At 43.2% G+C, this 576,716-nt stretch overlaps 9 protein-coding genes and 1 long non-coding RNA gene across 41 annotated transcripts; 4 read left to right on the forward strand and 6 right to left on the reverse strand.

The window, feature by feature from the left end:
- Positions 1 to 5,031: 5,031 nt before the first annotated feature.
- Positions 5,032 to 29,232, reverse strand: BCLAF1 (BCL2 associated transcription factor 1). 15 transcript variants are annotated; one of them, XM_068150079.1, is made up of 15 exons: positions 29,092 to 29,232; positions 23,282 to 23,420; positions 22,165 to 22,235; positions 20,998 to 21,090; positions 20,034 to 20,157; positions 18,266 to 19,171; positions 16,160 to 16,831; positions 15,877 to 16,046; positions 13,058 to 13,163; positions 12,063 to 12,147; positions 11,198 to 11,373; positions 9,867 to 10,047; positions 7,413 to 7,559; positions 5,578 to 5,787; positions 5,032 to 5,451 (listed from the first exon to the last, which is right to left on the reverse strand). In XM_068150079.1, the coding sequence occupies exons 5-15, from the start codon at positions 20,135 to 20,137 to the stop codon at positions 5,446 to 5,448; spliced, it is 2,763 nt and encodes a 920-aa protein (XP_068006180.1). In that variant the 5' UTR covers positions 20,138 to 20,157; positions 20,998 to 21,090; positions 22,165 to 22,235; positions 23,282 to 23,420; positions 29,092 to 29,232; the 3' UTR covers positions 5,032 to 5,445. The 15 variants fall into 15 exon arrangements, 13 of the variants coding, with proteins under 13 accessions (XP_068006180.1, XP_068006173.1, XP_068006165.1 ...); XM_068150072.1 differs by lacking the exon at positions 29,092 to 29,232 and adding an exon at positions 28,622 to 28,718; XM_068150064.1 differs by lacking the exon at positions 29,092 to 29,232 and adding an exon at positions 25,056 to 25,154.
- Positions 29,233 to 31,216: 1,984 nt separating this feature from the next.
- Positions 31,217 to 66,253, forward strand: LOC137447070 (uncharacterized). 5 transcript variants are annotated; one of them, XM_068150337.1, is made up of 14 exons: positions 31,217 to 31,380; positions 40,518 to 40,637; positions 41,552 to 41,671; positions 43,286 to 43,405; positions 46,437 to 46,559; positions 47,355 to 47,437; positions 48,670 to 48,795; positions 50,104 to 50,149; positions 51,624 to 51,757; positions 57,443 to 57,571; positions 59,979 to 60,093; positions 61,028 to 61,162; positions 62,332 to 62,457; positions 63,382 to 66,253. In XM_068150337.1, the coding sequence occupies exons 2-14, from the start codon at positions 40,526 to 40,528 to the stop codon at positions 63,501 to 63,503; spliced, it is 1,491 nt and encodes a 496-aa protein (XP_068006438.1). In that variant the 5' UTR covers positions 31,217 to 31,380; positions 40,518 to 40,525; the 3' UTR covers positions 63,504 to 66,253. The 5 variants fall into 5 exon arrangements, with proteins under 5 accessions (XP_068006438.1, XP_068006403.1, XP_068006413.1 ...); XM_068150302.1 differs by lacking the exon at positions 31,217 to 31,380 and adding an exon at positions 37,142 to 37,780; XM_068150312.1 differs by lacking the exon at positions 31,217 to 31,380 and adding an exon at positions 37,142 to 37,780 and having other exon boundaries at positions 51,627 to 51,757.
- Positions 66,254 to 66,271: 18 nt separating this feature from the next.
- Positions 66,272 to 214,801, reverse strand: MAP7 (microtubule associated protein 7). Of its 10 annotated transcripts, none has more exons than XM_068150207.1 (19): positions 197,399 to 198,044; positions 130,954 to 131,022; positions 124,621 to 124,698; positions 108,566 to 108,729; positions 107,496 to 107,607; positions 106,573 to 106,659; positions 103,993 to 104,103; positions 96,804 to 96,917; positions 92,163 to 92,308; positions 90,571 to 90,686; positions 89,906 to 90,165; positions 87,711 to 87,894; positions 85,542 to 85,737; positions 83,857 to 83,958; positions 83,192 to 83,242; positions 83,043 to 83,100; positions 80,317 to 80,455; positions 68,745 to 68,971; positions 66,272 to 68,102 (listed from the first exon to the last, which is right to left on the reverse strand). In XM_068150207.1, exons 1-19 carry the CDS (start codon positions 197,526 to 197,528, stop codon positions 68,092 to 68,094), a joined length of 2,355 nt encoding a protein of 784 aa, XP_068006308.1. In that variant the 5' UTR covers positions 197,529 to 198,044; the 3' UTR covers positions 66,272 to 68,091. The 10 variants fall into 10 exon arrangements, with proteins under 10 accessions (XP_068006308.1, XP_068006325.1, XP_068006333.1 ...); XM_068150224.1 differs by having other exon boundaries at positions 92,163 to 92,284; positions 197,399 to 198,043; XM_068150232.1 differs by lacking the exon at positions 197,399 to 198,044 and adding an exon at positions 214,639 to 214,801 and having other exon boundaries at positions 66,273 to 68,102.
- Positions 214,802 to 216,700: 1,899 nt separating this feature from the next.
- On the reverse strand, positions 216,701 to 357,210 carry MAP3K5 (mitogen-activated protein kinase kinase kinase 5). Of its 2 annotated transcripts, XM_068150186.1 has the most exons (30): positions 356,386 to 357,210; positions 305,970 to 306,109; positions 302,390 to 302,413; positions 290,290 to 290,483; positions 289,356 to 289,524; positions 288,367 to 288,473; positions 283,522 to 283,692; positions 275,487 to 275,599; positions 267,616 to 267,775; positions 265,243 to 265,396; positions 260,795 to 260,902; positions 256,517 to 256,566; positions 249,540 to 249,635; positions 248,119 to 248,200; positions 245,509 to 245,642; positions 242,326 to 242,453; positions 240,317 to 240,453; positions 239,559 to 239,664; positions 238,420 to 238,577; positions 237,751 to 237,928; positions 236,738 to 236,758; positions 235,592 to 235,769; positions 235,329 to 235,497; positions 231,721 to 231,906; positions 227,109 to 227,214; positions 223,889 to 224,129; positions 220,408 to 220,520; positions 219,398 to 219,510; positions 218,448 to 218,524; positions 216,701 to 217,425 (listed from the first exon to the last, which is right to left on the reverse strand). In XM_068150186.1, the coding sequence occupies exons 1-30, from the start codon at positions 356,786 to 356,788 to the stop codon at positions 217,365 to 217,367; spliced, it is 4,077 nt and encodes a 1,358-aa protein (XP_068006287.1). In that variant the 5' UTR covers positions 356,789 to 357,210; the 3' UTR covers positions 216,701 to 217,364. The 2 variants fall into 2 exon arrangements, with proteins under 2 accessions (XP_068006287.1, XP_068006296.1); XM_068150195.1 differs by lacking the exon at positions 302,390 to 302,413.
- Positions 357,211 to 364,535: 7,325 nt separating this feature from the next.
- Positions 364,536 to 418,922, forward strand: PEX7 (peroxisomal biogenesis factor 7). The gene is made up of 10 exons (XM_068150349.1): positions 364,536 to 364,713; positions 365,876 to 365,933; positions 366,941 to 367,091; positions 372,918 to 372,995; positions 374,537 to 374,645; positions 386,379 to 386,485; positions 387,710 to 387,823; positions 390,324 to 390,379; positions 397,256 to 397,355; positions 416,061 to 418,922. The coding sequence occupies exons 1-10, from the start codon at positions 364,584 to 364,586 to the stop codon at positions 416,127 to 416,129; spliced, it is 972 nt and encodes a 323-aa protein (XP_068006450.1). The 5' UTR covers positions 364,536 to 364,583; the 3' UTR covers positions 416,130 to 418,922.
- Positions 418,923 to 424,774: 5,852 nt separating this feature from the next.
- SLC35D3 (solute carrier family 35 member D3) lies at positions 424,775 to 430,181 on the forward strand. Its single transcript, XM_068147346.1, has 2 exons — positions 424,775 to 425,210; positions 426,348 to 430,181. Exons 1-2 carry the CDS (start codon positions 424,775 to 424,777, stop codon positions 427,175 to 427,177), a joined length of 1,266 nt encoding a protein of 421 aa, XP_068003447.1. The 3' UTR covers positions 427,178 to 430,181.
- A 34,505-nt stretch (positions 430,182 to 464,686) lies between these two features.
- IL20RA (interleukin 20 receptor subunit alpha) lies at positions 464,687 to 492,917 on the reverse strand. Of its 2 annotated transcripts, XM_068150362.1 has the most exons (7): positions 492,748 to 492,917; positions 473,966 to 474,095; positions 472,069 to 472,247; positions 471,218 to 471,393; positions 470,287 to 470,431; positions 469,414 to 469,553; positions 464,687 to 465,887 (listed from the first exon to the last, which is right to left on the reverse strand). In XM_068150362.1, exons 1-7 carry the CDS (start codon positions 492,836 to 492,838, stop codon positions 465,099 to 465,101), a joined length of 1,650 nt encoding a protein of 549 aa, XP_068006463.1. In that variant the 5' UTR covers positions 492,839 to 492,917; the 3' UTR covers positions 464,687 to 465,098. The 2 variants fall into 2 exon arrangements, with proteins under 2 accessions (XP_068006463.1, XP_068006472.1); XM_068150371.1 differs by lacking the exon at positions 492,748 to 492,917 and having other exon boundaries at positions 473,980 to 474,087.
- Positions 492,918 to 495,121: 2,204 nt separating this feature from the next.
- LOC137447143 (uncharacterized) lies at positions 495,122 to 506,171 on the forward strand. Its single transcript, XR_010988801.1, has 4 exons — positions 495,122 to 495,283; positions 495,913 to 495,966; positions 504,809 to 504,843; positions 506,085 to 506,171. It is a non-coding gene; the product is annotated as an uncharacterized lncRNA (long non-coding RNA).
- Positions 506,172 to 519,943: 13,772 nt separating this feature from the next.
- IL22RA2 (interleukin 22 receptor subunit alpha 2) lies at positions 519,944 to 530,590 on the reverse strand. Of its 2 annotated transcripts, XM_068150391.1 has the most exons (7): positions 530,513 to 530,590; positions 530,002 to 530,199; positions 528,888 to 529,038; positions 527,963 to 528,141; positions 525,524 to 525,693; positions 524,911 to 525,087; positions 519,944 to 521,850 (listed from the first exon to the last, which is right to left on the reverse strand). In XM_068150391.1, the coding sequence occupies exons 2-6, from the start codon at positions 530,096 to 530,098 to the stop codon at positions 524,932 to 524,934; spliced, it is 753 nt and encodes a 250-aa protein (XP_068006492.1). In that variant the 5' UTR covers positions 530,099 to 530,199; positions 530,513 to 530,590; the 3' UTR covers positions 519,944 to 521,850; positions 524,911 to 524,931. The 2 variants fall into 2 exon arrangements, with proteins under 2 accessions (XP_068006492.1, XP_068006499.1); XM_068150398.1 differs by lacking the exon at positions 530,002 to 530,199 and having other exon boundaries at positions 530,513 to 530,580.
- Positions 530,591 to 537,296: 6,706 nt separating this feature from the next.
- Positions 537,297 to 571,942, reverse strand: IFNGR1 (interferon gamma receptor 1). 2 transcript variants are annotated; one of them, XM_068150386.1, is made up of 7 exons: positions 571,776 to 571,942; positions 556,913 to 557,027; positions 556,334 to 556,506; positions 553,548 to 553,708; positions 552,687 to 552,864; positions 551,607 to 551,722; positions 537,297 to 543,297 (listed from the first exon to the last, which is right to left on the reverse strand). In XM_068150386.1, exons 1-7 carry the CDS (start codon positions 571,861 to 571,863, stop codon positions 542,815 to 542,817), a joined length of 1,314 nt encoding a protein of 437 aa, XP_068006487.1. In that variant the 5' UTR covers positions 571,864 to 571,942; the 3' UTR covers positions 537,297 to 542,814. The 2 variants fall into 2 exon arrangements, with proteins under 2 accessions (XP_068006487.1, XP_068006483.1); XM_068150382.1 differs by lacking the exon at positions 571,776 to 571,942 and adding an exon at positions 560,831 to 561,041.
- Between the last annotated feature and the right edge of the window lie 4,774 nt (positions 571,943 to 576,716).

The following is a 576,716-nucleotide window of genomic DNA, read 5'->3' on the forward strand; positions in this document are numbered from 1 at the left end:
ACACTACCTCCCTGACAGCATCTGACTACACTGAGCTCCCTCGTGTGGCCGTGGATACCGTACTTGCTCTTCTCTCTTGTCATAATTTTTGCTGTTTCACAGAACATTGGAAACCTCAAGAAAGCCAGGAGTGTAAGGAGACTGCTACTGAGAGAAGAAATGTGGAGATCTTTTTCCTCCAGCTACACAATGTGTTTTTTGCTCATAAACTATGACTTCCTTCAGGGTCCAGCAACATTAATTTCAAAGCTTTCAAGAAATTTAAGATAAACTTGATTATTAGACATTTTATTTATTTGCCCCTACAGGTGTGTCTCAGCAACAGTTCCTAAAAAAACAAAATTCTCCAGCTGCAACGTACTCACAATGTACTTGTTACTGCCCTTCGTTGTGGTTGCTATGATCCCTAACTTGTCATGATCATGGCTATTTAAGACCAAACACTAAGAAGGAATAGCACTGGTGACAAACTGTAGTAACAGCACAAACCTGTTTCAGGGGTTTAGGAGGGTTTAAACTTGAGCAGATGAAGAGTAAGAATTTTTAATGGATATTTTGAAAACAAACAGAATGTACTTCTCACTCACCCTCCCCCAAAACCAACTCACTAAGGAAGGGGACATGTCAGTACAATTGGATGGGAACAAGTGTTGCATGCAATTCCACACAACACAGCTAAGAGGCACAGCATCCGCAGCAATGCAGTTCAGTTTGCCTGCACCACCACCAATAAAAGGCTGATTTAGAATTGCAGGTACCAGCTGGGAGCTCCTAGAGAGATCCTACAAAACAGCAAGTGCAACTTTGAACAGCACAGATGAGAGCTGCAGGATCTCCTTAACAAAGTGACTTTCTGAAAGGCCATCTTTAAGAAATTAGAAGCGGCCTGGGGCTTAAGATTTAATGCTGCAGCTGGGTAACAGCTCTTCTTTTGAAGCACCAGCACAACAGAACTAATGCAGGAAAGGGTTAATCACATGAAGATGCCCACTGTTGCAGTAATGCCACTGATTGCTCTTGGGAAGAGGATGTGAGACTTCATTCCAAACCAAGAAACTTAGTTAGTGCACAGTCTTGACTAAGAACATAACTACTGGACTCCAGGGGTTTTGGTGCCTGGTGAAATGGATGTCTGCTTTTCTTTAAACTGCAGGGATAACTTCAAACTTCATATGCACATCATGCAGAGATGAAGCAGACTCAGAAACTGCTCCATTGCTGAAGTCAGACAAGCCAGACTGAACTCCTGCACTCAAAGTGTAGTTAGACATTTTATACCAGTAGAATGCTTGGATTCTTTTTCCCCTGAGGATCCACCAATGACGGTCTTCACCTTCCAATGTGAGAGAAACACAACATGTATTAACTTCCATTCCCAGCAGTCCTAACAACTACTTCAGTACCACCAAATGAAAACTTCAAACACCATTTGTCTTGCCACAACAGAAAAATTCACTGTTGATGTTGAAGGGCTAAAAAATACTGAAGCATTAGTTTGGGATTTTTGAAAAAACAATCATCTCAACTCCCACTTAGTTTGTTTCTTACAGCTCTCTGATAGACTGCAACCTGCATGTTCAACCAGATTATTTCAAGAAACCTGCTTGAACTAAGAGAATTTATGGCTGTCACCACATGTTCCATGATCAATAAATGACATTTTTTAATAAACTGCACGGAAATTAAGGATAACAAAAAACCCCCAAACCACTTACGACCTAATTTACAGGTAAGTCTGTAAAATCAAATGCCATTATCTAAGCAATCTCTCATTTCCTTGCTTATTCAGCTGAAGCAGAAAACTTAGTTCCTGCATGATGAGGCAAATCTATCTTGACAGGCTGGAGAGGTGGGCACAAGCCATCCTCATGAAGTTCAATAAGAGCAAGTGCAGGGTCCTGCATCTGGGTCAAGGCAATCCCAGGCACAAATACAGGCTGGGCAGTGACTGGCTGGAAAGCAGCCCTGAGGAGAGACACTTGGGGGTGCTGGTGGACAAGAAGCTCAATATGAGCTCTCAGTGTGCACTTGCAGCCCACAAAGCCAATCAGATCCTGGGCTGCATCAGGAGGAGTGTGGCTAGCAGGTCGAGGGAGGTGATCCTCCCCCTCTACTCAGCCCTGGTGAGACCCCACCTGGAGTACTGTGTCCAGTTCTGGAGCCCCTATTACAAGAGGGATGTGGAGGTGCTGGAGTGTGTCCAGAGAAGGGCCACAAGGATGATGAGAGGGCTGGAGCACCTCTCCTATGAGGACAGACTGAAAGAGTTGGGGCTGTTCAGTCTGCAGAAGAGAAGGCTCCGAGGTGACCTAATTGTGGCCTTCCAGTATCTGAAGGGGGCCTACAGGAAGGCTGGGGAAGGACTTCTCAGGATGTCAGGTAGTGATAGGACTAGGGGGAATGGAATGAAGCTGGAGGTGGGGAGATTCAGGCTAGATGTGAGGAGGAGGTTCTTCACCATTAGAGTGATGAAACCCTGGAATGGGTTGTCCAGGGAGGTGGTCGAGGGCCTGTCCCTGGGGGTGTTTAAGAGCAGGCTGGATGAGGCTCTGTCCAGCCTGATCTAGTGTGGGGTGTCCCTGCCCATGGCAGGGGGGTTGGAACTAGATGATCCTTGTCAAAGTGTATCCAGGTCCTATTTGTTAAACTGATTTTAAATTTTGCCTCATTAGGACAGACTTTAGCACTGCTGGCAACTTTGTTTTGTTCCTTATTCTAATTCACACACACAGTCTGTGTGAGCTTTGCTAATAAGTCCAAGGAATAATCAGTTTTGTATTTCAAACAAACACCAAAAAATGCAGATCTTCCAACAATGGTATAGTTTCTCTAAACACCCATATGGCAGGGATGAACCTCTAGTATCTACTACTGGATTACAAGTATTCTTATTTCCATCTCTACACAGATGCTGGTGAACTAGTGAATCCAAAATACCATTTCTTCAACTACAGTTAGGATTAGTGACAGTACTACATTTTTCTGCCTTCCAGAGTTTAATTTGGATTGGGCAGATGGTGAACTACTCCCTAGCAGTAAAGCCAGTAAAAGGGCTTTTCCATATGTATTACACATGTATTTATTACAAGCACTTCTACCAAAGCTTTTCTGTTCTTTTTTTAAAGGCAATGTGCCATTCCAAGGGGCAAGCTAAGAATAACCACACTTTTAACTCCATGTAACATCAATATTTACGGCATCTATAACATAAGTGTATTTGTTGTATTGGAATGTCCTTGTTCTGGTAATTCAACTATGTTACTGCTGCCCTTAACATTCTCTAGGTTAAAAGTATAGCCACCACTAAACTAAGTTTGTGGGCTTGTTTTTGTTGAAAAAAATAAACCAAACAACAAAACTATTGTAGACTAACTGCTGGATGTTGGCTACAATACTACAACTATTTAAACATCGGTGTCAAAGAAAGTAAGCCTCATTTCTCTTACCTTCTGCTGACTTAACTTTGACCACTGAGCTGTAACTTCAAATTTACACATTCTATGGAATACTAAAGAAAGGTACCTCCAGGGCACTGTAATAGAATTCACACTTCTACACAAAACACTTAGGATATCTGAAGTATCTTTACTGATTGAGGTTGTAACATCTCTTGCTTTTTCAGGGATTTTTGTGGTGGTGTTTCAGTTGTTTTTTCGTTCAGTTTAGTTTCATTCTCCCCCTCAACTCCCAGATCCTGCCCCTCCCCCCCGTTTCACTTAAGTCTGCAAATGTGATAGAATTCACTTATTCTTGCCAGAGTACACAACTGGAGAGGCAAGTCCATGTAAAAGAAGAATCAGGAGACAGTTTTAACATAGCACAATAAAAAAATGCTAATAAAGAAGCTAGATTGATACTGTCACAAATTTCTGAACTAATGTGTTCTGTTGATGATCAAACTATCAACACGAAGCTGAGACAGTTATCAGTAGTAGTGGCGCTGAAAATGCCACTTCATGGACAGCACACATCTTGCAGTGAATTTAAACCCTAGGTTGGACTCAATGATCCTCGAGGTCTCTTCCAACCTTAGTTATACTGTGATACAAGAACTTAAAAACTTCACCAAGTTATCCTTGATACAAGAAGTATCTTTTAGTGACTAAGCAAATCACTAGGTATCCATAATACATGACTTGCCTGTTTTAGACACAAACTATAGGAATTAATCTAGTTGCAAGTAGTTCTGCACTAACTACAGAGATGGGGGAGGGAACTTGTGTTCAGATATGTTTACAAGTTTATAACCAACAGCAGTGACTTGGAAATAGGTTTCTAAACCTTATGTTCCAGAAGGGAAATAATACACTTGAAACTCACTTCAGTATTCATACACCTATGTATCACAGTATCACTTAGGTGGGAAAGGACCTCGAGGATCATCGAGTCCAACCTATCAACACAGACCCCATGACTAGACCATGGCACCAAGTGCCACGTCCAATCTCCCCTTAAACGCCTCCAGGGTTGATGACTCAACCACCTCCCTGGGCAACCCGTTCCAATGACGAATTACTCGCTCGGTGAAGAACTTCCTCCTCACCTCGAGTCTGAACCTCCCCTGGTGCAGCTTGAGACTGTGTCCCCTTGTTCTGGTGCTGGTTGCCTGGGAGAAGAGGCCAACCCCTTCCTGGCTACAACCACCCTTCAGGTAGTTGTAGAGGGCAATGAGGTCACCCCTGAGCCTCCTCTTCTCCAGGCTAAACAATCCCAGCTCCCTCAGCCTCTCCTCATAGGGCTTGTGCTCAAGGCCTCTCACCAGCCTTGTTGCCCTTCTCTGGACACGCTCAAGTGTTTTGATGTATTTCTTAGGCTACTAAAGAGTGACAATTTCACTCTCAAAGACAAATTTCTTGGGTGGAGTTAAGAATCAATGCTCATCACTGACACACTATGTAAATGTGTTTTCCCTGAACTAACCTATGTAAATCAGTGTTCTGCACAACTGTTTGTACTCACAGTACGACTAGAGAACTACGCTTCTAAAAAGTCAACGCGACAGTAACAATCATAAAGAATGCCGCTCCAAGATTTCAGGTGTGCAGAGCTGCAAGTTTACTTCAGAATAAAACACAGACATAGGGGAGAATCAAAACTTTTTAGAGTTGTACTTGACCATATATTTGAACAAAGCAGAATTACGCTGCATATAACAAACAGTAAAATTTCTTAAAAGTTGTTACAAATATTTTACCTTCTACCTGTACGATCATTAACATAGTTTACTATATCAAGATTTTTTTTTTCCTAAAGGCTTAAAACAAAAACAATCCCTCTAAACTACTTTCCAACAGTAAAATTGAAGTAAAATGCTTACATTCATTTAACAACAAAAAAAAAAAAACAAAACCCAAAAAAAAAAAAACCAACCCCAAAACAAAGATATTAAAAATGTTGTGTGGATGGTGCAAGAGCTGCTCTTTCAGCTACAACTTTCTTCCATGGTTACTCCTGTGGAAAGAGAGAAAACAAGTCTTGTTTTAAACTGTTAACAACCAAACTCTGAAACCTTTCAAAGTGATACCCCCAGATGCCCAAATGATTACAGTCTAATTCGCAATTCACTACACTTCTTACCTTTTCCTCTTTGCGCCTGTCCTTGTCTTCATTATTCTCAATTGTTTCTTCTTCATCTTCCACAATCCCATCCCCTTGGTATTTGTCATGTGTCCACTTCGGACTGCTACCAGACTTTTTGAAGTTAAACCGCCCTCTGCCACGCTGGAAAGTACCACGGCCTCTTCCTCTTTTGGCCCAATAATCCACACCGTCATCCCTGTCATCATGCTACAACAACACCAGACAAAGAGTAAAGTTAGAACACCTGTTAATTGTACCCCTTAAATGTTAGTACTCTAATTTATAAAGAGTAAATAACAATTAAGGAAAATTTAAGAGTTCAGATCATAATTTATAGAATACATTATGAAATATTTCCTTGGAATTCATGATTCTATAACTAAACCCACAACAATTAGATTGTCTTAAGAGCCCTCATTAGCTGTGTGTCTACTCAAATGTTTGTGACTGGTAAATTAGTTATGTTGCTTTATCTAGACTAAAGAATTACTCACTGGTTTTAAGGGGGGGAAAAAACCCACAACTGGACAGGAGGAAGCTCTAGGAATATGCAAGGATTTTCTTTTGTTTTTATTTTAATGTAGAGATCCAAGCTTTTTACACTTTAAGGAACTGTAATTGAAGGCACTACTTAGAAATCCTTCTTTACCTGCACAGCATAAGGCAAATGAAGTTTAAACTGTTTAAATCTGACACTGACAACCAACAGTTGAGCTTCTCAGGTTAATAAGCTTAGAGTTTGGTACAGATTCTAATAATCATTCCATGCACTGCATGAACACTACAGACTATTTAATACAGAAAAAGTTTGTATTCAGAAGAGTGAGGTACACTTGCTTCAACATCTGCCTTTTTTTCTTTCTTTTTTTTTTTTACTTGTGATTTGGAAAGAAGTAGGAACTATTAAAATACATACCACACCTATATACAGCATCTTGGTAACAATTTTAAGAACAGTCAAAGCATGGGACTTTTCTGATTGAAGTTTTTATACATTAGAAAAAAAAAATGTTTAATAGTTACAATTTTTGGTAATATTCTTAACCTGTTATCACCTGTCATTCCATGTTTATAGATCAGAAAATGTTATATATGTGAGGAGACCGAGGAGAACTCCTTGTACAAACATCCAATCTGAGATGCATTATTTCTTAGGATTGCTTGTTAACATATTTTTGACAACCCATAATGCTACAGCAGGTCTAATCTGAACACTTAAGGGTGAAACAATATCCTTGCAAGTTTGCATTGCTAAAGAAATCAGCTGAAACAGAGGTTATGCATTCAGTATACTACATGACTTACTGGGTAGTTACATCAACAGTCCTCCCCTTTCATAATCCAAATGGGAAAAAGACTTCAAAACTGAGGTGATTTTATTGTGACTATAACACTAGTCTGTTGGAAACAGAAGGACTGCTAATAACAGTCGGCCTATATACATCCACAATTAATTATTGTTGTTTTTCCTAATCTTTCTCTTAGGCAGACTTTCAGGCAAATCTAAGACAAAGCTCTAATGCCATACAGACAAAATCCAGGAAAACACAGAAGTTTTTCTTGTTTAGAATTTGTTAACAATTTTAGTCTGAGTCTGCCTTCTTCTCCACTCTCACTGATGAAAAGTTTAAGAGATTAATCATGTGTCAGGCCTCAGTTATGGCATCTGACACAGAAAGATGCAAGAGACTGTACAGCAGGACTGTAGCAACGTTGATACTCTCACGGTGACATAACCAAATTCCCTCTGCATTCATGCATGCTACTTCTACACTTGTAGAAAGTCTGAGAAAACAAAAGCATGCATAAGATATCGAGTTCTCCACACCCACCAAGAAGTATTTCTTGCTTTTTGGGGTATATTCAGGATCCCATTCCTCTTCCTTCGGTCTCTTCTGAAAAGTAGTATTTGAGTTGCTGGGACCAGTATTTGTGCCAGCAAAGACTCCTCTGGCTCTTCCTCTGCCCCTAATTCGAAACTGATTAACCAAGATATCATTTAAGCCATTTACATAAAACCACAAAGAAGAGTTCAAGATCTCTACTACTAAAATTCTCTTTCTGTGCTTAATTACAGTAACCGCAAGTGCAAAACCATTTTCAAATTCATGTATAACCTTATGTAATATATTCAAGCATTCACTTTGAAATAATTACTTCATTAAACTTAAATGAAACACACTTGAATTCTTGGCATAAATTCACCCATAACCACCAAAATAAGTTTCTTTTGACTGCTGGTAAACCAGTGTGTTGCAACAAAAGGTCAGAAGACACTTCTGAAGCTGTTCACAGACAAAAAAAAATCCAGAGAAACTAGACTGAAAGAGGGAGAAAACTGTCAGGGGGAAAAGAAAGGTCAGTTATGGAGTCAGTCATAACAGTTATGAGAATGTGGTTCTAGAATTCATAAAAACAATGCAGTCTCCAAATAAGGATTTTCAATTTGTTACTTCAATATTTTCAGTGAGATTCAGAAGTGTACTTTAGGCCAAATTAAAGTTCAAACTGGTAACTTTTTTAACTCAAAAATCAAGAGCATGTCCTGCACAGAGTAGCAATGCTTGTACGAAAAAGGCAAGTGTCTGCAATATTCTTTATAATGAATTAACAGGATTTTAAAGGGTTAGGCTAAAAAGCCTAAGAATTTATTGTTTTTTTTAATTACTTAACCCTGAATACCCTAAGAAGTCATAAACACAGTTCCCTCAGTTGGCAAATTTTTAGCTTGTAGAAAGCATTAAACAAGAGTATATGCTCCATTGAAGGTAAGATGAAAAGTTAGGCTGGGAAGGTAAAACTGCTACACTTTGCAGTTACTACAGAATGTGATTTCCATAAACAGCCAAGTTAAAACCATGGAACTGGGTCTTCAGAGTAAGTGCATAAAAAAGTGACTGGGAATCAGTTTCCTTTGTTAATTGCTTTATGTCCATAAACACAGACTGAAAAAAAAAACACAACCCCCCAAAAAAAACCCCAAACATACAAAGCAAAGTAACAAAATATGTGTAACTAACTCAAAAGAGAAGTATTTATGGTCCAACACTTCCAACGTCAAATTTATGCTGGAGGGTTTTAAAACTAGTCTGAAATCAGACTGAACAACAATTTGTAGAAGGGTTTTAAGACCTATCCAATACTCTGTGGGCAAACAAATAGAAGAGAGAAAAGAGAAGAGCAGAAATTTTGAACTTCCTGTTTTCTAAGTAGCTAGCGTTTCAGCTGGAAGATTCAAACCTTAACTCAGGTGCTGTACACTCCACATGCATTTCCCATGCCCTCATGCATAGTTCAGAACTTACTTTATAGTACTATAAACAATTTAATTTACATTTATACCAAATAATGCCTTTTAGCATTATTTAGTTTTAATTACAGGCTACACTAAGGAATTACTGTGAAAGTATGACGTTACTTCTACTTTTATGTAAGTCTATTTGACAGTTTCTTCTCCACCCAAACACAGAACTTGATTTTTTTGTGCTTTGTTTTGTTTTGTTGGTTTGTTTGTTGTTGTTTTTTTCCTGGGGTGGTGGTGTTTGCTGTTTTAAATTAAAGTGTTCATTATCTTTTCAAGGCCTCCTCTACTGATTCCTAGTCTTTCCTCATGCCTCTGTATGTCCCAGTTAAGTAATTACATTAACAGGGAATTTTAAAATGTCAGTATTTTTCTGGAGACTAACAGTGGTCATGTGTCACTTTCCAAATCACAATGCTAAAAACACATCCCAAAGCCAAATTAATGAGCTTCCATGCTCCTTGTTGATAGTCCAGGCAAAAGAAACACTGAAAAACAACAAGTATACCATCTGCTCTCCTTAATACAGTTGTTTCAAAGTTAATGTTTAGTTTTAATTATGTGCCATTCCTATTTAACAAGTTGCAGGCATCACACAGGTAAAAGGACAGAACTACACTGTAAATGACAGGGAAAAACAGAAGCTGCAGGGAAAGAAGAAATAACAGATCAAAAGATTTAATCTTTACAGAAACACAAACTTTCAGATCCTGTTAGGAAACAGCATAAATAGAAAAACACTAGGAATAACCAAGAAATCATTTTTCCCCACCCTTATGCTAGGGTCTCTAATGGTGTATTTACACACCGATTAACTGCTAACAGCTAGTGCTGCAGAAAAAAACAATACATTTTCAGGTTTGGTACAGCACATGAAAGAACTCAAAAATCATTGTTATGAAGGAAATCTATCCTAACATTTTATTATACTATTACTGCTGATGAAGCGTTCAGAGCTTGGGGGAAGAGTAAGAGAGCAACTCACAAAGGTGCCCCTTGGCCTGCTGATTCCTGCAAAACCAGAGTATTCTTTCTGTTCATGATGGGGTTTGAATTCTTCATCTCTCTCTTTCTTGCAATCCTTTTCTTCTCGAGAACTGGATGAGGAAGAAGATGGGGAAGAAGATGGGGAGGACCGAGCACGGTCTTGATCTCTTTTTTGTTTACTGCAAAATAAAAAGATACACTATGTGCTATTTTAAAAGTACGAGATAGTCTGTAACATGCTACACTAAAAAGGGTCTCTTAATACTTTATCAAAAACTATCCCCTTCTGGTTATAAAGTCACATATATGGTTACATATTTCAGATGTTAAAGGTGAGGTATATTTCCACTTTCCAGCCTCCTCTTAAACATTTAAATGCACTAAATGTATATTATTGCCAGTGAGTTGGAAAGCAGCAGTCTGCAAACTGCAAACAGTTTCTCCACGTTTTGATGCCATCAAGAGATCGTTACTTTTAAGATCTGCCTTTCTTCTGAGGCAGAGAAAAAACAGAAATCGAAGGGAAGAAACCCTTAAGGCAAAGTTTTGCAGAAACATTACATAGTTCAGTTTGCACACTGTGAGAAGACATGGTGTGGGCTTCCCTATGCAGATGGCTGTATGGAATTAGCCAGTGGAAGATAATGTGGATACCGAAGTCAGAAAGTAAATGGGAAACAGGAAGCATAAGTAAAAAATTCATTGGATATACAGTACAAAGCAGGGGGGGAAAAATTCTACAGCAAGGCTTTTAGTAACCCCACAGTGGTATTAACTTAACCCAATTTACAAGATTTAAATATTCTATTCAAAGGAAGCTCGTACCTGAAGTAACTCTTACCACTGCCACAAAGTATCCACTGATATACTAACATTCTTTTTCTTAAAAACAGCCCACTGGCTTTAGACAAAAATAACAATTCCCCTTCTCACCCATGTTAAAACCTAAGTATCAGTAAGAGTCTCATACTCTGGGTGTTATGAGTTGAAAAAGTGCGGAATCAAGCATAACGAGCCAAAGTTCTTACACAAACTGTTTATAGAAATGTATTGCATTGAAGTCCAACCTCCTGATGTAGCCTGGATAATAGGACAGATTAATTTGTCATTTTTTTTTTCAGTGTTAGCTTGCTATTCCAAAGTTTTTGTCCTCATCCACCATAAGCCGTGTAAAAGACAGATAATACATATTTGCTGTAAAACAAATAATTTCAATTGTTTAAAATTTAAATGCTCCATTACACATTGAAAATTGAAAGCAATTAAGCTTACAATTACAAAAGGCTAATTAGAAGCAAAAAAACCTATATAGAGACTTCGAGTATTTACCTGTCCTCTTTGTAAGATTTGTAATCCTTGTAATCTTTTGGAGTTTTCTCCCGCTTCCTTGACCCACTGGATTCCCTGGAACCCTTTGAGTCACCTCGCTCTTTACTTCGCTCTTTTCTACGTCGGTCAATGTCATGGCGAAGATCAGCAGAATCACACTTTAATTTTTTATCTCCCTGTAAACAAACACGGATTTTGGACAAGGCTTTCAAACAAAACATCCAGGAGAAAATCTAAGCGAAAAGGCAAGCTGTGCAGCAATTTTCACAAAAGCAGAACAGGATTTAGCTATTTTTCAGAACACAAATTGAATGCCCTTTACATGCAATGGCTAGGTCTTCAAACAAACATTTCTGTTTCTAGCAAGCATTCCCATCAAGGCAATGTGGCAGCTATGTTTGGATGCAGACAAACCCTAATACATGGTTTGGAAGATGTTTCAGTTATTTGCTTCTTATGGTGTATTGGTTTTGACAGAACTTTTTTGTTCAACCATACTACTCACAGTCCACTTCAGTATTCTACCCCCACACCCTCCTATCCTTTGTCCTTGAGCCCCTAAGTGGCACCAAAACTGGTCAAGAAATACCCAAGAACAAAGGAAGGGTGGGAGAACACTTGACTTTATAGGCCGTACGATCACCAAAATGGCAAAATCATTCTACATAAACTGGCTTGTTACTAACATGTTTTACTCAAAGGAGGAAAAAAAAGTTACAAACATTCTAAATATAAGTACTCAAACACAAGAAATACTTTCTTTTTATTATTTCTGTATGTAAACACAAAGTTGAAGTCGAGATTTAAGGAGAAACACAATAAATTCAGTTTAAAAATACAGATAGGGCATCGACTTAGAACCTACTTTTTGACTTTCTTCTTTAAAGACTCTCTCTTCACCTGCTAAACGGGTATGCTTCCTCAGGGTACTTGGAGAGATGTCAATCCTCCTAAATATAAAATAAAAGCAGGGTGCCATATGTGCATGCAACTGTAAATAGCCTCAGACATTTCTTTCAACATAAAACTGAGAAACAAAACATAAAAAAACGTTTTGCATATAAAGCCCCGCCATCAGACCAGAGAAGCAGGCTGAAAATTAAAACACTTGGTTCTGGTCCATCTGAAGTATACTAAAAAATGCAAATATAAACCCCAGGCAGTTTCATTTTTTTACATTTAACAATAGCTTTGTACATATAAGCAATAAAAAGGAGATCAGTACACGTAGCCAGTTAAAAATCCATTACGAACTTCCTCCCCCCCCGCCCAAGAGGTCAATAGCACTATGATAGGGTGCTGTAAAGCCAAAAATAACAGTTAAGATACTGAATATGGAGATACTATATCCTCACATGCAACACAAATATAGTACACTGCATCATAAACCCATAGTACATGATCAGAAACTACATCAGCATGCCTACCTTCTTACCTTTCAGGCTCTCAGACTTTTCAAAAAACTGCTGTAAATTAACACACACAAACACTAAAGTAGTATGAGATGGAACATTTCACACTGAAGAATAAAGATGCATGTACAGGGCTTCTTTTCATCTTCAAGACATATGCCCCTCAATATTTGAGCACTGCATGTGAGAAAAGTAAATATATCTCAAATGAGATACTGAAGTACAGAAAATACCTGCTACAAAACCACAGATGAAGCCAGACTTGGCTCAGATGAGAGCTCTTTTACTGAAGTGGGTTTTGGTGGGGTTGTTTTTATAGTTTGCATTTACACAGAAATTCAGAAATTACTCCATAAAGATTAGAAAAAAAATATTTTGGGTTCTCAGAAGAAATATTAGCATCTGTTATTTGAAACACAAAGCATTTACATATGCAGTTAACATATACCTATGTATTTCTGGGCTCTTTTGCCGGGTGCAGTGTTCTTCAGTAGCTTTTTGATATGCAGTGAACCTCTCATTTAGGGTCATTCCAGCTGACTTGAAGTATTGCTCTGTTGGTAACAATAGAAAAACACTGTTTCATTAGATCGATTCAAATGACAGGTATTTTACTCCTCACAAAGGCAAGTAGCAGGCAAAAAACAGTACTTCCAATAAAGTATCAGGACAAGCAAAAGTGACGTCTTCCCTACATTCGCACATTCTGTAACCCAAACACAGTAACAGCGCACAGCATTGCTGCAACTCTGCTTTTAAGTATGCTGTGACTGGATGACACCTAATTCAAGCACCAGTTACTGATTGGATTTGCTCATTTTCAATTACATTGTCCTCTAGTGAAAGGAGCAGCTTCTTAAAAGTTATTTTACACTTTGCCCATGTGAGAAAATGAAGTCACTTTGAGTAATGAATAGTTGTAATAAATGTATTTTGCTATTCATGTCATCTTTAACTTAATTCAGTGAAAACGCTTAAGTAAAGTATGCTTCAATAACTACACGAATGATTTAACAAGTAATTTCTTACAGGAATACAGTATCTCGATTTGAAGTTGTGATGATATACGATCCAAGACAATTAACACACCTATCTGTAAATAAATTCATTTAAGCATCTGGCATCTTGGCAAACTTGACAACTTTTCTGACAGTTTCTCTTTCCTTCAGAGACAGTTAAATTAGCAACAGCAAAACTCAGTTTTTAAACCAGCCCAACAAATGTTTAAATGCAATAGAGAAATACATAAAGTCATGAGCTATGAAATGTTACATATGAAGCAAGCTATCCGCTTAACAGGTCAACATACATCTGTATCAACTTACCGCCCGGAATCCAGTATTTGTCTCATAACCAACCATTAAAACTTGAAACGGCCACTACAAGGGTAGTGCCTCAATCATAATTCCATCAAACACAGGAATTTGAGCTAGCAATTCTGTTTTTATGCCATTTTTGCCAGGAAGACAGAAGGTTCAACTTTGCCTGTTTGGCATCTGTATCTTTCAACAGCTATTTTACTTTTGTAACATGGATTTTGCCATTTCAAAACACATTCCAGGACCTAGTTACAATGAAAAAGAAAACATCACTGGGCATTTTCAGCTCTACATTAATAAAGAGCTGTTCAGACTGGTCGCATCACACCAATAATGAACATGATTTCAATTTCTCAAAAGAGTTACGAAAATCTGATCACAGACCACAGTAGATTTGAAACTTAAAAGAGAGGTTCTGCTTTCAAAAACAACTGTAACTGTACATATTTTCTAATAACTTGACCAGATAGGCTGTTAAGCAGTTACATTTACCAGGTATTAGTTTAACATATGAAAGTCCACAGAAAAACAGTCTATTCTGTGATCAACATGTGAGAGTTTCAGGAATACTGTTTCACCTACAGCTCACATATATACTATATAAGCAAAAATTTACTTATTGAGGAGATCTCATTAGACTGAGCCTTAAAATCTCTTTACAAATCAGTAAATAGATACTTTCACAACAAATCATTATACTCAAACAGGTGTCTCAGTAAGATTATTTTTAATCCAATACATCACGATAACCTATTATTGTTGACTGTTACTTTCTTCTTGATAAATAATTTGAAATGCAGGAAAACATTTGGCATTAGTAAACCAGATTTTGCCAACAAAATGAGACTTTTAACACAAATTTATCACATACTTCTACCACACAAATCTTTGCGATTTTAGAAGATAAAAGCATCTTAAAATGCAATGCTTGCAGGCAGATATGCTGAAACTGGTCACCTAAATAAGCATTTCCATTTTTTCCCCTTTGTATAATGATATGGGAGAATTATTTTCACCAGTAAATACTTCCCTATCATCTCAATACACTGAACAGAACAACAATACAACAGCCCAGTGAAACAAAGTAAATGGTACGGGGGTGGAAAAAGCCCCGAACAACAAAAAATTCTCCAAATATCCTCACTGTATTTTAAGGAATTATCTACTTTTCCATCAGAATAATATGACAGGATACAGGACCTAAACAAAACATATGTACTTTGATGGCTTGGTTTTTCGGTGCTTTTTGGGGTTGATTTTTTTCATTGTTATTAGTGGTGGTTGGTTGGAGTTTTTGGGGTGTTTATAGTAAGCAACAGTCACTACTGTTAAATTAGAAAATAAATAGCGTGTAATTAATGTAATGGATGTTTATTTAGCCATTGCCAAGTTCCTGTAAGTGAAATTTATGGCTCCAGCACTACAAAACTGTCAGTAGGAATAAACAGCACAGTGGGTTTACATGCAGTTTAGAGCACAATTTTTCTGAAATCTTATTATTTTGACCAGTAAGAACCTAGAAGTGAGCTATAGGGTGCTCCAAAAGGAATGCCACTGTATCTGCAGTGAAAAAGACACCTGTCAGCCAACACTGCACCACTTAACATAAAATTGTATGTTAGGGTCATTAAAATAAAACTAAGAAAAGATTGACAAGTATAGTATGTTTAAAGCTACACCTCAGAATTTCAAACTTCGTATGCTACTTAAGCTCAAAAATTTATCCAGAAACACACTACAAATGCTGCTGTTATACTCTGCAATGCTTGAGATTTTTCTGTACTAGCTTCTGTGGCTATTAATTTTTAAATTATTTTTGTGTCTACTCCAAAGACATCAAGTCTGACTAACATTGAAAGAGGGCTGAAATCTTCCTGTACTAGAGACAGCAAACAGGCATAAATGAAGTTGCAAGATATGTATTCGGCACAATAAACTGAACACGTACCTTTGACATGATGAACCAACGACACAATGTGCTGAATAAATGACTCTGACGTGCTTTTGCTGGCCTGTGGCAACTTAATGTGGTCAAAGATGGATCGGAACTCTTGCTCCTTCTTGACGGAATGGACAAGTGTGCTAGCAAGCAGCCTGTCTTTAGTCAAGGAAGCAGGTCTAAAAATGCATCAACAACAAAAGAAAGACACAAAAAGAAACCGCTAGTTTAAATAAGGATGAATGATAGAGCAGGCAGGTAGAGAACCATGCTGTAAAGTAGAATAATTTACCTATTGGAATCATCAAGAGGTACTGGTGCCATTTTGAGTTTTACTTCAGGACGATGGGAATCACTGGCTATCATTTTGATCCTAAGTGGGCTCTCCTCTCTGAAGGTGGATTTTTCTCTCGCATCCAGATTCTTGTGTAGAGGGGGACTGTAATCAAAGAGTTCTTTGAGCTTTTCAGACTTTACCTGCTCGGGTGACTGAGTTTCTTTCTTCATCATTAGTCTCTCAGAACTCTTGTCGTCTTCCTTGTGCTTATCTTTTGTTGCACTAGGCCTTTCCACTACATAGCCAGTCTCTTTTAGCTTAAAACTTTTCTCATCTCTAAATCCATCACTCTCTCTATTGCCCTTGATTGATACTTTAGATTTGTATTTGGCTCCTTCCTCCTCAGCATTCCGATGAGATGCAGTAGGAAAATTTTTACCCTGATCTGCCAGGACAGACTTTCTGAACTGTCTGTAATCCTCTGTCTCCTCTGTGTCCTCCCCTTCAGAGTCATTAAACTTTTCTTTCCCAGTCTCTTTATCAACGAAAAAATCTAAGGTTTCCTGCTCCTCCCATTCCCTTTCTCCCTCTGTCCTCCCTTTTTCTGATCCTCTCTCCTTCTGGGCCTCCTTCTCCCTGGTATTACCCCTATCAAGCAGGTATACTCTAGACTCTTCATCTGTGTACCTGTGAACAGCAAAGAAGAGACTGGTAACTCTGGATTGCATTCATTTCAGTTCACTTGCATTCCTCTTTTTGCCAATCCCACACAAATAAGAAAATACATTCCCCTGAGCAATTCAACTTTAGCATGCAATGCTTCATACACTATTAACAGGGCACCCAATCATTCATGTATTGTTGGAGGCATCTGAAGAATATAATGCTTTTCCACAGAATACTTAGAAATTATCTGCTTAAGTCTATTTAAAAAACTAGTGGCTGGTTTGTTTGTTTACTCTTTCACACTGTCTTACACCAGTCATTAGGTCCATCAAATTCACATTAAATTTTATAATGCAGATTGCAATCATTTTTTGTACTACTTTTAGTGAAAAAAGTTAGAAAAGTACCAATTAAAAGTTATTAAATTTTGAGATCCTGCACATTTCTAAGACAGTTCCAAAATCTGACTCAGGTTTAATGCATTCACTATATTGGGTAAAAACAGGGAACCTTTAGAAGGCAGCTCTCCAAAGCACAAAGACACAATTATTTCAGCCACTGCCTTATCTATACACCATTTTCACATAGGTCCCACTACATTCACCAAGTCAAGTACATCTAACCCAGGAGAAGTCACATTTTTGCTATAAGCAGTGTATTTTTACGTAATAATTCACTGTCTGGACAAATTCATTCAAAAGCCTACAATAAAGTGCCTGTATACCATAGTCACAACTTTGCTCTGTAATTCACTTTATAAGCAATCTGCTGAAGTCATGTTAGAATGAAAGTCTACTGTCTTACTAAGACTTTGTAACTTTTAAAAGTTACTATGGTACTAAACATTTAAGAGCAAATTTAAGAATTTTATATTAATTGGAAAACATACATTTAACTTTAAATACATTGTCTTTCACATCAACAGAATTATGTGCCAAGAATACCAAGACCCACCCTCTTTCATAAATAATGCAAGTCAAAGTTTTTTCACCACACAATTAGCAATTGATGCTGTTTATACTAACAAAGAAATCACTGCACATCTGCATTTTCAGACTTCCAGAAGATTTGCATTTCAAACTACATGAAGCATTCAAATGTTAAAATACTTGAACAGAATTCACTATCAAACAGGCATCTCTGATGCACTAGTCCAATTAATATTTTTCTTAATATTAAAGAGAGTGCAAGAATATATACCATAATGGAAAAACACACATCAGTTTTTCCTCAAGGACACATATCCCTATGTCCACCAGCTAAAGGCCAAGAACCTGAAGCATCTCAAGAGGAACATGCATGTTTAAAGCTTGACTGCAATCAGACTAAAATTAGCAGTATTTATTCCATAGTATTTCATACTGCATTTTCCAAGGCACAGTGATGATGTTTTCAAAACTCTCTTAAGAGGCAGCATTTTAAGAGGCAATGTTAGAGTTATAATTTCATTCTTACCTTTTCATAAACTTTCCACCTTTTGCAGTTTCCTGTTCACCACCCTCTGGATAAAATGACCGCACTCGAGTCTCCTCACGGGGAGCATTCTGTGATGGGATTGTCTTTGCAGGGCTTCTCCTCGAAGGGATATGATGCAATGGGCTATTCTGAGAAGGACTATAACGGCTAGAACCGTTTCCAAGAGAACCAGAGCCAGACCTCTCGGGACTATGCTGAATGGAATGGGAATGTTGAGGTGTGTCCTTTGCTGAGTGGGCTGTGCTAAGCAAAGGGGCATCAGAGCAAGACGAACTCTGACTAGGTGGGGTGGCAATAGAAGGACTATGGGGTGACCTTGGACTGTTATCATACGCTGAAAGGCCAGGCCAAATGTCGCCAGAAGCTGCTGCTGATTTGTTAAAATCGTCAAGAGACTCGGATGGGTCATGTTCAAATGTATCTTTCTGTTCATCTTGTGATTTATTTTTCAGGGGACTTTCTTGTAAAGGAGCCCCTTCAGTTTTCTTTGCCTGCTTTTCCAGAGACGCACGTCTTTTGGAAGAGACAGGTGATTTGCTGTATGGAGATGAAGAACGAGATGAAGAGGACCTTGGTGATCTGGAAGATCTGTAAGATCGACGAGATCTGCTCCGGGACCTCTGGGAAGACACAGACCTTCGTTTTGGACTTCTGGAACGTGAACGGCCACGCCTAGGGCTTCGGGAGTGTCTTCGGTTCCAGACGGGCCTATAGCCTCCACGATGGTATCTACCACCTCCTCCTTGGTAGTACCCTCTACCTCTTCCTCTGTAGCCATAGGGGCGTCTCATTCCTCTATTATTTCTGTAATCTCTGCGATAATCTCTAGAATAAACACGATCCCTGCTGCGAGATCGCGAGTATGTCCTGGATCGAGACCTAGAACTAAAATTAAAAAGCAAATGTTAACATTTGACAATTGGAGAACTACACAAAGAAAAAAGGCACTAAATGCTAGATTTCTCAAAGGCAATCAAAATGGTAAACAAAGAGGATTAGCAGCCTTAAAGCAACTTCTCCTATCTTCTCCTATCTATTATTTCAGTCTCAAAGGATTTTAATAAACATGTCCATAGTCCAAAGGACTGTGAAAGTTAAGCTTCAGCATCACATGATGATGAAATTAGCAGTCTCAGTGGCCTGTACTGCCATTTCATTAGAGATACCACCACTCTGAAGCATGGCATTTCAGTTCCTCAGGCACCATGTTTCACAGCCTGTAACAGGAAGTTACAAGACCACCAGTTTAATATACCAGCCTGTGGACAGCAGCTGAGAGAGCAGTAAACTTTCAAATTCAGCCACTACCTTTATGGGAGATGGTAATGTCCACTAGTAAGCCAGCTAAGTAAAAGGCTGGAGGTAACTGAGAAGACAAGATAGAGCAAATCTTATCTGTTGAAGCCTTAAGTTACTCCAGATCTCAAAAGCTGCATGAGAAATACAAAATAATTCAGAGGGAAAGAGACTAGACAAAGCAAACATCATGTGAAGGGGGAAAAAGAGCATCAAACAAGCTACAAACCACAAGGAACAATTAGCGTCTGAAATTATCCCAAGATACAGGAAAAGATGAAACAGCCAAGTATTTAATAATCAAAGTAACAGAAATTACATTCAAAGCAGAATTTGCCTACCACCTTCAATGACCTAAGTGCCCAGACTCACTTTTGCCACAGCATCATGCAAACAAAAAATAAGGCTAATATACTAAACCAACTTTCCATGCAGTAGGATATCAATTTACCTGTATCTCTTTTTTCTAGAATGTGATCTTGATCTTGACCTAGAGCTGGACTGAGACCTGGACTTTGATCTTGAAGAATGTGATCTAGAGTTAGATCGACCCATTTTTTCCAGTAGATACACTCCTTCCCAAAAGGAAAACAGTGAGAGAGGAGAGGAAAAAGAAAATACCAATTTAGAGTTCATGCAAACCAGGTAAATGAACTTTTATATGCTAAAAATAGGATTAGAAAGAGTTAACAGCATTTCCTGAACAGAACTCTGAAGAAAAAGTTGTTATTAAAAGCTCAATTTAAGAATTTAACATAACTACAGAACACAGTTTGTCTAAAAAGACAAAAGCATAACAGTAAAAGGTTTTCCAGACTAAAATGCAAACAGATCCTGTAGAAGGAAAGAGAAAGCAACAGAAAAAAACCCCAAAACATTGCTGCAAATTAATGCAAGAAATAACATTGTCTGAACAACTGCACATTTTAACATATTTTACATAAATTTCTTGTCATTTTTGTGGTTTGTAGTTTCCTTGCATTTTCAATGCACCAATCCTTCTCTACAAGGGTTTTACAGTCCTCTGCAATGCACTTTTTACAAAAGCAAAGAAAAATCCCTGAAATATTCTCAACCAAATTTTTGCTTTGAGCCAGAAGTATTACTTCTCTTGACCACATGCACTAAAACTAATCGCTCTGATCTGATTTTCCACCAGTCAGTATGCCCACCCTCTGCATTTTCAGGTTAGCTTCACTTTTCAAACATGTAAAATGCATGACCAACTTAAAAGATCTTAACATCTAGCTACGTAATACAGGTTGCAACCGAAATTTGACATATTTTTTTAACTCAGATTAAGCTATGAAAACTACAATTAATTATAAAGCAATGAGTCCAGAAAGAAAATACTTATCTAATTTTTCAATATTTATAATTAGTTAGTGCTGAACAGGAAAAAAAAAAATACACACCTTTTCCTTTTCTTTTCAGATCAGTGGCTAAAAATCCCCAATTTAATTAATAAACACTTTCACCCATTACCATTTTCTTTTGAATTTGCCCAGCTTTAAAGAAAACAAAAGGGTCACATTAGACAACCTGAATATAAACTGTGAACAAGTAAGTACACATTTTCAAGCCTTTGTACACTCAATAATTGTTCAATAATAATTAAGACAAAAATGGAAAAATTCTAACATTTAGTTTTTGTACTGCAAGCACACACAAAAACCTAAAATTATTGTAGTGAAAATACAAGACCAATGCAACAAGAACTTTCTGTCACAATGTATTTTATGTAATGTCTTGTTACCTGGCTGGTATTTCAATTATGTAAAGGCAAATTAGCAGCATTAGAACTTAAAGTTAATAACATTTTAGAGATTGTAGACATATGTAAGAGAAATCAAAATAAAAGAAGCAGACCAACCCTCCTCTTACAAACTTGGTCCTTCCTGCCCTAATGAATTTCCCCATGCAGCACAAGAATTTGCATGGCCCCAGAGACAAACTCACCTGAAACTAACACAGAAAAAAAAACAAATAACCACCTAACTAGCTTTCCATTTAACTAAGAAAAAATTATTTACCTTGGTGAAGACGACGTTGAATTCTATCTTTTATTGGCTTCTTCCATTAAAAAGCAAATTTACCTAACCTATATTCAGAAGGTGGCTTCTAATTCACTGTGTTCAACTAAACTCAAGAGAAAATGGCTTATACTCTGTTAGGCTCATTTACTCACAGGCAACAAATTAAGGGGTTTAAACTGTTGTAAGACATGAAGCATACCAATTTTCCAAGACAGACAGAAAAAAACCTCCTTTCTTGCTATTACAACCACTTTTCAGACCAAACTTCAAATGTACAATACATCTGTAATACGAACCAACTTCAGCAATAGCTTGCTTGATTTTCCCTTTACTCAACATTTATAGTTTTGCATCCTACATGTACATATATACTGTACAACAGTTAACCTTTGTAAGGGACATATTTCAGAAAGCTTTAGCTACTGTCATTTCTTACTGCAAGCATAAATTTTAGAGAAAAACAAAGAAGGAAAAATAAAATCAATTCTCATTTTAAATGCTTGAGTTCAATCAGAACATTTAAGAACATAATTAAGTGAATCTTACCTCAAACTGTCAGTTGCCAATGAAGCAATTATTTCAAAATTCTTTATTTGTGTTCTCCTCAGTACTGATCCCTATAGAACAGAAAAAAGAGACAGTCAAAGACATGAACTTTTACAAAAGGTAATTGCTTTTCCTTCAATCAGTTAAAAGAATCTGTTTAGCATGGAAAGATAACACAAAAAATGGTGAATTTCTTCTTGAACTCAGGGAAGCTGAATGTTAAGACTGAAGCTGCTCAAGAGCTAGCCACTGCCAACGGAAAAATCCTATTCCCCTTCCATGTATGATCACTCCCCTTCACGAAGCCTTGCTTACAGGGCTGTATACTGTACTATCCTCACCTTCACGACAACACTGACACCCTTCAGGTCCTTCAATGAGCAGGCTATTGATACTCAGAAGTCTCTTTCAAATGGCTAGGTTAGTGATCTGGCTTAATGAAGGGCAAAACAAGTGCCAAAGATCAATTACAGGGGAAAGAACAGCAAACAACCAGGAGGAAGGGGGCATAAAAGAAAGTGAAGTGGCAAACTGTTGGACCAGTTTGAACTCTTAACATACAGTTTTGCACTTAACTAGTGCTATCTTTTTTGGAGGGGGAAGGATAACAATGAAAGCTTTATCTGTAGGTCTCTTCTGCAGCATTTACACAAGCACTATTCTCTTATGTTTTCTTGTTTAAAATGCATACACATAGGAGTTTACCTAAATAATGACATTTTCTTCTTCAAAAATACGCTCTTTTTCAGGTATACAGAAACAAAGCACAACTGTAATAATGAAACCAGACTCAAAAGTACAAACTTTTCACTGGCCTCAGTTTTTAATTACCTCAAAGCCTTAGACTATGCAAACATTTGTAGTCTGATTCAACATTAAGCACTTTCCTGTTCCACTCAACCAACTCAGAATTTGGCCCCAATTCAATACAGACAGGACGAATCTTCCAGAAATTCTGAATCTCAATAATTTAGTTATTAAAGCCAAAGTCATAAGACATCCACTGCTCCTAAAAGTCACTTTCACGCTTGTTCACAGATGTTTTCAATGTTTTCTTCATCTATAAGAAGAATATAGCACTTGTGTTCAGAAACACTGCTTTCAAAAGTCCACTTACCATTCACTAGTAGTGACCAAGATATTTCCAATTTCTACAAAATATATGCTTTAATAAGATAATGTTTTTACTTCTCATCATCAGCAAGCATGAGTCTCTGAAGGAGCACAGTAGTGTATCGGACCATTTCAGATCTTGTCTAGACAAAAGGTGAGATGGTATTAGCTAGCAAAGATTAATTAAGGCATTCAGAAGTCTAGTACAGAAAATGTAACACAAACTTCTTCTAAACGGTTTTAGTTCAATCCAAGATCTTAAATCAGTATTTAAATAACCTCTGCTTCTGACTTCTAAAACCAGTTTGTTGGTGTTAGCTGGAATCCAAAATCCTAATTTAGACAAGTCTTTAGATCCTGGGGATACAGAGCAACAGAGTTACTTTACCTTTAAGAACTCTAGGCAGAAGGTAGGATCTTAAATTACTATAACTTGAACTCGGGCAGTCACTTCATCACAGTTTGGGGAGTTTGATTAAGGTGAGAAGTAGCTACACGTTTTTTCCCCCTGTCAAACAGGTATACCACATCCAACTATGGCAGCTACTCTTCTTCCTAACTTCTTTTTGTTGTCATTAAGAGGAGCATGGATAAAACATCTTAAAAAGAAAAATTCTTTTAATAGAAAACCTTAATCATTGAAAATCAAAATAACAACTTGAACTATTTGCAGCTTTTGTTTCCATTTAATTGTAATACATAAAAGGATGACAAAAAAAATTCCTTTTCCAAACCACTTTCGTTAGGAACAGCAATGAAAAGGCTATAGACAAAACTTTATTCAAAAAAGAGCTGTGTAAACATTTTCACAATATGCAAGAATCTAAAATTTTATAAACCTCTATTAAAGTTAATTTAGAGTAGAACAGTGGTAGATAAAGAAATACACTGGAAAATAGCTCCTTGGTAGCAGTGTAAACTACATGCTTCACACTGGAAAGCATCACAACCACAAAATACTGTTTCATGGTATCAAGTAAAATTACCCATACTCTTCCTGTGCTCTCTGTTGGTCTGTGGTAGCTACACAAGGGCATGAGTAGTAAAGAACAATGAAAAAGAAGGGCTAAGAGACATATGTTGCTACAGGACATCATCAATCACTAAAATACTAATTGCCCCTCTTACTTCAGTGCACAAAGCTTACTTCTGGACTAGTCTCAGAAGAGACCCAGAGCACACCAAAGACATGTATTAAGAATGTATCACAAGATGTCATCACCAACACTTAGCATTGTTGAGAGGACCACGACCACTAAGATTATAGTCTATGGTTAAAATGTCAGGGTCGTAATCCATGCACTTTTGCAACTGAAGCTTCTTTTTCCTCTTGGTTTTTGTCCTAAATATGTGAAAGGGGGATGGCTGGCTCTTGGCCATTAAACTCCCGTGTTAGAGAATCTGGATATTACAAAGGAAGGTTCTGCAGCTCCACAGTACTTCAAAACAGAATAAACTAGCACCACTAGTTTAAAGAAACAGTATTATCTGTCCTATCCTTTGTTTCCTCACATTCCTAATGATCTTCTCCCTTATGCCCCTGAAAGTATTTCTGTAGCCACATAGTGATTTAGATTAAAACATATGAACCACATGGATTAGTTTCAATACAAATAATTTTTCTGATAAGGCTCATGAGACCTCCACAAACATCTGGGCCAAAACAAGGACGTTACAACAGCAGCCAGGACTGCTTCTTTCCATCAGCAATAACAAACAACAAAACCCCCTTAATGCAGAAACCTAAACACGCACATGAAAACAAAGAAGTCCACTACCTGTCACATTCACGAACAAAGGAAAGTTTCTCAACAACATGACAGCAGGATCTTTGAATGTCTTAAATCAGTCTCAGTCAGCAAGTGTGACCATCAAGGAAAACCAAGATACAGTCTTATCCCACTGCAAGCAACACAATAACGAAATAAATGTCACTGCTAATATTTGTTATGTTTAAAAGAAATGGGAAGAACAAACCCCCCCAGTTTCCAATTCCTTTGAAATGTTATTTTAGAGAAACTTTTCTAAACCACTGATGTCACAGTTTTCTTGGAGTACACAGACTGCAGATGCAACACATAATTTAACATGGAAGTTCTTTTAAGATGTTCTAGAGCAGCTAACCTTCCCCACTTACACTAGCAAAACACTGCTTCCTATTAGCTTTATTATTTTAGCTATCTTTCAGTTACAGTTATTTAGTAGTAGACATTTCTCTTGCTTAAGCATTACTTGAAAGCTGTCAGGAAGGTTTAAATCAAAATCTTGTTAAAGTAATTAAAAAGCTGTTGCCAAAATGCATCTCCATTCAGATTTTTGGGCTTCAAAAGAAATGAGGATTATATAACCAGGACAAAGCAAAACAACAGGACAATCTTCAAGTAACCCCACAGAATTTGTAATGTTCTCTCATAACACATATGCTGAATTAAAAACTGTCTTATTGAGAGAGTAGTGTAAGCATCTATTTGGAGCCTGTACACCTGCCAAGTTTTTTTGATCTATTCTTTACCTCCTAGACAGCCTTTCTCTTTTCTAAAATGCCCACAAAGTGAACAACAGCACATCAAAAGTAAGAATAGAACGCATTTGATTAGTGACTGTAAACCCGTATCAATCAGATCACCAATGCCTAAAATCTTAACAATACTAAAATACCATAGGAAATTTGTTCAAAGTATCTTGGAATGTACAAGATCAGGAGAGCATTATCCTCCCTCTATTTTTCATTCCTGATATGTAACATAGCCTTCATAATATCCACAAAGACGAAACAGACCTATGTGAAAATTACAGCATGAAAGTCAGCTGGAACAGTAAAACCTACAAGGCCTTTTTTCCCCCCCAATAATTCAATTCTTTATAGAAAACAATACAAAATATTTGCAAATTAAGTCAACAAACAGCATCCTAGTAACAATAAAATCAGCTCTGCAAAACCATCACGTGATTGGTAGTTGTTCTTCTATGCAATATGACTGGCAAACAAAAGCAGGTTTCTCCTCCAACTAAAGACACAGAAACTGAAATGACTATTTCTAAGAACTCTCGATACACAGAACTGTCGATACACAAAAAGGAATCAGCACGCTTTTGGCTACATATTTTTGGATAGTCTTTCTTGTTACTTTTCTTGCTTAGCATTTTAAACAATGTGGTTTCATATGCTCTCACACAGGGATTTCTGCAATATTTTTGCTACGAATGTTTCTGCAGAAAAGTGTATCTTCCCTCCCTCGTTTGTTTCAAGACTGATATTCATACAGGTGAGCTGGAGTAGTGAACTAGTCCAGAAGAAGACTACTCTGGACGAAATGACAAAGTTGACTTTTCAGCTTCATCACCTCCAAGATCCCACATACCACAAGGCTGCATGGAGACCAGCGCCAGCACAATGAACAAGACAGCGATGTACGTTTTCAGAACACCTTGGGAGAAACTCTTTGCACAGATAAACTGTATTCGGTTGTAACCTGAAGGTTTACTTTGTTTAGTAGGTCCCTTCACCTATCTCCACTGCTTCTAAAGAATCCTCAACTATTCCCTGGCATTCCCCAAACCGCTACACCACAATCTCTCCTTGACAGCCAGCCCAAAACTAACACATCCAAATACCTGCACCCTAGCTCCAAACAACAGCTCCCTGCTGACCCTTTCTGGATTTATGCAACCACTCCTTGTTTTCTGCATCACCAATGGCAACAAGCCCTTGCCCATGGTACATGCTCCCTCCTAATTCTCCCAGGAAAGATTCCTTTAGCCACAGCCTTCACCTGATGAACTTGCTCCAGCTACAAAGCCAGTGCTCAGGAGAGAGGCAATGACATCCCCAGGTACTGATATATGTAACACATTAAACCTCTTCTGGCGATTCAGCACAGACTGTCAGCCAACATCAAAAGGAACTAGCAGGAGCAAGCAATTCCTATCATCCCTGCCACAAGCTGCATGCACTTAGAGCACACCAAGAAGCCAGACTACCTACCTTTTTTCTTATTCTGCCCACTATTGTCTAAAGCAATGAGATTACTGAAGGGAAAAAAAAGAAAGGAGGAGACAGACAACAGCTAGACAGCATTTTCCTGTAACACTGCACTTCTTAATCAATCCTTCCCACACCAAGCACAACTATTCTTATGTTCTTATACGTTTCTAGTAAGCCCACCATTACTCAAGCGATGACTACTTGCAGTGTCAAGAACACCTTTGTTTTACTTGTCCTCGAGTCTTCCTGTAGTACAATTTAACTGCTACAATTAAGGTAAAACTTTGATCCCAGATATAAACGGGTGACAGGTTGTACTGACTTGGTAAAGATCACCACAACACACAAAACAAGAATGCGATTTTCATAAGAATTAAAAGCCGGAAGTAGGGGACTTAAAAAGCAAAGGAGAAACAAGAGACAAGATCCTGGAAAGGTCCCTGCAATACAACCAACACCAGCACCATAACAGCCCCTTCATCAAAGCGCACAAAGCCAACCCCAGCCCCTCAGCAGCTTTTGAGAGCATTTCTTAACAGGCCAGTGAACGCAAAGGCAAACAGGAGCAGAGTATCGAAGGCACAAGCACTCGAACGGCAGTCATGCCCGAAGGGAAGTTCCTCCAGCTGGCTAATCCAATACTGGAAAGCATCCTTTCATCCCAGCACCGTTTCCCTCCTTAAAGTCACACCCGCGAGAATAACGGGGAGATTTTCTATTCCTGTAACTAGTGCTGCACGGCAATCCCCTCGGGCCTACCTCCCACAGGGTGAACGGAAAGACTACACACCCAGGACGGGCGGGGTGGAGGCCCAGCGGGGCAGGTCGTTCATTCCGCACCCCCCACCTCCTCCCACGGTGGGCTTCCTGATGCTGCAAACATCCAGATGCAGCTTCACGGCCGCCTCCCGCCCCCCAACACCCTTCCCTCTCTACCTTCGCTCCCCGGGGTGCCGACACCGGTTCGGCCCGACTCCCGCAGGAAGCAGCGGCAGCCCTCCGCAGGGCGGTGACGGCGGCGGCCCGGCCCCTCAGGGGAGCGCTTGTGTCCGTCGCTCAGGGGCTGGCGCGGACGGCGCGAGAGGGGGGACGCGGAGGATAATGGCTGCGGAGCGCCAAGATCACGCGGCGAGAAGGGCGGGACGGCGCGGCGCGCGGGCACCGCGCGGCCACAGGGGGAGGGGAAGCGGGAGGTGCGGCCACGCGCGGGGGGGAGAAAGGAGCAGGGGGGGTAGGCGGCTCCCCTTCAGCCTCCCCCCGCCATTTCCAACCTCCCCGGGACTGGCTCGGCCGCGGGTACCACATGCCACTGACCCGCAGATCTTCCCCGCGGCCCCTTCACCTCCACCACTTCCTCACCTGGCGGACGGAACTACCGGCGGCCCCGCTCCCTTATCGCAACCAGGCGGCCATTTCCCGTCTCGCTGGAGGAAGAGACGCGGGGCCCACAGGGAAAAATAAAAAAAAACACCATAGAGAGCTAGGGGCGGCCGCCGCCGCGGGGGCGTCACTTCCGCCCTGGGCGGCGAAACACAAGCACCCCTCACCATCCGAGCGCCATCTTGGTTTTGGGTAGTAGTCCGCAATGAAGATGGCGGTCAGCGGTGCTGGTGGCCGTCTGCAGGCCGGCCGCGTCCCTGTGTCCCAGGGGAGCTAATGGCGGCCTTTCCCTATGTCCCCTTATACAATCCTGCGGCTGGGGGCTCCGTGCCTTACCGCCAGCAGCTCTTGACTCCTTCCGTACTGCTGCGCCTGAAAGGTGTCACTTCCCCCCCGCCCTCCCAAGAGCGATTCGAAGGGTTAGGGCTCCGCGGCCGCTGCCCGGTTACCTGTCGGGCGGGGTGCGCATCCATCCACAATTGCTGCTTGGAAGGGCCTGTCTGTAAAGCGAAGCCAAAGCAGCGGATCACCATCAAGAGGCATTTGCGTCCGATGCCCCGGCGCAGCAGGAAGGAGATCGCGTAGCCGCGGTACTTTACTGCAGCACCTTTTGCAGCAGATGTCTGCGTAGAGCTTGGTTGCAGTACAGCAGCGCAACGTTTGGGGAAAGCGTGCCCGGGCTTTCTGTACCACCCGGAAAGTGCAGTGAAGGGCTGTGAGTGAGCAGTGTTCACTGGTACATAGATGCGAGTCGGCTGAGAAAGCTTAAAATTGACGCTACACAGATCATACGCAGCTGATTGATTTTTAAAAGGCTATCGCATATTATTTCTGAGGCAAGAAGAGCGCCTATAAATAAAAAGCGGGAAAGGAAACATATGGGCAATTTTAGCTGAGATTTTTAATTCGGGGCACAATGACTGGGAGGCAGCCAAAATCAACTGATAGAGCAAAAAGGCACGGAAGATGGAAAGCAGACATAATGCCCAAATCCTGCGCTGCTATTTTCTCTGTAAGGAAAGGCGTGCACTGCTTAGATGTATTTCTTTTGGCTGTTAGAGCTGTAGAAGCAGCAACCAATGAGTGGCTGGTACTGAAACACAGTAAAAGTTTTTAGTTACGACCAGTTGTGGTTAGCTGATTGAAAACCTGTCTTGGAGAGACAGACAATTTCCTTCCTTTAAGCTTTTTCTTTATGCAGGTCACTTACCTGTACCTCCATTGTAACCAACAATAAGACACAAAGTGGAAACTAATAATGGATTTGTGGGAGTATAACAGCAAATAGAGTAGGGTAATGAAGCAAATAGAGTATAAATAAACAAATATGAAATAGGTCGATGAAACAACTAGAGCCCAGTAGAGAAGCCATAATTACTAGTTTGTTAGCCTTTGTTTCTTTGCGATGACGCAGAGCACAGCTGGAAGGAGATCATCTTTGTAGGCCTCAGATAAGGAGATGATGAATTGCAGAAGGAAAGGTAATAAATTGTGAAGTAAGCCATCTTCTTGAAGATAAGAAAGAACAGAGTCTTCTAAACAATTAAGACTATCACTAATGAGTCTGCACCTCTCTGAGCATGTGTGAACCAGCAAACAGTCTGATGAAGAACGTGGGAGCATAGGAGGGGGAGGAATTCAGGCAGGGATTCATCTTGAAGACCCTTCACCAAAATTTGCCAGAGGATGGGAGTGTGCATGTGGGAGAGACATTTGCATATATTAGCATGAGCTCTGAAAGACTGATGAATATGTTAAAGATTTCTCAGAAAAGTGATGAATATGTGTTGATGTGTGCATTAAATGCTGTAAGGAGACGCCCTTAGCATGTGGAGACTTAGTGGGGGGATCTTTGGTTTCAGATCTGCACATCCAGATCTGAAACAAATGCCTTTTTTTGCTCCCTAGACCTTCAAATTGGTCTTAGAGAGTTTGAATCTGATCTTTTCCATAATAGGACCATTCAGATTTCCAGAACAATTGTGGGATTTGGCTACACACAACACACACACACACACACACACACACACACACACACACAGACGTATTTCTCAGTGGTTCTGAAGATGTGTGGGATGCTCATTTCCTTTCAGTGATGGAGAGCACTTCTCCATTTTTCTAAGATTCACAGGGTTGGACTTGATGATCTCTGAGGTCTTTTCCAAACTTGTTGATTCTGTGATTCTATCTATGATTCTATTCTATGATTCTTTAATTCTTCAGTGCAGCCCCTTGTTAGCAAAAACATCAGGCCATGCACCTGTGCCTTGAAACACAGCTCACCAGTGGTTTCTTAAAAGTATTGATGTGAAACATAACCTGAGAGGCCTTCCTTGACCTCTGTCCTGCAAGCTGGTTTACTTAAAATACTTGATGCTCTGCCTTTGAGTAGTAATTTCAGACTTGTTGGGTTTTTCTGGATTTTTTTCTGTAATAGTTTCTTCAGACTTCTAAGATATGTAGGCACCTCTGTGCCACCTACCTTTGTGGCTTTTGAGTAACTCTCTTTTGCTACAGATCTAAAAATGTGTGGATAAAACCTCACAACAACCCACAAAGCAACCACATGTATATGTTTATTTTCATAGGAGATAGTAGCTCTGGACATGACACAAAATGCCACTTTCTTTGAAGTTCAAGGCAATGGGAAGATACATGAAGATGAAGCAGCATAATACTGTGTCACCATGGTCCCAAGACAAACTGGCTGTCTGTTAGCAGATAATCCTCACTCTTTGGTGAGTCAGCTGAGCACTTGTTCATCTTCTGAGGACTAATGTTGAAAGGGGATATGATTAGGAAAGTCTGTGGTTAATAGTCAGAAGTGAAATCACATTTCCCCATCAGGGAATGCTTCTCTTAGCTGTTACTAAATGGTGATTTAGTCTTGGTTCTAAAGATTTTTCATGAAAAAGAAGCCCAGAGTGAAGCTGGTTCAGTCTCTTCAGAAAACCGGAGCATAGGCTTGCACAAGTGAGTGGTATTTATTGTCTTTGACCTTTACATGCAGCTGTTACTTTACAATAGAGATTCACACCTAAAACAGCTTCTCTTCCTATTAAAATCTTCTACAATTTTACAACCCTCTTGGGTAGATTTTGTCAATCCATGAGTGGGACAGGACTCAAGCGAGCTGTGTAAAAGAGATGCTTCAGTAGATGGCACTGTCCCTCTGAATGAGGATGAGCAAATACCTCAGCCAAGGAATTTGGTTCAGTGAGTGCAATTTTATTTACAGAAGTTGCAAGGAATGCAAACAAAGCTAGCTCTGCCTAGCTAAGCAATGAAGTAACCCCTGGCAGTTTTTTCTCACAAATCTGGCTCTATCAAGTCCTCATACCAGTTTTTCTCACAGTGTAAATGATTATCGTCTGTTTCTGTTCAGCCTTAATTCCTCATGAAATCTTGTGAATATATACATAAATATATATACACACACACATGTTTAAAAGATACATATATGTATAAGATATATACCTCTATATATTTGTGTTGTATTATATAATATATATTGTCTAGAATAGACTAGACTAGACTAGAATTAACCAGGTTGGAAGAGACCTTTGAGATCATGGAGTCCAACCTACCATCCAACACTATCTAATCAACTAAACCGTGGCACCAAGCACCCCATCAATTCTCTTCCTAAACACCTCCAGTGATGGTGACTCCATCACCTCCCTGATACATATATGTGTGTGTGTATATATATATATATATAGATAGATATACATTTTAAAGAGTTCACTGGTAATGTAAGTTGCACACATCAGGGTTTAGAACTGTTTTGCTTCCTCAACCATTTTTTTCTAATTCCTGATTTTATTTTACTGTTCTATCAGTAGCAGATGCAGTATAAGAACTTAAGCCCTGTTGTTTGTCGATTGGGTTTTGTTGTATTTTGAAGCAGTGCAATTGCGCTGAATTAACACTAGTGAAGAGGCCTTAACTGCAGGTAAGGGGGCAATAAAGATCTGTTAGGCGTTACGGGAGCTATCACCTTTTTCAACCAAATCTGCTGCTAACACAGCAGTAATGTACAGCCATCATCACACAGCTTTATAAACCCTACAGTGTTTTTCTCACCCCTGAATAGAAGGGTGAGAAAAGAGAGTGAAAGAAACACGTGTTAAAGAAAGGGTGTAATAAAAAAGAAATATTACATGGGACAAATTCATAAAATGTGAATTTAATTAGTTCTCTTTTCCTTTGTTTTTTTTCTATTGTGGATTCTTGATAAACATGACTATATTCTTCAAGTTACTGCTGTTAAAACATTCCTGTAGGTATCTATTTTCTTCCTTGACTGGCACTCGAGTCAAATTAGACTCCGTATGTTCTCAGTCCTTGCCTCCCTCCTACACTGCCCCAGAATCCTTTTTCCACTGATTAAAATCACAGTGATAACATAATTTCTAAAATCCAGAACCTGGAGCTATCATTTTCTTCCTGGATGAGGGAAGCATTTGCTACTATAGCTCAGATAAAGATGTTGACCCATTTTTCCAATATTTCATGTCACAGCCTGAAGGTTTTTTGGGGACTGTTAGAATGCAGAGCCCTTAGGGTTATATATCAAAGAGGAGTATAAAGAGTATCTGTGTACATCTCTTCAGTGCCAGTCAATTTTTAAGCAATCCAAAGTTTTGCATCATTGCAAACTAGATAAAGGACTAGGTAAAATAAGCCACTATTACCAAGGAGTGGTTTAAGCAGTGGTATGCTATACAAGTAAAACAGTGGATTAATTTGGTGATAAATAAAGGTTTTTAGATCTTCTCCTCTTAGTTAAAAACTTAACCTACTGAAAGTGTTGAATGCCTATGGGACTGTGCCCAAAGGCAAAGTTCTGTGTGGAGAATCAGCACAGCAGATAAAATGCTAGACCACTGGAAGCTCTTTGTCGAAAGCACTGTTTAGCTGCAGCATCCACCTAGTATTTGGCAAATAGATTTAAACTTCCAAATGAATTTTATGCAGAATTCCAAATGGTCTGCATGCAGTAAGGTTACTACTTGGGGTGTCTTTTGCATGCAACTAAACAGAAATATTTTCAAGATTATTTTTTGTTAAGAGTTTACAAAGGAACTTTTGGTTGGGTTTGTTTTTTATCCTTTGGGAAACAAAAAACCCCAGGATATACAGCATGGGGCTTCTAATATTTTGAACATGTTCTTTAGAAGAATAAAATCGAAATAGTTAACATTACTAGTAATTTTCCTCCTATTTCTGCAATCTTCAACTGACATTTTGTTCAGTCAGACAAGGAAATATCTAGGTCATTAAACTAATTTCGTTTATGGCTGCACCTTTCCCTTTACAGCAGCCATCTACTCTATCAAGTAGTCCTTTCAAGTCAAAGAATGATTTGGTGACAGAGTCATCAAAGTAGGCATTGGGACACGTGGGTTTTATACCTTTGGGCAAACTAGCCTAGTTTTCAGGTGTGGTGCATTTCACAGTATCACACAGTATCACTTAGGTTGGAAAGGACCTCGAGGATCATCGAGTCCAACCTATCAACACAGACCCCATGACTAGACCATGGCACCAAGTGCCACGTCCAATCTCCCCTTGAACGCCTCCAGGGTCGATGACTCAACCACCTCCCTGGGCAACCCATTCCAATGACGAATGACTCGCTCGGTGAAGAACTTCCTCCTCACCTCGAGTCTAAACCTCCCCTGGCGCAGCTTGAGACTGTGACCCCTTGTTCTGGTGCTGGTTGCCTGGGAGAAGAGGCCAACCCCTTCCTGGCTACAACCACCTTTCAGGTAGTTGTAGAGGGCAATGAGGTCACCCCTGAGCCTCCTCTTCTCCAGGCTAAACAATCCCAGCTCCCTCAGCCTCTCCTCATAGGGCTTGTGTTCAAGGCCTCTCACCAGCCTTGTTGCCCTTCTCTGGACACGCTCAAGTGTTTCGATGTCCTTCTTAAACTGAGGGGCCCAGAACTGGACACAGGACTCAAGGTGCGGCCTAACCAAAGCAGAGTACAGTGGCACAATGACCTCCCTGCTCCTGCTGGCCACACTATTCCTAATGCAGGCCAGGATGCCATTGGCCCTCCTGGCCACCTGGGCACACTGCTGGCTCATATTCAGGTGGCTGTCGATCAGCACCCCCAGGTCCCTCTCTCTTTGGCAGCTCTCCAGCCACTCCGACCCCAGCCTATAGCTCTGCATGGGATTGCCGTAGCCAAAGTGCAGCACTCGGCACTTGGACTTGTTGAATGCCATCCCATTGGACTCTGCCCACCTGTCCAGTCAGTCGAGGTCCCTCTGCAGAGCCTTTCCACCCTCTAACTGACTAACATCTGCTCCTAACTTGGTGTCATCTGCAAACTTGCTGATGACTGACTCTACCCCCTCATCCAGATCATCGATGAAGATGTTGAAGAGGACAGGGCCCAGCACTGATCCCTGGGGGACACCACTGGTGACTGGCCGCCAGCTGGATGTGGCACCATTCACCACCACAATGGTGTTCTTTAACCATTCACCACCACAATGGGTGTTCTTTAACACCCATTTATTTCAGATGGAGTTACATGAGTTCAGCACCTCTGAAACTTGTTTTTAAACCATTTGGGGAATATCTTCCTTCTAGATACATTAGAAAGCTGTTTTAACATCTGTAATACTTTTTAAAATGCTTAGTAAGAATATGTTACAGATATTCACTCATTGCTTACCAGTGTCTTGTTGAAACAGTCCCATTTTTAACTCATCTTAGTGCAGTACAGTTCAAACTACCATATTAAAAATCTCACAAAAATTAAACTGTGCAGTTCTGTAGGCAGGATAGAGCAAGACTCACAAGGTGGATGGGATGGATTCCCAGGGATCACAGTATCACACAGTATCACAGTATAACTTAGGTTGGAAAGGACCTCGAGGATCATCGAGTCCAACCTATCAACACAGACCCCATGACTAGACCATGGCACCAAGTGCCACGTCCAATCTCCCCTTAAACGCCTCCAGGGTTGATGACTCAAACACCAACCTGGGCAGCCCATTCCAATGATGAACGACTCGCTCGGTGAAGAACTTCCTCCTCACCTCGAGTCTAAACCTCCCCTGGCGCAGCTTGTGACTGTGTCCCCTTGTTCTGGTGCTGGTTGCCTGGGAGAAGAGACCAACCCCTTCCTGGCTACAACCACCCCTCAGGTAGTTGTAGAGGGCAATGAGGTCACCCCTGAGCCTCCTCTTCTCCAGGCTAAACAATCCCAGCTCCCTCAGCCTCTCCTCATAGGGCTTGTGTTCAAGGCCTCTCCCCAGCCTTGTTGCCCTTCTCTGGACACGTTCAAGTGTCTCGATGTCCTTCTTAAACTGAGGGACCCAGAACTGGACACAGTACTCAAGGTGCAGCCTAACCAAAGCAGAGTACAGGGGCACAATGACCTCCCTGCTCCTGCTGGCCACCTCACTGCTTTCAGGACAGAATCTGAAGGGTGGAAGATCACAAGAAAAGGTGAAGAGCGAGTGGTGGCAGAAGCAGTACTTGATAATGTGTTCTTTATACTTTAGAAGATCCCTACTGACAGGATCCATAAATACACTGAGAGAACAGTAATGTTAGCCTTGCTGTTGATAACAGAGAGAGATCAGAACTGAATGGGCTTGCAGAGCTGGTGGTGGAAGTAGCCAGAAATCTTGATTCTTTGTAACGGATTGTGTTGTGCCATAGAGGTTGCTCACTCCTTTTGGTGTACAGGTGTAGACAGGTTTATTTGTGCCACATGGTATTTGTGTTTAGGAAAATTGGATCACATGTAAATAAAGAAATGGTGGTAACTTGACAGACCAGTTAGACTTGGATGATGCTATTCATCAGTGTTTGGAGATGTGTGCAGAACAAAGAATTGATTTTCAAACACAATTTATGTAGAAACTTAAGATCTGTTAAAGGAGAGTGAAGCTAAAACTTACCAATAAATGCATCAGATGGAAGTTAGAATAAATGCCTCAAATCCACAGATAAAGCTTAAAAAAAGTTAATAAAAGTGAACACTTAGCAGGCCAGTAGCTACTGGTTCCCTAATGAGAGTGATCTTGAATCAAACCAGATTTTACTGGAAACCTCAAGAATATTACAGGTGTAATTTCATTCTATATTTAATTAGAATGAGGTAATTTGTAAAACTGGTCAGCTAAGGGTGGGCACATGCTTCAGGCTGGTGAATTAAGAAAATGTAGTTTGAAACCACTCTATGGTTTTGTTTTTGTTTGTTTGTTTTCAATTTTATTTTGTTTTCCTTCACTTTTCTCTTCTTGCTGGCTTGCAAAGTCTCACTTGGTTGAGTAGTGAGCTGTTTGCCCAACGGGACTTTTGTTCTGGTCTATGCTTCAGCGAAAACTGGAAAAACACGTTTGTGTGCTTCTTTTTTTTCCTTCCTGCTCTTCCTCTCTCATTGGCAGCTGCAGCTTGTACACATGCAAACAAGGTGGTGCCTACCTTTCATGTGGAAAGCTGCCTTACAAAAACTGAGGTTGGCTTTTCCATTATCCCAGAGCTCTTCTAGCCTCATGAAGGCTTTGGTGGATGCTCCCGGAGTTAAGCTCTGTTTGTTCTCCACAAAATGTGTATAGGACACCATTTTATTTTTCTTCAAGCAAAGAGAGGGTGTCTAAATGTGGCTACAGTCAAGCCTTTTAAATAATATTTTTTAGACCCTGGGATGTCTGCAGAAACCAGCCTCGTTGTGCAATGTAGCTTCTTGCATCCAGAAGCTTGTCTGCTTTACAGCAGCTGCACACGGTGTAGTCTTAACACCTTTAAGACAGGATAAACATTCAGGAGCATATTAGTGCAGAAGTGGACAAGTTTTCATAGGATCATTGAAGCTGAGAAGAAACTTTTCTTTCCACCTTATTCCTTGTCATCTTGGGTTTGCTTCTGTTGAAACGAGAATGGGTCAACTGTGCGGACGATGCATGCAGCTGTTGTGTGACTTCATGGCCTTTGTTCAGAGGATGTCCTCCAGCTTGGTGCATGGCATCAAGGAATTCTTAACTCTGATAATAAAATGCTCCTGCTTAAAACAAAGCAGCTCTAAAACCAGACAGCTCTACAAGCCCATCCTGCAGCCTCATGAGAGGGTGACAGTGCAGGAGTTTCTGCAGCATATCGAAACAGGTAAGAAGGCTTTTTTTTTTTGTCCCCTAAAGGGTCTTGAAAAACAAAGGGAATTTATTTTGCGCCTTGAAAACAGATTGATGACTGAACTGTTGTGGCATGCTACAAAGCATTTTCTTCGTGTACAGGGCACCGAGGGCTCAAGTGGTGTCACAATTGGATCTAGGTGGAAATAGGCACTTTCTTGCTCTGCCACCACCATTAATACATGACCCATGTAAGTGTGTTTCATAACAGTGAGTCTTTCTTGTAATTAAAATTATTTTTTTAAAGCCAATTTCTGAAGGAACAAAGTTGGAAACAGCCTGTACCAACACTGGGTCCTACTGGAGTGCCAAGCTGTGAGCAGGCAAATCACTGTGTGCTCGTGGGTGAGTTGTGCACATCCATGTCAGCTGGCTGCAGAACACCTCGGCTTGCGCTGGGAGTGCATTGTACATAGGGATGGCCAAAGTCACTCAGAGACAAACACCCTTGAGTTCCCAGGCTTCCAAGCAGCTAGCTTGCCTAAGTGCTTTTGTGCAAACACTTTAGTCACAAGGCTTTAAAACAGTTATGGGATTCTTCTTGAATTAAAGTAGATCTGTAGCTCTTTGTATATCTCCTCTGCTTTACAGGCTGCCTGACTAATCCTGGTTTATCTGTGATATCCTCTCCTGTCCTAGTCACTGTAGTCAGTTGTCCAACCTGAAAACATGCCTTGTCTCAAGCTTAGGCAGGATTGGTAGCTTGTTTGGGTTTGCTTTGTCTCACAGCTAATCCAGTATATTGTTTTAACAACCTTGGGCTAAAGCTACTACACAAAATTGCATATTCTTCTGTTTTTATTTTGTGAAGGGTGTGGAACACAAACTATTTCTGACCTTACCTTTTTGGGGACAAAAGAACATTTTGTAAGGGGGACCTGGAGAGACATTTTTCCTTGGTGTGACACAGTTAATGCTGTTTTAAATGATCTGTCATGAAACAGCCTTTGGAATAATCACTGTGATGCCAGTTGTTACGAACATCAGTGAATCAGCTAGGTTGTGTTGGCAGTATCTCAGCTCAGTTGATGCATCAAGTGCAGTGAAAAGATGATCTGGAAAAGTGCTGAAGCCAGAACTGCCCTTTGCTGCTGCACTAGTGCTTCCTGAAAAACCTAAGTGTATGTTTCTTCTCTCAGATGAGTCTTCAAAAGGCTGATCTGTCTTGGATCCTCAGGACCTGAGGTGCAGCAGGAGGGAGTCCAGAGCTTCTGTGACAGCAGTATGCCAGTATGCAGATAGCAGTGTGTGCTGTCAGGGCAGACACAATGTCTGTGATAGGACATACACAGCAGCCAAGAAGAACAACCAAGGATAATTGCTTGAGTGGCCAAGTCCTGATGCCAAGATAGCTGGAGGCAGGGAAGCCTCACAAAGAGTATCAAGACACATCCCTCTTACACTCACCTGTGTATTTAATTGCAAGATGGAGCAAGCCCATCCTCAGTTCTGGACGAATTGTAATAAGAAGGAAGCCAACATTTGGACTATTTGGGAGCAAGGAGAGACCTCATGGTTAAATGTCGTACTCAGCTATTAGCTAGGGCAGCAAATGCTTGGTGTTATAAGCAGGTGAAGATTCTGAGTGGCTTCTGCTTTATCATCCTCTGAAACAAGAATGCACAGATTTGTGGGAGATTGATACAGTCAGTATGTAAGGAACTAAACCTTGCATGCACTGGCTAGTCCTTCTCACTGTGTCTATTGTTAATTATTAAACTAAATTTCTATGAACTAGTTTTGTGAAGCATACTTATCTGATCCTTGAAGTTGGAGTTTGCCACTCTTGACATGTCAGCAGCTTCTAATAATGACTTGAGATATTGGCTGAGTTTTGCACTGGGGCTTGAGCTCTCACATCCTTTGCATCCCTCATATTTGTTTATCCTGTGGGAAGCTAGATTTTGTTCACAAGGTATTTAAATCCTTCATGCACTGCTTTAATCTGTTGTCTGAAAGCGGATCTTAAAACTGTTGCTCCACTGGTCAGTTTATACTGTGTTACCTTTTCAACTGTTTATACTGTTGAGCAGAGGTTCAAGGCCCATCCCCCTTTTGATTTTTCCTCTCTGCTGCTCCATTCCACACATTATGATTACATTATGCAGTGCCTTACAGAAGTCATGCATGGCTGCCATTGCCTGATGGCTATTGCTGAACATCTGGTTTATTCATAGTGGAACTATCACACTCAAGACCAGGTAGAATGTTAGACATTTCAGCCTGAGGCAAGCCCATTTGCAATCCATGTTTCTGTTCTCTGAAATCCTTTGTTGTAATACCCAGGAGAGGAAACAAAGTAAACTTAAAATGTAGTAAAGTTAAAAAATATGTACTCTTTCTATAGCTCATAACTATAAGCACTATGGTCAGTAGAGATATTTTAAGAAAGCTCTTCTGTGATGCAGGAAAAAGATACTTTTAGAGAACAAGAACTCCTGCATTTATATTGGATAGCATAAAAATGTCTAAAGGTTATAATTTGTCTTGCTTCCAACTGCTAGGTTTGTGAGCTTCACAAGAGGCATGGCCAAGGACAGGTTATTCCAGATTCATGTATTGTTCACAGAAACATGAACAAGGATACATGGGCTGTATGGAGCTGTTGCAGTGCAAAAAAATCCTTAAGTGTTTGGGTTGGTTTAATTTCTTTTTGTAAACTAACCCATTTCAGGTGTAATTGAGTCTGTGCTGTCATTGTACCTCTTCAGGTTTTGAAATGTCACCACTTGGGAAGGACCCTCTGGAAGCTTTGAGGACCTTAGCCTTTTCAGAAAACCCAGGTTTACAGCAGTCTGCTGCCCTCTATTACCTGCATATGAGTCAGCACAGTAAGTTATATCAGTGCATGAGAAAATTTTCACATAATTATAAGTATTCTTTCCAACTGTGAAATTCCCTTTGATCCATTAACCAAAGTCCTCCTTTGATGCTGTGTTGTTTGCTAAGGAGAATGGAAATGCTGTCATTGCCATGTTTTATTCTGGATTTTTGCTATGAGGAGATGCCTCTCATGAGACTGTCATTTATGCAATTCTAAACTTCTGGGGAAATCTTGGCAGAGCCCAGAGTAGTTAAAGTCAATGTATACTGAATCTCCCGAGAGCAACGCAGTCAAAACTGTGGTGGAAGGAATGGGAGGTGGTGATTGTTTAGGGTTTTATTTTATATCACTTTTGGAAGAGGACAAAGCCATGGGGGCCAGATTATAGTGGAAACTTTATGCAGGGAAGATTCTTCTTGGCTTCTACTATTCTGTGGGAACACAAGACTCCTGGGGTAATTAGTAATGGTTAGAAGTCAGCCTAGACAGGCCAAATAAGGTTGCAGCGAGTTTGGGTCCTACAAAAAGGTAGAAATTCAAGTGACAAGCAGGCTGTGATTTATTTATCTGTTTGTTTGGTTTAAAATTACTTCAAGAAGAATATTCTGCCGTTTAGCTTGATAGCTTTATCCTATGTCTTTTTTTCTGGCTAAAAAGGGCACATAACCATGTCTTCAGGACCTGCTATGAGGCCGAATGACCTGTTTGGTAGCAAGTCACATTGCTCCCTTTCTCTGATGTTTTTAAGTAGTTGATTATTCAAAGCCTTTTCAGGAAACTTGCCCTGTTTCGCTGGTAGCATTGGAATTTAAATGAAGAGGAATACTGCTCAGCCTATGTATGGTAGCACCTGAGGCTTAAGACCATCGGGAGAAAAATGTGAGCAATGAGACTCCTGAATTTTTCCTGTTATTCCTGCAGTGAACATCCCCCTGCCTGTGGAGCATCTGGAACCCTTCTATGCTTTGTTACGATCTGCTGACCTGGAGGTGCAGCAAATGTCTTCTTTGTCCCTTGTCAACTTCTTGCTGGAAGGAAATGGTAAGCAATTAACAATGCATCTCTCTTCAGGTGAAAAAGTATCTCTTCAGCGAGGCTGAGACAAGGGAGGACACATCTGAACATCCAGATCTACACAAATCCAAATTCAGGGTTTTTGTGTTCCTAACAGGAGAGGTGTGAATATGTTTCTGTCTGCAAGCCACATCATAGATTCTGCTGACACCAGGGTATATCACTTCCCTGCAGCTAGATTATATTATGTAGCAAGAGATCTTGGATCTGTGTACAAAGGCTGATAAATTATTCCCAGGCTAGTGTGGGAAAAGCTTATACTATTCTCATTCTTGGATCAAGAGCCCACCACTTACCCTTTCAACAACACACACAGCTGATAATCAGACAGTTCTCATTTTCTTGTTATTTATTACCTGGACCTTGCTCTTGCATTGCTTGCAGATTAAAAAAAAAAATTCATTAAAATGCTTAAAGGAATTGATTTTCTTCTGTAGCTAACAGAGCAAATGCAATTGAGATAGGATCTGGGAGCTGCAGATGAAAAACTTCCCAATAAAGTTTATATTGATAGACAGGGCAGAAACTTCCCATGCCTCACTGACCTAGTCTTTGTTGCATCCACTGCGCCAGGGGAGGTTTAGGCTGGATGTCAGGAAGAAGTTCTATACAGAGAGAGTGATTGCCCATTGGAATGGGCTGCCCAAGGAGGTGGTGGAGTCCCCATCACTGGAGGTGTTCAGGAGGAGACTTGATGGGGTGCTTGGTGCCATGGGTTAGTTGTTTAGGTGGGTTGGATTGGTTGATAGGTTGGACGTGACGATCTTGAAGGTCTCTTCCAACCTGGTTTATTCTATTCTATTATTATGGTTCAGTTGATCAGATAGTGTTGGGTGATAGGTTGGACTCAATGATCTCAAAGGTCTTTTCCAACCTATTTTATTCTGGTCTATGCTATTCTGGTCTATGCCCAGGCACCTGGGCCACAACAGGTATTCCATCTCACTATCCAGTAATAGCAGAAGACAGGGTCAGTCTTCAATGAAGATGGCTTTTTGCCTTTTTTTTTTTTCTTTAAGGATCTTACTGCAAATAAGATCACATCACTATTTACAAGTGAATAAAAAAATAAAAGAAAAATGTAAAGGATATTGTTGAAGAGAAAAATGAGAGGGCTGAGTAAATTGTGGACCTATTGGACATCTAGCTGCAGTTGCACTTTCCAAAGTGAACTTTGTGTTTGAAAACAGAATTGCTTGCAGAAATATATGGGACCTTCTGAACTAGAAGCTGTGAACATCTCTTAGGGTCTTTCATGAGTCTGAAGAGGAATTAAGCAAACCGTGCTAGGGACTGTGGGTGCCTTTCAGGCTGCTTCCATCTTAGGTCTGTTTTGTATAATGATAATATAGACCTCAAAGCAGTCAAAGGGAGATCACAGAATCACAGAATGTTAGGGGCTGAAAAGGACCTTGAAAGATCATCCAGTCCAACCCCGCTGCCAGAGCAGGATCACCTGTAGCAGATCACACAGGAGCACATGCAGAGGGTCTTGAAAATCTCCAGAGAGGATATATTCTTTGACAAATGCATTCATGTTTGCTTTTCTGTTTGTCCACTTTTTCTTGACTTTATGAATAGTTGATAAAGAATTAGTTGTCCAGATGGGTCTGCTTGAGCCAATTCTCGATCTGCTTGAGTCAGAGGATCCCACTGTCCAATGTAATTCCTGTGCCTGCATCATGACTTTGGCTGTTTCAGGTGAGTGTGCTGTTCTTTCTCTTTATCCTCTTGAAATGGGGAGATCAAAACCTAATAGCAAATAACAATAGCAAAACAGTCAGTGACTCTCCTTACTTCACTCTGCAGTGTATTAATCCAACTCTTACCTCATATTTCAAGGTTAAAACGACATATAATTGGTGTAGGAGTCATAAAATGCAGCAGCAAATTTTGACATTCCCACATTATAAATTTAACCCCTTGGGATTCCAGTTAAGATTTTTTTCTCAGTTTTTCTGACCTTCATTCTTTTCTGATTACAACCCTTTTCCTGATTTCCAACCTAAGTATATTTGTGACCAGCTTATTAGCCTCTACACTGGCTTTTGCTTCAGTGGTTCTGTCTCTCTGATGTCTGTGCCAATGAGGCTCCTTCGTTTCACTAGACTGAATAAGCCAGGCTTAATTAAGGCTCCTCTTGTAAGCAAGGCTCTCCATTCATGTTCATAGCCCTTCTGGGTGTGAATTATATGTTCCAGAAATGAAACATAGCAATTTTATCTGCTGTCAGGCATTGTTACAATCCCAAAATGTACACAAATGCTGCAACAATTCCATTTTAAACTGATCTCTTCTGAAGGAGAAATCACCAGAAATGTGCAGTATTTCAGCTGGGGTCTCACCTGTGTCTTTCATCGTGGCATCCAGGGAAATGCATTTCGTGGTACATCTATCACTCCTGGGGTTTGTTTGTGATTGCATCATAGTGCTGTTGCCATTCTGCAGCTGACTCAATCACTTAGACTTTCTCCTCCTCTGTATTTCCAAAAGACACCAACTATTAAAGGGTCTGCAACAAATGTTTCCAAGTGTACATCTCTGCATTTTGTACTGTAAGGTTTCATTCTGTTTGTGTTGCTTCAGTCTTCCTAGCTTGTCTGTTACTTGTAAAATACTCCACTCCTCCACCACATTCACAGTGCTCCACTCACACCTTTGTATTAACTTCCTGGTTTAAAACCAATTACAGACTGGTTCTTGTGGAACTTCACTTGTAGCCTCCTTCCAGATGGTATTTCCCATTCACACAACTTGTTGCCAGCTTGCTTTTAGTTAGTTCTTTACCTATTTGTCACTAACTTCTCTTGTATAACTATGCATATATCACGATATAGATATTTTCTTGGCATCCAGACAGATAAGCTCAACTACAGTCATCAAAAGAAAGGTTAACAGGTTAGTCTGGCTTATTCTACCTTTTGCTTTAGATGTGTTCTTCCACTGTGCAAATTGTGCAAAGCCTGTATAACAGCTATGAATAACATTTATTTCCCTCCCTGTACTGCTTATTCTACTTACTTCCCTCTCCAGCATGGGAAGTTGCAATCAGATGTCCCAGGAGGCTGCGAGAAGCATGGTGAAAGTGTTACTTTCTCACTTGAGTATTTATGTAGCAAAGGGAGAGTGGATAAACAGGATTCAACTACATAAAAGTGCTGATTTTAATTTCATTCCACTGTTCATTTATTTATTTGCAGATTTAAAAACACCTTTCCCTTTGAAAATTATTTGCATGTTATTACAGCCAGATTAAGAGCTCCATAGTCTACATTACTTTGAGCAATGTAAGTTGCCTCACTTAAATGTCTAAATTAGGCATGGCATCACTAAAATATTAGGTACCTGGCACTAGAAAGACTTTCTTTGTGTGTGGTTGGTGAAGTTACACCCTAAAGATCTACAGAGAAACATCCCTTCTCCTGTTTCAAGCAGCCCATGGAGAAAGCAACTTCTTTGAGCACCTAAGGATGTTTCTCAGACTTGAAGGCCCTCTGGCCCTTTTAGATGTGTCTGGCTTTAGTCCAGGGTATAAAGAACCTGCAGCCACTCCTGATCTAACCTACCTTCATTCCCTGTCTGGGGTGGTCACCTAGTGCCTTTGCACACTCCCTTAAGTGCCAGTGTACTTCTGAGCATAAATAGTTCAAATTAAGCACTCAGGATGTTTTCAGTCTGGATAGGAAGGCAGCTGCTGGACAGAGAGGTAGGTTGCTGCCTGGGTTTTGATCAGTGTTGAGGATCTCTGTCCCAGTTTCACTAGGATTCAGATGGACTGAATCCATAAATTTCTTTTTCAGAGTATATTTAGCTACTACAGCAATGAGACTAAAGCAAGAGCCAGTTCTCTAGAGTTTATTTTATTTTTAGCTCACAGATTCTTGTTATTTAAAGGGTTTGCTTGGGAAAAATACACTGTTCAGTCGTGTCCTTTAAGCAAGCCACTCATGCTTTAGAGTGATTTTAAAAGATAAATATGGAAGCACAACCAGTTAGGAAGAACCTTAGATATCTTTAAGGTGACTGAAATTCTAAATCCCAGAATGGTAATGTGTCTTAATTCTGCTGCAATAGACATGCAAGCCTTGGTACTAAGTGTAGCTATTCAGCAGTATGTCTGCAAGTTACACATAAACTGGATTGTGTGGCATTTACCAGCTGCAGTATATAGCAAAAAAAAAACCCAAACCCCCAAACCACCAACCAAAAAACAAAGAAAAAACCCAAAAACATTTAAGCAGCAAACAAACCCTTTCATATGAAAAGATTTGAATGTCAATTTGTTCCAATATCAGCATGAGGCTCAGGGCAGACCTCATTGCTCTCTACAACTACCTGAAGGGAGGTTGTAGGCAGGAAGGGATTGGTCTCTTCTCCCAGGCAACCAGCACCAGAACAAGAGGACACAGCCTCAAGATGCACCAGGGGAAGTTTAGGCTCATGGTGAGGAGAAAGTTCTTCACTGAAAGAGTCATTAGCCATTGGAATGTGCTGCCCAGGGAGGTGGTGGAGTCACCATCCCTGGAGGTGTTCAAGAGGGGATTGGACGTGGCACTTGGTGCCATGGTCTAGTCATGAGGTCTGTGGTGACAGATTGGACTTGATCTTTGAGGTCTCTTCCAACCTTCGTGATACTGTGATACCAAAGACATTTGTCCTGCTAGTTTTCCTGCTCCAGGCTCACAGGATGTGGCAATAGCTTCTTTTTGCTTTCCCTGCTTCTTTTCTCCAGAGTCCAACCGAGAGGCTATTGGTGCCGCTCGAGGAGTTACACCCCTACTGTCTCTTGCCAATTCCTACGATCCTAGAGTCCAACAGAATGCAGTTGGTGCTATTCTCAACCTCACACAATCAGGTACCTGCTGACTGATGGTTTGTCTCAAAACGCTGCCAGAAAAGCTCCCAAATGGTTTCCTTTTCCGTATGGCATTCGTGTTGGTACCATAGGCTTAGGCTTTGTTCAGACGCTCTGTAGCTCATACAGACCCTTTTTTTGTGTTGAATACTGATGTAGAAAGGCTTCATTTTCAAGCCTCAGGAGCTAATAGACAAGTACTTAAATCATCAAAGAAATATTAAAAACAAAAAAGAAAAAAAAAAAAGGTTAAAGAAATAACTTGGCCTAAAAGGTTACCAGCACATTCAGTGATACTTTGAAGCAATCTCTGAAGGTTATGCAGCAAGGTCAAACTCTTGGAACGTTTTGGCTTGCATCCCTAACTTGATGTTAGGAGATGCAAAATGTAACTATTATGGGCCAAGCATTAATGGCTCCTGGGATGTCTGCCAACAGCTTTAGAAAAAAAAAAGCAGTAAAATCAGTCTTCCAATACATGCACCACCACACATTAGCTCTGAACTCCCCCCAGCATTAAATCTCACCTATCTAGATGACACCGTTATCCCAGTCAGCATAACTGCTGTAGTGCACAAGCTCGAAGATACCTGCTCTCCAGTCACACTGATTGACATATATTTGGACATCATCACCACTCTATAGAATCCAGTGATGTGCATATCCCTTTTGAATAGTGCCTCCTGAGGAGGAGGAGGGAAGGGGAAAGATACACTAACAATACTTTCCTTTCCCTTTCCCTTTTCCTTTCCCTTTCCCTTTCCCTTCCCCTTTCCCTTTCCTTTTCTTTTCCAGAGAAAATCCAACAGGTCCTGTGCAAAGAAGGAGCCCTGCCAGTTCTTGCCTTGCTGCTGGACTCTCCTGACTCAGAAGTTCAGGTATGGCTCAAACAAGTCAGATTTTTAAATAGTAACAGTGTGACTGTAAGGAGAGCAGAAACCACAGCGTGTGGAAATGAAAAAATGGAGAGGAGGGAAGGTTTCTCTAGAGAAGTGGGAAAACGTGTGAAAGCATCTTGGTGAAACTCAGCTCAGTCAGATAATGCATATACAAAACAGTTTGCCTAGCTCCACTGGAGAAGGGTTATGATGCAGAAGTGCACCTGCCAGCCCACACAAGATCACACCCCTCCCCATTGTTAGACTGTTACCTTCTTGTGTCTTTCAGCTCATCAGACAAGATACAGATAGGCCTCTTCCTCTGGTGCTTTTTTAATCCTAACTTTGATCTTTCACTCCAAGCAATTTTACTGAGTGCTCTGAGAGGGCATAACTTCAAAGATATTTTTTTTTGTTCTTCTTGTAAACGTCTGGGAAATCTTCCTATTTTATGCCTACCACAGACACCACTTTGTGATTCTGCATACTGAATGGAGAGCTGGTCCTCATTCAAAAGTATGCAGATGAAAAGCTATGAATCAGAGTCATAAACCTTCAAATCCACTAGTTCATTCACTGAGTCCTTTGAGTAGTACAGGATTGTTCCCTCCATTGGTTTTGTTGTCTCTGTTGAGATTTCTTTTGAATGCCTGAAGTGATAGAGCCTCTGGAATTGCTTTCTCCGAACTGTTTCAACATCATCAGCCTTCTCTGAGATTCATCTTGAAGTTTCCTTCTCTGTAGCTCAACCTGTTTCTTCTAATTATACCTCCCTAGTAATACATGCTCTTATAGGTATAATCCTCCTTAGCATTGATGTTTAAATCCTTTGAAAATGTTCTCTTGGTGTACTAAGGCAATGACTACTTTCAGCTTGAGTAAGTACATGTAAACATATAATAGAGTAGACACAGATGACCTGGGTGTGGTGCCAGCAGCAGTGCTGCTGCAGGAGCACAGTATGTTCCCAAAAGCCCAGAGTCCTAGTGGATTTGTACAACATACAGTGACACAGCACAGGCACTGTTGCAGCTCTAGCAGATTGCATCACTTTTCCTAGAGGAAGCCAACTTAGGCTCTTACCACATCTACCTAAGAAAACACCTTTAATATGAAACAGCACTTTACTGTCATCAGCTCCAAATCTGACCAGTTCTCCAATTAATTTTTATTCTCTTCAACACGTCACCACTGTGACCTCCTCTCTCTGCTTTTCTCTTTGTTCTCTGCAGTATTACAGCTGTGTTGCACTAAGCAATGTGGCAGCCAATGTTCAGCACCATGAAGCCATGCTGAGACCCAGCAACAGATTCCTGCTGCATACGCTCATCTCTCTCCTGTCTTCTTCTGTGGATAAGGTAACGCTATAGCTTTCTCTTTGTGTAAAGGCTTAGCACCAGGGTAGAGCTATAACTTGGGCTTCCAGTTTTAGTCTTACACAGTTCTGCTCATCTACTGTGTATGTCCCTATTCAACATCTTTCCTATTAGAAAAGGCAGATGCATTCGTAGATACATAGGTTCTACAGAGTTAATGTATGGACAAAGAGAGGGGACAGCATCAAAGTTATTCCACAGCTCTGCACACTTTCTTTAAACTACAATGAGCTGTATTTTTTACACTTGAAACTACATGTGTGAAATGCTCTGTCCAGGCTCTCAACTATCTTTGATCATTGCATCTGCAATGGAAGGTATCTGGAGCATCTATTATGCTACCTTTTTTTTTTCCCCTTCCCCTTTTTGGTATCCTTAACTGTGACTATATGTTTTCAAAGAACACCACCTTGAAAAATTGGCTTTGTTGGGAGCCACACCAAAGAAACTTCAATAAACCACAGTTCAGGATTTAAAGGGTGGAACCTTAAATTGAATGAAGTGACAAAAAGGTAAAGTGAATGACATGAATTAATTCCTTTCACTTTCCTATAACTTACCTGATGTTTTAGAATTAATTAGCATCTGAAGCCATGGGCTCTTCCTCATCAGCTACAGGATGACTGATACTAGCAGAGGCTGAAAAAAAAAAGAAGCAAAAACTTTGAAAAAAACAGTCATGGCCCAAAATTTGTTCTCTGAAGATAATATGTTAGCTTGATAGCATTGTTTATACGTGTCCAGAGAAGGGCCACAAGGATGATCAGAGGGCTGGAGCACCTCTCCTGTGAGGACAGACTGAAGGAGTTGGGGCTGTTCAGTCTGGAGAAGAGAAGGCTCCAAGGTGACCTAATTGTGGCCTTCCAGTATCTGAAGGGGGCCTACAAGAAGGCTGGGGAGGGACTTCTTAGGATCTCAGGTAGTGATAGGACTAGGGGGAATGGAATGAAGCTGGAGGTGGGGAGATTCAGGCTGGATGCGAGGAGGAGGCTCTTCACCATGAGAGCGCTGAAGCCCTGGAATGGGTTGTCCAGGGAGGTGGTTGAGGCCCCGTCCCTGGAGGTTTATAAGACCAGGCTGGATGAGGCTCTGTCCAGCCTGATCTAGTGTGGGGTGTCCCTGCCCATGGCAGGGGCTTGGAACTAGATGATCCTTGTGGTCCCTTCCAACCCTGACTGATACTATGATACTATGATATTGTATGCAATAGGCAAGAACATGCGCTACTGAAACAGCTCTTTCTCCCCATCTCTTTTGTTCTCCCCCCCCGCCCCTGTTTTGGATAAGCAGGTTTCAAGCCAGGCATGTGTTTGTCTAAGAAATTTGGCTACAAGTGGTGAGTAATGTCTTGATAATAAACAAACCACACTGTTTCCTCTTCTTTCTGCCTTTCAGAGTGAGCACAATGGGCTGGGAACCCTTCGTAGTAAAAGCAAAGAGAGACCTTCTTTTCTGCATTTTAATTGGGAAGAGAGGGGTGCAGCACAGACACTACATAAATGTGCCTTGGAGCTCCCAGGTAGCAAGGGATGCATCTGGACACAGTGAGAGAGACATCAGAGGTCTTCATATGCACAGAGCCTTTGCACTTAATAAATTATTAAGTTTTTCTCCCTTACATGTATCCTAAGCATTAAAACAGATTAGGATAGAATGTCTCCTGAAATTTCTGCTGAAGTGGGGATCTGCTTTCTCCCAGGGCATGAATCTAGCTATCATTAAATATAATTTTCTCCAAAGCATTTGTCATACTCTTGAAAAAAAATCTATCCTATTAAATGCCCAAGATCTGTTTCAACAGCATACTTGGGGGATAAAAGCAGAGGACTGGCATGCTCAGCACTAGAGCCTGAGGGTCCAGGGCAGAGAAGTTCGTCTAGAAAATGTAGAAGTGCTTAATTTTCAGGCAATCACAATTATAGCGGAGCTAGGGGTGAAGGAATTACCGGGCTGCTCGCTGGCGTAGTTGAAAAGCGCCGACCTGCTTGGCGTTTTGAGGCTGCTGCTCCATCTGCTGGCTGCTCTGGAATTGTCTTTTAGCACCCAAAAGCGCTCATGGGGCTGCAGGGACGAGTAGGACATAAGGATTCAGCCAGGTTGCCTGATCTGGTCATTCTGCCCCTGTATGCTGCACTGGTTAGGCCGCACGTCAAGTACTGTGCCCAGTTCTGGGCCCCTCAGTTTAGGAAGGATGTTGACTTGCTGGAACGAGTCCAGAGAAGGGCATTGGAATGGGCTGCCCGGGGAGGTGGTGGAGTCGCCGTCATTGGAGGTGTTCAGGAGGAGACTTGATGGGGTGCTTGGTGCCATGGGTTAGTTGATTAGGTGGGTTGGATTGGTTGATGGGTCGGACACGATGATCTTGAAGGTCTCTTCCAACTTGGTTTCATATTCTATTATTCTGTTCTATTATTCTGTCTCTCTTCCTTGGCTGACTATGGCTCTGTGAGATAGGTGCTGCTTGAGGAGCTCTTTCCGTCTGTGCAGTAGAAGCTACCACCCTCTTACCTAGGCCTTATGCCAATGAAGGACTCAGAAAACTCCCCTCATTTCTTCTTGCTGAGGTTCAGACACGAACTGAAGGGTGCCCCCAAACCTACATTCTGCTCTCAAGCCTACTTTAATCTTTTGGCAAAAGAACATAAAACAAAGCTTATTTTTATACCCAAACATCCAGTGTTGCCCCACCCCACAGAGATGGGGAGGTACCCTCTAATTTCATCAGTGAGGAACAAGCAAATGTTAGTTGAGGCCTGAATTCTCTTCATGGTGCCCTGAACCTTTTGACCTTGGTCATTTTCCCAAATCAGCAGACATCCAGGCCGAGATGGTTGCTGAGGATGTCCTGCCCAAGCTGCGCTCTCTCCTGGCATCTAGCAGTGAGGATGTGCGTCATGCATCCGTTGCTCTGCTCTGGATACTGTCCCAGCACCCACACAACCAGGTAGGGGAGGTCATTTCCCAAGCCCAGAGAGGTAAGAGTAGTTCTGGCTACCACCTAGTGTAATGCTCTGTAATGGCAAAACTGTATAAGAAATGCATTTTGAGAGTGACCAACTGGCTCTGTGAGACTTCCCAAACCTTCTGCCTTCCACCCAAGATAGCAAAGTCTGGGCTACTGCAGCTATGCTGTCACTGACTACTGGAGTCTATCTGTTATGGTGAGTGGGATCCAAATAATCCCAAGGATCCCACAGATAACAAAATTGGCTGTAAGAGGACCAGGGGGAGGGTAGAGGGGAAGATGGGTGTCAGATACCTTGGATGTAGAAACACTGCTCTGCACTCCTTACAGTCCCCTCAATCTGCAGACTGTAGGTCATCAGATGGGGGAGTACAAGGGCAGGACACAGGGCGAAGCGTGAGGAGAGACTGTAACCATGAGGGCAGCTGAGGAAGTGGTTCCTCAGCTACACATTTCCCTGCACACTGAAAAACAGAGAAACTAATTTAGAGTGAATTAAAGTGCACCAGTGCAAAGTGAAATGCAAAAATACTTTACTACCCTGTGCGGACAGCCGTTCAAAAGTACATTTGCATAAATGTAACACCTTCTGATTTAGGATCAAGAGAGCAAGGGGGGCTAAGACAATTTCAAATCCTTATCTATCTACAGCTAATTCACTAGAACTTTCCTGTGTCCCCTCATGTCCTTAGTCACAGAACAGTTCTTTTGCCCACATTCAGGGTAATGTCTCAAGCTGCACCAGGGGAGGTTTAGGTTGGATGTTAGGAAGAAATTCTTCATAGAAAGAGTGATTGGCCATTGGAATGGGCTGCCCAGGGAGGTGGTGGAGTCACCATCACTGGAGGTATTTAGAAGAGACAGGATGGGGTGCTTGGTGCCATGGTTTAGTTGATTAGATAGTGTGGGATGATAGGTTGGACTCTATGATCTCAAAGGTCTCTTCCAACCTGGTTAATTCTATTCTATTCTATTCTATTCTATTCTATTCTATTCTATTCTATTCTATTCTATTCTATTCTATTCTATTCTATTCTATTCTATTCACCAACACTAGTAGTGCAACACTGGGCAAATACATGAAGAAGTCTGACTAGAAATAAACTACAGTAAATAAACAAACCAGACACTCCTGCTGTATTTTCATCCTCCACATCAAACAGCAAAACCACTAAGTAGCAAATGAGAAATTACTGTTTTGAAATGTGCTTTTCCCCTACAGGAATTAAAGGCATAATTAGGAACATGGCTATGACAGGTTTCTGATAGGTGTCTTAAGCTAACAATAACCTTTTAAGTGAGATGGAGTTCAAGTAGATGAAGCAAAATAACGTGAGAACTTTTCCTGTCACATTGCTTTAAGCACTAGTGACAGACAGTCTGAGTAACCACATCTGGGCTTAGGTGTTTCTCATAGGTGAAATACCCTCAAAGTCTAGTTTGAAATTTCCTCTGGGTATTGGAAGCCCAGTGCCTTGCATTTCAGTTGCACATACAGAGCACAGTATGAACCAAATTGCACCTCCTCTAAGTCTGGGACATGATGGAAAAAATGAATAAGCTCAATGCCTGGGAAGCGGCAACTAGAGCACAGAGCTTTTCAAAGGCACTGTGGCTTCCTAGGTTTTGTGCTGGCTGCATTTAGTACCAAATGTCCTCATTGCTTGTCAAACTGCCTCGTGTAATCAAAACACAATTTACTCTCAACAGGCTTGCAACTTGAAATACACTAATTTAGCTGGAAGCTATTTGCACATAAAAATGTTACTCGGTATGAGGCACTGTCCTGGAACATTGTCCTCACTTGCATTTGCTTTTCTTGCCCTCAAACACCATTTGTACTTTTTGTTCTCTGAGCACAACTCCTTTTCTCCCTGATCCTGAAACATGTCTTCACCAGTGCCCAGCTACAAAGGGCACAGTGCAGCATCAGTGGGAACAAAGGCACTGAGAGCTCAGCCTTGTTACCCAGCAGTGAAACAGCCCATCCTTCATGGGGGGAAAAGGGTGAGCAGCAGGAGGCTGGAAAGCAAAGCATCACCTTTAGGGGTTTATTCTTCAGTGAGAAGTATCTACACCACAAACTTTGTTCTAGTGAGCAAACATGGCTGTCCCTGACTACTGAGTGTGGCTGCTTTGTGTGAGCAAGCCCTGGGCACTCTGAGAAGAGTTTGACCTCTCCTTACTCATATGCTGCCTCCCACCTCCATGCCTTTTCTGGCCTATTTTTCAAAGCTTTTCTTTCTCTAACTCAGCCTGAATTCTCTATGAGTGAAAGAAGGTCTTCTCCATGGGAACAGCTGTTAGAAAACAAACCATTGAACAAAGCTAACCTTTACAACCAAGTCAAGTGATGCTTGAATTATTACAAATACTACCCGGGATACAATAGGGCAGAATTCATCTGCCCTTTCGTTACCATGAAGCAACCCCCCAGGAATGCTTCACAGGAGCTTCTCTCCCTGCTTAAACCCCCTTTTTTTGCCATCCCTTGGCCAGGCTTTGACAGCAACTCCCAGCAAGTGCTGGAAGACTTCCCTCTTGCAGGGAGAATTTTATTCAGCTGTCCCAAGGACAGCCCAGTCCTGAAACACCAATGAAAACATAAGGCTTTGTGAGAAAACACCATTTTAGATAACATTCTTTTGAGCAAAGACCTAAATGTCAAGGTGGGCAGGGGCCTCTCTATCCCACATGATGCCACTGACTTTCACCTCCAGGTACAAAAGAACTTTGCCTTCCCACATTTCTTCTTCTGATATGGGATAATATTTATCTTGGCAAGAAATCCCTGGGCAGGGGGTGTGAGTGCAGCACTGCAATTGTAAGAACAGTTGCTTCTGGAATGATTTTTCCTGCCTTTTTTTTTTAATACATACAATCTTGGGAGAAATTAGATCAATACATATCTCAGTGACCCGGTCCATTTTGATTCTGAGGTTTCTTGTGATTCTCTCACGCTGCGCAGAGCTCAGCCAGGAAAAAAATGAAATAAAGAAAAAACCCTGGGATGCCAGCCATATGCCAGCCAAAGCAAAACAGTTCAGCAAAATCTGAAGTACTGTCACTTGCTAATGCAGGTCCTAAATAAACAGAAGAGCTTGGCAGGGAAGTTACTGTATGTTAGGGAGTTCATTTATAGTCTGTAGAAAACTTCCTCCTGTCAGGCTGTAGCAAATCGATGAAGGGTCCCATAGGATTACATAGAAATGAGGACACCTGTTCCAAACCCAGTCACCAATGGTAATTTAATTGCATTATCTAAAATCATACTGTTTCTGCCTTTGAAGAGAAAGACAAATAAAACTTGAGAAAATTTCTATATATAGGAGTCTGTAAATGCCCTGAGTTTAGGCATATCACTGCCCCTTCACTGGAGGTGTTTAGGAAGAGACTTGACGGGGTGCTTGGTGCCATGGTTTAGTTGATTAGATAGTGTTGGGTGATTGGTTGCACTCAGTGATCTCAAAGGTCTTTTCCAACCTGGTCTGGTCTGGTCTGGTCTGGTCTATTCTATTCTATTCTATTCTATTCTATTCTATTCTATTCTATTCTATTCTTATTTTTCCTTAAAGGATTGGTGGGTTTGACAGTGCTTAGAATGAAGACAAGTGAAGATGTCAGCTGATATCAAAACAAGATACACTTTTAAAGTGTAACTTAAGTAAGAAAAGGATGCAAGTTAAACTAATTTCTAAAAGCATGGGCCTTTCAGGGCTGCTTCAGTGCAATTTTTCTCTGCTGTATACAGGACTGATGATTTGTTTTACACTGAATACTATTGCTAATGTATTACTAACATGTAATGTATACATCCTTAATGCATACTATATTGCTAATGTTGTGGAGTCTCCCTCTCTGTAGACTTTCAGAACTTGCCTCGATGCATTTCTGTGCAACCTGATCTGTGCTAACCTGCTTTAGAAGGGGTGTTGGACTTGATGATCTTCAGAGGCCCCTTTCAAGCCCCAGTATCACAGTACATTAGAGGTTGGAAGGGACCTCCAGAGATCATCGGGTCCAACCCTCCAGCCAAAGCAGGATCACCTAAGGCAGTCTGCACAGCAATGCATCCAGGTGGGTTTTGAAAGTCTCCAGAGAAGGAGACTCAACCTCCCCAGGCAGCCTGTTCCAGTGCTCCATCACCCTCACTGAAAAGGAGTTTCTCCTCACATTGAGGTGAAATCTTCTATGTTCAAGTTTGAGCCCACTGTTCGTTGTCTTATTATTGTGTGCCACCAAAAAGTGCTTGGCCCCCTCCACTTGACACCCATTCTGTGATCTCAGTTTCTAGGTAGCACAAATAATACAGCTCATTGATAATGAACATAAAAACTGCATAATGAACTGGAGTACTGTGTCCAATTCTGGAGCCCCTATTACAGGAAGGATCTGGATGTGCTGGAACATGTCCAGAGAAGGGCCACAAGGATGATCAGAGGGCTGGAGCACCTCTCCTATACGGACAGACTGAGAGAGTTGGGGATATTCAGTCTGGAGAAGAGAAGGTTCTGAGGATACCTTCCAGTATCTTAAGGGGGCCTACAAGAAAAGCAGGGAGGGACTTTTTAGGGTGTCAGGTAATGACTGGACTAGGGGGAATGGAAAAAAAAAACCTAGAAATGGGTAGATTCAGATTGGATGTTGGGAAGAAGTTCTTCACCATGAGGGTGGTGAGATGCTGGAACAGGTTGCCCAGGGAGGTGGTGGAAGCCTCATCCTTGGAGGTTTTTAAGACCAGGCTGGATGTGGCTCAGAGCAACCTGATTTAGTGTGAGGTGTTGCTACCCATAGCAGGGGGATTGGAACTAGATGATCCTTGAGGTCCTTTCCAACCCTGACAATTCTATGATTCTATCAAATGCTTTCTGTCCTTTTGCCCTGGGCAGCTCATGGCTCAAACTAAGATGGAATTTATAAGGGAAAGGGACTGAAAGAAAACACACTCCCAGGAGGAAGTATTTTGTTTAAAACCTAACACAGAGCCTGTTGAAATAAGGTTTTTCTCTGTAAAAAGTGGTGGCCCCTTAATCCATATTGTTGTTGAGAAAGCTACCCGGGCAGTAATCTAAACTCACAAGATCTGGTTCAATAAATAATAGTGGTAAATGGAGGGAAGACTGCATGGAGGAAGGAGTAAGACTCAGTAAGGTCCCTCTAAAGTAGCCACCAGACACAGAGAGAAATGTACATATAATTTCAGAATATGCTGTTCAGAACTAGAGTGGTGCTTGATCACAAACTGATCTAAGCATACAGTCCATTACTGTAGGTAATCAGTTGCTGTGGTTATCAAGGGCACACTGCTGCTGCTACTTCACTGTGTACTTTTGCCTTTCTCACACCTAAGCTGACCAATTCAGGATCACCTGTCCTTCCCCTGACTACCAGCAACTTCTGGGAGGTATTTGATGCAGACAAAAATAAACTACCAAACCTTAAAGACTCCAGATTTCCACAGCAAGTGCACTGTAGATCAGTGTCAGTCAGTAGGTTGTATGTTGAGAGAAAAAGCACAGGACCCATCTGCTACACCACTGGTTTCAATGAGCTGAGCAATGCTCTTCTTGCAGAGCTAAGATCAATCTATCTACAGTTTGCTGCAAAGCTGCAGTGTGTGCTGTCCCTACTGGATGTAACTGTGATACTGGTTGCTCTTCTCAGGACACTCTGGCATGCGCTGAGCTACTGCAGAGCCTGGGGATGCTACTGTCAGCACATAAAACAGACCCTGTGATTGTTGGCCATACTGCTTGTATCATCAAAAACCTGAGCCTTTCTCAAAACAGGCAGGTAGGTGCCCAAAATCCATCACTGAAGTACATACCCTGGGAGGGTGGAGATGTGTTTATACTTTATGATCTCGAAGGTCTTTTCCAACCTGGTTAATTCTGCTCTATTCTATTTTATATTAAATCAGCATTACCTATAGAAAGAGTTAATTTTTTTTGTAATGAAAGAAGGAAATTGTGTCTGTGAATGAAAGGACCTGAAATGAAAGAAGGTTTTTTCATATTTTTCCATTACAACACAAAAACACTAAGAGAGGTAAGAAATATTTAAATTCTCCTATGAAGGATGGTGTTCCCTCATTTAAATGACATTACACAGGTATAAAATGTACTAGCAAGGATATTTCATACTCATTAAAGGAGCCACCTAGGAAAATCTGAGGTCTGTTATAAACTGAATCTTCATTTCCTAACTCTTGCTCTTCAGCTTTGCTACCCAGCTATCACAGCCAACACTGAGCTAATTCCACTCCCAGATTGTTAAATATAACCCAAGCTACTGATGCACATTTTGCTTGTTTGGCAAGATACCAGTTACACCCAGATGCTATAAAGATCTCTGTAGCTGACTTTGCTTGTAATGAAATCCATATCCACAGATGCACTTCCTTTCTCCTTGCATTTTAATTCAAACAGTCCGAGTATAACAATCAGTATTGGGGAAAAAACCCTCCCCAAATCCTTGTCTCTGCTTTGCCCCACTTTCTAGTACACACTTTTTGAGACTCAGTCTCCTTATTTCTTCCCTTTTTGTCTGAGATCCAGTTACCACTAGTTGCAGAGAAGGACCACAGTAAGACTTAAAAATGGATCCTTTTCAAAGCTGGCTTTAAAAAACCACCATGTTGGACACTTAAATTCTGTGACTTTATTCTGTTATCAGCAGGGAGCTGGTTCACCTTTGTAAAGCTCTAAAATGAGGACAGTGTTTAAGCTCTCACTGCACAAGTGAATCCACAGATAAGGGTGTGTGGTGAAATTTCCTCCCCAGCATTAAATTTGCCAGACCAGCTCAGCTGGAAGCAAATGAAAGCTGTATTGACAAGCAAAACTACAATCTACAATGGAATGCAATGAAGATGTACAAAATACACAGTATTTACAATATTGACAGGTATTTACAATTAATAAACAGCAGAAGGACCCCCCATGGCCAAAGACCTTACCCCACTTACCTCCCTATACAAAAGGGACAAGAGAAAGAGCAGAGAGACATTAGACTTAGCCAAAACAATGCAGCCAGGGTCAAGCAGAAGCCAGTTAGTATCTCCCAGCCTGAGGAAGTGAGAAGAGAGAGAGATTGTTCTGGTAAAACTCTTTTAAGTCCCTTATCTCTTCCAAAGGGATTGTTTAGAACTATCATTATTTTCCTTTTTACACCCAATAGTGAGTTATTTCCATTTTACTACTTTCTGTTCAAGATCTGTGAAGCTTTTTATAAAGGCATAGCTTAAAACTACCACACAGTGAGAATGCCAGATTCTCAGGGTCAATTCTAAGGAACCATCTCTCAAACACTTCAGAGTCCTTGGAACAAGAGGAAAAATATGTTCTTATGTCAACAGGATATGAACAGAGAGGGGGAGCTTGAAAGGCAACAGTCTGGAATTCAACTTCAACTTCTAAGCAGCAAATTGAAACATAAGATGAGCACACACACAAAGATATTCCCTTTTATTGAGAGATACCTGAGTACTCTTGTGGAGGTGTGAGCAGTTTCCTTTGTTAGGACCTCCCAGGTGACTCATTCAGGATTCATTCTTTGGCCTTATGCACTTTGAATGTAGGCCAGCACAGGCTAGGTCTCCTAATGGTTTTCAACTCAGTCTCCCCAATATATATTCCAGTACAGCTGTCCAACACCACTCTCAGAGTAGCAGATTCAATCCAAAAGATAAGGGACACACAGAGAAATGTTTAATTCATAACATTTCTCTTCAGAAACAGAACTTGCTAGGTGAGAGGTCTCATATTTCTGCAGATCAGAGCATTTCAACACCAGAAAGCTTTCAAAGCCCTGGAGGCAAAAAAAGAAAAACTGAAAAAATCCCCCAGTGCTTTGCCCCGGAGCACTCAGCCTGTTCACCTCTGCAGCAAGACTGGAGCAACTGACAGCTTAATGCTAACACACAGTCCTGGTGCAGCAGCAGGTCAGGAATTCTTTGAGCTCTGAGTGATCTGTGATCATGAGAACAGGCAGAGCAAGCCCGGGGAAATGCCTAACATTAAGTGATCTCTGAATAAGCCAAGGTGTTTCTTACCTTGCTGTGGTAGGTCTGTGAGGAGACATTTGCACTATTACTATTGTATCCCTCAGTATTGCTAAGAGTTAGTCAGTACCTCTGAATTCCTCAGACACCAGTAAAACACAACAGCAGTGCTAACCACGAATCACCTTCTTGTTGCAGAGAATCCTTGAGAGCCCATGTGTTGAAGCTCTCCTCCAGACCATGCTTTCTACTGACACTCAAGAAGACTCTCTTCATTATGTGACATCTTGCCTTGCTGAACTAGCGAAGCAAGGTAGGGAAGCAACCCCACCACAACTGGCCTCATCTGAGAAGTGTGTGTGTCCTTTGTTAATGCTAACAGGAGAAGCATCACAGGTGGATGTACAGCTCAAGCCCTTTAAATTCACTGGGAGTTTTCCCTGGCAGGACACATGGGCTTGGTTGCTTGCACACTTTTCTTGTTGAACTGCTTAAAACTTTTAATTCAAAATTCTTTGTTCTGACCTTTAGTGCTGTCCATGGCCTGTCTACTTGTGTTGTAACATCACCCAGTTTCTCATGCTGAATTCATTTCACAATGGCAGAAACTAAGATAAAAAAAGGAAAAGACTAGAACACAAAGCAGCTCTGGTTTTGTATGTATAAAAGACCCCAGATTAGCACCCACAGAAGGTAGAGCACTCCTCATGGCAGAAAGGATCAGGATCAGGGTACATTTTCCTAGCTTGCCCCAGCTTTGGAATTTGTCAGTCAAATGTTTCATCTCTTGTACCTGGTGTGATCGCCACACAGCTGGCAGCATGTCACGTTTCATTTTGCCCAGCAGCTGCTGGCCATAGGAGGTTGGTGTAGATGAGCTCTGAGGTCCCTCTGAATCTAGACCATTCTATGACAGACTGAGCCTGCTAGGCAAGAGTGGATCTCATACATAAAGTGATTCATCCTTTCAGAACACATACCCAACAAAATAAAACTCCACTGATTTTTCTATGAATCAAAGCCATGGGCTTATCTTCCTGAGAGCGTAATCTCAGGACCTGGCATTTTCCCTACCACCTAAGCATACTTACTGCACAAGTTCAGCTCTCTTGTTGCTCCTCCAGCTGCAGGAATGATCTCCTGTTTAGGCAGTATAGTTCAGGCAGTACAGGCATACCTCTCACCTTCATTTCTTTGACACTGGAGCTTCTGTTTACAGACCACTCTCTTACCTTTCTGTCTTCCAGAAGGAGCCACATTATGCATGGTCCAATGGATGGATGAACCCTTGACAAAGTGCTTGGTGAGACTGGCTGGCCAACTGGAACATACTGAGCCATCCTTTCACGCTGCCTCCATCATCCAGCACATGATAGGTCACGGTAACTCTCACACAGCATTAACTGTGCTTTCAAAGAGATTTATGGCTGTCTGGAGTGGAATGAGCCTTTTCCCAAAAGAGTTAGCTGTCAGGCACTGACCAACCCCTAGCAATCCTTTAGCATCCTCTATCTGATCTCTACACTTTTATTAGCATAAAAGCAACTACAATCACTCTTGAAATACACATAAAAGAATGCTTGAGGGATGAAAATGGACTGTGGGTATGACTCGTGTTTCTTGTCTTATTCAAGCACTATCATGCTGCACAGCTAGTCTGTAGGCACTTCTAAGGGCCTCAAAACCAACTGAAGTAGAAAGGTGGGAGAGCACAGAATACTCCTTAAGAAAGGAAAGATGAGAAGATGTTTGAGACAGGAGTTTGACCCTCCGTTTCAGTACATACAGTGGTGGCATTCCTCAGATAGGAGCAGAGCTTGGTAGAGATAATTACAACAGGATGCTTGTGTAGCAAAATTTTAGATCAGCTGTACTTCCTGACCAGCAAAAGGAAAGCATCTTACACAACCAACCCTTGCCATTGTAGTTCTAGACAAGATAAGCAGGAGCAGTGGAGTGGCTTTTAAGAATATATATTTTCATAAGTTCCAGTGAGAGTGAAGAGAATATTATTTTTTCCTGCAGAAGACAGCTTTATGCTTAATGTAGTTGTCCCATGCAGCTAAAGCCTTTAAGACCTGCAAGAAAAAAGGTGTTCAGATGATTCTTGCCACATTCTCTAAAAAAGCCTGGTTAGATTTTAATCCTTAGGTGTGAGAGAAACTGAAATTAGTCATGAGTCTCCATTAACAGAAAATGCAAACCAGTTTCAATTCTACCATCAACGATTTGCAACAGAGCAGGCTCTCCAGTAGTGAACAGAGTCCAGCAGCATAACTGCTTCACAGATGGGTTAGCATGAGAGCTTCATCAGCCCATGGCTGGCACATGCCTCACACAAGGAGCAGCTTCCTAGCACAGCAGCCCTTTATTTGTCTGTCAGCAATGCCATTAGAGGCTGCAGTACATGGAAGTCCTTTACCCTTCTCTGCAGTAGCATTGGTTGTAGATGAAGGTAGTTGAGTCATTAACAACCTGAAACGTTACAAAAGTTGTTTTCAAAGTGTTTTAAAGGATTGATTGATCTCCAGTGGTTCTCCCATTTATGCAGGAAAAACGATGCTGTTGTTGAAGCAGCGCATGGGAGAGATTCAGGCCTACCTCAGGAGTTTCCTTACCCACCAAGAGCTCCGCTTTCAGCAGCTGGGCATCTCTACATTCTGCAGACTAAGAGAAGGTAATGTTCTCCCTGCTGGGCTGAGCATCCAGGCCCTGTCAGATGCTGCCTGTACATACCAGCTGCAAATGGGCACTGCTTGATAACAGAAATGACAGTGCTGGGAAACTTCCTCTGGCAGGTCGCTTAGCTCACTTAAGTGAGCAGAACCATCTCAAGGGTAGCTGTTACCTGGTTTTAAGTAACTAGGAGTATCTCCTGATAAAGATGGGTGTGTGTTTGATTGGCTTATTTGCTTTAAAGGCTTTTTGATCAGCAGAGAAACAGGACTTCAAGTAGATATGGTTTTATTCAATACAAAAATGTTTGGCACCAGACATAGCCTAAAAGCTTTTCAAGTATGAGCTTAGTTTCTTTTTTTGATAGAGCAAGCAAACAGGCCAGCTGTATGATTAGCTGCTATTACAGCTGGGAAGTTCCACATATTTGTCATACTTTACATTTTGCTCCTTGATTTTATTTTCTATTTTTGATTACTTTTTTTTTGCCTTTTTTGGGGGGGGGAAGATTATTCCATTAGGTGGAAGATGATGAGTACAGATGAGAGTTACAAAAGGGTAATAAATGTATATAGCATGTAAAGCCAGAGCCAGGACCCTGCTGTATCTTGACACATACCTGTTGCATAAGGCTGAATTTGGCAACTGAGTTTTAGACATCTGGGTCTGGAGAATTTAGCAGCAATCTTGAGTGGTCATAGGGACAGAAACTAAGTTAAAATCTGCTTTCTGTGGTCTAGGTGAAGCTGCTCTGACAAGCAGGTTGGACTAGGTGGTCTCCAGAGGTCACTTCCAATCCCTGCCATTCTATGGTTCTGTCTAAGAACCATCAATTGCATCTAACCTGAAATACAGGCTAAGCATCTGCACTGAAATACAGGGAAAAAAACCAGCAAGCTGCCTAACACTTGTTTTTCCTCTTCAGATCCAGAATTTTCATTAGCATTCAGAAAAAGCCAAATGGCCAAACTGCTTGAGCAAGTCCGTCGACAGACAGAAGAAACTCAAGAGCTCCTTAGGGTAGCTATTTGCCATGAAGAAATTTAATATTTAAGCCACATGGCTCATGAAAACTTACCAGATCCAAGAGCCTGATCTTTCAGAGAAGGCAATTCATTCATTCATTGGCACCTGCAGTTAAAATTTTTCTGCTACATACAGTTTCATCTCACAATGTGGTAATTTCAATAGCAAGAAACAGAGTGGATCAACAGACAACCCCTTAAATGCTTTGGCTGCCTGCTTAAGCGTGCTTGAGGACTACAGCTGCATTCCTTCCAACTGTTTGGAGAACACCTGTTATGCTTAGGTAATCTTCCATCATTTGTTTTGGGTTTCCTCATGCCCCCCTCCCCCTTCAAGAACACAGTGCTGTGCTCATAAGGTTTTATGCACATAACAGGCTGATTATATTGAACAGGCCATGTCTCAAGTACTTAGGTTCCTCTGCATTCATCTTTATTTCTCTTCCATGTCCCTTATTTCAGAGCGCCTTCTAGGGCTTTTAGAGGATAACTGAATTACACGTAGTATAAAGGTAGCAAGCTGCTGGCACTCCAGTAAGGAACTGCTGAGGGAAAACTCTGAAAAACTGCAAGAAATTTGTAAGAAACAAGAACAGGGGAAGCCTTAAGGCTGATCCTTAGAGTTGTGAGAATCGTGGGCACAACTCTCCAGCAGAAGAGCAAAGGCACACAGATGCAGGTAAATGTGGCACAGAGCATGTTCAGAATAGAGCAGCTACCACAAAAGATTTGGGTGCTGTGTGCTCTGATACAGAGATCTGTGTTCCGCAAGGGATAAATTACCTCCAAAGGTAGTTGCAAGAGGGAAAAAGTGATCAAATCTGCCAGGGTTAGGGAATGATCTTTATTTTCATGTATTTCATTTGAAAATGAGTTTAAAAAAGATAGCAGTATTTTTGAACTTGATGGGTTTTCTGACATGTATCCAGGATACTGAAGCCTTCCCTTCAGAGGGAGAGTGTCTCACAGACCTTTCAGCCAATCAAAACATCATCTTTCAGGGAACAAACTGTAGCACAGAGCCTTGAAATTATGGGGCACTGTCTTTTTAATGTAAGTTTTCATTTGTAAGGGAATAGTAACCTAATCAACAGCAACAGTAATCCTCATCTATAGGCAATCCAAGTCCACCTTTGATCAGTACACTTGTTTTTAAATACAAGAATCCTGCTGGAGCTTCACATTGACCTGGAATACTGGGATTTTGGAACTACTCCTGTGGCAAACCTCTAGTCCCAAGTAGCACAGTTCCTCCTGAAATCATTTCAGAAGAGTTTCCTGTCTTTTGAGGTGCTTCTGACCATGGTGTAACTCTTACATGCATGTAGAGCTTTAGAGCTGTTACTGGCTACAAACACAGAATGAAAGTGAAATTAAAAAAGAATAAATTCTGTTACAACAAGGATCTCAAGGTTGCATTTTACTGTGGCCCAAACCCCTAAGCTTAGTTTGGGTGCTTGGGAGATACATTTCTGTTAATGATAAACCAACCCAAAAACATACTCAACAGCCTCTCTGCAGTGCAGTAAAAAGGCCTGTTAGAGACCAGGGCAGACAGGCTTCAGGTGAAGCAGTGCAGCATTTGCAATACTCACGTGGGACAGGAATTTTCTTTGGAAATCTCATGTGAAATTGATGCTAAGCTGTGTGCAGTTTGGCTTAGTAGAACAGAGGACTACAAAAAGCAGAGCTAGGCAAACTTCAGGCCACCTCCTTTGGTGACTCTAGATAACTTTCTAAGAATAAAATCCATGCAGTATCAAGTAGTGGCATTTAGAACTCTGTTTGCCTGAGCTACTTAATTGCAAAATATACATCCAGGTCCTAGCGAGAAGACAAACACCGAAGCACTCTTCAGCAGGAATGAGATGAGAGACATGAAACAAGCTACTGGTGAACAACCCAGCAGTGGTGATATACTGAGCTAAACTCACTGAATGGCACTAGCCTAAGCACTTCAGTTGTGCTGTTAGGAGAAAAGCAAGGAGCTGAGTCTTTCCAAAGGACACAGTGTAGCTGCTGTGAAAGGTCACTACTCCCTATCTTCCGACTAGCTCTCTGGCTTCTGCAAATGCTAGTTCTGAGTCAGTGAGTGGTTACACACAACAAAAACAGTTGCAATAGCAGGGAAAAGAGCTGACCTTCATTTGGTACCATATTTCATTGTGAAGAACAATGTTCAACAACAGAAACTGTTTCCCCCTGCACTTAAAAAAAGGGGTGAACAAGACTTAAAATGTATTTCTTTTTTCTTTAGTTTGGGTTCTTATGCCTTACTAATTCTATTCCAAATTCTCTAGCTTTTTATTTGTCAAGTCCTTGGAAAGGAGGAGATTTTATCATTTGAAGCAAACCTGGAAGTAATACAACTATAAATTGCTGTTACTGCTGTCCTGTTAAAAAAATAACAACCCACTATATGTAAAAAATTCATCAGGCTCTTTATCCCTATGCCTATGACAGAGCCTAAGTAGACCAAGATCAACATAATTTAAACCGGAGCCTGAATGAACCATAGAAGGTCATCAGGTCCAACCCCCTCAAACTTAAAGTGCAATCTAAATCTGACTGGCTCTTTCTTTGCTCTGCCTCTACCTGTAAGGTGATCTCGTACTGATTTTGTAGTAAAGAGGTGAAAGGAAACCTGAAGAAAATTTGTTAGCAGACTAGGAGTAGCCAGAAGAGTTTTCCATCACAGAGGGACTTCTGTTTCAACTGTGCAAGAAAATGAAAATATAAATAGAAGTAAATATTTCAAACAAGTTTTATTAGATACTTACATGCTATATATAGATTTAAGGAAAAACTACATATTTTGGACACTTCAAAATATTGTGGCTATGTACATGAAAAGTTAAAGAAAGCAAGAAAAGAACCCAATTAATTTTACTGTGTCACAAGCTACTATTGGAAGCATTCTGACTGAATGGCTGTTTTTTCCCTTCCATAAGTATTCTGACAGGTGAAGTCTCTCTTGCATTGCATTTCCATTGCTTTTATCCCATCTGCTGTATAAGATGAACACTTGGCAGCAGCACAAAGCAATTTCTTCCAGAGTTCTTCAGCACTTATCTTAGAGGGTTTCTTCAGCTAGCACAGACTTTCTGCACAGCTTCCTAGAGGCCTAGCTCAGCGCTCACTAAAAGCAAGAGCAGGAATCTGCTCTCTAGTACATTCTCTGGTAGCATGAACTCAAACCCCATCAGCCTCCATTTCCACTACCCAAGGATCTGCTCACTGACTTCAGCGAGCAATGCATCAAGCCCCAGTTGGTGCTTCCTAAAGTAAGCTTTCCCTTGTAACAGCACTGCTTGTTGAAGCACAAAAAGGTGCACGTTTTTACAGTTCTGCCCAACAGCAACCAAAAGTGAGGGATGAAAAAAAACCACAGTAGAAATCAGCATCAAACCGAAGAGAGAGCAACCTCCATTGCTCCTCTTCCCACTCGAGCTGCGTGGCTTGATGAACGTCAGGCGCCACATGAAAAGCACAAACGACGACCGCCTGCCACTTGCTCTGAAACGAGCAAAGCCGAAAAAAGAAAAAGGAAAGAAAACACCCAAACAAAACCTCAAAAAAACCTGCTTCATCACCCCAAAATCATATATTTCAGGTTTCACACAGTCTTCACTAGTCTGATAAGGCAAAATCTTCCATCATTTGGAACAGCAGCAATTTACAGGACTCAGACCCAGGTGTGGCCTCGCCGGTGCGCGCGCCGGGGCGGACACATCTTTTGTAGCGTTGTGAATGGGGATGGAACTAAAAACAAAATAATGAAGTTTGCAGTAGCATTTTTTTTGACCACATTTTGCTAATTTATTCATGTAAAGAATTTATTTCTGCACTGAACAAAATTCATAAATACATCATCTAGGAGAACAGTAGGTTTTCCTCTTGTCCGTGAAAAAATAGCGCTTTCAAACTGTCACATTTCAAAACCTGCCCTGGGCTGTGTTTTGTCAGAGAAAAGGAGAGAAGATCATAGTGACATCTCAATTTACAGAATGTCCCTGTAGGAATTACATTTACAAGAACCTAATACAGAAGCCTATACTTTGCCCCCGTAATTAGAGTTCTCTGCAATAATATTTAAACCACCAGGTTTAAGTGAAACACCCCGGTAGCTCTACTTGTAGAGCAATGAGGTATTTGTGTTTCAAGTATTAGAACCACGAAGTGTAAAAGATTCTTTGCCAATTTTACAATTATGCCTCTTAAACCAACACCCACCTTTAAAAAAAACCCTCAGCTAATACATCAGTCCCACCACCCGAATCAGCTCATTGCTTTCAGATTCCAGTGTCTTGTGTCTTAAGGAATGCGGAAACATCCATTTACTAACAGCAAAAAAGCTTGTTGGAAAAAGCCGTATGGCGTAATGCAGGTGAAGCGTGATTTCGCTAGTGATGAAAGCTATTAGAAACGTGATCCAAGTCTATGCCCGTCATTTCTTCTGCTGGTTGTACTAAAGTTCTTCCAAAAAAGATACTCAAGAAATCTTTAGAAAACTGGAGAGAAACAAAAAATAAAACTCCTTCATAGCATGGAAGAAATTCCACTGACTGCAGAGATGATCACATCACCCTTTGGTTCTTCAGAAGAAACAATCAGATCACTTCTACAACAGAAGGTAGCAAAAATGACAGGTCAGCAAAGAGCGACAAGGCTTGCTTACAAAGAGCTGTGCATTTGTACAACTGTTTTATTGTAAGATGATTTTCCTTACATTTTTCCAGCCATAGGGAAGTGTGTGGGGGGGGAAATAAAAGCCCAATTTAATTTACAAAATTAGGATTTGTTTACATAGCAACTTGTAAAATTTGTGGTGTGATTCAGGAAAATGCAGTGTGCTGCAAAGTGGCCCTCGGTAGTCATGTCAACAGGAGCTTCAAGAGGGAAGTCTATTCAGAGCTTTACATGGGAGGGAGGTACCAACTACCTCCTGCATGCACAAAGCAGGTATTGCCCTTGCAGAACTGGAACATGATTGCTGATCACAAGCTAGCAACAGCAGTTGTCACTTGTAAGTTCTGTCTGAAAGCACAGGGCAAACATTGTCAAGCAACTGCAAGTGAGGGGAAGCCCAGTGTAACTGATAAAGCCCCCTCCAAAAAGCATCTCTATGTACTTGGCATATGTAGCTCTACAAAGAGGAGATGAGGGGGTTAAAAATGCTCAAATTAATCAATTCATATCAATTAAAAGCTCTAGGGCCTCTGTCAATTACAACACAAGTGTTAATGAACCAAGGCAAACTTACCTGCTGTTTGATGTGTTTGAACACTATCTACCTGAGGCAAAAGAGTCCCCTTCTCTTCAAAGGCTAGAATTGGATTCAAAGGAATCTCAGAACTATTGCTTCCATCATTGTTCATAGCATCCACCCGGGATGGTTTAGAACCAATAGGCAGGTTTATGATCTCTTCAAAGCTATCATTCTGCATAGACATTCCATTTTCATTCGCATTTTTCTCTGGATTGAGATTGCTGAAAGAGAAAGGGAGGTGTTTCCTCACACACTTCAGCTAGAACAGAAATGTACTGCTCCTCAAAGCAGCATCAGGAATGGAGAAAAGCCTGCATTAATCCTGAGATTCTCTTATCCAGTGGACAGGATGGGTTGTTATATTTGGCCATGCAATACCCAGAAACACAGAGAGGTTTGTGGGCACTGCAGTTCTGAGAAGTTACTGCAAAGGAAAGCAGTTCAGAAAATCCCTGCAGCACCATCACTGCTAACTTCAGCCACCCTCCTAATGCAGCCTGCTGCCTCTAACCTGTTTTTCAGCTCTCACACCCCTTGTCATACCCTTCCTCTTATTGCAAATTAAATGTAATGGACCTTAGAGAAGATCACTGTAATTTTGGTTATTTCTTGGATCACTTCCTGCCTCTGGTTTTGAGGAGCCTCTTTTACCTGCCACCCAGCAAGAAACAAAACTCCCTTACCAATGCAGTTCTCCCTTCAGTTCCTCCTCCCCTACAAGTTCTTAGGGCTTATTTTCAAGGCACTACCCAACTGCATTCATCCTGTTGATCAAGCCCAAGTCAAAACAAACACCTCCCAGTATCCCTCTTGTCAGTCTGCGCTTTTTCCACCTCCCACTTGACAGATGCCTTATGAGCCAGCTCTTGTGCATCTTCCCAATGAGGAGCAGTACAGGCACAGATGCACTCTCCCATTATACACACCCTCCTGAGAAGATACATGGTCATGTCTTACAGTCATGTCCCTCACTCCCAACCCTGTTATTAGGTGCTGCACTGTTGAATCCTGCCATCTTTGCAGCTGGACTGCATCATCTTGCCAGAGGAGGGGACAAATCGAGGTGCTACATTAGTGAACAGGATAACAGGAATGGGACCACAGGCACCTTAAAAAAGAGCAAGTATTTAAATGACACTCAAACCCCACGGGATCTTTCACAGGTGCTCCTTAAGGCCCTCAACACCTAGATTCTGACACTCTTGGTACCGGTTCCCTACTCAGATCACATCACAACTGTTCAGGTTTGGAAATGCTTCAGCCACACAGGCCCAGGCACAATTCTCCTAGACTGAAACTAGGCTGCCAGTTTCCTCAGGCCATTTCTGAGCAGGTGCCTTGGTTTCTCCTGATGGTACATTTACTCATCTTAAAAAAAAACCCTGCTTGTCAGTGGCTCATGGTTTCACTTGCTGGTTTCTGAGTTGTGTAACTCTTCACAAGCAATTAGAGAAAAAAGAAATCCTTTTACAGTGCTTCCCAAGAGACAGAAAGTAATTATTGCTCTTTGGAAGGTGGCAATGCTGTACCTAAACCCTAGATTTCCTGTGAGAACGACACACTAGCTTTCACATCAAGCCCTTCCTAGTTTTTCAAACCTTTTCAGAAAGGCACTGTCTTCATCTGTGGATATACTGAGCAAGTGCTGGGTTCTGCACATTGGCCAAAACAACCCCATGCAGTGCTACAGGCTGGGGTCAGAGTGGCTGGAGAGCGGCCAGGCAGAGAGGGACCTGGGGGTGCTGGTTGATGGTAGGCTGAACATGAGCCTGCAGTGTGCCCAGGCAGCCAGGAGGGCCAACGGCATCCTGGCCTGCATCAGGAACAGTGCGGCCAGCAGGAGCAGGGAGGTCATTCTGCCCCTGTACACTGCACTGGTTAGGCCACACCTCGAGTACCGTGTCCAGTTCTGGGCCCCTCAGTTTAGGAAGGATGTTGACTTGCTGGAACGAGTCCAGAGAAGGGCAACGAAGTTGGTGAGGGGCTTGGAACACAAGCCCTATGAGGAGAGGCTGAGGGAGCTGGGGTTGCTTAGCCTGGAGAGGAGGAGACTCAGGGGTGACCTTATTGCTCTCTACAACTACCTAAAGGGGGGTTGTAAACAGGCAGAGGTTGGTCTCTTCTCCCAGGCAGCCAGCACCAGAATAAGAGGACACAGTCTCAAGCTGCGCCAGGGGAAGTTCAGGCTGGAGGTCAGGAGGAAGTTCTATACAGAGAGAGTGATTGCCCATTGGAATGGACTGCCCGGGGAGGTGGTGGAGTCGCCGTCACTGGAGGTGTTCAGGAGGAGATTTGACAGGGTGCTTGGTTACATGAGTTAGTTGATTAGGTGGTGTTGGTCGATAGGTTGGACGCGATGATCTTGAAGGTCTCTTCCAACCTGGTTTATTCTATTCTATTCTATTCTAAATTTCAAAGTGAAAAATGTTTCAGTGCACTGAGTTTGAGAAAAGACATAGAAACCCTACTGGCTGCTTGGTAGAGGTCACAAGTCACTTCACCCTTTTGTGCCAGAGATCCATAGCTGTAAGATGAGGAGCAAAATCTGTGAAATGCCTTATGACTAATAAAACCTGAACCACAATGTATATTTGTTAGGGTGTAATTCACTATAGGGTATCCTATTATTTATTTTATCCCTATCTACTGCCAATAACCTCACCTGAGGTGGGATTACACACGTCAGGTATGATGGATGGGTTAGGAAAGAGGTGGAAAGAGAGCAACCACTCATTTGTACCAATTAAACAGTATAGTATTTAGAATAAAAAATAAACCAAACCAGGTTGGAAGAGACCTTCAAGATCATCGTGTCCAACCCATCAACCAATCCAACCCACCCAAACAGCTAACCCATGGCACCAAGCACCCCATCAAGTCTCCTCCTGAACACCTCCAATGACGGTGACTCCACCACCTCCCCGGGCAGCCCATTCCAATGGGCAATCACTCTCTCTGTATAGAACTTCTTCCTAATATCCAACCTGAACCTCCCCTGGCACAGCCTGAGACTGTGTCCTCTTGTTCTGGTACTGGGTGCCTGGGAGAAGAGACCATCATCCGCCTGTCTACAACCTCCCTTCAGGTAGTTGTAGAGAGCAATAAGGTCACCCCTGAGCCTCCTCTTCTCCAGGCTGACCAACCCCAGTTCCCTCAGCCTCTCCTCACAGGGCTTGTGTTCCAAACCCCTCACCAACTGTGTTGCTCTTCTCTGGACTTGTTCCAGCAAGTCAACATCCTTCCTAAACTGAGGGGCCCAGAACTGGACACAGTACTCGAGGTGTGGCCTAACCAGTGCAGTGCAGTACTTCCACAAGTATTGGTACAATGAAGAAGCCTCTTGCTTCTGCAAACTTATTATTGTTGTCTGTCCACCTCATCACCTGACTTCATAGATAAATAGTTCTTTGTATTTATTTTCCATCACACAAGGAAGCAGCATTACATACTGAGTTACACCAGGATTCACCCACTTGGATGATGTCTTTTGAGGCAGAGGAGACTACACAACCACAAAGATGGTATAGAAGAAGAAACCATAAGTATAAACCTTCTAAATGTTGTGCTATAAAATCTTTTCTATTTTACTATTACTAGGGGGACAAATGTAGAAGAAACAAAGGGGAAAATGGAACTCTGGAATTAACTTCTACTGGAGATATTAGAGGCTGTAAACTCAAAAGGAGATTAGGCAAATTCCTAGGAGATTGGTCTGCCCTCCAGCTTCTGGTAATTAGCAGCTTATAGAGTACTTGAGCCTATGGTTGCCTGTGGAAGACAATGCTTAACCCTTCACTGACCAGATGATCTCCTGCTACTTGCCCTTTTTCACCTTTACACTCTCCCCTAAGCGACTGCTACAGGCCATTAAAACAAAGAACACAACGAAGTGATGGAGTTTAGATCTGCTACAGCTTATGTAATGCTATCTTAGCTTCAGTGTCCAACGCAGCACTGGAGAATATCCTTTTCAGGCATACAGGACTGCATGATTTTGGCAATCTAACATATTCTGCAAGTGTACTTGCAGCAAGACACCTACGTAGTTAAAAAAACCTGCCCGAGTTTTCAGACTGCATTTCCAAATACAGCAGTCTTGTGAGAGTCTGAAGGACAGCTTCAGGGCAGCTAAAATCCATCTGGGATGCTTTGCATTTTGATCTGGACACATTAACAAGACTGACCAGAAGCTGAGAGAAGAACTGCTAATGTAGTTAAAGGAACTGGAACAACCAAGAAGTTAAAAGCTAGAGGAAAATACATCTGATGTAAATAATTTTAGCTGAAGCTCTGTGTAGACATAATCTGTAAGGAATTTGAGGGTAGTGAAGAAGAAAGACAGAAGGCCAGAATTTCCTATCTCTGTTTTTGATCACCCATTGGAATTAACAGAATCACAGAATTGTTTTGGTTGGAAAAGACCTCTAAGGTCATTGAGTTCAGTCATTGACCTAACACCACCACAGCCACTGAAACATGTCCCCAAGTGCCATGTCCACACATTTCCTGAACACCAACTTGGGCAGCCTGCTCCAATGCCTGACCACTCTTGCAGAAAACAAATTTTTCTCACTCTCTAATCTAAACCTCCCCTGGTGCAATTTCAGGCCATTTCCTCTCATTCTGTCACCTGATAATGTGGAGAACAGACCAACTCCCATCTGGCTCCAACCTCTTTCCAGGGAGCCAAAGACCAATCAACACCTACTAAGAACAAACCAACCACCCCAAACCCATCTTCTAAGCCTTTGTGCCAGAATGTCCCCACAGCTGCTATTCCTGATCTGAAAGACAATGCCAGTTGCTTCATTTATTGACATGATTTTAGCAGAGGTATCACAGATAGATACTAACAACAAACCAACCCCAATCCTTGGGATGATTTAAATAAAGCAGTATCTATTTTAAATCCACTGGGACAACAGCACTGAAATCAGCCAGCAACAAAGGAGCTGGAAGCTTGGAGAAGGGCAGGTTGTGCTAAAGCAAATTTCAAGTTGGCTAACCCATAGACTGAGCAAGGAAAACTTACATAAGAATTTGAACCCAGGAATAGAATAGAATAGAATAGAATAGAATAGAATAGAATAGAATAGAATAGAATAGAATAGAATAGAATAGAATAGAATAGAATAGAATAGACCAGACCAGACCAGACCAGACCTAACCAGGTTGGAAGTGACCTTTGAGATCATCAAGTCCAACCTATCATCCAACACTATCTAATCAACTAAACCATGGCACCAAGCACCCCATCCAGTCTCTTCCTAAACACCTCCAGTGATGGTGACTCCACCACCTCCCTGGGTATTTCTACAAACTGGTTATCTCATCTACCCAGCTAACCATCTCCCTTTGTACAGGATGGAAGCATTCAGATGAGGTGATCTGCTCTCACTGAGGCCCACTGATGGCATTCATGGAATGCAGCAGAAAAAAATAAACAAACAAAGGAATTACAGGAAAAGTAGCATAAGGAAAATATTGTCAACATAAACCACTGTACTGAAACAACTTTCTGAGAATAGCACACAGGACCTCACTTGGGCAGAGGATTAGAAAGTGGAGAACATGCAAACATCTGCAAGTGTGAGATGGATTAAGCAGCTGTACTTCTTGTCCAGCTCCAGCTCCTGTGCTTCTTCCAGAATTCTGCTGTTCAGTACACACACACAGACACACACAGAATGTCAGGGGTTGGGAGGGACCTCATAAGATCATCGAGTCCAACCTCCCTGCCAGAGCAGGATCACACAGTGTTACAGTGTTAGGGCTATGCTTAATTGTAAATAAGGCTTTCCAGAGGAAAAAAGTCTAGGGGCTGGGCAGAATAATGAAAGATAGGTTTAGCTTAATCAGAACAGAACAGAATAAACCAGGTTGGAAGAGACCTTCAAGATCATTGTGTCCAACCTATCATCCAACACCACCTAATCAACTAACCCATGCAACCAAGCACCCCATCAAGCCTCCTCCTGAACACCTCCAGTGACGGTGACTCCACCACCTCCCCATGCAGCCCATTCCAATGGGCAATCACTCTCTCTGTATAGAACTTCTTCCTAACATCCAGCCTAAACCTCCCCTGGTGCAGCCTGAGACTGTGTCCTCTTGTTCTGGTGCTGGCTGCCTGGGAGAAGAGACCAACCTCTGCCTGTTTACAACCCCCCTTCAGGTAGTTGTAGAGAGCAATAAGGTCACCCCTGAGTCTCCTCCTCTCCAGGCTAAGCAACCCCAGCTCCCTCAGCCTCTCCTCATAGGGCTTGTGTTCCAAACCCCTCACCAACTTTGTTGCCCTTCTCTGGACTCGTTCCAGCAAGTCAACATCCTTCCTGAACTGCAGAGTTCATTTTTCCATTTGTTGGGAAAAAGCCCAAAACATCCCAAACCCAGAATCTCGGCAGAAGTTAGCATGCCATTAATAATATTGTCATATCCATGGCCTACCCGTTTTCTTGGCATTTTTAGATCCTTCACTACAGAAATGGAAAAGTCCATTTTAAAATGTAATTGATGTTGTTCTCTCTATTGCTCCACACCTGGATGAGAAATCTTCATTGAAGTTCAGTTGCGAGCCTCCTTACCACAAACTTACAGGTCAGATATAAAGCCTCTCCATAATAATAATTCAAAGCTTTTCATTACCATTCAGGCATTCAATTGGTTAACTGAATGTATCTGTGGAGAAGACACTCAGAGGTAGGTGGCAAAATCACAGTATCACAGTATTGCCAAGGTTGGAAGACACCTCAAGGATCATCGAGTCCAACCTATCAACACAGACCCATGACTAGACCATAGCACCAAGTGCCACGTCCAATCCCCTCTTGTACACCTCCAGGGATGGTGACTCCACCACCTCCCTGGGCAGCACATTCCAATGACAAGCGACTCTCTCGGTGAAGAACTTTCTCCTCACCTCCAGCCTAAATTTCCCCTGGTGCAGCTTGAGACTGTGTCCTCTTGTTCTGGTGCTGGTTGCCTGGGAGAAGAGACCAACCCCTTCCTGGCTAAACCTCCCTTCAGATAGTTGTAGAGGGCAATGAGGTCACCCCTGAGCCTCCTCTTCTCCAAGCTAAACAATCCCAGCTCCCTCAGCCTCTCCTCATAGGGCTGTGCTCAAGGCCTCTCACCAAAATGAGAATCTCTGCAGCACCACTTAGAATTACATACCACAAAAATCATGATCATGTTCAGAAACATAATTTTAAGTCAACTGTGAAATAGAAATGGTTTCTGTGAACCAAGAATTCATATAAGAGCTGTTTGAAAACTTGAGTGCCAACATGGTAAACCACCTCAACTCACAAGCAAATTTATCCAGGTTTCTTTTCTCTTTCGTGATGCAAAGTGAAGACGCTTGAAGCCTAGGGGAAATCAAGCAATGCTCATTTTGTTTAAAACACAGGAGCAGGAACACCAATAATAGATGATGGTGCCAATCTACCCTCTGCAATAAATGTCTGTTAATAAAACTAACAATTGTTGGCAGTAGATATATAGGAAATAATGCAGCAGAGCACAGCATTTTCCTTAGGGTTTATGAAGATCAATTGCCTTGAAAAGCTAATCCAGTTCCAGTCCAAGACCTGCACTGCTGGTCAAAAGCAGCAGCAGAGAACAGTGTAGTGGTGAAATCAGCTGCCTTCATTCTGCCAGGACTCTTGTTCTCAGCTGTAACTGAACCTCAGTCACAGAGCTGACACATGACATGATGGGGAGGAACAGGGATGAAGGTTCAGCACAGCAAGCAGTCAGACAACTTCCCATCACAGAACCACAGAATCATTTTGGTTGGAAAAGACCTTTAATATCAAGTCCAACCATTACTTAACTCTACCAGGTCTGGTGCTAAACCATGTCTCTTATCACCACATCTATGCATCTTTTAAACACCTCCTGAGATGGTGTTCAACCACTTCCCTGGGCAGCCTATTCCAGTGTTTGATAACCCTTTCTAATATCCAATCTAAACCTGCCCCTGGTGACACTTGAGGCCATTTCCTCTCACCCTATCCTTTATTGCTAGGGAAAAAGCAACACCCATCTTGCTACAGCCTGCTTTTAGGTAGTTGCAGAGAGCCTCCTTTCCTCCAGTCTAAACAAATCCAGTTCCCTCACCTGCTTCTTGAAAGACCTGGTCTCTAGACACTTCATCAGCTTTGTTGCCCTTCTCTGGACATGCACCAGGACCTCAATGTCTTTCTTGTAGCAAAACTGAACACAACACTCAAGTTGTGACCTCACCAGTGCTGAGTACAGGGGGACAATCACTTTCCTCGTCTTCTTTGTCACACAGTAGTGATATTCTAATACAGGCCAGGATGCTGTTGGCTTTCTTAGCCACCTGTGCACACTGCTGGCTCATGTTCAGCCAGCTGTTGATCAACATCCCCAGGTCTTGCTCTGATGGGCACCTTACCAGCCACTCTCACCCAAGCCTGTAGCTTTGCCTGGGGTTGTTGTGATCCAACTGCAGGACCTGACACTTGGCCTTGTTGAACCTCATACATTGGCCTTGGCACATTGATCCAGCCTGTCCAGATGCCTCTGTACAACCTTTCTGGCCTCAAGCAGATGATGTTCCCATCTAATTTGGTGTCATCTGCAAATTTACTGTGGGTGCACTCAGTTCCCTCACCCAGATCATCAATAAAGATATTAAAGAGAACAGGCCCCATTACTGTGCCCTAGGGAACACCACAAGTGACTGGCCACCAACTGGATTTGACTCCATTCACCACCACTCTGTCAGCCTGGCCATTCAGCCAGTTTTTTTACCCAACAAAGAGTCCACCCATCCAAGCCATGAGCAAACAGTTTCTCCAGAAGGATGTAGGGAACAGTGTCACATGCTTTACTGAAGTCCAGGTAGACTATATGTACTGCCTCCTTCATCCACTAAGTGGGTTGCTGTGTCATAGATGGAGATCAGGTTAGTCAAGCAGGACTTGCCTTTCATGAACCCATGCTGACTGGGCCTGATCACCTGGTTGTTCTGTACATGCCATGTGATGGCACTCAAGATGACCTGCTCCATAGCCTTCCCTGGCAATGAAGTCTGTAGTTCCCCAAATCTTCCTTCTAAACCTTCCTGTAGATACAGACTTTCCAATCTCCAGTCAATGTGGAGATAGCCCTGGTTAGCCAGGACTGCTGGCAAATGATAGAAAATGGCTTGGTGAGCACTTCTCAGTACCTTTAGGTGGATGCTGTCTGGCTCCACAGACCTGTGTATGTCCAAGTGGTGCAGCAAGTCACTAACCATCTCTTCTTGGATTATGAGGGCTTTGTCCTGCTCCCTGTCCCTATTTTTCACTTCAGGTGACTGGGTAGCCAGTGAACACCTGGTTCTGCTACTGAAGACTCAGTCAAAAGAGGTATTGAGTACCTCAGCCTTTTCCTTATCCTTGACCACTTTATGTGCCCTGCATCTAATAAAGGATGGAGATTCTTAGTCCCCCTTTTGTTGCTAATATATTTGTTGCCTTTAGTAGCACAAGACTGATTAACTTCTACTTAGGCTTTGGTCTTCAACATTCTAATTTTCTCTCTGCACAGCCTCACAACTTTGTAGTCCTCCTGAGCTGCCTGTCCCTTCTTCCAAAGACCATACACTCCCCATTTTTTCCTGAGCTGCAATCAAATCTCTCTATTCAGCCAGGCCAGCCTTCCTCCCTGCCAACCCATCTTTCAGCACATGGAGATGGCCTCTTCCTATGCCTGTCAAACTTTCTTCTTGAAGAATGTCCAGCCTGCTCCAGAACATAACTCCTTACCTTCATGAAAATCTGTAGTAGCCTTTCAAATCACTGCCCTCCAACACTACTAGTGCAAGGCACAGAGTGCCTGCATTGTCTGGGGAGTAGCCCCCAACTACAGGTATTCTGACCCCAAACACAGGTATTCTAGGTGTGGTCACTGAACACCATCACCAGTCCTGTTCAAAGAAACACATTCAGGCTAGACCCCAGTGCTCCATAAAACAGACCCACTGACACTTTAACTGTCTTACACCCAGTGAAACTTTCCACACTTCCTGCAAGACTGTTGTTCTAGGACTGAAAAAGACTCTTCTCCTTCACTCCCTGCTTTAGCCATACAAACACATGATACAAAGCACACAGGCAAAGATACCTTGCATTTGAAACATGCTCAAGTCTTCTCCAGACAAAAGTCAAATCTTTCTGGGAGCTGCAGTGAGACCATTTCCACTTGCTGTTGTGTGTATTACAATATCAGGTATATATTGATGCCAGACAACTGCAGCACATGGGATGCAGCAGCAGTGGTGTTGGCATCTGTGGCTTTACCCAGGTGTAAGATTTATGCTGCCACATACTCCTTACAATGGTTTTGCAACCTGCCTGGGCTAAGCTTTACAGTGATGCTAACAAGCACTTCAGCCTTTGCCTTCCTAGCCTGTGTCAATGCACCTCTAAAGCAGAGTCCCTCCACATCCCACCATGGCTATTCTTTAGTATCATTTATTCATTCGTCAGGTTGTCCATTCTGAGGTTTCCTCCACACAGATTACAATGCTACAGGACAGTGGCATATTTTAGATTACAAATATCAAGGTGCACATAAGGCTGGGAATGATAAACACTTAATAGCTGCTCAAGACAATCCTGAGGCAGCTCTGTGCAGCTCATCCAATGCAGTTCAGTGCTCAGTGTCACTGACAGTATTTCTCTCAACAGCAGCATTGTGTCAGTAGGATAGGAGGCTAAGATCCCCCCAGGCATAGGAAGGGGCCAAGAGAGGGCAAATTCCTTCTTCAATTAGTGCCAGTCACACTCTGAAGCGTATTGCCCATTACAGACTGTGTGATGCCTTCACACATTCAAGTTTTTCTATGCATATTCTGGTACTACCTGCATAAAACATGAAAAGACTAAGGCACTCTTTGGCTTTCTGCATTACTAAAAATGAAATAACTGACAGCTCATGCTTATGTAACAGATTCCTCTCAGTTCAGCATCAAGATTTCAAGCATTTCAACAATTTCTCAAAGTCTGAGTGACTTGCTTTATGGCTACAGAGAGATTCCAGTATTAAATACCTGCCTCCCCAAATTCTCCTTACAGAGGACAAGAGGTCAAAATGAGTAGCTTGGTATCTCACATGAGGGACTTCTGGTTAGCAAGCACAACATGATAATATTTCCAGCAGTTCAGAAACCAAGACATCTAGGTTGAAAGCACAGTGCTCATTATCCCAATCACAAACTAGCACTGCAGATCCAGAGTGGGGTTTATGAAGCTTACTTTATGGAAAAGAGCAGGGGAAAAAAGCCCTTTCCATTAAGTTTCAGTTTATGTAACAAACAACACATTGCTCCAAACACTGCAACGAATGTACTGTACTGCTACAAAATTCTTCCCAATCAGTTGGCCAAAATGGGTTACTGCTACGTGAAAAATGAGAAAGTTCTTTTCTGAACACAGGAAACATTTAAATAAGCAGGAAACAATGCAGATGGAACAGCTGTCTCTGAAAAGAATTTATTACTCTAGCCACCCTCCTCCTCTAAACATCCCCCAGCACCTAGCAGTGCTCTTACCTGTCCATGCTTAGAGGGGCTTGGTGTGAAACAATCACATGTGAGCAGGTGATGGGCTGCCCATTGTGCGGAGACTGCGCTTCATGCTGGAGCTGAGATCCTCCCGCAGGTTCCAAGGGAGATGCAGGACTGGTTATCACTACAGAGGGAAAACAGATTTTCATAAAAGCAAGTGACATCATCTACCTGCAGATTAGGATAAATCATTTCCTATGAAAACCAACACAGTCAAGGCAAGCTACAGTTTAAAAAATAACATCCCACGCCCTTCCCTCCCACAGCCCACTGCTTTTGTCCAGTTTTGGGGCACATGAGCAATGTTTCAGGTCAGAAGTAGAGGCTACAGATTTCAAAACTATTGCTTTATGGACAATGAACATTTTACAATGAAATAGAATAGAATAGAATAGAATAGAATAGAATAGAATAGAATAGAATAGAATAGAATAGAATAGACCAGACCAGACCAGACCAGACCAGGTTGGAAGAGACCTTTGAGATCATCACATCAAATCCATCATCCAACACCATCTAATCAACTAAACCATGGTACCAAGCACCCCATCCAGTCTCCTCCTAAACACCTCCAGTGTGATGACTCCACCACCTCTCCAGGCAGCCCATTCCAATGGCCAGTCACTCTCTCTATGAAGAATTTCTTCCTAACATCCAGACTAAACCTCCCCTGGCACAGCTTGAGACAATTCCAACACATAAATCAGTGGTCAGAGCAGGCTGCTGTCTGACAGAACATTATGCTGGCACTTTTCATGCAGCAAAAGAGAAAGGAATAGATCACTGGGAAATCATCAGTTTCATACACTAGTATTTCCTGGTTCCCATGTTGATCACTGACTGTAACCCAAAAGATAATCAAGAGGTCAAAAGTGTCCATGGAAAGAATACTCCTTTCAACAAGTGCCAAATCACTACTATAAAATCCTGCAGAGCGTGACACAAAATTAGAGCATCCTTGTGCTTCATCCAAGCACCACATGATAGATGTTACCGGCCTGCCTCAGGATGTTCCTTTAAAGTACAACTACAATCTTCTGCTTTGTATCTACAGCCACACTAATTCATATACAGCTTGGTAAACAGAAGCAATTGCACAGGAGGCAATTGCACACCACCCATACCAGCATCTGCTATGATAATCATGAGGACATATTTCTTGGTTACCCCATAGCTCACCTGAGAAGACTCTCCTTCGGCTGCTTTTGGTTTGCTAAGCTCTAAATGCTTGGCCTGAAGTCTATTACACCAAATGTCTTCATGTGATATTTGGCAAGTTTTTGCATGAAAAATATTAGCAGTATAGGTTTCAGTGTTTCCACAAGTGGAACAAGAGAGAAAGACATTTGCTTTAACATTGAAGAGAGAAAGGCATAAGAAAGTGCTGCTCTGGAAAGGCAGACTGTGTCTTATTTGGAAGCAGAGGCCAAATAAATGGCAAAAACTAATGGATTTTTGTTTTGCTGGGCTATATTTTGCCAAACAGTGGGACTGAAAGGAAAAAAAGATCACCATTTGTGTGTGGTCAGAAGTCTGTTAAAACATAATACATGAAGTCAGAGTTGACTGTAACACACCCATTAATTCATACCTTTAACTCAACAGCATATCTAGCTAAAGCAAAGCAGCCCTGAGGGTTTTTTCTTTCACTTGGAGCAATGAAGGTCCAATTTTCTTGTATGCCTTAGGAAACTGACTACTACTATAGTCTTCTACTGCTTTTTACCTCGTTCAGAAAAGCACTGGTCACAGGTTATAGAGTCTTTTATAGTTTCAAGAATTATTTAAGTGGTTTGTAGCACCATCAGCACCTGCAGCAAAAGATGGCATCCTGGATGCATTCTGTATTAGCAGCTCCCAAACTTCCCCCTTCCCTATCTCTAAGACAATACATAATCAGCTTCCATACACTTGTAATAAAATCTGTGTCAAGAGGTTTCTTGGCAGCGCTAATTTCAACATGAAAAAGAAGTCTACGCAGCCACTCCTCCATGGTGAAATGAAGATCAGCACCATTTAATCTCTTATGCTACCAGAGGGTAAAGGCATTTGATGGCTTGACTTCAGTGTTTTTAAATACTGCTAATTCATACTTGGTGACTGTTGGATATGGGTTACATTTTATTTTGCTTCCTTCATTGTAAGTATTAAACTCTTACATAAAATTCTACTTAAAATAGCCAGGGGGAAAAAAAAAAGATAGGAGAAACAGACAGGAAGACTGCAAGTGTGCATGTGACAGGGAAGCTCTAAACTTCTGAGGGAGCTGAGTTTTAAAGGAAACAGCAAAGCAGCAGGCATAGAAGAGGGAAATCACAGGGAGATGTCTGGGTAATGAACGGTTTGCTTTGGTGACTGAGACAAGACAGTGGAATCTGCCACAACCACATCTGTAATACTATGCAAAGGAAACTTCTACAGTCAGAATGAGGAAGGGATTTGTTTCTTTTCACTTCATAAATAAACTCAGCAGGCAACTGCATTAAACACTCTTGTGACTAAGCTGCTAAACCAGCTGACTCCTTTAGCAATGGCTACCTACCTATACAGAAAGGCTAAATACATAACATCTGCTAAGATTTCAGTTATACTCCCCTCACGATTTGCCCTACTGCAATGAGTGTGCCACGTTTCAGACCTGTGTCTCAGACCAACGTGCTTAGTAGGCATTGATTCACCTATTTTGCTCAGAGCACAGTTAAGCACAGTACCTGCTTCCCCAGGGCTATTTGCCTTTGATATATGTCCATTTTGCTGGTCACTGGTTTTCTACAAAGGAAGCACAGTTTTGTAAATTGAAAATAGCACTAAGGAAGTGAAACATGTTCAATATTTATGCCTGCTAAGTAGAAGCACTGACCTTATCTACAGCTTCTACACGCCTAGTTCTCTTCATGATCTCCTCAAGCCTCTACAATGAAAAGCAAAAGGGTAAATAGTGTTTTCTGGCATTAACTTAAAAACATCTCCTGACCCACAACTACTTGCCATTTATCAGTTGCATCAGCTTATTGCAAGAATAATAATGATAATTTATTACTGTTGACAACTTTCCTTTCACCTTCACATCAGGCAGACGAGGGTAGCAGCTCTTCTGAGGGTATATTTATGTCACAGTATCACAGTACCACAGTATCACCAAGGTTGGAAGAGACCTCAAAGATCATAGAGTCCAACCTGTCACCACAGACCTCATGACTAGACCATGGCACCAAGTGCCACGTCCAGTCCCCTCTTGAACACCTTCAGGGACGGCGACTCCACCACCTCCCTGGGCAGCACATTCCAATGGTGAACGACTCTCTCGGTGAAGAACTTTCTCCTCACCTCAAGCCTAAGCTTCCCCTGGTGCAGCTCGAGACTATGTCCCCTTGTTCTGGTGCTGGTTGCCTGGGAGAAGAGACCAACCCCCTCCTGCTTACAACCACACTTCAGGTAGTTCTAAAGGATAACGTTCTACAACTGAGGTACAAACCAACTGCTATAGCAAAATGAATTGCAGTTTCTCTGCATGCACTGAGTTACCTTCTTCCTTTCCAAGCGCTCTTGCTCTTCTCTTTGGAAATGCTTCTCACGCTCTAATCGAATCCGCTCTGCCTCTTCCCGTTGGCGAGCCTCCTCTTCTTTCTGAGTTGATGGTAAAAGAAAAAGAACTGGGAAATAATTTACTACTTGAGGGTAAATTTAGAATAGAATAAACCAGGTTGGAAGAGACCTTCAAGATCATCGTGTCCAACCCAGTGCTGGTTGCCTGGGAGAAGAGACCAGCCCCTACCTGTCTACAACCTCCCTTCAGGTAGTTGTAGATAGCAATAAGGTCTCCCCTGAGCCTCCTCTTCTCCAGGCTAAGCAACCCCAGCTCCTTCAGCCTCTCCTCATAGGGCTTATGTTCCAAACCCCTCCCCAGCTTTGTTGCCCTCTGCTGGACACATTCCAGCAAGTCAACATCCTTCCTAAACTGAGTGGCCCAGAACTGGACACAGTACTCAAGGTGTGGCCTAACCAGTGCTGAGTACAGGGGCAGAATGACCTCCCTGCTCCTGCTGGCCACACTGGTCCTGATCCAGGCCAGGATGCCGTTGGCCTTCTTGGTCACCTGGGCACACTGCTGGCTCATGTTCAGCCTACTATCGACCAGTACCCCCAGGTCCCTTTCTGCCTGGCCGCTCTCCACTGATATCCACACTCATATCTGCTCTCTACACTGATATCTGCTTAACTATGCATATCTATAAGACCCTGAAAAGAAACTTTCAGGGTTTACAAGTCACCAAGAACCTTCTTCAGACTGAATTGCACATTTCTTGCTTATTCTCCATGTTTTGTATATCATTAAGAGTCGTATAGCTAAATGATGGACATCATATTTGGTTCTGTGCTTGTTCTGGGGCACATGCATGGAAACACATCCGATGAAAAAGAAGGAATAGATTTCCTAACCTTCACCATTAAAGCAGCAGCCAGGAAAGTATTACAGAGATTCACATTTTGAGTGGTGGATGGTTTTGAGAACCAAACAAAAGCAGCCGAATTTTGGAGGGAAGTGCATATAAGAAGTAAGAGGATACATGAGAAGAAAAGAACCCTCACCCAAGTGCTTACTGCAGCCTCTCCTGAAGTCAGTAAAGGAACAGCATTCCCATCCAATATGAGAACACTTGAAAGACAGTACTGTGATTTATTTTCTCTTAGGTCTTTTGAGTAGCTGCTCTGATACCAGGACTGTACTTCTTGACTTGATGAAAGTGATCAAAACCCGTTCCTCTTACTTGTTCCACACAAAAGCAATATTGGGCAATGTCTCCAACACTCTGAATAGTTAGTTACCTTGGCATCTAGACTTTTTATAACTGTGGGGATAAAACATTCTGTGGCATAACACCATTCATTAAAACCCTCCAACACTACTCTACTGACTTTTCCATCACAATCTATCAGGAGTGGGAAGGGATTTTTCTCTAAGTAAATAAACTATACAGGGAAAAAACCCAAACCCAAAACTCATCTCCCTACCACATGTTTTTGTCAAGAAAAAATATCTTCACTCTTTGAAGCACTCTGTGGAATGAACTCTGCCCCAACTCTATTCCCTTTATACGCTGCACTTAAATTTTAGAGATGCCTCTAATCCAGGTGCTGCATAAGAGATGGTGCTTCATCCACTTCACTGCCATCCAGAGTGGCATGGGAACTGCAAGAGGGGAGCACACCTGTTTTTGAATGCGCTCCATCTCTTCCTTCTCCTTCTGTTCTCTCTCTTCTGCCTGTCGGCGCAGACGCTCTTCCTTTTCCTGCTCCTCCTCTGCATCCTTTCTTTTTTGTTCTGCTTCCTGCCTGCGAGCTTCTTCCTCTTCTCGCCTTGCTCTTTCTTCAGCTATCCTCTGTGATAGCTCCTCCTTCTTTTGCCTGCAGTCGTGAAACGAGCATAAGAAAAGTAAGGGGGAAAAAAGGAAAGGGAACAAAATACAAACCAAGCCACCAGACTTCTGATCCAAGACACCAGCACTGCAGAGCAGCTGGATAGAGGCTGAACTGCTGTCTCATTCATAAATTATCTGTGCTGCTTCCAGCAAGGGCCAAAGGAGATTTATGGAACATAAAAAACTTTGCAAGACAACAGCAATGCCTCTCCAGCTTGTGCCTGGTTTCACTAATATATGTCTTGCATACCTCTGCCTCAGAAACAGTGTCAATGACTTCAACACATCTTGCAAAGCACTTTCTGCAATTTCACTTTGTCATATTTTGAAATAGTCTACATTTTCAGAACCAAGCTTATCTTGATATTTGAATGTTACCACCTCACCTCACCTAAAGCTTCCTCTGTCCTTGTGTTACGGGTGTGAATAACTTTTCCCCTTCATCTTTGATATTAATACAATTATTTAGGACTTTGTAGGTTATCAAATCCCCACTCAGAATTAGAGGACAGATGGTCTTCCCAGTTTAAGAATCATCATCTGTTTAGTAGATTTTCATATGGGAGCTGTTCTATACAGGTGATATTCAATTGATGTCTCTCTGCAGTTACTTTCCTAGTTTTACTATCTCAAAAAATATAAAACTCAACGTTAAAGACATGGATTCACTTTGGATAGTTCAGGATGGTGTTTTCATTTCATTCTACTTGTCATGGTAGGGCCAAATGGGCCCAGCACAAACCCAGACAGGCTGAATGTGTCTAGACATAGTCCCCCTCTCCCTCCTGCTTCCTGCAGAGAGTCAGGGTAACACAGGAAAAGGAACAGAGACAGGACCATGCATGTCTGGGGTAAGAGCATGTGTACTGGCCACTGCTTCTCCCTGACCAGGCCTATATTTCTGCCTATAATGGCCACAGCTTGGCAGAATCCCTTTTTGTTGTGTAACTGTTTGTTGGCTTCAGTTGCCTTGTTGGCCCAACTGAATCTCAGGCAAGATATATAAGCAGGCTGACTTCTAGTCACCTTTGCCTTGCTTGAAGCCTTGCCTCAAGTTGCCCTACATGGAGTTGCCTGGTCCAAAGCCTGGCATAAAAGCCACAAGCCTACTCACTGCAAGCTAGAGAAGGCACAGGTCTTAGGAGCCAGAGCCAAGCCTTGGTTCTCCTTGTAACTAGAATTTTGCCATGTCTCAGTTTACCCAGGAAAGCCAAGAGCCCATTGCAGTGATAGCATCATAAACAGCCCATGTCCTGGTGAAGCCAGACCAGCCTGGGACTGCCTGGCATCCCTGCCAGAACCAGAGGGACCATGCTGTGAGTGAAGCTATTCTAACTGGTCTTGCCTTGTTCCTACATTAAACAGTGTTGTTAAAGAACTCAAGTTCCAGAGGCACAGCAGTCCTTTAAAAGGGTGCTCAACCACTGTTATAGCCACAGTAATAAGTATTCAGATGGCCATTCAGTTGCTAGTAGTAAACGAGACACAGTACCAATCACCCTCCAAGACTGCTGGGAGTCTTGATTTTGAATGAGAAGACAAAGAGGTTTAAGTCACAGCTGCTGACACCTAAATACTATCCATGGTAGAGGTCTTACAATTCAAAGTAAGAGTCATTGTGTCAGTCACACAGCTTGAAAACAGCTGTGCAGTGATCTCTAGCTTCAGAGTATAGTTTTGTTAATCTCTGAGGAAACAATGAACCACTGCAACAAGGATCTGTTCTTGCCTCCTGTCCTATTTTAAAGGACTACGTGGGATAAGTTTCAACCTTACAGATCTGCTTATGTGTACATTGTGCCTATGAAATACCTCAAGGGTAGAATTAGTCTTTGGGAGCAACTCACAGCTCCTGAATTTCAGTATTGTGCTTCATACATCACAATATAACAGAATATACCCAAGGTGCTAGGAAGCTGCTAAAAACATATCTTCTCCACTGCAGAAGTCTAGAATCACCTTTCAAGTTCTTCTCTCTCCCTCCTTTCTTGCTCCTCCCGTTCCCGCTGCTCACGGGCAAGGCGCCTCTTTTCAGACAACAGCCTTGTTGCTTCTTCAGGGTCAGTTGTACCTGCAGAGGTCTTTGTGGGGACTGGTGGTGGAGAAAGAACTGGTGGAGCAGGAGGTAGGGATGGGCTAGCTGCTGAAACAGATGGGAAGGAAAACTTGTTTGTACAGACGCAGCAGGTATTTTGAACTGTCAATGGAATCAGATTCCGACCTTGGGGAGATACATGTAAAGTCAGTCATCAGGAACTGCCAGGAGATGATTTTACATCTACATTTCCAACCACCCTTTGAGATGTTAAAGCATTTTCCTCACCCCATTAACAGCTTCCTCCCTGATTCCCCTCTCCTACACCTCATCATGTATACAAACACAAATTCAGCTCCTTGCTCTCTGCTGAATGCTCATGTGCTCACTCCTGTGCAGGTCTTTCTATAACTGCTTCAGGCCTTTCACCCTGTATTCAAGTGATATCTGTACACCAGTGAATTAAAGAGTGTCAGGGCCTGTTCACTAGCCCTGAGGTGAGTCGGCAGTTTAGCCTCAGCCAGAGCACTGTTCTCTCACATTACCAAACAGGTATTCAGCCCACCCCTAGGGAACAGTCCAGGCTTAGGCTAACCTCCTAGATGTTAGCTTGGAACTCAGAAAGTTCTGGGATGGTCAGATATAAAGAGGTTAAGTAATCTGATCACCTTACAGCTTGAGAACCCCTTTATAGCTATACTCTTTGTAGTTCAGGAGACAGAAGGTAAGAAAATGTGGGACTACAATTACAATCTGGATCAGAAACATGCTGGAGAGCCTTTTTAATAGTTAAACAGTGTAATAACAGAGTCCCTGCACCTCAGCCCCTTTTAATTTACTAATATTGACAGAGGCAGGGCTGTCACTCTCCACAGGAGAACAGCTTTGTACTACTTGGGGATCACTTCTTGCCTCAGGTGCCGAAGCTGGCAGCATAACAACTGGTTTGTTTAATGCACACCTGCCCTGCTGTCAGAGAAAATGTGACAACAGCTTACACAGGCACACCCAAAATGCCTTTAAAACTTCACTGGTATTAGTGAAGTCATGTGAGATCTGCCTGCAACACTTTAAAGAGCTCCATCAGTGATCACTACCTGCTGACCTGGCTCCTGTAACCACAACAGCTGGCAGGTAGCTGAGCCAGACATGATGAAGGCCAATGCAGTGGACTGAAGAAATCAGCTAATTTTGCCTGCAACACAGACCTAGGAGAAGCAGCAATATCCCTCTAGCCCCAAATGCTACACTTGCCCCTCTCTTTAGATTCTTGCAAGTTTGGGGAGTTTGAGCCTTTTGTGCAGTACAAAGCCTGCCCCCTAATCTCACATGTGAAATGCTTAGCCTGAGGTCACAGATGTTTGGTCTCAACCATCACTTCCTCTGGCTTTGGTGAAAGACACCCAGTTTGAAGTGCCACTCACCACTCCTTCTCTTCTGCCTCTCTCCACCAGTTTCTTTGATCTGAATACAAACTACTTCACTTCTCAGTATCTTTATCACACATACCCTGTTTCCATACTAAGTGTCCTTCTTTCAAACTCAATTTTTGGCTGACTCTGCAAAGAAGCTGAGCCTCTCTTCCTCCAGAGCTAACCCAAACAAGCATTGCAATGTTTCACTTGTACTGGGGAACTATGACTTGTAAACATTTGCAAAGAGATCTTTGCAAATCCCTGAAATCCTTCTAAATGGAAGCTTTCTCCTAAAAAGGAAACAGGCAAAAAGGTTATCAGAAGAGCAGTGAAAACTCACGCTAACAGGGCAATTACCTCATCACTTCTTTACATGCCCATGGCCAACAGATGCATCTGTTACAGTAAAACTCTAGTTTTCTAGCAGGGTTGTGCCCTGTGTGATAGCACCTGGGTATCCCCATCCAAAAGGACAAAGAAAAGGATGTGAATCCACATTGTGTGAGGCAGGCCTGCATGTTGTTTCAACTGTTACAAGCAAGAGGGCTGCAACCTGCTTACACTTTCCTCATCATGACATACCTGTGCAGGAGTGTTCTGAAGAATTTAGACTAATGTTTGATAGAAAAGTACTGAAAGCTATGTTGTTGCAGAGAAAGAATAGAAGAGATTCTCGGACAATCTAAAGGAGGTTCTCTCCTTACCTTGAGTGAGCTCTGCCTGGATAGTGAGTTCTTCCTTTGCAGATTCTCCTTTACTCTCTTCTGTCCTCTCCTCACTGGCCTTTTCAACTTCCTTTTCTGGTCTTTTCTTCTCAGTCTCTGGTTTGACCTCCTTTTTGACTGGCCGGATGTTGCCAGGAGAAGGAGGACGTGCCTGAGTAGCGGAAACTTTGGAGCAACCAGGTGGGGAAGTTATCTGCTTGGGTGTGCCAGGCAAGAAAGGCAAAGACTTTGATGCATGCCTGTTAACCAAAGAGTGCCAACCATTAACAGACATGCTCTGCTGGACATCACCTACATATCACTTCTACAACTACAACAGCTAAAAATAAAACAACTTCTCTGTTTCCCTGCTATCAAGCAGGACCGCTTGAGCAACTGAGTAGCTTTCAGGCAAAACACTTCTCTTTACAATTCTCCAGATGTGTGAGCACTAAGCCCAGCCAAGAGGATAAAAAACACCACCAGCTATCTTCTCCTTCCTCAAAGCAGTAGTAATATTCTTCTGAAAGCAAGACTGTCTTTCCTTTGTTGCAGAGAGAAAACCCCTAAATGACCAAATAAGTTTGCAATGTTTCACATTTAATTAATAGAATAATCAGAGCTGCCTATAGCTCAACCCCTAGCTAGGCATGTACTTGTCTTACCAAACTGGAGAGGGAGCTGGTGATCTAGCTTTGGGGTTGGAAGAAAAATGACCTCCTTTAAAGCTGGCTGAGAAGCTGGATGACAAATGGTCTCTCTCTTTTTCTTTTTTGTCAGTCTATAGTTCATCAAACAAAAAGACAAAGTCAAGCCAGAGTTCACATGGCTAAGGAAAGCAAAGCAAGCTCAGTTAAGGATATGGGGTCGGGGAGCTGGGAAAAAGCAGTGCTGAGTCAATAGTTTCTACAGCCTGTTTAACAAGTTCATTAATAGAGACCCTGTAATCTGACACCACCTTTGTCAGTAAGTATGCATTTGACTAGAAGAATTCTTCATCATGTTCTCTACTATCCTAAGACATGTAATGGGCTTTGCAGAGGCTGATTTTTACGTATGCAAAAGATTACCTTTTAAGGTTTGAACCTTGCTGATTGCCACAGAGTACCTTCCAATACTCCCCATCAACCCAGGATTTCTTCTGAAGAAAGGGCAAAACATTACCTGCCCCCTGCCCAGGCTCACACCTAGTCACAGTCCCCACAGAGCACAAGATTTTTGCTTCTGTGGCTATATGTGAACATCACAGATGCCCCCAAAGCCCTCAAATGTGGTACAACAATTATCCCTTTCATTTTTTTTAATGATTTCACAGCACATACCTTTTTTTTTGCCATTGATTCTTATACATGGTAGCAATTTCCTCTTTATTTCAACTTAGTTTTTAGTTTTTAAAATATTTCTGTTATAGCTCTGTTTTTTATCAACAGAACTACTGGTTTAAAGATACACATTGGAATTTTGGCATCTGTATACTTCCTCTATTTAACTATAGATGGAAAACTACAGGCTTTTGGAACAATGAGCTCAGACTTCACTCTTCTCACATTCTAAACAAACTCACCCTGTAGAGTACAAGGAAAAATGTAACGGCTCACATTCAGCAAACAGTATCTGAACTGGAGCTGACCACATGCCATTGGCTTGGAGCAGACTCAACATGAATTTGCCTGCATCACACTGTTCTGATCTTCCCCAAAAGCTCAGCTCAGTCACAGTACTGCTACCAAATAATTCAGAATGAACAACTGATCTGTGGCAAACCTCATTTACAAACCATGCATTTAAACCACCCTCTTCCTTCTAAATGAGAAAAAGTTTACTGTCTTGATCTCCTAAGAAAGTAAAGCTGAAGTGACAGTGGTCTCAGAGGATATGAAATTCTACTGGTTGCTGGGAAAAACAGATTCCCCACTGAGGGAAAAGCTGCATCACCAGCTTGGGCCTTACAAGAGAGAAAAGAATCCACACTGTGAGTGACCCATGAGAGGATGAGGCATCCACTCTGCAAACATGGGTGTTTGGCAAACATAGGTGTTTGTCCACATTGATTCTTCAGTGCATAATCAGCCCATGTTACCACAGTACATAGTATACTGCAGTTAAAAAGCAGTGATCTACAAAAGACATTGGAGAGGGTGGGAAGGGGTGAATCAGACTTAGGCAAGTACCCTTAAAACTCTAGCTGCCCTAACAAGCAGTGCAGTCAGGAGCTGAAGGCATGAAATGCTAGCTTACGTACAACCGGCATGCTTACCCCCGCCAGATGCGTTGTTCTCCTACGTCCAACAGCATCAGTAGAGGCATAAAGTTTTGCTCGCTCTGAATTCCTACAGCTCATGGTCTTGTAGGACAGAGGACTGAGGGGGCTGCAAGATGCTGAACGGGGACAAATGGGGATAACTACGGTGTTTGTTGGGTTTGTTAGTTACACATTTCAGTTAGAGAGCAGCATTGGAGAATTGACAGAGGAAAGCCAGCAGGAACAGAAATAACCGAGAAAGACAGAAAAGAAAGAAGGTGTTAATATACAGAAGAATAGCTAATTATCAAGTCAGAATCATCATTTGATACACTAGCTTGGACACACAGAGTAGGGGTGCAATTTCAATAGGCATTCAGGCACTTTTCCATTTGTAAACTACTAATTTCTTTTAAAGAAGTTAAGAAGTATGCCACAACTGGGTAGCAGAAGGTAACAATGTCTTTCTGTTGAGTTTTCATACAGCTGGTGGTTGTGAAAAAGCAGTGGACACAACAGCTGATCTGACTGGCTAGCTTGCCTATGCATTGACCTGAGTTTCAATTACATTCAGAATAGAAACTGATCAAACTAAAATCAGAATGCCTATTAATTGGTCTTGGAAGTGAAGGAACATTTCAGGAGATACAAAGAAAGATCAAAACACATTAACAATATGGCAGCTTCAATGCAAAGGAATGCCACTGTCAGAAGAGCAGATATTTAGAATAACCTTTATTTAGAATAAACCAAACCAGGTTGGAAGAGACCTTCAAGATCATCACGTCCTACCCATCAACCAATCCAACCCACCTAAACAACTAACCCATGGCACCAAGCACTCCATCAAGTCTCCTCCTGAACACCTCCAATGACGGTGACTCCACCACCTCCTTGGGCAGCCCATTCCAATGGGCTTATTATACTTTCTATTCTGAAAGTATTCTTAAAATGGAAAATCATCAATGTAAACAATGGAGAAACTAGTCTGTGCTTTGTAAAATGTAATTTAAATGGAGATATATCTAAAGTCTTTATGGTTCACCTCGCCACAGCTTCAGACCAGTATCAGGAGTATGTAGTTACTGAGGGTCTAATGCTTCCAAGGAAGCAGAAATGGGTGCACAGGGAAAAAAAATATGGGAGTTTCCTATTTTGCACCATGAGTACTGTCTCAAAGCCTTGAAATCTGTGCTCAAGTTGCACCAGGGGAGGTTAGAATGGATGTTAGGAAGAAATTCTTCACAGAAAGAGTGACTGGCCATTGGAATGGGCTGTCCAGGGTGGTGGTGGAGTCACTGTGGAAGTGTATAAACAGGACTGGTTGGGGCATTTGGTGCCATGGTTTAGTTGATCAGATGGTGTTGGGTGATAGGTTGGACTTGATGATCTTGAAGGTCTTTTCCAACCTGGTTAATTCTCTGTGTGATTCTGAGTGTGTGTGATCTAGGAAATCAATGAAATTGCTACCTACAGCTTCTAGCAAGCAGTGTGTTTTTAAAAAGCCCTCTTCTAGGAGTAGCTAAAGCCCACTCACTTAAGAAGTTTTAATATGTTTTGCTATAGCTAAAATAGCAGCTGACTTCAATACAGTCTCAACAAAAAACTTTGCACACATTACAGAAAGCAAGCTAACAGCAACAAATCAACTTGGAAAGTAATTTTTGAGTAACCAGGATAGCAGGTTTTGTTGGTTTGCACAAAGACAAAGACTGCTACTGAAAGAGCTCTTCCAACAGCAGGTTAGCAGATATACAATGTTCTGATTACATATTCAAAGAGAATTTTGACACTGCAAAACGTGTCATGGGGAACTTCTTGCAGCAAAGTATTCCTGTGCTTTCTCTTGGGTTAACTGAGAACCAGGACTGGGAGAAACTATATTATTACTACAGAGGGTTTTTTTTAAGTAAATGAGATCTACATCCTCAGTCTCCTTGGTAAAAACCCCAACATTTCTTGCCTGTAGCTCCCTCTAAGCACACCTGAAAGAATGCAGTGCCACATATGGTTAATTCTTCCAGTCCTACGACAGCACAGCTGCTGTTACAGGAAGAGCTCACAGACTTCACAGTACTGAGAATATTCCTGCATTGAGACATTAGCATTATGAATAAAGAGAGCCTCATGTGTCACAGCAACAGCACTCATGCTTGCTTTATCATTTATAGGGATTTATGTTTAATGAGGCATTGTAAGATGATTGACATTAAAAAAAATCATAAATCTCAAACCCCAAGAAAACAGGGATTTTTGCTTCTGTGGGTTTTTTTGTTAAGTGTATCCAGAATAGATAGGAGACAGTGGCACAACATGGAATCATAGAATCAACAAGGTTGGAAGAGACCTCAAAGATCATCGACTCCAACCTGTCACCACAAACCTCATGACTAGACCATGGCACCAAGTGCCACGTCCAATCCCCTCTTGAACACCTCCAGGGATGGCGACTCTACCACCTCCATGGGCAGCCCATTCTAATGCCTAACGACTCTCTCAGTGAAGAACTTTCTTCTCACCTCGAGCCTAAACTTCCCCTAGTGCAGCTTGAGATTGTGTCCTCTTGTTCTGGTGCTGGTTGCTAGAGAGAAGAGACCAATCCCCTCCTGGCTACAACCTCCCTTCAGGTAGTTGTAAAGAGCAACTGAGCCTCCCCTTCTCCAGGCTAAACAACTCCAGTTCCCTCAGCCTCTCCTCATAGGGCTTGTGCTCAAGGCCTCTCCCCAGCCTTGTTGCCCTTCTCTGGACATGTTCAAGAGTCTCAATGTCCTTCTTAAATTGAGGAGCCCAGAACTGGACACAGTACTCAAGGTTTTAAACACATGTATAAAACAGCTTATAACTTGCATTGTTCTCACTCTAAAAGTATCAATTCTCTAAAAGTATCAATTCTCTTGCTGCAAGTTGGTTATCTGAGGGTACCACCAAGGATGACAGCTTAAGCATAAAAGACAAGCACCTCATTTTCATTTGCAATGTTGCCAAACAATGCTTTAGGCAGCATTCCCAGTGAATCCTGTACATACAGGATTACATCTATTCAGAGGAGCTTTTGATATTATTTAAAAACCATTTTGGTGGGTTATTTTTTAAGAGATCCAGATGTACTCTTATGCTGGATGCTTCTAATAGCTCACTTAAAATGTGAGGACGTGAATCCATATTTAATTTGATTTTGGGGTTTTTGTATTGTAATTTGTCCTTACAGCCAAAGGGCAGGGTAATTTTCTGGGGAATAATGACAGGCTGGGATGCGCCGAGTGCTCAGAGCACAGCTGTCAGCCATTACCACCACCTGATCATTAATCTCCAGGAAGTGTCCTGCATGAAGGAACTGCAGTTACTGCTCCTAGAGAATAATACCTGAATACAACTGGCAAATGGATTATTCTGCTCGGTGGTACAGCTCCAGTTAGCACAGGGGAGAGAATTAACTCAGCCTGATGCCTGACAAGTCAGTCATTCCTGCTACTTGCAATTTTCTCAATATTCCACTCAGTTTAGACTAGCTTATTGTGCAGTACAAACAACAGCAGTCTCTCACACACACAAAATCTTCATGCTTGCTCCAATAAAGTAGCCACTTTCAAAATTCAGACACTGCTTTCTCAATTATTCCCTACTGAAGAGCAGAGCTTCCAATACCCTGTTTGGTAGGTGACATTAAGTTTAGAAGCTGTTGTTTGTGAAAAGTGGAAAGGATTTCTTTCCTTGTCAGTTTCACTGTCTGTAGAATATCATCCATGGTTTTGCTCCTACAGTGCTACCCCTGTTGACGTGTACTGCAGCCTAATTAGTTATAAGAGTTCTTAAGTGAAAGATTCTTTGAAAGTAATCTTAGCAGAGCTCCACTCCTTCTCACTTGCTGTGTCCTTTAATTAAAATGAAAGTCCTGTTCACCTCAGAAAGAAAGGCCCTGTCTAGAGTTAAAACATCTAGCATACGCAGCAATACACTATTGTGGTGGCAGTGTCCAGTGCATGACCACGAAACATCCTATGATAAAAGCAGCAGCTGTCACCTGCCTAAAATACATGATAAACAGGTATGCCCTAGTTGTCATTGGAATACGGTTTTCCCTGGGCTTTAAGTGATGATCTATTTTTTTCATTTCTGCATGTTAATTTTCCTTTCAAGAAGGACATTAGAGAGCTGCTCTGGGGTTGGCAGAGGACTTGACAATTATTACAACCTCACTAAACCTGCTCATTTAGCTTCACATGTCTTAAATCCCCTGGGACCGGTCCCTATCTTTCTTCAAGTTTAACTTGTTCCATGTGAGAAGTGTCCTGGTAGAGTGAAACTACTCTTCACAGCAAGCAGTACACAGCTTTAGCAGTGGGTGTACTGAACCAGCTCTTTCCAACCTTGGGACATTTCCTTAAACAGTCATGTACAGTGTGACATTGCTGCCTTGCGTGTGTTGCATTCATTTATTGTGTTGATAAAGAGGCAAAAGAAATTAAGAAAGAGGTGGTGAGAGAAAGAGGAATTGCAAAGTGCACAAACAAGCTTTCATGCAGTGTAATCATGGACATTCCAGCTCATTTTAGGATGTGACCATGCACTCATGATTAGAGCAACAGCTTTACAACATCGCACAGGGAATCTGGAAAAAGAAGTGGTTGAGACATGAAGCCTCTGTTTTTAGTTTACCTGCATCTCCAGACAATGCAGCAGTGCTTTTACTTCTGGCCAGGAATGAGTGAGTGGGCGTCAGGAGCCTGCTAACGATGCTGCTCTCCCATGGACTGAGCTGCAGACGGCGAGCTGAACGTGCACCATACAAGCAAGATGTTAGTTCAGACACCGCACAAATAACTGCATGCTGCAGAAGTATTATGTCCTTACTGCTGCCTACCACAAAAACCTTGTATTAGACTTCAGAGATGAAAAGCTTACAATCATTTAGTGTTTTGATTCTACTTTTACTCCATTTCAGTAGAGGAATTCCCATAGGAACACTTATATCTAAACATTTACTTTGTGTTACTTTCTCTGGCATCGTTGAGAATTTTTATCACATCAATATCGATATTTTGCACATATGCCAAGTTCCCTGTTAGGAGGGATCGAGTAATTTTGTACTAGGAAAGCAGCTGCCACTGCTAAATACAGACTTTGACAGAGATGTTTGTGTCCCAAACTCTTTCTACACATGAGGTACAGAGTCTTCTAGTTACAAAAAGATCAATTACTAAAGCACCTTCCTAAGTCTGCCAGCCTAGCTAGATAAAAGCAAGGAAGGTTGCTTACTACTAGAACTGTGTTAAAGACAGAGGTTTTATCAACTGCAGGTACCCAGCTCTACAGCTACGGTTGTCTCAGTAATAAATGAAGCCACAAAAGGCAGTAAATACATTTGATCATTAATTCTCTGTCAAAAAATCCTACTAATGATAATTTTCAATTTAGAACTGTAGCATGAGCCTGTTTTCTGAATCATTCTGTCTGTTTTGAAAGCACACTACACACTGACCTGCTGTAATTACTCCCTTCCCTTCCTTTCCCCAGTCTTGCCTCATGCAAATTTAACTTGGCAATCAATATATTCCTTTTAGGTTTTAAAACTGCTTTACTTTAAAGAAAAAAAAGGTCCTATTTAAACATTGAAATTTTAACTGCAAGAGCCCTGCAAGTTATTTTTTGTATTGAATTAGAAGTTTCTTTGATGCAACAAGTTTATTGCAATGAGCATCACCAAATAAAACATTCAAGTAGTTCCCATAGTAGTTCATTATGATAATTTTACATCATAGCAGTAATCTGGGTGTTGCAAGTGAAATCAGGTTTTCTTTCATCTCAGCATTCATTGGCTTTAGATTGGTGTTTATGGCAACAAAACTGAAGCTTGAATTTATGAGATTGTCTCCAAAAAATTTCATTGAAATGATTTGCTGTAATACATTTGAGATTAATTTGCATTTTAAAAGGTAGAGATCCATCACCTTTAACAGCCATAAGCCCTGAATCTGTCTTTAACCTACTCCATGCTGAGCCCCGTGAAAAGAGGGGCTGATCTCAACCTCATCCTATGCAAACATAACTGCCAAAACTGTCCTCACTACTGTTTTTCACTTCTCAAATTGCTTCCCTAAAGTCTTCTATCTCAATAAGGGGCAGTACTACAGGACTCTCAAACACAGCAGGCCCTCTGGATGAATACCCTTACAAAACGTACTACTGCCAGAGCTTTTTGTGATTAATGGTTCCATTTTACATTGGGACAGGTTATACAGAGAAACAAAATACCCTGTAGAGACCACCATTCTACCCCATACATTATCACTGAAGTTATAATTTAATAATGATGAAAGATAATTACAGAACTACCATTAAACAGGGTGCAATAGTAACACAATATTGGCTTCTCTTCTCTCCAGGCACCATGCTCAGAATGATCACTGTTTAAAGCTACAGTTGCAAGACAACAGATTCTGTTTTGTGCTCTCAGGCTTTCCTAGGTGAGGCTCAGAGGCATGAGCATGGATGAACCTAGAGAAAATCTTCTGCTGTAGTTTAACACAAAATTCATACAACTTCAGAAAGCAACCTCTGAAATTTTAGGCCAATAAATCAATCCTATGTATATTGTCAATTTCTTGGAGTTCATCTGTCCAGCTATAAACAGCTGGTAAGCAAATGTCACAACGTAATATGGCCCTGTTGGTCAGCTATAGACCTTACACACGAGGTCCCATAGGTGAAGTAGTTTCAAGAGAACACAGTTAAGAGACTCACAATTTAGAACACTAACCTGCCTTGTCTCACCTATCTCATGTCACTTGTCCTAAAGGTGAGTATGGTTTCACTTTCTTTGCCTCAACACAGGGGAGCTTATATCAACCTTATGTGCTGGAAGCAATTCTGTGCCCCCAGCATCCAACTAAGAGCACTGAAGCAGTATTTGGAAGTGAACTAGCTGATACGCAACAAGAGTGAGCTAAGGGAGACCAAGAAAAACTCTCTTCTCCATACAAGCAATGGTCTGGATTCAGAGGTGTCAAAATAGTTTTAGCCAGGAGCTTGGAGTGAAGTCTCCCAAAATCCCTAAAATGGGTTTTGATTGGAGTTAATTTTAAATACACCTTGGCTTTGTGGATGAAGGTTGTCACATACTGAGGCTTCTAAATGCACAGCTGCTTGAAAGCATCATATCTGACACTTTGAGTACATACTCTATACAGTCCTTAGCATCACCATTAACCTCCAACAACCAAACAAGCTTTTGCCCAGCCTTCCAGGTACAACAGTATTAACACTTCAAATCACAGAGTCCTAGAGTGGTTTAGGTTGGAAGGGACCGTAAAGATCATCTAGTTCCAAGCTCCTTGCCCATGGGCAGGGACACTTCCTATTAGACCAGGTTGCTCAAAGCCCCATCCAACCTGCCTTTGAACATTTCCAGGGCTGAAGCCTCCTCAGCTTCTCTAGACAATCTGTGCCAAGCCTTACTAGCCTCACAGGGAAGAATTTCTTCCCAATGTCTAATCTAAACCTAGCTTCTTCCAATTTGAATCTGTTTTTCCTTGGCACATGCCCTTGCAAAAAGTCCCTCTCCAGCTGTCCTTTAAGTCCCCTTCAAGTACTGGAAGGCTGCTATAAGGTCTCCTCAGAGACTTCTCTTCTCCAGACTGTAAAAGCCCAGCTCTCTCAGCTTGTCTTGATAGGAGAGGTGTTCCATCCCTCTGATCATCTTCATGTCTTTTCTCTGGACTCACTCTTAACAGTTCCATGCCCTCTTGTCTTGGAGACTCCAGAGGTAGACACAGTACTCCAGGTAGGGTCTCATGAGAGCAGAGCAGAAGTGGAGAATAGCTTCCCTTGACCTGCTGGCCACAATTCTTTTGATGTAGCCCAGGATTCAGGTGGCTTTCTGGACTGCAAGAGTACATTGCCAGCTCTCATCCACCAGCAAGTCCTTCCCAGGACTGCTTTCTATTCATTCTTCACCCACCCTATATTTGTGCTTGGTATTGCCCCAACCCAGGCGCAGGACCTTGCACTTGGCTTTTTTTGAACTTCATGAGACTGGCATTGGCCCACCTCTCAAGCCTGTCAAGATCCCTCTTGATCCAGTGTGCTGAACGCACCACACAGCTTGGTGTTGTTGGCAAATTTGCTGAGGGTGCACTTGATCCCACTGTCCATGTCACACACAAGGATGTTTAACAACACTGGTCCCAGTACTGACCTCTGAGGAGCACCACTCACCACTTGTCTCCACTCAAGCACTGAGCCATTCACTATCACTGAGTGTGATCATCAAGCCAATTCCTTATCCACTCAATAGTCCACCTGTCATACCCATGTCTTTCCAGTTCAGAGACCAGGATGTTGTGGAGGACACTGTCAAAAGCTTTGCATGAGTCCAGGAAGATAACATCAGTTGCTCTTCCCATGTCCATCAATGCTGCTACCCTGTCATAGAAGGGCCACTAAATTTCTCAGGAACAATTTGCCATTAGTGAAGCCATGTTGGCTGCCCCCAAACACCCCCTCATTTTTCAGGTGCCTTAGGCAAGTTGCCAAGGAGATCTGCTCCATGATCTTGCTGAGCACAGAGGTGAGACTGCCTCAGGTCCCATGGACTCATGCACCTTCAGATTCTTCAAGTGGTCTTTAACCTGATCTTCGCTTACAGTGGGTGGCTTTTCATTTCCCCAGTTCTTGCCTTGCACCTTCTGTAACATGGGTGATACGGTTAGAAATGCATTGAGCTTTGGTGTCCAGTGCACACTGAAGAAAACTGAATATAAAACAAAGAACATCCCAAAATAACAAGATCAACTTCAAGACAATGAGGTCAGGGTTTGTTTTGGGTTTTGTTGTTGTTGTTTTGTGTGTGGGTTTTTGGGTTTGTGGGTTTTTTCCCCCTTGTTTTTTTTTGGTTCTGGTTTTAATGCCTCAGGGTGATGTTTTCAGGATTTAGTTCTTCAAATCATTTGACAGACAATGATATTTGGAAATGATTGATGATTGACAGGAAATGATATTTTTCACTTGCATGCTGTGTTAGACTATCACTCTTATGGCTCTTTGCTCCTTTTTTCCACACCATAAGCATGCTCCTTGTTTCCACACATAAGGTGGTGTAAGGAAGTACCCCTACCCCCAGCTACAAGAAAGTTAAATATCTTTCTAGCCTAACTTGTAAATGGAAAGTCCCAGGAGGGCAGCAGCAGTGAACTGATACAATAATCTGTATTTGTTTTCAGGATATATAAACTGAACACTAAAAAGTTGTTTAGCAGCAGAATAAATTGCAAGTACGCAAACAGAAGTATCTGACTAGTTCTAGGAACAGATGGGAGGCAGGGATTTACCAGGCTTCCTGATGAACATCACAAAGGAGATTCACTGATAACAGTGGTGTTTGCTCATACAGAGCCACAAACATGGTGAGGAGTAGATGGGGAGAATATTGCTCTATGCTTAGATTCCCTTTCAATAGGAAACAGTATCACAGTATCACCAAGGTTGGAAGAGACCTCAAAGATCATCGAGTCCAACCTGTCACCACAGACCTCATGACTAGACCATGGCACTAAGTGCCACGTCCAATCCCTGAATTTCTTTGGTAAAGGTGGCAGACAGAGGTGATACAGTGATTGAGACCATCACCTGTTCAAAAGAAGAGCACTGCGGAGAGGAGGAGGAAATCAGCTATGGTGCAAGCTTTGCTTTTCAAAAATAAGCAAGTGTGTAACTCCCACATCATCTAAGTATTACCTACTTGCTAAGCTTTCCTTAAAGAAGACAATTATCAACATTTATTGGTCAACAGGAGCTTCCTCCACTTGGATACCTGTTCATGCTTTCAGTTTCAACCACTCACACCTGTACCAGTAATATAAAAGCATGATAAGAAGCTTGGTTTAGCTACCTGATTGTAAAACTATGATAAAGAGCTACATAGCAACACTATACTTGAAAAGGAATTAACCAGGCCATTAGGCAATTAGATAATGAAAACTTTTGCCTTTTGCTGGGCCAAAACAAACAGGGGAAAAAACTGAAATCCTGTCCTTCAAATGGTAAAAAAGTGCTGTTTAACAAAAGACTTGTTCTGGATGGTAGCTATGAGGCACTTAGGGTAAGCTTATCATCCTTATCTCCAGATTGCTGTTTCGCAGGTAAGAGTATGCATTACAAGGTGTGATTGGGTGCCCCCTGAAAGGTGAAATAGGGAGCAGGAAGAACATCTCTTAAGACCTTGAGGCCACTGGAGAGGTCAGTGGTATTTCTCCAGGCATGTGTTCAACTAGATTTTAGGTATATGATTTTGCACAAGAAACGGAGCATCTCTAGTATTTGGTTTGCCTTCTGCCTTGGAGTTTGCAAAAGACACAAGAAACTTAGGAAGATTTCTGTGCTGTTTTCATGAAAATGCCATCCAAAGAATGCCTCAACATTTAAAGTTTTTGACATATGACCATTGTGTTCATATTCCTTCCATTTCTCTACTGCTAGACTATCCACTATTTGGTCTGTCGAGGGTTGAGGTCACATGGTCTAACTTCTCCTGAATTTGAAGTGGGTGGCAGGAATTAGAACACAGTAAGTTACAGTCTATAAGAAACTATTCCTATTTAATGTCTACTGCTCTCATCCCCTCCAACCACTACCAAGATCCTTGAAAAGGAGCATCCTCTGGCAAAGAACAGCAACTACCTGAATCTATCTATCTATCTATCTATCTATCTATCTATCTACACCTATAAAGCTAACAGAAATACAACTAACTGGACTCCAATATTTGGAGGAAAAATAATGGAGTTTTGGAATAAATTATTTTCTAGTATAATGCTGATTTTTTTTTCAAGTTACCAGACTCCACAAAAAAGTTAGCCCACTAGGATTAACGTGGCTCATCAAATCAACCAGACACACACATACATGCATATAAAACATGGCACTTGGTTAAGACACACAAATAATGATGTCTAACCATCAGTCTTACAACACAACCAAAATTGCATTCCAAACATTGCTTTTGAAAACATGCATTTGTCTGGATTGAAGTGGGACAAAACCTCTTGTTCTCAGTCGAGGACAAGAAAAATCCCTACCAAGTTCTTTTCTGTAAAGCTCTTTGCAAAAGTTATACAAGAGACATTATTTTATAAAACTCCTTTAAGCTCAATGCTTCAACCTCATAAATCCTCAGAACAGAGGCAGCAATTCAGCTATGTTAATTTTTTTTATGAGCTTGATGGTTTATCAGTTGTGCAGAGTCGTAAACATCAAAAACATACACTGAAACAAAGCAATCTTGGAAGAGTAACTGGACACAAAAAGTCAATAGACAGACCATGTAAAACACTCTCATACCTCTTCAATAAAAATAAGAAGAAATGGTAATAAAGTAACTGCGTGAAAGCTTCATGCAATATGTTCTTAAATATTCAGTCACTACTACCAAAGACAAAAAGAAAACAAAACAATGACAAAATGGCCTAACGCAAATAAAAGGTCACATGTGACTGCATGCACCGTGGAGCGATGTATTCTTTCAAGAGTTGTACCTCATTTACTAAAAACCTGACAGAAGCACTGCTTTCATCATTTGCTAAAGTAAAATTGTTTAGGTAAGTTCTCTTGTTTTTAAAGAAACAAGAAGCATATGTTTCTTCTCACAGGAAAAAATGTTCAACCATTTACTTTTCACATTTGAAGTCTTTTCACTCCCACTTAGACAAGTATAGAAAACGACTTCAGAAGCTTGTTTTATGTGCAAAGTAATACACCAGTATAGAACATTCTTTCTTGCTTTTTTTTTTATCCTTTTTTTTTTTCCTTTTTTGGTTCTTTTTTTTTTTCTTTTAATCATTTGAAACTGTACCTCTGTCTGGAGAATTTAGTAATGTTGCAGATGAGGAGGAGAGCCGCTTGTTAATGACTGGATCAACATGTTTCGAAAGGTTCATTGTTGAAACAGATCGCCTGTCTGGATCTAAAACAAATGGAGATAATGCTAATTGACAGCCCACATGCAAAAGTGCAAGTTCCTAGCTCACTAGTGGGAGGAGGAAAACATGACTAGGTCATTCCTGATCTACCACAAGAACTTTCAAAATAGAATAGACTTCTCAGTAGGTGTTGTACAGGTGACTCAAAGACTGGGCACAAAACCATTCAGGTTTCAAATAATCTGCTTATTGGTTTTCATTCAACCAGGTTGCAATTGAAGACTTTACAGGAGGATCTAAGCTGGATGACAGTAGACAAAGTGATATTTTCTCATTCCTTTCAATATTCTTGCAAAAATCTTGCTTGTGACTCAAAATAGAAAGCTTCTGGGAAGGACAAACATGCTTGGAAACATTAACCGTTAAATAAAATCCCCAAACACAGAAACCCTTAGCACTTGAAAGAAAGGCCACATTTGACCAGCACTGTCACTAGGCTGAAGGTCAATATGATGACAATACAAGGCTGAAAGATTAAGAGAAGACTAGCTCACAAGGGAAGCAAGGGTAAGCACAAAAGGAATTAAAAGATTTAGTTAAGAATCCATAACTCAGTAGTTATGTGTAAGTCCTGAACTTCCCCCCACAGGGTAGTTTTCTACCCGCTGTGTATGAAGTAGCAGTTAGTCAATCGAAACCAGCACACAGCTGAGGAGTTAAGGAAAATGAGTTTCTGTGGAAGGCTAGACTGCTTGTAATGTTGTGCTTAATGTGTAATACTAAAGGGGTTTATTTTTCCTTTAAGTTCTGTACATTTTAGAGCAGCATTACATCATTTGCCTGTGCCCTTCTGAGGGGGGGGATGGCTGTTTCAAGAATACACATTGTACATGCATAGTGCATGTATGTTCCCTCCATGAAACCTGCTATCAATGGCAGAGGAGGAGGACTGGACTGAACAGACCAGCTGTATGCTTTCATTCTCTCAAAAATACAGAGCTACATGCATCAATGACATGTCCTCCATTTCAAATTTCCACTTGTAAATCCAGCATTCACAAGACACTTGGAAAATCAGTTCTGCTTTTGCTTACGTTTTAGCACGTACTGAAGCTCAGCACTGCTCAGCAAAGCACTCAACCATGCTGAAATTCAGTGAGGCTTGAGCATATGCCTAGATGCTCTGCTGATTCATATTCTTTGTGTGCAAAAATATACCTACGTACTGTTTTGGAAGCTGATACAAACTCAGCACACTGACAACAAGAAGAAGGACACTGTGGGATTGTTTCTTTATGACAAATCAACATTGTATTCCTTGTTCTGATCTAGTGGATAGAAAAAAATGTCATAAAATATGTAAAAAAATTCATAGAAATACAGTTAATGAAAAAATGTGTTTACTCTCCTCAGACCTATGAACTATACAGGATTCACTGTAACTGGCTGGGGTGAAGAAAGGTTATTTGCTGACTGTGTAAAGTTAGAATGACTCAGGGAGGGCACAGAATTAGGAAAAAGGGTATTGGAAGGTGGATAAAACTCAGAAAAGGGTTTTGGAAGGAGAAATCTAAGTGTTATAGCAAGAACAAGACTTCTTCAGGCTGGCTAGATTATGTCTATTAATCTGTGGGGCATATTGATGAGTGCTGTGTGACAGTCAGTAGTGGAAACAGGATACTCGGGCGTGATGTGTCACAGATGATCTTTGTTAGAACAGTATTTGTGGGAAGAGGGGAGGGTTTCTGGTCTCTTACACCTAATGTATGGCTGAGAAAACCCACAGCATATCAGTGCAGCCATTTCTACATTTGGCATAAAGGATGTACTGCATGTAACGGCTTTCTGAAGACAAATGACATTATGCAAAGTCACCTCTTGTGTTTAGCACACCAACACTTGTCTCACGTCTATAAGCATTATTTGCTAAATGAGTGAAATTCAGCATGTGGATTTGTGTCTGAAGTGCTGTCAATATGAATCCTATAAAGAAGATTCATAGAATAGTCCAAATGCAATCCATTGCCTAGAAGATTGCTGATTCCTTTGTTTAAAAAAACAATCAATCAATAAATAAACTAATAAACCAAAACCAAACCAACAAACCACACCAACAATAAAAATATCCACGAGCAACACATTAGCCAGTGAAGCTGGTTACATGCCTGTGCTCATGTGGGGGAAAAAATTGGCAATCCTGTGTACAAGCAGTTGCCAAAAGGGTTTTAGAAAAGACAACAATATTTGAAATGAGTCACCTTGAATTCCAGCAGGCAGAATACTATGCTTCATTTCAGTGAATTGTGCCAAATCTTTAGAGTCAGCCAGTAGTAATTCTCCACAGTAAAAATAGGTAATAATGAAAAAAATCTGTTACTAACTACAGTTCTACTCTATCAGCATGATGTTAAGCATGCATTGCAACTACATGAGGGTGGTTTAGTTACTGATGATCTCCTCTCCTGAGGACTAGCTATGGGTGAAGGAATCAACAAACCACAGCAATTATGTACCAGGTTTTCTAGCACCACCCAGAGATCTGAAGTGGTGCTCCAGGCCTGCTAAATCGAGAAAGGTGAATGATGATTCAAAAAAATAACCTAGGGACAGAATGCAAGAAAATGATTTTTCACAGTAAAGAAAACAAAAATCAAATAAGTTATACAGAGTTAAGCAAAAAATTACTGTTTGTTGAACTTAAATAGGACAAAGATTTCAGAGCATTCTTTTCTCAACTGTTTTGTTTTTTCTTCTTGATGAAAGGTTGGACACATTGACATGTATACAGAGTAAAAAGAGAAGAATTCTAAGTACCACTTTCTGGTGAAAGAAAGGAAGGACAAAATCTCTTTTTTGAGTTTGAGTCATATTTAACAGGGCATTTACACATAATGATTGGCAGATTAAGTTAGAGAAGATGATGGGGGGAAACCCATATACTTACAATTCACTTAATTTGCCCATCTTTAAGTTTTTCTAAGTTAAAAAATAGACTTCAATCTCCAAAAGTATCTGTACAGGGGACAGGTATCTTACTACAAAGAACAATCTTTCTTCCTCATGTCTGTTTTAATCTCATTATTTGGTAACTTCCACCAGACCTTTCCTGAGCCATGATATTTAGCATTTGCAGAGAGCAGCTCATATCGCAGGACTGACACAGCACAAGCACACCACAAACACAAAGGACAGCAAAGCAGCAGAAGCAAGAAGCTGTAGCAAGGTAAGAGTTACAATCAGCTCCTGAAACAAATGTCGACTTTTGTTCGGCTTTCTCCTTGTGAGAAACATGCCACTGCTAGCAACAATAAGATCAAGAGCAAAGAATTTAAACCAGCATACACTGAATCATCCTTCCTTTTAACGGATGCAAAGTAAATTCCAGTCATTTGTCAGGACAGGGAAACTGGCTAGCAAACCAAGCCTCCCTCCTTACCTGAGTTATTAATGCGGCTGTGCAGGGCTCCTCCCCAGGACCACCTGTTTTGCTTTTGTTTTGGCTTCTGGCTTCTTTCAATTGTGCGACGTACAACAGCCTCATGTCGTTCCTTAAGAACAACAGGATTATACATTTGGATATCACTGGGTTAGGTTTGTTCTCATCACAATCTGCTCCCCTCCACGCACCTAGAAGGCATCTTGCAGTTGTATTCAAGCTTACGTGCTGCCTACTAAGCCACAGGCTGGGAACAGGATTAAGCAGCAATTAAGTGGTAAATAAGTAAAAATATTAACTATGATTTTGAAAATTAAGATCTGTTTGAGACCTGCAGAACTGTAGAGAGAAAACAGTTGCCCTACTATGGCAGCCACTACACAAACTTACCCTAGGACTACTTCCCACCTTGTATCTCCCACCTATGAAATATTAGAACAGTGAGAGAGATTGGAAACAAATATCCACAAGGATGAGCCAGCTTACATAGGATTTATACTACATGGAGTTCTCAGCTTAACTGAAACAAATCAGCCAAGAACACATTTCACTCTGGTTTAGAGAACAGATACATTCATGGAATCACCCAGGTTGAAAAAGACCTCAGAGATCATCAAGTCCAACATACTACCTAACCCCTCCTGACAACTAAACCACGGCTCCAAGTGCCACATCCAAGCCTTTTTTCAACACCTCCAGGAATGGTGACTCCACCACCTCCCTCTTAAAGGTTTTCTCAGGGCAACTATTGTTTAGCTACCCTTATACTAAAAGTCTAAGAATGAACAGATAAGCATACACAATAGCTCAGTTTTTACTTTTCTGCATGAGCTTGTGCACAGCCATAGACTGTGACCCTGACATGCTCAAATTAGCTGCACTTGACTGCTAAAGGACACTTTAAGAATCAGTATCTGAGTAAGGCTTTAAATCCTCTTTTGCAAGCTCTTTCATTCTGACCATGGCTTATGTTGCATTTTTTCGCTCAACTCTTAAAGAAAAAGTTTGATAATCACAGTATCTTATTGTAAAATCAAGCTGGAAAGGGCTTTCCTGACATTTATTCTTACCTTATCTTCTTCTAGTCTCTGCCTTCGCTTTTCCTCTACGGCAGCTCGCCTTCTCTCTTCCTTTAATCTCTGCTCTTCTAGCTTCTTTCTGCGTTCCTCCAGGTGTCTTTCATAATGTTGCCGGGCTCTCTCTTCTCTTTCTAACCAGATGGATTCTCTTGCAGCTGTGAGAAAAATCAGAAATAAATGCATAAATATGCTATATGTGTTTAAACCTTTAATACAACTTGAATAACCAAGCTGTGTGGAAAAGAATTCTGGCCTCATTTTCTTAGGAAGACATACATAATAACCCTAGTCTCTTCATCTACTAACATGTTGTGTACCCTGGTCACACATACATTTCATTTAATCTCAATTTATTTACTATGAATTACCACTAAAAAATAGTGAAACTATTGGAACACATAATTTCTATGTGGAGGAAGGAATTTTTTGTTAGTTTAAAATACCTAAGTCAGATCTATGTGACCACACTTCTATTGTACAAACCATGATCATTTTCTGCAATAAGAGAAAAAAATTAGAGAAAACTATCAATACAGATGTCCTACAATAGAAATGGTTGGGATGACAATTCCAGCACCTAGACTGCTAGCCATACCAACAAGTGACCAGAAGGAAATAAGTTACCCACAAAGACGTTAGACTAAACGTGAACTTTTCTGACCTAAAACTCCACTGCTGTACAGCTCTGAACAATGCTTCAGAAGTGTAAATTTAGACAAATTAAAAAGTACTACAACATAAAGTTTGCTGCCTGTCAGAGTTTGACTTTTCGTTAAGGTATTATAAAATCATAGAATCAATAAGGTTGGAAATTACCTCAAAGAGCATCAAGTCCAACCTGCCACCCAAGACCACATCACTACTAAACTATGGCACCAAGTGCCACATCCAATCCCCTCTTGAACACCTCCAGGGATGGTGACTCCACCACCTCTCTGGGCAGCACATTTCCACGGCTAACAACTCTCTCTGTGAAGAACTTTCTCCTCACCTCGAGCCTAAACTTCCCCTGGCACAGCTTGAGACTGTGTCCTCTTGTTCTGGTGCTAATAATAATAATAATAATAATAAAAACAAACAACCAGGTTGGAAGAGACCTTCAAGATCATTGCGTCCAACCCATCAACCAATCCAACCCACCTAAACAACTAATCCATGGCACCAAGCACCCCATCAAGTCTCCTCCTGAACACCTCCAATGACGGTGACTCCACCACCTCCCTGGGCAGCCCATTCCAATGGGCAATCACTCTCTCTGTATAGAACTTCTTCCTAACATCCAACCTAAACCTCCCCTGGCACAGCCTGAGACTGTGTCCTCTTGTTCTGGTACTGGCTGCCTGGGAGAAGAGACCATCATCCACCTGTCTACAAACTCCCTTCAGGTAGTTGTAGAGAGCAATAAGGTCACCCCTGAGTCTCCTCTTCTCCAGGCTAAGCAGCCCCAGCTCCCTCAGCCTCTTCTCATAGGGCTTGTGTTCCAAACCCCTCATCAACTTCATTGCCCTTCTCTGGACTCCTTCCAGCAAGTCAACATCCTTCCTAAACTGAGGGGCCCAGAACTGGACACAGGACTCAAGGTGTGGCCTAACCAGTGCAGTGTACAGGGGCAGAACGACCTCCCTGCTCCTGCTGGCCACACTGTTCCTGATGCAGGCCAGGATGCCATTGTCCCTCTCGGCTGCCTGGGCACACTGCAGGCTCACGTTCAGCCTACCATCGACCAGTACCCCCAGGTCCCTCTCTACCTGGCTGCTCTCCAGCCACTCTAACCCCAGCCTGTAGCTCTGCATGGGGTTGTTGTGGCCAATGTGCAGAACCTGGCACTTGGATGTGTTAAATCTCATGCTTTTGGATTCTGCCCATCTGTCCAGCCTGTCGAGGTCTCTCTGCAGAGCCTCTCTACTTTCCAGCAGATCAACTCCTGCCCCCAGCTTGGTGTCATCAGCAAATTTACTGATGATCGACTCAATGCCCCCATCCAGATCATCAATAAAGATGTTAAAGAGGATGGGGCCCAGCACTGATCCTTGGGGCACACCACTAGTGACTGGCCACCTGATTGTCTGGGAGAAGAGACCAACCCCCTCCTGGCTACAACCACCTTTCAGGTAGTTGTAGACAGCAATCAGGTCTCCCCTGAGCCTCCTCTTCTCTAGGCTAAACAATCCCAGCTCCCTCAGCCTCTCTTCACAGAGCTTGTGCTCAAGGCCTCTCACCAGCCTCACTGCCCTTCTCTGGACACGTTCAAGTGTCTCAATGTCCTTCCTAAACTGAGGGGCCCAGAACTGGACACAGTACTCAAAGTGTGGCCTAACCAGTGCTAAGTACAGGGGCACAATGACTTCCCTATTCCTGCTGGCCACACTATTCTTGATGTAGGCCAGGATGCCATTGGCCTTCTTGGCCACCTGGGCACACTGCTGGCTCATGTTTAGGCAGCTGTCAATCAGTACCCCCAGGTCCCTTCCTGTTTGGCTGTTCCCCAGCCCCTCCGACCCCATTCTGTAGCACTGCATGAGGTTGTTGTGGCCAAAGTGCAGCACCCGGCACTTGGACTTGTTGAATGACATCATGTTGGACTCTGCCCATCTGTCCAGCCAGTCAAAATCCCTCTGCAGAGCCCTTCTACCCTCTAACAGATCAACACCTGCTCTCAACTTGGTGTCATCTGCTGGAACACAGAATCCCAGAATACATCCTGTTGGAAGAGACCTCAAAGATCATCCAGTCCAACCCTCGACCCAGCCCTGAACACAAGCTCAAATTGTAGTACAAATTAAATCACTTACGTGTGAAACCCTGGACCTCTCCTTATTGTTGCCTTCAGAGCTTCAAGGCAGAGAAATTTTTGTGTTCTAAAACACCCTTTACATGCCTTCCCAAATTCCCAGACATGTGACTCCAGCCTTTAATTGGCAGAGATACCCTGTGTGGTTTGGCACAACCACATACCAAACCCAAAAAATCCAAATGCTTCTAGGCATTCAAAGGAGACCCTGCAATCACTTCTTCTAACACTACAACTCATCTTCACCAAAATGTTCTTCTGCACTTTTCTGCCTACTCAAACAAATCCCACTCTACCAAACGAACAATTTAGATTACACTCTAAACCTCACTCTAAACCTGGTCAGTTGATATGCCAGAGGGACCGGATGTCATCCAGAGTGACCTGGACAAGCTGGAGAGGTGAGGCCAGGTGAACCTCATGAGGTTCAACAAGAGCAAGGGCAAGGTCCTGTGCCTGGGGCAGAACAATCCTTACTATCAATATGGACTCGGGTATGAGGTGATAGAAAGCAGCCCTGTGGTAAAGGACTTGGGGGTGCTGATGGACAAGAAGCTGGACATGAGCAGGCAGTGTGAGCTTGCAGCCCAGAAGGCAAATCTCATCCTGGTCTGCATCAAAAGATGTGTTGCCAGCAGATCCAGAGAGGTGAGTGTGCCACTTTTTTTCTGGTGAGACATCACCTGGAGTACTATGTACAGGTCTGGAGCTCTCAATACAGGAAGGGCAAGACCTGATGGAGAGGGTCCAGAGGAGGGCCACAAAAATGATCCAGGGTTTGGAGCACCTCTGCTATGAGGACAGGCTGAGGGAGCTGGGAGTGCTCAGCCTGGAGAAGAGGAGGCTCTGGGAACACCATATAGCAACCTTCCAGTACCTGAAAGGGGCCTACAAGAAGGATGGAGCAAGACTGTTTACAAAGGCCTTTGGTGATAGGACAAGGGACAATGGCTTCAAACTAGAAAAGAGCAGATTTAGATTAGATGTTAGGAACAGGTTCTTTACTATGAGGATGGTGGAAGACTGGAACAGGTTGCCCAGGGAGGTTGTTGGGGCACCATCCCTGGAGATATTCAAAGTGAGGCTCAACAGGGCTCTGGGTGGCCTGATCTAGTTGAGGATGCCCCTGCTGACTGCAGAGGGGGTTGGACTAGATGGCCTTTGGAGGTCCCTTCCAGCCAGGACCATTCTGTGACTCTACTTGTTGACAAAATCTCATGAGAAATCTCTAACCTGAGTAAACCAGTTCATAGGGAGAGTATCTCCTGTCAGAAAACAACTTTCTACCAGTTCAGACATGAAATATTTTGCTGAGAAAAGCAGAAAGCATGTATGGTTTTGCCATGGGATACAAACTAACAGAGAGAATTTGCATCAGCAGCTACAAGCAACCCTTAAGGCTCCCTTTTGGCAAGATGGATGAAAGTTCAGCAACATGTTTGCAGGAAATAGAACAATCATAGCTAGAGTAATTACAGCAACAGGGAATAGTAGAGTTGCTTAGATAATTGCTAACAATAATTGGCACCTACAAATGTAAAACACCAATGCAAGAGCCAGGGGAAGATTTCTAGAAATACTTTTCTAGATATGTAAACTGCAGACTAGGGCAGAAAAAAAGGGGGAGAATATGGCAGAAAAAGGAGCTTCCAGGCCAAATGAAATCTGCAAGGCTCCTTCTTCTATATAAAAGTCTTACAGCATCGTAAGATTGGTGCTCCAAATGCAAGATGGATTAGTAAACCAGGAACATTCATCTGCTGCCCTTTCTTGAGCCAATAGCTGACCAAGAGAACAGGTGGACAGAGAGATGCCTCTCACTATAGTGTACCCTTTTCCTGGAACCACATGACCCTTCATCATGCTGTCTTTCAATTGTCTAGGTCCAGAAAAGTCTGACTCCATCTTTCCCAACTGTTTGGATCAATGCCACCTTCCTGTTTCTCCTGTATGACATGTCGCACACCTAGCTTAGGATATGTTTTATCCAAAAAGTAATTCTTCCAGCCCCATCAGCAGAACAAATTACTCTATACTGGCCACCCATCTAAAGGCAGCAGTTTCACAAAAGGCACAGGGAGGCTGGGAAATCATGTCACCTGCTCACGAGGACACAAAAGGAAGCAAAGAGACATTCAGAGCTCAACTTTGCAGGCTTGAATAGCTAAAACATTTTACTCCATAAAGCCAAATGTTGGCAGAACTTAACTAATAATGAACTGTGGACAACACAAGATTATTAATATTTTCCCCCCTTCAAACACCAGGTTTTAATCTTTCTCTTGTTCCTCAAGTAATTGTTCATTAGTGTTAGAATGCAATGTTAAATAAGTGTTAAATACCATTCCTGGAGGCTGTGGTGTTACTCTCTCCTACTGTTCATTCTGTATAACTACTTCCTGTGAAGCTTTTTTTGCTAGCTTTCATCGTCTGATTTTTTTCTGTTTGAATCTACTGTTACATTTCATTTATGACACTGAAAGGTTTGTTGCAGTTCTGCAGACAGCATTTGAAGATACATATAGACAGAAAGCTTGTAATACTTAAGTGATTTTATGGACATACACAAACTATAACAACTAGTGTTAATTTCTAGTTCTTATCATTTGTTTATCTGTAGAAATCATGGAAATGGCTCTTCAGGAAAAATGAGAATCACTCCCTGTTCTCCTCTTCTAAGGAAATCTGGATCCCACTTCATTTATTGCATATCAGATGTGCACAATTTGATGCTTTTCTAAGCTTCAGCTTCCCTAGCTAACAATTCAAGAGTTGAACTAGATCGTTCCCTTGTGCAACATCATAAGCTTTGCAATCTAAGTTAGACCCCCTTTGCACAGGGGATGCTCTAGAGTCTTACAGCATCCCATCACCATGGTGCTGTACAAATTAATTAAAACCCAAACCAAAACAAAGCAAAACCAACAAGCCACTGCTGCAAGCATAAAAGACTCCCACAGACCCTGAGATCAGCTGGATCTCCTGTGCTTGGAATCTGCTTGCAACAGCAACCCAGCACAAAAAGGCTCTTTTGTTCTCTGCTGAAAATAAAGCACTTCCTAAAGGATATGAGGAGTTAACAAAAGCAAAGACTAAAAACCCAACAAATTTCTTAGCTCATGCCACTAGTTTATTAATTTGCCTATATGTGGTGGGTTGAAATTACCCCCTCCCCAACAAATTTGAGAGAACTAGCCCCCAAAATAAAATTGCCAGACTAGCTCAGATGGAAGCAAATGAAGCTATATTTACAAGCAAAACTACAATCTAGAAATATGAAATGCAATAAACATGCACAAAATATACAATATTTACATATATTGACAATTTATAAACAACACAAGAACCCCCTTGGACAAAACCAGGGGGCTCCCAATAGCTTCCCCTCTTCTTCCCATATCCCACACCCCCTCCCTGTATGAGGGAAAAGAGAAAGAGGAGAAAAATCAGAGTAACTTGTTAGTACTTAGCCACAACAAGAATGCAGCCAAGGTCAGCAACAGCCAAACAAAAACACCAGCTAGTATCAGCTAGAGTGAAGAAGCCGAAAGGAGTTAGTTTATACAACTAACTTTATGCTAGTTATCAGACCAATAGGATTATTTAGGCTTTATCCCTTTACATCCAGTTGTGATTTATTTACATTCTACCACTTTCTACTGAATCTGTGGAAAAATTTCCTGAGCATCTGCCTAAAACTACCACGCTATAAATGATAGAGATTGTTCTTTCTCTCACTGATGTAAATGGCTAGACTTTCCTGAGGCATTATTTGTGGTGATTTCCATTGGCTTCAGCCTGCCATGTTATTCAAAAAAGCAATGAAAATAGTACATTTGAACTTTCAAGACTAAACCTGGGTAGAATAAGGCTGAAGGCATTTTTATGTTTTAGTATTTAAGAGAGTTAACTTTCACATAAACCCTTACTGCTGGGAAGACAATCAGAATGCTAAACCTCTGGACAGAACACTAGTTTTCAGCTTTCTGCTTCTCTGAGAAGGGAATAGTGTCATAGTATCATAGTATCAGTCAGGGCTGGAAGGGACCACAAGGATCATCTAGTTCCAACCCCCCTGCCATGGGTGTGGACACCCCACACTAGATCAGGCTGGCCAATGATCATACTTTGGTGATAAGGAAAGACATTTCAGTAACAGAACCACACATTAGTGATTGCTTAATGAAGGTAAAAGGAAGTGTTAGGCTGGACTAAATAACAACAACAGAAATGGATCTGATATTGAACAAACTTAAAAGCCACCTCTTTCCATAATCTTTAAGTTACAGGCAAAAGGCAGCAGAAAATAAACACCCATTTGTTAACACGAAGAAGCTTTTAAGCTTAGGCTTGGACCAAGTATTTAACTAGTGTATAAAAGCATGATTTATGATATATCTGTTTGCTGAGAAAAAGAGTAATATCTATTTTAATTTTTTTGAATAGAATAGACCAGACCAGGTTGGAAGAGACCTTCAAGATCATCACGTCCAACCCATCAACCAATCCAACCCACCTAAACAACTAACCCATGGCACCAAGCACCCCATCAAGTCTCCTCCTGAACACCTCCAATGACGGTGACTCCACAACCTCCCTGGGCAGCCCATTCCAATGGGCAATCACTCTATCTGTATAGAACTTCTTCCTATGAGGAAGAGTTCCAAACCCCTTATCAACTTCATTGCCCTTCTCTGGACTCGTTCCAGCAAGTCAACATCCTTCCTAAACTGAGGGGCCCAGAACTGGACACAGTACTCGAGGTGTGGCCTAACCAGTGCAGTGTACGGGTACAGAATGACTTCCCTGCTCCTGCTGGCCACACTGTTCTTGATGCAAGCCAGGATGCCATTGGCCCTCCTGGCTGCCTGGGCACACTGCAGGCTCATGTTCAGCCTACCATCGACCAGTACCCCCAGGTCCCTCTCTGCCTGGCTGCTCTCCAGCCACTCTGACCCCAGCCTGTAGCACTGCATGGGGTTGTTGTGGCCAATGTGCAGAACCCAGCACTTGGATGTGTTAAATCTCATGTCATTGGATTCTGCCCATCTGTCCAACCTGTCGAGGTCCCTCTGCAGAGCCTCTCTAACCTCCAGCAGATCAACTCCTGCCCCCAGCTTGGTGTCATCAGCAAATTTACTGATGATGGACTCAATGCCCTCATCCAGATCATCAATAAAGATGTTAAACAGCATGGAGCCCAGCACTGATCCCTGGGGGACTCCACTACTGACTGGCTGCCAGCTGGATGTGACACCATTCACCACCACTCTCTGGGCTCGGCCATCTAGCCAGTTCCTAACCCATCGCAGTGTGCTCCTGTCCAAGCCATGGGCTGACAGCTTGGCCAGGAGTTTGCTGTGGGGGACGGTGTCAAAGGCCTTGCTGAGGTCCAGGTAGACTACATCCACCAGGCAGGTCCTTACAGATAGGGAAGTTTAAGTTATTTTAAGTATTAATTCCTACATTTGCTCTTATTAGAAAATCAAAGGAGAATATCTTCTTTTTTTTCACTGCTTCCTATATGAACTACTGACATTCTTCCATGACCTTAAGGGTTGGTTTTGACATCTACAAGGTAGATCAATACAGAGACGTGTCAGTGTCCTTAGATATATGATGATAACTTCAGGGAAAATCCTAATATAGCATTCTTAAATTTCATTCTTATATCCTTATTTATGAATTTGCAGACATTTTTTTCCCCCTGCTGCTACAGACAGAATTTATTTATTTATTTATTTTGAAATTACTAAATTGCATTCCAGGGTCAAAAAAGCCTCCTCTGAGATAAAAATTAGGAGGATTAAGCCCTGTTCTGAATACATAGATGCACTTCTAGAAGCACAGCAAGCCATGTTTTATAGAGACACATGTATCACCTTGCTGGTAGCAGAATGAGTCTACAGGATATAGAAAATACCTCTAAAATGTCCAATCAGCTTGAAAGAGCGGCCAATTTGAAGGATGAGGAAGAGTAAAATACCTGCTTTTATGATAGCTCCTCCAGAAACTATGCCCAGTGCTGAGCTAGTGTTGAACCCCAGTATAGGTATGGTCCAGCAAAAATGCTTTTTCTGGGGCTGAGCCTTAAAAACTTCATGCACTTCTCACCCTTGTAATAACACACATTGCCTGACAGCATGTGAGAATCAAAGAAAGCATGCTCATCATTCAAATAGTAGTTGTGTGTTGAAAGCTGAAATGGCATAGGAACATTTATATTTAAACTGGAAAATGCAAAGAAAAGTCACAGCCTGACCTTGCTCTATCTCATTATTTAGTAGAAACTACAAATATGAATACAGTCAGGTGATGGAAGAACACAAGATTAGAGCATAAAAAGAAGGCTTAGAAATTGAGCCCTGTCAATACCTTCTTCTTGTTTGCAAACTAGTAATGCTGGATTAGATTAAAAGCAAGATACTGAATGCTGTATTTCTGGCACCTCTGGAGTGAATAACAGTGCAAAAGGAAACAAGAAAGAAACATTCCAATATTAAGAGACATGTGAGACCTGAAACCAATCAATTTTACACTAGAATTAACTGATGTAATGTGGGAGATGTTAACTTCCAATCATGCACATTTCTTTTGTGGAAATCATGTTGGATTTTCTTTCACCAGTCACGCACACAGCCAGAAAGCCCTTCTTTGCAGGGGTTTTAGGCTGTGAGGGAAGGGGAAGCATGCATTAAGTGTCAAAGCCTCTACTTGATCCATGTGAAGTAAGAGATGTCCCTCCAGCTCCTCTTTTGCTATCCTTTCTGCTGTCTCCACTTCAGTACTTTTCCTTCTGGTTTACTGCCTATGTAAAAGCAGATCATTCCAGCAACACACTTTCCCAGTCTGCCTTTTGCATCCACTTTGGACGGACAGATTACCTGTGTAAAGATCTTATAGTCTTTGTCAATCTTTCCAGCCTTTATCTTTTCTGACTTTACAGCATTGACCTCAGCTTTCTCCTCTGACCGCTGTTTCACCTTTCCTCACTGCCAGCTCTGCATTGTCTGAGACTGTGATTGCCTCCTTGCTACATTAGCAGAAAAATGGATCATGATGCTTTAACCATACCTAAAAATGGGGACATTCCACAGAAATGGCTGACTGAATGAATTAGAAGGTGAACTTCAGAGCTGCGATTAAAGCTCAAGTTAACATTAGATTCTCTAAGCCAACCTTTCCCCAATAACCATGCTTGGAGGGATATTCAGCACAGAAACCATTAAACTAACCTTCCTTAAAAATTGTCTTCCTGTCTTATAAGCACTTCTGACACTCAAGTCCTCTGAGGACATCCCAAAATTATTAATATGCTAAAGTCACTGAGTGTAGGTTTCTGTGGGGCTCCTGACTGGAAATATTTGATAAAGTTCTGTCACCAAATGCTAGAAAAGAGAATAAACCAGAGGGAATTCACTGACAGGAAAAAAAACTGCAATTTTTATTAATGTCTATTTATTTAGAGGACAGTCTCAAGCTGGTCTCTTCTCCCAGGCAACCAGCACCAGAACAAGAGGACACAGTCTCAAGCTGCACCAGGGGAAGTTTAGGCTCGAGCTAAGGAGAAAGTTCCTCACTGAGAGAGTTGTTAGCCCTTGGAATGGGCTGCCCAGGGAGGTGGTGGAGTCACCAGCCCTGGAGGTGTTCAAGAGGGGACTGGACGTGGCACTTGGTGCCATGGTTTAGTAGTCATGAGGTCTGTGGTGACAGGTTGGACTTGATGATCTTTGAGGTCTCTTCCAACCTTATTGATTCTATGATTCTATGATTTTGCTAAGGCTCACTTGCAAATATCTTAATGTGATCTTTACAATATTATTTTGATGCACTGTACATATTAAAAGAGTTTAATGTATTTCACCAACCTGAAATTCAGGCATATTCTAAAAACTAAGGTTAGTAACTCGTTTCCTTATGAAGAGTTAACTAAGATGGCAGGATTACCATCTCTTGCTCCCAGTGCCAAAAAGTAAATGAGCCATGTGCATTTGACAGGATCATAATAGTGATAAAAAAGGTCAGTGTTTAAGCAGGAGTAGTGTAGATAAAACATACACAAATGTAAGACTCAAATGTTTTTCTGATGAATCAGGGACTGCAAAGCAAACCCAAGAAATCTCCCAACTCTTCTTCTTTGCTAGGCCACTACCTAAGCCTATCAGAATGGAACTCATTTTAAAATCCCAGCAACTTTCCCTGTTGAAAAACACATTTTTATTTTTCTTTCCAGTTATGAAGAACCAGGTCTATGCTGATAAATGGAAAGTGTACAGAGCCTAACTGGCATGGACCAACTTCTACCTGTACTATTAAACTTCCACCCTGCAAAATGGTGCCAGTAGTCAATCAACACATGGGGGAAGCCCATAGGGCTCCCCTGACAATCCCCAAACCTTGTCTGGGAGTGAGTGGGGAGACAGCTAGTTGGCTGGAGCCAAAATCCTGCCAGGAGCCATTATAAGAGTTTAATAGTAAGAACAACTGAGTTTCAGCACCAGGAAATGCTCTTCAGTACTGTTTAATCTGCCAGTACAGATTTGATCAATATGGCAGAGATAAGAGTGAAGCCTCTCAACTGAAAAAAGCAGTAGCTTTTAGTAAACTTTCCAGTTTGACCAGGCCACCAACAATGTTTGCATTCACAAATAACTCAGTTCTGACATGTGTCTCACATAGCCTCCAGTGCCAAACACAGCCAGTCAGCATGACACATGCAAAGAAGCCTATGATACAAGCTGGAGCCAGAAGTGTGACAGTTGCTTTCACTCAGTGCTCTAAGAAGAGCCACATTTGACAGCTATCATCTTCACCTAGCACCACCCCTCTTGGGATTTCCATCTTGAACAAGCCAAGAGGGCTAGTCTCACAGAGAGAGATCTGATAGTTGTATTTTAAAGGACAGATGTTAACTTCATATATAGGCACTGTGGGAAAGAGTGCTGACAAAGACAGGGCAAAATTAAAACACAATTACTAAAGAGCAAATGACACACTGGAAGCATTATTTATAGAATCAAGTAAAGATTACCCTAATAACCTTTTAAAAGCCTGAATGTACACATCATCAAGTAATATAAACATTACCACATGTCAAGGAATTAAAAAAAAACTTAAACATGACTGCTGAGCAATTCCTTTACTTCTGCTCATGTGAAATGGCAAGCCTAAAAATAAAGCTAACCCCCCAAAAAAATTAATACAACTTATTAATCATGGAAAACATAAGTTGCACAGAGAAAAGCAAAAGAAATATTAATCTTTCATGTGTTAGGATGGCATTTTAAAAGCAATGCCTTTCCTACAGTGAAGGCACTAAAAATCCCTCCCTCTTGATGGGGTGATTAGCCGAAATAGCATGTGTCCCTGTGTGCCTTCTATGTGTTCTAAAACTAGACAAGAACCTACTACAGTGAAAGAGGCTTTTTTGTAGAAGCCCTTTTGCTCTTTCCAATTAAGTAGCATAAGGTGATCCTCAAAACCAGCAGATACTCACAGCCTCACTACACATATGCTACATGTATGCAGAAAACAAAAATGACAGCACTCACTTTTCCTACTCTCCAAACTCTCATTAAAAAGAGGTAGACACCCAAGTGTGGTAAGTGATAAAATGTGATAAAATACCAGTTTGGGGCCCCTCAGTTTAAGAAGGACATTGAGACACTTGAACGTGTCCAGAGAAGGGCAACAAGGCTGGGGAGAGGCCATGAGCACAAGCCCTCTGAGGATAGGCTGAGGGAGCTGGGATTGTTTAGCCTGGAAAAGAGGAGGCTCAGGGGTGACCTCTTTGCCCTCTACAACTACCTGAAAGGTAGCTGTAGCTGTAAAGGGGTTGGTCTCTTCTCTCAGGCAACCAGCACCAGAACAAGGGGACATAGTCTCAAGCTGCGCCAGGGGAGGTTTAGAGTCAAGGTGAGGAGAAAGTTCTTCACCGAGTGAGTCATTCGTCATTGGAATGGGCTGCCCAGGGAGGTGGTGGAGTCCCCATCCCTGGAGGCATTCAAGAGGAGATTGGACGTGGCACTTGGTGCCAGTTTAGATACTGTGTCATGAGGTATGTGTTGATAGGTTGGACTCAATGATCCTCGAGGTCTCTTCCAACCTTAGTTATACTGTGATACCACTGCCAGGTGCAAGCAAACCCTCAAGAGTGCAGAGTGTATAGTGATCACAGTGAAAGCCACATCTACCACAGCACAGTAGAACTTGAACAAAATAAAAGGTTGATAGTAAACAAAAAGGGTGGAAACATCAGAATATTGCCCAATAAATAAACATAATCATTATTAAGCTGGTGCTCCACAAAAACTTAACAGAAGGGTCAAACAACTTGATTTTCATGAAAAGATGGATAACGTGAGCTCCTGTGGTTCGAGTTGCTGAAACTACAAACTGAAATTGTTAGGATTACTACAGCTCTGCGCTTACACAACTGGATGCTGTCTATTCTTTTTTGGAGCAAAGAATAGTTTCGATTGAGATATGACTGAAATGCTCAGCTTCCTCTTAAAAAGTAGGCTTTGCTAAACTTGACAGATCCCCTGAATCAAAAGGAAAGGAATGAAGTTTAAATCCAACTTAATTCTATAAACAATAATTCCTTCAGTCGCTTTACTGCTGTGTGGCTGGTGCCCCAGTATTACCAAAATCCAACTCTAATTTTCAGCAAGACTCAATTTATGTAACAACATTATACAACTTGATGTTTAAGATAAACAGCTTAGGCATTTCTTTGCTGTGGTTCACATGACATGAGTGACTGATTGTCTAGATTCTGCACTTGAAAAAAAAAAAAAAAAAAAGAAAAGAAAAAAGATAAAAAAGGAGAAACTTGCATGCTATTGAGCACAGGAGTTCTGGGCTGTGGTGCGCCATGCCAAGTGGGCATCCGTGCTAAGGCCGGCATCAGTATGGTGAGCCCCGGGGAGCAGGGGCACACCAGGTTGACTAAGGAGGGGTAGCCAAGTGGGGGCTGGTCTCCTCTCCCAGGCAACCAGCACCAGAACAAGAGGACACAGTCCTCTAGGGCAACAAGGCTGGGGAGAGGCCTTGAGCACAAGCCCTATGAGGAGAGGCTGAGGGAGCTGGGATTGTTTAGCCTGGAGAAGAGGAGGCTCAGGGGAGACTTCATTGCTCTCTAACAACTACCTGAAAGGTGGTTGTAGCCAGGAAGGGATTGGTCTCTTCTCTCTAGCAACCAGCACCAGAACAAGGGGACACAGTCTCAAGCTGCACCAGGGGAGGTTTAGACTTGAGGTGAGGAGAAAGTTCTACACCGTGCGAGTCATTTGTCATTGGAATGTGCTGCCCAGGGAGGTGGTTGAGTCACCGTCCCTGGAGGTGTTCAAGAGGGGATTGGACGTGGCACTTGGTGCCATGGTCTAGTCATGAGGTCTGTGGTGACAGGCTGGACTCAATGACCTTTGAGGTCTCTTCCAACCTTGGTGATACTGTGAAGTTGCACCAGGGGGGGTTTAGGCTGGATGTTAGGAAGAGGTTCTTCATAGAAAGAGTGATTGCCCATTGGAATGGGCTTGTCAGGGAGGTGGTGGAGTCACCATCCCTGGAGGTGTTTAGGAAGAGACTGGATGGGGTGCTTGGTGCCATGGCTTAGCTGATTAGGTAATGTTGGATGTTAGATAGTGTTGGATGATCTCAAAGGTCTCTTCCAACCTGGTCTACTCTAGTCTATTGTGAAAAATCATTGCTTTGCTGTAGTGGAACACAAGTCTAAAGAGACAGTTCCTAAATCATAATGTTAGCAGACAAATACACAGATCAAAGTTTCAGTTTTCTTGTTAGTTCAAATACTTCTTTAGGCAAGAACACACAATATGCTTATGCATCATGGCAACACGCAGAACTCTCCCATTTAAAAGTGACGGGTTCCACATCAACTTACAAAAACACTACAGTTTGATGTTTATTTTAAGATATGGCACACAAAATGAGATGTTTCCCAACAGAAGTCTTGTCCTTCCAATAACAGGTGAGTATTTTTATCAATAAATGTACTTATTTGATAAATATATTTATCAATAAATGAATACATTCACTGATAGCTAGAAAAATCAGAGTTCAGGAGAATCTAACAAAGGCATCTCTCTCTGCACTTTAATAAAGCATTTTTACTACACAAGGATCAAACCTCCCATAAAAATAACTAAATTCAAGCCATGGAAGTGTCATCTATGACAAATTAGTTAAAATGGGCCATTAACCTTCATTTACTCTGGAACCTGAAGAAACTAAGACTGTGTATACCACTAACCTCAGCTTCAGGAGCAGCTTTTTGGGGACTGGCAAACATCTTGTCATGTTATCCACTTGAGCAAGCCAAAACCAAAGCTTTACTTTTCTCCTCCAAAACAACCCTAGTGATTCATGTATGGCTAGCACAGTGTTATAGGATGCTGTAAAGAAGGAAGCATATTAATACTATTAAGACCCAGGTGGCAATAAATTAGGGCTTTCTGGGTTATGATATAGTTCTATAAACATACATCAGCTAAAAAAAAAAAATAGAGATAAAGAACTTCTGTTTCTCAAGCCGTAAGTACAATGCAGCATCCAGAGAAATCAGGATGAACATGCAAAAGAAATAAGAGGAAACATCTGTGCTTCTCAACCTCCTAATTGTCACAGAATGTTGTGGCAGCTAAATATGTAAATAGTTGTCAGGGAGCCATCAATTTGATTGCACCTAATTCTGTAAATCTCTTACCACCACAACTCAACATACTGTCATTGCCAGTCGCTTGGTAAGTAATCTTCACTTTCACTGTTCACTTTAATGGTGTGGATGTGTAGACATGTTCATGCACAGTTGATATTTTATAAGATATTGAGCACATCTATTTGATGTCCACTAAAGGTATTACCTGGAAAAACCCAGGTTTACACAGGAAAATTCAAACCATGCACTGGCAACGTATTCTGCAATTCTAATTCAACATTAAGTAGTTTAATATTAACTGCTAAAATATTCTGAAAGGTAGACATTCCATTTACAACAGTGAAGTTTCTTACATGAGTTAAGAAGTCAAACAATTTTTCATTCTGATTCACAGAAGTAACAGTTATGTAAAAGGTATAGCAGTGACAAATCCCAAGATGTGCATTAAGATCTACTTTAAAGATGTAATCACATATCTAAAAATGGCATTATTGCATATCTAGCACAATCAGCTTTCTGGATGCATGCTGACAGATGATAGTACAGTCAAAAAAGGCAATTTAGAGTAGGCCTTACCTAGCTGCTTTTCTCGTTCTTCTCTCCGTTCTCTAGCAAGCCGTTGCCTGTCATCAACCTTAAGTATTGTTGGATGATCTACAAATGGAGGGAGGAAGAAAATATTAGATATATAGCATAAAATCAAATAGTACCATAAACCAGCATTTAGGTTAAACATCTCTAGTTATGTTACTTGGAAAACAGATCGCATTTTCAGACATCTTATGAAAAAAACCAAAAGGATGAGACTATTAAAAGAAGTATTAATGCACTCTAATTATAGAGTTTTGAAGTGCTCCCAAAGAATGGGCTAAGCTGCAACTCTGAATCACAGACAAGAGAGCTGCCTGTGAAAACACAGGAAGAAGTTTGGGTTTTTTTTCCAAACCTATGAAAAAAATGCCTACTTGAGAGCATTCTGACAGAATACTGTTATTCCATAACCTCTCTCCAAACTGCATCCACAGGAAATTGTATTATAATGCAGCACCCTCTTGCCACCGGTATTGTCTTGAAAAAAAACCCAGTAAGCCCCATTTCATGAGACTAAAGAAGTTCAGTACCCAAGCAGAACAAGCTGGATCAAAACTCCATCAGTTCTGGTTGAGCTTCTGCAGAGAGCATAATGTTTTCAGTATTCAGTATTCCTAAGGTTGGAAGGGACCTCAAAGATCATCGAGTCCAACCTGTCATGACAGACCTCATGGCTAGAGTAGGGAGGACACTACTGCCCACTGCAGGCTTAATACTGATACCCACAGACGTTTGTGGGGCAAACACACTTTGACAGTACATCACATGTCTGAATTGGTGTAAAACCAGTAAAGTAAGATGATAGTTTAGTCAACTGTCCTTGAAAACTTAAAGTTAGCTGCACAATTAATTTTAAAATGTCTGCAGCTGGCCACTTGGATCGCAGTGAGAAGAGTGAGAATAATATGGCAAATCTGCTGGAGCCCAGCCTTGTAGAAGAATTCAGGCTTGGTTGGAAAAACATTTATTTGTACAGCGAATTCACTAGAAGACAACAAAATGCTCAACAGCTAGTATCCTACTTCCAGCCTCAGCAGTGGAGCTATTCCAGACAAAAAGGGAACAATATCCAAATTACCAATTCATCTCAGCATGCTGCCAAAACTAATTTCCTATGCATTCTTAACCTGTTCTGTTAAACCTGGCAAGCTGTTGATATTATACATTTTTCACTAGCAATGAAAAAGGCTGCTTTGACTGAAAACATACGTTAAAAAAAAACACAAACCCAACAACAAAAAAACCAAACACACAGGAGAGAGAAGAAGATTTCTGGGTATAAAGAAATCATGCAATTTATTTTAGTATTGAAAGGAACTCAGTTTTTAAATATTTCAAGATAAAGAACTACCTAGAATACTGTCACCATGGAAGTGCACATAAAAACAAGGCAACAGATCCTTTTTGTTCTTCAGGGGGCATACACAAGTAAGCACTTTGTGTAAAGGCAGCCCAGTTGTGTACAGACTGCATCTCTATGAAAACTTAGTAGCAAAAGAGTACAAAGGGTCATTAAAATGAGGATAAAGATACTTGCAAAAATAAATCCCTGAAGTAAGGATGTGCTTGACAGATTTTTTAATAGCTATTTGAATGAGACAATAAAATCAGTAATGTGCCTTTCACACTATAACAGAAGTTTCTGCACCAGGATGACAGGATTTATTGGATGAACAAGTTCACTGATGACTAGCTTCAGTTAAATTACTCTAGAACTCTCATCAGTGAAAAACTATAACCCCAACAATAGCCAGAGACTGCAGTCCAAATTAATGATGTTCACTGCAATGCAAAGGAACAGTTGCAAGGAGAAAACCCATTGCATAGTTTGTAGGAAGAATGGTCAAACATGACAGCCTCAGTGAAAAGTGCAACAAGTGAATGTCACTAAGCAAAGACAAAGGTAATCCACCACTCAGTTGCAGATCAGATTGTTAATGTTGGTTGTACAGCACAAGGTGCTGTCATTTATGAAACTAAGCCTATCTGCACCAGTGCAGATTTGTCCCATGTATGCTGCAGGTTAACATTTGCCTGCTGTTCGGAAGTGTGCCGACTCGCATGCAGTCTCTTCAGCACGCAGACACAGGTCAAAAGGGTAATTATATTCCTTCTCTCTCATGGCTGGCACACAAGATTCACAAAACATGAATTTCTGTAGCATGAGTAATTAGTGCTAGTGGAATAATGCACATTCAATATGAATTCCCCTGGAAAATAAGCATTCCCTGCAAGGGCTGTCAGCAAAGTCAATGTAACATCAAGTTGACAGAGAATGATGAGACACTGGGGAATAATGTAAACCCCTGCTTCTTTTACAATGTACTATTCTCCTGCAGGTTTTTTTCTCCTTTCTTGAGAGGAGAGATCTCCCTGTCAGGGAGAAGCGGCAATTCTTCAAAGAGGCAGGAGGGTTATGTGGACAATCAAACTGAAAAGGTCTCCCTTAAGACTTCCTAATTATAAGCAATGGAAGGAATGAAATAAATTTTTAAAGCTGTCCTCTGCCATTCTGTTTGAAGACACCCAATTATTTTTTCTGCATCACACACCTGATGGTATTCACATGTGCATACACACACACAGCCTCTCTTCCAACACCCCTGTACGTTACAACAATTCTAAAGAACTCACATGAAGTCACAGGATATGCAGAGCTTAAGTAACCTCAAGCTGTTTTGCATACCTCTGGGATCACAAAGAGGTAAATCAATATTGGCACAAAGATGTGCATGATACCTTTGTAGCAGACTAGCACTGCCTTTGCTCTACTAGAAGCCAATGCACACATTACTGGTGCAAATCTACACTGCTAATAAAAATGTCTCATTTAAGACTTGAGAATGATCCTTCATAGTTTGGCTAAAGGCTCAACCTCCAACAGTTGCATTCTGAATCCAATTAATTTGCTGACCCCCCCAGCACATAGCTTCAAATTGTGGCAAAACAAAGTTCACTGACCTGCTCCTCATTTAATTTCTCATGTCTCTGCTCATTAACAACCTGGCAGGCAAATACCTGGGGAGCTGGCATTTCCTCTTACTCAGTAGGAACACCAGGCCAAACACACAAGGTACTTGGTACTTTCCTCCGCTTGTGTTTGGCATGGGGCAACAGCTTTGAGTTGCCGCACAAGGAGATGGGAAACATTGTTACAGAGATAACTGGTAACTGGGCACATGCAAAGCACTGCAGAGAGCACTGCAGGAAGACCCACACACTGCTGTAGAAGCTGCAGTCCGGTGATGATGAAAAAAGTGTGAACTCATGCTCAGCAACCCATTTCACTACACTTACATAACACACAAATGCTTAATATTATACGTGAGAGGAATGTCTGGAGATTAAACATGCCACAGCTCTATAAAGGAGAAATGAATATTGCACCTACTGATGGAAATTAAGGCTCTGAACTTCATATGAAAACTGTATTTTTCCATAAACTCATAGCAATTACTGGGAGTATTTTAAAGAATCTACAAGTTCTTTCAAGAGAGCTTAGAAGCCATCCATGAATAGTGATACAAGCCAAGGTCCCTATAGAGTTAAATCACAGTATCACAGTATAACTAAGGTTGGAAGAGAACTCGAGGATCATCGAGTCCAACCTATCAACACAGACCCCATGACTAGACCATGGCACCAAGTGCCACGTCCAATTCCCTCTTGAACGCCTCCAGGGACGATGACTCAACCACCTCCCTGGGCAGCACATTCCAATCACGAACGACTCACTCGGTGAAGAACTTCCTCCTCACCTCGAGTCTAAACCTCCCCTGGTGCAGCTTGAGACTGTGTCCCCTTGTTCTGGTGCTGGTTGCCTGGGAGAAGAGACAAACCCCTTCCTGGCTACAACCACCCCTCAGGTAGTTGTAGAGGGCAATGAGGTCACCCCTGAGCCTCCTCTTCTCCAGGCTAAACAATCCCAGCTCACTCAGCCTCTCCTCATAGGGCTTGTGTTCAAGGCCTCTCACTAGCCTTTTTGCCCTTCTCTGGACACATTCAAGTGTTTTGATGTCCTTCTTAAACTGAGGGGCCCAGAACTGGACCCAGGACTCAAAGTGCGGCCTAACCAATGCAGAGTACAGGGCCACAATGACTTCCCTGCTCCTGCTGGCCACACTATTCTTGATACAGGCCAGGATGCCATTGGCCTTCTTGGCCACGTGAGCACACTGCTGGCTCATGTTCAGGCAGCTGTCAATCAGTACCCCCAGGTCCCTCTCTGTTTGGGAGTTCTCCAGCCACTCTGACCCCAGCCTGCTGCTCTGCAGTACTCGGCACTTGGACTTGTTAAATGCCATCCCATTGGATTCTGCCCATCTGTCCAGTCAGTCAAGGTCCCTCTGCAGAGCCTTTCTACCCTCTGACTGATTAACATCTGCTCCTAACTTGCTGATGACTGTCTCGACCCCCTCATGAAGATGTTAAAGAGGATGGGGCCCAGCACTGATCCCTGGGGGACTCCACTGGTGACTGGCCACCAGCTGGATGTGGCACCATTCACCACCACTGTGTTTGGTAGAAAGTCAGCATTTTTGGTCCCTAATTATATTAACAAAAGAAAAATGCAGGCTTTTCAAATCTACTAATAATTACTGAAATCTTAAGCATAGAAATTAGGTTTTAATTTTGATAAATTGGTAACTGTCATCTGTACTTACTACAGATAGCCAGTTTCTGTGGCTCAGTGTGACTTCAATAGTCACACTGTTTTTCTTCATTTCCACCTATAATCCTCTGAATATCTTCTCAAACATCTGCTTCCCTTCTGCCCTTGACTTCTAGGGTGCTAACTTCTTATACTAAAGAAACTAAACCAGATATAGTCAGTTTGTGTTAGTTCACAGGGGTGCTGTGGGGAGAAAGACATATAAGCTACAGTGTCATTTGAAAAGGTGTATTGCTTGGATTTCAGACTCTCTTCCCTTTCTCTTGCCCCCTTCATACTGCCATGCACACATTCGGAGTTGCATTGGGCTCCAAATAGCTGCTCAGCCTGTAGACACCTTCCTGACAATAATGACATTGTTTATAGTGACAGCTGTCACTCCTGCTGCAAGCTCTTTTGTTTTTTAACCAAAACAGTTTGACACAAAATTCATATGCAGTCTAAAGAACAACCACCACAACAAGACTAAAACAAACAAAAGCCAAACACGGAGCATTCAGGTTCTCGGAACTTCGCTCTTCAATATGGACTTTCGCCATCTGGGTGTAAAACTAAATCCTCCCTCTCTCCAGCCCCAGGAATTTTGCTTTCCTTTCTATGCACCAGCACAGATGAAGGGAACATAGGAGCAGCCAGACACCCTCTTGAGAAATTAAAACTGGGATTAAACTACTGCAGGATAATGTGGGTATTGAAGGCTGTTAATTGCCAAGAACTCTGCTTCTGCTCTGGAAGTGGGTAATATTACCTCCATTCTCTCCTCTTTTTCCCACTACCTTTCTGACTGAGAGGCACCATGAATGCTGCACTTTGTGCATAACCCTGCGCTGCCTGGCAGAGCATGCAGGGTGTGATCTGAACACAGACAGCACTGGGATTGCTTCCTTCTGGGCACACAGGCCAAAGGTACCAGTTTGGGGACAGAGAAGAATCTGTCAGTACAAAACAGCCACTGAGCTGCCAAGCTGTCAAGGAGCTGAATAGGGGGTGCTGAGAGTATGCTTAGTCCTCAGCAACACAAGCACCTGTCTTTTCTCAGGCATCTAAACAAGCTCATTACTAAGTGAATATTTGAAGCCTGAGTACAGGCAGAATTTAGACATTGAAGTGTGCTTCTGGCCTAAGCACGCAAGTGGAACAGACTGACAGCACTAAGAACTACATTACAGACTTTCAACTGTGTAAGTGAAACAATGAATTAAATCCACACAATGTACCAATTGGGTATGGTGAAGTAATGGCAACCTTCTGCCCACTGCACAGAGTATATTACAGAACATGCCATGCTTTGTGATAACTGAAGAAATGTCTGAACAGAAGCACATTTATATAAAGCTGCACATCTCTACCTACAGCAGACAATTCTCATGCAAGTACAGTGGCTTCTATTGCCCTGTCTCACTTTCCAACTCTCATTCCTAAGCTAAAATAAGATTTTGCCCCCCCCCCCCCAGTTTTGTTTCTTTGCAAACAATCAGAGATTCCTGCCTAACTAAACAGAAACAGTCATTGATACCAGTTTTGAGTGAAATATTAAGAAAGGTCCAAGAGCTTCAAACATTTTAACACTTCCTTAGAAGACAGATGTTTTTCACATGCTGTTACAGCAAACAGCTTTATAACATCAAGCATGCTGAATGGCATACCTGGCTTAGTTCCAGTGTTGCTTTGTCCTGAAGTAACTTTCTTGTCTTGTGTTTTAGAACCTTCAGTTGCTAAAATAGGGAAGAAAAAGAAAGAGGTTAATGACCATCTAACTAAACAGGAGCTCAACCACTCTATTATAATACAACCTATACACTGGCAAATTTCTTTTACAAGATGGTTCTGAAATACCACTTTAATACCATTCTGCACCATTTTGCACAGGGAAAATCCTTAAGGTCACACAGAAAACACTGGGGCTACAATAAAAGTTACCCATTCAAGCTGAGGAAAGAGCCACAAGAGGATTCCATTTTAACTGTGTTGGTTTTTCATAGGGAGTAGTATTTAACACATCCCCCCCCCTTCTATGCTAATGTTATAAATGCAGGTAATTTTCCCTCTTACTTCTCAGTAATGCTTTGGAAACCACTACTTCCAAAGAATAGCAGCCTTTAATTTTTAATTAAAAATAATTGAACTAATTTCCCTTAGAGGAAGCTCAATTAATCACACTGATAAACACCACACTGCAGAATGACTTTGAAGAAGCAAACCATTCAAAGATGTTGCAATGTTTGTATGCAACGAGGAAACTGTGTTGCTAAAGATAGTTTGCAGATTGTAGGTTTCTAAAAGTATAGTACAAGATAAAAGCAAAAACTTCATAGGCTCTTTACTAATTATTAACACATCCATTATGCAGAACTGAAGAGAGGACAATTTATGACCTGAAGTGAAATCACACGGAGGAGAGATTCCCATTATTTTCAATAGACTTCTGATAAGGCTCTTTCACTCTTGAAAGGGGTAATTCTGGGGCTCTGAATGCACCAGACATCGACAACCCTTTGTAAATAAAACCCAAAAGATTCACTATTGCATTCACTATTATAATTCAAATCACAACAATATTCTTGGCATCTATTTAGAATTAAAAGCCAAGCCAGGAAATTAGATGTCATGATTTTCTCAGCTTACAACACCTTCAAGTCTAGCAGCTCCGCTATAGGAGTGTTTGAATCCAAAGCAAGCCATTTGGGAAGACAGACTGTAAGAATTCTAAGAACCACAGACAGCTTGAAGTTCTTTGCAAGCAAGGACACAAAGATAGTTAAATCAATAAAGCACAGGGGAGGGGGGGGGAAAACACCCCAAACAATTATTGTAAATTAAAATATCACTAGAAATAAAAGTTGAAAAACTTGATTACTCATGCTTTAGAAGCTAAATGTGCACTACTGTGTTAGAGCCACTCTGGAAAACAGAAGTAATAATTTTTCCAGAAGGGTCCAAGCAATTTCCTGTGCTCATCAGCTTTAACAACACTAAGGTCCCTTAGTACTTCAGTGAGTTCATTCCCTACAAGGCCTGACAAAACTCTTTGCTTTCCCTTTACCTCCTTCCACAGGCAGGTTTCTGGAAGAGCATATAGGATAAAAGGTAGCAGGAAGAACTTATGTGACACTTAGTGTACCCTTTTTTGCAGAGGGGAGGCAGGTGATTGAAACAGGAGAACAGTGTCAGTAGAATGTTGAGGGCTCAAGAGCAATGTTTTGCTAGAACAGAGTTCAGAAGTCCCATCATGTCATCCACAACCCAATCACCCTGCCCTGCCCCCCCCCCCCAACAAAGTGAATTAAAAAACCCAAACCAAAACTAAACCCCCCCCCAAAACCTACAACAAATCATGTGTGAAGATTTAAATAAATGTCAAAAAAAACCCAAACAACTGTATTTAGTCTTTGTGGTCAATATAGGTAACTACTATTTGATTTAACACATATTGATTCTAAATCATAATAAGAACTCTCACACCTCAAAGGCAGCCCAACCAAAGATTTCACTATTTTGCCATTTTTAAAGGCCTCAAGGAGAGTAATAAAGGATTAGTTTGACCTATTGTCCTGGTTTGAGGCCAGGCAGATCCTCTCTTGCCCCTGACAGGGGCAAAAGAATGACACTCACACAAATGGATTGCAAAAGTGATGGAAAGTTTAGATGGAAAAGCAATTGGTGTTTTACAGAAAGCTACAAGCATAGTGACAAAAGAAATCCACAGCATACAGAGTCCCCTACAGCATACCCCAAAACCTCCCAACACTTCCTTTTTCCCCACCTGAGGGTGTACCCAAAATCCCCAGGGCTGTTTCTTTCCCTCCACACTGTTAGGCTAGTCTCAGCTGGCCAGGTCTGAGACGGCCCCTTCACCTTCTCCCCTTGGCATTAGGCCTAGCCAGGCCTAAGAGGCCTTGAGGTACTCCCCCACCATTACCCGATAGGGAGCATCTCCCACAGGAGCAGAGAGGGAGGAAGAAGGATGAGAAAGACTTTACAGATAGATTTGTAGGGAACAAGATATTATGGGTATGAAATATGCTATTTCCTGTGTCCACCTACTGGGCTGGACCCTTGGGACACTAGAGGTGTAGCTTGTGTGGCAGCAGCAGGAGGCACCCAGCCTCAACTGCCACACCTATAGGCAGAGGGACAGATTTCTGGCAAGGTAATCTGAGCAACGCTGAATATTTACACCTCCAAACTTTGTAAGATCTACCACTATCAAAATCCATATTTTTTTTCCTGTGTTCCAAATCGGTGGTATTAAGCCTGAAAATAAGTGTCTTATTCAGCAAAGTGATTTTAAAATCTTTATACCTTACCACTACCTTAGCCTGGGGAGCCATTCAGAAGATTCTCAGAGAAAGCCCCACTGTAGTATGTGAGGATCCTACACTGTGATTCCCATCAGCCTGGCCTGAGGCACCATAAGAAAGAGGAAACTCTTACAAAAGAATAAAAATATTGTTTCTGAGTGTTAGTGAGAATGCTGGTGTTCCAAGAGCTTCAGCACAAGTTTCTTTGCATCTCAGTGCAGGTGCATCATTTTAGAATAGAATAGAATATAATAAACCAGGTTGGAAAAGACCTTCAAGATTATCGCGTCCAACCTATCATCCAACACCACCTCATCAATTAAAACATGCAACCAAGCACCCTATCAAGTCTCCTCCTGAACACCTCCAGTGATGGCGATTCCACCACCTCCCCGGGCAGCCCATTCCAATGGGCAATCACTCCCTCTGTGTAAAACTTCCTCCTGACCTCCAGCCTGAGGCTGTGTCCTCTTGCTCTGGTGCTGGCTGCCTGGGAGAAGAGACCAACCTCTGCCTGTCTACAACCTCCCTTCAGGTAGTTGTAGAGAGCAATAAGGTCTCCCCTGAGTCTCCTCTTCTCCAGGCTAAGCAACCCCAGCTCCCTCAGTCTCTCCTCATAGGGCTTCTGTTCCAAACCCCTCACCAACTTTGTTGCCCTTCTCTGGACTCATTCCAGCAAGTCAACATCCTTCCTAAACTGAGGGGCCCAGAACTGGACACAGGACTCAAGGTGTGGCCTAACCAGTGCAGTGTACAGGGGCAGAATGACCTCCTTGCTCCTGCTGGCCACACCATTCCTGATCCAGGCCAGGATGCCATTGGCCTTCTTGGCCCCCTGAGCACACTGCAGGCTCATGTTCAGCCTACTGTCAACCAGTACCCCCAGGTCCCTCTCTGCCTGGCTGCTCTCCAGCCACTCTGACCCCAGCCTGTAGTACTGCATGGGGTTGTTGTGGCCGATGTGCAGAACCCAGCACTTGGATGTGTTAAATCTCATGCCGTTGGATTCTGCCCATCTGTCCAGCCTGTTGAGGTCCCTCTGCAGAGCCTCTCTACCCTCCAGCAGATCAACTCCTGCCCCCAGCTTGGTGTCATCAGCAAATTTACTGATGATTGACTCAATGCCCTCATCCAGATCATCAATAAAGATGTTAAAGAGGATGGGGCCCAGCACTGATCCTTGGGGCACACCACTGGTGACTGGCTGCCAGCTGGATGTGGCACCATTCACCACCACTCTCTGGGCTCGGCCCTCCAGCCAGTTCCTAACCCAATGCAGTGTGCTCCCATCCAAGCCATGGGCTGACAGCTTGGCCAGCAGTTTGCTATGGGGGACATTGTCAAAGGCCTTGCTGAAGTCCAGGTAGACCACATCCACAGGCCTCCCCACATCCACCAGGCGGGTCACCTGCTTATAGAAGATCAGGTTGGTGAGGCAGGACCTGCCCTTCCTAAATCCATGCTGGCTGGGCCTGATCCCTTGGCCATCCTCTAAGTGCTGTGTGATTGCACTCAGGATGACCTGTTCCATGATCTTGCCTGGCGCTGAGGTCAGGCTGACAGGCCTGTAATTCCCTGGCTCATCCAACCAGCCCTTCTTATGGATGGGCACCGCATTGGCCAGCTTTTTCTTTTCTTTTTTCTTCCAGTGCTGTGCCGTAGAATTATGTAATACTCCGTTAACTTCCATACAACGCTGTAATGGCATCTACATAATGCACTTATAACAGTGCCTAGGTACACAGGCCCTTCCATATTTGCTTTTGTCTGACATTTCCTTGGACTATTTTGTGGCACAGTTTGAGTATACATTCATATGACTGCTCATATGACAAGTGATGAAGAACAGATGGCACAACCAGGAATTTTGACGCTGCTGGATACCAAATAAGAATTGGCACAAGTATTTAGTAACTAGTGTAGGTGTGCTCCCACAGAAAATACCACTTGCTCTAACATACAAACAAATTAATCAGACAATTAAACATCTTAAATCCAACTATTGAAAGCACTGATTCCAGCAAGATATAACCTAACACATGCCAGGTAGACATATTTCAACTACCTAATACTTGCTTTGTCCCTTATTTTGAGCCACTACTTTTACATGAAGGGGAAAATATCCTCTTAGAGATAAGAGGATATTTTTCTGTGTAGCTCCTGGAAACTCAAAGACTGAAGAGAGCCTGGGTAATAGTGCAGATATACTGGGGAAGACAATCACAGAATCCAAGCTGTTGAAGCTAGATGGTATCTCTGGAGATCACCCTTGTCTATTCCCATCTGCTAAAGTAGAGTGGCTTTGAGAAGGCTATGCCCAGTTGGGTTTTGAGTACCTCTAAGGATGGAGACTCCATCAGTGCAATTCCAATTGACCATAAGGTGAGATTTGACTCTCAGGTGCATTTGCTAAAGACAAGTTTTCACAAAGGCCACTTCTCAATAACAACTCTGAAACTACTCCTCAAGAAGAACTAGAGGAGAAGTAGCCTGACAATGTGTTCTGATACAGCTGGGGACAATGTTTTCTGATGTTGCTGCATTTTACAGGAAGTTGGACTGACCTTGGACAAACCAACTTCTTATACATTGCTATTTCTTCCAGCTGTGTCTGCACTGAACACTGAGTCAAGGCTACTTCTAGATTTCATTTATTCATTGCACAAGCACACTATGAAGCCCTAACCTTGTTGAGGACCTCATGTGCTTTTCCCCTAAGATTATTATAAAGCACTGCTTTCAGTGCACAAAATTTACACTGCAGCCAGCACTACCTTTGCTTTCGTAAGCTCTCATGCACACATAGGTAACAGCAAAGCAAGAGTCCTTCAAAACAAGATAGCAAGAGAATTCTTACTTTGAGCTAACACATGCTCTACAACCCTGCTGAGAAGCATGGAGGTGGATCAAGCAGAGAAATCCAAACACAAAAGCTTGAACACAAAACCAAACCGTCTCCTTCTCTCATTACTGAAATCCATTTGTACATACTGATGATAATAGCTGTATCTGGGATCATTATGTGGACATCTGAAGGGTGGAGAAACACTAGAACTAAGCATCACAACTTTATTCATATAAAATATCTCCTGCTTTCCTCCTCCTCTGCAACAATTTAACATTGGGTTGCTGCTGGCCTCTACAGACTAGTCTGAAGCAGACTTCATCCTTTAACAATCTTGTTGCAGAGCCCTTCCTGCGCAGTGCTTGTGCTGTCCTGGTAGCCAGTAGATGCTCCCCCTGAGCAGGTGCTGAGGCCAGGAACAAAGCACTGTAAGAAAAGTCTGCTCTCAGCCACTATGGACAAAGAGCTTCCCAGTGTCACCAGGAAGGCTCAGAGGGTTCAGCTGGGAGGCTTAGAGCAGTGCTGGAGGTGAGCTTGGAAATAAAGACTTTTTAAAGCACAATGAGATGGGAAAGCAATGAAAGCAAATCACATCCTGGGCTGCATCAAAGGATGTGCTGCCAGCAGATCCAGAGAGGTGATTTCACCACTTTGCTTTGGTGAGACCTCACCTGGAGTACTGTGTACAGGTCTGGAGCCCTCAATATAGTAAGGACACGGACCTGATGGAGAGGGTCCAGAGGAGGGCCACAAAAATAATCAGGGGATTGGAGTACCTCTGCGACAAGAACAGGCTACAGGGAATGGGGGTTGCTCAGCCTGGAGAAGAGGAAGTTTCAGGGAGACCTGATAGCCTTCCAGTACTTGAAAGGGGCCTACAAGAAGGATGGAGAGAGACTGTTCACAAAGGTCTGCAGGGACAGGATGAGGGGCAATAGCTTCAAACTAGAGAAAGGCAGATTTAGATTGGATATCAGAAAGAAGTTCTTTACTATAAGGGTAGTGGAACACTGGAACAGGTTGCCCAGGGAGGTGGTTGAGGTCCCTTCCCTGGAGATATTCAAGGTAAGGCTCGATGAAGCCCTGGGCAACCTGATCTAGTTGAGGATGTCCCTGCTGACTGTGGGAAGATTGGACAAGATGACCTCTGGAAGTTTCTTCTGGCCTGGACCATTCTATGATTCATTCTGTGATTCTATGAAGCATGGGAGGACTGTAAGACTGAGTGAAAGGTTGCAGGAGACAAGGAGAGAATCAGAAGATCCCAACAGGGAGGGAGGCCTGTATGCATTTTGAAGAATCTTGGTCACAAGGGATGGGAGCTTTTTAGGACACTTACAGTGCACTGGCTCTAGGGGAACAGTATACAGATAGGAACAACTGTAGTGTCAGGATGGAAAACCTATACTGTGCTTACTGTCAAGACACCTCCATTCCATCCAAAAAAACCCCAAGGTCTCTTAAAAGTCCTAGTTCATAGAGAAACACCAGAAAGATTTCTCTGAACAGAGCTATCACTTCAGAAGAAAAACAGAAGTATCTGAAACACATCCTCAGGCTTCTTAATTTAAACGCTCCAGGAAACTGTTAGCAGAATGGGTATGGTTATCACAGAATCACATAATGTTAGGGTTTGTAAGGGACCTTGAAAGATTATCTAGTCCAATTCCCCTGCCAGAGCAGGATCACCTAGAGCAGGTCACACAGGAGCACATCCAGGAGGGTTTTGAATGTCTCCAGAGGAGGCTCAGCAGCCTCTCTGGGCAGCCTTTTCCAGTGTTCTGTCACCCCCACAGTGAAAAAAACCATTCTTTAAGTTTATGAGGAACCTCCTGTGTTCCAACTTGCATCCATTGACCCTTATCCTGTCATTAGACATCCCTGAGAAGTGCCTGGCTCCATCCTCCTGACACTGACCCTTCACATATTTATAAACATTAATGAGGTCACCCCTCAGTCTCCTCTTCTGCAAGCTCAAGAGACCCCGCTTTTCCCCTAATCATTTTTGTGGCTCTGCAATGAACTTTTTCAAGCTGTTCCCTGAGGTCCTTCTTGAACTGAGGGGCCCAGAACTGGACACAATATTCCAGATGTGGCCTCACCAGGGCAGAGTAGAGGAGGAGGAGAACCTCTCTCAACCTACTAACCACAGCCCTTCTAATACACCCCGGATGCCATCAGCTTTCTTGGCCACAAGGGCATATTGCTGGCTCATGGTCATCCTGTCCACCAGGACCCACTTGTCCTTGATGTATTTCATTAAATTTCTCCCTGCCCAATTCTCCAGCTTGTCCAAGTGTCCTTCTGGTGTGTCAGCCACTCCAACCAGTTTTGTGTCATCAGCAAACTTGCTGACAGTGCTCTCTGTTCCCTCATCCAGGTCACTGATGAATATACTGAATAGTACTGGTCCCAGTACCGACCCCTGAGGGACTCCCCTAGTTACAGGCCTCCAGCTAGACTCTGACCACAAGTCTCTGACTTTGTTCCTTCAGACAGTTCAACATCCACCTCACTACCTGATCATCCAGTCCACACTTCCTCAGTTTAGCTGCAAGGATGTTGGGGGAGACAGTGTCAAATGCTTTACCAAAATCAAGATAAAACATATCTATCATCTATCCACCTGGTTATGCCCTCAGAAAATGCTATCAGGTTGCTTAAATATGACTTCCCCTTGGTAAAACCATATTGATTGCTCCCAATAACCTTCCTATCCTTGATCTGCCTAGAGACAGCACCAAGGATAGGGTCTCCAACACCTTTCTGGGGATGGAGATAAGGCTGACCAGTCTAGACTTACCTGGGTCCTCCTTCTTGCCCTTTTTGAAGACTGGAGTGACATTTGCTGTCCTCCTGTCCTCAGGCACCTCTCCTATTCCCCATAACTTACCAAAGGGGATGAAGAGAGGCTTGGCAATGACTTCTGCCAGCTTCCTCAGCATCCACAGGTGAATCCCATCAGGACCCATGGATTTATGGATGTCCAGATTGCTTGACCAATCCAACCCAGTCTTCATCAACTAAGGCAAACTCCTCCTTTAAACTCCTCCTTTATCCTGACTTGCTCTGGAGCCTCAGAGGCCCCATTAAAGCTCCAGTCAAAACCCTTTTGTAACAAAATGTTCTAATCAGCAACACTGATAAAAATACTCTGAAATATTTACAAGGTTCTGCCCATTACTACAGCAGTGATGCAGCAAGCACTGTAATGTGTGTGAATTCTCTAAAGGCTTAGATCTAATGCACTCCAGTGGTTTAGAGCTAGGATCTAGACTTCCCTTTATTCTTTCAAAACCAATGTGTCTAGTTTTGGTTAGAAGTCAACACTTAGATCCTCTTGTTAAGGCAACTAAGTCAAAAAGAGCTGTTGTGGAAACTAGGGTGAAGCAAAGAGTATTTCCAGACTATAGACTAGTTCATTACTTTTAGTGCAGGTGATCTGAGTCTTTCATATGTCAAGTTTTTGAAATTGTCATTATTAGCTAAAAAAGTCCAAATAGCAGTGCTTACAGAGTACATTGGCAAGTTAGGAGTTAGAGGAGTGGACAAGAGCAATGGGCAAAAGCTGGAGTATAGCAGGTTCCACATGAACATAAGGAAAAACTTTTTCACTGTGAGGGTACCAAAACACTGGAACAGGCTGCCCAGAGGGGTTGTGGAATCCCCTTCTCCGGGGACATGCAAAACCTGCCTGGATGCATTCCTGTGTGACCGACTCTAGCTAATCCTGCTCTGTCAGGGGGTTAGATTAGATGATCTTTCCAGGTCCCTTCCAACCCCTAATGTTTTGTGATTCTGTGAGTGACAAAATATCTGTTTCATTTGTACCCACTGAAAGAGTAAAGCAAAGCAAAGTTTGTGTCTTATTTAATCACACCTCTGTATTATCACAGTATCATAGTATCAGTCAGGGTTGGAAGGGACCACAAGGATCATCCAGTTCCAACCCCCCTGCCATGGGCAGGGACACCTCACACTAGATCAGGCTGGCCAGAGCCTCGTCCAGCCTGGGCTTAAACACCTCCAGGGATGAGGCCTCAACCATCTCCCTGGACAACCCATTCCAGGGCTTCACCACTCTCATGGTGAAGAACCTCCTCCTCACATCTAGCCTGAATCTCCCCGCCTCCAGCTTCATTCCATTCCCCCTAGTCCTATCACTACCTGACATCCTGAGAAGTCCTTCCCCAGCCTTCCTGTAGGCCCCCTTCAGATACTGGAAGGCCACAATTAGGTCACCTCGGAGCCTTCTCTTCTGCAGACTGAACAGCCCCAACTCCTTCAGTCTGTCCTCATAGGAGAGGTGCTCCAGCCCTCTGATCATCCTCGTGGCCCTTCTCTGGACACCTTCCAGCACCTCCATATCCCTCTTGTAATAGGGGCTCCAGAACTGGGCACAGTACTCCAGTTAGTTTCACATTAACATATTTTCTATTCTTAAATACATCTTTTTATACTTCCAACACTGTGGAAGTTAAGTGCCTGGTTTGCAAATATAAACAATCCCAATATTATTACACATAAATAAAAGACATGAGCTGCAGTGATGATCCCAATGTAATTTTGCTCTGGCACTTATCATAGAAGTCTACCATCCTATGAGGACAGACTGAAGGAGCTGGGGCTGTTCAGTCTGGAGAAGAGAAGGCTCCGAGGTGACCTAATTGTGGCCTTCCAGTATCTGAAGGGGGCCTACAAGAAGGCTGGGGAGGGACTTCTCAGGATCTCAGGTAGTGATAGGACTAGGGGGAATGGAATGAAGCTGGAGGTGGGGAGATTCAGGCTGGATGTGAGGAGGAGGTTCTTCACCATGAGAGTGGTGAAGCCCTGGAATGGGTTGTCCAGGGAGGTGGTTGAGGCCCCGTCCCTGGAGGTGTTTAAGACCAGGCTGGACGAGGCTCTGGCCAGCCTGATGTAGTGTGGGGTGTCCCTGCCCATGGCAGGGGGGGTTGGAACTAGATGATCCTTGTGGTCCCTTCCAACCCTGACTGATACTATGATACTATGATCAGAGCTGTCACATGAAGCACCGTCACAAATGTTCTCCATTGCTGGTGTTCTTGCTGAGCTAAGCACAAATGAAAATTCATCAGCATTAGTGTTTACAGCTCACAGAATAGTGTAAGAATTCCCATTGTTTTCATTGTACTATAGACTGGGGAGATAAACAGATGATTTTAGATTGTCACAGCTAATTCAGCATTAAACTGCAACACACTAAAACCAGAAGCATACACCAAATTCTCTGGAAACAATCCAGACATAAAACTGGATGATGCAAATAACTACAGGGACACAGGGTGGAGGTTTTTTTTTTTTTTTTAGATTAAAATTGCATAACTGCTCTGTTGATCTTTATGAAAGATTGCTTTTGGCTGACTATGTTTAAAAAGCATTGCATCCTAAAATATTAAATAGCATAGAAGAACATACCAAACCGAGTGCCTTTGTAGGGAGAGCCCTTAGGCTACTCAGTCTCTTAAAGGTGATAAACAAAAAACAATAACTACCACAGCATTGACAAAAAAGCTGACACTCACATTATCTCCTCCAGATAATTTCATTGCATCATCTTACTGCAATATAAACCAACATAAAAGGACCACTGGGAAAAAAGGTCCCTCTTTTCTGCTGAAAAAGTCTGTGCCGTGAAGATAGCTCTGCAGCTGACCAGGAGGCTGGCAAGCTCACCCAGATACAGAGAGGACGTGCAAATTGAAGCTTTTTAATTACACATCACCAAAATAAAATCTGAAATACCATTACCTGGGGGCATGCAGGGCTACTTTAGTTCCAGTCACCCATCATTTTGTGCTGTGCAGCCTGTTTTAGGCCATGTGCTCTTCAAGCACCACCGAGATTGGGGAATATGCAACCAGTAGCAAGTATTTTGTGACCACCTTGCTCAAGGGCAAAACATTTTCAAGCCATGGTGCAAGAGTACCAGCTGCCTGTCCACCTCAGATTTCTGACTGATGCAGGCAGCATTTAATACCACAGTGTCAGGCAGATTCTCACATTCAGTGTGTGTCAGTGTACTGCTGTAGCAGTTGTACGTGGAAGGTCACCTCGGAGATCATGAAATGGAGCACCTGTACATTTTTCTAGATGAAAAACTTCTGGATTTCAACTAGAGAGCTTGCTCCAAGCTGTGAAGTAATTCTTCTGAATATTTCCATTTCACAATGAAGCTTATACCTGCCACTGAGAACTGGAGAACTAGGCACAGACTAGCTTGCTTTCAATATCACACTGATCCCAAGGTCAGATTGCTCAAGCTGAGGAGAGCAACTTGAGCATTCATTATTCAATATCCTTGTTCAGAGGGCACAATGATCAAAGCAGACTGCAGCCTTTGAGTTCTGCAAAAACACAGATAGCAGCTGCAGTACAGTGCAGTCAATGTGGGGATGGAAAGAAGGGGAAAATGGATACTTGGCTATACATTGCTGTATTAAGTAATTTGATCTTGGGATCCAAACATTTTTTGTTTGGATCTCTTTGTTCTCAGTTTTGCTACAAGAGAAGTTTATGATTTCTCCCCCCCCAAAGGTAAGAAGTAAAATAAAGCATTGTTTTGAGGCAATATGTATTTTTAACTGAAAAGAAAGTCCCTAAATGAACAGTATCCACTGATTAATTTAGGAGACTCACACAGCTTTCAGACCAGCACAGTGCTTTCTTCTTGCCAGCCCACTGACATACACAAGCCATCACAGCCCTTCGCAGTGCTGTGCCCATCCATGCTTTCCTTGAAACTCTCAACTCTTCCCAGATTTGCTCAGGCTGCACGAGTCTAACAGGATTCAATGCCATGTGCACTGAGGTTCCCAGCTGCCATCCCAGTGACTTCACATTTGAGATACAGAGCAGGCCTGGAATGGTGGCACTCCTGCCATGGCAACACAGTGATCATTCAAAAGCAAAGCAAAACTGGTTTTGTGTCTCAGAGTGGTTAATCCCTTTCTACAGTAACAGAACGAGTCTGTTGCTATATGGGGCCATCCACACATGCATACACACACCATATTCAGGTGAAGGCTCAGTATGCCCTATGTAAGAACAAACACTTGTTATCTTTGTTGACATCTCAGTCTGCTGAGTTTTGATCATAAGAGGTGAGCCTGACTTCATGAAAGCAAGGTGAGGTTCTGGAACTGCTTTTTTTCTACAGTAAAATCAGATAGGTACTGGCTTTTGGGGCATTATACACAAAAGTAGCTGGTTTTTCTGCTTTAATGATCTTCCTCTTGTGCGCACCTGCAGGTGCACTCTAAATATTGGGGTGCTTCTAGCATTTCCCTATGCAAGAAGGGCTGCCAAGTGGTTCAGGAAAGCCTAAAATACTCCACAAATGAAGCAATACGAAATTTATAAGCAGAAGAAAGTTAGCTCAAAAATAAGCCTATTCCCTTTCAAAGTCTTTCTGGTTGGGTCACTCTGCATTGTCACCTCACACAACTATGCAAGTGACACCTCCAGCACCACAGCTCTCCCAGTGCATTACTTTTAGAACACATTCAACCAGCTCCCTGACCTTCTGGGTACCTCCAACCACTTTGTTTCCACAGAGCTTCTACCAACAGTGCAGTAGCTCTCACTGGATTCCAAATTATTAGCCTGCCATATGAAGGACAATTCCCTCACTCCCTGTTAAAAGACATCTACAATAAAGCTTAAGAGATTTCCATTACCTAAGATTTTCCCTCCTCAGCTTTCAATGACTTTAAATTCAGACTCACTGTTGTCTGCTGAACTAAGTGGAATCCTGGCCATCATCCCATAACTGCTTTAAACCATCTTCAGTCTCATCCTTTTGCTTTTATGAAGAAAACTGGGTTGCAGGAGAAACTCTGCAAGGAGAGAAACAGCCTCTAGATTTAGTGGCTAGATTTAGTGGCTATTTCATTTTACAGTTAACAATAACAGAAACACATTTACAAAGACAGACCAGTCACTTGAGTTTGACAGTGTCTGTACCAAAGAAACTGTTCTGCACTAGCTCTGACAACTGATTTTACTGAGCTCTTATCAAATCTTTTATGAAAGAATCAGTAAAAATAAGGATTTTCAAAACACCAAAAGGGAGAATACAAGGGGGAAAAAAAGAAGTAGAAGTATGAAGGCTTACAGTGATCCATGCAATGGAGCATGGGCTAAAATTGGCTATAATTTGTTACAGAAGCTGAGATTTCTTCATGATGCAGTACCATGACCTTGTTTGCTAAGAAAAAGTTCACTGTCATGTGGGTTCCATCTCCTGACTCAGCACCTTGAGGTATCACAGGCACTCAAAGAGGGAGAGCCTTGTCAACACCAGACTCCAACACAGGAGCTCTTCTTAGCTGAAGAGCCAAGCTGAACATTGCACCACACAGATTTATGTCTGGGACATCTGCTGGGATTCCTCTTCCCTTGAGAGGTGAATTCTAGACCACCTACAAGATAGTGGGACCAACAGAAGTAACACAGGTAACCATTTCTCTGCTGCAGTTTCCTGGGCAAAGCTCTGCAGCGTATAAATTTTGCAGAGACACTCAAGAGTCCTCCTTCCTTCCAGACTTAGAAAAATAATACATTAATAATGCTTGCCAGCCACTACAGTAACAACAACTTCCCAACTAAAAGCTGCAAAAAGATTCACAGAAGCCTGGCTTTGTTTATGTAGCTTGCTCTGTGCAGACGACTATTTCTCAGTTAGAACCACAAAGGCTGAATGCTATTACTCAGTAGTTAAGTTCCTGGATGCACACATTGAGTCCATCATCAGTAAATTTGCAGATGACACCAAGCTGGGGGCAAGAGTCGATCTGCTGGAGGGTAGAGAGGCTCTGCAGAGGGACCTCGACAGGCTGGACAGATGGGCAGAGTCCAACGGCATGAGATTTAACACATCCAAGTGCCGGGTTCTGCACATTGGCCACAACAACCCCATGCAGTGCTACAGGCTGGGGTCAGAGTGGCTGGAGAGCAGCCAGGCAGAGAGGGACCTGGGGGTACTGGTCGATGGTAGGCTGAACATGAGCCTGCAGTGTGCCCAGGCAGCTGAGAGGGCCAATGGCATCCTGACCTGGGATCAGGAATAGTGTGGCCAGCAGGAACAAGGAGATCATTCTGCCCCTGTACACTGCACTGGTTAGGCCACACCTCAAGTACCGTGTCCAGTTCTGGGCCCCTCAGTTTAGGAAGGATGTTGACTTGCTGGAATGAGTCCAGAGAAGAGCAACAAAGCTGGTGAGGGGTTTGGAACACAAGCCCTATGAGGAGAGGCCGAGGGAGCTGGGGTTGCTTAGCCTGGGGAAGAGGAGACTCAGGGGAGACCTTATTGCTCTCTACAACTACCTGAAGGGAGGTTGTAGACAGGCAGAGGTTGGTCTCTTCTCCCAGGCAACCAGCACCTGAACAAGAGGACACAGTCTCAAGCTGCGCCAGGGGAGGTTTTGGCTGGAGGTTAGGAGGAAGTTCTACACAGAGAGAGTGATTGCCCATTGGAATGGGCTGTCCGAGGAGGTTGTGGAGTCACCATCACTGGAGGTGTTCAGGAGGAGACTTGATGGGGTGCTTGGTGCCATGGTTTAGTTGCTTAGGTGATGTTGGATGATAGGTTGGACGCGATGAGCTAACCTGGTTTATTCTATTCTATTTGAGTTATTACTCTAATCAAAGGTACACTCACCTGGGGAAACCCAGGCCCCTACTTCAGTGGAAGGGGTGCTGTATCTACTTAGAGCAAGAGAAACACTCCATTTTCTAATTCTTCTACTGTTCATTATATAAAAGAGATATCCTAGTACTGTAAGGTAAATAAAACAAGCATTTAATGTGGTACAAAATGCATATATTCAGAAAGAGCAAAGCAAAAAAGGACTATTTCCTACCATTTCTGGGCAGGGAACAAAGCTGACACACTGACTTAAGAAAATGTATTTCTGTTGCATGATTTATCCTTAATCACTTCAGTCACTGTCAAAAATAAAAACCATGCCAGGGCTACACTGTCATATTTAAGGAGGCATAAGACAAATACAACTACTACCAGCCAAAAGCTCAACTAAATTCTCAAGACATCATTTACTGGAAAAGTTTTCTTCCAAAGCAAGTATCCCAGGAAGCTAAAAACTTTATTTTCAGTTTAGGGACCAGTTATTTACTGATATGCAGCTGCCAGGAAACAGGACTTGCTGAGGGGTAAGATATTGCTTGGCATAAGGGTAGCAGACTCTAATAGGTAATTACAGCACTGCATATGCAGAACTGAGGCCACACAAACAAGCTTCATTATTTCTGAGCTCCATGCCTTTGGAAATGCTATATAAATTAAGTTATATTAAGTTATGTATTTGAACATGAAGGCACTCACTTGCAATCTTTAAATACCACTAACGTTTACTTTTATTATCCTTTTATTATGAACTCATCAAATGGTTACTAGAGCTCTTTGGCTTTTGTGTTACAAGAATAATTCATCACTCCAGGTGTGCCAGCAAAGCCAGCAGAGCCAAAGCATATTTTTCCCTGAGGATCTTATGATGAGTGTCAGACTTACCTTTCTATGCTCCCTCACCCCTTCCCACCCCCCAGCTGCCTCCCCCATCCCACTGTGCAGATGGTTGTTAAAAACCAAAACTTCTCCATAGAATTTCCATGGACAGTTAATTTCTCTTAGACACAGTCACAGACTACTACTGACAGGGCAATGCCTGCCCTAACTGCAGTATTATGATAGCTCTTTACATGTAATAAAAGCATAAATCACTCCAATTCTATGCAGGTTTTTATTTAGTTCCATCAGCATTGGTGTCATTGGCTTTCCAGGTACCTGCTTGTTAGCTGTCTTGGTGAATGCATTGCCTGTCTGCCATAATCTGCAGCTCTTGGCCTTCAGAGACGTAACTCCCTCTCCAGTCTTCACAGTATCACAGTATAACTAAGGTTGGAAGACACCTCGAGGATCATCGAGTCCAACCTATCACCACAGACCTCATGACTACACCATGGCACCAAGTGCCACGTCCAATCCCCTCTTGAACACCTCTAGGGACGGTGACTCCACCACCTCCCTGGGCAGCCCATTCCAATGACGAACAACTCGCTCGGTGAAGAACTTTCTCCTCACCTCAAGTCTAAACCTCCCCTGGTGCAGCTTGAGACTGTGTCCCCTTGTTCTGGTGCTGGTTGCCTGGGAGAAGAGACCAACCCCTTCCTGGCTACAACCACCTTTCAGGTAGCTGTAGAGGGCAATGAGGTCACCCCTGAGCCTCCTCTTCTCCAGGCTAAACAATCCCAGCTCCCTCAGCCTCTCCTCATAGGGCTTGTGCTCAAGGCCTCTCACCAGCCTTGTTGCCCTTCTCTGGACACGTTCAAGTGTTTCGATGTCCTTCTTAAACTGAGGGGCCCAGAACTGGACACAGTACTCAAGGTGCGGCCTAACCAATGCAGAGTACAGGGGGCCACAAGGAACCCTTGTGGGTTCAGGGAACCCTTTTCTCTCTGACTGAATAGCTTTTATTTTAAGCACATTCTATGATTTCAAAAAGCAGTCTGAAGGATGCAGCAGTGTAATAGCTTTAGTGCTCCCCCCCAAGCCCTTTCCCCTCCCACCTCCTCCCTCCTCTCTTACCAAGAGATAAGACAGGGAGGAAAAAAAAGGGGCAGGGATTTTTTTCCCAGTTGACTTCCACAGAATATTTACTCCTCCACTACAGAAGTTTCAGGTTACATCAGAGTATATACGAAACAGAAAGAAAGGGAAAGGGAAAATACCACCCAGAAACCCTGAAAACAAGAGAAAGACACCTGCACATTTGGGACTTGGAAAGTAAGAGAGGGACCCAGAATCCCCTCTCCAGGATGGTAATGCCCTACAGTCATAAAATGCCAAATCAATGATTTCTGGTAGTGGGGAATATCAGTGTTTTCAAACCACCACAAGTAGTATTCCTTGACAATTTAGTCTTCTAGAGGATTAACAGGTAAGATGTTAACAATAGGTTGCTACAGAAAAGAAATGAAAATAAAACAAAAAAACCCCACACTTGTCAGTCTGCTTTCCTAAAAGAAGCAACAAAACTCTTACCTTACCTCATCCCACTGCTTTCAGTCTGGTATACATGAGCAGTCTCTCTACCAGATCAAAGCAAGTGTTAAAGTATTATTGTCACTGGATTTGGGGCCTTAGTTGCATGGGGAAAACCCACCATTGCACTCCTTGGCCTGTGTCTAACAAACAGAACAAAGTCTTAGGGTAAGTGTAAGACTTGGCCCTTTGCTCTGCAGACCTAATTTTTAATTGTTTGATAAGGATGACAGGGTACAATAGGTAGTGTAAAACATCTGACTAAGCACCATATGATGCAGTAATGAAATCTATTCAACACCGTGTTTTAAGTACTCGGGAAGAAAACAAACATAGCAAAAACACCAAACACCCAAACCAACAAACTCCTGTGTTATTTTAAACCAAAACTTCCAAGTGCCCAGTATTATGCACTAATTTCACTCACTCTTGATACTCAGACTTGTACAAATCTTTGTATTTGGACCAATGTTTCTTGTAATTAAACTACAAACTGTTTCAAATCTGGGAAAGTTTTTTAGACACTGACCTAGGAAAAAAATTGCAGTGAAGTTTCCATTAAGCTGCATCTTACTGCCGAGACAGATCAAAGCCTAACTTCATACACAATGGTTTAGCCTTGCTGATGAAACTATTAACTTCCAAGAGCGTAATTGCACACTAATTATTTGACTGTATGCACATAGGTAGGTTATATCAAACCAAGTGGCACGAACAAATTTTACTTCAAAATGTCCTAACTTTTCAGTGATTGAATTTCAAACCTTAAAGGTTAACACAGAGCTTGCATTATTTGCTGACATACATTGGTCACCTAAAATTAAAACCATACCAGAATAAAAAAAAACCCAACAAACAAACAGGTAAATTTACACACCACCACCCTCTCCCCCCACCAAAATCAAAACAGTTCAGGAAATCTCAATGCTTTATTTTCTGGGATAACAGATACTCATTTGGCAGATTTACCACCCTGCCACTAGATGGGGAGGACAACATGTTTTGCAAGTATTTTCCATTCCTCTCCATTAGCTGTACTGCTGCCCTGTCCCTTTTAAACCACATCCTTTGCTCCTTTCCTGATCTTGCATCTCCACACCTCTCAGGTACTGCCTCAATCTCCTTCTCTTATTCCTGATCCTGTTACCCTACAACTCTCTTCTTCTGCCTTTGTACTTTCTACCTTTGCAATTTTTTGTCTGGCACTATTCCCACCCAAACACCAGATCACTTTTCCTGCACACCCAGCAGCAGTTACCTGGGCATCACAGGAGAGCAAACCTCTGTGCTCAGTGTTGGTGAGCTTGGTGCCAGAGCAGTCTGCAGAGACAGTAATCGGCCAGGGAAAGAAAGTCCCAGTCAGCTCTGGGAGCTCCGGGGAGGAGCGTGCTCGCTCATGCCATGGAGATGGTGAATCACGCGAACACTGATGAGCCCAAAGCATTTCAGAGGAAAGGCTGCTGCCTCAGTTCAACGGGAAGAAAAGCTCAAAACCAACAAAGCCACCCAAAAGAGAAAAAAAAAAGAAGACACAAATATAGCATTGATGTGCTGAATGCATCCCTATGAGGCACGGCCTAACTGTGACTTTTTATGTGGCTAATTTGGATGGCTTTTCATAAGGACAGAAGGCAGTGTAGCTCTATAGCCAATTTCATATTGTTCCTGGTTTCAAATAATTCCTTTGAAGCACGGTGGCCTTAAGCTATCCCTATGAGACTGATATTAAGATTTTTTTAAAGAAGCAAAAGGCTCCATTACTTTCCCATGTCTAATTCTTCAGAAATTAATCCATTTGCTGAAGATGAACAAAATCAAAACAAGGAGGTAGAGAACTTGACAAAAGAGAAACAGAGGCTGAACCATTTAAATCGAGCAAAGTTATAAAGAGATTGAAACAAACCTCTTTTAATGGGAAATGTTATGCAACCTTAATTATTTGCCATCTGCCTTGTAAAATTCAAATCAAGCATAAGAAGGATAAAATGCTCACTTGGGGTTATTTTATTATGTAAAACATCTTGGTTTTACCACAGCATCACTGAAATGTTTCATGGAATCGCAGCTCTCTAATTCATAGTAGCTTCCTCTTTGTTGTGGATAGAGTGGAAAAAAAAAAAGAATTTAGACCTCTAAGCCATACACTTTGCAGCAGCCTAACCATGGCAAACTGGTGCCAACAATGAAAGAAATACCACTCTTTGTGACAGCAGAACTAAACATGTAATTTCATGAAAGTTGTTTGAAGTTGCCCCCAGAAACAATGAGAACATGTTAGCAATACTGTGCACAGTAGCTGAGTCCCTGCCTTTAAAGATCAAATGTTTTACGAGAATTGTTTCACAAGGATTGACAGACTAAACTGTGCCATACCATGTGTAACTCTGCAACTTCTGAAAGAACACATTCTTGCTGCTAATTCTTTTGTTTGGTGGACCAAAACAACTGGCAAATAAGGGAGAATAGAATAGAATAGAATAGAATAGAATAGAATAGAATAGAATAGAATAGAATAGAATAGAATAGAATAGAATAGAATAGAATAGAATAGAATAGAATAGAATAGAACAGAACCAGACCAGACCAGGTTGGAAGAGACCTTCAAGATCATCGTGTCCAACCTATCATCAAACACTATCTAATCAACTAAACCATGGCACCAAGTACCCCATCGAGTCTCCTTCTAAACACATCCAATGATGGTGACTCCACCGCTTCCCCAGGAAGCCCATTCCCATGGCCAATCACTCTCTCTATGAAGAATTTCTTCCTAACATCCAGCCTGAACCTCCCCTGGTGCAGCTTGAGACTGTGTCCTCTTGTTCTGGTGCTGGTTGCCCAGGGGAAGAGACCAGCCCCTGCCTGTCTACAACCTCCCTCCAGGTAGTTATAGAGAGCAATAAGGTCTCCCCTGAGCCTCCTCTTCTCCAGGCTACCTCATAGGGCTTGTGTTCCAAACCCCTCACCAACTTTGTTGCCCTTCTCTGGACATGTTCCAGCAAGTCAACATCCTTCCTAAACTGAGGGGCCCAGAACTGGACACAGTACTCGAGGTGTGGCCTAACCAGTGCAGTGTACAGGGGCAGAATGACCTCCCTGCTCCTGCTGGCCACACTGTTCCTGATCCAGGCCAGGATGCCATTGGCCCTCCTGGCTGCCTGGCCACACTGCAGGCTCATGTTCAGCCTACTGTCAACCAGTACCCCCAGGTCCCTCTCTGCCTGGCCACTCTCCAGCCACTCTGACCCCAGCCTGTAGCACTGCATGGGGTTGTTGTGGCCAATGTGCAGAACCCGGCACTTGGATGTGTTAAATCTCATGCCGTTGGATTCTGCCCATCTGTCCAGCCTGTCGAGGTCTCTCTGCAGAGCCTCTCTACCCTCCAGCAGATCAACTCCTTCCCCCAGCTTGGTGTCCTCTGCAAATTTACTGATGATGGATTCAATGCCCTCATCCAGATCATCAATAAAGATGTTAACGAGCATGGGGCCCAGCACTGAGCCTTGGGGGACACGACTACTGACTGGCTGCCAGCTGGATGTGGCACCATTCACCATCACTCTCTGGGCTCAGCCCTCCAGCTAGTTCCTAACCCTATGCAGAGTGCTCCTGTCCAAGCCACGGGCTGACAGCTTGTTTGTTGCTAGTGACGTCACTATATCACCATGATACTTCAAAATCCAATCTATTACTCTGCAATGTGCATTTAATATTCCAATTCAGCACAGAAAAAAAGAAGCCTCATATAAAAACCTACACATTACATACATGGTGCAGAAAAGGAGATGAGTAACACAATGCTGAATTCATACCATCTGACTCCACAAGGTGATGCATTGTTCACCATGTTTGTGTCCTATTTCTGAAAGCACAGGCAGCCTGCACCAACCCCTGCTAGCCACTGCTAACACATGCAATAACTTCAGACAGGGTAACCAGGCTTCCTCTGTCATGAGTAGGGGCAATGGGGTGGAGAAGTGCTCAAGACTGATTCACCTCTATGCAAGTCACTCAAGCACTGTCCTCCAGCTCCTCCCTTTGCTCATGGAGACAGAGGTTGATAGGCTGGTTGCCAGAGCCATTAAGTTTTCTTGTGTGCAACCCCTGAACTGAATTGGCTGCATACCAACAATGCAATGGTTCTCACAATTTCCTGCCTTGATTAAATACTATAAAGTTTTTGCTCATATGCAAGACATACACCAGGTTTGGTTACACAGAACTTGGGGCCCTACAGATCAGTCACTGCTGGCATCAGGCCAAGCACCAACTGCTTCCCAGGCTCCCTGTATTGCGCTGGTGGAAATTACTTGTAAGGATGGAAGTGGCTTTGCCAGGCTACTCTTCAAGCCTTGCTCTTTTGATTGCCATTCCGTAGGGAGACAAAGACTCATCAAGCCTGCTTTAATACTTCATAAAAATATTTCTCATTACACAGAACTACAATACAGAGACAAAATTACTCAACTTCATAAGACTAAAAACTAGCAAACTCCTACTTAAATTAAAACAAGGCTTTGGTAATGAAGAAGTCTCACCAAGTGCAAATAGCCCCACAGTAGGTTTCATAGCGTATCTCCAGTTGCAAGGAACCCATAAGGGTCCAGCTCTCAAATCCAGTCCCACAGAGATTGTATTCTGAAGTTCAAAGATAAGCACACTTTTTCTCCTTTTGTTGTTTCAAAACCATCCAGACACTAACAATGCTTTCCATCACTCTGCCAGTCTTCCACAATGAACCAAAGCTAGAATAATTTGCTATGTTGAGTATCACCCTGAGAGCAGAGCATTAGCTTCTTACAACCATGCTCCATAAATCTACTTAGAGAGTTCCCATCCTCCTGTTGATCCAGATTGCAGTTGCTCATGTCCTGCACCTGCCTGTCTTTCAGTCAAACCCCTATTTCTGTGTTCATCGCTGTTACACTACCCAACCAGACTTGGCTACTTGTGCTACAAGTGCAAAATTACTTCTTCCAGAGCAGACATCGTATCTTGCCATTCTGTCAGGACAACCCTTCTTGGTAATCTCTCATCTCATCCACTTCATCTATGCAAGTGCAGTATTTTCCACAGGTCTGGCCACTGAGTAGCTCACCACTACTGAGGTTCCAGGCTACGGAAAGATTAAAGCTCTGTGGACCATGACTAAAATAACTTATGTCCACCTTAATGGTTTATCTTCATTCACACAATAGACATTTCAAAGTTGATGGATTGCTCTGAAATGGTCACACAGGGTACTGCTGTGTAAGTGATTACCTCGCTCCACCACTCCTTAAGCAGCACAGCCAGGCAACTCCAGAACATCACTGTCCAATGCTCTGAACAATTAGGATTCACATCACTGCTATAAACAGATGACATAATAACAAGATGCACTCTGGTTTTGTCCAAAATGCTTTAAAATATTCATTCCAAAACCATTAGTTCCCAAACCAGGAGTGCCAGCTACCTTACTTTCATTAGTGCTTACCTACCGCTGTGCCAGTTTTGTAATTAAAAAACCAAACACCAAAACAAACTTTTCAGCACTTTTTATTTCCAATAAGCATCCTCCTTGCTTTTAATAGAACATCAGTTCCAGAAGCTGATGCAGCTAGAGACAAACACTCTCCAAAACCTAAGTTTGCAAGACAACAGTTTAAACATGCCCTCAACCTTTACACCATCCACCAGCTTTTGTTTGTGAGTAACAGATCCAGCAGAACACATCTGCCAGTCAATTCATGGATCACCTGCATCTAGAATTGCTCTGAAATGTACTGAATTCATCTCCTGATTTCTAGCACTCTGCTGCATTGCCCTTCCAGGAAAGTGGTTAAGAAACCTTATCACTCTCTACAACTACCTGAAGGGATGTTGGTCTCTTCTCCCAGGCAGCCAGTACCAGAACAAGAGGACACAAGTCTCAGGCTGTGCCAGGGGAGGTTCAGGTTGGATGTTAGGAAGAAGTTCTATACAGAGAGAGTGATTGCCCATTGGAATGGGCTGCCCGGGGAGGTGGCGGAGTCACCGTCATTGGAGGTATTCAGGAGGAGACTTGATGGGGTGCTTGGTGCCACGGGTTAGTTGTTTAGGTGGGTTGGATTGGTTGATGGGTTGGACGCGATGATCTTGAAGGTCTCTTCCAACCTGGTTTGGTTTACTCTAAATAAATAAAGGTTTATTCTAAAGGCTTATTCTAAAACACTCAGGCAGTGGTGACTACTTGACTGTGAATCTATCTCCAGCTGTCTAAAGGCAGCATCCCACTTCTTAGTCACATTTGCAACAGACATTGACTACAGCATCATCTGTGCCCCTTATACACGAGATCTCTCCTGGCATGTTACCCGCCCACAGCAAGCCTCCAATCATTCAAGCCATTCTTTTGTATAGAGAACAACCCCTTCTCTTTACTTGTCTACCATAGTTTTTCCCACAGTGAATTTAATGCCTCTGAAGGTTCTTCAGCTGCCAAGCCCAGGGGTGAATTCCCTCACATGGTGCATATTTATTACTCTGCTGCCCACAATCAGGTACACAAGCCCAGAGAATGACAGCTGAGTGGGAAAATTGATATAATTCCTTTTAAATAGCTTAGGTTTGGAGTAGGTTAGGAAGGGATTGGGAACGGTTTTATTTCAGGGACCGGAAAGCAGAAAAATAGCAATAACTTCATCTGAGATTGTAGGGAGAAAATAAATTAATTGTCACCCAATATAAAAATGTTATTTTGTCTACATTTTAATTCACTTTGATGACACTAACAGCCTCACAAAACAGTGAGATTTGATCCTGAGTTAGGGGTTAATTTTGAGACCTTTTTTTCTTGAACAAGAGTCTGCCTGATTGCTGTTGATAAAAAAAATGTGAAACAATATGAATTCAAGCAGTCCAGCTTTTTTTCCTGGCTTACCAGAAATGAATAACACTATTTTAATTCTGGTATTAGACTAGACCTGTGCAATTAGATTTTGCTAAACTTATGAAATATATTTCTGCTTGCAGGATGTGCATCACTGCAGAATCCTCCCCATAACTGTGCTCAGTGTATACTGGAGTAAATTAATCTATGAGGGGTTTGGAACACAAGCCCTATGAGGAGAGACTGAGGGAGCTGGGGTTGCTTAGCCTGGAGAAGAGGAGACTCAGGGGGGACCTTATTACTTTCTACAGCTACCTGAAGGGTGGGTGTAGACAGGCGGAGGTTGGTCTCTTCTCCCAGGCAGCCAGCACCAGAACAAGAGGACACAGTCTCAGGCTGCACCAGGGGAGGTTTAGGTTGGATGTTAGGAAGAAATTCTATACAGAGAGAGTGATTGCCCATTGGAATGGGCTGCCTGAGGAGGTGGTGGAGTCACCATCATTGGAGGTGTTCAGGAGGAGACTTGATGGGGTGCTGGGTGCCATGGTTTAATTGATTAGGTGGGTTGGATTGGTTGATAGGTTGGAGGAGATGATCTTGAAGGTCTCTTCCAACCTGGTCTGGTCTATTCTATTCTATTCTATTCTTAAGAGCAAAACAATATCATACCACCTCAAAAGAACAGTGGAGAGGGCAGACCACTTGACAGTGCCCTATTTGGAATAAATTCAGGTAGTATGCTGAGTTACACACACCAGTGAGTATGATTATTTGAGAAGATTGCTCTAGTAATATTGTGAAAAAAACACACCTTCTAAGGCTTTATGTGGTCTTCTCCTTGGAAGATTTAGTCTTATAGTTACATGACATGAATGTATCTGTGATGCTCTCAGACCTGTGCTGGAACAATAATCTTCTATGGATGCTCCAAGGAAATCTCTTAAAGACACACCAGTGAGTCATTCGCTTAGGAGCTAACAAACACTGTGACTGGCTTTGGAAATGGTTCTTCTTCCTGAGCATCTAATCTGGGATTAGATATTGTAATGATTAAGAGACTGTAAGCAACCTGGGAGGACACTGTACCCCAATTAGTCCACACATCACACAGTGCTGCTGTGCGTCAGACTGTGCAACATACTCAGTGGGAAGATAAATAGCTTATATATTTGCATAAGTTCAAATCTTCTCTACATAGTAGCAGCAATCAAAGGTCCTATCCTGCCAGCACTTCTTACACCTAAACTTAGATTTGTGGCCCTTATCAAGGCCAAAAGACATAAGAGGCACCAACTACAGCACATTCACAGATTCTTACCAGAATTGGATCTGAGTTGACTAAGGAATCTGCAACTGCTACAGAGCAGACTTATTTTAGGTCTGTCTGACAAAACAGAAAGATAAAATAAATCCCAGAGACACACAGAACAGATAACAGCTACAGACTCCTTGAACAGAAACAAAACACCTCTTTAATAATATCATTCAGAAAGTCCTAAATTTACTAGTGTCTGCATGCTACTAAGGGACCAGTTACTACTTTTCCCCAGGAAAGCTTTTGAAATAAGTCTTGTGGGAGCTCAGCCTTCTAAGCACATGAAACACTGGACAAATAATTGGCTGTAGTGTAACATGTACATTTTTTTTATCTTTCTCCATAAAGCTACTTTCAAAGATATCTTGTATTGTTTGCACAGATACTTTGTATGCCTGCTGAGATCTGAAGCACACTGCTGCCCATGGATCATTACCTATTAACAATTCCTACCACAAAACATACTAAATACAAAGAAGTGCTCAGGATATTCCATCCCACCCCCTGCCTCAGGATGCCCCTAATTCTGTTGTGAAGATATGACAGCCCTTTCCCTACAGCTGCAGCAGCCATAGGCAGCTCTGGCTGTTCTTGCTAAGAGGTGGCCACCCAGCCAACTGCATTCAAATTAACACCACCAAAAGGCAACACACCACCAAAATTCATTGTAACACAGCAGGCAGCCCAGGTTATCATGCTCCCTCCTACCCTTAAAAGCAAATGGTTCAAAATATTTGCATTTATATTCCTCTCCCTCCTTTTATGTAAGCCATGGAAGTGACCTGAAGTAATGAGCATGGGCTGATTAATTGCTCTATGTGTTCCCTTCTGCAGAGCTGAAAGGTCAGTTGGGGTAAAAGCAAAGGGTGACATGACATACAATACTCAACACTCCTGGTTTCAAACAGCCACCTTGTTCAATGAACCATACACAAATCAAGAAAGAGGAAAAATTTCTTTTCAATACATGTGCTCAGGCTTAAATAGACCAGCTGAGAAACAGTTGCTGAACTACTACGCTCCAAAGATGGAGGAAAAAACCTTATGTAGGCCTCCTTCCCTGAGGCTAAGTGCCTGATGGCATATTAAACATGTAGACATCTTAGCACAGATTTCTAAGGTTTTCTCTACATTTGCATAACAGTTGGCAGCTCTCTCATCTGTAGTTGGGGTTTTTGTTTGGTTTGGTAGACTTTTTTTCCTGGTCTTCAGAAAGCCATCTGCAATGGTGTACTTGCCTTTACAGTTTTGTTTGTGCAGATGTCCAACTGCATCTCCTCTAACTAACTGCCACAGCCACAGCTGTTATTAGTACACTGCTGGGTATGAGGCCAGGGATGTAACAAACAGCAGCAACCATCCCAGAGGGGTTTACTCTGAGATTACATTTTAGAAATATGATTTCAATGTTTTCTATGAAATGATTTTGTTATGTTATTGCTGTATTTGTTTGGTATTGAAATGTCAGACCTGCAATGTATGTTTTCCAGAAAAATCTTCATGTCATGCTGATTGTGGACGAGCTGAAGATGAAGCTCAGTGAATTCCTAATCACAGTATCACAGTATCACAGTATCACTTAGGTTGGAAAGGACCTCGGAGATCATCGAGTCCAACCTATCAACACAGACCCCATGACTAGACCACGGCACTCAGCAACACTGAGTTAAATCAGACAATTAAAAATTTTCAACCAACACATATTTAATTCTCCTACTTCCTTCTTTCCACAAGGTAGAGGAAATTTACTGTAAAGAGGTTTCAACTCCAGCAATCTAACAGAATTCACAGTATCACAGTATTACCAAGGTTGGAAGAGACCTGAAAGATCATCAAGTCCAACCTGTCACCACAGACCTCATGACTAGACCATGGCACCAAGTGCCACGTCCAATCCCCTCTTGAACACCTCCAGGGATGGTGACTCCACCACCTCCCTGGGCAGCCCATTCCAATGACAAATGACTCTCTCTGTGAAGAACTTTCTCCTCACCTCAAGCATAAACTTCCCCTGGCGCAGCTTGAGACTGTGTCCCCTTGTTCTGGTGCTGGTTGCCTGGGAGAAGAGACCAACTCCCTCTTGGCTACAACCTCCCTTTCAGGTAGTTGTAGACAGCAATAAGATCTCCCCTGAACCTCCTCTTCTCCAGGCTAAACAACCCCAGCTCCCTCAGCCTCTCCTCATAGGGCTTGTGCTCAAGGCCTCTCACCAGCCTTGTTGCCCTTCTCTGGACATGTTCAAGTGTCTCAATGTCCTTCTTAAACTGAGGGGCCCAGAACTGGACACAGGACTCAAGGTGTGGCTTAACCAATGCAGAGTACAGGGGCACAATGACTTCCCTGCTCCTGCTGGCCACACTATTCTTGATACAGGCCAGGATGCCATTGGCCTTCTTGGCCACCTGGGCACACTGCTGGCTCATGTTTAGGCAGCTGTCAATCAGCACCCCCAGGTCCCTCTCTGTTTGGCAGAAACAGTCCCAAAAGCTAGCACCGAATCCATTCATAGTTTTGTAATGAATAATATCATATTCTGTCATGCCACAAAGCTAATTAAGAGCCTTGAATAAAGCAAGGTTATACAAATCAGTGTTTCGAGGTGTAGCATTATGGAATTCTTAAATCACTTCTTTCAGAGGCTGTAACAAGAGAAGGCATGTAGGCATGCACAGCTGGGTAGATTAAGCAATGTAAATATTAATTAAGGGAGCTGGAGAAGGGAAAGGAAATCATGCAATCCCTCTGCACAAGCCACTGCATGGTGAGAGGAAGCCTTTCTAAGGCAAAAGCAAGTAGAAAGCAGAGGTCATGCTTGGGAATGGGAAAAGGGAGGGTCAAAATTCTTTGTGCTGTTTCCTGTTCTCACCCTTTCCAGATCCTTCTCCTTGCCCAGTAGACAGAAGCAGCAGTCTTTTACCAAAAAGTGGTTGGAAGCTAATGCTAATACACACTCTACTCTACACCAGCACCAAGAGGAATAGTGGTCACTACATCAGCCAGCTGCAAGGCTGAAGAGGTGAGAACATAACCTCTATTTCCTTGTCTTGCCTTTAATTTATAGATGCTTCTGTTGTTGTAAATACACAAATTTCACTATGACTAGACAGAATAGGTAATCTTAGGCTTTTTTGTAAGTCATGGGTACACCACCCGCTTCAGGCTGACAAACTGAATGAGGTCACACTAGCACACAGAAGGCTCTATAGTGTGCACAAATTTGCAAGCCCCTGGGAGTCTGGGGGCACAGCTTCGCTGAGCAAAAGAGCTTGTAACACCAGCTGCAAGGGTTGGGGGACCAGGCCTCCCTTGGCCACTATGTGAAAGCTGCAGGAAATACAGAAAAAGCTTAAGACCTATTGTTCACTTGGAGCTTCAAACCTCATTTACAGGTAATGCTTAGAGCTAACATTTTGATCTGGTGTAGTCCTATGGAATATTACCTTTGCTTCCATGTATGCATTCAGGCTATTAAAATCTGCAGGACTAAGAGCTACATTTGCATCTTGTACAGCTGAGGGAAAACTTGGTTATGATTTAACTGAACAAAGTTGCTGGAATGCCCCCTCCAAATCTGCCCTCACAAAACGACCAGTACTCATCTGTGTAAGCACACCTTAAAGCCATGGCACAAAGCAACAGTACACTTCATCATAAATACACTGTATTTTCCTCAGCTAAAACCACACAAGTAATCCGTGACTGCAACAGCATCAAGTTATTTCAAAATAACCTAGTTTCTAAACTATTCATCTGGCAGGCCCAGCAGCAATACTTCTTGTTCAGGACATTCCTAATGGATGTAACACATTCAAACCTTCTACTCCCTGTCCCTCTTAAAGTGCTCTTAGCTGGCTTTGCAGTTCAATGAAGTAGTCTGTCTGAAGTAACATTAAGAAATTGAGAATAGAGGCATGTTACCAAGCTGAAAAGCTCTCTCAGTAAAGTGAGTAGAGTGGGATGAAAAATCTGACTTCCCCACATCACCAGCTTTTTAAAGATTAAATCTAGCATGTGTCAACATGCCTAACAGCAACCTGTCACTGAAGTCCAGAGAAACTCAGCTTTTCAACTGACTGCATCTACCAGATCAGCTCTTACCTCCTAGATGCCCTCTTAAGAATTTCCCAGATTTAACCTAAACTGTATCAAGAAGCAGCAATGCTCAAAGAAAAGTCTAAGAGATATTTTCACATGTGTATGATCTTGTAAAGACACCACAGTTTAATGTATCATCAATGGGCTAGTTATTTATATGCTTGCTCTTTTCCAAGTGCTATTTGCAGGTATTAGAGCAGTAAACTAAGAACACTAAAGTAGGCTTTGCAATAAGAGCCTTAGAAATACCAAATACTGTGAGCTACCAGCCTGAAGGACTTCTTGAGCTTTCAGTAAAGAATCTCCCTGACATCTCTCAAAAATGTTTTATATTCTAGCATGCATTTTGTCCTTCAACTTGCTAGGAAAGACCTACACTGCATTATGACAACTAGGGGAGCATAAGGAAGTTCGGAATGCATCTCAAGATACCACATGAAATTTTAACATCCAAAAAACAGGCTTCACCATTCCATAGTCCAGGTCCTTTTTAAAGCCTGCCATTACACTACTTAAGACTTCCCTGTTACATAATTTCAGCCCCTTGAGTGCTGCATTTGGCAATAAAAATGAGTAGGAAGGCAGGTGCAAATGCTTGAGTACTGCTATGGTGAACTGATGGAGAGGACAACAGGGGCACACAGGCATCCTCAGAGCAGCTGGGCGGTACCCATTGAGGCTATACCTGGGCTGTATTTTTCTTGTCACTGCCAAATAAAATATATTCTGTGAAATAAAATATATTCTGTGAAATGTATGCATTTTATAGAGAAGTAGAAGAAGAGTTAGAATAGGGGTTTGTATTTGCTAAGTTTAAATGCACTTGGTGCAACAGAGATGTTAATCTGAGGAAAGACTGCTGCTGCTTCTGCATCTAGTAGGCTCAAAATAATCTCTGTCAGCTGCTGGAATGCACCAGGGTTAAATTTTAGCTACAGGGTGACGTAACTGTAAAAACTGAAAGGTTTGTAAAGACTTTAACCTTCCACTCCTTTGCCTCCTGTTAGGATCAAAAACATGCAGGAAGCAAGCACACTGAAATAGTCTGCCTTTCTTCCATTAATTAACGGCTATATTAAATAATTTCCCATTATCTGCACAAGAACACCAATGCTTTATCACCATCTCTAGAGACACTAGTTTCATATATAAAAGAACCATCTGGCAAAAAAAAAAACCAAAACAAACAAAAAGATGGCAAAAAGCAAGCATGCTTTAGCTCTAGGTAAGACTAATGCCAATGTCTTCCTCCTCACCCCAGCCCTATCCCCCAAAGTGTTCCTGGGTTATCCTTACATACAGCAAAACCAAAAGCTTCAGTTTGAATTGTACCTTTATTTAGGCAGCTCAAGTATTTACAGGATTTGAAGTTTAGGCCACACCTTGAGTCCTGTCTCCAGTTCTGGGCCCCTCAGTTTAGGAAGGATGTTGACTTGCTGGAACAAGTCCAGAGAAGGGCAACAAATTTGGTGAGGGGTTTGGAACACAAGCCCTATGAGTAGAGACTGAGGGAGCTGGGATTGGTCAGCCTGGAGAAGAGGAGACTCAGGGGTGACCTTATTACTCTCTATAACTACCTGAACGGAAGTTGTAGACAGGCGGACGATGGTCTCTTCTCCCAGGCAGCCAGCACCAGAACAAGAGGACACAGTCTCAGGCTGTGCCAGGGGAGGTTTAGGCTGGATGTTAGGAAGAAATTCTATACAGAGAGAGTGATTGCCCATTGGAATGGGCTGCCTGGGGAGGTGGTGGAGTCACCATCATTGGAGGTGCTCAGGAGGAGACTTGATGGGGTGCTTGGTGCCATGGGTTAGTTGTTTAGGTGGGTTGGATTGGTTGATAGGTTGGACGCAATGATCTTGAAGGTCTCTCCCATCCTGGTCTATTCTATTCTATTCTATTCTATTCTATTCTATTCTATTCTATTCTATTCTATAGAATTTAGTTTCCTATCTTTCCTCCCTCACAGCAGTTTGGGAACAGTTAGTTAAAAGCAACTGACACATTTCCATATAGCCTGGAAAAAGACATGATTCAATACATAAACTAAGGCTACCAGACAACTCTATAGCCAGAAGTTCATTGTGACTGCTTTATTTTTTTTTTCCCAAACAAAACAAAGCAAAACAAAACCAAGCAAGAACCCACAGCTCTGAAACAGTTTTCACCTTCAAATTCAGTGATGTATCCCTGTGTCACGACATTGGTTTCAGCACCATGTAAAAGCCCAAATCCTAGCATGGGATTTTAACTCACTGTAGCCATCTGTTTCCAGAGGATTATATGGATCTCTTTTTTTTTTAAAGTGCTAGACATTAAAAATAGCAGAGAGCCATTTCACATGCTCTTGCATCTATCTTGTGTTGAAAATATCACTTAAGCTTGAAGCCGAAGCTACATGACTGTGTAAATTTGCTGTGCCTATTGATGTCCTCAGACTACTGTAGAAGTACGAGTAGCAGCCACTGACTAACATATCCACATTTGGTTTTCATGACTAAAGGAAGTGTGTCTAGTCATTAGCTAATTCTCATTTGTCCTCAGGCTTCCACAGAATCACAGAATGTTAGGGGTCAGAAGGAATCACCTACTCCACCTTCCCTGACAGAGCAGGTCACACAGGAACACATCCAGGTGGGTTTTGAATGTCTCTAGAGAAAGAATCTCCACAACCTCTCTGGACAGCCTGTTCCAGTGTGCTGTCACCCCCACAGTCAAAGAGGTTTTCCTTACATTACTTTTTATTGCATCATTAGAATAGAACAGAATAGAATAAACCAGGTTGGAAGAGACCTTCAAGATCATCATGTCCAACCTATCATCCAACACCACCTAATCAACTAACCCATGCAACCAAGCACCCTGTCAAGTCTCCTCCTGAACACCTCCACTGATGGTGACTCCGCCACCTCCTTGGATGGTATGACTTATAACTTACCAATGTACTGAGCTTTTTTGGACAACTTCATGTTGAAGTTTTCAGAATAACATTTGTTACTAAATCTGAAAGTCTCACTTTCATCATTTGTATTTGATCAGATAAGATGGTCTTCTTATCCCCAACGACAAGCAGGAATGACACAAGCCAAGTCACACTTCATTACATGACCTCAAGTTCTGAAAAGTCAGGTGTGCTGGTTTTATCTGAGGTAGATGTTCTACATAGCAGCTGGTACGGGGCTATGTTTTGGATTTGTGTGGGAAATGGTGTTGATTATTCAGGGGTGACTTCGCCATTGCTGAGTAGCACTTACATAGAGTCTGTTCCTGTTGCTTACACCCTTCTGCTCCTCACACCACCTCACCAGTAATGAGGCTGGCGGAGCACAACAAGTTGGGAGAGAACAGCTGACTCCAACTGACCACATGACAGCATGTTCAGCATGGTATCATAGTATCAGTCAGGGTTGGAAGGGACCACAAGGATCATCCAGTTCCAACCCTCCTGCCATGGGCAGGGACACCCCACACTAGATCAGGCTGGCCACAGCCTCATCCAGCCTGGTCTTAAACACCTCCAGGGACGGCACCCCAACCACCTCCCTGGTCTCACCACTCTCATGGTAAAGAACTTCCTCCTCACATCCAGTCTGAATCTCCCCACATCCAGCTTCATTCCATTCCCCCTAGTCCTATCACTACCTGAGATCCTGAGAAGTCCTTCCCCAGCCTTCCTGTAGGCCCCCTTCAGATACTGGAAGGCCACAATTAGGTCACCTCGGAGCCTTCTCTTCTCCAGACTGAACAGCCCCAACTCCTTCAGTCTGTCCTCATAGGAGAGGTGCTCCAGCCCTCTGATCGTCCTTGTGGCCCTTCTCTGGACACATTCCAGCACCTCCACATCCCTCTTGTAATAGGGGCTCCAGAACTGGACACAGTACTCCAGGTGGGGTCTCACCAGAGCTGAGCAGAGGGGGAGAATCACCTCCCTTGACCTGCTGGCCACACTTCTCCTGATGCAGCCCAGGATCTGATTGGCTTTGCGGGCTGCAAGTGCACATTGAGAGCTCATGTTGAGCTTTTTGTCCACCAGCACCCCCAAGTCTCTCTCCTCAGGGCTGCTTTCCAGCCAGTCCCTGCCCAGCCTGGATTTGTGCCTGGGATTGCCTCGACCCAGATGCAGGACCCTGCACTTGCTCTTGTTGAACCTCACGAGGTTGGCTTGTGCCCACCTCTCCAGCCTGTCAAGGTCCCTCTGGATGGCCTCCCTTCCCTCCAGCATATCTGCTGCACCACACAGCTTGGTGTCATCAGCAAACTTGCTGAGGGTGCTCTCAATGCCACTGTCCATGGCACCCACAAAGATGTTGAATAAGACAGGTCCCAGGACTGATCCCTGAGGGACTCCGCTTGTCACTGGCCTCCACTGGGACATGGAGCCATTGACAGCCACTCTTTGGGTGCGGCCATCAAGCCAGTTCCTTATCCATCTAGTGGTCCACCCATCAAACCCATGTGTCACCAGTTTGGAGACCAGGATGTGGTGTGGGACAGTGTCGAAGGCTTTGCTCAGGTCCAGGTAAACGACATCAGTTGCTCGCCCCTCATCTATTAATTTTGTCAGCATATAAGTCTGAGGGAAAAAGACAGAAGGGGGCACATTCAAAGTGATGATGCTTGTCTTTCCAAGTAACTGTTATGCATGATGGAGAGCTGCCATCCTGGAGATGTCTGAACAGCTGCCTGCCAATGGGAAGTGCTGAAGGAATTTCTTGTTTTCCTTTCCTCATGCACACAGACTTGCTTTACCTATTAGACTGTCTTTATCTCAGCTCATTAGTTTTCTTACCTCTACTCTTCCTATTCAATCCTATATCCCACTGAGGGGAAGTAAGTGGCTGGGTGGTGCTTAGTAGCTGGTTGTGGTTAAATCACAACATCATGACAAGGAGACAAATCTTCAGTTTCATAGGAATGGCTCCTTCAGTTGCCCCTACTCAATGCCATCCTTCTTTTAATAGAGATCTGCTTTGCAACTAAGCCAGAGGCTGAGGAAAGACAAATACTTAGAAGATGCATAAAGAAAGGTGCCTGTAAACATAAAAGCTACTCCAAGTCTCCTCCCTATGCATTATTTTACATGGCCTTGCTTTTGTAGTCCATTTACAAATGCTGGCCACTGTACATATGTTTGAAAGATTTCAGCAGCTTTGATTTTGTAACACTGCTTACAACTACATGACAGTACTGGATAACAGCAAAAGAAATCTAAAACCCTCACTTTGTATCATTTTCTCTTTATAAGTACTGAAGAGTTTGACACCAGCTGTGTATTTTCCTTCTGTACTAAAATAGTCCCCAAATATAGGAACTTCCTGTTTATTTGGGTAATTTCATCATTGTCTATTTTTTAAAATAACTGATTAAAGAAATTATACCAACATTAAGTCTTAGCAGCCTAAAGGTTTGCCTTGTTTTCTATAAATCAACTCAATCAAAGCCTTGTAATGAAATTCTGCCCCTGTTCATTTCCTTCAATTACAGTTTTCTTATTATATTATACCTCCATTTCTACTTGGCAATATTGCCTGGTAACTGCAAAATTCCACCACTTTGCAACCAATAGCAGTATCTCATAGGAATTGAATTTCCAAGGATTTTTTAACAATACAACAGATCGTTCTGTCAGCATTGGAAGCCCTCTACGACTACGTGAAGGGTGGTTGTAGCTGGGAAGGGGTTGGTCTCTTCTCCCAGGCAACCAGCACCAGAACAAGGGGACACAGTCTCAAGCTGCACCAGGGGAGGTTTAGACTTGAGGTGAGGAGAAAGTTCTTCACTGAGAGAGTTGTTCATCATTGGAATGGGCTGCCCAGGGAGGTGGTGGAGTCACCGTCCCTGGAGGTGTTGAAGAGGAGATTGGACATGGCACTTGGTGCCATGGTCTAGTCATGGGGTCTGTGTTGATACTGTGATAAGTTTGAAATTAAGGTGAGGTAGATAGTCTCATCCTACTTCCAGTGCTTGATCCCCTCACTATTATTCCACAGCTCAGCATCTCAGTATCACAGTATAACTAAGGTTGGAAGAGACCTCGAGGATCATCAAGTCCAACCTATCAACACAGACCCCACGACTAGACCATGGCACCAAATGCCATGTCCAATCCCCTCTTGAACGCCTCCAGAGACAGTGACTCAACCACCTCCCTGGGCAGCCCCTTCCAATGACAAATGACTCACTCGGTGAAGAACTTCCTCCTCACCTCGAGTCTAAACCTCCCCTGGCGCAGCTTGAGACTGTGTCCCCTTGTTCTGGTGCTGGTTGCCAGAGCTTCCTTCTCCTCCCTAAATCCTTCCTTCTCCTCCTTAAATCCTCCACTCCCAAGAGAAATAGCTTGCAACCTAAGCTCAAGAACAAAAGAAGGGAGAAATTCTTGTAACCATCAGGAAAAGAGTTAAATGTGCCTGTACAGTAGTAAGTGATCAGGTAGTGCCAGCAGTACTTTGTTTCCAGGAGCACCAAATTTGACTTGTCTCACTTAATTAGTACATTCAAAAACCCCAGGATAATTCCCTGTTATAATTTCACCACATGATTTGGAGATTAAAGAACCTTTCACACAATTCACTTTCAGAACAATCCCAGTATGAGAACCACAGTTTTAAAGAATGAAAGTTGCAGATGTCAAATCAAGCACCATTTAGTAGGACCTCTGATTGTGCAGTGAGTATGCATGCACATGCAGCCTCTGCTCTCTGGAATTGGACCACATGATGGGCAAGCACTTGGCAAGCATTTATCAATCACTGCTCTGTGCCAGGGCAGGCATTACAACAGAAGTCAACATCTGGAGGTGCTGACTTGTCAGATTGCAGGACCGATTGCAGGATGTATGTTAGCTTCCACTCCTCCACATTGGCTCTAGAGCCAAACATGCCAGACACCAATTGTCAAAAAAACCTACAACCAAACAAATAAACCAAACAAAACCCAAAACTTCAGCAGCTGGCACCTGGGATACAGAAGATGAAGAAAAGCCACATCTCTGTTCAGAGACTGTAAGCTGTCAACACAATAAGGGGAAAAACAAACATTTCAGGTAAAGCATCAAGCTTTACCTGATGCAAACTACAGCACAGGTAGTTCCACCTCAACATGAGGAAGACCTTCTTTACTGTAAGGGTCACAGAGCACTGGAACAGGCTTCCCAGAGAGGTTGTGGAGTCTCCTTCTCTGAAGACTTTCAAGACCCATCTGGATGTGTTCCTGTGTGACCTGCAGTAGATTCTATGGTCCTGCTCTGGCAGGGGGGGTGGACTTCAAGATCTCCAGAGATCCCTTCCAACCCCTAACATTCTGTGCTCCTGTGATGCTGTGATCAAGCTACTTTGAGGTAAGTTAAGTAGCACAGCAAAGAAAACAGCAAGTCATTTATTACTTCAGACATAGTTCACAGCAAACAAAAAAGATACCCATATGGCATAACCCCAAGTTCCCAGAGTAAATACAGCAGGCAATTACTAAAAAGAGGAAGCTGGGCATGTTGATTGACAAAATGGGACAGCAGACAAGTATATTCATAAGGAAGATTTTACTAGTTTTTAAAATAATTCTTGTTGAGTTTAGTCATCAGAAAATAATCTGAGTCAAGGCAGGAGGGAAAACACAAAACAATACTCATTTTCATGCTCTGCATGTACAAACGAGTAACTGAAGAGTTTAAGGGTTACAAAAGGCTCTGATAATTCCCCATTCAGGAAATAACTCCTCATGCATAACTTCTACACCACAGAACATCTTTCTCTAGTTGTATGGCCTAGGGTGGATGTAGTAAAGGAAATATTCTGATACCACAGTTGCTGCTTTGCTTGGAATTGAGATGTTGCATTACTGATTTAGCAATTGCAGTCCCTAATTTATGAAGAGATTTGATTATAAACAGTCCCCTTCCTGTTCTGCATGTTATCATCCTCAGTTCCCATCAGTCTTGCAAACTTGAAGTTAAAACAAATTAGACTGAATGAGGTAGTGAGGAAGTAGGCAACTACACTATATATCAAGAATATGGCTACTTACAACCAAGAAGTCCACTTGCCTAAGAAATGTGTGGCTTTGTAATACAATTGGCAGTGAATTACTTAGTTATTAACTGTAAACACTACAGAAAGAGAAACTCTTAAATCTGATAATGTGCCTTTAAAAACTCAAACCCAAATATCAGCGTATGCACAGATCACTCTTTTGCAAACTCCTTGGACCCTGCTACACTACTTACAATTAATTAAAAAGTGAAAGTACAAAGGAAAAACACTTATGCATCCCATGAGTAGAGATAACTAGTGCTTTCCATCTACAAATTTTAATTGGAGAGCCATTTAAAAGGATTATTTCTGGAAATATGAAGAACAAGGCACTTACCTATTTCATCCATTATATTCAGTACTGTACATTCGTTTGCCCCTCAGAGGTCTACTGTGAATCCATAGCATGATCCATAGTACCCCATATGAATGACTTCAGTCTCTCATCCTACATTTAAAAAAGTCTAAGCCAGCAGTTATGCAAACCCAGAGCAGAAAGAAGAAGGTATCACAGGAGGAAAAGGTGTAGCTTCAGAAACCTTCAAAACTGCATACCATCAGAATATCCTTTTGAGGTCAAATGTGACCCACTCTCACCATTTCTGGCCCAACACTGATCAAAATGGAGTTTGTCACATCCACAGCATCATGAGATTATACGCAAGGATATGGAGGGGGGAGAAGTCTGCCGAGCACTTCCCCGTGCTCTGCGTCAATAGATTTGGGCTTAGCCTCCGTTAAGCAGCTCAAGCCACCGGTTATTGGTGCTGGCAGCTGTCTACCACACTGCCCCACTTCCTATTTCAAAACACACTGCCTGGGAGGAAGGCCCTGGTCAGTCAGCTCCAGCATGCCTCCAGATAAAACGGAAAAATAGGACAGCAGAGCCTCTGTGTTTTGGATAGTCCCTCAATAGTTTCAAATATCCAGCCTGTTTTCAACACCTCAGTGCACAGATCAGTAGCAGCAATGCTAAAAAAATACAACACACACTTCAAAATAATAAAAAGAAAAACCACAAAACTTGGATGGGACCTCGTTTTTAGTGAAGGATTTTTGCACATGTACACAAGCAGGTACAGGTGTAGCCAAGATCTGAATGCACTGGGTACACTTTTCAGCATTTCTTGGACAGCCAGTAATTCTTGATGTGTTTCTATTGGCAGATAACAAATGAGACTCCAGCGAGCAGAGTGGAATAGAATAGAATAGAATAGAATAGAATAGACCAGACCAGACCAGACCAGACCAGGTTGGAAGAGACCTTCAAGATCATCACGTCCAACCTAGCATCCAACACCACCTAATCAACTAAACCATGCAACCAAGCACCCTGTCAAGTCTCCTCCTGAACACCTCCAGTGATGGCGATTCCACCACCTCCCCAGGCAGTCCATTCCAATGGGCAATCACTCCCTCTGTGTAAAACTTCCTCCTGACCTCCAGCCTGAACCTCCCCTGGCACAGCCTGAGACTGTGTTCTCGTGTTCTGGTACTGGCTGCCTGGGAGAAGAGACCAACCTCTGACTGTTTACAACCCCCCTTCAGGTAGTTGTAGACAGCAATAAGGTCACCCCTGAGTCTCCTCTTCTCCAGGCTAAGCAATCCCAGCTCCCTCAGCCTCTCCTCATAGGGCTTGTGTTCCAAGCCCCTCACCAACTTTGTTGCCCTTCTCTGAACACGCTCCAGCAAGTCAACCTCCTTCCTAAACTGAGGGGCCCAGAACTGGACACAGTACTCGAGGTGTGGCCTAACCAGTGCAGTGTACAGGGGCAGAATGACCTCCCTGCTCTTGCTGGCCACACTGTTCTTGATGCAGGCCAGGATGCCATTGGCCCTCCTGGCCGCCTGGGCACACTGCAGGCTCATGTTCAGCCTACCACCAACCAGCACCCCCAGGTCCCTCTCTGTTTGGGAGCTCTCCAGCCACTCTGACACTAGCCTGTAGCACTGCATAGGGTTGTTGTGGCCGATGTCAGCACTTCATGCAATATTATGGCAAATCAGTCAACAGCACCTTAACAGCACCTGCTATAGTACTTCCCCCATCCTCAAAAAAATGCTAATAGCACATTGAATCCTATTTCCTGAAAAATCTGTGCTACATTATCACATTTTCTATGTCATGTTTTACTTTGCACTGTAAGATCCAAAACACTTCTATGCAATACGATCGAACAATTCTCTTAAATTCATCACTATAAATTTTGTTACAAAATAAATTAAATTGTATTTGTCACATCAACAGGATCACGCCATCATCAGACTCTCATTTCAATGCCAATAGCTTGTAAGCACTCTAGTTCCACAATAATAATTTGCTAAGCCATACCAACTACTATACTCTTGTGTGACACGTGAGCATCTCCCACTCACTCTACATGGCAAATCCACGAGCTTAGAAAAGTCCACAGAAGTCAAAGCTCTGTCCTGACAACACAGCCAAGCCTGGGCTGCAACATAAAAAGCAGCCTTGTGGCCAGGGAGCCTCTGAGAGTGGGATTGAACATCTGGTCCTGCCAGAGCTTTCCCTTATAACCATAGCAATGATACCCCCAGGAGCACTAGCACCTCTTAGCCATAACGCCTTGGATCTGTATCTTTCGATGAAAATGTTTGTATTCTCAGTTGTTTTTAGCACTTTATTAGTTCAAATTGGCCCTGATGCATTCTTCTTCAATCTCATAATGGGGCCCAAATTTTTCTGGGGTCCTTAGTATCCTGTGGTAGAAACAATAACTAAGGAACACAAGCCCTATGAGGAGAGGCTGAGGGAGCTGGGGTTGCTCAGCCTGGAGGAGACTCAGGGGTGACCTTATTGCTCTCTACAACTACCTGAAGGGAGGTTGTAGACAGGCAGATGTTGGTCTCTTCTCCCAGGCAGCCAGTACCAGAACAAGAGGACACAGTCTCAGGCTGCGCCAGGGGAGGTTTAGGCTGGATGTCAGGAAGAAGTTCTATACAGAGAGAGTGATTGCCCATTGGAATGGGCTGCCTGGGGAGGTGGTGGAGTCACCATCATTGGAGGTGTTCAGGAGGAGACTTGATGGGGTGCTTGGTACCATGGTTTAGTTGTTTAGGTGGGTTGGATTGGTTGATGGGTTGGACGCGATGATCTTGAAGGTCTCTTCCAACCTGGTTTATTCTATTGTTCTATTGTTCTAAGGCTCTAGAACTCTTTCTGTAAAATTGTGAGCCTGAAGCAACTGGGTTTTATGGAATATTAGGGAGGTAGATTGCTAATCACTGTGTGGTTTGAGTGTAAGCATTAATTACCTTTGATTACGAACACTAAAGATTAATTAATTTCATCATCCTGATCAGATGATGAGCAGGTACCTTGCTCTACAAGTGGTCCCCCTGAGGCACAGCAAATAAAGTATGGAAAACAAACACACAAAACCAGAACCAAGCTCATTCAGAGCACGTGCAAACCCACCTCATTGATGCTGACTGTGAAGCAGAATTAAAACTCTAGGGAGAGAAGAGGTTAAACTAACCCCACCCCACAATGGTTCTAACAGTAGGAAGTAGTGCTTATGTATTCTGATGCATCCACATTGCAGTTCAGATCGTGTGGCCTGAGGAAGCAAAAGCTAGTCTACCACCAACATGTAGGGTGAATTAACTTGCTAATTCTCTTTCCAATGCATAGTCCATTGAGCACACAATTACATAATAAAGGAAATTAAAACTAATGCAGTCAAGCATATTAAATTTGTATGGGTTGTAATATTGCATGGAGTTGTTGGGTTTTTTTTTTATACTGATAAATACAGATGCCTTTTTTTTTTTTTAAATCTAAATCACATCATTCACCCTTAGAACAGTCACATGCACAGCACTGAGCATATGCCATCCTTCTCCAGCACTGTCAGACAAAAGCTACACTGCCAAAAATAGCTGCACAGTGTGCTAGAGCTGCTGCAGAATGCCCTAGATACATTTAGGCCATGAAGACTGAGCAGCTCTGCTGCAAGGATGGGTTAGGCACTAAAACTTCATGATAGGCCAGGCCTGAAAAGAGGGAGGAAAATTAATTTTCATGCTTGAAGTTTATCCTTAATAAACATTATTTAGCTGAGTTTAAAAGGGAGAGTCATCTGAAAGCTATCTCCATGCAGAGCTGGAGTGCCTGTGTATAACACAGCACATATGAGAAAGGCTGTATTAAAATACTCGGTGCAGGATGAAAAGGTCAGGTAAATAAAAAGGTGGTATTTGCAAAAGAAAACAAACCACAACCATGAAATATTACAGAAAGTTGACTTTACAAGAGTACAGACACAAACTTTGATAGATGTTTCCCCTATGCTGTTTCTCAATTGTTTTCTAAGTGAAGTTTCTTCCTACTCTTCTCTTTCTGCAGAGATTAGGAAAAGCTAACAGCTGATGTTTTTTCTAGATCAGGTAAAACATGTAACCTGGAAGAGCTAAACAAGTAAAGATCAGAGGGATCAAAGATTGATCACAGCATGCCAGACAGCATGCCCTTAAATCCCTTGTCACATTTCAGGCTAATTCACAATTTATCTTTCTCTGCCATCCTACACTCTATGTTAAAAGGCAGCATCTTGAACCAAAAGAGATGAGTGTTACAGCACTGTAGTAACAAACATTAACCATGCTTATCCATGATACTGTAGGTACCAGAAGGTAATTAAGGTGTTAAATGAATTAACAAACTAGTGACATCCCAGAGTCATCTTTCTAAACTTCAGCCATTTCCATTCAACAGATCTTTGATGCACTGGGATAATGATAAGTGTACGATTCTTATTAAAATACTGAGAGACATGTTTTAATCTCTGCAGTGCAGAGGACAGTGGCCTCTCTTTCTCATTTCATCCTCCAAGTTATCTGTGAGGAATGAAGCTCAGTCTGAGTGAAGATATCGTTACCTGTATCAACTGACCGAGACAAAACGGATTTCCCCAGATTAGCAGAGGATTGCCCTACACCGGCAGGCAAGGCTTTACCTTTAGCCATGTGAGCAGCAGTAAAACAAGAACAATCTCCACCCTGCATCCCTAGCTGGCTAGACTCTGAGAGTGGGCCTTCTTAAACTGCCTGTGAACCACCCAACACTTAAAACATAATACATACTACCAACTTATCACTCCAGACTACATCCATCCTTTCTTCCCTGACATCAATGCAATGCAGAACAGAAGGTATGGAGACTTCTCTTTAGCTAGTCCCTCAAGGTAAAGTTCACTCATCAACTACACAAGTGTGCACACTAGCCTACATCATCACAGTCATTGTAAAATGAGTAATATGATAGCTGCACAGTATTCAGTGAGGAAGCTGTTACAGCTTGTTGCTTAACTTTCTAGACATGTCTCCAAGAAGGTTCAGTACAGAAAGCATTGAAGAAAGAAGAAAATGGAAATTACATGAGTATCAGACAAGACTTGGTGCTCCTTCTGTGTTTCTGACAAGGCTATTGCATGCCTAGGGGATCACATGCAAAAATCGTAGGCTGGCTCTGTTCTAACCTGTATTCATAAAGAGGGAGAGGACTGGGAGTAAAATCTAAGTGCCAGAAATCTAAAGAAAACCTGAAAAATTCAAGGATATACTCTGATGCCTATCCTAATGAGGGAAACTGAAGCAGGCTGACAACACTGAAACTGCCTAAATGCAGTCAGTGTTGTCAAATAGCAGCAGAGAAACATTGGCAGGGGCAGGGGTGTGAGTGTGTATTTCATCATCAGTTATACTCCCTTGAATGCCTCTGCTTCACTGTGACTTTCATCACATTGACCACTGTCAGGAAATATGACCCTAAATTTAAATATTAAAAGACAAATCCACTGGTACAACAGGTTTTCAAAGTCTTAACAAAGGCTTTAATTCTACCTCCTTTTAAAGAGGTGTAAAAGGATCTGCAAGTAGTTTATATAAAGAATTTCACAATGTTGGAAACTGCCCATGGGAAGTTTTCATCATAACTCAATCAGAAGACGCTGATATATACATACATATAGCTACAGTTCTGGGCCCCTCCATTTAGGAAGGATGTTGACTTGCTGGAGCGTGTCCAGAGAAGGGCAACAAAGTTGGTGAGGGGTTTGGAACACAAGCCCTATGAGGAGAGGCTGAGGGAGCTGGGGTTACTTAGCCTGGAGAAGAGGAGACTCAGGGGTGACCTTATTGCTCTCTACAACTACCTGAAGGGAGGTTGTAGACAGGCAGAGGTTGGTCTCTTCTCCCAGGCAGCCAGCATCAGAACAAGAGGACACAGTCTCAGGCTGTGCCAGGGGAGGTTCAGGCTGGAGGTCAGGAGGAAGTTTTACACAGAGAGAGTGATTGCCCACTGGAATGGGCTGCCCGGGGAGGTGGTGGAATCGCCATCACTGGAGGTGTTCAGGAGGAGACTTGACAGGGTGCTTGGTTGCATGGGTTAGTTGATTAGGTGGTGTTGGATGATAGGTTGGACACGAGGATCTTGAAGTCTCTTCCAACCTGGTCTATTCTATTCTATTCTACACAGCTTGGTATTTAGAACCTTGGCCCTCCTGCACTGAGTCTGTAATGCTTACTCTTGTGAGAACTGTATAATCCTGTGCAATTAACTGCAAATAGAAGTGTCACTCTTCCCTTTGTGTCTATAAATGCCTCCACACTAAGTCACCACATCAGTTATTTATCATGCATATACAGATTTATTAATTCCCTCCCCCCCCATTCTTTATGTATCAAAACATAAATGAGTATTTTTCCTTTCTTCCTTGCAGGTAACCAGGAGGCAATCACATTTATAGGCCTGAAAACTCTCCTCACAAGACACTTGCTTCCACTGTAGATTCAACATCCTCATGGAATTCTTTTAATACATTAACAGAAAAACATATTGAAAATCTGAACAAGTAGTTACTTCCTTTTTGCCCCTGAATCATAGCAGCAATAACACTGTTCAACTTTGTATAGATATGTAAGTCAATATTCACAGTGGCATGAAAATAAGCAGAAGCCAGGGCTCCTTGTCTGTGCTGCTGTCTTTGCTCGCCTGGCTCACTGTGTGAGCTCTGTCCTTCCTTTAACCTACCCTCTTTAAAAATGTTTATCTTTCATTTCTTAACAAAACAAAACAAAAGCTTTGTGAATCTTAGTAGTTTGTAAGAGGGTTTTTTTCATGTTTTGGTAGAAGTCTCTTTCCTCTGTACCACGCAGTCCTGCATAGGGTGATGTATGTAAACACAAAAGAGAATAATTAAGTAGCAGCATCGGTGCTCTGAGAGCAGACCTCTCGTGTGGAAAACATTTCCCAAGCTCCATTGAGCACTTACTGAAAACAGCAGAGTGTGATAGCTCAAAGCCAAGAAGAACAATGTAGAGATGCCTTCTGCCCTTTTTGAAAATTTAATCACTTCCACAGCTATCCTGGAGCAAGCTGCGTAAGGCAAAGCACAGCCAGAAGAGAGAAGCAGAGAAATTGGCTGGCAGCTGATGGATACCAGAAGTGCTCTGCAGCTCCTATTCCAGGAAGAAGAACAAACAATACATCTTTCTGTGAGCCCTCATGAGCCATTTGACAGGAACAAGGGCTGTGCATGACCTGGGTAGTCCGAGAAGCTTCATCAAGATGCTGAAAGAAGGTCTCTGTGTCCAGCAATGTGATTCAAATGTGTAGAAAACTTTCTCCCCCACCCCCCTCCCCCCAATTACACAGTTTTAGTGATGGACCTTTCTTAGGACAACATTTTGGCTTCAAACATTTCTACAGTAAAGTTCATGTAATTATACACATTTGGATTTCAGTTAGGCTGGAGAAAAGAAGGCTCTGAGGAGACCTTACAGCAGCCTTCCAGTATCTGAGGGGGCCTACAAGAAAGCCAGGAAGGGACATTTTATAAGAGCTTGTAGTGATAGGATGAGAGGAGATGGATTGAAGCTTGAAGATAGACTACACTGGATATTAGAAAGAAATTCTGTCCAGTAAGGGGGGTAAGACACTGAAACAAGTTGCCCAGGGACATCATGGACGCCCCCACCCTGGAGGTGTTCAAGGCAAGACTAGGTGAGGCCTTGAGCAGTCTGGTCTAGTGGAGGGTGTCCCTGCCCATGTTGGGGCAGGGCAGGGGGGGTGGGAAGTGGATGATCTTTCAGATCCCTTCCAACTGAAACCATTCTATAAATCTATGAATCTATATCCATATAATCAACATTCAAACAAACAAAAAACCCACAAACAAACCAACAGTTATTTTAATTAATAATATGGTTATGAGGCAATTTGCTTGAGTTCTGAGATTTGCTTCACTCCTACCCACTATAGAATCATAGAATCAATATGGTTGGAAAAGACCTCAGAGATCATCAAATCCAACCTATCACCCAACACCTCATGACTAACTAAACCATGGCTTCAAGCGCCACGTCCAATCCCCTCTTGGACACCTCCAGGGACGGCTCCACCACCTCCCTGGGCAGCCCATGCCAATGATCAATTACTCTCTCTGTGAAGAACTTTCTCCTCACCTCGAGCCTAAACTTCCCTTGGTGCAGCTTGAGACTGTGTCTTCTTGTTTCGGTGCTCGTTGCCTGGGTGAAGAGGCCAATCCCCACCTGGCTACAACCTCCTTTCAGGTAGTTGTAGAGAGCAATAAGGTCTCCCCTGAGCCTCCTCTTCTCCGGGCTAAATAAGCCCAGCTCCCTCAGCCTCTCCTCACAGGGCTTGTGCTTGAAATGAGTGAAGTTAGGGAGTTATTCCACACATTTATGTAAACAATTATGTCTGGTACACTGTTCAGTAGAACAAATGCAGGCAACAGCAGCTAAAGTTGCCTTCACTTGGGTGTTATTACTGCAAACATATAGGAACTTCAGCAAACAGTTCAGGGTAGGCCATTTTCCGTAGGAAATGCACACATATTCCAAAGTAATGTTTTAGTGTAGTGTCACAAAGTGTTACATGTGTACCTACCATCCAGTACCCATGGTATCCATGTCTCCTTGTGAAACACTACCAGATCACTGTTGTTATAAGCACACCTGTATGTGACTACACACCTGCACATCATCTCCGCATGCGCTGTCAGGAAATGCACCTTATGTACTGGCTCACCTTTCCTCCACACTGTTCCACTTTCCCCTAGTAAACAAAATGCTGTGGAAAGAACAGTCTCTTCTGCATTTAGCTAAGCTGTCTGTTTGGCAGCTTTCTGAGGAAACAGCTCTGAGCCGAGGAATTTGGTGAACAGATTGAAAAACAGAGCCACACTATCAAACACGGCAATTACTGAACAGTGATTAAAGCCTGAACAATCATGCAGCAGTTAAGCATTTCATTCAGTAGTGAGAGTAAGTAGCCTCATTACTTCCCAAGGTGTTATTTTAGGCAGTACATAAGCTGCAGCCAAAGCCTGGTCTTAAAGCAGTAGCCTCATTAGCACAAGTTAAAGTACTTGCACAGAACAAAAGAAAGAAAACAAACCAGAAAACCCCCAACCAAAACCCCTGAAAAAGCCTCCAGAGCTAGCCAATAACTTCTAGGACCCGTTCACTATTCAATAATGCAGACTTCAGAGACTACACATAAAAGAATTGAGTGCACCACCTCACTTTGTGGTGATAGGATCTCTAAGGCACAGACCAACCGCATCAGTAGGTGCTTACAGCTTTTGTGTTGGAAAGTGCTGACTTTATGTACACTGGGATGGCATTCACAACCCATCAATTTAAGACTAGTTTCTCTTGACTCATGATGCAGCAGAGTTGAAGCGAGCGCCAGGTCCCCATAGATTTAAGCAGTGCAGCAAATTTATGGTATGGCTGCAAAACTCACTAGACATTTACTGCCAGTTTTGTAAGAACAAACCCAAGGAATCTGGACCCAGTCCAGCATCACGTCTGCCCAGTTCTTGTAAATGCAGCTTTGATCTTTGGGAAACTGAAGCACATGAGAAGTCTGAAGAGCTAGTGGTACACAAATACATGCTGCTCCAAGTGAACAGTGCAATTTTCTGGGGAAACCAGGTAAGTAACCATTTCAAGAAAGCAACCATTTCAACAAAGAAACATGAATCATGAAAAAGCAAGATTGCAGGAGTAAAAAATACAATTAAACCAGAAATGGAAGAATCCTTTGTAATATCCTTCCCTGTGCCAGACACTCTTATTTTCCCATTAAATCCTATGGAGCCCTGCTCTTTAATTAGAATAAACCTTTAATTAGAATAAACCAAATCAGGTTGGAAGAGACCTTCAAGATCATCGCGTCCAACCCATCAACCAATCCAACCCACCTAAACAACTAACCCATGGCACCAAGTACCCCATCAAGTCTCCTCCTGAACACCTCCAATGATGGTGACTCCACCACCTCCCCAGGCAGCCCATTCCAATGGGCAATCACTCTCTCTGTATAGAACTTCTTCCTAACATCCAACCTAAACCTCCCCTGGCACAGCCTGAGACTGTGTCCTCTTGTTCTGGTACTGGCTACTGACAAGTAGCAGGCTGAGTACTTCAGGACTGAAGCCTTTTGTTTTTACATCCAAGCAATAGCAGGCTGTGCTGGAGCAGCACTGCCTGCAGTCCTGCCAGCTTGCCTCAACCCTGACAGAGGGGAGGGGTGGTTCAGAGCATTTTACAGCTGCTCTGCTCCACACTCCCTTTCTGGAAGTTGCCTAATAATGTAACAACTCCCTACTTTGCAAGAAAGGAGTTTTTTTTTAACTACTCCAGTGCAAAATTATAAACTTCTTTGTACTTTTACTATTTTGAGATATGATTGAATGTGACAGCAGGATGTACAGACCCATCAGTAACTCAGAAGATAAACAGATCTGGGATTCAAAGGCTGATGAGAAACTTGCACCAGTTTCTTCAAGGCAGCTTTCGGGAATACAGCTTAAATCTCTCCTTGGAAGCTTTTTCTTTCTTTGAAATGGATACAGAATCACAGAATACATCCCGTTGGAAGAGACCTCAAAGATCATCCAGTCCAACCCTCAACCCAGCCCTGAAGGGTCAACACTAAACTATATCCCTAAGCATCAGGTCCACATGCTGCTTAAATAACCTCCAGGGACGGTGACTCCACCACTGCCCTGGGCAGACCATTCCAACACTTGACAACCCTTTCAGTACAGAAGTGTTTTCTAACATCCAGTCTGAACCTCCCCTGGTGCAGCTTCAAACCATTTCCCCTAGTCCTGTCACTACTGTATGATTACTTCTTCCAAACAAGAATTAGAATGCTAATTGTTTACTTGCAAAGTGCACTTCCGTTCAGAAAGACAGACAGAACAGGGCATTAAGTGCTTTCAGTCCACTACCAAAAGAAAAAGTGCTCTAAGCCTGAAAAAGGAGGTCAGAGTCACCACTTCAATTTATTTCATTTCGGAAGAATTATAACAGAAACAAAGTTGGCCCAGCCTCTTTAATGGCTTTTGCACAAGCCTAATCATGCATCTTCTTGCCAAACACCTCCTTTACATTTCCCACACATACAACCTCTTCTTGCGACAGGCTTTGTACTACACATGACTTACAACTGCACAGGACAGGATTACAGCCCTGCAAAACACCTGAAGCTCTGAAAAGTGCAAACCGTTGCAACTGTCCTATGCAATACTCTAAATACTTCAAGGTCAGCATGCCTTGTTTTTCCCTTGCATACTTTTCCAGTTTCCAGTTTCAACTTCTATTGTGGAGTCACCATCATTGGAGGTGTTCAGGAGGAGACTTGATGGGGTGCTTGGTGCCATGGGTTAGTTGTTTAGGTGGGTTGGATTGGTTGATGGGTTGGACGCGATGATCTTGAAGGTCTCCTCCAACCTGTTTAATTCTATTCTACTCTACTCTATTCTACTCTATTCTATTCAGAAAGGGCTTTATTAAAAGACCTTTGGAAGACATTTAGACCTTTAAGATCCAAGAGAAGGAAACACATGTGAAGTTTAACTTTTTAGTGCTCATAAAATAAATTACTTCAGTCCTTTAACAGCTGGGCTCAAACTGATGCCACGGGACAGCATTCCAGTGGTGAAAGCAGACTACAATTCAATGTTTGTAGAGTTATCTATGGCTGGCAACTGCCAACTGCTGGGCCACCAACACCTCAGCACACAACTTTTGCCTCTGCTGGCACATTAAAGGTATTGCTCAGTGAATCATAATCAACATGTTACAGAAGCAGCCCATTTAAAAAGCCCTACTCTGCAGGCATCAATACCTGAGCTGCTCTGACCAGCTACAACCCATGGTAGCCCTGCCCAGACAGGTCACAGAGTACAGCATGGGGGAGGTAGCAGAAAAGGCCCCACTGCTGATTATCATAAGCCTCTATGCTTCACACACTAAGCAGTGAGTTGTATCCAACACAAATTGATGTCTTGTTTGGCAGAAAGTTGCAATAAACCTTCTTATTCTCCTTTCGTTTTTCCCCCTCCTTAAAGAGCACAGCATCAAACACAATTCATAGAATCAGAATCAGTCAGGGTTGGAAGGGACCACATGGATCATCTAGTTCCAACCCCCCTGCCATGGGCAGGGACACCTCACAGCACCACACTACTTCAGAGCAGCACAAAATAAAGATATTTGGAAGGTGGCTTCAGCATTTTCCATTGCACAGCAATGTGTTATGTAAGAGGAAAGCCAGATCTCATTGGATTTTCCCAACTGAAGATCCAAAAGCACAAGAGAGAGTGAAAGTTTAAGCATGATTTCAAAACATCTTTAAACACCTGCAAGTAGCAAAGCCTTCTTGAAAGATTTACAGGCAAAATACACTGTTGTCATCTTGTAAAAAAGAAAAATAATGTTGTGATATATCTATATCTCTAGATAGATACAGATATAGGTCACAAACATAAACATGATATATTACACAGGAAACATTTTTGGAGTATATAATTGATGCTGGTTTAATTTAATGAGCATTCGAGCAAAAGGTTAATCACAGTATCACAGTATAACTAAGGTTGGAAATGACCTCGAGGATCATCGAGTCCAACCTATCAACACAGACCCCATGACTAGACCATGGCACCAAGTGCCACGTCCAGTCCCCTCTTGAACGCCTCCAGGGACAGTGACTCAACCACCTCCCTGGGCAACCCATTCCAATCACGAATGACTCGCTCAGTGAAGAACTTTCTCCTCACCTCAAGTCTAAACCTCCCCTGGTGCAGCTTGAGACTGTGTCCCCTTGTTCTGGTGCTGGTTGCCTGGGAGAAAAGATTAACCCCTTCCCGGCTACAACCACCTTTCAGGTAGTTGTAGAGAGCAATGAGGTCACCCCTGAGCCTCCTCTTCTCCAGGCTAAACAATCCCAGCTCCCTCAGCCTCTCCTCATAGGGCTTGTGCTCAAGGCCTCTCCCCAGCCTTGTTGCCCTTCTCTGGACACGTTCAAGTGTCTCGATGTCCTTCTTAAACTGAGGGGCCCAGAACTGGACACAGGACTCAAGGTGTGCAGAGTACAGGGGCACAATGACTTCCCTGCTCCTGCTGGCCACACTATTCCTAATGCAGGCCAGGATGCCATTGGCCCTCTTGGCCACCTGGGCACACTGCTGGCTCATGTTTAGGCAGCTGTCAATCAGCTCCCCAAGGTCCCTCTCTGTTTGGCAGCTCTCCAGCCACTCCGACCCCAGCCTGTAGCTTTGCACGGGGTTGCCATAGCCAAAGCGCAGCACTTGGCACTTGGACTTGTTAAATGCCATCCCATTGGACTCTGCCCATCTGTCCAGTCGGTCGAAGTTCCTCTGCAGAGCCTTTTTACCCTCTAACTGACTAACATCTACTCAAATCAAATCAGTTGTGACAAAGAAAGAGAGAAAACACTGTGCAAAGAATAAGAAGCAGGTCCACTGTTGCTCAGTCACAAGTAAGTAGAGTGTCACCGGCTGGCAGTTCTTCCCGAGAATAATATTCAATAATCCCTGCAGCCTGAAATACTTGAGTCAAATGGAAAGACTTTTATTATCATCGCTATTGTTGGGATGTCCTGCACAAACCAAGTTTCTCCTCCCCAGAGAGGGAAACAGAGATTGTTGCTGTAAAGGTTACTAGACATGATATTTACCACTGGTTATTTTCTAAGTCACAAGAATTTTCATGTGAAAAGGCTGTCTTTGAAACACAGGTCTCAGAAGGAGCGTTAATCGGTAACTAGTTTCCCAACAACCAGCCTCAGAAGACAGTTGCTTCAAAACTCAAAAAAACCCAACACAAACCCCAAGCCCTCTTCAAGTGAAGAGCATGACTCCATATTTGTATTGTTACGTCTTCTCTTGACTGCATGACTCTTGCACACCCTTAAGCCTATCTTGGTGTACCTTCACATTACTTCAGTCCACCAAAGTGAGCAGATCAGATTAGATAGTCTGTGGCAGAGAATTAGTTGAGAATGAGGAAGAACAAAGGCTTTAAAAATAAATAAATGGCCCCACACAGATGCACTCATTGCAAAAGGGTTTGTAACCAAGAGAAAAATTCAGAATCTTACTTTGAATTACAGCTGTTGGTTCCTGCTTACTCCACAGAACATCCCATTTTTTAGTATGCAACAACTCTACCAATTTCCTTTAACTATTCTACATCTTCATTGTAAGAACTCTCTTGGCTCTCTTTAAGGACTGACAAAACAGGAATAGCAAAGTAAACCTCACCAAGTTGCTGCCTACATTGTTTCTTTCTGAAGCTATTTTACATAGAATTTGTTACATAGAATAAACCAGGTTGGAAGAGACCTTCAAGATCATCACGTCCAACCCATCAACTAATCCAACCCACCTAAACAACTAAACCATGGCACCAAGCACCCCATCAAGTCTCCTCCTGAACACCTCCAATGACGGCAACTCCACCACCTCCCCGGGCAGCCCATTCCAATGGGCAATCACTCTCTCTGTATAGAACTTCTTCCTAACATCCAACCTAAACCTCCCCTGGCACAGCCTGAGACTGTGTCCTCTTGTTCTGGTACTGGTTGCCTGGGAGAAGAGACCAACATCCACCTGTCTACAACCTCCCTTCAGGTAGTTGTAGAGAGCAATAAGGTCATCCCTGAGTCTCCTCCTCTCCAGGCTGACCAACCCCAGCTCCCTCAGTCTCTCCTCACAGAGCTTGTGTTCCAAACCCCTCACCAACTTCATTGCCCTTCTCTGGACATGCTCCAGCAAGTTAACATCCTTCCTAAACTGAGGGGCCCAGAACTGGACCAGTTTCTCTGGTTTCAAGAGCAGGTGCCTGTTTAAATGACTCACTGGTCACAACGTGTCAAACCACACTCCTAGGAGTCAGGACAAGGGCAAGCAAGAGTGAATGGTAATGCTCATTAACGCAGGCCACCTTCTTAAACCTTTTGGTAATTTACCAGGTCGAGTTTACAAAGCCATATTGTTGTTTCCCCTACTTAAAAACCAAAAAAACAACAAAGAAAAATAAAAACCCAACCAAAACCAAAACAAACCAACCAACCAACCAACCCACACAAAAACTCCCACACCAAACCCAAACCAAACCAACAACACAAACCACAATCAAAAGAGGTCAAAGACATCTTTGACATATATGCCTCTGCCAGAGAACTGCACTGAAAATTGCTCTGCAGACTTCCATATTTCATCAGCAGATTTTTTTTTGGCCTTGATTTATAGCAAAAAAAATAGGCTAGAACTTCACCATCTGGGACTAGATTATTGATAAGAGCTTGCACCTGGCAATTATCTAGATCTTGAAAAAGAATCCCAGGACAAGTTTAAGGAAACTCCCTACTCAAAGCCTGGACTATAAAGAGAAACACCAGAGAATAGCACTTGCTCAAAATTCAAGCTGAGCATTAAAGGGAACTGCTAGCAGCAGTAAAACACACTGAACTCCTGTTTACAGCCAGGCAATAGCAAGGCCTGTTTGCAGAGTTAGGATGAACATAAATCACTTCTACAAACCCTGGGGTCAGGAGCCTACTCAGAACCACACTGTAATGTCCCCATTCCTCAGGAGAAGATCAAACCATCATACTGCCACCTTAAATATTTCAGCCTTGGGATGCTGCTCATCATGCAGATGGCACAAGCAAGTGAAATCTGTAAGGATGATGATTAAACAAAAGTCTAACAGGAAAAAAAAAAAGAAGCATCCATTAGCATCACCATGGTGTGAGCATCAGAGTCTTCATTACACTGCTTTCCTGTGCGCTGCATTTGTTACCGACTCCAAAGATTTATGTTAAACATATTGCAGTGAAAACAAAGCTACTCTGCAGACAGCCTTTAGTGAGGCTGCACATCTGAGACATTTACAGCAGCAATCACAGGGGCAATGAGGCTCACAGAAACTTCCTGAACACAAAGTACTTGACAGCTGTGTTTCTTAAAGTTGAGAATAACTTGGTGAAAAAAAAAACCAACAAACTTCCTGGGACAAAAGTAAATAAATACATTATGGAATATTTCAGCAAAGACAGATTGTAAGTGTAAAAGCATACCAAAATGCTGATAACCCAGGCACAACAACAAACACAAGCTGCTTGGTCTATAGCCTGGTTTTATTGCCAATATCTCACTCGGCAGCTGGTTACTGTTGTCCTTTTCTGGTTTACAGATGGCTACTGCCATCTGCCTTTACTTCACCCCTTTACCCTCTCTGCAGCAATTTTTTTAAACACAAATTGTTATTTTCTTCCTTTGCTGTAGGGAATAAATGGATGAGGTAAACACATTTGGGGTTTCCTGATGAAAGGGAATGCGCACAAAATGTTAAAGTAGCATTGCCCGGAGATAGAATAGAATAGAATAGAATAGAATAGAATAGAATAGAATAGAATAGAATAGAATAGAATAGAATAGAATAGAATAGAATAGAATAGAATAGAATAGAATAGAATAGAATAGAATAGAATAGAATAGAATAGACCAGACCAGACCAGACCAGACCAGACCAGACCGGAAGAGACCTTCAAGATCATCGCGTCCAACCTATCAGCTAATCCAACCCACCTAATCAACTAAACCATGCAACCAAGCACCCTATCAAGTCTCCTCCAATGACAGTGACTCCACCATCTCCCCAGGCAGCCCATTCCAATGGGCAATCACTCTCTCTGTGTAGAACTTCTTCCTAACATCCAGTCTAAACCTCCCCTGGCACAGCCTGAGACTGTGTCCTCTTGTTCTGGTGCTGGCTGCCTGGGAGAAGAGACCAACCTCTGCAGAGTCCATGTCCATGATGGGGTGCCCTTTCCTCAATGAAATAACTGTGACAATAAAGAGGGAGTGACAGGCAAGAAGGTTCAGCAGTTTGTTTTCCACCCTACTACCACTGCTGCACTCAAGTCTAAACAAGCTCAAACACCACTGGCATGACACTTCTATCTTCCAAATGAGCTCAGAAAGGTTTGATGTGTCTTAGTATACTAGCCAAAATTTAGTATTGTACAGTTCATCAGTGCATTAGTCAGCATGCAGGCAATGAGGAATCCAATTTTGCAAAAGAAAAAAAACCACCACCCCTAGAAGTGGCTGCATAAAAGGATGAGTTCTCATCTCAAGGGCGGGTAACTGGATAAACCTGCATTTCCAAAACAGCTTTCCAAAAAGCTCTCTGAAGCAGAATTGAGAAACAAGATAGCTTTGCACACCAGCGTGAATCGAGTTCTGTCAGCACTTCTATAATAAACCTTGCCAATGCAGGAGTTTAAAATGAAGCTGAAAAAGATCTGCAATTCAAGAATGGGAAAACCAAACTTCTTCAGCACACTTAAGAGTATGCTTTAGGATGTTACAAGATTTTAGGTCCAAGACCTTTCACTGGGCTTTCAACCAGTCTGACTGTCACTGCCCAGGAATCATCACTATGATCATATTCACAGAATTGTCAGGGTTGGAAAGGACCTCAAAGATCATCTAGTTCCAACCCCATGGGCAGGGACCCCTCACATTAGATCAGGTTGCTCACAGCCATATCCACAGCCTGGCCTTAAAAAATTCCAGGGATGGGGCTTCCACCATCTTCCTGGGCAATCTGCTCCAGCAGCTCACCATACTCATGGTGAACTTTTTCCTTACATCAAATCTGAATCTACCCACTTCTAGTTTTGCTCCATTTCCCCTAGTCCTATCACTACCTGATAATCTAAACCATCCCTTACCAGCCTTTCTGTAGGCCCCCTTCAGATACTGGAAGGCCATAATAAGGTCTCTTTGGAGTCTTCTCTTCTCCCAACAGAATAACCCCAACTCTCTCTGTCTTCATAGGAGAGGTGCTCCAGCCCTCTGATCATCCTTGTGGCCCTTCTCTGGACACACTCCAGCACATCCTTATCTTTCTTGTAATAGGGGCTCCAGAAATGGACACAGTACTTAAGGTGGGGTCTCACCAGAGTGGAGTAGTGGGAGAGGATCACCTCCCTCGACCTGCTGGCCACACTTCTCTTGATGCAGCCCAGGATACGATTGGCTTTCCCATCAATTAGATTAAGATTCAGCATTTATGCAGAAATGTTATTTTTGGGACTGTATGATAGTTCTTCACTCCTTTTCCTCATTGTCTCCCAACACAAAGATAATTCTTCTTAATGTTTTCCATGTCATCCACTACCCTCAGATCCTTTAGGAGGCATCCATGACTCTCATAAGGATAGAACACATTTTTAGCACAGCATACTATGCAATAGGATGTGTCTATGGTACTGGCTGCAGCAAGGCTCTTCTGAAGACAAAACTACACCAACTGGAGTACTTACTGGCTGCAACAGTGTGCAGTGGCACCAGCCTCATTTGACAACCCTCCAAGGCCAAACAAAAAACAAACCAGTGGCAGATCACAGACAAGATCTGTGAGAAGTTGTAGCTGGCATGTCAGATTGCGGGAGGACAGTTGTTCCTACGTGAGCTGCAGATGCAAGAGGAAGGCCCAGAAGAAAGTTGACTGTGAAAAAAATAATTATATATAGACTAGTAAAATAAAATCAACCTCCATGCAAAGGACCACTCTCATTGCTAGGCTCAAGTGGAGGTTCAGACATCAGTTCAGAGTATTAAACAAGAGAAATAAAGCCTGGAGAACAGGTGGCCAACAACCAAACTACAAATTCAGTCTGCAGGAACAGCAAGTCCCTTCTGGGACTTCCAGTACCAGGAGTATTTCTTCTGGGTTCTTAAGGTTTTGGGTAACTCTCAGCTCCTCAGCAAAGTGACTCTGCCTCTTCCTCCAAGACAAGTGTTAAGCTTGACCTCTAACACACACTACTGAGAACCATTTACTGAGGTTAATAATCCACAACTCTGACTTCTAACAAGAAAGTCCTGCTTTCCCCGAAGCTAGCACCAGAAAAGGAGTGCTTCAGCCAGCTAAATGTTTATTCCTAAGTGAAGGACACCAACTGAAAGATTTCTGTGATATGGAATCACTGATGTTTTCCATATTTTGCTTCCCACCAGTCTCAACAGATAACTTTGCTTTATTTGCTCAACTGCAGCTTCCAAATCCAGTTCATCTTGTTGACATCTGCACAGATAAACTGTGTAAATTAGATATGGACTCAAATCTACAGAAGCATAGCTAATCCTCAAGGAAAAAAAATAAATGTGTGGCCTCTACAGAACAAAACTAGGCTTCAACAAATCTGAAACCATTAGAAGACAACCTGTTTGCCCAGCATTAATAAAAAGGAACACAAATTTCAATGAACTTTTAATCTGGCAAACAGTTTTACAGAGAGAATCCTGTACTATCATCTTATTGAAGGTACAAAAGGTATTATTCCAGCTCAAAACAACAGTTCCTCAGTGCAAACACACAGAACAATTCATCTTTCTCTGGCATAGCTTGACACAAACCTGTTGTCTCCCCTTCCAATACGGGGTGGGGGAAAATCTACTTTCTGAAGAAACCTTCATTCAGGTTAACCTGCAGTGACAGGTGGGTGTTAGTCTCTTCTCCCAGGCAACCAGCACCAGAACAAGAGGACACAGTCTCAAGCTGCACCAGGGGAAGTTTAGGCTTGAGGTGAGGAGAAAGTTCTTCACACAAAGAGTTATTGACCATTGGAATGTGCTGCCCAGGGAGGTGGTGGAGTCACCGTCCCTGGAGGTGTTCAAGAGGGGATTGGACATGGCACTTGAAGCCATGGTTTAGTTAGTCATGAGGCGTTGGGTGATAGGTTGGACTTGATGATCTCTGAGGTCTTTTCCAACCTTATTGATTCTATGATTCTATGACTTGCCTGCTGGAGTTTTGTTTATTCTTGCCATTATCAGCAAGTTAATCATTTAAAGGAGAAAGTGAAGTTAATATTTGAGTGCCTCTCTGAAACTGCTAGTATAAAATGTAAACAACTTGCACGCTATCCCTAGTCATTTCCACCTAAAGCCTGACTAAGCAGCTGCAGTACAGCTATATATATAGTTCACTAAGGTGTGTTTGGGACAATTCAGTAACTCAGTGGCTGTCATAGTCAAACCTAGAAATCAGTGAGATTAATTTGGTGAATGTGACCCCATTTCTCTGAAAGAGAAAGATATTTTATTGCACAGCAACGATATGTGAAAGCTCAAGCACTCCACAATTTGATTCCTGATGCTTCATCTGCGTTTTCATTTGTTTGTTAAACAGTGCCTGTTGCCTCCCTCACCTTCATTATACACATCTGAGCCACAGATATGTGCATCTACTCATACAGTGCTTCAACTCAATGCAGGTGAAACTTGTATGTACGAGTTTCAAGTAGTGCTTGGCTGCAAAAACAGTGCACTACAAGATGCAACTTCAGTGAGTGAAGGTGGTTCATCACCATACAGCAAACTGCATCCATCATTGTGGCATTTGGCTCTCCTGGCACAGTAGTGATGTGGCCTAACTTTGGGCAGACTGGGTTAAATAATTCCTTAACGTGGCTTTAAAAAAGCACAGGTCATTTCTGAAGACACTTCTGATAATAACATAAAAATCTTTGGAGATGGTTTTCACTTAGAACTCTTAATTCTCAAATACCAGAAAAACAAGTTCTTCAGTTGCAAAGTGCAGACTGAATTTGAAGAAGCAGGGGGTGGTGGGGGGGGAAAGGCACAAAAAGTACCCTGTGGGTAGCTGAGTAAGTAAAGAATGTGTGAGTTTGTGCAGGAAGAGAAGTGATGTACTCCTACTAATTCAGCTGAGCCCAGTAATGAGTAGAGTTCCATCATCACTTGCTTATGGCCAGAAGCAACACTCCAGGCCAGTGCTCATTAATCTCTCTGGAGTTTAATGTGACAAGTAAAAGACTTCCTCTTAAAGCCAGACTTCTATATACCTGGATACAAAGGCAATTTTGAAGGAGTGAACGCATGCAGCGGTTTCTGAGAGCACTTACAAACAGCAGCAGGAGTGCCAAGACTCCTGACAACACCACAATCACAGAAACATCAGGGAATTTAAATGCCACATTTTTCTTTTAAAAATACATGCTTAGCTGTTGTCCCATTTTCCCACTGCAAAATAATGCCATGGCACTGCCCAGGCATGTGTAATGTGGTACAGATATGGCACAGAGCTCTATTCATTCTTGCTGTCATCTTACTCCAATGGCATGTTAATGTTTAAGTCCCTTGAAAGAGTATTATTTGCATATTTTCAAGGAAAAAAAAATGCAACATGACCTCAGAGAATTAAGATCCTTGGTCAGATCACCAGTTTCCAAGTTTCTCTCTCATAAGAAGTGACCATAAACCTGCTTTCCTTTTGCATGTATTATCCCCACAATGGAATCATATTCCAAGTTCAAGGCTTTTAAAGCTGACACTTTTACAGTATCACCAAGGTTGGAAGAGACCTCAAGGATCACCGAGTCCAACCTGTCACCACAGACCTCATGACTAGACCATGGCACCAAGTGCCACGTCCAATCCTCTCTTGAACACCTCCAGGGACAGCGGCTCCACCACCTCCCTGGGCAGCCCAGCAACAGTAAGGAAGAAACTTCACTGCTTGCTTTCGATCCTTCATGAGTGGTGTTTCTTACTATGATATATAAAGCTTTCTTGAGAGTTGTTCAAATTAAACTGAACTCTAATCTTTTCACAAGCATTCTGTACAGCAAGCACAGTAACCAAATACAGCACCCTGTTCTCCCATGGACAGCTCTGATGTTATAATTTGTATCATGGTTGAAATAACTCTGTTAATTGCAAAAGTTACTTAGCAAAATTCAGTCTTTCCCTGGTTAGATTATCCTCAATTCACATGCCAAGCTAGTCTGAATTAAGTTTAACAAATATCTTAAACTCTAAAGATCATCAGTCCTGGAATTTTGCTATCTACATGCTCAATTATCAAGCATGTTCCCTGGGCACATGAACAGATCACAGGCTGTTTCCTCCAACAAAAACAGTGACAAAAGATATGAACACAACCCTCCAGATTCAGCAGTGGAAGCCTCTTCTCATGGAGCTGAGCTAGAAGTGTAAGATGATTCTTACCCAGCACAGATAAACTTTCAGTAATCCCAGCACACACTTTGATGAACAGGCTGTGTTACAAGTCAAGGCCTCAGACCAGAGACTTCCAGTCTGAAAGCCAGAGGGACTGAACGAATTAGATTTGCACTACTGGTTTGCAGATATATATTCTCCTATCTCCAAGACTTCCAGCAGAGTCTCTTTGCTTTATTGCAAATAAGAGGATCTCTTTGTCTTTATTATTAGTAAGTTGTTTTATGTTACTCAGCACCTACAGCTATGAACAATGAAATCCTGCAAAGAAGACAGCTATGTAGTAGCTTCCTGAAAAAACAACAACTTCCTTCTGCACCCCACAGCTTCAAATTTAAGTAATCAGTACAAGTTGCTTTGTTAAAAGCATGCATGCCCCAGATACTTTGAGAGGCATTTAAAAAAAATCTAGAAGAAAAAAACATCTAGAAAAAAATTATCACAGCTACTTTGGGATCAGTCTCTGGCCTTGGCTAGCAAAAAGAGGAAGTGTAGAGAAGCATTAGCAGAACTCACTGGAAGGTGCAGAACGACCAGCCACATTGTGTAGGTTCTCAGCCCTACCCTTTTACACAACGAGTATTGTAATGAGAACTGGTACCTTTCTTTCCTTCCTTCCACCCACTCTTTCCCCTAACCTTGCCTCAGCTACAGATGGGCAAGATAAGCCTACCGACTGCCATGAAAACCTCCAATACTAGATTTTGGTGATTCAGTTCACCAAACTAACAGCTGCTCACTGTTCTGCCCAAAACAAACTGGAGGTTCAGGCTACTGACCAGCGTCAAGAGGCCCCACTGGGAGAACCACCATCTCAAGCAGTTTTGCTGGTTTAAAGCATGGTGAAAGCCAGAGACCAAGCTGTCATTCTAGATCCAGCCTGAGGCACAGACTCCACAGCGTGGGATAAGATTACACTTCCACACCCCATGCAGTACCTGTTTTGTAGCTATACAGTTTCAGTTTCCAGGACTATCAGTTTAATGCCTTTGAAGATGCCAAATCCCCTTTTCTTTCAGGTATCTTAAGTTTGTGTTTGGGGATAGCCATATAGCAACAAAATAACACTGGAATTACAAGCTAGCCAATCTGAGTTTAATGAGGAATAAACATTCCCCCAATACATGCAGAATCCTGAGAGTAAACACACCAACAGTCACATTGAAAGACATCTCCCTCATTTCTCTGGGTGAGCAAAGCGTACATCGGAAATGAGCATCACACAAAAACATCGCCATCCATGCAACAGCAGCAAGATCTGTTGTTAATCATAGACATCTCTGCCACACACCAGAGAACAGGGAAAAACCCTTCTCTTGTTTTCAAGAGGGCAGAGAATCAGTGTTACTGTTCAGAGACATAAAGTATCTACGTCTAGCTTTGTATAAGCAGCAGCACTCAGCAGATTAGAGGTATGCTTCCTTGATCAGTTTTAAATAAACCAGAAGGTGGAGAATTCCATTGTTGGGTTAGTTGAGACTTTTCTTCTGCCACAAATCTCATAAGGTAGCTATTTCAGTCATGAATTATTCAGATTTTTAATTTCAAAACATAACCATTACTTTTCTAGGCTCTTTAAATGACAATTTTAGAAACACATTATTAAGAGTGTGAAAAGGCAACCCTCCTCCCCTTCAAGTGGAAGGAGAGTAGGCACCACTAAAAAAAATCACAGAATCACGGAACTGTCAGGGTTGGAAGGGACTTCAAAGATCATCCTGCCTGGCCCTCCTGCCATGGACAGAGACACCTCAAACTAGATCAGGTTGCTCAGAGCCACATCCAGCCTGGCCTTACAAACTTTCAGGGATGGGGCTTCCACCATCTCCCTGGGCAACCTGTTCCAGTATCTTGCCACCATCATGGTGAAGAACTTTTTCCTTACATCGAATCTGAATCTACCCACTTACACTTTGCTCCATTCCCCCTAGTCCTACCACTACCTCACATCCTAAAATGTCCCTCAGCAGCTTTCTTGTAGGACCCCTTCAGATACTGGAAGGCCACAATAAGGTCTCTTCAGACTTCTCTTCTTCAGACTTCTCTTCTCCAGACTGAACAACCCCAACTCTCTCACTCTGTCTCCACAGAAGATGTGCTCCAGCCCTCTGATCATCCTTGTGGCCCTTCTCTGGACATGCTCCAGCACCTCCAGATCCTTCCTGTAATAGGGGCTCCAGAACTGGACACAGTATTCCAAGTAGGGGTCTCACCAGAGTGGAGTAGAAGGGGACAATCACCTCCCTCAACCTGCTGGCCACACTTCTCTTGATGCAGGCCAGGATGTGATTGGCTCTATGGGCTGCAAGTGTACCCTGATAGCTCATGTTGAGCTTCTCATCCACCAGCACCCCCAAGTCCTTTTTTTCAGGGCTGCTCTCAAGCCAGTCTCTGGCTTAGTCTATATCAGTGCTTGGGTCTGCCCTGAGCCAGATGTAGGACCAGTAACAGCTGTTAAGACTACACTCAAGGTTCACAAAATTAACAGGGCAGAGGAGGGGAATACTAAGGTGAATCAAATTGCTTGTGCCTGAATCTAAAGAATGGATAAGGCCAAAGTTCACCTGCACAAAATAACTTTAATTAAGCACTAATACATCTGGATGTATCTTTGTGATTTACATAGAGAACCATATTCACAGGCCATCTTCAGTCACAGAAACAACATCTGGTTTACAAGACAAGCTTTAAGGGAACACTGAAGCTGTTAAGGGTGGTTCTGTGCCTGCTTTGTTGGGTTTCTTTGTGGATATAGTCACAGAACTGTTGAAAAGCTGGTGACTAAAACCAAAAACAATTAAAGTGCAAAGTAAGTTTCTGTAAACCCATACAAAATGTATTGGAAGAGTACACTTTTTAGCAAAATTCTTTTATGTTGGAATGGGAGAGCAGAATAGAGGATATTAATAAAAGTAAAAAAGGCAATTCAAAGTAACTTTTATCTGCATTATTCTACCCTACAGGGGTGGGTAGTATACAGACACAAAACACCTTGAGTACTGTGCCCAGTTCTGGGCCCCTCAGTTTAAGAAGGACATCGAAACACTTGAACGTGTCCAGAGAAGGGCAACAAGGCTGGGGAGAGGCCTTGAGCACAAGCCCTATGAGGAGAGGCTGAGGGAGCTGGGAGAAGAGGAGGCTCAGGGGAGATCTTATTGCTGTCTACAACTACCTGAAGGGGGATTGTAGCCAGGAGGGAGTTGGTCTCTTCTCTCAGGCAACCAGCACCAGAACAAGAGGACACAGTCTCAAGCTGCACCAGGGGAGGTTTACGCTCGAGGTGAGGAGAAAGTTCTACACTGAGAGAGTCATTCACCACTGGAATGGGCTGCCCAGGGAGGTGGTGGAGTCACCCTCCTTGGAGGTGTTCAAGCGGACACTGGACGTGGCACTTGGTGCCATGGCCTAGTCATGAGGTCTGTGGTGACAGGGTGGACTTGATGATCTTTGAGGTCTCTTCCAACCTTGGTGATACTGTGATACTCCTTAACAACAATGCAGGCCTCAGCCCAAAGACAGGAGGAGGAAAGGAAATGAAAATATTTGGGGAAAAAGCAGTGGGTACAATTGCTATCACAGGAAAGGAAGAATCAGGAGCATGTAGCTGCAAAGATCACTGCAGGTTTTTAATACATCCAAATTAAAATAAAAGAAGACAAATACAATTTCATTCTTTGTTTACCAGAGAAAACTCATTGCCTACCAGACTTCTCATAATACAATATAGGCAGTCAAAGACAAGCAAAGAAATGGCTGGTATGAAAACTAATACACAGAAAATCTCACAGATATCAGTCACTTCATGATCCACATAAATATTTGCTTCTCAGATGACAAAAACCCACTCTCATACAAACTCTAACCAAGCCTTAGTATTCTGAGAAGATCTGAACTACAAAATGATGATTATTTTAAAACTTGTGATGGGATTAATGGAGGAAAGAGAAAGTTCATTACTTTGGAGTATTAAATCCATTGCTTTGGAGTATTAGATTCACTGAAGGTCTCTTGGATTTTGAATCACTGAATAATGTTCAGCATGATTATAGAAATTGCTGAAGAAGAAGATAAATAGCCCAGCTCCTGTGAAGATGGCACTAACATTATACATGATAGAAGAGGAAAAAACAAACCTCTCAGCAGCTGCAGGTGCTTGCTGAGCAAAGAGGACAGGTAAAGAACTAAGACAAAGCAGCAACAGAGCAACTGACTAAAAACTCAAGGAAGTCTTACAGAGGTCTATCCCATATCTTATGTTTCCTCTCAGAGCTGCACTGGAGTCACCTTGCTTAGTATTGGCAAGCAGGAGCACCACCCTGCACTCTCCATGACCAGACGTTCCAGCTCTAACCTACCTAACCACTGATAACACATTCAAATGTACAATGGGGTAAACAATGACATGCATCAGTGTGCAAATGGCATTCTAGAAACATTAGGAGCCATTTTAAGTATTTAGTACAACAAAAACAAACGAGTATACTCCCAAAATATTTTGTGCAGCCTCCTATGGTATTTCTCACAGGGAGCATTTAAGGTAAGTCACCAATTTTTTATCTTACTGAAATCCCATGCACTTGTTTAAGTTGCTGTCTGTGCTCCTGTGTACCTTTCTCTACTTAACACTTCACAGCAAAAAGATTTTTAAAAAGGAATAATCAAAAATGGAATCTCAGTTACAGCAGGAGAGGTTTCACCCTGGGAAACTATCAGTGACACAGAACAAAACTACTGTAATTACTGATTCTGAGCTTTGTGGACTATTGACACTGGAAGTCATCCAGTGAGTGATAAAGGAAAGTAATATGCTTCTTAAAACATTGAAAATTCTATAACCTCACACTAGAGTTTGTATTTCCATTTCATACAGGCAGTTGCAAGTACACAGAAGTGGTAGTAACTATGTACACAAGACCATAACCCATGAGACATTAACGATGACCAGCAGTATCTATTTTTATCATGATGCCCAAATCTGCCAGGTTTACTATTCTGAGGAAAAAAAATACAGTCTACAAACTCAAGGAAACTTTGAGTTCTAGATTTGTTTGTAACAGCTACCAAGCTACCTTTTTCCTTCATGAAAAAGAAAATAACCTGTTAGCTGTAAATGATTCAGCTCTAATAAATATACATACTATGAATTTGCTATTTAAATGCTTGCTGGCCTCTCCTGTTACATGGTAAAATGGTAATATCTGACATTTGAAACAGTCTTGAGGCTGCAAACTAACATCTGTTTTGTAAACAAACTAAATCTGGCACGATTTCCACACACACACCCCCTAGAAGACCACAAAAAGCAGTGCTCATACAAATGGAATCACTTGGTCACAAAAAAAGAAAAGTAATTGTGAAGATTAGACTTAAAATTCTAGTCACAGTTGCAAAGGTGCAGGATCCTTGCCAGACCAACAGAATCTAAACACTAGGATCCAGGTGGAAAACACTAATTACATGATACAAGATAGAGAGCGGCTACACAGGCTTGACAGACCTCTGTTGTAAATCAGTGGCCATCAGCACCCCTTCACCACCACCACCACCCACCTACCTCAAACACCATAGATCATTTTCTTTAGTAGTTACAATTTGTTGGGGTCTTGGTTGGGTTGGGTTTGGGGTTTTTTTGGGCAGACTTCTCAAAATCAGTACAATTTAACAATGTGTTATATTTTTTATACCCTGCCAAAGGCACACTGCCCCTTATGCACACAGATGGAAGTATTGCTGATTTTACATTGTCTTTGGCAAAGCTGTCATCTGGAACGAGCTGGTGTTGTGTTCTGTATTCCCCAAGCCTATGACCACCTTTTTAATAGGTATTTATCCCAAATGTGCACAGAAAGAAAACACACAGAAATTCTCTAATTTATGACAGAGGACTCTTACTCCTACTGGAAAAAACGGGGTTAATAAAAGTATTTTTTTTCTTCAGATCCTAAGTAGATTATTGCATAACAATCCAGGGGATTTAAGTACAGACACCTATAAGGCACAGAGCATTTGTAGGTGCCAATGTGCACTGCCAAACTGCACCAGTCACTTCCAGACTCTCTACGGCAGACAGAAAAGCCAATAAAATGTTGTGCCCCCCGTGCAGCATACTCCCCCCACCCCCCCAGCCCCTATCGCGCTGCAGAGCCACCGCGTACCTTTCGGTCTTTTGGAATTCCCGTTCTTTTGCTGCTCATCCTCTTCGTTAATGGTGAATAAACCCGGGGGATTTGGCCTGGCACTTTTCTTCAGCCTCTCTTGTCGGAGTGCAGCAATTGAACCAGTCATGTTGCTGCTGCCTCTTGTTTATTAAAAAAATCCCACAACAACTAGGAAACTGCAGCCCCTGGTTAGCTGCTAGCTGCAGCGCTGTCTGTTCATTTGAGCACTTGTAATAGATCCCCTATGGATAAGCAGTATGCAAACAGCTGACAAATGCCACTATCCAGTCGGCAGCAAAAGGCTTGAAGTCTTTCCCCACCTTCAGGAAAAGCCCCAGTTAAAGGCACATTGGTTTGGATGCTGCTTGTCGCTGTCTTAACCAGTTCAGTCAGATGGTAGCCCACAGCTCCAGGTTCCTTGCTGCAGCACCTTTCTCTCGGCAACTCTCTTCCAGCTACAGCACACTACAATATTCAGCACGCAGCACAAGGACAAAATATGATACGCCACTGTTAACAGTTGCCCTGACAACACTGACACATCCTAATCAAAGAGGGTCTGAGTCCTGTTTCCTCAGCTGCAGCGAGCCGGCCCCAGGAACGCTGTTTCCCTCCCGCACGCTTGCGGGGAGCTGGAAGCACCTCGGCGGCAGGGGCTGTTCCTTCCTCCTCGCAGGGCGGTGGGAGGATGAAGCTGTGCTTGCACAAGCTGATGAGCACTGAGAAGAAGCCTTGAAGGCTCCAGGCATGAACCTGCGTTTTGCCAGCTGTTCTGTTTATTCATATTTAGCAATTGTAGCCTAATCTAAACTGAAACAATAAGGATGAGTCTTCTTCCATATATGCATGTGTGGGGTGCTCCCCCCCCCCCCCGGGCCCCATCCCTTAACTTAATCACCTTCCTAGGCAGTGCATACCTTTTGCATTAGGAATGCATACACCCACAATTAAAGGCAGGTGTTGGAACATTCTTTTCCACACGTGAAAACTCAAAAAATCGGGATTTCTAGTTTGTACAGACAACATAGGACAATAAAAGGACGTTTGGAGTGAATACTCTGTGCCGCACCATTAGTTTTACAGCCCCAACCATTAGCCTTCACTTTGCAAAAGGAACAAAATGCATTTAATTAGTTGGGTTTCCCTCACACGCTGGCATTCTGGATTTTCTTTAGCTGTTTGTGACAGAGCACTTGTTCACAAGTTTTGCAATCTTCCAGGTCTCTAAATGATACTATGCAACATGCTGGATGTTTTTCCTTTGAGATCTTGATTTGATGCACTTCCACCTCTCTAGCTCAATGTGTGCTCACCATTTGAAAACGCTGATGAAGAAAACCTGCAAGCTAGAACTTCTCTTTAATGTTCAAATTACAGGATTTTTTTCCCCCACTTCAGATGTTTTTTTCTATAAAAGAAACGAATTCTGATGCAATGTGATCAGCCACCACAAGATGGCACGTACAAGTCGACGAGCCTGCAGGTGTCTCCTATTGAAAATACAAGATACACCGATGCACATGACCAACCCATTGACAAGCCTAAGAATATTGAGGAAGAAGGGTCAGAGTTTATGATGGTCAACGTGGTGAGTATCACAGTGGCCTGCTATGCTCTTTACAGATCATGTTCAGTTGGTAGGACATCTCTGTTCTTACATACCTCAGGCTCATCATCCAGAAAAGTTGTGGATGGAGAACACAGCAACACCTGAAGACTCAGCTGAACTGTTCTTCCTTCTCTCAAGCACAGGCACTAAATATCCAATCAAAACAGAAGTATTCTGCAAGAGGGCACCAGTTCTGAACTAAGCCCTCAGTGTACTTCTGGTACATACTTCCTCCTGGCTACATCTTGCTGCTTGGCTGCACCTTGGACTCTCTGGGCATACACGGAAGCTGGACAGCATGACATTTGTCTACAGTTAAATACACTTTACATTAAAGGGTGTGAACAAAAAAATAAACAAACAAAAAAAAGCTGTAAGAAAAGAAGTTCTAACACAAACTCTTCTCAAGTTCAGCAATTTGCCTTCTGGGGTTTATACGGGCTGCTATTTTTTTCTGTAAGAAAAACAGCTCAATTTCTCAAATCCCATCCACTTAATGCCTACCACAAGTACTACACACCAGCACATACACAGCCACAAGAAAAGGATGGTAGGTAGCACTGTGAAAGCTTTTCATAGGTGCCCAAGACTGCTGCCAACAGAACAAAAGTAACAGATAACACTTACATTGCATCTTAAATCACTTTGCTCAGTTTCACTATTTTAAGTCACTAAGAAAGGATTCCTATCCCTTTAAACACTATGTTCAACCAAACACCTTTAATTGCCTAACTACTTAAACGGCCATTTGAAAACGTATTAGAAGTATCAAACACACAAAAATGCACCTGACTGGAGTGGCTTCTAAAGCAGCTTTCAAGCTTACAGGTGTGATAACTGTTTCAGTGTTTCCATTTCTCCATTACCTGAGGAGCCAGAGAGAACAGTTACAAGACTGAGAATGCCGTTCTTGCGAGATCCCCTGCACCCACAAGAGTGACTTATGCTGAGTGCAAAATATAATGATGACTAAGTTTGATACTTCAGGGGCTGATGAAGATGGATTAGTGCTATGACACACAGGCAACCAAGGCGTTGGTGCCTATTCCTTTATGTTGACTTACTAATGCAGGGATTAATTCTGACAGGAGAAAAGAATCAGCAACACATCCAGCTTATGCAGCAGGATTTTTAAACCACAGGGGCCTTGAAATACGGAGTTTCTAAATCTCTAATAAAATGGCATCCTAGCCACATAGAAGACACCATAAAACTTCAGGTACTTTGGGGAGTTTCTTTAAAAAACCTTCTTAATAACACTATTAAACATGCATTAAAAGGTACCAAAAAACCAGCTTGTACTGGCAAATCCCCTCCCTCCATTCATTTGCTTTAGTGCAGAATAAGAAATGATTGAGGTATTGCTAACAAGAAAGCTTTGCTTATTTCAACCTTGTCTCAGCTATGTGGGAGCATCTGTATGAAAACTGAGGTGAAAGAAAGATTTGCTGGAGGGAACAAAGTGGTGGATAATTTTACTAGTTAGACTGTTAAAGTCTTTCAAAAAAAGGTAATAATAACAAACAATAACAACAACAAAAACCCACAATAAAACATTTGTTCACACTGCCCCTAGTGATTTCTCCCCCCACCTCTAACCATTAGTCATACTGTGAATACAATCACAGCTGAGCTCTTGCTGACAGAATGAGACTCTCAAGAGACAGAATGAGGGCAACTGTGTATCTTGAGGGCACTGGAGATAATTTTTTGGTTTTCCTTTTCACAACACTTTCAAATGCACTATCAGTTAAACCACTACGCTTAAACACACCCACTTTTATCCACTGCATTCTACAGGTGTAATTACCTGCACAATACATTATCTGATAGACAATAGTCTTAAACAGCAGTCTGAATAAAGGCTATTATGATAATTACATTGTGATCTGAGAAGTGCAAATGTTTATAGCAATGTGCTAATTGATGTGTCTGCTTTAACATTAAGGTGGATTGGGGTTCCACAGCAAGCTTTTGCTAGTGGGGAGTGACAGGGGTGTGACTGAAGTTCATCTTGGGACGGGAGGAGTGAGGGAAAGGGAGTTTTTAACACTTGGGTTTATTTCTTATTATTCTACTCCACTTTGACTGGTCATATATTATTATTTTTTCCCCATTCAACTTCAGTTTGCATGGGACAGCAACTGAAGAGTCATCTCTCCCTGTCCTTGTCTTGGCCTTTCATTCTATTTTCTCTCCTCTGTCCAGCTGAGGAGGGGAGTGACAGAGCAGCTTTGGTGGGCACCTGGTATCCAGCCAGGGACAACCCACCACATAAGGCTTAACAACTCCACCCATGAAATGAAAATCAAGTTGAAGTCAGTCACCAGAGCAGACACCATGCAGTCTGCTATGAGTAATCTGAGACTTTTCAATGACTGAACACTAGATTTGCTATCTCCTTTCACCCACAGGGTTGTTTCAGTCCCTGTATATTATGCAGACACTACATGAAGCTCATTACTGTGATTTAGAGTATAACGAGTTGCACCTAAGCTCATGTCCTACAGTCACTGCCCTGTGAAGCACTCAGTCAGTCTGAACTTCATAGTATCATAGTATCAGTCAGGGTTGGAAGGGACCACAAGGATCATCTAGTTCCAACTTACTCAGGTGAACCTTTTTTCTTTTTCACAGTGGGGTGGGAAGACAAAAGGCAACATTCAACACAAGTTACCTAACTCACAGAAAGGAAAACCCATGTGAAGAGAAGACAATTTGGATCTTTCACAAGGTTGGCATGCTGTGAAAACCAGGACTGTGTATATTTTCAAATATACAAAAACATTTGACAGAACACCAACCAGAAGCCATCTTCTATCACTGGGCATGCCTATGAAAAGCCCTGCAAACAGAAGCACTCCTAAGACACTGCTGAATGACAATATATAGACATTCCTCCTGCTGCACGAGATATCCATTGTATGTTCAACAACCTACATTTTATAGGAATTTAATGTCTTCCTCATGCTATTTTCTTAATGTAACAGCATTTAAAATACTGTTTTAGAAGAATACCATGTACAAAGAGCAAGTAACTAAGAAGTTGGGGGGTTGATAGAATAGAATAGAATAGAATAGACCAGACCAGGTTGGAAAATACCTTCTCATGCAGAACAAAACCAAAATACAAACAAACAAACCAAAAGCAAACACCAACCTACCAGCTCTTCCAGATCAAAACCCCCTAATGTCTGCCATTATTGTAAACCCAGATATGACCACCCATTGATTACAACATCCAGTCTTTAAGCTACCCTTCTTCCTCACCGCCAGCCAAAGGGATTAACAAAACCAACACCAACCAACCAAGCAACAACAACACCAGAAGTTTGAGGTATGGATGTACCATGTACCAAGCCAGGGCAGCCTGCTTGCCACTGTTGTTCTTTCTGACACTTAAGCTCTGCAAAGCTTGCGGTAATTTATAACCTCTATCCTCATTTTCTCAGTTATGGAATGGAATAAAACCTTCAAAAGAATTCTTCCAAAAGAACCCATTGATTCTTATAAAATACTTCTTTCTTTTAGAATATTTTGTATGACCTTACTGTTAGCATCATAGAATCATAGAATCAGTGAGGTTGGAAGATACCTTGAAGATCATCAAGTCCAACCCCTGTCATGCAAGACCTCATGACTACTAAACCATGGCACCAAGTGCCATGTTAAATCCCCTCTTGAACTCCTCCAGGGATGGTGACTCCACCACCTCCCTGTGCAGCCCATTCCAAGGGCTAACAACTCCCTCTGTGAAGAACTTTCTCCTCACCTCGAGCCTAAACTTCCCCTGGCACAGCTTGAGACTGTGTCCTCCTGGGTGCAACCTCCCTTCAGGTAGTTGCAGACAGCAATGAGGTCTCCCCTGAGCCTCCTCTTCTCCAGGCTGAACAATTCCAGCTCCCTCAGCCTCTCCTCATAGGGCTTATGCTCGAGGCCTCTCCCCAGCCTCATAGCCCTTCTCTGGACACATTCAAGTGTCTCAATGTCCTTCTTAAATTGAAGGGCCCAGTACTGGACACAGTAAGAGCTACTCATAAACTATTCAACTATTGAAACAATTGAGAGAAAAAGGTTAGATTGTGAAAACCACAAGCTGAACAAGAGAAGTCACATGTATTGCTTCAGTGATTCTGGAGCATTGTCCACAATCCTTAGTATGTTCTTCTGTTTCACCTGAAACTGCTAACAGCTGGAGATTATCAAAACCACCCAATCTCACCAACCAAAAAAACCTCCAAACACCACTAACTTATTACAAGTCTGGGTCACAGAATTTGTAAAGCAAGGTAGACACTGTTCTACTTCTGCTCTTGGATGGTGATTTAAGGGCTTTTAACACAAAAGGAAAGCTTCCCTTCAAGTTAAGTGCATTTTACATTAATAATTAGATCAAATCAATATATTATTTCTACATATGCTCCTTCCCATACAATCTCATACAACAGCAGATATGGCATTTGCATTTATAGTTGTGTTTTCCTAGCATGAAACAATAAGGAACTGGTTTCTAAGTGTTTCTTCCTTAGAGAGACCAAGAAAACCAGGGTACAGTTAAAAGCTCCCATCCTGTTCTGCAAAAAGAGTATATCAAAAAATGTCAACTACCTACTCATCAAAACACACAGTCATATTTTGTATGGACATTTTCAGCACTAATCATCTATGGTAAAAGGGTTTTTTTAGGAACTTGTTTGATATACCTAATACAGACACTGCTAGATTGTACCATTGTAGAATATCTTGGGTGGGGCCCATTACGATTCTCAACTCCCTACTCCTCACAGGACAGTGTTGGAATACATGGACACCAACTAAACTCCATACTTAATCTCTCTCTGCTTTCCTTCAGAAGGTTCACCTCTTCACATTTACATTCTGCCTCACTAGGTTTTAAACCAGGCCAAAAGAACTGAGAAAGTAGAGCCTTTATTCCCCCACCCTTGTGTGAGAAAACAGCTATTTACTCAGCATCAAAGGACTGGAGATCTCCTTTTCAGTGCCATGCAAATCTAGGACAGAGCAAAACAGCCTCAAAAAGACAGGGAGAGTTGTTCCTCTCTTCATTTATTTTTTGTAACAACAAACCAAAACAGTAACCAAAAAAAAAGGTAAGTTGGGAATAGCAAAAGCAGCCACTGTATCAGCAGAAATACTTGCTTCCTTCCCTCAAACATCATGCACACCAAATTTTTGCACTGCTATTCTTATACTCGTCTTCCTTCTACCTCTTATTGTCAAAAAAGGACAGAGAATAACCTTGTCTATTACAGAGTTGCTAAGCTCTCTTCTAAGATACATCTAAGGCCTCACTTTTATGTACATGAAAATAAAGGACTGCAAAATTATCTTTACAGTACTACAGTAATTTTTTTAAACTTCACTATTTAAACATCTGATACAGTTGTTGATTTCTTCTTTCCACCTTCTTGGAGGAAAAGATCACAGATCACAGGCCCCTGACATTAATCAGTAAACCATCTTTTTGACCAGGAATCCTGATGACGAGAGTACAGACACATTCTGAATAGCTTTAAATAAGCAATGAGTTAACTCACTTTAAAAAGTCAAGGCCATAAAACCATGGTAGCTGCATGAACTTATTCTTTCTTCATCTGTTGAATTAGGTGCTTCAAATCAAGAAAGAGGAGAACTGTTCAGCCTTTCTAAGCAAACACTCATATATGTGGTAGGGAAAGAGGGGAGAGCAGTGGAGTGTTAAGATTCTTCAAAAAGTAAACTTCAAAGGGCAGGTTCAGCTCTTTTCACCCTGCACTCCTGGAGTTTGAACAAACATGTCTTTATTCTCATTTATATCTCAGTATCAGAGTATCACAGTATATCAGAGGTTGGAAGGGACCTCCAGAGATCATCGGGTCCAACCCCCCCTGCCAAAGCAGGATCACTTAGGGTAGGTGGCACAGGAATGCATCCAGGTGGGTTTTGAAAGTCTCCAGAGAAGGAGACTCCACAACCTCCCTGGGCAGCCTGTTCCAGTGCTCCATCATCCTTACTGTAAAGAAGTTTCTCCTCATGTTGAAGTGAAATCTTCTATGTTCAAGTTTGAACCCACTGTTCCTTGTCTTATTACTGTGTACCACCAAAAAGAGCCTGGCCCCTTCCACTGGACACCCACCCCTCAGATATTTATACACATTGATGAGATCCCCTCTCAGTCTTCTCAAGACTAAATAGCCCTGGGGGATCTCAGTTTCTCTTCATAGCAGGGGAAATGCCCAAGTCCCCTAATCATCCTCGTGGCTCTCTGTTGGACTCTCTTCAGCAGGTCTCTGTCTTTCTTGATCTGGGAAGCCCAAAACTGGACACAGTATTCCAGATGTAGTCTCACCAGGGCAGAGTAGAGAGGTAGAAGAACTTCCCTTCACCTGCAGGACACACCCTTCTTGATGCTTCCCAGGATCCCATTGGCTCTCTTAGCCACAAGGGCACATTGCTGTTCCGTGGAGAACTTGCTGTTCACCAGCACTCCAAGGTCTTTCTGCATGGAGCTGCTTTCCAGCAGGGCAGCGTCTAACCTGTGCTGGTGCATGTTGTTATTCCCCCCCAGATGCAAGACCCTACACTTGTCCTTATTAAACTTTGCAAGGTTTGCCTGCACCCAGCTCTCCAGTATCTCCCTTTCCAATAAATTGAATTCTGAATTATTGTACATATCTTCCTAAGAGATGACAAATGTTAAGTATCATAGGCCTGGAAACAAAAAGCAGACACCAGGTCTTTATTTTCCTATCAAGTATCCTGGCCACTTTGGCTCCTGTGGTTTACCCATCTGTTTATGGATCCCAGCACATGCACTACAAAGATGTAGCAAAGATGTGATGTCTGTACATTCTAGATACTACTTTGATCCAAACAGTAAGAGTAAGATGATGTAATTTTTGGCTGCAGAACCATAGGTTCATAAAAGCAGCTATGGCAAATCCTTCAGGTGATGTGAGAGACTTGTTTCTCCAGTCCCCACGTCATCACTACCCACTATGGTTCTGGTGAATCACAGGCAGGCAGCTGTGCCAGCAGCTACACTGCCTACAAGTCCCTGCAGCAGGAAGCAGCTCCACCAGGGAACATGCCCTTCACATACGTGCTCAGACGCAGAAGGCTTCTCTCGGAGGTGACCTCTTCCAAGCTTCAGCTGTCCCTCTGACATGCACAGTGCCACATGCTGGACCAAGGGATCTTAAGAGCTCCTCAGAACTGACTAGAAGGTAAGCATTAACTTTTTTCCCTTCTGCCAGTTAAAACCGAATCCATGTGCATACTATTGCATAGGAAAATCAAGGGGAAGGCTGGGAGCTCTGCCTTGTTCTGACTCAAACTCACTCATCAGAGCCAAAACCACATGAATATGGAAGCAAGTGTGTCATCATCCAAACACACTTTGAACACATGCACACCAATAAAACAACCAAGATGTACATTAGCAAGCCTTGGTACATTTTTCTAATGAAATGGATTTGCATTGTCTGACTACTCAAAATTGCACAACACGTACCATGATGAATGAAAACAGAGTAGGTCATTCTTGGCCAACACCTTTTATTTATATACAACAGAATGACCACAAAATGGCTTGGTCAGAGCACACTTTTAAAAGTCATCTATTCCAAACCCCCTGCAGTGAGCAGGGACATCTTCCAGCAGATAGGTTGATCAGAGCCCTGTCCAACCTGATCCTGAGTGCTTATAGGGATGGGGCATTTGCCACCTCTCTGGGCAACATCTGCCAGTGTTTCACCACACTCATTGTAACAATTTTGTCCTTATGTTTAGTCTAAATCTACCCTCAGTCATGTCAACCAAACTGCACCACTCAACTGGGTGTCAGGTCCTATAGTAAAACATACCATGCAACTTAGAATTACAGAATTGTCAGGGTTGGAAGGGACCTCAAGGATCATCTAGTTCCAACCCCTCTGCCATGGGCAGGGGCACCTCACACTAGAGCAGGTTGCTCAGAGCCACACCCAGCCTGGCCTTAAAAACCTCCAGAGATGGGGCTTCCACCACCTCCCTGGGCAACCTGTTCCAGTGTCTCACCAACTTCGTGGTGAAGAATTTCTTCCTAACATCCAATCTGAATCTACTCATTTCTAATTTTGTTCCATTCCCCCATGTCCTATCATTATCTGACACCCTAAAGCTTCAGCCGTGCTCGGTTAAATAAGGGGAAAGGCAGCATGCTATGGGGACTCCACAGCGCAGCAGGAAGCAGGTAATTCAGTATAAGACAGAAGTCATCAATGCTAATTACCCTAACAGTGCTGTCATTGCTTCTGCTTGTAAAAAGAGCTTAGTTTTTAAATACCTAGTTTGTACAGCTGTCAAAAGAACCAAGCACTTGTAAAACACTGCAAATTGAGAGCACTAATGTATGTGATAAGTTTTTTTCACAGAAACATTAACATACGTCAAAGAAAAGGCCCTAAGCTTTTTCACACAGACCTGAACATACTTGAATGAAAAGGCAGCATGCCAAGACCAATTAAAATTTCCTTTATTGCTGTATTACTGACAGTATCCAATGGATGAAATCCTGCGAACTGCTTCATGCAGTGATAATTTTCAGCACTCTCCTGACATCTTATTTCCCAACACCTTTCTTACAGATTCACAGATTGTATCGGGTTGGAAGAGACCCTTAAAGGTCATCTTGTCCAACCTGCTGCAGTCGGCAGGGATACCTCCAACCAGATTAGCCTGCCCAGAGTCACATCAAGTCTGACCGTGAATGTCTCCAGAAACTGGGCCTCAACCACACTCCTGGGCAACCTGCTCCAGTATTTTACTGCTCTCATTGTAAAGAACTTCTTTATACGCAACCTAAACCCACCCTGCTTCAGGTTAAAACCATTGCCACTCATCCTATTGCTACAAGCTGTTTCTTAAACAATCCTTCCCCAGCCATCCTGTAAGTCCCTCTCAGATACTGAAATGTAGCTATAGGGTCTTCCTAGTGCTTTCTTTTCTCCAGGCTGAACAGCCCAAATTCTTCCAGCCTGTCTTCATAGGAGAGGTGCTTCAGTCCTCTGATCATTTTGGCCCTCTGGACCCACTTCAGCAGGTTTATGTCTCTTGTGTTGGGGGCCCCATAGCTGGACAGGGTACTCCAGGTCAGGTCTCACCTGAGTAGAGCAGAGTGATCTGCTGGCCACACTTTACTTGATGCAGCCCAGGATGTGACTATCCTGGGCTACAAGTGTGAATTGTTGGCTCATGTCCAGCTTTTCATCCACCTGTACTACCAAATAATTTTCTGCAGGACTGCTTTCTGTCATCTCCCAGCCTGTACTGATATGGAGCATTGCCCCAACCTAGGTGCAGGACATTGCACTTTGCCTTATTGAACCTCACATTCTCCTCAGCTCATCTCTCCAGCCTGTCCAGGTCCCTCTGGATAGCATCTTGTCCTTCAGTATTACAAACCACACCACTCAGCTTAGTATCATCTGCAAATCTGCTGAGGGTGCACTCAATCTTGCTGTTGATATCATTGATGAAGATATTGAACTGCACTGGGCCCAAAGCAGACTCTTGAGGGACACCACTTTTCAGCCCATCTTAGAAAGTGACCAAGAAATCTGGATTTTTGGATTCCATGAACTTTGGAGGACAACATGCTAAAATATCAGACACAGACATGAGAAATACTTGGAGACATTTAATATATTGCATTGTTATTAATAATTGGAGGCTTGATTTCATCCCTCCATAATTTAGTCTTACAGTGACTATTAGTCTGGAGCATAAATCATGCCATCACTTACATGTCTGAAGAGTATTAAAGTCAACAGAAATTAGGGTGGCTAACTCCATGTGTTTGAACAGTCAGGCAGCCTATCTCCCTTATATGATTGATCATAACAGACAGCTCAGCATAGTTTTCCTGGAACTCTGACAGATCTCCTAGGATACATATTTTCAAGATTTTTCTCCAAAGCCACACAGGATATAAACACACCTTCTACAAAGGTTAATTAAAGCTAAGATTGATTTTAGTAACAGCAAATACCAGCATGAATCCAGAATCAATACTCAGGAACAGACTTGGTTTATGTAGCAGTTTGGGCTGGGTGCCCTCTGCTGTGTTTACTTCCTGTGTCCAGAAGTCCAGCCCAGAGGGGTGGACACAGGAAATTAGGTATTTCATACCATAATTCTCTGCACCACTTTAAGATCCAGTGTGGGGTCTGGCACTTCCTTTTTCTTCCCCCCTCCAGCACCCGGTAACTGGGGGAGATGTCTCCCAGCCATGGGCCTGGCTAGGCCCAAGGCCACAGCGGGATGGGCAGTCTCAGATCTCGCCAACTGAGACTAGCCTAGCAGTGGGGGGGAAGAAGGAGCCCTGGGGGTCTTGGGTGTACCCTCAGGTGGGGATGGGATGTTTCTGGGTCTGCTTTGGGATCTTTTTTGTCACTGTGCTTCTGGCTCTCTGTACACATTCATCGCTTTCCATTTAAACTTTCCATCACTTCTGCAGTCCGTTTGTCTGAGTCACTATTTCTGCCCGTGGTGGGGAGGGGTCTGCCTCAACCCATCACAGTTTAACAAATGCAGCATCTTCTCACAATATCATATGCATGTAGCCTGTTCTGTCACAGTTCCTAGCAGGCCACTGCATTTATTTAACACAAGTCACATACAGGAGATCTGTGTCCTGGAGGAAAGGTGGGTATGCAACAAGAGTTACCACAGCAACATCAGCGGAAGGCAATGGCTTACATTCTGGGTCTAGACTAATGCATATTTTTTTCAAGTGGAAAGGAAAATATCTTGGTGCAAGATTATACAGAATCCACATAATTGGGGCAATTATTTAATTACCTTTAATATCACAAATAATTTTCAGCTGTAGACTATTAAACTTGTTTATCTGTACCAGCAGTACCAGAACAAGAGGACACAGTCTCAAGCTGCACCAGGGGAGGTTTAGGCTGAAGGTTAGGAAGAAATTCTGCACAGAGAGAGTGATTGCCCATTGGAATGGGCTGCCCGGGGAGGTGGTGGAGTCACCATCATTGGAGGTGTTTAGGAGGAGACTTGATAGGGTGCTTGGTTGCATGGTTTAGTTGATTAGGTGGGTTGGATAATAGGTTGGATGTGACGATCTTGAAGGTCTCTTCCAACCTGGTCTATTCTATTCTATCCTATTCTATAAACCAGCCACCATACAAATGAAACAGCAGCCATCTCAGATTACTGGAAATGTACTGTATTTACAGTTTGATACAGCACATACAAAGGAACATCCATTTTCAAAGTGAAGCTCAAGTAAAACAGCAATGCATACTCCTTCAGCTTGATCAGTAGAAGCTCTCTTCCGGTGGAAGCAGCACTTAAGCCAGCTGCTCCAGCATCATTCAACTGCCCTGATTTTTCAACCCTGGACTATTTTTGTGGCAGTAGTTGGTTTCAGGATTTTTGTTTGGGATTGTTTTGTTTGTCGGTTTTGGTGGGGGAAGGGTTTGGGGTTTTGTGTGTGTGTGGTATTTTGGGTTTTCTTTTGGGGTTGGTTGGGGGGGAAGGGGTTGGAGCGGCGTGTTTGTTGTGGTCTTCCCCCTCATGCCCCTTTTTTTACAGTAGCAGTGCTGGGAGTAGGTGGGTGGAGAAAGCCTGACTCAGGTTAGACAATTTGCATATAAAAAGACTTGTTCTAACTTTTCCAGTGTGTGTAGGCCTTGCACAAACATTACCAGTGAAAGGTATCAGGAGACAGCACTTCCAGTGACTTTCAAAAGCTGAGCGACGCCTTCTGTAAGGCTGTTAACCCTCTCATGCCCACACTTCCAAATTTAATTTAGTTGTATCATTTCTATTCTTCAAGCTACTGATAATTTAGAGCCTCACTGTGTTTAGAGCTACAGCACTGACTCAGGAAATTACTCATCTAGGAGCAATTAAGCCACGGTAAGACGTGGCACGAAATTTCTAAGTTTGAATAGGTTTTTATCGGAGAGGGGTAGCAATAGAAGAATGACAGATCCTCAACTTTATCTGTTTTAGGCCAGGAACTATTCACAACGGGTCTGAGGTTCAAACCACTGCGGACGGCAACTCAGCACTCCAGCACCGCTCACAGTCAGCCGTTGTACGCGCAGGCCAGCAGGGCAAGCGCCGTTACCGTCACGCCACCCAGCTCACCGAGAGCAAAGAGCAACGGCCGAGGCTGGGCTGACCCTCGCCCCGCACACGCGAAGCGGAGGGCGGGGCAGGGCCGGCCCGACTCCCCCCGCCCCGGTGCCGGTGGCCGGGCGCTGGCGGCGTGGGGCGCAGTCTGCGTGGGGCGCAGGCGGCGTGGGGCTCACGGGCGCACATCGCGCGGAATCGGGAACGCCGGCGGCTCCCCGCGGGACGGACAGGATCCGCCCGTGCCGGGCTCGGGGACAAGCCGTGCGTGGAAGTGCCGCACAGCCCCGTCCCGCAGAGCACGCCTGTCACCGCGGGCAGCCGGACATCGCTTTAAGTTCCAAGGCAGTGTTTATATACGTTCTCTGTCCCGTTGGGATTGCCTCCCTAATGCAGCCGTTGGTAAAAAGGAAACAAACGAATCCCAAAAACATTGAGCTAAAACTTGATTTATACTCAGATGGACAAAACACCAGGACGAGCAAGCAATAGATGCAAAGCCCCAGCAGCTGTTACAAATAACACCTCAGTCTGGCTTTACCAAGCTACCCAACACGGGCATCATTTAAGACACTGATTTACTTTGCTGCAAAAAGAACTGAACAGTATTAAACTCACTTAGAGGAGAACATTAACAAGAAGAGTATCAAAATCATAACACAATGAGTAGGCAGCCACAGAATAAGGTGCTGGAGGAGATTTTCTTGTTTTGTATCCCCCACAAGAGGCCACTCTCATCTCAGGAATCACAAAAACAAAGCATTTCAGTACTACAAGATGCTCAAGTAACTGATTAAAAAATTCTAACTGGTGTAAGTTGGTGAACTCCCTCAGCACTGTGTGCATTGTGCCATCTACACATTTATGAATGGCAGAGTAAAAGAAAACCTCATCCTGGTAATTAAGCCATTCACCTGAAGGAAGTTAAATGAAGCAGACCATCTGCCCAACAATAAAGTGATACACTTCTAGCATCTCTCTGCAAAGTCCTTGAGCTGCTGTTAAAGATTTCCCTAGGATCAGCTGTGATCTAACCACAGGAGAGGAAAAAACAAAACACATACACACACAAAAAACTGTTTACTTAGTTTGCTTTGTTTTTAAAACGGGAGTCAACCAGTAGGCAATTTCACCTAACCAGGACAGAAGGTTGACCTCCCTGAGCAGCCGGATCCAGACGCGGGCGTTCCGCTTGTGGAGCAGACAACAGCCAAGGCCACCCGCATGGCCCTCCCTGAGCACACACATCTGCTCACTCACAGAAGGATCAAACAGCCATGGAGCAGCTCCCTCACAAGCAAAGAGGGTGCTCCTATTTGTGAATGCCTGGAAAGCCGCCCCTGTGATAACTCAGAGGCCTATAAGATCCTCAGCAGACAATAAACAGCTTCACCGAAGTTTAATACTGACATTTCACACATGAGGAGGCTTAGAATGAACTTTGACAGCACAAAGCAATTGAAACTCAAAACAATCAACAGCTCATGCAAGCAGATCCACCTGCTGCTTACAAATATGTCCAAATGAGTAAAAGTTCAACGCAGTAACAACAACAAAACTATAAAGCAAAATCAGGAAAAAATCTAAGTACCTACTTTTAAAACTATACAAATGCAAAATACCTATTGCCTGGCAGCTTGTCTGCCGTTTTCTTACCTTAAAAAACACTAGTAATACAGGTTTAGTTTGTTGTGTGTGTTGGGTTTTGTCTTTCTTTTGTTTTTTAAATCACATCGACAATGGACGGTAGAGAACATGGCTTTAAAACTACAATGACAGGCTGTGTGGAAAAGTGATGCTAATGAAGTTGCTAACTCTGAAACACATAGGATAACTGAAGCACATTCTTTCTGATGCTGAACTTCAGAGTGCTGTCTGGGAGGGATACGTTAAAAGGATTTCTAAGCACAAGTAGGATACTTCTAACTTCAATAGAGAGAGAGTCTTTGGATAAGTCTGCCCACAGCTGTTGCCTGTGACTGCATGCCCAGGTTATATAAAGTATGTATTAAAAATATTATACTGTGGAAACACAATTAACCAACAGCCATATGGCCTATTCATATGTTGTTTTGATGAAAAACCTCACTCTATGATTCAGAGATAAACTTGGATTCATGTTAGAGAAATGAAGGACTGGCAAAGGGCAAGCAGAATTGTACTGTGGAAGGAGGAATTAAAATGGGGAAAAGGAGAGGACTTCTGCAGTCTCTTTTCAGAGCTATTAAATACCCATCTGGATGTAGTCCTGTTCTACCTGCTTTAGGTAAACTTGCTTTAACAGGGGGGGTTCGTCTAGATGATCTCCAGATGTCCCTTCCAACTGCTACCATTCTCAGATTCTGTGACTGAAAGATGAAGTAAACTTCACAGTCCAGCAAGCAGCAATCCCAGTGAAATGTGCCAGAAATGCAACCCCTCCATTGCCTGCAAAAGCAAATAGCATCTCCGCCTACAACAGTGATACAGTGGTTGATCCGCTTGCGTAAGCCAAAATCTCCTCCCTGCACCCTCCCCAGCCTTAGGACAAAATAAAAGCATTTTTAAATGCTCTTGCAGCGTACATCCCTCTTCAAAGAAGATGTAAAAGCACCTACTTCCCTGCTTTTCCTATAGGAAGCAAGAGCTTGCAGAAGCCCATCGCTTGCACGCTTTTAAGGCGCAGCCAAAGCCCCGGGGCTCTTGCAGAACTCCCTACCGTGGGGGCAGGGTGCAGGCCCCAGGCCTCGCTCGCAGGGGCGATCACCACTACCTGGGCACAGTTACCAGGTACCTTAATCCCACCGATCCATCCCTTCTCCCTCGCTAGGGCTTACCTCTGCCCCGTTAGAGCGACGCGGCAGTAATTCGCCCTAACTGCAGGGGCTGGCCGCTACCCACTGTCCCGCACGCCCTGAGCTCCCGCACCGGAGCCTGACGGCCGCAGCACCCTAAGCCCCTGACCCCCGGCCGGTCCGAGCCTCCCCCGCGCCTCTCGGCACCCCGGCGTCAGCCCCGTCGCGGTGAAGGCGACCCACGGCGCAGCGAGCCCTAAAAGCGAGGGGTTTCAAAACAAGCAGCGGCGCCCCGACCACAACGGCGCGCACCCCTCCGCGGGGCCGGCGGGGGGTCGTGAGGGCTCTCGCCGTTAAGACGGGGCAAAGGCCGGACGCGCCGGCCCCGTTGGCACCGCACGGCTCTACCCGGGCCGGGCCGCAGGACCCCTGCGTGGGGCCGCTTCTCCGGCTAGCTCCGGGCCGGGTCGGCAGGTGGCGGTTCACAGAGGATGACACCTGAGGGAAGGGAGAGAAACCCCCTCACAGCACAGCGGCCGTGGGCAGCCGCGGGGCGGCCCCGCACCTGTTGCAGTAGAAGGCCGCCGCCGGGCCCCGCTGCGGTCCCTCTCCTCACCGCCGCTCGCAGCCGCCCGGGTACGTAAGGACGCCTGCACCCGCCGACCCCTGCCGCTCGCTCCCCTACACCCCAAACGTCCGCAGAACCTCACCTGCAAGACGCCGGTGCCCGCCGCTCCTGCCCGCGGCCTCCGCCATGTCTCCTCCTCGCCAAGCGCGGCTGCTCCGCCCCACAGTTCCGCAGCCCCGGGCAGGTGAGAGCGCCACGTCCCCCCTCCCCCGCGGGCGAGCCGCTGCCCGGGAGCAGGTGAGGGCGGGCCCGACAGCCCTGGACCCGTAACGGCCGCCCCTGACGGGCACGCAACCCCGCCGCCTTCAGCGGCGCTGGTAAAGCGGCGAGGCGGGGGCGGACTGCAGGCAGCGAGCAGTCCGCGCAGCCGGCGCCCGCGGCAGCCCCCGCAGAGCCCCTGTACCGGGCTGTCCTCAGGTGTGCGGTTTTCCCACTGAGGGGCTCCCACCGCATTGGCATCGGTCGTTAGGTGCCGGCGCGGAGAGAAACAGAGTTTGGGGTGCCGGCCGGTTCACCGCCGGTGTCTCGCCAGGAAGGTGGAAGAGTGTTAGCCACCTCACTAGCCCAGGCGCTATGCCGCGTCGTTTGGGAAAGAACGGTACTGCTGTAGTGTCGTTGTTACGGCAATTGCTTTTAAAGAGCCTAAACTGCCTGCAACATTCGGCTTCCAAAACCAAAAATGGCTCTGTGAAGAGCTGTCAATGTAGCGGTCCTTACTGTAAAGGCTATGCAAGCTCGAGATGCCCTGTATGACAGAGGTTGCCCTCGGCAAAATCCATCACTAAAACATAATACATCCTTACAACATAATCCGAAATCCCTCATTTTGCAATCCCTGTAAGCACCCACCAGTGTGTCCAAAAATGTTTCTTCACATTCTGCCCAAGGTAAAAGCTATAGGAAGGAATCCGAAGTAGGGATATTACATAAGCTTTTGTGCACCACTCCAGCAGAGAGATGGCTAAACTGTGCTGTTAACGGAATCACATTCACACCAGTTTGTGGTCTCTCAGCTACTGTTGAATGTACGCAGCAGAGTCTGTGCATGCATCAGAATTGATACAATCTAACAAGTCGAGAAAAGAGAATTGATTGCTGAGCAGCTGTGCAGAAGCCATGATGAGTCTGGTGAGGCCAGCAGTGAACTATCAGAATTGATTTCCAGCTGGTCCTAGGCTAGGTCCTGTGGAGACATTGATTCCTCAATCACACTCCCTTCACTTCCACATAGCTGGCATTACTGAGCACCCTGAGTCATAGAGAGCAGGCTGCATGCAATGCAATTACATTCTGTTCTATTCATGCTGCATGAAAACAGAGGTTATGAACTGATACAGGATCATGTTACACAAAAATGGAAGTTCGTTGTTCTAGGGTCACTTTTTCATGCAATTTTTCTTAGTTGCTTCATGTTTTGCAGGTCAGCCTCCACCACTGTTCTTTCCAGTGCTTAAAAGTACCTTGAAATTGTACTGATTTCTGCTGTAACAGAAATTAGATGTAATGGTTTGGTTTTAGTAATCACAAGTTACTACATACATGTTAGGACAACGTTTATGTTTAGAAAAAAATCTATTTCCTTTTCTTTGAAAATACTTGCTAGACCTGAAAAATTAAGGGCAGAAGCTCCTCACTGATTACCAAGGCTTACGAAGAACAAAGCAGCTCCTTGTCCAGACAAGTCTCGTAGTGGAATTTTTTTGCAGCTTCCCCATAAGAATCTGATGATACCCAGTGCTGGAATGCTGGACTGATAACTAGAGTGCACAGACAGGGAATAGCCACCATCCTTTTTCATTGTATGTAAGAAAAGACACAGTGTATAAACAAAAGCAGAAAAGACCAACAGGCCACAATGACTACTCAGTATGTGGAGTCAGGACATCACTTTCTCAAGTCAAGCAGAGCACCCAGAGAAGAAATTTTGTTTGGCCCTGGATTGTCAGTGTGGGAATCAGACTGAACAGGAAAACAGAGAAAATACTCAGTGCTATGCTTATCAAATTCAAATCACAGTAACTTTAGCATGTGTCAGAAAGGTTCCCTTGATACTCGGTATGATTTTATTTTTCCTCTTTTTTATTCCAATATTTTTCAGTTCTACACTTTTAGTATTTTCAAAGTCCAAAAATATAGGAAAAAAGTCAGTCTTAGGTTCTTTTTATTTTCAACTGTGTGTGTCAGAGATAGCTTTAGAACAAGCTAACATTACTGTGGTTCAGGTGTATGCAACTGGTACAGTTCAGTAGTACATAAACAACTCTAAAACAGATGCACCATGGAACTTAAATTACCAAAAATAAACATTAAACTATGTAGGGCAGTAGGTAAGAACAATTACCCTTAGGTCTTGCACACTAAAAGAAAAGTAGCTATTACTGAAATTATGAAGTTCTACTACAGGTTATTGAGATACATTACAAAGAAAAAGAAAACTTGAAGTTCCCGTCACATTTTGGTTTTGTTCCAGTGATGTACAGTCACATGAAATCTTACATCATTTGTCATGAAATTAACATCTGGATACTTTGAACTACAATATTTCATGAGTTTATAATGGTTTGGGTTCTGGTTTTCATTTTTGAAAAACTTGCATGTAAAAACATTTGAAGTAAAATAATAATGTTGCAGGTTGTGTACAGATTCCTTACGGATTAGAGGAGTAAAAGCAGTCAGGAAGCTGCAGAGTTTTTAGCATTGGTAAACAAATACTGGATTAAAGTGCAACAGTCCTTCTGACAGCACACCTGCTCGGTGCCGAAAGAAAATCTTTTCCTCTCTGCAGAGAAGTGAAGAAAAACTTCAGTGTCAGGTGTGTTTCTCTCGAAAGTCAGTGATGGCCTTCCACAGTGTGCATAGCATTCCTCCTCTGTAAAGAAAAACCACAAAGATGCTCAGGCACAAAGATACTCCCTAGCCTGAAAGCATTCTAACTGAGGTGCCTTCTCATTTTCTTGCTATGGTTTTGACCAATGAAATTCAGTGGGATGGCTGATCAAAGGTGAAATTCAACGTGCAGTACTCAGAGAGCAGAGTCCTTTTCTGATTACAGTACAGGGCAGTCTTTCCATTTTTCAGATGCCTGCTTTCTGGAATTCAGACTTCGGATCCCAAGGACCCGCATAACCCACAGCAGCTTCCAACAGTCTGAGTGTGTTGATTATGAAAAATTCTTAATGTCTTCCTTTGTTTTGTTAATTAATTAGGTTATTTTTTAAATGACTGGGCACACACATAGTATGTGATAACTTCTATTGTTTCTACTTGTTTCTGCAGGGACCCACACACCTGGCATAACTAAGTGAAATCTAGGGTTAGTTGAAGTCCATGAGGAGTATTCCTGAAGCTCGATGATGATAATAAACTACAGAATGTTTTGCTACCTTAATCTTTATTAAATAAAAGCAAGGCTCTGCTGGGACATCCAGCATTTCCATGCATAAGGTTTACTTGAATATTTTTTTTACTTTAAAAAGATTTACTTAAAAAAAAATCCATCTGCTTTCCTTTAACAGAAAAGCATATTTTAAAATGTAAACACTATCAGCTGTTTATCAGGAATGCAGCAGTACACAAGACACACTGGAATGCATTGCTTGTTTTGTATTGATACTGCACAAGCCAATACTATCACAGTATCACCAAGGTTGGAAGAGGCCTCAAAGATCATCGAGTCCAACCTGTCACCACAGACCTCATGACTAGACCATGGCACCAAGTGCCACATCCAAACCCCTCTTGAACACCTCCCAGGGATGGTGACTCCACCACCTCCCTGGGCAGCACATTCCAGGGACTAACGAGACAGTACTAGAGACAGTATCAGCTATTTACTTTTGTAACAGAACACAACTCCTGCTCAGCACAGTTCCTTTAACTGTGAAGCGTTACCTCAGTCGCAGACATTTCAGATCATCTCGTGTAACATAGCAGAGAACATCCATTAATGTATAGTCTTCAGCCAAGAACTACAAAAAGAAGTTTAAATGAACATTGTTAGAAATATAATCTAACTTTTGAAGCTTTATGTACCATCTGCACTTAAAAATAGAACTTCTAAGTTTAGAAGAAACCTAAATTTGGGCCAAAATGTGTATATGTAACAGATTAATCCACACTGTTTCTAGAAATACAGTGAAGCTACCTGATATTTATACTGCATGCATTGGCATACCAGGCACGACTTGAAAGGTGTAATGCTTTTACTGCGACTCAAAGCTTCTGTCAAGTGGCATTTCTGCTGTTAGCACTGATATCTCAGAGTCACAGACTTCACTGAACACAAACAAGAGCATAATTAATACCACGTTTCATCCATGAGGAAATTAAAAGCAGCAGTCAAGATCTACCTTTTCAAAAGTGACATCTAAATCTCATGTGCTTGAATTTTGAGAAAGCTTTGATCTGATCTGTAGGAGTGATAACTATATGCAGGTTTAAGTCAGCTGAAATTCTGAGATGCTTAACACCTCCAAAATTATATAATTTGCTGCAGAGCAGACTGATCTGCTTCAGGAGATTTCAGCACAGTGAGCTCAGGGTGAAAATGTACCCCATATCCAGGGTACAGTCTGCAGGAACTGCTACAATGTGTAAAGACACTGAAAAATGTATAAACCAAAGCAATACCATCTATTTACCAGCACACTATTCCCTTATTCCCATTATTCCTGATTTGATATAGGGATTATTGACAATATGAAGGCCTTCATATTCCTGGCTTTATCTGATATTCTGAAACAAAATTGTTCTCTCAGAATGTGCTAAAGAAATTAAAAAGGTTGGGTATCCTTTTGCAGCAAGTACTGCAGCTGTGCCAGAGTGAACAGAACCACTGATACCTTGTTTATTGTGGCCTCATCAGCTCCTTGAACATTCAGCCAGTTTATGAGATCAGGGTCTTCGGTCCCTGTGCCAGTGGAATGACGATGACAGACAGACAGTCCTGGAATATCTGCAACAAGTATTTTTGAGAACAGGGTTTGTGTTGCCAAAGCAACCTCTTGTGATTTTTGGACTGCTGAAGCACTTTCTTCAGTGTGCTTTCCCTTCAAGCTTAGACTGCCAGTATCCCCATATAGAAAGATGAGTGTGAATTCCCAAAGTATGTACTTACAGTTTATAGACCATTTTACACCTATTACTTTACTTGGCCAGGGGTACAGTTAAAGTAGTGTGAACACTGATATAGATGTATTTTCTGTCCTCATCAGTAAATGACTTTCCTAGTACAAAGCACATCAATTTCACTGTAGCTGCTTCTACACCAACACTTTTTAATCCATTTAATTAAACTGTTCAGCCTAACTCATACAACTGCTAGGCAGGCAATGCCTTAGACTAGGATCAGCTGCTTTTGAAAAGCAGCACTTCATTTAAGCACATTACACTGAAACATCAAACTACATTAGCACTTCCATCTTCTTCAGGGCAGACACAGCTGAAACTCAGCTTTCCTCAGTAAGCTTGGGAGTTGTATTTACATCTTACTAATTAGATCTTCTTGAACTTTCAGTGTAACAATTGGAACAGCCTGTAATTCAAAGAACACATACCTGACCATACTAGATTATCCTCCTTAGAAGTATCTCTTCTGTAGGATATGAACATTGTGTTCTTCCATATAACCACAATCAAACATATTTAAATCATACCATTCCTTGTATGGTGATTAAAAAAATCAGTAATTTGTTTCCACAACATCTATTCATACTTCAAAGTGACCCCTACCAGAAGCTGCACAATAAAGCATCTTTGTTGAGACTGGCTCAATAAAAAGGACAGAAGTTTAGCTGCCACTCTCTTCATCTGTAGCCAGTATAAAACTTCCTTGAAAATTCTTCTCACTTACCTATTGGCTGTGACCTCAGCCGTAGATTTCTAATCTCTTGGTCTTTTTCTTCTATAGCCTGATGCAAGAGGACTTGAAATTCTCTCTCCTTTTGAACCAACTCTTCCAATAACCTGTGAAATGACAAGGAAGCACATTTCCTTAAGTAGTTTTCAATTTTCAGGAAAGCAAAGATCATACTACACTTAAACCTTGACAGAGACAACAACTTCAGCTTTCATAGGAATATGTTCTCACTATATATTTATTATGACTCAGATCAAGACATAACATTAACTGGTTTCTAAAGCTATAGCTCTTTAAATAAACAAACCAAATAAATAAAAAGGCAAGAAAAAAACCCTGAACAACAGCCCCAAACACACCAGCCTCCAATGTGTAAGCATCCATCCACTAAACAGGTGGCATGGTCCAATATTTCAGTGAAATTCAGCTTTGTTTGAAACAAAACTGTGTAGCTGTGAAGAACAAATATCAAAGTGTTTCATAAACCAGGAGCTAAACTTGGTGACATTCTTGTAAGGAAAAAATGCCAGTTCATATCTCTCTAGCAGATATTTTCAAGGGTGGAACTGTGATGAAAAAATGGTGAAAACTTATTTTCCCCCTTTAAGAAATGTAATCATACCCTTTCATGGCCCCATACAAGGGCCATACCTTCCTGACATGCTAGGCACTTTGTGCCTATCCTCTTATGCTATATGAAGAGTGAGAAAAGAGGAGACAAAACACCATATGTCCTCTCCTAAGAAATTACATTTGAGAGTCTCAAGCAGCAACAAATTACAGCCCATGTTGACTTCCTTCATAACACAAACCCAGAGAGAAACCCAGAAAGATTCAGTGGTCAGCAGCCTTCAAACTGATCAAAGAAAAATAATCAGAATACAATGGAAAATTAGTGAGTGAAATCCTGCAATTTGTTGTTTCAGAAAAGTATTTTAGTAAGAAGGAGGATTTGTGAACAATATGCATTGAGGGACTTGGTTGGAGAAATTGAGAACACCTCAAAAAACCTATCACTGTCTTCTGAGTCTTTGGAAGTTCTGCAGCACCTTCTTGCCTTTCTTGAAGCCTTTGTCAGCCTGAGAGCTATGCAATAACTATTTTAGTTAGATTTTAATTCAGTTGTGTTTATTTGTTTTGTTGGGGGCTTTAGAGTTCTTTTTCTGTTGTTGTTCTGTGGCTTGGTGTTTGTTTTGGTCTGTTTGCTTTAAGATTTTACTTATCAGTTAAGCACTGCAGCTTTTATTCTGCAACACTGAAATATAAGGATATTCTGGACTTCAGCTAGAGAATGTGTTACCTTACCCATGTTTGCACAGAAGGAAGCTACATCCCTTATGATTGCTTTAGAAAACTACCTAGCCCTACTTTTAAGCTTGCATGCAGGCCTACCAGCAGCACTGTTGCATTTGAGTGCTTGCACACTTGAGCTAGCAACTCCAGGCTGCATGTGAACAGAGCTGCTTTGTGCCACTATGCAGACTCACGGCTTGGTTAATCTTAGTGCAGGCTGATGTTCTGTCCAGGCAGATGTGCAGTCACCTTTCAGTTAATGTATTCCTCCTCTACCCATTCTAGTTGTAAAGGCCTCCAGGGCCTATAAAATAATCATATTTTTTTCTTGATAATTGCTTGCTGCTTATGCCAATGAAGCTTTAATTAATACTCAAACAACTGTTCATACTATTTACCTCAAAATTTCTGCATGAATGACAGAATGCAGTTATTTGGCCAAAAGCTTTACATTTGGGAAAATTACAAGAGTGAAGCATAGAAAACAGTAGAATAGAATAGAACAGAACAGAACAGAATAGAATAGAATAGACCAGACCAGGTTGGAAGAGACCTTCAAGATCATCACATCCAACCTATCATCCAACACCACCTAATCAACTAAACCATGTAACCAAGCACCCTGTCAAGTCTCCTCCTGAACACCTCTAGCGATGGTGACTCCACCACCTCCCCGGGCAGCCCATTCCAATGGGCAATCACTCTCTCTGTGTAAAACTTCCTCCTGACCTCCAGCCTGAACCTTCCCTAGCGCAGCCTGAGACTGTGTCCTCTTGTTCTGGCTGCCTGGGAGAAGCGACCAACCTCTGCCTGTCTACAACCCCCCTTCAGGTAGTTGTAGAGAGCAATAAGGTCACCCCTGAGTCTCCTCTTCTCCAGGCTAAGCATCCCCAGCTCCCTCAGCCTCTCCTCGTAGGGCTTGTGTTCCAAGCCCCTCACCAACTTTGTTGCCCTTCTCTGGACACGCTCCAGCAAGTCAACATCCTTCCTAAACTGAGTACCTCTGCAAACTGATCACTTCTGATACTAATCCTCATCATGAACTTGGGAAGTAAAGTGAGCCAGTCAAAATTATTTATGTATTTAAGTGTATCAATAAGGCAGTAAAACTACCAGCAGCAAAAATAGGAATTGTAAAGTAAGAACTCAAAAACACCACTACTTTATTACAAATATTGCAGTCTGATATATTAATGATGGCAAAATTCGTGGACACATTGAAAAGTGAAATTTAACATTTTCATTTACATTGGAAAAATCACAAAGTTTTCTGGCAGCATAACAACTGTCATATTGAAGGCATGTTCTCTATCAAGACCATATTCAAAATGTACTGAGGTCAGTAGGAAATCCAACGTCGTAAATCAGATACTGCAAAAGCTAAAATACCTACTTTAAACAGACTATCTGATATATATATGTGTGTGTGTGTATATATATATATATGAGAAAACAAAAAGCTATAGAAGATTATTTGGATTAAAAAAAATGGAGACAGATTTGTCTCTGACACTTCTTAAACAAACAAGGTTCTCAGGTTTAAAATGGAATATGTGTATTAAAAAAAGCAAACACCACAAACAAAACCAACCCCAAAACCCAACCCAATATCCAGTTTCCTAGCTTATTTCTTCTCTAAACAACACACCCATTTCCCCCATCTTCCTCTGATGAACAAAATTTATATAGTATAAAAGTAACGTCTGCTGGTAAGCACAGACCCTGCTGCAGTGAATTCTATGCACAAAACAAGTCTCAAGCAGTTTTCTTGTAGAGTTCATGTGTGGCTGTCCACTAGCTTGAGTTCATTGCCCAAGAGTAACTACAGAAAAGAACAGCAAGTTCTGCCTTAATGGAAACAAAACACAGTATCATTCATCAGCCATAAACAGCATATGAAGGTGAGAAAAAGCAGAAGCCTGGCAGCAAGCTCATTTTTTTCATGCCTTCCTTGAAAGGTCACCTGAAATCAAGATTGACCTTAACTTGCATCACTATTCCTTTGAAACGAATAAAATGGGTATAAGTGATCAGTCACAGCTAAACAATGAACATCATTTCAATGAACAACTTGCAGTGCTATGGAATGCTGATACTGTCATTAGTATTCTAGCATATAGATTTAAAAGCAAAACAATACACATACTATCACAGGCTAGTGTCTCCTCATGTTCAGACTTACCTGTTTGTCTCTAATTTTAGTCTGCCCAGCTGGACACTCAGTGTTCTGTGAACAGCCTGGGAGTCATGGGATACTGTAGAGCTGAGCGTGCTTACACCTGAAGTAGCTACTGCATCTTCCATGACAATGCAAGGCTGTTGGATTGTTTGATTCTGAGGCTGTTCATCTTGATCTTCAACTTCTATATCATCTTGATCTGCTGTATCACTTTCAGATGCAAGACTAAAATGTGGCCTCAATTCTGTTAGTCACATAAAAATATAAGCGAAACAAACAAACAAAAACATTAAAGATGTCATTGTATAGATGTTATTATTGTATGTTATTGTCTGTGATATTAAGCATTAAAGCAAAAGCAGACCTATGTGACTGTTTACAGACCATCCTACAGCTTTGGTTAAACCAATCTGGGAAGTCCTGTAGCATGGTTTAAAGACTACCAGAACATAACATCACATTAGTTTATGCTGATTATTATTCAGCCTATTGAATAGTCAAAAGCTCTAATAACCAAAAATCTGATGAACAAGATTCCAGATATGGCAAGCACTTCATGTCAAATTGGGCTGAAGTACTATGCACAGCAGAAGTACTTCCTTCTGCTTAATTCCAATCTCAGTGGTTTGTAATTTCTCATGTGTCTGACCTGAAATGTTTTATTAAACCAATAACCCTTTTTTTTTCCCCATATCCACCTGTTTGTGTTGTTGCTATTCTGGCGTATTTAGCATTCTCTCATAGGAATACTGTGTTTAACAACAACAACAAAATTGTATCCAGATCCATAGAGAGGAAATAACAAAACAGATGCCCCTCTCTCAAAAACTAAAAAGCACCACATTTCCCTTCTACTTATCAGGGAGAAAGCTGAATATTTTGTAACAATATTCATCCACAAAACTGAGTACACAAAGCTATGGGTACTCTGGTTTCTGTTATTCTCTGTTTAAACTGCCTAACAGAACTTACCAGATCTTATACTCCTACACAGCATGTTAATGCAACAACATCTGTCAATTCTAACCATTTCATACAAATCTCTCTCCCTTCTTTAAATTCTTGCTTCTTACTGCTGAGCATTCCCTTTAGTCTCTTCACCAAAACATACAAAACCCAAGCGTGATTCAGGGAGACAAAAAAATAAATGTAGTATGCTTGAATCATTTCTGCCAAAGAACTAACAAGTACATTGCTTTACTAGAGGGATATTTCATTCCTTGATCTGTTTTGTCTCTTCATTTCAATGCTACATACATACTTGCAGCCCACAAAGCCAATCAGATCCTGGGCTGCATCAGAAGTGTGGCTAGCAGGTCAAGGGAGGTGATTCTCCCCCTCTACTCAGCTCTGGTGAGACCCCACCTGGAGTACTGTGTCCAGTTCTGGAGCCCCTACTACAAGAGGGATATGGAGGTGCTGGAACGTGTCCAGAGAAGGGCCACGAGGATGATCAGAGGGCTGGAGCACCTCTCCTATGAGGACAGACTGAAAGAGTTGGGGCTGTTCAGTCTGCAGAAGAGAAGGCCCTGAGGAGACCTTATTGTGGCCTTCCAGTATCTGAAGGGGGCCTGCAAGAAGGCTGGGGAGGGACTTGTCAGGATCTCAGGTAGTGATAGGACTAGGGGGAATGGAATGAAGCTGGAGGTGGGGAGATTCAGGCTAGCTGTGAGGGGGAAGTTCTTCACCATGAGAGTGGTGAAGCCCTGGAATGGGTTGTCCAGGGAGGTGGTTGGGGCCCCGTCCCTGGAGGTGTTTAAGACCAGGCTGGATGAGGCTCTGTCCAGCCTGATCTAGTGTGGGGTGTCCCTGCCCATGGCAGTGGGGTTGGAGCTAGATGATCCTTGTGGTCCCTTCCAACCCTGACTGATACTATGATACATTCTTCAAAGCTGAACACACTTAAGAGCTTTGCCTACTCTAAATTAAAGAATGCAGATCTGTTATATATTACAAGAAGATTTCTAAGCAAATGTTTGAATTTGCTTTAAATTTCTATGTCATGCTAGTAAGAACAGAAGCTTGGTTTGCCTTTGTTCACTAACAGACAGTACCACTGTGAAATATCTGCTTAAAAAAAAAAAAAAGAAATCCCACACATTTAGAGATAAATCATTCATAGGGACAGAAAAACAACCAACCCACCCCAAACCAATCCACCAAATAAATTAATAATGATAATGATAATAAAAACCAGATAGGTAAAGGCAAAGGAAAGCAATCAGAGTAGAGTAAGACAGTTAGGGAAGAGTTAGAGATGATCTGTGGCCAAAAGCTGCTAAAGCACAGAGGCTTTTGTTTAAGCTTGACTACATACACTCAATGCTAGTACTGTGCTGTCTGGAGAAAAAGAATCTATTAAGGAGGACTTCTACAGTACTTGTATTATACAGCAATAAAGTACATGCCTGTTAAAGGTGTTCAGCATTCTAACCAAAAGACAAGATTTTCCTTATGACTTGTAAGTAACACAGAAATCCTGTTTAATCTTTGTACCTTGCTCTGGGGATGCAGAAAATACTATGGAGAACAGAAAGAGCTGTAGCTTTTGTTGGAATTTGCAGATGGCCTTGTGATAATTTCAGACTTAACCCACTGTAAAACACCAGGAACATAGGTCTTCAGACTTAAAGCATGAAATCATGTATTTGAAAACCAGGGTAAACAGAAGCTTAAAAATTAAGAAGCAGCAGAGAAGCTAAGTCTGGAAATAGGTAGGCCAGTAACAGAATGGGCTACAGATTCCTTTCTGCAGCTGTGCTGTGCATTCTACTTACACAACATTCAAAACACAATATTCAAACTGCAGGCACTGCAGATTTCTTTTCTCTAGACAGCTTCCAACCAGGAGACAGAGAGTTCCAAGTGCTCCACAAGCACATCATTAATCTACACATTGTAAAACACCTCCTAAAACTGGCATGCACTGGCAAGTGGTCTGTCCTTTGGGTTTCAGAAGGCAGCATTTATGCACCTCAAAAAAGGAGTCCCCAGAGCACCCTAGCCTACCACTGCTCATTGTGTTGCAGAATGGTTTAGATTAGACATGCTTTCCAAAATAACTTGGCCAACACACTGATTTTGAGTTCCAAGCCAGACAGTGAGCAGCATAAAGGCCACTTCTGGTTTCAGAATCTTGAGTGAAGAATTGTGATCACAACTCTTGAGCACATTTAAAGAAATCAGCTGATAAATATTTGCTGATTATTAAAAAATCACTCACCTGGAACCAGAATAGTAATAGCAGTCTGCACAGCTTTTCTGATTATGCTGTCCAATGCAAACATCCAATGTGGCTTGATGTTATGGTTTCGGAGAACTTTATTGACCTGGCAACAGAGAATTAATTCAGCTGTTACAGTTTTAAGTTTTGGTATAGTTCATCATTGTATAAAGTGTTGGAACTTGCAGATGCTGTATCAAAAGCAGGTGATTAAGACCATTTCATGTTGTCATTGAATAAAGAATCTAGCAACACAGCCAGCTTCTCCCCTTTTACTACAAGTCATGCAATATTGTGCATTTAGTGTCAGGTAGCAGGTCCTGTGTTAAGTGATTTTTTTGATGACTGTGATACTGAAGTTTATTTAACCTTCATGGGTGTGGAGAGAAACATAAAAAGAAGGCTAGCAAGACAAATACCAAGGGCTATACTATGAAAGGATTGTAACTTAAGATAATTAATCTTGGGGGGGTTAGGGGTATAATTTTCACTGCTTGCTTGGAGCCCAATTGCAGGAAATATCAAAGAACTAATGGAATGCTGATCCTTCTTGATACAGAAAATAATTAGTTAATATTAGTTTAAATAGTCAGAGGACTTCAACTGCATACTGTGCCTTTCTCTCTCTCCTGCTTTTTACTTCATACAATCAGATAGTTTTCTACACTGGGGTTTCCCTAATTGACTATAGGCTTGTTTTCAAACCATTTTTAGCCATATTCCCAGGTGCCTCTCTGAATGCTCCATACCACTTGCAAGAATGTCTCTGCCTTGTGGGAATCATTTTTCAAGAAGCAGGTGGGGTGACAGTGCTACAACAAAACGTCTAGCCACAGTAGTTGGCAACAGCACAGAACAGACTTGGTGGTGTTTTCCAGCCATGGAAGCAATCCAAAGCAACAGACTCCATAGAAACAGCACACTCAAGAAGTGGCAGAAAGAAACAAATATAACAATGTTTAGGAAATGATGAAATTACTCAAAGACATAAAAAAAAAATGTAGCAACTACTGCTTACTAAAAAAAAAATGTAGTAAGACAGTATTCCACTCTTAGGTCTTCCTACAAAAACAGAGTAGGTTAATTCTCTTCTCTCTGTAAAAGATATCTGACAGTACCAAAAGGATGCCTTCAGAAGGCATTATTAATCGTACTGCCCCAAAGCAACAATATTCAGTAATGCAGCAATTGGTTTAGCTGGGATAGAGTTAATTTTCTTCACAGCAGTTCGCATGGTGTTGCTATGTTTCAGGCTGGTGACTAAACCAGCTTTGATAACACACTGATGTTTTAGCTATTGCTGAGCAGAATGTGCACAGTGTCAAGACCTCCTCTGTTTCTTACGTTGTCCCACCAGTGAGTAGGCTGAGGGTAGACTAAATGCTGGAAGGGAACATTGCTCACATAGCTGACTCAAGCTGACCTGAGAGATATTTCCTTCCATATAATATCATATTCAACAAGAAAAGTCGGGGGGGTAGCTTTTCTAAAGGAGTCGTTGCTCAGGGCCTGCCTGGGCATTAGTCTGCTAATACTGAATGATTCCATTTGCATCACTTCTCAGGTCTGGCGGGGGGGGTGGTCCTTCTTCATGTACTAAGCAGTCTTTATCTTGACCTACAAGTTTTCTTATGTTTTACTCTTCTGATTCTTTGCTTCATCCTGCTAGCAGTGAGCAAGCAACTACCAGCCAGCTGGGGTCAATTCACCACACTACCTACATCTTCTCAATTCTACAACAGATGGCCACAAGATGGCACTTGGGCACTGTGCTTGGACTTGGGGAGCTGTCAGCTGTGCCGGGGCAGCCTGCCCTCTGCCCAACGTTTGGATAGCAGCTAAGTGCTCCAAAGGCTCGCCCACGACCCTCTGAGGCAGCACAACTTCTGCTGGCGGGCACTCTGCACTTTCCCATACTGACTCCTGACAAGACAGTGACAACGTGTTCAGCTACGTGCAGCCTATTTACCAAAGAAGCAGGATGTACCTTTGTCAAGCACACAACAACCCACACTGATGTGACTGAACTATTTACATTACAGCACAAAACTACTTTTTCTTCATTGCTTCAATGAGGATATTGTGATTATGAAACCTTGTTACCTGAGGTTACCTTATTTAGTCCTGTTAACAGGGGAACAACTTTTCCTTACTTTTAGCAATATCCCAGTCTCTGTAATACCTGAGGTCTTGATACTGATTTGGATTTCGGTGCTCTACTATATCTCTGATGTATGTCCAAAAGACTGAAAACTAGGCATGTATAAAGGAAAGCTTTTCTTTAAACTTTCTGTGGGTTATCTTAGTTAAATAACAGATAGGAATGAAAGAGACATTTATTAGTTAAAAAGCCAGCAACTTACAGTGATGAAGTGAGCACAGCAGGGAAGGGAGTAAAGCATCCTGGTTTGTATCAGCAATAGTGTGGCCAGCAGGACTAGGGAAGTGATCCCTGCCCTGTCCTAGGCACTAGTGAGGTCATGGCTCAAGGTACTGGGTTCAGTTTTGGGCCCCTCACCAGGAAAGAAGGACATTGAGGTGCTGGAGCATGTCCAAAGGGCAACAAAGCTGGTGAAGGGTCTAGAGCATAAGTCTTCTGAGGAGGAGCTAAGGGAACTGGGGTCATTTAATCTGGAAAAAAGGAGGGTGGGGGAGACCTTGCTTTCCACAAAACTTTGAAAGGAGGTTGTTGTGAGGTAGAGGTCCATCTCTTCTAAGGAAGGACAGGAGGAAATGGCCTCAAGTTGCACCAGGGGAGGTTTAGGTTGCACATTAGGAAAAATTTCTCTCCCAAAAGGGTTGTCAAGCCCCGAAACAGGCTGCCCAGGAAAGTGCACGAGTCTGCATCCCTGGAAGGATTGATAAGCCATGTAGATGTGGTGCAGGGGGACATGGTTTAGTGGTGACCTGGCAGTACTGGCAGGGTTAATGGCTGGACTTGATGATCTGAAAGGTCTCTTCCAACCAGAACAATTCTATGATTCTAAGTTAACAGAACAGGGTAAAATTTTTACTGACAATAACATGATTCAGGCAATACTGCTGAACAACTGATGCCCAGTAACATCTCCAACAGGTGTTTGCACTTTTCTCCTTTCAATTTTTTTCTTAATCTTTTACATTTGTTGCCTGTTTTGTTTTGTTTTGCTTTGTTTTCTTCCAAATATCAAAATAGTATTTATAATGAGACTAAACAGAACAGAGGGCTGAAGTAAAGACTCAGAAGAGACAACTTCAACTACTGGAAATTTCTCTTTTAAAGAGAAATTTCATTTCACACATGAGGATTATGGTTGGTTTTTTTCCATAAACAGCACCTAAATCTTGTCCATGAAGTCTACACAACAAATAGTTGGCATGCTATACAATCCTTCCTGACATCTCTGTTACTCATCAGACTGTCCCAGATTTAAATGCTAACAGAATCATCCACCTCAAATGCCTATCCAGATTGTCATTTCATTTTTGCTACCTGACTTCATTCTGGACAAATGATGCCCAGCACAGACGCACCCTCCCATGTTGATTATTCATCTTAATCACTAAGCCTAATTGCTTCTGATCTAACATTTACACAGCTTAAGAAGAGAAAACATTTGCTTTCAGTTAACTAGATATTTAAAGGATTTCAGTGTGTGCATGTGGCTGCTCACTGTAGGAAATAGTAATTTTTGTATTAATTACTGACAGAAAGTAAGCTTTTTTCCCTTCCTTCTTATCCTGTGTATTATAAGGCTCTGAGGTGACCTAATTGTGGCCTTCCAGTATCTGAAGGGGGCCTACAAGAAGGCTGGGGAGGGACTTCTCAGGATCTCAGGTAGTGATAGGACTAGGGGGAATGGAATGAACCTGGAGGTGGGGAGATTCAGGCTGGAAATGAGGGGGAAGTTCTTCACCATGTGAGTGGTGAAGCCCTGGAATGGGTTGTCCAGGGAGGTGGTTGAGGCCCCATCCCTGGAGGTGTTTAAGAGCAGGCTGGATGAGGCTCTGGCCAGGCTGATCTGGTGTGGGGTGTCCCTGCCCATGGCAGGGGGGTTGGAACTAGATGATCCTTGTGGTCCCTTCCAACCCTGACTGATACTATGATAAGTTGAAATTCAAATGTGTAGTGTGACAGAAATTTGCTGCTATCAAAAAATACTAGAGTAAGAACTCAATACAATATTACAAGTTAGACTACTGTTGGAGACAGAGTGGTTTAATATATTAGTGTGTAAGAGAAATTGGATTCAAGATATATGCATTTTTGGAGGATAAGCCTGGTATTTAGTATTGGTCTTAGTTACCAGAAAACACCCCAAAATGAGAATAACTTTTCCTGCTTTAGTATTATGCCATAATGTATACACAACTATGCTGAACCTCCTAGATCTTTAATTGGCAAAATCTCAACAACTGCATTTAGGGTTTGCATGCTGCCAAAGGACCATGTGGAAACCAAACCAAGTCATATCTGTGGACTGGGAGTTTGTTATTACAGGTTCAAAGCCTTCAAACAGCGTTTCAGTAGCTCTGGGTGGAAGTTAATGAAGTTTTGTTTGCTTATGGCTTCTAGATTCTTGGGGAGTGTCAGTTTTGGTGTGTGAAGTTCTCAGTAAAAATGACAACTTACAGCATCTTGAAAACCAAACAGCACAAGCTGCACTTGACTGATACCATGGCTGTCGAAGTCTAACTCCAGTTTCAATTTCGAAAGAGTGGTTGCGATGATTTTGCGATCCGTGGACCGTACAAATTCTCTGAGGCTGGAAACAAGTGTTGTGATATGTTCCCATTTCAGCTTGGGTTCTTCAGCTCCCTGGTAGAAGAGAGAGGAAAAGAAATAGTTTTGATAGCCATCTTCTGAAATACACACTCTGAGGGACTTTAGCCAATAATGTCAGTTGGCAAGACGGATTTGCAGAAACTATTGCTATGGTTAACGGAAAGGTGCAGCTGCAGGTCAGATAATGGCAGCAGCATAACTACAGCAGCACAGAGCTCTAGCACTGAGCTCCCTGGTAATGCAGGTTACTAGACAAGCAAGTAGCTGATTTTGCTTCATAGCAGTTGTTGAATATGTGTGTGCACACTACAGTCTCTCTGTCTCACTGTACAGGAGTAAAAAGATGTGAATAAATAAACTGTGCACTGAATACTATAGATTATTCCCAATTGCAAACAAATCTACTTCATACAGCCTCTAATTTCAGAGTGCCTCAGGGAGACAACGTGCAAAGTCCCACAGTAGCATTTAAAGGAAGGGACTAATCAAACTATGCAGAAGGCTTGGAGGTATTCTTTCTTACATAAATTCCATTGATATGGAACTTCTACACTTACCTATTCTTAGGTCTACGATCTCTCATCTACAAATCTCTGATCTTTCTATTATAAATATTCATATGCCCATTTTTAAAAGCTTTTCTGTTTTCACATGGGCTACCAAAGTGTCAAAAACCTCAAAAGCATTCACACAATAACCAGCATAATTAACTAGCAATCAGAGTACAGTATTTACTCTCTAAAGTAAAGTTTTGCCACTTGAATACAAATTTCAATTCCAAATATTAAGCCAGAGATAGAACACTGTACTAATTATTAAACATCAAGTAACTTCCTTCAGAATAAGCATTTGATAAGTAATTATTTATAAGGACTAAAGGTACCTAACACTGAGTTCCATAACAGAAGGACACACAGCATTTGGTTCTGTTGCATTTGCCAGTTCTGTGCCATGACTGTTACAACTGCCCAGACATCAATGACGTTGAGGTTTTTAGTTACTTAATTCTGATCAGGATGAAGAGCAGCCAGGCAGAGAGGGACCTGGGGGTGCTGGTTGATGGTAGGCTGAACATGAGCCTGCAGTGTGCCCAGGCAGCCAAGAGGGCCAATGGCATCCTGGCCTGCATCAAGAACAGTGTGGCCAGCAGGAGCAGGGAGGTCATTCTGCCCCTGTACACTGCACTGGTTAGGCCACACCTCGAGTACTGTGTCCAGTTCTGGGCCCCTCAGTTTAGGAAGGATGTTGACTTGCTGGAACGAGTCCAGAGAAGAGCAACAAAGTTGGTGAGGGGTTTGGAACACAAGCCCTATGAGGAGAGGCTGAGGGAGCTGGGGTTGCTCAGCCTGGAGAAGAGGAGACTCAGGGGTGACCTTATAACTCTCTACAACTGCCTGAAGGGAGGTTGTAGACAGGATGATGATGGTCTCTTCTCCCAGGCAGCCAGTACCAGAACAAGAGGACACAGTCTCAGGCTGTGCCAGGGGAGGTTCAGGTTGGATGTTAGGAAGAAGTTCTATACAGAAAGAGTGATTGCCCATTGGAATGGGCTGCCCGGGAAGGTGGTGGAGTCGCCGTCATTGAAGGTGTTCAGAAGGAGACTTGATGGGGTGCTTGGTGCCATGGGTTAGCTGTTTGGGTGGGTTGGATTGGTTGATGGGTTGGACACGATGATCTAGAAGGTCTCTTCCAACCTGGTTTGGTTTATTCTAATAAAGGTTTATTCTAAAAACAATTTGAGAGAAACTGAAAAAAAGACGACTGTCTAGAGCAGACAAACATTCCACTGACTAAAGCACCCATTGCTGGGATAAAAGATCCTAGCCTCTAATTCTGATATGATTTGGAGGACTGATTTGCTATATTGCAGTGGATGGTTCATCTCCTTTTTGTGTAAATAATTAAAAAGCCATTAGGGCAGACAGCTGAACACAACACACTGTAGCCTTGGACTACAGGACCTAAGTCCATCAAGGCATGTTGGCAACAGGGCAACCAGTATGGCTCCCTAATACTACTTTGGGGTGGTCAGTCCCCTGCCCTGTCTTCATGACTTCGTTAAGATAGTTCTTAGGTAACGTTTTGTGAAGGAAAAAGCACTAGCAAAGCATAAATCCTGGTAAGGCCTAACAAGCAACTTTTGGCATTTGAGTTCTTGTTAAACTGCAGTTGCTACCACTTTCTGGTGGTTTGTGTAAGTTTCCTACTCTTTCACCAGGGTCCCTTTCTCAAGGGAGAAAACAGCATTCATGAGTCTGTGCTCTGCATCCTCCTGAAGGCCACACATGCTTTGAATTCTTCTGCTCCAGAACTCCGTGTCTGTCTGCTCTTCTCTTGAACTGCTCCAGCCCCAGCTGAGGAAGGCATGAAACACCAAGCACCCCCTCTGGATTTCGTGATTGAGTTTCAGCCTCACACAATCACTGATTATTCCTTTCATACACCTGCTAACAACTGTCTCTGTTATAGCAACACTAGCAAAGCAGAGATCATGAGCACCTCTCTTATGGTCTCCTATTTTAACAAGTTCTGTAGTTACCAGGGCAACTGTGGGTTCCTCCCTCTCTCCCTTCCACCAAGAGTTAGAAGCCCTTTTTTAGTGAAATAGCAGCCATTTCCAATTACATAAACTGTAGTTCATGCATTAGAATCATATTGCTTTGCATCAGTTTCTAAACAGTACTATCTTTGGAAGGTGAGTTGTCACATTTTACACAAATACTTAACCTTGAGAATGGAGTGAGTCAATTAACTAACACAAACATTACAAGTAAGAACAAAACCCCGTATCATCCAATTAAGGTGTTGTAACATTTAGCAGCATGGTCATGACCTGTAATTTATTCAGTGTCATCCTTAACTGTGATCATTCCCTGAAAGGAGGGCCAAAAGGTCATTCTGCAATTATTTTGTTGTTTGCTGTTGCTCCCACTGTTACTTCACCTTCCCTCCCCTCCATGTGTATTCCCCACTGCTGTGAGGAATAGCTGAAATGTCTTTTCCTCCCTAGCCTACTCACTCCTCTTTTATGGCTGTTGGGTAGAAAGCCATGGTATACCAGCCAGCCCACCTCTCTGTGTGAAACCCATCAGCTAAAAATAGAACTCCAAAAGGGGGGGCAAGGTAAGAGCCTCCTGGGGATGATCTATCCTAGATGTACTGACCTGACAGCCTCAATCAGTCCCATTTGAAAACCATTGTCAAAATACATTAACATCAAACCATGATTTTCATTGTCTGGCCAGCACTAATATCCAGGTATACATTATAGTATTTGCAAACAAAAGGCACACATGATGTAGCATAAACAATTTTAATACCCCAAGTAAAACAGTAAACCATGAAAGCTTTATTTTTTAAATTGCTTTACTATGTATAATTTCAAAAGTTCCAAGTAACTGCAGATAAGTCTACGAATTCCATAACATTTTGGCTGCCTTCTGGAATTACTTTACCTGAGCCAAAGCTTCCATCAAGTTTCGCACCACCTCCTCCTGGTCCTCACTTAATATCCTGTGAAGAGTGGCTCTCCTTTCACTGTCCTTCTTCAGCATGAAAAACCCAGAATCCTTCTCTTCCGGTGAAGGAGGTGCACTGTGATCCTCAAAATGTTCATCTGGGATGCTGAATGGAAGACACTCAGTGAAAGGAAACTTTATGAAAGCAATACACACATTCCTAATCTACTGTATAACATAAATGCCAGAGAGTTCTTTACCTCAGGAAAAGGGACCGGATTCCCTTCCCATCTTTTTCTCCACAGGATTTGGCTCTTGTTTTGAAAGAGAATGGATCAATTTTCAATTCTGTATCAGGTGAGACAGAGCCATATTCACTGCTGCTACTTGTATCTTCCACCAGAACAGGAACAGGCAAGGAAATACTCCGAAGATACTCTATTCATATGGAAACATTCAGGAATTAGAATGTAACAGGGACATCGCAGTTCCGGAGCAAAAAGCTTATTCCTTCAGAGGGAACAGAAAGACTCCACTCTTCCCCCACACCAATACAGAATATTAAAACAAAAATGACAAAAAAACCCCCAACCTTCTAAAGCTTATTCTTCTGGAATAGAGTTATCTTTCAGTTATGTTTTTATTCAAAAGCTTCCTGAGATATGGAAGTGCTGGGCTTTCTTGCAAGTTCACTTACATAACATCACCACTGGAGTGAATGTGCATCTTAGAACATCAGTGCACACTTCCAGCAGCAGCAAAATGTTTCTACTGGGTAAGTCATCCAAGCACCTTGCCAAATCTTAATCTTATGTGTATATAGAAATACATAGATTTATGAATAGACCATACATGCATATAAAACACATAAGATGCATATAAAGACACACATAAGACACATAAACACATGAGATACATTTTATCAGATTATTTCTGTGCAAGTTTAATTAGTTCATAGTCACACATGTTAAGTCACAACTTTTGTTTTTAAATCCAAAGTGCACATTATTGCTGCAAGAAACTATTCATACCTATTTTACATGTGCATATGTCAGTATGTACTTTTATAGCAAGTCAGCATGGAGGTAACTATGTCTTCAGTTTCACTCTTGCACCCTCCACTACAATTAATTTGCTGAAAGAGTTAACTACCCTCTACCCAGGCCTGACAAGGTGTATCAAATGCCTGTATTACCACCAGGCTAGACAATTAAGCCATAGTCTGGAAGGATTACACAGGATATTCACCATGAATTAGACTGTTTCTCACAGAGAGAAGTCACTTATTTTCACACTCTTGCCCACTCCTCTTAGCAACACTTCAGTGTGACAAATTATACAAGAATCAGTGATAACCATAGTAGCTACACAGTTCTGTTTTGAGAGAGAAGTATAATAAGACTCACCATTTGTGTTAGCTGGAAGAACTGTGGGAGAAAAGCAAAGAAAAAAGAAAGTTAAATGCGTTGAAGTTAAATGAGAAAATAACCACAGTCTAAAGGATAGCTCTCTTCCCATTTTGCTGGACTATCTGCACTCTCTTGTCTGCAGTCTCTAAAAAGCATAATTTATTGTGATTTCAAGTTAATTTTAATATGGAGGGATGAAAATCACACTAAAATTGATGTTCCAATTCCACCTCCTTTACCTGGTATTTTTATTTCTTTGAGGTATCATGCTAAAAATATACAGAAGGTATTTTCAAGTATATATGCACATACAACATGTCATTCACAGTCTCAAAACTTGTGTTACAACCCATAACAGAGAAAACTACAGGAACCAGTACATGAAAAAAAAAATAATAATGCTGTGTATGTACATTTGTTACGGGGCAGATATTAATTTGCTCACTTTGAGGCACAACAGGAAGTTCTAACCCTACCCAAAATGCACCCTGTGCAAACATTCTCCAAATGAAAAAATATGCAAATTTCAAAAAAATTAAAACAAATAGAATAGAATAGAATAGAATAGACCAGACCAGACCAGACCAGACCAGGTTGGAAGAGACCTTCAAGATCATCGTGTCCAACCTATCATCCAACACCACCCAACCAACTAACCCATGCAACCAAGCACCCTGTCAAGCCTCCTCCTGAACACCTCCAGTGATGGTGACTCCACCACCTCCTCGGGCAGCCCATTCCAATAAAAATAAAACCACAAGACACAAAAGCTGAATATGAAAAGACTTCTAGAAGCCTCATTAGAAATATTTAGATAAAACACCTTTGTGACAACATAATAGAATTCCGCTACAATAGCATTTCTGAAGCAAGCTGCTGGAAAAGGTTAGAACTGAATGTCTACCTGGCATGGAGATCTGCTGTGTTCATCTTAAAGACTAAAGCAGCAGTTTCAAGAAACAGTATTACTGGCAAGACTAGAAGTCCAGATTGAGTTTAGCAGCACTCACCTGAGAGCTTTGATGGGGACTTCCTTTTTTTGCTTGAAACCTTCAGGAACTCATCTATAAGTAGCTCATGAGCAAAAGCTCGTTTGTCAGGATCTGGTTCAAAGCAACGCAGTATGAAAGCCTTGGCTTCTGCAGACATGGATTCAGGAATCTCTGGGTGTATTTTAAACATTCCAACCTGAGAAGAAGAGAGGGAGAAACAATGGCCTACACTGTTCTTTTCCCAAATGCTAAATTAGCATCAAAAAAGGTGTTTGTATCATAAAAGTGGTATATTGTTCTCAACTCCCATAGAGTCATGGAATCAATAAGGTTGGAAAAGACCTCAAAGATCATCAAGTCCAACTAATTGATTAATGTTGAGAAGAAAACCAAACAACACTATTTCAAACTGTGTATGCAATCACATTAATAAACCCCTGCAGTTGCAAGTAGCAGCTCTCACAAAGCAAAACCAAATAGCTAAGTATCTGATATTGCTCCATTATGCTCTTGAAAAACCACACACCCACTCAGTTGAATCACCTCATTCTTCTTAACATCCTCACTAACCAAGCATTTTGTTTATCATCTTTCCCTGCAATCTTTAATTCTAGCTTCTCCAGAACAGTCAGAAGACTTCCTGTGTTTACAAATACTGGTCAGAGGTGTGCAAGGAAGATGTCTGACCTTAAACATAGCTGCTTGCGGCTCTCCCAGCTCATAGAACGGGGGCTTTCCTGTAGCCATCTCGATGATTGTGCATCCTAAAGACCAGATGTCTGCAGCCTTCCCATAGCCACGTGGCCCTTTGTCTATGATTTCTGGTGCCATATACTGAAGGGTACCTGTTTAAAACACAGTTGTTTGGTTTTTTTTTTGTTTTCCTCCTTAGGTACACTAATGATCCAAGTAACCAAAGGACAAGAAGGACAAAAATCCCAGAGGAGTTGGCAGTAGCAGGAGAGTTGATTAGCATTTTCCTTTTCAGTTTCAACATCTTCCATATGCATTCTACATAAACCAAAATTCTATTCAAAATACTACTTGTGCTAAAAGTATCCAATATCATGTACTCATCTGATGATGCCACTTTTTGAGATGAATTACAATTCTTAGGACGTTTCAATGAGCTTTGAATCACAGAGAATATTCATTTACTCTATTTAAGATTAAAATAAGGAAGATCACTCTGAATTGCATCCAGAGACAAAAGGAACTGAAATCTGAAATTTGAACCTAAACCAGCAGGTGACATGAACACTTTCTCTGAAGTATAAGAATCAACCTTACACATCATTCTGCATTCTGATCCTCTTAAGAGCAAAAACAGAATAGCAGAGGACAGAATTAAAATAACAGCCACTTGTCATTTCACATAATTATTTAATGAAGTGCCACTGCATGATTTAAATCAAATTATCAAATAGAATGTGGATCAAGGTAATTACAGGCTCTTTAGATAAGCAGCTCTGGAGATGATGCCAGGATGCCCAAGCCAGTTGTAGAATAAGAAAAAAAAAAGTAGTTAGCTAGCCTTTGACCAGCAAGATAAAGAAGCCATGCACACAGAAGAGGCAGACTCATACAACACAGGAAGAAGACAGCTCGTCTGTTTTACAAGACTTTTATGCTCAAGTGGAACTTCCAAACCAGCATTCTCTTTGAACAGTGCATAAAGTATGGTTTACAGTTTAAAATTAAAGCTACACAAAAAGTTATTCTAGCAGCAGCTTTTCATACTGATTTGAATGAAAGTTCTGTAGCTGTGAGATTCTGACCCTGCATGCACAGTTTATGTGAGAAAAGAGTCCCCTCTGAGAACATACCAGTGAAAGTTTCAGTACATGGGTTGATTCCTGCAAGTCTCTTTGAAGTTCCAAAGTCTGAAATCTTTAACACTCCACTATACGTATTGATAAGCACGTTATCACCCTGAGGAACAGAACATTCAGAGCAGTTACTTTTCTCTGCTGACTTTTTAATCTAATACTTCTTGCATATCCTGTATCTACAATGCACTCTTTAATAAGTAATGATTACCTTGAGGCCTTTAAGAGGGGAAGTGAAAGAAGAATCAATAGTGTCCTGCCTTATGTAATCCCACTACCAGAAACTTCACTTCAAAGTAAACTTCCCCTACTACAGGAACGTATAGAAATTCAGTCAAAGAATACTAAGTGAGGAGGGGAAAGGCTGTCTTTTTCTTTTTTCATTATTATTTTTACTTCTAAAGAGGGAACATCTTAATCTGCAGTCTCCTTGGAAAAGAACTTGCTAATATCCCATCCACAATCTTCTTCACCTCTAATAAGCTTTAACGAAAGATGGAACATGTCACTGAAAATAGATATCACATCTTAAGTGACTATCTACAAATTCTTCTGAAGTTAATAAACACCTCCATATTTTGTTGGTGCAAATTCAAACCAACAATGGTTAACTTACCTAACCCAAAGTTCCTACTAACAGAGAGGGGTACGTGACAACAAAGACTTTTCAGATGAAAAGGTTTTAAATTAGAGGACAAAGAAATGGTTATGCAGTTACATAACACTACCAGGCTCAGTCCTCTGCAAATTCTTACCTTTATATCTCGATGCACTATTTGGTTGTCATGGAGGTATTTTAATCCTTCAAGAATCTGCTTGGTGTAGAATCCAATTGTCTGCTCATTATTTTTTAATGGTCCCCATTTTGATCGTAGAAGAGCAGAAAGGCTGCCTATTGTTTTGGAGAGAGGAAAAGAAACAAGAAAGTGAGACTAAAAAGCTAATAAAGTTCTGCTCTCTTCCCAAAGGAAAAACATAAGCTAACAATAAACATCAATCTCAAGCCAAGTGTAGGCACCTCTTCTGTAAGCAAAGGCATCTCCAGGTGAATGCTAACTTGCATCATTACCAGTGTGAGTGAATAAAAAGAGAGCCTCAGTATCTCCACTGGACTCAACTGCAGCAGAGAAGCATATGCTTCCTCAAGCAGGCAGATCAGAACCTACTCAATCAATGTGCTCACCTCTCTCCTCTGCCTGGATATGCTGCTCCAGAAGAATGATGCAAAAAAGTGAGGAAGTGTGGATGTGCTTTGCATGTCTTTGTGCATACATCAACTCCAGTTTCTCAAAAAGCTAAACTCAAGAAGTGGGATTTCTACTGTACCCAGCTGCCAGGAGTTCCTTGGTCTCAAAGAGAAGCCACAATCATCAATTGTCTTTCTCTTGTATCAAGTATCTGAGGATGGCTCAGCCATATTATACTAACTACGGTCTCTCTAGTCAGATCATCTCTGATCCTGCCTTAGATTTGTGTGGAAAGGTTTTGGTAGTGGGAAGACTACAGAAGTGGCTTCTGAGAAGTTGCTAGGAGCTTCCTTCACATCCGATAGAGCCAATGCAGTCAGCTCCAAGATAGCCTCCCCACTGGCCAAGGTTAAGCCTATCAGCAATGCTAATGTATTTAAGAAAGGGAAAAAGTTGCTGTGCAACTCTAGGCAGAGAGAGGAGTGAGAATATGTGAAACAATTCTGCAGACACAAAAGTCAGTGAAGAAGGAAGGGGAAGAAGTGCTCCAGGTGCCAGAACAAAGATTCCCTGGCAGCCCATAGTGAAGACCATGTTACCATGGTCAGGGTTATAGCAGGGTTTCCTGCAGCCCATGGAGATTAAGAGTAGAGCAGATATCCACCTGCAGTCTGTGGACTCCATGCTGGAGCAGGTAGATGCCGAAAGGAGGCTATGACCCTGTGGGAAGCCCATGCTGGAGCAGTTTTGCTGGCATGACTTGTGGTTCCATGGAGGACCCATATTGGAGCAGTCTGGTCCTGAAGGACTGCACCTTGTGGAAGAGATCTACACTGGACCCACACTTTGTGAAGACCTCCAGCCCTTAGGAAGAACACATGCTGCAGAAGTTCAGGGACGACTGTCTCCCATGGGAGGGGAAGAATATAAGGAGTCCTCCCTGTGATGGGGAAGGAGTAGCAGAGACAATGTGTGATGATGAACTGACTGCAACCTTCATTCCCCATCCCCCTACTTGAGCAGGAGAAGGGGTAGAGAAATTTGGAGTAAAGTTAAGCCTAAGAAGAGGGGGGAGTGGGGGTGTTAGGAGAATGTGTTAATATTTGGGTTTATTTCTAATTATCTTACTCCAAATTGATTGCTGATAAATTATTTTTTTCTTCACCAAGTTAATTCTGTTTTACCCTTGACAGTAACTGATGACTGAACTCTCCCTGTTTTTTATCTCTACCCACAAACCTTTATTTTCCTTCCCTGTCCAGCTGAGGAGGAGAGTGATAGAGCAGCTTTGGTGAGCACCAACCAGGGTCAACTCACCCCACACCTGTGGATAAAAGGAGTTCACCTGCCACAGTAACAATCTGACCTGTATCTGTACCACTTAGTGTCTAAATACTGAATGAGAGGATTCAAGCACTTTGGTGACACAGATTTCCCCATTAATTTAGGAAAGAGTCATTAAAGAATATTACATTCCATGAAATACCTTGTTGCAGTACTATAGGTTTTTATACTTTGAAAATGCTAAAACACAAGGAAACCAAACTACCACCAAACCACCTTCCCCAACAACTTACCACCTGGCACCTGTTCCATGAATATCTTTATGAAGCCATTCTCACTAAGAGAACCCAAATACTGGACAATGTTCTTATGTTTAAGATGCTTATGCAAAGCTATTTCTTCATGGAGAGGTTGGGAATATCTGGGGAAAAAAAGAAGCAGTTTATTCAATATTGACCTTTGGAAGAAAGTGCTGTAGCAGTACTACCACTGGTGCAGTAGCTGAAGTCCTATTTCAGGTCTGTTTCAGTTTTCACCAAGAATGACTGTGTTTGACCACCACATACTAAAAAATTCATGTAACAATATATAAAAGCACATAACATATGTCAAATAGATATAATACTGTGTATACATACCCACACAAAATGTGATAAATGTACATAGACTAAGCAAAACAAAATTTGTGGAAAATTAACTTTTCTCCAGCCTAACTTGAGCATAAACAGTTGGACAAGGGCTTGGATTCAGCCTGGTGCAAAGTGAACTAGCAAGTCATAAAGTTAGTATACAATCAATCTCATTAATGAAAACAAAATAAATAAATCACCACTGAACTTTTAAGTAATTAAAGTAGAAGTCTTATTGGAAAGCAAGAGGATGAGCAGAGGGCTGGAGCACCTCTCCTATGAGGACAGGCTGAAGGAGTTGGGGCTGTTCAGTCTGGAGAAGAGAAGGCTCTGAGGTGACCTAATTGTGGCCTTCCAGTATCTGAAGGGGGCCTACAGGAAGGCTGGGGAGGGACTTCTCAGGATATCAGGTAGTGATAGGACGAGGGGGAATGGAATGAAGCTGGAGGTGGGGAGATTCAGGCTAGATGTGAGGAGGAGATTCTTCACCATGAGAGTGGTGAAACCCTGGAATGGGTTGTCCAGGGAGGTGGTTGAGGCCCCATCCCTGGAGGTGTTTAAGCCCAGGCTGGATGAGGCTCTGGCCAGCCTGATCTAGTGTGGGGTGTCCCTGCCCATGGCAGGGGGGTTGGAACTAGATGATCCTTGTGGTCCCTTCCAACCCTGACTGATACTATGATACTAGGATGATACTATGATCTTCAGTCAGACTTTCAGGATACTAAACCAGGTGAAAGGTATGGACCTCCTTCTATCAGCCCAGATATGAGAAGGAGCTGTAGAGCCTTGAGCAAGTGGAAGACATACTCAGATGCTTATAGTGAGAGAATAGTAAGCAGCAAACTCAACTTGGCACCAAAAGGAATAGTTTTAAGGCCTCCTCCAACACATTGCTCTCAGTGTAGACTTCACACCAGCACTGGTGCATTCTAGTCCCCTAAGGATCTGACCATATAATTTTATTTATTCAATGGGAGGAGAGGTAGTTTCCTGCTGCCACAAGTCCAGGAGTTAGCTCTCCCTGGATTCAGTGGAATGCCAGTGCTAGAAATGCAATCAAAGCTCTAATGCATCTGAAGTTCAGGGAAAAAGTGCCTATAACCTCCACTCCCTTTTGGAGCAGTCTAACAGCAGCATCAAGCTACAAGTGGAGGCTCAATTCAAAAAAGCAGAGGGAAGAGCTAGAAAATACCAAGTGTCCATCTGAACATCCCTCTGGAAAAGAACTGTTTTGCAAAACACAGGAAGTATTTGGTTAATGATTATGCAACTCCAGTTCTATTTACTGAAAACTCAATCTGAGTTTTGGCTTGCCTCTTCACCCATGACTATAAGGATTCTGACTACACTGTTAGTCACTCAGAAATGCAAAAGAAAAAGAAATTGTATTCCTGAAATCTAACAGGATATACATTTGGATATTCATTATAATTCTTCCCCATGCACTTCTAAACTGTGCAGAGGTAATTGAGCCTTGAGCAACTGAAATAATTCAGCAAATAAAATAAAGCCGTAAGAAAATTCTACAGTTAGATGAAGCATTTAGTATTTTAGAACTGGGTAATTAGAAGACTTTAAATGTTATGAGGAAAGGCAAATCATAGCAAGACCTAGCTTTCTAGGATTATCTGACTAATGTGAGTTTAATTTAACTTGAAAAGCTGATACGGCCACTAGAACTATTTTGTAGTGCTGGAAATGCATTTGAAGGGAACAGCACTGCAGGAATGATTCCTTTTGTTTCAGAATATGTCTCTGCAGCCTAACATTTCCTGACAATGAAGTAACCACTAGCTGATTTTTAACATACAGCAGGGTCCAAGACTTGTTTTTTGTACAGGAATCACTGCGCTTCTGGCATGATCTGACTCAGAACTTAACTATTTCTTATGAATTCAGAAGATGGTTAATCATACTATCATAGTATCAGTCAGGGTTGGAAGGGACCACAAGGATCATCTAGTTCCAAATTTCTTCCAAAATGCTACAACATCAGGTTATAATTCATGTATAGAAAGCATTCAGGCTGGATGTGAGGAGGAGGTTCTTCACCATGAGAGTGGTGAAGCCCTGGAATGGGTTGTCCAGGCAGGTGGTTGGGGCCCCATCCCTGGAGGTGTTTAAGACCAGTCTGGATGAGGTTCTGGCCAGCCTGATCTAGTGTGGGGTGTCCCTGCCCATGGCAGGGGGGCTGGAACTAGATGATCCTGTGGTCCCTTCCAACCCTGACTGATACTATGATGCACTTGATGCACTAAGGGCATCAAGTGCCTGTTCTTTACGTGGCAACCTGTATAAATGAGAAGACAACAAGTACACAAAGAGACTGCATTAGAAAGTGGGCAAAAAGATCACTCCACATGATTTATTCTGATGTTAGGAGGCTTCATTATAGATGATGCACAAATAAGAAATGAAAACATCTTTATCATTTGTTCAGGCTCAGAATGTTACAGGATGCCACAAATGATGAATACAAATAGTTCTTTTACAAGGACATGCCTGAGCATGTCTAAGTCTGATACTATGATAAGTAGATACGGCTTTATCAGTAGGTGTATGAGTGAGAATCTGCACTTCAGCAATGTTTCTTTTGGAAAGAAAAAGTATTATAAACTACTAGCACCAAAACCAGCAAACATTAAATATTTTTTTGTTGTGGTCATAATGTATTCCATGACTTGGAAACATCTGGTTACAAAGATAGGGAACACCACTACACACCGCACACAGAGGTACTTTATTGGCTGCTTTGCGGAAGTACTCCTTGATCAGGAAACCGGTTGATCATGTTACCGACTAAATTATGTCCTGCACAAAATTTGGAGTCAGCCACAGTTACCATACCTGCTGTCTCTCTCTGGTATTTCTTTAATAGCAATTCTGACTTGATTGCTCAAATCCCGTCCTGCATACACAATGCCGTACGTTCCTTTCCCCAGAATGACTCGCTCACCGTTTTCATCATATTCATAATCATACTGCAAAGCAAACAACAATGTGAAATCAAACAGAGGAATAAGAGTAATTCCACCTGACCTTGTGCTCATAACTAAGGCATCTGCAATGCTACTTGCTTTCTGCAGACCATGGAGAGGAAAAAACCCAAAAACCCCACAACAAAACACAGGACAAAATTCAGATATTGTGCAGATCTGCCTGTTTTCCCCCACTGACTGTACAGGAAACACTGGCTTCTAAGCTACCCATTTCAGGTAAATGCATAAAACTAAGCCAGCCTTTACCTGTTCTGTGTAGTTACATTGGCATGAGGCTCTGTCCAGCCTGATCTAGTGTGGGGTGTCCCTGCCCATGGCAGGGGGGTTGGAACTAGATGATCCTTGTGGTCCCTTCCAACCCTGAATGATACTATGATACTGTGATACTCAACGGGCATCCGCAATCCTGCTGGCAGGGCACTGTTATAACAACAGAAGACGACAGAGGGCCCTCTGCGCCAAGCTGAAAACTTCAGCTCCCACACTGACACTGAAAGCAGGCAGGATACCCTCAATTTCTTCCACATGCTCTCCTGACCTGACCGCATCTTCCAACCTTAATTTTGCCGTTGCTGGGTCAGCCAGCAGAATGTGCCAATGGAGGTTAGTCACGATTGCGGTGCAGTAAACCTCTTTTTGGCTGAATTTGAACATTAAAGACGTTAATGGCAGTCCAGAAATGGTCTGTAGAAAGTTATCAGATCTGTCCTCTTGTGTAACACAGACATGTAATTTCACAGACTTGCTCCCATGCTAAATCCAGTATCTTATGCCTGGATAATGGGTGTATTTTTCTCCAAAGAAAGACTGCAATCTTTTAAATAGAGAATCCACTACTGCTTTTAGTACTTTGCTTCAACAATGACTCTCATGAATTCATGCCTCTAAATTCAAATTTCTTTGGTGTCACTATTTCATTATGTTTATTTTCAACAGATTAAAGATACCATTAGCACATTACAATTCTCCCTGTAAAAATACTTATCCACTGTAATTAAGTCACCCACTGCATTTCTTTTTGCAAAAACCAAGTTAGGCACCCTACTGTTTTCATTACAGGGTATTTTTCTAACCTACAAATCACTCTAGTGGTTTCTCTTTGTCCTGTCTCCAATTTCAGATGTATTATAAAAATGCCAGCATCAAAACTGGGACAGAGGGCTGTCTGTATTCATTACACAGAGCTGACTCTGAGATAGTTCTGGATGTCTCTAGAGCTTCAGAACACCTGATTTGTGTGTAATAGGACATGGGATTAGAGATACTCTATCCTGTTCCCTGCTCTCTAAAAGAAAGCCTAAGTACTGCATTACACTCAGTGGCCCTGTACTCAATTTTCAATTACATGTATATTCAGACAAATAATTACATATATGTTCAGACAGAAACCCAAGGTAAGAATACAACATGTAATAGAGTACCCATCCAAGATATAACTTAGCTAGCAGGGGTGGCAGTTTCAATGTGAGCACATGGGCTAGGCGTATAAACAACCTCCAGCAGCACCAACATGATCATCTGATTTAAGTTTGCTGCTCACTGCAGTATCTGTCTGCAGATGGTAATTAGCAAGACAAGCCTTCCCCTGCTACAGTTATATCCACTCAAGAGAGCCGAACAGAGAGCTACAAAGATGACTAAGGGACTGGAGCACATGCTCTATGAGGAGAGGATGAGACACCTGGACCTTTTTAGTCTGGACAAGAGAAGACTGAAAGGGGATTTAATAAATGTTTATCTGAGGGCTGGGGGTCAAGAGGGAGTGGTCAGGCTCACTTGCACTCTGTGATAGGACAAGGGACGGTGGATATAAACTACAGCACAGGAGGTTCCACCTCAACATGAGAAGGAACTTCATCACTGTGAGGATCACAGAGCACTGGAACAGGCTCCCCAGAGAGGTTGTGAAGTCTCTTCCTCTGGAAACTTTCAAGACCCATCTGGATGTGTTCCTGTGTGACCTGTGCTCTGGCAGGAGGGTTGAACTCTATCTCCAGAGGTCCCTTCCAACCCCTAACATCCCGTGATCCTTACCTTTTGTGCAGATAACCTCCCAATAATGTAAGTGCACACAATTCCAGTGATGCATGAAACAGCCAACAAACAGTCTTTAAAATTTAAAGAGATGCTAATGCTGCCTGACTACATTCTGGAGCAACTGTTGCAACAGTCACTCTAATAAACACGACTGGAGAATTCCAGAGCTGAGTACATTCTCAAGCGTGTGTGCCAACTGAGATATGAGAGATTTAGCTATGCTGGTAATAAAAACTACATAAGGACCATTAAAAAGAGTAATTCATTTATAAACAGTAGAGGATAAAATTTTCTAAACAGTAACTTGTCTAACCTCTTCCAGAGAAGGGATAAGTTATTCCCTGCAGTGAAAGGACACTAAAAGCCCCAAATTCTTAGCATGTTGGGGAGGGGAGGAAAAAACCCAAAGAAGTAAAAATACCTCTAAGGAGTCTCCATCACATTCCCCTTCCTCTGTAGCCTTCCCTATTTCTTCAGTGATACCATTCACCATATCAAAAAACCTGTTAAAAGGAAAAATAACCAGAAAGGAATAGCAAATACATATTTAAGACAATAGAAGGGGAAAAAAGAACACTTCTTCTACAGTAATGAATGAGACCAAAGATGACTTCATTAGAGTAAGTATAAATGCAGTTTGTCAATAAAAAAGTAAATGGTTTACATAGAGAATTAAGGGAAAATTTGCAGTTTCCCTATTCTTTTATATTCTTCTTTCATATGTGCAAGATATCCCACAATGTCTGAAATTGTTGATGGAACTAATATCAGCCAAATCTCTCCTCTTGCACCCCCATTTATTTATGTCCAATAAAAGCACTGAAGCACCATGAAAGTGCCCAGAAGCCTTGCCTACATTTGGAGGAGATTCTGTAGTGCAGGAAGGCTAGCTTCAAGTTCTTACTTGAATGAAACTGGAGTCTATTTTACAACTTTCCATTAAAAAAAAACCCAAACAAAACCATCCCAAATGATTTTTACCCCTTTGAAAGACTGCAAGTACAAATACTATGTCATGCCAAGGTATGGCTTAAATGCCTTCTAAGAAGTGCTCAGAAACAAAGGGGAACAAACATGGTGAAATCATCTATATGAACTAAAATAGATGAGGGAACAAGTGATGCACTGAGTTGGGAGGTGGCCACAGCCATTAACACAGCATACTGCAATGGTTTTTGGTAAAGTTGCAGCCTTTCTTAGGATAAAACCCCGTGATGTTTCCTCTGGGAATGCCTTCTGGAACAATTCATCCTCACAGCCCTCAAGCTCAAGGAGCAGACACACAGTTTAGAGAAACCAAAACACCCTTAATTTCGTGCACCAAACCCTTGTCTCGTTACCTGTGGGGATGCTGGTACAATCTCACCTATGCAAACATGATGCTAATGTATAGAAAATTAAGCATGCCTCCTCATAATCATATATAAACTTCTAATTGCAGTAAAAATCAAATCTTGACCAGACCTTTTTGTTACCTCAAGTGTTCCTATTTCAGAAAGACCATTTTTAGTTCAGGATGCTTTGTTGAACTGAAGGCAATGAACACTAGTAGTATTAGGAAAAGTATTCTAAGTATTAGAAAAAATGAAAAATAATCCCCCAAAGTGTGTTAAAAAGATTAAATTTGTAATCACATTTATTTCCAACACTTGTTTGAGCTTACACTTTTTCCCTCAAACTCTCTTACACCTCTGGAGTACTGTAGTATGAATGAAAAGACGGTGATCACTGAAGATGCTAAGGTCAGCTTTCACCACAGTTCTGAAACAGTCACTGTTGCGCATGCAAACACCAACTACCCCATCACAAGCCACGTTTTTTACTGAAGTAACAGGGACACACCTTCTGCAATGAAGTTCTGTGCAGAAATAGATTTGAAAGTCATCTGAGTTGTGCAGCACATACAGGAAACAGCATCGTTCTTCGAATTTCGAAATGCTGAAAGAACAGCCAAGCAAATAACGTTACTGGACAGATGCATTTGCATTCCCACCTGCTGTATCAAACCACACAGATCAACCCATTCAATACAGGAAAGCGCCAGATGAAACCTGAATTACATTCTTGTATCCTCCAACATTCACATTCCACTGTTTGCTACTGTTCAGCTTGCTCCCCTACTACACATTACTTGAGAAAGAGCAGGAAAAAAGTTAATAGGATTATTTCCATTGACCTGACTCATTTTTTACTTCAGTGTGTTTAGGTAACACCCTTAATTTCTACCCCTGCAGCCAGGATGAAATATGCTTTCAGATTTACATCAGGAAGCTGGACTTTGAACTCAACTTATGAGTTCTTCCTGCTTTAGAAATAAGCCGCAGCTCAACCTTGAACAAAAATTTCTGATCAGTTCCTTGTGAATTGTTAATATTTTCCCAACAGGCCACCAGTGTAAGTCAGCTTAAAAAAATTAGATGCATGACTTCACCACCCTTGCCCTCCATACCTTTCTTCAGTTTTATTTTTTATCTGCCATAACAGGAGAAAAAAAATACAATGAAGTAGTATGTATGTCATATTCTTATGGATGCACAGGTGTCCCAACAGAAGAGGTGCAGATTCTGGTACCCATAACAGTTTCCAACCACAAGCAGGGTGCAGCTCTTGCAAAGATTCAGCAGAACTGTTTCATATGGTCGATGGTAGGCTGAACATGAGCCTGCAGTGTGCCCAGGCAGCCAAGAGGGCCAGTGGCATCCTGGCCTGCATCAGGAACAGTGTGGCCAGCAGGAGCAGGGAGGTCATTCTGCCCCTGTACATGTCACTGGTTAGGCCACACCTTGAGTCCTGTGTCCAGTTCTGGGCCCCTCAGTTTAGGAAGGATGTTGACTTGCTGGAACGAGTCCAGAGAAGGGCAACAAAGTTGGTGAGGGGTTTGGAACACAAGCCCTATGAGGAGAGACTGAGGGAGCTGGGCTTGCTTAGCCTGGAGAGGAGGAGACTCAGGGGTGACCTTATTGCTCTCTACAGCTACCTGAAGGGAAGTTGTAGACAGGCGGGGGCTGGTCTCTTCTCCCAGGCAACCAGCACCAGAAGAAGAGGACACAGTTTCAAGCTGCACCACGGGAGGTTTAGGCTGGAGGTTAGGAAGAAGTTTTACACAGAGAGAGTGATTGCCCATTGGAATGGGCTGCCCAGGGAGGTGGTGGATTCACCAATCACTGGAGGTGGTCAGGAGGAGACTTGATAGGGTGCTTGGTTGCATGGTTTAGTTGATTAGGTGGTGTTGGATGATAGGTTGGAGGTGATGATCTTGAAGGTCTCTTCCAACCTGGTCTGGTCTGGTCTGGTCTATTCTATTCTATTCCTATTCAATTTGCATGTCACTTCTCTGCTCCTCATAGAAAACATTAAATATTATTTCAAACAGCTCTTTCTGTAACTTTGTCACATGTTGCCAGGTGTCAAGCTGATGTAGCATAAGTGATTGTTACTATATCAGGAAAGGAAAAAAACCATGGCTAGCAGTATTACAAAGGAATATAATGCAGTATTTGAGAAGCCAAGACAAATTAAGTCCCTTTGCTAACCTTAAGATACTGGACAAAATCCACAGTCCTAGTGAAATCACTGTGTTTCAGCTGGATCAATATAACCATCATGTTTTTAGGATCGTATTCTATGCTGCACCAAAGGATTAATGATTTGATTAACATTACAGTGTAACTTTACATATCAGGAAATACTTGCAATTTTCAACTTTTAATAGGCATCTAAGGTTGTGTGATCCTTGCTTCCTTTTAGAATGCCTCTGTTTGTAGAGCTGTGTAACTTTTGATAAACATATGGCAGGTCAGACACGTTGTGAGGGGCCTGCCTTTCATGAAGCTATCTAGGAGAAGAGTGAGCAATACTGTAAGAATATTTTTCTTTCAGGGTGCTGACTTGTTTAGTTTCATGTCAGAAAAAATTCATAACTGCTAAGTAATGTACACATCTGGGAAGACAGCCACTGTTTCCAGTCTATAAACTAACATTTCACAGAATCATAGAATCAACAAGGTTGAAAAAGACCTGAAAGACCATCAAGTCCAACCTGTCACCCAAGACTTCATGGCTACTAAACCATGGCACCAAGTGCCACATCCAATCCCCTCCTGAACACCTCCAGGGACGGTGACTCCACCACCTCCCTGGGCAGCACATTCCAATGGCTAACAACTCCCTCTGTGAAGGACTTTCTCCTCACCTCGAGCCTAAACCTCCCCTGTCACAGTTTGAGACTGTGTCCTCTTGTTCTGATGCTGATTGCCTGGGAGGAGAGACCAACCCCCTCCTGGCTACAACCTCCCTTCAGGTAGTTGTAGACAGCAGTAAGGTCTCCCCTGAGCCTCTTCTCCAATTTTTTAAAGCATATAGGTAAACCCTCCAGCTATGGAGACACTGATATTACCAGAGTTACTCATTCATTTCAAGTTCCATGTAAATTTAAATGCTTTACTGAATAAATTATCAGTTTAAACCTGACATGCAGCAAAGCCACTTACACAGCAGTGAACAAAGGTAAGCAAAAGGACAGGCCCGTTCATAAATATTTCAGGCCTTTAAGTGAACATTTACATTCCTTATATGTTACTTTCCTCCTTGGAAGAAAAAAATAAAGAGGAAGGAAAAAAAAGCTGTTGAAGTGAAAAAAGTTAGATTAAAACATACCATGTTATAAAAAGAGAAAGCATAATTTGCTTAGTAAATCTCTCATTCTGACAGTTCCCAAGCTCACATAATACCAACTGACTTTGACAGCAGAATTTGGGTTGAATTTGTGAAACTCTGAAGACAGAGAACTACAATGTAGCATGGCCTCATGCCCAGCTTATGTGCATCCAGAACTCCCCTTAGCCATGAGAAGTCCTGCAAATGCTCTAACTACTGCTTACTAATACTTCCAGATGAAGAAGCAGATAAAACAGTTGAGCATTGGCAGCAACAACAGAAATGCAGCTCTGTGAAACTTCTGTTTGTTTTCAGAAGTGTAACAGTATAGACACTTCCCACTGTCATAATTAAGTAGTCTGGTGAGATTCCAAGCTCCAAGGACTTGGGATGGAAGACAAATATCCTTGTTGCCAACTCTTAAGCTACAAAGAAAATTGGATGCAGATCTGAACCCAACATTTTCACCATTTCTAACACCGCATTCATCAGCATGACCTCTGAGACACTCTCCCATGGAAACATCACAAGTAGCAGTTGTTTCATAATACAGTGCTTGTCCCAAACAATGAGAAAAAGCCAACTTGTAGTCTAGCAACTTCAGTTTGCTACTTTATTTTTAAATTGGAAAAATAAAGATGATATATCTGCTTCCTCATATGATATCAGCTCTGAAGAACACCAGAGACTTTTCTGGATCACCTAAGATGCAAAGCACCTTGGGGTAGCAGCCATGTTCTTGAAGGCTCTTATAAAGCCTTTAAGATTAACAGTATTTTTGGCCTGGTTCAATAATAAATATTTACATTAAGAGGTCAAGAAGCCATGTGACAAAAGCAGAATTACTTACAGCAGCACACAAACTGCAAATCAATGAATTGAAGCTAACCTAGTAACTATGACTCCCTGCATACTGGATGCGATTCAGCACTGCACTGTTCAGAGTTCTGTATACTTTCCAAATCCCTTTGCAGTTCATGAGAGTGGAACTCTATTACTCATCAAATAAGATGCTGATTACACTGGCTGATACATAGCACAAAGTGGTGACCCCTCAGTCATTTCCTTGAACAACTTACAAAACCCATTAGCCAGTTCAATGCTAGATGTCTCCTCTGACCTGCCTTCTCCTTATGTAATGCAGCAAATATTTATGGAGGCCTTTGTTGAAAAAGCCTCCAAGACCATGCACGAAGACCTGCCTTGTACATTAAGGCTGCACTTCTAAAGCTGGCACTTAATAGTCTAGAAAGGCAGAGAATCCTCACAGAGCTGGGAACTCCCCCTTCTTAAACTGCATTAAGTCTAGGAGATTCAAAGCAGGCAAAAATAGTCTTGATACAAAAATAGATTGGAAGCAAGCTTGGTTCTCAAGGCTGTCCCACTCTAAAGAATACCTGCCTTCATAAAACCAGGGGGAGAAAAAAAACCACTGAAAAAATAAGTGATCAGAAACTTGCATATATTTGGAAGGAGAAGAAAAAAAAATCCAGCCAAAACCCCAAGGCTTACTCAGTTTTGTACTTGCATAAGATAAAGACTTCCCCCTGCAGCTCCTCATGGAAGCAGCCTGTTTTCTAAGAATTCACAGTGACTCTTGCTGCACTATGAAGTCTCTTAAGTTGTTTTGGGCATCTGTCCAGATGAACAAATTTGAAATTGAATTGAAAAAATGAAGTTACAATGAACAGTTTCTATACCAAATACAGGAGGAAACACCAGAAACCGTACTGACCACAGCTTGGTTTAGTAAGGGGGAAGGGAAAGAAAAAAAATAAAAGCCAAAAATAAATACATACTTTTTTCCTTTTTTCATAGTTTCATAGTTTCATTCAGGGTTGGAAGGGATCACAAGGATCATCTAGTTCCAACCCCCCTGCCATGGGCAGGGACACCCCACACTAGATCAGGCTGGACAGAGCCTCATCCAGCCTGCTCTTAAACACCCCCAGGGACGGGGCCTCAACCACCTCCCTGGACAACCCATTCCAGGGTTTCATCACTCTCATGGTGAAGAACCTCCTCCTCACATCCAGCCTGAATCTCCCCACCTCCAGCTTCATTCCATTCCCCCTAGTCCTATCACTACCTGAGATCCTGAGAAGTCCTTCCCCAGCCTTCCTGTAGGCCCCCTTCAGATACTGGAAGGCCACAATTAGGTCACCTCAGAGCCTTCTCTTCTCCAGACTGAACAGCCCCAACTCCTTCAGTCTGTCCTCATAGGAGAGGTGCTCCAGCCCTCTGATCATCCTTGTGGCCCTTCTCTGGACACATTCCAGCACCTCCACATCCCTCTTGTAATAGGGGCTCCAGAACTGGACGCAGTACTCCAGGTGGGGTCTCACCAGGGCTGAGTAGAGGGGGAGGATCACCTCCCTCGACCTGCTAGCCACACTTCTCCTGATGCAGCCCAGGATCTGATTGGCTTTGCGGGCTGCAAGTGCACATTGAGAGCTCATGTTGAGCTTTTTGTCCACCAGCACCCCCAAGTCTCTCTCCTCAGGGCTACTTTCCAGCCAGTCACTGCCCAGCCTGTATTTGTGCCTGGGATTGCCTTTTTTAGCTTTTTGTGTGTGTTTGCTTTTAGAAGCACACAAAAATGTACTGTAACCAAAACCCAAACCAGACTGGACTAAGCATATCATTGCAGTTTATGCCTAAAATAAGCTGAATCTTGTAGGACTGAATTTCTGTGTCTATTGATAGTTTAAGTTACTTTTGGGAACAAAAAAAAATAAGAAATCATCCATCTGCACAAAAATGTCCTGCAGACATAGCAACAGCTTTGTGTGTATGGAACAGTTATTATTAGAACAGAGAAATGACTATTTTTTTTTTTTTTAAATGTAAGATTTCTGGACTTTAAAAATTATATTAAAAGAAACCACAAAAGTGAAAAGCTGCAGGATGCCAAAGTACAGATCAATCCTAGTGAAAAAAAAAAAAAAGACTAAGGCAAAGAATTGATCTGAATATAACCATAGCAGTGGTAGAACACCAGAAACAAACTGCAAGGCTGGACTTGCCAAGCAATGCACACTACGTTGAACCTGGGCTAGCAGAGGAGACCCACTAGCCCGGATTCAGCTGTCCTCTACTGACAGTATCACACACAAACCAGCAAAGAATTCTCCTTTCTGCTTAGTAGACAGAAAACATTCTGCTGCAACCAAATAAATTAATGGCAAAGTTTACCCAGGCTGGAGGTGAGGAGGAGGTTCTTCACCATGAAAGTGGTGAAGCCCTGGAATGGGTTGTCCAGGGAGGTGGTTGAGGCCCCGTCCCTGGAGGTGTTTAAGACCAGGCTGGATGAGGCTCTGGCCAGCCGGATCTAGTGTGGGGTGTCCCTGCCCATGGCAGGGGTGTTGGATCTAGCTGATCCTTGTGGTCCCTTCCAACGCTGACTGACACTATGATACTCCTTTGTCATTATCTCATTAACCCTGTCCCAAAGAGGGAAGTGTGCTGATGAAAACAGGCCTTGAACATACAACATCGTTCCCTTCTAATCTAGTCGAGGCAGTCTTGCACGTGTCATTCCTGATCTTAAAATTTACTAATCCTACTCCATGTGACTCTTTGGGATGTGAGGGGTTGTTTTCTCTCACTGCCTCTTCTGTTTTCTCAAACAATCTGCACATTTTCACTCTGTGGTCTGACTACTGACAGGCTTCTCCCCTTATGGGCCTCCTCTGAAACAGTTTTACTGCCACATCCAAAACCAGCCACAGAAGCAAACAAAAAAACCCCTGAAACTTAAACACTCACATTAAAACCCAGCAAGGGGTAAGCAGTTAAGGTGTGGCAAGACATCCTAATCTTGTTGGTTCCTCATACCCTCCTGCTCTGCATCCACACATAACTTCATTACTTACATGTTCTGTGCTCCGGGCAGTTATTTAAATTAGCATAAAGAATGTGACTACCAACTTTCAGCAAATATTTTTTCTTGAATTCAGTGGGCTCTGACTGCTGAATTTTACATAATGAACTCTGCAAGTGGTCATTTTTGAATGACTCTTGGGGTTTCACTTACAGCAGGGTACCTGCAATACACTGCCCTGATTCAGTGTCTGCTACTCCAACAAAGTCCACAGCTTAATACAATACAATATTGATCCAACACTCTTTTTATTCCAAAGTTTGAAAGGGAAACAGCTTACCTCACTCCTCTGATAGAAGCAGCACTGAAGTTCCACTCATGGATACCTTTCTGTAACATGCAGAAATAAATAAATAAATAACTGCATTCCTCTTAATGAATGAAGCACCAGTAGGCACATCTTCTAGACTGAAAGTCAGGAGGTGCAAAGAGAATCACGTGAATTACAACAGCCTATTACCTTTTAACATTCATTTACCAGGGATTTTATTTTCTTCCCACCCAAACCCAAAGCACCAGAAGTTACAGATGGAAGGTTTGGGTTGTTTCTTAACTGTTTACTCTGCAAACAATATACTACTTCAGAAAACATGCAAAACAGCAGATCAGAACAGCTGCCAGCACAGCCTGGTCTGGGTGATGAACTTGGGATCAACACAACCCTTTGGAAAGTGGGAAGAGGAGGAATTTTATCTCAAATAACAAGAGTCTGCTCTGTGTACCTAATGCACTCATGTGTGGGAAAAGCAGGTGAAGAGAGCTACAAGTGGGAAGTCTGATGCTGTAAAGCAAGAAGTTCTTGAGAAGGAGGAAGAATTGCACAGGCAATGAGAAAATCTGAAGGCCAGGCATCCAAAATACAGAAAGGCAACTATTTCCCTAGGAATCCAGAAGAGAGCAGTAAGAATGCACCAAAACTCCTAAGAGCTTTGGGAGTAATGCATGTGGCTAGAAGAAAGAAGCCACCCTATGAAAACAGCCTCATTTACTTACAGATCTTTTAAATTTACATGTCACATTCAGCAGAACTGAGTCCTCTCTGTAGACAGTCATATTGCTCATATTTATGGCCTAATAAAATTTCAGTGCAGGAAACAGAAGCCTTTTGTATATTCTAATGAAAACATTCTCCTTTCAGGAAAAGGTGGAACTGCACTACCTCAAAGTCCTGGCACCCTTGGGGTGCCACCACAATGAGCAACATATTTAAAGAATCTCTGCTTTCTAGAGCTGAATTTTATTTGGCATTTCATTTACACCTGAGCAATTAAAAGACACAGAGACATTTCTTGCTGAGGAGTAATTTATAGGGTAAGGACATAGTGTCAAACATAAACATAATCAAATGCACTCCAAAAGAAGACTTAAAAATTTGTAGCTTATAAAACAGTTGATGAACAGAAGTCAGAACAGATATGCTGACTAAAGAGTTGCACAATGTGCAGGAAATAGAGGAAATTATTCTTCCAACTATAACAGCTTTCTATGAGGCTTGATGCATCAATTCTCTCCTCTGTAATTCCTTCCTTCCTCTTCAAATTGAGTTAAAGGCTGAGATGCTAACATAAAATGCTTAATGGAATGTACCAAAAATAAAAGCAAAAATATTTCTTGAAGCCCACGCTTCACACTATTGTAGGGTACAAAGTGATAAACTCCAGTGCCACTTCAAGATCAAATGGGGGAAAGAGTTTCTCCAGTGGCATATGGGAACAAGAGATTAGCCTGACCGTAAGAAAAGTTGGCCTTGCACCTTGACATAGAGGCACTAGCTGCTGCTAGTATGAAGTGTTTGCAAAACTAGTACTCAAGTTACCTGGTTCTCCTGCATGAAGACAACCAACTCAATTCCTCTGCTAATAAGGAGGGTGTATCTGCACTATCTTTTACTCCTCCTTCCACAGACAAACTCTGACACTTTCCAATTTTCCATGCTTGGAAATGCTCTCTGGATCTTAGCTATTGGTCTTTATCCAATTCCTGCTTCTGGGCATAACCTAAAAATCTAAATAAGTTAAAAGATATATCCTGACAGGCAGAAATGCTCAAGAAGCATAAGAAGCATAATTATTGTGAATTTTACCTGTCATCTATGTGCAACTAATCTCTCATACATTCATATGTCTTTTATTTACCACACAAAGCTCTCAGGCAATTAAATATTATAAAAGCTACATCCCTCATGATCTGGCCAAGTTTTGACTACATCAGAGTAAACATATCAGGCACGCTATCCAAACTCAGCATCTGTTCTTTGGTTAGGGAAGAAAAAAAAAAAGCCCAACCAACAAAAAAAACCCCTATAATCATCCAAAACAAAACTCAAAATGGATTCAGAATCCAAAGCAAAACAGAGACAGGCTGTTCTGCTTCAAACTTGCAAACAACACTACTGCATTCCCCCAGCAGAAAGAGCTGCTAAAATGAGAGACCTGTAAGGCAAAGGTAATGTGCATTCTACAAAATGAAATGCTGATTTTTATGAACATTTGTTCAGGTTAAACTTTAAGTACAAAAGGCATAAATGTTAAGATACACTACTCAAAACTAAGCCAAAGAAGAGGCCATATTATTTATCTTGGCATTGGCTAGCGTAGGCCTATTTATTACAAAACTGCCAGCTGCAGGCTACACTGAGTTCCAGTTTGGATTTGAAATGGAAATTCAGTTTCTTTGTGCATGAAAGGAAGTTCATACACTCTGTAACTCACAATTCTTATTCTTAGAGCACTGACTACATTTAAGGAAATAAGTAGAATCACAACTTATGAGCCAAATTAAACTGAAATCTGAAGCACGAGCTGGTAAAACTCTGACAGACCTATGGCAATAGAATAAATGAGTACAAAATGGCAACAAACAAATTCATACTGAAAGCTAGAAGACTTAAGAATCTTCTACTCAGCAGCAATATTCCACTCTAGGCTCCCACAGGGATGCAATAGCATTCTGAAACTACTTTCCAGCACAAACAGTGACCTGTGAAACCCACACTAGTATTCAAACACTATATGCCAAGAGTGTCTGCAAGAGGTGAGGATGAGGCCTTGAGCAGCTGAATCTAGTTGAGAGGCATTCCTGCCCATGGTGGGGTGGCTAGAGTAGATGATCTTTAAGGTCCCTTCCAACCAAAGCCATTCTCTGATGACTCAGTATCCCAGAAAATTCCTTCTAGTCATATGCTCTTTCTTATGCTACAGATAAGCCATATAAAAGAATGGAGAATATTGTTTGGAGGTGAACTCAATGCAAATGCAAAAAAGCCTAGCCTAAAAGAAAAATCAAGCAAACAAACCCCACCAAAAAAATGGATGTTCAAGTAGTTTCTAAAGAGGCTAAACCGAATACAGAAATAGTACTACTGACAAACTGTTATTTACTCTGTGGTAAATTTTGGTTTTGTGCAAGAAACTTTTTTTATAGTATTTTCAGAGGCTGAGTCTACTTGAAAAAACATCAGTCAGAATAAACCACAAAACCAGAAATTCACTGGTCTAGACTAGCATTTCAGTTTGTGCTCTGTGTATGCTATTTCAGCCACTGTCCATTTACACTTACACCTCCTCATGAACTCAGAACAAATTCTAAACAGCTCGCCTTCACATACTCTACACACAAAAATGTTTCTCCTTTCAGGGATTAGAAGTACAAAAGTTGACAGATGGATTATCTGAAAAGCAGGTCTTCACTGTCCTATCCTGAAGGCAAATAAAATGCTTCCACAGAAGAATTAACTGCTAGTTCTTACAAATCATACTGCCAAGTACAAATCAAGATGTGCCTCCAGCTGACTTGGCCTCTGCTCACTCCTCATACACTCCCCTCATTTCTGTGCTCCTATTCTTCTCTGAGGTTCTATGATGTCTCCCTGTCTTCACTCAAGATTTTGCTTCCTAATCATTCCTGAATGCAATAATGAGTCTAGGTTTTCATCTCCCCTTGCACGTATGGGTTTTCTAAGCTCCTTTCCAAATACATTTGGCTATATCACATCTTGACTTAAGGACTTCCCAGCATTATTATCCATTTCCAGGCCTTTGGAGCATCTATCTATCCATCCTTCTGCAAGACAGTTCTTTGGCTTTTCACTGATTCTGCTTTCAGACACTAGCTTCTATTGCTTTCATAGCAAAGGACATAAGTACCACAGCTGACAAGGAATACTGCAAGTACAGGAAGAGGACAGTTCTGTTTGTATACTTAATTTTATGCTACCTTAGTTGTGTGACAGTGTATTAGAAATCACTTAGATATTAAGCAAAAGACTTGTATATTATACACTGGGTTAAAGCAACCTGAAAGATGAAGCAAGTAATTTTTAGGAATTAGAGGTAAAAGATCCATTGAACAACAGGACAAACTTACAGAAAAAATTAAGCATATCATATTAAAAAAAAAGGCAGGTTATGATCACAGCATCTTCCTGTCTGTACTAAATAACTTCTCTCCTTTGCAGAATCCATCATTAGATGCTACTGTTTATGTATTATGCCTCTTATGTACCATGGATACTTTAATTTTGCAAATAGCTACAACTAGAGACAACATAAGGGCATACCTTGTCATCAGGCAGTACATGCCAGATAGATACAGTCTTCTCCTCGGCTTCACTGTTGATGGAGAGATATGAGGGTTGATAGATTTTTGTTGGTTCTAATATTAAAACCTTGTAGAAAAACAAAATAATTTGTAAGAGTTAGCACAAAACACATAGAACTTAAAAAAAGTTACAACTATTTCTGTTGTAAAGGAATCAGGAAAAGCAGGAGAAACAGAATGAAGGGAGTTGGTCTCTTCTCTCAAGCAACCAGCACCAGAACAAGAGGACACAAATACAGGCTGGGCAGTGACTGGCTGGAAAGCAGCCATGAGGAGAGAGACTTGGGGGTGCTGGTGGACAAAAAGCTCAACATGAGCTCTCAGTGTGCACTCGCAGCCCACAAAGCCAATCAGATCCTGGGCTGCATCAGGAGAAGTGTGGCCAGCAGGTCAAGGGAAGTGATTCTCTCCCTCTACTCAGCTCTGGTGAGACCCCACCTGGAGTACAGCATCCAGTTCTGGAGCCCCTATTACAAGAGGGATATGGACGTGCTGGAACGTGTCCAGAGAAGGGCCACTAGGATGATCAGAGGGCTGGAGCACCTCTCCTATGAGGACAGACTGAAGGAGTTGGGGCTGTTCAGTCTGGAGAAGAGAAGGCTCAGAGGTGACCATATTGTGGCCTTCCAGTATCTGAAGGGGGCCTACAGGAAGGCTGGGGAGGGACTTGTCAGGATCTCAGGTAGTGATAGGACTAGGGGGAATGGAATGAAGCTGGAGGTGGGGAGATTCAGGCTGGATGTGAGGAGGAGGTTCTTCCCCATGAGAGTGGTGAAACCCTGGAATGGGTTGTCCAGGGAGGTGGTTGAGGCCCTGTCCCTGGAGGTGTTTAAGCCCAGGCTGGATGAGGCTCTGGCCAGCCTGATCTAGTGTGGGGTGTCCCTGCCCATGGCAGGGGTTTGGAACTAGATGATCCTTGTGGTGCCTTCCAACCCTGACTGATACTATGACACTATGACACAGTCTGAAGCTGCACCAGGGGAAGTTTAGGCTCGAGGTGAGGAGGAAGTTCTTCACTGAGAGAGTTATTAGTCATTGGAACGGGCTGCCCAGGGAGGTGGTGGAGTCACCGTCCCTGGAGGAGTTCAAGAGAGGACTGGATGTGGCACTTGGTGCCACAGTTTAGTCATGGGGTCTGTGGTGACAGGTTGGACTTGATGATCTTTGAGGTCTCTTCCAACCTTGGTGATTCTGTGATTCTGTGTGTAAAATTTTAGGTGCCAGGCTAGTTTAGCAGGCTGAGAATAATTTAAGATTTATATTGTTTTTAAAGGCAAATTTAGTTTTTTACATAAGCCTACTGTGTCAATAGGTAGCAAATATAATATAGTTTTCCAAATTATTTCTCTGAACACTATCTGTCACACTCCACTTCTGTCACAATCCATCCTCTTGCAATGCATTTCAAGAGTGCCCATCACCTGGTGGACAAGATTTACGCTGTGACTTTATCATCTTTTGGATGAAGTACATTTGGGTAAATCAGAAAAACACAGCAACCTAGATCTAGATTGAATTGCTTTAGATTTGGACCACTGTTAACTGTGGTCACCAGGTCAAATTATTTTGTCAAAAGCAACAAGTACCACTGCAAGAGGCAGAGAGTGAAGGATTACAGAAAATTTCCTGGATTGAGGAGAAAAAAACCCTAGGACTGTCGTCAACACAAAAAGGACATGAACCTGATGGAGTGAATTCAGAGGAGGGCCACAGAAATGACCAGGGTGCTGGAACGCTTCTCCTACAGGGACAGGCTGAAGGAGCTGGGGTTGTTCAGCCTGGAGAAGAGTCTGGGGAAACCTGATAATCTTTTGTTCTTCTGTCCTTCCCTTTCCCATAAAAGCTCAAATCAAACACTATCTTCAAAATATAGATCATAGAATGGTCCAGGTCAGAAGGGACCTCCAAAGGTCATCCAGTCCGACTTCCCTGCAGTCAGCAGGGACATCCTCAACTACATCAAGTTGCCTAGGGCCTCACTGAGCCTCACCTTGAATATCTCCAGGGAAGGGGCCTCAACCACCTCCTTGGGCAACCTGTTCCAGTGCTCCACTACCCTCATAGCAAAGAACTTGTTCCTTACATCCAATCTAAATCTGCCCTTCTCTAGTCTGAAGCCATTGCCCCTTATCCTGTCACCACAGGCCTTTATAAACAGTCTCTCTCCATCCTTTCTGTAGGCCACCTTCAGGTACTGGAAGGCTGATATTAGGTCTCCCTGGAGCTTCCTCTTCTCCAGGCTGAACAGCTCCAGTTCCCTCAGCCTGTCCTCGTAGCAGAGGTGCTCCAACCCCCTGAACATTTTTGTGGCCCTCCTCTAGACCCTTTCCATTAGGTCCATGTCCTTCTTGTATTGAGGGCTCCAGACCTGCACACGGTACTCCAGGTGAGGTCTCACCAGAGCAGAATACAGTGGCAGAGTCACCTCTCCAGATCTGCTGGCAATGCATCTTTTGATGCAGCCCAGGATGTGATTTGCCTTTTGGGCTGCAAGTGCACACTGCCTGCTCATGTCCAGCTTCTCATCCATCAGCACCCCCAAGTCCTTTTCCTTAGAGCTGCTTTCTATATCCAAGATACAGAAGTTCCAAGATACTTGAAATTCTTTAGAGTTCAAATAGCAGTTTTAGGAAAGAATGATTAACTGGAGCAACTTGGTCTATATCTATTAAAAAAAAAAAACTACCAAAAATTGCAAGAAATACATAAACACCTAAGCAGAAAGTCTTGGAAAGGGCCATGGCTTCTTGGCGTGAAATCTAAGCCACATAATATCCCACAATGAGCAGACAGACACACTGGAGGAAGTAGAAGGCCACACTTTCAAAAGTACCAAGGCATTTATGACCAATGTGCCACTTGGCATCTTCAGACACTTAGACTTTCTAAAATCTAGTTTAGACTACTTCACTAATTGGGGTCTTTAGCCTATAGCAAGTTAACCCCACACTGTGTCATTTCTTCCTCTAAAGGCTGAACAGAGATTCATGACACTGATGCTACCAGGTAAGAGAGTAACTGACAGTTAAGCTTGTAACGATGGATATCGAAGTTCTTAATTTCAAGCTCCAAGAACAATTCACAGTAAGGAATTATGGGGGGAAAAAAATCAGGATAACTTATTTGCAGGAATCTGGGAGAAGGTAGGGAAAAGAAAAACCACTATGTCTCATTTTGGTAACTTGCTGAATGATGCAATTTTCCTTCTGAATAGACACAAAGAGAATTTTTGTATCATAAGAGACTGTGTATGTCTGCCTGCAATATCAGGATAGTTTCTTATGCCACACAGTCCAACTATGTGGTCACTGGGCTTTCCTTTTGGCTCATGCTATTGCCATGATCAGTTTCAGTTTGTTTCAGTATTAATAAAAATCCAAACCATTTGACTTTGACAGTTTTATGGGTCAGAACTTATTTTAACTATCCAAATGCACCATTCCACCATCAAAAAAGAACACAGCCTTGTCTTTTCCAAATACCAGAGGATTCAAACTTTTTTTTTTTGCATCCCTGCAAATCTTTACACCAATTCTCCTTAGAGAACAAGAATCAGACTCCCTGGAGAGTCTCATACTGGTTCTGCTTTATTACCTCAAGCTGTTGCTGTTCAACACAACTGTCTCCCTTATGCTTTATTATCCCATCTATACACATAAGTCAAAAGAACTGTACAATACTGTGAGTATCTGGGAGGCAACAGCAACTGCTATTTAAAACAAAAAGCTGTATTTGCTAATGCATAACTAAAAAAGGAACACCCCAGACATTATTTCCCATATATATATATATATAGTTAATATGTACAGGAACAAAGATCTTTCTACAGTGTATTTTCAGGACACTGTACAATACCAGGGTGTCTACTAAAAAATTTCAGCCAAGTGTTTGTGAAGGAAATCAGAAAAGTACATACACATATATATATATATTCATAGTGCAATGGTTTTGAAACATACTGTCTAGTAGCTGAGAGATTTCTAATTGCTTGGGCTGACATTTAACCTCTACTAGATTAACTGGTAGCAGGTTATGTAAAGCCTGCTGAGCTAGAAAGAGATTGAAATTAAATAGCTTTTCTTCAAAGCACGATATAATTAACATAGCATAACCTAGGATATACTGCAAAGTTTTGCTTCAGAGGTATACCCACTTCTAGCAAACACTAACCAACAAAATTGTATCTTGACTTTTTTCCTCGTCACTTCTGTGTGGAACACGCTGTGCAATCCTTTTGTAGCTACATGCAATCAATTCAAGCCAATCTAATAAGCGGGCCAAATATATTTCATCTGGACAAGTAGTTTATTATTTGGCAACCTAATAATCAGCAGTGTTTTGTGTCCATTTCCTTCATGTCACAATTTCTGAAAAAAGACCAAAACCAACAATAAAACAACCACTTACTGGAAATCGAACTACAGACACATCTGTCTTTGTGGCTTCAACAAGGAAGTCCATCCAGAAGTCCACTAGTTCCTGTTTGGCTGTATGTTGCTCTGTAGTCAGCTTCTTAAAATGTTGATGTATCAAAATAGTCTCTACAATAGACTTCAGGTACCTGTGATCATCCAAGCATATGTAGTTAGCACATTTAAGGCAGTCTGTGAATAGTAATGTCTCTACCTTTCATCACAACTGAAACATTGACCATTGCAACACCAAGGCAGTAAGATGTTGGTTCTCTAAGATTGCTTTAAATTATAGCAATTACCATTTAGAAATCAAAATACAGCTGCTTTATTAGTAACCTGAAATCTAAATGAGTTCTGGGATGCTCCTTCCTGCTTAAATTCCTGATCCCATACTCTGGAGTATCCTAAACCATGAAAGATTCAAGCGACAGCTAAATCTTCCACCTACAGACCAAGCTGAGCCCATGTCAAACTTGTTTCAATAATGACCAACATCAAATGAAAACCTCAAGTGAGAAATCCACTAATTTAACTTGTTACACTGTTCTGTCTTCTGTATTGTACCAGCACTGGCAGTTGTTTAACAGAGCTTTCTAAAACATGACACTTCTGAAACTGACTATCTGATAAAGATGACTAGAGCTATGCTAAGCAGCCTTTTGGCATTGCTAAGAAAGGAAAACAGCAGAGCTGAATGCTTCTCCTAAATACAGCTCATGCCGTTCTCTGCTGTTCAGCTTTCTGGGGCTGATTTATGGAAATCTTTATAACTTTGTTTTTTCAGAAATGCCAAGAGAAAGCAAAGTTGCAAACATCATCTTACACCATTTTTATGAATACAGCAGCAAATGAGATACACACGCTTAGAGAGGATTTATCACAGCTATTACCTTATCACAATTAGACTATTCATGGAAAATTTGTTTCCAGGCTTATAACAAGAAGGTATAATGTAAACTCAAGAGGGCCTTCAGCTGTTTGTTTTCAAGCCATCCTTCTTAGGGCATAAGGATATCTGGCTTAAAACACTGGATCTACTCCCCTTTGCTGCGGGTGGGTCCTGAGGAACAGCAGGAATCAGATTGGGAAGGAATTGCTCACAGGAGAAATCCTTCCTGAAGCACAAATGACTGTGTATTTTCAGAATTTAATCTACTGACTTAAATCCCATGGGAACTGGTACATAAAATCCTGACAATCAGGCATTCATAAACTCCAGAAAACTCTGAACAGGAGGCTTGCAGAGAGCGCTATCCAGCTTCTCAGTAAAACATGCACATATTAAAAATGGAAAATCATAAAGATAAATACTCTGTAGACAGCATTTACAGAGTACTTGGTCAGTAATTTAGAGTTCTTAATCTTGACAGTTTCCCATATTAGGCTGATAAAGAATTTTGGAATGTCCATATTTTAGCACACATACATACATCCCTGGAAGCGTTCAAAGCCAGACTGGATGAAGCTTTGAGCAATCTCATCTAGCAGAAAATGTTCCTGCCCACAGCAAGGGATCAGAATGAGGTAATCTTTAAGATCCCTTCCAACCCAAACCAGCTTTTGGAGACATTTTCTAGTCTTTATAAAAAGTCAAAAATACACAGGCTGCAACATACACACTCTTTCAATTGGCAGTGACAACCTTTTTTAGTCAGAAAGTCTTGGTTCTGCCCAGCTAACAGGATATCAGACCTTAATTAGTGACCGGTCCCTACTTGCTGCCCACATCCGAAGCAAAAAAGGTGTGGAAGCTTCCTTTCAGAGCACATATCTTTTGGCCTTTGCAGAACATGTATTGAGTCCACAGAATTATCTTTAGCTCTAGATTGCTAACCTTTCTGAACTTCAATCTGCATTTTTCTCAAGCATGAAATGCAACTTGCCCCACACATGACATTCCAATTTAAGTTGCTAAAGTAACTGGTATGTGCAATAACCACCACAGTATTCCAAGGTATATCCATGCTTCTCAATCCAAGCTGTCTGCATCCCACAAACCTTCAGGCACTTATGACTAAACTTGTATATCGATACCACTTCTCTTCAGCAACGTAACCATATGGTAACGTATGGTCCTTACAAGTAACTCCTCCTTCCTCCCTTGCCCTCAGAAAAGCCTGGAGCCAACAGTGAATTTGCCCTTCTCAAACACTGAATTAAAGATCCATGTTAAGCTTGTCCCTGAATAAGGACAAAAGGGGAAGAGAGTTCCTTGTCTGGGTGAAAGTGCAGTGACACAATACACAGACAGCAAAATCTGTTTAAAAAAACCAAAACCAAAACAATCTTCTGTCAGCTAAATACGATACTGAATGTGAAAGCTGTTTTATCACAGTCACGTACATGATCTTGTTTATCACCTTACCATGCTGGTGCCTTTAGCTTAAACAGCTTTTCTGAAGCCTGGATCACTCTTATATGGTCATTAGCCAACATACTGGCCCCCAGGAAAGATCCCACTTCCCAATAGCTTTGCAGTTTCTCCAAGCTCCCCTTTTTACCAAGCAGGCTGCTGATCTTTACTCCTGTAGTAAAAACAAAACAAAACAAAAATACCCAGGAATGTATCCATACAGTTAAAAAAAAAACCACAAGCATTTTCCTGATTTGAAACTTATTAACTGCTTAAATTCCTGTAGCCTCTCTACTTCAGTGAAGTAAAATGGAAATCATACTTACCAGTTAATATTATATGCCTTCCAAACACCCTAGGCTGTAGCAATGTTTTTTTTCCCCTCCCCATCTTCCTAAAGTCTTCTCAAGAAAGGAAACTTAAGGCATCACTGTCAGGACAAGGCCATAGTCAGATTACCTATGTTTTTGCATGGACCTCATCTGTAAAGGTAAATTGGGGCCTTAGGCTACACAACATAGCTGGTAAAAACTTAACAGATGCTGAATAAGGCACCTATTATGTTTTTTCTGCTTTGTTTTTTTTTTTTAAACTCATGAGCCCCAAGCCCCAAACTTACCTTTATAGACAAGGCCCCATGCAGAAGGAACTGATGATCCACTGGGCTTCTTCCAGCAGTGATGTTCTTTAAATTGCCGCAAGTCCTACCCCAATGAAAGACATCTATTAATATTCCAAAGACCCTCAGCAACTCAAGACTATGGAGAGCCTCAGGTTTGAATTTGCCTTGTTAAGTTTTCTGAGAACTACAAGTTTTCTGTGGCCTTCAGGATGATTTTTAGTTAGTATCTGCTGCTACATATTTATAGGCTAAATGAGAGATGCTACACTACCCCCTGTATGCAGCTTACAAGCCAGTCCTCTTCACCACTGTAGTCTTTTATTCACTTTCTCCACGCTACTCCACCATGACAGTTTCCCTCCCACATCACCTTCCATTGTCTTTGATATTAAAGCTGACTATTCACAAGAAATTTCAGTCTTTATTTTTTCCTTAAGTAGGTAGCAGACAAAACTTCATGCTGGAACCAGCAACAAATCTTACCTAAAAGGCTATCATTACATTAGGTACATTTCAGCCCACAAAATACATCTTGCTTTCTTATGTTCACATTTTTGTTATCAGCATCAGATAATAAATGCTTTTGAAGTGTGAAATTGTATCCAAGTGGTCTACAGCCTATTTCAGAGCTATATTTCACAGTATGTGCTCTCTTGCTAGCAAGATGTTGTCAAGCTTGAGTAACACACACAACAAAGTAATACTTAAATCACACTAACATTATTTGTTCACTTCTTAGGAAAGAATTTTGTTTATTTATTCCTGAAGAGAAAAATATGCAGTAGATTTTACAAAATATCTCAGCTCTACCTGAGACATGATGCAGTGTACATCACCTCCATTAACTCCACAACATACAGCAGTAACCATCTCTCTGGATAGCAGATCTGTAAGGCTTTCAGCCAGGCTGCTATATACATGCACATCATCAAGAAACTGCTTGAGGACATACACCTACACTTGTCAGTGTAGGACAGGAAAGGGGAATTTGTGTTAAATGTTTTCAGCTTCATTTGGGTTCCAGAAACCAAAACCTACAAGCTTCCTACACAACGCAGTAAACAGAAAACAAAAAGGAATCTCCCCCAGGACCCTAGAGTAACACTACTCAGCAAGATCCTCAATGGCTGAAGGCCTCTGCTAGAATGTCTAAAACATTTGCATGCATGTGGACAGCAACAGACAAAGGCAGATAGACTCCTGTTAACTTCCACAGGCTTTGGATATGACTTCAGCGCAAGGAAAGTAATGAGCTGGTATCACAGGGACACATGAATCATTTCAGCTGGGAAGATGGGATAAAGGAGCGGTTCAGCTGTGCTAAGGGCTGAACACTGGGCTATGGCACCGACAGGTTGCAGTGACAGCTAACAAACTATCACAAGCTATTTGTCACAGCAAGCAGCATCACTGGTCTCCAGTTCACAGGACACATATTCTGCCATCCTTCATTGCACCTGCAGGAATTCATCCATCAGAACCCTCCAGTGCTCCAGGCATGAGAATTGATTCAAAGCAAGGTACAAATGGAATACGTGGGTTTGATGAGAAGTACAACTGGGATTAATGGCATGGCAGGGAGAAGTGTTTGTTAGGAGGGTAAGACTGGCAGCTTAATGAGTCTCAGCTCATAGAGTAAGGGAGAGCTACAGGAATGTAGTGGGAGAATGGAGGGATGGGTGGCAGAGATGATACCTGAGGACACCAAGTTTGGGAATCATTACTGTTATGTATCCTAGATAAACTGAAAGTTATACTCAAGTATCCTGTGAAGTGTATCCTAGGTGAACTGAAAGTTTTACTCAAGTACCCTGTCAAGTGGATTCTATGACCTTAGAGAAGACAGCATCAGCCTCTCAGATACTTCTGAGAAAGATGAGACACTTGGTGCTAAAACTCACTCAGGTTTGCTGACCTTCCACAACAAAGATCATCTGAAAAAACCAAACTTATACTTAAAAAGCAATCTGGAAAAACACAATTGCAAAAAATGTGGAGGCATTAGCAATAGGTCCAAAAGACCACAGCTCTAATTTAGGGGTTTTGTTTTTTTAGCTTTGCTTTGTTTTCCAATGGGTTTGGTCTTTTTGAGAGGTTGGGGGGAACATCACTTTTCTATGCAAAGCAAACATCTTCATGAACTTCACCCTGAGTTTGTGGTTTCCTTGTATAATTTCTCTAGTTTATTTTGATTGCACCATCCTGAAAAGTTTTTTTTGAGAGCATAAAGAAATCCAGGCAAGGTCAGGACATTCCCTCCTTCCATCACAAACTTTGCATTCATGAAGGGAGGGAAAAAAGCAGCAGTTGAATTCCAGTTGAATATTTGGTCTCAAGAATGAATGAGCAAAAACAGAGGAAGCATTAATGCCAGACAAGCCATTGTTTTTATAGCTCTGAGAATATATCCACAGTTTGTAAAGAACATGAGATACAGTAAGTAGATATTGCCAGTTAAACATTACTATGAAGGCTTTATAAATAAACTGCTTTCCCTGCTCAAATATTGACAGAACAATTTGCATTACTGGATTCTTCATGTGTCGAAGTCGCACAGCCGGCAGAGATCATTACTGTCAGTGCAAAGCTTTGCATTTCTGTTTTGCTCTCAGAGTTCTGCACTTTTGTACCATTAAGAAAGCAATGCTATTCAGAAAATTGAAGGAAGATTTTCGTGAATGCTTCACATAATCATTTAGTTGTAAGCTATTATCTGACAAGCAGAGGTAGGAACATTTAGAAAGCAAATTTTCTGATCTCTTGCAGAGTGGTGAAATGTCTGTTGGATTCTTAGTTCTACTGGAATTATCACAATATTGCCAATGTAATCAGGTATACATCTTATAATTACACCCTCATGCACCCTCTGAAGTGCTGTTAGGCACAATATCCTTCCTTAGAAGTTCCCAACCTACTAGCATCATTTCCATACAACCTGGACTGTACTTCAACCAGCATGCTCTTGTCTCTCCCACCAGAAGACTGACTTCCTCTAATTTCTATGTGCTACAGATAGTATTGCAGGTGGACACCAAACTGAAAGTGCTGCCAGGCAAATCTACTGCTACTGAATGGTCTTGTACACATAGACCTAAGCAAGAAGTTACATCAAAAGAATGACATGTATGCAAAAGATTCTTGGGACAGGAAAGAAGACAAAAAAAAACCTCCTCCCCACACAAGCCCTGTAAGTTTGCCTTTTTGTTGTTGAAAACATTACAGTTCACCCAAGACAAATTTTGCTCAGAATGTTGTACAACTCAAACCAGCTGACAAACCTCATTGTACTAAGGCACCTAGTAAAACATAATGCAGTAGTGCAGGACAGGCTGGGATCCACTTGGCTGAGGAGCAGCTCTGTGGAAAGGGACTTGGGAGTCCTAGTGGACCACAAGCTCAATATGAGCAAACAGCATGCTGCAGCAGCAGGATGAGGGTTGCATCAATGAGGGTAGCACCAAGCAGAGATAAAGGAGTCATGACCCCACGCTACTCAGCCCACACCTAGAATACTGTGCTCAGTTTTGGTCCACACTAGAGATGTGGACAGACTGGAGAAGGTCCACAGAAGGGCTACAAAGGGCTGGAAAGCTGCCGTATGAGGAAGGCCTGCTAGAAGTGAGTTTGCTTAACCTTGAGACAAATAAGCTTAGAGGAGACCTTATCATCATGGTCCAGTATTTTAAATGGTGGTTAATGAGAAGATGCAGTCACATGGGAAAAGACCAGGCATAACAAGTACAAGTTATACCTGGGGATATTCTAATCTGACATCAGAGTACAATTTTTCACAAGAACAATCAGCCATTGGAATTATTTCCCCAGGGAAGTGGGGGAACTCTCAACACTGGACACTTCTAAAATTCAGCTGGACAGGGTGCTTGGCTAGCTTGCACAGACAGTGCTTTTGCCATGGAAGCTAGGATCAGATGATCCTTGAAATCCCATCCAACTTGGTATTCTATCATTCTATAAAGAGTGATCACAGTGCTGTTAACAAGAAACCAATGACACACACAGGGTCTATATTATACACATGTTTGAAAATTTGTTTCAAAATAGCTGTGCCAGTTTGAGGCTTAAAATATTTTGACAATAACAAAGTAAGAAAGATAGACAGTAGCAGATAGCAGTAGGGGTTGCTGATATTAAGGGTTTTCATCAGACACCAAGTATAAGTTTACTCAAGGGAAGCAGACACACACACACACACAAAAAACCCAACAACCAACCAACAACCCTGCAACACCAGAACAAACAAAACCCACCAAAACAACCTTCCACCAATGTTCTACCAGATATTCCTCCACCAAACCATTAATGAGTCATAAATGGAACCTTAGAGTAATAAGGAACCTTAATTTAAGTAAAATTCTTCATACAAACAATAGGGAAAAGAACAGTGGACAAACTCACAGGCAGATGATACCAAATACCTAATCCCTGCAAAGAACATCCAGATTTCATCAGTACAATTAATTTGTCCAAACCTAGTTGGCTGCAGTCTGTATTCAGTTGAGAAGTCTCTTCAAAGTGGAAGGGTTCAAATTAAACAACAAAATAAAGCAAGCCCAGCTTCAGTTAAATATCTCATTTAGAATCATAGAATCAATAAGACCTCAGAGATCATCAAGCCCAACCTATCATCCAACACCTCATGACTAACTAAACCATGGTTTCAAGTCCAATCCTTTTTCTGAACACCTCCAGGGACAGTGACTCCACTACCTCCCTGGGCAGCCCATTCCAATGACCAATTACTCTTTCTGTGAAGGACTTTCTCCTCACCTCCAGCCTAAACTTCCTTTGGTGCAGCTTGAGACTGTGTCCTCTTGTCCTGGTGCTGGTTGCCTGGGAGAAGAGACCAACCCCCATCTGGCTGCTACCTCCTTTCAGGTAGTTGTAGAGAGCAATAAGGTCTCCCCTGAGCCTCCTCTTCTCCAGGCTAAAAAACCCCAGCTCCCTCAGCCTCTCCTCATAGAGCTTGCTGAGTGAATATTTGCTGATGCTATGTAGAAAACAAAACATATTTTTACCTCCCACACTGGCACAAGAATTCCGATTTCAGTGCAGGAGATGAAAGTATTCTAACAGACCCAAACTGCAAAGTGTCACCCACTCACAGTAGGACAAACACAGTCATTGAAGCAACTCTACACAGCCCATTGCATCCATGTGAGTACCTTCATTCACATCACAGAATTTGAATTTCATTTCCATTATTTAGGTGAAAGTAATCATCTCACTCTGACCTTCACACTCAAAAAAAACCACTAAGAAATTACTTTCAGAGATACAGTGCACACCTACCTACTAACCTAGAGCAGTGACTGATTACAGGCATACTTTTTGGAGTGAAGGACATTGTTTCTTTCTTACTTGGCAACCTCCTCAGGAGACAGAAGGATTAAAAAAAGACTTTACAGAAAGTCAAGAATTATGCAAATTCATTGAGAAGAATGTCAGTTTCAAAGAACATATTACTACATATTACAACATTCAGGGAAGGTATGGGAGAAAGCACTGAAAGTATTACTGAGTAATCTTGACTTTGCACTCTCCCCAAATAGAAAAAAAATAAAAAGTCACAAACAAAATATTTTAATTCTTCCTTCTTAAAGAAGACATTTTCTTAATGATGAGGGTGGTGAGACATTGGACCAAGCTGCCCAGGGAAGTTGTGAATGCTTCATTTGGAAGTGTTAAAAAGTTAGGGGGAGCAACCTGTGAGAGCTCTAGTCACTCTCTAGAGAGAGTCTAGACACTGTCTAGAGTTACTAGTGGTGTGCCCCAAGGATCAGTGCAGGGCCCCATGCTCTTTAACATCTTTATTGATGATCTGGATGAGGGCACTGAGTCCATCATCAGTAAATTTGCAGACAACACCAAGCTGGGGGCAGGAGTTGATCTGCTGGAGGGTAGAAGGGCTCTGCAGAGGGACAGGCAGGACAGATGGGCAGAGTCCAACAGTATGAGGTTTAACACATCCAAGTGCCAGGTTCTGCACATTGGCCACAGCAACCCCATGCAGTGCTACAGGCTGTGGTCAGAGTGGCTGGAGAACAGCCAGGCAGAGAGAGACCTGGGGCTCCTGGTCGATGGTAGGATGAACATGAGCCTGCAGTGTGCCCACGCAGCCAAGAGGGCCGATGGCATCCTGGCCTGCATCAGGAACAGTGTGGCCAGCAGGAGCAGGGAGGTCATTCTGCCTCTGTACACTGCGCTGGTTAGGCCACACCTTGAGTACTGTGTCCAGTTCTGGGCCCCTCAGTTTAGGAAGGATGTTGACTTGCTGGAAGGAGTCCAGGGAAGGGCAACAAAGTTGGTGAGGGGCTTGGAGCACAAGCACTATGAGGAGAGACAGAGGGAGCTGGGGTTGCTTAGCCTGGGGAAGAGGAGACTCAGGGGAGACCTTATTGCTCTCTACAACTACCTGAAGGGAGGTTGTGGACAGGTGGAAGTTGGTCTATTCTCCCAGGCAAGCAGCACCAGAACAAGAGGACACAGTCTCAAGCTGAGCCTGGAGAGGTATAGGCTGAAGGTTAGGAAGAAATTCTGCACAGAGAGAGTGATTGCCCATTGGAATGGGCTGCCCAGGGAGGTGGTGGTGTCACCATCATTGGAGGTGTTTAAGAGGAGACTTGATAGGGTGCTTGATTGCATGGTTTAGTTGATTAGGTGGGTTGGATAATAGGTTGGATGAGATGATCTTGAAGGTCCCTTCCAACCTGGTTTATTCTGTTCTATTCTATACCTGCTCACAGCAGAGGGCTTGGACTAAATGGTCTCTAAAGGGTTCTTTCCAACGCAAACCACTGTGATTCTATGAATACAGGCATTCAGAAAACCTCAAAGAAAGCATCAGAAGAAAAAAATTCTTGTCTCAGTCCATCCCAAACTCAAGTCAAGTGCATTTTCCCCACTCTCAGGATTGACTTTTTGTCTATATTCTTTACAGTTTTACAGGAAGTTTAGTTTGTTTTCAAGAATGTGATTTAGAATTGCATTCCCCCATTCAGCCATTCCTGTTTCACTGACCTCCAGCAACCAATTAAGGCTTTGAGACTGGGACCAAGCCCCTCATGACAGCCCTCACCCATAGTCATGTAGGATCAGTAGTGGAGAGGTAGACCAAGTGAAATATTCAGATTCTCACTATCAAAGCACTTGTGTACAACCATCAGGTTTCTCCCCTCTCAGTGGGTGGTATCATACTTTCACTAGAACGTGATTTCACTGCGAATCTGCAAACTGTAATTACCAACTTTCCGCAGCTCAAAAGAAGTATCGAAGCAATGTCCAGCTGCCAGGAGGAGTACTGCATAATTGATTCCTGACTGCAACGTGGGCTCAGACTCAAATGCCTTCTTGAACCTAGAAAAAAAATAAACATACAAATTTACTCTCTAAATAATGTGATCTAATAGGGACATAACGATACTTTTAGGTATTTCAAGTGCTTATCTTCTGTTTACACAGCAAGAATCCATGGAAGCAAAAATATTGTACTGGTTTCCACACGTGCTTTGTGGTTATTTTTAGGAGTCAGTTATTTATATATCCTCCTCCCATTTCCTTTCCCCTCACACAACAAGCACAGACCCTACTCATCAATCCCAATAGAGTTACAGTATCTTACTAGATTTCCCATTCTCTTTGAGATTGAAGAAGAAAACTAACTCATGCTAATAGCTTGTAAGAGACCTGTCTCACAGTTATATTTATTAAGGTCATTAATTTACTCTCAAATATATTAATTTTCACTGACTTGAAACTTCATCTTCTCTTGTGGAGCTGCTACAGTGACACACAAGTATATCAAAATGCACAAGCACAAAAGCAAGTGTGACATGAACATATTGTATTTAGCTACAATTTCAGCTGCTCCAAACTTCACTCTTCACTGACACTGTCCTTACAAGTCTGTGCACATAAAATGGGACTACACCAGATTTTTTTCTCCTCAAGGAAGTGAACAAGCAAGATGAATGGCAGTAACATTCAAATAGCCTCAAAGAAGTTGAGAGGCTTCACACACACACACCACACAATATCATAGTATCAGTCAGGGTTGGAAGGGACCACAAGGATCATCTAGTTCCAACCCCCCTGCCATGGGCAGGGACACCCCACACTAGATCAGGCTGGCCAGAGCCTCATGCTGGCAGTGAAAGGTACAGTGACAACAGTGACAGCACATCTACAGTGCTTTAAACTTTTTCTACAGAGTAAGCACATGTTTAGTTGCATATATGTAGGTACATATATATATCTACATACACACACACCCCCTTAATGAGGTAGCAAACAAGATTATCATATGTGAGTTAAGGACCACAAGACATTCAGCCAGCCTAACTCTGCTACATAATAGCAATGGAGCTTAAAATTGCTTTTAAAATGGTAAAAAAAATCCAAACAAACAAATTGATTATATATAAGAAGAAAAATCAGATTGTGAGATTAATACATAATGAAAGAAAGAAAAATAATCAATGCAAAATCTAAGGATTTGGCTCCCAGACAATACTTGAATGTACACTTTGCTGCTAGCAGGCTAAAAATATAGCTAGTTTTTATTTTGTTTGTTGGTTTTCCTGCCCTAATGATTCAGGACTCTGCTTCCCAAAAGTGTAAGACAGACTTCTCTTCAGTCTGCTACATATATAGTCTTCTGTACTTCAACTGCTCACCACCAAACAATCACTAGTCATGAGTCTAGACCTGTAAAAAATACAGGCAGTATGAGCAAAGCTGACTTTGACCTGCCTTTGAGTTACAACAAAACCAGGAATAAAGTATACACAAAACATTTTCACTCACTTAAACCAACCAACAAAACAAAACAAGCAAACAAACTACAAACCCAACCAAACAACAAAAAACCCCAACAAACCAAAACCCCAACAAACCAAAACCCCAACAAACCAACCCACCCACTCAAAATACCCAAAGAAAAACAACCACCATCAAAACCCACACCCCCTCCCTAACTTAACAGGATGACACTCTCATTGATTCTAAGTATATACAGCTAGAAGAGACCCTTTGGCTGGTATAATCACTTTGAAGACACAACAACATTGGGATCTGGACTCCTTTATTTTATCCTAGGGATCTTTCATGATGTAATCCTTGTGCAATACCAGGAAAAGGAGAGAGGACAGGAGGAGACAAAAACCTTGAAAATAAGTATTTTTGTTCCAGTACAGGACACTGTGTACTTTAACTTTGTTTTGCCCCAAAATTTCTCATGTCTGGCATGACTATCAAAATTTTTCTAGCTCTTGGACAGATATACACAAACCCTCAAAATTTAAAAGAGGCATCTCTCATGTGTATCAACATTTGTGCTGTAAACAGCATTAATCATGTAGGCAAAGGAGAAGGAGATGAGCGTTAAGTTTGCCAAATAGTTACTGCTTGCAGAAGTACTGGTGAAGCAGCCTGAAAAAAAAAACAATCTTTTCCTAAATATTTACCACAGAGGCACCACCAGCATTGCTGATGAGCTCAGTTTTGACCACTCATGAGTCCATCACAGATGGCTGGGAATTACCTCTTGTCAGAGGCCACTCTCACAATGCCCTTCTGCCAGGAGCTAACCCCAGGAGACCAGAAGGGACATCCTGAGAATTTCTGTTCCTGGGTTCACCTTTTCCTTCCAAACCCTACCAAATCTCCATTCTCAACAACAAAACTCCATTTTTCTCTTCATCTTTACATGCTACTCAAACCAAAAGATACTCTTATCTTGGACCTGTGCCACCACAGTTACTACCAAAATAGGTGAAATTCCGTATTTTGTGCAATCCTGTGCTAACATTCCTAAACCTACCTTGTATTCACACAGTCCAGACAGCTAAAGTTTACAGACAAACATTAAAAATTAAAAAGCAAAAAAAATAACCTATAACAATAAATTTTGAAAATATGATAACATTGTTTCCCAAACACCTCACAGTATCACAGTATCACTAAGGTTGGAAGAGACCTCAAAGATCATCAAGTCCAACCTGTCACCACAGACCTCATGACTAGACCATGGCACCAAATGCCACATCCAATCCCCTCTTGAACACCTCCAGGGATGGCGACTCCACCACCTCCCTGGGCAGCACATTCCAATGACTCTCTCGGTGAAGAACTTTCTCCTCACCTTGAGCCTAAACTTCCCCTGGCACAGCTTGAGACTGTGTCCCCTTGTTCTGGTGCTGGTTGTCTGGGAGAAGAGACCAACCCCTTCCTGGCTACAACCACCTTTCAGGTAGTGGTAGATAGCAATGAGGTCTCCCCTGAGCCTCCTCCTCTCCAGGCTAAACAATCCCAGCTCCCCCAGCCTCTCCTCATAGGGCTTTTGGTCAAGGCCTCTCCCCAGCCTTGTTGCCCTTCTCTGGACACGTTCAAGTGTCTCAATGTCCTTCTTAAACTGAGGGGCCCAGGACTGGACACAGGACTCAAGGTGTGGCCTAACCAATGCAGAGTACAGGGGCACAATGACCTCCCTGCTCCTGCTGGCCACACTATTCCTAATGCAGGCCAGGATGCCACTGGCCTTCTTGGCCACCTGGGCACACTGCTGGCTCATGTTTAGGCGGCTGTCAATCAGCACCCCCAGGTCCCTCTCTGTTTGGCAGCTCTTCAGCCACTCTGACACCAGCCTGTAGCTCTGCAAGGGGTTGTTGTGGCCAAAGTGCAGCACCCGGCACTCACAAGTCAAATCTGTTGACTGAATTGATTTAAATGCAACTGCTGCAATTTCTGTACATTGCCAGGCCCCAGATACCACTGGAGTGGCCAACACAATATTGAAGAAAGGCAGTAAGGTTCAAACGTTTGCCTATAAAGTAAAAGCTGGCTTAGCTGATGCAATTGTAAATGCCATCAAGAAAGTGAAAGCTGACATTTGGGAAAATATTGCAGTGCAGGCACTGAATTTGGGAGGTAGCAGTGAAAAGATTCGAATGCAGACTTGATAGCCTTGGGAAGTCTGATTCACACTGTCAGTATGCAACAAGAAAGTGATAGTAAAGAATTAATCTTTAATCTCTTTTCTCATATTTGTATGAAAGATGTCTTTTATTCTGCTTTTTAATTGCCAGGAAAGAACACTGACTTCCTTTTAGGCTTGATCTTAGAAAGAAGTTCTTCACAGAAAGAGTGATCACTTATTGGAATGGGCTGCCCAGAGATGTAGTGGAGTCAACGTCCCTGGAGGGGTTTAAGAAGCAGCTGGATGAGACACTTAGTGCCATGGTCTAGTTGATTAGTTAGGGTTAGGTGATTGGTTGGACTTGATGATCATGGAGGTCTCTTCCAACCTGGTCTGGTCTGGTCTGGTCTACTCTATTCTATTCTATTCTATTCTATTCTATTCTATTCTATTCTATTCTATTCTATTCTATTCCTTTCTTTTTGTGGTTGGGTTGGTTTTTTTCTGGGGGGTGGTGGTTTTGGTTTTTTTACTAGACCAAAGTACCCTGACATCACCAGTTGTTGCAAAATCAATGCTTCTGTTTCCAAATCCTCATTTTCTTATCACTATACTTCTCCTACATACTCATTTCTCCAAGACAGAGATAATAATTTCCATTTCAACATTAAGTAACACCATCATGGAGGCATTGTTCCTGCACACACCTTCCCTCACTGTGGCCTGGTGTAGCACCACAGTAGGTCTGGTCCTTCCTAAGAGTTTTCTACTGAGTCAACTCTTCAGTCACATGAAGCCTGCTGTAAGACTAGAGTTCACATCCATACCCATCAGAAACTGCAAACCAAAAGCAACTGGCCTATTTGGTACAGCTTCTGGCCAAACTTCAACTTGACTCGACAGAGAGCACCTTGTTCAATGTCAGCAGGTTCCCCGAGTATTGAGTCTGTATTGGGGTTTACTTGCCAGAGACTTCAGGGATTATTTAAGAGGCTGGCCTGGTCAACATCCTACCCTGCTGCAGGAGCTGCCAGTCTATTGTCCTCTCCCAAACTTGCCTGACTGCAATCACTCCACCTCATCAAATGTATGAATATCCTGATTGCTAAGACACATCTAATTAAAATTCTTACAATGGCTACATGAAATATCTTAGAAGTAATTACTGCTAATATAATCATTCTTAGTTGAATTAGATTTGAAAATCTTTATCCATTCCTAAGGCACTATAATGAGGAGAAAGCAAGATGTACAATAGCAAAAGTAATTTTACTTTACTGCATTTAGCCTGTGATAAGAAGCCCAATGCCATTCTGGGCTGTATTAGGTTGAGAGAGGTTCTCCTCCACCTCTACTCTGCCCTGGTGAGGCTGCATCTGGAACACTTGTGTCCAGTTCTGGGCCACTCAGTTCAAGAAGGACAGGGAACTGCTTGAAAGAGTCCAGTGCATACCAACAAAAATTGAGAGTGGAACATCTTTCTTCTGAGGTGAGACTGAGGGAGCTGGGGCTCTTTTTAGCTTGGAGAAGAGGAGGCTGAGGGGTGACCTCATTAATGCTTATAAAGATGTAAAGATTAAGTGCCAAGAGGATGGAGCCAGGCTCTTCTTGGTGATGCCCAATAACAGGAAAAGGGGCAATGGGTGGAAGTTGAGGCACAGGAAGGTTCATGAAAACATGAGGAAAAATTTTTCACTGTGAGGGTGAGGGAACACTGGAACAGGTTGCCCAGAGGGGTTGCAGAGTCTCCTCTGGAGATATTCAAAACCCACCTGGATGAGTTTCTGTGTGATCTGGTATAGCTGATCCTGCTCTGGCAGGGGGGTTTGGATTAGATCTTTTGAGGTCCCTTCCAGCTCCTGACATTCTGTGATTCTGTGACAATGCCTAATATTTGTGTAGAGGTCTACATTTTACATTTTTTATTCATTGTATTAGCAAAGCATTGCTTTAAAAAAATACAGAATCATGAAAGTTTGTTATGAGCTTTGCATTTGAGGAAATAAAATTTTTCTGTAACTCAAAATTACAGAGAGGGATGATGATAATATGCTGCATCCCTGGTGTTGCAACATCTTTTATAAAATCCAGTAAGCATTGCAAAACTGTAAAGCATGATCAGCAATTATAAACAGTACTTGTATTCTGAGGCCATAAATGGTCAGCTATTCTATCTTATCTTTTACCAGAGACAGTTCTAATCTGAAATGGACTGAAAATACGTGATAAATGAATGAGAAGAATGTTTCCATTCTAGGAACTTAGTTCAACAGGCAGCTGATGAGCACAAGACCAGAACTAGGATCTGATATACAAATGCACAAATCACTAAGCTGACACAGTGATGTTCCTGATAAACCTTTAGAATAAACCAAACCAGGTTGGAAGAGACCTTCAAGATCATCGTGTCCAGCTCATCAACTAATCCAACCCACCTAAACAACTAACCCATGCAACCAAGCACCCCATCAAGTCTCCTCCTGAACACCTCCAGTGACGGAGACTCCACCACCTCCCCGGGCAGCCCATTCCAATGGGCAATCACTCTCTCTGTGCAGAATTTCTTCCTAACCTTCAGCCAAAACCTCCCCTGGCGCAGCCTGAGACTGTGTCCTCTTGTTCTGGTGCTGATTGCCTGGGAGAAGAAACCAGCCCCTGCCTGTCTACAACCTCCCTTCAGATAGTTGTAGAGAGCAACAAGGTCACCCCTGAGCCTCCTCTTCCCCAGGCTAAGCAACCCCAGCTCCCTCAGCCTCTCCTCATAGGGCTTGTGTTCCAAACCCCTCACCAACTTTGTTGCCCTTCTCTGGACTCCTTCCAGCAAGTCAACATCCTTCCTAAACTGAGGGGCCCAGAACTGGACACAGTACTTGAGGTGCAGCCTAACCAGTGCAGAGTACAGGGGCAGAATGACCTCCCTGCTCCTGCTGGCCACACTGTTCCTGATTCAAGCCAGGATGCCATCGGTCCTCTTGGCTGCCTGGGCACACTGCAGGCTCATGTTCAGCCTACCATCAACCAGTACCCCCAGGTCCCTCTCTACCTGGCCGCTCTCCAGCCACTCTGACCCCAGCCTGTAGCTCTGCATGGGGTTGTTGTGGCCAGTGTGCAGAACCCGGCACTTGGATGTGTTAAATCTCATACTGTCGTTTCCTTCTCTGAATCATAATAGAGAAAAGCCATCCTCACAGTCTAAGATAGCATCCAGAGTCTCCATTTAAAAAAATTATTCTACATAGCTTTTTTGTGCATTTCAAAAGCAATAAAAACAATGATACCTCTAAATTAAGAGCTTGTCCAGCCTATTGTGTGTTGCTTTGACTATCCATGGTACTGTAGTCCACTGCAATATGCACATACTATATGGTGATGATGGGGAAAAAACTTACCTGCATGAGTTTGGAACAGTCTTATCACTTGCAAGTGCAGAAACCCCAAAAGACAGAATAGTACATTCTAAGTATCTGTGCAGTGTTAAACCTCAGCACCTTTAAGCCCAGTTAGCTAATACAGAATCATAGAATCAACAAGGTTGGAAGAGACCTCAAGGATCAAGTCCAACCTATCACCCAAGACCTCGTGCCTACTAGACCATGGCACCAAGTGCCATGTCCAATTCCCTCTTGAACACCTCCAGGGATGGTGACTCCACCACCTCCCTGGGCAGCACATTCCAATGGCTAACAACTCTCTCTGTGAAGAACTTTCTCCTCACCTCGAGCCTAAACTTCCCCTGGTGCAGCTTGAGACCATGCTCTCTTGTTCTGGTGCTGGCTGACTGCCTGGGAGAAGAGACCAACGCCCTCCTGGCTACAACCACCCTTCAGGTAGTTGTAGAGAGCAATAAGGTATCCCCTGAGCCTCCTCTTCTCCAGGCTAAACAACCTCAGCTCCCTCTCATAGGGCTTGTGCTTGAGGCCTTTCACCAGCCTTGTTGCCCTTCAAGAGTCTCAATGTCCTTCTTAAATTGAGGGGCACAGAAGTGGACACAGTACTCAAGGTATGGCCTATCTATCAGGCTGCAGATATGCTAGCTGAGTCACGGCTGAATATTGTTTGGCCCAGATTCCCAAGAGTAGTACAATAAACAGAGAATTCATACTTGATGGAGAAGAGGAAAATACACTGATAAGAGCCACCTAAACTACCAGCCTCCGAGGCATTTGAAGAACTTTGCAGAACCACATTTCTGGACAACATAAATCTCCTGTTCTTAAAAATATAAGTCAAGTTTAGAAGATTTAGTGTATCCCTTATGAGTGCCAAATATTTGGAATGAAAAAAACAGTTGAAATACATGCTTGTTTAAGGAATATGTTCCCAAGGCTAACAAAAGGACATAGACCAGGAAAAGAGTACTCACCAGAATGTCCCTTTGTCCCTGCTTTCTGTATCTATAAACCCAGATTCCAAAAACATGTCCTTGTAAATTCGACCAACCAGGCAGTACATATCTGAAGCTACTTGGTCTTCCTGTTCTACCAGAGGAATCATAATTTCCAGAGCTTTCTGTCTGTCTCCAGGCAGGTTTCGCCTATTAAAAAAAGGAAAAAAGGTATTAAAAAAAAACAAGCAATAAAGTTACAAGAAATAATTTTTTTATGACCAGGTAAAATATGCTTCTAGACACAATGGACTATATCATATATACATGCTTCTTTTCCACCTCCTCTTCTTTTTTGTTTCCTTTTCTTAACATAATGGGACACCTTTATAAAAGCAAACAGGTTTTTGTCTCTCCCGTGAAGTATCAGATAGAGCAAAGAACTGACAAGAACCTCAAAAGCAGTTCTTCAAAAGATTATGTGTTACTTGCTTTAAAAACAGAAAGATATGAGCCTTGGTTTCATATCTGGTATTTCTTTCATAGTGATTCAAAATTTAAAGGAAAAGAAAAAGATTCCACCTTATGTTTGTGATTTGGTTTTTATACATGCACTTAGAATGTGAAGCAAAAGAAATGAACCAAGCATGGTTGGTTGCATGGTTTAGTTGATTAGGTGGTGTTGGATGATAGGTTGGACATGATGATCTTGAAGGTCTCTTCCAACCTGGTTGATTCTATTCTATTCTATTCTATTCTATTCTATTCTATTCTATTCTATTCTATTCTATTCTATTCTATTCTATTCTATTCTATTCTATTCTAATCCTATCCTATCCTATCCTATCCTATCCTATCCTATCCTAACAAAAAGAAACACCACCAAAAAACACCAACCAGACTAAATCTTCATGACAGGCAAGGTTAGGAAGTGAAGCCAGTAAGACAATATTTACAGTACCACTTCAGACAAACATACCACTTAATTGCAAGCATTAGACACTTCCTGGTGACTCACAGTTTGGATACCTGCATCACTCATGATCAAGCGTTTAAAATTTTGTACATATTTGTGTACTGAAGACAATGACTCCTTTCTCAGCAAAAACTGTTCTTTGGTGGTTTGGGGACAGCATTATATTCTTTTGGAGAAACTGCTTGCAGTATTTGAGAGGCTAGAATTTGAATTGAGAAAAATATGTAATTCTGCATCTGTCTTGCAAGCTTTGCACTGAAGAAGCTTTCAAGAGTGGGCTACCCCAGAAGAAAACAACTACACCAAAAAAAATCCCCACACACTTCAAAAGGCACAACCATCTTAATGCAGATACTGCTCAATTAGAGGTTCACTAAGGGATTTTTTTTCTTCTCCCTCTACAAGAACACAAGAATGTTCTGTACAGGCAGTGTCAATGTCAAACCTGAGAGATCAGAGCAGATCCAACTGATACCCGAGCTCATGAGCTCTGAAGCTCCAGAAGCAAGTGGTGTAGAAGAAAGTGAAATCAACTGCTCCTGCCTGAGCAAGTAACAGTTCCCTTTAGGTCTGTGTTATTTTATGTCCCCTGACAACTGATCACTGAGGTTTGAAGGTTTACTTCCTTTTGTTTTCTCTTCTCAGTGACCACTGAAGTAAAACAACAAAGGCAAGTCTACAGCTCCTTTTTTTTTCAGCTGACTTTCATTACAGAAAGGCAATTTTCAGGATGCAGTTTCAGGTGGGTAACTCTTCCACATCTTGTATCAACTACCACTAATCCAGACCAAACCAATAGCTACCTGAACTTAATGACAACAAAACCCGTAGTGCACAACAGTGTTTGGTCTCCAAACAGAGAGGTCTCTATTTTTTTCCCTGCTTTTTCTTCCCTCACACACTTTCTTGATTTAGGTCAGACTAATCCTGACTAATTGAGCTGCTCCATCCTTCCATACTAGTGACCTGGATTAGAAGCAAGAGGGACAGCTACTTCCACAGCAAACACTCAGAAGCGCAGAGTATTCCAGACTTGCCTTAGCTGAAGAAGTACCCTCCCTATTCCAAATAAAAAGCAAGCTACAATTAGCCAGAGTAATTTCTTCATGGCATAACCAAAACATGAACATTTTCATAACTGACATGGATTTCAGCTAACTGTACAATCCAGAAAAGGGAGGGAGAAGAAAATATCTGATCTCCTTTAGAGGTACTAGGTAGACCTTTTGTCTGACAGGTAAGTCAAAGGCTACATCTTACAGTCACATCTGTGAAAACAGACCTTTCAGTCTGCAAGTCCCCACAGAATCAATGAAGTACAAAGATCTGCCTGAAAAGATGGAACTCCAGTTTTCCAGGGTTGGGTTTTTTTCTTTGTGCCCCAGAGAGCCTGTTTTCAATGGTTGTTTTAGAAAAGGGGGACCCTGAGGTCTAAATAACTTGTTAAGACTCCAAGGTACACCTCCTTTGTGGAGGTTTACATAGAAATGGGTCCAGCCAACATGGATATAGGAGGGGCAGGTCCTGCCTCTCCAACCTGATCTCCTTCTATGATCAGGTGACCCGTCTGGTGGATGTGGGGAGGCCTGTGGATGTGGTCTACTTGGACTTCAGCAAGGCCTTTGACACCGTCCCCCACAGCAAACTGCTGGCTAAGCTGTCAGCTCGTGGCTTGGACCGCAACGCTCTGTGCTGGGTTAGGAACTGGCTGGAGGGCTGAGCCCAGAGAGTGGTGGTGAATGGTGCCACATCCAGCTGGCGGCCAGTCACCAGTGGTGCCCCCTGGGGATCAGTACTGGGCCCCATCCTCTTTAACATCTTCATTGATGATCTGGATGAGGGGATTGAGTCAGTCATCAGCAAATTTGCAGATGACACCAAGTTGGGGGCAGATGTTAGTCAGTTAGAGGGTAGAAGGGCTCTGCAGAGGGACCTTGACCGACTGGACATATGGGCAGAATCCAATGGAATGGCATTTAAGAAGTCCAAGTGCCAGGTGCTGCACTTTGGCCATGGCAACCCCATGCAGAGCAGCAGGCTGGGGTCAGAGAGGCTGGAGAGCTGCCAAACAGAGAGGGACCTGAGGGTGCTGATTGACAGCTGCCTAAACATGAGCCAGCAGTGTGCCCAGGTGGACAAGAAGGCCAATGGCATCCTGCCCTGTATCAAGAATAGTGTGGCCAGCAGGAGCAGGGAAGTCATTGTGCCCCTGTACTCTGCATTGGTTAGGCCGCACCTTGAGTCCTGTGTCCAGTTCTGGGCCCCTCAGTTTAAGAAGGACATTGAGACACTTGAACGTGTCCAGAGAAGGGCAACAAGGCTGGTGAGAGGCCTTGAGCACAAGCCCTATGAGGAGAGGCTGAGGGAGTTGGGATTGTTTAGCCTGGAGAAGAGGCGGCTCAGGGGTGACCTCATTGCCCTCTACAACTACCTGAAAGGTGGTTGTAGCCAGGAAGGGCTTGGTCTCTTCTCCCAGGCAACCAGCACCAGAACAAGGGGACACAGTCTCAAGCTGCACCAGGGGATGTTTGGGCTCGAGGTGAGGAGAAAGCTCTTCACTGAGAGAGTCATTTGTCATTGGAATGGGCTGCCCAGGTTGGTGTTTGAGTCACCATCCCTGGAGGTGTTCAAGAGCAGATGGGACATGACACTTGGTGCCATGGTCTAGTCATGAGGTCTGTGGTGACAGGTTGGACTCAATGATCCTCGAGGTCTCTTCCAACCTTAGCAATACTGTGAAATACTGTGGAAATGCCAGCATATGATAGATTATTTAATCTGCAAAGATGCATATAGTTATGGCAAAGCCATAAAAAAGGCTTAATGCTTATATTTTCATGTATGTGGAATAAAGGAACAAGAAAGTATCTGGACATTTTATTCAGACAAAACAATGCTATATACCTGGTTTGGGGGGCGGCGGGGGTTGGAAATTCTTTTGGTTGGTTTGTTGGGGTTTTAATTGCTTCTTTGCTATTTTTTTTTAAATTTCCTGGGGGTGTGATGTTGTTTGGGGTTTGAGACTTTTTTTTTTTTCCCAGTTTATTTGCAAAACTAATCTATATTATTGTTTCAGCTAAATATTTGTGACATATTTTGGCATCGCTTTTTGAGTCTCCTCAGTGAACCTGAATTACAGTATTCAAACCTGTGAGAAACAGAAAAATCTGTTGACATTTTCTGTATATGAGAATTTCAATGCCTCCTGACACCTGGTCTACTCCTTTAAATGTCAGTAGCAAAATATTCCATGTGATAGCAGCAAGGGAGCAGAAAACCTCTACAATTTTCACTGAAAAGCCCCCGTCTTAGTGCTTTGCCCAACTGCCAGTATCCTAGAAAAAAATCTAGGCTTGCTCTCATGTTACCCAGGAAAACTGTGCATGCTGCTGCATATGGCACATTTTGTGCATGTTATCAGGTAACACAAAAATTTGTTTATTGTTATGATATCATAATATAATTAAACCTTCTGATGGACATTTGATGAAAGTTCTCTTCCTGTCTCCTGACGCTACCAGAACTCAGGCTTAAATTACATGATGTCTCATCAGCACTGCCACTTATACAGCAGTGTTAAAAAGCACATTTAGCAGAGGTAAACTACTGTGAGGTATCTGTTTGATCCAATTTAGGTACTGAAAAGAAAAAGAAAAGGAAAAATTATGCAAACCTATGGAAGAACAATTCAAACACACCTAAAGGAAAAGGAATGGGATTTGACAGTATGAGAGAAAAGAAAAGCTTAGATTGATCACAAAGCTCAGAGTCTCCAAAGCTATTTCAGTGAAAACATTAGACCTGGATGTGTAGATTCTGGTAGCAAACTTCAGCTAGGCTCACAACCCTGCATGAAGTTTCCCATTCTGATCTACTGTTCAACAGTGAAAGGAAGGGTAGATTCTTACCTGTTCAGCGCAAAGGCATAATGAAACCTCACATGGTGGTGAGAAGCCAAGTCAAAAGTAGGCAGTTTCTCTAAAGTTTTCACCAGTTTCACAATGGAATCATAATCCTTCCAAAAGAAGAGAATAATGATATTTTAGCTGCCTCTACTGAGGTATGCCTATATAAAAACTCCTCTTTGAACTATGCACTCCTTCATTCATACTAATGATTCTTTTAAAGATCTGTGGAGCTTTTAGCACATCTACAACACGAGTAGTTTTAGGGACAGGACACGTACCAGATTTCATACTGGGCAGACATTACAGAGCTAACTACATCTGAATTGAGGCATCACAAAACTCTTGAAGCAGGCATGAGCCACAAAAAAAACCAACCCAAAACAAAAACACAACACCCCCCCCAAACAACCCCAAAACACACATCAATCTTTCAATAACACAGCTTTTTAAAGTAACTTATTCACTGAGGAGGGGTTGTTTGGTTTGGGTTTGGCTTTGTTTTTTTCCAATAAACAACAAACAAACCCAAAGCACTTCAAGATAATTGAGGAGCAGCAGTTGAAACGATGTGTAACAAAGTAAGCAATTATTAGCACCATTCCAGAAGCTGAAATACATAGGAACATTTTATGTCACAAGCATGATGACAAAGAATACATATACATATCAATAGACACTACGGTAGCATGCTGCTAAGTAGGACATGCTATGGGCTGCTCATCACATAGTAACACTGAGTTATTATATGTTGTGTAATAGGTGCTGTTACAATGTAACAACGCTTTTCTGCTATGTAAAGGCACACTATAAATAGTGTAATTACAAAATAAGGTAAAAAACATCAGGGGAGAAGCTGTAGAACATTTTTACTGCTGTGCATTATTCATATAGTTTATTAGCAAGCCTGTGGAAAAATACCCTGAATATATTACTGAGAATGCAATTTAATTGACTATATTTTAGGTGATCTTAGAGCAGAGAATTCATACCTGGATGTCTCTGTAAGACAGCAGTAAATTTATGACAATGTCAGCAGACAAGACTTCGACACTATCCACTCGCTGTCGAATCCTTGCCAGCTCTGCTGCAAGCTCTTTGCCTGTGTAGAGGGTACGAGCCTTCCTGATGTCATTCAGAATGGATTCCCGGAAATACTGGCTGGAAATGAATGACTTCATGTCAGCAGTTTGGGACAGGTCCCTTGCATTTGTATGAGGGGTGTGTTTTTGGTCTTCCACAATCTATACGTGGAAAACTTGTTGATGATAGAATCACAGAATTGTTAGGATTGAAAGGGACGTCAAGGATCATCTAGTTCCAACTCCCCTGCCATGGGCAGGGACCTCTCACACTAGATCAGGTTGCTCAGAGCCACATCCAGCCTGGCCTTAAAAACCTCCAGGGATGGGGCTTCCACCACCTCCCTGGGCAACCTGTTCCAGTGTCTCACCACCCTTATAGGGAAGAACTTCTTCCTAACATCCAGTCTGGATCTACCTATTTCTAGTTTTGTTCCATTCCCCCTACTCCTATCATTACCTGACACCCTAAAATGTCCCTCATCAGCTTTCTTGTAAGCCCCCTTAAGATACTGGAAGGCCACCATAAGGTCTCCTCGGAGCCTTCTCTTCTCCAGACTGATCTGTCCTCATAGGAGAGGTGCTCCAGCCCTCTGATCATCCTCGTGGCCCTTCTCTGGACACGATCCAGTACATCCAGATCCTTCCTGTAATAGGGGCTCCAGAACTGGATGCCGTACTGATAGTCAAGTGTCAACAGAGAGATTTGGCCAAGCTAAATTATTCATTATCCATTTGTCTCAACAGAAGCCAGAACATCAAATCCCCCTGAAGCAAGCGTCCAACATTTGTATTGCCAGCAGAATATAAGAGTTTTACACAGGGGAACGAAAAAGCAACTCACCTCGAACTGGCCTGTGCCACCTTCAAGAGCTGAATAAATCGATCCACCAGGGGTAAGCATATAGGCCCAAGCAGCGACTCAAAACTGGGCTGCATCAGCTCGGTTAGACCCTTCATAAAACTGGTATCACAGCAGTACACCTTGTTATGTGGAGTTATCATATAAGGAACAAATATGTAGTTACCAGTGCACATCTGTAGGGAAACAAAGTGCAATAATTGGAGCAGTTGTAATTTGCAAGTGTAAGCATAAAACAACTGCATATACCACTGGCCAAATTTCACCTGCTTAAGTCAAAAGGAGATCCTGCTGCTTACTGCAGCAAGGCCAAAAATTTATTTATGAAGTCTAGGATTACATAACTTCATTTTTCATCTCTAACATGATATATACCCCAAATACATTCTTTCAGATTTCTGAACTGCTTCCTGCAGGACGAGTCTTTTTAGACACATCACATTGACCTTAAAATAGTCAATGCCTCAACAGCAAAACAGTTCTGAGGGCACACCCTAGTCATGTCTAAGCAGCACACACACTCAAAGGCAGCTGGCATACATGCTTCTCAATGTGACTGATGTTCAGAAGACAGCAAGCACACTCAAGTTAAGTATAGTTAAGCTCACAGATGTTGAAAACAATAACACGAGCCAGTTGCTTTACAACAGGAAAACTGTAGAGAAAACTAATCCTTGTATGAACTGCAAAATGGCTCAAATAGTTCAGCATAAAAAAACCAAATTAAATTCCTTGCTACACAGCAAACCTTCCTGGCCAGTAGGACTTAAAACTATACACATTTCAGAATAACCACACTGCTAAAATGTATTGCTTTCCATGTATCAATGCATCACAGATATTTCTTTTAAATAAAAAATAATTATTTATCTTCCAGGAAAGAGAGAAGTAAGGTGCCTGTAGTATGAGTACAGATTTATGTATATAGAAAGCTTGCTGAATATTTGTGGTTCTGAAGGCTCTTAACCATGAGACAGAACACCATCAAAATCAGGAGGAGTTCTGTCACTTGGATCTCCACTACCATAGCGGCCAGAAGTCCAGGAAGAAAAGCCTTAAAGAGGCAATTCTTGAGAACAATAGTTTTGGTACTCCAAAATTACTTTCAAGGTTAATTACTTTCTGGTTGGATTGTTCTGCCTTCCCCGAAGTCAACACAACAACGGGGTTACTACTTCAGAGACTCTTCTGGTAAACTGAGCTATTTACATAGAACTATTTACATAGAATAAACCAGGTTGGAAGAGACCTTCGAGATCATCATGTCTAACCCATCAACCAATCCAACCCACCTAAACAACTAACCCATGGCACCAAGCACCCCATCAAGTCTCCTCCTGAAAACCTCCAATGATGGAGACTCCACCACCTCCCCAGGCAGCCCATTCCAATGGTCAATCACTCTCTCTGTATAGAACTTCTTCCTAACATCCAACCTAAACCTCCCCTGGCGCAGCCTGTGACTGTGTCCTCTTGTTCTGGTGCTGGTTGCCTGGGAGAAGAGACCAACCTCCGCCTGTCTACAACCTCCCTTCAGGTAGTTGTAGAGAGTGATAAGGTCACCCCTGAGTCTCCTCTTCTCCAGCCTAAGCAATCCCAGCTCCCTCAGTCTTTCCTCATAGGGCTTGTGTTCCAAGCTCCATGCCTTGAGAGAGCAGTGACTGAATAGTTTTCACTGTATGTTCTTAAAATATGCATTTTAATAATGCATTTAATAATGCATTTTAAGATGCATTATTAGATTTGAAAATCATGGAAGGGTTGAGGTACTTTCATCTGTATAAATGTGTATCTACAGATACATCAGTAAATACATCAGAGATTGGCTATGATGAGTAAAGGGGTGGGGTTTTGTTTGTTTGTGGAGTTTTATTATGGTTGTTCTTTGGGTTGGGTTGGGTTGGTTTGGGGGTTTTGTTTTTTTGTTGTTGTTTTTTTTTTTGTTTTATTATACCCTAATGTGTTATTAAACTATGAGACCTCATTATAAAGACAATCATTCCCCCACTTCTGAGGGATATAGACTAATCCTGTATAATTCAAAAGTAATCAATACAGGCACTTACATGAAGCCCTCTGAGCTCAACCAACCCAGAACCTGGCTGTTGATTATTGCATACACAGACTTCAACAAGGATGAGTTCAGTCTTTTTCTTTCAACAACTGCAAACTATTACAGTTGAATAACTAGCACACATTTTTCTGTGCACAAGTGCAGCAATTCCAAAGGAAACTTAAGAACTGGAAAGTGTATGACAGTACCTTGAACCAGCAATTAAGGAGTGTGATGTTAGAGCCCACACTGTTCATCTTTACACAAAGAATTGAATGGACACTTCTGTTCAAGAATATGGTACATACAAGGCAAGCAAATGTATTCAAGAGTGAATGGATCAACCTTTGACCCTGATGTAATCTATTAGCCCCACAGTCAAAAGCAGAGAGGAAATGATGAGTTTGCTGGGACTAGTTTCAGCAATCACAGGGCAAGGGTATGCAGTGACTGGCACTATGAAGCACAGGCAGATGATTCTCTAACTTTCCTTTTTTAAAATAAAGATGGAAAAGTTTGGGAAGTCAGAACCAAGAGAAAGGATGAAGTAGCCACAGATATCCTGCAGCAGGTATTTTACTTCCTAACGTTTATTCAATGCACTAAAAATACATTCAAGACTACTTGCAGGAAGACTGCCTCAGACTTCTGGCACACTGATTCCAAAGCTCAGGTCTTAATTAAAAATCAACTCTGAAAAAAGTTATTTCCAGCTTTTGAAATCCACTGAATCAAAAGTTTATCCTGGCATAATGGTCAGGCCACCTGAAGAGGCAGTACCTAAATAACCCTACAAGCAGGAAAAATACTCTTCCTGCAGGGGCCGAATGCCCGAGTCCATTACGGAGCAAGAGCTCTTATCAGCTGATGCTGAGTGCAGCTTCTGTAGCAAGTAAGTATCTATTTCAGTGGAACAAGAGATCCAGGAGAAGTAAGTTTACATGGTAGTCGTGATATAGAGCCTACTCTAGAAGATGCACAGACACAGTACCCTTCAGAAGCAAGGGACAAGGAAGAACTTAACAGTAAAGACAGAAGAAAACACTATGTGGGAAGAAAAGAGAAGAAAATAAAATCAATTTACAGTTGTGCAGAGGGCCCCTGCGGTTCTCTGAGCTTGATCCTCGGAGTAAGTTGTGTGGGAACACAGTGGCCTTTCCCTCAGCCAGGGTATTAACGTGGTTGGTAACTTAACCTACTTTTTGTGGGCAGCTCTGTATCCCTGAAACTGCTCAGATTTGGTTGAAACTCATCAGACAAAAAGACAGATGCAGAAAGAAGGTAGAGAATGGGGGGGGAAGTAACCTACACATTTCCTTAGAAAACAAACTTTAAGAAAAAGAAGAAAAAAAAAGTGAGAGCACAAGCAGTAAAGTTAATAAAAGAAATATTAACTTCAAATTCTCTTTGCTAGCTAAAGAGTACATTAGATATTTGACAGCTGAACCTGACAAAAGCAGACTTGCAGTAGCTCTGATGACAAAAGGGAGAAAAAAAAACAACCCAGGAGTTATGCATTATTTACTAAAGGTGGTGGAGGAAGGAAGGTAAGATAACAGTGACAACAAGACTACTCTTGTATAGTAAAGTCCATGGTCTCCCACTCTGAAGAAACATGTTTTGTCACCATCACATATTCTAACTACAAATTGCCCTGCCCTGACTGTATTTTGGCAATGACTGAGATGAAAGCTTAAAAAACCAGACTGTGAGGGCAGCAGCTGAGGAGCTGCTCCAATATCACACAGCTCTAAACCTTTCTCCCTGAAGCAGAATGCATGACTTGCTTTTTGCCCCTCATTCCCAGGCTATGCAACCTCTGTCTCAGCCACTTTTACTCGATCTCTCATCTTTGTCAAAATATAAGCTGTGCTAACCTAAGTCAGGAATCACCAGGTCATCTTTGACACACACTTCCTATCTGCTCACACATTTCTTGGCATTTTCACCTATCGCACCTTATTCCACTTGGAAGTTTAAATGCACTCCACTCATTAAAAACTGCTCTGCAACACTCCATCCCACTCTAATCTTATAGACTCTGATATTCTTTCCTAACCCTAATTAACTTTGCTCTAAGTTTGCATAGCATCCAAGACAAAACTGTTGTTTCCCTTTGATCCTTTCTGCTGACTTGTCAAACCAGGCATAATGAAAGTAACAGAATCGAGCCATTTAACAAAAATGGGCAGTTAGGAAGGATCAATACCTTAAATCCAATTGCAATATTCTCAGTTTCATCAACACCCTTTAAAAAAACCAAGAATTGCATAAAGGGGTCTCAAAAGTGGGTGGGAATAGACCCTTCCCAAACAACAAGTGATAAAAGTTTCATTTTCCATTCTTTATAAATCCCTCATTATTTAGAGGTTAAAGAGCTCAAATTATGCTAACAAAAGTCACAAAATGATTGCAGGTCACAAGACTTGTAAGCTGAAAAGCACTATGAAAACATCAGGGCATGTGACAGGCCATGAGTGTGCATACAGATCGTTAACGTGGTTCAGCCTGATGCACAGGAACTCAGGATGTTAGATAAGGTAAACTTGGCCTGAGCTCTCAGATCAGCTGAACTAGTTATGTCTAGGAGATAAGAAAAAACTTATCTTTGAAGGCTTTGGGCTAGCGCACTTGGTACTTGGCAACACCAGGCAACCTTCCACAAGACTATGTCACAGTCCATTTCATCAAATCAGTCAGACTAATTAGAAGGCAGAGTTGCAGTCAGCTACACACGCATAAATGTTTTCCACAAACTGACAAAACCTGTGAATCACTTTTGCAAGTGTTATAATTGTATTTTTGTAATGTCCCTTCCTCACTGTGCAAAATCATAGTTCCAGAGTCTGTGTAAGTTCAGTTTAAATATAGCCATAAAATTTTCTTAATAGCTCTACAGTTAAAGAATTTATGACCGTGCTGCTCCTAGCTAAACCTACTGGTCACTGGAACATGAAGCACTTCCTTCTTGTTTGATATCCTTTCTCAGCATCTGAGAAGAAATTAACATAGTACACCTCCTTGTATTTAAGAGATAAACATACATTATGTATTTTAATGATCACAATAAGAATATAAATTAGCCCTTCTTTCAATATGCCCCTCTAAGACACAACTGTTGCTTGTAAAAGAGGCAGTCTTTTGGGACTTCGATTTGGAGTTCATGTCATCTTAGAAACATCATCATGCAGTAAGGTACACATTGTTCTCTCTGGCCACAAATACCTCTGAAGTAATACAGAAGATTTTTCTCTGAAAGCTGTAGGGATGAAGACATGGTACTACATAAATGAGAATTTGAGTTCTGCCAAATTAATTCTCAGATTTTGAATTTTACTTCAAAAGGAGGGAGAAAACGTGCACAATCTCAGGGAGCCAATGGGCAGTCATCTCAGTTCCCTGAGTTTTTTTATTAGCACTACTCACTTTGAGTACTGTGTCCAGTTCTGGACCCCTCAGTTTAGGAAAGATGTTTACTTGCTGGAACATGTGCAGAGAAGGGCAACAAAGCTGGTGAGGGGTTTGGAAGACAATGAGGAGAGGCTGAGGGAGCTGGGGTTGCTTAGCCTGGAGAAGAGGAAACTCAGGGGTGACCTTATTGCTCTCTACAACTACCTGAAGGGAGGTTGTAGACAGGCAGGGGCTGGTTTCTTCTCCCAGGCAATCAGCACCAGAACAAGAGGACACAGTCTCAGGCTGCACCAGGGGAGGTTTAGGTTGGATGTTAGGAAGAAGTTCTACACAGAGAGAGTGATTGCCCATTGGAATGGGCTGCCTGGGGAGGTGGTGGAGTCACCCTCATTGGAGGTGCTCAGGAGGAGACTTGATAGGGTGCTTGGTTGCATGGTTTAGTTGATTAGGTGGATTGGATGATAGGTTGGACGCGATGATCTCAAAGGTCTTCTCCAACCTGGTTTATTCTGTTCTATTCTACTCTGTTGGAATCATTTGGCAGTCAAATATCCACAAAGAAGAAAGCTGCCTTCAAAGGCAGAAACAATAGAAGAAAACCAAAATCCCCTAAAACAAAACCATGATGCTTTACTCATGGGTGGGAGAATCTAGCAGAACCTCATCTACTTGCCTAAGCTTTAGGTCAGCATCTAAGGAAACCTTAAAATACATAAAATTAAAATCAGCTGAGGTCAAAAAAATAGCCAGTATCTCTCACAGTAGGAACTGTCCTTCCTGCTGACTTTCCTCTGCTTAAGACCACATTTCTGCATTTCTTCTACTAGTTCTTTTGAGGAATATCTGCCTTCATTTTAATTCATCCAAAGAGATTTCATTTTAAAAGGTAATTCTCTGACTGCACACGTTGTTACATGTAGCAGATGGCAAAATCCTAAACTAAGTTATTAAATCTATTCCCTCCATCCCCCAAACACACAGTAAATCAACAAGTGGTGATGTTTTAATGAATACAGACTCAGTTTGGGTTTACTTCAAATCCCACTCATAGGAATGACAGCCTTGCTACCCATTTGAAAAGGAACATGAGTAAGCCTCACACCTCAAATGAACTGAAGCACTGAGTCTACTCTTTTAACTAATTCCCGTTTTCTTTGGGAATAGGTTCTTTCTTTATATGCCCAGCAATAACATTCTATTGCAACCATGCCACATGCCACTCTATATGGTCCTTTCATCACATTCACAAAGGGAAAAATGTTTTTGTATGCTTTCCAAAGAAACTATGTGCCAAACATGGGAAGGAAAGGGAAGGAAAGGGAAGGAAAGGGAAGGAAAGGGAAGGAAAGGGAAGGAAAGGGAAGGAAAGGGAAGGAAAGGGAAGGAAAGGGAAGGAAAGGGAAGGAAAGGGAAGGAAAGGGAAGGAAAGGGAAGGAAAGGGAAGGAAAGGGAAGGAAAGGGAAGGAAAAAACAAGGAAGAGAGTGAGAAATATCACAAATTACAATTGATACCATAGTTGTAATTATCAACTAAATATTTAGTGAACGTTACTAGGCAGCATTTTTAAATACTTGGATACCAGAAATAAAGCTACCTCCAAATAATCTGTCAGCTGGGTGAGGAGTATTAAGAATACTTCCTCTTATTTCCACAGTGAAAGAAATCAATAGTTAGACATACCCTACAGGACTAACAATCTTCTAGCAGTTATCTATATGGAGGCTCCAAGCCATAAGGCACTTTTCACATGCCTCATCCAGGGTCACTAAACCTCCTGCTGAAGCAGTGCACCAAAACTATCTCCCAAACTACATCTTCAAATGAGGCAGTTAGGAAGGGCTGTGGAAAAGCAGTAAAACTTGCAATCTCTGATCTCTCCAAGCATCAGAAAAAGATAACACTAATCAAGAGTCCCCAGCCGTACAACATTAACTCTATTGCTTAATCACTAACGCCTGTGGGCCAGCTGCTCAGCAGCACGGTTCCAGTCACCTCCCAGTCACTGTTCTAATCAGGCCAGCAACTACACCATTGTCTCACACCCCGGGGCAGCTCCTGAGGCTCCTTATCACTACAACCTAGTGCAAGCAAGCAGCCTGAACTGAAAGGTGAGCACTGTGTGGATGTGTTACTGGAACTGGTTATAGTTCACATGTATAATGCATGCATTCAGATCCAGCAAGAACCTTTAGAATAAACCTTTATTTAGAATAAACCAAACCAGGTTGGAAGAGACCTTCAAGATCATCGTGTCCAACCCATCAACCAATCCAACCCACCTAAACAACTAAACCATGGCACCAAGCACCCCATCAAGTCTCCTCCTGAACACCTCCAGTGATGGTGACTCCACCACCTCCCCAGGCAGCCCATTCCAATGGGCAATCACTCTCTCTGTATAGAACTTCTTCCTAATATCCAACCTGAACCTCCCCTGGCGCAGCCTGAGACTGTGTCCACTTGTTCTGGTACTGGCTGCCTGGGAGAAGAGACCATCATCTGCCTGTCTACAACCTCCCTTCAGGTAGTTGTAGAGAGCAATAAGGTCACCCCTGAGTCTCCTCTTCTCCAGGCTGAGCAACCCCAGCTCCCTCAGTCTTTCCTCATAGGGCTTGTGTTCCAAACCCCTCACCAACTTTGTTGCCCTTCTCTGGACTCCTTCCAGCAAGTCAACATTCTTCCTAAACTGAGGGGCCCAGAACTGGACAGGGAAGTTGTTGGGTTTTTTTAATTGAACAAATTTGGAACCAGACCTGCAAGTTTTCTCCAAAGTTAGTAAAAATCATATTGGGGATATTTAAGATGGAATAAAAACTGGTGAGCTAAAACAAGCAAACTACAGCCATGAACTGTAATCTTTATACCAACATCTCCTTGTGACTGAAACTCCTAACTTGTAGTTTCTAGAATGCCTCTGCTGCTTGGTTGACCTCAAAAAACAGATAACAGCAAAAACTGAACTTCAGATTTCAGGTATCAAAGTAACTGCCTCCTGTCTTAGTACCACTCTCTGTAGAAATGTATGGTATTGGTATTACTGCAGCATTTGGAAAAAGTCCAGCTAAATAGCTCTAAACCCACATATAACAGGAAATGGGCCTATGTTATCTCATACTGCTCTGCCCTGACAGGCTCCAGGTAGCTTATCCTAGCTATGCAACATTGTATTGGCTATTATTAGGCAGCACAAAAAACCCCAGGCAGAACAAAGAACAAAACAGTTGGTAATGGATTTATTTGTGGTTTTTTTCCCCCCCCCCCCCACTAGTTTTAGAGATACAAGGCTCAGGAAAAGCAAACAGAAGGCATTTCAGTTAGACAGATATATATAGATACGTGCACGCACACACTTGTTTTGCAGTCTTTTTAATCCCCTGGTACCAGGGATACCATTGTCCTGCTAACGGCCGATGTTTGGCATGCTATTAAAAAACATGTTCTAGAATAGCAGGACTAAAGCCCTAGTTTATTCACAGGTGAATTTTTTAAAAATTTATTTATTTATTCATTTTTAATATTTGCAACCTCCCATCACCATTTGTAAGCCTATTTTTGGTAAGGGTGGGCATCACGGTCGCAGCTTCTCAAGAACGGCACCTCTGTCATGCTCATTTATCCTCAAGTCTCATGATTTATGAAGAAACATGAGCTGCATGAAGCAGAAATGATATTCAACAGTTAGGCATATGTCAACATTATGAAAAGTCTACTTCCAGGTAATCTGGCTGACAAAATAAAAAAGGTGGAAACAAGGGAGAATGTAAAATACATAGATCAGCTGCAGAGTTGCTAAGCCAGTTTCACTGAGTTCTCTGTTCTAATCCCCAGGAAAATACTTCCTCCCAGAAAAGATGTTATGTGGGTGTGCTTGAAAACATCTAAGACTCTCAAGGAACACATTCTTTTTGTGGCATACACTGAAATATTTCTCAAAGTGAGAAGTGACAGTTTCACAGCCACCTATCCAAATTTACATGGAAAACAGAACAATCCTTTCTCAAACAGATGACGGCCAAGTTATCATACCCCCTCCTTAAGCTTCAGAGACTGTCACTGAAAAGCAGGACAAAATGACAGTATCTCCCCCTTTTTCTACTGTACCAGTCATCTCCTGCTGGTTCCCTGCTAACAGAGTTCTTCCCCTACCCTCCCAGGGATATTACATTAGTCACACATCATTTTCCCTACATCCTGGGCCACCAGAACAAAAGTAGAACATGCAATACATTCATTTACAAGAAAGGCCTTACTGTTCTCTTTCATTTTCTGTAAAAGCCTAACTGATCATTTACCACACTTCCATTAGGTAGGAGAGAGATTTTTAGTTTAGCACATCACTGACAGCATTCTGTGAGGCTCTGAAGAGCACTTTTTGGTTAAGAGTTATACAGAAATTCTATATGGAACCCTCTTTGCCTTTTCTTTTTTAATGAAAAAATAATATGTAATTTAAAATGCAGTGCCAGGGCCAAAGTATTGTACTGGGAAGCCACCTTTAGAAACGGGATCAGCCACAGTAGATCACTGCCTCTTTTTCAAATAATCCTGTTTCACACAGGCACAAGTCAATGATTAATCCATGGCTTTCACTATTAAAGACATAAAACCATTTTGACACCATGTGAAATAAAACCTGAGCAATTTCTAAAATACACTACTTCATATGCCCCCTAGAAAAGCTTTTTTCGAACATACAGAAGGGCTCAGCATGCACGTAGCACCTCAGGATATCTGCACACCGCTGACTCAATGCTGTAAGATTGTATCTTAGCATACATGCCTACCCAAAGTGAAGCCAAGAACAACTCGACATGACAGATATTTTATTTTGACATGACTGGTACTCCTGCTCCAGCACAAACCACATTGAGAAACTAGTGTTCTACCAGTCACAGGTCCAACTCCCTTCAGCTTGGGAGTGAAACAGGGAATGGCGCTTTTCTAAGGCAACCTCAGAAACCAGAAGGATACCAAGGTGCAGAAATCCACTGCTTAATGACTGGCAGTCACAGACAGTGCACTGGGATCTGCACTGCACTAGGACTAACAGGCTCCAGGACTCACAGTATCACAGTATCACTAAGGTTGGAAGAGACCTTGAGGATCATCGAGTCCAACCTGTCACCACAGACCTCATGACTAGACCATGGCACCAAGTGCCACGTCCAATCTCCTCTTGAACACCTCCAGGGATGGTGACTCCACCACCTCCCTGGGCAGCACATTCCAATGACGAACCACTCGCTTGGTGAAGAACTTTCTCCTCACTTCGAGTCTAAACCTCCCCTGGCGCAGCTTGACACTGTGTCCCCTTGTTCTGGTGCTGGTTGCCTGGGAGAAGAGACCAACCCCTTCCTGGCTACAACCACCTTTCAGGTAGTTGTAGAGGGCAATGAGGTCACCCCTGAGCCTCCTCGTCTCCAGGCTAAACAATCCCAGCTCCCTCAGCCTCTCCTCATAGGGCTTGTGCTCAAGGCCTCTCACCAGCCTTGTTGCCCTTCTCTGGACACGTTCAAGTGTTTCGATGTCCTTCTTAAACTGAGGGGCCCAGAACTGGACTCAGTACTCAAAGTGTGGCCTAACCAATGCAGAGTACAAGGGCACAGTGACTTCCCTGCTCCTGCTGGCCACACTATTCCTAATGCAGGCCAGGATGCCATTGGCCTTCTTGGCCACCTGGGCACACTGCTGGCTCATATTCAGGCAGCTGTCGATCAGTAGCCCCAGGTCCCTCTCTGTTTGGGAGCTCCAACTTGGTGTCATCTGCAAACTTGCTGATGACTGACTCAATGCCCTCATCCAGATCATCAATGAAGATGTTAAAGAGGATGGGGCCCAGCACCGATCCCTGGGGGATACCACTGGTGACTGGCCGCCAGCTGGATGTGGCACCATTCACCACCACTCTCTGGGCTCGGCCCTCCAGCCAGTTCCTAGCCCAGCACAGAGTGTAGTGGTCCAAGCCACGAGCTGACAGCTTAGACAGCAGTTTACTGTGGGGGATGGTGTCAAAGGCCTTGCTGAAGTCCAGGTAGACCACATCCACAGGCCTCCCCACATCCACCAGACGGGTCACCTGATCACAGAAGGAGATCAGGTTGGAGAGGCAAGACCTGCCCTTCCTAAATCCATCAACTTCCAGAAATACACACACACACACAGACAGACTCTTCATACATATATGTATTTTTCCAGAGCTGTAGCTATGGGTTTCTAAAATGAGTATCTATTTCCTCTTTTCAATAAAGTATTTTCTTGGGAAAAAAAAAACCCAAAACTAAAGAATACTGCATAGGAAAAAAGGCAACCAAAAAAAAACCCAACCACAAAATGAAAGATGTAAATGGTGTGTGAAAAAAAATATGACAGACAAGTAAAAGCAGCAAGGAAAATACAGTGATAGATGTGGGCAAGGTAAGAAATGAGCCTGGCACCTAGCAACGAAGTGATATACACAGATTTGCTGCTAGGATTTCCAGAATTCTGCATCTAGCTCTGTAAAATACAGTAGGAGAGTGTTAAATAGATTCAAGTGGCAAGCATAAGACAAGCAGCATCAAACAGAACACAAGTTTGGAATGCTTACAACTCAGCTGGAACCCAGAAATAATACTTACATTATTCTTCTGGAAAATAATTTCCTGGAATATAAAAGAAAACAAATAGATAACGTTGGTATCACTTAATAACTGCTAGGAAACATAACTGATCAGTTTGACTTACTAATATTAACATGTACAGACACATGACAGGAAAGAGCTGGTTAGTGGATGTTGTCTATGCCTGACAAATCAATATAAAATCAAGTATTGTCTCAGAAGGGACACAACAATCTTGAAACCAAGTAGATACACACATCCTACACACATGTAGCAGTTGCATCTGTATATACAAACACATACATACACACAAGTACATATCCCACCCTATATAAATTTTGCTAGAGAGATGTCATCCCTAATTTGGCTATTAATACACAACCATTTGGATTTGAGAAGTTAAAGATTTTAAGTACCATTTTGCTGCCAGCAGAAGAAATGGCAAAGAGCAGCAAGTGTAATTATTGCTGAGGTTTTAAAATGTTCCAAAACTGATTGAAATTCAAGTTGCTCCAATAAGTCTAATGCAAAGAACACATCTCCGCGTTTTAAATGTAAAGTTTCAGAGAACAAGAAGCCAGAGCACATACAGATTAAGAGAGCTGGTTCTTGCATTCTAATCTGAGGGGTACAGCCCAAGTGTGAACCACTTGTAGACAGTGACCTTGCATCCTGAAAAATTTGTCAGCGAGTTGTGATTTCAGTAACTGATGAGAACTCTGCCAAATTTATCAGGCAGGTACACTTCAGCTTCAGCTAAGCCACAGCATTAAAAACAAAGTTAAACTAATGGAACTCATGCTTTTTCACAGTATCACTAAGGTTGGAAGAGACCTCGACGATCATCAAGTCCAACCTATCAACACAGACCTCATGACTAGACCATGGCACCAAGTGCCACGTCCAATCTCCTCTTGAACGCCTCCAGGGACGGTGACTCCACCACCTCCCTAGGCAGCCCATTCCAATGACTAATGACTCTCTCAGTGAAGAACTTCCTCCTCACCTCGAGCCTAAACTTCCCCTGGCGCAGCTTGAGCTGTGTCCCCTTGTTCTGGTGCTGGTTTGCCTGGGAGAAGAGACCAAGCCCTTTCTCGCTACAACCACCTTTCAGGTAGTTGTAGAGGGCAATGAGGTCACCCCTGAGCCTCCTCTTCTCCAGGCTAAACAATCCCAGCTCCCTCAGCCTCTCCTCATAGGGCTTGTGCTCAAAGCCTCTCACCAGCCTTCTAAAAAAGCCTACAGCACCCTGTCTTCCCAGGTGGTCTCCAATCCTAGTACTAATCGGGCTCAACCCTTCTTAGGTTCGAAGCTCAGTCAAGATCAGGTAGTCTTATGTTGCTTAAGTCAGGGTCCCATTAAACTGCTCTTCCCCCTTGCTGAGGGGACATGTTTGCCATACAACTGCTGAAGCTTTTGAAGTCTGGGGATGTAAATGTTTTTATACAGAAATACACAAACCTATGTAGGTACATCTATAGAATCACAGAATGGTTTGGGGTGGAAGGGACCTTAAAAAGACCATCCAACTCAAACCCCTGGCATGAGCAGAGACATCTTCCACTATATCAGGTTGCTCAAAGCCTCGTCCATCTTGATCTGAATGTTCCTATAAAGGAATATTCCACCAGCAAGAGTTTACTACCTACACTGCTTTATACCCCAGTTAAACCACGTGCTGAGGTTTATTTCCTGCATTCATTTTCAGGTTTTGAATTCACCACTAGAACAGCATACAGACTCCTGCATTTCTTCTACGCTTATCTGGTGGCTGTAGCAAATCCAGGAAAAAGCACTGCCTCACAAAATGTCCAGGCATGCCCACAACTACTTGTTTCATGCAGTCACTAAATGACACAGAAACAATCTTGCTCTCTGAAGACTTTTCTGCAAACTGTCAAAAGCAGAAACATGGACCCAGCTCAAAGCTAAGGGAGACTCAAGGGAGTTTTTCAACAGGCACTGTACTAGTGGCAAGTGGGACATTCAGATCTTCCTGTGCAGCATTGGGCTTCCACTGACGTCAACAGGAACCATGCATGTGACCTATTTGCAAAATATGGCTCATAAACTAGTAAAAAGTCGTCCCAAGTGCCCCAGGAAGTCTGGAGCCTCACTGCAAGTGATTTTCACTGGGAGTTTGATATTTGGCTTCTTAAGCAGCACGATGAGATTTTGCTCTGCTTGTGCTGTATATCATTATACTTGCAAAATTGAATTCAAGTCACAGACAGGTCTTTTGTCATTAGCAGTTTTATTTCTAGGGTTTTCATCTGAATACTGTGTGCTGCAAAAAGAACTAAAGAAAATGGGATTACAACTAGTCCAATCGGCCAAGAAAATCTGGAGGGAAGAGCCGGCAGAATATACTGAGTTTTCAGTTAATGCCTAGAATGGAAGTGAAATGGCACAAAACACCTCTTGATAACAGCCAATGAATCTGAGGGAAGGGAAATAATTGAAAAGGCTGTCATCCAAGTTGTCTGCCCACCACCATGGGAGTTACTAAATCTTCAGTAGAGTTGCAGGAGGAAGTAAGTTGACCTAATTGTGGCCTTCCAGTATCTGAAGGGGGCCTACAGGAAGGCTGGGGAAGGACTTCCCAGGATCTCAGGTAGTGATAGGACTAGGGGGAATGGAATGAAGCTGGAGGTGGGGAGATTCAGGCTGGATGCGAGGAGGAGGTTCTTCACCATGAGAGTGGTGAAACCCTGGAATGGGTTGTCCAGGGTGGTGGTCGAGGCCCCGTCCCTGGGGGTGTTTAAGAGCAGGCTGGATGAGGCTCTGGCCAGCCTGATCTAGTGTGGGGTGTCCCTGCCCATGGCAGTGGGGTTGGAACTAGATGATCCTTGTGGTCCCTTCCAACCCTGAACAATACTATGATACTATGATACTAAGTATCAACTCCTTGGCTGACACAATTCACAGCCCTATGGATTATCTTAAACCAGCATCTTCCCTTAAACCAACCTACCATACTGTGACTCTGAGAACCATGCACAAGTTTTGTTTTCACTACCTCTGATCTGCTGCTGGTAAACTCCAGCACAGAAATCCTGCAGGTACCCAATGCAAATAGCTATAACTCAGCAAGATATACCAAAAGTCATCTAAGGCTCCAAGAGAACTTTTGCCAGAAAACTGCTACTTCACACATCAGCTAAAACTTAAGGATTATTTTGCTGGCCCCCACACACTACCATTCTCACCTGACTGTTATTAGTAGCAATTTATCCCCAACACCAGTAATTCCCTTGAATGAAAAAAAAATCCTGTCTTTTAACCATCAGTGACATAATATCAACTAATTCCTCACCTGAGATTTATCAAGCTTTTTTATCCATAAAGAACCATTTCACACCTAGTTATTTAATGACTGTGATGTAAAATTCACCCAAATCTTCCTTTTGGGAAAATTTAACTGAGTTTTCCTAACATTTCACTGTGGCCATGTTTTCCAGACCTCAGAATATTTTTGCTATTCTTTGGTGAACCACAGGTGGCATCTGCATTTCCTACATAAACAGAGCACCCATTTCAGGAGTTGGACTAACTGTGACTTCTTCCCAGCACACCCCGTTTTTCCATTCAAATCTACCTTCAGTGACTGCAGAGACTCCACATTTGTATCACAGTAGAGGATAATGTTGTTAGCCATGCTGAAGCTCTCCCTGACTCCCAGGTGATAGAACAGGGAAGGCTGACGGAAGGCATCGCTCATCTCTACAACAGCAATATCTGCAGAAAGAAAAAACATTGTTAATGACAAACATTTCTGACAGCCAAATACTTCTATACCATATCTCTTCACAGAATTTGCCTTGATAAGACCCAATTTTAAGTAGGATGTAAGTGATCTAGAGGGATTTCCCCAGCACACTGAGCTTCAAGCGGTGCAGGAGACTCCCAGAATGCATCAAAGATAACTCCTTCAGCCAGGTAATAGACAACCCTATCAGAGAGTATCCAATACTGGACCTGATTGTCACCAACACAAGCAAGCTTGTCACTAAAGTCAAGATTGAAGGCAGCCTGGGCTGCAATCATCACACACTGGTGGAGTTCACAGTCCTGACGGATATCCCTCAGGATAAACAGGGTCAGACAGACTGAAGTCAGGACCCTGAATGTTATGAAAGCAAACTTCCATCTTTTCAAAGTTTAGCAAGACTCCCTGGAAAAAGGTCCTCAGGGACAAGTTGCAGAACAGAGCTGACAGATCTCTAAGGATGCATTTTGCAGAGCATGTGAGCTTTTAATCTCCTGGTGTTAGAAATCAGGCAACAAAGGGGAAGAGACTGGCATGGCTGAGTTGGGACCTGATAGTCAAAATAAAGGGCAAGAAAGAAATGAACAGGCAGTGGAATCTAGGACAGATGCAGTGGTACAGCTGACATGCCAGAGGGGCAGGATGTCATCCAGGGGGACATGGACAAGCTCGAGAAGTGGGATTGTGTGAACATCATAAGGCCAAGCACAGGGTCCTGCACCTGGGTCCAGGCAATCCTTGGTATTGACACAGGTTGGGAGGTGATGCAATGAGGTTACAGGTGGATAAAAAGCTGAATATTAGTCAACAATGTGTGCATGCAGCCCAGAAGGTAAATCACATCCTGGGCTGCATTAAAAGATAGAGAGGTCATTCTGCTGCGCTGCGCTGCTCTGCTCTGCTCCACTCCAGTGAGACCACACCTGGAGCACTGCACCCAGCTCTGGAACTCTCAGCACAAGCAGGCTGCAAACCTGTTGGAACGGTTCCAGAGGAGGGCCACAGAAATGATCTGAGGGCTGGAGTACCACTCCTATAAAGAAAGGCTGAGAGATTCAGAGTTGTTCAGCCTGGAGAAAAGTGCAAGGAGACCTTATTGTGGCCTTTCAGTACTTAAAAGGGGGCACAGGTGAAAGATGAGGAAAGCCTTTTTTGCAAGGCCTGTTGCAACAGGAAAAGGGTCAATGGTTGTAAAGAGAGTGGGGTTAGACCAACTACAAGGAGAATTTTTATTCTTTTTTTTACAGTTAGGGTGGTGAAACAGTGGAACAGTTTGCCCAGGGAGGTAGGAGAAGCCCCACCCCAAGAAGCTTTCTACGAGTCTATAAGTTTTCACACCATTTGTTTTGTTAAGAGGACCCAATTTCAAGTAGGAAATAAGAGACAGAGAGGGATTTCCCCATTTTAGCTGTCACATCTGAATTTTCAATTTAGTCAGCAGGATGTGGGTTCATTTTTTTACCTTTTCTTTCTTTCTTCCTTCTACCTTTTTTATTTTTTTTAAAAAAAAACATGATTTCCTCAAGTGAAAAAAAATCTAATCAAGAAAAGTCAAAAAGTTAATTTGGAAAGTAAGAACTATTTGGTTACTGCACAATGATGGATGACCTTATTAAAAAGAAAAAAGGAGGGAGGGTAAAAATTCCATTGAATGTTTATTTTCACCCTCTGGCCAAGCTGCCAAAAAAAAAAAAAAAAATCATGTAATTTATTTACAGCACTGCAAAACTTACAGCATAGATTCTGTATTAGAGCTTTAGAAGAAAACAGCTGTATCATAGTATCATAGCATCATTCAGGGTTGGAAGGGACCACAAGGATCATCTAGTTCCAACCCCCCTGCCATGGGCAGGGACACCCCACACTAGATCAGGCTGGACAGAGCCTCATCCAGCCTGCTCTTAAACACCTCCAGGGACGGGGCCTCGACCACCTCCCTGGACAACCCATTCCAGGGCTTCACCACTCTCATGGTGAAGAACCTCCTCCTCACATCTAGCCTGAATCTCCCCACCTCCAGCTTCATTCCATTCCCCCTAGTCCTATCACTACCTGACATCCTGAGAAGTCCTTCCCCAGCCTTCCTGTAGGCCCCCTTTAGATACTGGAAGGCCACAATTAGGTCACCTCGGAGCCTTCTCCTCTCCAGACTGAACAGCCCCAACTCCTTCAGTCTGTCCTCATAGGAGAGGTGCTCCAGCCCTCTGATCATCCTTGTGGCCCTTCTCTGGACACGCTCCAGCACGTCCACATCCCTCTTGTAATAGGGGCTCCAGAACTGGATGCAGTACTCCAGGTGGGGTCTCACCAGAGCTGAGTAGAGGGGGAGGATCACCTCCCTCGACCTGCTAGCCACACTTCTCCTGATGCAGCCCAGGATCTGATTGGCTTTGCGGGCTGCAAGTGCACACTGAGAGCTCATGTTGAGCTTTTTGTCCACCAGCACCCCCAAGTCTCTCTCTTCAGGGCTACTTTCCAGCCAGTCACTGCCCAGCCTGTATTTGTGCCTGGGATTGCCTCGACCCAGATGCAGGACCCTGCACTTGCTCTTGTTGAACTTCATGAGGTTGGCTTGTGCCCACCTCTCCAGCCTGCCAAGGTCCCTCTGGATGGCCTCCCTTCCCTCCAGCGTGTCTGCTGCACCACACAGCTTGGTGTCATCAGCAAACTTGCTGAGGGTGCACTCAATGCCACTGTCCATGTCACCCACAAAGATGTTGAAAGAGACAGGTCCCAGGACTGATCCCTGAGGGACTCCGCTTGTCACTGGCCTCCACTGGGACATGGAGCCATGGACAGCCACTCTTTGGGTGCGGCCATCAAGCCAGTTCCTTATCCATCTAGTGGTCCACCCATCAAACCCATGTGTCACCAGTTTGGAGACCAGGATGTGGTGTGGGACAGTGTGTAGTAGAAAGGAAAGAGAGAGGGAGTGAAAATGTAAAAGCCATACAAATTCCCATGTAAGTAACAACTTTTTTGTGCAGATAACTCTGTGCCTGGATAAAATTAAGCATATGCACAAATGCTCACAGAACAAGGAATAGAGTGCAGACTTTCAACACGTGCATTTCATTTGCCCAGATTCACACCTAGGTGAAGCAAGAGGGAATTACAAAGTGTCAGCAGAAAGGCCTCTATTGGGACAGGCAGCATATTTCCACTGCAAAAGGTTTGTGGAATCAAGAGAGCAAAATAAGAAAACTGACTCATCTCCACCACTCCAGCAAAAGTGTTTCTGCCTCTTAAACCAATCCAGTCTTTTCTTTTCTTTCAGAAGTTTGGTTTTTTTGGAGGTTTACTTTGTGTATTCTTTTTTTCCAGAGGAACATAATTCTTTTAAGAGCAGAACATAAAAACCCCAAGCAGCCTGGTTTCCAGTACCTCCCCTTGCTTTCCCCTTTCTGTGAATGCTTTTATGATAGAAAAGAGGGATAGCAAGAGCAGCTCCATGGGCAAAAAGCTTACCAAAAAACAACAAAAAAAAATTACAAGATCTTATTAGAACCATTAGAGAAACTTTCTCTAATGGATGTTTTATGAGATTCTACCTCTAACCAGAACTTTTCACCTTCCCTATTTGCTTAGATCATCAAAACTGTACCAAAGATATTCAATAAAAGATAAGCCTCATGGACATGCTCTCAACTAAGAAAGTAGTGAGGGTGTGTCTCCCAACTTGTTGAAAAGTAACATACTTGAGACATCAACTCAAAGAATAGAATAAAATAGAATAGAATAGACCAGACCAGGGTGGAAGAGTCCTTCCAGATCATCGCGCCCAACCCATCACCCAACACCATCTAATCTACTAAACCATGGCACCAAGCACTCCGTCCAGTCTCCTCCTAAACACCTCCAGTGATGGTGACTCCACCACCTCCTTGGGCAGCCCATCCCAATGGCCAATCACTCTCTCTGTGAAGAATTTCTTCCTAACATGCAGTCTAATCCTCCCCTGGCACAGCTTGAGACTGTGTCCTCTTCTTCTGGTGCTGGTTGCCTGGGAGAAGAGATCAACCTCTGCCTGTCTACAGTCTCCCTTCAGATAGTTGTAGACAGCAGTAAGGTCTCCCCTGTGTCTCCTCCTCTCCAGGCTAAGCAACCCCAGCTCCCTCAGCCTCTCCTCCTAGGGCTTGTGCTCCAAACCACTACCAGCTTTGTTGCCCTTCTCTGGACACTTTCCAGCAACTCAACATCCTTCCTAAACTGAAGGGCCCAGAACTGGACACAATACTCAAGGTGTGGCCTAAACAGAGCTGTGTACAGGGGAAGAATGACCTCCCTGCTCCTGCTGGCCACGCTGTTCCTACATATATATTTCACTGTCAAGATCGGCAGACATAGTCTCAAGCTGCACCAAGGGAAGTTTAGACTGGATGTTAGGAAGAAATTCTTCATAGAGAGAGTGATTGCCCATTGGAATGGGCTGCCCAGGGAGGTGGTGGAGTCGCTGTCATTAGAGGTGTTTAGGAGGAGACTTGATGGGGTGCTTGGTGCCATGGGTTAGTTGATTAGATGGTGATAGGTTGGACATGATGATCTTGAAGGTCTCTTCTAACCTGGTCTATTCTATTGTATTCTGTTTTATTCTACTCTATTCTACACAATCTGACTCAGGGTCATATAGTAAGAAAAGTTCTTGGGTCCTGCCCTGTGCCTATCATAGCAATAAAGACAAACACATGAAAAACAACCACCCAAACCAACAGAGCAACAAACAAAAGCCTTGGGTTGCTTAAACAGAATAAAGGAAGAATCACAATAATAAGTAAATATCTATAAAAAAACCCCAACCCACTAAGATCCTAGTATAAAGTCTGCTGGATACTTGCATTTCTTCTGTAACTAAAGAGGATTTCTTTCATTTACATGATAAGATTTCCCTGAAATCCAGATTTTCTTGATAATCTCATTTGATAAATTAGTGTCTTAATTAGAGTAAGACCAACTTCTGTGAAGTTTTCCATCTTACTCCAGCAGTAAGATGAAACAATTTAAGACAAAGAGATCAGATTTCTGAAGTCCATCTTAGCCCTCAAGGCTGGAATCAGAATTTCCAAGGGAAGCAGCCCAATTCTCACCTACATTTTCAACAAGCCACAAAAATTATGTGCACTTTTGGGACCAGGAGGTGTCTACCCAATTAAAAAAACCCAAACAAACAAAAAGTCCTCCGAAACCAGCTCTTCTGACAGACTCATTTCTGACTATCTTATTTCACAATGTCAGGAAAGAACAGCGTCAGACCAGATGAGGGATCAGTGTATGGAGCACCAGTCAGAAGTTCAGAAGTACAAAGTAGCAAATACAAGCTCATAAAAAGAAAGGGTACTGATAATGATTCTTATAAAGGACCTGAAATGTACCATCCAGTGCACTATAAAGCAGACAAATATGATATTCAGTTATATAAAGTACAATTAGTAGTGGGAACCAGGGCTGTTTAGCCTGGAGAAAAAGAGGCTGAGAGAAGACTCTCTACAGTAATCTGAAAGGACATTCCAGTGAGGCGGGTGTCAGTCTTTTCTCCCAAGTATCTAAGTGCCAGGTTCTACACATTGGCCACAACAACCCCATGCAGAGCTACAGGCTGGGGTCAGAGTGGCTGGAGAGAGGCCAGGCAGAGAGGGACCTGGGGGTACTGGTCGATGGTAGGCTGAACATGAGCCTGCAATGTGCCCAGGCAGCCAGGAGGGCCAATGGCATCCTGGCCTGCATTAAGAACAGTGTGGCCAGCAGGAGCAGGGAAGTCATTCTGCCCCTATACACTGCACTGTTTAGGCCATACCTTGAGTCCTGTGTCCAGTTCTGGGCCCCTCAGTTTAGGAAGGATGTTGAGTTGCTGGAACGAGTCCAGAGAAGGGCAACAAAGCTGGGGAGGGTTTTGGAGCACAAACCCTATGAGGAGAGGCTGAGGAGCTGGGGTTGCTTAGCCTGGAGAAGTGGAGCCTCAGGGCAGACCTTACTTCTGTCTACAACTACCTGGAGGGAGGTTGTAGCCAGGTGGGGGTTGATCTCTTCTCCCAGGCAACCAGCACCAGAAGAAGAGGACGCAGTCTCAAGCTGTGCCAGGGAAAGTTTAGGCTGGAGGTTAGGAAGAAGTTCTTCATAGAAAGAGTGATTGGCCATTGGAATGGGCTGCCCAGGGAGGTGGTGGAGTCACCATCACTGGAGGTGTTTAGGAAGAGACTGGATGGGGCTCTTGGTGCCATAGTTTAGTTGATTTGATAGTGTTGGATGATAGGTTGGACTCGATGATCTTGGTGGTCTCTTCCAACCTGGTCTATTCTATTCTATTCTATTCTATTCTATTCTATTCTATTCTATTCTATTCTATTCTATTCTATTCTATTCTAATTCTATCAAGTGATAGGACGAGCAAGAATGGCCACAGCTTGAGCTGCAGAGGTTAGACTAGATATTAGGAAGAACTTTTTCCACCAATAGTGTTGTCAAGTATGGGGACAGACTACGCAAGGAAGTGGAGGAGTCACTGTCCCTGGAAGCATTCAAAATGTGTAGATGTGGTGCTTCAAGCACATGGTTTAGTGGAGGACTAGGCAGTGCTAGGTTAACAGTTGGACTCAATGACCTCAAAGGGTCTTTCCAACCTAAATGATTCTATGATTCTAAGTTTAGCAAAGCTGAGCAAGACTGATGGTTTTCAAGACAAATCTAAGTTAAGTAAACATACATAAGAATCCTCATTGCTTCTGAAGAGCCAGGTTTTAGCTAAGCCCAAAAGAACTGTATGGTCATCAATATATCAACTGCCAGAATCTCATTTATCAGGCTCTCAGAACTCCAATATAAATTAATCTAACAGCCTACTGCAATGAAAGATATATTTTCCAGTGGATGGAAAACTTAATTCCACACATGACAAAATACTATTTCACTAAAGGTGGAAGAATTATCTCTATGGTTACACTGGAATAAAACTCAAAGTATTTGCAGTTTTAGTTTCAAGGCAAGAAAAACAAAACTGACCAAGCACAGGAATCAGAGTAAAACTCTCTCAACACATAAGCCCTCAGGATGAGCCACTCCAAAGACCAATGACTGACAATTCACTCCAAATGCTCTTGCATGTCCCTGGTGTCACAGCCAAGAACAATCAGACTTGAGAGACACTTGAAGAGTAATGAGTAGCGTGGGTATGGAAGCACACCATGCAACCCAAGAGCAAGAAATAGCGAAGTGCAATTCTCACAGCACCACAGGTCGCAATGAAGAATACATTTTATCCCTTACTTTGGTTTTGGGTACAAGATGAAATTTTGCTTTCTCTTCCTTATGAAAGCAGACCTGGTTACAGATCACCAATACTATTTAGAGAAAACAAGGATATTGTGGTCTTTGCCTTTGCAAGTCATCTTTGATATTATGCCTAAAAGGTCTTATAATAAACCTTACAGTAAATGATTTACAATTTACAAACAATGAGGTTAATCTAGCCATAACCTTCTCTCCCATCTTCTTAAACAACTGGCATGCCTACACAGATGTGACTGAAGGATATTATAAGTGTGAGACTAGAGCTTAGCTCTGGCTTACATTGTAGAAACAGCATAAATGCAGAAGGTGGCAGTTCAATAAGCTGAATTAGAATAATAGAATAAACCAGGTTGGAAGAGACCTTCAAGATCATCGCGTCCAACCTATCACCCAACACCACCTAATCAACTAACCCATGTAACCAAGCACCCTGTCAAGTCTCCTCCTGAACACCTCCAGTGACGGCGACTCCACCACCTCGCCGGGCAGTCCATTCCAATGGGCAATCTTTCCTAGACCACCAGAGCTCTACCTGCCTGATGACAAGCACCAAGCCATCTGTAATGAAGCTGCCTACCTTACATGTTATCTGTGTAACAACACACTGAGCTACAGACAGAGCAGTTACACTCTGTTATCAGGCTAACTAACATCTTTATTAGAATAATAAACTTTATTATTAGAATAAACCAAACCAGGTTGGAAGAGACCTTCAAGATCATCGTGTCCAACCCATCAACCAATCCAACCCACCCAAACAGCTAACCCATGGCACCAAGCACCCCATCAAGTCTCCTCCTGAACACCTCCAATGACAGCGACTCCACCACCTCCTTGGGCAGCCCATTCCAATGGGCAATCACTCTTTCTGTATAGAACTTCTTCCTAATATCCAACCTGAACCTCCCCTGGCGCAGCTTGAGACTGTGTCCTCTTGTTCTGGTACTGGCTGCCTGGGAGAAGAGACCATCATCCACCTGTCTACAACCTCCCTTCAGGTAGTTGTAGAGAGTGATAAGGTCACCCTTGAGTCTCCTCTACTCCAGGCTGAGCAACCCCAGCTCCCTCAGCCTCTCCTCATAGGGCTTGTGTTCCAAACCCCTCACCAACTTTGTTGCCCTTCTCTGGACTCGTTCCAGCAACTCAACATCCTTCCTAAACTGAGGGGCCCAGAACTGGACACAGGACTCGAGGTGTGGCCTAACCAGTGCAGTATACAGGGGCAGAATGACCTCCCTGCTCCTGCTGGCCACACTGTTCCTGATGCAGGCCAGGATGCCATTGGCCCTCTTGGCTGCCTGGGCACATTGCAGGCTCATGTTCAGCCTACCATCGACCAGTAGCCCCAGGTCCCTCTCTGCCTAGCTGCTCTCCAGCCACTCTGACCCCAGCCTGTAGCACTGCATGGGGTTGTTGTGGCCAATGTGCAGAACCTGGCACTTGGATGTGTTAAATCTCATGCCATTGGATTCTGCCCATCTGTCCAGCCAGTCAAGGTCCCTCTGCAGAGCCTCTCTACCCTCCAGCAGATCAACTCCTGCCCCCAGCTTGGTGTTGTCAGCAAATTTACTGATGATGGACCCAATGCCCTCATCCAGATCATCAATAAAGATGTTAAAGAGCACAGGGCCCAGCACTGATCCTTGGGGCACACCACTACTGACTGGCTGCCAGCTGGATGTGGCACCATTCACCACCACTCTCTGGGCTCAGCCACCCAGCCCATTCCTAACCCATCGCAGTGTGCTCCCGTCCAAGCCATGGGCTGACAGCTTGGCCAGCAGTTTGCTATGGGGGACGGTGTCAAAGGCCTTGCCAACAATAGCTTGAAACACACCACTACATATTCAAGAAAACAAAACACCACTACACTGAGAATCAGCTTCTTACTAGACTGGAAAACCAGATTCATGTGATGGAATTGGAGGTAGTTGGCTTGACCCCTTCCTTGGAAGCATGGGAAAAGAACACATCTCTGAACTGTGGTGTATATTACAACTGTGCTACCAACAATTCTCACCTGTAGTGTAAATCCACTTAGCTCTTTTTAAGCTATGCAAAGACTAAGAACTTCACATATAAAATCTCTACTAATTAGGCTTTCTTAAAGAAACAGTAAAAACTTATGATTATACACAGTACCATGGGCAAGAAGGGTAAGTGTCCATTAGTGGATACGAAGCCCTTTGCCCTTGGCTATCAATGACACCCTTAGTCACCAAGAAAGCAATAAACTAAAGGCAATGACCAAAGTGCATCTGGTGTATATTGCTTAAAATATAACAGGGCAAAGAAGAATGCTTAAACAAATGCTCTATCATACAAGCAGACCCTACTTTTTGATTCTACCTGCTTACTACAGTGCTGCCAGGAAAAATAATTAATACAAACAGAGCAGCTATAAAACTAATGAATGTTTATGTTTCTTATTATCTTTTCATAAATTGGTATTAAACACATGGCCATTGTCTTACATTCATTGTCCCACCATTAATCAGGGCACAAGGAAAGCTGATAGCGGCAATTTCTGAGACAGCCCAGTGTCTCGGATTCTTTTCCTCTCGAAGGTTAGAAGGCACAGTAAGATGCTCTTCTGACAGAGATACAGGAAGAGCTTGTACCAAAATTTAGTTCAGTCAGCTCTGAAAACTAAGTATATTTTTATACTGCAGTTGCAGCTCTCCATTCAGCATTAGAACAATGGTTTGACAAGCCACGATGACATTTATTATTGGATAAGCTTTCAGAAATGAGGAAATATCCTTATCTATTTCAGCTTCTTCATCCTTCTCTAGGCTTGGCATGGCTATCTTCCTCTCTACCCAGAGACAGCCTGCATGAGGCAGAAAATGTGCTTGGGAAATCCTAGCACATCAGCACAGCTTGGAATTTCTGGTTCAACCATGCAAACCACAGCATCACTGACTTGTCAGCACGACTGGAATCAGACATTTCCTGTCAAGAGCGTCTCAGACATCTTAAAGACCGGAAACAATTGATGGGAGCCACTGGGATGAGAACACCTAAACACAAGGGAATGGCTGACCTTCCAGGTAACTTGACCAGCTGAGCAAGTCTATTGTGAAAGGTTAGCCTGAAAAAGAACTTTATATAAGGGTCTGAGGCTTGGCTATGGGGAAGAAAAAGCTGGTAACGATGACTCAGTACAGGCAAGTTAAGTGGGTCGTATTCTTGAGGAAAAGCACGATACTTGCAGAAGCTCCAACTGGTGTACAAGGTATGCTCAAGGCCATCAATAGAGAGACATGCAATTGACATGGGCTAGTTCTTTTTTGTGTAAAGCATAATGGTTCAGGATCCTGATAGTAATCCTGGCTCAAGTAGTCTCATTTTCATGAAATGGAAGCAGAGATCCTGCATCACTGAAATGTGAAGCAGGCCTGCAATTTATTCACAGGTGTATTCTGACCATGTATTTCCAGCTGATGCAACACAAGCCCAGCAGTCTGTTGTGTCCCTTTCTGGATGCTGGATAGCACAAAGTAGAGATAGAAATAATTAGAGCACCTGGTATTTACCCCAAGAGCAACGAGTTACCTGTAAATACAACAGGACCATGCTGCCCTCACACTGGTTTTAAGCCCACTGCTCCCTGAATAGTCGAGTTGAACTCCTCTTCAATTTTGAAGTGAACTTCTACATCTAGATTCATAAGCAAGAGGTATGATTTCATTTCAGATAAACTCTTCAGTTAGCTGTTACTGTTAGAGGTGGTCCTTACCTTCCCCCACATTTATATCAGATCTAGTGTGGTTAATACCAAATGAGACAACTAAGTCTCTCTGCTGGCTGGGAGGGGTAAGGTGAGTGCACAAGATTAGTTGCCTCCTGGATCACTTAGATGATCTCACTTTCCACCCACACATGCACTAGGTCCTAAACAAAGGCAGCACCAGACACTACAGTATCTGCAGGGATGCAGCTGAATCCCTCCCAACTTCTACTTAAGACAGTGTCACGGGATTTTCTAGTAGGTATGGAAATTTTCTTCTCCATACGGACATGGATGCAACATCCACTCATCTAGTGGACTCCAGATAGAACCTCAGCAGAGGAAGAAGATTTCCTTGAGACACAATGCAGAAAATAAACACATACATACACCTCTATCCACCCCATTACAGCTGTAAATTAAACATCTGTACTCACACTGACATACTCTGTACGTGATGCAACTTAGATCTCTGGGAATCTGCTTGATAACAAAAACAGCAAAAAAGCAACCTTTCTTCTTTTTAAAATACTGACAGTTGCTGATTCCTTGATAGGTAAGAAAAAAGAACAACTTAAGCTAAAGGATGACAATGTGGTGCAAAAGGAAACATAAGCTGCCCCTTTTTAAATTTAAACCAGAAACCACAAGGAAGTTCATAACCCACAAGTCACAATGTTCTTGACCAAAGGTGTTTGTTTTGCTGTCACATAGGAGCACTGCAAAACACACATGATATATCAAGGCGATTATGGAAAAACTCCTTTACTTTGAGGGTGACAGAGCACTGAAAACAGGCAGCCCAGAAAAGCTGTGAAGTCTCTTCTGAAGACTTTCAAAATCTGCCTGGATGCATGCTTTTCCAACCTGATCTAGGTGAAACTCTTTCAGCAGGAAGGTTGGAAGAGATGCTCTCTGGAGGTCCCTTCCAGCCTCTACAATTCCATGATTTTGTACTTCTTAGGAGAATCCATGCAAATCAATTCCTACCAACATTTGCAGCTAATTGTCTCAGATCTTATAAAAGCAAGTGCAAGACTTCACTGAGCAGAACCACCCAGGGAAGGAGAAGGAAAAAAAACCAAACAAAAACAACAAAAGAAGAAATTTGGTGGGGGGTGGTGGTGCTTTAGAACAACAGTGTTCTAGACTGAGAGCTTCTGTTTAAAATCCTGGCCTTGTTGACTGCACTATAAGTATGTGAAAGGAAAAGAAGCTCCTGGGGGCAGGTGTTGATCTGCTGGAGGGTAGAGAGGCTCTGCAGAGGGACCTCGACAGGCTGGACAGATGGGCAGAATCCAACGGTATGAGATTTAACACATCCAAATGCCAGGTTCTGCACATCGGCCACAGCAACCCCATGCAGTGCTACAGGCTGGGGTCAGAGTGGCTGGAGAGCAGCCAGGCAGAGAGGGACCTGGGGGTACTGGTTGATGGTAGGCTGAACATGAGCCTGCAGTGTGCCCAGGCAGCCAGGAGGGCCAATGGCATCCTGGCCTGCATCAGGAACAGTGTGGCCAGCAGGAGCAGGGAGGTCATTCTGCCCCTGTACACTGCACTGGTTAGGCCACACCTCGAGTACTGTGTCCAGTTCTGGGCCCCTCAGTTTAGGAAGGATGTTGACTTGCTGGAATGTGTCCAGAGAAGGGCAACAAAGTTGGTGAGGGGTTTGGAACACAAGCCCTATGAGGAGAGGCTGAGGGAGTTTGGGTTGCTTAGCCTGGAGAAAAGGAGACTCAAGGGTGACCTTATTGCTCTCTACGACTACTTGAAGGGAGGTTGTAGACAGGCGGATGTTGGTCTCTTCTCCCAGGCAACCAGCACCAGAACAAGAGGACACAGTCTCAAGCTGTGCCAGGGGAGGTAATTTAGGCTGGAGGTTAGGAAGAAGTTCTACACAGAGAGAGTGATTGCCCATTGGAATGGGCTGCCCAAGGAGGTGGTGGAATCACCATCATTGGAGGTGTTCAGGAGGAGACTTGATAGGGTGCTTGGTTGCATGGTTTAGTTGATTAGGTGGTGTTGGATGATAGGTTGGACGCGATGATCTTGAATGTCTCTTCCAACCAGGTCTGGTCTATTCTGTTCTAATTCTATTCTACTCTATTCTATTCTATTCTATTCTATTCTCCTGCTTCTGTAATCCAAGACTGATGAGAGCATAGCAAAGGATACTTAAAATAAAGAAGCAGAAGCTGGCAACTAACTGGTAAAACAAAAAAGTTCATAAAGCTGTTAAGAAAAGGGAAAACATGTAGATGACAAACATGAAAGGGGAGTATGCAGAAAAAAACACCGCAAGCTATTTGGTAAAGTCTGTACTGTATTAGTAAAAGTAATAAAAGTACTGTATTAGTGATCTGAAGACAACTGGAAAAATACAGAAAGGCTTTCTGGTGGGAAAAAAAAAAAAAAAGAAGAGAAAAAAAAAGAAACAAAAAAAAAGAAACAAGCTTGAGATTAAAAAAAAAAAGTACTCTCTCTTGGCCCAAGACAAAGACCTGTGATGTTATCACATCCTCAGCAATTCAGAAAAGCCCACTCTCAGTTTGATGCCTGTGGGAGGAACTCAAAATTAAGCAAGAATAAAAGATGTCAAGCAAACAAAGAGTCATTTATTTAAAAATAACCTCAATATGTTCAAGGCTTACTGCATCTGTATCAATCCCTGTGAAACAGGCTCCCTGGTGCCAAGAACACCAAATACTAAATACTATCTGAACTCCAAATCTTGCATTAGAAACAAACAGAGCTCAAAGATGTAACTAAGGAGGCTCAGCTGAAAGCTTGAGCACATTGCAGGGCTAGTAAATGTGAAAACCTGTATTAAATGTTAATTTGTTAAAATAACAATAAAATCTACAAACACAACAGCAGAAAAATGAAGACCAGGCACACCTTTAGAATAGAATAGAATAGAATAGAATAGAATAGAATAGAATAGAATAGAATAGAATAGACCCGGTTGGAAGAGACCTTCATGATCGCGTCCAACCTATCATCCAACACCACCTAATCAACTAAACCATGCAACCAAGCACCCTATCAAGTCTCCACCTGAACTCCTCCAGTGATGGTGACTCCACCACCTCCTCGGGCAGCCCATTCCAATGGGCAATCACTCTCTCTGTGTAGAACTTCCTCCTAACCTCCAGCCTAAACCTCCCCTGGCGCAGCCTGAGACTGCATCCTCTTCTTCTGGGGCTGGTTGTCTGGGAGAAGAGACCACCCTCTGCCTGTCTACAACCTCCCTTAATGTAGTTGGGAGGTTTGACCTGGACAAGGTAAGAATGGGGCAAAGACTGACCTTTCTCAGTCAGCAATCCAGAGACATTTTCAGAAAACTCCCGAGCTATCTAGAAAGCTGAATAGCAACAACTTATTTAGTGCTTAATATTGTGTGAATAATTAGAGTTTATTTTCTTCGTGTACATTACTTTGCATTCACTATCACTGAACTTCAACTCTCCTTTACCTATTTGCCTGATACCATCAGACTTTCTGTAAGTATTATATGTAGACAGGCAGAGGTTGATCTCTTCTCCCAGGCAACCAGCACCAGAACAAGAGGACACAGTCTCAGGCTGCACCAGGGGAGGTTTAGGTTGGATGTTAGGAAGAAGTTCTATACAGAGAGAGTGATTGCCCATTGGAATGGGCTGCCCGGGGAGGTGGTGGAGTCACCATCATTGGAAGTGTTCAGGAGGAGACTTGATGGGGTGCTTGGTGCCATGGGTTAGTTGTTTAGGTGGGTTGGATTGGTTGATGGGTTGGATGCGATGATCTTGAAGGTCTCTTCCAACCTGGTCTGGTCTATTCTAGTCTACTCTATTCTACTCTATTCTATTCATAGCCAGTTCTTAACAGTTTTGACTAGCCTACACATCAGTAAATGTTGACATCATGTTGCCCACCAGCAAGAAGTTTCCAGATTGGCCATGAATCCTCTGAATAAGCTCAGTTCAAGATGGAAGTAGAGTAATCCTTTCACCAACACGTTTTTCTACTGGCAACCTTGCCTCCTTGCAGAACTATCTTTTGTTCCATTTGTTTCAGAACCTATTCATCTGAAGTGAGTAAAGATGTCATCTCCTGTCCTTCTGTGTCTTGAAGAGTCTTCAGTAAGCCATCTCTTAGCTGTTAAAAGCTTTTTGAAATCCCAATATACTTTCTTAAGTGAATCACCCTTAAGTACAGGCTCACAATAAAAGTGTGATTTCGGTCTACAAAAAAAGCCACTAGATGTAATCCAGGTGCCTATGCAGTGTATTTATATTTTCAACCCATTTGTCCTACTGCTATTATATTATCATATCTCTTTCCTATGCTTCCAACATCAACAGAAGTCAGAAGTCACGCACTATAATTAACAGCTCAGTTTGTGTCAATTGGAACTCCCTGAGAACTTTTGATTTATCATCTCATAGCTCCTATGAGTTATCACTGTTCATTTTATCAGCTTTACAAAACTTCCTCTCCTCTCAATTTAAATCTGAGGTAGGTCCTCAGCCATATGCCTTGAAAGTCTTTAAGATCATAGCTAGAAAACTGCATCTTTGTCAGGTTCTCCTTCTCCATCTTGATTTCACAGGATCTCTACCTTGCTTCCTTGAGAATGCTGGGGTGGCTCCTTCTGGGTTTAGTTTTTGTGTTTGTTTGTTTCCTTTCTTTTTTTCTTTTCTTTTTCATTTATAGTCTGTCTTCAGCAAGTATTGCTCAAACTCTCTTAGAAGCTGTCTTACTAAGGCTTACATTTATTTTGCCATAATTCATGAGGTTTTAAACTTGTTTCCCTATCTGGTCAGAAGCCCCCGTTTCAAAAGGTATAATTGCATTCCTTCCTCCTTTGAAATGTCTTTTAGTAAGTAACATGCATTTCTGGAAGCAATTTTCCTTAAGATGTCTTCAGGCTGTCTGAAAGCTTTTCCCTCTTTTTAGTTACTCCTTTCAATTTCTTGGTAAGAAGCTTGCTCATTCTTGCACAATTTCTAGCAGAAATGTGATCTGCACTAAGTCAAACTAAAAGGATAAGACAGACTGAGCCAGAATGTGTAGACCTTTCTGAATAAAGCCAGAGCCATGCCTATGAAGCTGTTCAAAAAAACTCCAGAAGCATTTTTAATCCAAAGGTGTAGCATTATATCTAACATTATTTTCAAGTCACGGGAGTTAACATTTCTCAATCCAGTGATACCAAAAACGATTTAAACATCGAAGATTCATGAGCAGTGAGCACAGACTGAAAAGCATCTACATAGTATTCCAAGAGTATGATGAACAGCAGCTAGAATGCCTGTACAAAATGGGGACCTTCCCAGGCTTCTGAAAGTTTGGAAACAAAAGCATTCTAAGAGATGGAAACAGACACATTGGCTAAATGTCTTCATTTAGTCAAGATAATATTTATATCCTAAGAAGAAAAACTCTAATACATAGTACCCCATTTGAGAATCTTAGGCCCCAATTCTCATCACAACCAAAGGTACAAAACACATCTATTGGTCCTGGCTCTAACCAACTGCTCCACAAAAATGACTACATTGTACCATTCTCACTGCTGTGTCCAATGTTTTCCCAGGAACAGAAAGACCCTAGATGCCCAAGGAGTCTCACACACCGTGATTTCTGATAGAACACACCCCACCATCTCTTAAAAAGTGCACAATACCTTATTCATTAGGCTTGATCCAGAAAGGAGTGTGTTGCTTTGCAGCAGAGGAGCCAAGAATCCTAACAATTCATATTCTGTTAAAAAACTGATATGAGAAGTCTCATCCAACATATCTGATCGTAACTATCAAGCCAGCAATATGCTGTGTTACTTAAACCTCAGGCTGGGTTGAAGACTCCAGAATTTAAAATGCTCATGCCTACTTTTTGCAGTTTCCAAGTTCCATAAAAAATACACATTTTTCTTTTCTTCTAACAGGATGAGAGTATTTACCCATGACTCACTGTCAAACTGCAGTGCAATATCACAAAGGACTGTGCAAAGTCATACTTGCATTCCTGACTTGAATGTCAACACAGATAGAATTTGTCTATGGAACTCATTAGGGAAGTACCCTGAAGGCCAACAGAGGAGCCTATTCTAAAGTAAGACTGACAACATTCAGTAAAGAGTATTTATTATCCCCTTTTGCATAAGGGTGCTGAAATAAAATGTAAAACTGTCCAGACAGCATACAGGAAAGAAGGATAAAAAAATTACTTATTTTGCATGTACTAGTAATCACAGAACAAATGAGGCAGTACTGTAGGCTACTGGAGGGAGGAACAAAAACCCAAAAACAAAACCAAAAAAACCACACAAACACAAAACATCCTGGACTGTGGGAAGGGGAGTTTATATGAAAAACATAAGACATCATTATCATCCTCTACCTGGCACTCACGAGGCACCAAATGAAATGCTGTGCACAATCGAGGGCATAACTGAAGGAAGAAAATCAAACTGCTAAAGTATCCAGAAGGAAAGAGCAAAACATGACATCAAGAAGAGATTTAAAGACACCTGATTAAGGAGAAATGACTGAACACTGCGGAGTTGTTTCAACTCTGCAAAAAAATGTATTACTATCCCTGGTCGTGTCATGTGATAACTCCTCACTGCATAAAAAGTTGCTGCCAAGCAGAAGAGCAATTAAATTTCCCTGCATTTCTGATGAGTAAAAGAACAACAGAACTAAATCAAATCCACTTTCAGTTAAAATATAGAATAACACTGGGGGGAAGTTAAAACATCTCTTGGAATACATTTCCTTCCAAAGCAAACAAGATTTAGAACAGATCGGGGGGAAAAGCATTCTCTCTCTAAAGGTAATTGTGTCTAAGCAGGCATTAAGGGAGTTTCAAGACCCTTTTGGACTGGAAATTTCCAGTAACAGGTCAGATTCCTCCATTCCTGGAGTTCAAGATGGATTAACAACTCCATGGACCTCTTACCAACCCTACATTCCTCTACGACGTGCACTGGCCTCCTTGTATTTGCAAGCCATACTGTTCTCATTTAACAAAAACCATACTGCATTCCTGCTCCTGGTTTATGTGATTAGAACACTAACTTGGGCAGTTTCCTTCGTGTCTGAAATGCATTTATAACAATATGATGATGCTTAAATTCAAAAGTAGGAGAAGGATTAGGATTATGGATTGGATTAGTTGATAGGTTGGACACAATGATCTTGAAGGTCTCTTCCAACCTGGTTTATTCTATTCTATTCTATTAAAAAAATAGGAATGATTTTAAGTCAGTATCTATACTGCAGTTATTCCAAATACTTTGTGTATAGAGCTCTGATCTTGTGCATTTTGATTATATATCAGAGGGCCTTTCATAAAATATAGAAAGTCATATTCACAATAAAGAAGCAGACAACAAACACCTCCAGCAGCCCGACATTACATTTTAGAAGAGCTTTTTCTTTGAAAGGGTAAATCTGAAAATAGGTAGAGAATCTCCCTTTCAGATATCTGTGAAATGAAAAGACAAAATGGGAAACTCACTCACATCATGCTCAACCACACTGCAATGTTTCAGCACACAGGACCTTGCACAAGAGCAGAGCAAGATGCACCATGCAAAGTGCTCTTTTCGCTCCAGCACATTCTAGATATTTCTGATGTTCTGTGTAGCGGTTTTGCACAAATTAGGCATTGCATGATACCCACACACAATTCCAATCAAAAGAAGTTCACCAACCCTGGATGTGTTTAAAGGTCTGTTTGGATGTGGTGCTTGGGGATACGGTTTAGGGGTGAACCTTGTCATAAGTTATCGGTTGGACTTGGTGATCCTGTGGGTCTTTTCCAACCTGGACAGTTCTGTGAAGTTCCTAAAGGCACCTTGTACAAAACCTTCCTTCTGTCTGAATTACAGGACAGTGACACGCTAGGAGCTGTAATGAAGACTTTTGCCTCCAGAAGTAGTCTATATTAAACTAACCTCCCTTCACTTGAGTCAGAGGCAGGTAGTTACTGAAGAGCAAAAACATTAAGTTACTGACAAGAACTTTTAAAAACAACTCCCATCCCATTGGCAGAAAATTGTCCCAGAGCAAAATATCCAGACATTAATGACATTCCAAAGAGCCATGATTAGTTTGCACCCTTTACTGACAACAGCTACATCAACAGAAACCCTTTTTGACTGCTTTTATCCACCTCCAATATAGTTATAGGAACCACTTTAAGTATGAAGAGAAAAAAAACAGCTGTCAGAAACTAGACTGTGAAAAGTGTTTTCTAAAGCATCCCTAGGGATATCCTCAATGTTACAGTGCCTAGCCATCAAGAGGAAATCAAGCTAAGATGAGCTTCATTTCACTGGAATTCAGGTTGCCTCAAATATCTATGAGGTCTCAGTACATTCTAGGAAGGTCTTCTCAGATAAGCATTGCCAGTGGATCCTAGTCCCAACTCCACTCAATTCTGCTTTATAAGTCCCAGCTACAGGTTACTGGAATTCATGCAACAAAAGACACCCTCTTTGTCATCTGAAGTTCTCCCACTACAGAAATAATCACCTTTAGCTATAGAAACATAGGTTTCTACGTAATCACTTAAAAGTGACGCAGCAATTCAGGTTTTTATCCCTTCCAGCATTTTTAAAGTTACTGGAACTGCTTGCCTGTAGTGTAAAACTCCCAAACAAGTTTACAGTTTCCTTTCAAAGTAGTTATTTTATTCCAGGAATAGCTAGGAGAGGGAAAAAAAATATTTTGCTTATTCTTGTTGTCACTTTTTAATGACTATTTATGGCAGAAATGTTGATGCCCTAATTGATAAAACTCAGATAATCACAGAATGGCTTAGGCTGGAAGAGACCTTAGACATCAGCTCCTCTAACTTCTCACCATGGGGAGGGACACCTCTCAACTAGAATCAGCAGCTTAAGGCCTTATCCAACCTGGCCCTGAGCACCCCCAGGGGAAAAGCATCCACAACCTCCCTGGGCAGCCTATTCTGGAATCTCACTACCCTTGTACTGAAGAACTTCTTCCTAAGATTAATAGATTGGAGTTGATGATCTCTGAGGTCTTTTCCAACCTGGTTGATTCTGTGAGCTGAAACAACGAATTCCCTCACTTTACTTTGAAGGTGACAAATTAAAGATGCAGAGCTACTGCCAGAGGAGAGCATCCTAACAATAGAGCTCCCACAGCTGCATTGCAATGAAGATAAGGAGATCACCCATGTGGCTGTGCAACAGTGCACAGAAAACACATCCCAAAGCCAATCTGGCACTATACTTATGGACAGTCTTGCTGCTGTTTCAGATGCCTAGTCCTCACCCAGCCCAAAACAGTGTGCTTCTGTGACTCAGGTTATATTAGCTGACAGTCTGCCCCCACTTGGCATTAAATAGGTCATCCTTGTTCACCATCATCATTTGCAGCTACTTCTGGAAAGCATTTACCATTTCACTTGTCTAGCAAGTTAATTAGAAAATTTATATTATCTGCCAAAGAACTGTGTCAGTTTGGTCTTAAGAGAATAAGCATTAAATCAGATCCAAAAGTCTACCTAGTCCAGCATCTCATCTCCACCACTGCCAATATCAGTTATTTGGGAAAAGAAACAGAGCAACTGCAGAGCCACCTGGCACATCCTTAAAGCTTCTGGAAATCCAACACCATGAAGAGCTCCTGAGAAATTTCAAGTGTCTACCGCATATAACAGATCTTAGCAAATCCATCCCTTATGAATTTTAGTCCTTTTGAAGGCAATTTAACTATGTCCTTGCATGGAAAGTTGCTTGCAGATAAGGGCTAGAGAGTGAAAACAAATAAAAAAATAGTTGCTCATTAATCCTTCCTTTCCCTTCCCGATTTTAAAATTATGTTACCTTTCCATTTTTTCCCTTCTGAAAAATGCCCCTTGCCTCCGTCTTTCACCAAGTTACACATTCAGTTTATGAATGAAATGAGCAGAGGTGCCTGCAATAATGAAGACACAAGAATCATGGAATCATAGCTAGACATCACATTTACACAGCAAGTGACTCTTCTAGTTTTTCCTCCTTTCTCTCCTAGTAACTTGTCTTTTCTTGTTTTGTTAATTTATTACTCCCATGAGGCTTTCAGCCATTTGCAGTAGCTCTAACCAATGTCAGGCATCCTAACAGCTTAGAAAACAAGTGTGTCCAGCAGCATTTAGTCCTTTTGTGCCTGTCTATTCCATTAGCTAATGAAATTATTCTAGTGACCACACTGATCAGTATTTCTCAAAACAAAACCATATAAACACTACTTTATTAACTACTTCATTGCTCACAGGTTTCCAGGTAGCAAAGCATGTTCCTTCCTGGTTAGGCCACATCTTGAGTACTGTGTGCAGTTCTGGGCCCCTCAGTTTAGGAAGGATGTTGACTTGCTGGAACGTGTCCAGAGAAGGGCAACAAAGCTGGTGAGGGGCTTGGAACACAAGCCCTATGAGGAGAGGCTGAGGGAGCTGGGGTTGCTTAGCCTGGAGAAGAGGAGACTCAGGGGTGACCTTATTGCTCTCTACAACTACCTGAAGGGAGGTTGTAGACAGGTGGAGGTTGGTCTCTTCTCCCAAGCAGCCACTACCAGAACAAGAGGACACAGTCTCAGGCTGAGCCAGGGGAGGTTTAGGCTGGAGGTTAGGAAGAAGTTCTACACAGAGAGAGTGACTGCCCATTGGAATGGGCTGCCCGGGGAGGTGGTGGAGTCGCCGTCATTGGAGGTGTTCAGGAGGAGACTTGATGGGGTGCTTGGTGCCATGATTTAGTTGTTTAGGTGGGTTGGATTGGTTGATGGGTTGGACGTGATGATCTTGAAGGTCTCTTCCAACCTGGTCTGGTCTATTCTATTCTATTCTCTACAAGCACAATAATAAATTCATCATCTCTAGCACAAGAATTTATTATGATTTACTGTCTACATACAAATAACCTAAATATTCACTCTTTAAATTCAAAAGATGATTTGTAATTTTTCCTAGTTGTATACCTCATCCACTTCCTACTCTTCCTTTTATAAATGAAAAAAAAAAGAAAGAAAAGGGGGAAAAAAAGAGGGAAACCACCATCAGTTGATTTCATCATCAAAAGCAAGCTGCAGAACTCCAGTTAAGTTGCTTTTGCTTTTTTGACTTAACACAAGTACTAAAATTTCACAAGTCAGACTCAATTTGAAAGCAGGTGGGAAAAACTCTCCCAGGGTTTGGTTAGACCTCACTAAGTCACAAGTCGCAAGGATGAGTTTTACATGCAGCTCTCCTTGCAATTTAGCAGGGAATAATTTGAATCCTTTGTACCACCTGCAGCACTCAGCTACACAAAGGAATTTACTTCAGTCAACACAAAGAAAGTGCAGAGTAAAGCAAACCCCACAGACCTAATTAAACTCAATTTAAAAGATATCCTGAGCCCTACCAAAACGTACTTCATAATAGTACCTACTTCACACAGAAAATAAATTCTCAAATGTCAAGATAAAAACATAGTTTGGAGTATTTAGAAATTAAATTAAAAAAGAGGAAGTCTTCATCAGTACCTGGTAAGTGACATAGAATCATACAATCAGTCAGGGTTGGAAGGGACCACAAGGATCATCTAGTTCCAACCCCCCTGCCATGGGCAGGGACACCCCACACTACATCAGGCTGGCCAGAGCCTCATCCAGACTGGTCTTAAACACCTCAACCACCTCCCTGGACAATCCATTCCAGGGCTTCACCACTCTCACAGTGAAGAACTTCCTCACGTCCAGCCTGAATCTCCCCACCTCCAGCTTCATTCCATTCCCCCTAGTCCTATCACTACCTGAGATCCTGAGAAGTCCCTCCCCAGCCTTCCTGTAGGCCCCCTTAAGATACTGGAAGGCCACAATAAGGTCACCTTGGAGCCTTCTTTTTTCCAGACTGAACAGCCCCAACTCTTTCAGTCTGTTCTCATAGGAGAGGTGTTCCAGCCCTCTGATCATCCTCGTGGCCCCTCTCTGGACACATTCCAGCATGTCCATATTACCTCTAACACAACTATTCACAAAAGATCTAGCTGGAATCAGTGTCCTGCTCTGCAAAGCACTCCACAGCGTGGCTTTAAGTAATCTTAAATCTTTTAAAAACTCAAAAGGATAAGGAGTTTCTTTCCATCAGGAAAGAAACAACATTGCAGCCTTGTGTATGGCTGCAGACATACACATTTGATTACGGTGAAAGTATGGTTGCTAGCTAGAAGAAAATTTGGAATGGCTGTCCTATTGTAAATCTCGTGTCTCACCGGATCTAAAGGACAATAATTACAAAAGCCATGAATAAAATAAATGCAGCAGGGATCAGTGCTGGGCCCCATCCTCTAACATCTTTACTGATGATCTGGATGAGGGCATTGAGTCCATCATCGGTAAATTTGCAGACGACACCAAGCTGGGGGCAGGAGTTGATCTGCTGGAGGGTAGAGAGGCTCTGCAGAGGGACCTCGACAGGCTGGACAGATGGGCAGAATCCAACGGCATGAGATTTAACACATCCAAGTGCCGGGTTCTGCACATTGGCCACAACAACCCCATGCAGTGCTACAGGCTGGGGTCAGAGTGGCTGGAGAGCAGCCAGGCAGAGAGGGACCTGGGGGTACTGGTTGATGGTAGGCTGAACATGAGCCTGCAGTGTGCCCAGGCAGCCAGGAGGGCCAATGGCATCCTGGCCTGCATCAAGAACAGTGTGGCCAGCAGGAGCAGGGAGGTCATTCTGCCCCTATACACTGCACTGGTTAGGCCGCACCTCGAGTACTGTGTCCAGTTCTGGGCCCCTCAGTTTAGGAAGGATGTTGACTTGCTGGAACGAGTCCAGAGAAGGGCAACAAAGTTGGTGAGGGGCTTGGAGCACAAGCCCTATGAGGAGAGGCTGAGGGAGCTGGGGCTGCTTAGCCTGGAGAAGAGGAGGCTCAGGGGTGACCTTATTGTTCTCTACAACTACCTGAAGGGAGGTTGTAGACAGGCAGAGGTTGGTCTCTTCTCCCAGGCAGCCAGCACCAGAACAAGGGGACACAGTCTCAAGCTGTGCCAGGGGAGGTTTAGGCTGGAGGTCAGGAGGAAGTTTTACACAGAGAGAGTGATTGCCCATTGGAATGGGCTGCCTGGGGAGGTCGTGGAATCGTCATCACTGGAGGTGTTCAGGAGGAGACTTGACAGGGTGCTTGGTTGCATGAGTTAGTTGATTAGGTGGTGTTGGATGATAGGTTGGACACGATCTTGAAGGTCTCTTCCAACCTGGTTTATTCTATTCTATTCTACATCTAGGGAAAAAATGGAACATCAAAAATGATGAGATTGTTTGTCTTATGAAATTGTTGTGGTTTCAGGTGGGAGGGACCAGCCAGGCTGTTGAATTAATTTCAAAGCTACACTCAAAGCTGAAGTATACTGGTTTTTCCTGCAAGTTGTGATTCTGATCCAGCTTCTTAATTTAGGTACACAGTGCACAATCACTCAATGTTTGAATTGGTGGCACAGCAGCTTTATTAGAACCAGGACATCTTTTAAGTCCAGGTTGACTCATGCTCACCCAGGCTGCTTTTATTCTGCTTAAGTTCATCTCTCTTTATCACAAATCAAGTTTGAAATCACTTTCAGAATTTGAGATATAATGGACAGATCCACGTATCACATAGCCACCCCTCACATTTCAAGCCCACCAAGGTAACACAGTATCAGTAAAGGGGAGAGAAGGAGGTATATGCCTTATCTTTATTGAGGAGGATAAAACTACACTAGTTGCTCTACTAAAATAACTGCATGTGCATACAGAAGAAGTGACTTAGTGTTCAATTTCTGGATTTGCACTCTCAGATTTCTTGAGAAGCAGCTATTAATTTGCAAATACCAAAAAACTATATATCTAAAATTACTACTGCTTACACCATCACACCGTGACCTGCCACTAAGGTAGCACCAACTGCCCAGCCTCACAAGTAACTGCACTATTGCATCCCACAACTGAAAACGGATATGACTCATCTGAGTTAAATTCTTCACGCTTGACATTAAGGCTGCTAATTGCTGCAAAACGAGATTAAGCATGTCTGATAAGGAGGGCTGTGTTTGGCTTTGTCAATGGCAACTCCAGGTGGCCTGCAAGAGCTATTTCATTCCCATTCAGTTCAGTTTTACAGCAAAAATAGCCTTGACTGTTGCTTGCCACTCTATGTGAATATACGAATGCCCAAACTTAACTTCCAAAAGCAAAATGTCTTTGTATGACTGGTTTTATTTTTGCTACAGTACTGATTTAGAAGCACTGCAGTGGAATTTAATACCCAGCCTCTGTTTTTTGATGATAAGGACCAAAAATGCTCATCTTCTTAACAGAAATGAATCATATCTAAATCACCAATAATCACAGCAGCAGTGCATCTGATGTAGGTGGTAGCTCACAAACTCAGGAAACCTGAGTTCTCTTCTCAGCTCTAGATCACAGGATGTTAGGGGTTGGAAGGGACCTACAAAAGTCATTGAGTCCAAACCCCCTGCCTGAGCAGGACCATAGAATCTAGCACAGGTACACATCCAGATGGGTCTTGAAAGTCTCCAGGGAAGGAGACTCCACAACCTCCCTGGGCAGCTTGTTCCACTGCTCTGTGACTCTCACAGTGAAGAAGTTCCTCCTCATGTTGAGGTGGAACCTCCTGTGCTGTACTTTACATCCATCACCCCTTGTCCTATCACAGGGTGCAATGGAGAAGAGCCTGTCCCCTCCCTCTTGACCCCCAGCCCTCAGATATTTATAAACATTTATCAAATCCCCTCTCAGTCTTCTCTTCTCCAGACAAAATTGCCCCAGGGCTCTCAGCCTCTCCTCATAGGTCACGTGCTCCAGTCCCTTCATCATCCTGGTAGCTCTCCGTTGGACTCTCTATAGCAGATCCTTGTCCCTCTTGAAGTGGGAAGCCCAGAACTGGACACAATATTCCAGGTCTGGCCTCACCAGGGCAGAGTAGAGGGGGAGGAGAACCTCCCTCAATCTGCTGGACACACTTCACTTAATACACCCCAGGATCCCATTGGCCTTCTTGGCCACAAGGGCATATTGCTGATCCATGGATAACTTATTGTTCACCAGGGCTCGCAGGTCTTTCTCCACAGGGCTGCTTTCTAGCAGATCACCTCTTCACCTGTACTGGTGCAGTTTATTCTTCCTTCCCAGATGCAGGTAAAAATGTTTTCATTCCAAATAATTTCTGGAGTTCAATTAGCATTCCAAGTGGCCTGGTATCAATTAACTGAAGTAACTCAGTATGCAAGATCTAACTGCGAGATTCAAGACAGGCTTCACGCTCCATTCAAGCTGTAGTGATGAAATGGCAAGATAACAGTAATTTCTGCTAAAAATAGAATTCTTTTTTTCCTGCAACAATTACTGATGTGAATAGGAAGGCTTACACAGATGCAAGTCTTCAAATAATTGCAAGTGAAATAGATACTCAGCTTCACAAACTAAACATAGAATAGAATAAACCAGGTTGGAAGGGACCTTCAAGATCATCATGTCTAACCCATCATCCAGCACCACCTAATCAACTAAACCATGCAATCAAGCACCCTATCAAGTCTCCTCTTGAACACTTCCAGTGATGGTGATTCCACCACCTCCTTGGGCAGCCCATTCCAGTGGGCAATCACTCTCTCTGTGTAGAACTCCTTCCTAACCTCCAGCCTAAATCTCCCCTGGCGCAGCTTGAGACTGTGTCCTCTTGTTCTGGTGCTGGCTGCCTGGAAGAAGAGACCAACATCTGCCTGTCTACAACCTCCCTTCAGGTAGTTGTAGAGAGCAATAAGGTCACCCCTGAGTCTCATCTTCTCCAGGCTAAACAACCCCAGCTCCCTCAGCCTCTCCTCATAGGGCTTGTGTTCCAAAGCCCTCACCAACTTTGTTGCCCTTCTCTGGACTCCTTCCAGCAAGTCAACATCCTTCCTAAACTGAGGGGCCCAGAACTGGACACAGGACTCAAGGTATGGCCTAACCAGTGCAGTGTACAGGGGCACTGCTCCTGCTGGCCACACTGTTCCTGATCCAGGCCAGGATGCCATTGGCCCTCCTGGCTGCCTGGGCACGCTGCAGGCTCATGTTCAGCCTAACATCGACCAATACCCCCAGGTCCCTCTCTGCCTGGCTGCTCTCCAGCCACTCCAGTGCAGAACCTGGCACTGCACACTGGCCACAACAACCCCAACATATCCAGCATAGCTGGCAAGAAATGCATCTCAGTTTGCATTCGTACAGTATTAACACTTGAGTTCTTGTGCTTCAGCCTCTTCTTCAACTTCTTAAAAACTGAGTGATTTAGGATTGTGAAACATTGATACACTGTAGGAAAAAGTGACAACAGCTACCCTACCTACCCATTCATTTTGAGCAGAGCAGCCACCCTTCCTCTTTGAGAAATACTGACATTTTTCCAAAAGTACCTGGATACAAAGGCCAGCACATTGAACCATGAAACCTGGCCAGCACTGAACAAATCATTTACGATAGCATGCCTCCAAATTAAGTTCCTGAAACTTCATTTCTTTCTTTTGCAGTCAACCCTCTTCATTTCCCACACGTAAGTGTAACTGCAGTAATGCAGAGCAGTTATATTATGCTGAAATTAATCACTGATAAACTTTCTTTTATCAAAACAGGAACTGAGAGGCACTCTCTCAGTCATGCCTTACACTTGTACTGCAAGTCCAAATGCACTACAATTTTTACACAATATTCAGTCATGACTTTTTGCAAGCTTCAAAGGAACTGATGATCCATGCTGGAAAAGATGCACAAACACTGTATTTGCAATCTAGTCCTGTGGGGTGCTGTTGGAAAGATTCCTTTTCAGAAGACAGCTCATATTATCAGATTATTTGCTTGATGACTATTGAGGCCTGAGACTCACAACGGTTGCCCACTGCCTTTTATTCACTTCAAGGGCTCCAAGAAAGTTTGTGAATTTGGAAGCTAATACATCTGCTGGAATTATGCATTCATAGATGCTGTATCTTTAACCCAATTCCTTGAACAGATATGGCATTGCAACTCTGCATCTTCTCAGTTCTCAGTGCAAGCTTCAAATCTCTTCAAAGGACACTTATTACACCTGAACTATGAAACCAGTAAATTGACACTGACTGACTAAACATGCCCTAGATCCCACTTCTGCATGTGGACCAAGTGGCCTGGAATGTCTTACACATCTTAAATTCTCCCAGCCTCAGGTTGAGGCCTCCAGTTTTGCCACAGGGAAGGCTACTGAGATTGTATCAGTTGGTCCCAGGGCAAAAAGCATGTCAGAACTGGTAACAATTTAACAGCACCGGCAGCTGAACTCCAGTATCTATGAATGCTCTTGTTGGCTAGCAGAGAGGCAGTCAAGAGTTTCAGATTCAAGTGGCAGGATCTTTGAACTTTTAGCTGGTGAGATGTCCTGAAGCTTTTGTTCCAAACCAGTGTAAAACTCATGTTCTCAAATGTTCCTGTAAACTGAAGTTTCTGAAAAAATATCAGGCTGAGAGCACAAGCACCTGGCACAGTCAACATGAAACACACTCCTTAGCCACCCTTACCGGAAGAGGAAAGGATATGAGGCAACCCACAGCCAGACAGGATCAAGACTAACATAAAACCACACCTTTAGGCAATCTCAACTCAGGTTGCTGTAGTCCTGTTTTGCCTCTGTTCTTTGGAACATGTGCTCAGCTCAGAGAATTTACTCAACAGGAAGCTAACCAGAAAGAAACAAAGGGGTGAGTTAACAATCAGGTCACCTACAGGACCGACCTCACCATCTAACTCTGAATACTGAAACCAGCACCAGGGAGAAGTGCATGACTCCAGTTTTTCAGCCACTTAACCTGCCATGGGACTGCACCTCAAAGGGATACAATAACTCATCTCTTCCATCAGTACTACCTATGGAGAGCAGAGTGCATACAAAAATTGATTTTGTGATCTTCTTACCCTTCTTAGCCCTGCAACCAGAGAAAGCCAGCAGTATACTCTTAGCAGGAGAATGATTCTCCTTTTGGGATATTAATAGGCATATTTCAGTAACTGTCACCTCACTTGTATTTATCTCTCAGAATTTAAGATTATTTGAAAATATGTCATGTCATCTAGGCCTTTCAGTGTCGAAAGTCTGAGACAGGTCTACTGCAGATGTATGGCTAAGAAATTACTATGGCAGTAGTTTCAAATCAATAGCTTCAATTAATAATAGATAAGGAATAAATCATTTCTTGCAAAGTGAATTAAATCCTGAGGACAGGTACCTGCCAGTCTGCAACCAGCCACAGGATAAACTGAAATCAACTAAGGCATGGAAATCTGTCTACTAGGAAATTTTTCCATTGGATCTACTACTGAAGTAGGTAAACAAATAGAGACAAAATATCAGGTTGTCAACATGGTGATCATTCGGAGCAGAGGCACTTCTGGGACACTGCAGAAACCAGACCGAAATGCAGGCAGTTAAGCAACAAAAGGGACTGGAAGCTTTCCAGTTACACACCCATCTGGCAGGGTTTAATACAGAAGCTCTTGCCTGAGATCAGTCCATTTTCCTAGCATTTTATTGCATCTTGGCCTTTTTGCATCTGCTGGAAAAGGGAGATCATGGGTTCTGGTAAAAGAATTATTGGCAAGAATCCTTATTTTCTTGCTTCTTTTGTGGAAAATCTTTTGGAGTGCCTACTTTTTACACTTTCTCCCTTTTCCTCAAAATTGTGAAATACACCCAAGTGTGTTGAGTGAGGTATTTAAACCAAGTTAAAACCACTTCACACTTAATGACCTCCACAAATTTCTGTTATTAAACCTCAAAGTGCACCTCAGTAAAGCTGCAATACAGATCTTTTCAGTGGCAGCCAAATCCTTGAGGCGCTTGAAAACTCATCTGCAGAATTCTGCCATACATCCTGAGACTGGTCCAGCAAAAAGCTGCGAGCACAGCTGGGCTGGCCTGCATTGTTCAGTCATGACCCTGGAGAGTGCTGCCCTTAGAGGGTCTGGCACAGAAAACAGCTTGTCCCAAACCCTGCATACACCACCCATCCCCAGCTCTAGCTCAGCCCAGAGAGCTTCCTCCCTCATGATGAGAGGCTGCAGAAGTATAGAATAAGAGCAGAGCAGACCAGGTTGGAAGAGACCTTCAAGATCATTGCATCCAACCTATCATCCAACACCACCCAATCAACTAAACCATGCAACCAAGCACCCTATCAAGTCTCCTCCTGAACACCTCCAATGATGGTGACTCCACCACCTCCCCAGGCAGCCCATTCCAATGGGCAATCACTCTCTCTGTGTAGAACTTCTAACCTCCAGCCTAAACCTCCCCTGGCACAGCTTGAGACTGTGTCCCCTTGTTCTGGTGCTGGTTGCCTGGAAGAAGAGACCAACCTCTGCCTGTCTACAACCCCCCTAAAGGTAGTTGTAGAGAGCAGTAAGATCGCCCCTGAGTCTCCTCTTCTCCAGGCTAAGCAACCCCAGCTCCCTCAGCCTCTCCTCATAGGGCTTGTGTTCCAAACCCCTCACCAACTTCGTTGCCCTTCTCTGGACTCGTTACAGCAAGTCAACATTCTTCCTAAACTGAGGGGCCCAGAACTGGACACAGGACTCAAGGTATGGCCTAACCAGCGCAGTGTACAGGGGCAGAATGACCTCCCTGCTCCTGCTGGCCACACTGTTCTTGATGCAGGCCAGGATGCCATTGGCCCTCCTGGCTGCCTGGGCACACTGCAGGCTCATGTTCAGCCTACCATCAACCAGTACCCCCAGGTCCCTCTCTACCTGGCTGCTCTCCAGCCACTCTGACCCCAGCCTGTAGCACTGCATGGGGTTGCTGTGGCCAGTGTGCAGAACCCGGCACTTGGATGTGTTAAATCCCATGCCGTTGGACTCTGCCCATCTGTCCAGCCTGTCAAGGTCTCTCTGCAGAGCCTCTCTACCCTCCAGCAGATCAACTCTTGCCCCCAGCTTGGTGTCATCAGCAAATTTACTGATGATGGACTCAATGCCCTCATCCAGATCATCAATAAAGATGTTAAAGAGCACGGAGCCCAGCACTGATCCTTGGGGCACACCACTGGTGACTGCCTGCCAGCTGGATGTGGCCCCATTCACCACTACTCTCTGGGCTCAGCCCTCCAGCCAGTTCCTAACCCATCACAGTGTGCTCCCATCCAAGCCATGGGCTGACAGCTTGGCCAGGAGTATGCTGTGGGGGACGGTGTCAAAGCCTTGCTGAATAACATACTAATACAGAATGAATTAATCAGGGAAGTTTACCTCTTGAATTAAGTTTCATCATCATAAGCAAATCAAATAGCTTCTGCACAGCAGTTTGTAAGGTGTGCAATGTCACTGAAAGTCCTCATAAAAGACTACATGTTAAAGGACTCCAAGTATCCTAAGAAGTAGATTTGTTGTTGCATGAAGTACCAGTGGAGCTCAGCTCTGCAGAAAACAAAAATTGAAACTAACCTGAAGGAATCTGAACATAAACAAACAGGACTTCAGTTTATTTACACAGGTAACAACCACTTCTTGTCTAGTGAAAGTGATCGGACAGTGTCAAGTGAGCCTTTTGCAACTGCACTTCTCCCAGGAATGGCTATGGTGTTTGGAACTGACCAAATTCCGCTCCCAAGGAGACTTGGAAGCTTTCCCAGTTCTTCACACCAACCACCTGGCAAAAACTTCTTATTTCCAACTGCGATCTGGAAGACAAGGTTATGTTCAGGAGGCAAATAGCGTCTGTCCTTCTCTACAAATGCCATGTCACTTCCACTAATGGCACAAGCTGCAAGGAATAAGTGAGGACAACTAAGAACTTGCCTTTCAGCAGCACATTACATTAGTGCAAGCACATAGAGGCAACACCAGTGGTCAGCACACATGCATTCAGATTAAAGTCAACCCATTTTCATATGAATCACTCAAAAAGTTCCCGGAGGAAGATTGAGAAACCTTATCTTAGATACCATGTTGAACGGCAGTAATAAAGCAATAAAACACAAAGTGATGGCACCTATCTAGCATGTTTCCCCCCAGAGATACTTTTCTAGAGGGGAAAGAAAACAGTACTGTCACACTTTTATAAGCAGGTGTAGCTGTAAAAACATACTGAAGGCAGAACAGTGGAAGTAGTTCTTTATCTTATGGGTGTGCCTCTTCCGTGGAGTTAAATGAAGCACTCTGCTACTATGTCAACATAACTGGATACATTTATCCCAAGCAGGAAGGGCCACACTTCAGAACCATAAATTAATTCCTACAGGTACAAGCACTCCTTTCTGTTTGGTAGGTCACTAAATCTTCCTTACTCACATCCAGGACTTTCTGTGCTGTCAGTGAGATGACTGACTTGGGCACTCTAGCACGCTACAGAGCATGCTTCTGTCAAAGCTTGCAAGTCCACGGGAAGGTACTGGAGGACTTTCAACTCTTGGTAATTTTATAATATGCATCTTCACACTTCACAGACCGCAGGTTTCAGTCTGTAATCCCTAGTAAAGCACAAAGACTGCAGTGAAATCAGCATTATACCTGTCTGTATCAGACACACACCAGAAGGTTGTGCTGCCATTCAGCCAGACTTAGGCTGGAGAGCTGGGCAGGGAGAAATTTAATGAAATTCAACAAAGGCAAGTCTAGAGTCTTGCACCTGGGAAAGAACAACCCCATGGATCATTATAGCTTGGGAACTGACTTTTGGAGAGCAGTGAAGGGAAAAAGGACCTGGGGGTCCTAGTGGATGGAAGGTTGACCACGAGCCAGGATTGTGCTTTTATGGCCAAGAAGGCCAATGCCATTCTGGGGTGTATTAGAAGGGGTGGGGTTAGTAGGTTGAGAGAATTTCTCCTCTCTCTCTAATCTGCCCTAGTGAAGCTGCATCTGGAACACTGTGTCCTGTTCTGAGGCCCTCAGTTCAAGAAGGACAGTGAACTGCTTGGAAGAGTGCAGCACAGAGCCACAAAAATGATAAAGGGAGTGGAACATCTTCCTTATGAGGAGAGACTGAGGGAGCTGGGGCTTTTTAGCTTGCAGGAAAGGAGACTAAGGGGTGACTTCATTAATGTTTATAAAGATGTAAAGGGTAAATGCCAAGAGGATGGAGCCAGGCTCTTCTTGGTGATGCCCAGTGACAGGACAAGGGGCAATGGGTGGAGGTTGAGGCATAGAAAGCTCCATGTAAACACAAGGAAAAAAAAATTTCACTGTGAGGGTGACAGAACAGTGGAACAGGCTGCACAGGGGGGTTGGAGAGTCTCCTTCTCTGGAGATGTTCAAAACCTGTCTGGAGGAGTTGCTGTGTGATCTGGTATAGGTGATCCTGCTGTGGCTGGGGGGTTGGACTAGATGATGTTCCAAGGTCCCTTCCAGTCCCTAACATTCTGTGATTATGTAAAGGGGAAGAGGATGCCATAAAACTCTCAGCCAGAACTATGGATAACTCCTCTGTGAAGACATCACTAAAAATCTATCTTCACTGCCGAAAGCATCAGCTGCTTACTCACCCAGAGTGCACTCTCTGCAAGAGGCATCCACTGATGCCATCAGCAAGCAAGTCCCAGAGCAACTCATTTACTTTATTATAGTAAGGGAGAAACGCAGAGCCATTTTTTTTACAAGGGTATTTAGTTCCTAAATCAAAATTTACATTTCTTGTGGGATTTGAAAGAGTGCCGATTCCCACCGACTTCAAATGAGTCAGGCTGTGGGAAACCTTCAGGATCCGTGCTGCATCTAAGCTCATCCCAAAGGTTACGAATAAAGGCAGACACGATTAAGGAGAGACTTCAGCTCTGGCATGCCATTGTTAGTTGATCAGCAGCTCTTCATAACTGAAAGGAGGATTACGTGTGCTCCAGTCAAGGAATAAATTTGGTCTCAGAGGAAAAAAAGTAATATACACAAAGAAGCAGCAGCCTGTGCTCGCATGTCAGGCTCAGCTTGAGGTTTGTTTTCTCTTGGAATATGAACAATTACAAACTTCTCACAGAAATGTACCCATCAGCGATCACCAGAAAATTCCCCGAGTGTCAAAACAGATTCTGCTGTCATCTGTCACACATTCTGCTGTACAGGAGGATGTCATGACTGCTTTACATGTCTATTTCACAGAATCATAGAATCAAGAAGGTTGGAAGAGACCTCAGAGATCATCAAGTCCAACCTGTCACCCAAGACCTCATGACTGCTAAACCATGGCACCAAGTGCCCCATTCAATCCCCTCTTGAACACCTCCAGCGATGGTGATTCCACCACCTCCCTGGCCAGCCCATTCCAACAGCTAACAGCTCTCTCTGTGAAGAATTTTCTCCTCACCTCCAGCCTAAACTTCCCCTGGCGCAGCTTGAGACTGTGTCCTCTTGTTTTATTCCAACAAACCCTGTACTTCTGAGTGTGTCTCCATCATTGAGTCTAAACCCCCAGAGATGCCATGCAAAATAAGCAGAGGAGACTACTGTGGACAGTGGATGTTTGGGGACAATCTATAGCAGAGAGACTACAATGAAAGATAGGAATCTCAGCAATAAGTTCTATTTATTAACTACAAATGTGCAAAACCTGTTGAGCCATTGAGCTTTTTCAGTTTATTTGGGTATAATTTACAAGCATAGCCTACAAGTTACCTATGTGCTGCATCAGGAGAAGTGCGGCCAGCAGGTCGAGGGAGGTGATTCTCCTCCTCTACTCAGCCCTGGTGAGACCCCACCTGGAGTACTGTGTCCAGTTCTGGAGCCCCTATTACAAGAGGCATGTGGAGGTGCTGGAAGGTGTCCAGAGAAGGGCCACAAGGATGATCAGAGGGCTGGAGCACCTCTCCTATGAGGACAGACTGAAGGAGTTGGGGCTGTTCAGTCTGCAGAAGAGAAGGCTCCGAGGTGACCTAATTGTGGTCTTCCAGTATCTGAAGGGGGCCTACAGGAAGGCTGGGGAAGGACTTCTCAGGATCTCAGGGAGTGATAGGACTAGGGGGAATGGAATGAAGCCGGAGGTTGGGAGATTCAGGCTGGATGTGAGGAGGAAGTTCTTCACCACGAGAGTGGTGAAACCCTGGAATGGGTTGTCCAGGGAGGTGGTCGAGGCCCCGTCCCTGGAGGTGTTTAAGACCAGGCTGGATGAGGCTCTGGCCAGCCTGATCTAGTGTGGGGTGTCCCTGCCCATGGCAGTGGGGTTGGAACTAGATGATCCTTGTGGTCCCTTCCAACCCTGAATGATACTATGATACTATGTGTGTAAACACAGCAGTTCTAAACAGCAACTCCTCCCAAGGGCAGGGGGTGGGTGGAAGGGTAAGGCCGAGAAGCCTCCTCCCTTCCCCCTTGTAAAGTAAAAGGGAAAAAAAAAATTGAAGGGAAAGGAAAAAAAACTCGCAAGCTGAATTAGCAAAGCAGTGGAGCTATATTTACAAAGCGATGTAGGGTTTGCAGGGGATTATTTACAAATTTACAATATCTACAATATATACAAAGATATACAACAGAGTAACACAGAAATGAGAGTAATCCCTCTCGGCAGAGAGGGGTCCCCCACCTCCGCTCTCCCCTCTCTCCCCCCCTTTCCCCAGAATGGGATAGAAAGAGAAAGAGAGGGAAAAAAAAAAAGTTAGAAGCAGTTTGTGTTAATTGGAAGGGAGTTAGTATACAGGCCTGTTATCTGGTTTTCAAGGCCGAGGCCTTGGCAGAAAGCCCAGGACAGAAAGCTGTTGCCTGAAGAAGAGGCGGAAGCAAGACTGACTGAGAAGTGCTGGAAATGTCCAGTTCACTCCCAGTTCCGAAAAGTGCTTCCTCCCACTCGTCCAATGAAATTAGTTTAGACTATTCCTTCCGTTTACCAACTTCCGTCCACCATGTTCCCTTTCTTAAGGGGGCAACGTCAACCGGCCACAGTCCACCCCTTCTAAACAATTTCATTGGCTGTTCATACTGTCCATCTAATCCAAAACGATATTTACAGTTCGTGAGTAAAGTTCATAGTCCATTTCAGCTATGCTCAGATGTAGATGATTCAAAAGTCCAAGAAAATCAGAAAATGAGAAAAATGGAAAACAGTTCATTTCTTCGCCGACGAAGCGAAGAAAAGGGAAACAGGGATTCTCAGGGTCTCTTAGTTGACTCAGGGCTCTCAGGGATCTCAGGGTTCGTGCACCGTAGATTCCTCGTTGATTCTTCCTTTGGACGCGATGTAGCTGTACAACAGTTTGAAATTAACCTCTTTCAGCTAAAGTTAAATTTCTTTGTGGAACACACTGAATTTCACCATTCTCTTGCATTACCCAATAAGTGTGACCCGGACCTTCAGCTGAAACCACCCCTCGGACAGGTTTAGCCTCTCCTGAGGGTGAAAATACCCAAACAGTTTTACCTAACAGATTCCTTTCTCTAACAACAGGAACTCTATCACCTTCTACTTTCCGTAGCAAATCTGAATGTGCAGGTCCAGCTCGGTTCACTGAACCTCTACTATTTACCAGCCAGGTTGCTTGTGCTAAGTGTTTTTCCCAGTTTTTCAAAGATCCACCTCCCATGGCTTTGAGAGTGGTCTTCAACAAACCGTTGTAGCGCTCAATCTTCCCTGAAGCTGGTGCATAGTAGGGAATGTGGAATATCCACTCAATACCGTGCTCTTTTGCCCAGTTCTTTACAAGGTTGTTCTTGAAATGAGTTCCGTTGTCTGACTCGATCCTCTCTGGAGTTCCGTGTCTCCACAGGATCTGTCTCTCCAGACCGAGAATGGTGTTGCGTGCAGTTGCATGTGGAACTGGATAAGTTTCCAACCATCCGGTGTTTGCCTCTACCATAGTAAGCACGTACTGCTTACCAGAACGAGAACGTGGTAGAGTGATGTAGTCAATCTGCCAAGCTTCACCATACTTGTACTTGGACCATCTGTCACCATACCACAAGGGCTTAAGTCGTTTTGCCTGCTTAATAGCAGCACAAATGTCACAGTCATGGATGACTTGTGTGATAGCATCCATGGAAATGTCTATGGATCTGTCACGAGCCCATTGGTATGTTGCATCTCTGCCTTGATGTCCTGACGAATCGTGAGCCCACCGAGCTAAGAATATCTCACCCCGGTGTTTCCAGTCGAGATCAAGATTAGAGTCCATGTCTACTTGAGAAACTCTTGCAGCTAGATCTGCCTGATGGTTGTGTTGCTGTTCCTCAGTAGCTTTGCTCTTAGGAATGTGAGCATCGATGTGTCTCACTTTCACTGGAATTCTCTCGATTCGATCAGCAATGTCCTGCCACAGGTTGGCTGCCCAAATGGGTTTTCCTTTTCTCTGCCAACCACTCTTTTTCCAGTTCTTTAGCCAACCCCATAGAGCATTGGCTACCATCCATGAGTCGGTGTAGAGATAAAGCTTTGGCCATCTCTCACGTTCAGCTACGTCGAGAGCTAGCTGGACAGCTTTTACCTCTGCGAACTGACTGGATTCTCCTTCTCCATCTTTCGCCTCTGCAACTCGGTGTGTTGGACTCCACACTGCAGACTTCCACCTTCGCTTGTTCCCAACAAGACGACAGGAACCGTCTGTGAACAGAGCATATTTCTTTTCATCATCACAAAGGTCATTGTAAGGAGGAGCTTCCTCAGCACGAGTCACTTTCTCCTCTGGAGGTTTAGCACAGTTGATACCTTCAGGCCAACTTGAGATCACCTCCACTAGACCAGGTCTTTCAAGATTTCCCATTCGAGCTCTCTGTGTTATCAGAGCCATCCACTTAGACCAGGTTGAGTCTGTGGCATGATGTGGTGTGGATCCTTTGCCTTTGAACATCCAATTCAAAACTGGTAATCTGGGAGCTAGAAGAAGTTGTGATTCAGTTCCAATCACTTCAGAAGATGCTTTCACTCCTTCATAGGCAGCTAAGATTTCTTTCTCTGTTGGAGTATAGTTAGCCTCTGAACCTCTGTAACCTCGACTCCAGAAACCAAGAGGTCGTCCACGTGTCTCACCTGGAGCTTTTTGCCACAAGCACCAGGTTGGACCATTGTCACTTGCAGCCGTGTACAAAATGTTCTTAATGTCTGGACCATCTCGGACAGGTCCCAGACCCATTGCTTGAATTACCTCTTGCTTTATCTGGTCAAAGGCTGCTTGTTGTTCAGGTCCCCAGTGGAAATGGTTTCTCTTCCGAGTCACATCATACAGAGGTTTCACAATCTGACTGTATCCAGGAATGTGCAGTCTCCAAAATCCCACTATCCCCAAGAAACGTAGGGTCTCTTGCTTGTTTGTGGGACTTGCCATGGTGGAGACTCTATTTACCACATCCACTGGAATGTGTCGACGTCCATCCTGCCACTTCACTCCCAGAAACTGAATTTCTGTGGTAGGTCCTTTCACCTTGTCTCGCTTGATGGCAAAACCTGCATTCAGAAGAATGTCAATGATTTTGTTACCTTTCTCGAAGACTTCCTCAGCAGTTTTACCCCAGACGATGATATCATCGATGAACTGGATGTGTTCTGGAGCACTGCCTTTCTCCAGAGCATCATGGATCACTGCATGACAGATGCTTGAGCTGTGGATCCAGCCCATTGGCAATCTGTTGAAAGTGTACTGGATTCCTCTCCAGGTGAAAGCAAACTGAGGCCTGCATTCCTCTGCTATGGGAATAGAGAAAAATGCATTAGCAATGTCTATGGTAGCATACCATTTGGCCTCTTTGGATTCCAGCTCATACTGTAGCTCCATCATGTCTGGTACTGCTGCACTCATAGGTGGTGTCACTTCATTTAGGGCTCGGTAGTCTACCGTCAGACGCCAGTCTCCATTCTGCTTCCGCACAGGCCACACTGGACTGTTGAAAGGTGAATGAGTTTTGCTGACGACTTTCTGACTTTCCAACTGACGAATCAGATTCTGAATGGGCAACAAAGAGTCACGGTTGGTTCTGTATTGTCTGTGATGCACAGTCTGAGAAGCAACCGGCAATTTAATGTCCTGTATCTTATGTTGTCCCACAACTGCAGATTCATCAGAAAGTTCAGGTCTGGCAGACAGCTTCAATTTTTGTCCATCAATTTCTATAGAAGCTACTCCAAAAGCCCATTTGTAACCTCTAGGGTCTTTGAAACGCCCTTCTCTCAGAAAATCAATTCCCAAAATACAAGGTGCGTCAGGTCCGGTCACAACTGTATGCTTCCTCCATTGTTTACCAGTTAAACTTATATTAACCTCTACCTTACTTAACTCTTGAGATCCACCAGTGACTCCCAGAATAGTTATAGACTCTGATCCCTGATAATTTGATGGTATTATGGTGCACTGAGCTCCTGTGTCAACCAAGGCCCTGTACTTCCGAAATTGTGAAGTGCCAGGCCACTGGATGTACACATCCCAATAGATTCTATTATCTCTGTTATCCCTCTCCTCCCCCTGGCGGGAGGCAGGGCACCCCTAGTTATGGGGAACATGCGCACATGTGCATTGCACATATTGTGCAGGGTTATAACTTTGCATGTTATAACTGGAGCCACTGTTGGAGCCATAAGAGTTGTTCTGGGGAACTGTGGAAGTAACAGCTACCCTTCTGGTATTGCTACCTTGGGTTCTGCCACTTTGCAATTCCCTCAGTCTCCTGAAAAGATTAGAAGTTGGTTGGCCATCCCAGCGGTTCATGTTCTCACCAAACTGATCACGCAGAGTTATCCAAATAGTTCTACGTGATTGCCTTGGTGGTCTGTTTTGGAATGACCTGTTTTGGAATGTCCTGTTTTGGAATGACCTCCTTGGAGGACGTGTATTCCTCACAGATGAAACTTGTACCCACCTGGAGGAAGAATTGAAATTATCCTTCTGTGCCAATTGGTATATGGAATCTTTTAACTCTCTTATGCAATTCTGAATATCACCAGACATAGTTTTAATGGCCGAAACCAAAGAACCACGTGTCATGCTATCCTCCAATTGTCTCATTTGATCACTGAATTGGCCAACCGTAGGAGAAGCTCCACCATAACTTCTTGACACAATTCTGCTTGCCAGAATGTTTGCATAATTAGAAGGAGCAAGTTTGATGATCTTTTTAGCAAGACCGATACCCACAGGAACGTCATCAGGATTCAGAGTTTCATGTTCACCATAGAGTAGCTCTCTAACAGCAAATTCTCTCAAGCGCTTAATTCCCTCATCTATGGTAGTCCAGGGTTTAGGATTCCAGGGAAGATCATCTCGGGAAGGGTATCTCAGGGCAACCGCTATTAAAAGGCGTATCCACAGATTAACCTTACCGAGAGCTTCACCTAGATGTCTATCTATTCCATTGTCCCTTGAGAGAGTTCCTAACTGAGCTGCTGACTTGTCTCCAACTGTTAGAGCTGAAGCACCTGTATCATAACACCTACTAAGCCAAGCTAGAACTGGCTCCTTATCTGCCCTGGTGAAATCTTTACGGACATTTCTCAATTCCTCCCGTGGTGACGAACAGTCTGTAATGTCATCTTCATCTTCATCTCCCTGAATTCTTTGCCCGTAAAATCCTGCTGTCATTCTCCTAAGGATCTCTTTAAGCTGAGAACCACCTTTGCCAGCTGCTTTCCTAGCTTCATCTCTATCCTGCTTTGATCTCACTAGGTTAGCTAGATCTTTAAAACAAACCTTCTCTTCCTCCTGAGCAGGATCTTTTAGAGTAGAGGGCCCCTCACCAGGATCAGTCTCCACCTCTTCTTCTCCCTCTTGGGCCTTTCCACTTCTAGTCTTTAAAGGAGCCATCTTGACTGGAGCTGTGTTTGCATTTACAGCCACCTTAATGGAAGCTGACAGGTCCTGAGATAAATCAGCTGCTGGGGCAGTGACTTCCGGTCCCACTGAGGGAGTGGGTGGAAGTGACGTTGCTCCATTACTGGCCGACGGAGAAGAAGAAGAAGGAGAAGGAGTAGGCGCCATGTTGATACCAGCCGATGCCCTTGGCTGCTTGCTAGAATCAGCAAAGTCATTTAGAGCTGCCTTACCAATTAACTTTTTAGCCTTCTTTTTAACTGACACGGGTTCTCCACAGTCCTCGTCACTAGATGACTCTGGGACTGATCGAGAGCCACGGCGTTTTCTTTTTGATCTAGTTTTAATAACAAAACAAGCTCTGGACACCTTTCTCTCTCGCCGTAAAGAAATCAGGAGATACACGTTAATTATCACTGAGAGCAGGATTATACACATGAAATAAATCACCTTTGGATCCCAGGCATCACCTAAAGTTACTGTCTCCTCAGGCGGAATCTTAAAACTCTTTATCTCAATTGGGAGAGTGGTGGAGGTAACATTCCTGTATCTCACTGGCCATAGGAAATTAATACATTTTCCATACCATAATTTAACTTTATACATAACCCACATATAAATTGTCCGCACCAAATATTTGCCCAGGTAATCCAAAATCAAACCCAAACAATATCTGTAAACCAGAGCCCCAAAAATTGAAAAGAACAATCGCTCCACAAACCACAATACCTTCATGTTTGCTAATTCAGCTGAAAAACACTAAATCAATCAAATAATAAATTGAACTAATTATCTGCCCCACGTTGGGCGCCAATAAAAAAAATGTGGTGGGTGGAAGGGTAAGGCCGAGAAGCCTCCTCCCTTCCCCCTTGTAAAGTAAAAGGGAAAAAAAAAATTGAAGGGAAAGGAAAAAAAACTCGCAAGCTGAATTAGCAAAGCAGTGGAGCTATATTTACAAAGCGATGTAGGGTTTGCAGGGGATTATTTACAAATTTACAATATCTACAATATATACAAAGATATACAACAGAGTAACACAGAAATGAGAGTAATCCCTCTCGGCAGAGAGGGGTCCCCCACCTCCGCTCTCCCCTCTCTCCCCCCCTTTCCCCAGAATGGGATAGAAAGAGAAAGAGAGGGAAAAAAAAAAAGTTAGAAGCAGTTTGTGTTAATTGGAAGGGAGTTAGTATACAGGCCTGTTATCTGGTTTTCAAGGCCGAGGCCTTGGCAGAAAGCCCAGGACAGAAAGCTGTTGCCTGAAGAAGAGGCGGAAGCAAGACTGACTGAGAAGTGCTGGAAATGTCCAGTTCACTCCCAGTTCCGAAAAGTGCTTCCTCCCACTCGTCCAATGAAATTAGTTTAGACTATTCCTTCCGTTTACCAACTTCCGTCCACCATGTTCCCTTTCTTAAGGGGGCAACGTCAACCGGCCACATAGGACTAGGGGGAATGGAATGAAGCCGGAGGTTGGGAGATTCAGGCTGGATGTGAGGAGGAAGTTCTTCACCACGAGAGTGGTGAAACCCTGGAATGGGTTGTCCAGGGAGGTGGTCGAGGCCCCGTCCCTGGAGGTGTTTAAGACCAGGCTGGATGAGGCTCTGGCCAGCCTGATCTAGTGTGGGGTGTCCCTGCCCATGGCAGTGGGGTTGGAACTAGATGATCCTTGTGGTCCCTTCCAACCCTGAATGATACTATGATACTATGTGTGTAAACACAGCAGTTCTAAACAGCAACTCCTCCCAAGGGCAGGGGGGGAAATGAACAAGTTTTAAATCACCAGGACTACAGAATGTTTTAAATTCAGCTTTTCTCTATCAAGAGACAAAAATGAACTGCCAATGAACTGAAACTTTCACTCCCTTCATTTTATTTAAGGCCACAAACTGGAAAACTTACTGGGGAAAAAGATGCTAGATGATACCTTAAGGTCTTATTCTACTTTCCACTTGATCCTTAAGGCTTTAACCCAATTTGGTTTGCTCTATTTGCAGCTTTTTGTCTTTTGTTTCTTTAGAAAGTGTAAAATGAGAAGGCAAATACCCATGATAACATGGGTGCGCTAACTTCAGGAGTCATTTTCGTATGGCACATCCTGTTCAGAGCTACAGAAATGCAGACTGAAGGAAAAAAGATTTAGTCACAGGCTTTCTTCTGCATTACTCTCAAAGAGCATTTATGTAGCTCCATTCAGCCTTTTCTCCACTGGGGAACAGACTTTCATGATGCCTCCTCAGAGGGATGTTTTACATCATTACTGTATTTTAAGAGACTAATAATTTCATAACATGCATTTCTGCCACCATTTCAAATACTGTGCAATGCACAGAATTGAAAAACTAGCTCAAACACCCTGATGCACTTAATAAAGATGCACTTTAGAGAAGACTGATCTTTGGACTTGATCTTTGAGGTTTCTTCCAACCTCATTGATTCTATGACTCTAAGTCAAAAGCCTATAACTTCTAGTGAGCCAACAAAAGCCTGGATGTGGAATATCTATTCAGGTGTCTTGCTGATATTATTGGGAGACCCCATGACTAGACCATGGCACCAAGTGCCACATCCAATCCCCTCTTGAACACCTCCAGGGACGGTGACTCCACCACCTCCCTGGGCAGCCCATTCCAATGATGAACGACTCGCTTGGTGAAGAACTTCCTCCTCACCTGGAGTCTAAACCTCCCCTGGCGCAGCTTGAGACTATGATAGATGCCATACAAGCCTCTCAGCTGGGAGAAGAAACCCAAGGAAGCTCTTGCAGCACATCAGACCTACTAACTCCTGTGGCAGGCCAGTGACTTAAGTTTGAAAGAGAACCCAGGTCTCACAGTCCACATCCATCAATCCCATACAGCCCTCTATGCATCTGCTGTCCTCCTCCTACTTCATACAGAAACTGATGGGATTGTGAGCTTCCAGTCACCTTCTGAGAATAGAATAGAATAGACCAGACCAGGTTGGAAGAGACCTTCAAGATCATCATGTCCAACCTATCAACCAATCCAACCCACCTAAACAACTAAACCATGGCACCAAGCACCCCATCAAGTCTCCTCCTGAACACCTCCAATAACGGTGACTCCACCACCTCCCCGGGCAGCCCATTCCAATGGGCAATCACTCTCTCTGTGTAGAACTTCTTCCTAACCTCCAGCCTAAACCTCCCCTGGCTCAGCCTGAGACTGTGTCCTCTTGTTCTGGTACTGGCTGCCTGGGAGAAGAGACCAACCTCCTCCTGTCTACAACCTCCCTTCAGGTAGCTGTAGAGATCAATAAGGTCACCACTGAGTCTCCTCCTCTCCAGGCTAAGCAAGTAGAAGTAGCCTAATGGAAGTTATGCATACAGTACCAACACTGCAATCTAGTTATAACATTTACAACTGGTCCAGCAATGGAAGCATTTGCGACTGTGTTGCTGCAAATCCCATAATTTCTTCCAAATTCTGAAGTTCTCGACTAGCGCTAACAACGAACACACTGAAGAAACTTTGTATCGGGATTTGTAGATCATATTCAAGTGCTTCAGAATGAAATATTGGTTTATGCTGCAAATGCACCATGCATTTGGTTTAGGCAATAGAGTCCAGAATCAATATCCAGAGTCAAAAGGAGCTTTATAACCCACTCCAGTTAAATGTTACAACATAAACTATGCATTAGACACAAATATCCTGTACTCATACTGCCTCACACCCCTGACGTGTTTATCCTGAGAGTCAGGCTATAATCATCAACTCTATTCTGCACATCATCTGCATTATTACTTGCATTTCTTGCTGCAATTCATCATTTGCAACATACTGCTGCTCACAGTGGGACTAAACATCTTTTTTTAGTGGTTTGCCTTGACTCTGAAATTGGACAAGAACAATGCATCAGGATTATTTCCACTGCTACGTTAATTAGAACTATCATTTGGAACAGAGATTATCCAGTCATGATGCTATAGAAACAGTAGTGGTGATTCAGCAGCACCTGGAGGAATTAGGAGGGGGGTGTCAAAAAAAGTAGTATGATGGATGTGAGTGTTGCAAAACCACAGAAAGCATGTGCAGTATTTCAAGTGTCTGAAAAACTGCCAGTATTTCCTTTTTTAGTATATTTTTCCCCTCTCCATTTCACTGCGTAAAAGTTGGTGGAAAAACATCTAGTCATTCCCACATACAACTTGTAGATAAAAGCTTGCAGTTACTGTCTCAGGCAGACTGTTTGGGTTTTTTTGGTGGGTGAGGTTTTCACTGTTTGTTTGGGTTTTGGTTCCTACAAACAGCTAATATGGTAGCAAGCACTCTGCTTTTTACCATGGAAAACGTTTACATTAACTGCCAGAAAAAACAACGTGTTTTGAAGAGCACATCACCTCTTTCAGGTCAGGAGGAGAGGCTGCATTAGTGTATCACAATCACAGAACACTCAGGAAACTTACATAAAAGCATAAATCACATTAAAAAAAAAGTAATTTAACAACATAGAATTTAACCTATTTAGAGAAAAATAGGAATGAACTGAGAGTGTAGTTGCACGCTGGTACTGCATTTCTGTGTGCCTGGGAATGTTTATAAATGCACAGTCCACAAATGTTCTGTGAAGTCTGCAGAAGCAATTTAGGTGTAGAACATCTTCCAAGCAAAGTTCACTTTCACACAAGTTCCTGCAATGCCTCTCTGAAGATTTTAGTTGTGTACGCCAAGACTCTCCCCAAGCACATTGCACAACGTTTCTAAGCCCAGTAAGCTGACACTGATGATTTCTAGCCCAAGCCTGCATGAACTCTAAAAGCAACAATACTGAATTCCAGAAACAAGAGGAGAATAAACCTATTCTATCTTTTATCCAGCAACATCCTTTTTACTTAATCACTGCTGTTCTGAGAAATTCTCTCAGCCTCACCCCATAGTGTTAGTACCAAATATTACCATAAAAGCCATTGATTCATCAAACTCGAGTGTAAGAAGTTGAAGAAAATTGCCTAATATAAGACAACATTCAGGTTACAAGGAGAGATTTGTATGACAAGCACATCAGTCAAGCTGATTAGCCTGAGAATTAGTCTAAAATAAGTGACTACACAGATTAGAAAATCCAGACCCTCCTCAGTCACTGACTCTGTCGCCCTTGTCTTCCACGGGTCCTTCAGATACTGAACACAGAGGTCAGAATGCCTGATGCTGTGCTTCTGAGAAATTGTCAGCCTTCAAAAAAGTTATTTTTACATCTTCACAAAGTGAAGATGTTCTGTAGGTTAACTTTGCAAGGCAGAAGAGGAGGAAGAACACACGACTGAAAAAACTAGACAAAGAAGCCCTCCATCTATGCACTGTAAGTCAACATGTTTCTCCAAAAGAGGGGGGAAAAGGTACTTCTGCAGTAAGACAATCTTTCAGTATGGTTTCTCCCTAACTCTTTACGATATGTCTCGCTCAAAACATGAGAGCACTAAATTCTTCAAGAATAAAGAGCACAGCTTTCACCTTTACAGTACTCTACAGGTCATTCCCACCTGTCAGTTAGCAACCTCTGTTAGTTATCCTGGTCTTGAAACTTGTATACTACTTGTCTCACTGGTCAACTGAACACTCACTCCTAACACACCCTGCCTTTTAAAAAATCAATACAATTCTAAAAGAAATTCCAGGTGTCTCATTTGACTTATAATCAACAAAAACCTCTCTAATCTTAAAAGCCTGTGTGAAGAAATTACCTTGCCTTAGAGCATCTCCCTCTTATGAAGGGCTGATCAAGATTACTGATCAATGTTATCTTTTTTCCCTCCTTTTATTTCCCCCCTCCCTTTTTCTAACACCCTCTGTTCCATAAATGCATTTGTGCAATACAAAATGACTGCCTGAAGGTCTGCACAGAAAACAAACCATCCTAATTTAAATTGCCTAAAAAAAAGGATAAAGTCAAAAATACTTATCAAGCAATAAATAAGCTACATTCACTTATGGCTCAGTTTTCAAAAGGAACTAAACAATTTAAATATATATATATATATAAATATATATAAAGAAACAAAACAACAACAGGGTATGCAGTTCTGGTCATTATAATGTAGAGAAAATACCCTTCAATTACAAATACCAATGGTTATAGTGATTTCTAAAACACCATGACTATGTACTGCACTGTAGAGAGGTCTCCCTGCTACATTTTGGCATGTTTCAAACTGCCTGCCTCTTTAAGCATTTCTGAACTGTTTAGAAATTAAGCTGACTTTAAAAGAGACCTGCAGTTCACCTGCAGCTTAAAAAAGTAAAAATCAAACTAACAAAAGCAACACAATAAAGAAACCTTAAGCCCTTAAGACTGCTGATAAAACCCAGCTATACAGAATTTTGCAACACATTGGACCAGATTTTCCTCCCCCCACCTTACTATCTCTTTAAGTGGAAGAAAAAAAGTGATAAATTTAAAACCCTCTATTTCTGTCAGACACTTTTCCAACAGTTTAAGGCAAATCTGACGCTTACTTCTCAAGAGGCAATTTTGGTTTTCTTCTGAAATCAGGCCAAATTTAAACCACGCCAGTAGAAATGCTAGAATAGGCTCGTTCTTAGTATTTGGTGTTTGAATGGTTCAATTATACATAGCTGAGACCTACTCACTAATCATATGCACTGCTAATTATGTCTCAGCGTTTAAGGACATTCTGCTGACTGAAGAAGATTATTGGTAGGCTAATCTACATTTAGAACAGATTATGGAGTATTTACATCCTAGATTAGATTTTATTTAATACTCCTTGAAGTTCTTCTTGAAGCAGAGAGAGGCATGAAGTGAACCTACATCAGAGAGCAACCTGAGTTCAGACCGTTACACAAAAAAAAGCAACGATACCAAAAAGGGAAGGCTCAATGATGGACAAATATGTTGTACTGTAGCTCTTCCCTCTCCCCCAGAATCACAGTTGGGTTATATGCATTACAAGATTTGAGAGGTTGTGTGATTTCATTCAAACAGTTACAAGCTTAATTTTCTAAACCCTTGTGAAATCACACCATTCCTTACTCTTGTAACTTCATTGGCCTTTAGGAATCCAGCAATGCTCGATACTTTGATCAGGACCAATTAACCATTAATTAATCTGAAAATGCTTTTACTGCTCAATTTTCATCTGACATTCAGTCATGTTGTATTTTCATACACTATCATTTTTTAATAATGTAGTGTGCAGATACTCTTTTTTAATATCACTGATAGCACCTTTGATCACTGAAAGCATGTAAGGAAATAGGGAAGGAGTTTAGTTCACGTGCAAATGCTCTGCTCCACCACTCTGTTAAAGCAGTTAGAAAAATAATGTACCTTCCACGATCACTCTTGTTCCACATTTGCATTCTTCATCTTATACAGCTTCTACCTGTAATGTTTTGTTCTTGAAATACTTTTTTTTTGGTAGCTTAGAATTCTGAAGTTCTTAAAAGCATATATGGCATGTATAAAATGCAACACGAGTAAAGAATCAAGTATGAAATCTCACTTTACACCTAAGTTCAGCCTTAGAGTCAGCAGCACAACAGTTTTGGGATTGCAGCTGGTTTATGACTCGTCAGCTCAGACAGTACAAGTATTTATGGAGCAGACGCAAACTCCTACATCCTGCTCTCTTCAGTCCAGGAGCTAGATGCGATGAACCCTCCTACTTCTTCACATGGTTACAGGCTTTGCTACTAAAGCAGAACAGCAAAGTATTTTTCCTGTTTTGCAATACTTTGATTAAATTCCCATAGCCAACAGTACTGAAATAAAAAGTAATGCTTTCACATTTGCACAGTTGCTCAAAAGCCATAGAAATAACCAATTATATTACATAAGTGTGCAGTTATGCCAAATGCCTACTGCCAGAATCAAAAGGGGCCCACTTCAAGTCAAGTCTCCCATTACAAGAAAAACCTCTGTGAACAACTGAGACCCCACCTACTGCAAAGATTGGTCTAAAAATTAACCAGCATAAGAGGGACAAAACCATCCAGGATAATTCAACTCCATGAATTTCACTAAGTGATAGCTTCTACAACAGAACCAAACGAGAGTCTCAGGTTTCACCTGCCGGGGAAGAGTAGAGATGTCAGGTTGCTTGAGAATTTAAGTCTCTCTTCTGTGTGGAGGGTACAGGACCTATAACAAAGCTCTATGGCCTTCCCATTTCCACCTGCGAGGACAGCTCCTCTCACTTCTGCGAGTGTTACCTCTCACAACACAGCTCTGCAAATAGCACTGGGAATGAGCTGGCACAGCACACTTCAGAACTGCCCACCTCATTGAGCTGAAAGCAGCAGTCTGGGAGGTAAAGCTCACAGACTTTCAAGACGATTACATGCATAAGCACGTCCATGATGAAAAGTCTTTTATGCAAACTGGCTACAATATCACCAGGGTGGGGTTTTGTTTGGCTTTTTAGGGGATTTTTTGTTGTTACTGGTTTGTTGGGTTTTTCTCTTCTCTCATCCCACAGAAAGGAGGAAACTACTATAGCAGCCAAAACTTTCTAGATGTTTATTTTCTGCATGTCTTTCACATACTGAAAAAAAAACATGCCACACAATAAGCTTAAAACTCTAAATCAGGTCAGTTTTCTGTCTCTAGTATTTTAAGGCAAAAAGACATTAATTCAGTATTATGAATGTTTTAGTTGTATGAGGTCTTTATAAATCTAGTACTCAGGCTTCTGTACCCTACATTCACACCATATATCTAACAACAAAATAATGACTGAGGGAAGCGTTTTGGGGGTTTTGGGGGGTTTTGTTGCTGGTGGGTTTTTTTTAATGAGGACAAGTAAATCATAGCATACAATCCTGGGTCACCACAAGTGAAGGCGTCACAATTTTATCACTGGGAGAAGGAGCAAAGAGGTGTAAGAGGATGCAGCACTAGGTATTCTTGCCAAGCAACCCGACCGGTGCGTGTAGCATTTTTGTTCAAGCCCATCCATCATAAATGTTTTATGCAACCAGTATCAGAAGCACAAACTTCCAAGCACAAGGACACGAAGCGCCCCTGATCCTGTGTCAGCAGAAAGAAACTGTGGAGCTACACGGCGGGTGCCAAAATCTGCTTTTCAAAGGTCCCGGGGCCTCGCAGTTCCTGCCTGTTCCAGCCAGAGCTCGAAGCGCTAGCGAGAACTTGCACCCCTGTGCTCTTATTAGGAGACGGGGAGCATACGGTCAGGTTTATTTCACCCAGAGGGAAAAATCCCAAGTGCTGATTCACAGTACGCTTGCTGACAGAGAACTTACTCTCCAAAACACGTTATTGCGGCCGTCAAGAACAGGCTCTGACGCCCTTTTGCCTCTCCACGTAAACCATCGTGGCCACCCGAAGGGTGTCACTGAAACCCGGTAGCAGCGAGGGTGCCCCGGGGCTCAGCCCCCGAAAGGGTCTGCAGGCGGAGCTGGCCCCGCAGCGGGGGAGGGCGCCGCCTGCTCCCGCTGCCCCGCCATGACCCCAGGGCTGTGACGGCAAGCGACGGGCAGGTTGTTCTCACCTGCGTTGTAGAAGCGGTCCAGCACCGCTGTCTCGCCGAAGTCCAGCTTGCCGAAGTGCAGCGTCTCCAGCGTGGCCCCCACCACCTCGCACGCCTCCCGCAGGCTCTGCAGGGCGCCGCTCTCCGCCGCCAGCAGCGGCCCCTGACTGGCCTCGTTGATCACGTAGGTGACGGCGGTCCGCCTGCCGCCACCCTTGGCCCGCGCTACGCTGCCCGGACTGGTGGCGGCCCCGTCCTCAGCCCAGAGGGTGCCGGGCGGCGGCGCGGCCAAGTCGGGCAGAAGGCTGCGGGCGCCAGCGTCTGCCCCCTGCGCTCGCCTGCCCAGCACCTCCTCGCAGGGGGGGCCGCCGCCGGGAGGGCTGGGCACCGGCAAGCTGATGATCCCCTCGCCGCTGTCACTCATTCTGGCTGAGAAGCGGACGCCGCCGCCGCGGCGGGTCCCGGACTCTGCTGCGCTCGCCACTGTTAGGCTAATGCCATGCTGCGCCGCCCGCCCCGGAACGATCCTGCCGAGCTGCTGGAGGGGAGAAGGCGGCTGGGCTGAAGCAGAGGACTCCCCTTCGGGCCCTAGCGAAGGCTGCCGGAGGCAGAGAGACGAGCACAGCCTCCTTCGTTGTCTGCCGCCGGCACCATGACGCGCCTTCCCTTCTCCCCCGCACCGCTGAGGAGTACCCGGCAAGCCGACCTCCGCCAACCCGACCTCCTTCTCCTGCCGCCCCGGGGACCTCGCGCTTCCTCCGGCCGAGCGAAATTACTCGGCCGCAGGGAGGAACCACTTGTGGGATCGCTCTTCGGCGCCCCCGCTTCAGCCGAGCGACAGCTGCCACTGGAAGCGCGGGCTGAGGCGGCCCCAATGCCCGGCACCTCCCTCCAGCCCCGCCTCCGAGCAGAAGTACACACACCACCGCCCCCTTATCTTTGGGTGCATGTTTCTGTGTTTAGAGCAGTTTCTTTTTCTTGTCTTCTACTATTATTCCTACCTCAACGTCCCTCTCTGTGTTCCCATATGGTTCACTGAAGGCTTTATGTATGCTTTCAGCCTCATTGTTTTCAAGAGCTATACCTAGAACCTGGAAAACTACTCCTGCATGTTAAGTATGTCCCTTTCATACATTCACCAGTATTGTACCTGTCAAAAACACTGTAGCACTTGATAATTAGCAAAAATACTGTTAATGGACAAAGAAACTGACTGGAATAACTAGTATATAGCCAAATGCTGCACTAACTTTGTATACCCAGTCAAGGAAGAGGAAAAGATCCTTTGACATGTAAAATAAGGTGTAATATGAAGGAGGAACACTCCAAACTTTCAGGTTATTTGCAGGCCAAGAATGAAACTCTGAGGAATTAAAAATGGATTTGAAAAGGAAATTACGTTGAGAGGGTTTTTTAATAGAGTCTCATTTTGAATAGAAATACCATGAAATTTGATTTGTTTGCTTGTTTGTTTTAATTAGGTGTTTCTATTAAATAGGAGCAGGAGAAAAGAATGAAAAAATAGTACTCTGCATGTTTACAGTAGTGTTTATATGTCCTGTCACTCGGTCCATCCTGTTTAAATTGATCTCATGAAGACTAATCAACTTAGCATGAAGCCTGCTCCTGTTTTCCATTACTTCTGTAGTCAGAAGATCAGTTCTGGAATAATTAGAAAACATTAATCACTGCAGTACCTTCAGTAGCTCTGTTTGCTTTTGTGTTGAGCAGTCCCCTTTTTCAATGAGATATGCCAGGCATTTGCTTCTGCTGATAAGAAATGGGCAAATGGGGTGGGAAGATGACGAGCAAACCAAAGACTAATTTAGAGGGAAAGGTTAATATTTGCTAATCTGCCAGATACAGTAGCTTATTGTTTCTTGCTACAGTCTGAATGGCAATCAGTGTTTTTCTAAATAATGTCATTTTCCAAAAAATGCAGAGTCTGTGTTAATCCATTCAGCACTGCAGTTACATCACCTTACAGGAAGCAAGAACAATATGTCTCTGTTGTTCTCAAAAACAGCCCGTGTTTGTCAGATGCAGAAGGAAGTCTTGAGCTGAAAAGGGACGGAAACAACATGCTATTCCACTTAACATTACTGAGTTGTGAGCCTTGCGTCATTATTAGCACCCGGCCTGTTCCACATTCAACTCAGTTTTTCTATGGACTTGGCTGGAAGTGAGGTTGGGCCCTAAACTGGGGGGGGGGGGGGGGGGGGGGGGGAAATACCAAAATGCTGTTGAATCTGGAATAACAAACATGGTTTGCCCAAATTTGTATAATGTCCAAAAATATCTTCTGATCTGTTAACTCTTTGAAGTGAGTGATCAGACGTTTTGGAGCTCTTGAATTTTAATGCTTCATTAGGAGGTAATAATTTCTATTAATTTATGTATTTTTTAATACATAACCCCCCATTTATCAGAAGTACACCTACTTTGCTCACTTGTTTCTCAAGCGCTATAAAATTAGCATCTTTAGCAACAGATGGTTTACATGTAATCACAATGCAGTAGCACCCTGTTCCGGCTCTGGTTTTTTTCTGACATAAAAAAAACTTGTAACAAGCAGTTAGATGTAGTATTTGTTGAAATAATGACCCTCTCCTTCATTATACGTTGTTACAGCTCTATGTCATTTGCCTCTTGTACAAGAATCTGACAATTTTATTAGTTGCAAATATCAATGCCATTTCTGATGACTGACAAACAGCATATGGCAGATGCCACAGACTTGATTTAGCTACTCAAACTAGTGCAAACAAGATCCAAGAGCAAAAAAAAGGTAGTTCCAATGTATCCTGATTAATAGAGGTTAAATTTAAAACAAATGTGCATTTAACATAAATCTCCAAATTATGTTTTTATGTATTATGGCCATCAGTGTCCAGCAGGCACTGCTTATGGTAGAGCTGATGGAATTGATAGAATACACTAAATACATCTCTGCAGATACCAGGCTTAAAATGAGGGCTAAATTTCATGCTTTAAGGCCCTCATTTACAGGATAACATAGAGAAATGAGAGACTGGAGATAGACTGCAAACTCTTCACTGTTAAGACAAAGAAGATTGCAGGAGTAAAGTCCAGTGTGCTTCAAGTATGAGCATAAACAAAAACAACAACAACCTCAAAAAAAGGCAATGTGAAGATGCAAAAATCCAAATGATATATTGAAAGTACATAAACTAATGAGATCTCTCTGAGCTTTAGACCAGAACTCTCACAAGCAGTAGAAATTATCAAATTGAAATAAAAAACTTGTATCTAAAAACTGTCCTAAAAAGTTAGACTTAATATATCACTGTAGAAAATCAGAAGCAGACTCTGCTCTGGTGAGACCTCATCTGGGCTACTGTGTACAGGTCTGGAGCCCTCAGTATAGGAAAGACATGGATCTGATGGAGCAGGTCCACAGGAGGGCCACAAAAATGATCAGGGAGTCGGAGCACCTCTGCTAGGAGCTGGGGCTGTTCAGCCTGGAGAGGAGGAGGCTTTGGGAAGCCCTAGTATCAGCCTTCCAGTACCTGGAGGGGGCCTGCAAGAAGTATGCAGAGAGACTGTTTACAAAGGCCTGCAGTGACAGGACAAGGGGCAATGGCTTCAAACTAAAGAAGAGCAGATTTAGATTGGATGTTAGGAACGAGTTCCTTACTATGAGGGTAGTGGAACACTGGAACAGGTTGCCCTTGGAGGTGGTTGAGGCCCCATTCCTGAGGCTCGATGAGGCCCTGGGCAACCTGATCTAGTTGAGGATGTCCCTGCTGACTGCAGGGAGGTTGGACTAGATGACCTTTGAAGGTCCCTTCTGGCCCAGAACATACCATGATTCTATCATTTATGTGCAATGGAGACAGGGCAATAGTTTGTTATGAGGCAGTCAGCTCCCACTCTTTAAGAAGTCAATCTGAGACTGCTGAACATTTAAAGCAATATTTAAGTACATAGGTGCAGGTAAATAGAAACTGGGGACTGTTGTGCAGGGATGCAGCTGACCATGGAACAGTAATAACAGGAGAAATCCACTTACCAAATGATGTCATTGTGCACATAAATGGCAGTCAGCAAAAAATCTTGCAGCAATGTGGATACATCATTGGGGATGGATATTTCTTCAGTCAAGACTCTCCTTGGAGGCCTTGCCTGGTGAGTGTGGTGAAGAATGTGCACTGCTCTTGCTTCATACCCTTTCCCCCCAAAGGAACTCTCACATTTATTTCTAAATCTCTTAGTCTAAATCTTGCTCTGCTCCAGCATCTTTCCCTCCTCTTGCTTTTGTCCTTTTAAACTCACCAAAAAGTCTCCCTGTGCTAACTTCCTTTTCCTTCCAACTTCTACAACTCTCATCTTCCCCACATGAAGGGGCTCTTTTCCCTTTGTATTCATTCTTGCAGGTCCCTTGATTACTTTATTTTCACTGTTGCCAGTTTTGTAATATTATCAGGAACCTTGGGGACACTAAATGTTCCTTGGAAAACTTCAATTTGTGCAGCCTTATGACTGTACAGGAATTTCAGCTGAGAACATCTCTGTGTTTCTAGTAGCCACTGAGCATTCCCCGTTGTAGAAGGAAAACTAGATAGCATGAAGCCGAATAAATGGCTCAGTAACTACATGGCAGAAAAAAGTTTACAGCAGTCCCCAAGTATTTTAGGTGTTTAAAGCTTCCTGTCCTTGCACATGGGGATATAGCTCACAATATACTTTCTATGGTAAAAAAGCTCTTTCCACAACGTCTTTAAATGCTTGGACCTGAGCCTTCCTGATAACTGTTTTGGCCCACTAGCAAAGGCTTTTGTAAGGATTCGTGTATACAGCAGTAATGCTTACCAGCCCTGGTCAAAGCTAAGCTAGCTCTCAGCCACCAAGCTGAGGAAACGAGGGACATCTGTTCCTAACAGAACAGGATGTGGAGATGTTGCTGTAAGCATCTCAACCACGTATTCTAATGCTAACGAGGGGTATGATTGTGAGCTGCACTCAGAGAAGTGGCTGCAGTATAAATATAGCCTAAAAAGAACAAACTAAGCAACTTCTTCTATTTTTTTTTTTTTTTCTCTCCTTCAAGTGATGCTGTTTAGGCAAAAAAAAAGAAATAATGTCAGTGTAGGAGGGAAATTTTTGAGAACTGAGGGCTTCGTTTTTCCGTGGAACATGACTGCCATCTACCGCTGCAGGTGGGATATGTCTGTTCGGCGACGGTGGAAAACGCTGGCTGGCAGACCATCCGGTTTCAATAGCTGCATAAAAAATGCTACTGTGATAGGTCATCCTTCGTGTTTTTTTCATTTACTCAGCTGCCCGGGAGCTGTGGAGGAAATACAGTCATGTTCAGCAGTTTTGGGCTTTGGAGCCCCTCTCTCTTTGCCTGTAAAATAGCTTTTGTTTCTTTAGTTGTTCTACCTTGAAATCTTCCGTGCAAATAATTTCATTCACTGTAATATTTTGTTTCTTACTTCTAAGGATCATCAAAACCCCAACTCACAAACTTATCTGTGAAAAACAAAAAGGTTTCAAGAATTTGGCCTTCTCTCAGGACTTCCTTGTAACCTTTTACCTACTTCTTGATCTTCACATCTACAAAAATTCTTTTAATCTGGCTTTGAAAGAAAGCTGCGCCACTGATAAGAACTGCTTCCTGTTTGCATAATCCCTTTGTGGAATTTCCCTCATTACAAAAGATCAACTGGATTTGAAAATGCACTTGATGAAACCTTTCTGATACTCAGATATATCCACGATAAAACATCTATACAGTAACAGGACTTTACACCATCAAGCACTTAACTCACAAAGGACAGTGCCCAGATTTACTTACTGCGCCACTGTGGTGGCTTTGTATCTCTTCAAACGTCATTACTGATATCTCAGTGACAAAGGGCAATTACTTGTAAAAACACTTGCTCAGAACATTGTCTTCTAACTTGAACTACACAGAGGCTAAAAATGGTGGAATTTGGCCAGCAGCAGCCAATTCAGTGAAGTATTCCTTTGTCCCAGGGTTAATAAATCTGATTTCATATGATGTCTGTCAGTAAATTCAGCCTATAAATTGCCAGTTGTGAGGCCTTGAGAGCTGCTGTGATAATCCAAAGGATGCACTAAACTGAGCTTCACTTGCACTGATTGATTTTATTCTAAAATCTTGGAAGTTGCTTGACAAAAGTATGTTTTCATTTTTTACCATGAGCTCAAATAATTAGTGGAACTGCCCAATTCAGTGACCTGCCTTTGAGTGCAAGTTTAAGCATTCAGCCATCTGTGTGACTTTACATTAGATTTTTCAGTCGTTTAAATATAAGGCTGAATAGCAGGAATACATAAACATCCTCTAAGCTCCATCATGTAACCTTGATTAAATAGTCTGATTCACCTTTGCTGTACCTTCCTAAAGCACAGATTAATACTTTTGCTTTTTTTTTTTTTGTATTTTCATATTTTACACATATAGACAAGTCATTATAATGAATTTGTGATAATGAATTTGTGTTTGTGTCAAACTGGAATTTCAGTGTCTGTATTTTCAAGTCCTGTACATCACACAGAATGGAGTAAAAGAAAAGCTGCAGTTGCAACTCTGCTAAAGTATTTTGTAAGCTCGGACTGCCCTCTTCCCCCACTCCCCTTCCCTTCAAAGGCAAAATTCCCACTATAGTATCATAGTATCAGTCAGGGTTGGAAGGGACCACAAGGATCATCTAGTTCCAACCCCCCTGCCATGGGCAAGGACACCCCACACTAGATCAGGCTGGCCAGAGCCTCATCCAGCCTGCTCTTAAACACCTCCAGGGACGGGGCCTCAACCACCTCCCTGGACAACACCACTCTCACGGTGAAGAACTTTCTCCTCACATCCAGCCTGATTTAAACTGACTTAAACAGAAGTTGACACAAGCGTAAGAAAATGTGAGTTTGTTTAGAAATGGTCTTCCATAAAGCGTAACTGCATCACAAGAAGAATGATAAAATACAAAGACATATTCAAGAAATTAGAGGATGACATAGAAGAGCTTTTCAAAAGGAAAAATGAGAGGCAGCATATCTACTTATATCATAGAATCATAGAATTGTTAGGGTTGGAAGGAACCTCAAGGATCACCTAGTTCCAACTGCCCTGCCACGAGCAGGGACACCTCACGCTAGATCAGGTTGCTCAGAGCCACATCCAGCCTGGCCTTAAAAACCTCCACAGATGAGGCTTCTACCACCTCCCTGGGCAACCTGTTCCAGGGTCTCACCACCCTCATGGTGAAGAACTTCTTCCTAACATCCAGTCTGAATCTACTCACTTCTAGTTTTGATCCATTCCCCCTACTCCTATCACTATCTGACATCCTAAAAAGTTCCTCACCAGCTTTCTTGTAGGTCCCCTTCAGATACTGGAAGGCCACAATTAGGTCTCCTTAGAGCCTTCTCTTCTCCAACTCCTTCAGTCTGTCCTCACAGGAGAGGTGCTCCAGCCCTCTGATCATCCTCGTGGCCCTTCTCTGGACACGTTCCAGCACGTCCAGATCGTCCTGGTAAAAGGGGCTCCAGAACTGGACACAGTACTCCATGCACCCAAGCCAACAAACACACAGCAAGCTGACTTATGTCTTATATAGCATATATTTAAAAACAAACAAACAAGTTTCTAAAGTTTGACACCTATTTACTTAGCACTAGAAGGAGATTTTGCACAATTTGTTTATCGTGGGAATCAGCTGTTGAGTGGTAGGAGGCCTGCTATGGGCCTGATGACCTGTAATTATGCGTCACACGGGGGTACGTACGAAAGCACAACAGTATCAAACTATAATTTTCCTATTAGGCTCCCCGAAGCTTTCAGCTTTCCTCGGTAGAGATCAGAGGACAAGGCTACACCAGAGGAATAAGCCACTGAGGCGCAAGGCTGCCACGCTCAGAGTCGGTTAGTGTGGACCCGGCAGCCGCCAGGCGCTGCTGACGAGGCAGAGCGGGACGACTACTCAGCGCCAGCACCGACTTTCCGGGAGCCCAAGGGAACCTCCGAACCAGCGGGGTTTCGCATCTCCGGTCAAACCCGCCGATGCCAGTCCAGAACGACGGAGTCGGCGCGACCAGCCGCGTGACAATGTACCCTTAGCAAAGATGGCGGCGGCCCTACGGCTTCAGCACCGCCCGGCGGGCGGCGCGCTTCCGGCGCGGGCTTGCGCGCGGCGGCTCCTCCGCGTCTCAGCCGGGGCCCGGGTAGGGCCATGGGCACGGCGGGCCCTAATGGTGGCGGTGTCCTGCGGTTGCCTGGGCTGCACGGCTATGCGGTGGAGTTCTCGCCCTACTGGCCGGGGCGCGTGGCCTGCGCCGCCTCACAGTACTACGGCATCGCAGGTGCGGGCGGGGCGGTGGGGTAATGGTTAACGTGTGTTTCCCGCCGGCGGCTCCTCAGCGGGGCCCGCCCGTGCCTGGAAATTCGGATGTCCGGAAGGACAGTCAGTGTCTTAAACGCGTTTGGGGGTTTCCCTTTGCGTTGCTTTTGTTTTGCTTTGGTAGAGCTTGTACGTTGTGCTCGGGCTGGGGTTAGCACCGGAGCAGACCGCAGCCTGGTGCTTGCCTCTGACGGCCACGACCTGCCCGTTCTCCGGCATACGAAAATACAAACCCTCTGTTTCGGTGGTGTTTTTTTCGCAAGACATTCTCACAGGAGTACTGATTGTATAGAGTTGATAATAAATTTAGTGCTAGAAACATACACGGTGCGAATGGAATGTCGGAAAATATTTCCTCCTCAAAATGTTAGCTGCTCCAGTCTCAGTCACTGCATGTCCACAGGGGCCCCGGTGCCGTTGTCGTCCTGATGAAGATTCAGGCAGAGCTTTTCTCAACACTCAAAACTTTTTCCAGTGGGAATATTCCTCCTAAAGCATTCAATTTAAACAAAATTTCTAAAGGTGGAATTGCATTGATGATGATCTGCAAGGTCACTTCCAAACCTGGTCCATCCCATCCCATCCCATCCCATCCCATCCCATCCCATCCCATCCCATCCCATCCTATCCTATCCTATCCTATCCTATCCTATCCTATCCTATCCAATCCTCTGGTCATATAGAAAAGCACTACTCATGCATGTTTTCTCAGAACAGAATTGTTTAATTTCTTGATGAGCTGTCTTCATATTACTAGATTCAAAGGGAGTGGAAGGTGAAAAGGTGTTCTTATCAACAAGTTAAAAGGAAACCCCATGCTGGTATGTCTGTAACGAAGCTCACGGGGAACATGCATTTTAATGCTTTGTGAGTTGTTTCGTTTACCAACCTAAGCTACAGGTAATGCTGGAGGTAAAATAAGACAGACACAAAACCAAAAACCAACCACCACAACTCAATCTAGTGCAAATTAAATACATGTTTATTTGTGCTGCTGATTGTTTGGCCTCTTAAAAGTTCACATGCCCTTTCTGTCTGTACACTGAAGCTGCCTGAAGACCACAGTAGCATCCTTTGGCGTGGGGGAACTAGCTGTGATGTTTTGCTTTATTTTGCTGGTTTAGGTTGTGGAACTCTGGCAGTGCTGGAACAAAATGAAGCTGGGATTGTTCTGCTTAGGAGGTAACAGGTTTAAGTTTTCATTTTGCAAGGGAAAAATTTACATACCTGTGAGTGCAACACACAAGCCAAATATTTTGGGTTATTAGTAATAAGTATTATATTCATGCTACAGTACCTATTGATTTTGTATGCAAATGATATGTTTGTGTTTGTATGCAAATGATAATTTTACATTGCATAGTAGTGTAAATTGGTTTATAGAAAACTGACAGTGTAAATTACAAGCAGCCTCTCTGCCCTAGTGTGAAAGTAAAAGTTGTAGCTATTCAGGAACAGTTCATTGCCACCTGCATTTATGCCCATATGATTTACTTGTACAGAAAATAGAGCAGGAAGCTGCATAAACTCATGGAGCTTCTCCCTAGAAGATGGAATATTCTAAGGATTTGAGAGGAGTTCTATTTGTGTTCTGGATGGTAGGAGAAAAAAGGTTAAGAAGGAGGAGATTTCATACTATCATTGACCCAATTTGTTTGTTTTTTATAATAAAATTTTGAAGGAGATGTTAAGAGAGCTGAAATAGATGTGTTTAACAAGTAATTGGTCATATTCAACAAAACTGGAAGTGTAAAGGTCTTTAATATGGTCATGACTGTCTGTCTGTTTGGTTGGTTTTTTTTCATGGTGATTCAAGTTTCCTAATGGTGTTGTGAATTGGATAGAGCTCCCTCAACACAGTTCTATTTCCATGACAAAGGGCTTCTACCTCTGTAGCAACATGCTAAACAAACTGTAGAAGATAGTGAGATGTGGTACCTCCCTTTCTGTTTGTCTGTATGAGAGGTCTTTGGCTCATTTATGCTTTAACTTAACATCTCCTGGCATACAGTTGTGAAAGTTGATATATAACAATTAAGTTAATAGTGAGCAGATTTACTGGAAACTCAAGTATATTAAAATGCTGTTTAAAATGGATGATTTAAAGAAGTACTATTTTTGCATGTATCTAGTTCAGAGTTTTGTGTTGTTCACTCTCACACACAAGTATCTTTGCTGTTTCAACTTAGTTTTGACTGGAACGATGGCCTGTTTGATGTGACCTGGAGTGAGAATAATGAACATGTGTTGATCACTTCTAGTGGAGATGGATCCCTGCAAATCTGGGATACAACTAAAACCAAAGGTCCACTGCAAGTCTATAAAGAGCACACCCAGGAGGTAAACCAGGCAAACATAAACCTAATGTTGGAATTACTGAAAGATTTGTGGATTTACATTCAAAAGTGGGGTTGCCTATTTTTTAACTTTGCATCTGTGGTTTGGGTTTGTAGCAATGTTACTTTGAATATAAAGTGAATTACCCATTATACACCTGCATATGTACGTTCATGTGCTGCAGTATGCATCACTTAACTGCATAAATCTAATATATTCAGAAATAGTGTTTGTGGTTTCTTGTATGCACTCGTATGGTGTGAATGTACTGCAGCCATCCTGTGATTTTGAGAGAGCATTGTTGGATAGGTCTAAATCAGACAGCTAATGTGTATAGCAGTATTATCCTTGAGGATATATTCTTGAGGATAATGTGAGTGATGCATGTTATGCAGATCTTTAGGACTTCTGTTGTAGCTGGAAATTGCTTATCTTTTTCCATAGAATCCTAGAATCAAGGTTGGAAAAGACCTCAAAGATCATCAAGTCCAACCTGTGAAGTCCAACCTGGTTGTATTATGATGATGATGATGATGATGATGATGATGATTATTATTACTACTACTACTAGACCATGGCATCTAGTGCCACGACCAGTCCCCTCTTGAACACCTCCAGGGACGGTGACTCCACCACCTCCCTGGGCAGCACATTCCAATGCGTAACAACTCTCTCTGTGAAGAACTTTCTCCTCACCTCGAGCCTAAAGTTCCCCTGGCACAGCTTAGTGTCTATGAAATTCTACCTGATTAACAGCATGTATTATTTTATCTTTGATTTGGTACTGTTGCATTTTATTTTCTTTGAATCTCAAACTCTTTATGCCATATGATATGGCTAGGAAAAAATGTTATACTAATACATTCATAAATGTATTTCCACATTTTTAAGGACATTTATGCTTTAGTGTATTTGCCTTCAAGTGATCTTTTTTTCCTAACTTTTTCATGCTTTTATTCTTATTCACTTCTGTCAAGTCTTTGAATTTCAGATGCAAGCCATTTTATTCTGCATTATTTACACTTTATATGAATAACATACAGTACCAGAACAAGAGGACACAGTCTCAGGCTGCACCAGAGGAGGTTCAGGTTGGATATTAGGAAGAAGTTCTATACAGAAAGAGTGATTGCCCATTGGAATGGGCTGCCCAGGGAGGTGGTGGAGTTGCTGTCATTGGAGGTGTTCAGGAGGAGACTTGATGGGGTGCTTGGTGCCATGGGTTAGCTGTTTGGGTGGGTTGGATTGGTTGATGGGTTGGACGTGATGATCTTGAAGGTCTCTTCCAACCTGGTTTGGTTTATTCTAAATAAAGGTTTATTCTAAACATAAATCTGAATAAAATAATCAGTTGGGTATATAGTTGGTGAAAAATGATGGAGGAAATCAGACTGGATCTTAGGAAGAAGTTCTTCAGTATGAGGGTGATGGGACTCTGGAACAGGCTGCCCAGGGAGGTTGTAGATACCTCCTGCCTGTGGGTGATTAAGGCTAGGTTAGATGAGGCCTTGAGCTGCTGAGACTAGTTGAAAGGGATCCCAGCCCAGGGCAGGGAGGTTGGAGTAGATGATCTCTAAGGTCCCTTTTAACCTAAGCCATTCTGTGAAATCCAGTTTTGCATTAAAAAAGGTTTTTCTCAGATACAAAGCACAAAATGAAAAAGCTGAGTGACTGAAATTACCTAAGTCTGTCTTCTGTACCTCATTTCTTAGTGTTGGGTTTTTTCCAACTTTGATTTAGTACATATTCTATGTAAATAAAGAATTTTGAGATATGGGTTTGTAGTTGTGATTAGGATTTTGTGGTAGTGTTCAAAGGTGGATGGTAGTAGCAGAAAAATGTAGGCAAAGCATAGTACTAAATATATGATCTTTTTTCTCTCATTGAAATTCTGTCCATAAGTTTATTTTGGTGCTGTGACACCATCTGTTTTTGGAAGTAAACATTTCTGTGGCCAAGTCTTAGTTTAGCAGGTAGCATGGGGAGGTGGATGCATTCAACCATGAGTTAGAAAGGCAGTATAGGATGCATGGGCTGAGTGTTTATCATGAGACAGGAAAGGTTTGTACTGATTCTTTATAAACATGCCTTAAGTGGATAGGTCTCAGAAGGAATCTACCTAGTAATTTGTGGTAAACACTGGCAGACAATGCTCTTTAAAATTGTTGACTACCTTCCTAATCCTTAATCCCTGTCTGACATTTCTAATGACAATTTTATCGCTGCATTTTACAATACTTCAGAGGCAAGATTGACAAGGATCCCACTCTTGTTTTCTAAGTGGGGTTGTTTTTCATCTTCAAAAAACAATGTGCATTTTTAATGTAAAATTGCATCTTTATTATCAAAAGACAATGAGTTTTCTTCCAGCACTAACCAAATGCTGAATCTCATTAATAAGTTAGTCTAATTTACTTTAGTTTTGATGAGATCTCACTGGAATGTGAGACAATAGACTGCTTGAATTAGGTTAGTCTTGTAAAGTTAGCCTGATCATGCATTTTTTAATTACTTTTTATGGTTTTGTAACTGTTCCTCATCTTCTCATCTTGCCTGGGGAATTGCTTGCCACTGTTTAGGCATAAACTAGCATTAATGTGTGTTGTGATCGAAGATAAAATACTAAAAGATTCACAACTAAGGTTTATGCTGTGTTTAGTCTTTCCCAGTTGCTCAACACAGCTTCCATTGAGGTGGCTGTACATTTATGTTGCAGGATAGCATGAAAAGGAAAGAAGAATGAAAAGGAACCTTTTGTGGTCCTCCCCACCTCCTTCTTTTCATTCTCTTCCCACAACCTGGACCTGTCACGTGGAAATGGAAAAGAGCTTTTCTTTTTCTGAATCTGTTGTCTGTTCTGTTCATAATTCTTGACCAAATGAGAATTTGCCCAGGTCCCTTTGCCTCTGATGGAGTTGCAGTGTGCTGGGCAGTCCCAGCCACATCTGTTACATGAACACAGTCCCTTGTTGCAACACATGTTCAACAGGTGCTATGTTCTGATAGCTTGTGAGCGAGTTGTAAACATTATGTGTGCTTTGCCTTACCTGTGCAGTAGACCTGCCCCGAACAGGGGCTAGGTGAGTTGTGTGATGCAGGTGCATATTTCTCAGACTTGCTTTTTTCTGGAAGATGTTGGATGTGAACATGTGAATGAGACACATCCATCTGAGCTGATTTCATAGGACTTTGGTGTCAAAGAGGCATACTATGTAGTGGTACATTTAGGAGCATTTCCAAAGAGCAACATTGTAGGAGTTGGAACCCACGCCATCAGACAGACTCAGGGAGAATGGAAGAGACTAATGCTTGTGAGGAACTCAGGAGCCACTTCAGAAACTGGGATGTCTTCCATTATTAAAATATGGGCATGTACCTGTGTGTTGTCTTTGTTGTTATTTTAATGGCAGAAGCCAGGTTGAAAGGGAAGGTGCTTTGATGAGCTTGAGTACTGTAGTTAGCTGGCAAAGGTGGAAAAAGACAGGAGGTAAAGGCATGGTTTGGAAAAACAAACAGAAGAATTGACCCTGAGTTTGCTGTTTGGCTTTTGTGGTTGCTGTCTGAGTGTCTGGTACATTTAGATTATAAATTCCTCAAGGAAGGGAGCTAGCACAAAATGATGCTGGAGCACCATTTTGTATATGGGAAGCAGTACATTGTAGAAAAGGAAAGATGCAGGTAATGCACTTTGGTTTTCTGCAGACAGTGGTTGCTTTCCACTTAGGGAATAGAATAGAATAGAATAGAATAGAATAGAATAGAATAGAATAGAATAGAATAGAATAGAATAGAATAGAATAGAATAGAATAGGTTGGAAGAGACCTTCAAGATCATCACATCCAACCCGTCAACCAATCCAACCCACCTAAACGACTAACCCATGGCACCAAGCACCCCATCAAGTCTCCTCCTGGACACCTTCAATGGTGGTGACTCCACCACCTCCCTGGGCAGCCCATCCCAATGGCCAATCACTCTCTCTGTATAGAACTTCTTCCTAAGATCCAGCCTAAACCTCCCCTGGTGCAGCTTGAGACTGTGTCTCCTTGTTCTGGTGCTGGTTGCCTGGGAGAAGAGACCAAGCCCTTCCTGTCTACAACTACCTGAAAGGTCCCTTCCCACCCCTAACATTACGTGATCCTGTGAAACTGTCAGAGAAGAAAGGGAGCTTATTTCAACTATGCAATGAAAAGTAATTTTCCTAGGGAAGTTGAGATTTTCACTTTATTTGTTTAAGGATATGAGTGCTAAAAAAAGTGTCATAGAACCTGGAAAAGATGCACATCAGAAGTATTTTGTGGCTTGTATTTCTTATGAGAGTTACATACGAAAAGGTATTTATTGTTAGTCAGCTGAAACCTCAAAGTCAACTCCATAGTCAGCTGTGAAAAGAGAGAGCACCTCTACATGACTAGTGCTTAACTGTAGATATTTGAATAAATTTGGATCCAAGGTATGAGATCAGTCTCAGTTATGGGTTTTTACAGTGGTAGAAGCTTATAGACATGATGGGTCTGTGTAGATTTTGATCCTTCTATGATCAGGTGACCCGCCTGGTGGATGTGGTCTACCTGGACTCCAGCAAGGCCTTTGACACCGTCCCCCACAGCAAACTGCTGTCTAAGCTGTCAGCTCATGGCTTGGACCACAACACTCTGTGCTGGGTTAGGAACTGGCTGGATGGCCGAGCCCAGAGAGTGGTGGTGAATGGTGCCACATCCAGCTGGCGGCCAGTCACTAGTGGTGTCCCCCAGGGATCAGTGCTGAGCCCCATCCTCTTTAACATCTTCATTGATGATCTGGATGAGGGGATTGAGTCAGTCATCAGTAAATTTGCAGATGACACCAAGCTGGGAGCAGGTGTTGATCTGTTAGATGGCAGAAGGGCTCTGCAGAGGGACCTCAGCCGACTGGAGAGATGGGCAGAGTCCAACATGATGTCATTCAAAAAGTTCAAGTGCCAAGTGCTGCACTTTGGCCATGGCAACCCCATGCAGAGCTACAGGCTGGGGTCAGAGAGGCTGGAGAGCTCCCAAACAGAGAGGGACCTGGGGGTGCTGATCGACAGCTGCCTGAACATGAGCCAGCCGTGTGCTCAGGTGGCCAAGAAGGCCAATGGCATCCTGGCCTGCATTAGGAATAGTGTGGCCAGCAGGAGCAGGGAAGTCATTGTACCCCTGTGCTCAGCACTGGTTAGGCCACACCTGGAGTACTGTGTCCAGTTCTGGGCCCCTCAGTTTAAGAAGGACATTGAAACACTTGAACGTGTCCAGAGAAGGGCAACAGGGCTGGTGAGAGGCCTTGAGCACAGCCCTGTGAGGAGAGGCTGAGGGAGCTCGAGGTGAGGAGAAAGTTCTTCACTGAGAGAGTCGTTCGCTATTGGAATGGGCTGCCCAGGGAGGTGGTGGAGTCGCTGTCCCTGGAAGTGTTCAAGAGGGGATTGGATGTGGCACTTGCTGCCATGATCTAGTCATGTGGTCTGTGGTGACGGGTTGGACTTGATGATCTTTGAGGTCTCTTCCAACCTTGGTGATACTGTGATACAACTTTTCTTTTTGCCCTCTATTTTGGCCAATATTTACTTTTTTTTAACTACTTCTCTGAGCCTGTTTGTACCTTGAATGCCAGGCTGAGCTGTAAAATTTAAATGTGTTTTTCAAATAAGTGTCTTTGGTATCAGCTTTGTAGTGCTTGATTGGTGTGGGTTTTTTTAGCTGATCATGACACAATCTGCAAATCCAAGTCTTTTTCATGAAACTTTGTCTACCTGGAGTCTCAAACTTTTATTTAGTGCTGTTTCTAAACTAGACTTGTTATATTGTTTACAGGCATATAGTGTTGACTGGAGCCAAACCAGAGGGGAGCAGCTAGTGGTGTCTGGTTCATGGGATCAAACAGCCAAGCTGGTATGTTGGTGTTGGTGAAGGTGACAATTGTGATTTGTTTTGGACATGATAGTTCTTTGTGTTAAGAAACAACACTGATGCACCATTCCTCTTTATTTTTACATTGAGGCTTAAATGCTGTTTTAACTGAGATGTTGCTTTATCCCTCAGTTGATACTAGTTTAAGTATCATAAAATCATAGAATTAGTCAGGGTTGGAAGGGACCACAAGGATCATCTAGTTCCAACCCCCCTGCCATGGGCAGGGACACCCCACACTAGGTCAGGCTGGCCAGAACCTCGTCCAGCCTGGTCTTAAACTCCTCCAGGGATGGGGCCTCAACCACTTCCCTGGACAACCCATTCCAGGGCTTCACCACTCTCATGGTGAAGAACTTCTTCCTCATGTCCAGTCTGAATCTCCCCACCTCCAGCTTCATTCCATTCCCCCTAGTCCTATCACTACCTGATACCCTGAGAAGTCCCTCCCCAGCCTTCCTGTAGGCCCCCTTCAGATACTAGAAGGCCACAATTAGGTCACCTTGGAGCCTTCTCTTCTCCAGACTGAACAGCCCCAACTCCTTCAGTCTGTCCTCATAGGAGAGGTACTCCAGCCCTCTGATCATCCTCGTGGCCCTTCTCTGGACACGCTCCAGCATGTCCATATCCTACTCATCTCTGGTGAGACCCCACCTGGAGTACTGCATCCAGTACTGCATCCAGCCCCCCAAGGGGCTCCAGAACTGGACACAGTACTCCAGGTGGGGTCTCACCAGAGCTGAGCAGAGGGGGAGAATAACCTCCCTTGACCTGCTGGCCACACTTCTCCTGATGCAGCCCAGGATCTGATTGGCCTTCTGGGCTGCAAGTGCACACTGAGAGCTCATGTTGAGCTTCTCATCCACCAGCACCCCCAAGTCCTTCTCCTGCATGCTGCTTTCCAGCCAGTCACTGCCCAGCCTGTATTTGTGCCTGGGATTGCCTCGACCCAGATGCAGGACCCTGCACTTGCTCTTACTGAACTTCATGAGGTTGGCTTGTGCCCACCTCTCCAGCCTGTCAAGGTCCCTCTGGATGGCCTCCCTTCCCTCCAGCGTGTCTGCTGCACCACACAGCTTGGTGTCATCAGCAAACCTGCTGAGGGTGCACTCAATGCCACTGTCCATGTCACCCACAAAGATGTTGGACAAGACAGGTCCCAGGACTGATCCCTGAGGGACTCCGCTTGTCACTGGCCTCCACTGGGACATGGAGCCATTGACAGCCACTCTTTGGGTGCGGCCATCAAGCCAGTTCCTTATCCATCTAGTGGTCCACCCATCAAACCCATGTGTCACCAGTTTGGAGACCAGGATGTGGTGCGGGACAGTGTGGAAGGCTTTGTTCAGGTCCAGGTAAACGACATCAGTATGCAAATGCTTTTCGTGATACATGGTACAAAGAATTTTATTTAGTCCTTTCTGTATGCATAAAGCTTTTGTATGTATGAAACCTTTTCCTTATTGAATGTGTGCCTTAATGTTGGTTTTGTGTTTCATTTTGTTTTTTTCCACTTTATTCAGTGGGATCCAGCAGTGGGGAAGTCATTATGCACTTTTAAAGGCCACGAAGGGGTTGTTTACAGCACTATATGGTCTCCACACATCCCAGGCTGTTTTGCCTCTGCCTCAGGTAAACATAATGGTAAAGGAGTTCTTGCACCCAAAAAAACCCTTTTATTTTTTTTACTTGGATTAGTTCAGCACTTTGTCCAGCAGATGGTGGGTGTGTATCACACCGAAAAATGGGAAGAAGAAAAGATAAACATATTGGTGGAGTGGGACTTGTAGGTTCTGTTATGATCTGTAAATCACCCTCATGGCCATTTAGACAAAGATCAGCAGATTTCTAGCAGTCACTTCAATGGCCTTGCAGCAATTTTTCCTGTTATTTCATCTGGCTCTTTCATTCATCTCACTGTTGTTACTGGCTACTAAATAATGCTTTGTTTTCATAGTTTCATAGTTTCATAGTTTCATAGTTTCATTCAGGGTTGGAAGGGACCACAAGGATCATCTAGTTCCAACCCCCCTGCCATGGGCAGGGACACCCCACACTAGATCAGGCTGGACAGAGCCTCATCCAGCCTGGGCTTAAACACCTCCAGGGACGGGGCCTCGACCACCTCCCTGGACAACCCATTCCAGGGTTTCACCACTCTCATGGTGAAGAACCTCCTCCTCACATCTAGCCTGAATCTCCCCACCTCCAGCTTCATTCCATTCCCCCTAGTCCTATCACTACCTGAGATCCTGAGAAGTCCTTCCCCAGCCTTCCTGTAGGCCCCTTTCAGATACTGGAAGGCGACAATTAGGTCACCTCGGAGCCTTCTCTTCTGCAGACTGAACAGCCCCAACTCCTTCAGTCTGTCCTCATAGGAGAGGTGCTCCAGCCCTCTGATCATCCTTGTGGCCCTTCTCTGGACACGTTCCAGCACCTCCATATCCCTCTTGTAATAGGGGCTCCAGAACTGGACACAGTACTCCAGGTGGGGTCTCACCAGGGCTGAGTAGATGGGGAGGATCACCTCCCTCGACCTGCTAGCCACACTTCTCCTGATGCAGCCCAGGATCTGATTGGCTTTGCGGGCTGCAAGTGCACACTGAGAGCTCATGTTGAGCTTTTTGTCCACCAGCACCCCCAAGTCTCTCTCTTCAGGGCTACTTTCCAGCCAGTCACTGCCCAGCCTGTATTTGTGCCTGGGATTGCCTCGACCCAGATGCAGGACCCTGCACTTGCTCTTATTGAACTTCATGAGGTTGGCCTGTGCCCACCTCTCCAGCCTGTCAAGGTCCCTCTGGATGGCCTCCCTTCCCTCCAGCGTGTCTGCTGCACCACACAGCTTGGTGTCATCAGCAAACTTGCTGAGGGTGCACTCAATGCCACTGTCCATGGCACCCACAAAGATGTTGAATAAGACAGGTCCCAGGACTGATCCCTGAGGGACTCCGCTTGTCACTGGCCTCCACTGGGACATGGAGCCATTGACAGCCACTCTTTGGGTGCGGCCATCAAGCCAGTTCCTTATCCATCTAGTGGTCCACCAATCAAACCCATGTGTCACCAGTTTGGAGACCAGGATGTGGTGCGGGACAGTGTGGAAGGCTTTGCTCAGGTCCAGGTAAACGACATCAGTTGCTCGCCCCTCATCTATTAATTTTGTCACCTGCTCATAGAAGGCCACCAGGTTGGTCAGGCAGGATTTGCCCTTGGTGAAGCCATGCTGACTGTTCCCAATCACCTCTTCACTATTCTTTTGAGCGAGTAGTGACTCCAGGAGGATCTGCTCCATGATCTTTCCAGGCACAGAAGTGAGACTGACTGGCCTGTAGTTCCCTGGTTCCTCCTTCTTGCCCTTTTTGAAGATGGGGGCAATGTTTCCCCTTTTCCAGTCTGTGGGGACTTCACCAGATTGCCATGACTTTGTTCAGATGATCTCAAGTGTCAGTAGACTGTTAGCTGTGAGAAACATAGTTCCCATGGTACAGTTTCTTTTCAGTACTCCTGGAGGTCTGTGTCATGTTTGCTGGGAAAGGTAATTGCCAGTGCTCTGAGTCTTGCTCGTCAACACAATAATTGAGTTGAGTGTACATGGAGGCAAAGAGATTCTATGGTGAAGTGACAGTGTTTTCCAAACACTGCTCCTGCTCCAGAGACACAAGGAGAGCTCTGGGTTGAGACCTGGAGCTTAACTGCTACCTAACTGGGCAAGGGGTTCTGTGAGCCAGAGAGTTTTCATGGGAATAGAGGGGCAGTAAGACACAACCTTAATACAAATATTGTCAGATTAACTCCAGTGACTTACATTTCTTTGATTTCAAGTCTACTTCTGATTGCAGTAGGAATTGTTTAGTGCTCATATCAGGAAGGTAAGCAAATATAAATGTTTTTCTGTTACTGAAGGTGAAGAGAGACAGTGAGTACACAAGATACTGATCTTCCTTATTTTGTGGCAACTTTGATCAAAAAGTACTCCTGGCTTTCCTAGTTTGGCTGTTTCCATCTGAGACTGCTTGCAGAACTAAACTAGAATGACTAATAAGTTACATGGATTTGTGCTAACATAGTAGTGCTTGGAGGCACAGATATTTTCAAACTGAGGAGGTAGCACTTAGTGAGGTACCTATCTGATAGGATGTGCAGAAACTGACAGGATTGAGCCCTGTGTGCCATATGAGCAGTTCTGTTCAAGTGCAGCTATATACTGCAGAATACTCACTAAAGTACCATTTGGTCAAGGGTAAGTGGAGAACTGTTGTCCAGTTCTGGGCCCCTCAGTTTAAGAAGGACATCAAAAACACTTGAACGTGTCCAGAGAAGGGCAACAAGGCTGGTGAGAGGCCTTGAGCACAAGCCCTGTGAGGAGAGGCTGAGGGAGCTGGGATTGTTTAGCCTGGAGAAGAGGAGGCTCAGGGGTGACCTCATTGCCCTCTACAACTACCTGAAAGGTGGTTGTGGTCAGGAAGGGGTTGGTCTCTTCTCCCAGGCAACCAGCACCAGAACAAGAGGACACAGTCTCAAGCTATGCCAGGGGAAGTTTAGGCTTGAGGTGAGGAGAAAGTTCTTCACCAAGAGAGTCATTAGTCATTGGAATGGGCTGCCTGGGGAGGTGGTGGAGTCACCATCCCTGGAGGTGTTCAAGAGGAGATTGGACGTGGCACTTGGTGCCATGGTCTAGTCATGAGGTCTGTGGTGACAGGCTGGACTCGATGATCCTCAAGGTCTCTTCCAACCTTGGTGATACTGTGATACTGATACTGTGAGAAAACAGTGCTTGGGTTGTTTTGCAAATTCTAGGGGATTTTGTGATCTCTTCAAAGTCCTGCTCAGAAGTTTCCTCTCCATGGTAATCTTACTCATGCAAAATTTGTTATATTCTAGATGAGCAAAAGTGCTTTGCCAATCCAGCTCGTCATTTCAAATTCAATTCTCTAGGATATGAAGCCAAACTCTCTTTTAATATGTTGCCACTTGAGCAATTTTGGGAAACAGTGATTGTTGGATGCAGTATCTGGTGGTGCTTAAATTGGGTACAGCAACATACAATTGATCTGTTCTTTGAGTGAGTCAGTGGGTGCAGCTGTTGGAAGTTTTGACTAAAACACTAGAGAGTTCCTTTTCTTTTGTGAATTTCATTCTTGGAAGGGATTACTGCTGGAGCCTGAAGCTAATTGCAGTCAGTTTTCACTGCTTGTAGGATCATGGAATAGTTCAGGGGAAAAGACCTTTAAGATTGAGTCCAACCAGTAGCTTAACACTACTAAGTGTGCTGCTAAACCATGTAAGCACTGCATCTACGTGTATTTAAATACTTCCAGGGGTAATAATTCAACCACTTCCCTGGGCAACATGTTCCAGGGCTTGACAACCCTTTCAGTGAAGAAATATTTCCTAATGCCCAATCTAAACCTTCCCTGGTTTCCTCTTCTGTTGCCTGCTACTTGGGAGAACAGACAACCCTGACCTTGCTACAAGCCCCTTTCAGGTAGTTGCAGAGAGCAATGAGGTCTCCCCTCAGCCACCTTTTCTCAAAACTAAACAATCCCAGTTCCCTCACCAGCTCCTCATAAGACTTGTTCTCTAGACCTTTAACCAACTTTGTTGCCTTTCTCTGGACCTGCTTCAGCACCTCCGTCTTTCTTGTAGTGAGAGACCCAAAACTGAACACAGTATTCAAGGGGCAGTCTCACCAGTTGCTGAGTACAGTGGGACAATGGCCTTTCTAGTCCTTCTGGCCACACTATTCCTGATACAGGCCAGGATGCTGTTGGCCTTCTTGGCCACCTGGGCACACTGATGGCTCATATTAAGAGAGCTGTTGACCAACACCCCCAGGTCTTTTTCTGCTGGACAGCTTTCCAGATGCTCTCCCCCCAACCTGTAGAGTTGCCTGATTTTGTTGTGACCCAGTGTAGGACCTGGCACTTGGCTTTGTTGAATCTCATACAATTGGTCACAGCCCATTGATCCAGCCTGTTCAAGTCTCACAGTAGAACCTTCCTACCCTCGCATCCAACTCAATGTTATCTGTGTCATCTACAAACTTACCAAGGATGCACTTGATCCCCTTATCCAGATCACTGATAATCAAGAGAACAGGCCCCAGTACTGAGCCCTGGGGAACACCACATGTCCACCAACTGGATTTAACTCCATTCACCACCACTCTGAGCCCAGCCATCCAGCCAGGTTTTAACACAGGTGTATGCCAATCTAAGCCACAATCAACCAGTTTCTCCAGGAGAATGCTCTGGGACATGGTGTCAAAAGGTTTTCTAAAGTCCAGGTAAAACAACATCCACTATCTCACCCTCCTTTACTAAGTAGGTCACCTTGTCATAGAAATCAGGTTAGTCAAGCAGGACCTACCCTTCATGAACCCATGCTGACTGGGCCTGATCAACTAGCTGCTCTTTATGTGCTGTGTATTTAGAGTAAAGAAGCATATGTATGTGCTGTGCTGCCATCTCACATGTGACAGATTTAGAATATTTTTAGAATAAACCAAACCAGGTTGGAAGAGACCTTCAAGATCATCATGTCCAACCCATCAACCAATCCAACCCACCCAAACAGCTAACCCATGGCAACCCATGGCAGTGTAATGGCACTCCAGATGATCTGCTCCATTGTCTTCCCTGTGTTACTGAGGTCAGACTGAAAAATCTGTAGTTTCCCTGGATCCTCCTTCTGGCTCTTCTTGTATATGGGTATCACATTTGCTAACATCCCATCAACTGGGACCTCCCTGTTTACCCAGGATTGCTGATAAATGATATAAAGTAGCATGGTGAGCAGCTCTGCCAGCTCTCTCTACTCTTCTGGCCCCATAGGCTTGAGTGTGTCTAAGTGTCCCAGCAGGTTGCTAACCATGTCCTCTTGGATTATGGGGTCTTCATTCTGTTCCTTGTCTTCCATCTCAGGGGGCTGAGTATCCAGAAAACATCTGGTTCTACAACTGTGGCAAAGTGAGCATTCAGTACTTCAGCCTTTTCTTCAATCCTTGGTCACTATGTTTCCCCTCACATCCAGTAAATGATAGAGATTCTATTCCATTCTATTCCTATTGAGCTAAAGTTGTTGCTGTAGAAACCTCACAATCTCAACATGTTGAATTTCCAGGTCTTCCCTTCCATACACTTGCTGGAAGGATTGACCTTAAGGTTTGCGGTCTCTTCTTTGCAGCTTCGTGTTGTCTTGTAATTTACTGGCTGAAAATGTTTCTGGAGGGAAACTTTTTGTATTTCTTTCCATCTCTATTGTTTTTTTTAACTGTTTTTAATGATAGCTTTTTGCAGGGTGTTACTGCAGAGTATTGAAACATTCCCTTTTTGAAGGAGTTGCACTGCTTTAGTATTGTAATGTGTGTGCTCTTACTGTCTCTTGCTCCTCCTGTCCCCTTTCTTTCATCAAACCTCACACACACCTACTCACAACCACGTATTTACTCATGTCTTAATAGCATAAAGTCTTAGCACTTCAGGCCAGAAATTAGCTGTTTCATGTTTCAACACCTTCAAATTTTCATGTTGGCAAAATAAGGCATGTTGTTAACCATAGACAGTAAAAAATGCCAGTCTTGAAATGCTCTCAATTTAACTAATTTGAGTAAAGCAGTGCACTTAAAAAAAATATTAAAGAAAATAAGGAAAAAGGAAGGAGGTTTAGGAACCTTTTGCACCCCCCACCTCTGCTCTTTTTCTCTATCTGAATCCACATAATTGCCAGCAAAAGTTTAATTTCCACTTAAGTAATTAGGTTTTGAACACTGATTACAAAAAGACCAAGCACAACTCCAATCCACACTAAAATAGGTGCTGAGGGGGACCATTATGTTCCTAGATAACTTTTCCCTGAAGCTGATATGGTTAAATCTTTGCCTTTAAAATACAACCTTTTCTCAAGACTAGTTTGAAACCAGAAGAAGAATGCAAGTGAAGAGAATGAGAAACCTAAGACTCCAATATAAAACAGCTGAAAAATAATCTGATACTAAGTATAGTTATTTTGCTTCATTAAGTCCCTGACCTGAATACATACAGGAAAACTAAGTTTGCCTGCAGTGGACAATAAAGTGCAATTAAATTAGAGAAGATAGAGTAGAGTAGAGTAGAGTAGAGTAGAGTAGAGTAGAGTAGAGTAGAATAGAATAGAATAGAATAGAATAGAATAGAATAGAATAGAATAGAATAGAATAGACCAGGTTGGAAGAGACCTTCAAGATCATCGCGTCCAACCTATCATCCAACACCACCTAATCAACTAACCCATGCAACCAAGCACCCTGTCAAGTCCCCTTCTGAACACCTCCAGTGATGGCGATTCCACCACCTCCCCAGGCAGCCCATTCCAATGGGCAATCACTCTCTCTGTGTAGAACTTCCTCCTGACCTCCAGCCTGAACTTCCCCTGGCGCAGCTTGAAACTGTGTCCTCTTGTTCTGGTGCTGGTTGCCTGGGAGAAGAGACCAACCTCTGCCTGTTTACAACCTCCCTTCAGGTAGTTGTAGAGAGCAATAAGGTTACCCCTGAGTCTCCTCTTGTCCAGGCTAAGCAGCCCCAGCTCCCTCAGTCTTTCCTCATAGGGCTTGTGTTCCAAGCCCCTCACCAACTTTGTTGCCCTTCTCTGAACTCGTTCCAGCAAGTCAACATCCTTCCTAAACTGAGGGGCCCAGGACTGGACACAGTACTCGAGGTGTGGCCCAACCAGTGCAGTGTACAGAGGCAGAATGACCTCCCTGCTCCTGCTGGCCACACTGTTCTGTCTGTCTGATGCTTCAGTTAGGTTAGCTTTTATCCAGCATCTGAAACACTTCCATTTAACGTTTACAGGGATGTGTGAGGTACTTTTCAACGCTGTCATCTTCATGTCCAGTCGTTTAAAAAGCATGTAAATGGCTTATCATTTTATTGTTTGAAAAGGGGAGTTAATAGTAACAGAACAAACTGTTAATTCTGTCTATGTAAATAGCTGCTGTCGTGATGCCAGTACCAATTTTGAGCTGATAAAATAAGCAGGAGGTTCAGGTGTACGTGTGGCACCAACCTAGAGCCCTGGTAAATATCTGCCTTAGACTGTAAAAACAGTCATGTGCAAAATGTCATGGAAGAAGTGACATAAGTGTTCAACAGCATCTAGGGCTAAAAGGGTTGAATGAGTCATTGTATCCTTTGCCCAAAAGGTCTCTTTTTTTCTTCTTTTCTCTTCCTTTTTTTTCCAATGGGCAATCACTCTCTCTGTGTAGAATTTCCTCCTAACATCCAGCCTGAACGTCCCCTGGCACAGCCTGAGACTGTGTCCTCTTGTTCTGGTGCTGGTTGCCTGGGAGAAGAGACCAGCCCCTGCCTGTCTACAGCCTCCCTTCAGGTAGTTGTAGAGAGCAATAAGGTCTCCCCTGAGCCTCCTCTTCTCCAGGCTAAGCAACCCCAGCTCCCTCAGCCTCTCCTCATAGGGCTTGTGTTCCAAACCCCTCACCAACTTTGTTGCTTTCTCTGTGAGTAAACAGCCAGTCTAAAACCTACATGAAGTTTAAATCTTAAATAAACTGTATCTCTTCACGATCATACATTGTCATTCACATTAGCTGTCTTTATCCTGTGTACGGGGCTGATGCACTTAGAGATGAGCATCTCTTTCAAACGTTTTGAATAGATGAGTATATATTGTGCAGCTCTATTGACTCGGCCAAGATTTCACAAATATTCATTAAAATGAAAGAAAGCAAGTATAATATACAAACAAATCTGGAATCATAATTATCTAACAGACCAGCAAAAATCTGTTGCCATAGAGAAATTGCTTGTTACAGAAATAGAAATATTTGGGGAGGGAATTGTTTGTTGGCCACTTTTCTCTTTACTTACTTTGGGAAGCCAACTGGAGAAGTGACTTAGTGAATATGAGGTGTGCTTTGCTTTTGCTTTCTATTACTATTATTATCCTACTCCTGCTTTACCATATGGAATACATCCTTCATAATGCAGAGTTGAAGGAGTCTTGGAAATGTGAATATTCCAAAATTTTTAACAGCAACTTTTGTTAAAATTAAAAGTGTTTCTGTCATAGTATCATAGTAGTATCATAGTATCAGTCAGGGTTGGAAGGGACCACAAGGATCAGCTAGTTCCAACTCCCCTGCCATGGGCAGGGACACCCCACACTAGATCAGGCTGGCCAGAGCCTCATCCAGCCTGATCTTAAACACCTCCAGGGACGGGGCCTTGACCACCTCCCTGGACAACCCATTTCAGGGTTTCACCACTCTCATGGTGAAGAACTTCCTCCTCACATCCAGCCTGAATCTCCCCACCTCCATCTTCATTCTGTTCCCCCTAGTCCTATCACTACCTGAGATCCTGAGAAGTCCTTCCCCAGCCTTCCTGTAGGCCCCCTTCAGATACTGGAAGGCCACAATTAGGTCTCCTCGGAGCTTTCTCTTCTCCAGACTGAACAGCCCCAACTCTTTCAGTCTGTCCTCATAGGAGAGGTGCTCCAGCCCTCTGATCATCCTCGTGGCCCTTCTCTGGACACATTCCAGCACCTCCATATCCCTCTTGTAATAGGGTCTCCAGAACTGGACACGGTACTCCAGGTGGGGTCTCAGCAGAGCTGAGTAGAGGGGGAGGATCACCTCCCTCGACCTGCTGGCCACACTTCTCTTGATGCAGCCCAGGATCTGATTGGCTTTGCGGGCTGCAAGTGCACACTGAGAGCTCATGTTGAGCTTCTTGTCCACCAGCACCCCCAAGTCTCTCTCCTCAGGGCTGCTTTCCAGCCAGTTACTGCCCAGCCTGTATTTTTGCCTGGGATTTAGTCGACCCAGATGCAGGACCCTGTCTGTCTACCTATCTATAGTGAGATCATGGAAAGGTGTTTGAGGTTAAAAAAAAAAGAGTTTCTTGAAGTATGTTTATCAGCTGGTGTTAATTAATCTGATTCTTCTCCTTAAATGGAAAAATTGGATTTGCCATTGGCAAAATTTCTCTTCACAGAAAGGTTCACTTGCATGCTGTGTTACTTCATCAAAAACCACTTCACAAATAGTGCCAGGCAGAATGAATAACAATTCAGTCTAGCATTTTCAAAGAAAAAAAAAGGAAAATGGCTTTTTCTTGTGCATCAGCTTTTTCTATTACAAAAGAAATAATGGAGACAATTGTACATTTATAGTGTCAAATTTGTTATTGGCTGAGCAACTTTTCCAAGTGTTTTTGGCCCTCACAATACTACTGTGGCTCATCTCTGTAGCAGTTCTTTCTAGTTTACCTGGATTTATATGTTTATTTGCTGGGGAAAAATGATCCTGTCTGTAGTGAAATATGTGTTTCCCCTTCAAATCTAAGTTATCTGATGAAATTGAAATAAAAGCTTTTTAAGAAGCACATTATAATATCTCAGACTTAATACTCAAACTGAAGCTGATTAGTAAGGCTAATGGTGGGTGGATGGGCATGCTGCCTTTTTTTTTTGCCAAGACCCTGCTGGTCCTGTTTCTTCCTCTCCATATGTTACCCTGGTTTTTATAAGCACTGTAGTGATATTTGGGTCTTCAGCTGACTTCAGGGTATCATTGTCAGGAGTACATACATACACCAAGCACTTGCACTTGACCGTATTAAAATAGGTAAGGGGAGTGAAAACTGTGAAAAAATGTGTGCTATTCCCACCTTATAGGTAAGGAATTTATCCACCAAAGAGTACAGGATCTCTTGCAATCATTGAGTCTCAGGAAAAGCCAACCAACAATCAGAGCAGAGCTTCCCATGATCTGTTTACTAGCACAGTGAAAGCCATTCTTGTGTCAGGTAGTAGAACCAAGCGCTTTTCACCTTCATTTTTGTGGTGTTTTCTATGTTACTGCAAAGTCTACAGTGCCTGGTGGTTTGTGCAGTAGGAATATTATTGTTGTGGCTCTAGGGCTGGTTTTAGAATAGAATAGAATAGAATAGAATAGAATAGAATAGAATAGAATAGAATAGAATAGAATAGAATAGAATAGAATAGAATAGACCAGACCAGACCAGACCAGGTTGGAAGAGATCTTCAAGATCATCGTGTCCAACCTATCATCCAACACTACCTAATCAACTGTTTGAACTGTAGACAGTTTCTTGAAAAGAGCTATGATTTTGTGTCCAGATGTACATTTTTATGGCCAATTACCAACTGGGCACTAAATCCATCAAAATGCTTGTATCTAAACAGCATAAAAACAGTAACTATTGATGATAACCAATTTAAGTATCCCAGAAGTGTTTCTGCTAAAGAAACATTTTTAATTCCTTCAATATGAAGGTAAAACCACAGGTTCTTTAGTTTAGGTAATACTGATAATGCTTTCTGTAGAAGTCATGGGTGTTTGGATACAGCTTCTAGTGATTTAATTTGTCTATTGAACAAACACAGGCAAAATCATGTGTCTCAGTCCAGAGAGGGTAAGAGACTCAGTTCTTTTGAATATTCCTGTGTTATGAAATTAGAGGCACAAGTAAGGCCAAAATATCAACAGAGAGGCTATTTATTAACAGAATAAAGTGGATGGATCAGAAGGAGAGAGAGAGAGAATAGAGAGAGAGAAGAGGGAGAGAGAAGAGGAAAGGAATTCTATTACCACCCCCCACCTCTGAAGTTGGTTTGAGTCTGTGGAGGAAGGGTGCTGTCTAGTTGGCTGGGCTGTCTTTGCTGGAGGAGGGGAGGGAGAGATCCCAAAGTCCAAGTCCTTCTCTGAGCAGCCTCTTCAGCTCCGTGAGCTCAGCAGGCAGAACTCAGGACACAGAGAGAGGATTCCTCCTGGTCTGCTTCTTCCAGGCTACATGGTGATGTCTCTGTCCTTTTCTCTCCTGGTATTTTCTTCAGTTCTCTTCAGAGCAGCATTGCCCAGGTCTTTTCCTTCTCTCGAGCCAGTAGTTACTCAGGTCTTTCTATACAGTTTTTCAGGTATGTGTCCAGGTGGTGAAACCATTGTCCTTTTCACCATCCTCCCTTTCCAGGGTAGCTGATGGGTAGAGATGATCTTGTCTATGCACATTCCAGAGAGTCATTATCCAGTGGCTACTGCCCGATACACATCAGCTCTTGTCTGGGCAAAGAGCAAAGGTGATTTGATCTTTGTTGATTCACATCAAGAGAGACAAGATCTATTCTCTTACATCATGAATTCCAATTAATTTTGTATCTCTTAATAAATAAATGGGCTACAGAGTCATTTTTTTGCTGATAATGTGTTTACTTTATTTGGCATGAGTGTCTCCATATAATAGTTTGTATTTCATAGAGCTAAGAAACAATTGTCTATTAAGTACGAGTAGGTTAACCTTATTCCTGTAACAGCTTCAGCAACGCTGAATCAATTTCTCTTTGTTTCAGGTGACCAGACTTTACGAATTTGGGATATAAAAGCCCCAGGAGTCAAACTTGTGATACCAGCACACCAGGCTGAGATCTTGAGCTGTGACTGGTGCAAATATGATGAGGTATAAACTTGCATGTCCAGCTGTTTTCCTAATTGAACTAATCTGCTTGAATAGCAGGAGTTGGGTGTTTTTAAATGCAACATTAATACATCTTTTCTTTATAAAAACACGTCTCACTGCTTTGTTGCTCTCACGTGCTACTACATCTTCAGGAAAATATTAAATAGAATAGAATAGGATTAACCAGGTTGGAAGAGAACCTTTGAGATCATCGTGTCCAACCTATCATCCAACACTATCTAATCAACTAAACCATGGCACCAACCACCCCATCAAGTCTCTTCCTAAACACCTCCAGTGACTCTACCCCCTCCCTGGGCAGCCCATTCCAATGGCCAATCACTCTTTCTATGAAGAACTTCTTCCTCACATCTATCCTAAACCTCCCCTGGTGCAGCTTGAGACTGTGTCCCCTTGTTCTGGTGCTGGTTGCGTGGGAGAGGAGACCAACCCCCATCTCGCTACAAACCTCCCTCCAGGTATTTGTAGCAGCAATAAGGTCTCCCATAAGCCTCCCCTTCCCAGGCTAAGCAACCCCAGTTCCCTCAGCCTCTCCTCACAGGGCTTGTGCTCCAAACCCCTCCCCAGCTTTGTTGCCCTTCTCTGCACATGTTCCAGCAACTCAACATCCTTCTTAAACTGAGGGGCCCAGAACTGGACACAGGACTCAAGGTGTAGCCTAACCAGTGCTGAGTACAGGGGCAGAATGACCTCCCTGCTCCTGCTGGCCACACTGTTCCTGATCCAGGCCAGGATATCATTGGCCTTCTTGGCCGCCTGGGCACACTGCTGGCTCATGTTCATCCTACTATCAACCAGTACCCCCAGGTCCCTCTCTACCTGGCTGCTCTCCAGCCACTCTGACCCCAGCCTGTAGCACTGCATGAGGTTGTTGTGGCCAATGTGCAGAACCTGGCACTAGGATGTGTTAAATCTCGTGCTGTTGGACTCTGCCCAACTGTCCAGCCTGTTGAGGTCCCTCTGCAATGGTCCAACAGATAGATGGCCCAAACAGATCAGAGGTTTTGCTTTTATTTTGTGTAGTGATCCATATCAGAGAAACAGTTTGTATTTTTGTTTGGTATATTTTACATGCTGGAGTCTTCATTTGTGATTTATGCATCTGCGTTGTTTGATTTATCTAACTTTTGTAGCCAACACACACATTGCTGCAACTTAGTAATTAAATTGTCCTGATGTACCTCTGTCTTATCAAATCATCAGAACCTGCTGGTGACTGGGGCAGTTGACTGCAGCTTGAAAGGCTGGGATTTGCGGAACATCCGGCAACCAGTGTTCGTCTTGCTTGGTCATACCTATGCTATCAGAAGAGTCAAAGTAAGTTGTGTTTTCTTCTCCACTGCCCACCACTGAATTGTTGCACACATTTTTCTGGAAAGCAGAAATGGTTTATATTATCTAATAACTACAAAACTAAAATAAAAGGTGTGAAGATTCTAGATGCTCCAGTGACTCTCCTTGGAAACTTACAGCTTAGAACTAATTTCTCTGCTGTCTGTCCTCCTGGATTGGGTGAGGAAGAGCACTGCCAGCAAAATCAGGGGTGTGATCGTGCCGTGCTACTCTCCACCAGTGAGACAACATGTGGAGTGCTGGATCCAGTTGTGGGATTCCCAGTACAAGGAAGACATGGGCATACTGGAGTAAATTCAGCAATGGGCCACAAAAAATATTAAGGGACTGGAGGTCCTGTCCTACCAGGAGAGGTCGAGGCAGCTAGAATTTTAGTGTGAAGACGAGAAGGCTCAGGGAGGATCTTACCACTGTGTAGAAACAATTGGGAAATCAGAAACAAAACAAACCCTGACTTAGTGGTATCTAGTGAGAGGACCAGAGGTGACTGACACAAACTGAAATACAGGACATGCTGTGTAAACATACTGCACTGGTCCCAAAGGCTGCATATGCATACATGTGCAAAGGAGAGGTATGTGAGAGTACACAACTTCCATTCCATCTCAGCAGGCTGTTATAGTTTCTGTTTCAAGACAGGCATAGTCCTTGTGGACATAAGGTATGAGACTGTGGGCCAGGACTTAGAGGTGATGCAGCATATCTACACTTGTGTGGTAGAATTCACCAGACACAGAAAATGAAGAGAAAGACCAGGATGCTACTAAATAGAGACAGCTGTGCCCATTGACGTTGCTCCCTCTGAAACTGTGCTGATACTAGCCATTATAAAGCTGTGCAGCAAGCTGGCTTAGCTGATTGCTGTGACTGAAAATCCTGTCCTTAAAAGTGACTAGTTTCTGTTTAGATCACCAAGCTGTTTCAATTTGTCACTCCTCTGCACAATTGCTAGCCCTGAAACAAAAGAGAAGGACAGGAGCACACAGCCTGAAGTGGAAAGGGAAGGCTACAAGTCTTGGCAGCAGTGTACTCTTAAATTAGCTTAAACCAACCATGAAATCACGGTCTTCAGTTCTCTCTCTTTTGTCTTCTGTTGTCTTGCTCAAGATTGTGCTGCCAGATCTGAGGCTGGCAGGGAATTCTACCCAACACAACACTGTCAGGATTTCTGCAAATTTCTCGCGGTGTTCCACTGCAGTGCAGGACATTACCAACGCAGGTTGCTGGAGCCCATTTCACAGGAGATTTTGCCATCAGTGTATTTGGATGTTTCATAGGTTTCACTGATTTCAATTTGCTATACTGAAATGTAGTTACAGTTTCTGAGTTTATGTAGGAAGATGTTTGGATGAATGGTCTGCAAAAATATCGGAGGTCAAGTAAATATTGGCCAAAATAGAGGGCAAAAAGAAAAGTTATATTACAGTATCACCAAGGTTGGAAGAGACCTCAAAGATCATCAAGTCCAACCTGTCACCATAGACCACATGACTAGACCATGGCACCAAGTGCCACGTCCAATCCCCTTTTGAACACCTCCAGTGACAGAGACTCCACCACCTCCCTGGGCAGCCCATTCCAATGACGAATCACTCTCTCAGTGAAGAACTTTCTCCTCACCTCGAGCCTAAACTTCCCTGGCGCAGCTTGAGACTGTGTCCTCTTGTTCTGATGCTGGTTGCCTGGGAGAAGAGACCAACCCCTTCCTGGCGACAACCACCTTTCAGGTAGTTGTAGAGGGCAATGAGGTCACCCCTGAGCTTCCTCTTCTCCAGGCTAAACAATCCCAGCTCCCTCAGCCTCTCCTCACAGGGCTTGTGCTCGAGGCCTCTCCCCAGCCTTGTTGCCCTTCTCTGGACATGTTCAAGTGTTTTGATGTCCTTCTTAAACTGAGGGGCCCAGAACTGGACACAGTACTCAAGGTGTGGCCTAACCAGTGCAGAGCACAGGGGCACAATGACTTCCCTGCTCCTGCTGGCCACACTATTCTTAATGCAGGCCAGGATGCCATTGGCCTTCTTGGCCACCTGGGCACACTGCTGGCTCATGTTTTAGGACAGTAATATATCTTACATTCTCTGCACTATGCCACAAAGTTTCTCTCTCTGAAAATAATAAATTGGTCACATAGCTTTTCTGGAACCCAGTTTATATAATGAGATGATACTCAGCTTGTTAGCCAAAAGGAGAATTTAATCAGTGTTTGTATGACTGTCCTAAAACTTCTTACCTTTACAGAAGGATTGTTTGGCACTGATCTAATGAAATAAAACCAAATCAGAGTCCCCAAGAACAGAAGTATTCTGAACAGGGAAATTCCACATAGTCTGTTTTGTTGCAGCATGCTATGGTACCTACCAAGACAGTTTAAACAGTTACACCTTGGTTACTTACTACTTGTAATAAGTCCTGTATGTTCAAAATGTTTTTAATTTTAAAGTTGACCTGTTTTGTTTTCTTGCAGTTTTCACCATTCCATGCAACCTTATTGGCCTCTTGCTCCTATGATTTTACTGTGAGGTATGGTACTTGTTTTTCAGTTGGATAAAAATGAAAGATAATCCATCATCACGTGGCTTGCAATAGAAAGCACTTCTAAAATGGACATGCTGAACTGCAGTTAGTATTGCTATCAACTTTTTTCTGTCTTCATAATCTGTGTTAAAAATGCATGGGTTCTACACTTAAAGGCTAGCCCAATTACTCTTCTGAATGATACCTGCTCTGACAGATGCTTCCTTGAATTCTTTTCACATCACTCTGCTGAATGTAGTTGCATCTGGCTGTGATAGTGTCTGGTAAGAAGATAATAACCTCTTAAATGAATGTAGGTAGGTGGCTTTGTATGTTTCTGTGACATGTTTTTATTTAAGCTGTTTATGAGCAAAGCTTTTATCCTTCCAGTATCTGAGAAAGCTTTAGTATTTAATTCCATAAGGTGCATGCTGAAGTTCTCTAGACAGTAGTTTTGCAAATTGCCCTTCCTGCCCTTCTGATGCTGCTGAGAGTTTTCTACTACAGCTGATTTAAAGCTGATTAAAAGTCCTAAGAAGTTTGAATTCATATTAGGACTTCTTTAACATACACAGTGTCAAAAGTCAATATGAAATACATTCCTGAATATTTTAGTCACATTCTTTGATCTACATTTTAATTGTGTAACATGCAGTGACTCTAGTAGTAAGCCGAGCTTGGATCAAGTGTCTGCACCAAAAAAAAAAAGTGTATAATTGCTGGAGACTGCATCTTGTTGCATTTCTTCTAGATGTATGTGTCTGCAAACCCAACTTGATGCCTTGGAAGGTTTTGTTGCCTTCCTTGGGATGAGGAGAGATGGAGAGACACTGCTAGGGTTTGTCCAGATTCAGTACACTGTCTTTCTTCAGTTACCTCTATGAGTTCCCATGTTACTGAAAGAGGTGACTGTGAATCTATCAAGGGTGGCGCTGGGAACCCAGGAGGTGTTTTTCTTGATCCTGACAGCAAAGAAGAAAGGTTCAGGTAGGAAAAGACAAGTCAACCCTTGCTTGCATAGCTGGTGTCATAAGGAGAACTTTGTCTTTTGCAATCACGGGATCCTCACTGGGTACTGTGAAGCAAGCAGAAGATCCACCTGGCAAAGTTGTGCAAGAGCATCTTTGCCAACAGTCTTGCTTAACCTAGTGAAGGGTATTGTAAACTACCAGGACAGAGCAACCATATCCTAAAGAGAAGGCCTGAGGATCACAGAAGAGTGGGAAACAGCTTAATACCAGAGGCTTTTGCACTTTCTCTGTGAAAGCAAATCAACACCAGTATACAGCAGAGGACACATAAGGGGAATTGGAAGTCTGCATGCAGCAGCAGAATTGTGGCCTTTTGGGGATTATAGAGAGGTGGCATGACCACGCACAAGACTGGAGTGCTGCAAGGGACAAATTCTTCTCAGGAGAGAGAGGTTAGGAAAGTGAGGTGATGGTAATGGTGTGTCTGTGAGTTTAGCAGTCCCATCACTCCCTTAAAATTTTCAGACCCTGTATGGGCTTGTTCCTTGCACTTACCTCTTGTAGATTAGACCTGGATGATGAGCTTCTATAATACCCCTGTCCCCCATAGGCATGTCAATATTTCAGTAAAAGACTTCAGTGCTTGAGAACCTTTCCTACACTTAGGTAGTTTCTCTGTTGCTTGCTCTTACAAGGGGTATTGCCTTGCAAGGGATAGCCTGTTGTGTGGTTGGTGCCAGGAATTTGGCAGTGTAAGTGCTGTGATGTGCATATGTATATAGCTTTCTAGACTGCTGTGCCAGCATTCTGTTTTAGAGTGCTTCATTTTACTTTTGTTTAAAATGTAATTCTAATAGAACACTGCACAGTGGTCTGTGGCAAGTTATTTATGGGCTCTTATTTAACATCCTTTACTGATGCAGTGTGAGTGTATTGTTTCTCAAAAGGTTTCCGAGCGTATGATAAAAAGTGGTAATTAGTTTCTTCCAATGGCCTTGTCTGAGCAGTAAGACTAATAATCAGGATGCTGGTGCATTGAGGTGACTCGATTATGTTGTCATGCTCTTCCCATTTTTGACACCAGCTATGTATCCTTCAGATTTGGCACTACTGTGATCCATGCAGTATTGAAATCCAGACTGGACATTTTCACGTGGCACCAGTCAGTAAAGATGAGGAGAGCTCCTAGCTCATGTAGCAGTGCCCATAAATGCTGAGCTTCAGGACTTCTTCACAAATGTCCTTTAAAACAGATTAACTGATAAGAAGCAGAGAGATTGTTAACAGCAGCTTAATGGTGATCTTGTTCTTTTATTTTCCTTAATGTTCCTATTTAAGGCTCAGAATTGTCTGTAAGCATTAACATGTAGTAGACAACTGAATGCAGTATAGTTTACTGTTTAAGCTCTGTAATCTTAAATATTACTGAAGCTTTATTGTTTTACTTAAACAAATACAAATCTTACAGTGAGCAAGCTGCCATATAAGAGGCAGGGGTTTAGCTTCAGGTAGAACAGCTAGTTTGACATGTAATGACAATGTGTTACCTTAAAGCAAAAAATAGTAGGTTGAAAGCAAAGTCACCAATGCTTAGCTTCATCCTTTGCAAATAGGATAATCGTTGCATGTGTGCCCTATATTCAAGCTTCTAAAAGGAAAATGGCTCAAATGTCAGCTTCATACTAGGGGCTAAGAAAAAGAGGGTCTAGGTTTGAACTTGAGTTTTTACATACTTGGGCATAATAATTTGGATTTTACCCCTGTCTAGTAAATGCCTCATTGAGACTTCTTTTTGATACATACATACACACACACACACACACATATATATATATATATAAAATATTTATGTATTTATATGTATATAAAATTTCCTTACTTTTTGGAGTAGTTTAGGAAAAATATAGATTAATTAAAGAGTAGTTTTAACACTGATGAATCATTAAAGTGTCAGGAAATTCAAAAAGTACTATATAATTTCCAGGACTTACTTAGGTCTGCATGAGTGTTCTGAAGCCTTATCTCTATCAGAATTCAGTTTGAAAGAACATCAGTGTCATCTCTTACTGGAATCACTGGTTTATATTTTTGGACTCTCCAGTATATAAAAAAAAAAAATCTAGGTGCATTAAGCACAGATGGTGCTCACTAAAATTTAAACAGAAGATCTGATAAATTGTAGAACTTCATTAAGCTGATACCAGGCCAGATCTTGACATGTATTCACAGCAGCTTGCTGTGATTTTTGTTGAAAGTTGTACTATGCTGGACATTATATCTGCAAGATGCTTTAAGGTAAACCACTATGTCCAGCTCTCTGTAGCTTTATACAAGTTCTGTAACTTGGATCACAGAGTCTGAAACCTATTTCAGAATTAGTTATTTTGGATCCTCTTTCATTTCATTTGGCACTCAAGCAATTCTTCCTCCTTTTTTGCTGCTTATGGAAGATAATAGTTTGAATAAAGGCTTTCTCTTATACCCAAGCTGCTTCATCATGTCAATACATTACTGGAAATGTAATGAAGTAATCTCTTAAAGATGTTATTGTGGGAGTAGTTAGATGTTCCCAATTAATGCCTGAAGTAATGACACTGCCCTGATTGGCCTGTGTCCAAAAAGTATCTTGACAATAAGTTCAACTTAGAAGTTTTTCTAATTTGCAGGAATAACTTTTACAGGTTCTTTGCACAGGGGTGAGAGAATGAGAGCAGGAGAATGAATTGTGAGATACACATGTAGCAAACAGCACTGAATTCTGGGTTGCCCTTGAAAGCTTGTGGTGACGTTAATAATTGAGTGAGCTTTTATGGGAAGCAGTCTCACACACACCTAAAAATTTCATGTATGAAGATCCCTTCTGTCTGAAACCCAAGAGCAGTGGTGAAGTATAGATGATGGAGATTGGAATCAATACGGCTGACCAATATGATCGAGTATTGTTCCTTTATTGTTCCAGTATTGCAGGCCTATGGTGCAGGCCTGTGGTGCGAGTATAGCACAGTAAAGTGTAGAAGAAGAAGAGACAGGAAAGGCAGAAGTGCGTAGCAAGAGAACTTCTACAACTTATGTAAACTCGGAGTGCCTTGTTGGCGTGGCTTCATTGGTTCCCTATGAGTGAGCGCACATCGCACTATTATAGATTATTGGTCCAACTACTAACGACACAATGAGGTTGTTGATGCAGGTGCAGGTCCTGTTGTCCCAAGATAACTTTCCATGTTTATAACTACCAGTGCCTTGTTTCAGTTACATGCTGCAGGCACAGCACTGTTTTGCTACACTGCTAGCTGACTCTGCACTTTTGCTGAGCATGGCCTACCACCATGTCAGGCTCTAGGCCTGCACTGCCAGATTGCTCACACTGCTCGTTGCCAGCATTGCCACAGTGAAGCTTTCCTCCAAATGTGGGGTTTTGTTATTGTTCCCCAGGAAATGGACTTGAGGAGTTGTGTTCTTTATTCTTTCATCTGTTCATTTTCCCTGAATTATTTTGTAAAGTAACTTCTGAACCTATTGAAAATGTCATTGGATCTGATGGAAGAGTTTTAGTCTGAGTTTACTAAGTTTGTGCAAATTTAGCAGAAACTCCTGAGCATACAAGAAGGGAAATCTGAAATCTGGAGCAGTGAATGGTACAAAGTACAAAATCCATAGGATGACAGGCTTTTTCTCTTTATTCAATGGCTTGTTTAGAAGAAGCAGTCTCCTTGCTATGTAGCTTATGAATTGTGTGTGGAATACATGTAGAACAAGTAGCAAACTACAACCAAAGGGCAAAATACACACTTTCAACAATTCCAGTGAATAAAAAATAATATAATATATTCATACAGGTTTCAGGGTGTCTAAAGTATGACTGCAATTCTGAGTGCTAGTTTTATGTGTGTGATGTGGGTAAAAATGGCAGTTCCAAGTGACACACCTCTGGCTGTACAGGCTACATAGACTTCTAATGGACCCTAAAGCGTGTGTGGTTGTCTAGTCCGCTGCTGAAGTTCATGCTGCTAGCTGTGTAAGTACACCTACAATTAAAAGCAATGTGAACACACCTACTTGTGCTATGAATGCACCTTCATTTTGCTGTGCAGCTGTCATGCTGGGATAAACACTGTCTTACCAAACCTGCATTGCACTTTCAGTCTTCTGAGTGCAATGGAAGTTCGCTCTTAGGAGAATACTCTTGTCACTATGCAGGTTTGGGAGGCTCACTTATAGATGGTGTTTTTCACTTTGGACTGCAAAATCATTGTGAGAGCCATAATTGTCCTCAATGGTTTTCAGCCTTGAGACTTCTTTTTTTGACTTTTACTAGTAACTATTTTTATATCAACCCCCCAAAATAATTATTTTTATATCCCAGACAGTCTGTGGAACTTGGACTAAGTTGCAGTACTCTTTATACTGCTTTTGACTTTTCACAGACATGACTTCATAGAACAACCACTAAACTGTCCTATGTTTAAAATGGATCAAAAAGTCTTTAAAGTTTTTCTTCATGTAGATCTGAAGTTGGCTCTCTAATCTTAGTTTTCAGTTATGAGCATCTGTATTTCAAGAGTTAATGTGGTAAGAAAGGTTGCCACTATTACTTAGAAAAAAACCCAAAATCTGTTTCCTTACCTACTTGTGAGTGCATGTGGGAGGGTGAAAATGCTGAGATGGTCTTTTGTTCCTCTGTCCTGCAAAATAACTCATTTATCTTAGGTCTCAGGAACTAGGAAAAAGTTAAGAGGATTGTTGCTATGGTGTAGCCACTGTGCTGATACCACTCTGCTCATTTGTGAAGGAAATTGCATCTACATGTTAAACAAACTGACTGCCCTGCTCCCAGTGTTTGCTGTTTTAACTGAATTGGTGGGAACATAACAGTGTTTTCAGTGTAGCTGGTCTGATAATGAATTGTTCTTATGAAGTATTGTCACTCTCCCCAATAGGAGCAAGGCAGAGAGCCCTCTGTCATTACAGAAGTAAGGCATATGATTGACCACTATGAGAAAATTCAAGCTGTTGAAAATTTGATTACAGCTGTCAGCCCTAAAAATGTGCTGTGCTTGGCAGCCCATGGACTTTTCTAAGCAGTACATACAACACCAAAAGGAAATCCACATCTTTCTTTTGTGCCATTATATGGTGTCTATTCCTGAATCCTCTTTTCATGACTGAGATTTCTTATACTTTCATCCCATCTTCCTTTCTGCCTCTCATATCCTTGCTGGTAGATGGAGATTTCACTTCACAAATCTATTTCCTAAACATTTACATCAACCAAGGCTGGAAAGAAAAATTGCTTTTTGAAATATGTATTAGTGCAATTAACTGTATCATGCAACTTGTCATTGTGATACAAATTTGTTATTAAACTAAATTCTAATAAACTAAATAAACTAAATGTAAACTGAAACTAATAAACTAAATGTTATTAATACTAAGTTCTGTTTTACAGTCTCAAGTTTTACACTGGGACTGACCAATTTCTCTAAATGAGTGTATAATTCTCATTAAATACAGACCCCATAGTGAACAATACCAAAACCTGGGAAAAATCATAAACTGTGCTCATGCCTTTCAGGTATAGAATTCCCCAACCATCAAAAAGTGGAAAAGAGTATTGCACCCTATATTCTGTTCTAATAATGTCCCAATGGCTGCTGTTTGGTGGCAGTTTTGATCTCAGTTTCTGCAACAGGAGGCAAAGATGGGTTTGCCCAGTGAGGTTTAATTTATGCAAATCAGCAGATGGCTTTGCAGGAATATGATCTGTTATGTTTCCTAAGTGGGTGCGTTTGCTTTTTTGAACACCCTGGCAGCCTTTCAATTACTTTAATTGTGGTTTATTTGAATTATTTTAATTTTCTTCCCCTTTTCTTTCTTCCTCTTTCTCTCTCCCCCTCCTTCCCTCACTCTGTAGATTCTGGGACTTTTCCAAACCTAATCCGTTGCTGGAAACAGTTGAGCATCATACTGAATTCACATGTGGACTGGATTTAAGCCTTCACAACCGTGGTCAGGTAAGATCTGGAATGAATTTACTTTTCCCTTGCCTCTTACAGCCACTGTGGTCATGGCTGTACTGCACAACTCAGATCCTAAATAAGAGCCTGAATAAAGCTTCTGGAAGTCTGTCTGAATGCTTATTAAATAAACCTCACTTTAGATCCATCTTTCTCTATAAAGCAGTTACTTGGGCTGGGTAGGAGAGGAGGGCAGGACAGATGGAATTGCAAAATCAGACAGCTGAAAGCCGTGGTGATCTCAGGGCAAAATGCTGTAGTTTTGTCTCAGAAGGGATAGACAAGAGCCTAGAATGCCAAGAGGATATACAGAGCTTTCTTCCATCTACTTAGAATGTCCAGTTAAATGTTGTTAGAGTGTCACATAACACCTAGACTTGGTTTGTCATAATATTTGGAGTACTAGAAGAGGCTTAATATGTAACTAAAATTGTAAAGCCTCAGCTATTAACGTGAATGAGTGGAACCTATTTTACCAGGAACACCTATTCAGGCATTGGTTGTGTAGGGTTCTCTGCTGCTTCTGTTGCTGCAATTGTTTGTGTTTTGTAAAGGATTGTATGTAACAAACTGTTGTTTTCAGGCAAGAAAGGCAGAAAAACTAAATCTTTAAAATGAGAAAGCCCATAGTTTTCACACAGAAATTACTGTCACTGAATTAACTAACTAATGCTCCATTTAATGGGCTACAGACAACATTTGCATCTAGATTCTAATACATACCCCAGATAAAAATGACTTGTAACATCTGTGTTGAAATTCTGATTGGACAAAGCAAATAAAACCATCATAATTTTTCCTACTCGTAAAAGGATACAGGAGAAAGATGTAAGTTTGGCAAACTATTTGGCTTGATACATGTGGAACCATTCTAACCAAATGCTAGCTTGAAGAGTTTCCTGCCTGGTTGCTTGTTCTCTTGTGGTGAGAGCAACAGAACACTGGAACAGGCTGCTCAGTGAGGTTTTGGAGTCTTCTTCTCTGGAGACTTTCAAAACCTGCCTGAATGCATTCCTGTGTGGCCTACCTTAGGTGATCCTGCTTTGGAAGAGGGGTTGGACCTTCCAACCCTTAATATTGTGTGATTCTGTGATTTTGCTGCCTCAGAGGTGCTGCAGTAACTGTCCACAAGGCTGTGCTGTGAATCACATAGGGGAATTTGTCAGACTGAAAAAAAAATTAAGTTACAGGGGTTTTTCTTTGTCAGGGCAGGGCAAGAATAGCTTAAAGGACAGTTGCTGGGAATGAAAACTTCATCTGAAGTTGACTGCATAAATATAGTTCTAGCTGAATTGGATACAGCTGGGGTTGTTTAGCCTGGAGAAGAGGAGGCTCAGGGGAGACCTTACTGCTGTCTACAACTACCTGAAAGGTGGTTGCAGCCAGGAGGGAGTTGGTCTCTTCTCTCAAGCAATCAGCACCAGAACAAGAGGACACAGTCTCAAGCTGCACCAGGGGAAGTTTAGGCTCGAGGTGAGGAGAAAGTTCTTCACTGAGAGAGTTGTTAGCCATTGGAATGGGCTGCCCAGGGAGGTGGTGGAGTCGCCATCCCTGGAGGTGCTCAAGAGGGGATTGGACGTGGCACTTGGTGCCATGGTTTAGTCATGAGGTCTGTGGTGACAGGTTGGACTTGATGATCTTTGAGGTCTCTTCCAACCTTGGTGATTCTGTGATTCAGAGGGAGCAGCAAGCTTAGCATGGTGCATTTCAGCCGTAGAGTGCTGTATCACTGCATGCTCTGAGCCCAGTTCAGCTTTCCATGAAGTAGGTGTGGGTTTTGCTATGGATCTGAATGAGGCAAGAAGATTTTGCTTCCTTTTATATTGAGGATGCGATGGTATCTTGATTATAACCCTGTTGCAAAGAGCCCTGTGTGTTACCTAATGGGTCTCAGTGGATGGGGTTTCTGATTGTCTGGCTAGATGTGATTACTTTTTATTCAACTTATCTGCAAACTTGGAGATGCCACCGTGTGGATACTCTTTGTTTTGTAACTGCAATGTATGGAATAGCCTTCCTGGAATAAGGCCAAGTAAGTGCTTATTGATTAGGTCATGAATTCAAAGCAACCATCTGCATGTGCAGTTGTACATTGGAAAAAGGAAAATGATGGTGTGCCTACTCATCTACATTATGCATTTATGCATCCAGTGATATTTTTCCCCCCCCAAATTCTGCAAGTCCAACGTTGGACTTAATGCACAAAATCAGTAAATCTGAGGTACATATTCATACACAGTGCATGCCAGAGTGCCTTCCAGACAGAAGATTTGCAGCTGCAACAACTTTAATATTCTGGGTTTTTTTTCTATTGAGTTGATTTAATATATTGTGAGGGTTGGATATCACAGCAATTCAAAAATGTAAACAGTCTGTTTTTTAAAGAAGTTTAAAAACCTGCCACATAATTTAACTACAAAAATAGGATAGGATAGAGTAAACCAGGTTGGAAAAGACCTTCAAGATCATCACATCCAACCCATCAACCAATCCAACCCACCTAAACAACTAACCCATGGCACCAAGCACCCCATCAAGTCTCCTCCTGAACACCTCCAATGACAGTGACTCCACCACCTCCCCAGGCAGCCCATTCCAATGGGCAATCACTCTCTCTGTAGAGAACTTCTTCCTAACATCCAACCTATACCTCCCCTGGTGCAGCCTGAGACTGTGTCCTCTTGTTCTGGTACTGGCTGCCTGGGAGCAGAGACCAACATCTGCCTGTCTACAGCCTCCCTTCAGGTAGTTGTAGAGAGCAATAAGGTCACCCCTGAGTCTCCTCTTCTCCAGGCTAAGCAACCCCAGCTCCCTCAGTCTTTCCTCATAGGGCCTTGTGCTCCAAACCCCTCACCAACTTCATTGCCCTTCTCTGGACTCGTTCCAGCAAGTCAACATCCTTCCTAAACTGAGGGGCCCAGAACTGGACACAGTACTCGAGGTGTGGCCTAACCAGTGCAGTGTGCAGGGGCAGAATGACCTCCCTGCTCCTGCTGGCCACACTGTTCCTGATGCAGGCCAGGATGCCACTGGCCCTCTTGGCTGCCTGGGCACACTGCAGGCTCATGTTCAGCCTACCATCAACCAGTACCCCCAGGTTGCTCTCCACCTGGCCACTCTCCAGCCACTCTGACCCCAGCCTGTAGCTCTGCATGGGGTTGTTGTGGCCAATGTGCAGAACCCAGCACTTCCTGAATAGTTGCTTCTTGTATGAGCACTTGAACTTTTTCCTTGGCTTCTACATCAATCCAACAAAGATTATTTGCTTAAATTTTATCCTGCTGTTTCCACTATGCAGGTTGCTTTCATGTCTGCTCTCTATCAGTACCTGATAATAATCCCCAGTCATGGCTGTTCCACATGCATTTGTATGACTGGTGATTTTCACTGTGTGCTTTATAAGGAGTTACGACTTGGGATTTGAACTGCTTCTCTCCTCCTTGCAGGCAGGGTACTTCATTCCTAATGGACAAGCTATTCATTTACAGTCAAATTAAGTGCCATTCTGGTCATTAACCTTTGCTTTTGTTCTTAATGATATTTTTGTTGTCTAGCCAGATTATCATTTCTGTGGCTTTGGCCAGAGAACTTCAGCATTTTTGAAGTGTGTTTTACATGTCAAGGGGAAAAAACAGTCTGTAATTTAGAAAAAAAGTGTTCAGAGTGGATACTGCAATTAAGTACCTGGTCTAGGAATTGCAAGTCATTCCTGTGGAACTGATTGAGCATTGAACAGAATAGTATCATGGTATCATAGTATCATAGTATCAGTCAGGGTTGAAAGCGACCACAAGGATCATCCAGTTCCAACCCCCCTGCCATGGGCAGGGACACCCCACACTAGATCAGGATGGTCAGAGCCTCATCCAGCCTGGTCTTAAACACCTCCAGGGATGGGGCCTCAACCACCTCCATGGACAACCCATTCCAGGGCTTCACCACTCTCATGGGGAAGAACTTCCTCCTCACATCCAGCCTGAATCTCCCAACCTCCAGCTTCATTCCATTCCCCCTAGTCCTATCACTACCTGACATCCTGAGAAGTCCCTCCCCAGCCTTCTTGTAGGCCCCCTTCAGATACTGGAAAGCCACAATTAGGTCACCTCGGAGCCTTCTCTTCTGCAGACTGAACAGCCCCAACTCCTTCAGTCTGTCCTCATAGGAGAGGTGCTCCAGCCCTCTGATCATCCTCGTGGCCCTTCTCTGGACTCGTTCCAGCACGTCCATATCCCTCTTGTAATAGGGGCTCCAGAACTGGATGCAGTACTCCAGGTGGGGTCTCACCAGAGCTCAGTAGAGGGGGAGGATCACCTCCCTTGACCTGCTGGCCACACTTCTCTTGATGCAGCCCAGGATCTGATTGGCTTTGCAGGCTGCAAGTGCACACTGAGAGCTCATGTTGAGCTTCTTGTCCACCAGCACCCCCAAGTCTCATGGCTGCTTTCCAGCCAGTCACTGCCCATCCTGTATTTGTGCCTGGGATTGCCTCGACCCAGATGCAGGACCCTGCACTTGCTCTGATTGAACCTCATGAGGTTGGCTTGTGCCCATCTCTCCAGTCTGTCAAGGTCCCTCTGAATGGCCTCCCTTCCCTCCAGCGTGTCTGCTGCACCACACAGCTTGGTGTCATCAGCTGTGTGGTGCAGCAGACACACTGGAGGGAATACACAGGCAGAGAGTAGGTACATACAGGCAGGCTCATTCTTGTACAGTATCCTGCTAACAGGGGGCAGTATGTGGGAGCTAGATCTCAAGATCTGGTGATACAGAATGGTTCCCAGGTTGTAAAGTATCAGATGAAACACAAAACTCCTTTGTGATTAATTAAGATTCTGATACTTATTTGGGGGTATCTGCATCTACAGAAAGTGAGCACTTGTTGAAATCTTCACATTTTAGTAAAATCAACTGTTGTTTGGTTTGGGGTTTTGTTCCACCGTGATGTTGGTGTCAGGTTCATAACAGTTCCAGGTGACTAACCAACGTGCATTTTGCAGTGCAAAGCATTAACAGGAACAATCCTCATGACAGTCAATGTATCACAGTATCACAATATATCAGAGGTTGGAAGAGACCTCGAGAGATCATCGGGTCCAATCCCCCTGTCAAACAGGATCACTTAGGGTACTCCACAGAGGAATGCATCCAGGTGGGTTTTGAAAGTCTCCAGAGAAGGAGACTACAACCTCCCTGGGTAGCCTGTTCCAGTGCTCTGTCACCCTCACTGTAAAGAAGTTTCTCCTTAAATTGAGGTGAAATCTTCTGTGTCCAAGTTTGAGCCCATTGTTCCTTGTTTTATTGCTGTGCACCACTGAAAAGAGCCTGGCCCCATCCACTTGTCACCCACCCCTCACATAATTATACACATTAATGAGGTCCCCTCTCTATCTTCTCAAGATTAAATAGCCCCAGGGATCTCAGTCTCTCTTCATAGGGGAGATGCTAGAGTCCCCTAATCATCCTCATGGCTCTCCATTGGATTCTCTCCAGCAGTTCTCTGTCTCTCTTGATCTGGGAAGCCCAAAACTGGATGCAGTATTCAGCTGTGGTCTCACCAAGGCAGAGTAGAGAGGTAGAAGAACTTCTCTAGACCTGCAGGACACACTCTTCTTGATGCATCCCATGATACCATTGGCTCCCTTGGCCACAAGGGCATATTGTTGTTCCATGGAGAACTTGCTGTTCACCAGCACTCCAAGGTCTTTCCCCATGGAGCTGCTTTCCAGCAGGGCAGCCCCTAACCTGTACTGGTGCATGTTGTTACCCCTCCCCAGATGCAGGACCCTGCACTTGTCTTTATTAAACTTCATGAGGTTTGCCTGCACCCAGCTCTCCAGCCTGTCCAGGTCATGTTGGATGGCTGCACAGCCAACCCCCCCAGTTTTGTATCATCAGTGAACTTGTTGAGGGCATTCTCAATCCCCTCACCCAGGTCTTTGATAAAGGTATTGAACAAAACTGGACCCAGTACTGATCCCTGGGTTGCACCACTGGCCACAGGGCTTCAAGTTGACTTTGTGCCATTGATGATGACCCTCTGAACTCTAGTGTTGAACCAGTTTTCAATCCATCTGACTGACCAGTCATCTATGCCACATCTCCTGAGCTTTTCTATGAGGATGTTGTGGGAGACAGCATCAAAAGCTTTATTGAAGTCAAGGTCTATGACATCCACTGCTTTTCCCTCATCTACCCATTTGGTCATAGTTTCATAGAAGGCCATCAGATTAGTCAGACAGGATCTTCCCTTGGTAAGTCCATGTTGGCTACTCCTGATAACCTTCTTATCTTCACTGTGGTTAGAGATGACCTCCAGGATGAGCTGCTCCATTATCTTTCCAGGGATGGAGGTGAGGCTGACTGGTCTGTATTGTCTGGGTCCTCCTTCTTGCCTTTTTTAAAGACCGGAGTGATAGTGGATTTCTTCCAGTCATCAGGCACCTCTCCTGTTCTCCATGACTTTTCAAAGATGATGGAGAGAGGTTCAGCAACAGTATCAGCCAGCTCTCTCAGGACTTGTGGATGCACCCCACTGGGGCCCATGGATTTGTTTGTCTTCAGTCCTGACTGACCAGCGGAATGTCCACATCTCTCCAATTCTGCTCCCTTGCATCTAGAGACTGAGGTTCCTGAGAGTTGGTTTTAGGAGTAAAGACTGAGGCACTCAGCAACTCTGCCATCTCTGTATCATCAGTTACCATATCTCCCATATCATTCAGCAGTGTGCCAACCTTTTGCATGGTCTTCCTGTTATCATTGATGTATTTGGAAAAACTCTTCTTGTTTTCTTTCACTCCTCTGGTGTGACTCAGTTCCAGGAGGGCCTTGGCCTTCCTTGCTGCATCTCTACATTCTCTGGCTATATCTCTATAATCCTCACAACTGACTAATCCTTTTTTCCACATATTGTAAACCACCTTTTTCTTCTGGAGTTTTACTAAGAGCTCCTTGCTTATCCATGCAGGTCTTATGCTTGCCTTACTTGATTTTGTTTTTTTCAAGGGAATACATTTCTGTTGAGCTTGGAGGAGGTAATGTTTGAATATTAACCAGATCTCAGCAGTCTGTCCTTCCTGAAAAGTACATAGTCATCCATAGCCACATTCCAGTCATGGGAGCTGTCCCACCCTGTCACTGTAACTGCCACAAGATTGTAGCCCTGTGACTGCACCCAGATTTCTAGTTCATCCTGCTTATTTCCCATGCTTCTTGTGTTGGCATACAGACACTTCAGAGACTTAGCAGAGGAGTGTCTGTTACCATTGTGGATGTTGCATAATCCACTATCCCCTACAGCCCCTGAGACAGCAGTGGAGCTGGTACCCTGCCTCACAATTCTCCCAGGAATGTCCTCAGTGAGCCTGTTATTTCCCCTCTTCCCCCTTTGAAATTAGTTTAAAGACCTGTCAATCAGCCCTGCCAGTTCTTGTTCCAGGATTCTTTTTCCTCTTAGAGACAAGCAGTTTTTTTCTATAGTCAGCAGGCCTGGGGTCTTGTAGAGTAGCCATGATCAAAGAACCCAAAATCCTGCCATTGATACCAGTACTGCAGCCAGGCATTAATCTGCTGGATTTTCATATTTATTTCATCATTAGGTATAACCTAGGGGGACAGAAGCAAATAGTACTTGTGCTCCTGACCCCTTAACCATTCGTCCCAGGGCTCTGAAGTCCTCCTTCATTGATCTCAAACTTCTTTTTGAAATTTCATCATTGACTACTTGGAAACCAACAAGGGGTAGTAGTCAGCTGGACAGACCAGGGTAGGAAGTATTCTTACTACGTCCTTGGCCCTGGCCCAGGTAAGCAACAGACTTCCCTAAAGAGTGGATCACAGTCTCAAGCTGCGCCAGGGGAAGTTTAGGCTCGAGGTGAGGAGAAAGTTCTTCACTGAGCGAGTCATTCGTCATTGGAATGTGCTGCCCAGGGAGGTGGTGGAGTCACCGTCCCTGGAGGTGTTCAAGAGGAGATTGGACGTGGCACTTGGTGCCATGGTCCAGTCATGAGGTCTGTGGTGACAGGTTGGACTTGATGATCCTTGAGGCCTCTTCCAACCTTAATTATACTGTGATACTGTGATCAATTCTACATATAGGACCCTCAGTGCCCTTCAGGAGTCCCCAGTGACAAGCACCCATCATTTCTTCTTAACTGCAGATGTTTCGACACTAGGTTTGCTCACTCCTAGCCTCTCTGAACAACATAAACTAGACAAGCTTTCATAGCTGCTCTCAGTTGGTTTCACTTGTTAAACATTGGTTTGGGTGAAAACAGGCTCACTAAGACCAGCAAATCTATTATACAGGGGCACCTGAGGGGATTCAGTGGCTTTTGGGGTGCCACACCTGGCGCACTTGGGAGGAATTTGTCTCTGTTGAACTCCAGCTTCTGAGTCATTTTTATTTCTCTTCTGATACTTTCCCTCTATATGATCTGTGACTGTTCTGATGAATTAAGAGATAATGCTCCTTTCAGCTTAGCTCTTACTGGGTTTTGCTATGCTTACCTACAGCATGTGAGCATGAATGTAACTTGGTTTGGTATTATTTGTGCAGCTTTTTTAAAAAGCAGCCTTTTTTTTCCAGCTCTGTCTGTTGGCAGTTCTAAAGCTGTATTTTGTCTAAGGAAAACTGAAGCTCTGAATTTTGTCTCAAAGTTTTCTCAGCCCACACCTTATGCCAGTGGAAAGCATAAATTCTTGAGCCAGGCTGCTGAGGTTGGTTTAACCAGTAGAGTTGAATATAAATGCAGAGGATGTCTTTAGTGAAGCTAGTCTCCTATGTATTTTGTTGTTAATCTGAATTAATTTTCCACCCTCAACTGGTCCAGAAATGTTGACTGCTTTATCTAAAAAGGGAGTTACATCTCAAGGAATAGCACAGAAAAACAGATACTTTCTCTTCTTTTTTTTTTCTTTAGATCACTTGCTGTTATGTTTTACACTTAATAGCCAAGGAATCAATAGCTTCTACCCAGCTGTTGTGGCTATCACACTGCTATAATTGCACTGCTATCTGTACTTTGTTTTAATCTCTCCTTATGGTCCTTCTTCAGGATGCTACTAAAGTTATGCAATTAGTGATCCTTTGAGATAAAAAAATCTTACAGCATCTGTTCTCTTACTTAATTTCAGAGTGGATTTTTGCATGGAAAGATCAAATTTAACCAGCTGCAAACATTAAAACAATTGGTGTCCCTGCTGATGGCAGTGGGTTGAAACTAGATGATCTTTGAAACTAGGTGATCTTTGAGCTCCCTTCCAACCCAACCCAACCCAACCCAACCCAACCCAACCCAACCCAACCTATTCTATTCTATTCTATTCTATTCTATTCTATTCTATTCTATTCTATTCTATTCTATTCCATTCCATTCCATTCCATTCCATTCCATTCCATTCCATTCCATTCCATTCCATTCCATTCCAACTACTTTACAGAGTGGGAATAGGAAAATGGAGGTGACATTGCTGGTGCTTACTGTATGTCTTTCCCAAACTGTTAAAATGGAACTTTCACATTAGGCATTCATAAGTAATGGTCACTCTTTGCCAGCATTAGAAGTCTCACCTTAAGGTGTTTGGAAAGGTTGCTGTTAGGCATCATAATTCTGTAAAAGCTACAAATGTAAAGAGAGGAAAATACACTTTAATTTTGACCCTGAAGTAATGGGAAGAGATGTAAGGCAACAGTTCCTTGCTCATTCAGTGTATTGCTTGTGCATTGCATTTGATTCAGTGGCTTACAAAGACTTGCTACTGCTGTGAGCCTTTTAGTCATTGTAGTGGGTTTTGCTTCTTTTCTGCATGATCAATAAATCTGTTTGAGAAGGCCCAATGAACTGCAGCAGTGGACAACTGGATTTTGTGGATTGAGATTATATTATATTGAGATTACATTAATACATTGTATTATATTATATTATATTATATTATATTATATTATATTATATTATATTATATTATATTATATTATATTATATTATATTATATTATATTATATTATATAGATTATATTATATCTGTATTGTATCTGAAGGGGGCCTACAGGAAGGCTGGGGAAGGACTTCTCAGGATCTCAGGTAGTGATAGGACTAGGGGGAATGGAATGAAGCTGGAGGTGGGGAGATTCAGGCTAGATGTGAGGAGGAGGTTCTTCACCATGAGAGTGGTGAAGCCCTGGAATGTGTTGTCCAGGGAGGTGGTTGAGGCCCCGTCCCTGGGGGTGTTTAAGACCAGGCTGGATGAGGCTCTGTCCAGCCTGATCTAGTGTGGGGTGTCCCTGCCCGTGGCAGGGGGGTTGGAACTGGATGATCCTTGTGGTCCCTTCCAACCCTGAATGATACTATGATACTATATATATATAAAATATATATATTATTGCAGGTTATATTCCAAAAGAAGGGAACCTTGCTTGTTTCTGAGCTGAAAGATGAATCTGACGATTGGATAGGGTCATTAGAAAACACATTGTTGCAGCACGTGAATTGACTGCATCAAGGTTAGAGTCAGATCAGAAAAGGATTTTGCAGTTCCAGTGTATCTTCTTCAGAACTTACGATTGAATTTACTAATTAAAAATGGTGCTTGGAAAAAAGGTGGGGAGATAGCTTTCCCCTCATTGGTAGATACATGTTCTGTGAAGACTCCAAGGATTTCTCTAACCTGTAACTCATCTCAATTTCCCTTACATCTTACTGATGAAATGCACCTTCAGAAGACTTGCATTTAGAAATGTGTAGCATGACCACCCAGTCACTTCCAGTTGCCCATGTCAGAGCAACAGAACAAATGTTTTAAAAGCTCCCTTTTGGGTTGTTTTCAGATTAATCTTTGCTGTCTGAAAAAGAATCTTCATCAAGTAATTTTGCTCTCCTTAAGAAAGAAATGGATTTCTTAAGCAGTATTTGGAACATCTGTTCCTAAAAACTGTAATTTGAACTATAATAAGAGCTTCTGGTTCAGGGTTTGTTTTAGTCTGCCTTTACTGGAAATAATCATTAAATCAATGCATGTCTTTTTGTAAAGCAAATTAGAAACCATTTGGTGTTATTGCACATAGAAAATAAACTGTTTTGATTGACAAATTCTCATCACTTTCAGTCCTTGTAAAAGTAGGTGTCATGTGCAGTTCACCCTGGCAACTGCTGACCAAACAAAAGGCCACACTAGTGGTTAGAATTTTCTACTACAAAAAAAGGTATCAAATGTATTTAAACTCATGCATGATCTATCATGCACTTAAATAACCTGTTTTATTGATCACCTGTGAAGGTAATTTGATGAGTAGCAAACCTAATGGCTTGCTTTATCTCCACTCAATCTCCATCCCACACACTTAACATAGGATGCTCAGGACCCTTCAAAATTACATAATAATTATAAAAATAGACCATTAAATTCTGTATGAAAGGATACCAAAGATAAGAAACTAAAAAAGGAAGGAAACCCCAACATTAATGGAAGTGGAGAAGTGAATACTTGTTCTGCTGTCTCTTCTACAGAGAAAAAGACAGGCCTTATTAGTTTTATTTTAAAATGGGATGGGATAGAGAAGGGCTGAGAAGACAAATGGCTCACTCACATCTGTGTCATGATTTATAATGAGCACTCTGGAAGCTGAGTGGCACCAAGATGCTTCCAGAAACGCTTATGTAGAGCGGGCTGTACTTTCTTCTGATGCCGTGCCTTTGTAAAAGCACTACTGAACTCAAATGGGTTTTGCTGGTCTTTTGAATGTATTTAATCTTGGTAAGGGCTTGGGAGTTTATTACACCTTCAGATACTGAAAAAAAAAAAGTTAGCTACTAACTTGGGAGATTTCTTTTGTTTTCTTGCTTCTGAGCAGCAAAGAGGCAGAATGTCATGCGGGTAATTGCACTAGACTGAACAGATTGTTCTCGGGTGCTGGAAAAGGTCTAAGTCTATTGCAAAGCAAGATGATTGTGATGAATAGGAAGCAGAGGGCCTGTCAGAGGAGTAAATCAGTTAGTGAGTAAATGGAAGTGGCTTTGATAAATGAATGGATGTCAGTATTAAATCAATTGGTGGGAAACGTTGTTATACCCTGGGACATGGATAAACACTTCAATAAAATACAGGATAGCAGTTTTGTTAAAGTATGGTTTTCCAGTCAAGCAATTAGCTTCCTGTGATGACTGTTTGCTTTTTTGCTTTATGTGAAGGGAAATACAGTGATCCCCATTTTATGTCCTTCAATCAGACTTGCTTGAATCTCTACTGGCAGATAACTTGGCGTGATGTTCATTCTGCAGTAATAGAAGTAGAATAGAATAGAATAGAATAGAATAGAATAGAATAGAATAGAATAGAATAGAATAGAATAGAATAGAATAGACCAGGCTGGAAGAGAACTTCAAGGTCATCGCGTCCAACCCATCAACCAATCCAACCCACCTAAACAACTAAACCACAGCACCAAGCACCCCATCAAGTCTCCTCCTGAACACCTTCAATGATGGTGACTCCACCACCTCCCTGGGCAGCCCATTCCAATGGCCAGTCACTCTCTCTGTATAGAACTTCTTCCTAACATCCAACCTAAACCTCCCCTGGCTCAGCCTGAGACTGTGTCCTCTTCTTCTGGTGCTGGTTGCCTGGGAGAAGAGACCAACCTCTGCCTGTCTAAAACCTCCCTTCAGGTAGTTGTAGAGAGCAATAAGGTCACCCCTCAGTCTCCTCTTCTCCAGACTAAGCAACCCCAGCTCCCTCAGCCTCTCCTCATAAAGCTTGTGTTCCAAACCCAAGTACAGTAACCCTAGCATATATACAAGTACTGCAACTTTGGTATTGAAGTAAAAGCATTAGAGACAAGTGGGAAATGTCATTTTGTTGGACAGCCTTTGTTCCATATAGCTCTAGTTAAAATTACCTGGTTCAGGGTGCTTTTTCTTCCTGCATTATTTCTTGATGTAATTTACCAGTCAGTTTAAGGCAGAATCTTCTTGATTTACAACTTAACTGTACTTACTCTCCTTTTCCTTGCAATCTGTGAGGGTTAGAAGTTGATGTAGTCGAATTTTGTTTCGTAGTTACAAGGACAATTTAATATTCACGGATGTCCAAAATATTCAAAAGTATATGAAATTAACTGGTTTCTACTCTGTGTGTCAGCCTAAGGGAAAAAAAAATTAAAATGCACCCTCTGAATATTGAAGTCATAGAAGTCACAGTGGTAGGGGTTGCAAAGGACCTTCAGAGATTTTGTCCAACCCTCCTGCAAAGCAAGACCACTTCGGGCTGATCACACAGGAACACATCCAGGAGTGTTTTGAAAATATCTAGAGAAGGAGACTCTACAACCTCTCTGGGCAGCCTGTTCCAGTTCTTCATCACCCTCACAGTGAAAAATGTTCTTATGTTGAGATGGAATTTCCTGTGACTGAGTTTACATTCATTACCCCTTGTCCTATCACTGAAAAGAGACTGGCTCCATCCTCTTGACAGCCACCCTTCAGATATTTGTAGGCACTGATAAGGACCCCTCTCAGCCTTCTCTTCTCCAGACTAAACAGCCCCAAATCATAGACTCATAGTACAGTATAGTCCAGTATCACTAAGGTTGGAAGAGACCTCGAGGATCATCAAGTCCAACCTGTCACTACAGACCTCATGACTAGGGAGGGAGGACCCTGCTGCCCAGTGTGAATACTCATGCCCACTGCAGGCTTGAACTCGCAACCTTCCTGTTGAAAGGTTTATGTGCTACCACCTGAGCACATAGAATCAATAAGGTTGGAAAAGACCTCAAAGATCATCAAGTCCAACCTGTCACCCAAGCCCTCTTCACTACTAGACCATGCAGTAGTGTCCTCCCTACTCTAGTCATGAGGTCTGTGGTGACAGGTTGGACTCAATGATCTTTGAGGTCTCTTCCAACCTTAGTGATAGTGATACTGATACTGATACATCCAATCCCCTCTTGAACACTTCCAGGGATGGTGACTCCACCACCTCCCTGGGCAGCCCATTCCAAGAGTAAAATCTGTCTCCAGGACAGTGGATGTTTTCACAGAAAGACAAATCTTCATGCCTTTGTGTTCCTAGTGGCACAGCTTGAGACTGTGTCCTCTTGTTGTGGTACTGGTTGCCTGGGAGAAGAGACCAACCTCTGTTTGTCTACAACCTCCCTTCAGGTAGTTGTAGAGAGCAATAAGGTCACTCCTGAGTCTCCTCTTCTCCAGGCTAAACAACCCCAGCTCCCTCAGCCTCTCCTTATAGGGCTGATGTTCCAAACCCCTCACCAACTTTGTTGTCCTTCTCTGGACACATTCCAGCAAGTCAGCGTCCTTCCTAAACTGAGGCAAAGGGGCATGAAGCAGCTCTCTATCAGCTAATGCTGGCAGCTGTGCTGATAGCTTATAGCTGTCCCATTTCTCTTAGTCTTGCCTGTATTTCGAAGATACAGAAATGCTACTGCATTTTGTAATGCCGTTCCATGCTGTGGTGATCCTGCATTTCATATGTACCTGTTTGCTGTTCTTTGCATGTGTATTTTCATTAGTTCTTCATAGAAAGAGTGATTTGCCATTGGAGTGGGCTGCCCAGCGAGGTGGTGGAGTCACCATTACTGGAGGTGTTTAGGAAGAGACTGGATGGGGCACTTGATGCCATGGTTTAGTTGATTAGATGGTGTTGGCTGATAGGTTGGACTCAATCTCAAAGGTCTCTTCCAACCTGGTTAATTCTATTCTTATTCTCATTCTTATTCTTATTCTATTCTACTTTCTGATAGCTGTATTCTGTTACAGACTTCCCGCTACACAGAGGAACTTGGTACACTGATGTTTGCTGTAGCTTTTATTTTCCTTTGCTTGGTCATGTTTTCATCTTTCCTGTGCTATCATTAAGTCAACGAGTTGGGCAAATTACCTTTTCAAACTCCTTTCTTAAATCTCTAGATTATGTATGGTGTTGCTAGATTAAATGGTTCTGTAACTATTTGTTCAGAGGGTACTTCAAAGATCCTAATTACATTAGTAACAGGTGGGAATTCCCGTGGGATCTTTTCCAAATGTTATCTCTATGTCTTGTTTCTTTATGAAGGTAGAAAGTGTTGCCTATAAAAATACAGATATTAATCCAGAGCTGTGGAGAATGTTAAAGCTGCTGTGTTTTATGTGATTGCCAGTTTCTAAATAGCATTTAGTGGAGAACTCAGATTTTCTTTTTGGTACAATTTGGGAGACTGCAATGCAGAAGAACATTGTATAGCACAAAGCTCTATTATGTTGTATGAATAGGCAGACCCGTTGTCAAGAGATTTTTTTGATCCATTTAGATGTATATGGAAACCACTTCAAATAACTAAGTAGAACCAGCTAAGGAAGCAATAAAAATGAATAGTAGTTCAGTATAGTAAACACAAAATGGGCTAATTATAGTCTGAAATCAAATATTGAAGTTGGATCTCCAAATTTTTGGTGTGCAGCTGTTCATTCTGGCTCTAGAAGTGAACAGGAATTGCAGTCTGCAGCAGAAGAAAACTTGTGCAGAGGATCTGATGCTGTATCTTTTGTGATCCCGACTGGAAAGGACATCATAAAGATAATGGAAGATGGATTCTGTCAGATTTGTTGACATATATTTGTGGGGCTCAATAACTTTTTCTCTGTAGTTCTGCTCTTACTTCTTCCCTTTACCTTAATTCTTGGCTCCTACACAATTTTGTCAATATGTATTATGGGTTGTCTACTTGAGTAATCAATGTGGTTAACCCTTTCACTTGGTTACAGGCTCTACAGACTCTAAAGTGAATTATCAAATAATGTTCAAACATAAAAAGCAAGTGGAGGGGCAAGGACAACCTCCACTCCTTGGTGGACACAGAGGGGAACATAGTAACAAAAGATGAGGAAAAGGCAGAGGTACTTAACACCTTCTTTGCCTCAATTTTTAATAGCAGGACAGAATGTCTTCCAGACAGCTGGCCTGCAGAGCTGGCAGAAGAAGCCAGGGAGCAGCATAGCCCCTCTGTGTTCCAGAATGGGGTAGTCAGAGATCTCCTCAGCCGCTTGGATCCCCACAAGTCCATGGGACCAGATGGGATCCATCCTAGGGTGCTGAGAGAGCTGGCAGATGAGGTGGCCGGGCCACTCTCCATCATTTTTCCTCCAGTCCTGGCTCACTGGAGAGGTCCCAGAAGACTGGAAGCTGGCCAATGTGGTGCCCATCCACAAGAAGGGCTGGTTGGATGAGCCAGGGAATTATAGGCCTATCAGCCTGACCTCAGTGCCAGGCAAGATTATGGAACAGGTCATCTTGAGTGCAATCACACAGCACTTACAGGATGGCAAAGGGACAGGCCCAGCCAGCATGGATTTAGGAAGGGCAGGTCCTGCCTGACCAACCTGATCTCGTTCTGTGATCAGGTGACCACCTGGTGGATGTGGGGAAGGTTGTGGATGTAGTCTACCTGGACTTCAGCAAGGCCTTTGACACCGTCCCCCACAGCATACTCCTGGCCAAGCTGTCAGCCCATGGTTTGGACAGGAGCACACTGCATTGGGTTAGGAACTGGCTGGAGGGCTGAGCCCAGAGAGTGGTGGTGAATGGTGCCACATCCAGCTGGCAGCCAGTCACTAGTGGTGTCCCCCAAGGGTCAGTGCTGGGCCCTGTGCTCTTTAACATCTTCATTGATGATCTGGATGAGGGCACTGAGTTCATCATCAGTAAATTTGCTGATGACACCAAGCTGGGGGCAAGAGTTGGTCTGCTGGAGGGTAGAGAGGCTTTGCAGAGGGACCTCGACAGGCTGGACAGATGGGCAGAATCCAACGGCATGAGATTTAACACATCCAAGTGCCGGGTTCTGCACATTGGCCACAACAACCCCATGCAGAGCTACAGGCTGGGGTCAGAGTGGCTGGAGAGCAGCCAGGCAGAGAGGGACCTGGGGGTGCTGGTTGATGGTAGGCTGAACATGAGCCTGCAGTGTGCCCAGGTGGCCAGGAGGGCCAATGGCATCCTGTCCTGCATCAGGAACAGTGTGGCCAGCAGGAGCAGGGAGGTCATTCTGCCCCTGTACACTGCACTGGTTAGGCCACACCTCGAGTCCTGTGTCCAGTTCTGGGCCCCTCAGTTTAGGAAGGATGTTGACTTGCTGGAACGAGTCCAGAGAAGGGCAATGAAGTTGGTGAGGGGCTTGGAACATAAGCCCTATGAGGAGAGACTGAGGGAGCTGGGGTTGCTTAGCCTGGAGAAGAGGAGACTCAGGGGTGACCTTATTGCTCTCTACAACTACCTGAAGGGAGGTTGTAGACAGGCAGAGGTTGGTCTCTTCTCCCAGGTAGTCAGCACCAGAACAAGAGGACACAGTCTCAAGCTGTACCAGGGGAGGTTTAGGCTGGAGGTTGGGAAGAAGTTCTACACAGAGAGAGTGATTGCCCATTGGAATGGGCTGCTCGAGGAGGTGGTGGATTCACCATCACTGGAGGTGCTCAGGAGGAGACTTGATAGGGCGCTTGGTGCCATGGTTTAGTTGATTAGGTGGTGTTGGATCATAGGTTGGACACGATGATCTTGAAGGTCTCTTCCAACCGGGTCTATTCTATTCTATTCTGTTCTGTTCTATTCTATTCTATTCTATAATATTATTTACTCTTCTGTGCAATCATGTTATTTATTAAAATCTTTTAATACTGTCAAAGTAGGTTAACCTAGTTTTGTGATTTTTAGGTTCAAGCATGCATCTGGAATAGAGCTTGGGACCTGCAGTTCAAAAAACTTTCAGTTAAAATTGAAATCAATTGCTGTGTTTATAAGATGCTAGTGCTCAAAGTGGCATCCCTTCTCAGACACGTGGGGTCTATGTAGTGCTTGAAACAGCATCACCATCCCCCAGTTCTTAATGCTCAGCAAACAAACAACTCTTCTCAACAAAAGATAATACAGTGATCTCATAGCTTATGATTATGAGACTGAAGTTTTGGCTTAATCCTTCAGGAAACATTCCATTTCATTTTGACCAACTTCTTTGTTTTTTCTGTTCCTCAGCTCTCCATTAAGAATTTGTCTATAATAATTTTCCATACCTGCAAGTGTGAGAAAGCTTCTCAGATTTGGTCATGAAGTGTTTAGATAGCATAGCAAAAGGGCTTTGAAATACTCTAAAGAGAAGAAACACCACAAGATCTGGACTTCATGGTGTCTTTCCTTTTTCCTTCTAAGTTATGTTCCTTAGCTTATTTGGAACAGTCAGTTCAAATACACAAGTTTTTCCACTTCCCTCATGGGGAGTATGAAAAACAGGAGACTGGTAATTTTGTTGCATCTCAGTAAAGTTAAGACAAAGTTGATGTTTGGGAGGTTGTGGGATTTTGTTATTTGCTTTTGTTTTGTTGGGGAGTGTTTGTGTTTGGTTTTGTTAAATAAATTGTTATTCCAAATAATAATAATAATAAAGACTATTCTATTCTATTCTATTCTATTCTATTCTATTCTATTCTATTCTATTCTATTCTATTCTATTCTATTCTATTCTATTCTATTCTATTCCTACTCTGTTCTGTTCTGTTCTGTTCAAACCAACCAAACCCTGTATTAATTCATAATTTTGAAGAAGCATACATCAGAGTACCAACCAGCATTAACTGCAGTCTGCATTTAATGTCTGCTAAGTTCCTTCTGGGTTTTTGTAAAAGTGACATTTAGGAAGGCTCTAAAAGGATGTTACTTGCTTTGTAGGTGGTGGACTGCGCTTGGGACGAACTAGTCAAGATCTATACTCCGTCATGTTTGGCAGTTCCTGTCTAAAGAAAAAGCAAAGAAGATGTGACACACCAGGAACTTTTCTTCCTTTCACCACAACCAGAGTCATCTGTGTCACTAATCTTAGTGTCTCTTTCGAAGTAAAACTCAACTGGAGCAGAGTGTTGTACACTTGAGCACGTGGAGATATTAGGGCTCGATTTACTGTACAGGTAGTAATTGAGACAGCAAAACGTTCAACAGCTACTGAATGGCTGAAGTGTGGCAGTAGCAGGTGTGAGCTGTTGTCTGTAGAGCAGAATCACCAACAGAACTTTGTGATCTGTGTGGCCGATGATGAGAATAGAGGCCTGAATCTTCTGGATCTTTATAAAGAAGAGAAGTAACTGGCAGTGTATTTTGAAATAATGATACTGTAAAAAGAAAGACAAAAGTGACTTCTCATTGTAAAGTGCCCTAGTGTCAGCTGAGGTTTGTTATCACTCAGATGCATTTATATTTCTGTTTTACTGTGACTCACATTGCATTTTCTTGTGCAATCTAATGAATACTCTTGATTGTAAATGCAGAGTATAGCCAGCTGATTCATTTGACCCTTTTGATTTACCATCACAAAGATGGTAAAGATCATTTTCATATTTTTTTTTTCTGTTAGATCTTCTTGAGTAAAACAGTTAATGGAGTCATATGGAAAGATACTCCAATGATAGAGGAAAGGCTTAGGAAAAGAATGAAATAGATACAACACTAATTGGATCACAGTCCTCAAGATTAGAGACAGGACAACCATCTCTTCTATTAGACTTGTCTTCTATTTTTGCTTAAAAGGTTTTTCCAAGGGAGAGAAGATGAATTCAGCCACATTCAGTGTTTCAGGACGTGTGAGAGCATGGCCAAAGTGAGAGCTATGTCCAGACTAGTTAAACCTATACCAATGTAGATAGACTACATGACATAAGCATAGCAGATCCAGCGTGGCTCAACACGTTTTAAGTATGTTGAGCACTTTGCATGCCCACTTCGACTCCTCAGCCCACATACTGGTATTTTCATCTTCATTTTTCTAGGGTAGGTAGAGATGTTTGGGTTTTGTACTTCTCCAGTCTTTTCTGTATATTCTTTAAGGATCCAACAGCTTGTCTTCTCCCAGGAAACCAGAACCAGAACAAGAGGACACAGTCTCAAGCTGTGCCAGGGCAGGTTTAGGCTGGTTAGGAAGAAGTCCTTCACAGAAAGAGTGATTTGCCATTGGAATGGGCTGCCCAGAGAGGTGGTGGAGTCACCATCACTGGAGGTGTTTGGGAAGAGACTGGTTGGGGCGTTTGGTACCATGACCTGGTTAATTTCTATTCTATTCTATTCTACTTCTGCTGTTCTCATTGGCATGTTAGGCTTCTCTCCTGGTTTCCTGATGGCCTGGTTTTTTACCTTCTTAAAGCTGTCTCCCTTCTACTGTTACCCCATATCAACAATCTCTACCACCAAAAGACTCTTTCTAGTTTGGGTCTTACAGCTCTTTATTTGGGCTTTCAAAGCCTCCTGTTAATGAATGATGTACACTTCTGTATTGCACTACTCATATATCAAGCAATAGCAGACACTGCCAGATCTGCTGGATGCTTTGAAGAAATGGAAGAGAGATTTCAGCAAAGCTAAGACCTGCAAGATGCAAGGAAAGAAATATTGTGCTGTCTTGGAGAGAAAGCCAGGGAACTATCGGGTAACCACAGGGAGATACACATATATTGATTTGGTGCTAGGGAAAGACAGAAAGAAACCCTCTTCTGTAACATGAGAATTTGGATCCTGACAGGATCATATTTTTTCCTGGGTCAGTGCAAACTGACCCCAGAATGCCATCTTCTCAAGATGAATTAATAACAAGAAGTAGATTTCCTTTTTTGTTGTGGCAACGTGTCGCACCAAATTCCAAGTGTTTATTGCACTTTAATTCTGTATGCTGAGGAAGGCTGCAGCGACAAAGCTGTGCTGCGTGCAGCTTTCAGCAGTACCATGGGCCATAAAATCTAATTTTAGGCGTTGAAATTGATTATTTCAACCTTAATAGTTGAAACCTCCTCTGCTTTATACTCCTTTTCTGCTTATGCTACAAGTTAGTTGTCTGAGTTAGCGGAAGGTTTTGGTGATGGGTATGTATTTTATATGTGTGTTTCTGGGGGGGGGAGGGAGGATGGTGTTCCAGAATGCTGCCATAGCCAGTGAGCTGGAAGGGCAAATGTAGAAAATCTAGCACAGGGAGTTGGGAGGGAATGAATCCTGAACACACACACACACACACACACACACACACACACACAAATGTGTATTAAAACTTTTCTTAGCTTCTCCCCCCTCATGTCCTGGTTACTTTCAGTGCTGTGTCCAGATTTAATTCTCTTGAAAAAGGAGCACATCCAGAAGATGCACATGGTAAATAAAAAGCTGTGGCCTTTAATCTTAATGAGTGTGATGTTTGAATGGAGAGAATATGCTGTAAAATTTCTGCACTGTAACAGGAAAACCAATCTGGCAATAGTTGTTGCTGATTCTTGATTCTCAGGGAATGTTTGCTGTAATTGTTTTAAAGGAATACTGTTTATTTTATGACCATAATACTAGCTTCTCATCTTGTTTGTTTGTTTGTTTGTTTACTGAAACAGACTTTTAATGACATCAATCTAAAAGATGTAACATGTTCTACTTTTAAACTTAAGCCTGTGGAAGATGTTGTTTTGTGGGAGCCCATAGGTTTCTCCTTGGCTCAAGAAACATACTGAGCACATTCTAAAGGAGTGGATTTGCTGTGCTACAATGCTATTAAATTAATTGCACATGGTGTCTTTGGCTGCACTCTTCTATTCACTTCCCCAATTATGAAACATTGATCAAAAAGTAAATGCAGTGAAAGATACCAGGAGCATCATATAAGTAAGGAGTAGCATAATCATGGCTTATGTCTTGTATGGGTACTGGGTGCCAGTCACATTTTTCTCTGTGCTTTCAGAGACCACACCTTATGCAACTTTCCCTAGCAGTATGCCCCCCCAGGTTTCCATTTTGATAAAGAAAAGCTATTTTAACCAGCTCTTGGTGGTGTCATATGCAGACTACGTGCCAGTAATGAAGTGATCTCTTATACCCAAGTTCAATGCTGGCCACAAAATTTGCTGCTGAGGCTTGGGCGTACTAAGCCTTTCAGTAGTACTACTCAGATTTGAATGTGCTCAGGATCATGTGATGGGGAATGGATTCAACTCTGCACAACCCCTATCTACCTCCTGCTTGCATTGCACCCTAATTAAAGCAAACTGTCCATTGAACATTTGATAATAGATCCTTCACCATTTTCATTGAAGAATCCATTTAAAGTAGTGATGCCCTTAGGAATATGACACTAGTTTGTTCCACATGTTGTTGTTTTGGTTTTTTTCTCACTATGTACTTAGGTGAAATGTAAAACTGAACACAATTTGCATCAAAGGATTAGACTGAAGGATCACAATCATCTCAGTACTGTAAGGAGCCACAGTGCAAGGGGATCTGTGTCCCTGTTAGGTCAAAATTTCCCAGCCATGTTAGCTTATGAACTACACCCACTGCTGTCTCTCGACACAAACAGCTCATGTGAGGATAGTACCTCAAGAATGTCTCTCTGCTGCTTTGTCCGAGCCCTTCCCAGCAAAGAGCAGGAGACCTTGTCTTGGCAGGTGTGGAGGGACAGTGGGAAGCTAGTGTTGGGCCTGGCCTAAGTCCTTGTTGTGAAAGGGGTGGTTAGGCAAAAGACAGCACCATCCTCTCTGCCCTCCTTGTGTATAGACAAGATTAAAATTAGGAGTGCCATGAGAGATGTTGTAGAAGATGCTGCCCTTGCAACACAAGTGAGATCCAGGAGATAGGATGTAGGACTTGAGCCACAGACATTTGAGTTCCTAAATGTAGTGTTAGTGTGGCCTTGCCTGGATTGCTGTGTGCAGTTCCGGGCCCTGAAATTTAAGAATGATGTAAAGCTCTTTAAATGTGCCCAGAAAAAGACAACAAAGCTGATGAGGGGAATGGAAGGAATGTCCTATGAGGAACCGATCGCAGGAAGACATCTAGTTTGGAGAAAAGAAGACAGAGGGGTGACCTCATTGCTCTCTATAGCTTCCTGTGGAGGGCAAGTGAACAGGGAGGTGCTGATCTCTTCTCCCTGGTATCTAGTGAAAGGACACATGGGAGTAGTTCAAAGTTGTGCAAGCAAAGGTTCTGACTGGACATTAGGAAGCATTCCTTTATTGGGAGGGTGGTCAAACACTGAGACAGGCTTCCTAGAGAGGTGGTTGATGCCCCAAACTTGTCAGTGTTCAAGAGATAATTGGACAAGAGATAATTGTGCCTTCAACAACATATTTTAACTTTTGGTCAGCCCTGAACTGGTCCCAAGCAGTTGGCCTAGATGATCATTGTAGGTCCTTTCCAAATGAACTATTTATTCTATTCAAATTTTATTCTTCTGATACACTTGTTTTTCTGCTTCAGTCAGGGAATTATTTAGCCTCCAGTGCAGACTTGCAGCCTGATCCTCTGCTATGTCAGAAGCTCACTTCTCTAATGATAATCGCTCTGGTGAGGGGACAAAATCATTTCTTCCAGAGGTTACACTTAGGTGGAGTGCCAGCTCCTACAGCATTTCCAGAAAGTGTGATTAGAATTTTCTTCCACCCACACTCATTTGGCAGGAGGCGTTTTCTCCCATGTACAAAGAGTATCACAATGATCCACACATTCCTTTAAATTGTGCCGTGTGTAGCCTTGGAATGAGTCCAAATGGAGGCTGGTGTAGGTGCATTGGCACAGTTCTCCAGTTGGTTTTGAATACTTGGATATTTGGTGTCCAGTAAATTTAAATGAGAGTTTTGACCTTTATGTGTCTTAATATTTCAGGACCCTTAACTGTGAGTTCACATCTTACACTGTGGTGAAGCTTCTGAAGTGAGTGAAGGCCCCTGAGGTTGAGCATCTCATGACACCAGGGAGGTGACCACAATTGGTGTCATTTTGTATGCACAAAAATTAAACTTCCAACTATCCTGATTGCATATATGTCTCTTGTGACTGAGGTCATCTGAGAAATTCAGACAGGTACTACCCTTGCCTTTTAAGAGTAGTGATACACAAGGAGTCCTGGGGAGGTGAAGGTGTGAGGGGGTGTTCAGTGTTGTAATGTTTTCATCAGTATAGAGTTTTTAATCAAAAGAAAGGTACAAATTCAAATCTTATTAAAGCTAAAGGTGTGCATGTAAAAAGAAGAGGAAAATACAACTGCCTTGGTAAGTACTAGAGAGAGAACAAAGTGGAGAATCAACTGTCATGGAAAATAATTAGGGAAAATAATAATGGAAAATAATTAGGGAACACTTAAAGGCAAAAGGGGAAAAGCCAAATTAAAATTACAGATATCAGGATAATCCTCCTATAGGTTCTACAAAGATAGAGAAGAAAAGAGGTGGAGGAGGGAAAGAGAGGCTGCAGTTTTGAGTTGGGTGGGTATTAAAGCAGTCCTCCCAAAGTCAGTCTTGTTCTCGCATTAATGACAGGCTTTGTCATGGGAATGGGAAAAAGAAAGTGAGTGAGAAAATGCCAGGCAAGAAAGAGGGATAAGAAGAGTATTAAAAAATATAATAAATTTAAGAAATAAAAGGCAGGCAAGCCAGACCCAGCCTCTGATGGCAAAGAATATTTATGCAGGAACGTATGTCAGAAAGTAGAAGGAGGCAAGTGCTGTGTCTGCATCAGTCACAGGCAGAGTCAACAGCAGCTGCTGACCTCCTGCACAAGCATGGCTGATGGCACTGAAGGTAGACTTGCATTCACCTCCTGGCTTCTGGAAGCAGACTCAGATTGCCAAACATTGCTTCTGCATCCATGCTTATCCCAAAAGTTGAAGAAAAGAAGCTGTGGTGGGTTGAGAACAGCCTCAAACGGTCACAGTAGCTCCTTTATTATCATAGTTTCATAGTTTCATAGTTTCATTCAGGGTTGGAAGGGACCACAAGGATCATCTAGTTCCAACCCCCCCGCCATGGGCAGGGACACCCCACACTAGATCAGGCTGGACAGAGCCTCATCCAGCCTGCTCTTAAACACCCCCAGGGACAGGGCCTCGACCACCTCCCTGGACAACCCATTCCAGGGTTTCACCACTCTCATGGTGAAGAACCTCCTTCTCACATCCAGCCTGAATCTCCCCACCTCCAGCTTCATTCCATTCCCCCTAGTCCTATCACTACCTGAGATCCTGAGAAGTCCTTCCCCAGCCTTCCTGTAGGCCCCCTTCAGATACTGGAAGGCGACAATTAGGTCTCCTCGGAGCCTTCTCTTCTGCAGACTGTACAGCCCCAACTCCTTCAGTCTGTCCTCATAGGAGAGGTGTTCCAGCCCTCTGATCATCCTTGTGGCCCTTCTCTGGACACGTTCCAGCACCTCCACATCCCTCTTGTAATAGGGGCTCCAGAACTGGACACAGTACTCCAGGTGGGGTCTCACCAGGGCTGAGTAGAGGGGGAGGATCACCTCCCTCGACCTGCTAGCCACACTTCTCCTGATGCAGCCCAGGATCTGATTGGCTTTCTGGGCTGCAAGTGCACACTGAGAGCTCATGTTGAGCTTTTTGTCCACCAGCACCCCCAAGTCTCTCTCTTCAGGGCTACTTTCCAGCCAGTCACTGCCCAGCCTGTATTTGTGCCTGGGATTGCCTCGACCCAGATGCAGGACCCTGCACTTGCTCTTATTGAACTTCATGAGGTTCGCTTGTGCCCACCTCTCCAGCCTGTCAAGGTCCCTCTGGATGGCCTCCCTTCCCTCCAGCGTGTCTGCTGCACCACACAGCTTGGTGTCATCAGCAAACTTGCTGAGGGTGCACTCAATGCCACTGTCCATGTCCCCCACAAAGATGTTGAATAAGACAGGTCCCAGGACTGATCCCTGAGGGACTCCACTTGTCACTGGCCTCCACTGGGACATGGAGCCAGTTATTGCTTAGACAATATTATTTCTCTTGCTATTTCTCCTTCTTATTTAACAGTACCCATGGTTTCCTTTCACTTACTGCCGATTTTCATCTTCACTTTCATGTGTACCTCTATTGTCTCCTTCTATAAACCTTTCTTTGCCTTCCTTCCCTGCCTGTACCAGCTGCACCGCTAGCTGCAACCCAGGAAATTTATAACACATCCTCTTCAGTGCAACTGAGTGGTGTGAGTACCCCGAGCACCCTTGCTACACCCAGCAATAATCCTGGTCTGCATGGCTAGCTACTCTTGGTTCAGATGAAGATCCCAGTGATGCCTGTCCAATGTATTTTCCCTGCCACTCCTCCATACTAACATGGTCATTTCATGCACATTTGCCTGCCTGGCAATCCTAATGCCTGCCCTGCTCTTGCTGACATCTGTTGGCATGAGCATCCCTTTCCTTCAGTTGCTACATGTCTCACCTGAGCACTGAGCTGTACAAGAGTTTCCATTGTAGTGACTGGGAAGAAATAGAGCAGGCTTTGGAAGCTGGGTAGACCCAGGGAGGTCAGTGAACTGGACTAAGGCTGAAATGTAACATTTTTTCCTGCAGAAATCACAGAAAATAGTTGTGCCTGGTTTTGTTTAAAATAAAGAATAATTTTGCTAATCTTGTGTTGTGGGGTGAAAGGTAGCCTTAGCTGCTGATCTGAGAGCCCTAGCCATGTATGATGCTAAAAGGAGGCTCGAGATTATAAGGCAGCTCTGAATAAAAGCACAGGTTTCCATTCCCTTGTGTTGTCTGACGCTGAAGGAGACTGGTGAGGACCGGCTGGCTGAGAGCACTGCAGCTTTTGCTTTTTCTCAGAGTCGAGGTGATATACTGCAGTCTCCCACTAAAACATTCATCTGGCAAGTCGAGAGAGGGAAAAAAGCTTATTTAAACTTTGCCGGGCTTTAAATATTTGGATGTTTATGAGTGATTACCAGTTACAGGTAACTTATCAACGAAAGTTCCCCTGCTAGGAACAGTTTCTCAGCTCTCTCAACAGCGGTTCCTTCGACCGGGAAGGGGCTCTCTAACTAGCGGTTGCGGCCGGGGGAGGCTGGGACCCAAACAAGGAGGAAGGGGGCTGCTGCGGGAGGGATGCCGCCGGTGGGATCAAACGATGCTTCCTGGGACCCCGTACTCTTTTGGGGAGTGGAAAGCGTTCTGCCCGCTTGTGCCCGCCTCGGGGTGCGTGAGGACTTGCTCTAACTGTCTCTCTCAGGGAGACGCGAGGTTCCTTGCTGAGCCGCCCGCTCTCTGCCGCGATGCTGCGGGCGCCCGTGGTTCTCCGGGCTGGAAGAAGAGTGCTGACACCGCCCGCGCCCACCGCCGGGTCTGGGTTTACGGGGGCTTCCCAGCCCCGCTGAGCCGGGAGATACCGCAAAACGAAGAGAGGGGGCACCGCGGGCGGCGAGATGGGGTGGGACATCGAAAGCGGCAACGGAGACACACTGAGGGTGGCGGGGGGGCATGTGAGGGGCGGGGAGGAGGGGGTACACGTCGGGGGCGGCTGCCACCCTGCCGGGAACGCGTCCTGCCTCCGCCCGCCCCCTGTCTCTGCCAGTCCCCGTGCACCCCCCCCGCCGCCGCGGGTGGCCGGGCGGGCGGCAGTGCCGCGGGTCCCGGCGGCGGGGCCGAGCGCCGGGAGGATGGGCCGCTGGCGGGGCCGGGCGCGGGGCGTCGCGGTGGCGGTGGCGCACGGGCTGTGCTCGGGCTCGCTGAACATCTTGCTGAAGTTCCTGCTGGCCCGCTACCACTTCGCCTTCCTGACACTGCTGCAGTGCCTGAGCAGCGCGGCGGCGGCGCTGGGGCTGGAGGCGCTGCGGCGGCGGGGCCTGGCATCACTGCCACCCTTCGGGCCCCGCCTGGCGCGCCCCTTCGCCGCCGTGGCTGCCCTGGCCACGCTGCAGTCCACCCTCACCCTCTGGTCGCTGCGCGGCCTCAGCCTCCCCATGTACGTCGTCTTCAAGCGCTGCCTGCCCCTCGTCACCCTCCTCACAGGCGCCCTGGTGCTCCGCGACGGCATGCCCTCGCCCGGCGTCCTCATCGCCGTCCTCATCACCACCTGCGGCGCCGCGCTGGCCGGTGAGTGCGACCGCACCGGAGCGACGGGACGCGGCAGGCTGCTGTGGGGCGCCCCGACGGCGGCGCCGCCTCTGCACCGGCAGCCCCCGCCGCTCCGGCTGCGCCTCGGAGCGGGCACCGGCAGCCCGGGTGCGAGTACATGGGAAGGGCGTGCGAGCCCGGGGGGGGGGGGGCGGTGGGAACAGCTGCAGCCCCGCTATGGCAGGTGCAGCCCTTACCGGGGGGGATGCAGGCGCATGGACGGGATGCAGCTGTACGGGGGAAACACAGCAGCGCTGTGACAGGTACAATCTTGCAGGACTGAGTGCAACATTACGAAGATAGCTGCATCCTTGTGTGGGTCGGTGCAGTCTTGTAGGGTCTGTGCTTAAACTATGGGAGTAGGTGCAACATTATGGATCGAGGTGCAACATTCTGCAACCTGACTAGGGAAGGTGCAACCCCACAGAGGGAAGTATGGTCTTATCAGACGTGGGTGCAACCTTACAGAGGCAGATGCAATCGTCTGGGGCAATTTCAACCTAATCTGCAGCCCTACTAGGGTAAGTGCAGTCTTACAGAGGTACCTTTGAGTTCAGCTGCAGACCTGTGGGGCCAGAGACCCTACCTGTGTAGGTAGGGAAGGAGGCAAAGCTGGCTCTATGTGGTCTGGCAGCACAACTCGTTTGGGTGCTGCCCCAGGGAACAGAACACAGGTGGCGAGTAGCTTAATCTGCAGAGAAGCCTGTCGGGAAGCTCAGCAAGGAGTCTCTTACTGCGGGGACTGCATGCATCTCGGCCTTGCCGTGGTGGGCAGGAGGGCTGGAGGCTCGAGGCATCTCGGCCAGCTAGAGCTGATGTGTGCCTGTGCTGGCGAGAGGGTGCCCAGGATTGCTCTGCATGTGTGCTCTTTCAGCTGCAAATCACCCATCATGTCTTCACAAAAGGGAGAACGGTGAATGACATTCAGTAGTTTTGCAATGTGCAAAAAAACCCTCCAAAAGATAGATCTGTTTGGACAAGCATGACAAATCCTAGGAGTTATGGGAAGTGTGCAGATGCCAATTTCCCAAATATCCTCCCATTCCAAAACAGTGTTCTCTTTCTGTCTCACATGACAAAAAATGTGCCTGTTTCTTTCTGTGACTCTCCCGACAGGAGCTGGTGACCTGACTGGGGATGCTATGGGCTATGTGACGGGTGTGCTGGCTGTGCTGATACATGCTGCCTACCTGGTGCTCATTCAGAAGACCAGTGTAGACAGTGAATATGGACCCCTGACAGCTCAGTATGCCATTGCTGTTTCAGCCACTCCTTTCCTCATCATCTGCTCCTTTGCCAGCATGGATTCCATCAATGTCTGGTCCTTCCCAGGGTGGAAGGACCCTGCCATGGTATGCATCTTTATCGCTTGCATCCTGATTAGCTGTGCCATGAACTTTACCACCCTTCACTGCACTTACATTAACTCAGCTGTGACCACCAGCTTTGTAGGGGTGGTGAAGAGCATAGCAACTATCACAGTGGGCATGGTGGCATTTAATGATGTGGAGCCCACAAGGTTATTTATAGCTGGTGTTGTGGTCAACACCTTGGGGTCTGTCATTTACTGCGTGGCCAAGTACATTGAGACCAGACGGCAGAGCAATTATGAGGACCTGGAGGAAGAAGCTAGAGAAGAGGAAGGGAAAAGGCAGGCTGGGGATCAAGCACTGTTTGCAGTGGAGGCTATTTCCCAGGAGAAGGGAGCTGAGGAAGCAGCAGTGGAAGGACCAGCCACGGGGAGCAGCCAGATCAGAGAGGAAGAAAAGGACAGCACTGAGAAACCTGTCAAGAGACTGGCAGTCCAGGGAGAAGCCACCAGCACACAAGACGTGAACAGGAGCTCCCTGAAGGATGCCTATCTTGGAGTGTGGAGGTTGGTGAGGGGTGCTAATTATATAAAGAAGGATTATTTGATAGAAAATGAAGAGCTACCAAACCCTTAAAAAGCAGGTCTGAAAACCTATCGCTTGAGGACAGACGCCTGGTTCTCGGTACAGGGGGAAAGGCAGAGCATACATTTCCACATTGATGCTGATCATGTAGAATGACTTTACCTCATTGTCAAAAAGCAAAAGGTCAGAGTTTGCTCATGCTTTGAGCTTGCTTTCAGCTGCTTTCAGTACATCAATTTAGACCCACCACAGCTAAAAATGCCAAGTCCTCTGCTGTGGACACGGAGAGCTAGATAATGGGAAGTCATGGTGTGCTTGCCCAGCAGCCTGAGCGACAAGGGACATGGATACCATTGAGTTAGTTGGCAGTTCCAGTGACACAGCAGTGGCCTGTAGCTTAGCTTGTGTCTGGAGCCTTGTGATTTTAACACTATTTGGAGGCTCTGTCGATGTGCTTCCTTATCTGCATCTGTCCAATTATAGGTACTCAATGTAGATAAAATTCCTACAATGTATAAGGTCCTATTAACTGTACTTTTATATGCTCCTCTGTGTCAGTGCAAATGCAACAGAGCTAGAGGTTGTGCAACTTACACTGGTGAAAAATCACCCATTTAACTGCAGAATTGAAACTCTCCTTGATTCCGAGGCCAGGCTGGGCCTTCGAACTGGTTTACATTGGGTGGTTTGTCTTCAATATAAATGTTTTGTATTGCAGTGGTGTGTGAGAGAGCTGAACCAGATCTGAACTTCTGAGAAGCCTTGGTTAGCAAAAGACAGATGTTTTTCTATGAGCTTTAACTACATGTAGCATTTGGAATATTAGCTTGACCCAAATAAAAGAGTTTGGAAATGTTTTATATAGTGATTTGATTTAGGAGGGCTATAAAAAAATTGAAGTGTGTGCCTTGTGCTATCCCAAACTTGTACCCTAAAGTCAGGTGAACCAGAGACTGAACCTAGGTGTCCCCTCTTATCTCTCTCCTTCAGAAGTACAGGCTGATAGCAGAACTGGGGATACCATTTCTGGGGTCACCAGGGGTGCTTTTGCAGGACAGGTCTGCTACATCCTGGCCACGTGCTGGGACATGATTTTGTGTGAATTGGCCCTCGCTGTCCCTGTACTATGGTGTCCAGTGGGAGAAGGCACAGGCAAGCAAGGAGGGAGCTGCAGAGTGCACTGGTGGGTCCCACAATCAAGCACTGGTGGACCAGGATTCTTGGTGCCCTCAGCAGCAAGGTGTGCACAGCTCTTGTGGAATCTGATCCCCTGTGCCTTGTGGGCTGTGAGGGACAGAGCTGAGTCTCCACCCTGGCCACTACAGCACTTCCGTGGGAAGCAAGAAGCAGGCCCATCAGTGGGCTTTCTGCTGAATATGTGAATATTTTGTATCATGTACATTCAGTGGGAAGGACTGGGGAAACAGATGTTTGAGCATTTCTTAGCCTGGAGGTACCCTTTTGGTAGGGGAAGGTCAAACCTTTGGGTCAAAGGTTTGGGTCAAACCTTTGCTCAGAATCAGGCAGAGAAGAGATTTGACTCAGTCTTCCCCATCCAGAAAGGGTGCCCCAGCTGAAACAAGTTGTTATCATCTCTTGAAAAAAGGAACCAAGTTGTTTACTGTTGTTGTTGTTACTGCTTTTATTATTAGTTATTAAGCCACTGAACTAAAACCCAATTATTCCCAGCCCTAATTAAGCAGTGCCTAGCCCAATGCCTTCTGAAGCCAAGCAGGGAGCATTAGCCTCACAGCACGTTCAGCACTGAAGTCCAAAATGAGCAATTTACCCAGCAGGGAATATTTGCAAAACTGGTCTCGAGGGGAGCTTTAGACTCACGTCAATAATTGCAGGCAGAGGCATTGGGTGCCACAGTATGTTTTCAGAATGAGTGCAGAAGTTGGGTGACCTGGCATCACCCATGGATTTGGAGACAGTTATAATGACATTCAGGCTAAAAGCCTGTAGCTGCTGAGCTGGGGATGGGGCATGGAGGTCTGTGCATCGCACATTTTGTGTCACTTGTGTTTAAGAGTGGAGAGACGCTGGCTGTATGCCAAAACATGTTTACTTTCCGTTCGAGTTCCATATGGCATCTTCTTCAATAAAATTGTTTATTGTTTATAGGTGAATATAATGGAGATTTTGTTAGCTTTTCAAATGTGTCCTAGACTACAGAAGTTTGTGCCTATGACTTAACGGTTGCTGTATGATTGAACTCATTGCAATATTGAACTGCATTACAATCAGAGATGGATGGCCGAAGAGATACCCACATTTCTGATCTGTCCTCACTGTGCTCAGTGTCCACACGAAATCTGGATCTTGTTACGCCCTGGATGCCAGTCTTAGAGCTCATAGCACACGCTGCGTGTGGCAGGTGCTGTAGAAAGCTCTCCCCCTGGACTCTTGCGGAAGGCCTTTTTAACCTGGGAGGGTTCAGTGTTTCGCCGCTCACTGTTGTGAAAGTGTCAGTAGAAATTTGAGGAAATTTGAACAGTTTTTCACTGTTAAAAAAAACAAAAAGAAGCTGCTGTTATCATGTGGTATTGTTTGCATGTATCCTCGAGGTGTGGTGATCTTGTACTCCGTTTATAAATGTAAATTCCCTGAATTAAAGTGGGAATTTGGACCCAGTGCAGTCCACTTTTTCAGTAACAACAGACTGTTGCACAATAAAATAAAAACACTGCCTCGTGCTGAGGTATTTTAATAGCATCAGCGGAAGACTACGGAATGAGATGTGGGAATAAAATGCACTGCTTTCCAAAAGCCTTCTGGGTTTCTTATTGTTGCTGCTCCAGGGTGCCCAATTTTCATTCATTTACAGTTATTCTTGTTCTTTTGTACTGTCCAAGTTTCCTCAGCATGTGACCATACACTATAAATACTGTCATGGACGGAGGGACTGAGGACAGATAAAGGACCACAAGAATCCCAAATGGCCCTGTCCTCTGTACAGCCTGTTCTCAGCAGTGATTTCTTTGGTCACACGTTTAAGATTATTTAGTACCTACTACTGCAGCTGCTGTAACTTTAGAATACATAAAAATAAGATGATGCTCATTATTAGCAGTTACATTATAAAATCATTCCTTTATTAAAGGACTTAATAATGATTTTATTTTACGATGTTAAGTGTTTGTATTACCAGCTGTGTCACGTGGTGGCCCTAGGAGATGACCTAAGCACTAATTGTTACCTTTTTGCTTTGGATGAAGAGTATGTAATGTGCTCATGGCTGAAAGTGGGATGTGCCACGCGTTGGAGCTGGTGATTATTACAGAATTAATCTTAGAGCTCCACACAAAGGTGCCTGCAGGACAGTTTAGAGAAAAAAAAAAAAACCAACAACCCTGTCCTTGTTCCAGGATAATGAATGACCCTGACTCACAATGACTGCTCTGAGAATAAACATTAATGTCAGTGGCGGCAGATCGTCGAGTAACACCTGCTCTAGCACTGCTCTGTCGCACGAACATGCACATGCACGCACACGATTGCACATGCAACAGGGAAATGAAAGCCAGGCTGACAATCTTTTCTGAAACACAGAATTTTTCTCAAAGAAATTAAAGAGAGGCTAGAGCACTGGAGGCAGAGACACTTGCAATTTCTAAGGATATGTAAAAAATTGGCATACATCACTGACAAACCGACGCTGCATTTGCCATCCCTTCCAGAAGCAAAATGAACATCAGCCTACAGAAAAAGCAGGTGAGAGTGAAAGAAATTTTACAGTTTATTAAGCAACACTGCACAGCCCTGTGTATGTCCAGGGGTAGTTTATTGTCAGTGCTTAACAGCCTACCATAATTTGATTGTGTGTGTGTGTGTGCTGCAGGCAAAGGCTTCATTAGGCAGAAAGGTGCAAGCTCTTCTGCTCTGCTCTCTAAATTAACATTTGAACATTGTACTGCTTGTCGTGGTTAAGGCTTAACACTACAGATTCCCTTCTCCTTGCCCTCACTGTCCATGTCCCATAAAAATTTGTGTATCACTTTGAGGTTTCTTCTGTATTTTTTTACCCTGAAGCCCCTAAGTGCAGTGCAGGCAATCAACTCTGCCTCTCAATTAGCTGCTATATTCATGCTTCAGTAGCTTATTGGAGGTCATCAGGAAGCTTTTGACTTCAGCCTCACACCCGTTGGCAACTGATGAGTTTGCACATGCCCTCATTTCTCTTCCCTTGTTCCCACTGTATTTCTCAAATCTCTTTTTCCAGTGTCCAGCCTGAAAAACCTTGCCAGTGGCAGAGGACTTGCAGAAGAGGCTTCTGAAGCACTATTATTTTTAACTTTTATTTTTCTTTTAGGTTAGGGAAGGGGTGGGACAGTAGGATTTGTATGTCCAGATTGCTTTTTGCTACCTTTGTGCATGTTCCTGCACACCAGCTCCCTGCTTGCCAGCTCCCTATATAGCTTAGCCATGGCTGTGGACCAGCTTCTCGTGAAGCTGGGCCAGGGCTGCGTACCAGTTTCCTGCAGAGTTGGGCTGTGTGCAGGATAGACGCAGGAGTGAAGGTTCTCACTGCCAGCCAGCATCAAAATCTGGTTGTGCACACTGGTGTAGATGTTTATCATAGCTGTAAACCCAGATTTTTTTTTCACAGTAAGAGCATTTTGAGTAATAAACCTATAGACCTGAAAAGAGGTTGCCATCGTTTTTGTTGGTAGGCGTGTTCTGGTGGAGGCAGGAAAGCTACTCACTTTAAGGACAGACACTGTGTTTGAGTAGGAGAGATACCTGAAATGAAAGCCTGGGTAGAGAGCATGAAAACAGGGCTCTAAGAGGTACAAGGTTTCAAGCATGAGGAAAAATACTATGAGAGTTACAAAAAATGTGAGACTTCTCAGAAAAGCAAAATGTTTCAGCTCATACCCCTTTACCACACACCCAGCTCTGGGAAGCTGAAAGCCAGCCCCTCCACCTAATTTCAGCTTGTGACTTCTTACAAGGAAAGAAAATAGTGATAGCATCAGAAACCCAGGGTCGAGCACTGTGGTGAATTTTGCAGTGAATGCACTTAAATTTATAGCCTCGGACAAGCAAGACACTTGAGCAAAGAAGCAGAATGAATGACCTGGTTGGCAGGGAGGCTGGTTTAGTTTTGTTTTGGTTTGGGTTTTGGGTTGTTATTTTTTTTCTTACTGGACATATATACCCTGGAGGCCACAGACTGTTTTTCACCTGTCATTGGAGGAGTCTCTTGAGAGAGAATAAAGAGCTGGAACTGGACTTAATAGTAAAACCAGCCAGGTTTACCTGCTGCTGCAAATCCCAAAGTATCATCAATAAGTAAAAACAGCTACAGGCTGCTGTGTGTATCACCATTAACTCCTTGCATCTTGAACTGGATTGATTCACTTAGGTGCATTTTTATTCTTCATGGTATCTTAGCAAATATCTTCCTGTGCAATTCCAAACCTTGTACACTTGGTTGAAAGGTAAAATAGGAATTTTCTTTTCTGAATACCACACCATGAACGGGAAGGGGTTGGTCTCTTCTCCCAGGCAACCAGCACCAGAACAAGGGGACACAGTCTCAAGCTGCGCCAGGGGAGGTTTAGACTTGAGGTGAGGAGAAAGTTCTTCACCGAGAGAGTCGTTCATCATTGGAATGTGCTGCCCAGGGAGGTGGTGGAGTCACCGTCCCTGGAGGTGTTCAAGAGGGGATTGGACGTGGCACTTGGTGCCATGGTCTAGTCATGGGGTCTGTGTTGATAGGTTGGACTCAATGATCCTCAAGGTCTCTTCCAACCTTAGTTATACTGTGATACTGTGATACTGTAATGCACCTTTGTCGTGGGTTGAGGAAGGAAGGCCAGGCCTTCTCCCCCCACTGTAAAGTGAAGGAAAGAAAAATGAAAGAAGGAGAAAAAAAACCACAGCCGGATTAGCAAAGGATTGTGTGCTGTATTTACAAAGCAGTTTAGGGAATGCAGGTTTATATACAGAATTTACAATATTTACAATATATATACAGAAATATACAACAAAATAACACAGAAATGAGATTCCCTTCCCCCGTCTGGAGGAAGGGTTTCCCCCTGTACCCCCTTCTCTCCCCTTTTTCCCCAAAGAGGGTTAGAAAGAGAGAAAAAAGAGCAAATGTTAATTAAAAGCAGTTATGTGTTAGAAGAGGCCTTATCTGCTCCAAGGTCAGTCTGGCCAAGAGCCCAGAAGCTGTGAGCTGCAGGAAAGAGGGGGAAAAGTGCAAGACTGAGTGAGACCAGCCTCACCGGGAATCAAAACCTAAGGCAGTGTTTCTGCTTCTCCACCAATGAAATTAGTTTATAAAACATTCGGCCACGGTGTCCCTGTGTTAAAGGCACCACCTCAAATGGTCACAACCTTCTTGGGTGAGTTCAGAGGCACAGAAAATGTCCAACAACACACATTTTGACAAGCATACAAAATCAGCTGAGTATGTGTTTATCACAATTTTGCAGGGCAAAACCAAATTGCGTTTCCTCAAGCATAGTAGCTGACAGGCCCCTGGGTCTGAGTATTTGTTGAACTAGAAGGCTGATGCACAGAACACAACTGACAGCACAATCATAGGATTTTGGCCTTGGGAGTCACAACATTTTCTAAACCAAAAGTGACCAGGATGCATTTGCTTGGCATCATGGAAGAAGCTGCTTAACTTAGGAAATTTGGGATGTGGGGCTCTGTGAAGAGCTCTTCTCCAAAGAGTCATCGCTGCTAAGTCTGCAGCCCATCTCGAGGATTCCTGAGACAAGACTGGATGTTTAAAATTGCCTTTATTTTGAAATTAGTAACAGTGAAGCATGGGAAGAATGGTCCGTTGTATCTAGTCATGTCCTGGAGTACTGAACTCTTCTGAATTTCTTGAATGTTGCAATGGCTTGATCAGCCCAGGGCTGATATCGCTGTATCCAGCTCTGCCTTCCAATACAACCAGTGCTGTTTCATTTTCCATCTGCAGGATCTATTTCACAACAATTTACTTGTACTCTAGTAAAGGTCTTTTACAGAATCAGCTGCTCCAAGTAGTCAGTGCTACAGTTCTAGTGAGATACTAAGCAGTACCTAACTACTGAAGAGCAGTCATGGTTTCATGTGTATATATCACATGAAATTTATTTTCTCTGTTACCATGTTTTCATTTAAGACGTGGAAGATGAGAATGACAGGCAGAACTGGCTTTTCAACAGAGGGTTTTGCAGAAAGAGCTCTGGTTATTTTTTTATCCAAGCTTTAGACTTCAGTTTTATCTGCTTCAGTGCCTTTCCTTGAAACTTGCAAATTTTAATCCTGGCTGAGCTTTGGTGTCGATTTGGCACCACTCTTTTTTAAAGGTCTTTCTGCTAGCTTCACCTCTGCTTGTCCACCAGTGACTGGTCAGGTAGGGCACAATGGGGCCACGGGCTAGGCATGTACCCTGTGAGTCCTCTTCAGGGAAGTCAAAGCTTCATCCAGCGGACAAAACCCATCAGATCCCATGCTCCCATACAAAGACATGGATGTGCTGTTCGGTAGTTGAGCATCATTACTGATTTATACTCATAATGAACAAGCACAGTTGGCAAGGCCTTCGGAGTCAAGAGTTGAAATCGGAGATTATTTCTTCATGCATTGCATAGAACCAACGTTCTGGCACTTTAATGGGTGAACTTTGGAGGCTGGGGCTGCTATGTGAACGCAAGTTCCTAGGTGGCAATATAGAGCAGTCAATGCAACACCTTCCCGGTTGTGTCAGGGATGCTCTCATGCAGTAGACCTGGCCTTGGTACCAAAATACGATGGCATAGGTTTGTTTTGTGACTTGGCTAAATTATCATTCAGTAGGACATGAACCTAAATGAAAACATTTTGCTGCATTAGAGGCTCAGTAATGGCTGGTATTCCACATCCCCAGCCAGAGGAGAGGGTTAGAGGTGAGTTTTGAGATTGCTTCTCTATCCCACTGATCAGAGTTCTGTGCTTCAGAAGGTAGTACTCACAGTTAGCAAAGCAATGTCAGGGAAACACCTCATCCTCCCCATAATCTATTTACTCACATTGCTGTGGCAGGACAACTGATGATAAAAACACCTACTGCAGGAGAAGGGAGTTTTTATTGTCTCACCATGTCTCATTGGGTTGGGTGGCACAGTCATGCCACTGGAGAAGTGCCACCAGCTGACAGGGCTGTACTAGCACTCTCAGACAATCACAGCTGTACTTGCAGAAGCTTATGACAGCAGCTCTTGCCACTAATGCTCCATAGATGAGTGTTCTCCTTCAGGGTCAGGAATTTACCTCTTTCCCAAAGCACCTCAGAGGAAGCTGGCACACTGCAGCTCGCTGAGTCCCCTCCCTGTGCAAGGTCAGCTCAGAGATTCAGTGGCATGGTGGTGATGCAGGGGAGTGGTACAAATTTTACCTGTGCAATCCAGACAGGCTATTACCAGAATAGAAATGGTTCCTTTATTACCACCCCACCCCACCTTTTTTTTCCTTAGTCACAGCTCCCTCTACATTTCTGAAAGGAATTATGCAAATCCATTAATAGGTTTTGTAGAAGGAAAGATTTATTTAAGAAGCAAGTTCCTGCAGGCAATTCAGCACTGGCCGATCTTGCAAAATAATTCAGCATATAGAGTGGATTAGGTTGATGGTTGCTTTATTTTCATTGCCTTCGAAGCAGCTAGGAAAACCCAGATGTAAAGGTAAGGATTGTAATAAAGAATGAGCTCTGTGAAATGGCTTTGTTACAACCAAACTTCAAACCCATTTCAGAATGCCAAGGGTTTAGCATTATTCTTGAGCTGAATTGGCAAAAAAAACCCCTGGCATCCTTAGAGCTGAGCCTTAGAATCAAAAAAGGCTGTAAATTCAATCTCCTGCAAGATAAGGAGCAGCCAGCTGATTCCTGGGCCACAGGTGGCACTGATATGCCCCTGCCATCAGTGCACTCTTCTGCCACGGGATATCTAATTTAGGTAAGTGCATTTCCAGCATTAAGGTGAGTGAAGTCTGAATGTGGGTGGCTGCCAGTAGAGAGACACAAGATCAATTTTGCAGATTCACTCAGAAAACAACTCTCATTTTAATTAGAATAGAATAGAATAGAATAGAATAGAATAGAATAGAATAGAATAGAATAGAATAGAATAGAATAGAATAGAATAAACCAGGTTGGAAGAGACCTTCAAGATCATCGCGTCCAACCCATCACCCAACACCACCTAATCAACTAACCCATGCAACCAAGCACCCTGTCAAGTCTCCTCCTGAACACCTCCAGTGACGGCGACTCCACCACCTCCCCGGGCAGTCCATTCCAATGGGCAATCACTCTCTCTGTGTAAAACTTCCTCCTGACCTCCAGCCTGAACTTCCCCTGGCGCAATACTTCAGTAATAATGTAAGAGTACTAAGAAAGAAGGGAAAACAAGGGAAGCAGCAAAAGTGGTCGTCTTCAAAGATTTACTGTTGCTCTGCATTGTTTTTTTCAGTCAGAACAATGAATAAACATTTGAGTACTAGCAAGATGGACATAGCTAATTAGGATTATTTTAGAGCTGATGTCACTATCTGATCCAAATGGAGGTGCAGGGAGACCATGAGGTGCTTTAGAAGGAGTTACTGGGTCTGAGCCATCAGCTTCCTCGTGCACATCACTTTTAGGAGCCTACAAGTAGCTGAAGCAGCTCCTGTCTAAGGCATGCAGGGCTCTGGGTTACTGGGAATAAATACAACTTCTCTGTCTTTCTGTCCAAGGTTGTGTTTGCACATATAGCCAACATTTAAAACTTCACAGCTGTTTCAGGTCAATGGTCCTGTTTGCTGCCCTCTTTCCTCTGGGGCAGATCTCTCCCCACCCCCATATTTTTGTGTGATGATGCCTAAACTAGCCTAAACATTGCATATTGCCAGAAAAAAAGAAAACAAGAAAGCCCAAAGTGTTTGGGTTGGGTTCAGGGATTTTTGTTTGTTTGGGGGGGTTGGGTGGTAGTGGTTTTATGTAGGTGTTTGTTTTTCTTTCTTGGATCACAGACTTCAGGCTAATTTAGTCACATCTGTTTCCGCTAACTTGCTTCCTAAAGACTGGTGAGGGTTTGGGTGAAATGCTCTATTTGCTTTTGATGTGTCTGCCATGTGAGGTAAGAATCAGATGATCCACCAACACTGGCATTTTTGTTACAGTGATTGTGACAGGAGTTGCTGTGTTCCAGGGCTGGTGTGTATGTTTAAATAAAGCCCATTAGACTTGGACCATAGCCAGGTTTTTCATTGCTGGACTCTTTTCAGCTGTAAATAGAATTGCAGTCCCTCTGAAACTGTGCTGTTGCTTGCTTTTGCAAGAGGTGGCATGAGTATTTGAGGGGTTCATCCATTGATTTGTGCTGTGAGTTAATTCTGCACATTTGGGGAGATCAATGTATTGCAAAGAAAGTAAAGAGCTTGTTCTCTTCGGCTACACTGGCATGGTCCCATAATGCCAATAAAATTGATTGGGAAGAAATTGGTTCAGGACAAATGGGTCCCTCATGAGCTATAAGCATCTCTCTCAGTCAGGAAACAATGGACATAAAACTGCAGAGTTCTTTGCTGTGGCAGCAGAGAGCAGCAGATAAATGCTCCTGTGAAGGGAGTGTGATTTGGTATACTTGTCATACAGGCTGCTGACGATTTGCTCAGGATTTCTGTCTTGTTACAACTCCCCGTGTTGCAGAGCAGTTTCCTATGGCAACCACTGTCCACTTGCATTTAGAGATGCTGAATGGAGACCTTTTCACTGACTGTTGTTTTTCTAAGCACTGCACAGTTTGCTGTCATTTTGTCATTAGTTAAGGCTTTCATTCTGCTCCCTCTGTGCAGACTCTGTTCTGGGACATGTCTGTCCTCCAAGATCAGATGCAGCCTACAGATCCACAAGGTGTGGAGCTATTAATTGTCAAAATTCAGGGTGAGTAGTATCTGGTGAAGGAGATGGGAAAAGGATGAACTCAGTGGGGTGTAAAAGCTTCTTCCATCAATGGCAGATCCCCCCAAGGAGGTAACCATCCTTCTGTTTCTTCCAACTGTGCAGGCTCCCCATCTTAGTCTTGGGCTTCCTCTCACTTCCTTGTAACAAGTCCTGAATAAGCAATGTCTAAGTCTAGAGGAGGGAAAGACTGCAACTTAATTTCCAATTTCCTCCTTTTTCTTCCCCCCCCCCCCCCCCCATAATTTTTAATTAAATATTTGTTACATGAAGAAATTGCTTATGCAGCAAAATTATCTTCCCTATTTGCACTGCAGCTACATTTAGACATCCCAATGTCTCTCTGCTGTGCTAGAAGATGTATGTATGTATGCCCTGTGAATTCCTGTACAGTGGTAGAGACTGGTAGAAGCAATGTGAGCATTAGAGCCTAATGGCTGCAGCCCACCTCAAACAGCTTGGCTTTCCACATTATCTGATGCACCATATGCCTACCCATTTAATTGTTCTGTTACCACTTGTGGTGATCAACAACGACTGGAACACACATGGGTAAAAGGCTGTAGAATGGAGCCATCCTGCTTTGACAGGAGGGAGATGATGCTCCCATTTTTGTAATTCTAGAAATGCTTTTGATTACAGAAATTATAGAAATCTGTGGTTTCTGATAGACCTTAGAACAGTAAATCTGTTCCACATTAGCAACCAGCAAGCTCAGCAGACCATGGGTAGCAGCGTGGTTTTGTACAGTAGTGCTTGCTTCAGTTATCCAAAAGGCCCTTCGTGTACCTGTGTGTAGCTGTCAGCTCCGTCTGAAACAGCAAGGGGCTAAAACCACTAAGTAGTTGAAATCAGTGGATTGACTTTAAGGGCTTCTTAGAATCACAGAATCAGTCAGGGTTGGAAGGGACCACAAGGATCAGCTAGTTCCAACCCCCCTGCCATGGGCAGGGACACCCCACACTAGATCACGCTGGCCAGAGCCTCATCCAGCCTGGGCTTAAACACCTCCAGGGATGGCGCCCCAACCACCTCCCTGGACAACCCATTCCAGGGCTTCACCACTCTCACAGTGAAGAACTTCTTCCTCACATCCAGCCTGAATCTCCCCACCTCCAGCTTCATTCCATTCCCCCTAGTCCTATCACTACCTGACATCCTGAGAAGTCCTCCCCAGCCTTCTTGTAGGCCCCCTTCAGATACTGGAAGGCCACAATATGGTCACCTGGGAGCCTTCTCTTCTCCAGACTGAACAGCCCCAACTCCTTCAGTCTGTCCTCATAGCAGAGGTGCTCCAGCCCTCTGATCATCCTTGTGGCCCTTCTTTGGACACGTTCCAGCACCTCCAGATCCCTCTTGTAATAGGGGCTCCAGAACTGGACACAGTACATACATATGTACAGTACATACATACCTAAGCATATGTGCTTGCGTGCTAGTAATTTCATTGCTGCACTCTGGCTTAGTTTTTATCCTCTGCTGTGCCAAAATAGTGACTTGGCATGGTTAGAAGTAAAGAAAGATCCTTGCAAAAGCCATTGAGTTCTGCTAAAAAAGTTCACCAGTACTGCTTGCTTTTGAATGTATGTGCTGCTGGTATTCCCCACCTCCTCATCTATTAAACATCACAGTAACACAAGCACACATGTAATATTTATAATACAATATTTATAAGGAACACTTATACCATGTCCCAGAGAGAATACCCTGAAAGTGAATGATGTACCTGCTCTAACCCCCTCAAGGGGCTACTAGACAATCCCCAGTTTACAAGCACAACATGAAGCTGTGTCAATAGTCATCAAAACCCTCCATTTTACTACTCCCATCCATCATATCTACAGAACACTTAGCCAGACTTGCTGTGCAACACTAAGCAGTGGTTTGCAGCTGTGGGAGATAATGGTCTTACATGCCTCCCCTTTGTTGGATCCACCATTTCTTTCCCGCTCCCACAGACATCTTTGCAGCTCTTTGCACTGCAGGGTGGAATAGGTGCTAGGGCTTCAGTGTACTTTGAGACACAAAGAATGCTCAAAAGTTGCTCAAAATCATGATCTGGGTGATGGATCTAGTTGGACCTTAAGTGTAGCAGCAGAGGACAGTTTGAAACAGCAAAATCCTACAGCAAATTTTACATACACAAGTTTTTAATGACAGCCCAGAACCAGGCACCTCCAATACTTTGTATGTTCTAATGTTCAGACTTTTGAAGGCTTAAAGTCAGCAGAGAATAACCTTGATCCAGCCATGCTTAAGGCCACTTTAAATCCAAAGTTCCTTCACTGTCATTCTGCTCTGATTTTCCCTAGTGATGGGCTTCCACTTGATGACTCAAGGATGGTTTGGTCTCCAGTAAGACACACATAGTCCAGTACCAACCTAAAAGTACTTTGTTTTCAGAAGTTTCCTGGCTGGTGAGGTCTGTTTGCTTACTCACTATGAGAAAACATGTATGTGCCATGGGCTGCAGGTGATTGTTCAAGCATCCAATTTATGCTGTGTGTGCTCAGCCCAGGAATATGTCATCCACAGGAGCAACAGCCACGAGTGTGCGCAGAAGGTAAGCGGAGGCATGAGTTAAGTTTGAAAGATACTCCTGAGCTCTGCAGTCAACTACAGCTGCCTGAAACCTTTAACTGCATCTCTAAAGTAATCCCAAGACTGCAATATTTTTTAAATGCTTCCATTGTTTTTTGTATTTAACATTTTAATTTGAAGACCAACACTTGATCTGATTTGAAATGACTTGATTCAATGATAATTTGATTCACATGCTTGGAATATCCATAACAGCACTAAAAGCTGAACACGTGCAAGGCTGAATTTCCAAAGGCACAAAACAAACAGTGGTACAAAACATGGATGGCAAAGCATGATTTTAATTGCTTTTCTCCCTGTGGAGCTCTCCACTGCTACATCAATATAACCAGCCCCTTTCAGGGACCAAACATATGTGTGTATGTTGAGTAGATGAGACACAGGGTATCCTGAGCCGTGTGTAGTGAACAGGGCTAGGGATAATCATGTGTTGCAACTCAGGCTTGATCTCAGGAGCTGAACCTGGCACCCTCTGGCTACACTAGCCAGCTCAAAGCTCAACAGTTGTCTCCTGTGCCTTGAAAAGAACTGAAATAATCACAGCCACCATGATAGTTTTCTTACTGTTGCAGCAGGGAGACCAGAGCCCACCTGAGAATGTGCCAACACATGCTCCTTTGGTGCAGGATTGTAGATTCTTTCAGCAGCTGAGTGTGTACTAGGTACGTGTTCCCACTGGGACTTCCTTTCATGCAGCCAAGGATCTCAGCTGGTGCAGCTCCTCATCTCTGTGCCTGCCCAAATTGGTGCTGGAGCAAGTGCAGAGGAGTGCAATGAAGCTGGGGAAGGGCCTGGAGAACAAACCGTATGAGGAGCAACTGAGGGAGCTGGGGCTCTTTACTTAGGAAAAGAGAAGGCTGAGGGGAGACCTCATTGCTCACTACAACTACCTGAAAGGACATTGTAGAGAGGCTGGCGCTGGTCTCTTCTCATAGGTAATTAGTGATAGAACAAAATGTTATGGCCTCAAGCTATGACTGGGTAGGTTTAGACTGGACATCAGGAAAATTTTTTCATGGAAAAAGTGGTCAGGCATTACAATGTGCTGCCCAGGGAGGTGATTGAGTCACCAACTCTGGATGTCTTTAAAGGCCATTTGGATGTGGTGCCTGGGGATATGGTTTAGGGGTGAACTTTGTAGAGTAGGGTTAGTGGTTGGACTGGGTGATCCTGAGGGTCTTTTCCAACCTGAATGGTTCTGTGATTCTGTGAGATTAGATACAGTGCTCACCAAAGAGCAAGGTGACTGGGAGAGCTGGTCTGGATTGTACTGGCAATGTTAGGATGTAGAGGTGGAAATGGGTAGAAGGAGTGAAGTGCTGCAGGTGACTGGTGGTTTGACTGAAGTGGTTTTGTGTTTGGCCAGTAGCAGAAGATTCAATGGATTTCAGAGAGAGAGAGCAGCAGCTGAGAAATATTTCTGTAACCACTTGGCTGTATGTGTTTCTCCCTGGCCATGCAGCTTTTATTTTTCCCTTGTGCTTTTGCAGTAAGCGCACAAAGGTTTAATTTTGTAAAGCAACTAACAAAACTCCAAGCAGATTATACCAACTTTATACAGTGGAAGGACTCAGGGATGATTCAATCTTGTGGACCCACAATATTATAATGTGCATCTCAGAAGTATCTGGAAGTTGCAAACAAAATCAGGTCCCTGATGTGTCAGGCTCTGCTTATACAAGAGATGGTCTCTGCCAAAAGACTTTGCAATCCGAACGTTGAGTGATCCCCAGCAATTGTGTGCACTACTAGAAGATAAAACTGCATCAAGTGCATAATAAAAATGCTCACAGTTCACAAACCTGTCAGGGCAGACAGATAGCATTGCTTCATCTAATACAGGTTTCCATCTGTGGGTAGCTTCTGATTAGTAAAATACATTATGCAATATTCTTTAACAATTCATAATAGCTTGAATCTCAAGAGAGGAAGATGAAGTAATGAAGAGTTCACAGGTGTAGAAGTGAGATAAAGAAGGTGCAGCTGCCCAGATGCTCTTTTCTCTTTACAGGAAAAGTCCTCTGAACCCATGGTGCAGTGTCTGCAGTGAAAGGCTCAGCTGAGCTGTCACTTAGGATCATGCTGTTTGGCCTTTTGGAGCAGCGAACTCAGTATATATATTGCAGAAGGAAAACGTTCCTACTACCTCTGACAATGCTTTTCACTCTGGTAGGAGGAAAAATAATCTGCCTCTGACTGTAAACCCAACTAAGAGAGAGGGAAGTGTGGGGGGTTTCTTCAATGCTGTTTCGTGCTTCAGCAAAACACTTCTGTCTGTGGAGTTACTGATCACTTAGGCTTGGGCATCACTTTCTTTAGAAGATAAATGGAGTGTGAGTGGCAAACAGCTTTTATTAGCTGCTTCTTGTCTAGTTAATGGGAGTTTCACAGATGACCCCAAAAGTGAGCAATCATTTTAAAGAATTTTCCTACTGTGATAAAAGATGTTTAATGCATTTCACTACTAGGAGTCCATGCTATACTTCTGTACTATGAATCTCTCGTGTTTTGCAGGCCCTTTACTAACTGCATTTTGAAGATGGTATTTTCCTGGTAACATAACAAAGAAAGAACAGTTACAGGACTTGGTTAGTCCTTGTTAGCTATGCAAAAGACCCCAAACAATTGGCAACCTTCAAGCTTAGACAAATTGTCATGGACACCAAATGAACACGAGAACTGAAATACTTTGCCAACAGACATCTTCAGATGCACTGCCTTCTTTAGCATTTCCTGTGTCAGCAGGTCCTGATTGGCAGCAAGAGTCTTGGATTCTAATGCTTTGGCGTCCATGCCTGCCCTGAGCTGCCTGCAGGCCTGCGTCCCTCATCAGGGGCAGAGGACTGCAACAGGCAACAAAGAGCCTTGAAACCAGGCACTGCCATTTCCAAAGCCTGCCTCATGCCTTTGAAAAATCTCATTTCCACCTCTGTAAAATGGGTTGTGGCATAAAATGGGTTGGTCTGTTATGGGGATTAGTGTATGAGTTACACTCAACTATTGTTCCTGGGAAGATTATCTAAGGTACAGATTGCCTCAGGAGCAGAGACATCTAAAGTAGCTCTTTTTGACAGCATAGGACTACTTAGACTGATTTACACCCGTGTGAACAGAGCTGCATTGCTCCTGAGCTGCTGCCCCCTCCCACCCCCCGTGCCTGGCTTCCAAAGCCCTGGTGAGGCAGCTCCCTGTGCCCCTGTAATGTTTTATTTTGGCTTTCTTTTTAAACCAGGCTATCTACTGTTCCTGAAAACAGAGAATATTCTGTGGGACCCACAGAAGTAGGTGCCCAGACGTCTGTGACAGTGTACCTACTGTCCTTGTCACAAATGACTGCTTCTACAATGGGGAACAACGTAGCCTTCAGAAGGAAGTGAAAATGAATGTGAGCACCTGATGTAGATGGAGACTGACAGGGTAGCAACTGTCAGAAAGCTGCAAAATGGGGGAAACCAAGTTTGTCTTTCCTGGAGAGTCCCTAGGTGGACCTCTGTTGGGGGCTATATGTGAGAGTGGAAAAAACCCTCAGTGCAGTCAGGCTCCAGGCTGTTTCCCTGTTATTAGAGCTGGAGGGTTTGGGAGTTTGAAGTTTGGAGCTGGAGCTCTCACAGGAGATCTTAGACTCTGTGAGAGGCAGCAGAGGGTACCTTGTCCCTTGGAAAGCAGCAGCATTTCCTTGCCATGGCCAAGCATAACAAAATCTTTTCTTTGGAAGGTGCAGTCACTGCTACATTGTGCAGCAAATACAGTTCCTGGCTTCCTCTATCCCTTCCCAAAGTAATAAGCATGACAAAGGCTTGAAACAGATGAATCATGAAGTAGCTCTTCCACTTAATCTGGTATTTTTCTGTCATATATTGCATCACATCACAGTGCTATGTTCCAGCCTCAAATTTTCCTATAGCCTCTACAGCTTTTCTGATCCTTTGTGTTTGTGTGAAGCCACTTGTGACTTCACAAACAACGTGCCCCTGCAAAACAATAGGCTCCAGCAAACAAACCAACCAAAGCTCTGCACTCTAAAAATAAAATGCCATTTTTAAAGGGCTATAAAAAAACCTGGATTGACTGGATCCAAATGATCTACATGAAAGAGGGCACAATATTCCATTTGTCTGAAACTCCATGTTCTTCTCAAAAGAAGAGAGAACACTCAATAGAAAACTCTTCAGAGGCATAATGCAAATTAGAAAGCCATCAACACAGTTCATACTTGAATGAAACTAATTCACACAGGATGCAGCAGATATGGCATAACCACACCACCAATATTTATATACCACCACAGTATTTCTTTCCTTTGAAGAACAGGTAATGGTAAGGAATACAATATTTTGTAGAATTATTCTCCCCACTCTCTCTCTGTTGCACAGTGTATTAGCTACAAATGATTAAAGCTGGCCTCCTGCTCCTTTGGCTGTTTATCTGAGACCATCAGTGTCTCCATCCATCAGGGATGAAGTCACATAGCAGAAGATTCTGCATCTAAACATAAAAGCATGGTATTTATCTTCAAAGAGGAAACCAATTGAGAAGTCTTGACAGATCTCTTGATTATTTGGGTTTCTCTGAAAAAGGGATTGCTTTTTTATTGCCTGGAGAAGAAGAGGCTCAGGGGTGACCTCATTGCCCTCTATAACTACCTGAAAGGTGGTTGTAGCCAGGAAGGGGTTGGTCTCTTCTCCCAGGCAACCAGCACCAGAACAAGAGGACACAGTCTCAAGCTGCGCCAGGGGAAGTTTAGGCTCGAGATGAGGAGAAAGTTCTTCATCATTGGAATGGGCTGCCTGGGTAGGTAGTGGAGTCACCGTCCCTGGAGGTGTTCAAGAGGAGATTGGATGTGGCACTTGGTGCCATGGTCTAGTCGAGATGTCTGTGGTGACAGGTTGGACTCGATCCTCGAGGTCTCTTCCAACCTTAGTGATACTGTGATACTTAAACACATTTTTAAAATAAAGCAGACTCAAAGCAAAATAGAAATTACTAGCATTAGTCTCTCTGCAGAATTGCTATCAGGTTCACATCCTCATAGTTCCTATGGTGTTCATATCTTCTGAAAATTTGTGAAGCTTGAGCCATTGACTCAAGATAAGACCAGGTTGTTTGCAGTGATCTGAAAGTGTTCCAGGGAGCCTGGGCAGTAATCAGCTTTATGTTCCAGGGCACTTGTCCATACAGGAACAGAGGCCCCACTTTTTAGCAGCTCCATGAGGAGCAAGCATCATCATTCACATTTCACTTTCTTTCTTTCTCTTTTTTTTTATTTTGTTACCCTGATACAGCAGCACAGAAACTAAGAGGACTATACTGTGAATTTATGCCCAAGTCCTAATGCAAGTTGAACACCGCTTCCAGACTTCAGATGCTCTTTCATGGCATTGCTCTAGGTGGAAGCAGTCACTGCAGAAGAGGCATTCCTCTTGTCACTGCAATTAAGGCATTACTGCTTCCCTGGCTTCACAGCCTCACAGTCTGGTACAACAAAGCTGGTGAGGGGTTTGGAGCACAAGCCCTATGTGGATAGGCTGAGGGAGTTGGGGTTGCTTAGCCTGGAGAAGAGGAGGCTCAGGGGAAACCTTATTGCTGTCTACAAGTATCCAAAGGGAGACTGTATCCAGGAGGGGGTTGGTCTCTTCTCCCAGGCAATCAGAACAAGAGGACACAGTCTCAAGCTGTGCCAGTGGAGGTTTAGGCTGGATGTTAGGAAGAGATTCTTCACAGAAAGAGCAATTGGCCATTGGAATGTGCTGCCCAGGGAGGTGGTGGAGTCACCATCACTGGAAGTATTTAAGAAGAGACAGGATGGGGCACTTAGTGCCATGGTTTAGTTGATTAGATGGTGTTGGATGATAGGTTGGACTCAATGATCTCGAAGGTCTCTTCCAACCTGCTTTATTCTATTCTATAGTCTCCTCATTGTAAGAATGTAGGACACACAAGATGACTCTCGGCATCCATTTTTGAGTATGCTTCCTTTCATTTTCAGGACTTGTGCCTGCATGTGACTATGCATGGTCCAGAATTTGCATGAAATATACTAATTATAGACCACAGCCAATCACACATACGTAATATAAAATCTGAGGAACTGGAAGCAAAATTTGACATTGTCTGCACTGTTATTTGGAGTCTTTGATGAAATTTTATTCTGTTCTCAGTATTTTTGATCTCACAGAAAGATAATCATGTTTAGCCTCTCAGGGACTCTGTTAAATCTCTACTCCCTGGTTTATAAACATGGACTTATAACTGCTAAGGATCATTTTTTGTCCAGTCTTGAATATTATTCCCTTCACTAATTTATGAAACTCTTAAAAGTGCTGCTATTGAAAGGTTTTTCCAGAGCTTTAACTCTCCTGTAATGAGAAACTCTGTGATTACATGCTCTGCTATCCATGATTTGGAAACAATGTACAGTTTAGCTTATCTATCCCCCTGGGCCATTTTGGCTACATCTTCCTACTTGCCATGTTCTACATCATCTTCATGAGTAACAGCCGAAACAGAAGTTTGCTACCATCCTTGGATTATGCCTGCTTGTTCAAGTCCTTGTACTCTCTTGAACTATAATGGTGTGTTGTTTTATCTCACATGGTTACCATGGATCCTGCTCTTCCTTGAAACAACTTTTGCTGTGTAATGTCTTTGTCTTCTATAATTCCTATTCCTTTGTTGAAAGAAAAATGGCTGGAGGTACAGAGTGTGTGGAACTGGGGTATTTAAATGGTGACAAAGATAGCTTCAGATCTGAATCTTGGCAGTAGATATACTCCAATTATGTCTGAACCTGACTGCAATCCAGAAATCAATTTTTTTTCCCCTCCTAAGTCTCCCCATGGGCTTTATCTATTTGTCTGTTCTGAAAATGTCTCATACACACTGACAAATGTGATTTCCCTATAAATTATGTGCTGGCTACTGTGTTCTCCTGCAGGACATCCTGAGGAGTTGCCATTTTAGGTAGCATTTACCTTAGTGAATAAACCAGATAATCAGTAGGGAGAGAAGAAACTAGAATAGATGACTCCATACTGCTGACAAGAAAAGACAGAGTTGCTTCCTTTTGTGTTCAAGACAGGTGAGAAGTTTTCCTCCTTGAATTTCTATGTAACCTCAAACATTCCTGATTTGCAGAATATGGATATTGATATGGGTTTGGATCTTCCCTTAGGCAGAGGAGGAACTCATGCTGTGACCCACTTCCTGGGTGAATGATCCAGCCTTCAGCCTTTGAAATGCACTGGTGGTACCATTACCATCTAGTCATCCTGCTAAGAGAAGACTGAGGCCTTCTTGCTTTGAATACCCATTTTCAGAGCTCAGGATACCAAGTGTAGCATCCCAAAAATACAGGACTTGAGTTTCTGATTTATGGAGGGCTCTCTCTCCAGCGCTGATTGCTCTGATGCCTCCAGAGACACCCAGCTGTCCTTATTACTTAAATAACAATGTTAGGCACCAAACTAGAGTTTGGAGAGGGTTCCTGCACTTAATATCGTTATTAGATTCTGGTTTGCTCTCAGTATTTCTTAGGAAATACAAATCTAAGAAATAATGAAAAAAAATAGTGAGAACTCACTGCTACATCTTTGTTATCTGGAAAGAGGAAGATAGTGAGAGCCCTCAAAATGGAGAGGATCCTGGTGGGGAGCTTCTAGAAAGACAGATAAAAAGGGTTTCAATGTGTTCCCTCCTGGGAGCCCTTCTCTCAGACCTATGCACAAACACCGAGGGGGCTTCTCCTAGGCAAGAAGATAAGCTGATAGAGTTGGGATTGTTCAACCTGGAGAAGAAAAGGCTCCAAGGAGACCTTATTGCAGCCTTTCAGTACTTAAAGGTGGCCTATAAGAAAGATGGGGACAATCATTTTAGCAAGGCCTGTTGCAAAAGAACAAGGGATAATAGTTTTAAAGTAAAAGAGGGTAGATTTAGACTAGCTGTAAAGGGTAATTTTTTACAATGACAGTGGTGAAACACTGGAACAGGTTGCCCAGGGAAGTGGCTTCAAAACTCTAACTGATGATTGTCTCACTGAGTACTTCCTCCTGCACTACTAGCACCAGCTTAAAAATGTCAAAAAACTGCAGGAGATTTAGTCTATCCATTTAATCCATCCATTTTGTGATTTTTAACTTCCTATTCTGATTGTGAAGAGGTTTTCTTTCAACAGCCAGCTTCCTTGGGTAGGCTTACCATTGCATGGGGAGACTCAAATATTATTAGTTTCTTTAGCATACAAAGGGTCTAGACACTATCCCTCCATCTGAGAAAGCAAGGGCTTGGGAAAGTAGGGATGTTTCCTCATCTGAGGGTGTTCAAGGACCTGGAGCCAGGCTCTCAGGCTCTGCCTTGGCCTCCCCATTCAGTAGCATGACCTACTTCTGGTAAGCAGCTTCCATGGTTGAGAGAATGAATCAAAGGATTCCCCCTGCAGCTCCTGGTGCTTGTCAGGAGTAACAGTGTGTCTCGGCAGCCCAAACACTCCTGTTCATTTTGGTTTTGCTCCAGCTGAGTAAAACCTGTCTGAGGCAAAAATTTAGTCCCTGAATGTACTGAACTAGGCAGACCAAAGCTGAGAACAGTTTGAGGAACTTTAAAAACAGTTAACATGGAATAATAGAGGCAGAAATAGAATGTGGGAGAAATAATTTGGTTTTCCTCAAGTCTTAGTGAGGTGTGTTCCATTGCCTCAGGATGAAATGCTAAATTCCTGTCCTGGATCTGAACTGCAACAGTTTTCCATCATTAACTGAAGCTGCTAGTCTACATTGGCATTTCTATTGTGCTTGTTGCTAGGAGATTTCTGGGTTTAATAGATAATATTCAGACTACCTAGTTCAGGTGCTTAGTTTAGCTGAATTTCAACTGTGTACACTGTTTGTTTTTGATGTTTCTACACTATTACAAGCACCAGAGAGTGCACTGGATCATGGAGTAATGAGATTACCTTGGTGAGACTGTTAGGACAAGGTTCTTCCCAGCTAACTCAGTGTGGAGTCCCATGTGCTCTCTGTCAGAAGAGACAAAAACAGGTAGTAATCAAATCAGACTGAAAGAAATCTAGCCATCTGCTCTGTGTCATGGTGACCAGAAATTAGGAGATAAGCAAATTTGCAAACCTAGTCTCAATGAGGTTGCTTGCTTTGGTCTTCATTATATATTTCCAGGGAACTCTGATGGCCTCACTACAGCAGATAGCTTTCTGATAAATGCTAACAAAGTTATGAGGAACGGATCTGCCTTCTTACTAATGAAAAATGTAACAGTAAAAAGCTAGGGAAAACAAGCCACAACTGGGCCATCCACTTAATGGATTTTGATCATTGCCATTTGCTGGAATATTTGTCTCCTGATTGATGCAAAGCCTTGAAGATGCATATTTCAACTCTGTCAGGTACTGAAAATGCAAATTTTTAAGGCAGCCAGTAGTAACATGACCTGATCACTGAATAAACTACAGATGATAGGTGGGAATGGTTTTGCATTTACAGGGTGGACTTCAAAGCAGAGTCATTAAGATGACACCTAGCAGTGGGAGATTCTTCACTGATGACTGCCACACAGATGTCAGGAAGTTATATGGCATTAGAGTACTCCAGGCATTCATAGAATCAATAAGGTTGGAAGAGACCTCAAAGACCATCAAGTCCAACTTGTCACCCAAGACCTCATGACTTCCCATAAGGGAAAGAGACTTGTGGATTAGAAACAAAAAATAAAGCAGCTTTAATTCAAATAATAAAATTAAATACATACAAACACACAATCTCAGTATCAAATCCAAGCCACCTGATGGCAATTGTGTCACCATCACCATTGGTGCTATGGGAATACATGGAGGAAGGCCCAGGCTGGACTCAATGGCAGATGTGAGCTGGATTCTGGAATGCATGGATCATGATTGAAAGCACAATGGACAGAGCCCTTGCACACTGGCCATTGAAGAAGAGAACTTTATACCGAGTATGACATCTTTGTAATAGAACACCTTGACAATCAGTTTAGGGTCACCTGTTCTGTCCCCTCCTCCCTGCAGGCACAGCCTCTTACTTATTGCACCTCCAACACAATGCAGAAGATTTAGCAGTGACTTTGGTCTCCATAGAAGCAAGTATAAGCAAGAGTATTTCTGCATACCACTCCTTAATACTAACTATAGATATCAAGCATTATCACTTCTGTAAGCAGAAACTGCCTGTGAAAATGTGCTCTTTACTTCAGAAAGTGCAGTTACTTATGACAGCTGATAGGTAAAGTTAATGGATGGAATTGGTTCCATTCTAGCTCAAACCAGGACATATTACTATTTTCTCATTTCTATCCTACTAAACCACCCTTATCTCAACCCACAAGTTGTAATTTTTCTTTCTGATTCTTTCCCTCATGGAGAGGAGTAAAGAAATGGCTGGTGGAGTTTAGCTGCCTGCCAGATTAAACCACAAAAGTGAGAAGCACTTTGGAGTCTATTTTTCAGCTTCAGAAGGTACCAAGGTACAGATAACGTTCACATGTCTTGAAAAACAATGGAGATTTCCTGTCCTGTGAGATGTAGCCTTCAGAAATGCAGAGTGGCTGCAACTTCTTAGCAGCATCTTTTTCCTGTAAAACTAGAAAGAGAGCACCACCATTTCTGCACCCAGCCCAGAGCCAGGAGTAAGACCCTCAACCAGCCAAGATACCACATAGAGGAGCTCAGCCCCAGTAAGGAGGCCCAGCCAGCACTTGTGAATGATATTGGAGTAGTCATCAATCATTGCCCTAACAACCGGGGGGCCACCAGGCCCCCCGGCCTTTGTTGTCACCACCACCATCACCCAGTGTGCACCACGGGCACTCACCAGTGATGAGAGGAGGATCCCTCAGCCCAGATGGGCTCCCTTTGGGGCTTCTGCCTTTCCTGGTGGGGATTAAAAAGGGGAGTGGGTGGGGAGGGCAATATGGCTCACACCTGGGGTGGGAGGAGACACCAACAGAGCCCAGGTGCTCTGGGATTTGAGGGGAAAAATGGGATGGGTGGGGTGAAAAAGGGGCAGATATGGTGGGAAAGGGGAGGTGGTGGTGGTGAAAGGAGGGGATTTTACAATAACTTCATTTTCCACAAATCTTTCATAATGCACAACTGCAGTTTGTGATTTGCTTTGCCTCCATGCAAAAAGAACAAACCCATCAATACTTCCTAAAATAAAACATAATTGAAGGCCACACCTTGAATATTTGGTTCAGTTTTGGGCCCCTCAATATCCAAGAAGGATATTGTGTTGCTTGAGTGTGTCCAGAGAAGGGCAGCAAAGCTGGTGAAGAGCGAGAAGGGCAGGACTGATGAGGAGCAGCTGAGGGAACTGGGGTTGCTTGGCCTGGAGAGAGGGAGGCTGGGGGGAGACCTCATTGTTCCCTGCAGCTCCCTGGTGGGAGGTTGGAATGAGGTGGGGGGTGGTCACTTCTCTCTAGTATCAGGTGATAGAATGAGAGGAAATGGCCTGGAGTTGTTCCAGGGGAGATTTGGCTTGGAGATTAGGAAAGAGTTCTTTGCTGCAGGAGTGGTCAGGCATAGAGGGAGGCTGACTGGGGAGGTGGTGGAGTCCTCATCCCTGGAGGTGTTCAATAAAGGTGTGGCCATGGCAATTGAGGACATGGTTGAATGGCCATGGAGGTGTTGGGTTGATGGTTGGACTGGATGATCTTGGAGGTCTTTTCCAACCTAAATGATTCTATGATTACAGAACAATATCTTCAGTTCCCATTTTCTATCCTCATTGCATCTTCCATCAAATGTAGGACTGAACCGCCTTTCCTGGGAGGAGGTGGGTTTTCTTTTCCAAATGCTCTAATGCAGGAGTGTCCATGCTCAGTGCAATCACTGAGGACCTCAGGTGCTGACCATGCTACTTTTCAAACTCTCCAGCTCTGGCAGAAGATGGATTTCTCTCTCACTCATTTTCCATGTGATGTTGAGAAAGGAGATGGCAATTCAGAAGTTTTGCTGAGATTTCATCCGAGGTTAACTAGGAAAGGAAAACTGGTGTTAACCTTAACAGACTTGAGGAAACATAGGATGTGTCCTGGGTTCAGTTAGGATAGGCTTACACTTTCCATTTGCCTTTTGTGTTCTTTTTCTTTTCTTTTCCTTCAGAAGAGGCTGGGAGGAGCCTCAGCCAAAGTAGGCAGCTTGGGTGTTCCATACCATCCTGACACCATGCCTACCATGGCTGGGGCAAGCTTGGGTGCCTTGAGCAGGTGACTGTGGCATGGTGTGGGCAGCAGGGCAGGATCAGGCAGACACACCAGGCTGGGCCATTGTATTCAGTGCTGTGTTTTGTATCACTCACTGTATATCTATTTTCTTAGTGTTATTTTTCTCCCTGATTGTTGTTATCTCTTTGTGCTGTTCTACTGAACTGTCCTTACCTCACCACAGGGGGCTTTGCCTTTTTCTCCCAATTTTCCTTCCCATCCTGTCATGGGTGTGGAAGGGGGCAGTTGTATGAGCAGCTTCATGGGGCTTGGCTACTAGCTGGGCCTGAACCACAACAGCATGGCACAAAGAAACAGGGTAAAACATCTACTACTATAACCTCCCACTGCCAGGAGAATGGGAAAATAAACAGTGCATATAGTATTCAAACCTAAGGGCAGCTGCAATGTAATGTTGCACAGTGATTCTCCTCTGGAGGGAACTTGCAGATTGTCTCCTCTGTGCCATTTAAGCTTGGGCCACCTTATTTTTGATAATGGTATTGACACAGTCTTGGAAAACAGGACTATTTTTGACTCTGTGACAATACTCTGCATTTTGACGAAGAAAAGGTTTTGAGAAGCATCCTTGGATGGAACTTGTGTGGATTATAGGAAGTTTTCTATTAAAGATACTGGTGTAAGTGCTGACAAACCTCAGCTTTGTTAGTAGTAAAGGAGCTTACAGACCAGCTCATGATTGGTTCCATAGGCTCAGCAGAGCAGGGGACATTGCTGCAGGTGATGTTTTTTCAGGCCTTTTCTCAGCAATGAAGTCCCCTATTGAGCTGGGGATTGAAAGGAGCAGAAGTCAGGTTTCCTAATCACTATGCCTTTTTCCCCAGAAGAATTTTTGCTTTTAATCCTTACAGAAACAGTTTGAATGCCAGCTTCAGGCAGAGGCTAAATTTGTAGTTATAATTAATTTGGGGTCTTTTGCCAAATGCTTTCATTAGTGCATGTTGAGAATCCTAGCAGGTCAGCACTGGGATGTAGATTCTCCTGTTTCCAGGTAATAAGTTCCTGCTGAAAAGAAGAGGGTGGAAGGCTCCTACCATTGCCCTGGGGCAGGTGCAGCACTTCTCTGCTCATCTCAAACACAATTAAATTTGTGATTCAGCAGAACAGAAAAGGCCTTAAACAGCTTTTACCATTTTCTTTTGCTCTTTGGCAATGCACACCATCTTTACTGCAGCCATCTGCACTGCCTGACATTAATATTGTTGGCTGTCCCTGAACAGTTGCTGACTATCCCTTTCTGACTGATAATTGCTGCCCTACTGTCAGGCAGCTTTTTGGCTATGGCTTAAAAATGTGAGGCCCAGGGTACAGGAAGAAAAGGGAGAATAGTATTGAGCAGCAGAATAGAATGCTACCCATGTCTCTTCACAGTTTAAATGTATGGGGGGGTGTTAAAATTTCTGATTGACCGTGAAAGTACTAGAAGATCATATGAAATTTTGTATTATAGCCTTATGGAAGAATTAAGACATTTGTTTCCATCAGTCTGTGAGATATGCAAGGTCTTAGTTTCATAGTTTCATTCAGGGTTGGAAGGGACCACAAGGATCAGCTAGTTCCAACCCCCCTGCACGGGCAGGGACACCCCACACTAGATCAGGCTGGACAGAGCCTCATCCAGCCTGCTCTTAAACACCCCCAGGGACGGGGCCTCAACCACCTCCCTGGACAACCCATTCCAGGGTCTCACCACTCTCATGGTGAAGAATCTCCTCCTCACATCTAGCCTGAATCTCCCCACCTCTAGCTTCATTCCATTCCCCCTAGTCCTATCACTACCTGATATCCTGAGAAGTCCTTCCCCAGCCTTCCTGTAGGCCCCTTTCAGATACTGGAAGGCCACAATTAGGTCACCTGGGAGCCTTCTCTTCTGCAGACTGAACAGCCCCAACTCCTTCAGTCTGTCCTCATAGGAGAGGTGCTCCAGCCCTCTGATCATCCTCGTGGCCCTTCTCTGGACACGTTCCAGCACCTCCACATCCCTCTTCTAATAGGGGCTCCAGAACTGGACACAGTACTCCGGGTGGGGTCTCACCAGGGCTGAGCAGAGGGGGAGGATCACCTCCCTCGACCTGCTGGCCACACTTCTCCTGATGCAGCCCAGGATCCGATTGGCTTTGCAGGCTGCAAGTGCACACTGAGAGCTCATGTTGAGCTTTTTGTCCACCAGCACCCCCAAGTCTCTCTCCTCAGGGCTACTTTCCAGCCAGTCACTGCCCAGCCTGTATTTGTGCCTGGGATTGCCTCGACCCAGATGCAGGACCCTGCATCTAGCATACCAGGGAAATGCTCACCCCAAGAGTTTTTAAAATGGATATTGTGGTAGTTTAAGGCTGTGCCTAGAAAATTTTCCACAGATCTTGAACAGAAAGTGATAGAATGTAAATAGATTACCACTGGATGCAAAAGGGAAAATAATTATACAGTCTAAATAATGCCATTGGACAGATAGCTAACATAAAGTTAGTTTTGTACACTAACCCTTTATCTTTTCACTTCCTCCACTCTGGCAGATACTAGCTCTGGCTACTGCTGGCTTTGCTGACCTTGGCTGTGTTCTTGGTTGTGGTTAAGTACTAACAGCAACTCTCTGCTCTTTCTCTTGTTCTGTGTACCAGGGGGATGGAAGCTATTGGCAAACCCCTGGTTTTTAGAATAAACCTTTATTTCGAATAAACCAAACCAGGTTGGAAGAGACCTTCAAGATCATCGTGTCCAACCCATCAACCAATCCAACCCACCCAAACAGCTAATCCATGGCACCAAGTACCCCATCAAGTCTCCTCCTGAACCCCTCCAATGACGGCGACTCCACCACCTCTCCAAGGAGGTTTTTGTGTTGCTTATAAATTGTGCATATATGTAAATATTGTATATTTTGTACATATGAATTGCATTTCATACTTCTAGATTGTAGTCTTGCTTGTAAATACAGCTTCATTTGCTTTCAACTCAGCTGGTCTGGCAATTTTATGTTGGGGGGGTAATTTCAACCCACCACAGATGCATAGAATCTGTGGTAACTGCTTAAAGAGTAAAATGCCTCTGTGAGTACACAGGAAAACATAAGCACATTCAATTTAGAAAGAGAATTGGTTTGGGGGGTTTGTGCAAGCTAGTTTAGCAGGGGACAAAAGGAGCACACTGTATTTTTAATTTTAGTGGGAAAACAGAAAACACTTCCTAAATCACACTGCACAAGCTGAGTCCCTGTGATCCTTTTGTAGATGCAATGGTGCTTACATCACAAGGAGCGAGGGGCAGTCTAAGGAACATACATGTATATATGTACAGAAACATTCTAAAACCTGTTAATTTTGCACAGGGAATAATTAAGCAAACTTAAAATCACATAAAAACATTTTCCAACAGTTAGAGTATTGGGAAAGGAAGTTTTATCTTTGAGAGATTGCAGAGCAGAGCTCACTCAGGAGGAGCACTGGGCTAAGTGCAAAGTGGCTATTCAAGGGCTGAAAGACCAGAAGCCTGTAAGCTGTCACGAATAGTGAAAGCCATGACTAAGAAATTTGCACACCAATGCACGGGGCCCCCTCTCAGCCCAGGCAGTGGGGTTTGCAAGCGCAGAACCACTTCCCTCAACCCATGCCTCATCTGAGGCCAAAACCAAAAGGAGTGGTCTAGAAGCAGTTCCACTGACAGCTTAACTGCATAGTGGGATCTTTGTTTGCTGTTTGGGTTGATGCAGCTTGCTGTAAAATAGCATTGGCTAGCAGCACTCATGGACACAAAACAGAAGCAGTTCATTTGATTCTTACCCTGTCCCCAGAAAGATCAGTTGTATCTAACCCACCCCTGACTGATGTTTCTCTATTATATTTCTTCTGTTCTTAAGAACTGCCTGCTCTCCCATAGCTGCCTAATCCACTGGTCTACCTAGAAAGAAAGCAGTGCTACAACCTGAACGAACAAACAGAGATTAGCGCCACATGAAGCTGACTGCACGGCAAGGCTTGCTATCTTGTCAACCCTGGAGAGTAGTTTTCCTAGATCAGCTTGGCTGACTTTTCCCTGGGTGTCAGGTTTGCCAGAGCTCTGATCTTCAAGCTGGTCATCTCTAGGCCCTGCAGATGGTTCATGTACTAAATTTTCACCTTGTAAGTCCACTTTTTAAATGCAAGCCAAACTATATATGTGTGCAGCCCTTCCAACAACTTGGAGTAACTTGCACTACAGTGACATTCTGTTGAGGGGAACTGTGAACTCAGTGGTTACTGCATGGCACAGGGGAAGAGGAATCTGGGCTTTGTCCTCTCCTGCCCTGCACCCCACACTTTCTGTATGATGCTTTTCCAAGCCATTTGAGCCTTTCCATATAATAGTTTGCCTGTCTGTAGAACTGAAATAACAACTCCTCTTTACCTGTATTTAATGACTGTAAAATGCTTGGAGGGCCTAAAATATGACCAGAAGTAAGAATCTGGGCCAAAATTAAAAGACACAAATTATATATTGAAGTGCTAACTTTATCTGCAACAGTTAAAATTACTTAAGTTATCCCATTTCTGTCACACTGAGGGTGTCTGGGTATTTTTTTAGAGTTCCTTGCTCATTACAGTGCAGAGTCCTGAGGACCACTTTCCTCCACTCCTGCAACAACAGGATATTAAGAATTTAGAAACCCCAAGTAATTTTTCTGCCCTGATGCTGGCCCATGCTGCTGCCAGCATGCTGACGTACTTTGGACAGCTGGAAGATGTTTCTTAGTGACAGTTTTTTGGAAGGCAGAACTGACAATGCATGTTTATGGCACAGGCTGCTGCTGCTGCTAAAACCAGTACCTGGGAGAGGTTTTTTGTGACATGAGAATGGTTTCTGGCACTACAGGAGTCGTTGCAGCAATTTTGGAAGCTAGCAGACAGTGTATGCAGAAACTGCTGCCAGAGAAGAGGAACAGTGATAGCTTCCTACTTGGATGAATAATGCCTTGTAAGGCAGAGTGAGATAGAATAGAATAGAATAGAATAGAATAGAATAGAACAGAACAGAATAGAACAGAACAGGTTGGAAGAGACCTTCAAGATCATTGTGTCCAGCCTATCATCCAACACCACCAAACCAACTAAACTATGCAACCAAGCACCCTGTCAAGTCTCCTCCTAAACACCTCCAGCAATGGTGACTCCACCACCTCCCCGGGCAGCCCATTCCAATGGGCAATCACTCTCTCTGTGTAAAACTTCCTCCTGACCTCCAGCCTGAACCTCCCCTGGCACAGCCTGAGACTGTGTCCTCTTGTTCTGGTACTGGCTGCCTGGGAGAAGAGACCAACCTCTGCCTGTCTACAACTCCCCTTCAGGTAGTTGTAGAGAGCAATAAGGTCACCCCTGAGTTTCCTCCAGGCTAAGCAACCCCAGCTCCCTCAGCCTCTCCTCATAGGGCTTGTGTTCCAAATCCCTCAACAACTTTGTTGCCCTTCTCTGGACACACTCCAGATCTAGGAGGCTATCTTGCAAGTGATACAGAATCAGGAGTGTTCCCTTTCTACAGGTTTCTCAGACTGCAGAGACCTTAGTGTTTTAAAGACAAGTGGCAAGCAACATGCACTTAGAGCAGGGAAAGTGTGATTTAAAAACATTGCTGTAGTGCAGGACAGCACTTCCCCATCAGAAAGGATGCAAAAGCAGAGAGCACTGAAGAAGCACTCCTGGAAAGGCATTTTTTCTCAGCAAGCCATGTTTTTTATAGCTATGTGGTGCTAAGGAACAAGTCCTCTTCTTAAAACCTAAATCAGTCCAGGAAAATCTGTCTCACCTAAACTGATTCTAGAAGTTCTAAAGAAAAAAAATGGAAGTGTGTACTTCCAAATTTTTCTTTCTCTATTCCCCCCTCCCCTTTGTAACAGAAAGGGAAAAGACAGTGAGAAATTAAGGAGACCAGCTTAGTGTTATTGACAATGCAAATTACCAAAAATCTTTATGGTTTCTAGATGACACTAAACATGAAAATTACTTCCTACACTTACTGTTATGTGATCCTGGGCTGATGAAGCTTGAAACCTATATGCAAAATCAAAGCAGAAAAATCTTGACTTGTTGCTGTGCTTTCCTTTTATGGAGAAGATAACGGACAATGGGAGACAGCTGAACAGGTTTAAGTCTTTGATGTTGCCAGAGTGAATCATGTCATGCACAGAAACTGCAATTGTTTAAGAATATGGTGCTAGAAATAACTATTTTTTTTTTTAAACTATACTGTGTAGATGAGCCAACATTTCTTATTTAAAGGGGGAAAAAAAGATTAATCAGTTTTTTAACTTGACAGCGTATGAGCATCATTATACCATTCAGCACATTCCAAACAAGAAGTGGCACTCATCTGTTAGCATTATTGTTGAAGAAAGGCACTCTTGCTTGAAAGACCTACAGGCATTGAAGAATTTTTGCAGTAAGTAGTCAATTGTCCTTGTTTTTAAAAGTTTGAGCCATGCTGCTGTTCTATTTTAGGTTTCACTTGCTTCTCGTTTCAGTTGTTTCATGTAGTTTGCACGTTAGACCTTAGAGAAGGCATAACTTAACTCTCTTCTGATAAACTGTAGTAGATTTTGCCAGTCCCAAATTCAGAATTTTATTCCTCTCTAGGGAAGAGCTAAAACATAGGCTTAACTTAAAATTCAGTTTGAAATCAGTAGAAGTAGAGCATGTTTCTATGTGGTCATCTATTGATGATGTAGTTTGAAGTATTTCCTCACACAGGATGTTCTCATATTGTGCGTTTTCTAGACCCTGAGAATGTTTTTCAGAGGGCTTGCTGGATCTATCTCAATACCCATAGGAAAGTCTATGCTATCAATCTATTAACAGTGTAAAGTACTCTTCTCAGAGCCCACCTCTCTTGACCATTGCACTAGTGGTGCATTACACATTATAGGAACATCAGAGATGCTAAATCACTGTTGGCATCTCCAAAATGCACCCACTTGCCTTCTACCCACAGCAAGCCAGCAACTCTTTCTGATCCCACTTTCGCAGAGAACATTCTCAGGTCAGCCCCATACATGTTTCCTTAAGTGGCCCTCTGGCGAGTTGCTGAGTGCCTGTGAAGTCCAGGCAATCCAGATGCTTGCATCCAACGGCTGTGTGATTTGATTTTCCTTCCAACAATTTGATCATTTCCCTGTGTTTCACATTACAAGCTATTCTGCAGCATGTAGTAGGCATTCATCAGGTATTCTTGACCTGGCAAACTTCTTGCACTGGGCAGGCTGCAGTCCTTACCATGCCGGGCATACAGCTCATACTGAATTTCTGCCTACTTTCCATCTGCTCCTTCTTACTGTGCAGTTTTCCCAGTGATGCTGTAAGTCAGACCACAGGTATCCTGCACTCAGTTGCTTGTTTCAGTCTCTCCTTAAGAACCCGGTCACTCTTTTTAAGTTGTAGGCAGCAAAACCACACTTAAGAATTATAGTTCCTTTTGCACAACTCTGTGCCCACACCTAGCTGTGTTTCATCACCATTAGATCTCACTGACAGAGAGGTTTCCTGGTTTTTCAAGCTTGAAAGAGCATTGCCTTAGACTTTTATAGTAGTATTTGCCTTCCATCTTTGATCTTTGTGAGGGTAGGGAGACTCTACAGAGGGACTTGGATAGATTGGATCAATAGGCCAACATTAATGGGATGAGCTTCAGCAAGGTAAAATGCCAGGTCCTGCACTTGGGTCACGACAGCCCCGAGCAATGCTACAGGGGAAGTGTGGCTGGAAAGCTATCTGGCAGAAAGGGACCTGGGGGTGCCAATCGACAAGCAACTGAGTATGAGCAAGCAGTGTGCCCAGGTGGCCAAGAAAGCCAATGACATCCTGGCTCGTATCAGAAATGTTGTGTCCTGCAGGAGTTGGGAAGTGATTGCCCCCTTTTACGTGGCTCTGGTGAGGCCACACCTTGAGTATTGTGTTCAGTCTTGGGCACCTCAGCACAAGAAACAGAGCTGGGAAAGGGCCTGGAGAATAAATCTTGTGAAGAGTGACTGAAGGAGCTGGGGCTGTTCAGTTTGGAGAAGACGAGGCTGAGGAAAGACCTCATTGCTCTCTACAAGTCCTTTCAGGTACTTTCAGAGGCTGGTGCTGGTCTCTTCTCACAGGTAATTAGTGATAGAACAAAAGGGAATGGCCTCAAGCTGTGACTGGGTAGGTTTAGACTGGACATTAGGGAAAAAAAAAATCACAGAAATAGTGGTCAGGCATTAGAATGTGCTGCCCAGGGAGGTGGTGGAGTCACCAACTCTGGATGTGTTTAAAGGTCTTTTGGATGTGGTGCTTGGGGGTATGGTTTAGGGGTGAACTCTGTAGAGTAGGGTTATCAGTTGGACTTGGTGATCCTGAGGGTCTTTTCCAACCTGAATGGTTTCTGTGATTCTGTGATTCATGACTTATTTTGTAAACTGGATGCAGTTTTTTTTTAGTAGTGATCACATTGGCCCTGCAGACAGAAGTGAAGTTCTATTTGAATTGCCATTGTAGTCAAGAAGTGCACATACTTTTGTCCTCAACATACTGCTACTTAGTTCACAGTATCACAGTATCACAGTATAACTAAGGTTGGAAGAGACCTTGAGGATCATCAAGTCCAACCTGTCTCCACAGACCTCATGACTAGACCATGGCACCAAGCGCCAAGTCCAATCTCCTCTTGAACACCTCCAGGGTCGATGACTCCACCACCTCCCTGGGCAGCACATTCCAATGACGAATGACTCGCTCGGTGAAGAACTTTCTCCTCACCTCGAGTCTAAACCTCCCCTGGTGCAGCTTGAGACTGTGCCCCCTTGTTCTGGTGCTGGTTGCCTGGGAGTTCTATTAAACTCCCACATCATTTTCAAAATAATTGATTTTAAGGCCATAAGTAGCCTTGTGTTTGAGTATAGTCTTTGTTTCTAGACATATGACCTTACTTTTGGCTGCATTAAGTCTATCAAATGTGTCTCACCAACTACCAATACATCAGCTCACTGATTGCTTGGCTCTTCCATGCAATTAATAGCTGCCTCTTCTCTGAAATCTTGTAGGTAGAATTACAGTTTTACATAGAAGTATTTTGTTCCTTGCTCACTGTTTGGCTTGCTGGCCATACCATGTACATCTGATCAGCTACATTTGTTTCATGTAATTACAAGATGTTAAGGAAAAAGACTAATAACTTTCAGGATGTTAATAAAAAAAAGACAGCAACAATTTACTGGTATTATACTTGTAGAAACTGGCACCATGTTTTCTGCCTCATCAGTTTCAGAAGCTGACTAGCTAACTCAAAAAATTCTTTTGCATATAAAAGAAAGTCAATTTACTACTTCCCCCCTCTAAGCTTTTTTTTTTTCCCCCTGTGATTATCCTGAGAACACTTTGAAAGTGCATCTTATAAATATGAAGAAGGACTGTTTGCATAATCTGGTATCAGTTCTGAATTTCATGCAAATTCCTATCAAAAAGAAGGCAACACTGAAAGTAACGAAACAAAAATTAACTATTATTCCAAAGAATTAATGTATCATGAAAATCCTTTTGTGACTGCAAGAATCTCAGTATCTTGTACACTGATCACAAGCAGTGTTAACTAAGAAGGTGATGCCTTTTTAAGTATGAGTAGAAGAGAGGAAATAAATGCTATAAATTCTGAGATGCAGAAAAAAAGACCACCATGACCAAAGAATTTAGTAAGGTGAGTCTACAGGTTAGCTCCCAAGTTTTCAAATTCTGATTATCATAGAATCATAGAATCAGTAAGGTTGGAAGAGAACTCAAAGATCATCAAGCCCTACCTGTCACCACAGACCTCATGACTACAAAACCATGGCACCAACTGTCACAACCAATCTCCTCTTGAACACCTCCAGGGACGGTGACTCCACCACCTCCCTGGGCAGCCCATTCCAGTGGCGAACAACTCTCTCGGTGAAGAACTTTCTCCTCACCTCCAGCCTAAACCTCCCCTGGTGCAGTTTGAGACTGTGTCCTCTTGTTCTGGTGCTGGTTGCCTGGGAGAAGAGGCCAACCCCCTCCTGGCTACAACCTCCCTTCAGGTAGTTGTAGAGGGCAATGAGGTCTCCCCTGAGCCTCCTCTTCTCCAGGCTAAACAACCTCCTCAGCCTCTCCTCACAGGGCTTGTGCTCAGGGCCTCTCACCAGCCTTGTTTCCCTTCTCTGGACACGTTCAAGTGTCTCGATGTCCTTCTTAAATTGAGAGGCCCAGAACTGGACACAGTACTCAAGGTGTGGCCTAGCCACTGCAGAGTACAGGGGCACAATGACCTCCCTGCTCCTGCTGGCCACACTATTTCTGATACATGCCAGGATGCCATTGGCCTTCTTGGCCACCTGGGCACACTGCTGGCTCATGTTCAGATGGCTGTCAATCAGTACCCCTACTACATACCTCAAGACATGGAGAAAAAGTGAACTGGTACCAATGGTCCTGGCCATGACATCAGATAAAAAAGGGAAGCCCACATGTATGCTTTCTGGGTCTGCCACAGCAAATGGAAAGTGACTGCAGCAGCAGTGTGTCTGAGCACACTTTTCCATCTGGGCTGGCCACACCAGCTTGCCGATAGAAGTCATCAGAGAGGAACAGACATTTGCAGGACATGAGTCATACAGATGGTGTACTGAGATTGTCTAAGGCTGGGTGAGACATGGTCCATCCAGTAAGATTACAGGCATTTCCCTGAATCCCTTTCTGCCACATTTCCCCCCCAGTTTAAAATATGACTATTGCTTGCTTGCTACTCTCGTATCTGTTGATCTTGGAGGCACACATGCTAGGAGAATTGTTGCTGGCTGTGTATCTGTGCAGCACAGTGGACAGAAAATTATATTTTACCCCCCCAAAATGAAGTGAAATAAAACTGCTCTCACACGTGATTGGAGAGTTGGAATTAATGGAAGAGCTATTACAAAATATCCTAATTCACATTCAGCCTCAGCCCAGTCCTTCAACCTGGGCTTATAACAACCTCTTTAATCCAAAAAACCTTTTCAAAGCCTCCCCCACTTAGGCCAAAACCCCAGGCCTCAATTTCCACCCTCAATACCTCTCTACCCTGCCCATGCCTCTGGGACCAATTGGGGCAGAAGAAATTCAGCTTTGCTCAGGCTGCTCAAGGCTGAAAACCCTCCCCCAAAATAACAAACAAGTCATAAGGTCCATCTGGGAGAGGAGACAGTGAGAGGAAAAGGGCAGAACAAGCAGAAATGCTTCGTTTTATAGAGATGCAGGGCTCATGGGAATGAAGTAACAAAAGATTACACTTTCCGGTATGTATCTTCCAGACTGTCTAGTCCTCCTGAAACACTTCTCTGTGGTTTAAGACATCCTAGTGCCTTAAACACATGACAGAGTATGGAAGGGAATCCTCAACTTGGACAAGTCTTTCAAAAGAAACTTCACTATGTAGAAGAATATTTATAAACAAGAAAAAAAATTAACACTGGAATGCCCTTAACTTCTACAACTTTCAGCTCAAACCATTACAAGTAGCAGGAGTGGGTTGGTCTCTTCTCCCAGGCAACCAGCACCAGAACAAGAGGACACAGTCTCAAGCTGCACCAGGGGAAGTTTAGGCTCGAGGTGAGGAGAAAGTTCTTCACAGAGAGAGTTGTTAGCCGTTGGAATGTGCTGCCCAGGGAGGTGGTGGAGTCGCCATCCCTGGAGGTGTTCAAGAGGGGATTGGATGTGGCACTTGGTGCCGTGGTTTCGTCATGAGGTCTGTGGTGACAGGTTGGACTTGATGATCTTTGAGGTCTCTTCCAACCTTGGTGATTCTGTGTGAGACCTAGAAAAGACTGTGTTGTGTTAAGATATGTGAAACAGCCCAGCAATATATCATATTGTTGCTTTTTATTTGCTAAAAATAACTGCTTTCAAATGTAGAAATTACAATGTGAAAATCCTAACAGCACCCTCTATAAAAATACATATATATACTTTTTAAAGGAAGACAATCTCATAACCAGTATATTTTACCTGAGAGGCTTATCATGGAAGTCAAAATCTCTTATATCACATCTGGAAACTGTTATAAATAACACATCATGAGTAAGCTGTTCAACTGTGATGGCTCCAAAAAGTTTAATACGTTAAGATGTGTTTGCTCCACTGAGTCCATCACTCTCTTTGGCCAAGTAAACAAGATCTAGCATTTCAGAATTTCTTAGAAAATTACTCTTCAGTCTTCCATTTCTACATGCAGCCCCCATTGTTCCTTGAATCGCAGGAAATACATTTCTGGGCCCTCTGATGATTCATCAGACATCTCTTTCTCATACAGTCTGAACAAAATTCCTTCTTTGTCAGGATCATCAACCTTGAATACTCCTTCACACACCTGGTTTTCAACACTGGACAAGGCAGGAATATACAATCTTCCTGTGTTAGGATCCCAATCTACTAATATGGGCTGTTCACCTGATGCATCAACCATCTTCAAATTAAGTTCCTTTATTTTCTGTCCCAAATAAGGGTCTAATGCCCTCATCTCTAGTTGGGGACAATAAGGCTGTGCTGTTTTCATATTAACCAGGTCTGTCCAAGTCATCTGTGGCTCACCTAGTAGTTCTCCGAGGGCAGAGGTATTCTGTTCTAGTTTCTGACTGGGACTGAAGTCTTCAGCCCTTACATCATGTTCATACTCTACAGTTTCTGAATTTTTCTGTTTTAAAGTATTCTTTGTTTCAGGCTGGCCATAAGATGGCCAATTCCCACTTTGGCTGCCTCCTGCTAAAATATCCATTTCGTGGGAAATATCAAGCAAATGTTTTGTTTCCAGCACTTCTTTCGAAGGCAAATCCTCCCCTTGGGTGCCACTGTAAACATTGTAATAGTGGGGACTTCTGCTTTCTGATAGATGTTTGGATTCCTGAGATGGCTTGGCCTCATCCACGTTAATAGTGATGGGGTTGATTTTTTCATGTGGTATGAAAACCATTTCGTTGCATTTGTCAGTGTAGTGCCATACCTGGAAAGCAAAACAATACTTTGAATTTGAGTGAAGGATAATAAAAATACTGTTTTGCTGCTTCTTATGCTGTCATGTATTTTCAAACTATAAGGCCAGGCAAGACCTTATGAAGAGATTACTTCAATAGAGGGAAGAAGGAAGTTCATCATATAAACCTCCAGGAGAGTTAACATGCTCCACTTCTTTAGAATAACCTTTATTTAGAATAAACCAAACCAGGTTGGAAGAGACCTTCAAGATCAGTGTGTCCAACCCATCAACCAATCCAACCCACCCAAACAGCTAACCCATGGCACCAAGTACCCTATCAAGTCTTCTCCTGAACACCTCCAATGATGGCGACTCCACCACCTCCCCGGGCAGCCCATTCCAATGGGCAATCACTCTCTCTGTGTAGAACTTCTTCCTAACATCCAACCTGAACCTCCCCTGGCACAGCCTGAGACTGTGTCCTCTTGTTCTGGTACTGGCTGCCTGGGAGAAGAGACCATCATCCGCCTGTCTACAACCTCCCTTCAGGTAGTTGTAGAGAGCAATAAGGTCACCCCCGAGTCTCCTCTTTTCCAGGCTGAGCAATCCCAGCTCCCTCAGTCTTTCCTCATAGGGCTTGTGTTCCAAACCCCTCACCAACTTTGTTGCTCTTCTCTGGACTCATTCCAGCAAGTCAACATCCTTCCTAAACTGAGGGGCCCAGAACTGGACACAGGACTCGAGGTGTGGCCTAACCAGTGCAGTGTACAGGGGCAGAATGACCTCTCTGCTCCTGTTGGCCACACTGTTTCTGATGCAGGCCAGGATGCCATTGGCCCTCTTGGCTGCCTGGGCACACTGCAGGCTCATGTTCAGCCTGCCATCCCACTCAAAATAAAACTATATTAAGACTAGCTCTAATATGCCTTTTCTCATCTTCTCCATGTCAAAATAATGATTAGAACAATTCTGTCAATTTCTGGGTTTGATTCCATCAATACAAGCTCAAGTGACTGTGGAGAAAACATGAGTTGTCCTTGGGTCACAGATTACACAATCTATTCCACATCCCACAAGCACAGAGTCAGGTACCATCTTAAGTTATAGCTTAAACAGAATTAAATAGTATCAGGTTTCCTTTCAGAGAGACAGCTACATCAAGTTGAAGTGCAGTATATGGAGCCTGCACTTTGCAGTCTGTCACAGGTTTGCCTCTGTAATAAATCATCTAATTAAGCATCAAGAATCTTTCTGAAATGAGCAGTATTTTTAACAGGAATAAATACTGCAGAAGCAGTCGCTAAAGGAAAGTGCAATAGGAAAACAACCACCAGAAAGCTGCACTTCAGTGCTTTAAAGCTTGAATGGCAGACTAAGACCACTGATCAATGTTCTAGGTAGTCTGAAAACTTTCCTTGGGTCAGAATCAAAACAAACTGCTTATTCCATCTCCCCTGACCACACAGGGTGCCCATGTGGACTAGTGGACTAGTCTGTGGTGTTACCAAAACAAGAGGACACAGTCTCAGGCTGCACCAGGGGAGGTTTAGGTTGGATGATAGGAAGAAGTTCTATACAGAGAGAGTGATTGCCCATTGGAATGGGCAGCCAGGGAGGTGGTGGAGTCACCGTCATTGGAGGTGTTCAGGAGGAGACTTGATGGGGTGCTTGGTGCCATGGGTTAGTTGTTTAGGTGGGTTGGATTTGTTGATGGGTTGGATGCAATGATCTTGAAGGTCTCTTCCAACCTGGTTTGGTTTATTCTAAATTCTAAATAAAGGAACACTGGAACAGGTTGCCCAGGAAGGTGGTTGGGGCCCCATCCCTGGAGATACTCAAACTGGGGCTTGACAGGGCTCTGGGCAGCCTGATCTAGTAAATTAAATGTGTATGCCACATGAGATGCCAAAGAATGGAATGGAATGGAATAGAATAGAATAGAATAGACCAGGTTGGAAGAAACCTTCAAGATCATCGTGTCCAACCTATCATCCAACACCACCTAACCAACTAAACCATGCAACCAAGGACCCTATCAAGTCTTACCACTGCTTACTGCAGAGGGGGTTGGACTAGGTGACCTTCACAGGTCCCTTCCAACCCAGACCATTCTCTGATTCTATGGTACTATGAATTCCATTATAAAGCCGGTGTCTCATCAAGTACAGGAGGTGTCACCGTGCACACCTGACCACACTGCAGCAGTAGCTGCTCTACTCCTGAACCCTCCTGAACCCAGTCTCTCAGTGAACATTTCTCCTGCCTCCTCTGTGATGCTCTATATTATTTCAGATCAGGATGTTGAAAACAACTCCTATCACAGGGTGTCACGCATATTGGATTAACATCAAAGAGTTCGTGCATTGTTGTCATTGTTTATGGTTGAGTAACTTGCTTAGAGCTAGGTGTGAGAAAACTCTGCTGGGCTCATGAGCTGGAAAGCAGTAGTATTTCTTAGACTTTGTATGCTCTTCCTAATGATTAACAAACTTTGCAGCTTTGAGAAACATGCACATTTCTTGGTAGAAAGTGGGTTTGGGGCTGCCTAAATAACAGAATGCATTTGTTCATACATTTATTTGGGTTAGGAAATAGTGCAGGATTTGCAAGTATTCTTGAAATCCACATTAAACTATTTGTATGATGCCTACATGTTGAATCCTTCACAATCACAATTAAGTGGAAAAATATGGTAGTACCTAGTAACAGCCCAAGAAAACATCATGGGAGTTTATGTACTGCTTATCTTCCCTTCCTGTTTCTGAATTCAACCAATTCATAACTTTTGTTCACTGACTCTCTAAAATGCTTATTCCCAGGTAAACTTAGGGATTGCTGACTGCCTAACAGAGCTTGTTTCAGTGCACCTCAGAGCTTGCTTATGGCAATGACTCTTGCCAAATGAACAGCTCTGTTCTGATGCTCCGGTCACCTTTGGAGATCTGGTTATCTTTTTGGACACAGTAGCTAACTGGAGTTATTACTCTGTTTTGCTTTCATTTAATAACCCTCAATGTGATGTTGTGCTGATTTAAGTAGCAACTAAAGTGAATAGAAGAGAATAGAAGAGAATAGAAGAGAATAGAAGAGAATAGGAGTAGAGTAGAGTAGAGTAGAGTAGAGTAGACCAGGTTGGAAGAGACCTTCAAGATCATCACGTCCAACCCATCAACCAATCCAACCCACCTAAACAACTAACCCATGGCACCAAGCACCCCATCAAGTCTCCTCCTGAAAACCTCCAATGATGGCGACTCCACCACCTCCCTGGCAGCCCATTCCAATGGGCAATCACTCTCTGTACAGAACTTCTTCCTATCATCCAACCTAAACCTCCCCTGGCACAGCCTGAGACTGTGTCCTCTTGTTCTGGTACTGGCTGCCTGGGAGAAGAGACTAACCTCCTTCTGTCTACAACCTCCCTTCAGGTAGTTGTAGAGAGTTGCAGCTAGCCATGGTTTCCTCACAGCTGCCTCAGTGCCCTGGAAAATGCACAGCTCTGCTGCAAGTGCCAAGTTTATCAGAGACCTCCTTCTCAACAGAGAACACTTACCAGGTTTGTTAGGTGTTTCTGTTTGATGACATGAATATACCTGTGCACACAATAGCATGCCATTGAAATAAAAAGGACAGTCAGCATTACAGGCAGAACGTATCCAAATACTATTGTCGTAGTCTCATCGGCTGTTTTATCTGTTAACAAGAAGCAGAAGTTTTCATTGTACTGTGCAACTTTTTAGTGCATTCAGATAGTAATGTGTGAATTCACCACACTGCACAAGTAAAAGCAAGGAATCAACAGGAATTTTTGTTATCACCCCAACTCAAATTACATTCTAAAAAGAAGTAACCTTGACCCAGCCCTGCCACTCCCAAACATCATCCAAGGAAAAAAACAAACCAAAACATTCTATGTTCACTAAGACTCAAAGAATGCAGATCATTTTCTTCAGAGGTTTTGATCACCTTGCAGTTATATTTTATTAAAGGCAAAGTACAAATATCTCAGGATCTCAGGTAGTGATAGGACTAGGGGGAATGGAATGAAGCTGGAGGTGGGGAGATTCAGGCTGGATGTGAGGAGGAAGTTCTTCACCGCGAGAGTGGTGAAGCCCTGGAATGGGTTGTCCAGGGAGGTGGTTGAGGCCCCATCCCTGGAGGTGTTTAAGAGCAGGCTGGATGAGGCTCTGGCCAGCCTGATCTAGTGTGAGGTGTCCCTGCCCATGGCAGGGGGGTTGGAACTAGATGATCCTTGTGGTCCCTTCCAACCCTGACTGGTACTGTGATACTATGATAATACATAGAGAGGGGAGAAACAATGACAATTTTCTCTCTCAGACTGGATACATGAAAAGTGTACAGTGCCAATCACCATGATTTTTACTAACTGACATCTTCTAATTGTAATTTGCCAGCTTATGCATACCTCTCAAGGTAGAAATGCAATATTCTTTGGAGAACCCACTGTGCAAAAGTGGTGTGGTGACATGTATCTGTGCGCTGACACAATAAGCCGTTCCAGGTTCTAACCAGGGCACGAGCAAGGTGTTGTTGCTGATGGAGAAGAACCACTGGAAGACAAGAAAAAACACTATTTTTCTCCCTTTAACTCCTCTGTTACAGAAAGGTAAAGCTCTTATACAAAGTGCATCACAAGCACACGAATCTTCTGGGAAGAATAATGAAACTTTAAGAACTGCCAGCCACATCCATTTTTTTCTGACTGCAATCAAAACCTCAAGTTATTTATTTTTTATAAAGAAATTACTTGCCTCTTAGAGGAAAAAATGTGTAGAGGAACACATGTGTGTAGTGCCCATCCTTGAAAGTTTTCAGGATGCAGCTGGACAAACCCTGAGCAGCCTGATCTGAGCTCACAGCTGATCCTGCTTTGAACAGGACTTTAGACTAGAGAACTCCTGAGCTCCTTCCCAATTTGAATGATGCTACAAGCCCTATAAGGTTATGAATTAGGATATCAGGTAGTGATAGGAGTAGGGGGAATGGAATGAAGCTGGAGGTGGGGAGATTCAGGCTGGATGTGAGGAGGAAGTTCTTCACTGTGAGAGTGGTGAGACCCTGGAATGGGTTGTCCAGGGAGGTGGTTGAGGCCCCATCCCTGGAGGTGTTTAAGACCAGGCTGGATGAGGCTCTGGCCAGCCTGATGTAGTGTGGGGTGTCCCTGCCCATGGCAGGGGGGTTGGAACTAGATGATCCTTGTGGTCCCTTCCAACCCTGACTGATTCTCTGATTCTATGAATTCTATTTTGAACTTTGCTGTTACAGACAAAGTGGATTTTGAGCAGCACAAAGCACAGGTTTCACAGGTGTAGTTCTGCAGCCCTGTCAAAGCTTACCCGCTTCTTTGTTTTTTTGTTGAGGACAGACACGTTGTATTGTAGGCCTGGATACACTTGAAGCAGAGATACAGATTCTCCCTCAGGACTTCTCTTCCATTTCTCAGGAGCAGTCAGAGTGATTGAAATAGATTTCTCAGTAGAAGATACACTTACCATGGGTGGATCAATTTTAGCTGGAAAGACAAGTATGCAAAAAAGCAGTCAAATGCACACAGCAACTCTAGTTTGACCATGCAGTTTCTAAAAGTGGGTGATATTAATTTTTTGGTAATGTTTTGGCAAGTCTAAATAGGACTTCAAACAATTAATTTGTGTTTTGTATTTATTTTATCAGAAAACTAGGATGACCTTTACAGTGAGGTGAACACTGACTTGGACTTTTGCCTAGGAATTCTTGTGACTTTGAAGAATAAACAACCTTGAAGCACTATTTGTTAACACAAGCTAAATTACCAGTATGTTCTCAGATTATCTGGCACAGATAATAGATATTGCTCTCTAGAGTATGATTACTGCTTGATTTAATAAACCCTGTTCAAAAGCAGAGCTCTTTATACTGTGGATATGCTGCAGCTTTTATTTGCCTTGTGTAAAGCTTGAGTATAGTATAAAAGAGTACTCAGTGTATATGTAAGGCTGCATAGATAACGCACACATATCCAAATTGCATTGTGATCATTTCAATTACTTCTGCCAAAAGCATGAATGTGAAACAACTGAAAAAACAAATAGGTATCTAACCTCGTGATAAAATTTCAATATCACAAACTACAAAGGCACACGTAGTCTGAGCACACAAGATTAACCAAGGCTACTGAACATCTGGCTGTGTGATTAGCTTTCCTTACTGTCTGTAAGAGGGTTGAATCGTGCTGTTTCTATCCAGTCAGAGCGCCTCCCATTTAGGAAGGCTTTAACGCTTGCATAGTATTGTTCCTCATAGTCAGAGGTCTCATTGGAGAGGTCACACCATGTTCTGTTGATATTCCTGCATTCTGGCTTTCTAATCCATTTGCCAACACCATATCTATATTGAAAAAAGAAAGAGAAAGGAACTGTATAAAAGCTATTGCCATGATGTTAGTTACCTAGTAACATAGCACAGAAACTGGTATTACAGCTGATAAAGCAGTTTGCTTGCTTTGCAGAAATCTGCAATTTCAAGGAATTCCCAACTTCAGCTGAGATAAAACACAGGACTTCCATGAGTTTTGAGTGAAAAAGAAATCAGAGTAGGCCTGATCCAAAAGGGGCTATATGGAACTGTTTGGGATGTTACTTTGCTTGCACAAATCAGAGATCTCTCAAATTTAGTCTCCACAGCTTTAGCTTGAGCTCTAAACATGTGAAAACAGAATCAGGATAACTATTTATACAAAGACAAAAAATTCTGTCAGAATGATCAGTGGCTCATCCTGGCATATATAGGGATAGATGATGCTCAGGGTCTCCAAGATGAGTGGACAGCAGACTACTCATTGGTGACTGTAACTTCTTTTTCTAGTTTAAAAGAAAGACTCCTTTGGAATACAAAAATCCTTTCAGTTGAGAAGAGCATATACCTGCTACCAATAATGCCTCAGTACCAACAAGCTCTTCTACACTAGTAGAAGGAATCAAGATATCCTTGGAAAATTCCTGCCTAGATTTGGTCAGAAGCTCCTGCTCCTCATATTCACATTATTAAGAATTTGCCTTCGGCTGCTAATTATCGAGGATGTGTGGCAGCTTCTACGTGACTGCAGGACAGTATTGCTCACCAGCATTTTCCACCTAACTCAAGGCCTTGCTGTCCTAGGTACAAAGAGTCACATCTGAGTGGTTTTGTATTCAGTGCAAAAGATGGTGACAGACTCTTCCATGGATCAGCTGACCTTGCACAGCCAGCAGAACTTGTGTTCTCTGAGCATTTTACCTTGCACACAATTATTGTTCATGGCACAGTTACTGAGCACTCTCTCCTTTTCTAGGAGATGAACTATTTTGCTTCTCTAGTAGCATGCAGGACAAAGACCTGAGCAAAATAGGTTGCAGTTCCTGATAACTATCAACTCCTAGCTTTTTACAGTAGCCACTTCAAGTTACAGGAAACTTACTTACATTTTTTTTAGTGTCATGAAAACACTGCTAGGTTGATGGAATTGTAAACATTAGAGGTACAGATTGGAAGCATTGCATCATCCATGATTACAGTGCTACATCCATTTATAAGCTAAAGTTCCAACACTGTCCTACAGAATGACCCAGTGCTCTCTGGGAAAGGGATTCTGATCCTCACTCTAATTCCTTGATACCCTACAAAGTTGCAGTCCCTTGAAAATATTACTCATTACTTCATTTTCTACAATACTTGATAACTTCAGTGTATTTTCTCTTAGACTGCTGAGGCTTGTGGCATCAGAAGAAATCTATGAGGGTTGGGACTGTCCGGAAACAACAATAAAACCCTGGGTGATGTTCATGTTCTCTGAAATATTCTATCTCCAGATGCATTCTAATGTGTGCAGAAAGTCTCCATGCTGCAGCCTACACTTCAGATGAAGAAAGTCTCCTTATGTTAACTGAATCCAAAGTAAGCAGTACCAGAAGTAAAACTTTAAAACATATTGCTTATGTCTAACCTATATTTTAGTTCTCCTTTCTTTGCTTTTTTTAGCAGCCTTATCTTGTGTTGAGATTTTAAAATTATTACTTCAAATGATAAAACAAAAGTCACTGGGGGATAAAATAAGGAAGCCAACTTACACTGCATACTTCACCTTGTAGAGTACTCCATCTCCTATGCCTTCTGGTGCTGACCAGTGAAGAACATTCTTCATGTTTACGGATTCAAAATGGACATTCCTAGGGTTGGGCAAAGAATAAGACAACTCTCCTGGGAAAGAAAATAAGAAAGGAACAATACACTAAGAATATGCAAATACATATGTTTGCAAGTTAATCAAATATATATTCAAGGTATAAAATTACAGTATCACAGCATCACAGCATCACCAAGGTTGGAAGAGGCTTCAAAGATCATTGAGTCCAACCTGTCACCACAGACCCCATGACTAGACCATGGCACCAAGTGCCACATCCAATCCCCTCTTGAACACCTCCAGGGATGGTGACTCCACCACCTCCCTGGGCAGCACATTCCAAAGACTAATAACACTCTCCATGAAGAACTTTCTCCTCACCTAGAGCCTAAACTGCCCCACATGCAGCTTGAGACTGTGTCCTCTCGTTCTGGTGCTGCTTGCCTGGGAGAAGAGACCAATCCCTTCCTGGCTACAACCACCCTTCAGGTAGTTGTAGAGAGCAATGAGGTCTCCCCTGAGCCTCCTCTTCTCCAGGCTAAACAATCCCAGCTCCCTCAGCCTCTCCTCATAGGGCTTGTGTTCAAGGCCTCTCACCAGCCTTATTGCCCTCCTCAGGACACGTTCAAGTGTCTCGATGTTCTTCCTAAACTGAGGGGCCCAGAACTGGACACAGGACTCAAGGTGTGGCCTAACCAATGCAGAGTACAGGGGCACAATGACTTCCCTACTCCTGCTGGCCACACTATTCTTGATGCAGGCCAGGATGCCATTGGCCTTCTTGGCCACCTGGGCACACTGCTGGCTCATCATTCTTTGTGATGCCCTTCTCATTCAAATCACAAGATTGTTGGCCACAGAAAACCTTTTTTTACTTTCTTTTTAGAACCTAGTGCAGTTCCAAATTTCACCTGTATAAGTGGGGTTTTCTTTAGCAAAAATGGCTTTGCCATTTATGACAGACAATGGCATGGAAATAGCCAGGAACTACAAACTAAAGCTAGAAAAGTTCAGTCTTGAAGAGATGTGCTTTTTAAAATCATAAAAGTGTTGAAACATCAGAACAATTTAACACAATTGTGGTGGTTTGGCCCTGGCTTGGAGTCCAGATGTACACCAAAGCCGCTCTATCACTCCCCCTCTTAAGTGAACAGGGGGAGAAGGGAAAAAAAAAGCAACAGAAGCCAGGAATAGGATAGGAGCAATTTTAGTAACACTAATAAGCAAACAGCGATAGACTGTGCAGAAGCAGAAAGCAGAGAGAGAGATGTTGGTCTCTACTTCCCATCAGCAGGATGATGGTCGGTCTCGGGAAGCAGGGCTCTCTAAGCTTGGTGGTTACTTGGGAGGATAGATGCCATGAACGAATGCCCCCACTTCCTTCTTTCACTTCATTGTTATACCTGAGCTGACATCATATGGCATGCAATACCTCTTTGGCCAGTCTGAGTCAGCTGGCTCAGCCGTGTCCCCTCCCAGGATTTTGCCCACCCCTCAGTGTACTCTTGGGGCAGGGAAAATGTTGGAAGGACATAGCCTGGATACTTATTCAACAGTAGCCAAAACACTGCTGTGTTATCAACTACTGCTGAAAAAAAAACAGCACTAGAAAGATGCTGTGAGGAGAATTAACTCCAGCTCAGTCCAACCCAACACAACAATTTAACACAAAATACTTCATTAGACTTCTTGTGGACTTTAAAGAATTTAACCAGGTATTTTTAGGAAGACACATGGAGTCTCCTGCACACTGGAAAATCAGGTGGGATGATCACAATAGCCCCAGTGACATTTTTTGATTCTCCAGAAAGTCAAAAGTAAACACCTATGGTTAAGTCACTCATCTAAATTGCTGGTCACTGCATGAGCTTTTGAAATGGATAAGCAAGTCTGGGGCTCTTAAAGAATCCATTTCACATCTTTGCAATATACCAACCCTGAAGATGAAGCTGCGGGGAAGGAGCTTCTCACTGTAAGCGGCCACAAGAGCATAACAGGGAAGAGAAAAAGTGACCCTGTGGTTCTTCAGCACTTTTCAAAACCCTCTAAGTTCTTCCTCTTGGGATGCAATTCTAGTTCTTAAAGTAACAAAAAGATACAGAGAAAGGGTGAAATAAAGCATATTAACACAAACAGTAGGAACCTGTCTGAATGATTAATTAGTTGCTTAAGTAGACTTTAAGGGACTTTTTGTAGTATATTTCACCATTACTAGGGTAATCATCTTCTTTGACCTTTACATGCAACATACAGTTGCTTTTGTAAGTAAAAGTCACCATCAGTTTCCTTATTAACTTGCTGCCTTCTAGCCGTCGTGTTTGAGCCAAGCAGTAAAAGCTTTTCTTTTCATTATGGTTATTAAAACAACCTCCTTAAAATTCTGTAGAGACCAATTACTTTTAAACTTTCCCAATGGAAATTTTCCAAGCCTCCTCCATCTCTAAGTTAATGTAGAAGACAAACTTCAGTGTCTGCATCTGTGTCTTCGGATTTGTATCTCTTTCTCCCTGTTTATCTGTGTATCTTCTGTTTATATCTGGTTATAGAGGGCATTCTAATGCTGCTCTCTTTTATCTCAGTGGCTTTTAATTATTTATTCTTTTTTCTAGCTGGAAAAGAAGTTTTGTCAAGTATAGTCCTTAGGGCAAGTTTATTTATTTACAAAAACTATATAGAAAGTCCCATTTCCTTGAACACAAAAATGCCCAGTGACAGTCATATTGCAAGAGCTCAAGCTATAGACTCAAGCTATAATGATACTTTAAAAGTTTCTGGATGCCAGGGGACATGAAAGCAGCAGCAGAAAAAGACCTCCAGTAATCTATTTCACAGATCCTCCTGGAGTCACTACTCGCTCAAAAGAATAGTGAAGAGGTGATTGGGAACAGTCAGCATGGCTTTGCCAAGGGCAAATCCTGCCTGACCAACCTGGTGGCCTTCTATGAGCAGGTGACAAAATTAATAGATGAGGGGCGAGCAACTGATGTCGTTTACCTGGACCTGAGCAAAGCCTTCGACACTGTCCCACACCACATCCTGGTCTCCAAACTGGTGACACATGGGTTTGATTGGTGGACCACTAGATGGATAAGGAACTGGCTTGATGGCCGCACCCAAAGAGTGGCTGTCAATGGCTCCATGTCCCAGTGGAGGCCAGTGACAAGTGGAGTCCCTCAGGGATCAGTCCTGGGACCTGTCTTATTCAACATCTTTGTGGGGGACATGGACAGTGGCATTGAGTGCACCCTCAGCAAGTTTGCTGATGACACCAAGCTGTGTGGTGCAGCAGACACGCTGGAGGGAAGGGAGGCCATCCAGAAGGACCTTGACAGGCTGGAGAGGTGGGCACAAGCCAACCACATGAAGTTCAATAAGAGCAAGTGCAGGGTCCTGCATCTGGGTCGAGGCAATCCCAGGCACAAATACAGGCTGGGCAGTGACTGGCTGGAGGGTAGCCCTGAGGAGAGAGACTTGGGGGTGCTGGTGGACAAAAAGCTCAACATGAGCTCTCAGTGTGCACTTGCAGCCCGCAAAGCCAATCAGATCCTGGGCTACATCAGGAGAAGTGTGGCCAGCAGGTCGAGGGAGGTGATCCTCCCCCTCTGCTCAGCCCTGGTGAGACCCCACCTGGAGTACTGCGTCCAGTTCTGGAGCCCCTATTACAAGAGGGATGTGGAGGTGCTGGAACGTGTCCAGAGAAGGGCCACGAGGATGATCAGAGGGCTGGAGCACCTCTCCTATGAGGACAGACTGAAGGAGTTGGGGCTGTACAGTCTGCAGAAGAGAAGGCTCCGAGGAGACCTAATTGTCGCCTTCCAGTATCTGAAGGGGGCCTACAGGAAGGCTGGGGAAGGACTTCTCAGGATCTCAGGTAGTGATAGGACTAGGGGGAATGGAATGAAGCTGGAGGTGGGGAGATTCAGGCTGGATGTGAGGAGGAGGTTCTTCACCATGAGAGTGGTGAAACCCTGGAATGTGTTGTCCAGGGAGGTGGTCGAGGCCCCGTCCCTGGGGGTGTTTAAGAGCAGGCTGGATAAGGATCTGTCCAGCCTGATCTAGTGTGGGGTGTCCCTGCCCATGGCAGGGGGGTTGGAACTAGATGATGCTTGTGGTCCCTTCCAACCCTGAATGAAACTATGAAACTATGAAACAAAACCCAAGCAACAAGAAAGACGAAAAACTCCCCACCAAACCACCCACAAAGCTACAAAAAACTATATTTTCTTCCAAGTGGGAAATACAGAACCTAGAAAACAAAAGGTATCATAGTATAGTATCATAGTATCAGTCAGGGTTGGAAGGGACCACAAGGATCAGCTAGTTCCAACCCCCCTGCCATGGGCAGGGACACCCCACACAGGCTGGCCAGAGCCACATCCAGCCTGGTCTTAAACACCTCCAGGGATGGCGCCCCAACCACCTCCCTGGACAACCCATTCCAGGGCTTCACCACTCTCATGGTGAAGAACTTCCTCCTCATATCCAGCCTGAATGTCCCCACCTCCAGCTTCAGTCCATTCCCCCTTGTCCTATCACTACCTGATATCCTGAGAAGTCCCTCCCCAGCCTCCTTGTAGGCCCCCTTCAGATAGTGGAAAGCCACAATTAGGTCACCTCTGAGCCTTCTCTTCAGGTTTTGATTTCCCCCAAAATAAATGTACCTGCAACTGTTTTAGGTGAAACTAATCCAAGTGTAAAGATTAAGCTGCCCAAGAGAGCTAAGAAAACAGCCTGCAACTGGCAACATTTGCTCAGTAAAACAGAAAAAACTCATAAACAATTAATGTATGTGCTATTAAGAGGGACAAATTAAAACCAGCATTACATGGACTAGGAGAAATCACCCATGCATCAAGTTTCGTTCTTTGTACCACATCCCAACACTAAAGTGTATGAAACTTCAGGGAACTCGTCAACTTCATAATCAACAGCCAGGAATAAGACATTACAATAACATAAACAAAAATCTCAGAAGCACACAGTGCTGCCCAAGCCCTGAGAAAGGCAACCTGGCAATTCATGTGGAACGGGAAGGAGGGATTGAGGCAAGCAGGAAGAAATATTTCCTTAGATTGCTAGGAATCAAAGCTGTAAAAGGCTTCTCATTAAAAAACAATGGGGGGAGGGGAAAGCCCAGCAAGGAGATATTTAAGACTAAAACAAAGTCTGGAGGATAATACCGCACAGTCAAAAAACCTTTGGAAGAAAGACTACAATTTCTAGCCCTTAAACAGCAGCAGATGAGGAAGACATTCATGTCTGGTAACTTGGAACCTGAGCAAGGTTTCTGCTTTGCAGTGGTCATAGAGGGCAGACAAAGATACCCTTCCATATTTAGAATGGACCAGACTGGATTCTTTCTTCCTTCAGCAGAGGTGATGGTCAAGCCCATCAGCCTTGTTCTCTGCTCCCTCAGCACTTAAACTCATCAGAGATGCACCTTGTCAGGGAGGAGAGGCAGGGGACACTAAGTCCTTACATGAGAAGCATAATCTATTGTTCATGTCCACCAGAAACATGGACGAAAAGGAATGAAGCTCAGTTTCAGCCAGAAAGAAGGCATTGGGAGTAACCTGTTGTGGGAAGAGGAGCAACATGTGCAAATGGGTCACCCAGAAGGGCTGCTGGATCTTTTTAAGGGCACATTAGAGAAACCCCTCTAGAAATAACACTAATTCATCTTAATCTACCTACAGGTAAGTGGACCAGGCAATCTCTTAAGGTCACTACCAGCCACATTTTGATAGGCCTTCTTACACTATCAGACAAATCTGGCTTCACACTGCATGAATTTGTCAGGACAGCAAACAACTTCCCTAACATCTCACTTTTCACTCCTATTTTTCTTTAAAAGTTTAAAAAAATATGAACTGCTGCTCAGACTAATCCACAGTCACTGAACTAAACTGGCTGGAGGCAGCCAGCTCATCACAGACACGGGAAATTATTGCCATTGGTTTACTGAACAGCTTCTTGTTTGCCTGTGCCTTTTGACGTTTGCCCATCCTCACATCAAAACATTTATGTTCCTCAATCACATTTTAAAGTAGCAAGAGTCAAGCATTTGTCTGTTACACTGAATTATTTTTAAACTTGTAGCATGCAAAGATGGGTTTGGGTTGATTTTTTGTCTTGTTTTATTTTGTTTTTTTAATATCTTCCTCTTAGTGTGGTTTCTGTTGTGGTAAATGACATTTCAAGACAGAAACACTTGACTGCGGCAGACGGGCCAATCTCAGCATGCAGAACCCACAGACTGTATCTCTACAAGATCTAAGGCATAACACTGCCAATGTGCTCCCATCTCAGTGTGATTTGGAGGGCAGATGGATCGAGGTGGTTAACTTTCTATTTGCTGCAAAAGCAGAGATTTGGTTTCCGTTTCTGGTCTTGCCTCTTTAATAAAGGCTTCTGTTTAGCCTTACAACAGATTATGCAAGGGTTTTTTATCCCTCAGTTCTGCATCTGTAAGACCTCTGTTTCTCCAGAGGCAGTTAAGAATAAACTTCTCCATGTCTAATCTACACTTGATAGTATCAGGAGGTATGTGTAGAAAACAGAGGTTGTATGTCCCAAGGGTATCAGTCAGGAAAGGACTCAAGTATGTACATCAGTTGCTTATTTCAGTATCATGTCTTCAAACACAATATAGCTAGTTATAGTCTGATTTTATTTCCTTTAACTGAGATTAATGGCATGGTTGTCACGTGGAATATTTTCTGTCTGTACAGGCCTACGTGAGAGCAGAAATCAGTCATACATGTTGGTTAGCTGTGTTTAGTCTGTCTCAATGATAGTCTGCAATAGCTGTCACCACTTCCTAGTATAACAAAGTCACTTGATTTATTTTTTGCATGGCAAAACCTGGAGACCTTAATTACTGCTTTTGGAAACGCTGTAAATCAAACCTTGAGTAATACCATTCTTTACATCTTCATGACTACACACCTGGACTGAAAAGAAAGCAATAATACAGACTTGCAAACTTCACCTCCACAATGAAGAGACATGCTCTGATCTTAAATAAGCTATTGTGAGACTCTCCAAAACAGACATGACTTAGCCTGAAAACACTGTCACGTGTGAGCGAAAAAACCCACTGACGTTACTGAGATTCTCCACATGAGTAAAAGACTACATGGCACATGCCTCATCTTCTCCTTATCAAAGTGTCAGCTGGGTTCAAAAACCTGGTCAGCTATAAATGGTGTAGATCTCCCTGTGAGGCACATGTCTCACTTGAGTTGACAGGGTTCAAAGTCTGGGTTTGGGTATGGTCACATCTCTACACATATGCACGCACAGACATACACACATGTACGCAAAAATACAAGCATAGACATGTAGGCTCCATGTTGCAGCTACCATCCACTCAGAATCTGCTTTCTCTCTGTCAGGAGGCACCGCTGCTGACCTCAGTGACAAACAGCTGTGTTTAATGTCAGTGCTGCAGAACAAACACAGCTACAGCAACCTCCACCCTTGCTACAAACAGGTTAACCTTTCGCTCCACTTGGGTAACCAAGAATCTGCAAAGCACAAAAACACATAAAAACATAGAGATGTTTTTCTGTACATGGGCTAAAGTTCTGGCATTGTGAGACGGCAGAGGATTCACTGACAGCTGTAGGTAGTTTTTGACTGTGCTGCTCTCAGACAGAGCAATCATCAGCTATATTTTGCTGTGGCATGGCTACAAGGGTGCAATCACTAAATTATCCAATAAAATAAAACAATAAAGGGCGTCACAGGGCTTCTCTAGACAACTGGAAGATACACTCTAAGCCAATCAGTGATGTGGAAAGCATTAGGACAGAAGGGCAGGCCTTACTCCAACACAGCTTTCCCCAGCAGCCGCAGCAGTAAAACCCAGGGACCCCGCCCATATAGTTGTCTCGGAATCTGAAAGAGGAACTCCTTTTCTGACAACGACAAAGACTTTGGCTTCAACTTCTGTTGTCTTTTCATACATGAAAATGGTGCTTGGGAGCATATCTGAAGAAGCTCCTTTGTGCTAGGAATGCAATTTATGGGCAACGCTGTAGGAACTCCTTGTGCCTCACCATTTGCAGCTGCCACACCATGGCCATAGATCTAATCCACACTTAGAGACTTTGGAGGGAGGGCAGCCTTTTAAACAGGCTGAGTCCTCGATTTACCTTCTCCCACTGGGAGCTGAGACCCACCAGTGAAGCATCAAGCAATTTAGGAGCAATCTAGACAATCTAGGAGCAATCTAGGTTCTTGCAGTGCTCTAAGCCACTGGCCTTTCTTCAGTGTTTCTGTACAGCTTTCTGTGACTTCCACCCATCTCCTGTGAAATCTTCCTTGCTCCTCCTGTGCAGCTGCTCTTGATTTTTTTTTTTTTTTTAAAGGAACTTTTATTCTGTTTACTCACTCCAGTTCACCTGTTTCAATGCTTATACTGTTGTCAGTGAAAAATATTCCCTCAAACACACCTAAGCATAACATACAAACCGTCATACTCTCTCAGAGCAAATGCACATTTAGCATCACGTTCAGGGGCACTGTCTTTTCTGGCACAGTGGCACTGTCTTTTCTGGCACATCTGCAGCCTCAAGCAAGCTGGCACTGGCCATGCAGGAATGCGAGGGAGTACACCAAGTGGTAAACAGGGGAACCGAGCCAAAATTGGAGATCAGAAGTTACAGAAAGGAAAGGAAACCCAGCAAAGGCAGGAATACGTTAGCAAATCTCACTACCTGCTATTTAGTCATCTTAGGAACAATTTAAATGAGCTCTTTTCTTTCTCTCAATCTCTCTCTTTTTTTTTTTTTTAACTGAATTGGGCTTAGAAGTTTTTCTCTGAGCCCATTCTTTTAGACTTGAACTCAACAGGCTGGATAACAAGGAAGAGTAGGAGGAGAAGCATGTAGGAGTCATCACAGCTTAGCTGCCTTCCTCCTGATGGATTGCTGGAGCCCTGGGACTGATGGGTATGAGGTCAGGCTAGCAAAGCCTTTGACTTGAGTGGTGCTGGTGGGAATGTGGGGAGGAAACAGACGTGATTTCCTGTTCAAGTCATAACAGCGCTCAAGAGCTAACCACAAAGCACACTCTTGCCCTCCCAGGACAGGTGCCTGTCACTCCTGTCACAGCCTGCTCAGAGGAGGCACAAGGAAGAGAAAGACAGGGACAGAAATGGAGATGTAAGGCTCCATGAAAATCAGGTGGTGGAGAAATAAGGAAATTGGTGGAGAAATGTGGGAGAAGGTTGAGACTGGGGCATGTGAGGTTTGGTTTTGAGGAAATAGGCAAGCTGCCCAGATGAACTCAAGGAAGTCATCTGGGGAAAGCAAGAGAGTGGAAATACTGCCCAAAGAATGGGAGAGATGCAGAAGAGGCACTGAAGCTGCAGCTTGCCCTGACATGCTCTGCTCCTTCATGTCAAGCCTTGCATTTATTTATCCAAACCTGTCCTAACTTATAAAAACACCTCTACAGATAATAATGGTCAAAGAACATTTCAGACTTGCTCCAGAAAGACTCATCTTCAGAAAGCAGGATAAAATCTTCCCAGTTCATTGAAGGCTTGGCTAGGAAACAGCTGAGATGGCAATGGCAGCTGATATCCATTCCAGAAAGAGAACAAACTGAATTTTCTTCCCACTATGTAGAAGGTTTGCAAGTGCAAGAGCAGAGTTCACACTACCTAGCCATACCCTGCTGCAAACAAACTATCCTTGGTGTACTTCAGCAGGAGAAAGTTACTAGACATATGTTTTCTGTTGATTCTGATTGATCAATACTGGCCTGAAAAAAGGCGAGTGCTCATCTAAAATTACTCATAAGCCCTTCAAGGCTTTCAGAGTCATAATCCCTCAGAGGTATTTTGTGCTTGTTGGTTGCTTGGTGGTTTGTGGGTTTTTTTTTTTTGTTTGGTTTGTTTGTTTGTTGGGGTTTTTCAATTATCAAATTGAATGAGTTTTTGTTGTTTGCAAAACCATTTGTTGTCAAAAGAACTAAATCAATTTTACAGGCACATTGTTGACAATTTCATGACACAATTGCCTTTTCTTTTTTTTTTTTTAAACAAGTGTTTTGAAATGACATAAAATGTTTAAAATAACATTTCATTTTGAGGATTTTCTTTTCTCCCTAGAGCATTTAGCGTGACCAATTTACTGCTACTTAGGCCAACTACGACCCAACAGCCAACAAAATGAAAGCTTACTTAGAATACCTCTGACAAATTCATTTTTCAGAAGACCCAAAGGTTAAGTTTGAATATTGTAAAAAATAACAAATGCTATGTGGCAGTGATCAGGTGAATCCTGATGCACTGCCTTTTGGAATACTTCTAATCTATCCCTACATAAAATACCTATTTTTTACAAACTGAGCAAAAATGAGTTTTGGCTTCCATCATTTAGTGCTGGCTAATGTCTATCAGGCAACAACAGTTCAATTAGAACTGACAACTTTATTGCCTAACAGGTTTTGCTCCTTGCTTGTCTAGATGGCTGTCTAGAGGAAGGATTTTGCTTTTCTTGGAGTCCTAACTGGTTTAATTAGTTAAATCCCCAATTCTCAATCCACATTTTCCCTTGGCCAGAAGATTGTTGACTTGCTGGAACGAGTCCAGAGAAGAGCAACAAAGTTGGTGAGGGGTTTGGAACACAAGCCCTATGAGGAAAGACTGAGGGAGCTGGGGTTGCTCAGCCTGGAGAAGAGGAGACTCAGGGGAGACCTTATCACTCTCTACAACTACCTGAAGGGAGGTTGTAGACAGGCGGATGATGGTCTCTTCTCCCAGGCAGCCAGTACCAGAACAAGAGGACACAGTCTCAGGCTGCGCCAGGGGAGGTTCAGGTTGGATGTTAGGAAGAAGTTCTATACAGAAAGAGTGATTGCGCTTTGGAATGGACTGCCCGGGGAGGTGGTGGAGTTGCTGTCATTGAAGGTGTTCAGGAGGAGACTTGATGGGGTGCTTGGTGCCATGGGTTAGCTGTTTGGGTGGGTTGGATTGGTTGATGGGTTGGACACGATGATCTTGGAGGTCTCTTCCAACCTGGTTGGGTTTATTCTATTCTATTCTATTCTAATGTTTATTCTATTCTATTGAGTGTGATGTCAACAGAGGATAAGCACTTGCCTTTATTTCTAAGGCAAAGGCAGTCCTCAAAGGATGCAAATCAAAAACTCTCTTGCATCTGACATGTGAGAGGAAGGACCAACACTCTTAGCAATCTTCAATGCCTCATCTCACAGGCAATCAAGATACCAAGGTCACACAGCCACCCCCATCCAAACAATCATAAATGGCCAGTTTCCAGTGCCCAGCTAGTGCTTGCAAATGGCAAGAGGCAATTTCAAGTCCATCCCATGGACAGCCAACACAGCCCAAGGTATGATCTCTTGCTTGGTGCTGGAGGCTGGCTGCTGATACCCCAGCAAGCGTGAGACAGTCTGATGAGCACCTCTGCCCCTTGAAGCACTTGCAAAATGATTTTTCCTTCATGCCCCACATTTACACTTCTACCCACAGATGATCAACGACATAAGTGCCTCTAGGAAGCAACTGCTTGTAGAGAACTCAAAAAGTGAAGGCTTCCTGGGGTACCCGCCCATTTCTGTTGGTCTCCTGTCAGGTGAGGGCTGGTGTGCGTTGAGGCACCATATGACTGTTCAGAGTGTCCCACAGTAATTTCAGATGTGAACCACTCAGTATCTAATTATAGGTACAGTAGTAATATTTTTAGTATCTTTCCTGTTCTTGACAAAGATATTTTTTTTTGTAAAAACCACCAGGCAAACTTTTTAGACTCATTAACCTGCATGTAGATTTAAAGAGATTTTGCTGTACAAAGGAAGTGATTTGGCATAGTCATCTACATCTTTACACATAAGTTACAAAAGACTGCTTCAGAGCTGGTGTCAAATGTGGTGAAAAGCACAGCTGGATCCAAGGGACAGTGTGGTGTAGCTGACATTCAAGGGAACAGGCAACACCGATGAGTTCAGGAGGAGTCTGACAATTGCCTCAGATGGCAGAGGAGCTAGCTCTTGGTCATGTTTGAATCACTGCAAGTAGATTTAGACTCAGAGAGCTGTACTTATCTACTTCTAAGCCAGTGTGCTACCTTCTCACAGTGGGAAGAAACCCTGTCAGTAATTACAGGTGCCTCATCCTTCTCAGGGCACAGTCAGTTTTCAGTGCTTCTGAGCCACATCCTGTACATTACTCTTTTGACTACAGTACCCCCTTAGAGCAGGATATTGATGTACTTTCAGAAAAGACAAGGAAAACCAAAAGAAGTGAAGTCTTTTGCAAACCAGATGCAATAATAAATACTATCTCAACTGCTCTCTCCAGTCTTTAGGAAACTAGTAGAAAATAAAGGAACTCCTTTCATATAAGAGCTGTAATCCCCACATGTGTGTGTTCTTATTCAAGGAGTGTGATTAAGCTCAAACACAGATCTTGGTAACAGTATGTAAGACCCTTTCACCTCCTTAAGCAACCTTCTGCTTCTCTTCTCTTTGGACACATTCCTATTCCTATTGCAAAAAAGGGAGTGGAAAATGGAAGGCAGAAAAATAGCTCAGCTATCAGGTGAGATTTAGCTCAGGGTGCTGGGGTATAAAGAAGGCAAGATGAGACTACAGTCTTCCTCCAGTCCTTAAAATACTCTTACAGTAGTCAGGTAGACAGGAAAAGTAATCTATTTTTGATGAGAAAGAAATACAGTAGATTTAATCTCTTAATTTGGAAACTATACCATAACTCCAGTCCTATGACTTGCTTCCTTTTCTGTCTAACTTACCCAGTTTTACTGTACTGTCTTTCAAGATAGGATGAGCAGTGGATAATAACATCTGAGTACCTGGTACATCATAAAACACAAACAGATCTGTACATCATGTAAGCAAAACTCTCCAGTAAAAGTTCATTTTTATCTAGAGACAGGCCTGGCTGCCAGAATTCAGGCTCTCTTAAAGCTGAGCTTCTTCAAACATCAGAGTTCTTGATTAGCTCATAAAGGGTGATTTTTCTCTCTCTTAGCTATTAATCCTGTAATTTTAGATAACCAACACCACTACTTAGAGAGAAACCAATCAGCAAAAATCAATCTGTACAAGCCACAGCCATATATATTAAAAAATCCATAAAGTGGAAACATGCACAAATGACTTGAGTAATCCTAACCCCTTGTCTTTGCTATAATTAAGACTAAAACGGTCTCTAAAAAACAATAGCCATAGAAGGGTAAGGCTATCAATTACAATGGTCAACTTGGAACATTTGCATGGGTTACTGCAATGCACATCTGAGATTTGGACTTTAATCACAAATCCCAACAGCTTTCACAGAATCACAGAATGCCACATTGGAAGGGACCCCAAAGATCATCTGGTCCAACCTTTCTAGGTGATAGAGTAGTTGAAAAGAGATGGCCCAGCACCCTGTCAAGCTGAGTCTTAGAAATTACTATCCTGGCCTGCATCAGAAATAGTTTGGCCAGCAGAAACAGGGAGGTCATTCCGCCCCTGTACTCAACACTGGTTAGGCTGCACCTTGAGTACTGTGTCCAGTTCTGGGCCCCTCAGTTTAAGAAGGATATTGAGACTCTTGGATGTGTCCAGAGAAGGGCAACAAGGCTGGTGAGAGGCCTCGAGCACAAGCCCTGTGAGGAGAGGCTAAGGGAGCTGGGGTTGCTTAGCCTGGAGGAGGCTCAGGGGAGACCTTATTGCTCTGTACAACTACCTGAAAGGAGGTTGTAGACAGGTGGGGGCTGGTCTCTTCTCCCAGGCAAGCAGCACCAGAACAAGAGGACACAGTCTCAAGCTGCACCAGGAGAGGTTTAGGCTTGAGGTGAGGAGAAAGTTCTTCACTGAGCGAGTCGTTCGTCATTGGAATGGGCTGCCCAGGGAGGTGGTGGAGTTGCCGTCCCTGGAGGTGTTCAAGAGGGGACTGGATGTGGCACTTGGTGCCATGGTTTAGTTAGTCATGAGGTGCTGGGTGATAGGTTGGACTTGATGATCTCTGAGGTCTTTTCCAACCTTATTGATTCTATGATTATATGCAGGGGAATCCACTACTTCGCTTGAGAGATTATCCTGATATCTACCTGTTCTCATGGTGAAAAATTTTCTTCTTGGTGCCAATCAGAATATCTGCAGGCATAATTTGTACCCATTACCCCCTGTTTTTTCCACATGACTCCTTGTAAAGAGGCAGTCTACATCATCCTGGTAGCCACCCTTTATAGCATTCAAAGTGTCTCCTTTAACCCTTTCTGGTCCTAATTAGCAGGCAATAACAATTTGTGAAGTTTTGGAAATCATAAGCAAAGCCAAGCAATAGGGCACAGATCCCAGCATTGCTTGAAACAGCTTGGCATGAGTTTGGAATTTGGAGATAAGATGATAAGGATGAGCCTTTCATCTATACAAATGTGGCACTACTCTTTCATATATTGTAGTCCTCCTTAGGCCAATGTTCCCTTTGATTTATTTATATGTTACATTTATTCTTCTCTCTTTCACACTGGCAAATAGCCAGGAAATAGCATTAAAAACACCAAGCTCAGCCAAGCTCACACCTACTTCATCCTACTCCCGAAGCTTAATGCCCTCTCAGGTAAACACACAGATTATTGCCACCACAAACCCAGTTCAGTTCTGCTGAGTATACAGACATATAGTAGGTAATACAAAATACCACACACACACACAAAATCATCAAGTACTCTGAGGGTTCAAAAATCATTATTTTACAGTATTTTCCCTCACTGATTTTCTTATCTCTACTGGTTTATGAACTTTTTTTTTCCTTCTTTGAATCATTTGGCTAATCAAAGAAGACAATTATCTCTGAGTTCTTACTGTGTTTGGCTAACATACAGCCAGCACTTCAAGTGCAATCTATAAGCTTCCCAGGACTTGGACATCACAGAGTATATCCACAGGGTGATGTATGGTTTACATGCCTGCTGCATAGTTCGTATATGAAATAATCTGATGCTTCAGTACACTATTTCATACTTTAGCTAATACTTACTCTCTACAGATCAGCCTCCTCTCAGATCCAATATATACCTTTAATTACCCCGTGCCAATACCAAAACATTACAGCACTGCTAAACTTGGAGCTGAGTGTTTCACTCCTGTCCTTCACAAATTATGGCTGGTGCTCAAAGGCCATTTATGCATGCAGGCAGTGGCTGCTCAGGCTTTGTTTCTAAGAAAACAAGCTGAGCAAGTTGCTTCTGCTGTCCCAGGTTTGGGGGATAGTGAATTTCAAACAGTAATCTCTTCCCTCCTCTTAAATCCAGGAGCAGCATCCACTTCGAGACTACAAGGTTTTAAAGCACTGTGTGTATGCCGACTTCAGGAAGGTTTCACAAAGATGCATTGTGGATATATGAGGAGGAAGGGAGGTGGATCATTAGCACTCAAATACTGCCTTCCTCCTGGTTAATTTTAACATGATAAAATGTATCTGGGCATCAACGGGGTCCCTAAATTCCAGCTCAATAACTTAACTGCAAGGCCCTTTTGTCCATTTATTATTATTTGTACATTTCACTGCTCTAGTAACTGTGAGAGAAAACATTGACGTTTGCTTAGAGGGATGCCTGAAGCTGCCTCTCAAAATATAGATCTATTATTAGTAAAAAAAACCAGATAAAGTGGAATATGAAAGAGAACTGAATCAGGCATACCAGTGCAGAGCAAGCAATTTATGCAACTATTAGAAAGAAAACATTAAAAGGGGAAAGCTTCATAAGGAATGTGTAGAGTCACATACCAAGTCCAGTGGGATCTAAGGCTGAGTCTACAGTAGAGATTAATGGAACCCAATATAAGCAGGTCTGTGACATGAAAATGTTGGTACTGAGAAAATCTTTTCTACACTATACACATTTCAGGGTTTTTCTTTCTTTTGTGTAAGACTGGACTAGCTCTAATTACATGAGATGTCCTGATGAAACAGACCTTCCAGGGCAGCTTTGTCCAGAAGAAATCCTTTCCCAAGACCGCATCATAACACAGACAAAAGCACAGCGAGTGAGATGATTTGAGAGATTTGCTTCAAAATCACATGCTTTACCTGAACAAAACCAGCAAACATGCCTGACACATATCAAAATGCTTCTGTTTCTGCAGTGCAGCATTCAGGCTCATCTCTCTTTCCTCACAATAACATATATTGTAGTACCCATTGCATTCTTTCTTCTGCACAGATCTAAAAGACAGAGACTAGACTCTAGGGTTCAAATATTTCAGTGGTTTCTCTAAGTGCAGAAGAATGTGGTTAGGGAAACTTCCACATGGGGAAAGACTTAAGGTGGAGCTTGGTAAATCAATAGATTAACATTCTACTACTCCTAAAATTCAGAATATTCCTTCTATCTTTATGAGATTCATGCAAAAATTGCTAGGCTCTCTTATGTGTTAAAGAGGAACATGCTGCAATTCTCAATTCTAGTGATCAAAAAGAATCTTCCTTTCTTTCCTTTTTAACTTGCGTTTCTGTGCTTTTTTATTTGTTCAGATTTTATTATTACTTGTACAGACTTTTAAACAATGAGTGAAACACTAATCTATGACATTCCCACTGAAGTACAGCGACAAGTGAAATCTGGGTCCTGTGCAAACCCAGGCAATGCTCAGATAGGCTGTTAGGTGGGCACAGATGGCTAGACAGCAGTGCCCCAGAGCAGCATGCGGTCAGCGACCACTGAAGCTGCAGATGTAGGTTTAATGCATTACCAATCAAATCCTACCCACTAACATACCACGGTAAAAGCAGAAGGTGATTCACTTGATGTTTTGCTGAGGTCCATTTAAATGCTGCTGAGACAGAGTTTAGAAAGGAACTCAACAAGAGATCCCAAGGGGACAGGCACACGACAAACCCTCAAGACCCAAGAATTCAAGTCTGAAGCCCTGCTGTAAAACTGCTTTCCAAGGCAGTTGGGCCCCGCTATAATCTGTTCCTGTTCCAGCACAAGACCAAGCCTCAGGGCAACCGCAGTGTTTTCAGGACTGCATTTGCTTGCAACTGAGGACTCAGACTTCTGTTGGGAGGAAGTACCCAAAAGGGACTCTTCTACCTATTACTTTACATTGGAGAAAGAACAGGAGCACTCCTGTGACAGTTCTGCAGATATTTTTTCTCTGTTATTAGCAAAATACTGCCAGGCTGAATTAGACCTGCTTCTACCACGTTATACTGAAGAGGTGAAAATTGGAGTTGTAAGCCTTCAGTTAAAAGGACACAGCTTTCCCTTCTGTGCTGGTAGTGCTGTCAAAACCCCCTGAAATTATGCCCAGCTAAAACCTCAGGAATGTGCAAACAAATTCCCTTCTCTCCTGAACAACCATTAGACAAAAGCGACACAACCCCCTTGACATTTTTCTAAACCTTTAGAATCCAAACCAGTAGTAATCAAATTTGGAATATTTTTAAAAGGGCAACTGAATGCCAGTTATACAGATTCTCCAAAACACTTGCACTGGTGATGGGTGGGCTTAAGTAAGATAAAATAATGTGGTATTTACCTAAATGTGGTAAATAAATACATAATGTGGTATTTACCTATAATGTGTATTTACCTAAAAAAGAAGCTGGCACTGGTTCCTCTGAAAGCTGCTCAAAAATCACTGATGCACAATGGAGTGGCTTGTCAAGACTTAACTGAGACACAGTACTTAGTGCTACTTTATAGCATTCAGAGTATGAGGAACACTCACAGGTTCTGGATTTTTTGTTGTGGCTTTAAATGGAAGCAGACTCTGTTCTTATGTATTTAGTTTGGAGTACAGAACGAGAGCACAGAGTAGGCAGCTCACAGGACCTGTTAAATCTCTGCAATGCCTTGCTTAGTTTTATAGCTGAGGATATCAAAAAGGAGTGCATGATGCTTTCAGTAGCAGCAGGGGAGCGACGACGCAGACAACAGCTTCAGTTTACAAACTCAGTCCAGCTTGGCAACATCCTTGCCCATGCCCGGCACTGCTGCTTATACAGCCTGCTCTAGCTGCCCTTTCATGTTCCCCCCAGATCCTTGTGCGTGGACGTGTGGCTGTCACCAGAGGAGTGCTCCAGTCTACAGTTAGAAGAGGAGAATTAGAGCCACCCTGGAAACTGGCACATGAACTGAATACCTCCTGCCTTTTCTTTTAAGATGCCTCCTGACTGCTCAGGTTGGACTGCTGGGGATGGCAGCTGTCAAGCACAAAGGAAGACAGAAACACCGAAGATATTTTGGGAATTACTGTGACACACATAACAAGGAGCATCTCAAGAGGACACACAGCGTACAGCTGAAAGTGAATTCATGCACAGCTTTATAAAATCCAAGTCTGCATAACTATGGGGAAAAGAAAAAGATGAAGCAACATCACAGACAGACTCATTGCTCCGCTTCCAGTCAAGTACCGGATGCCCTCAACACCAACCCAAAGGCACCGCTGCCTAACAGAAACGGCTCACGGGACCCCTGGCCGCCCGGGGCGACTGCGCGAGTTCCAGCCGGCTGCGGGAGCACGGCACGACAGGGCACAACGAGCCCGGGCTGGTTCTGCCTGTCCCGGACGGCCGCCGTGCCAGAATAATCAAGCGCGGAAACCACGCTGGGTACCCGCGGCGCGGGGACTCCGGCTCCCACGCCGGCCCAGGGAGGGATGCGCATTTCCCGTGTGAGCGGGCCAGTACCGGCAGCGGCACCGGGCAGCGGCACCGCCGCCACCTACCTGTGTACGCTGCGGGGGGCGGCAGCAGCAGCAGCAGGAGCGGCAGGAGCAGCATCCAGGCCGCCCCCCGCCGCGGCGGGACGGCGACCATCAGGGCTCACATGTCAAGGCCCGGCGGCTCCCCGCCGCCGCCACCGCGCAGGTGGAAGAAGCCGGGCGGCGGCGGGCGGGACACGCCGGGCAAGGGAGGAGGAGCCGGGCAGGCAGCGCTGCGCGGGGGCTGCGGAGCTGTGCGATGGGCGGCGGGTCCGCTCGGGTGGGGGGTGCTGCCCCCATGCCCCGGGATTTCTTTTGCTGCATCCCTCGGTGCTCTCACTGCTGAGTAACTCTCCCCCAGAGTCACCATGAGAACGAAGTGGGCGGGACAGGTTATACTCCGCTTGTTTTGGCAGAGGAAGCTGAAAGCTAACATCTGTGTCTTTGGGTGTTCGGAAGCTTGAGTTTTTCCCCATTACTTTGCATTAAATCTTATCAAGTCACCATTTCAGTAGTTTTGGGGTTAGTTTTACTGGGAAGTTTGCCTTGGAAGGAAAAGAAATCTGCAGGTTTTGCCTGCATTCTTTGGATGTGGCATGAGTGTTGGTTAAATGCTGCACCTGTTGCTCACTGGTATTTTCCTGTTGCTACTAAATTATTTTAAATCTTCATTCAGGAATAAGATCAAGTTCAACAAGACCAAGTGCAAGGTCCTGCACCTGGATCAGGGCAATCCCAAGCACCAGTATAGGCTGGGCAGTGACTGGCTTGAGAGCAGCCCTGAAGAAAAGGACTTGGGGTTGCTGGTGGATAAGCTCAACATGAGCCACGAGTGTGCGCTTGCAGCCCAGAAAACAAATCACACCCTGATCTGCATCAAGAGAACTGTGGCCAGCAGGTCGAGGGGAGGTGATTTTCCCTCTCTACTCCACTCTGGTGAGACCCCACCTGGAGTACTGCATCCAGTTCTGGAACCCTTATAACAGGAAAGATCTGGACATGCTGGAATGTGTCCAGAGGAGGGCCAAGAGTGTGATCAGAAGGCTGGAGCACCTCTTCTATGAGGACAGGCAGAGAGTTAGGGTTGGTCAGCCTGGAGAAGAGAAGGCTTTGAGGAGACCTTATTGTGGCCTTCCAGTATCTGAAGGGGGCCTACAAGAAAGCTGGTGAGGGACTTTTTAGGATGTCAGGTAGTGATAGGACTAGGAGGAATGGAACAAAACTAGATTCAGATTGGATGTTAGGAAGAAGTTCTTCACCATAAGGGTGGTGAGACACTGGAACAGGTTGCCTGGGGAGGTGGTAGAAGCCCCATCCCTGGAGGTTTTTAAGGCCAGGCTGGATGTGGCGCTGAGCAACCTGATCTAGTGCAACCCATGGAAGGGGTGTTGGAACTAGATGATCCTTGAGGTCCCTTCCATCCCTGATGATTTTATGATCCTGACAGAGTTTGCGACTGCCCATACACTCAGCTATCACCTTTGACTGCCTCTACCATCCATGACACTGGAGCTTTGTTTCCATTGTAATTTGGACTTTTTAATCTTCAGCTCCTTTATTTATTTTTTTTTTCATTAAAAAAAACATTTAAGAAATGGAGGAAATGAATGATAGGAGAATCTGATGGGACAGAGTGTCTCTCATTTGTATCACAGCAAATTGGGGTTTGCTCTTAACTCCTGTAGATCTGCTTCAGGCTGATTGTAAAAGAGAGTGGCTAAGAGCAGAATTTATGTACTATCTAAAGCATCTAAAAATTGAATTGATTGAATATATTTTTCTTTATTGCAATAGTTCAAGAAGTGAGGTAATTTATACACAAAAAAGTCAGAACTCCATTTAGGATTGTACACCAGTTGATTGTGAAAAATATCCCATCCTAGACACATTGATTTATACTCCTGTTTAGCTGTTGAGGCTGTGAGATACTGTCAGGTCTAATTCCTGCCTTTGTCAATCAAGTGTGGGAAAGAGATGATAATCTTACCTGATAAGATACTGTGTGGCAGGTGTTAAGGAACAGCTTGCCTCTCCAAGGAACTTACAGGCAAATTTGGGGAGTTTTTTTTGCTGTTTCACCTGACCCTCTTAGCCCCAGAAACCCAGCAGGAGGGAGAAGATACTGTGCTTGACAGGCTTGGGGTTTGTTAACCAGCTTGAATGTATCTGGGACAGGAATAGTCTAGGGCTTTCCCCCCCCTGCTCTGATTACAAGAGATGCAGTTGAAATTATTATAATTGTGATGTTCAGAAACCTCTCACTGAGTACTGCTCATGTTTCTAAGACATGTATTTTGTGGAACAGTGCACGTATACATGAATATACACAGCGCTTGACTTCAACTCTGTTTATAACCCTGTGCTCCTTTCTCAGTCTCAGGTGCTGTTGGATCACAGGATAACCAGGTGGAAGAGACCTCCAAGAACATCAAGTCCATTGGAAATTAGTCTGAGTGAGGCATGCAGTGTCTGGCTTTGTGTTTATGCCAGATGATGGTGATACATTGACTACACTTGAGTGGGGGGCTATTATTGGATGTGTTAATGGACAAAAATTGAGGTAAGTGGACTTCTTAGATATTACTACAGATCATGTCTGTTGTCTGAAAGCAACAAAAAGCCCTGTTTGAATGAAACACTGCTGGATTTTTTTAGTTTAGAACATCAGGTTGCTGATACATCCCCGTGAATATAAACCTGCTAGCAGGAAAGAAAAAAAACCCCAACTTTTTTTCAGTACTTCCACCAACAAAGGGAGTGATTGCCTCATAAAGTGACCACCTACACTCTGTAATTAGTTTAACTCAGGAGTGTAAATAGGTGACTTCTTTTAAGGCAGATAGCTTCAGGCGTTGCCAAATGTTTTCATAAAGAACAACAGGACCATTAGGAGGGAACTGGCAAGTTCAGAGATGTGGCCACAGTCTTCCTACAGAAGTATTTAAATGGCTGTAGTTAAACACGCAGGCAGCCTGCCCTGGAAAACACAAACTTACTCTGTTCTGTAGAAAACATTTCAGGAATTTTTTGCCTCTGCATGAAGTTGATAGAATGGTAGCATTTTGGTAATCTTCAGTGGAATTTAAACTGAAAGTACTTGAAAGTGTTAGAAGTTGCTATCATACTTTTGTTTTGAAATCCAGATGTAGAACTGAGAAAGGTGGTGGTTGTGTTTTGTGCTCACTACAGGAACAGGCCTGTGCGCCTTGTGTACCCTGAAGGCCAGCCACGTTGCAATCATGAGTAAGTGCTTTTTTGTTTTCACCAATTAATTTAGGGTTAGCCTGGGATGCATTTCTTCTGGTAATGTACAGTTTCATGCCTTTCATGTTTGCGACCTCCTTCGCATACTCATCAGTCCTGTGCATTCAATCTTTATTATGTTAGCCAGCTTAAAACTCAGGTGCAGGCTGCTGGGTTTTGCCATTGCAATCTGAGGCAAAGGTCTTGCTGTTCAACTCAGTAGAAGATAGATGGGAAATAAGTGCTTGCTGTCCACATCAATGGGAAGACTGCCTGACTGCTAGCTTTGCTACCTTCCATGATATTGTTTAAAAAATTGTAGCAAGAAAGTGTCCAAAGGAAAATACAGAACTCATTTATTTGTGTTTGTTCCTTCCTGATGATGAAATTCAGTCACATTTTGAAAAGAAAAGAAGAATATACTTAGGCAACAAGTAGTGGAGTAGCATTTGTTCCTTACCTTAGATGTGAATCTGCCAGAGCTTCCAAAGACAAACGTTAGGAGGCCAAAAGCAAATTGTTCTGACTGTTAGTGAAGAGAGTTTTGATGAATGACTCATGTTGCCCTAGGCAGAGTTTATAGGTTATTCTTCATACTACTAGTTTCAGTGTAACAACAGTTATTCATCTTCCAGCCCCTATAAAGTACCTCTTGTGAAAGAGCTGCTTCATCATCTTGTTTCCTAAGATATATTTGTCCTTTACTATAAGAGATTGTATAAAAGCATATGATTTCCAAGGTATGCAAAATAGTACAGTTCCTTTCAGTCAGAAGCTTAAAGAAAAGGATCAAATATATTTCTATTTCACTGAGAACTTGGATCTCATTCAAACAATGCTCTCCAGAACTTCCTAAAAAGAAACATCTCAGAAAGTCCTGCTGTTGCTCACAGTGAACTGAAGCACCTTAAAAATTGCTTGTTGTGTCTTCCATAGTGTTGGATGATAGGTTGGACTTGATGATCTCAAAGGTCTCTTCCAACCTGGTCTGGTCTGGTCTGGTCTGGTCTACTCTACTCTACTCTACTCTACTCTACTCTACTCTACTCTACTCTACTCTACTCTACTCTACTCTATTCCTTTGCTCTTTGTAGACTGATTGACTGTACAAAACAGGTAATCTTAAGCTCATATATAAAACAAACGAGCATCAATCCAAAATATTTTTTATACACAGCTGTAATTAGAGATACACCCTTGAGACTCTCTAAAAAACAGCCTGAGGTGAATGAAATTATTACATATTCATTAAAATGCTGATCTTCTGCAAATGCTTTGCCTCTTGCCTCTTACAAGATATTGCTAAAACCCACAACACTGACCAAGGAAGAAATTCTGACATCCATGCTTCAGCATGTTTGTGGACACTTTGCAGATGGCTTCCTTTCAATGAAAAGGGTAGAAGTGGAGGTATACTTCTTTGGCCAGGACTCTTCCCTTCCACAGCAGTCAGAGTGGCAGTACTGTCTGTGCCATTACCTGTCCCACCTGCAGCTAGCCCTCCTCTCCCCCATGTCACAACTGAACTGAAGCAAGACTTCAACACACATGAACGTGTAATGGGAGCCTACTGGAGTTAATAAATAAATAAATAAATAAATAAATAAATAAATAAATAAATAAATATCTGTCTCAAGGTTTAGAATCATAGAATTATTTTGGTTGGAAGAGACCTTTAAGATCAAGTCCAGCCATGAACCTAACACTTCCAAACCATGTCTCTCAACACCATATCTATGTGTCTTCTAAACTCCTCTAGGTCTGGTGACTCAATCACTTCCCTGAGCACCCTGATCTGATGCTTTATAACCATTTCAGTGAAGAACTGTTTCCTAATATCCAATCTAGACTCAGGAGTTCAGGAGACTCTTGACTGCTGCAAATCAGTGCAGGGATAGCTACACACACACACTCTGCTCTGGGTTTTATCAACAAAGAAACTCCAAAGTGAGAGGTCTTCTCCCAGCAAAATCCCTCAGACTACCATGCTGTCAAAAATCCCTATAAAAGTAAACTGCTTATTGTAAGGACTAACAGAGCAGGAATGCATCATCCTTCCAGTGCCTATACATGTTAATAACTATACCAGAGTTGTTCCCTGTATCTAATTCAGCTAAGATGACATCAGGTGTTATATGTGGGAGGATATGGCATGGGGTTGTGGTTTGACTCCATCTACTGATAGTACCAAAACTCACAAAGTTAAACCCTTGCATTAAGGGAAGTAAATATCATTCTTCCACCCTCCAAAGTCACAGGTGCAGGGCCATTTTTAATGGTGTGTTTACAAATCTTGATTTGCATAGTCCAGACAACAGGTCCAAGCACTGACCACAGTCAAGCACTTGTCTAGTTTTGTAAAACCAAATCCAAGGTGAGTTCACTGACATGGAAAAATCTAACCTTGATAGAGAATTAATAACTATAATGCCACTATACCCAGCTGAGCTTGACCAAGGACACTCAAACACAAAGAACTCTAAGAAATGTTTGAACTCAACAGTGGGCAATATGAAGTGTGCCTCTGAGTTAAGATCCTCTGCTGATGGAAATCAGTTAATGCCTCCTCAAGAAGAAAACAGCTGACATTCTTCCTGAAGTGGCTGAATTTATTCTGCCTTCAGAAAAACAACCCCCAAAATATCAGAAGGTTTCACCCAAGAATTAAGTGGAATCAAAAGCAGCCTAAAATGGATTGACCATGAAGTGTGTATCACTGTTGTCTCTTGGGAGGGCTAGTAGAGGGAAAATGATGATTCAATAAGTCATTTGTGTGCATAGGTCCCACTGAGCTGGTCAAGGCATTTTATTTCTTTTATCCCCTTCTCTTTATTAATTTATTGGATAATTAAGAAGTACAGTGAGACACAACAAGAGAAAACTTGCTGTACAAAGTTGAAAGGATCTAGCATGAATCCCAGGAGGTCTCTTGTGAATGTTCAGAAAACCAGGAACATGGTACACTGAAAACTTGCCTGTCCTGCAAACCAGATTATTAGTTGCCAGAAACATTTATAGCCTTAAGATACAACCTTGTAGAACATAAACTTGTCAAGGACACACGTGAAACAGGAAGGCAACTTATTCCTGCATGGGCCTTCGGAGTACAACCTGCCCTTCATATTATGGCACCTGACCTAGAAACCACAGACAGGTGTTTCTGCTTCATCCCCTACTGCTATATATGTCTTTCCTGGCCTGAGAAGTACCAGAATGATGCAATCTCAGCTGGGTTTAGGTCAGGCATCTGTATTTGTGGGATTACTCTTTGTTCACAAATAATTTTCAAGCAGCTGTGGGGTTTTTAAGGCTGCTTGTTAGGGGTGCTGCTTATGTGCATAAGCTTTAAAAAGCCTGATTTTCAGTCAAGTGTTCAAGAGTTTGTGTTTTGACAGAACCACCTATTTTAGGTGTCTTCCTCAAATGAGGTCTTCAATTCACTTCAGAAGATCTTGCTGTAATTAGCACCCTTGCTCAGGTAGCTAAGAAGCCACACATAATTATTAATGTAGGTTCCTTGAGTCAGTGGTATCTTAAAGATTGGATAAGCCTGAATCTGAATAACTTAGGGCTCTTCATCACACATAGAGTCACACTGGCACCACTATGCACAGGGCAGAGTTCACAGCAGACCTGCAGATTGAATGGCCACCACACAGATAGGCATGGCATGGCCAGAATTGTACTCAACATTGGGCTCATTGTGGGGAATCATCTTTCAGAAAGTAGCCTAACTTGGCCTGGTTAGCCCAGGCAGCACTGTCATCTAGGAGTTACATGTGCAAAAATGTGGGCATACTGTGGTGGTTTAGAAATGTCCCACTACATTAACAAAAAGCACGGCTCACTCAGTCGGGAAGCAAATGGAAACTATATTTACAAAGCAAAAACTGCACTCTGCAGTGGAATGCAATGACTATGAATGTACACTATTTACAATACTATACAGGTATTTACAATCAGAAAACAGCATGGAAAAGCCCCCTGAACCCCTTCTGGTATCCCAAAAGGAGTGGGGAAACTGCTCCACTCTCCCCTAGCCCCCCTTTCCCTCTATAATTAGAAGAAAAGAGAAAGGTGTTCGAAGAACTGTTAGTTCAAAGTATCGTTAGCCCCCTTATCTGCAAGGTCAGCTAGCAGCTAGCATCCTCCCAACCAAGCAGAAACAGTCAAACAGCCAGAGAAGAAGGACAGGAATGAAGTGGAATATGTAAGATTGCTAGAGTACATCTCACACATCTGGCCAATGAAATTCATTTAGAATAATCTTTTGTTTTCCTTTTTACACCCAACTGTGAATTGTTTATATTTGTCCACTTTTTCTTCTAGAAATCTGCAGCTAACTTTTAGGCAGAGCCTAAAACTGCCACAGCATACTCAAGAAACCATGGATAAAGAAGCCACACAATTAAAGGTTTCACTATCACTTAATGAATGTAGATGTTATGTTACTCTGTTACAGCCCCTTGGGAACAGAGTGGAAACTGTCCCATTCAAGGTGATCCTGATAGGGTAATATAACAAAGAAAATGAAAAACGTTGCAAATACTGAATAAATCATAAGAAGCAGCTGAAGCAGTCATTCAAATGAATGGAGAAGGCTCCATTCCTATAAATAATGAATGACCTCTCTTTTATTCCTGAAAGAGACAGCAAGTATGTAAGAGGGTGTCACTGTAGCAGAATTTTGTTAAGGAAGGACAGGTGCCCAGAAGCAAGGTTTTGTCCTAACAATGGTAAAACTTCCAAGCACAGCTGATATGACATGGTACCTTCTATCAGCTGCTTTGAGCTGTGGCACACACCTGAAATGTGTTTATTGGCATTAAAGGGTAGTTGGATGCAGTTGAATAGTGAAGATGTGATGGCTGGCATTCCTTTCTGGGTAAAGGAATGTAAGTCTTCCACATCTTATATGGGTACAGTCCTTCTAGGATGAAGTGGTAAAAGTGGCTGTTGCCACCACTTCCATGTTTAATTGAACACAGCATGGAGTGTATCACAGAATCAGAAGTGTTGGTTGAATGAGTTAGATCACAGAATCATTTAGGTTGGAAAGGACCCTTAAGATCATTGAGTCCAATCTAACACTACCAAATCTACCACTAAACCATGTAATCACACCTCCTGCCTTGCTATGGTCCATCATCACATGATTTGACCACGCTTCATTGCCTGGGCTCCTGCTGAACACACATTCCCAATAGACATGAGTATGACATGTGCTTGGGTATTACCTGTAAGCAGAAACAAGGACAGAACTGGACAGCTTCAAACATCTCATTATCCTATGCAAGTCAGGCTGACGTGCTTGTCTGTCTTGTTCTCCTGAATCTACACTGCTCTTTGGTCACCAAGTGGGAGGTGTGGTGACCCACCCTAGGTGATTCTGCTTTGAAACGAGGGCGTTGGACTAGATGATCTCTGGAGGTCCCTTCCAACTACTAACATTCTGTGATTCTGTAATATAGACAGCTGTAGTTGGAGGCAAGTACTAATGAATGGGTGCCAAGGGGTAGGTCACTCATGAGGACATCAGTACAAAGAAATGATTAAACAGGATGTCAGAATATGGTCCTTGGATGGATCAGGGTTACGAGGAAGAAGGTTGCCTGCATTTCTGAAGCAAAAACAAACTGGGGAGACTCTGAGGCGTCTCAGCATCATCTGGAGTATGTAAGAGACAAGTAACAACCTCTTCTGTGCTGATTCCTGCAAAGTATGGCATTGCAGGCTACTTCTCCTGCAGTGTACTTTCTGAGGTTGCTGTCTAACTCCAGCCTGTGTTTGCTGTGTCTGGAGGTAATAGGAGGGTAGGGCATTTAAAGTAAGTGGATGAGTGCTAGTTGCTCTACACTTTTAATAAAATAATTCCTTGCTGCTTCTGTCATACTTATTTTAATTTACCATCAAACTCCCTGACCTAAATAAGGCTTTCCCTCCAGTATTCTGGTAATGCTTTTGACCCAGCTTAAGGAGATGATTTGCTGTCTTTCATGTGGTGAAATCCCTCGTGAAGCCTGCAGCTGGATGTCTCAGGATTGTCACACCTGTGACCATATTTCTTAGGAACAAGACATGACACATTGCTTCTTGAAGACAGCTGCTAATTTGCAAAGATATTGCCAATGATCACAGGCAATTTACTGTGGACAAGCAAGGGAATTAGAATAAATTAATAGATTAATTAATAGACTGTATTCTACTGCCACTGCATGCAGTAATTGTTACTACCAGGCAAGCAAGTCCCTTGAAACTCATGGAAGTGGAGTGTGATTTTAAAGCTCACAGAAGCGGCAATAAAGTGAATGTGTGCCTACGGAGAAGTTTAGCACTGCAAGAGATTAATGAGGCTACTGGTTAGAAATTAGGGATATGAATCAGAGCCTTGTTTTGCAGAGGCTGGAGGATGAGTTTGCATTTGTAGCACTAACAGCAGCATCCTAAACAGAAATTTTACTTCCATTATAGCTGTTGAGAAAATGACCAGTGTGATGGGTTGAGGCAGACCCCCTCCCCACCACAGGCAGAAATAATGACTCAAACAAACAGATTGCAAAAGTGATGGAAAGTTTAAATGGAAAGCACTGAGTATTTACAGAGAGCCAGAAGCGCAGTGACAAAAGAGATCCCAAAGCAGACCCAGAAACATCCCATACCCACCTAAGGGTACACTCAAGACCCCCAGGGCTCCTTCTTCCCCCCCTCCTCCCACTCCACTGCTAGGCTAGTCTCAGCTGGCCAGATCTGAGACTGCCTATCCCCCCTGGCCTTGAGCCTAGCCAGGCCCAAGGCCGGGAGACGTCTCCCCCAGGTTACCGGGTGATGGAGGAGGAAGAAAGAGGAAGTGCCAGACCCCGCACTGGATAGGATAGAAATAGAATAGAATAGAATAAACCAGGTTGGAAGAGACCTTCAAGATCATCGCGTCCAACCTATCATCCAACACCACCTAATCAACTAACCCATGCAACCAAGCACCCTGTCAAGTCTCCTCCTGAACACCTCCAGTGACGGTGATTCCACCACCTCCCCGGGCAGCCCATTCCAATGGGTACTTTTTTCAGGGACAGAAGGAGTCTCAGAGTAAAGGCCACAGTTTCTTATCTTGTTTAGGGAGACATGTCTTCTTACAACAGGCTTCTAATATGCAACTTGTTGTATTTATCAGTTTCCTTGCTTCTTTCCCTCTCTTTCTGAAATGTCTATGAGAAAAAAAGCACAGGATCACAGGACGTTAGTGGTTGGAAGGGACCTCCAGAGATCATCAAGTCCAACTCCCCTGTGAGAGCAGGACCATAGAATCTAACACAGGTTGCACAGGAACACATCCAGATGGGCCTTGACAGTTTCCAGAGAAGGAGACTCCACTACCTCTCTGGGCAGCCTGTTTCAGTGCTCTATGACCCTCACAGTGAAGAAGTTCCTCCTTATGATGAGGTGGAACTTCCAGTACTCTAGTGTATATCCATTGCCCCTTGTCCTGTCACAGGGTACAATGGAGAAGACCCTGTCCTCTCCCTCTTGACACCCAGCCCTCAGATATTTATAAACATTTATTAAATCCCCCCTCAGCCTTCTCTTCTCCAGGCTAAACAGCCCCAGGGTTCTCAGCCTCCCATCACAAGGCAGTGCTCCAATCCCTTAATCATCCTGGTAGCTCTCAGTTGGATTCAAGTAGATCGCTGTCCCTCCTGAACTGGGGAGCCCAAAACTGGATGTAATATTCCAAGGCAATCACCACTGGAGCAAAGTAGAGGAGGAGGAGAACCTGCTCTACACACTCCTCTTAATGCACCCCAGGATCCCATTGGCCTTCTTGGCCACAAGGGCACGTTGCTGACCCATGGGTAACTTGTCCACCAAGACTCCCATGGCCTTCTCCAGCAGATCACCTCCTCACCTGTACTGGTGCAGTTTGTTATTCCTTCCCAGATGAAGAACTCTGCACTTATTCTTGTAGAACCTTGTTAGGTTCCTCTTTCCTAAGTAGCGACTGGATGTCACCCTTTCCTCACAATATCTCCTGCGCACTTTTAATGCAATGTTGTAACTCTTGTGGACAGCCAACAAAGCCATAATGCAAGCTTAAAGTCAAGGCAGATGCAGATACTACATCTCTGGCAATGAGGTCCTTGGGGACTCACTTTGAAATTAAACTAAAGTAATTTTCAATATGGAATCGTTTTATTGTGTGGGTGCATCTGCACATAAACTTTACATTGGGTTCTGAACAGCATATAAAGTCTTGCAAGAGATAAATTAGACTAAGTAAAGCACTCATCATTAATCAGGGTGCTAAACAAGCGTGAGCGCTAGAGAATGAACACAGCTGCCACTTCATTTATCTTGCTGTCAGAAGGTAACTCTCCTACAGAGAGAAGCTCAGAAGTGGTGGCTTAGGGTCTTTTGTGTCTGTCAGCTTGTAGAGAATATATATGCTCATATATACTAAATATATATCTACATTACACACATATGTGTTTTTATATACACAGAAAAATATGTCACATATTAGCACATATTTGTACTGCTGATGTATGTGTTCTCAGTAACCCTAAAGCTCTAGATTTGAGCTGAAAACTGAGAGACATGCAGGTTTATTTCAAAGGGAAAATATTGACCACTTCTTTCTGTTAACACTGTGTATCCTGACTTGGTAACAGAAATCTTGGCTACAGTCTTACTGTAGATTTATGTTCTGTGATAAGTCATCAGTTTGCCCTTCATGAAGATGTGACGTGTAGCTTGATATGGTAAATCAGAAAGTCCTAGGTTTCATTTCAGAGTGAATATGTCATCCTGGGAGGTAATAAAACCTATTTTCTCATTTGCTTTGCAGAAAAACAAGCAAACAAACAAACAAAAGAAGCCCAGGTAAGTGGAAGTACAAGTTATTGAAAGTCTCCAAGTGTTATTTGTATAGTAACTTCTCCATGTCAAAGGATATTTTGAACCAAGCTAACCAATGGCTCATCAGATACTAAGTTTATAGGGCAACAAACTCCTGTGGCTGGTCTTGCTTAACCTGACCTTTTACATGAAAGCAATAAATCAGCTAGCCTTCCATGTCTCTTGTATTGTCCTGAGCTCTTGGGAAAGGAATGATTGAATAGGAAGAATTAGTGCTGCTGCATAGGATTTAGCATAATGGATAGATCATTAACCTTTAAAGTCTGATATCCTGGCTTCTATGCTGGCCTACCATGGCTGCTTCAAGTAAGCAAAAATCCCCATACATAGCTGGGATGCTTTTTGCAGGGAAGGGTAAAGGTTTCCCAAACCAGAGTCATGAGAAGAAGTTGTGTGTGGGGCTGGGTGGCACTGCAGCTGCAATAGGACAACAATATAAAGTACGCAGGACTCGGGAAGATGAACAGGCCCATGGCACACATATGTCCTCTATCCAATGGCTTACTCCATTCCACATCACCAGATCTATGCACTCACTGTGACAAGGGTTATGCTATCCCATGCTGGCATCTAAACCTCTATCTGAAGTGTCTGACATATCTATAGCAATGTGCCTGTAGGTGGTTAACTTACTTGGGCATTTTCATGACAATCCTTCTGACAGCATCTGAAGTAGCTAGTCTGAACTCTGTAAGAAGGGTGAACAGCTAAACACCAATGCAGAACCTGCACTTATGTTGACTGCAGTGTTAACTGTGGTCTTTATTTAGTGAGAATGTGTGTTTTGGATGTGCAGCTTTCTGTACCTCAGCCAGGAACTTGCAGGATTAAAATAAATTGCCACCTAAGAGGACAGAGGTATTAGTATGCAGCACTCTGGTAGGTGTTACTTCTACTCAGTTTACCATGCCCTTGAGTATCCAGCTACAGGTAGATACAACACATGTTACAGGGAGATATGAATTCTCTTTTGCAATGGCAGCTGGAGGCCAGGCAGCATACACTCAGCATCTAAAATGTACATGCTGCCCTGATTTATGTCACTACAACCTGCCCCAGATGTATGTTTTCAGTGGAGACCTATCAAAATTGGAATGGAATCTTGGAATTAAATGAAAGTTACAGTGTCCTGTGTGATGTTTGGTCTAAAAGAGGCTGCTCAACAGTACAACTGCAACTCTATTTAATATGAACTTGCCTCATAGGATTCATTTCAACACTTGAAAACGTGTCAGAGGACTCAGCCTGACAGGGCTTTCCACAAGAGGAAACAGCTGGACACAGACAAAGCTAGATGAGCAGCACATCATCAGGTCAGCCCCAAAAGTTGCCATGAGCTAAGCATAATCTTCATTTCTGGAAATTATGATGAGCCCACACTGAAAGCATGCGTCCATAATGTAGTTCATCTCTATAAAATCCTAGACTTTATGGTCCAGGAGCTTTAATTCATGTCTTAGTGACACCCCACACTGATCATTACAATGCTTTGTGTGTTGTCTTGCCATCTGCCTACAAAGAGAAATTACAGTCCCGTTGCATTATACCATTGGGACCATGCTAAAACATAATAAAATGCCTGGGGAGTTTTCTGCTTGCTGTGATGTTTTCTCAATTAACAATAATGGTAGTGAGTGTGGCAGTTTGATCTGACTTACACCTCACATTCACAGCCTCACTGAAATGTCATTGTTGCAATTATTTTGTACTTGTCTCTTCTTGCTGTCTGCCTTTGATGAGCTGCAATAGTACAAGAGGTTGGAGTGATTGGTTGACTTTAAAGGAACTGAGAATGGACATAAAATTATTTCCAGCTGCAGTGACACTTCCTTCCAGTAAATCACAAGGCAAAGTGGGGAATTTGCAGAAGAACCAAAGCTGGAGATTGACTAGGCTGCCAAGACTGCCTTCAGGGATGGTCAGATATCCAGTCAGCCACTTGGATGCCTTAATTGTGTGCATGTTCACAAAACCCTGTAAAAATCCTTTGGGTATACATTAGATAGAGAATTCTCTTATAGAAATTGCCTTTTCACATCTACCCCTGCCTTCCTGGTGTTTTAGTATTATTATTGCCTTTATACAGTCCCTTGAGCTTTGTTATCATACATAGCAAATCCATTATCATTGGTCAAGTATTGGAAGAGGCTGCCAAGGGAAGTGGTGGAGTCACCATTCCTGGAGAAGTCCAAAAGCAATGTAGACATAACACTTCAGGACATGGTTTGGTGGGCATGGTGGTGTTGGGTGGATGTCTGGGCTTGATGGTCTTAGAGGTCTTTTCCAACCTTAATGATTCTATGATTATCAAACAGCAAGAATACTGTCATTTCCCCATTTCTAACAAGTCTCACCTTCAGTGATATTTACAAGTTCTGTACTACAATCAAGTTGTGCCCTTACTGGTCTTGTTTTGCTGCTGTGGAAAAGTTTTTATGAGTATTACTAGCAGTGTAAAACCAAAGTAATTTAATTAGCAGTGAGCATCATAAAGCATTTGAGTTTCTACTGGTTATCTTCTGTCACTGGAATATGTACTCATAGTGTAAGAGATTTCTGCATCTGCTTTGTGGCCTGTTAGTGTAGCAGGGAGGAAGTTGAGGACCTAAGTTTGCCAAGAAAAGGTCAGAGTGCAGACTTAGCTATATGGGGAAACTTAACAGGTTTAAAATTCACAGGTCACCAACGGGAATCTCCTCTCATGGACAAGGTATGAGCGTCAAGAAACTAAAGGACGGTCGCATTGTCACTGCCTGAGCTCTGCAGTAAGGCAGGGAGCAGTGATAACCATTGCACTCCCCCTTCCGAGGAGATGCAGAAGTTCAAGGCTTTTTGCTTTTTCAGCTTGCATTGGAGAGATCGTGGATTCTGCATCTAATGGCTGGGTTTGAAATACTCATAGAATCTTCAAAGTAGATTCTCTTTTTCAAGCATTCAATTGGTTTGTTTTTCAAGCTTACACATTTATCCACATTGCAAGTAGCAAGATTCTCTTGTGTTGTCTGCTTTAGAACCATGTCAGGGTGGGTTGACTCCTCTGGAGACACCTAGCCTCTTCCTGTCTGCTTCCTACAGAGGGTTGCCAGTCAGCAAAGAAAAATCCGCTCCACTTTTTCCAGGGTTCCAGGGGGGGTAGGGAAACAAATAGAATTCCTGAACTGCAACATTCAGCATTGCAGTTTTCAGCACTGCAGTGTTTAATTCCTAGGCATCGTGCCTGGTGCAGCATGTAATCTCAGGTGAAGTGCCTGACTTTCTGGGAAGGAGTCTCACTACTGTTTTTGTCTCTGTCTTACTGCCATACTCCCATGCTGCAATTTTTCCAGGTCTCTCCTCTCTTGTTATAATCTGGCCTGTTGGTACTCCCTGACTGCTGCTCTTTTGCCCTGCCCTTTTCTTCCTGGCATGTTGGAGAACGTGGATGGAGCCTGAAGCTGTCCGTACAGCAAGCTGTTGAAAGGCAAGGCAGTAGTACAGGACTTTCATCTCTCTGCTGCTGTTCCCAGGTCTGTGGATGCTAGAGGCGTGCTGCTGCTCCCCCCATGGGTGCATCTTTAGCGCAGCCTGAGGGCAGCTGCGGCACTGCTGACTGCTACATGGCTCCCTGGGAGGTAAAGATGGGTGTCACTAAAATCGGCTAACTGGAGCTGTGACCTGTACTAGGTGGGCTGCCTCTGTAGCTGCTGGGCTCCCCTCAGCCAGGGGCAGCGCATTCATGCTGTGGTTCAGTGCACTCCTCTGGGATGTGGGCATCAACATATACAGAGCAGGAGGGTGAAATTGTTATCTGCTGAGCAGAGAGCCATGTGTTGGCTGGAGTGGTTTTCTCTAGTCTATGCAGTAACCCAAAATAACAAAATAATTACTAAAACAAGGCAGCACAGTACTATGGAAGCATAGAAGTAGAGGGCTGTGAAACAGCTTTTTTTAAACTATTTTTTGTCTCTGGCCAAGGAAGCTTTAAGTGTGTTAGGGAAAAGCTGATTTAAACACGTTCACCTTAGGCATACTTTGAGTGCTTTAAAGGGTCATGCTTTTTATTTCTCTTGTGAGTAACCTTCAAGCCATTCTGTATTTGTATATGTATTTATTCTGACAACCTACATTTACGTCAAGACAGAAACAATTATGCATGAGGCAGTGGCGGGGATGTGAAACAACTTTATCATGTGCCAGCAGTCAAAGAAAAAGGATTCCTTTTACTCTAGGTAATAATACTACATGTGGTTCTTTTCAAAAAACATTTCCTAAGTGGGCAGCACAGGCACTGCCTGCTCATTTCTGTAGACTCCGGGGTTTTTACTGAAGTCCCAGGTCTTCTGTAGCTGTGTGCTGCTCTGTGCCTGAGGAGCCAAGTACTGTTGAGGTTACAGAATCACAGAATCATGAAGGTTGGAAGAGACCTCAAAGATCATCAAGTCCAACCTGTCACCACAGACCTCATGACTAAACCATGGCACCAAGTGCCACGTCCAATCCCCTCTTGAACACCTCCAGGGATGGTGACTCCACCACCTCCCTGGCCAGCCCATTCCAATGGCTAACAACATTCTTGGTGAAGAACTTTCTCCTCACTTCGAGCCTAAACTTCCCCTGGCGCAGCTTGAGACTGTGTCCTCTTGTTGTGGTGCTGGTTGCCTGGGAAAAGAGACCAACCCCTTCCTGGCTACAACCACCTTTCAGGTAGTTGTAGGCAGCAATAAGTTCTCCCCTGAGCCTCCTCTTCTCCAGGCTAAACAATCCCAGCTCCCTCAGCCTCTCCTCGTAGGGCTTGTGCTCGAGGCCTCTCACCAGCCTTGTTGCCTTTCTCTGGACACGTTCAAGTGTCTCAATGTCCTTCTTAAACTGAGGGGCCCAGAACTGGACACTGTACTCAAGGTGTGGCCTAACCAATGCAGAGTACAGGGGCACAATGACTTCCCTGCTCCTGCTGGCCACTCTATTCTTGATGCAGGCCAGGATGCCCTTGGCCTTCTTGGCCACCTGGGCACACTGCTGGCTCATGTTCAGCCAGCTGTCAATCAGCACCCCCAGGTCCCTTTCTTTTTGGCAGTGCTCTCTCTTACAGTGAATAACAAAACTGAATTCACTTCATGAAGTTCAGCAAAGTAAAACCTGCTGCTGCTTCATGAAATTCACTTACTTTATAACAATGTTGTGGGTAGGAATCTGTTTTCAATTACAACAGAAGCTAGAAAGTCCGGATATAGTGGTTAAAACAACTCAAGCTGTAGATTAAGAATCCACATTTTTGCTGACCTGAGAAACAAATGAGTGGGCAGTTTTCTGCTGAAGTATGCTTTTTTTTTTTGGTCCAGTGAAAATGTTTTGATGCTTGTTTAGTGTTTTCATCTAAGTAGCAAACCCCCACATGTGTCTCTAGTCATTCAGGATGGAGTCAGAGAATGGAGTATCATTTCTGCTGCTGAGCTCGCCATTCTGCAACTTCTTGTGTCTTTTGAAGCGCAGCATGCTGGAATGGATGCCTCCCCTTAAAATGACTTAGCATTTCTGATTCAGGCCGACTTTGACCTAATGTCTGTGATATAAAGTGATGTTATCACTGAACAAAGGAGGACTTGTGTTCACATTTGACATTACTTCAATGTTTATTTGTTTTTAATGATAGGCAGTGTTGCGGTAGTCTAGTATTTAAGGTCCTCTGAGCAAAGAAAACAAGGTCCAGTTCCTTGCACTGCCTGTAACCATTCTGTGTAATCTTAGCAAACACCTCTGAATGTCTTTATAGACCAGACTGAAGCCCTTCCCTATTTCAGATGGATTCTGCCAAGATAAGGTTTTGTTGGTGGTGGTGTTTTGTTGTTGTTTTCAGATGGAGTAAAGGTTTTAAGGCACTCTGAAACTAGGGATATTTTGAAGTCAGTAGTTTCTGAGCATTGTGTCCTTCACAGAACACCTTTCCTCTTACCTAGGAAATATGATCTCTGGTAGCTGGCTTGCTGTTTAAATGTCTGCAGTCTTTGTAGCCAAAGACTTCATGTCTCAAACTGATCTCACAGCCTAGAAAGAAGGTACACCAAGTAACTCTTCAGAAGTCTTCCAGCTTGTGCAACTGGTGGCATGATGGACCTGCAGTCGCTTGACCTCAGTTTACATCATCCTTTACCTCCTTACCACAACTATTCTTTTGTTAGGCTGAGTTATAGCACTCTGGAGCTAAGTCTGTGTCTTGTCAATCTATGAATGGAAAGGCTTTCTAAGTCCATGCTAAAGAAAATATCAGTACCAGAAATCATTAGAGGGAACTGAGAGTATTTTATTCTGAATGGCCTAGGACATTTGCTAGGAAGACAAAGGAGGATTTTAATACAGCAACCAAATTACACTGAGAAAAAGAGGTATGTGGTGACCATGCTCACAATATAGTTTCTCAATGTCTTTTCTGACATGGATGAAAACTGTGATTTTGAGCTCTGCAGAGTTGGGAGCTTCTGCCTGACTGCCTGTCACGGTAGCTGAGGGGACATACAGTCCATAGTTCTAGGAATTATTTTATCTGTGTGTTCTTTTTCCTTTGAAAATGTCATGTCAGGACATAGCTTGTGCCTGAACTTCTTTTCCCAAGGCATCAACAATATGGGAAAGATTATCCAACTGAGTCATTCAGGAAGAGCTTTTTGTAAAACAATGCACTTTCTGGCTGGCTGAAAGCTCAGAGGTTGCAGGCCTCCAAATACAGAGCTGCAGCCTTGAGTGGTGTAGGGTTTTCTGGGTGCAAAGACAGGGAGGCAATCTGCTCTGGGTCTCTTTAACCAGAAGAGACTTTTCACTATGCAAAGATGTGGAAACAGCTCTCTTGTTCCTGATAATATGATTGGAAGCATGCAGTGGTAAGATCTTGCTTATCACAGTATGTTAGAGGTTGGAAGGGACCTCGACAGAGCATTGGGTCCAACCCTCCTGCCAAAGCAGGTTCACTAAGGGTAGGCTGCACAGGAATGCATCCAGGTGGGTTTTGAAAGTCTCCAGAGGAGACTCCACAACCTCCTTGGGCAGCCTGTTCCAGTGCTCCTTCACCCTCACTGTAAAGAAGTTTCTCCTGGTGTTGAGATGAAATTTTCTATGTTCAAGTTTGAACCTGTTGTTCCTTGTCTTATTACTGTGCACCACTGAAAAAAGTTTGGCCCCCTCCACTTGACACCCACCCCTCAGATATTTATACACGTTGCTGAGATCCCCTCTCAGTCTTCTCAAGACTAAACAGCACCAGGGATCTCAGTCTCTCTCCATAGGGGAGATGCTCAAGTCCCCTAATCATCATCTTGGCTCTATGTATTTTCTCAGGTTCCTCGTCCTTGCGCTCAGTTTGGGGCTGAGCACTCCAGAGTTCTTTCTGCATCTCCACCAGAGGGAGGAGAGTAGCAGAACAGGTTTATGGTCCCAGAATTAAGGCGTTGCATTACTGCTGTCCTGCCACAGAATGTCAGTATAACGCCAGTTACGGTTCATCCAGGCTGTTCGCAGAGTTCCCTGCTTTAGAAAATGTAGCCTTGGGATTTGGGATTTTGCTGTTGTTCTTCTCAGCTTTGTTTCTTCTCATCTTTGGAGAAATAGCTACCTGCACTGAGTAGAAATCTATCTCTTCCAAGAAAATAAAACCAGATCTGTTTCAGGAACAGCAACCACAACAACAAACTAGCTGAATTTGGTTTTCTCAGGGATTTTTCACGATTTTCTTTAGAAAACATAGTGGGAATGCAGGCATTCATTACAGCCTCATTTCTGAAATTCAGTTTTCCAGGCACATCTCATGTCAAGCTAATAAACTAAGCAAATACAAAGAAATCATACCTGTGATGGTGGTTTGATTTTTTTTTTTCCTTCTAATTTTTGCAATTGGGATTTTTCTTTACCAAGCAATTCTGGTTTTTCTATGGCAGTGAACCATTCACATCTGGTGTTTTTATGCAGACCTTGGCTGAGATGCTGCCTCTAAGCAAGTGAATGCAGATGGTCTATGTCATGGCATGAAGTTATCCATTGGATTTTGAAACTGGTTCAGATTTTTGGCACAGCCTACAGTAAGTGAAGAGTTTGACCTTGCTTGTGCTCCACAGCCTCCCTGCAACAGCTGCGATACCACACCAGGCTTATGGTCATCCACAATGGGTTATGGAAAGTCAGCTGAAGCTTCTCTGCTATTCAGTTTGCCCTCCCCTGTTTGGCTTATTTCCCTACCATATCTAATAACATGACTGACTTGAGATGTGCCGTGAGATGTCATATTTCTAGCCACAGCTCACCAGGTGCTGGGTTCACCAATGCATAGCTCTTTCCTTTGATCATGCTGATGGCCTAGCTCTAAAACAGTAACTTTCCTACTTCATCTGGAAGTAGGAGGACATTTTTGTTCTAATGGTCAGTAATGGTAAAATGAACAACATAATGCTCCTTCAGGTGGCTGCTGGTAATATGAGTTGGTGCTTTTGGCTGTCTTTCACATGTAGTGGGTATAAATATTAGGGGAGAAAATCACTTTAGATTAGAAAGGCTAACGAGGAACTCTATTGTACCCACCAACATTTTCTCATCTGTTTTTCAGCCTCAAAATCATGTTTTCTCTTTAGATTTATTAAGGTAACCCTACAAATCATATAGACATGACTTAATGGTCCAGCCTGTATGTGGTAACTGTCCCACTAGTACATTGCAGTAGCAGTTCAGTAACTGGGGTAAAGCTTCAGTCACCCAAGCATAGATGTCTACTGCATGTTGTGGGATGTGTCCTTGTGACTTCAGTTGCCACCCTGGGAAGGTGGGGTTCTTATGCAGCTCCCTGACTGTCTCTGCCAATCCCATGTGAATATTCTGGATCTTCATAGGTATGCTAAATGTTGAGTGACCTATGCTGAAGTGAGCCACACTGTGAGTTTATGCTTGTTTCTTGAACAGTTGCAATGCTGGAACAATCCTCAACTATCAATACAGACTGGGGGATGAGGTGATAGAAAGCAGCCCTATGGAAAATGACTTAGAGGTGCTGATGGACAAGAAGCTGGACATGAGCAGTAGGGTGCACATGCAACCCAAAAGGCCAATCACATCCTGGGCTGCATGAAAAGATGCGTTGCCACAGATCCAGAGAGGTGATTCTGCCACTTTACTCTGCTCTGGTGAGACCTCACCTGCAGTACTGTGTATAGGTCTGGAGCCCTCAATATAGGAAGGACATGGACCTGATGGAGAGGGTCCAGAGGAGGGCCATGCAAATGATCAGGGGGTTGGAGCACCTCTGCTACGAGGACAGGCTGAGAGAGCTGGAGTTGCTCAGCCTGGAGAAGAGGAGCCTCCAGGGAGACCTAATAGCAGCCTTCCAGTACCTGAAGGGGGCCTGCAAGGAGGATGGAGAGAGACTGTTTACACAAACCTGCAGTGACAGGACAAGGGGCAATGGCTTCAAACTAGAGAAGAGCAGACTTAGATTGGGTATTAGGAACAGGTTTTTTACTATGAGGGTGGTGGAACACTGGAACAGGTTGCCCAGGGAGGTGGTTGGGGCCCCATAACTAGAGTTACTCAAAGTGAGGCTCAATGAGGCTCTAGCTGATCTAGTTGAGAATGCTCCTGGTGACTGCAGAGGGGGTTGGACTAGATGACATTCAGAGGTACTTCCAACCCCAACCATTCTATGATTCTCCAACTGATAAATTTATCACTACAGTTTTAGTTTGTTGGTTTTTTTTTTTTTTTTAATAATTGTTTGCTCTTTAAGATTTTGATGAAATATTTCAAATGATCTCTCCAAGCAGAATACAACTGGTTACAAAACAGAGTCCAAAGAATGGTGGTCAATGGTGCCAAGTCCAGCTGGAGAGCTGTAACTAGTGCAGTCCCCCAGGGATCAGTGCTGGGTCTGGTCCTGTTCAATATCTTCATCAATGACACTGATGAGGGGACAGACAGAGTGTCTGCTCAGAAAGTTTGCTGATGATACCAAGCTGGGAGGCTTGGCTGATACAGCTGAAGGCTGTGTGGCCATTCAGTGAGACCTGGGCAGACTGGAGAGCTGGGCAGAGAGGAATCTAATGAGGTTCAACAAGAGTAAGTGCAGAGTCCTGCATCTGGGAAGGAATCATAAACTACACCAGTACATGTTAGGAGGTGATCTGCTGGAGAGCAGCTGTGGAGAAGGCCCTAGGAATCCTGGCGGACTGCAAGTTATCCATGGGACAGCAATGTGCCCTTGTGGCCAAGAAGGCAAATGGGATCTGTGGTGGGTTGAAGTTTCCCCCCAGCATTAACTTTGCCAGTCCAACTCAGTTAGAAGCAAATGAAGCTGTATTTACAAGCAAAAACTACACTCTGTGATGGAATGCAATGAATATGTACAAAATGAATATGTACAAAACACACAGTATTTACAATATTGTACTGTATTTACAATTAGCAAACAGCATGAAACCACCTCCCGGTCAGAGACCAGGGAAGCTGTTCCACTGCCCCTACTCCCCCTGTCCCACAAGAGAGAGAGAAGAAGGGAGAAAGCAGAGGGTTAGACTTAACTAAACAGCTCAGCTAAGGCCAACCAACAAGCAGGTTAATCTCTCCCGAGTGAAGCAAAACAGCAGAGATCAGAAAAGAAGAGAGAATTGTTTTGGTACAACTCATCTTACACTAGATATTTATCCAATGAATTAGTTTAGAATAATCTTTTGTTTCCCTTCTTACACCCAATAGTGATTTATTTGTATTTTTCTACTTTTCTGCTCAAAATCTGTAACTAAATTTTAAAGGTATAGCCTAAAACCACCACAGAGATCCTGGGGTGCATCAAGAAGAGTGTGTCCAGCAGATTGAGGGAGGTTCTTCTCCCCCTCTATTCTGCCCTGGTGGTGATTGCCCTGGAATATTGCATCCAGTTTTGGGCTCCCCACCTCAAGAGGGAGAGGGATCTGCTAGAGAGAGTCCAACAGAGGGCTATGAGGATGATTATGGGACTGGAGCACTGCCTTATGAGGAGAGGCTGAGTGACCTGGAGCTGTTTAGCCTGAAGAAGAGAAGACTGAGAGGGGATTTAATAAATGTTTATAAATATCTGAGGGCTGAGTGTCAAGGGGGAGGGGACAGGCTCTTCTCTGTTGCACCCTGTGATAAGACAAGGGGTGATGGATATAAAGTACAGCACAGGAGGTTCCACCTCAACATGAGGAGGAACTTCTTCACTGTGAGAGTCACAGAGCACTGGAACAGGCTCCTCAGAGAGGTTGTGCAGTCTCCTTCTCTGGAGACTTTCAAGACCCATCTGGATGCATTCCTGTGCGACCTGTGCTAGACTCTCTGGTCCTGCTCTGGCAGGGGATTGGACTTGATGATCTCTGGAGGTCCCTTCGAATCCCTAACATCCTGTGATCCTGTGATACCTTTTCCTTGGCTATGGATGTATATAAAATAACTGCTCCACAGAAATACAGGACCCCTTTTCCAAGGCAGGATCTGTTCAGTGTCTGTGCCAGCAGCTAGCTATACTGTGTTGCTGGCCAAATTACATTGCTTCTGTTTCATTAGCATGTTGAAACACACATTTCTGCTCTGATACTGCAGGCTATTTTCTTCCCAGCCCTTCTCTGTGAGTACTTTGCCTTCTTTCCTTCTATTACTTGCTCTGTACTATGCAGACTCTAATTCTTTAGTGCTTAAAACCAGCCTTTTCCAGCAGTTTCTGTCGTCTCATTCCACTCAAGATATGATTAGTAACTTCACAGTATCACAGTATCGCTAAGGTTGGAAGAGACCTCAAGGATCATCGAGTCCACCCTGTCACCACAGACCTCATGACTAGACCATGGCACCAAGTGCCACGTCCAATCTCCTCTTGAACACCTCCAGGGATGGTGACTCCACCACCTCCCTGGGCAGCCCATTCCAATGACTAATGACTCTCTTGGTGAAGAACTTTCTCTTCACCTCAAGCCTAAACTTCCCCTGGTGCAGCTTGAGACTGTGTCCCCTTGTTCTGGTGCTGGTTGCCTGGGAGCAGAGACCAACCCCTTCACAGACCCCTTAGCAGTGTGCATGTTTGATTTCACAGAAATACTCCTACATTTTTTTTCTTTTTGCTGATATCTTTTAGGAGTTTTATTCTTCCCAGTAGAAGAATTTATAGTGAGAATTAAACTCTGGAATAAGAGCTTAGCCCAGTCCTATAACAGTCATCTGCTTGACAGCTGATAAACAAACTCAGTGTTCCATAACAAGCAATGGTAAAACATATTAATCAAATGAAAGACAAGAGCTTATGGCTGTTTCTTGGAAATCAGTATGATTTTCATGATTTCTTACCCCAAAACAACCCCAAAAAAGGCTTTCAGAATGATGGCAACTGAAATAAATTTAATGATAATCTTCCAATTGCTCTTTTGCAGGTATAGCAATTAACACAATGGCTCTTCATGGTTATCCTGGAACCTAGTGTCTCGGTCCGGAGTCACAGTTCTTTTAAATATTCCCGTGATGTGAAATTAGAGGCACAAACGAGGCCAAAATATCAACAGCTAGACTATTTATTAGATAAATAAAGTGGACATAAGAAGGGGAGAGGGAGGAAATAGAGAGGGAGAGAGATAAGAGAGAGAGAAGAGGAAAGGAATTATATTACCATACTCCTCATCCCCCCCAAGACAGTTTGAGTCTGTGGAGGAATGGTGCTGCAGGAGATGTTGAGTCTGTAGAGAAACGGTGCTGAGGCTCTGGCTGGAGAAGAGCTGTGGTCCTCTGGGCAGCCTGGGTCTGTAGAGGAAGGGTGCTGAGGTTTTGGCTGGAGAAGAGCTGTGGTACTCTGGGCAGCCTCTTTTCTCCGGAGCAGCATTGTGCCGGCTTTCCCTTCTCAGCAGCATGGTCCGTCTCCTGTGTTTTCCTTCATCTCCATTTTATTCCCCTCATTTTTCTCCAAAGTAGCCAGTAGTGGCTCCAGTCTTTTATACAGTTTTTAGTCCTTAGCTATGTGTCCAAGTATTGTCCCTCAGGAATTCCAGGGGCAGGAAATCATCCTTAGGTAAATATCCAGGTATCATTCCCCCCGGAAATCTTTCTGTGCATTTCTGTGTGTTTGGGCAAGAGGTCTAGATGGGGGCTGGAGGGGGGCCCTCCGCCTCCTCGGTCTCCATCCAGACAAACCCCCACACTCATTACACATCATTGTCTACCCTTTCCAGGGTACTTGATGGGTGGAGATTATCTTGTCCTGAAGGCGTGAATGGCTGGGTCATTGTTGTAGTCCAGCTGTGGCCCAGGGAGCAATGTTATCTTTGCACCTTCCAAGAGTCCTTAGTGGCTCTGCCCAACACATATTGTCTGGGCAGACAGCAAGTGATTTTATCTTTGTTGAGTTCACACCAAGAGAGACGAACTTTCAGTCTCTCACACCTAGTCCTCAGAGCATGATAGCACTGGGCTGCATTTTGTCAGTACTGAAGGTATTAAAGCAACACAGGATCAGGTCCTCACTGCCTTAGAAAAGAACACACACACCCCCTACAAAAAAAAGTTGTCAGTGAGTCTTCCTGTTCCTGTTTCTCCCCATCTCAAGCCAAAATTTGTGCAGCAATGTCTGCTTGACCTGAGACTTCAGTGGACTCAACACATAAGGCTTGAAGTGAATTGATTTCATCCTTCAGAAAAATTTAGCTTTTATGTTGTTGTTTTGTGGGTTTAGGTTTGTTTTGGTTTGGGGTTTTTTGGGGGTGTGTATGTGGTTTGGGGTTTTTTTGTTTGTTTTGGGGTTTGTTATTTTTTCCTCTCTCCTTGGAAGCACTTTATGAAAGGTCCTCAAGGAGACTGTACCTTTCCTGATGATGAACACTGACATAATTTCTTTCCCTCTGCTTCTCTGTTCTGTGTCCTGCACCCTTTGTGGCAAACTAATTCTCAGGAGTTTGGGGGTTACTTTCTGCTTTGCTTTTTTTCTCATCAGACAGATTTTACAGATTAGTTTCTTTGCTCTTTGTAGCAAATATTGAAATCCACAGAAATTCCGCAAAACCCCCAAACTATTTGCAATTAATTCCCTGAAGTTTGGAATACCTTGATAATATCTTTTGCATTGGCAAAAGCCAATGTAATTTCACAACAGCAGCCCACCACTGGGCCACAAGAGTGGTTCTTAGCTAAAATGAAGTCATGCAAGTGAATAAAGGCCAAGTCCACATCTGATGAGAGCAGATATATGGGAGGTATGAACAGGACTGGCCAGATGCTAGACCGTAAGATAAACACTGAGGATCATGGCATCATATAAAACTGGGCATTTATATGGCACAGCTGGCTATGCATAATCTTCTCCTAATTTATATGGCTGGAGCATCTGGTCCATTGCTGTTGCTCTTTCAGCTTTTCCAGAGCCCTGTTCTTGAATTTCTCATAGGTGAATACTGCTCTTGGAATGGGAAGTTAAAACCATTTACAGTGGGAGATAAGCTCTTACTCCATCAACAGATAAGATGATGCACAACCACTGCTTGAAAAGAAAGAAGGGTAGGTCCCTGTGGGATGAGCTCCACTTCATACAAAGATCAGTAACTGCAAACTCTATAAGGCATAATATCTACTTCTCATTGATGGGACCCTCAGCCACTATAGGGACTTGGCCAGATGAGGCCATTGTGACAGACCATGCCTGTGACTGCAGACATCCCTCAGTGATGCAGCAGGCATGAGTTTACAGAATAGGTTGCACAAGTCCTGGTTTTGTTACACTGCTTGGTCTTTCCCACCATATGCCATAGCCCTAGAAGTCAGCATTTATTTCTGTTTCCTGAAATAGAAGCTGGCATTTGGCACTTCGTTAGAAAACTCTTGCTCTGTAAGTGACTGAGGGAAAATCCAACCAAAAAAAAACAGGAAAATGATGTTTTCAGTTCAGTCTTATGGCAAACATGGTCAGAAGGAGTTAACAATGTCAAGTTAACAATGTAAAAGGCATCCTGCGCTGAGTGGCGTTCATGGACACTAACAGCAGGGCCAGCTGCCAGTGCAGGCAGCTCTGGAGGGGCAGACCCACAGCAGGTGGTGTAATAGATGAAGGGCTGCAGGTGGGAAATAGACAAAATATAATTTATTAACATAGAAATGCCTCCACCCATGGAACTTCCATACAGATTTATAAAATATTATTTACAGGTTCATTGCCGGGTTGCACAATGTCTCGAGAGTACAGGAACTGGTACAAATGGTTACAGAAATGGTATTTGGAAAATGATGGAACCCAGGAGCAGTATATTGCCCTGCTAACACGACAAGGTATTCCCCGGAGACTCAGGCAGGTGCCAAACATACTCACACCCCTGGTTCCCCTTGTGGGTAGTCCTCCTAGTGCCTCTGTTTCTCAAGGAATCCTTCTGGACTGCACAGTGTGGTCCACACGTCTGGGGGGAGGAAATCCCAGGAAGGGCCTCCTGTGCTCTCTAGCAAAACAATTATATATCAGCTCATGGACCAGACATCCTGTGTCTCAAATGACACAGATCATGTTCCACATGCCCAAAAAAGGGCAAGAAACTGACCAGCATCAGCTTCTGTATGGTGCTGGCCCAGGGCTCTGCCCTGGCATGTGACTTGGGGGAAGGGACCCAGGTAAGGGGAAAGGAAGGTAAGGAAAGGGGGGAGCTGCCTTCCTCCTTACCCCTCTTCTCACACTTCCTGATCTTCACCCCCTTCCTGACTCCATGGGGCAGGGGATGGGTTTTGGATGCATTGCCACATGTGGTCTCCTTGTGTCTATGAGAATGGGTAAAGAGGGCTAGGGCTCACTTTTCCAGGTCTTTCCAAAGTGACTTGGCAATGGAAAAGCCCCAGCTGTAGTTTAGAGACCTCTTTCTCTATTCCATCCCCACTGAGACATAAACAGCAGCACAGCATAAAGGCTGAGGCATAATGAAGTTCTTTTTCAAACCCACAGCTACTTAGAAGCTGTGAGTGCAGATCACTCAGCTGGGCTATGCTACAGCAAATCTCCCTGTAGAAGCCTCATGCTGCAAGCTCAGTGGAGCATATCCTGGGAATATGCTCACTGCCATGGATTGCAGAGAAAAACGACAGCATCAGTCCTACTACCAAACCCCTCCCAAGTAAAATTACATGTTGCCCAGGTTTGAGCAGAGCTGAAAGAAAACTTGCATTTCAAATGGAAAGAGAAAGTTGTCTTTTGCAGAACATCACAGGGTTGGCAGTAATAAATCCTGGTACCATCAGAACAGAATTACACCATCCCTGCAACTCTTACGCTGCTTTCTGTAAGCCTCTGTTGTTGCTGTGGAAGGGAAATCTGGTCAGCGAACACAACAGTGCAAGACTTCTTCAGACCTTCCACTGCTTCCTCCAGTATACATGCTGCACATTTGAAATCATCTTATCAAACTGACAAGCTTTCAGGTGTCCAGTGTCTCCACAGCTCCATAGTATGACAGCTGTATTTCTATCCAGGCCTGAGCACTTCAGGTACTCCTATGGCTCTGCATGGGATTTACTCCTGTACTCTACAGTCTGTGTTTTAAAGAAAGAGCTCTTTTTTTTCAACCCCCATCATCTGTTGAAACCTGCATTCCAGAAGAAATAAAATATCTGAAATGGCTATTCTTATAAATAGTATTTTAATTCCAATGTTTCAAATAGAAAAACTTCAGGAGCAATTGTAAGGATATTTTCACAGATGCTTTTCACGTGTTTTGCTTGGTTGGTGTTTTGTTTTGCTTTGTTTTTTTTTTTTAATCTTATTTAAAAAAAAGATTATTACAAGATTATTTGCTTTGTAAATGCAAATAGAGACCGCTATAAATTGTACTATAGGACATACAAAGAATCCTTGGCCTCTGTGTAGCATAAAATGATTACGATGAGTCAAATCATTTAATGCAGCAAAGGTTTAAAAGGTATCCAAGTGTGTATTCCAGGCAGACCACAGGTGTTGGCTACAGTTGAATCTGTCATGGGAGGCATCTTCTGCCATTGTCCCTGTAACTGGAAAGAGAAAAAGAATTGCTGTTGGATGGTATTCAACTTACCTGAAGGTGCAACACATACCATTTGCCTGCATCCCTCCTGTAACTCTGCAGGTTATTCAGAAGTCCACTCAAACCTGGGATTCCAGCCTTTTACAATATTGGGAAAGCAAGCAAAAATGCAGGAAAATCACCTGGCTCCCTCCTTAGCCTAAACCCACTGACCAAGTCTTAAGAGAGGCCAACTTTATGCATGATATTATGAAGCAGAATGAAAATCTTTTATAGTTAGGGTACTGAACTAAGAACAGAAGCACAGGTTCAAACTCTGATGTTTTTCCAGTTTTCATTCATTACCCCCTGAAAGGTCCCAGATCTGAGCTTGCTGAAGCCAATGACACTGAAGCCAGTTTTGGATTAGGTCTTTATCACAGTATCACACAGTATCACAGTATAACTAAGGTTGGAAGAGACCTCGAGGATCATCGAATCCAACCTATCACCACAGACCTCATGACTAGACCATGGCATCAAGTGCCGCATCCAATCCCCTCTTGAACACCTCCAGGGACGGTGACTCCACCACCTCCCTGGGCAGCACATTCTAATGACAAAAGACTCGCTCAGTGAAGAACTTCCTCCTCATCTCGAGTCTAAACCTCCCCTGGCGCAGCTTGAGACTGTGTCCCCTTGTTCTGGTGCTGGTTGCCTAGGAGAAGAGACCAACCCCTTCCTGGCGACAACCACCTTTCAGGTAGTTGTAGAGGGCAATAAGGTCACCCCTGAGCCTCCTCTTCTCCAGGCTAAACAATCCCAGCTCCCTCAGCCTCTCCTCATAGGGCTTGTGCTCAAGGCCTCTCACCAGCCTTGTTGCCCTTCTCTGGACACGTTCAAGTGTTTCAATGACCTTCTTAAACTGAGGGGCCCTGAACTGGACACAGTACTCAAGGTGCAGCCTAACCAAAGCAGAGTACAGGGGCACAATGACTTCCCTGTTCCTGCTGGCCACACTATTCCTAATGCAGGCTAGGATGCCGTTGGCCCTCTTGGCCACCTGGGCACACTGCTGGATCATGTTTAGGTGGCTGCCGATCAGTACCCCCAGGTCCCTCTCTGTCTGGGAGCTCTCCAGCCACTCTGACCCCAGCCTGTAGCTCTGCATGGGGTTGCCATGGCCAAAGCGCAGCGCCCGGCACTTAGACTCGTTAAATGCCATTCCATTGGATTCTGACCATCTGCCCAGTTGGTCGAGGTCCCTCTGCAATATATACTCTTATATACTCTTCTGCTTTGGCACCTGCAAGGCAGGATTGATAGCAACTCTCCCTGCTGGGCATACAATATGTGAAGATAGAGCAGTGACTGAGGCAAGTAAACAAACAGAATTTTAAGACCAGCTGATTGATCTAACTCCTGTGTTTTGGCCCATGGAAAATCCTGAAATTCGATAACTGATTGATTTTCAATGGTCACCTGAAGAATGCCCGTGAAAAGAGGACAAACTCATATGGGACAGAGATTGGAGTCAGTACAGCTGGTCAATATGAGGTAGTATTGTTCCTTTATTGCTTCAGTGCTGTCCGATTATAATGCAAGCATAGTACAGAGCAGACAGCAGAGCTGACAGGCTAGTAAGAAGTGCGCAGAAGAAGTGTGTATTAAGAAAACCTTTACAACTTATATAAACTCGGAGGGCATTGCTGGCATAGCTTCATTGGTTCCTCAGGAGTGACCACACACTGTACTACTATGGATTATTGGTTAAACTAGTAATAACATGCAAGGCAGTTGATGCACGTGTGCATCCTGTTATTCCAAGATAACTCTCTGTGTTTATAGCTACCAGTGCCCTGCTTTGGTGACACAGTGCGGGCGCAGCACTATTCTGCTACGCTGCTAGCCACTTCCGCACCCGTGCTGGACACGGCCTACCACCGTGTCAGGCTCTAGGCCTGCACTGCCAGATTGCTCACACTGCTCGTTGCCACCATTACCACAGACTCATTCCAGTTAAATACATCAGGTAGATTCCTGAACAGAATTGCAGAAATTGCAAAAGAATTGCATGTTAATAAAGCTGGAAGTCTCTCATTTTCTTAGTTAATTATTAATGACAGCAATAAAAAATGGTAACTGTACAAAGAAAGGGAAGAAGGCATGTTGCTGTGGATTGTGCCAGCATGCAATTCATTACTTATGTCATTCCTCTAATCTCTTTAACCATATCATTCTTACCTGGCGTAAAACTAACTGAGATGATGTAAGAACTCTGGCTAATCATAGTAGTATCATAGTATCGTAGTATCATAGTATCATTCAGGGTTGGAAGGGACCACAAGGATCATCTAGTTCCAACCCCCCTGCCATGGGCAGGGACACCCCACACTAGATCAGGCTGGACAGAGCCTCATCCAGCCTGGTCTTAAACACCTCCAGGGACGGGGCCCCAGCCACCTCCCTGGACAACCCATTCCAGGGCTTCACCACTCTCATGGTGAAGAACCCTCCTCCTCACCTCCAGCCTGAATCTCGCCACCTCCAGCTTCATTCCATTCCCCCTAGTCCTATCACTACCTGAGATCCTGAAAAGTCCTTCCCCAGCCTTCCTGTAGGCCCCCTTCAGATACTGGAAGGTCACAATTAGGTCACCTCGGAGCCTTCTCCTCTCCAGACTGAACAGCCCCAACTCCTTCAGTCTGTCCTCATAGGAGAGGTGCTCCAGGCCTCTGATCACCCTTGTGGCCCTTCTCTGGACATCTTCCAGCACCTCCATATCCCTCTTGTAATAGGGGCTCCAGAACTGGACCCAGTACTCCAGGTGGGGTCTCACCAGAGCTGAGTAGAGGGGAGGATCACCTCCCTCGACCTGCTGGCCACACTTCTCCTGATGCAGCCCAGGATCTGATTGGCTTTGCGGGCTACAAGTGCACATTGAGAGTGTCATAATGTCATACAGGATTGCAGTTTTTATGCTGAGCCTTGAACCTTTTATTTTTTCTTCTTTTGAAGAGTATCTGCCTTTGGTGGGGGGATAGTTCTTGACTTCCACAGTAATATCCAGTTTCAGCAGGTGACTTACCGGTTGCAGAGGTTCCAGCCCTCACTCCAGCACGGTGCATTGCCTGCTGCTGTAGGCGCTGCTGCGGTCCAGCATCGGCACATATGTTTTAGCTGTGATGCAGTAGCTGACTCCAGGCCTCAGATCTTCTATTGTAATAACCTTGTCTTTTCCTTCATATACCAGGAGCTTGTGTTGCTTCAGAGTAGAGTAAAAATAGCCAGTCAAGCACGTTACTTCAGCAAGCGTGTCTGACATTATGGTTTGATAAGAGCAGAGGATGCAGAGCAGCACATGGACTTGCACAGTGAATAGCATTAATAATTTGTTTGTGATTTTAAAAGAAAATCCCCCTCCTGTCCTAGTTGTGTTTTCTTTTTAATCTAGGTCTTAGAGTATGAAATACTAAGAGGGAAACAATGGGAAAGATGGGAAAGAATAACGAGAGGAATTACAACTCCATTCAGTCAGATTAAATTCCTCAGCAGTAACTCTCCTTGGTTTTTATGTAATTGAAGAGCCATTGATGCTCTCACAATCTCAGAAGAATATTTGAACTGTAAAACAAGAGTAGCATGCTGTTCCTTTTCTGGTTTTTCAATGGTAAAGGGTTCCTATTTGAATATGCACTTACCTCATCTAGCAAGTTGTTAATTATGAAGACTTGATATAGCAGATCATAATAGTTTGTCATTGGTATCTTGCTGCCTTTCTTCCTTCTATAAGGAGAACATGGAGCCTGGAGCTTTACTTTTATGAATTTGTTGCTGTGAACCACAGTTACTGATGGAGGTCCTATGATAGCTAAGGAAAAAACCCAAAGTTATGAACACAGTTATAGATTATTATACTAATATAGATTATAGTTATAGATTATTATACTAATAAAGTCTCACAAAATACAATTGGAATCTGTCCAACAATTTAGTGTTCTTGTTAACAACAATATATTGTACTCTATTTGCTGTTAAAGTGTCACTTTGTGGTCCTTGCTTCTTGGTGGTTATTTCCTGGGTATATTTTGGGAGTGACCTTTCTTGTGTTTGTAAATCATCTTTGAGACAAACGTTTTGAAATCTCGCAGAGCTAAATGTTGCTGACTGCAGCCTGTTCAAGCAAAATGCTTTGTATTATTTGCACTGTTTCCCACCCTCCCTATGTGTCTTAGGAATGCATAGAACAGCTATTTCTCCCCCCGCCCCCCACCAGGGGAGGTTTAGGCTGGATGTTAGGAAGAAGTTCTTCACAGAGAGAGTGATTGCCCATTGGAATGGGCTGCCCGGGGAGGTGGTGGAGTCACCATCACTGGAGGTGTTTAGGAGGAGACTGGATGAGGCACTTGCTGCCATGGTTTAGTTGATTAGATAGTGTTGGATGATAAGTTGGACTCGATGATCTCAAAGGGCTTTTCCAACCTGGTCTGGTCTGGTCAATTCAATTCAATTCAATTCAATTTTAACTAATGAAGTTACACCAGACTCACAGCTTCAATCATTCTTCTAGATTTTATTATCCCCCCCCCCCCCCCCCCAATTTGCTTGGTTCAACACAGGTAAGAGTCCAGGCTAGTGCCTACATTCTACCTATGTGTGCAGCCACAGAGGTGTGTGAAGGCAGAACAGCTGCTGCCCATTACTAAGTCCTTCATTTTGGAAGGAATAATGAACTGCATCAGTAGAGGTTAGGAAGTGATCTGTTAGAGAGCAGCCCTGTGGAGAAGGACCTGGAAGTCCTGGTGGACAAGAAGTTATCCATGGGTCAGCAATATGCCCATGTGGCCAATGGGATCCTGGGGTGCATTAAGAGGAGTGTGTCCAGCAGATTGAGGGAGGTTCTCCTCCCTCTCTGCTCTGCCCTGGAATATTGCGTCCAGTTTTGGGCTCTGCGGTTCAGGAGGAACAGGGAACTGCTGTAGAGAGTCCAATGGAGAGCTACCAGGATGGTGAAGGGACTGGAGCATATGCCTTATGAGGAGAGGGTGAGTGCCCTGGGGCATTTTAGTCTGGAGAAGAGAAGACTGAGAGGGGATTTAATAAATGTTTATAAATATCTGAGGGCTGGGGGTCAAGAAGGAGTGGACAGGGTCTTCTCAGTTGCACCCTGTGATAAGACAAGGGGTAATGGACATAAAGTACAGCACAGGAGGTTCCACCTCAACATGAGGAGGAACTACTTCACTGTGAGGGTCACAGAACTGCCCAAAGAGGTTGTGCAGTCTCCTTCTCTGGAGACTTTCAAGACCCATCTGGATGCATTCCTATGTGACGTGTGCTAGATTCTATGGTCCTGCTCTGGCAGGGGGGTTGGACTCTATGATCTGAGGTCCTTCCAACCCCTAACATCCTGTGATCCTGTAAATACATCTCTGCAGGAGGAGGTGGCACAGGGCAAGATGGCCTGTTGCTACTGCAAATCACTGCTTTATGTCAAAGTTGTGGTTTCATCTGTACAAAAAGCTCAAGGCAGTTTGCGTTTCAGGGCTGTGAAGTTAACATTCACAGTTCAGTATTGCATTCACCAGAGAGAAAGCTGGTTGATTCACAGGGAACTTACTGGTGGGTACACTGGTACTGCTCTGTGTTTTGACAGTCTTCCAGTTTCCAACATGCTGTGGCACTGTATTGACTATACAAATTAAAAGCTTTGTGTGTGCCCTTCCTAAATACACTGCTGACAGGAAAACACATAGATGTGAGAAGACTGGGGGCCACACAGCTCTCATCTTTCTTCTCCCTTTCCCCCCCCAAGCACTGACTCCAATCCTTCCAGCATCTCTGAAAGCAGCTGAAAAATATTTGTGTAGTTCCATGTCTTCAGGAAGAGACTCAATTAAAGGGAGTTAGGCACTCAGCCTAATTATCAATAAGTGGCTATTTATCTGTAAATGGTTGGCTTCCAAGCATGGGGAAAATTACTTCATCACAACACTTCACCTGAGAGCTACAGTTTCCTTTGGTAGAGATCTGTGGCTAGGAAAGAATTACTGATGTTTGCAAATTGTAAGCAAAAATGATGTGTCCATGCCAGAGAAAATCTAATTCCTTTCTCAGGGAGACCCATATGTTGCACTTACTTTCTCGCCAGGGAGTGAATCTGCAGCTGAGACTCCAGTCAGAATAGACGCCGGCTGACGCGGCTTTCACCCTGCCGTAGTAAGGCTCTTGAATGTTGGAGGTCTCATTTGTTAGGTCACAGACATGGCTTTGAATCCCCCAGCAGTCATCTTTGTTTTGCCATGTGCTCTGCCCATAGCTGTGAAGAAAGGAAGAAGATTTAGGTCCATAAAGGTTTTTAACCTGATGGTATGGACAACTGTTCTGCCATGGAACTTAACTCCCTTCGGTTTAATGGCAGGGAATGTTGATTTCATGGGTGTTTGGGAGCTACAGGTTTCTGTCTTTTCTGAAAGAAATCTATAGCAGAGATGTGTGGGTCACCAGCCCTGTAGGAAGCCACTGCATATTTGCCTGTCAGGAGAGGCAGGCAAGCTTTGGCTTAGCCAGTGTGTTCAGTGATGGGCAGAATGCTGGTTTCCACCAGCTAATTTCTCAAAGGTGATAGTAATTTCTTGTGTGCATTGGATGTGCCAAGGATGGAAGCTTCCCTGAGGAGCAGTTCCTAGCCTGCCTCAGGTTTGCCATGCAAGTCACCCTGAGGGCCACTGAGATACACAGAAGTACTTGAACCTATCCCATCCTGCTTCAGCAGGTGGTTGGCCTTAGTGACCTCCAGTGATCCCCTGCAAACTACATTTTTTTCTGCAAATCTGTGGTGCAAAGGAGATGCAGAATGTATTGCTTGGGGTTCCTGGACCCTTCCTGCCTTGGGCTGTTCAGCTTATGCAACTACAGCAACACCCAAGAGCTGGCAGCTGAGCAGGATGTGATTGTTCCCAAGGAACAGGAGGACTGTCCTGCCGTGCCCGAGAAATCCCTTTGATGTGCCAAGCAGGGATGGGCCTCAGCCCACTGGGAGGCTGGAATTCCCCTGGTACTTACACTTTATACTGCACAAAGTAGACCGTGTCTCTTGCCTCCCTGGCCCTCCCAGGCTGCCAATGCAAAGTGTTGTTGAAGTTTAATGAATGAAACTCCACCTTCTGTGGCTTGATCGAGTATTGCAAGTCTTGGTTTTCCAAACCTAAAATTGCTGTAAATAATAACAATAACAAAACCAAGTAAACAAGAAAGATAACATCATGTATTTGTCAGAGACATGCTCCTCCATATTGAAAATGGGGGATGTTGCTACAGCTCACTTGGTTTCATGACTAGCAGACTGCAGAGAAATTAAATCTGACCCTCATGTTCAAAACTTCACAAATCCCAGCAACCCGATCTAGCAGTTACAGAACAAACACATTGAATATTATGAAATAAACTCTTCTGTGTGGTCTTGTTGTGTGTTTTGGTGACAGGGTTTTGTTGTTTTGTTTGGTTTTCCATTTTCCCTTAGTCAGTTTATTGCTCTGAAAGATGCCTGGTGGGCATCCCAGGAAACAAGCCCTTCAGATCAGTTCACAGAACCTGCACTAAGCAGCCCCATCAACAGTTTATGTCAAGTACTCTTTCCTCTATATCTCAACTTTAACCTACAGGGGTTATAGAGCTGTTTTAACTGTTGCCATAGCTGTGTTTATCAGCTTTTGCCTGATAAAAAAAAATAACCTGAGAGATTCACTGTTTGTCTAGTCTATACTCCTGGAAAAGGCGCCTTACAGTTTCTGAGATAATTTGTTTTCAGACTGCGACAGTTACTGATAGCAGACTTAGTTAACAACCTGTCTGAAGCATCCAAATGCTAACATTTTTCTGGGGTTCATGAGACCCAGACAACTGCAGCTTTATCCTTGGCACAGCACAGAATCAGCTAAGACTTGTACTAGTTGAACTGACACTTGGTAGTACAGCCATGAATAAATTTAATGGGCAACACGCTTGTTTTATCTGCATTTCAGAACCTTGAGAGACAAAGTAACAGACTCATTTGGAAGTGACTGGACTTCTAAAATCTACCAAAAGACCTTAACATTTTTTGACTCATCCAGAGACTCAATAACACACCCAGTGCCCCCCTCCCCACACAGGAAAAAAGCAGAAAGCTGTCACTTACTAGCTGTCTCATCCTGAAGCAGGTGCATCAGCAAGTAAAGGGAGGAAAGCGTGATCCCCCTCATGCTTAGGAGAGCAGCTCCATGACTGAAGAGCATGTCTCTACCTCTTGGGCATGTCTAATGAGGAAGTAATTGTCCAGAATTTCCCTATTTTCAGAGGTTTGCAAAATACCCCTTTTGGCTTTGGCTTAATTTAGCTGAAAAAAAAAACATATGAGTTGTTCCAAATTAAACACAAGCAGTTGTTCTTACTTGGCAGCTGTGGTCACTCTGAAGTTTGGAACTAATTACAAAGCAAACCAGCTTGCAAAGGTCCTTTTTTAAAGGCACTAATTCCCCAATGATATCTGGAAACATTGCTTTAGCCCATAAACTTCTCATGCAAACTTACTTGCCATACTAAGATTCATTTTAAAATATATTGGTTGCTTGTTGGGTTTTTTTTTCCAGCTCCCTAGACACTCAGAGCTGAAGAACACAATTTTTGCTACAAGAAAGTCAAAGACCTACCCATGAGAAGTCATCTGAGTTGGTGGCCTGTATTCAGGTTGTGTGTAAGGCATTCCCAGGTGTGCTTGCAGAAGGATGTCATCAAGGAATATGCTGTCAGAGGAACAAGCAGCAGTGAAATCACTGTCAGCCACGCTGTTGGGCAGGGCATCCACACCATGTGCTTAATGGCTTGGTGCCAGGAAGGTGGGGCCGCCAGCCTGGAATGCGTAGGCAGGCCCAGCCCGTCAGGCCAAAGTTGCCTCTGCACAGACTTTGTTAGGAATCCTGTTCTATGCCCTGACTGATGGGGTGCATGTCACAATGCTGTCTGCACAAATGCTGGTGTTGAATGCTGCTTTCCCTACATGCAGATCCCTGTGAGCCTGGGTGCCCTGTGGTGAAACATGGTGACCCTGCATCATGTTTGTAAATGCTTTGGTGCCATGTGTGCTCCTGCCTTGTGGCAGGCAGGTTTCGTGCTCCTGGCATGTATGGGAAGCTCAGGCATGTTGTTTGCTGGCAGTGAATGTGCTGCCACTGGAGGCAGCTGGGAGCCTGCTGGCCCTCCTGCCCAGCCTTGGCCCTCACTCTTCTTCCTCAAAAAGTCCTTGGTGTTGACATCTACATGTCCATTGCTGCTCTCACACCAGCATTTCTCAGCAGAAGTCAGGATGTATTCTCACACTGACAAGGAAGAAGAGAAACCCCAAAGTTTATAAGACATTCTCCAGCACTATGCAATGATGCCCACCAAAGAAATAATGGATGTGTAGCCTGCTTGTTTGGAGAAACAACAATTTGCCTAACAATCATCTTTACTTCAGGAAAAGATGGAAGCAAAACACCTATCAGGTCAAAAAAAGTACAAGTTCTGGTTCAAATGAAGATATCTTTAATGTTTAAAGGTAACTGCTTGTGTTCATAAAACTGGTCAACATCCAACCAAGAAGCTGGCTTCAGTCAGATTTATGGGCCCAGGCTCTCATTCAGATGATCACCTTGACTCCATTATCCAAGCAGCAAACCTGCAGGAGATATATTGTTAATAATTAATCTGTTAAACCAATTAAGGGAATTTTTAAAATTTAGAAGAAACACAGAAAAAATCCCCAATAATCTCATACAGATGTGGCAGGCAGAAAGGCCACCCTGCCATCATTGCCTGGGCATTTTTTTATCCATCCATCCATCCATTTCCAAGACATTTTCAGAATCCAGTGACCTTCATGCAGTTGCCAACAACAAGTGCAATTAGTATTTCATCATGTTAAATGAGCTTGATTGTGGGGAAAAGGGACTTTTTATGAACCAGACTGAAGCATCATCAAAGTTCACTTGCAGGTTTTGTATTTGCTTACTAGAATTGTACTGACACACCTTCCCCTACCTCAGCTAACAGCCATTGCCAGGAGCTGGTGGGGAGCTTTGCCAAAGTCACTTTTGATGTCAGTTCCTCCTACGAATGCAGAGGTGAAGGCCAGCCTGGCCAGCATGGACAGGGCTTCCATCAGAAAAGGCTGCTCAGTGGTGTGGGGATACAATGAAAGAAATGCTTAACCCACAGAACAACTTAGGGCTTCCTGCAATGCTGCACTCCGATAGTGCGTTATCTGCAATTCGACTTGATAGTCTGAAGTAATCTCCTCACATAATGTTTGTGATTGTTTAAGCAGCCACTGGTAATCCCCAGGTTATTAGCTTCTGTAACATTGTCCTACTCATAACTTCAGTCATGCTGCTTCTCACATGGTTTGTGTAATAAAAACAGCTACCTTCAAACTAGTACCAGCTCCACACATACACATGCATACACATACGTATCTCGAGTTTCATGGAATACATCTAAAAACATAAACAAGTGAGGAGCACTAGAGTGTGACATGCATTGCTATGCTATTTAAAATACAGGAACTTAAAAACTTATCTATTATTTAAGAACACTCTGAACAGTGCTTTATAAAGAAATGGCAAATGGAAATGTATTTCTTTTTTCAGCGGAGTCCAAGCAATTCTTTATGCTGCTGGCTCATCCTAGGTTACACTGAGGCACCATTTAGATCCAAACCTTTGTGAAACAGGAGGACTGATGTCTCCGTGAACTGACAGAAATGGGGAGGTAAGAATTTTTTTCCATTCCTGGAATAAAAGCCTATCCAAATGATGGGCAAACAGAGTTCTCTCTCATAAGGATTGGATATTGCTACATAGAGGTAAAAGTCAATTACATTCTTGCTGGAAGCGGCATGACTCATACAATACGATAGCACCACCTCTCAGTTTCTGTGGTATGTTTTTTTTTTCCCCTTGAATGAGCTTTCCCATCCATTAGGAGGAGAAAATTTAACCCTGGAACTGCTTCTGCAGCACCACACTTGGGTTTTCCGATGCGAGTCTGATATTTGCAGACGTGAGGGTAGGTTTTGCTTAGACACCTGGATGAGAGTGTGGGAAGAAGCAAGGGAAGAATTGTCCAAAGTACAGTGAAAATACTTCTAGTGATTACCAGGGGCCAGACAAGTTACCTTATATGTGGTACTTCACACAAAGTAACAATACAAAATGAGTGGTTTAGATTATTTTGGAGCTGTAATTTTCAGACTTTTACTCTTCTGAGTAGCCAGTGTGAACTCACAAGAAAACCTGTCATAGAAGGGAGGTATCCAGGTTAGCCTACCGTTCAGAGCAAGTCTAATGGCATTCTTATCCCACACAACTCATTCTGGAGGTCATTTCTAGGCACTCAGAAGATGATCAGGAGTAGTCAGCATGGATTTATTTACCAAGGGGAAATCATGCTTGACTGATCTGATGGCATCCTATCATGCCATAACTAAATGGGCAGATGCAGGGAGACCAGTGGATGTAGTCTGCCTTGACCTTAGGAAGGCTTTTGACACTGTCTCCCATAACATCCTTGTGAGCAAGCTCAGGAAGTGTGGGACAGAAGAACAGACAGTGAGATGGATTAGGAACTGGTTACAAAATAGAGTTCCAAGAGTGGTAGTCAGTGGTGCCAAGTCCAGCTGGAGACATGTAATTAGTGGAGTCCCCCAGGGATCAGTGCTAGGGTGGTCCTGTTCAACATCTTCATCAACGGCATTGATGAGGGGACAGACAGTGTCTGCTCAGCAAGTTTGCTGATGATACCAAACTGGGAGGCTAGGCTGAAGGCTGTGCAGCCATTCAGCGAGATCTGGGCAGACTGGAGAGCTGGACAGAGAGGAATCTAATGAGGTTCAACAAGGATAAGTGCAGAGTCCTGCATCTGGGCAGGAATAATAAACTGCACCAGTACAGATTAGGAGATGATCTGCTAGAGAGCAGCCCTGTGGAGAAGGCCCTGGGAATCCTGGTGGACAGCAAGTTATCCAGGGGTCAGCAATATACCCTTGTGACCAAGGCAGCGCATGGGATCCTTGGGAGCATTAAGAGGAGTGTCCAGCAGATCAAGGGAGGTTCTCCTCCCCCTCTACTCTGCCCTGGTGAGACCTCACCTGGAATATTTTGTCCAGCTTTGGGCTCCCCAGTTCAAGAGTCAGGGATCTACTCAAGAGTCCAGTGGAGAGCTACCAGGATGATTAATGGGCTGGAGCACTGCCTACGAGGAGAGGCCATGAGACCTGGGGCTTTTTAGTCTGCAGAAGACTGGGAGGGGATTTAATAAATGTTTATAAATATCTGAGGGCTGGGGGTCAAGAGGGAGGGGATAGGCTCTTCTCTGTTGCACCCTGTGACAGGACAAGGGACGATTAATTGCTCTCCACAAGTACCTGAAAGGTGGTTGTAGCCAGGAAGGGGTTGGTCTCTTCTCCCAGGCAACCAGCACCAGAACAAGGGGACACAGTCTCAAGCTGCACCAGCTGCACCAGCGGAAGTTTAGGCTCAAGGTGAGGAGAAAGTTCTTCACCAAGGGAGTCATTCGTCACTGGAATGGGCTGCCCAGGGAGGTGGTGGAGTTACCATCCCTGGAGGTGTTCAAGAGGGGATTGGATGTGGCACTTGGTGCCATAGTTTAGTCATGAGGTCTGTGGTGACAGGGTGGACTCGATGATCCTTGAGGTCTCTTCCAACCTTAGCGATACTGTGATACTGTGATATAGACTGCAGCACAGGAGGTTCCACCTCAACATGAGGAGGAACTTCATCACTGTGAAGGTCACAGAGCACTGGAACAGGCTCCCCAGATTGGGAGTCTCCTTCTCTGGAGACTTTCAAGACCCATCTGGATGCATTCCTGTGTGATGTGTGCTCTGGCAGGGGGGTTGGACTTCATCTCCAGAAGTCTCTTCCAACTCCTAACATCCTGTGAGCCTGTGATAACCACTTTCAGTGCCAGTTTTCCCCCATATGCCTATGTGGAATTCCACCAGTGCAATTCATGATAGCTACTTTTTCTGCTTTTATTGGGGCCCTACAGAAAAAAAAAAGAAGATCTGTCTTTCCTTCCAAACATTTACATAATTTGTAGCAGCAAGTAGAACCCCTCCCCAGACACTGCGGCACCCAGCTGAGGGGACAAAAACACCCCAACAAAACCAACAAAATTAAAACAAATCAGAAAAACCCCAGGCAGGCAGGAGGGACTTTCTAGATGATTTTTCCCCCTGCCCTTCAGGGAAGTGACATTGTATCACACAAAGAAGTTTCTGAGGAAGTAAGGCTGACTTTCACTCCACAGTGCGTGCCTTTGCTTGCCTCCTGCCCACTGTACAGCTCTCACCGTTAAAAGGGCTTGGATCAACATATTAAAGATTATGGTTAGAAATTCCCAATACCATAGTGGCATCTTGATACTGAGCCTCTGAACATACTGAAGATTAAGATCTCTGAGGGCTGTGTGCTAAGTCATTATTTGCACATAAATATTTAATTAACAAAGTGCAAGACACGAAACTGCAGCAGAAACTTCCACAACCATTCATTCAGAATGGTAAATACCAAGTCCAAAAGAGCTCAGTGCCTTTTATCTACATGACAAGGTTCTTTAAAACTATCAGGTTTTCCTTATTTGTAAGGCCATATGATTTATATCTGTATCTAAATATATATATTTTTTTCCTGCTAGGGAGTGCTGTAGCTTGTTTAATTCCATTGGAAAAAAGCCTAATTTTTCTGTAGGTTGTGGGTACCTCACCAATTCACCCACAGACCAAAACAAAAACAATCACCATCTTGGAGACATGTGGAATTAATATTCACAGATTTTTTGTTTTGCTTAGGCAATCTTAATAGTATAGGAAAGGTGCCAGGTGATAACTTAACCAGCAAGAAAGAGGTACAGAGATAAGAGGTACAACGCATTGTTCATGCTGGTCCACCTACTAAAGTAAAGAGGGCACAAAGTCTAGTAATGCTGATACTTGTTTTCTTTGACACACCTCAACCAGAAGCAACTGAGGCAGTACCTGTAATATTACCAGAGTGGTGGTTGGAAGTCTGTGCCTGGTCACTGAAGCCCTGCTCAGACTACAAACTGCACCAGGGTGACTTGCAGCATGAGAAGGGGGAGAGGTTGGCCGGCATGTGTTGGGGGAAGAGATAAAAAAAGAAGTTACTGCTGGCTGCATCAGCAGCAGAGAGTTAAAAAAAAAGTGATAAAGCTGATGCATAGAAAAAATCAGTGGATCAAAGAGATCCTCTATGCCAATTCTCATCCCTATCCAGGATCACCTGCAGCAGAGCAAAGACACCACCTCACACCTGTACAAAACTTGAATGTGTCCAGAGAAGGGCTATGAGGCTGGTGAGAGGCCTTGACCACAAGCCCTACGAGGAGAAGCTGAGGGAGCTGGGATTGTTTAGCCTGGAGAAGAGGAGGCTCAGGGGAGACTTTACTGCTGTCTACAACTACCTGAAGGGAGATTGTAGGCAGGAGGGGTACAACCAGCACCAGAACAAGAGGACACAGTCTCAAGCTGTGCCAGGGGAAGTTTAGGCTTGAGGTAAGGAGAAAGTTCTTCACTGAGAGAGTCGTTAGCCATTGGAATGTGCTGCCCAGGGAGGTGGTGGAGTCACCATCCCTGGAGGTGTTCAGTAGGGGACTGGACGTGGCACTTGGTGCCATGGTCTAGTCACGAGGTCTGTGGTGACAGGTTGGACTTGATGATCTTTGAGGTCTCTTCCAACCTTGGTGATTCTGTGATATTGTGATGCCAATCATGTCCTCAGATTGAGACTTCTACTGTCTGGAGTGAGAGGTATTCTACCCTGTTATGGTGTGAAGGAGGAAGTTGAACCTAGTTCCTGACTGCAGAGACTGAAAGTAAAAAAAAAAAACCAAACCTCCCCAAAAAACCAACAAACAAAAAATTACTGTTGGATACAAAAGAAAAATAATCATAAGGTCTGTGTAATTCATTGGATTGCTAATGGGAATATAGAGTAGTGGCATAAACATTATTTTCTCTCTTTTTTGTCAATTCTGCTTGAAACTTCTCCCTCTCTCTCTCTCTCCTGTGGCCTTGTCAGGCTATCTCTGTTTTGACTACTGTGTGAGGTAACGTGAAGGAGTGGAGTGGGGGAGGAGGTGAATGGCCCCCCTGGCTCCATCCAGGGGTATAATTTCAACCCACCACACACCCAAAGGGTGTCCTTGACAAATGAGAAATGTCCTTAGTCACATAACACAGTAAATGGCTATACAGAATTAGTCACGCACACATACAAGCTCTGCACATCTCCCATGGCATTCCCTGTTAATTTTCAACAAGGCCCTACACTACATGCATAACATGAACTGACCAAGCTTCAAAATCAGTCTTCAGTACAAAAGCCAATAGTAAGAAAAAGGCAAGCATACACATTTGTCTTCTGAGATAGCTTTTTTAATGAATTGTAAAAAGTGTTTACATTTACAGTATTTACAAGTAGTTTAAACTCATAGAATCATAGAGTCATAGAATCATAGAATCAGTAAGTTTGGAAAAGACCTCAAAGGTCATCAAGTCCAACCTATCACTCAAGACCTTGTGACTACTAAACCATGGCACCAAGTGCCATGTCACTATATTACAACCTTCAGACAAAAACCAAAATATGTTTAGCAGGCCCAACATCACAGAATCACACAATCACAGCATTGTCAGGGTTGGAAAGGACCATGGGCAGGGACACCTCACACTAGATCAGGTTGCTCAGAGCCCCACACTAGATCAGGTTGCTCAGAGTCCCATCCAGCCTGGCCTTGAAAAACTTCCACAGATGGGGTTTCTACCACCTCCCTGGGCAACCTGTTCCAGTGTCTCACCACCCTCATGGTGAAGCACTTCTTCCTAACATCCAGTCTGAATCTACCCACTTCTAGTTTTGCTCCATTCCCCCAAGTCATATCACTACCCTACATCTTTAAAAGTGCCTCATTGGCTTTCTTGTAGGCCCCCTTAAGATACTGGAAGGCCACAATAAGGTCTCCTTAATTAAAATGGTTAATTAAGTTTCTGAAGTCAGGAAGGCTTGCATTAAACATGAAATTCTAATGGTAAAAAACTCCCAGAAAAAATTACATGATGGTGTCCCAGTCTTTGAACAAATGCATAGGGGTAGCAATACAGTTCTGGGGAGAAGAGTGAACCACAGATCCCCTCGGCCCCCCCACCTAGCCAAATGATTGCATCCATTCAGGCACCATAGAAAGTGTATTAATAACAAAGGCTTTACAGTTAAAAGGACTGAATTGTAAAAAAAATAGATATCTGCAGGTCACATAAGATGAAAGGTGATTTGTGCTTGGCTTGTTCTGAGGTGTGTTTTTTCAAAGACACCAAAACTATTGACTTGAGCCCAATGACCATCTAACTTAATCACACCTGCAATCAACAATGAAGTGTGCTGTCACAGAAGCATCCATTGATCTGTTTTTACACTTTTCCCACATCAATAATGTAGCTGAAAAAAAAAAAGATACAAAAAAATTCATTCTTGGCAAATTTACTGACATCTGTGGAAGCAAGGCATCTTGTATTATCCCAGCTGCTTGGAACAGACATGCAGATTTGCATATAGCCCTTCACCAGTTAAAGTGGCTAGGCTAGAAACAATCCATCGCTCTTCAGTGGTGCCATGTAAACAGCCATTAATAAGAAGGAGCTATTAAATGATCTTCCAAGCTATGTGGCTGAGATATTTGGCAATTACAGAACTGCCAAAACCAGGCTGGAAAGACATTTCCATGTTCCCTGTCCCATGAAGTCCCAACACTGCAGGCTGTTGGGGGTTGTATCCCTGCACAAATAGCACTACATGCAACTGCCCTGTTCTTAGGCTCTTAGTACCACTACTTGCAACTTCTGGAAAGACAACTGGGGGAAGTAGAGCTTACTGACTCAGGGAACACATTCTTGTCTGACTGTGGCCTCATGTATTCAGCTAGTCACAGCCAAAAAAAAAAAAGAATCTGGTGCTTTGTGCACTTGTAACTCTTCTTTCCCCAGTAAAATAATCTGCAAGTTGTCCTGAGTAATTTAAACATCTAAACTATCCTCCTGCTACTGGCTACTTGTTTAGTATGCAGCATACAGAAGACAGGGAGGGTGATAACTCAGTGCCTTTTGTAGTTACAATTCATAATTTTTCACTAAAAGAGACATTTAACAACGTGACAGTTACAACAAGGTCAGTTGTGCACATAGATATATTATATACACATGCTGCCTAGCACAAAGCACTTGTTCCTCTTCTTGATTTTCACCTTGCAGAATAATAGCAGCTTGACACTATCTGTAACTACTCACCACGCTGTACTTTTCCACATATGCTGATGCATTTCTGATCAGTCTTATCATCCACCTCCTTCATTATATCCTAGCACCTAGCTGGGTGCCTTTTACTCACATAGGACTCCATGTTACTTGTAAGATTCAGGACTGTGTACAAGGCAATAGTATTGCATGAGGAAGAGAAACGAAATCTGTGATAGTCACTTGATTATAAAATGCATCTATCTGCCCTTGCCCAGGCAAAAAGTAACATTCCTCTTCCAGAGTGCCAGCAAAGGAAAAGTCTTTCAGAACAGAAAACACTTAGTGATCTTTTATGTTTACACAAATCTAAGAGGCTGAGTCTTAGCTAACAGTTTTCCTACCAGCACCAGAGTTGCCAAACACACTGTTAGTATTTCCAAGAAATGACAAGCCTCTGACAGAACAGCTTTGAGGCAGATATACTGAATGGAATGACTACAGCAGCAAATCCCTGTACTTCTTGGAGAAGAGCAGTAGTATTTTTAACAAAACTGACATAAGGAAAACAAGCTATCAGTCACAGTAAGATGAAATACTCTGAGCAGTAGCAAACACAACACTCAGATGGATCAAAAAAAGTCTTCCCTAAACAGCCCACAGTTTCTAATGCTGTTTCTCCCTTCTAGCCAAATTAAACTTAAACATTTACATGACATTTATAAAGTCCTGAGGTATTTATTGCAGTTCATATTTATCAACAAACCCACAAAACCTGAAAGAAGTGGCATCAACTTCAAGCTCTGTGCAAAATGCAGCTGCTCATCCCCTTAGTAGGTACTGAAAACATGCTTCAGTGATGATCCATACAATTAACTGAAAAGTCAGTTGAGTTGGAAGTTCCAAGTGCATTTCTGATTTCCAAAGCCTTCTTTTAATGCCAAGGAAATGCTTTTCTGCACTGGTGCAAGGAGATATCCACATGCCAGTGGATCCTGAGCACTGTCACCAGCATTGCCTTCTAGGAAATCAATCAAGAACATGAAAAATATACTAGAGGGTCACAGTACATTTGAACAATGCAGAAAGAAACCAAAGCCAACTAATACATAGAGAAATCTTTTTATAGCTGAGCTTTCCATTACACCACAACTACAAAATCCACCTGTGTGACATGGCTTCTCCTAAAATTATCAATCCCTTGCTAACAGATCTGGAGTAGAGAAAGGAAAAATAACTCTTGTCTTTAAATCTTTGTGGAATATGCCTTTGTGTCTGATGCCTGCAGAAATGGAAACAGTGCAGAAACTGCTGTGTAAACTGTCTGTCTTAGGAATACTCATGCCACTGAGAAACACAAGAACAGAAGTACTATGTTACTGGTTTTCCTTTCAAACCACCTGCTATAACATGCAAATATTTTTGATAATCCTACAAAAAAGACCTTTTAAAACAAAGACAGAAATTTGTAAGGGGTGTGACAGGCACCTTGTGTATGTAAAATAGCCTATTCTTTCTTAATTAAGCTTCATTAAAGAACTACTGCAAACATTTCCTACGAACAAAGTAATTCATCAAACCTTGACTGAAGGCAAACAACTGGATTGCAGGTATCAGAGTCCAAAGTTTTTAAAGAGAGAAAGAAAGAAAATCTTCATCCTTTGGTTTTAAAAACTACAATCTCTCACTACAAAATTCAGAGATGACAACACCTTAGGAACTACAACTTACCATGCTACTTTTCCATTGTCTTGAGATGTGTTTTTAGAGGGAGAGAACTGGAGGTAGTTCCCGAGTTACGTCACAAAAAGGGGGAAAATGAGTCATTTTCAACCTGATGAAAAACTTTGGTAGAAGCCCTATTGATTTCTATTTTAAAAAACAACACCACATTGTTCTAAGAATGCTCTGGAGGAAAGCAGGCTTTTGAGTTCTGAAAGCATTTGGATCACCTAAAGCATACAAACAACAGCACTTTGAGAAATAGCTTTTTAAGCCACAAGACTTACAGTACAAAAGAAAAAGCCTGTTGTTTGCTCACTGAAAGTAAGAAGTAATAGTTCTGTAAGTACACACTTCTAGTTGCAGGAAAGACTATAAATAACTGGTTCATGGCTATGGAATCAAATTCTTAAGATACACAGGAGATAGTTATAGGCATATTGTTACATAAAACAGTATTCTGTCTAACACAAAATACTCTTCAAAAGAGAAAAAGACAAGCAGAAGAATACCTAGAATAAAGGCAAAACCTTTCAAAGAGCTGTGGCACATCTCTGTTGTAAACAAGTGAAGGACTGCCCAAGCATTATGTCCATTGCATTAATGATGCAAAGAATCTGAAACAAACTAATAATGATACAGCTGTTTTCTCCTCCTTCATGAAGTCTGTTCTCCATAGTTACTATCAGAAAAGCCACAGTGCTATTCCAAGGAGGAAAGAGTGAGTTGAGTCATATATACTCACTCTTCTAAAAGTCATTATTATGAAATTTCTCCCCAGTTCTTATGCAGTTCTGAGGCATTACTTTCAGGCCCATTTCAGAATCCCATGGTACTAAGTTGTGTATGGGTTACTTTGTTTGGACCAGAACAAGTACAAATTCGTAGATGGTCACAATGTAACGCAGACTTCTCATAACCTTCAGTAGTATTCCTCCTGAGTTCTGGTTGAACACTTCATCTCATTATGCTCTTTAACACCTTTATTGATGATCTGGATGAGGGCATTGAGTCCATCATCAGTAAATTTGCTGATGACACCAAGCTGGGGGCAGGAGTTGATCTGCTGGAGGGTAGAGAGGCTCTGCAGAGGGACCTCGACAGGCTGGACAGATGGGCACAATCCAATGGCATGAGATTTAACACATCCAAGTGCCAGGTTCTGCACATTGGCCACAACAACCCCATGCAGAGCTACAGGCTGGGGTCAGAGTGGGTGGAGAGCGGCCGGAGAGCGGCCAGGCAGAGAGGGACCTGGGGGTGCTGGTTGATGGTAGGCTGAACATGAGCCTGCAGTGTGCCCAGGCAGCCAAGAGGGCCGATGGCATTCTGGCCTGCATCAGGGACAGTGTGGCCAGAAGGAGCAGGGAGGTCATTCTGCCCCTGTACACTGCACTGGTTAGGCTGCACCTCGAGTACCGTGTCCAGTTCTGGGCCCCTCAGTTTAGGAAGGAGGTTGACTTGCTGGAGCGTGTCCAGAGAAGGGCAACAAAGTTGGTGAGGGGTTTGGAACACAAGCCCTATGAGGAGAGACTGAGGGAGCTGGGGTTGCTTAGCCTGGAGGAGGCTCAGGGGAGACCTTATTGCTGTCTACAACTACCTGAAGGGAGGTTGCAGACAGGCAGAGGTTGGTCTCTTCTCCCAGGCAACCAGAACAAGAGGACACAGTCTCAAGGTGCGCCAGGGGAGGTTTAGGCTGGCGGTTAGGAAGAAATTCTACACAGAGAGAGTGATTGTCCTTTGGAATGGGCTACCAGGGGAGGTGGTGGAGTCACCATCATTGGAGGTGTTTAGGAGGAGACTTGATAGGATGCTTGGTTGCATGGTTTAGTTGCTTAGGTGGTGTTGGATGATAGGTTGGACGCGATGATCTCAAAGGTCTCTTCCAACCTGGTTTAATCTATTCTATTCTATCTATCCTGGTTAGTCAGTTGGCCTGTAAGCCATCACAGGCTGTTCTTCACCAACATCTATTAGCATATGCAATGGAACGTGAGGCTTGTCATAGCCAGAAAACTTGAGACAGCTGCTTGTTTGTTTTATTTCTGCATCAGAAGTCTCTGAATCTGAACAGCTAGCAGATATATCCACTTGGCTGCTGTCAGAAATAAAGTAACTCTCTTTCACTTTGTGATTCTGGTCATCATTAGAAGGTACTTTCCTTTCTGTGCTTTCCTGCACAGACACCTCTTCTGGTATGGCTAGTGCCTCTGGAAGACAAACAGAAGATGCTCCTTCACTGGAATTCTCAGGGTTAACTATCTCTTCTTTTTCTTCTGCCCACAGGAAGTTTATTTCACCATTCACTGGCAGCACTGATTGCGTGGAGCTTATTACAGATGTATATTTTGCTGCTGATTTTGGTTCTAGAATGCTCTCTGTGTTCAGGTTTATCATCATACCAACCTGGAATGGGGGAGAACAGAAAAAAAAAAAAAAATGAGTTCCACATTATCTCCTAGTTTATTTGCTTCATCTTCTGATGAAATTAAGAGGTTAAAACACTCTCCAAAAGATACAAGTTTGTAATAAAAGTTTGTATTACAAACTTCATGTCATTACAACTAATCCCAGCATAAATGATCAAGATTAGATACAGGATAATGACCTTGCCAGATTTTATGACTTCATTTGTTACCGGTAACACTTTCATCACACTCTCACAAATGCTTCCTGTGGACAAACACACCTGCAAAGACCAAATCTACTTCATACCACTCACTGTACTTTAATTAATTTCAAGTCTGCAATGTAGAGGAAGACAACAAAAGAAAAAAGCTGTAACATTCTTCAACTACCCAGGGAAACCTTACTCTGTATCTAGTAAGTGCAATTTGCAATGACTAATATTCTGTGGCAACCGTCTCAACTGGGAAGGAAAGTGATCTTTGGAAGGAGACCGTTAAAATTACATAAGGATCTTTATGTATACCAGCAGTCATATCTATTGCTGAAGTCTTCCTACATTAATGTTTTGTAAATTCATACAACAGTTCAGATTGGAAGGGACCTTAAAGATCATCTAGTTCCAAACCCTCTGCCATGGGCAGAGGTAACTTCCACTCAAGGCCTCATCCAACTTGGCCTTGAACACCTCTAAGGAGAGGGCATCCATGACCTCCCTGGGCAATCTGTTCCAGTGTCTCAACACCCTCACTGTAAAGAATTTCTTCCTACTATCCAAGTCTAAATCCACCCTCCCCCAGCTTCAATCCATTCCCTCTCATCCTGTCACTACAAGCTCTTACGAAAAGTCCCTCCCCAGCTTTCTTGTAGGCCCCCTTCAGGTACTGCAAGGCTGCTATGAGGTCTCCCTGGACCCTTCTTCAGAAACTCCTTTCACACAAAGAGCATATTAATTGTTTTAAATGATTATGACATGCTCCAGGCTGTTTAGAGTCTTCTATTTGTTTCTGCTTTTTGGTGGTTTTGTTTGTTTCTAAAAGGGGTTTAAAAAAATATATATAGGAAAAAACAAAGTGGGATAAATGTTCAGCTCTATGGTATTCCCCAAAGCTAGCAGAAAGCATGAGGAGGAATGGTTACTCAAGTAGTAAATGTTCTTCTCTAAATTCCATAGTTCATTTTATATATCTATAGTGTATGACAGACTAAAAAGTACTGAGAGAGAAGCTAATTTCCTAATAAAAGGCACACAATCACTGTTTTGAGATTCTTTTCAGAAAAATAATTGACTGGAAATGCAGGTTGAGGCAAATTCACAAGACAGACACAGGTAGAAGGAGAATACAGTGAACAGTAACATTGTTTAAGAAAAGCTACAAACAGGCAAAAAAAGTCTAAGAACTGAGCCATCAAAATCAGACAATCAAATCTGTCTGTGGTTTTCAAGAATCCTCCTTGAGCAGAAGGTTGTGAGGCTCTATTGTTACTCTCATATCTTCAGTGTGCTGACTTCATGAGAATTTGCCTTCATCTCTCACTTCAGCCCCATACCTTCCTCTTCAGTTGCCCTGATATCTATTGATGGTTCTGTGGTTTAATGCTGGATCCCTGAAACCATGAAGTTTAACAAAAAGCAACAAACACCACCAGAAATCAAACAAACACTCCCTGGAGAGCAGTTATTAACAAATCTAACTGAGCTTTACAAACAACTGTTATTGTCACTGAGGTTGAGGTGATTCCCCTACCTGCCATTTAGCCATCACTCTTCTCTAGATGTTCATTTTTTGTTAGGCAGAAAGAGTCAGAATACTATATAAAGAACATTCATTCAGAGTAATTTCCCTGAGTATTTATGGAACTCACCCATTCATAAGAAGCAAATCCTTAGAAGACAGTTGCAGAAACCAGAATCCAGTACGTATCTGGTTTGAAAAGACCTCATCCAGTCCAACCCCTGAGCCAGCACCAAAGGGCCAATACCAACCCATGTACCTAAGCGCCAGGTCAGCACCCACGCTGCTTGAAGAACCCCAGGGATGGTGACTCCACCACCACTCTAGGCAGACAATTCCAATGATCCTCGAGGTCTCTTCCAACCTTAGTGATACTGTGATATGGTAAGGGCTGCCTGGGGAGGTGGTGGAGTCACCATCCCTCGAGGTGTTCAAGAGGGGATTGGATGTGGCACTTGGTGCCGTGGTCTAGTCATGAGGTCTGTGGTGACAGGTTGGACTCGATGATCCTCAAGGTCTCTTCCAACTTTAGCAATACTGTGATACTGTAATGTTTGATAATCTTTTCCATGAAAAAAATCTTTCCTAACATCCAGCCTAAACCTCACCTGGCACAGCTTGAGACCATTTCCTCTACTTCTGTGGCTTGTCATCAAGGAGCGGAGACTGCCCCCTCCTTGCTCCAACTTCCCTTCAGATAGTTGTAGAGAGTGGTAAGATCTCCCCTCCACCTCCCCTTCTCCAGACTGAACAACCCCAGCTCCCTCAGGTGCTCCTTGTAGGTCATGGGCTCCAAGCTCTTCACAAGCCTTATTGCCCTTCTCTGGGCATGAGATCAACAATGTGCCAATACTGAAAATGTTACAAACAACTACAAGATAAATGTACCTCTAGAAAACCTGTTTACATAGATAAATGAAGAAAATCTGGGATGTATATGCTATACAGACACTGACCTCGAACGGACCAGCATCTGTAGTTTTCTAGGGGGGAAGCTAAAAATCTAATTCCAAGAATCACACTAAGTGACAAAAAAAGATAATGCTGCTGCGCTTTGGCCACAACAACCACATGCAGTGCTACAGGCTGGGGTTGGAGTGGCTGGAGAGCTGCCAAACAGAAAGGGACCTGGGGGTACTGATTGACAGCCAGCTGAGCATGAGCCAGCAGTGTGCCCAGGTGGCCAAGAAGGCCAAGGGCATCTTGGCCTGCATCAGGAATAGTGTGGCCAGCAAGAGCAGGGAAGTCATTGTGCCCCTGTGCTCAGCACTGGTTAGGCCACACCTTGAGTACTGTGTCCAGTTCTGGGCCCCTCAGTTTAAGAAGGACATTGAGACATTTGAACATGTCCATAGAAGGGCAATGAGGCTGGTGAGAGGTCTCGAGCACAAGCACAAGCCCTATGAGGAGAGCCTGAGGGAGCTGGGATTGTTTAGCCTGGAGAACAGAAGGCTCAGGGATGACCTCATTGCCCTCTACAACTACCTGAAAGGTGGTTGTAGCCAGGAAGGGATTGGTCTCTTCTCCCAGGCAACCAGCACCACAACAAGAGTACACAGTCTCAAGCTGCACCGGGGGAAGTTTAGGCTTGAGGTGAGGAGGAAGTTCTTCACAGAGAGAGTTGTTAGCATTGGAATGGGCTGCCCAGGGAGGTGGTAGAGTCACCATCCCTGGAGGTGTTCAAGAGGGGATTGGACGTGGCACTTGGTGCCATGGTTTAGTAGTCATGAGGTCTGTGGTGACAGGTTGGACTTGATGACCTTTGAGGTCTTTTCCAACCTTATTGATTCTATGATTCTTTGTAAGCTGGAATACTTGAGGAATGTGAATTAAGACAAAACACTACAGAAACTACAGCTAAGAGTTGTGTTTACAACTTTCTGTCTTTCCCCATACCAATAAATGCTGTAAATGATTTGTTCTTTCTGGATTTTCACATGGCTCTAGAAATCACAGTAATAAAATGTGTTAAGGGAACACCTTGTACTCTACACAGGTTCTTATTTCACAGTGCCAGCTGGCAATGCTTACACACAGACTCCAAGGACAAAATAAATGCTCTCCATACAACTACATCCAAGACTTCTCTTCTCAAAAAAGGAAACTTGTTTTCCTCTTGGTGAGTTTTCAACTGAAGCAAGATGATGCAAAAACACTCATCCTCCCATGCATGAAAGAAGGAAGCCATCAGAAGAAGAAACTCTTGTGGGTTTCCTGGTACCAAAGGTTCTTTAGACATCTGTGAGTCATGACTATGAGATAATTTAGCCATTCAGCCATGCCAGTTATTTCTAGTTTCAAAAGAATCAGTTTACTACACTAACTGGAATGCCACTCAATGCATATTAAGTAACAAGGGTAATGAAGATACAGCTGCTATTTGAAGAAAAGTATTTACTGTAAGTTAGTGCTTTTCTTTCATGCATGTTATCTAATACTAGCTGACAACCAGTAAGCTTGAGCTAAATAGCAGCAGTATTTCCTGGAATGTGTAGGTGCTTACATTCCTTCCTGATTTAGGTCTTTCACTGTCTCAACAGATGAGGGAGATACACCAGTGGAAGCCAGGCTCAAGGACACACACAAATCCCAAGGCAACAGTAGCAGATAAAGCAATCAATAGTTTGTTGCTTTTTAACCCTACGGGTTTGTCCACCTACAGAGTACTTTCAGGTGTGTATTTTAAAGAGGAAAGTTTGAAAAGTGTGTTTCAAATTTCATTAGGACCTGTGACCTTGATAAAATCTGCATGGCCTTTGCATGGTTCCACAACAAATTAATGCTGTGTAAATGTATAAATAGGAGACTATGCTATTATCTTATAGATGCTCATAGTGAAAAACAACACCACTCCTCCCCCTCCCAAAAGAAAACACCACCACCACCATAACCAAAAAAGCCAGAGTCACAAAAGAAATTGTCTTGTAAATATCCATAAGTGCCCTACAACTACAGTGAGAGAAGACAGCCTTCTCCTCCGTCAAGCTCAGAAAAAAATACCACCAGGTAACAGGAAAGTTGACTTAAATGTGAGCTAAAAATGAAAGCTGGTGCTTTTCAAGGAATCTCTCTTACAGTCTAGTAAGAGTTTTCTAATGATTTGCTTCCATCCAAAGATAAGAAACACTTAAAAATTAGTGAAGTTCAAGCAGAGAGCAATGCCCACAGCTCACCAGTAAAATAAAGTCAGGCTCCTTTTAAAGTGGACAAGACCTTAAAACAAACCTTAGAGGTGATTCTCCCCCTCTACTCAGCTCTGGTGAGACCCCACCTGGAGTACTGTATCCAGTTCTGGAGCTCCTATTACAAGAGGGATATGGAGGTGCTGGAATGTGTCCAGAGAAGGGCCACAAGGATGATCAGAGGGCTGGAGCACCTCTCCTGTGAGGACAGACTGAAGGAGTTGGGGCTGTTCAGTCTGGAGAGGAGAAGGCTCCGAGGTGACCTAATTGTGGCCTTCCAGTATCTGAAGGGGGCCCACAGGAAGGCTGGGGAGGGACTGCTCAGGATCTCAGGTAGTGATAGGACTAAGGGGAATGGAATGAAGCTGGAGGTGGGGAGATTCAGGCTGGATGTGAGGAGGAGGTTCTTCCCCATGAGAGTGGTGAAGCCCTGGAATGGGTTGTCCAGGGAGGTGGTTGAGGCCCCGTCCCTGGAGGTGTTTAAGACCAGGCTGGATTAAGCTCTGTCCAGCCTGATGTAGTGTGGGGTGTCCCTGCCCATGGCAGGGGGGTTGGAACTAGCTGATCCTTGTGGTCCCTTCCAACCCTGACTGATACTATGATACTATGACTGTAGATAGTGGGTGGAAGGAGATTGTTTCACAAGAAGTATTTCAGAAGGCTAAGAAAACGAACAGCTAACTACAGCTGATCACAAAACCCTGATGTTTCAGCAGATCTAACAGAAGACTAATATGATGACATTTTGTAAAGGAATCTGTCCCACTTATTTAGATGTATATTCCTGGTAGGATCTTACTGTGGCAATGCCAGCGACGAGCAGTGTGAGCAATCTGGCAGTGCAGGCCTAGAGCCTGACATGGTGGTAGGCCGTGCTCAGCATAAGGGCAGAGCCAGCTAGCAGTGTAGCAAAACAGTGCTGTGCCTGCAGCATGTAACTAAAACAAGGCACTGGTAGCTATAAACATAGAAAGTTATCTTGGGACAACAGGACATGCAGCTGCATCAACAACCTCATTGTGTTGTTAGTAGTTGGACCAATAATCTATAACAGTGCGATGTGTGGTCACTCATAGGGAACCAATGAAGCCATGCCAACAAGGCACTCTGAGTTTATATAGGTTATAGAAGTTCCCTTGCTACGCACTTCTGCTTTTCCTGTCTCTTCTTCTTCTATGCTTAACTTTACTGTGCTATACTCACACCACAGGCCTGCACCATAGGCCTGCGATACTGGAACAATAAAGGAACAATACTCGATCATGTTGGTCAGCTGTATTGACTCCAATCTCCGTCGTCTATATCTTACTATGAATAGGATCTGTAAATCATTTAATCCAACATCTTCTCTAATGAAGGTAGTCATTCAATGCCCATACTGAAAGACAATTGCACTGTGAAAGAAAGGCCTTTGCATGACTGACATGTTATTCTTAGAAGTCACAAACAGCACAAGAAATATAAAGCTTCCTAAGATCTAAATAGCAATGGATTGGTTTTTTCCCCCCATTTCTTTGGGTACAAGAGACTCAGCAAAGGCAGATGCCTGATGGTTATGCATTCCTATTTTTCCACCTGTTGGAGAATTCCAGCTTGCTGAAAGTCATTCAAATGGTGTTTTAGCACCTACCTAAAGCTGCCAGGAACAAAGCAGCCTTAAGGTAGGTCATCTTACCTAGCTTTACAATAGATGGAAAATAGATGTTTTGTTTTTAGTCAAGTTCAGGTAAAACATAATGGTCATAATCTGTACAGAGAAGTATCTAGTACACATTCAAAGGTCAGCAACAGGCTCTCAGGTCCAAGAAGCCTATAAAGATAGCTTCATATCATAAAACTTACATTATTTGCAGTAGTTATTCATTAGTTTATATGATTTGTTATGAAATAATAACTTATGACTAATTGTTGATTATTTTTAAATTGCCACACTATTCATATTAACTATATAGAAACTATCCTTATGAGCTGTGCCATTTTTGTCACTAGAGATTTCAAAGGCCATAGGCAGGATCACAGAATATCCTGATTTGGAAGGGACCAAAAAGTGGTCAAAGTCCTGTTTCCACTCAGAGAGGATTCCCAGAGTCTAGGGCTTTGTCTGACTAGCTACCATCACTGGCTTGGGCATTTCTATTTAGTCAGAGCAATCTCCTAACATTCTATTCCACAAAAAGCAAGCTCCAAGGGGACCTTAGGCATTGAGCTACCCCCACACAATGAAGGAGTCACTTGGTCTCTTCTCCCAGGCAACCAGCACCAGAACAACAGGACACAGCCTCAAGCTGCACCAGGGGTGGTTTAGGATGGATGTTAGGAAGAAATTCTTCATAGAAAGAGTGATTTGCCATTGGAATGGGCTGCCCAGGGAGGTGGTGGAGTCACCATCACTGGAGGTGTTTAGGAAGAGATTTGATGGGGTGGTTGGTGGCATGGTTTAGTTGATTAAATATCATTGGATGATGATCTCTTCCAACCTGGTTAATTCTGTTCTATTCTAAAGGGTCTTGGAGAATAAGGAATTGAAGATCATTGCCTCTTCTCTCTAGAAGTCTTATGAGACTTCCTGCATCCACCCAGAGATTATTATTGATACAATCACCATTTACTAATGTCTCACATGGCAGTTCTTAAACTGTTTCAACTGCTGCCGATTGTTCATAGATGTAACTAAGGAGACACCAGGAAGACACTGTAACAGTACTTGTTAGATACTACACTCTTGTCTGATGAGAAAGTAAGGAATGCTGCTCTTTAAGGAACATCCACTGTTTCCTGAGGATGGATGAAAGGACATCTAGGCAGAGCAGCTTCTGAGCAGTTTTATCTGCAACCACTCAGTGCGAGAACAGATTTCCCCTAGCCCTTCCCTTGTCCTACAGTGCTGTTACCCCTCTCCCCTTACTCTGCACATCACTTGCAGAACAGCATAGCATTTAGCAGTATCAAAATACTACCGTATAATGAAGGAATCTCATACGTGTTCAAGGAGAGAACAGGAGGAAATGGGCACAAATTGAAACACATGGAATTTCACCTGAATGTAAGAAAACAACTTTTACTGTGAGGATGGTTAAGCAGTGCAATAGGTTGCCCAGAGCAGTTGTGGAGTATCCTTCCTTAGAGGTATTCAAAATCCAACTGACAAAGTCCTGTGCAACCTGCTCGAGCAAAAGGGTTGGGCTAGATGATCTCAAAAAGTCTCTAACCCCAAAATCAAGTGATTCTGTGGTTCACTGTCTCTGCTACTACAATGAATACAAACCTGTCTATTTTTTAAGAACCAAGTTCTTAAACTAGACCAACTACTACTACTTCAGTTAAAAAGATGTTATAGAAGTTACCCAGCTGTATAGTACAAATCTGATGCAGATAAGAAGTCTGGACTTACCAAAGATTTAGGCAGCTTTGTGTTGCTCTTCCTGAGTTTCCTGCAGCCAAAATATACTGCCACCATCAGACTCAGGGCCAGAGTAACAACACACAGAATGATGATACTTTGTGTGCCTAAGAAGTTAGAGCAAATCAGTTAGGAATCAGCCAGAATGCTTTGCGGTAATGTGTGAATTTGCCAATTTACCACCTTTTTCACTCAAGAAAATTTAAAGTATTGTATCAAACAAAAAGTAGAATGACAGAAGAGTTACAATTTATATAAACACAACCATGTTTTTGTAGAGGTAAAGGAATTTTGTAACTCATTTTTTTGTTCCTTAGGAGATGGTGGACGGAGATGAACGGATAAGTTTTCCATGTGATAGCATATTGATTGAATAAAGTGAAAATGTGGTATCTTCCAAAATGTAGACTTATTAACTATGACTAGCTAAGATTTCACTGATCTTACTCGCCTTAATGTCCTTGTCTTCAATCATACCACTACTCTTGTGCATAAAAAGCACACAACTGCTTCCAATAATTTTCTCTCTCTTCTCTGACGTTTTGGGCCATAATTAAAAACTTTGTAAAAGATTATCAGAGCTATATATGAAGCTGAGTCACTAGTCACTATTTAATAGGAAATACCTCAACTTTATTAGTTCATACTTGAGAAAGTCCATACACATTTTCCTCAGTGATAAGACTGAGCAAAAAAAAACCAAACCAATAAATAGTTAGAAATCAGGGACAATGTTTATGAAAATCATATAACTCAGTGAATGATTCATTAGTCTTTTGTTAATTATACTGATGACCAGGTGATTATACTGATTATACTGATGACAGGTTTTGCAATACCTAAGAAGAGGAAAAGCACTCAAAAATTCAGGGTTACTTGAAGGTAATACCTGATCTTTAAAGGTCTTTAGAACTGGGAGAGTGCATTTGGAAAAGAATGATTAAGCTTTCCTTTTTTCATATGTGTGCATGTATGCAAGTCATCTCATGGCTACATCAGTCACACACAGAGTCTGACCAAAGGTCTGCCCCAGCTAAGTATGTTCTTAGTAAAGTTTTAGAATCCCCTTACTGAGTGTCTGCTTGAGAGGAACATGAATGCAGCTTTCTTCTGATGGGGCACCAATCATCAGGTCATTATATAAACTTCCCTTTGCTGAGACACAGTAAGTGGAACCTTCAGCAGGAATTGGGATCTCAAGGCTACATGTATAATTTGTACAGTCGTCTCCAGGAAACTCTTCTTTACTCTGAAAAAAATGAAACTCAGGTTGTGCCATCTGGCTCAGTAGAACAATATAAATGTTACAGCACCTTCCAACACTGCCAAAAACGTGAAACTATTAGATGTGCCTCCTACATCAGCTATAGGCCTTGCACCTTGCTATATTTAAGCTCACTGTGGTGGTTTAAGCTAAAGCATGTGTTCTTCATAGTCTAGATTCACATTCTTAATTAACTTCTAAAACTTGTAGCTGGATGCACATGAAAAGGTGACTGTAAATAAACATACCTACAACCCTTTTGCTCAAGTTCGTCTTCCACAATTGCTAAGTAAGTGGGATACCAGTATCTTAAAAAGATAATCTTAAAGGAAAAGTCTATTTAGACAGGTGAAAGGCACACAAGTAGTTACCAATGTTAAGCACACATGCAGGAACAGTAGCACAGGATTAGGTAACTGCATCTTGTGTACAACTAATGCAATGATCTCATTTTTTGTTATAAAACATCCATTCGGACAACTAAAATCCAGACCTTCCAATCCCGTATCTCACTGTGGTGCATTTGACATTTGAGGACTTCCGCAGTCCTATGTTACGGCCAATTGTTTTCCTAGTATCAGTTGGCTCCATGGATCACAGGAGTGAACCTTTTGCTTGTATGTGTTTAAGGTAAACAAGTAATTTGAAGTTTTACTTTTGGAACTTACCTGATTTTTACTATCCCAGAAAGTCACCCAGTACTCGAGCTTTGGGTAAACATCTCTAATCCAAGGAAGAAGATTCTCAGAAGGGAATTCAGGATGGTAAATATCAACCATGAGTTCATCATTGTGCCTCCAGAGATTCAGTTTTGGTGGTCCTATGTTTCCTACAACACATAAGACCTTTGCTATTAGCTCTGAACTTTTATTTTAAAATGGGCTTTTTATAGTTAGCTTTCATCATTTATTTTAATGCTGCTAATGTCACGCAGCTTCGACACTTAGAAGCAATGAATGCAGTTGTACACATTTGTGAGCCTGCTTCTCAAATGGAAACAGTGCAGATTTTCACTGTTAAGCAATCTAACTTTCCTATATGCATGCAGCCATAAACACTCAGCTCACTAATAACATTTAAAAAAAAAGTTTAACATAGATAAATGAGAACAGAACACAAAACCATAAATCACACTCAGCTAAACAATACTGTACTGGAAAAAAAAGGCTATCTGAAAATTTAAACAAATCTTATCCTGAGCAACAGTTTTTAGGAGGCTTGGTTTCCAATGGCAGTGGCCTACATGAACTGTTTGTGTCTAAGGGTTTGACTAAACATACAAGTTTCTTGTTCAATAAGCAAGTGATTCTGTCTCCCTCCTCTGTGTGTGACTATCGATTATCTGGAAATTGCCAAACTTGGCATTCTTACCATGAGTTCTGTCCCTTTGTCAAACACTAGAAACCAGCCACTGAGTCTAAGTTACAGGAGTACTGGGTGGGGAGGGAATCATAGTGGAAAACAAAGAGGGACTCACAATTCCTATGTTCCAGCAATGCTGAAATTCAGCACAGCCCAAGTCAGGGAGGATCTCATGGATAATCTCTCGCCTGAAAGCTCTTTGTTGAGAATGCAGCAAACATGAGAGAAAGTCTCATCTTTCCTTACCCTGTTCTGCCTGCTAGGCACAGCTCATGATATGCTGTGGCCTGTTGCACTGTTTTGGACAGGCTGGCTGCTTTTACAATACTGATTTTACAAAACTGATTCTAAGGGACCAGGAATCATTATGTATGGGGCTCAACACTGTTGGGAGAATCATTTGGGATCTTTTGGGATACGGGAAGCTTGGCACTTGGTCCCCTGGGGTCAAGTGAGGGACTTCAGAACTGGGGAGACTCCCTGGGGGCAGAGGCAACAGAGGTACAGCTGTGTGTGGCCGTTTGAGGCTGTGCCTTTAAGAAAGGGACAGTGCTAGGACACTCTGGCTGAATGTTTTGGTGAAGACAATGAAAACATTGATATTCTAAGTGAATTTCATTGGTAGAATGCAGTTTTAAGTTTTAGCACAGCTGGAATTTGTTCTCAGTTCGCTCCTTTCCTTCTCTCCCAGCTTGTCTGCTTCTGGGCTCCTAGCCAGAACGACCTTGGACACCAGATAAGCACTAATCACTAATACTGCATGTGCTTATAAGGCCTAACCAAAATTTCATCCTTATTAATTACCTTTTCTTTCTCTCTAGCTCTTTTTGGGAAAAAAGGGAGGTAGGGGGAGAGAAGGGGGCACGGGGGGGGAAACCCTCCTCTGTCCGGAGGAGGGAATTTCGTTCCTGTATTCTTGGTTTTTTTCACTTTGCTGTATATTTCTGTATATATATTGTAAACACTGTATATATTGTGTACATATCTTGCATTTTCCACATTGCTTGTAAAATATAGCATTCCTTCTGCTTCTCTGGCTGAGTTAGCTGTGGTTTTTTTCCTCTTTGTGGGGGAGAGAAAGCTAGGCCTTCTCTCTCAACCCACTACACTGTGAAACGATAAATACGCCACTGTATGGCAGGATGGTAATCTGCTAGGGGGGATCACTGCCTGCTATGAGGAGACACTGTTATGGGAAAGCCATTTTGTGAGGGAACTGCATGTGAAGAATCAGTTGCTGAGCAGTCAGTGGCTAGAAACAAGAACCATCGAAAACGCCTGTGCTGCTGCCTGTCTCCCTGCCTGACATGAAGAGAGCAAGCTGCTGTCCTGCCTGGCACTGCTCCCAGCCCATTTGCATTATCCCTGCTTGACCTCAGCAGTATTTACATCTGCAGCCTGTCAAATAAGCCAATTTGGCACTTGACTCTGTTGGAGTCTTAATTCTGTTCCTGAGTGTAAACTTAGTCACATTAAAGTTCCAACTGGGTGTCACTCAGGAGTTAAGCTCAGCCACAGCCAGTACAAACTGGAACCAAGGGAGTTTAACTTCTACCAAATTACTGACCATTGGACCATGACACTGATTTCTCCCAAAGCAGCCCAAAGGATTTACAGGAGTAATGAGTAATGGCTAATTATCCAGCTACAGTAGACTCCCATACTTTCTGGATAGCATCTATACACCCCAAACTGTCAGTACATAGGGCTAGAGAGTCAAGTATAGTATCACCAACCACCTGTATACTACTTCAACGATGCTGAAAGGTCCACAGCTTCAAGCAGTGGTTTCAGATCCTAAATATGTGTCTGAGACACGAGGCAAGAATTTGGGAAGGAGGCAGAGACTATACCAACAGCATCACTTCCCTGCCTTCAGGAGTTTTTAAAAAAATATTCAGATACCAGAGGGACAGGGCTAACAAGTTAGAACTATGCAAGTTCCTACTGAACAATCACACTTCTTGTCATCCTGGACTCATGACTTTATGATATTCCCAAACAAGACAAAACAACACAGCAAAAAGGATAATTACAGATGACTTTATATTTGGGGGGAAAACGACAAGGTTTAGTTTATGATGGAACTTACCGTGCTTTTGCAAAATAAACTCATTTGTCTCAACGTACTCAGACTGCTGTGACCCAACAACAGCTTTAACTCGAAGCCAGTGAGACTCAAAAACGCCACCTATTTCCCTTGTGAGGTCACAAAAATGAGCTGCAATGTTCACACAAGCTGAGACGTTCTTATAGCGACCTGAACTGTAAAACAGAGAGAGCAATAGTTATTACCATTTTGACTGCACAGTACCATACAGAACACCGCCTGTGACAAGATTTCTGTGAGAGTGATTGAGCACTAGCACAGGTTGCCCAGGAAGGTTGTGGATATCTCCATCCCTGATGATATTCAAAAGCCACATGGACATGGTTCTGGGCAACCTGCTTAAGTAGAAGCATTGGAGCAGATGACCATCAGAGGTCCCTGCCAACCTTAACCACTCTGTTATTTGACATTTTTTTGCCTTAATTTACACTTAGGTAACCTTTCCTTCATCCTATATGACTTTACCACATAGAAATCAAAATAGTTTACCATAGACTGATTGGTTTTGCATGCTTCCAGAGAACATCAGGTACAGGAAATGGTAAAAGAATAAGAACTTACTTGTAAGGTTTGATTTCCACAATAAAATGAGGAGTCTCAGACATAGGTGGGTACTGCCAATGCACCACAGTGTTGAAGTTTTCAGATGTTATTACAATCTGCTCTGGTGAAGGCACTGTAAGAATCAGAAGAACTTCATTTTGATAAATAGACCTAGTCAAACACAAGAACAGCCCAATATATTTCTAAATTATTTGGGAAAGGCAACACACTAGAAACAAGTGGGAAAATTACAGACAAATATCACAAATACTTGCCCCCAGCCAAACAGCCAACTCTGTCAGCAGTACAAACACATACAAGCGCTACAAGCAGATTCATTCTTCTCTCCTGAAGAGGCAGCTTTCTTCCTGTTTGCAACACAGAACCTCAGATAACCTGTGTCCATTGAAAGCAAGTCCACCAGCGAGTCCATACTGTGTTCATAAGTTGTGGTGATTATACTCCTATGTTGCTACTACACAGATCACAGAATTATTGAGGCTGGAAAAGACCTCTTGAGATCATCAAGTCCAGCCTATGACCTAACACCATGACATCGGCTAAACCATGCCAACAAGTGCCACATCCAATCTTTTCTTAAAGACCTCCAGTGATACCATGATACCAACTCTACCACCTCCCTGGGCAGCCTATTCCAGTGCCTAATCATCCTTTCTGTGAGGAAGTGCCTCCTAATATCTAACCTAAACCACCCCTGGCACAGCTTCATACCATGCCCTGTCACTAATTGCCTGGGAGAAGAGCCCAACCCTCACCTGACTACAACTTCCTTCTACGTAGTCGCAGAGTGATAAGGTCCCCACTAAGTCTCCTCTTCTTGAGGCTGAACAACCCCAGCTCCCTCAGCCTTTCCTCTTACAACTTTCCCACCAGCCCCCTCAGCAGTCTCTTCGCTCTCCTCTGGACCCACTCCAGCACCTCAATATCCTTCCCGAAGTGAGCGGCTCAGACCTGCACACAGTATTCGAGGTGAGGCCTCACCAGTGCAGGGGTAGTACAGGGGCAGAATTACATCCCTAGACCTGCTGGCCACACTATTACTGATACAAGCCAACATGTCATTGGCCTTCTTGGCCACCTAGGCACACTGCTGGCTCATGTTCAGCCAGCTGTCAATCAGCACTCCCAAGTCCCTTTCAGCCAGGCTGCTCTCCAGCCACTCATCCCCCAGCCTGTAGCGCTGCATGGGGTCATTGTGGCTAAAGTGCAGGACCCTGTACTCTTGACCTGGTTGAATCTCATACCACTGGCCTCGGCCCATAGACCCAGCCTGTCCAGGCCACTCTGCATCATCCTCCTACCCTCCAGGAGGTGCACACTCCCTCCCAACTTAGTGTCATCTGCAAATTTACTAATGGTTGACTCAATCCCCTCATCCAGGTCATCGCTAAAGATGTTGAACAGAACTGGGTCAGTACTGATCCCTGGGGGACCCCACTGGTCACCGAACACCAATTGGATATGTGGCACCATTCACAAACACTATCTGCCAGGTCAACCAGCCAGTTTTTAACCCAATGAAGGGTGCACCTATCCAAGCCATGGGCTGCCAGCTTTTTCAGGAGGATGCTGTGGGAGACTGTCAAAGGCTTTGCTGAAGTCTAGGTAGACCATACCCACAGCCATCCCCTCGTCTACCAGGCGGGTCACCCAGTCATAGAATGAGATCAGATTGGTTAGGGAAGACCTTCCTTTCCTAAACCCATGTTGGTTGGGCTTGATTCCCTGGTTTTCTTGTATACGCTGCTTGATGGCACTCAGGATGACCTGCTCCATAAACCTACCAGGTACTAAGGTCAGGCTGACAGGCCTATAGTTTTCTGGCTCCTCCTTCCAGCCCTTCTTGTGGATGGACATCATATTGGCCAACCTTCAGTCATCTAGGACCTCCGCAGTTAGCCAGGACCGGTGATAAATGATGGAAAGTCACTTAGCAGGCTCTTGTGCCAGTTCTCTAAGCACCCTAGATGAATCCCATCTAGATCCTAACTACTTCCCCCACCGGATCACACAGTATCACAGTATCACAGTATCACTTAGGTTGGAAAGGACCTCGGGGATCATCGAGTCCAACCTATCAACACAGACCCCATGACTAGACCATGGCACCAAGTGCCACGTCCAATCTCCCCTTGAACGCCTGCAGGGTCGATGACTCAACCACCTCCCTGGGCAACCGGTTCCAATGCCGAATGACTCGCTCGGTGAAGAACTTCCTCCTCACCTCGAGTCTGAACCTCCCCTGGCGCAGCTTGAGACTGTGTCCCCTCGTTCTGGTGCTAGTTGCCTGGGAGAAGAGGCCAACCCCCTCCTGGCTACAACCACCCTTCAGGTAGTTGTAGAGGGCAATGAGGTCACCCCTGAGCCTCCTCTTCTCCAGGCTAAACAATCCTAGCTCCCTCAGCCTCTCCTCATAGGGCTTGTGTTCAAGGCCTCTCACCAGCCTTGTTGCCCTTCTCTGGACACGTTCAAGTGTTTCGATGTCCTTCTTAAACTGAGGGGCTCAGAACTGGACTCAGTACTCAAGGTGTGGCCTAACCAATGCAGAGTACAGGGGCACTATGACCTCCCTGCTCCTGCTGGCCACACTATTCCTAATGCAGGCCAGGATGCTATTGGCCCTCCTGGCCACCTGGGCACACTGCTGGCTCATATTTAGGTGGCTGTCGATCAGCACACCCAGGTCCCTCTCTGTTTGGGAGCTCTCCAGCCACTCCGACCCCAGCCTATAGCTCTGCATGGGATTGCCGTAGCCAAAGTGCAGGACTCGGCACTTGGACTTGTTGAATGCCATCCCATTGGACTCTGCCCACCTGTCCAGTCGGTCGAGGTCCCTCTGCAGAGCCTTTCTACCCTCTAACTGACTAACATCTGCCCCTAACTTGGTGTCATCTGCAAACTTGCTGATGACTGACTCTACCCCTTCATCCAGATCACCAACGAATATGTTGAAGAGCACAGGGCCCAGCACTGATCCCTGGGGGACACCACTGGTGACTGGCCTCCAGCTGGATGTGGCACCATTCACTACCACTCTCTGGGCCTGGCCCTCCAGCCAGTTCCTAACCCAGCACAGAGTGTAATGGTCCAATCCACGGGCTCACAGCTTAGTCAGCAGTTTGCTGTGGGGGACGGTGTCAAAGGCCTTGCTGAAGTCTAGGTAGACCACATCCACAGGCCTCCCCACATCCACCAGGCGGGTCACCTGATCATAGAAAGAGATCAGGTTGGAGAGGCAGGATCTGCCCTTCCTGAATCCATGTTGGCTGGACCTGAGCCCTTGGCCATCCTTCAGGTGCGCAGTTATTGCCGCCAGGATAATCTGCTCCATCACTTTCCCTGGCACTGAGGTCAGGCTGACCGGCCTGTAGTTTCCAGGTTCCTCCATCCGACCCTTCTTGTGGATGGGGACCACGTTGGCCAGTTTCCAGTCATCTGGGACCTCACCCGTGAGCCAGGACTGGAGGAAAATGATGGAGAGTGGCCTAGCTAGCACATCCGCCAGCTCTCTCAGCACCCTAGGATGGATCCCATCCGGTCCCATGGACTTGTGAATATCCAAGTGGCTCAGCAGGTCCCGAACTAACTCCTCATGGATTTCCAGGGTATTACTCTGCTCCCCGACCCCAACGCCCAGCTCCGGAGGCCACTCGTCCTGAACTCCTCCTGCCTTGCTGTTAAAAATTGAGGCAAAGAAGGTGTTCAGGACCTCAGCTTTCTCCTCATCCTCAGTCACCGCGTTCCCCTCCAGGTCCACTAGGGAGTTCAGGTTCTTCCTGCCCCTCTTCTTATTGTTAATATATTTATAAAAATGCTTTTTATTGTCTTTGACTGAGGTGGCCAGCTTCAGTTCCAGCTGGGCCTTAGCCTCCCTAATTTTTTTCCTACATAATCTAACAGCTTCCTTGAACATACCTCGAGAAGCCTTCCCCTCCTTCCAAAGGTGATACAGCCTCCTCTTCCCCCTTAAATCCTCCAGGAGCTGCTTGCTCATCCAGGCTGGTCGCCTTCCCCGCCGGCTTGCCTTCCGGCATGTGGGAACCGCCAATTCCTGTGCCTTCAAGAGCTCCTGTTTGAAGTAGGTCCAACCCTCCTGAACCCCTTGGTTCATGAGGGCTGGTACCCAGGGGACTTTGCAGACAAGTTTTTTAAATAGGCTGAAGTTCGCCCTTCGGAAGTCCAAGGTGAAGGTTCTGTTGGTGCTCCTCCCTATCTCCCTGCATATTGAAAACTTCACTATCTCATGGTCACTGCACCCTAGGCAGCCTCCCACGATCACGTCTCCCACCAGCCCTTCCCTATTGCAGAACAGCAGGTCAAGCAGAGCCTGTCCCCTGGTAGGCTCGCTTAACAGCTGTGTCAGGAAGCAGTCCTCCATTCGCTCCAGGAATCTTCTGGACTGCCTCCTCCCTGCTGAATTAAGTTCCCAGCAGATATCTGGGAGGTTGAAGTCACCAACAAGGACAAGATCAGATGATCTTGAGACAGCCTCCAGTTGCTTGTAGAACAACTCATCAGCCGCCTCATCCTGTTTGGGTGGTCTGTAACAGATTCCAATCAGGATGTCAGACTTGTTAGGTTGTCCTCTGATTTTGACCCACAGGCTCTCAACTAGCTCATCTTCCACCTCAAGTTGTGTGGCAGAGATTGACTCTCTAATATACAGAGCCACCCCTCCTCCTCTTCTCCCTCGCCTGTCTCTCCTAAAGAGCCTGTAACCCCCCAGTGTAGCACTCCAATAGTGGGTGCTGTCCCACCAAGTTTCTGAGATGGCGACTACATCATAGTTGCCCTGATGGATCAGGACCTCCAATTCCTCTTGCTTGTTGCCCAGGCTGCGTGCATTGGTGTACATGCATCGCAGCTGGGTTCCTGACTTCTCAACTGACCCTACCTTGCGCCCTACTCTTACCTCTGCAGAGGGACCGATTGCCTCACCCACCCCCTTCAGACCTAGTTTAAAGCCCTCCTAATGAGCCCTGCCAACTCCAGTGCCAGGACTCTCTTACCCCTTCTAGATAGATGCACCCCATCAGGACCCAGCAGGTCAGGTGCAGTGAAAATTACGGGATTACGGAAGGGATGTTCTGCTCCCCATCCCGATCTACCAACTCAAGAGCCCAGCTGCCCTAGAGATAGTCTGTTTGTTAAAGACTGAGGCAAAGGAGGTGTTAAGTACCTCAGCCTACTCATTTGCTACAGTTAGAGGACATTAGCCCAGCTGTTGATTTCTCTTGCTCTGAATGGTGGGTAGGGGAGCAGGGGGTAAAATACATCAAAGCTGCATTATCAGGGTATTTGCTCCAGGGGAGTCCTGCCGAATCCTACTGCCTCCTAAATCTGCCTTGCCAAAAGACAGCAAACCTGCTGGGGAAATGTAGGTATTTTCTGACAATGCTATTTTTACCACTCCAGCAGTATTTGTAGAAAGCTGTAAAGACAATCAACTTCCTTACAAATGTTAGTAGTTCAACACTGAAGCTGTAATGTAGTTCCATATACAGGAAAGCACTTGAAGTGCATTTAGTAAACAATGTAAGAGGTAAGAGAGTAAGCAAGACAAAAGTGAAGAGCACCACTAATAGTTTCCTTGTACAGCAAGGCTCTGTTTGAAGCACCAACAGCAACACAGATATTGGAGGAGCAGCTGCAGGGGAAAGAAACATGCATGATCCTGTATCTATGAATGGCCATCACATGGCATTGAGAAGAAGGGAAAAATGAAGGTACCTCAAGTGACTTTGTTACTTCTCAGCTTCTCAATGTCTGGTTTGGCATCCTTAATATTCTCTTGATATAACTTTTGTGACATATTAGCAGGTAACCTGCTCTAGACTAACACTTGTTCATAAGGCGCTCCAACTTCACTCTATGTGATACATTGAGGGAAAAGTAAACATTCTCACATTTTGAGAACAAGACCACAAAGATAACACAGACAGTAATACATAGAGTCTGATATATGCTATTAACCACAAAGATTCAATAAATGCGACATGTAGCACTCTGCAAAAAAATGCTGTGGTTTAGCTATGCTTTACTACGTACAAAAATGGTGATCATCAGGTTCTCAACCACAAGAAAAAAAGGTGATAAGTTCACAGACAAGGTGACAGGGTCACAGAAATTTTTTCACAGAAAGAGTGGTCAGGCATTGGAATCAGCTGCCCAGGGAGGTGGTTGAGTCACAAATCCTGGATGGGTTTAGAGGTAGTTTAGATGTGGTGCTTGGGAATACGGTTTAGGGGTCAACTCTGCAGCGTAGGGCTATCGGTTGGACTTGGTGATCCCGAAGGTCTTTTCCAACCTGAATGTTTATGTGAACTGCCAGTAGAAGCTACATGGCTTCTGGAGGAAGGTGTTAGCAGCTAGTACCACAACGGTAATGTTTTGTGATGGTTTTAGGCTGTGCCTTTAAAAAGATAGCTGCAGATTTTCGAGCAGGAGAGTGAAGAAGTACAAACAAATCCACAGTTGGGTGTAAAAAGGAAAACAAGAGATTATCCTGAACCAATTTCATTGGTCAGATGTGTGGGATGTATTTTTAAGGAATCTCACATTCCTCTTTCATTCTGTCTTTCTCTGCTGGCATACATGTCTGCTTGGCTGAAGAGACCCTTATCAGCTAACTTTGCAGATAAGCATTACTGACTTTTTAATGACGCTTTGAGCTAACTGAACTCTCTCTAACATTGTTGTTTTATCTTTTCTGCTGATTAACTAAAAGAAAAAAAGGGGAGGGAGAGGTTAGGGAGGAAAGCAGGGCAGTGTCCTCCTGGACAGGAGGACTTCTGTGCTGTTTTCTCTTTGTATACATGTATAATATTGTAAATACTCTATATTTGTACAAAGATGTTGAGTTGCTGGAATGCATCCAGAGAAGGGTAACAAAGCTGGTGAGGGGTTTGGAGCACAGGCCCTATGAGGAGATGCTGAGGGAACTGGGGTTGCTTAGCCTGGGAAGAGGAGGCTCAGAGGAGACCTTATTGCTGTCTACAACTACCTGAAAGGAGGTTGTAGCCAGGTGGGGGTTGGTCTCTCCTCCCAGGCAGCCAGCATAAGAACAAGAGGACACAGTCTCAAGCTGCACCAGGGGAGGTTTAGGCTGGATATTAGGAAGAAGTTCTTCATAGAAAGAGTGATTGGCCATTGGAATGGGTTGCCCAGGGAGGTGGTGGAGTCACTGTCACTGGAGGTGTTTAGGAAGAGACTGGATAGGGTGCTTGGTGCCATGGTTTAGTTGATTAGATAGTGTTGGATGATAGGTTGGACTCCATGATCTTGGAGGTCTTTTCCAATCTGGTTAATTCTATTCTATATCCATTGCATTCCATTGTTGAGTATAGTTGTTGCTTGGATAATGCAGCTTTCCATTTGCTTCCCCACCTGAGTTTAGCCAAGTTTTTGTTAATGTGGGTGGCTTAAACCATCACATGTTTAAACATTAAATTACTTTAAGGTGCAATTTCCAGCAGTGCCAAGCTAAGTGTGGAAAAAGTATGCAGAAAATTGATTGGACAGTCACGTCACAGTGTGTGACACAGGATACTCGACAAGACGCTGTTTGTGCTCCAGTTCACATGCAGCTATTTCCATCTGCGGTTAGCTCCACTGGCCATGCAAGACAGCGACACTGTCTAACAGAAAGGCAACAGAGACATCAGTAAGAAAAAAAAATTCACAGAAATACAGAAATTGAATTGTGCACTGTGCAACAATGTAAAAGGGACTTCAGACAGCAGCTCTACATCCAGGGGAATATAAAGGCAAATCCAAAGGAATGAAAGGCAAAGGGAGGCTGGTCAGATTTATATTTAGAATCATAGAATCAATAAAGTTGGAAAAGACCTCAAAGGTCATCAAGTCCAACCTGTTACCTCATGACTACTAAGCCATGGCACCAAGTGCCATATCCAATCCCCTCTTGAACACCTCCAGGGATGGTGACTCCACCACCTCCCTGGGCAGCACATTCCAAAAGCTAACAACTCTCTCTGTGAAGAACTTTCTCCTCACCTCGTGCCTAAACTTCCCCTGGTGCAGCTTGAGACTGTGTCCCCTTGTTCTACTGAAAAAATAAGCATGCCTGGGTTTTGAGGATAAAGGAACAGACTGGTGGAAAGCAAAGGCAGGAGTAAGCAAGAGGGTGGAGATCAAGTAAAAGTATGATCACAGGCTGACCTAGAAGTTGAATATTTTTTTAGAGAACAGACTTGGGAATGCAAACCACAGATTATCTAAGCAAACTCACACCTGCATCAGCTCACAACCAATACACATTACTCAAAGAGAAATGTGAATATTTATTTGTTCATATACAAACAATCCAGACTAACTATTGCTGCAATGTTGGTGGCAAAGGCCTCAGCAGGTTTGACTAGTGGAGACTGTGCATGCATGTAGATATTGTGTGTGTGTGTGTATATATACACACACACAAAAATTTATATATATAAATCAAATATCTTCTCAACATGCAATTACCATAACTAATGTATTTAAGTTTTGGAGGCATTTACAACTTGAGCAAACTTGCAGAGCGGACAGGAAGGAAATACGTGTGGGTGGAAATTAAAGAATAAATGTCCTCAAAAGACTTTCTTTTACTGCAAATATCTGGTGCTTGGCTTCAGGCTGCTAAGAAGTAAGAGTTGGTGTTTTTATTGGTCAGTTGTTTTGGTTTTTTCCAAAGTAACAGAAACAATTTTACCTAATTGTATCTTCTACGACTAAAGATGATAACTTGTAGAACTAATCCGCTAGCTTCACATGGTATGATGTAGCTGTTTCAAACATATGCATCAAACCAGAAAATATTTGCTTATAAATACAAGTCACAGTATCACAGTATAACTTAGGTTGGAAAGGACCTCGAGGATCATCGAGTCCAACCTATCAACACAGACCCCATGACTAGACCATGGCACCAAGTGCCACGTCCAATCTCCTCTTGAATGCCTCCAGGGACGATGACTCAACCACCTCCCTGGGCAACACATTCCAATGACAAAAGACTCGCTCAGTTAAGAACTTCCTCCTCACCTGTCTAAACCTCCCCTGGCACAGCTTGAGACTGTGTCCCCTCGTTCTGGTGCTGGTTGCCTGGGAGAAGAGGCCAAACCCCTTCCTGGCTACAACCACCTTTCAGGTAGTTGCAGAGGGCAATGAGGTCACCCCTGAGCCTCCTCTTCTCCAGGCTAAACAATCCCAGCTCGCTCAGCCTCTCCTCATAGGGCTTGTGTTCAAGGCCTCTCACCAGCCTTGTTGCCCTTCTCTGGACACGTTCAAGTGTTTCGATGTCCTTCCTAAACTGAGGGGCCCAGAACTGGACTCAGTACTCAAGGTGCAGCCTAACCAGTGCAGAGTACAGGGGCACAATGACTTCCCTGCTCCTGCTGGCCACACTATTCCTAATGCAGGCCAGGATGCCATTGGCCTTCTTGGCCACCTGGGCACACTGCTGGCTCATATTCAGGTGGCTGTCGATCAGCACCCCCAGGTCCCTCTCTGTTTGGGAGCTCTCCAGCCACTCCGACCCCAACCTGTAGCTCTGCATGGGATTGCCATAGCCAAAGTGCAGCACTTGGCACTTGGACTTGTTGAATGCCATCCCATGGGACTCTGCCCATCTGTCCAGTCGGTCGAGGTCCCTCTGCAGAGCCTTTCTACCCTCTAACTGACTAACATCTGCCCCTAACTTGGTGCCATCTGCAAACTTGCTGATGACTGACTCGACCCCCTCATCCAGATCATCGATGAAGATGTTGAAGAGTATGGGGCCCAGCACTGATCCCTGGTGGATGCCACTGGTGACTGGCCGCCAGCTGGATGTGGCACCGTTCACTACCACTCTCTGGGCCCGGCCCTCCAGCCAATTCCTAACCCAGCACAGAGTGTAGTGGTCCAAGCCTGAATTGATCTGCTTTGTACATCCATTTCCCAGTCAACTACACATCTGCACATCTTTCACAAATCTCAGACACATGCAACCTGGGAAAAATTCCTATACTAGCTTGAAACTAGCCTATCTTATTCACTGAACAACTGCTCCTGACAACACTACCTATGGAAAATACTCATGAAATACAAATCTGAAGTGTGCACTTGCAGCCCGGAAAGCCAATCAGATCCTGGGCTGCATCAGAAGTGTGGCCAGCAGGTCAAGGGAGGAGATTGTCCCCCTCTACTCAGCTCTGGTGAGACCCCACCTGGAGTACTGCGCCCTGCTCTGGAGCCCCTATTACAAGTGGGATATGGACGTGCTGGAACATGTCCAGAGAAGGGCCACGAGGATGATCAGAGGGCTAGAGCACCTCTCCTATGAGGACAGACTGAAGGAGTTGGGGCTGTTCAGTCTGCAGAAGAGAAGGCTCCAAGGTGACCCAATTGTGGCCTTCCAGTATCTGAAGGGGGCCTACAAGAAGGCTGGGGAGGGACTTCTCAGGATCTCAGGTAGTGATAGGACTAGGGGGAATGGAATGAAGCTGGAGGTGGGGAGATTCAGGCTGGACATGAGGAGGAAGTTCTTCACCATGAGAGTGGTGAAGCCCTGGAATGGGTTGTCCAGGGAGGTGGTTGGGGCCCTGTCCCTGGAGGTGTTTAAGCCCAGGCTGGATGAGGCTCTGTCCAGCCTGATGTAGTGTGGGGTGTCCCTGCCCATGGCAGGGAGGTTGGAACTAGATGATCCTTGTGGTCCCTTCCAACCCTGACTGATACTATGATATAGTCAGCAAAATCTGGTTTGAAAGTATATATAGAAGGACTTTGTGTATATATAAAAAAACGCTAAGACATATGTCCCATATATTCATTAAGCAGTTGCCCAACAGCAAAAACTAAATCAGTAAGTTAAGAACATAGTATTTCAGAGACACAAAAAAGAGACAGCCCTGAAACTTATGATTATATCTTGTGCAACACCAAAGTTAGTTCCCTCATTCTGGCAGATGCCACGAGGCATTACTGCATACACGGTGACATTTGTTACCACAGTTCACAGAAGTACCATTTAACTGGAAGTGCAATAAAGCAGACAACAGAACAGGGCCAAACCACAGAGTTCAAACTGCATGTGCTTATTAAACATCATTTAGGTGCTGACATACAGATTGAAACCACAAACTAAAAGCTTAAAAGACAAACTGTAAAGACCAACCAACCAAACAAGTAAAAACATCTTTAGAAAGTCTGCTCTGCTGCTTTTTGGATTTCCAGGAAAATGGCTTCAGAGTAGCAAGCAGGTCTGTGCTAAGGATGAAAAATAGCACATATAAATAATTTAGCCTGTTTCTGCAAACTATTTCCTTGGAGAACTTTGATCATTTAGAGCCTCAATTCAGTATGTTCTGAATCAAATAAGATTGGCTCATGGTAAAGCATAGTACAGACACCTGGGAGAGAGCCAAGAGTACTGTCCAGAATGGCAGGACACAATTTCAGGAGAAAGAGGTCAGCGCTCAACACAGGCTGCAAGCATGTGTCACGGGATAAAAAGGGAAATGGAATTGTCAGTCGGGGGGGTGTCCACTGCCATGTTCCCCTTCAGGGCAGTACACCCAAATTGGCACACGCTTATCCCAACTGTGCACTCCTGGCAGGCCAGACACTGAAAGTAAACAGGCCAGTTCCTACTGTTATCAGACGGCTGGAGAGCAGACTGCCTGCAGGCTGACTTTGGCAAGGTGGCTCAACAGACCTGTAAACACCAAGCAGCCAAGTGCTGAAGAATGCTACTCCTGCTCCCGCCCAATCTTCTAAGTGGCAGCAGCACTGAAACAGTTTGCATGTGCTTGCCTTCAATCACTTTCTTCCAAAAGAAACCAAAGATGCACACATCTCTTGCAATACCACTCCTATGCCCTGATGGCACTTCTTTAACAAAGCTATTGAAACCAATCTTAAACTAGTGCATGCAGCAGCAATTCTATGCAGAAAGTTCTATCAGAAGTTCTCAAAAGATCTTAAGTGCATAAAAGAAGCCAAATTCAATTTAAAATAAAGAGAGCAGAAGAACAGGGGTAAATTTAAAACTATTAACCGCTTTTAATGTTTAGTTAAATGAACTTAAATGATTCAATGGGAATCAGGAATAAACACCATAAGCAGTATTTACATTTTGCGTTTTTACAGCTTCTATTTACAAGAGGTTTTCATCTTCCCAGGGCTCAGGCTGTTCCACAAAGCTTTTATAATAGTTGTTCACAACTACAATCTATGCAAGGTGGTATGCTGCATTGAGAAGAGAGGCAGACCTTGACCACCACCTTATTGCTGTTATAGAAGATGCTAAATATGGTTTTATCTTTTTTATGACTATTCTTCCCCTTTTTTATAGCTGAGTCATTATAATAGATTATATCTAAATACAGCACTTTCTATCATCTGGTATCTGTTTGCAGATGTACAGACAACTGCTATACTGGCCATAATCTGAATCAAGACCAGGGGATCACCACCCACAACAAATCAAGACCACCAAGACTCACAACAGTGAATCAATGGCAAAAATGGAGTACACACATCTCCTTGGAAATCTGGCTTTCAATGTGCAGCAAGCACCTGAGCTGTCAGTTTCCGAATCATCTACCACTATAATATTGACTAGGGACTTCCTCTTCCAGGATACTCAAACACAGACTTAAGAGGTCCCATCAACAAGTCTAATCTCCACTGATGAGTCACAGGCCTATCTGTGCAGGCATGATAAAACACCCAGATGAAGGAAATGCAGGGGGTGTTTGTCTGTTCAGACAACTGGTGTCAGCTTGTCCAGCTTTTCTAAGGAAAACTGTCCTAAATCAGAAGATGAAGACAACTGGGCATTCCCTCATTACACTCAGCCTTGAGATATGTATTATGTTACTGGCACACTGGAAGCCCTACTGAGACTGAAGACAAAAATAAATCAAATCACTGCATCCATACTTCAGAATTCCCCTTCTACTTTCATCCTTTCATTTTAAGCCAGCATGTTTGCTTTTATCAAAGCAACAATGAAGTAAGGATACGGTATTTGTTCATCATTACAGATATACCCAGCATTTTCATTCAGCTAATACACAGCAATATTTCTTAGAATTCCCTTCATCATGTTTTTGTTCACTAAAAACCTAAGTTTTTGCTTAAACGACAAAGCCTCTGAGGGGTGTGGTTATAGAGGCTGTAGCCAACCTGTGTGCAAATCACTAGGAAAACCCTGCTTGTTTTCAAAGCCTAATTCAGAAGTATATATTGCTCCTTTCACCTGAGGGTTTGCTGCACTTGTATGCAGAAAAATGAGCTTTATTGCTTCTAGGCAGCTTGCCATGTCAACTTTACCACAGCGCTGTGCTGTAGCCTTACACTGGACTAGGCTGGATCATGTCAGGCTTTTTTTACAAGTCATTTACCCGTTACCATGTTTTTACCTCGAAGTTTGATTAATTCAAGGTAAAAGTAGCCTATTTTATAAACCATTTTGAAAGACAGCATTTAACTTAGAAATCTCCTCACTGAAAAAATGGGGAAAAAATTCTACCTTGGTTAACAACTAGCCACAAACCTGAACAAACTGCATGCTCAACAGATAAACTATTAAGGGATAAGTCAACAGGTGGGATACTATTTTTACTGCTCTTAGTCCATGTTAGGGAAACCTAAGTAGCCTTTCAAAGTTCCACACGGTGTAGCCCACCACCAGCAGTAACTTAGTTCAGCCACTCCACTTGGGCATGGATCTAAACTGCAGTAAGTCCCAGTGAATCTGTATTATGCATCTGCAGAATCCAAGGCAATGTAATGACTATTTCTGTGACCACTTGCAAGCAGTATTTTAGGTAAATGGATCTCACTTTGTGGATCAAGTCAAGAAAGCACTGCTGCATTTATCTAATGTGTGGATGTGCTTCCTATTTCAAAACCTTTCATGAAGAACATAATATGTTAGACCTTGTATATAGCTTTCAACATGGTTAAAAACTAAATGCACGCTCTCTTCTGACCTGAGATATTAAACTGCAATCTCTGGTTTTAATGAGCTGGTCCAGTTTAAAATGAAGCTTGCAAGCCAGATGGATTGTTTCTTTCCTTATTCACTTAAAACTCTATCGGAACAGAGACGAAACTCCAGTCTTTGCTGACAGACCAGCCCTCCTCCTCATCAACGCTTGGCTGACAAGGTGACCCCACACCAGTGGCCAAGGCCTGGCGCCTTGTTTGGATTCCCCAGTCTTGTACTCCCAAACTTTGGCTTGAAATTCCTAGCTAACCTTTTTTGTTGGACGCACACATTTACAAAACACAGTGCGGTAAGCCTGCCCAACGCACAGCCTGCTCTTACTACATGAAAAAATGCACAAGCACATGAAATAACGCTGGTATCAGCCTTTACCGTAACGGGCTGTAACCGTTTATGGCAGGCGCCATAAAGTCAGGGGCTACATCCGCAACAGTAACGAGGCACCAGGGAGAGGTCTCAGCACGCACTGACGGACGGTGCCGCGCCACCAGAGAACTAACTTCCACGTCTCTGCATCGCTTCCACGGCAAAGCTTAATCTCGCTGCCGAAGAGAGAGATCCAGCGGTAGCGGGTCACCTCGGCAGGGTAACACGGCACAGCCCCGGGGAGGGACGGCGGGACTCGGTTTGCTCGCCGCCGCCCGGCTGCTCCCTCCCCAGGTCACCGAATGGGTCGCATCCCGTCCCTTCCCTTCCGGCGCTCTGCGCCAATGGAGGAGGCAGGGACGCGGGAACAGTCACGAAAGATTAGGGAACAACGTGTGACCGACCGCCACTTCCCTCGCCCGCTACCTCCCTCCGGGCCCCTCAGGGGGCCTGTGCTCCCGGCTCGACTGGCCTGCCCGCCCCGTCCAGCCCCGTTACCTGCGGACGGCTGCTCCCCGAGGGAGGCCGCGCTCCGGCGCGGTGCCAGCATCGCCGCCAGCCCCATGAGGGCCAGCACCACCCGCATAGCGGCTGGAAAAGCGGGACGGGGAGCGCCCCGGCTCCTCTACCACCGCGCCTCGGTACCCACGACGTCGCTCCAGCGCCTGCGCGCTGCGCTCCCCACGGGCACGGCCGGGAAGGGGCGGGCGGCTCCGCCCCGCGGCCCGGCGTGCGTGGGTGGGTGGGAAGCGGGTGGTACCCCGGCCGGGCAGAGGGCGCTGCGGGGTGGGGAAGCGCCGGCCTGGCGTGGGAGGAGGCCAGAATCAGGGAGCCTGGGTGGGCAGCAGGCCTAATTCATGCTGAGAAATTTTATTCTATGCAGCAAACGCCCTGAATTTATATACACTTCAAAAAATAAAGTGTTGCCAAGCAAGATGGATCTTCCGCTTTCCCGTTTCTGTGTCTCCTGCTCAGTCTCCCAATGTCAGACAATTCTGCACCTTAACCATTCAACTTCAAAGCCACCCTGGGCCCGGTGAGAAGGACACAGACCTTTTCCACTACACATCTCCACAGCTGTAAGAAGGATGCAGTAGCTCTTTAAGCACCTATCATAGATTCTGCAAATATCTTTTTATATAGACCTATAATGGAGGCAACTTGAGGCATCCTTGATAGCCACAGTATTTTTCTAGGCTTTCAAAGAGATGCAAAGCAGGAAACAGAGCTTCTGGCCATAGTCGTGCTTCTGTTTTCTCATGCCTCTCATGAAAAAGTTACTTCATCTACTCCCCAGCCGTTATTTCCTATCCCAAACTTTGGCCCACTTTCTGGAGAATGGTGCCAAGGAATTGTTTTTCGGGCTGTCTAGTGTCTGCATTTGCCAAGTTGTGGAAGCAGCATGATTTGCTGTGTGTATTGGGGAGGGGTGGGGTGGGGGTGCGGGGAATGATTAGCAAGGAAAAGGGAGATCTTAAGACAGCATCACTGCTGGAGAAAAGGCCCCACTGGTGTGGTCTGAGAAACAATGGTGTCCGTATGTGAGATAAGGTGGTGCTGTGGGGTGTAGGGTCTGTGCAGGCTGGAGAGATAGCATCTCCTCCCAGCTGCACTAAGACTGAAGAAAGTGGATTGTGAAACTCTGCTTACATTACATACCAACACTACACTCACACACTTCCGAGCTTAATAGAGTGCAGTAATGAGCTTCACAATCAGCCAGTGCTTAGCTGTACTGACTGAAAGATTGCCCACTCACTAGCATGCAGAATTTAACTTCTTGAATGATGGCAAGCTTTCGTGATACTTTCTCATATACTGAAATGGTATTTTACAAATATATAAGTAGGAATAAGGACTCATTAGCCCTGGACAGAGGTGAAGTATTCTGACAGCCATCCTAAAGGCTGTCAGTGTGCCTAAAGTAGGGGCCACATCAACAGACTTTAATAAGGTCTTAATAAAGTTTTGTTTTTACAGTGCTGCACAGTCTTGACAGAACTGTATGAAAGGTGAAAACAACAGAAGTTAAGTTAGATTTCTACAGATAAATTAAGGACATGTAACTACAGTTGAGCTATGTCCCTGGCACACCTGTGTGTCCCATCAGAAGCCATGTACACACATCCTGGCAAGGATCACTCTCTCAGTTCAGGATTCTACAGGGAGCATTCCTGAGCCAAGATTCTGTTGGGCTAACCCATGGACACTATTGCTGAGTGATGTCTTGGAGAAATCTCAGATGACAGAGGCTAGTTTTCAATTAAAACTTCTGTATTTGTACCAGCCTGACCAAATTTCTTATTTTAACCCTTTGTTAGATATAATTTGTTGGATTTATGCTTTTGTTGCTTAAAAAGAACCACAGCACATTTGTCAAATTAGTGGTGGATCAGTAAACAGGGACAACAACTGAAGCCAGAACAAACACTTGGTCTTTATTCTATACAATAATTTATACTTTTGGGAAACTTGCTGGTTTTGAGCTGTGTGCTTGTTAGCAAGCCTGTAGACAACAGTATCAGATTTTTTTTAATCAGTTGTGAGACTAATCAGTTGTAAGTGTGTTGAATCCAGCAGAGACAGGGAAATATCAATTCCAGGATTTGAGAAAGCAGGTAGATGCCTTCTGCAGCATTGCACCAAACTGCTTGCCTGTGTCCCAAGAGGACAAATACAGTCAGGAATGGGTGCTGAAAGAAGCTGTTCTGATCATCAGTTGAAAGTGGCTATCCTCCCTTGTGAGAAAAGACCATAAATGCTTCTTTTGTGTAGTCTGGTAAAAGGAAAACCTGGAAGAGGAACTTCTCTCCATAAATATGTTTGCAGTTTAACTAGTCTCAGATTTCTAAAGCAGATGAATTAAGGCTCAGAATTGGAAGGAAGTTTCTAATTTTCCCATTGTTAGAGCTTGGAACATTTTCCTGATAATGAGATTAAGAATAAGGAACTGGTTTGATGGCCGCACCCAAAGAGTGGCTGTCAATGGGTTCATGTCCCAGTGGAGGCCAGTGACAAGCGGAGTCCCTCAGGGATCAGTCCTGGGACTGGTCTTGTTCAACATCTTTGTGGGTGACATGGACAGTGGCATTGAGTGCACCCTCAGCAAGTTTGCTGATAACACCAAGCTGTGTGGTGCAGCAGACACGCTGGAGGGAAGGGAGGCCATCCAGAGGGACCTTGACAGGCTGGAGAGGTGGGCACAAGCCAACCTCATGAGGTTCAACAAGAGCAAGTGCAGGTTCCTGCATCTGGGTCGAGGCAATCCCAGGCTCAAATACAGGCTGGTCAGTGACTGGCTGGAAGGCAGCCCTGAGGAGGGAGACTTGGGTGTGCTGGTGGACAAGAAGCTCAACATGAGTTCCTAATGTGCACTTGCAGCCCACAAAGCCAATCAGATCCTGGGCTGCATCAGGAGAAGTGTGGTCAGCAGGTCAAGGGAGGTGATCCTCCCCCTCTACTCAGCTCTGGTGAGACTCCACCTGGAGTACTGTGTCCAGTTCTGGATCCCCTATTACAAGTGGGATATGGAGGTGCTGGAATGTGTCCAGAGAAGGGCCACGAGGATGATCAGAGGTGACCTAATTGTGGCCTTCCAGTATCTGAAGGGGGCCTACAAGAAGGCTGGGGAGGGACTGCTCAGGCTAGCAGGTAGTGATAGGACTAGGGGGAATGGAATGAAGCTGGAGGTGGGGAGATTCAGGCTGGACGTGAGGAGAAAGTTCTTCACCATGAGAGTGGTGAAACCCTGGAATGGGTTGTCCAGGGAGGTGGTTGAGGCCCCATCCCTGGAGGTGTTTAAGCCCAGGCTGGATGAGGCTCTGTCCAGCCTGATCTAGTGTGGGGTGTCCCTGCCCATGGCAGGGAGGTTGGAATTCGATGATCCTTGTGGTCCCTTCCAACCCTGACTGATAGTATGATACTGTGAAATGTACATCCACTGTATCAACTTCAGCCTAAGAAATAAGTTTTTAGAAAGAAAAAATGCCAATAATGTTTTATACTTTGTAAGACAAAATTAATTTGCTTTCATAGTACACGAGACATCAGTAACAAAACTGACATAGCATGCTGTAGAACATAAATAAAACATATTGATAGGCAACAAACAGACCAGTAACAAAACAATTAGTAGGTTCTGTGATTCTGTTTTCCTGATTTTTTTCCCCTTAAAAATAAACTTTTGTACAATTCATTTTGGATTCCCTGGAAAATAGCATGACTCTTGCAGTGATTTGCTGTTACTGGGAGGACAGCCATATAAAGCCTAAGGAATTCAGCCATATAAAGCCCAAGGAGTTCAAAATCACTCATATGTCAGAAAAGATAAAGGATCTCTGAAATCAAGTGCAAAGATAAAATGAGATAAAGCCACTCCACTAGAAAGTGTAGATCTGTCACAAACATAGAGGTATGTTTTGTCCAGAATATACAAGTACAACTTAATTGTTTCTCCTCTAATCTACTCATGGTCAGTTACAGTTTTGCAGGAAGACAAGGATCACAGAGGGCTGTATGTATACCGTGGATTCAGCACCACCAGGGTGTGATAGACGAAACTGCAGTTTTTGCGTTCTAGCGCACTGTATTGGACAGAACAAACTTCTATAGATAGCACAAAAGAGGGGCCACGTGTCTGAAGAAGGTCCACAGGGATGATTAGAGGGCTGCAGCACCTCTCCTATGGAGACAGACAGTTGTGGCTATTCAGTCTGCAGAGGAGAAGGCTATGAGGAGACCTTATTGTGGCCTTCCAGTAACTTAAAGGGGCCTCCAAGAAAGCGGGTGAGGGACTTTTTAGGATGTTGGCTTGTGATAGAACTAGGGGGAATGGTGCAAAACTAGAAGTGGGTGCATTCAGGTTGGATGTTAGGAAGAAGTTCTTCACTATGGGGGTGGTGACATACTGGAACAAATTGCCCAGGGAGGTGGTAGAAGCCTCATCCCTGGAGGTTTTTAAGGCCAGGCTGGGTGGGGCTGCATGTGGCTCTGAGCAACCTGATCTAGTGTGAGGAGTCCCTGACAGGGGGTTGGAACTAGATAATCCTTGAAGTCCCTTCCAGCCCTGACAATTCTGTGATTCTGTGACAGGAGTCTTGAAAATCATGTTGGAGAGCAGCTGGCCACACACTTGGACTATTTCACAATTTATTTCCCTGACTATCCTGTTCCAGAACCAAAACAGAGTGCTGTCATTTGGACAAATCTGTGAATCTACACAGTGAATGCATGTAAGAAATAACAGCAGAGTCCAATGGGATGGCATTCAACAAGTCCAAGTGCCAAGTGCTGCACTTTGGCTATGGCAATCCCATGCAGAGCTACAGGCTGGGGTCGGAGTGGCTGGAGAGCTCCCAAACAGAGAGGGACCTGGGGGTGCTGATTGACATCCACCTAAATATGAGCCAGCAGTGTGCCCAGGTGGCCAAGAAGGCCAAT

Source organism: Melanerpes formicivorus, unplaced genomic scaffold (genome assembly GCF_026170545.1).
Source record: "Melanerpes formicivorus ecotype bairdi unplaced genomic scaffold, bMelFor1.0.p_v2 SCAF_2, whole genome shotgun sequence".
In the NCBI taxonomy this organism is placed as follows: domain Eukaryota; kingdom Metazoa; phylum Chordata; class Aves; order Piciformes; family Picidae; genus Melanerpes; species Melanerpes formicivorus.

Excerpts from the sequence above, each read along its gene's own strand:
- BCLAF1 (XM_068150133.1), bottom strand. The coding sequence starts at position 20,137 with ATGGGTCGATCTAACTCTAGATCACATTCTTCAAGATCAAAGTCCAGG. Across the intron at positions 10,048-11,197 it reads AAATCTTACAAAGAGGACAG|TAAACAAAAAAGAGATCAAG; the intron begins GTAAATACTCGA and ends TTTATTTTGCAG. Across the intron at positions 5,788-7,412 it reads AAAGCAAGAAATACTTCTTG|CATGATGACAGGGATGACGG; the intron begins GTGGGTGTGGAG and ends GTGTTGTTGTAG.
- LOC137447070 (XM_068150302.1), top strand. The coding sequence starts at position 37,555 with ATGGGTCAACTGTGCGGACGATGCATGCAGCTGTTGTGTGACTTCATG. Across the intron at positions 60,094-61,027 it reads TGCTGAACTAGCGAAGCAAG|AAGGAGCCACATTATGCATG; the intron begins GTAGGGAAGCAA and ends TCTGTCTTCCAG. Across the intron at positions 61,163-62,331 it reads CCAGCACATGATAGGTCACG|GAAAAACGATGCTGTTGTTG; the intron begins GTAACTCTCACA and ends CCATTTATGCAG.
- MAP7 (XM_068150207.1), bottom strand. The coding sequence starts at position 197,528 with ATGACTGGTTCAATTGCTGCACTCCGACAAGAGAGGCTGAAGAAAAGT. Across the intron at positions 108,730-124,620 it reads AGAACGAGAAAAGCAGCTAG|CTGCAAGAGAATCCATCTGG; the intron begins GTAAGGCCTACT and ends TTTTTCTCACAG. Across the intron at positions 107,608-108,565 it reads AGAGACTAGAAGAAGATAAG|GAACGACATGAGGCTGTTGT; the intron begins GTAAGAATAAAT and ends GTTGTTCTTAAG.
- MAP3K5 (XM_068150186.1), bottom strand. The coding sequence starts at position 356,788 with ATGAGTGACAGCGGCGAGGGGATCATCAGCTTGCCGGTGCCCAGCCCT. Across the intron at positions 283,693-288,366 it reads TATGCCTTTGCGCTGAACAG|GCGAAACCTGCCTGGAGACA; the intron begins GTAAGAATCTAC and ends TTTTTTTAATAG. Across the intron at positions 219,511-220,407 it reads GCTGAGGTCACAGCCAATAG|ATATTCCAGGACTGTCTGTC; the intron begins GTAAGTGAGAAG and ends TACTTGTTGCAG.
- PEX7 (XM_068150349.1), top strand. The coding sequence starts at position 364,584 with ATGGGCACGGCGGGCCCTAATGGTGGCGGTGTCCTGCGGTTGCCTGGG. Across the intron at positions 364,714-365,875 it reads ACAGTACTACGGCATCGCAG|GTTGTGGAACTCTGGCAGTG; the intron begins GTGCGGGCGGGG and ends TTGCTGGTTTAG. Across the intron at positions 387,824-390,323 it reads ATGCTATCAGAAGAGTCAAA|TTTTCACCATTCCATGCAAC; the intron begins GTAAGTTGTGTT and ends GTTTTCTTGCAG.
- SLC35D3 (XM_068147346.1), top strand. The coding sequence starts at position 424,775 with ATGGGCCGCTGGCGGGGCCGGGCGCGGGGCGTCGCGGTGGCGGTGGCG. Across the intron at positions 425,211-426,347 it reads CTGCGGCGCCGCGCTGGCCG|GAGCTGGTGACCTGACTGGG; the intron begins GTGAGTGCGACC and ends CTCTCCCGACAG.
- IL20RA (XM_068150362.1), bottom strand. The coding sequence starts at position 492,838 with ATGGTCGCCGTCCCGCCGCGGCGGGGGGCGGCCTGGATGCTGCTCCTG. Across the intron at positions 472,248-473,965 it reads TACAAGGTGAAGTATGCAGT|ATATGGTGTTGGCAAATGGA; the intron begins GTAAGTTGGCTT and ends TTTTCAATATAG. Across the intron at positions 470,432-471,217 it reads ACAAAAAAACAAAGAAGCGG|TGGTTCTTCTCCATCAGCAA; the intron begins GTAAGCTTTGAC and ends CTTGTCTTCCAG.
- IL22RA2 (XM_068150391.1), bottom strand. The coding sequence starts at position 530,098 with ATGCTCTTCAGTCATGGAGCTGCTCTCCTAAGCATGAGGGGGATCACG. Across the intron at positions 529,039-530,001 it reads GCTTCAGGATGAGACAGCTA|CAATTTTAGGTTTGGAAAAC; the intron begins GTAAGTGACAGC and ends TATTATTTACAG. Across the intron at positions 525,088-525,523 it reads TTAACAACTTGCTAGATGAG|CAACACAAGCTCCTGGTATA; the intron begins GTAAGTGCATAT and ends TCTACTCTGAAG.
- IFNGR1 (XM_068150382.1), bottom strand. The coding sequence starts at position 561,026 with ATGAACCAAGGGGTTCAGGAGGGTTGGACCTACTTCAAACAGGAGCTC. Across the intron at positions 557,028-560,830 it reads GGAGGGGAAGGCTTCTCGAG|TGCCTTCACCAGAGCAGATT; the intron begins GTATGTTCAAGG and ends TGATTCTTACAG. Across the intron at positions 556,507-556,912 it reads GTGGAAATCAAACCTTACAA|TTCAGGTCGCTATAAGAACG; the intron begins GTAAGTTCTTAT and ends TCTGTTTTACAG.